Below are 573,078 nucleotides of genomic sequence, written 5' to 3' on the forward strand. Positions count from 1 at the left end.
ACCCAATCAAAAAATGGGCCAAAGAACTAAACAGACATTTCTCCAAAGAAGACATACAGATGGCTAACAAACACATGAAAAGATGCTCAACATCACTCATTATCAGAGAAATGCAAATCAAAACCACAATGAGGTACCACTTCACACCAGTCAGAATGGCTGCGATCCAAAAATCTGCAAGCAATAAATGCTGGAGAGGGTGTGGAGAAAAGGGAACCCTCTTACACTGTTGGTGGGAATGCAAACTAGTACAGCCACTATGGAGAACAGTGTGGAGATTCCTTTAAAAACTGGAAATAGAACTGCCATACGACCCAGCAATCCCACTGCTGGGCATATGCACCAAGGAAACCAGAATTGAAAAAGACATGTGTACCCCAGTGTTCATCGCAGCACTGTTTATAATAGCCAGGACATGGAAGCAACCTAGATGTCCATCAGCAGACGAATGGATACGAAAGCTGTGGTACATGTACACAATGGAGTATTACTCAGCCATTAAAAAGAATACGTTTGAATCAGTTCTAATGAGGTGGATGAAACTGGAACCTATCATACAGAGTGAAGTAAGCCAGAAAGAAAAACACCAATACAGTATACTAACACATATATATGGAATTTAGAAAGATGGTAACAATAACCCTGTATGCGAGACAGTAAAAGAGACACAGATGTATAGAATAGTCTTTTGGACTCTGTGGGAGAGGGTGAGCGTGGGATGATTTGGGAGATGCCATTGAAACATGTATAATATCAAATGTGAAACGAATCACCAGTCCAGGTTTGATGTATGATACAGGATGTGTGGGGCTGGTGCACTGGGATGACTCAGAGGGATGGCATGGGAAGGGAGGTGGGAGAAGGGTTCAGGATGGGAAACACGTGTACACCGTGACGGATTCATGTTGATGTATGGCAAAACCAATACAATATTGTAAAATAATTAGCCTCTAATTAAAATAAATAAATTTGTATTAAAATAAAGTAAACAAAACATAGAAGTCATAAAAGATAAGATTGAGATACTATGTTAGAAAATCTGTATGTTTTAAAAACATCAGCATTAACCAAATCAAAAAGCTCTTATTTTGTAATAAGTAAACAAATCTCACAAATCAGTAAGAAAAACCCAACACATGCAATAGAAACATAGACAAATATATAGATGGATGGTTTATAAAAACAGATGAAAAAGAGGCATAAACTCACTTATATTAAAGAAAATGCAAATGCAAACACCGCTGAGATACCTTTCCACAAGTCAGAGTGTCAAAGATCCCAAATAATAATATTTGATAATGCACTGTGTTGAGTGTGAGAGAATTACGTATAATCTGAGCATAACATAGTACATCCTCCTCATGGAGAGCAATTTGTAGATGGGCAATATCTATAACAATTTAGATTCACACATGGAGGATTTCAGCCATTTACCTGTCATCAGGTGTAAGTGATGGAACCTAGACTAGGCTTCAAACCCCACACTATTGCACAGCCTCAGAACTGGAGGACCATGAGGCCAGAGTAGCCCTTACCTACATATTAAACAGACATTCAATATGTACCCATTAGTGCAAGTTAACACCTTTAATTTTCAGGGTAAACTGGATAATTATTATGCATGTTTTACGTGTGAGGATACTGGCTCAGAGAGGTTAAGTTTCTTACCCAAGGACAAAAGTTGCTAAATGACAAAGCCAGACTCAAACCCAGGACCAGCCTCTTTCCTTATGGCCTCTGGCCAGTTTATGCTGACAGCTGGAACCTCAAAGGCTTCCCTGTTGGCTCGGACAATAAAAAGTCTACCTGCGGTGTGGGAGACCTGGTTTCGATCCCTGGGTCGGGAAGAAAAGTTCTCTAAGAGGAGGAACCTGTGTTATACCATGCTGATCTTCAATTTCTGTTTGTCAAATAAATGAATGGTGTAACCCTACATTGTCCTTTGTAAATAAAGAAGATGCTATTCTTTTTCTGCACAAAGAGAAAGAAATTACAAAGCAGAAAATGAAGGAGTGAATTTCAGGGAGACAAACACTGAGCCCACAACAATGGGTAAAAAAATGAAAGCAAAACCGTAAACCACTGTTTGCATGTTATATGCATACATTGTTACATAAATATTTGTTCTCTACTTAGGACTTTGGTTCACAACACTGGCTACACAATAGAACTACCTGAGCTTCTAAAATATCAAGAACCAGACTCCACCTCAGTTCAGTTCAGTTCAGTCGCTCAGTCATGTCTGACTCTTTGCAACCGCATGGACTGCAGCACGCCAGGCCTCCCTGTCCATCAGCAACTCCCGGAGTTTACTCAAACTCATGTCTGTTGAGTTGGTGATACCATCCAACCATCTCATCCTCTGTCGTCCCCTTCTCCTCCTGCCTTCAATCTTTCCCAGCATCAGGGTCTTTTCCAATGAGTCAGTTCTTCACATTAGGTGGCCAAAGTATTGGAGTTTCATCTTCAACGTCAGTCCTTCCAATGAACATTCAGGACTGAATTCCTTTAAGATGGACTGGTAGGATCTCCTTGCAGTCCAAGGAACTCTCAAGAGTCTTCTCCAACACCACAGTACAAAAGCATCAATTCTTTGGCTCTCAGCTTTCTTTATAGTCCAACTCTCACATTCATACATGACCACTGGACAAACCATAGCCTTGATTAGATGGACCTTTGTTGGCCAAGTAATGTCTCTGCTTTTTAATATGTTGTCTAGGTTGGTCATAACTTTTCTCCCAAGGAGTAAGAGTCTTTTAATTTCATGGCTGCAGTCACCATCTGCAGTGATTTTGGAGCCCAAAAAACAAAGTCTGACACTGTTTCCAGTGTTTCCCTGTCTATTTGCCATGAAGTGATGGAACCGGATGGCATGATCTTAGTTTTCTGAATGTTGAGCTTTAAGCCAACTTTTTCACTCTCCTCTTTCACTTTCATCAAGAGGCTCTTTAGTTCTTTGCTTTCTTCCATAAGGGTGGTGTCATCTGCATATCTGAGGTTATTGATATTTCTCCTGGAAACCTTGATTCCAGCTTGTGCCTCTTCCAGCCCAGCGTTTCTCATGATGTACTCTGCATATAAGTTAAATAAGCAGGGTGACAATATACAGCCTTGACATACTCCTTTTCCTATTTGGAACCAGTCTGTTGTTCCATGTCTGGGTCTAACTATTGCTTCCTGACCTGCATACAGATTTCTCAAGAGGCAGGTCAGGTGGTCTGGTATTCCCATCTCTTTCAGAATTTTCCAGTTTGTGGTGATCCACACAGTCAAACCTCAGACCAATGGAATCCGAATCTCAGAAGGTAAGGGTGAGGCTGGGCATCTGTGTGCTTTTTCACAAGCTCCACAGTTACCTTCCTGGGCTTCCGAGATTGAGAATCTGCTAAAAGAATATTTTTAAAACTTGAAATTAAAGTAATTTATTGACAATTGAATGCTCCAGACTTTCTCCAACAGGAACTTTGCTTTGCAACCTAGAGACATTTTAAGAGAGAAAATAGTGACACCAAATGGTGACAACAAGAACTTCTGTGAGTGGGGCAGCAGCATCCCTGGGAATGAAGCCACCCTGTATCTGGCCTGCTCACTGAACGATGGGAGCAGTTCCCTGGCAGACTGGACTGTCAATGGCACCACTGATGAGTTTCATTTTGCAGCCACTTCCCGTAAGCATATGTCAAGATTTGCCTCCAAGAGGCTGATATTTCTTCTCTGCAGCCAGAATCCTGCACCCTGCCAGGTGCTGCCTACTGCTGGCCTGAATGTCTCGGTTCTCTGTCTACAGAGACAGATACGTACGTATACATAGATATAGACATGGGCATATGCACATGGGTTTATAAGCTCATGTGTCAGGGGATAAGATCACTTACATTACACGAGCAGAGCAAATGTGAGTGTTGTTACTTTGTCTGCAGAAGAGCTGACTTTCTTTCTTCTTGTTGGAATATGGGGAAAGAACTAAAGTTTAGTCCCCTCTGGTCATTTTGATCCAATCCAAGAATTTAAACTGTCCCATGAAACTCCAGGAAACGTGACACCCCCAAAATAGCATCTGGGTACATGGGAGGAGCATGTGACCATGTGTCCTTATGACATCTTCTCATGAAGTGGTGATGAAGGGAGCTGGTACTCAGAGTGGGCAATGCCTTTTCCGGTGCTCTGCTTGATGCCATCTGACAGGTGCTGGCTGGTGCAGGTTTGAGTTGTCCAGAATACTGAGGAAAATGTTCCACCTATGAAAAGGAGTGATTTGATTTAGCATATCCAAATATCAAAAGGCATTAGGGAAGGCGTCTATGTCTCTGTCTATATTTTTAGCTATATATAAAGGAGAATAAAATAGAGTTAGCAATGGCAGCCATACACATGAAATTCTAAGCTGTTTCTCAAACTTTGCAGCACAGGAAGATAATTATGGAGCCTGTAAAACACAAATGACCAAAGTCCCACCCCCATCTTCTGAGATTCAGATTCCATTAGTCTGGGATCTGAGAGCCTGAAGCTCAGGTAGTGGAGCCAACTCATTGGAAAAGACCCTGATGCTGGGAAAGATTGAGAACAGGAGGAGAAGGGGGAAGCAGAGGATGAGATGGTTGGATGGCATCACTGACTCAATGAACATGAGTTTGAGTAAACTCCAGGAGATAATAAAGGATAGGGAAGCCTGGTATGCTGCAGTGGATGGGGTCACAAGGAATATGACAAGACTAACGGATTGAACAGCAACAACATAAACCAGGGTCAGAACCAAAATTCTAAGCAGGGAAAAAAAAATACGTGTGTAATAAAGTGTGCATGTAACAGGCAAACGGCGTTTTATGCTTTTGCTTTTGCTTTTCACCCATTCTGATCCACTGAATGTTTGTATCTCCCCAAAATTCATGGATTAAAGCCCTAATTCTCAGTGTGATGGTATTTGGAGGCAAGGCCTTTGGGAGCCTATTAGGTCATGAAGGTGTAGCCCTCATAAATGGAACTAATTCCCTTATAAGAAGAGATACAGGCAGTTCCCTGGTTGCCTCGTGGTTGGGATACAGGGCTTTCACTGCAGGGGTCCAGGTTCAGTCTCAGGTGCGGAAACTGAAATCCTACAAGCTGTACAGTATAGCCATAACACAAAAAATTTAAAAAAAGAAGAGACACAAAAGACATGATCACTTTCTGCCATGTGAGGATACACCAAGGAGGTGGCGGTCTGCAAACCAGCAAGAAAGCTTTCATCAGGAACCACATCGGTCAGCACCTTGATCTTGGACTTCTCAGCCTCCAGAATTGTGAGAAATATATTTCTGTTGTTTAAGCCTCTCCATCTATTATTTTTTTTACAGCAGCCTGAGCTGACTAAAACACCCACAAGCCCCAGGAGATGCTAACATCTAGAATTTACTGAGTTTTCGTCTCTGAGCTGCCAGCCTCAGCTTTGATTTTCCTGGGACTTCCCCGTCTTCTCTCCCCCGTCCTCCCCTAAAGCTCTCTGAAGCAAATCTCTTCCTTCCACCGAAGCTCTTTCTTCTGTGCTCTCTCCTGCCTTTTCTAATAAAACTCACACTTACTAGTAGAACATGGGTTTATTTTCTCTGAGACTAAGTAACCTGCTGCCTCAGAAAACTTCTGAAAGGAGTTAGCCTCTTTGCACCAAAATAGCATATAGTTTCTAGAAGTTAAAACACTTTGATTAAATTTAATTGCACAATTTAGCACAGAACTACAAGCTATTGTATCCACCATTTTAAAACATTGCATATGAATTTGGGGAGATTATGTTTAGAAAGTAAGGGCTTCCCAGGTGGCGCTAATGGTAAAGAATCTTCCTGACAATCCAGGAGATGCAAGAGATATGGGTCTGATCTCTGGGTCAGGAAGATTCCCTGGATTAGGAAATGGCAACCCGCTCCAGCATGCGTGTGCTGCGTGCTGAGTTGCTTCAGTTGCGTCCGACTCTGTGACCCCATGGACTGTAGCCTGCCAGGTTCCTAGGCCCATGAGGATTCTCCAGGCAAGAATACTGGAGTGGGTTGCCATGCCCTCCTCTAGGGGATCTTCCCGACCCAGGGATCAAACCCACATCTCTTATTGTAACCCACATCTCTTATGTTTCCTGCATTGAGGGAACAGAGTGTATTCTTTATCACTGAGCCAGTGAGGAAGCCACCACTCCAGTGTACTTGCCAGGAAAATTCCCTGGACAGAAGGAGCCTGGATGGCTACAGTCGAGGGAGTTGCAAAGAGTCAGACATAACTGAGTGCCTGAGCAGAAAGTAAACAATTGCTCACAAACCTTTATGAAAAAAAGGTTATATGTTTTAAGTGAGACCCTGCTTCTCACCCTCTCAGTGATTCTCTTTGAGAAGCATGCATTCCAAAGAAACTTCTCAAAGTTGTATCAAGAGCTGAGTTTCAGGCCATATTCACCAATGAGATATTTTTTTTTTCTACTGGGCCTGAGCGGTTGAACCCCTTTTTCCTCCCAGGTGGTGATAAAAGACTTTCACTTCCTGGCAGGGAATGAGAGAGGGTTTGGCTGCATCCCCAGCAAAACCAGCTTTAGAGAAATGGTTTGGCAAAAACATCTGTGGGCCTGACCTCTCTGCCGCTATGCACCAGGGGTGTGTCATGCACACGGTTCTCATTGGTCTCCTGGACGAAAGCAGAAATGGGTTCTTGAGCCTGTAATTAGGGACCATCATGTATGTACAAGGACTCTGGAGGGTACGCAAACAGATCAGAGACAGTCTCCTTGCCTTCAAGGAGGTTATGACCTGGGTAGGAAGACAGGCTGAGCTTCTTTGCTTAAAGAAAGGTAGTTAGGATCAGAAGCCAATCAAAATAGGCTAAGTAACAAAGCGGTGTTCTTTGGGCAAATTCTCAGGAAGCTGGCTCTGAAGTGGGATTTGTGTGCAGGCAGTCTATTAAGGATGGTCTTGGGATCAACACCTTGAGGGGAATGAAGGGAGTGGCAGAGGCAGAGGGAGCAGCTGAGCCACAACACAGTTACAACACAGGCCTCAGCCAACCCTACAGGATGCTCTGGAGTTGGGGGGCCCTTCAGAGTTGTCACCCCTTGAAACAAGATGGCCTCGCCTTCATAACCCTCCCCCACCAGGAATTGGAGGCAGCTGTCCCCAGAGAGGGTCCTGACCTCAAGCCAGGTGGCTCCCTTTGGCAGTAAGCCATGAGCTGGCAGCACTCCTAGCAGCAGAGGAAACGGGTGCATGGGTCCTGAAGTGGAGGCTGTAGGCGGTTCACCACAGCACCCACTGCAGGGGTGGGGTCATGACCTTCATGATAAATGTCTGTAGCAGGAGCAGGGAAAGGCCCATTCCGAAGGGACTAGGAGCAACCAGGAATTCAAAGCATATTATCATCAGCCTTGGTTTGCTGTTCATTTCACTCTGATCTAAGTCCATCTCAGATCCTTAGATTTACAAATATTAATATTCTTGCAATGTAACATTTGCCCCATACAATCTGCTGCTGCTGCTGCTAAGTCACTTCAGTCGTGTCCGACTCTGTGTGACCCCATAGACGGCAGCCCACCAGGCTCCCCTGTCCTTGGGAGTCTCCAGGAAAGAACACTGGAGTGGGTTGCCATTTCCTTCTCCAATGCATGAGAGTGAAAAGTGAAAGTGAAGTCGCTCAGTCGTGTCAGACCCTCAGCGACCCCATGGACTGTAGCCCACCAGGCTCCTCCATCCATGGGATTTTCCAGGCAAGAGTAGTGACAGATAACTGAAAATTCAACCAACTCTTTTCAAACCATAAAGGTCAAACACATTCCAAATTTGGTTGAATTCTATATTTTGCAATTTTGGTTATGATCCTAATGTTTTCCAAACCATTGTCTAAATGATTGTGAGGTTGTCTTTTTAAAGTTGTTTCTTTCAAATTTGCCCCCGTGGTCTGTTACATTCATCCCCTGTCTTCATTCCTACTGCTTCTTTCAAGTCTTTGCTCAAATGTCACCTCCTCAGTGAGGCCTTCTGATCATCTTAGTTAAAATGCCATCCCCACCCCACCCTAACTTCTTTATTCTTTCCCTAGTACTTACCACCAGAGAAGGCGATGGCACCCCACTCCAGTACTCTTGCCTGGAGAATCCTATGGACAGAGGAGCCTTGTAGGCTGCAGTCCATGGGGTGGCGAAGAGTCGGACACGACTGAGCGACTTCCCTTTCACTTTTCACTTTCATGCATTGGAGAAGGCAATGGCAACCTACTCCAGTGTTCTTTCCTGGAGACTCCCAGGGACAGGGGAGCCTGGTGGGCAGCCGTCTATGGGGTCACACAGAGTCGGACACGACTGAAGCGACTTAGCAGTACTTACCACCATCTGGCCTACTCTAGTTCTTTTATTGGGGGCTTCCCTGCTGGCTCAGAGGTTAAAGCGTATTAACTGTATTTATTGATTTTTTTCTCCATGAGGGCAAGGATATTCTGTTTTATTCACTCTGTATTCTTTTTTTTTTTTCTCTTCTAGCATGTGTAACATCTTTATTTATTTTTTACTGGAGTATAATTGCTTTACAATGTTGTGTTAGTTTCTTACTGTTCATTCTGTATTCTTATTGTATAAGATAGTGCCTATAACATAGCAACCACACAACAAATGCTTGTGAATGAATGAATGAACAAATGAATGACTAACTCCAGGTAAGGCTCCCACCAATTCTCTCTTCTCTGGCTCCACATCTCTGAGGTGCCCCCTTTCTAGACTATAACACACATCACTATCAGGCTGATTTGCTCCTGAAACTTCTCTGCTCAGAAGGTCTCCATGGCTTCCCAATGCCCGCTCAGGCTTTCAGCGCTCCCTGAGACCTCGAGCATGTCTCCCGGCCCTGGACAGGCTGCCTTCTCTGTGAGAATCATCCTTGCCTCTCCCCACCCCTCTCTGCTCTGAATTCCTCCAGTGGGAGGCTATAAGAGAAGCAAGTTAAAACATCCTCCTGGGTGCTCTGAAGAGTGATCATGAGGCTAAATGATAACGTACTTCCTAGAGCTTAACATCTTCACAGATGACCGCAACTGCTATGCCATCATCGCCATATGATTCTATCATCAACCTCTCAATTAAATTATACATGTCCTGAAGCTGAAAGTCAAGTCAGCTTCTCCAGTTTACTAGAAACAAAGCTGATCTAGTGATTTCAGGTCACAGTGGTGTATTAGAGCCGGCTAGTGCCAGTTAACAAGATCGAAATGTAAACGTTCTGGAACTTTGGGAGCTGATTGTTAAACATTTGCATGTTCCCGGGCACCTATCTGACTCCTGTGCTTATTTCTGGTTTGCAATCCAGGGGGAACAGAGGTGTTACTGGTTACCTCAGAAACACCAACAAGTGAGAAGGAGTCGAAAGGATCTGGGGAGAGAGGTGAAGGAGACGTTTGGGAAGTAAGGAGAGTAGCTCTGTTTTAGGCATTTTGAGTAAGACCTATAAGAGGAGCCTAAATGGGCTGGACATTCAAGGGAGAGGAATGAGCGGGAGGAAATGCCCCCCATTCTGGCAGCACTGGAGGACTTGCCTCAGGCATCCAGCAGCCCTTGCTGACCCAGTTCTGCCCAACCCACAGCCGGCAGCACAGTCCCCAGGACCTGCCTCTGTTACCTCAAACTGTTCAAATCTCTCCAGCTGTCCCAGGTCAACCTTTGAGTACGTCACGCCCAGACTATTCCAACTGTCTCCTAACGTCTTCCCTTCTCTCTCTCTCCAGTTCTTCCCATTCATGCCTGACTGGTTGATTTTCCTGAGGCTCCCTTTCATCACCTTCTGCCTTTGCTCAAACACCTTTGAGCAATTCTTTGCAAATAAAATCCCAACTCTCCTCTTCAAACTCTTCTTTAAGGCAAATACCTGTACTTTCTTACCTCCAGGCTTGACACCCATGCTTTCTTCCACTATTTTGTGGTCAGCTGCAGTTTAATAAATATATAGATTTTTTAAAATTGAAATATGGTTGACTTAAAATATTGTGTTAATTTCTGCTGTACAGCAAGGTGATTCAGAAATACATAGATTTATAGATTCTTTTTAAATATTCTTTCCCATTATGGTTTATCACCGGATATTGAATATGGTTCCCTGTGCTTTACAAAAGGATCTTGTTGTTTATCTGTTCTATATATAAAAGATTACATCTGCTAATCCCAACTGCCTACTCCACCCCTCCCCTGTCCCCTTGGCAACCATCAGGCTGTTCTCTGTGTCTGTGAATCTGTTTTTGTTTCGTAGATAGTTTCATTTGTATCATAGAGTTTAGTAAGTATTTTTGAATGAAGACCAGAAGTCACAAATAAGCTGCTGTTTCCATTGATTTCCTTATTCTCGCCATCATTTCTCACCCTGTGGACAAAGGGGAAGTCTCAAGTTCTAACTAAAATACAGAATTTTCTTGTGTTTATTGGCATGAAGGATACATCGCTACAGATTGCTTCTCAGCAGCAAGAAGCAAATTTTCCAAGATTTTTACCATTCAAGAAACTCTACGAGTTTTCCCAAGGAGGCAGTTCAAAGCTCCAGAAAACACTCACTGCCAAGAACCAAACACAGCTGTTCAGGCAGCAGAGGAAACTGGTGCTTGGTAAGAAACCAAACCAAAACAAAACCCTGCCCACACATTTGGGGATGGCAGAGTTCCCAGATCAACAGCTTGAAGTGAGTAGATGATACCAGATTTTTTATATAAAAGAATAAAACTGCCGGAAGCAGAAGTTTTCTCTCTCAAACTGACTTCTTCTAATGCACAGAAACGTTAGAACAACACGACTTTTCAGGATAAAAATAATGTTTTTTTGTTTGTTGCTAGAAGAAGCCCACTTTCTCCAGCCAACCAGGGAGAAACTGCAACCCTCTCCCTTCTTTTCTGTGCCAGAAACTCACGCTCAATAAAGGTGTCTAAGATCAATCATGCAGATACCGAGGACTACCCTAGTTGGAAAAACAAATCAAGGTTAAATGAAGAAAAGCAACAACTGCATAGGGGCCGAAGAGTGGTAGCCAATGGCTAGGAATACTCTCTGCTTCCTCGCAGCTGCCATCGTCCCCCCAAACCAGGGCCACAGGTTGTGTCCCCGGCACATAAGACTGGCAGGACGAAGGTTAAGGTAGAATAGGGACCAAGCACCCACAGGAAGCCAGCGGCTATGTTCGCGTTATCTTCTTCATCACTTTCAATGCCATGAAGTCAGCACCATAATCGCCATTTTACAGATTGGAAGCTGAGGCACCCATAGGTTAAGTGACTTGCCCAAGACCACATGCCTGGTGAGTGTGGTGAGTGGCAGGTGGTTACCAGACCTAACTCCAAGCCCTGAGACAGTGTGCATGTAGCCGTCAGCACCTGTGGTGTTCAACAAGGTGTTCTAGAAAACAAACAAACCAAAAACACACACACACACACAACAAACCAAACAAGCAAGTCAGGAATACACTGGACGAACCAAAATTAAACAGGTTTCTTAACTGCAAGGCTTCTCAAAGTCTTTAGTGAGCTAACACATGTAAAGTTTGTCTGGTTTCCCTTAATACATCACAGAACTTTTTGTTTTGCATGGAACACTTCATGAAACTAGTGTAACCCAGCACCCATGCTGGGAATCATGGCAGGACACACTTCCAGTGTCGTTGAGATCCTGGTTCTTTAGTGGGCCTCACACCACTTTTGTAGAATCTAGGGAAATCAAAAGTCCAGTGAGAAGTTCTCTGGCAGAAATACTTCTCAGTTACGTGGGAATACCACAAGGGGACAGAGGAGGATGGGGGGCAAGAAAGCTGAGCTATTACAGTGAACAACAAACACTTTTTATCACTTGCTGCCTACCAGGACTCTTCCTTATAACCACCTATAAGATAGAAATCATTATAACCGCCATTGTACAAATGAAGGAGTCGCACAGAGAGGTGTTACAACCTACCCAAGGCCACACAGCTCATAAATGTCTGAGTGTTGAATTCAGGCAGTCTGGCCCCTTTACAATTGTGTTGTACTTGCTCACATTTAGGCGGGAATTTGTAGCATGAGAAGGGCAGCGATGGCAGAAGATTGTTGCTGTTTTTCAGTCACTAAGTTGTGTCTGACTCTTTGCCACCCCATGGACTGCAGCACGCCAGGCTTCCCTGTCCTTCACTATCTCCCAGAGCTTGCTCAAACTCATGTCCATTGAGTCAGTGATGCCATCCAACTATCTCAACCTTTGTAACCCTCTTCTCCTGCCTTCAATCTCTATATGTATATATATGTAAGATTATATCATAGTTATCCAAACAGCATAAAAAGTTAAAAACACCAATTTAGATTTGATTTATAGTTTATTCTACATTTACTGGTGCCTACTGTACAAGGAGCTGTGTTAGATGCTTGGGGATTCAGATGTTGTTAACAATGCAACTTACATGATTCCTGTCCCAGCAGGACTTATAGTCCAGTGGAAGGAACACAGAAGGTGTTAGTGTATTTTAGCATAGAATAACGTGCTCTTCTGGGCAAGGAGGCACAGAAGACTGTGACAGCAGGGAGACACCTGACCTAAACTTAGGATGGCCCTTGGCCATTTCACTTCTATGTGATGCTTGAAAGAAGGAGCAATTGGTATGAAGTTATTTCAGAGGGATCACATATTCTTGTGTCTTATTCCAAGCCAAACCCATGGTTTGAAAGTCTAGCCAGGTTGGGAACGGCCTGACCACTACACAGTGTGGCCCCTCTCTTGAAGCTTCTCCTCCAGGAATTATGGGCTCCCGTCTTCCCTAGTCTCGGCCCCAGGCTTGGTGCAGATGCAGTCATATCTCCTTGACTGACAGTCTCCACACTCAGCAGCCAGCACTTAGCTTGATCCTGGGCATGGCACGAACAGGAACACTCCCCATAAATCCCGTGTACTTCCCTGCATTTCCAAGCCCTGCTGCAGTTAGTGGAACAATGTGACTGATTCTAGCCAAGGGGTTGTAACCAGCAGTAATATGTGTGTCATTTATGAGACAAATTTACCCTTAGAGAAATGCGTATGCCTCCATCAGTGTAGGTCAGTCCCCACTTCCTACACCCTCGCTTTCATTGGACAATGTATTTATCAGTCAGGGTTCAGTTAGGAAAAAGGAAAGCATGCTAGGTATTTCGACAGAGATAATTTAATACAGGGGATTGGTTTAACAGGCATCAGAGGGCTCCAAAGTAAAATGAGAACACTGAGATAACCCAGAGAGAGTAACAATAGGAAGTGTGTCCCACCCCTAGGGCTGTAAGAACACCCGGACAGAGTGGATATTGTTAAGTCTGCAAGTTTGGAGCAGGAGATTCCCATGGTGCTGGAACATGGCTCTATGAGAAGAGGGAGCTGCTTGTTGCTGGTGATGCTGTGGGAATTCATCGGAAAATCCTTGCAGAGCTGGAACTCAGACCTCTGAGAGAAGTGGATGTTCCTGGCTAGTGTTGGTGCCCCTGAAGGGTATGTTGATGCTTTGTCTGGTTATGCAAACAAAAAGAAAAGAGAGAGGTTAAAAAAAAAAAATGCTGGAGATGCCAGAACGAAGACCCGTCACTGAGAAGACTCTGAAAGTATCAACAAGCAAATCCAAAGGGTCCAGTGCTTCTCACTCCAGCCTTGCAGTCTTTCTCTCTCTAGTGCCCTCTACTGGCAGGTTCCAACATGAGCCAACTGATAAGAGATTAAGAGTTTGTACAGTCCCATCCCCAACCTCATAGAGCAGATCATAGAAAGATAAGATTTCTTGGCTGAGAGACTAACTAGATAAGCATCATCATATTTTTAATTTTTGATGCGTGCTAAGTTACAGAGATCAGCCCTGGGATTTCTTTGGAAGGAATGATGGTAAAGCTGAAACTCCAGTACTTTGGCCACCTCATGTGAAGAGTTGACTCATTGGAAAAGACTCTGATGCTGGGAGGGATTGGGGGCTGGAGGAGAAGGGGACGACCGAGGATGAGATGGCTGGATGGCATCACGGACTCGATGGACATGAGTCTGAGTGAACTCCGGGAGTTGGTGATGGACAGGGAGGCCTGGCGTGCTGTGATTCGTGGGGTTGCAAAGAGTCGGACACGACTGAGCGACTGAACTGAACTGTACTGAAGTCACTTCAGTAGTGTCTGACTCTTTGCGATCCTATAGACCATAGGCCACCTGGCTCCTCTGTCCATGGGATTCTCCAGGCAAGAATACTGGAGTGGATTGCCATGACCTCCTCTAGGGGATCTTCCCAACCCAGGGATCGAATCTGCGTGTCTTATGTCTTCAGCATACTAGTGATTCAAAGCAAATTAAATAAGACACTGGTTAAAATAATATTTTGATGATTTAATAGCTTTATAAAACATATAGTTCTGATTTCAGATCAAACTGGCACTTCCCTAAAAACAAAACATCACATCACTATCAACTGACCTTTATTTAAAGTGCTTCCTCTGTGCCAAGCATTTCACTCAGATGTTCTGTGGTTATCTCAGTTACTCTTTATTTTATAGATGGGAAAATCTGAGGCTTAGAGAAGTGAAACACCATCCTCAAAGTGACAGCTTCAAAGCAGTGGAGATGATGAGATTTGTATTGGCAGCCATGTCTCTATACTTCTCCATCCCCTTTACCACTTAGATGACATCCTGGTTCCTCCTTTCGCCATCTCCTGGGAGTGAACATATCAGTCCCAGACTCTTGCCAGAATCTTTTGCTTATGCCAAGCCTTGGGGCAAGTTGGCATTCTCACGTGAAGCATTCAGCACTTCAGTAACCAAACACCCACCAGCGAAGACCACAGTGGACTCTCATCCTCAAGTGAGCAGTCACAGCACACAGCAGGAACAGCAGAACTGCAGTGAAGGTCTTACCAGATGTACGATCCCTTCTGTAACATTTCAACAAGCAGTTGTCTAGACTCTACCGAAACAAATTTCATGACTAGTAATATTTCACTGTGCAATGTGGCCTCTCTATTTTTACCAGCCCTAGTAAATAAAAAGTTCTTACTTTCAGAGAGTTAAAAGCTATTACTCCGCAAATTCAACCTGAAGACTTTTGATCTTTCTCTCTTAAGCAACACAGACGGTTTTGCAAATGTTTGAAGGAAGCTGTCACATCCCTTTTCCCTGGTATTATGGTGAGGAGCTCATGTACTTGAAGGTAGCAACAGTCTCAAATATGGCAGAGTGAATCTTGTTCAGTCGCTCAGTCATGTACGACTCTTTGGGACCTCATGGACTGCAGCACGCCAGGCTTCTCTGTCCTTTACCATTTCCCGGAGCTTGCTCAGACTCATGTTCATTGAGTCAGTGATATCATCCAACCATCTGGTCCTCTGTCATCCCCTTCTCCTGCAGTCAATCTTTCCCAGCATCAGGGTCTTTTCCAGTGAGTCTGCTCTTTGCATCTCTGGCCAAAGTATTGGAGCTTCAGCTTCAGCATCAGTCCTTCAATGAATATTTAGGATTGGTTTCCTTTAAGATAGACTGGTATGATCTCTTTGCTGTCCAAGGGACTCTTTTCCAACACCACAATTTGAAAACATCAATTGTTCAGCACTCAGCCTTCTTTATGGTCCAGCTCTCACATCCATACATGACTACCGGAAAAACCATAGCTTTGACTATACGGACCTTTTTCGGCAAAGTAATGTCTCTGTTTTTTAATACACCATCTAGGTTTGTCATAGCTTTTCTTCCAAGGAGCAAGTGTGAGCAGAGTTTAGATTTGCCAGTGGGGGAGACATGTGTAGAGGATGGCTTCTCGGTAATTAAAGCACAGGTTTTATAATGAGATTAAATTCAATAATTTCCTGTTGGCTAGTTCTGTGACCCTTAGCAAGTTGTTAAACCCAGTGGGGATGCTAGACAGTGTTGTTGTGGGATTCAGTCAGCTAAGCTTGTAGGTGCTTGCTATGGCGACAGAGTAGATGCTCGGGAAATGAGATCCATGAAGTGTATTGATGAAAGACACTAATTTTATTTTGCACATAAAGTTTTGAAAATGTCTATTTATGGCAGCAATTCTCACCTAAAGATCATCCCATTTCATCCCATTGATTTTAGGCTTATATAACAGATTACTCAATCTCCTAAAGAGACAACCTCAGTCTACTGAAAAAGCTGAGATATATATCATTTGGAACCTGAAGACTTAAGTCAAGATCTGGTTCTGCTTCTTGTTCTATGATATTTAGTACACTGAGCCTTTGTTTTATCACATATAAATGCACCAGCATAGCTAAAATGCCCACCATGAAATACAATGGAACAATCAGAGGCAACAGATTAGAACACAGAGCAGAGTGAATGGATCTGAAAGCAGAGTTCCGAGTAAAAAAAAAAAAAGTAATCAGCAGGATGGGAAATATAACACTGCCATTTATGTAAAATCAAAACAACCACACACAACGAATAACACCCATACAAGCTATAGAAACCCAGTTAGCAGAGAATGCTAACTATTCAGGAGATTTAAAAAAGCATCAAAAATAAAGACAAGAGGGGTCTAAAGAAATTTGTAACCAGTAAATTGATTAATTAATTAATAACATGGGAGGAATGATGCTTCCCTACCTTCCTCACAAAGTTATTCTGAGGATCTGATGAGATTATGTATAGGAAAGGCAAAGTTAATTTACTATTCCCATTATGATGCCCAGACTGGACAGATGAACAGAGATAGCAGTTCCCCCTGGATCTTGGGCAGGAAGCTATGAGCAGGGCAGGGCTGGGTGGGATGGTAAGATGACATCAGGGCTCCTCGTGAAGGAGGGGCAGGCTCTCCCTCTCTTCTGGAGATACCACTTGATGGCTCAGCCAGAGGCAGCATCAGCTTCTCCCATGGATCCACTGTGCACAGCCTCCTCAGGCCCTCGGAAGAAGAGACCCAGGCAGGTGGGTGCCTCGATGGCCTCCCCTCCTCATGACATCAAGTTTCAAAATTTGGTCCTCTTCATTTTGGAGAAGAAAATGGGAACCACCCGCAGAAACTTCCTCATGGAGCTGGCTCGAAGGAAAGGATTCAGGGTTGAAAATGAGCTCAGGTAAGACATCACGAATTTCAGCTTGTGAATAAGCAGGGTTTTTGTGAATGTCTTTGGAACCCAAGGAATCTGTGTTTTCCTCTGCAAACAGAAGAGGTGATGTTCCCACTGGGAGAACAGGTATGAGATCAAAGAACAAATCTGAAGCAATTACTTAAGGGAAATAAGATCAGTGGGGATTTGATACAATTATATTGAAACCAGTTGGCACCAAAAGATAAAGTAATTTTTTTTGCCTTTCATTATTATGAGATGAAGTATCAAGGAATGATAAACAGACACCTAGTTGGAAAGTTGAATGCTGAAACCACCGAGGTTTACTCTTGACTGAGCTGAACAAAAGCATCACTGAGTCCAAACAAAAACTGTCAGCTGCTTGGAGGCAGAAAGAATAGTTTGGTTGGTTGGCCAGTAAGCTGCACATCTGGCTGGGCTGAGGTGGGAAGTGTCTGTGATGGGCTAGGACTGTAGTTGGCTCACCACAGGCACCCAAGTATGGCTTTGATCATGCTTTTCTGAACTGCAGTCTGAGTGGGATTCATAGAGAGAGGGATGCTGGTTAAAGATTCAGGGGTGGCTCTGTCCAAGGGTAAAAGATACCTTGCTGAGAGTGATGAGCTCAGAGCCCAAATAAGAAGGCAACTGAAGCAACCAGGCAGGGTGCCTCGAATGTTCACCCAGTCACATCCCAGGCTGGCCTTGCTCTTTTTCTAACAGTTATGTAAGCTCTTCATGGGTCTCAAATAGATGGAAGAGAAAACCAAACAAAATCCAGACACAAATGGTATTAGAACCTTGGCATAAATAATTCCAAACAGAATTCCCAGAGGGCTTGTAGTGAATAAACAATGATAATTGATGCAATTGGCTGGCCTTGATTGTCCAAGGAATAGGTTGATCATTTTCTTTTCAGGAAAATGTATAAGAATTCCATGTGAAAATAAATTTCTGTCTTGAAAAAAATAAGTAAAACTGACAAGCATATCCTGATGAAGTATCAGTTACACATTGCTAGAGAAATTTGTAAATATGTCAAAAGTTTGACAAAAATTTGAAATATGTCAAAAGTCAATCATCAAATATGAGTCAAATCTCATAGAAACATTTAATTTTTTTACTAAAATGCCCCATTCAGAAATTCCTGGGTCTCCAATGGACTTCCTCACCCAGTTTCTCTACACTTCCAGCAAGAGCTGACTGGTTTAGTTACAGGCACAGCTGCGAGTAATGCACACAGTGGCTGAGCAGGTAGCTGGAGAGACGACTGGAGGCAAGTTTCTTCTTTTGACAAGAAAACCCAAGAGGCAGCTCTGGCTGCCAGGGACTGAACCCAGCTGCTCGGGCGACAGAGGAAACTGGTGCACAGCGAGCCAACTGCTGCTGTGATGTGACTGTGGCAAAGTTCCCAGGCTGGCTGCTCAGAAGACACATTAAATACAAATGTGTTTTATGACACAAATGTAAACCACAGGAAGCAGAAGTTCTAGCTCTCAAACGGAATTTCCATAGTTAGCTGTATAGACTTTAATTGGAAAGGACAATGAAGATTATTACAGGGGAAAATCTCTAGATTGGGAAAATCTCTAGATTAAAAAAATCTCTAGACCTCGGAGTCGGACTCTGACCCTTCCCAGCCCTGTGATGTGGGGAAGACGCCCCTCTCTCCTCTCTGACCTCAGATTCTCGATCAATGGTCTGGTCTGCCTGATGTGACACCAGATGCCATGACGGATACCAGTGTACTTGGGTAAATTACAGCAGCTATGTAACTGTAGGGGGGCTGTTTTCTCGATACCTAGCTGAATCCATTGACCTTTCTAGTAACATCCTAAGGAGAGGGCTTTCTCTCCACTTTCTCTCCACAATATGAACTAGGTCAAGTGACATAAACCAATAGAACAAAGACAGGAAGGAAACCCATCAAATTGGTTTTTTGTGGGCATGAGGGTCGTAGTGAGAGATTATGGCTGCTTTTATGCTCCGTGTTTTCCAAATTTTTTTACAATGAACATATTTTTTAAATGAAAATAAAGGAAATCGTTATTTTAAAAGAAAGGATACTTCTTAAGAGGAACAGCTAGACCTCACCTTTTGATATAAAAGATTCAGAGAAAGAGGAGCTAAAGAAAGTTCTGAAAGTAGACAGTAATCTCCATAATTTCTAGCACATTCTTTGGCTGCCAGGAGGGTTAAATCTGAGGGAAAATCTGATCCCCACTTTACCTGAACCTGAATACACAGCGTAGAATTGGTGTGCCTGAATGTATTGAGCTATCTGGAACTATTTAATTTTCCAGCATATGTATACTGTATCTTTATAGTTGGATTGGACTTCATTAGTATTTATGTTATATTGCAAAAGATGCTATTCCAAGTACCATAGGAAGCTGGTTCTTTTAAAGGGAGGTGTCAAGTTCTTTGAGGCATTTTTGCACATTCATTAAAAAGGTTACTGAACTTTATTCCATGGCCAACACCCTAAATTTTAGAGCAACTTCATAATCTTCCAGTTCTCTGGGACAAGCTAGAGAAGGGTCGGAATCTAGTGTCTGTCACGTTCTTCTTTTATCCTTGATTCCAGTACTTTGAGCTGTTTTAAAACTTTATCAGCATCAACTCTCCTCTTTTTACATACTCGCTAAGCTTACCATCTCTGTCTTGACCTAAATCTTTGACGCTGAAAAAGAAAGAGCCAGATAGGAAGGCTGGCTTTCCATGGTTACATCACCCAGCAGATGATCACTTTTCCTGAGTTCCACTGTTCAAGCAGTAGAAACCCACCAGAGGATACATTTCCCCTGCTTGCACCTCCATAGTTTGTCTACAAGGCTATCTTTGAAAGGCATTGTTTGAATGAAAGCAAAATATACCACCATGCTATCACAAGTTAAGGGTTCTGTTAGTACCCAAGTAGAAGGCTTGAGCCTTGTGAGCAAAGAGTTTAAAATCAGACAAGAGAGCCAGGAACTGTACCTTTGTACAGTTTTTTTTTTTGTCACTTAGCATGAAAAGATAGCATAATGTATTTTCCTGGCATGTACTCATTTTCATCTTTTTTAAAAAATTAGAATTTTCCTACCCAATGCTTTACTTCGAGCCTCCTTGTGTCTTTCATGCTGAACCCGCTTCCCTTTTGCAATAGTCATTACTGAATAAACTATTCTCACTGCTTTAATGAGTGTCCAGCTTTTTTTTTTATCTCTGACAATGCCCTATCACTTCAGATCTTTGGTGTTTGAAATAAAAATATTAAAAGTCATTGTTTTGGAAAATAAACTGAACACCAGATGAAAGAGCTATTATCTGCTCCAGAAAACATGATATTGAACTAGTCCTTCTCTAGGCTTCTTCTAAGTTCAGTGTCCAAACACATCTTCACTGGTTTCTCGTTATGTTTTTTTTCCTCACTTTTTCTCCTCCAACTTTGAATGTCTTCTCCCCACACTTCTCTGCATGTAAGATCTAAGTCCCCTGGAAGCCTTTCTAGGGGAGGGAACTTCCTTCCTGGACACAGGGTGAGCCATGGCTTAGGCTTGGCCCCTGACTCTTCCTTCCACTTGGCTTTTCTCCTTATTCCTCCCCAACTCCACAAGGGAAAGGGTGTCATTTCGGCCATTGTGTATACCTCATCTTCATACTTTTGACAGTTTTCTTACACAGAGTAGGTTTCAGGAAATATTAGCTCAAAGAATACTTTATCTGGAGACTATAAAACCAACCAACGGAACTTATGACTACCAAGAGTGATTTTTGTCACTGAATTGTTTTTTACAAGGTTTGGTTACCTTTTGGTTACAGTATTACCTTTGTAATCAATGAAATAATGAAGATTTTATTTTTATAGGTTCAAGAGCATGCAGTGTAGACTCTAGTCCTGTTGGTCTTCCATCGCTAAGTTGTGTCTGACTCTGTGGCCCCATGAACTGCAGCATGCCAGGCTCCCCTGTCTTTCACTGTCTCCCGGAGTTTGTCCTGCTTTGGTTCAAATCACTTATTTCAAAGTGTGTGAACTTTAAATTAATGTAAATGTTCACGGTCTCATTTAATGTGGGCCAAAAAATCAAGGCAAGACCCTCTGTCTTCGGTATATCAAGGACTGGAAATAAAAGCGTGTCTTTACTGGTGCTAGTTGGTGGTCACTCAGTCATGTGCAATTCTTTGCAACTCCATGGACTGTAGCCTGCCAGACTCCTCTGTCCATGGGATTCTCCAGGCACGATACTGGGATACTGGAGTGGGTTGCCATTCTCTTCTCCAGGAATCTTCCTGACCCAGGTATAGAATCCAGGTCTCCTGTGTTGCAGGCAGATTTTTTTTTTTTTTTTTAACCATCTGAGCCACCAGGGAAGCCCCATAAGAGTGTGGGATAAAACCAAATAAAACTGCCTCGATTTTTCAGTGTCAGGGATTCTGAAACAGATCAGTTGCTAGGGAAATTGGCAAGAGGATTTTTTTTTTTTAAAAACTGTCAACATCCCAGTTCAGTTGTAAATAACTATTTTTAAAGTTATTGTTGACAAAATAAGTGCTGTGCCAGATGGAAAAACTTAAGAATGACTTCTCCAGGGGAAGAAAACAGTTTTAAAGACAAAAAATCAGGTTACCATCCATGAGAACTGGGGGGAATCAGATAGAGATATTCAGTCTGGCTTCTCACCAAAAAAAAAAAAAGATGGCTACCTATTTCTTCATGAAGATATTTTCTAATTGTGTCCAGAGGCAAGAGAAACTAGGGGAAGAAAAAAGAAAAATCAAGGATACTGGTATCTCAGAAAAAAAATCAGAACTGAGATTTGTGAGTTAATCTCTCAAACTTAGAGCTTTCTGAACATCTGAGGGTCATACTCATGACTCTTATAATATCTTTTATCATGTGTATTATTATATAACTACTATGTTTCTCTTAACTGCCCCTAGTCTGAGTCTGCAAGGAGATCCAACCAGTCCATTCTAAAGGAGATCAGCTCTGGGTGTTCTTCAGAAGGAATGATGCCAAAGCTGAAACTTCAGTACTTTGGCCACCTCATGCGAAGAGTTGACTCATTGGAAAAGACTCTGATGCTGAGAGGAATTGGGGGCAGGAGGAAGAGGGGACAACAGAGGATGAGATGGCTGGATGGCATCACCGACTCGATGGACGTGAGTTTGAGTGAACTCCGGGAGACGGTGATGGACAGGGAGGCCTGGTGTGCTGCGATTCATGGGGTCGCAGAGTTGGACATGACTGAGCGACTGAAATGAACTGAACTGAACTGATTCTGAGTCATTATAATTTATCTCTAGCTTAAGGAATAATAGCCATAAAAATCATGGGTCTGATATACATAAATTAAAAATATAGATTCAATTAACACATAAACTTCTAAGATGTTCTGTTGTGTACTCCCTAAAATTGTCTCATGTACCTGTAGAGAAATGAGTACTGGGTGGGGAAACATTGCTATAACTGAGCCCAGAGTCCAGCATGGGGATCCCTTCTGAGCTGGTGCAGGTAAAGAGTGATCTTCCTCTCCAGCACTATTTCACAAGGTGGAGTTATTGGGCTGTGAGATGGTTTTGAAATATGGCAGACCCCATGGAGCAATAAGAACTTTCCCTTCCCTTGCCTTGGGAGGGCTGGTGGACCCAGCAGAAATGGCACCATGTGGCTTTTAGGGGCTGGGTCATAAAAGGCCTCAAGACTTCTGCTATTCCTTGGACCCAGAGCCTCAGGTAAGAAGTCTGAGTTGCCCCTGAAAGAGGCCACTTAAATGTGCTCAGGTGGCAGATGCTGCTGAGCCCAGGCTCCCAGCCACCCTCACCAAGGTGCCAGACTCGGGCTGCATGGAACATCAGTGCCTCCAAGAGCTGCGTATAGAACAGAAGGATGGCCCAGCTGAGCTGCCTGAATTCCTGACCCACAAATTGTGAGACATAACAAAATTGTTGCCTTTTAAAAGCTACTACATTTTGGGATAGTTGGTGTTGCACCAGTAGATAACTAGAAGTGACTGACTACCATATGTCAGAATCACCAAGGGAACTTGTCAGAATGCGTATTTCTGGGCCCTAGGTGAGATTTACTGAATCTGAATCTCTGGTAATAGGACCCAGGCATCTGAATTTTGGGCCAGCATCCTTGGTGCCTCTAGGAGACACTACAATTTTAGAAACATTCCTTCAGAGCTATTCAGTTCAGTTCAGTTCAGTCACTCAGCTGTGTCCAACTCTTTGCAACCCCATGGACTGTAGCACACCAGGCTTCCCTGTCCATCACCAACTCCCAGAGCTTGCTCAAACTCATGTCCATGGAGTTGGTGATGGCATCCAACCATCTTATCCTCTGATTTCCCCTTCTCCTCCTGCTTTCAATCTTTCCCAGCATCAGGGTCTTTTCCAATGAGTCAATTCTTCACATCAGGTGGCCAAAGTATTGGAGCTTCAGCTTCAGCATCAGTCCTTCCAAAGAATATTCAGGACTGATTTCCTTTAGGATTGACTGGTTGGATCTCCTTGCATTCCAGGGGACTCTCAAGAGTCTTCTCCAGCATCACAGTTCAAAAGCATCAATTCTTCGGCACTCAGCTTTCTTTCTAGTCCAACTCTCACAACCATGCATGATCAATTCATTGTACCAGTGGTCTCTCTGTTGACCATTACTATGAATATTGCCATGAGCTGGGCACCAGACATGATTATCACCAGGCAGGTTATAACACTGTCCCTGCCTTCAGGGATGCCAAGGACCAAGCCAAGTACATTTCAATTTAGCACTACTTAAAGAAGAGGGCTCTGCATGGTTTTCCCTGGGGGAATCTGAAGGCCAAAGCCTAGTTCAGAATTTTTGTAATTGGTTCACAACTTCCCAAACCTAGTCCAAGGCACTGTTAATTGGTCATGGCTAAGAAACTAGGTAACTTAGAGAAGGGAATCCATTGATATTTCAGAACGGCCATCTCAGCAGGACCTTGGGATCTTTAGAAGACGTTGAGGATAGCTGCCTGAAGCTTGCTGCCACCTTTTATCTTAAGAACAAAGCCCAGGCCTTCGGGGGCAAGGCAGAGACTATCTCTGCCCCAATCCCAGGTTTATTTGTCTTTGAAAATGACATTCATGCATATTTGTTCCCTTACACAGAAAACTAACAATAAACAATTCATGACAGAAAGTGAAAAAATATAGCAAAATACTTAACAGCAAACAAAACCTCACACAAGGGTCTAACCACAGTCTAGCAGAACGTTAAGAGATTGCTCAAGTCATGCACACCTGGGTTTGAATCTTGCCTTCATGTGACCTCTGCAGGCCTTGGTTTTCTCATCTTCCTTGTGATGATGATGGTGATGTTGATGATGATATTCATTCTGATGTTATTCCTTTTGAGAAAAGGAAATATTCTCATTGGAAAATGCACAGAGTCACAGAGGGGTAGCTAAGTGTGGCCCAGCACACAGGTTTTATTTTATTTTTTGGCCATGCCACACGGGATATGGGATCTTCGTTCCTGACCAGGGACTGAACCCATGCCCCTTACTAGTCATAACCACTGGACCATGAGGGAAGCCCCCAGAACACAGGTTCTAGATTACAATGGACCTCAGATTAAATCCTTGCTCCACCAGTTATTAGCTGGATGAATTTTTAATGTCTCCCAAGCTCTCTTTTCTTATTATTGGAGATAATCATACCTACCTATCTCATAGAATTATTTACAATTAAATGAAGTAGTGTATGAAATTAATCTACAATGATTCTGGCACATGGTGATGTTCTATTAGTATCTTCAGTACCAGAGTGCTCAGGGCAGAGAGAAAACCATTATACCAGCAAACAGCTGTCACAACACAGCAGTAAGACATTGAGTGCAGAACACACCAGAGCAGGTGACCCTCCTTGGTAATCCTGTCTGCTAATGGCTCAGCACAGACAGTGAACAAATGCTTTATTGAGGTGGTCTGCAACGGAACCCACAATATCTCTGAGATGCGCCTGTACTATGATGTCAAACTTTCTAAGACTGACTGTCAATCTCTCACTTTGTGGGAACCAGTGACAAACAGTAATGAACTCTGAATAGCACAATGTGAATGTTTGATATTTTTTTTGTTTTTGTATGTACTTGATAATTGTTGTTGTTGTTGTTGTTTGCTAGTTGCTTAATGAGCAGGGGTTGGAAATCCAAATCAGGATCTTCTTTCATACGCTACATAGCTTATATTCCCAAATAAGCTTATATGAATTCAGTAGGAGATGCACATGGTCCTCATCCAATAAGGTGAGCTCAGACATCCCCACACTGTCCTGGGGAATCCCAGGTGAAGAGGTACTGACGGTGGTGGTACATGACTGGATGATGAGGGGCCTAAATTTAGAAGTTAAGCCCCAGAGCTCTTCCTCAGCACACCCATCTCCCTCTGAAGTTTAGACAAAACCCTATTTAGAAGAATAATGGTACTAATAAGCATAATAAATAATATAATAATAATGTTTCTCTTCAAAGGGCAGAAACATAGAAAGAATAATACTGTCTAACCCTATTGATTCTTCTGTGGTTTTCTTCAAGTCTTGAGATAGACAATCTTCCAAGGAGTTTACCATAAGTAGTCTTTGGAATCATATGCACCTGGAATAGGGAAGCAGCTAGCCGTCTTCCCTTGGCCCTTTTAACAGGCGATTTTATCTCGACTATTTTCTGCCAGGGCCCGTTGCACACCCTGCCATCTAGATGGTCTCAGCTCTGGTCTCCAGCCCCACTGCCCTCCCAGCACCAGCCCCAGAACCCAACTGTCAGCCAAATATACTTTTTATTATTATTTTTGATTAGTTCAAGTTTTTTTTTTTTTAACTTTACAATATTGTATTGGTTTTGCCATACAAGAGGGTGTGGAGAAAAGGGAACCCTCTTACACTCTTGGTGGGAATGCAAACAGTACAGCCACTATGGAGAATAGTGTGGAGATTCCTTAAAAAACTAGAAATAGAACTGCCTTATGACCCAGCCAAATATTTTTATTTGGATCTCCAGCCATCCTTTCAAGGAAGCCTGCCTGAAATAAACTTCAATTTTGTTCCCCCACCCCTTCCTCCAAAGAGATGGAACTTCCTAAATCCCTATTTCTACCAAAAGTCATAACACTTGAGTGTGATAGATAAGCTGGAGTAATAGTTGAGTGTATTCCCCACTTCACTTTTATAGGTGATGCCAGCTGTCCATCATATGTCTCCTTTGCCTTCCTTTCAAGCACTGTAGCAACCAGACTGAGGTTTAAATTATCTTATATCTGGTCCAGGGATTAATCTTTTTAAGTAGCTCCCCAAAGCTCCCCAACCCATGACTCCCCCCTCCAAATCATTGTGTATACCAGATTAGTCTTTTAAAATAACACTGCAATGCTATCCATGTCCTGCTCACAAAAAACTTCAGTGGCTCCATAATCCCAGAACATAAGATCCAGCTTTCTCAATCAGGCTTCTAAGACCCTCTGTAATGTGGTTACCCCACTCAGCCACATCTACAACTACTTCCCAACAGAAATTCTTCATTCCAATCCAGGCCACTCGCCTTCCTTTCCCCTGACCTTTGAACCTTTTCTTCCAGGAAGATCTAAAGTGCTACACTCTTGGTACCTTATCCTTCCCATGCACCCAAACTAGGCACAAACAAATCCTGCTTTTCTACAAAGCCATCCACCTCTCCAAGTTCAGTTCAGTTCAGTTCAGTCGCTCAGTCGTGTCCAACTCTTCGCAACCCCATGAACGTAGCACACCAGGCCTCCCTGTCCATCACCATCTCCCGGAGTTCACTCAGACTCACGTCCATCGAGTCAGTGATGCCATCCAGCCATCTCATCCTCTCTCGTCACCTTCTCCTCCTGCCCCCAATCCCTCCCAGCATCAGAGTCTTTTCCAATGAGTCAACTCTTCTCATGAGGTGGCCAAAGTACTGAAGTTTCAGCTTTAGCATCATTCCTTCCAAAGAAATCCCAGGGTTGATCTCCTTCAGAATGGACTGGTTGGATCTCCTTGAGAAGGACTCTCAAGAGTCTTCTCCAACACCACAGTTCAAAAGCATCAATTCTTCGGCACTCAGCCTTCTGCACAGTCCAACTCTCACATCCATACATGACCACAGGAAAAACCATCCCAGCCCACACTAAATTATTTTCCCTCTTTGTATACCACTTGCAGGTCCTGCCTATGTCATAACGTATTAACCAGCTGCTTCACAGAAGATGCTGATGCCCAGAAACTTTCCTTTTCTTGTTTGGTACCCAACCCCTTCCCATCACCACCACAGGGAACCTAGGGCTGTGAGTAGAACAGTGAACCAAGAAATACTTAGTGAATCTAAGAGTCAATCAAGAAAAGGAGAAAGAGGAAGAAGAAGTCAAGCAAGAAAAATGGGAAAAAGAAGAAAAAACAATTCTTTTTTTTTTCTCTTCAATGCTTATATATGCTATTTGTTTTTGCTATTTCCCAGATTTGTAGACAATTTGAACTGAAGGAGCCCTAAAAACTATTAGTTCCAGTGATATAATGCTGATTTCAAAGATTTGTTTAAAAATAGAAATAACATATTGACCAGAAAAGGCCATCAAAAAAGATAAATATCATTTACCAGCTGTGTGACCTTCAGGATGTCCTTAACCTCTCTGTTCTTCAGTTTCCTCGTTTTTGAAGTCTGACTCGTATAATATTTACTTAAGAAGCTATGTGCGTATTAAAAGAGATGATGATGTATGTGAAGTACTTGGACAGTGCTGAAGCATGCTAAGTGCTCAGTACTTTTTTAGGGAAAAGATACAGGGTCTTACGACACAGAGTTGTGCTTTGAAAAACATGCAAAGCACTATTTCCCAAAGGCTGGTCACCACCTATCAATGGCTTGTGAAATCAATTTAGTGGGATGTTATATCCATATCAACATCTACATCTATGTCTATTTTGGGTCATGATATAAAATGTATTTCTAACTGTGGATCACATACAAGTTTGAAAGGCACCAGGTTAAAACCCTCTGCAAAATAAAAATGAAATGGCACACCAAAGCCACAGGCAGAGTGCAAGGTGCTAATTTAAGAACGATTTCATCCTCTATCCACTCTGGACCTTTGTTTTCCACTAACATCACAATCTTACTAATGTTTTCTGAAGTTTTCTTGCATCTGATATGTAACATAGACCACGCTGCTATGCTAACTGAAGTTGAATTCCCTGGCACGGACGCCTAGGTTCTCCGTGCCTGTGGTCAGGTCTACTGCTCATCTTTCTCCATCAGATGGAATGCTCTGAGCACCTCAGGGCAAAGGGAGAGGTTCTCATTCTGAACGTCTCTGTCTTATTCTGCAGTGATTCTGTCACCCACATTGTAGCAGAAAACAACTCTGGTTCAGAGGTTCTCGAGTGGCTTCAGGTACAGAACAGAAGAGCCAGCTCACAGCTAGAACTCCTTGATGTCTCCTGGCTGATCGAAAGTATGGGAGCAGGAAAACCAGTGGAGATTACAGGAAAACACCAGCTTGTTGTAAGTGTCCTGAAAGTGGTTGCATGTGGGCGATAGACTCAACAGACTTGAGTTAAACCCTAGGTTCTCTGCTTGCTCTCTGTGTGAACTGTGGCAAATCACTTAGCTTTTTTGAGCTTTGGTTTCTTCCTTTACATTATGAGAACAGTAGTGTCTGCCTATCTTGTAAGATGGCTTATGAGGATTAGAATAACACACATGGAAAGTGCTTAAGACTGAGCCTGATCTATATATGTGTGTAATAAATGGTAGCTATTTTTACAAACAAGTCTATACACAAATATCTCAAAATATTGAAGTCTTGATGTTCTAGCAGCCAGAAAAGTAGAAGGTTCTTATTTTTTTCTTACCTTGATCATTTATAAAGAAAAAAAATTAAACTCTTAGTTCCAAACTCTTCACCAATGGACCCTAACTATGTAAGTTCACAGAAAAGGAAAATGATGTTTAATCGGTAGTTCTTTTTCATGTTACTTTTTCAGATCACAAAAATAATACATGTAAATTATAGCAATTTCAAATATTAGAAATGCATATAACATAAAACTTGAGCCTCCTATAGTATTATTCTCTTTCCAGAGACAATTACCATTGAACTGCCTCTTATTTTTCTTCATACACATCTATTACTATTTTTTTTAAATAGATGCTTATACATTTGTTTAGGTGAGAACAGACTATTCAGCTACCCCAAACCCAGGCTTCCAGAAGATCTCCCAGTACGCGTGTCAGAGAAAAACCACTTTAAACAACCATAACCACATATTCACGGTAATGGAGCTTTACAACAACAACTATAGCAAATGTAAGGCTTGCTGCTTCTTTCTGCGGCTCTCCAATTAAATTATGAATTTTCTTGAAAATCTAGGAAGGTTTTCCCCATTCTTACCCACTCCCCTAACATGAGCTCTGGTTCCTCTTTCTGTCAAGAATGGGTCTCCTTCTATTACAGAAATAGACAATATATTTAGAGCATATTCTTTAGAGAAAGTAACTTATGATTTATCGGGAGTTGTTACTAATGGATGCAACACTTATCAAAGGCAAATATTCTGAATAACTAAATACATATTCTGAATAACTAAATACAGACTGTAATTAGTCCACTACACAGTAAGAGCAAATTGCATAGAAATAGCAATTGTGCATAAACAGCTTTGTTGGGAAGACACAAGATTGAGAGTCAGCAGACCTGGGTTCAGCCTGATATTAACTATCTTGGGCAAGACAGTTTCTCTCTCCGAGCCTGTTTCCTCATCTGCTTAATAAGGTAGATCATCTCTAAAGCCCCATTCAGCCCTGAAGTTTCATAATTATGCTTCAAAATGACCTGAACAAAACCATAACTGCTTATCCTCCAGCTTACAATCAGTAGTCAAATGGATAAAACATGCATTAGTAGATTGAATATAGAACTTCTCCTTTCTAAAATTCTAGCCCCAGGTGTGCAAGGAAGCCCAGGAAATTGCAGCTACTGAGCACCCTGAGGATCATGCCACACAGCTGTAGCTACTTCCTCCTCGGCCAGAAATACAAACATGCCGTATCTTAAATAACCCCCTACCTTAAATAACCCTGCCTGTGGGTCTGTGCCACTTCTGATCATACCCATTCATTCAACATATCTATACTAAGTGCTGACTCTGTTTCATCAACAAGCTAAGAGATAGGATTTTCCAGTGATCAAGGCAGAATCCTGGCCACAGGGTGGTGGGAAAGTCAGCAAACAGGGAAGGATCTTGCCAAGTAATGACTAGGAAGATGCAGTGAGCAAGAAGTCATTTTTTAGTTAAATCATTCCTGAATATCTAATGGCAGAGAATTCCAAGTTTCCTTACAAAGCATGCTGTGGCCTGTCTTTTCAACTCAACTCCGCTCATCCAACCAGGGAGAAGTGCAAAAGTATAGGACATCCAATCCTGACCTTTGAGGGAACAGGCATTCTAATATTTAACAGAGAACAAGAGGCATTTGCAAGGGACTGCTGGCTTGGGGGCTAGTGGCTAGGAAACAGACTGTATTTTGCTCATCTAGTTTTATTCTTTAGGATGCCTTTGAGATACTGGCTGAAAATTCTGAGTTTAAAGAAAATGAAGTCTCTTATGTGACATTTATGAGAGCAGCTTCTGTGCTTAAATCTCTGCCATTCACAATCATCAGTATGAGGGACACAGAAGGAATTCCCTGCCTGGGGGACAAGGTGAAGTGCATCATAGAGGTAAGGGTGAAAGGTGATTCATTCCAGCTCCTAATAGGTAGCTACTGAGGGAGGGAGAGAGATGCAGTTAATAAATTTTCCTGTTAACTATAGATGTGGTATTCATTACTTATTTTCATTTCTCTCTGATTTATATTATATGGATATATAGTATATCACATATATATATTACATAGATAGCTATACATGTATATTGTGTCATTCATACCCCAACATTATCTCACTTGGAGCTGTGTGGGGCCAGCTAGTGAGAAAATAACTCTCCTGCATTATTAATCTAACTCTATTTAGAGGAGGTTGGATGGTTCTGGGGCTTCCCAGGTGGCACAGTAGTGAAGAACCCACCTGCCAAGGTAGAAGACGCAGGAAATGCAGATTTGATCCCTGGGTTGGGAAGATCCCTTGGCGAAGGAAATGGCAAGAATATTGGAGCAGGTTGCCATCTTCATATCTGGGGATTTGAAAATCTCAGATTGTGTTTAACATCACTAGGGTAAAATGCTTTTCAAATGTCCATGCAGGAGATTATTGAAGATGGAGAAAGTTCTGAAGTTAAAGCTGTGTTAAATGATGAACGATATCAGTCCTTCAAAGTAAGTGATTTGTACATGTATTTATCAAAACTAGGTTTTCAGTTGATCCTGTTATTCTAAGCAGTTGTACTGATCAGCTTGGGGTGCCATAACACAAAGCCACAGTCTGAGTGACTTAACACATGATTATTTTTTCCCAGTTTTAAAGGCTAGAATTCTGAGATCAAGGTGCTGGCATGACTGGGCTCTGGTTAGGGCTCTCTTCTTGGTTTGCAGGCAGCCTCCTTCTCAACATCCCCTCATATGACACACACGAGGAGACAGCAAATTCTCTGGTCTCTTCTTATAAAGGCACTAATCCCACCACGAGGACCCCATCCCCATGACCTCATTTAACCTAATTACCTTCCCCAAACTCCATCTCCAGATAGCATCATATTGGAGGTTAGGGTTTCAACATATGAATTTGGGAGGAAGGGTCACAACTGAGTCTATAGCAGTGATCTAGGAAGCAAATACCTGAATAAATACGGGTGCTTGAGCTTATTGCCATGATACGGTGAGATATAAATGACCTTATCTCCCAAAGGTTGTCACTCCTGGGTACACTAGGACTATGAGACAAAACAAACCTGCTCTCAGAGAACCAACCTGTGCTGGAAAGCTCCTCACTGCATCTTGTCTACTCTGAAGCAGGATTTATTACCTCCCAGTGTTCCCTATCTCTGAGTTGCAATAGGCAGAGATTTCTACCAATCCCTTTGGTTCAGAAGTGATGCTCAGGCCTCAAAGGTAGTTGAGGGCAGAAGCCCAGGCTCAGAGTACAGACAGACTGAGTTGAGTCTGGGCTCTGCCTACATGTGCATCCCTCGTTAAATCGTGAGGGTGAATATGCATGAGTGTGTGTAACAGACCTTTGGCAGAGGAGGGGTGTGGGTATGGATACCTGTTGTCATGCACTGACAGTGCAGGCAATCCTTATTGGTTATACAGAATCCCTGGGCAGTTCCAGAAGCTGCCTCCTGACTTCTGCTTCATTTAATTATACTATATGTCCTGAAACAGAAACACCTCTGAAAAATTACCATTGCCCCCTGCTTGTCATATTCAGGAGACACTAGGTCAGAGATTTGCTTATGCTTTTTCTTAATTGCTTGACCTTGAAAAGTATCACTTTTTGTCATATTGGCTGTTTTAGAAAATAAAGACATGTCTTTCCCTTTGTTTCAGCTCTTTACTTCTGTTTTTGGAGTGGGACTGAAGACATCTGAGAAATGGTTCAGGATGGGGTTCAGATCTTTGAATAAAATAATGTCGGACAAAACCCTGAAATTCACAAAAATGCAGAAAGCAGGTGAATTGTCTCTCCTAAAGATCTCCCATAATTGCCATGGGCTGGTCAGGTTTGGGTCAGGATCTGTCAGCTATACTTCATATGTCACTTCCAGTCTTGGTGATCTGGTCACTTGCTTGGCCTCTCTTCATGCTATGGCTAAAAGCCCAAGCTTTTGGAATCAGATAGACCTGGATCCAAATCCTGGCTCTCACACTCTCCAGCTGTGTGATCTTGAGACAGTTACTTAAAATCTTTGAGCCTTCTTTACCTCATCTATACATCAGTACATAAGTAGGGAATAGATCAGATCTCAGAGGCAAAACAATTAACTTGGCACAGAGCAAATAGGCCCTGCCTGATGGCTGTTGTCATTCCTTTATCCAGATGTCAAAATTGACTGCACCGTTGATCTGTTCTTCCTGGACTGACCCTTCCAGATATTTGGGTCCCAGCTGGGTAAAAGGCATGGGTAAGGAATCCAGGTCAGAAAGTTGACATAGAGAACTTTGGAGTAAATAATATTTGAACAAACTGGAGTTGTTGCTTGGCACAAATAGGGATCAGCTTTAGAAACTGTAAAATATCAAGACATAAAGGGGAAAATGTGGAAACCTAGACATGGGGTTTGTCTACCCAGTCAGGACTTGTTCACCTAGAAGAGAGTAGAGACAGACTTCTGAAAGACTGACAAGGCTTCCAGGAGGTTGAAGATGGCTTGCTTACTTCCATTTATACAGGGTACTTGTCATTTTTTTTAATGACAAAATTTCTGGAACCAAGGTCAAAAAATGTACATCTTTTAAACACTTATTTTTAATATGCAGTAGAACATAATATTATTGGGATTTGAAAGGAAGTCATGGCCACAGTTCTGAGCACTGTGGCTTCTGAGTTATAAAGAATGAGGAAGTCACCAACATTTTTAATAATATGAAAAAAAGGGGATCTTCTACAAGAGAAGGCCAGAAAACAACAACAATGAAAAGAAAACCTGCTATCTTCTGTTTAAGTGATAGAAAGAAACAGCAGGAGGAGACAAAGAAAGCATTTCTTGGTGGTTCACATCAATGCTTATGAAGCATGAACCTTTAGGAGTCCAGAATAAGAATATGGGTCTTTTTTCCTTTAGATTCTTCTAGTTCTTATGTGGCATCTTATAAAACTTATTAGCAATCTTTCAGAGGTTAGCAACTTTATGAAAAATGACTAGGGAACTCTATGACTGTGTTGATGTATACCGTACAGTGTTATTAACTGTAGTGACTATGCTGTACGTTAGATTTGCAGGACTTATTCATCCTGTGCCCTTTGACACACATCTATCCATTTTCTCCACCTTCCAGCCCCTAGTAGTCGCAATTCTACTCTCTGCTTCTAAGAGACATTGTGTGTGTGTGTGTGTGTGCATGCGTGCGCACTAAGTCGCTCCAGTCATGTCTGACTGTTTGTGACCCTATGGACTATAGCCTGCTTGTCTTTCAGTCTGGTTTATTTCACTTAGCAAATAACTGGGGTTCATCCTGTTGTTGCAAATGACAAGATTGTCTTCTTTTTTTAAGGTTGAAAAACATTCCATCGTAGGCTAATAGTCGACAGTTAACCATTTCACATATATCAAAACTTCAGGTTGTATACCTTAAATTCATACAATTTTTGTCAACTATACCTCAATAAAGCTGGAAAAAAGATAAAGAACTGCCCCCCAGAGACCTTACAATTAGGAAATGGGCAGCCTCTGTAGGTATTCAAAGCCTCTCATTATTAGATTCCGGCAGAGTTGGAACACTCCCTCTGGGGATCCTAGAGAAGAGGTCAGAGCCTTGTATGGAAGGACCATTAGCTGGCCCTCAGGCTCTATGGATTTCCCCTGCGACCTGCTCCCCACCCATCCTATGCTTCATCCCAATTCTTGGAGATACAGCTTTCATCTCCATTACTCTTCCACTCGATGCCTTCCTCTGTGGATCTGTGGGAATAAACAAGTCATTAAAACAACTCTTCATCATAACCACTCTGTTGGGGATCTCATTAATCTGTGATGGTCAGGCAAAGAAGCAATAAACCAGACCACTGGTGTCATTTCCTAACTCTCCTCAGATGCAAATCTACTCTCTTCCTATTCTTGACTTCAGTTCTTAATTCACCTATCACCTTCCAACCCCAAAACTTCCTATCCCAAATCTTTGCAGCTTATTGATCAAGAGGGCTGGTTCTTCAGTAGGAAGCCAGATTGGAACAGCATGGTTCTATAATATAATATTGCCTCTTTTGCAGTCAGGAATTTGTAGGAAAATAAGAGCCATTGTTAACATGAAAAATTCACAGCCAAGAGAACACAGATCACCCAGTCTCTGTGGAACAGTTTGGGGTTGATGTCTGTGGCCCTGTTAGCTATGTGTGAGGGCCAAATCCCCTCCCTGAGGGCTGGTCATTTCACATGGGACAAGTTCTTTCCCCACTCACCTGTCTGTGGCCTCTCAGGATTTCTCTATTATGAAGACCTTGTCAGCTGCGTGACCAGGGCTGAAGCAGAGGCGGTTGGCGTGCTGGTTAAAGAGGCTGTGTGGGCATTTCTGCCAGATGCCTTCGTCACCATGACGGGAGGATTCCGCAGGTAAATGATGATAAAAGCTGCTTTTACCTCCCCTTCAGGGCCTTCCCATGCTCAGGAGTTGTGGCACAAAAGGCCTTCGGAGGTCTCTCTCTGCAGCCTCATCTCCTGCAGCTCATGTTTCACTCCAGCCACCCCAAGTGGCTTGTCATTCTCTGCACACACAGAGCTTTCTTTCCTCTGTGACTTTGCTCAGTCCTACCTTTCTGCTTGGACTGTTTTCCTCAGTTTGTCACCTGGCTCATTTCTCCTCATCCTTTAAGCTTCAATTCAGATGCCACCTCCTCCAGAAAGCCTTCCTTGACTTCCTTCTCCCCATGCTGGGTGAGATACCCCTCCTTAGCACTCCTTGGACAGCTGTCAAGTAATTTGTATTGCTTCCACGCATGTTTTTCCCACTAAGTTTTCAGAACTTAGTGCTTGATGAGAGCCAGTGCGTGGTGCCTGGCACAAAATAGGCATGTGAGAAATGGTGAAGTCAGTGAATAAATGAACGAACTCTTCACAGAGATGTATGCAATTGTTGGATACTGAAGCCTCCATTTCAGAGCCTCTTTCCCTCCCACACCCTCTTCCATCTCTCCTTGTGGTCCTCTTACATGGGGGCTGTTGGCTGTGGGAGGTGACAGAGAAAGTGAGAAGAGAACACAGAATCCAAGAATGCCTTTAGTTTAGGCCATAATTTCAAGAGTCCCATCTTGTATTATGCGAGTACAGTTCTTGGTTTGCTTGTTGTCACACTTGTCTCTGTGTGAGTGTGTGTGCACATGTGGGCATGGAGAAGAAATAATCTTTGTCAGTTTTTACCCACTCATATATAATCATATAATCATATGGGTTCCCCTGGTGGCTCAGTGGTAAAGAATGCACCTGCCAATGAGGAGACGCAAGAGATGTGGGTTCAATCCCTGGGTCGGAAAGAGCTCCTAGAGGAGGAAATGGCAACCCACTCCAGTATTCTTACCTGGGAAATCCCACTGGCAGGCTATAGTCCTTAGGGTCTCAAAGAGACAGACAGGACTCAGCACTAAACAACAGTATAATCACATACATACCATGTATGATTTTAAATGTTCCTGTGTCATAAATTTATTTTGCAAGGAGTAGACTTGTGTAAACAAGGATCTTTTGTTTCAAAAGCATGTCATGAGCATTTTGTGTCACAAACCTTAAGTATGGGGCATAAAAACACAGGTGAGTTTTAAAAATTGAGAGCTAAAAATCTAATTTATTTCCATCTTATGCTATTTTTTAAAATCAGGGGTAAGAAGATTGGGCACGATGTAGATTTCTTAATTACCAGCCCAGGATCAGCAGAGGATGAAGAGCAACTTTTGCCTAAAGTGATAAACTTATGGGAAAAAAAGGTAAGAAGAAAGATGTTTGGACACTCAGGCATTATAGGAGTAATGCTGAATTTGACACACTTATCGACCTTGTAATTGTGTCATGAGTATCTAACCCAGTCTCAATGGTTTACAATAGCTGGCACAGTGCCAGTGACATGCAGGGAGCCTTACCTGCTTTGGGTCCTAGAATCCAGGTTATGAACTTGTGTGTACGCACGTGTCCTGTTACCAAAAGGGCCGGGGGAAATTCTCTGTGCAGGCCATGCAGACGGCTCAGAGCCCTAAACAATGTGAAGAGCATGTGCTGCGAAGACCTGGGAGGGATGAGCCGGGGCAGAGCAAGCTAAGGGGTGGGGATCAGACTCGCATAAAGCCAGTCTAAGAGGGGCCCCTGCTGCCTTGAACAATATGTTGGTTGATAACCACCTTGACTCTGTGCTGAGATGGGAAGAAGGAAGCTAATGAGGGCAGGCTGGGTCCAGCAGAGGCCATGGCTCAGGCTCCCCCACCCACTGAGATCAGACTTGCCACGGGCCACCTATTGCCCAGTGGAGGAAGCTCAGGATGACCCTGCGGCCACGGCCGCCTGCAGGGCCCTGACTCCTGCCCCACTCCAGTGAGAGCTCTGCTTCCCAAGGAGATCAGATGGCCCTTATCCAAGAACTTACAGGCCTAGGTGGGTTGAGGAGGCTGAGGCTGGTGTTTTTCTGGCATAGCTTTATTTTTCCTGAGTGATCTAGCATCTTCTGGGTGTGGACAAAGCTCCCTGATATACCAGAGAGAGAAGACCTCAGATACAGTGAGAATAAGAAACACACAACCCTGGTGCCAGGAACACTAGAATTACTAATAAAGACCCAGCTTTGGAACCAGATCCAACTTCAGCCATCCCCCATCTGTCGGGAGAGTGGATCCAGGTGGCCAGCAGCCCTGAAAATGAACATCATAGGCTGAGCCAGGGAAAGCCTGAATGGGGAAGCGTCAGCTCCACCGAGGCTGGCCCCACTGCTCTGCTGAGGCAGGAAAGCTGAGAAACTCTCGTGGACAGACATCACTCTGATGCGCCCTGTCAGCCATGGCCTGGGCGGAGAGGGGGCTGCCTGGCTTCTCAGCCAGCAAGGATGGACCGATTTGACCTAGGTATAGAGGCCCCACCATCCCCACGCTCTGAGACTGTCCCAACCCAAGATGGGGTGGGGTTGGGAGAGGGGGACAAGGAGCTACCTTTTCATTGGTCTTTCTTTAGTCACCAGACAGCCATCCTGCTGGTCACCAAGCAAAGAGATGAGCAGGTGAGGGTGGAGATGGGCATTAAGCATGAGGGGGTTGTAGATTTGGCATTGTCCCAGCACAGCCCTGCCACTGACTGGCTATATGACCTGGGACTATGCTTTTAGTCTTGCCTAGTTTCTCTTTGCTTATCTGTGAAACCAAGAAAGCAAGCTTCTGTCATTAGAGGATTAACTGAGAGCATTAGATAAGGCCCTTCGCACAGCGCCTGATAAATGCCTATTAAACAGTGGCTTGAACAGTGGGCGGGGTTTGAGCAAGCTCCAGGAGATGGTGAAGGACAGGGAACCTGTCGTGCTGCAGTCCATGGGGTCGCAAAGAGGCAGACATGACTGAACAGCAAATCAGTGATCTCTCCTGCATAGTTGTGTACTGAATTCTGCAGAGGGCCAGGCCTGTGCCGGGTGAGGGGGCCCAGGCGAGAGCACAGGCAGCTGCTCCCCTTCGCTCTCTGACAAACAGGATCTCAGGGAGGAAACGGGCAGGGGCAGTGTGTGTCTCAGCACTACCTGCCTGCCCCCCTGTGGCCCCACAGCTGCCCCCAGCGCCTCAGCCGGGAATCATGGTGGTTAATTTCCACCTCTGCCTCACTCCCTGTTCCCAGCACCTCCCACCCCTGCCTTTCTTACAAAAATCTGTACTTTCCAGATTAAAATGATTCTATCTCATGCAGGTGTTATCGGCCTTCCCCAGCACATAGAAATTGTTCCTGGCCTTCCCCAAAACATAGAAATTGATTAAGGCCAAACAAGAAATCTAGGCCAGGCTTTACTGGGGGCCCTGCAGCAGCACAGGGGATCAGGAACAAACAATAAATTCCCTTACTTGCTCACTCCCTGAGGTGGGGCGTGAGCTTGTTCCTTCTGTGGTGTGAGGGTAGGGGTGTGTCCAGGTCGAGCTAAAGGGGTGGTTTAGGTGGCTTGCTCACCTCTTAGGTGGTGGTGTGTGCAGGGGGCTTGAGCAGTATCCTACTTTTGCTCTTTAGCCCCAGGCTCCTCAAAAGTGGCAGTTGGGTTTTTGGTCTCTTTGTATCTTTTGGATCCAGAATTTGCCCAACTGTGCTTGCACGCAGTTATTTTTAGTGCGATATAGTTTCTCTGTATTTTGTTGCTCAAGAGAGGTATGTCCAGGTATGTCTCAGGTCTGAGCCTATCTCACAGGCACACTCGAGCACATACTCACACAACACACATATACACAACCAGTGTTTTAAAACACTTGAAGAACTATTGAACAGCCAAGGATGGGTATGGGTTTGAGTCTTCCACCAGTTGAAAGACCTCTTATGGGAGGAAAAGAGCTTGGAGATACTGATCCTGGGGGGAGGCCACCATCTGGAAAGCTCCACTGGCTGCCAGCCATTCAACCCAAAGAGGGGAGGGTTGACTGAGTACGGTCCAGGTTCATGCCTGGTGGGTGGCCCTTCCGTCTATGACCAGCCAAAGTGTGACTACTGTGTGGCCACTGTGCACACACAGTTTACCACTTTTAGGAAGGCAGCTTTGTGAATTTTTGTAATGGGGAAGTGTTGTTTTATAAATATGGCTTCAAGGTGAGACTGGCTGATATTTTAATAGCTTCCTTTTCAAATTTGCATAATTTAAATAGCCATGAAAGGCTGCTATACTGACTAATCTTAGTAAGTTTCATTAGAAAGCAGAATTGTGTCTTCCCCCAGCTGGTTATCAGATCTGTTTAGGGCTACCTTCTTCCCTGTTTACAGTTACCTTCTGCACCAGAGGCTCTTCCTGACATTAGTGTTCCGCCCTGCAGATGGGGTCCATTCTTCCTCTCACCTTTTCTGGGATAGGCCCTGAGGGCAGAGTGCTCCCTCTTCTGAGATCCACAAGAGGAAAAGTACCCCCTTCTCCAAGTGTTGAGTCCAGCTGAAACAAAGTCTCTTGGGGGTAGGGGTGGGGTTGGATGCAGAAGAAATGCGGATGTGTCTAATAATAACAGTAAAGGGAACCAGGCCTGCTCCAAGTGTGGTCCCTGGATCAGAAGCATCAGCAACACCTGGGAACTTACTAGAAATGCACCACCCCGACCCCACCCCACCCCACCCCCGTGTGTGCTAAGTCGCTTTAGTCTCTCTGACTCTTTGTGACCCCGTGGACTGTAACCCACCAGGCTTCTTGGTCCATGGGGATTCTCCAGGCAAGAATACTGGAGTGGGTTGCCATGCCCTTTTCCAGGGGATCTTCCCGTCCGAGGGATCAAACTCAACCGAGGGATCAAACTTGTTTTCTTTATGTGTCCTGCACTGGTGGGTGGGTTCTTTACCAAGCACCACCTGGGAAGTTCCCCCACCCTCACCACCCATGAATCACTCTGGGGACAGGGCCTCCAAAACTGCGTTGAAACAAACCTTTCAAATGTTCCTGATGATGATATTTGAGAACATCAGACCTAAAGAACCCAAGAACAAATCCTACATCCTAATAGCTGTGATTAGATTGTTTTAAGGCTATTTGTTCTTTTCGTTGCAACTCAGATTTAGCAGTTAATTGCATATTTCTGCTTCTCCCTACCCCATATCTGCCGTGTGGTAAGGAATTCCCACGGAGCAGATAAACTGGAGGATGGCAGATTGCTGGGTGTGACCTTCTGACTAGGCAACGTCTGGTGATGTACCACTAATTTTGTCCCTGTCTCCAAGGGAGGCAGAGTAGCAATCCCAAAGTGCTTGCTAGAAAGAGTGAGTCAGCAGGCCCCAAAGCAGGCTGAGCCTCCAGCCACAATCCTTTGGGCCTGAGTCGACCTACTATGGTTGACTAGGATAATATGGAGGGACACTAAGTCAAAACAACTTCATATAAGGGCTCGGCTTTTTGTTCAATGTTGGTTTGTACTTAAGGGAGGGAGGCAAGTTTCTGAGCGCTGTCTGCAATAGGATGTTCAGGGAGTGGATCCTCTGGCAGCTTTGCCATGAAGTGGCCTTAGCGTGGCCCCTCTAATCATTAAATTCCTCTGCTGCAGAAGGAGGGTAATGCACCCACTCCTTGCCTTTCTCTGCTAGAGTCACAGGTGGGCTCACAATGCAAGGACAGACGTACCCATATTCTCAAATGTGCAAAGCTTTCTTTAGAAGCATTTGTTAAGAGCCCAATATAAAGTCTCTGGCCCTCTGCATCAGGGACTCTTCATCAGGGACTCTTCCTGATGTCTTTTTGTTTATTTTCAGGGATTACTTTTATATTATGATCTTGTGGAGTCGACATTTGAAAAGTTCAAGTTGCCAAGCAGGCAGGTGGATACTTTAGATCATTTTCAAAAATGCTTTCTGATTTTAAAATTGCACCATCAGAGAGTAGACAGTGGTAAGTCCAACCAGCAGGAAGGAAAGACCTGGAAGGCCATCCGTGTGGACCTGGTTATGTGCCCCTACGAAAACCATGCCTTTGCCCTGCTAGGCTGGACTGGCTCCCGGGTAAGTGCTGCCTTCATCCCTGGGATGGCCTTAGCTTTCCATAAGAGGTAGACGAGGTCTACCTGGGCCCAGGGGAGAGACAATGGCGGGGGTGGTGGTGGCAGGAGGATGGACAGGGAAGGAGGAGATGGTGGACAGGAGAGAAGAAAGTGCCCAGAAATCTCTGAATCAGGGCATTCCATTTGCACACGGTCAACTGAGACAGATGCCTTTAGAACAGGTATTTTCAAAGTGTGATATACCCTGACCAGCAGCATCAGCCTTACCTGCTTACCAGGTTAGACCTGTGAACACCACCCTACCCCAGACCTACTGAATCAGGAACTCTGGGGTTGGAGCCCAACAGTTTGTGTTTGAAAGAACCCTGCAGGTATGAGAACCACTGAAGCAGAGAAAGCAGCCTGGTGGCTAAGGGCACAGGTTTGGCTCACCCCAGACCTGGTCACAAGCCCTTGCTCTGCCTCTGACCAGCTAGGTGATCTTCGTCAAGTTCCCCATGGCCTTTAAGACTCAGTTTTCCATCAAGAAAGTTAGGGCAAAGACAGCGCTAACCCCCTGGATTGCAGGGATCCAGTGAGATGAAGCTGGCAAAGCCCCTAGCACCATGCCGAGCACGGGACCAGTGCTGGGCACCAGCAGTCCCCAGGTCCCACAAGTGATATCAGATATGGTGCCTGTGGTCTGTGCCATCAGCTTGTGCTCCACCCTCCTACCAACACCCCGCTCTATTTTCCCATGTAGCTAGCTGTTGCTTTGAGTGGCACACATCATTAGAGGATTTTGTATAATAAATGACATAGAAATTAATTGTCCTTAACCTTGAATTAAATGTCAAGTGTGTTTGCCTTGGGCTGGAATTATTTCAGCACACAATCTCAGCACTAGAACTTCTTACCCTAATCAAAAATGTTGGCTGGCATCTTTCATTCATAAAAAGTAGGAAAGCTGATGAAACAATACATCATATATGCAGCTTGGGAAATTTAATTTCACCTGTTTACCCAAAGATTTCAGAGCCTGGAAAATGTCCTCAAACCAATTAATCTATTAATCTCACCCCCAGTCTCATCTACTAAGCTGACAAAGCTTCCTTCACACCTTTGTGCGCTAAAGATTTCCAGAGCAGAATATATCCGCAGGGATACATTAAGCAGAGATTTTTCTAGAGCCATCCAAGTATGGTACAATTTCTAGACTGGGTCCAGAGGTTATTAGTTTGTTGTTTGTTTTTTTAAAAGAAGCTTCTGTTTTCCTCTGAATCTTATTTCTTCAAACTCGAACTGTTTGTCAGCATGGCTTTAATTGGCTGAGGTTCCTTCAAGAGTCTTGTCCATGTTTGTGTCAGATGCTGAGAGGAGGCATACTCTGCTTTGGAAACACACGAACGATGGTGCCCAGGTGTCCAGGCTAACCCAGCCTCTTTACTAGCCCAGATGGCTCCCTTCCACCAACTTTAAAAAGCATCTCCTCCTTAAAACAGCTTATTGCCATTTCCCAGGAAACTGTCAGAAGCAGCATGCATATTTATGAAGGCTACACATGTGACCGGCGCCCTCTAGAGTTTTGCGGTGCACAGCTTGCACAGCTGCGTGCAGCAGCAGTAGGCGAATCTCTGAAGTCTGTTGTGACCAGCGAATGATACCGCCAGACTTAGTGCCACTGCCCTTCTTTATCTGAAACAAAAGACAACTTCCTTACCCTGCCTATTTCACAGGTTGTTGAGAGAAACCAAAGAGCTTGTAAAGCAGAAGGCAGAAACAACCAGGGTAAAGAGTCTGGGATTCGGGAGTCTGAACCGTAGCTCTATCATTGGCTGTGTGGCCTTGGGTAAATTGCTGAGGCTCTCTGGGCTTCCTTTCTTCATTTGAAAAATGGGGCTAATAACAGTACCAACCTCGTGGGATTTTCATGAGAACTGAATGAGACAGTGCCTTCATCTTAATACAGTTCTGAGGGTAATTGTATATGTAGTACTGTTCTTTTAGAGATAATGTTAGATTCTTTTAAAAGTTGTTAAGTACTAGTGATAATAGAGCAAATCAGAAATTAATATAAAGCAAGAAGTCAGCCCAGCACCCAGCACAGGGTAAGCACTCTGTAAACATTAACTAGGATATCATTGCCTGGATTATAGCTATGGCCATTTTAACTGGTCGCTTGCCCTGTGACTGATCCTGTCATCATAAGTCAGATCATCACTCCCCTGCTCAAAACCTGGCAGGGGTTCCCCATTCAACTCACAGTAAAAGCCTTCCGGTGGTCACAAGGCCCTGCGTGGTCTTCTCACTCCCTCATCTCTCTGGACTCCTCCCACTGCTCTCTCCCTACCTGGGCCAGGCTCACCCCTCCCTAAGGCCTCTGTTCGGCCTATGTTCTAGCTGATCCCTCTGCATGGAGTGCTTCTTCCTGAGTCCACCTGGCTAACTCCTTCCCTTGGGCAAGTCCCTCCTCGTATCCTGTCTCCTTCATGAGGCCTGCCCTGTACCCAGCATCACCTGTTAACACATCATGTACTTTTGGTCAGTTCAGTCACTTAGTCATGCCCGACTCTTTGTGACTCCATGAACTGCAGCATACCAGGCTTCCCTTTCCATCACCAGCTCCCAGAGCTTGCTCAAGCTCATGTCCATCATGTACTTCACTTATGCTGTTACCATGTCTTACCTGTGTCCCCTGCTTAAATCCAAGCCCCACCAGGGCAGACATCATTGTTTTCTTCACTGTTATATTCCAAGCACCCAGAACACACCTGGCATATGGTAGGTGCTCAATAAATGTTGATTTAATCAATATTATTACTCTCCAAATGGAAGACATCAGGATAATTCCTAATAATCCATGCAAAAATGCTTCAGGGTGTTTGGCAGAGGAGTCCAGGAACAGATCTCTCAGCACACACAACTGAGGAGCCAGGGTCAGCCTTTCACTGCTCCAGTTACCCAATCCTCTCCAGCCTTCCCATGCCCAGTGTGAGCAGCCATTGCTCTAAGTGCTGGGGGGACTTGAAGCCCTGGGCTTGGAGGCCATGTGCTAAGCAACACCCCCATACTTTCATAGACCAGTAGCTACTACACCCAGAATCTGCTTCACCCTGACTCTTCCACAGCCCCAGCTCCCTCTCCACTGCCTTATAAAGGACTTCGGGTTGGAAAGTCTGTCTTCACACATCCAAGTCAGGAAGGGCAGATCCCAGTCTTCGCCAGCTTTCCCATACTCACCACTTTAGTTCAGTTCAGTCGCCCAGTCTGTCTGACTCTTTGAGACCCCAAGGACTGCGGCACGCCAGGCCTCCCTGTCCATCACCAACTCCTGGAATTAACTCAAACCCATGTCCATCAAGTCGATGTTGCCATCCAACCATCTCATCCTCTGTGGTCCCCTTCTCCTCCTGCCCTCAGTCTTTCCCAGCATCAGGGTCTTTTCCAATGAGTCAGTTCTTCGCATCAGGTAAACAAATTATTGGAGCTTCAGCTTTAGCATCAGTCCTTCCAATGAACATTCAGGACTGATTTCCTTTAGGATGGACTGGTTGGATCTCCTTGCTGTCTAAACGACTCTCAAGAGTCTTCTCCAACACCACAGTCCAAAAGCATCAATTCTTCGGCGCTCAGCTCTCTTTATAGTCCAACTCTCACATCCATACGTGACCACTGGACAAACCATAGCCTTGACTAGATGGACCTTTGTTGGCAAAGTAATGTCTCTGCTTTTTAATATGCTGTCTAGGTTGATCATAACTTCGCTTCCAAAGAGTAAGCGTCTTTTAATTTCATGGCTACAGTCACCATCTGCAGTGATTTTGGAGCCCCAAAAAATAAAGTCTGTTACTGTTTCCACTGTTTCCCCATCTATTTGCCATGCAGTGAAAGGGACCAGATGCCACGATCTTAGTTTTCTGCATGTTGAGTTTTAAGCCAAATTTTTCACTCTCCTCTTTTCACTTTAGTGCAGTTATTCCATGTTGTTGTTGTTCAGTTGCCCAGTCATGTCTGATTCTTTGCGACCCAATGGATTGTAGCACGCCAGTCCTCCATGTCCCTCACCATCTCCCAAAGTTTGCCCAAGTTCATGTTCAATGATTCCAAGCTTCCTCCCTAATCCTACATGGGAAGGACATTTCTAGATCTGTGCTTCTCTCAGGAAAATTAATCTCAACAACTTCATTCATTGTCATTCTTTTCCCAAGGTTTCCCTGTCATCCATCTAAGGCTTCAAGTTTTTCTCCCTGGAGCCTCAGAGCCCATGCTGGTCATAGGAGATGCTACTCTGAAGCAGCTGGCCCAGACCATCAGTTTTATAGAAGTTCACAGGAGAGGATGTTACAGCCAGAGGACCTTGCTGTAGGACCTTACTCACACACTTCCTCCACCCTCCTATTTGACCAACCAAGATTCAGAGAGGTTGGGTGACTTGCCGAGCGATACAGAGCCAGATAGAGGCAAAATCCAGGCTGGAACCTGGTCTCCTGACTCCTCATCCTCTTTTACAGTAGTTGCATTCCAAATAGAAAACAACACCAAACTATTATTTATCTAGTGTTTACTCTGGACCAGGAATTATTCTGGACACAATCCTCACAATACCCGTTTATTCACTGAGCAAACATTTACTGTACATCATCTGTGTGCCAGGCATCATTAGGAGGGAACATGGTTACGAACAGAACAGACCAGGCTCCTGTTTTCATGGAGCTTACAATCCAATGCTTACATGTGAGCATGGAGCTTTGTCATGGCGGACTGTTGCCCTGGGGGAGAAAATTCACTTGGAGAATGTTTAGTGGAGATAGATATTTCATTGTTGTTGTTTAGTTGTTAAGTTGTGTCTGACTCTTTTATGACCCCATGGACTGTCTGCCAGGCTCCTGTCTCCATGGGGTTTCCCAGGCAAGAATACTGGAGTGGGTTGCCATTTCCTTCTCCAGGGGATCTTCCCAACCCAGGGATCAAACCCACGTTTCCTGCACTGGCAGGTAGATTGTTTACCACTGAGCCAGCAGGGAAGCTAGAAGTTTCATTATAGTGATTTAAATATCTTTAGACAAATAATACTGAAGACATTCTAGACTTGATAGTGATTTATTTTAATGATCTCTTTCTTATCCAGCAGTTTGAGAGAGACATCCGGCGCTATGCCACACACGAGCGGAAGATGATGCTGGATAACCACGCTTTATATGACAAGACCAAGGTAGGGAGCGCTGTCTCCCTGAGATGGGCCACTTTAATCCTCATCCCCAAGTCTGGCTCCCTGAACACTTCTCCTGAACTCATTCTAGTGTCCAGGTTCAGCTCCCTTTGCCCCAGGTGCCCTGTTCCCACAGATCACAACTGAGGGCAGCTGGAAAGAGCCTGACAGGAGCACAACTCCCACAGGGCCCAGAATGTACCTCGGAGGCTTTGAGCTCAACGATGCTGAGCTAGCTGGGTCTCCAGAACCAGGCCAGCAATGAATTTGAATTGAGCTTGGTATATCCTTGGTGTTTGCATTGTGTAACTCCAAAGAAAACCAAAGATCTCCCCAAATCACAAATGTCACTCAAGTATCCCTCAAATGCAGTGGGAAGTAGAATTCCGAGTGGACACATGGGTCATTAATGAGAGTCAACTGCAAGAAGGAGAGCAACAGAGCTGTCCTGAGAGGTAGATGAGCGGTCGGCTAGACTCACACCATAGCGACTCGCTTGGCGTGCTATTCCTTCAGTGGTGGTGATCCAAACGCTGCTGCGGCGGAATGACTGCTGCACGAATTAGGAGGAGTTATTATAAATATTCAACTGTCCTTGCAGTGATCAAGGACACTATAGGAAGCTCCGAGTAGGAAGAAGATACACAATAAGTAGAAGTAATGGTTTTTATCTTCTACAAGTTTAGTCTAAACGAAGTGTATTTCATTAGAGCCTGTCTCACAAAAAATCAGAAACCCAATACAAAATGGCAGTGGCAAAAAAAGAAAAAATTTGGCTGATGCACTGTGGCATCTGGGGTAACACGGACTTCAGGTGTGGCTGGATCCAGGTGCTCATGCAATTTGCCCTCAGTGTTGGTGTCACTCTCAGGCAGGGTTTTCCCATGAATCCTATCCTTCTAGCTTAGCTATGCCAACAGAAAAGAACTTTCTTAATAGTTCCAGCAAGCCCTAGCTAATGCTCACAGGCCAGACCTGGGCCATGTAGCCATCCTTGAACCCCTTTCCATGGCTCTGATTGATCAGGCTTGTGTCCTGTGCCCCTCCTTGGAGGTGACCTTCAGAGACTGAGAATAGGGAGGTGTGGTTTTCCAAAGAGTAATCAGGGTGCTGCTGTCATAAGGGAGGGCTGTGGATGCTGGCAAGAAAGCCTCAGTTATGTAGCATGTGAGTGGAGGCAGCTTCACCTAACATGATCTAGGAAACTTACAAACTGACACAAAACAAATAGTTCAAAGTAAGTGAGTGCCTCCTATGTGCCCAGCGTTGTGCTATAGACAAGAAGGACTGGAGGGGAAGTGCTTCTTGAAGTAGCAGACCATGGGGCTGGGAGCCTGGTGGGAGTGGGGCAGGGTGGAAGGCCAGGAGGAGAATCCGGCATGTACAAGCATCCCATAATCACCACTCCTCCTTACCAATGGCAGCAGTATGTAATTCTGGCTGCGTGTGAGAATTTCCCAGACCTCTTAAATAGATGAATGACAAGAACTCTCTGGATCTTCTGATTTCATTGGGCTGGGTTACAGCTCCATTTTCAACATTCTTTTAAAAGGCTCCTTCAGGTAGTTCTAATGAACACTACAGACCAATAGGAAAGTATCAAATGCCTCTAGTTGAATATATAAGGCTGTCATAATTTTACCTTAATTTATCAAGTTTTTTGGGGGTGAAAATATAAAAATTACAGAAGTCAGGTAAAATGAATTTTTATCCTCAGAAGCACGGAATTGTGTTTTGGCAGTGATTCATTCTGACAAGACAATTTTACAAGTAACATTTTTACTATGTCAGCTCGGAGATACTTAACAAAAATATCATAGTGCACATATGTCTTCCTATGCTTTCAGAGGATGTTTCTCAAAGCGGAAAGCGAAGAAGAAATCTTTGCACATCTGGGATTGGACTACATGGAACCATGGGAAAGAAACGCTTAGGAGAAAGTTGTCAACTTTTTTTTTTCTGTTCTTTTTTTCAGGTTAGACAAATTATGCTTCATATCATAATGAAAGATGCCTTAGTCAAGTTTGGGATTCTTTACATTTTACCAAAATGTAGATTGCTTCTAGAAATAAGTAGTTTTGGAAACGTGATCAGGCACCACCATTTGTAGGACTGTTGTGTAGAACTCGCAAGCCATTTGTAGAACTGTCGTGTAGAATTCACAATGCATTTTCCATAGAAACGGTGTTGTAATTGGTGGCTCATTTCCAGGGAAGTTCATCAAAGCCCACTTTGCCCACAGTGTAGCTGAAATACTGTATATTTCCAATAAAAATAGGAAAAAACAAGATGGTTGAGTCTTTTTCATTCTCTCACATATTTGAAAATATTCTTAAGCAAAAATGTAACAAAATGAAAGAATAACGATTGTAAGGTTTACCTTGAAAGGAGGAACAGGTTTAATTAGAAGGTCAGAGATTCTGAGCGGGGTTTTTGGAGGAGAGGAACTGACTCTCAGCTCAGGTCAAAGCCTGCTTCTCCTCTGTCACCTGCAGCTGTGCCCCTAGGTGTCCCGGCAGGAGGCCACGTATGGAATGTATTCTCACTGCTTTCACACGGAAGGAAGCACAATCTCCCAAATGGCCATCTCTGAGTCTCTCCAAGGAGCTCATCTCTCTTGCCCTCTGTATCTTATGGTACCCATGGAAAGGGAGGCAGCCTTTGGAACTGCAAGATTGCAGACCCATTTGGAATGCCAGCCTCCTGTAGGAGGGCGTCGACTCTGTGACTGGAAAGGACCCCAAAGGCCATCTGTTCCAGCTGCTTCTGTGTCCCCAGCCTGCTGGAGGACTGGGAGGCCTCCCTGTGGTCCCAGCCCTTTTCATTCTAGCTCCCTCAGAAGAGAGGATGGCGAGATCCGGGACCCCCTAGAGAAGCAGGATCCCCTGCCCTGGGCACAGGTGAAGAGCCTCCTTCCCTTCCTGGTGCTGCAGCCTGGGGGTGGGGTGTGTATCAGCTAGTATTGCCCCCAAAGCAAACTATCCCCAAACTCAGTTGCTTAACACAGCACAGCTCTGCACACGAGCTGGGTGTTGGGCTGTGCTAGGCGGGCTTCTGCCCCTCTGATTCATCCTCCTCCTGCCCCTGGGGCCCTTGGGGTAACCCAGCCCTCTCCTCACCATGCCAGCCGAGACACGGGAGCAAGCAAACCCCGGTGGGCAAGTGCTTTTCAAGCTGTGCAACTGTTGTCACTATTCATTTCCAGAAACGCCTCACCACCCGAAACAGAAGCGCTGTGTTCATTAAACAGTAACTGCCCAATTCCTCTTCCCCTGGGCCCCCGGTAACCTCAGTTCCACTTTCTTTCTGTATGAATTTGCCTCTTCTGGGTACCTCATGTAAGTGGAATCCTACAGTGCTTATTTTGCTTAGCATCATGTTCTCAAGGTTCATCTAGGTGTAGCCATCATCCCTTTGGTGCTGGTTTAGTCACGAAGTCGTGTCCTACTCTATGTGACCCCATTGACTGTACCCCCCCTCCCAGGCTCCTCTCTCCATAGGATTTTTCCAGGCAAGAATACTGGAGTGGGCTGCCATTTCCTTCTCCAGGGGATCTTCCTGGCCCAGGGATGGAACCTGCGTCTCCTGGACAGAAGGCAGATTCTTTACTGAGTGAGCTACCATGGAAGCCCGTCATCCCTTTAGAAGGCCGAGTATTAGTCCATTGTACATCTAACATGCCACATTTTATTTATTCACTCATCAGTTGATGGGCATTTGGGTTCTTTCCAACTTTTGGCTATTGTGAATAGTGCTCTGTGAATACTGCTGTAAGTATCTCTTTAAGACCCTGCTTGCTTTTAAATGTAAACCTAGAAAGGGAGTTGCTGGATCACAGGGTAATTCTATGCTTTATGGAGGAACCACTTAATCTTTTCTGTAGTGGCTGCACCATTTTACCTTTCTACCAGCGGTATACAAGGTTTCTAGTTTCTCCACATCCTTGCCAAGATTTTTTTTCTCTTTTGGTTTTCTGTTGTTTTTTGATTTGTTTGTTTTTAATGAGAGTGATTCTAGAGGATGTGAAGTGGCAGATGAGACTTTGTGCCTCTCCTGATGGTTCAGGTTGAACACAGTTGTACACTGGACCAGGCTTCAGGTATATGCACCTGGGGTTTCTGGCAAATGTGAGCTGGGGAAATGGGGGTGGGGTGGGGAGTGGACACAGCCACTCCCACTGAGAAAAGCCTCGTGGTCTGATCACATGGCAGGTCATATTCACCAGCCTCAACTCCCCAAATCTACCAGGTTTTCTTGCAGTCTCTTCCACTGCCCCAGTATTGCCCACATATGATATTTGAGATCATTTAGGTAGCATGTAGATGAATATGACCTATATAATATATATGACCTATATAATATATATTCATCGAGTGCCCACTAGGTAACTCATTTTTCTAGACATAGGACATGGGATAGAACTTAAAAACCTCTCTGATTATAAGTATGGGACTTATATTCCAGAAAGCTGTTTATTTTCATATGTGTTACAAAAGTAATGCTTTTCCATTTATGGTAGTGGCAGAAAGCTTCCCTTTTGAGTACACCTAAGTAAGAAAAGAAAATCAATGTAAGGGAAAACAAGTAATAAATATTACCAGTGGGATGGGGACATGGCAAGAACTGGGAGAGAGGCTAGAGGAACACAGGGAAGAGGAGCTGATGCCTGGGAAACGTGCAGGTGCTTAACACACCAACTGCCCAGTGCTGAGGCTCTCAAGGTCCTCATCATACAAAAGCCCCAGGAGGTCCATGATGGAGGAGTTACCCCGTGAGAACACCAAAAATTCTAAGGGGTTTCGTGAGCTAATTTTCTTATTTGGAAAGGCTTTTTAAGAATTCTACAAATTCTTAAAGCTGCACAGGAATTTTTTGTTTTTGATCAGAATTTTATCAATCAGGGTGTCAACTATTAATTGGAACTCAGCCTTCGCCAGTGCCTCCTGCTTTGGGAGAAGAGCACCCTCTGGTGGCAGAAAAAAGAACCTTCAACAGCAAGTATTACTACAATAAAAACACATTAAGTCAGAAGCCCGAGAATATTGAGCAGGAACTCGAAAACATCCTAGTCTACCCTTCTTGCAGTGCAGGTGAGGAACAAAGGTCTGGTCAGAAGACTTGGCCTGCCCAACGTCACACAGTTAATGCCAGAGTTTCTGTTGATTCAGCAGAAAATATGCACATAGGCCAGGCTTCCTAATGACTAGCTGTGTGACCTTGAACAAGTTACCTAACCTCTCTGATCCTCGATTTCCGCTTTTGTGAAATCAAGATGGTAATGGCTCCTCCCTTTGCCTCTGCTGGAGGATAGATGAGCCAACACTGTAAAGTGCTTCATCTGTGATCCCTTGGACTAGGAAGGACACCTAGTGGCTCAGCGGGGAGATGCAGGTTCAATCCCTGGAGAAGGAAATGGCAACCCACTCCAGTATTCTTGCCTGGGAAATTCCATGGACAGAGGAGGCTGGCAGGCTACAGTCCACGGGATTGCAAACGAGACAGAGTTGGACACGACCAAGCTGCTAGATGACAACAGCAACAACAAAGGGCAAGTTACTTCCCTTAGGAAAGGGACCCATCTGTCCACTGCCAGTATTCACATGCAGTGCTTTGTACCAGTAAGTACCAATTCCCCGAAGCCAGAATGGGAGGTAGGAAAGATGAGGACCGGTGTGCTGGTTCTTGGACTCCCAGACCTGAGACTGTCTGGATCTGGCCGGGACCAGCTACACCAGCTGAAACTCTCTACACACGAGCCTGACGGTGATAGGGGCAAAGGCCCTGTCCCATGACTTCGGTAGTTTCTTGGAAGTCAAAGGTTACTTTACAGGGACTTTCGGGTACTCCCTGACCTTCATCTCTTAGGGACAGATGGGAGGCTATCAGTTCAGTTCAGTCGCTCAGTCGTGTCCGACTCTTTGCGACCCCATGAATCACAGCACGCCAGGCCTCCCTGTCCATCACCAACTCCCGGAGTTCACTCAGACTCATGTCCATCAAGTCAGTGATGCCATCCAGCCATCTCATCCTCGGTCGTCCCCTTCTCCTCCTGCCCCCAATCCCTCCCAGCATCACAATCTTTTCCAATGAGTCAACTCTTCTCATGAGGTGGCCAAAGTACTGGAGCTTCAGCTTTAACATCAGTCCTTCCAAAGAAATCCCAGGGCTGATCTCCTTCAGAATGGACTGGTTGGATCTCCTTGCAGTCCAAGGGACTCTCAAGAGTCTTCTCCAACACCACAGTTCAAAAGCATCAATTCTTCAGCGCTCAGCCTTCTTCGCAGTCCAACTCTCACATCCATACATGACCACAGGAAAAACCATAGCCTTGACTAGACAGACCTTAGTTGGCAAAGTAATGTCTCTGCTTTTGAATATGCTGTCTAGGTTGGTCATAACTTTTATTCCAAGGAGTAAGTGTCTTTTAATTTCATGGCTGCAGTCACAATCTGCAATGATTTTGGAGCCCAAATAAATAAACTCTGCCACTGTTTCCACCGTTTCCCCATATGGGAAACCACATGGGAGCCATAGCGGGAGTCAGTTTTGTCTGTTCTGAATATACTTTTTATCAATGAATTCACACTATCATGTTTTAAACCCTTCCCTGCAATGTGTATATCAAAGGACCCAGAACAGTACAGAAACCTGCCTCTATTATCAATTAAATTCATTATTCTCAACTCTTTTTGCAAAGTTAAATCATCTCTGAAGGCAACTTGCTTTACAATCTCGAGGACCAATAAAATTATCTTTGTAGAGTTTCAGTTTTCTCATCTGCAAAACAGGCATGAGTAACACCCACACTACATTACCTCCTGGATTTGGCATAAAAAATCAAACGAAGTAATGAATGAAAAGTGCTTTGAAAACTAAGAAGTGCTATAAATGTAATAGGGATTAGTCTTTTTCATATAATCTGGGCATAGTTCAGGAACCTGAGGACTACTTCCCAGAAAAGCAGGCATGTGATTTAAGAACCCAAATCAGTCTCTCATGGACTGGTGTTGTAAATCCAAGGACAGGAATATTCTATTCTTTAGAGAAATCCAGCTCCTTTAGTGCAGCTGGAAGCAAAGAAGACTCTTCATGGCCCTCACTGTGATGCACTTAGATTTGATCAGAACGGCAATGCATTTTGCATCCTACATGTCGCTGGTATATAGGGTATAACATTCTCACAAGAAACAAGTCCAAAAATGTGTTTAGCCTTCCCTAACCCAGAAGCAGGAAGCAGAATGAGGTGAGGTTACTTTTACCATCTCTACCTTCTTGGTGCAAAATTAATGGTGAAGATGGTAGTGATAATGGACAGGATCCCCTTTGGAGGCTGACTGAGTTTCCAACATGACGCTTCTAGTGTGAAGTACACTGAAACTACACTCAGCCTTCTTGTCTATAATTCTTATGAGGTATTTAACAAATAATCTCCATGACTTTCATGTAAACAGGCATCTATATAGGAAAGTTTAATTTTTTTCACTCCATTTTCCTTTTTCTATGAAACTAAAAAGGCACAACCATTACTAATTTCAAGTCAGTTTGTATTAAAAGTGTGGCAACAAGTCACTTAAGAAAGGTTGAATTTGATATCTTTGTCACTACCCTTCAGCTGTAATTATCACTGTTTATATTTAACTGTTGGTAGAGGTATTGCAGATTACTTTGAGAATTGGAAGAGATTACTGGAATCTCATCCCATGAGTAATGATTATTCATATAAAATTTGCATACAACTTCAAGGAATTCATATCTTCTTAAACCTAGGTTTAAAGGAATTCTAATTTTGCTTCCAGTTTGGATCATTCACCAATCATTCCTTCAGGTAAAATGCTTCTACACTGTATGTGGTTTGGGGAGGTTTTTGGGTCCTCAGTTCAGGATGATACTGACAGCTCTTGAGAGTGGATTTCATTCTACCTTTTAGGCACCAAGTATGTGAATCTATTTTTGTCTAATTCCAACTTCTCCAGAGAAGGACTGTTTGTTCTAGAAAGGACACCAACCACATTCCCATATCCTCTTGTTGTCCTGGCAAAATGCAGACTAAAGAAAGAGAGGTTGGGATTTCCTTGGTGGTCTAGAGGTTAAGACTCTGAGCTCCCAACCCAAGAGGTTTGGGTTCGATCCCTGATCAGGGAACTTAGATCCCGCATGCCACAACTAAGAGCTTGCCCCAAGCAATGAAGATCCTGACCCCATCTGCTGCTAAGTCACTTCAGTCGTGTCTGACTCTGCGACCCTATAGACGGCAGCCCACCAGGCTCTGCAGGCCCTGGGATTCTTCAGGCAAGAACACTGGAGTGGGTTTGTCAGGGAATGTTAAACAGTAGGATTCCTGTGTGCTGTTTCCTATCTCTCTTGAGCCCTCTGTTCCTTATCAGCTCCTGTCAGGAGCGAGAGGAGTGGCAAGCCAGTCCCAGGACTGAGATCACAGAGATGGGGTGCTTGCATAGGATTTCCTTCATTAGCCTTTCCATATGGTGAAAGGGATGATCTATGACCCTCTTTTGATATGGATTGCCTTTCGGCCGTATGTCCTCTATTGCTCCTTGTTTCCATGGTAACTTGTAAAGTCTGGTCTTTTGATCTTTATCTGAAGAAGCTACCTTGTAAAACGGTATATATACTCACACAGAATTCAATAAAGCACGCTTGTTCCTTCAGAGACTTGGGTTCCCGTATCCTTCCTTCTCTCTCTCTATCTCTCTATTGGCTGATTCCCTGGAGTGCAAAGGCTGGCTGCGTAACCCAGGGAATATCAGCCTCTTTCCTTCTTTCACTTTCTTATCGTTGACTCCGGACCGCCAGGTTCCAGTCCATTAAAGGACCCCAACGTGGGTTGCCATTTCCTTCTCCGATGCATGAAAGTGAAAAGTGAAAGTGAAGTCGCTCAGTCGTGTCCAATTCTTCATGACCCCGTGGACTGCAGCCCACTAGGCTCCTCCGTCCATGAGATTTTCCAGGCAAGAGTACTGGAGTGGGTTGCCATTGCCTTCTCCGTGACCCCATCTGGTCAAATAAAAAAAAAAAAACCAAAGCAAAACCCAGTGGGCAGAGATTATTGTTCTGTGGCTTTGGATGCTATTTTTTTTTTAACAGCTTAATTGAGGTAAAAATGAGATACAATAATTGTTATGTTTAAAGTATACCATTAAAAAGTGTTGACATGTGACACACCCATGAAGTTATCTCCACAATCAAGATGGAGAAGACATCCATTACCCCCTAGAGTTTCTCTGTGGGCCTTTGGAATCTCTCCATCCACCCTTCCTCACCCCACCATCCCCAGGCAATGGTTGATATGCTTTCTGTCACTATTAATTTGTTTGCATTTTCTAGAATGTGACTGGCCAAGGCCATCCCAACGCTAGCACAGGCCCTAGGTTGGGGATCCAGAGCTTCTGACTTCCAGTCTCAGCTGGAAGTCAGGTTGTTTTGCTCACAACCTGGGAACAACTTGAACATCTCCATCATCAGCCCAGCCAACAAAGTGCTAGCACCAGCTATATCCTGGAGATGACCTTGATTCCAATTCTAGGGCCAATGTCATATGCTTTAATATAGGCAAAAGAAAAACCACATATATATTGGAGGGCCACAAGAATGCTCATTTTTGCTTTTCACTTTATTCCAAAATAAGCTCTTGTGCATCAGAGCAGAAAAAAGGTGACAGAAACATTGAACCTTGATAGTTTAGTAGAAACCATTTAAAATAAGGTAATAAGCAATGGATTGTAAGCAGAGTTACATAAAATAAGTGGTGCAAAATATAAGTCACACCTTACTTTATAGACTGTAAGTCATGTTTCCGTTCACCCTTGCAACACTCCTAAGGGTAGAAAGAAGAAAATGACAGTCTCCATTTTGTACCTACAGAGCTAAGGTCCATGATCTGCCCCAGATAAAACACCTATGCGTGTCAAGGCCAAGGCCACAATCATGTTCTCAGCAAATTCAAGGTCCTTCTCAACAGGTAAGAGAAGTAGGAGCACCTGGATCACTGGGCATGTCTGCTTAAACACGGCCAGATCTGCTTGTTAACAGGTCTAGACTCAAGGGACTTAGCACAAAATGAATTTCACAAGGAACTTTGAAGAGCACGTGTCGGCATGGCAGTGATGGGGTGTGTGGAACCTGTCCTGGGTTGTTTGAATCAGAGGAGCCGTGTTTGAGCACTTAGGGGCCCCGTGTGAGAAAGGAATATCTCCACAGCTCTTTAAGGGGGCCCGTGTAGCTGGTGACCAGGAGACCCGGGATCTCCTGGACCCAGGTTCTCCCATCAGGGGAACAATGGACCTGTGCTAGGGAACCAGGGTTCCCAGAAGCCTCCTCCCAGGAGCAATGGTGAACACCTCACCTGATCCAGCTGCCGCTGTTCATGAGCTCCCCTCAGATGACAGTCACACTGGTACCTGGATCATCCCTTTGGTCCCCACGAAGAGTACTCTTGACCTCTCTTCCTGCTCATGAGTTTTTCCCCATTGATGGTCCAAGGACTTGGACCTTTCTCTCTATTCCCACAAAATAGGTACAGCCCCTATTTCTAATAATCTTTTGAAATAATCTCTGCCTTCCTTCCGCCGTCTTTACCCTCAGCACACACATGTGCTCACTGCCCCCCACCCCCCCCCCACACACACACACTTTGAATACCCTCTGATCACAAGAGAGAGTGATGAATGACCCAGCCACGGGCTGCCCCTGTGGTCAGGGAACAAGTGGCTCCCCCTGATTTCTACCCTGAGGTGTTCAGGGATAAAGAACTGCCCCTCCTCATACGTTAGCCTTGGCCAACTTGTTCATGGAAGCCAGGTCTAATGGCTTTTTTGAGAAAATGGATGTGAAAAAAGATGAAAAGGTGAGCCACTGAGAAATCAAATTCTCTTCCCCAAATCATAAAGAAAAGCAAATCCCCACTGGGGGTCAGGAGCAGGGTTCAAGGCTCCTTTTGAATGCACAGCGACTTCACTGATTGTTAAACCACAAGTTCTGAGAGTCAGAATGCACTTTAACAGATCAGTCCCTTAAAGAGTAAAATCAACCCCGAAGCTTTCCAGATCTGCAAATGGAGTTGGGAGTGGTTAAGAAGCAGCTTGGCTTCTCTCCTCGCTCCAGGCACGATCGGTCCCTGTATGTTCAGCTCGCTTCCAGCTCCAGCCCTGCTCCTTGGCTCGCGGCATCACTCCAGGCTCAGTCTGGGAATAAGCCACCACAGGCCCCGCCTTCTCTCCACTTCGACAGCAGGGCGGTAAGTGTCACGCGCGGACTCCTCGCCTCCCGATACCGTCTTCACATATATGTGGGCTGCTTCTCCTCCCATCATATTCTTCTCCTGGGTAGGTAACCTCATAGGATTCTTGAGAAAACAAACAGGTTTAAAAAAAAAAAACATCAAAGACTTTTGCTTCTGGCCAAGTTGGAGTAACAGCCACCAGATTTACCCTCCCACCTGAAACAACCAACCATCAGACAAAACACTTGAAACATAGTTTTCAAGACATTGAACGTCATCCATGTGATCACTGGATGGGTTTTAATCTATCATCTTCCTATTTGTTTGCTATTTGTTTATCTGTTCTTGTTGGTACTTAAATTTTTTCCTGTCTTTTTTTCTATATGTATTTTAGAAGCACCCTATTGAGTTCTGTGAAAAATACCTGTTGAAATTTATATTGTAATTACATTTATTATACAGATCAATTTGAAGTTGTTTGATATCTATATACTATTGAGTTCTTCAATCCAGGAGCATTGTATATAAACTCCCATTATTTAGGTCTTATTTTAATATCTTTTACTGAAATTTTATTATTCTCCATGAAAGGATTATATGTTTTTGTTAGATTGATTCCTCATCATTTTATATATTTTTATTACCCCTATAAAATTGTATTTTTAAAAAATTACTTTTTAAAATTAATTGTTACTGGTTTTTAGAAATAAAAATTACTCTTTAATATTGACTTTTACCTCCAATAAACTTGTTAAAATATCTCGCTAATTCTAGCGATACATCTGTAGATTATTTGGCTTTTTATGTAAATAATCATATTATCTGCAAATAATGACACTTTTCTTTCTTCTTTTACAGTTTTATGCTTTCTGCTTCTTTTTTCTTTTCCTCTTTGTTGAGGTATAATTGAAAAATAAAGGATATTTAAAGAGTACAGTGTGATTATTTGATATATGTATACATTATGAAAGAATTCCCCTACACTGAGTTAATTTCTACTTATTTTTCTCAACATGCTGCACTGGCTAGGACCTAAGTATAATATCTCAGTAGAAATGGTAACAATGAGCACCCTTGTTTCGTTTCTGATCTGAAAGAGAATCATTAACATTTCACCTTTAGGTATGATATTTGCTGTGATTTTTTTTTTAAAAAGATGTCTTGTTTCAAGTGAAAAAAACTCCTTTAAAGTTTTTAGTTTGCTCAGAATTCATATCACAAATGGCTGTTTAATGTTTTTGAACTCCTGTCTCCTTTGGAAATGATCACATGGTTTTCTCTTTTGTCAGTGGAACAAATAATAGTAAATTAATTTTCTAATATGAATTCAACCTTAAATTCCTGCCTAGCCAATAAAAGTATAATGAGAAGCTCCTTTGTGCTCACACTGTGCTCCTGTACACAACAGGCTTGAAGACTTTTAGCTTGTTGGTTGTGTGAATGATGTATAGTGACTATAATCAAGAGTTCCTACCTCAGCTATCCTGGGACTGTCATAGATTTCTGTAATTTCACAAGGCCTCTCACTTCCCTAAGTTGGTTAAGAACAAAATAAAAAAGAAGAAATGAAAGGTTACAACATTTGCCCATGACCATGATTAAAATCAGTGGTTCTTAAACCTAGCCACACATTAGGATCAGCAGAGTGCTTTAAAAACAAAAAAAAATAAACAAAAGGATAATAACTGGCCCCCTAAAAAACCACAAACAAGAGATACCACTGTGAGTTACTTAAGAAATAGTATAGATTGACACTGTGGAGAAGTGGGTGGGAGTAGAAATGAAACAAGATTGGCTGCTGTGGATACCTAGATTCTTTATACTATCCCCTCTACTTTAGTATCTATTTAAAATGATCCACGATAAAATGTTGAAGGTTTTTTTGGTACCAATGCCACAGCTCTATCATCCAGAGATTCTGATTTAACTGGAGTTGTTTTGGAGTTGAACTAACCAAGCAATGAAAATGTTCTATCACTTGCCCAGGTTCATATATAAATTGTAAAGTGGCAGACCCAGGGATAGGACTTAGATTTTTCACTCCCTGTTAACACTTACCAGTGTGAGAACAATCAGAAATGCTCATGAATGAGGATGGAATTAGAACACAGAGACCACACAATACGGCCGCATCACACCTATGGCCTCTGGTTGGATATGGGTCAGGGTGGCCCATGAATTCTGAGTCTGGTCTCCAGAGAACTCTGGTATTTGTGACGGGTGGGGTAAGAAGATCCCCTTGTGACCGATGTGTGTTAGGATGTAGGAAAAGTACAAAGATAAATAGAGTCACATGCTCCTGGACATATCCTTGTGATGGACATCTCCGCAACTGTCTCCCATCTTTCGTAAGTTCACCTCCGTCTTCTTTGAGAAGCTTGTGTCCTTGTTTCTCAAGGTAAGAAAACACACCCACTGCACAGATGTGTTTGCTATGGCAACAGACATCCCTCTCTGCTCCTACTTGGGCCACCCCCAATACTGTCCTCAAGTGACCCGAGGATCGGATGATATATCAGCTCTGCCTGGAGGGCAGGGTTATGAGTCCGAGACAGAAAACGAGGCACAGAAACACCCACCCTTTTGTCCTCAGAAAACAGACACCAGTCCTGACACCCCCAGCCCAAAGCCAGTTCATTGAATACTGATTCCCGCCACCATGTCGCGACCCAAAGAAACTGCCAGTCACCTCAGTGAACTCACTGCTGCTTCTTCTTCGGTGAATCAGAGTAAACAGTAAGGCTACCAGCAGGGCCGTGGCCACCAGGGACGGGATGCCTGCTGCTAACCCAAGAGAAGGCCCACAGTCCTGCACAGAGAAAACAGTCAGGTTCTCCCGGAAAAAAAAGGGAAGAGTTCAAAAGATTAAAATGAAAACAAAACTCTGCATGGATCCTCAGTGTCCTAAACAAAATCAAAGGGGTAATGAAATACAGTGAAAAATTCTTTCCAATGTACGTGACAAATGGCTCATTTTCATCATACTTAATGCACGTTGCTTAAATTGACTGGAAAAGGACAATAATTCAGTAGAAAACTGGACAAACATATGAACAGGCCATGCCTAGAAACAGAAGTTTGTGTCATATTAATATAGGAAAAGCTGAAAAACAGTTCAAAGCAACAATTAGCATTCTTATCTGTTAGTTCAGCAAAAAGTAAAATATATACCCAAAAGTTTTACTGTATACCACACCATTTTGATATGAATTTTTAAAATGTATGTACAATAAATGCATGAACCGATTAATTTCCAAATTCACATTTGCTTTAATCTGAGTGGAAGTAGCCATGCTCGTAGCCCCGTAAGTTTTCATATTTGTAATTACTTGCAGAGAGTATTGAGAAGCCCTGTAACTGTGCAACTATCATATAACACTGGAGTCTTCGTCACTTTTGAGGGGGTGATTTTGTTAAAGAATGACAAAACACATAAAAATATATAAATTACAAATATGTGGCCTGACGACTTCATGTGATGAACCCATCCAGGTAACCTGCCCCTGGATGAGGAACAGGACCTTGCCAACCCCTGAAAAGCCCCCTTGGGCTCCTATCCGGCCACCGCATGTGTATCCTGGAATCTATCACTGTAGTTCAGCTTTGTCTATTTTTCAGTGTTATCTTGATGAAAGTACAAAGTATGTACTCTCTCACATCTAGCTTCTTTTGTTCCAGACTTTGTAGAATCACCTGTGATTGTTCATGTTCTCCTTCCCTTTTGAACTGAGGTGGTTGTAAGAAAAACAGTTGAGCAGATTATGTGCTTGGTGACAGGTCACATAGCAAACATCCATCTAATCTTCAAAATGAATGCACAAGATGGGTACAGCATTATCCCGTTTCTAAGTGGCTGAACCAAGGCTCCGTAATTTAAGTGGTATACTTACGGTTCCTTTTCCATCAGTCACAACTGGAGAGGAAGTCTGCATAGAAAAAGAACACACATCTTAAGATAACAAAATCTATAGAATGCACATTATATAAGATGGCCTGCCCAGGGTTAAGCTGTAAATGCCTAAAGTATATCCCTTTGCTAAACTTTCTATTAAAAACAACAGATGACAACAACTGTGGAATAGAACCTTCCTCAATCCTTCCCAGGTAAGAAGGAATAAGATTGGTTACAAGGCACAAGAAATCAAAAATTCAGGTGAGAGCTTCGTTATTCACCCTGCGGATTTGCCATAATACATTTTACAACTCAAAAAGGCTTTATCCTGTCCCAAGTTCCCACACCCTTCCCAGCACACTTTGGGCCTACTTGTCCCCATTGCTAGAAAGGAAAAATAAATACCAGTGGAGCCAGGCTCTTTAAGAAGGCCTTGGAGGAAGGAAGTGTGAGTCGCTCCGTCGTGTCCAACTCTTTGTGATCCCATGGACTATAGCTCACTAGGCTCCTCTGTCCAGGCAAGAATAGTGGAGTGGGTTGCCACTTCCTCCTCCAGAGTATCTTCCCAACCCAGGAACTAAACCCAGGTCTCCTGCATTGCAGGCAGATTCTTTACCAACTGAGCCACAAGGGAAGACTACTTGTTTCTAAGAAGGCCTTACTTGTTCCCTTACCGCAGTGAAGCAGATGGCTTGGGCAGGTCTCTGAAGCTGTGAATTATCCATATTCCCGGCACAATTCCATGTTGAATGAATACATGCTTCTAGTTCACAGCTCCACTCAAAGAGGGGCACTGAATTTCACCCATTTATGAGATATTTCAGATGAGAGTCTTACCTGGATGCATAAATCTCAGGGCACAAAGTTCCACGTGAGCAACTCATGCAAGCTATGCTAGGTGGTGTAGTGTGGGGTTAAGAGCATGGGTCCTAGTCTCCTTCTGGAATGGGGTGTTGATTTCTCCACTCACAAGCTCATGGGCCTCATTTCTTCATTCATAAAATAGGGCTGTGAGCACCTACCTCTAGGGTTGTTTGGAGGATCAAATGTGGACCAGGAGTAGAAGCTTTGATCATTCCTTTAAACTTGGCAAAGCTCTGGCCAGACCTGTTATTTATTGAATATTCTCATCAACCATGGGCTTCCCTGGTGGCTCAGACAGTGAAAAGTCTGCCTGCTCTGCAGCAACCCAAGTTCGACCCCTGGGTTGGGAAGATCTCCTGGAGAAAGAAATGGCAAACTAGTCTAGTACTCTTGCCTGGAAAATCCCATAGACAGAGGAGCCTGGCGGGCTACAGTCCATGGGGTCACAAAGAGTAGGACACGACAGACGGACTTCACTTTCACTTTCACTCGTCAACCTCAGTGAGTACGTTAGAATTCCAGTGGCTTTGTCTTTTTGATAGTTTTCTCTATTTTACAAAAAAAGAAAAAAAAATGATCCAGATCTCAAGAGAAGTTATGGGTCTTCTCCCAGATTTCACAGATAAATTTAACCTGAACTTGGATGTTTGCATTCCAAGCCTAGACCTCTTTCCCAGAGAGCTCCGATCTAAGAAATATTTGCTTAACTTGGTATTTACACTTGGTACTTAAATGGTTTTAGTTTTACTGAAACACAATCTCACCACCACCCCACAATATGACTTTAATGCTGTTTGCCTAAAGTGTTCTGTTTCTCAGGGTGATGGGGAGAGTTAGATATTGTTTCAGGTAAGATGTTCTGCCTTCAGGTTACAGATATTCATTTGAGCTGGCTTTGGCCCCCCACCCCCAGAAGGAGTTAACTCTAAAGATTCAGGGGTTCCTCGTGGATCCCACAGGTGGGGGGAGTCTGGCTTCTCCAGGCACTGGAGCTGGGGCCTGAGACTCTGTCATGACCAAAGATCCCTTCCTCCTGGGATCGCTCCATCACTCCTGGACAGCATGGCCTTTCACTTGTGCTCTTCTCCGCCTGTTTGCCTCCTTCTTTCTCTCTCTGGATGGGTTTTTCTGCCCCCATGAACACCTGCTAACTGTACCAGCTAATGTGTATGAAACACTGATTACGTGCCAGGCTGTTCAAATACTTTCCCTCTATCAGCTCATTGATTCTCCACAGCAGCCAGTGAAGCAGGACTAAAATGATCCCCATTTTACAGTAGAGAAGAGTGAGGCACGAAGAAGTGAAGCAACTTGTGTGAGGTCACGCAGCCCTCAGTGGTAGATGCCAAGCGGTCTGACTTCAGGGTCCAGGCTCTTAGCCGTGGTGCTGCTCTGCCTTCCATGACAAATGCAGCACCCCATCCCTAATTTTCATACTTGACAGTTCAGTGTGCCCAGCATGGGGCTGACTTGCATATGTGGTCCTATTCCCCACTCCCTGCAGAAAGGCTCTGATGCACCTGGCATCCACCTCCCCCCCCCTTTCCAGGGCATCCAGCTACACCAAAAGGGAAGGATTATGTGGCAGAAATATAATCACAGATAGGGTGGCCAGATGTCCTGGTTATTCCAAAAAGTTGCCTAGGTTGCAACACATTCAGTGCTAAAACCAGACAGCCCCAGGCAGACTGGGGTGGCTGTTGTCCTATATAGATTCAAAGGGAAGAGGGACAGTTCTCAGAGAAATAGGCTGTTAACCAAGAAGACGCTCCAAAAGGTGATGACTGGCAGCATTAGTGCCTCCCTCCAACCCCCTCACCCTCACGGCCTTAAGTAACGGCTCCTTGCTTCTCGGAGTTACCTTCCTAGGCTGAGCCAAGCCAGGATAAGACAGAACCTGGGATCTCTACAGACCAGCTGGCTTCGAGTAGCCAGGTAGGAAGTGCCGCCAGTCGCATATTGAAAGATTTGGACAGGGAAGGAGAAGGATAGGGGAATAGGCTATTGACACTATTGACAATAGGCTATTGTCAGCCTCTGCAGGCAATAGGCAGAGGCTGAAGCAGGGAGCTGAGTGAGTCAGGGAGGTTCAGAAGACAGGGCCCTCACCAGGAGGGTGGAGCAGGTGCCGGGAAGTCAGGGACTGGGTCAGGGTCAACAGTGTGTCCTGGGTCCCTAGGCCCCACAGGTGGGTCACTAGCTGGGCCACAAAGGTGGCAGTGGGTCACTAGGGTCTGCATTTCCACTGCTCTCCAGGACGCTGCCCTCATGTTACAGTAAACGTGAGCACCAGCTTAGGCGTCTTCTACCCTGGCAGTCTCAGTCTATTTTCTTTGAATAACCATATGACTTATTAGAAAAACTTGGCATAGCCCAAACCACTAAAAACCTGGGCCAGGAAAATGCCTAGCTCCATCAGAGCAGCAATCCTGGTCAGAAAACAATCCTGGTGTGTTATCTTCTAGACAACAGGAGAACAAAAGACGGCAGGTCAATTCTGGATTGAAACTGTCTGCCATCATCAATTGAAAATCTCCATGAGGACTTGCAATTGTCATAATCCAGAGCCATAAGATGTTCATTCATCTTGACCCAGTGATTTCCCTTCTAGACTTCATTCTAAGGAAATCAGGTTAAGCGCCAACAAGGATTTATTTATACCTATGCTTATCACAAAAGAATTCTTAATTGTGATTGGTCATTTAGCTAAATAATTCACTTGAAGAAATGTCATGAGACCACCCTCAGTTACTTTTATAAAGGCTGATGGAAAACATTTGTTATATAAAATTACAGGTGAGAAGACCATGGTATAAAGACAACAGAAGTCAAAATTCATGTAGGGTCAAACAGGACTGGGAGGAGTGACCCCAGGGTTTTCTGCTGATGGCAATTTAAGTGTTTTTTGGTTTCTTGCTATTTTCCTTTTCAAAATGTGTATTTATAATTCTTATCATTGAGAACATGTCTCTCAGCACCCCCAGCTCTTCGTAGTGCTTTGAAACCTGTGTAACATTACAGCTTTACACGAGATTTGTGTGATGGTGTCCTGGAGGCCCAATGTCAACTCTGCATTGATCTCTGCTCACCTACCTGGTAAGCGGGGGCCGCTGTACTCACCGTGTTGGCCGGCAGTGTGAAGTTCAGTGAAAAACTCTGCAAGAGAGAAGGAAACCTTAAAGGTTCCAGTAATGGTCAGCCAGGCCATTGTCTGACCCCTCCATCAAATGTCATAGACCCTGGCGGACTCCAGGAGAATTTGCTGGCCCCACAAGCTCAGTCAGCTCCAGCCTCCCCTCCCAATCTTGGCCGCTGAAGAGGCAGGGGAGCAGGTGAGTCAGGGGTCATGAGATCCCCCCTCAGCAGCAACGCAGTCCTCCCCTTCCTCCCCTCGCAGGCCCTCACCAGGGCCAGTTTAAGGGACCAGCTAGTCAAGCTACTTGCTGAGAGGTCCTGACTCAAAAGGGCAGCAAAAACATTAATAGAAACATTCAGCAGAGTGCTGAAAGTTGTTTTGTTTTTTTCTTTCCCTCCCTGGAACTCCTCTCAGGAAGCAAACTGTGTAGACTGATGGTACCCCAGGGCTCCCACTTCAACTCCCTCACAGGAGGAGAATCTGAGAAAGATAAGTTTCCCTTTTTACTGAGTCCAAGGCAGGGGTTTCAGGCTGGAGCTGAGCTGGTTGGGATGACAGAGGAAAGAGGCTAACGCTCTGTGACCTCCCCTCACATAGAGCCCAGCCTCACATCTCCCTCAAATATGGGATCAATATTTAAAGATTGTGGGCTTTATACACACTACCAAGTATAAAATGACCTTTGCAGGTGGTGCTAGTGGTAAAGAATCCACCTGCCAATGCAGGAGACGCAAGAGACATGGGTTCGATCCCTGGATTGGGAAGATCCCCAGAAGTAGGAAATGGCAACCCACTGCAGTATTTCTGCCTGAAAAATTCCATGGACCGAGGAGCCTGGCAGGCTACAGTCCATGGGCTTGCAAAGAGCTGGACATGACTCAGTGACTGAGTGCATGTATAAAATGGGTAATTAATAAGAACCTGCTATATGGCACAGAGAACTCTACTCAATGCTCTGTGGTGACATAAACGGGAAGGAAATACAAAAAGAGGGGATATATATATACAATTGATTCACTTTTCAGAAACTAACCAACATTGTAAAGCAACTATACTCCAATAAAAATTTAAAAAAAAATCATGGACTCAGTGGGGCACCAACTTGTTAGCCTACCCAGGTGTCCACTCTCCAGGATCAGGTCCTGCCCAGGGCCTCAGGTGGCTCTTTCCTCCTCCCTGTTCCCATCTTCCATCCTTCCAGTTTGGGCTCCTTCATGTCAGTTTCTTCCAGCTGCTCTTTACCCAGTGCCTTTCCTGCCTGGATGTGAAAAACGGGTGGGCTCTGCTCCAACTCAGATGGTGACAGTTTCTGCTCCTGGCTCAAGGGGCTGGAGCGGTCCTCTTTCTACCTGATTGGCCCCCCGCTGTGTCCAGTCACCCTTGAATCATGCCCCCCTGGCTGGGCTCTCTCTCATTCAGCCCCAGCCTCCCCAGTCCCTGACAACTTGGCTTAAACTCCAGCTCCTGATCTTCCTGAAGCCTCTGAAACCTGGTTTTGTCATTCTAGAAGCAATGTGCATACTAAGATTTAAAATGAAATGTTAGCCAATAATGAGGAGACTGGGATGGATTAGAGAATCCTAAGATTTCAGAGCTGAAGTGCCTCCAAGATTGTCTACCTCAGACCCTCATTTTATAGAAGAGGCAGCTGAGGCCCAGGGACTTCTCAGAAATTCCCTCATGGATAAATGAGAACAGTTAGGGCTTATCTCTTAAAACAGACAAATGAGATTGGTCCATGTGACTCAAATCCAACCTGGAAGATGGGTCTAGAGGCGATAGTACCAATATATGCAAAACTGATGAAACACTTATTCTAGCTAGCTTTCAGGTAGGTTGGAATTCAGAGAGGTCAATGAATGAGAATATCTTTTGTGAACTAAAAATGTTTCAAGCACCTACAAGGTATAGTTCCCACTGCTGCCTGCCCCAGAGATTGTCTTTCAATTAGGATGGCCCCAGCAGGCCAGCACCCTTCAGTGGCAACTGTTCTCTTAGCAAGAGGAAACCCTTACTTTATAGAAAAGAAAACTGAGGCGAGAATTTGAATGGATTGCCCAAGTTCACATGATTAGTTGGCTGTCACTGGGACTTGGGTCTTTTGATGACAGCCTATTTCTTTCTTTTTTTAGAAAAAAAATTATTTATTTGCTTATTTGGCTGTGCTGGGTCTTAGTCATAGCATTTGGATCTTCAGTTGGGGCATTCAAACTCTTGGTTGTGGTATGTGGGATCTAGTTTCCTGACCAGGGATGGAACCCAGGACCCCTGATTTGGCAGTGCAGAGTTTTAGCCAATGGACCACCAGGGAAGTCTCAGCAGCCTCTTTCTCCCATGTCACAGGTTTCCTCAGGACTCCTGGAGTTTCTTCAGAATAATTGGAGCCCCCAGGCTCGCAGCACTTTGCACCTCCTCTTCCAAGACAGTATTAGAAAGACATCTGAGCTACTTAGGTCTTTTTGCTCAAGGGACCTACCTTCATGCTAACATCAACCAAGCCCACAGAGGATGCTGGCTGATCACAGCATCAAATGCAGCTGCCCAGAGCCTTATCTCATCAGCAAACACTAGCTACTGATGTCAGCAGGCCCAGGACAAAGCTTTCTTTGGGGGACAACAGAAGGGAGGAGCAGCAACAAGTGGGCCACTGCACGTGCTGTTTATCAACATTTGGATGACGAAGATTTTGGCCAACTTCAGAAAGACATTTATATTTTGTAGAAACACACTACAGTACTCTCATGGAGAAAACAACATCACGTAAATGTGGGTGGAGAAGAATCTGACTCAGTGTCCTTTAGAGAGAAAGCTGAGTGGGGCGAGGCAACTCTGGCCTTGGAGTCCCCTGATCTGGATTCAAGTCCACTTAGCCACTTAGTAGCTGTGTGGCCTGGGGAAAGTAACTCAGGCTCTCTGGTCTCCATTTCTTCATAACAAATCTATTCTCCCAGGCACAGTTATTCCATCCTCAAAACTGGGATACTATTGTCTTGCCCTGCCTGTCTCACAGGATAAACTCAAAGGAACTAATGTCTATGGCAGCTCCTTCAAAACTATAAATTACTGCAGGTGGGGGATCCCATGGTGTCATATTCTTCATAGCCTGACCAGCATGGAGCAAGGTACAGGGAAGCCACTAGAAGAATCTTGTTGGATGGAATTGTCTGCATGAATTTACAATATTCAAAGTACAGGAATTTGGTACAAGACACTCATTGCCAGTCTAAGCACTGTGTTGATATCTACATAGTGGTTCCAAAGGGACACCAGGATCTCAGTAGTTAAGTGTCGTTATGAGTCTGCTGTGTGTGATGGGAATGAGGGGAGATGGGCTAACTACTCACGGTGACTGAGGATACCCCATGTGTCACACACTGTACTCGTCCCCACAAGGGGCACACTCTCACCCCTACATCATGGGTGAGGGAACTAAGAGACCAAGGCAGGCTTCTCAAGGTCCCCAGCTGGTCAGTGGGAGAGGCTGGATAAGAAGAGGCTGGATCATTTACATAAAAAATCTTATTTCACAGATCTTCCTAACTCCAAACCTGAACAGCCCCTTTTACTAATCTCTTTAATAAAGGAATCACAGAAGCCCCTTCTAACTCAGCAAACTTCATTTGATTGAGTCACAACCAAACATGTACCACAAGTCAGTAAGAAAGGTGGACAGTTTCAGATGCAACTTATGAGTCTCTCTGTTGTGGATCACACAGCAAAAGGCAGACTAAACAAATAAGGATAAAGGACTCATGGCTCCAACTGGGAAATGAGTTTAGCTGAAACATTTATTTTGCACCCTTGTAGGTGGGGTTTTAAAAACAAAACCTTAATCTTAAAATATAAGAGGCATCAGCAAATATCAGATGAGAATTTTTAATGATTAGTATTTTGTACTAGTAGGAAAATAATTTCATATTTTAATGATTAGTATTTCATACTAACAGGAAAATAATTTCATACTAATAGGAAAATAATTAAAAGCCAAGCTCCTTAACTTCCTTTCACTGAAGGTAGTTATATTTGAATTAGATGTGAGCTTTAAAAGCCTGGGTATTGTTGTTTAGAGAAAGAAATGAAGGCTAGGCAGAGGAAGGATGCTCAGTCTCACTCACCATTTCCAACAGCTTCCCAAGAGCCTTCTCCAAACGCTGCCCTCGGCAATCTCAACTTTTTGCTGGTGTTATTGGCTTGTGTCTTGCATTTGTAGGAACATCCAACTGGGAGAGCTAGGGTGCCAAGAGAAGAGGTGGCTCCACCAGAGCTCTGGCCAAGCCATTTATGGTCAGGGGAGTAGCCGAGTCGCTGGCCCATCCCTCAGGGGAGATGCTCTCCCGCTCCGTGGCCACCGTGTATGGCCCGGGTGACCTATGCTCTCTCTGCTTTCATTTTCTGTCCTTTTTACTTTCAAGCTCCTTCCTTGGTTACATCTTCATCTCAGCCAAGAACTCAGAGCTGGCCCGAGACCTCGGTGGCTCCTGCAGCCAGCAGCTCTTTAGAAACAATGGGTTACACACAGGCTGAGTGAGGCTGGCCACTCCACCCCCAGGGGCCAGGCAGTGGCACTGACCACCGTGCCAGCAATGAGGCAGTCAACCCATCACCAGCATCGATGGAGGGGGTGCCTGGGCACTGGGGGCTGGCGCCTGCTGTGCTGGGGGCAGGGCTGTACCTGCTTTAGGTGGTGAGCATGAGTTGAGCCTCACCCTCATTCTCTTCTCACATTTTGATGCAGAGCCTCGCAGAGCTGGAGTCCAAGCCATTGACATGGACTGCCTTATATTTCTTGTGAGTTCTCTGTTAGAAGTTTACTTCTTTAAAACAATGAAGGGGTTGGAATCTCATGTCAACAAAACAGCAAAATTAAAACCAATAATTTGCTCATTGCAATGGGTGCATTCATTCATTCACTCAACAAATCTTTAACTTCTCTGTGTCAAGCATTTTTCTGGGCTCTGTTCTGGGCTTGGTGATAAAGACAAATGAGACTCCAACTCTAAGGGAATGTATGTTCCAGTGAGGCAGATGGACACCAGTCAGAACAGGACAGGGAAAATCATTATGGAGGAGCAAGTGGGGTGTATAAGAGAAGAGGGCTTGGAGTGATGGGGAGGCAGCTGTCTCTGAGACATGACATTTAAGATGCACATGAAAAATAAGAAGAGGGTTCCAGGCAGAGGAAACAGGAAATTCAAAGGCCCGGTTCTAAAGCAGGCTTGGTGTGCTGGGATAGGAGGGAGGCCAGTGAACCTGGTGGGAGGGACCTGGAAAACCTGGAGGTTAAAAGCAGAGTGAGTCTGGGGCCTGTGATCTGAGCAGCAGGGCATGGTGAGATTTCCACAGCGCAGCAAAGAGAAGACTTTCGGGGCTTTGAGGAGAGGATGATCTAAGTGGGGCTGACAATGCCTACCTGCACTGCCTGGATTCCAAGGGACACAAGGGTTAACCCAGACTCTGGTTAGCAGAGTCCACGTGAGCAGTGACACTGGTGCCCTGGGATGAGAGCAGTGGCAATGGAGAGCAGTGAAGGGGGTTGTGGCTTACTGAGGAAGCAGAGGCAGAAACATGAGGTGGGGAGCGAAGAGAGGGAGGGGGAGATGGGAAAAAAGCCAATGCCTGGGCTTGGGATATAACTAACAGGGGTGGAGACACCATCTGTTCGGGCAGATGATCCTGGAAAATGGGGTGTGAGGATCCAGGCACTGGATGCCTTGCTTAACAAGACCAGCGTGGCCTTTGCCTCATGGGGCTTCAGGTCCCCAAGACTCAGTGAGGCTTAAGCTGAATCCACTGGTGCCCAGAAGTCAGGGAGACAACACAGCTCAGAGACGCCTATTTGGAATGCCTTGACCACACTCTGGACCCTGTGTGGTCTTAGGCAAGTGAAGTAACTTCTTCCAACCTCCGTCTCAATCTATAAAGTAGAGACAACATGTTTACAATACAGGTTACTAGACTATTTAAATCAGCACAGCTGCTACAAACTGTGCTTCTGTCTTTGCTTGGTAGGCATGAAATCATACCTGGACCAGAGATCTGGACCAAGGAACTGGCGTTGACGGCCCTGCCCCCTCTGGCTAAGCTGTCTGCAGATGGACAAAGCCAGCGAGGGCCTTTTTAACTCTGTCTTTGCTTTGCATCCACTGATCACCAACTCGTCCTCCAATGGACATGTTACTCCTTTCGAAGAATTGCTAAGAAAGTCAGTAAATGGGTGCTCTGGCCTAAGAGTCTGGGTCAGTCATGGTTTTCCAGTCATAGCATCAAAAGAGAAGTCTAATTTTTCAGATACCTAATCTTTAAGAAGAAATGAAATTGGTTGGGTGGCTGCAGGGATGCCAACAGAATGAAGAGCGGTCGGGGACCCCGGCTCTGGGTCGCTCCTGAGGCTTCAGCAGCAAGAACCCCTAGATGGTGCTCTCAGGACATCCTCCCAGGGAAAACCAGCCCTGAAGCAGCTCAGCCCTCTCACCCCTTGAGCAAGACTCTAGTTTCAGGAGGAGAATCTGATGTGTCTTGAGACAGGCTGGGGTCTGGGACCTGGGACCTCTTGTTCCAGTGCTTGCTTGCACCTGGACAAATGTCTCCTTGAGCAACCAAACACAAAGAAACTATAAGGAACTAAAAATAACTGTGTGCACGGGCAGCTGGGGCAAATCATGAGCAACAAGATCCCAAAGGACCAGAAACTCAATTGCCACTTGTAAGAGAGCCCCCTCATAAGAACTGTGACCTTCAGTTTTAGAGGCCACATGCAGTCCTCAGGCTCAAAACCAGATGGAGAGGATTGCTGGGGGACAAAGGGAAGATGGCTACCAGGCCTAAGCTGTTATAGTAGCAACCATCTCCTCAATGTTCATGTTGTTAGATTTCCAGCCTGTCTGTGTCCAAGAAGGGGGGCAACTTTGAAGCTCTCTTCAGCTTTGCTCGTGACTTTCTGGGTCCAATAGGAGCCCTGTTCTGGAGCCAGGTTCTGGGTATTCACCAGATCATAGAAGGCCAAAGAGAAGGCCCCCCTTTTGTACATGCTTCCCAAGTTCCTGTGATATTGGAGAAAAAGATCACCAAGAGGACTGACCTTGTCATACAAACCCAGGACATGTCGATAAATCCACATTCTTTAATGAAACAATTCTTTCTAGACATGTGTTAGCTCCTTTCCACTTTTTGAAACTGACATTTCATGAAACGTACAATTACACACGATAAAAAATACAGTATATTTATAGATAATGCTCTAAACGGTTTTTCTTTTTTTTTTTAAAGAAATCTTCTAGGCATTTGAGATTATTTTTCAGAAGTTCAGTCTACAAAGGAAACTTGAAAACCATCTGCCAAAGCACACGTTGAACAATGACAACACCACGAATTATCTGAGATTTGTCAAATGGACCAGATTGACGGCAAACCCCAGGGTGACTTGCTAGTTAACAAGATTTTACAAACGATGTAACCAGGTTGAGCATTTCATGAATAACATAAAACTTAACTTTAGAGGAAAGCCGTCTTATGGTGAATCAATGCACAGCCTCCTTCTCTGGTTGGAGAAGTTCCACAGGCTGAAGTTAATTCCAGATCCTCACCCTGCCCTGGGATCCAGGTTCTAGCATTTGCTAGATCAGATGACACTAGAATTGGACCAGGCTGAAGACCTGGACCCCAAATGTTTCACCAGGTCATCAAGAGAATTCTCTGAGCTGAAGTCAGCCTGCTTGGAGCTTTGCAACAGCCCCAAGGACAAAGCAGGCAGGGGTAACGTCCCGTGGGATGTGTACAGAAAGGTCACTGAGCATTTGGAAGAGCCAAGGCAGGGGCCTGGGTCTTTCTGCTGAGTGGACTTTCTCTCGTGAAGCCATCTGTTCAGTTCTTTGCAGAACCTGCGCTGTGTATATGTCCCGTGAGTCTGAGCTTCCAGGGGAGCTGTCTGGCCAGCCCCAGCTGAATCAGAGCTTGTCTTTTCTGAGAATACGTCACTCACAGAATGCCTAAAGAAAGGTTTTCATAAGCGTCTCATTGTTTCCAGTTGGCCACAGGTTGATAATGGTTGAAGCTGTGTGTTTTTGAAAATCATACTAGAGAGAGAAAAACAAGTACCACTGTTTCACGAGAGCAGGGCTGACTCTGTTTCTGACTCCCTCTCAATTTTTCAGGGAATTCATCAACCGTATTCAGACTTCTAAAGGCTGAAACTACAGAATTTTCAAGTCCTCAGCAAGAGGCCCTTCACAGCCACCTTCTTAATCCTGATTTCAGTGTCAGCTTTGAAGATCAGGTGGGACAAAATAAAAGCCCCCAAACAAAACATCAGAGAAATGGAATCCACCCTATGAGGCGGGTAAGACCTGAACCACACAACAAGCTGTTCCATGTGCTGAATCAAAGAAATTCCAGGACAGGGGCTGTGAAAGATCACAATATAAGAATGTAGGTTGAACCTCCCTCCAGGGCCAAGAAAGGCCAAGAGAGGCTTGGTAAAGGTAAACCCATAGAACACAAGGCTGGTCCAGGAGGGCCTATTAGTCAAGCCTGTGTGGGTCAGCATTTATCACATGGCACTGATTAAAGCTCTGACAGTTAATCCTTTACATACATACATATATACAGACATATATTATTATTAATAATAATACTTTGATTTTTTTCTGTTTTAAGGAAAAAATATTCCCATGCATTTTTTTCTACCTTTCTTTGTATTCTTATTTTTTAATGTCTTTTTATTTTAACTCCCAGCAATCTTTTTAACTAGACATAATCCTCTGGGGCCATATTCTGATTTTCAAAAATATCACCTTTAAATGTTTTGCAAATATTTTGTTTCAAATGATGTTGATTCATCCCCAAGGAATTCTGGTGCTTGGGAGCAAATTCAACTCTCACCAAAAACCTTCTTGTGTGCGATCCTGTGTTCAATACCAACCACACAGGACTTACGGCTATGTAAACATTATTTTAAAATTATTCCAACATAAATACTCTTTTTTAAAGCTAACATACTTTAGCTCATAATGCCCATAGATGCCTTAATGAAATGCCATTCAAAACTACCTCACTGTTTAAAGTACACCTGGAGGTTCTAAAATTATGTAAACAACATCCTCTCCACTTCTCCAAAGCGAATGCCAAATGTGATGAATTCTAATTGAAAGTTGGTGACTGAAAGCTAGTTAGTCTGAGTAAGTCACCAATGGCACTCTTTAACCCAACCAGTTTCAGGAAGTTAGTCACAGGTAGACTTGTTCCACAAAGCATTGATTCTTACATAACTTATAATTAACCAGTTTTCAGTGATGTTCATGAGGGACCTGAATGGTCCCCTATAAGATGTCTTTGCACGTTTTGCAAATACAGTTTGAATTGGTTGTCAAGAGTGAAAGTCAACCACAGCAAGGGCCTCCAAAGCTGGAGAAAGAGATTATTGGCCCATGAAATCCCAAGGCCACGTGGAGTCTTCTCCAAGTCAGCGAGGGCAGGAAGACAAGTCAGGATGTCTTCTTTTCGGAAGACTAGGGACTCTCACCAGCAACTGTTCTGCTGAAGTCACAGCGGATGCCTTGGACCCTTAATGCAATTAGGGATGGGGAAAACCCAGCACGGGCAAGGAGAGCTGAAGACACAGAGGACAAGTTGGGGGTCTCCTTGCTATGTGACAGTGATCCTCAGACACCAGCTTCCTCTGTATGATGTTTACTGCGATGCCTGTTTTAGTCCCAACGCCCATATTCTTGGGCTTCTTGGGTGACGTGTCCCTGGCAGAGAGTTAATGTCTCCAGCCAAAGCTGTGAGGAACACGTGAGCTATGGCCAGTCTTTTATCCTCATTGCCTAGAGCTGATAGAAGATGCCCTGAGTCTCCAAGACACGGTCAGCCTGCCTTACACCTATGGAAGCATATCCAAAAACAGAGCCACCTAAGGGTAGGCTTCTGCCTCATAGGAGCAAAGGGCAAGGAGACAAACAGGCAAGGCTTAAATAGCCAGTGACATCAAATCTTAATCTTTAAAACTGCATGATTGGTAACACCAAGGCCGGAATCAAAGAAATACCTTCTCCCCTCCTTGTTCTGGGCAAATTCATCAGATACACACACTTCCAAGGCTAGATTTTGAGTTTTTGTTTGAGAATAATACTGTACACTGCTTTAGGGCAGATTCACAAGGTGCTATTGTTATAAAAACATTCTCAGTTCCTGTTTTTCAAGAACAACATTATTTCTTCATGTGTAGGGCATCCTGGAACTTGGTACTGGTATACCGGGCATGAAAGCCTTTCTTGTTAATGGTGTCATCAGTGTGGAATCGAATCATCAGAGAATCCCCTGCAGAGTAGATTTCTTCCAATGGCTGAGGTGGGGAGAAAGGAAAACCAGGGGGACTTTAAGCCAGTTGGCTGTGGTTGGAGTATTAAAATAAGGAGGATGAGACAAAGACACAGGAGAGACGCTGAAGGGCATCAAAACAAGCTGTGTTTTCAAAGAAAAGCTTTTCAAATTCTGCTCCCAAGAGCACCCCCACCCCCTGCCCCAGCTCTCCTTTTCCAAAGACAATTCTAAGCGCACAGCTCTTATAGAATCTATTAATATCAAGTGCATCAGTTGATTAGGTGCACCTAAGCACTTAATTCCAGGGCTTCCGTGGTGGCTCAGATGGTAAGGAATCTCCTGCAATGCAGGAGACCTGGGTTTGATCCCTCCAAGATCCCCTGGAGAAGGGAATGGCAACCCACTACTGTATTCTTGCCTGGAGAATCCCATCGACAGAGGAGCCTGGTGGGCTACAGTCCATGGGTAGCAAAGAGTTGGACATGACTGAGTGACTAACACACACACAGACTGAAGCATTTTCAGATTTCATCTCATGTAAAGTTACAGCTGCTTTATAAGGCAGGCACTATCTCCATTCTATGCTTGAAAATCTAGTTGAAAATCTAGTTCACAGCTCAATAGTCCCCAACCTCAGGTCTTCTGACTATAAAGTGTATATCATGGATCACCCAGCACTAGGGCTACCGCTGTGATGTTCTCCCAGGAGATCTAAGACAAAGACCATCGTTGAGGCCTCTGCCTTGTCCAAGGACAAAACGTGGGATGGAGTTGCTACGTTTGACAGAAAGGTTTCACCAGGTGGTAGGTGAAAGGGAGCCAGGATCCCAGGCTGCCATCTGCCAGATTCTAATGGAACCAAACTGGACTTCCTGTATATTTCACTGCTCAGGACCCTTCAAAGTTCTCCTCTGCGTGTGGACCCCACAGTTTGAAAGCCTTTACCTCTCAAAGGCACTGCATCAGCTAAGCCACACTGTGTCATCCTTTCTTTTTTGGAGGGTGAGAGAAGATGCAGGGAAATTATTCAAAGATCCATACAAAGACCAGTTTGAGGTTCTGTTCACCACATGCACTAATGACTCCAAAATGATTTACTGTAAGTTCGGCCAGTTGCAAAGAGGCTTGCGTTATCAGCTCTGCAGGTGAAGGAGAAGACAGAGCTGGGAGCCCCATGTGGGCAGCGTGACGCAGATGGAGGAGGACCAGGACCCTGAACTGGTCTACGCCCTCACTGAGAGCGAGCTCAGTGCCAGCCCTATGGCAGGTGCTGGGGAAACAGTGATGAAAACAGGCCTGCCCTGTCCTGAGGAGGTGGCCCAGGAAGAAGATGATAATGAAAACAATCATAATGACCTTGAACATAACTAATGTTTATAGTTAAAAGTGATTTGTAATTTGTATAAGCATTTGGTTTCTACTGGGAGAGAGAACTGGGAATATATGGAATACACGAGAGGATAATTAAAATATATATTTTTTAAAAAGAGGCCTGAAGGCTAAATAAAAATGGGGGTGTGGGGGGACAAACCCTCTGCAAAAGTGAAAGTTGTGTCGGACTCTTTGTGACCCCATGGACTATACAATCCATGAAATTCTCCAGGCCAGAATACTGGAGTGGGTAGCTGAGCCACCAGAATACTGGAATGGGTAACCTATCTCTTCTCCAGGGGATCCTTCCCACCCAGGAATCAAACCGAGGTCTCCTGCATGACACGCAGATTCTTTACCAGCTGAGCTACCAGGGAAGCCCAGTCTGCAAAAAGGCAGCCCTAAAAGGAAGACTCTCTTCCCCAGCTGGCCTCTGCATCAGGCTTTCCTGACCTGGTCCCCGTTACCTCCCAACCTCCTCTCCAGCTACCCTCCGGGTTTCCCTCTTTGCTCCAGCAGGACGGGCCTCCTGGCTGGTGCCCTAAGCAGCCGGCTGCCAGGGCTGTGACCCGCGTGTGTCTGACCGCTCAGTTCATGCTCTGGGTGCTCGCAGTGACCGCCCACCACCATCCCAGCATCCCCAGGACTCACCCCGGAGCCGCAGAAGCGGCCGAGCCTGGGCGCCGTGCTGTCGTAGCCGTCGAACGCCTCCATGTAGTCGTAGCCGCAGTCAGCTTCCTCCTCGACCTCAAACGTGCGGAAGATCAGCTCCACGCCGTAGCCGTCCTCCGCCACGATCACCCAGTCGCAGCGGGCCTGGCTCGGGTAGTTGTTGTCCCCAAACTGGGCATGGGAATAGAGCTCTTTGCTCTGCACTTCGGCCTTCAGCCTGCCCCCACACTCTGGAGCAGAGAGAGAAGCGCGATGCCCCCTCGGCAGAGAGAACACGCTCCGCGCCGCGCACCGCTCCCCCAGCAACCCCGTCTCTCTTCACACCCTCTGTACAGGCCCGTTTTCTCTACAAAGCCTAGTGTTTGCTCTGTGCGAAAGGCCAGGCAAGTTTCATCGCCCCATTTTGTTAGTCAGTCCGACTCTGCAACCCATGGATTGTAGCCTGTCAGGTTCCTCTGTCCATGGAATTTTCCAGGCAAGAATACTGGAGTGGGTTGCCATTTCCTCCTCCAAAAAACCCCATTTTACAGAGAACTAAAAGAGATCCAGGAGTTTCCAGGGTTCGCTGGGGAATCCAAATTAGCCCTTACATACACACCCAGGACCGATGTTCCCAGATTGGGCTACAGGGAGCCTCGGGGAACACCAGAGATGCCGTGATAAAAGCCTTTCCTTCTCTCCAGTTATGGATATATGGGGCCAAGGGATGGTTTGCCCTACTGGTCGCCAGGATGTGGTTGGATCTTTACCACTTTGTTGTCTGGAAGCATCTGAAAAGGGCTCACTCCTGCCGACAGACTCACCGTAATCTGTTATTTTTGCCAGCAGAGGGCGCCAAAAGCGCATCAAAAGTGCTGCTGCTGCTGCTAAATCACTTCAGTCGTGTCCGACTCTGTGCGATCCCATAGACGGCAGCCCACCAGGCTCCGCTGTCCCTGGGATTCTCCAGGCAAGAACACTGGAGTGGGTTCAAAACTGCTGGTGAGGGCTCAAACCTGAAACCTCAGAATAGATCTGGATTGCACCTGGATCTGGGCTTCCCTGATAGTTTCGCTGGTGAAGTACCTGACCCCAAAGCAGGAGACCCGGTTCAATTCCTGGGTCAATTCCTGGAAGATCCCCATCCCCTGGAGAAGGGGTAGTCTACCCACTCCAGTACCGCTGGGCTTCCCTGATGGTCCAGACGGTGGAGGAGGGCAACCTTCTCCAGTGTTCCTGCCTGGAGGATCACCATGGACAGAGGAACCTGGCGCACTACAGCCCATAGGGTCCCGAAGAGTTGGCTGCGGCTAAGCAGCAGCAGCAGCACCTGCATGTGAGAGCCTGACCACAGGCTAGCTTTCAAAAACCCTCTGTGGGTGTTACAGGTGAGCTATGCCTCAAACTTTGGACTTGTATTCTGTAGCTTTAGCTGTTTTTTTACTAGGATGGTAACTCTGGTTGGCCTGAGCCCATCCTACATAACCCATGATAAAAATATGTACCTGAGAGTGATGGGCCATTAGAGAGCAACGGAATTTTGCAGGTAAATTCCCCCACTGCAGCTCTCAGTGTGCTCCATGCCTCCTCCCCATGGCGTGGCTTCCACACTGTGCGGTAACGTTCACCTTGCCCCGAGGTCCCCTGCTCCCCTTCCCCGCCCCCCTGCTGTCCCTCACCCAGCTGGAGCTCCACATCCAGCCTGGCCCCAGTCCTGTCCGACTGCCAACCCTCAGCCCCGAGTGTGCTCTGGCTTAGATTTTCTTCCAGGTCTGAGCTGTCTTTGGAAAATTTCAAATTCTTGAGATGTGGCTGGCAATGAAATGAGGGCTACGCCAGGTAGGATGCCTCCCACCCATCCTGCCAGATCTCCTCTCCTCTTCCCACCTGCCCTGGCCCCTGGAGGCAGACCTCTGGGTCTACATGGACGAGCCCCTTGGTTCCCTGATCCGGCCACAGCCAGCACTAGCAGATCAGGGAAGAAGAGGTCAGGGCACTAGTCCCAGGCCCCTCCTTGCCTGGTCACCACCGGCTGTGTCCTTTGACTGCAAGTCACAGCTCCTGTTTGGGGGCCCTCTGCTTGCCTGCTTTTGTCTCTAGGCTTCAGGAACGGATCCCCTGCCTCTGTCATTGAGACCGATGGGAGTGACAGCCTTGCATCTTAGCCATGGTTGCTGCACAGCCCCTGTGGAGTCCCCACATCCTGTCCACCCCTCTGTAAACAGTCCCTCAGTAGCTTCTCAAATAATGACTCCACCTGAGTGTGCCCCTGTTTCCTGCAGGACCCTGACCCACCCTGAGCACCCACACTCAGTCTGCAGGGACAAGAGGGTGAAGTCACTAGTCAGTGGCTTTTAAACGTCACCAGGGAAGTGGTGATGCAGCCGTGAACAGTGGGGAGTTCGCGGCCAGGGTCAGCCAGGCTTCGAAGATGCTGGCTGTCACTTTGTCTCATCTGATTCATATTTTCTGGCTCGAGGAGAAAACTGGGAGGAGGGGCTGTTAAAGGGATCAGAAAACCTCACAGAGATCATGATCATGATCGCAGGCTCTGAGTGAGCCTCACTGACGCTGCTTTGTCAGAGGGCGAGGATCAGAAAGTCAAGGTTGCTTCATGGATTCTAGTCCCAGGTGGTATGAGGGCAGGAGAAGGGGGTGGCAGAGGATGAGATGGTTGGATGGCGTCACCAACTCCATGGACGTGAGTCTGAGCAAGCTCCCAGAGATGGTGAAGGACAGGGAAGCCTGTTGTGCTGCAAAGAGGAGTCGCCAAGAGCCGGACACAACTTAGCGACTGAACAAAAACAAGTCCCAGGCTGTATCCTTTAAGTGGCTAAAGAGCAGAGCCAATGTTCTTACTGACTTTCTTCTGTTTAGCACGGTAAATAATGTAAGTTATAAGCATAAACATTTTCCTCCAAAGGGCTGATTAAGGCTGTTTATTTCAAGTGAGAAAAATAACGGGAAACAGAAACACTTCTCGTTTTTTTGGAACTGCTTCTTGGAGGGGTACAGAGGACTTCTTTCCGCCATTTAGCACCCAGACCCAGGGCTTCACAAAACAGCAAAATTACAAATAAAAGTTTAAAAGGAGGGCAGGAGGAAGAAAGGAAGAGATGTAAGAAGTTTGGCACCAAAAAAGGGTTGCTCACTTAATAGGTTGTCAAAACAGTAAAACAACCCTCCCCCATGGCTGTTCATGTTTCATTTTAAAAGGGACACATCATTGCAAAACTCCTGTCCCCACAATAATCAGAATTAAAGGTGGTCCTTTCCCTGCCTTCATCACTCATCTATCTCGGGTCCACTTGGGGATTAGCTGAAGGCCAGGGCCCCAGCCCACGCACCTGTGCTGTGCACAGCCTGGAATCCTCTCCTCTGCACCGAGGCGTCTGAATAAAACCGGAGAAACAGGCTGCTGCCCGAGGCCACCACGGGGTCCGGCTTCTTGCTGCCGCAGAAACGGCCGAGGACGGGGGCCTGGCTGTCAGGCCCGTCGTACAGTTCCAGGTGGTCGTAGGCACATTCCTGGTGCTGCTCAATCTCGAATTCATTAAACGTCTGGGGGTGAAAGAGCAGCGAGTGAGGCCAGGTCCTTTCAGCTGGGGTGGGTGCAGGCCCCCTCTCTGGGGACACAAGGACATGCGTCTGCCCAGCCAGCTGTGCGGGGGGCGTGGCGCCCATCGCGATGATGGCCACGCTTGTGGTAAGGGCCACCACCTGGCCTCTTTTGGTCTCCAGAGCAACCCTGTGAGCTGCTGCCACCATGACCCCTGGGCGGATAAGACAGCCGGGGTCAGAGACTGTCGGCGCGTGTTGGTGTCTGTGCTTCTGTCGGGTCTCACGGCATCTCCCTCGCTTAACATGAGACCAAGGTGCTTCCTCTGAGCCAGGCACTGTTCTCAGTGTTTTGTGAGCAGTAGTCCTCACGCCCTTGTGAGGTGTCTGCCGTGATAACCACCACTTTACAGATGAGGAAACTGAGGCACAGAGCTGTCGCATAACTTGCCCAGGGGTCACCCACTGGCAGAGTTGGGCCAGGACCAGGAGGTCAGGAGCCCCTGCCCTCAATTTCTGCACTGCACCGTGCAGCCCCCTGAGCGCAGATGACGTGAACGGTGCTTTATGAAGTGCACGCTGCTCCACGTGCTCATGACTAGAGAGGCTGGCCTGAGTTGAGTGTTTTCTTTCCATGCAGACCCCTGCATTTTGTTACTTAATTCTGATGATGCTGTCAGGGAAGGGCTATGATTATCCCCAGTGTGCAGAGGGGAAAATGAGGCTTAGGGAAGTTAAGGGATCTGTCCACGCTCACACAGCTAGAGGATGGGGCTGAACTTGATTCCCAGGCAGCCTGACTCCAGACCACACTCGAACCATCACTAGCCTGTACTGCCTCTCTTCTTCTTGTCCCCCCCAGTCTGTCCCCCAAAGCAGGCCAGGGCAACCTTATAACTTCAGGCTGTACGCCGGGCTCTGCAGTTCCACACGTAGGACTTCTCAGGCTCTGGGCAGAGGATTGGCTGATGGCCTGCCCATGGCTATCAGGGGCATGGGACAAGGTGAGAGGGGACACTTTAAATGAAGACCTGGACCAAATGACAGAGAGGGAGAGAGAACCTTACCAGGAGGGGTTGGGAAGGGGTCTCAGTTCACATGAAGGGAGCTGGGGCAACAGGTCAGGGACGAAGGTAGAGAGGGAGAAATAGAGGGCCACTGGCTTTTGTAAGGATGTTAAACACACTTGAAATGGGAAAGATTCTTCACACTTACAGACAGGGAGGTGGGGCCAGAGAGTGGGCATAGGGATGTGGGCAGGAGAAGGAAAGGGAGGCCGGTGGTAACAGGGCAGGCAGGGCAATGGGACGTGGATGGCGGGCCACTGAGCTCCCCAAAGTTCATGGGATGCCCTGTGGCTGTCCCCATGCAGTCAGACACTAGCTTCCTGGTAAGCATTCAGCTCACACTCTGTGGCAGCAAAACGTGATAGAGCGTGATTAATACCCACGATCCACTTCCCAAGGAAATATTTAAGAACTAGCACGTATGTATGAGCCTCAGATAAACTGGAGGTCTGGGCTCACTCTGGCCACTGTGGTCGGTTGTTTTAGTTCTTCAGCACTGCAGAGAACAGGAAAAGACTTTGCGGGCAATTACTGAAATCTTGTGACCCTTCCACCGAAGCACCAAGAGGGCATATTGCGCGTTCCCAACCCCAGGGGCCGCCATTCCCCCGCCGCTTCAGAGATTCCTGTTGCCATGACGAACATCCTCCAGCAGATGGCAGCCTTTCTCCAATGCCCTCGCTTTAATTCGCCCTCGCCCAGATTCAAGGCTTCTGACTGACCCAGGAGAGCAAATGAAAGTGCTTGCTACAGAGACAGCCACGCATAGGAGGTGCCCACATGAGCACCCTTGGTCAGGGAGCCTGCCTTTACCCCCGGTGCCCCAGGCCTGGCACAGGGAGACACCAGGACCTGCCGCCCAACTTGGGAGCACATTCACCCACCTGTCCTCCTCACTGCTCTTGCCAATAAACACCCACGTAAGTAACCACGTGATTGTCTATCATCACCTTCTCCTATGTTATCTCTCCTTCTCCCTGGAGATATGGTCCATAATTCAAGGGGACACTCATATATATTAATCCAAGCGGTCCATAATTCAAGGGGACATCCACATATGTTTCAAGGGGACATCCATATATATTAGAAGAGTTTAGCATAATTCAAGGGGACATCCATGTATATTCTGAAGAGTTTAGCAATCTCCAGAGTTAGAATGACCCGTTTAAAAACTGTTTGTCTGCCGGAATACAGTTTCTCCAGAAAGCAAGAAGGTTTGTCTTACACTCCAGGATCTGGGAGTCCCTGGTGGCTGAGAAGCAAGACTTGTAGGAAAAACTCATTTCTCTTTTGCAATAACCGAGCATAGTATACAGACTACCACAATCATATGCACGGATAGGACTAGCGTATTAGTCGCTCAGCTGTGTCTGATGCTTGCCAACCCCATGGACTGTAGCCTACCAGGCTGCTCTATTCATGGAATTCTCGAGGCGAGAATACTGGAGTGGGTTGCCATTCTCTTCTCCAAGGGATCTTCCCAACCCAAGGATCAAACCCGGTCTCCTGCATTGCAGGCAGACTCTTTACCATCTGAGCCACCAGGGAAGCTCAAAGAAAGGCTTGGAAGATATATATGTTTAATGCAAGAGAGAATTAGCATACATAACTTAATCTCCTATTGTTAATTAGCTAACAACAGTGAGGTGCTAAGTGCTTAGTTGCTCAGCCATGTCCAACTCTTAGTTAATGGGAAAAATATAAGTTGTAGAGGAATATGAATAATAGACTACTTTTGAGAAATGTGAGCAAGAAAAGGATATATTTTTTTTTTCCTGTGCATACAAACACAGAAATTTCTGGAAGAATTCACCAAAAAATGTTCAGAAAAGTAATTTCTAGAGTGAGCATGGGGGTCTGGGAATTTGGTTTTCACTTTCCAACCCTCTGACTGACTATATTTTTTTTATATCTTGAGAATGTATCATTTGGTAAAATGTTATAACTGCAAACAATGGAATCACAAGCAACACTTCAAGTCTGTGTAAAGGGTGCCAGTTCAGAGTGACACCACCATGAACAGGTGCTGTTTACACAGTGTTGCTCACCCACCACCCTGTGCTGATGGCTTCAGGTACATCCTCTTTTTGAATCTGCACAAAGGCTACTTGAGGTAGGTTTTACTAGCAGCCCCATTTTCCGGAACACAAGACTGAGTCCTGGAAATGTTGATTAACGTCACCAGGTTTCGGAGCTGGGAAGAGGCAGAGCAGAGACCCAGACCCATGTCAGTCTGATACTGAAATCTGTGTTGTTCATAGACTTTGAAAATAACTCACGAGTTTCACCCTGTGACCCGCGGTTGAAGAGATGTTCCAGGTGCACTCCCTCCGGCTCGGGTATTTGTCAGGCCAGTTGGGGCTCACCAGGGACCCCTCTGCGCTGCTGATCTTGTGTACACAGCCGGCTGGGGACAGGCAGAGAGAGACAGAGTGAGAGAGAGGGGTAGCTCACTGGTGGGCAGCAGAAGAGGTGTTCTGGAAGAGTCCCCTCCCTGAGCTCTTGTCACATGGTCATTGAACGTGGGGGCAGAGGCTGGCCTGAATCAAGGGTTCCCCGGCTCAGAAATCTGCTGATGGGTTTTTCTTTGCTGCCTTCCTGGAGTCAGGTCATCTTTCCAACTATTGCTATTTGCTTTGCAGTTGTCCTTGGAAATATGGTACAGTTGGTTAAGACCACAGGCCCTGGGGTCAGATGGGCCTCATCTCAAGTCCTGGTTCCACTGCATACACGCTGGGGGACTTTGGGAGCTTCTGTAAGCCTTGGTGTCCTTGTTTGTAAAAGGAGTGCCAATCTTTGGAGAGGGGTGAGTGCATGGATTAAATGAGATAATGCATGTGAAAGGCGCAGCGAGTGCTAACAAAGGTCTCCATCACCATGCCTTCTTTTAGTTTCCAAAGTAGTTTCAATTGGAGGCTACAGATGTTGCCCTGGTTACCGTGCTATTTGCAAAGAGTGGTGCCACGACTTGCTCAGTAAGTGGCGTTTTGGCCAATAGCTAGAGTGTGTCTCCCTCTGAGTTGAGCGCTGCGGTAAGCACTTCGATTGCATCCTCTCATTTAATCCTGTCCACCTTCTAATTGAAAGGATAAGCTGAGAGAAGGCAAGCAACCTGTTGGTCAGGGGTGGAGCCAGGACTGCCTTTGCTATTGCTGATTAGGAAGGAGAGGACCCCGAGGAGGTACCGCTGCTGCTCCTAGGCTGCAGGTTGTGGGGAGGTGTGTTTCTGGGGGTGGTGCTTCAGGCTGAGGCGGCTGGAGGGGGGGCAGTTGAGGGCAGGTCAGAGTTGGGGGCAGCTGTGTGGAGCTTCCACCTCCTCGCTGCCTCTGCTCTGGCATGAAGAGAACAGGTGCCAAGAGGGCAACAGTTCAGACATGGGGTGTCTGCTCCTGGACACCCACCCCCCAATGGGGACCCATCCCGTTCACCAGATGGAACCTTAGCTGACTTTATAATCTTCCTGGCCTCCCCTGCACCACAGGAGCTAGACGAAGGTTGTTGTTGTTGTTGTTTAGTTTTTTTAAGTTTCAGAATGACAGTTCCTTCCAAGTTCTTCCAGCCCACCTTTCAACCCAACCTGTGACTGGCTGTGTCCAGGTCAGAACGCTGGCCTTGAGGGTGGGCTTCGGAAGATGTCTGAGCTCATTCTTTAATTCTTTATTTAGCTCATTTTCCACGGAGGCCCTGGCCAGCCCGAATCCCCTAAGTCTGAAGGGCTTGTCCCAGATGGGGCGTGAAGTCTTCACCTCTTCCCTTCCCTTCTGTGTGTGCAGGGCTTTGTGGTGGGGCCAAGGCCAGCAGGCTTGTGTGTTTATCTAGATGCTCAAACACCCTTTGCAGGGTGGAGTAGGAACACAGGGAAGGCCTTTCACAGAGCGGCTGGACATCGAAAGTCATCTGGCTCTGAAGGACTCTCAGGAGCAAATGGAGTAGGGAACAAAGTCTTCCCCATTCTATTTTACTAGACTCATACATGGTAGATAAGATTACAACAGAGATAGCTGATATCTATTGACATTTCAAGTGCTTGCTATGTGTCAGCCTATATGAAATACTTGCTAAGCATTCTCTCATTTAACCCTCACAAAAACTTTAAGAAGGAGGTATGTTTAGTCTTTTTTAAACAGAAGAGGAAACTGAGGCTCAGAGAGGTTAAGTCATTCGCCCAAGGTCATATAGCTAGTAAGTGGCGGAGCCAAGATTTAAACTTTGGGGGTCTGATTCTGGAACCTGGGGTTTAACTTCTTTGCAATAATAAGTGTAGAAGAGCACTTGAGGGCCCCTACAAGCCCCCTGAAGGAGTGACTACCCTGGGGAAAATCACTCATGAGCAGGAGGCTGGGAGAAGGGAAGGCAGGCAGAAGCTGAGCCTCATTTCCGGGCTTGGCCAACCGGGGAAGAAGCGCCCCTGGCTTTTGAGCATGGGTATACTCGGGCAGCCAAGGTGACCCCCTACCCTTGACCCTGGCCACGGTCCAGCCTCACCCTCTTTGCAGTCCTGCCCGTTCTCATGGAGCCGGTAGCCGTTCCTGCATCTGCACAGGTAGCTCCCAAAGGTGTTGACACACTCGTGCTGGCAGCCGCCGTTGTCCTTGGCACACTCGTCCTTGTCTGTGGAGATCAACGGACTATCCTAAGGGGAACCACCAACATGGGAGGGCTCCTCACAGCCCAGGACCCCACTCAAAAGGAGCCTCTGCCAGGGAGCCTCGCTGATCATCGCCAATGCTGATTCTTCCTCTCTGAGGTGGGGTGGGGGGGGGGCAGCATTCCTTGGGCATGACCTGGCCTGTGTGTTCTGAATTCCCCATGCTCCTAAAGCGCTTTATGTACACATGCGTCTCCACCCCTGCTCCCCACCAAACCAAGGAGCTCCCTATAGGAGAGGCTAATATTAGTAATAATATCAACAATAAAAAAGCAGCTACCATGAATTGTTTACTAGGTGGTGGACACTAATCACTCTATACTGTACTCTCTGGGCTTCTGAGGTGGTGCTAGTGGTAAAGAATCTGCATCCAGTGCAGGAGACATGAGATGTGGGTTCGATCCCTGGGTAGGAAAGATCCCCGGAGAAGGGCATGGCAACCCACTCCAGTATTCTTGCCTGGAGAACCCCTTGGACAGAGGAGCCTGGTGGACTACAGTCCATAGGATTGCAAACAGCTGGACACAACTAAAGCAACTTAGCACATACTCTCTATATTACCTAACTTAATTATCAGACAACCTTAGGAGGGAGGTGCCTGTGTCCCCATTTTACAGGTAGGGAAACTGAGGTTGAGACCGCTAACATGCCCACGGTTACTCAGTGAGCAAGCAGCCGGTATGATCTGGAGGCCTGGGCTCTTACTCCACGACTCCATGCCTCCTCTTGCCTGCAGCGCAGATAAGCATGTGAGCCGTGAACCAGACAGCCCAGTGCCAGCCCTGCTCCTCTGCTTCCAGCTATTGTGACCTTGGGGAGTCCTTGACCTCTGTGCCTCAGTTACCTCACCTGTAAAATGGAGTCAGTCATGATGTCCTTACGTCATAGGGTTGTTGAGAGGAGAAAATGAATTAGTATAAGAAACAAACACTTGGAACAGTGTCCAGCCCCCATGTCACTGTTAGTTTCTATTTGTTATCATGGATGGACTCAAGCGTTAGCCACTGTCGTCACTGCGTTTCCTGTGCCTCAAGCCAGCAGTGTGCAGCCCTTGCCTAAGTCAGCTTCCTCCCCTACTAACCGAGGGTCAGCCTCCACTCCCAGCACCCCCCACCCCGACACGGATAACCTCGGGGCTCAGGTGTCTCCCTTCACCCTGTACCCTCTGCCTATTGCCCGTAATGGGTCACCAAACACTCAGTTTTAAACTCTGATTCCATGAGGACAGCTAAGAATCCTTCAAGGATCCTTAACAAATAAAGAACTGAAGATCACCCAGCACTTCACTACTGGAACCAGGGGCCACAAAGAGACAAGCCAGGCTCTTCTTCAAGTCCTTTGGGGGAGTCCAGCCTTTCCCACACCTCAATTTCAGACCGCTGGTCCCCAGAGCTGTGAGACAACATTTCTGTTGTTTTAAGCCACCCAGTGTGTGGTCATTTGTTTCGGCAGTCCTATAATAACATAGCTACCACTATATAAAACCCAGACCGAGGCAGAGACACTGTGAGGGCCGGGCCGCGGACAGAGACGGGTAGGTGGCTGCCCTGAGGCTGGGAGCCTGCAAAACCCTGTCTCCCTCAGTCTGTGGTCTTGTCCCCAAACCCGCACACCTGAGAAGAAATGCGCCCTGAAGCCGCGTTTGGAGACCGTGTTGTCGGACTTGAACTCCACGCGCATGTTGTTGCTCTGCGAGGTAATGACCTCGGGCGTCTCAGAGCCGCAGAACTTGCCGTGCAGTCTGGCATCAGGGGACAGGCCGCTGCGCACCTCCACGAAGTCATACTTACACACCTGCAAGGGAGCACCGTGGGGAGCCGTCAGGCACTCCCACTTCCCTCCCCCAGATCCCGGCACCCTGCAGGACCCCCTTCCTAAGAGCTGCACCCTCCAGGTGAGCAGATGGGTTTGACTGGGTCTGGCAGGAGGGTCCTCTCGACTCTCACTGGGATCCCTCCAGCCCAAGGTGCAGACAGGGGGCACGTTGGACCTGCTGTCCAGCAGTGGGCTCTGCCTGGGCCTTGGCTGGCTGATACAGTCATCCCATGACCACTGCCCATGGGAGGGAATGGGCTGTTTATGCCACCCTGGTCCCCAGATTTATCTCACCCCCTCCATTCTTTCCATCTGGACACTAAGCCCCAGATTCTAACCCCAGGGGACGTACCTGTCCTGACCACCTCCCACTCCCAAGACCCGCCTCCTCCTCTCTTGTCCTGCTTCTCCTTGGATCCGCCAAGGGTGTGCAGTTGAAATCACCTTGACAAACACCCCAGATTCCACCCAGCTACAACCCCGTGACCATTGGAGGCCACCTCCATGCCTACTGATCCCCTCCCCAGTTCCCAGCCCTGGGTCACATCCCAATAGCATCCCAGTCAATCAGAGCCTGGACACATACATCATTGCCTTCCAGTTCAAACACTTCAAACTGAAGGGAGATCCGGTACTGAGCGGGGGCCACCACTTGCCAGACACAGTTTTTGTTCGTAGGGTACTCCTTCGGCCACCCGGGACTGGTGATGGTTCCATTCAGCTTGGTAATGAAACCGCCACAGGCCACTGCACGGGAGGAAAAGAAGCAAGATTCATTTGGTTTTAGTTCCAAGTGACTGCGATTTCCCCCAAGCAGCAATAAGCCCTGCTGTTCTTTAATAACATCAACAACAACAAAAAATAGACAATCTGAACTGATTAATTCACGTCCTTTCTTCTGGTCTGTTTCAACTGAGGCTTTGGAGGGATGGAGTTGAGGACAAGTCTTCACTGCTTTTTTAAAAAGAAGACGAGGTGTTTGTGCTTACCTCTCACTCATGGGCATAGCTGGGGACTTCATGTGACTTAGGCCAAGAAATGTTTGCACCAAGCTATGTGATGTCCCTGGCTTCCATGAACAGGCAGAGTCACGCAGGTGGGCAGGGAAACACCGCCAGCCAGGTTGGCATGAAATGAATGAAATGCCCTACTTATTGTGTCACACCGAAGTGCTCACATTGATTCTTTGTTTCCATTTTCCATCTTTATAATCATGTGAATTTCACATGGTCACAGAAGAAAATGAAATTCCATGATTCCATTTGCTCAGTTGCTGGGGTGGAGCCCGGTAAAGTCATCTCATGTTTGTGGCCTTATTGAGTTGTTTTTCCCTCTAGGAAGGAGGTGAATCATCCCCCACAAGTGTTTCTTCACAGCCGACCAGCTGCCCCATCTCCATCTGTTCCCCTTCTCCTAAGACTTGTCCCCCATCCCCTCTGACTCCAGCTCAGTAGGCCCAATACTAACCTTCACAGGCCTTCTTGTCAGCAGCCAGCTCATAGCCAGGCTCACACATGCACTTGTAGCTGCCCAGAGTGTTCAGGCAGCGCTGCTCACACCCGCCGTGATCTGGCCAGGAACACTCATCCACCTCTGTTGGGGAGGAAGGTGACCCTGGTTAAGTCATCAAACAGCTGTCGGGGCTGTTCCCCATTGTGGTCCACATCCCAGGATTCCCTCTAAGAACAAGAACAACTCCTGGTGCCCGCCTTCCAAGGAGCCCCCTTCCACAGAAACTGGCAGCAGCCAGAGCAGCGAGTCTTGAGAGCACACGCGAGTACCCTGCTGGCAGGAAACAGGACTCCTCTGAGAGATGATCGGGCCTGGATAACTTGGGTAACTGTGCTCTTGGAAGAGTTTAATCAGCAGCGTTCGTTTGTGACCTTAAAAAATCTCAAAGCTTCCATACCAAAGATGATCGACTTCAATGCCATAAAACTGGGGCTCCCTCCATAAACGTGAAACGTCTCAGGACATTAAGCAAAGGGTAAGGACCAAGAGCAAGGCAGGGCAGTGGTAAAGAATCCACCTGCCAATGCAAGAGACACGAGTTCAAACCTTGGGTTGGGAAGATCCCCTGGAGAAGGAAATGGCAAACCACTCCGGTATTCTTGCCTGGAGAATTCCATGGACAGAGGACTACAGTTCATGGGGTCACAAATAGTTAGACACAACTGACCATACACGAATGTGGGCGTGAGCATGCACACATACACACATACATACACACACACACGCAAAGAGACACACTCCTAGATTAAGATATAATTATTCTCTAGGGAGAGAGCTGGAAGCTATGAGTTAAATTTTTATTACTAATTTGAAGATGTGTCCTGGGTGATCGTTAAGTTTACAGAAAACACTGGCTCTTAGGTGAGCCGATGCTCCCAGGAGAAACTGCAGGAAGAGGCCGCAGTGAGACTGAGTTAGCAGGGGAGTTAGATGGGGTTCAGCACTGTCAAGGGTCCATCGATGTGTCTGGGGCGATTAAAGAGCAGCAAACAGGATGCTGTGCAGAGAGAGAACACAACTCATTGGAGAATCACCCCACACTGTCAGCCCTGCACCTCTGAGGAAAGAAAAAACTCAGGCACTGGATGTCTCCAAAAAGAGTGTCAGACATAAAAGGAAAAAGCCATTATTTTCTGTAATCAATGTGTGGTACATTTATCCCTAAAGAGCATGCAGATTAAAAAAAAAAAAAAAAAGGCATGCAGATTGCGGCCTAACAGAGCTGCAGTCTAGTGAAAGGATGATGAGACACGGAGAGATCTTCAAACAACAAGAGCTCATTCTAGGAGAGAAAGGGTTGGGGGTGGGTAGAAGTGTTGGTTTCCTAATACCAGGGAAGGTAAGAACAGAGCAAGGACGGAGTTCACAAAATCTCACAAGACCTCACATCTTACATAAAATAAAAGGAATGAGGACATTTTCAAGTTGATAAAAACTTGAAAAGATTCCGAGTCCTGCCACCTCAGCACGGATCCACTTCATAAGATTACTGGTCAAGAGCTTTTCAGACCCTGCTGGAAAACACCCAGAGATAGAACTCTCACTGTTTTTAAAAGTATTTCTTGTTCTTTGAAATTTGAATTGTTAGAAACTCTGACTCCTGGCAACTTCTAACACGGTGGTCCTGCAGAAAATGCAAAACTTTCCACCGTCAATTCTCCTTTTTTCCATTCAAAACTTCCAGCTCAAATAAACTCACTTCCATCCAATCTCCCTGATCCACGATGCACAAAACACTCATCAACCTGGTGGCTCATCACTGGGTAAAGGACAGTTTGTAAACCCGCTATCATTGCCTATAGTGGGAGGCAGATTTAGGTGGTGGCTCTAAGAGTGATGGGTTCAACAAAAGCTCAGATAAGTTAGTAGGGAGGACTGGGTTTAGGGAACACCCTGTAGGCAAGGGGTTGAAGTTGTCCTTGTGAAGTGAGAGTGGCTCAGTTGTGTTTGACTCTTTGCAACCCCACGGACTATACAGTCCACAGAATTCTCCAGGAGAGAACACTGGAGTGGGTAGCCTTTCCCTTCTCCAGGGGATCTTCCCAACCCAGGGATCAAACCCAGGTCTCCCGCATTGCAGGCGGATTCTTTACCAGCTGAGCCACGAGGGAAACCCAAGAATACTGGAGCGGGCAGCCTACCCCTCCTCCAGGATGGGCTGGAGGATCCTACCCCTCCTCTCGTGGATCCTCCCGACCCAGGAATCCAACGAGGGTCTCCTGCATGGCAGGCAGATTGTTTACTAACTGAGCTATCAGGGAAGCCCCATAGCCACAAACAAATATAAGTACTAAGTATGCTAAAGTAGTAACAATCCTACAATTATTTACTACTTTATAATAGGCAAAGCACTTTCCTAGACATTTGCTAAAAAGTATAAAATGAGGAGAAGCATTGATAATGAGAAATAGAAAAAGTCCAGTCTTTAGTATGAGCCAAACAGACCCGGGTTGGATTCACCAGGTGAATCATCCTTCAATAAACTGGGTGATTTGACCTCTCTGAGCCTTCCTCCAGCTTTAACATGAGGATAATATCTGCTTTCAGGGTTGCGGTAATTGAAAATGAGGCCTGTAAATCACCCAGCATATAGACTCCAGGTACACAGTAGTTATTGCTCTAGACAAGAGCAGGATTGCTTTCGCAATCTCAGTGGGTGGAGACACAATGATGGGAGTAGTGAAAAGGATAAGGTCACCAGACATCCCTGAGTCAGGGCCGAGTGGAGCAGTGTGGGCCTGGGGAAGGGAGGGAGATAGGAACAGAAAGAAGAAAAAGGCAGCAAGGATGGGCCAGTGAAGGAAGACTAGATGGGCAAGAAGGCAGCAGAGCAGAGTCAAGAAACTGGCTGGAGGGCATAGGAGGAGGGAAAAAAGGAACTCTGGAAAGAGCCCATCAACCTAGAACAAGTTGAAGGGCCCAGATGGGTGGCCAGGGTTGGGGGAGACCTATGCCAGAATATGCTGTGGCCATGGACACAAATGTCACAGGCAAGAAAGGAGGACCACTGATAAGTCCCCTGGCATCCTTAGCCATGCGGAGGGCAAGAGGCTGGTGGGCTGGGTTTGTCCTTAAGCGGAGGGAGTATAGTTCCCCTGAAGACTAGAAGGGTGACGGGACGTTTGGCCATTTCTGCCCCTCCTCCAACTCGGGTGGGTGGCATGGAGGTGTACGAGGGCCCTGCCCTTGAAGGGGTGGGCCTGGGTGTACTCGGCATCACCTCCCACTGTACTGAAGTAGCACCTACTTGAAGTCAACAGGCTCGTGCTTGCTCTAGGCTATGGTGGTCAAGACTAGGTACCCCAGGAAAATTTGGGGGATTAGGGAAGGGTGGTGGGAGAAGAGGCTGAAATAGGGACCAGCTTCGCAGAGTGGGATTCTGACTCTTTTTTGCCTTCTCCAAGTGGTACCAGTAGACAGAAGGTTAGATAATGAGATGACTCAGGCAGGATCCCAAAGCTATTTCAGAGTTAAGGAAAGGGAAGGCAGGGCACATCCCTAAGCTTCTAAGGCACCTTGAAGAAAGCCAGTCACCCCCCACCACATCAAACACTCTGTGGTGGGCCCACAACACTGGGCCTGGGGATGTGGGGATCAAGGTGGGAGATCCTCCTACCTTTGATGTGGGGAACGTATCCCCAAACTGACCCTGCCAACCTACAAATGCACTCACTATCTCCCCAAGTAAGCAGGGACGTGAGGTGCTCTGCCTGCTGCCCAGCCAGCAGGCTTGAGCGGGAAAGCCATTTGGCACCAGAGGAGGGATGCAGAGGCCAACTGGCACTCTGGACAGAGCCATGTGCCAGCTGGGCCCTGGGCAGAGATTCCTGCCAACTGGCACCAAGGCCAGAGCTTCAGTGGCTGGTCCAACTCCTCCGCATGGCCTTTGTAGTTGCTCTTCTAATTTCTTTTACTGGAGAATTCCTGACACACACACTGGCCCCTGTGTGCTCACAGGACATCGTACTGATGGCCTTGTAGGAAGAAGGCTGGCAAAGGAGCTGGCTGTGTCCAGACCTCTACTAACCTGTGCTAGACCCCACATACCTGCAGAGCCCTTGAAACACAGCTAGTCTGAGTTCAGACCTGCTGTAAGGGTAAGACACACTGGATGTCCACTTAGTGTGGGGAATAAAGCCATAAAATCTCTCCCAATATTTGTATATTGGATCCTACCCGGTGGTCCAGTCCAGTGGTTAGGAATTGGCTGCCAATGCAGTGGACAAGGGTTTGATCCCTGGTCTGGGATGACTCTACATGCCACGGGGCAACTAAGCCTGTGTAACCACCACTGCTGAGCCCGTGCACCCAGAGCCTGTGCTCCGAAACCGGAGGAGCCACTGCAACGAGGAGCTTGTCCAGCGCAACTAGAGAGCAGCTCTCACTCATCAGAGCCTGTGCTCAGCAACAAAGACCCAGTGCAGCCAGAAACAAATGAGTAAAACCATTAAACAAATTTAAACAATACTGTGTGTATTGATCACATATTAACACGACAGTAGTTTTGACACGTTGGGTTAAATAAAACACGGTATTAAAACTAATTTTGCCTCTTTCCTTCCTCTTCTTCTATCTGTTTTGTACGGTAGCTGCCAGAAAGTTTAAAGTTACGCGCACGGCTTGCGTTTGTGACTCGCCTCCTATTTCTGTTGGACAGCACTGTGTTCTCTGGCTTCATTCATCCTCGTGGGAACCCTGCAAGGTAGGCAGAGCAGGGAGCAAGGAGCCCAATCCACAGATGAGAATCTGAGCCTTATTCATTCATCCTTTGCCCCATAAGTGTTTACTGAACTCACTGTCTGGCACTGGGAATACGGTGGAGGACAAAGCAGGCAGGATTGAGTCTCAGAAAGGAAAACTGACCTGCCTGAGAGCAGGGAGCTGGTAAAGGGGTGTGGGCAGGGCTAGACTCCACACTGCAGAGGCCGAAGCCAGGGCCCTCTTCCCTATACTCTCATGTGTAGAGAAGGCAGAAAGGTGATGAACGTCAGAATCAAATGAAAAATTCAAATCCCTTCACTGTACTTTCCCGTGGCTTTCAGGTCTCTGTAGAGGAAAGACAGTGAGCTGGGAAATCCTACATGTCTGGGGTCTAGTTCTAGCTCAGCCTCCTGAGAGCTTCCGTTCCTTCTGTTTTAAAATGGGGGTAATAACACCAAGCAAGGATTTTTCCTGAAGACAAAGGGAGGTAACTAATGCAGTTTCTGGCACTCAATAAATGTCTTTTCTTCCTCCTTTAATAGATAGGTCCCAAAGAGGCTTCCACCAGACCTGGCTCCTCTTTAAAGACTCAGGGTCAAGGTCAATGCTATATAGTTCTCCTTTTCTAAACGTGGTTCTGTGCAGCCCTTCTTGACATAAAGACGAGCTCAAAAAAGATGTCTTAACTGTGCACTAAGTTAGTATACATGGGCCTCAACACCTTAACGGGCATCTAAAGGGTGTCTGCCAACTGAAGTGTCTTTGAAGTACCTCGTCTGGGTACTCACTCACCCCACCCCGACACTGAGTGAGACCCTCCTCCGATGTCCACACTTCACACAACATCACTGCCCATTGGCTTACAGGTCCCCTTGGTCAGCTTGAGCTCTTGAAAACAATGACCATGTTCTCCTCTGTCCCACAGCCCCTGACACACAGTTTGATGACTGCTGAATAAACGTTAAGTGTGGAGTGGGGAGAAGATGGCATTTTCTAACAAGCAAAACAGAGTCAGTTATCACGGCTGGTCAGAGCAGGTCAAGGCTCTCGACTCAGTCCTTTATAAACCAGTTTAGCATCACAGAGAGAAACTCCCCCCACCCCACTGCAACGCCTGTTATCTCCACTAGGGCTGCCACAAAAAAAGCAGAAGGTTCAGTTGAAGTTGAATTTCAGATAACACTCATTTCTTAGTACAGTATGCAATATTTGGGACACATACTAAAAAGTTCATTCTTATCGGAAGTTTGAACTTAACTGGGCAAACTATTTATGTTCAATTTGGAAACCCTTCAATTTTAGCTGGTCCTCTCAAAAATTATAATGCTGATCATGAGTAGAACCAGGAATGAGATGTGGGTGGGTTACCAGTTATCTTACTGCAAAGAAGTCCACAACACCTAAGACCTGGGGGTGGAAATCCGGGAAGAAGAAGGACAGGAGAATTAGGACAGAGAGAATTAGAATAAAACCTCATGATTATGAGTGACAGGTTAACTAAAATGAGGTTTCCCAAAGTCATTTATATCACAGTCCTGGAACCTAGAATCTGTCACCTTATCCTTACATGGCAAAAAGGACTTTGCAGATGTGATTCGATTCAGGTTCTTGAAATGGGAGATTACGCTGGATCAGCCTGGTGGGCCCACAGTACTACAAGGGTCCTTCCAACTGAGAGCAGCAGGAGGAGAATCAGGGTCAGAAAAGGAAGCATAATGATGGAGACCGAGGTCTGTGATGCAGCCTGAGAAGGTCTCCGCCACCCTTGCTGGCTTGAAGACCAAAAACACCACCCGTCAAGCAGTGCAGGCGCCTCCTCCCAAAAGCTGGAAAAGGCAAGGAAGTATGACCTGGAGAGCTGGAAGGCGATCACATTTGTGGTGATTTGTTACAGCATCGATAAAAAGCTGATACATGGTGACAGCAAGCAGAAACTGTCACAGCATTTTTTCCAGAGAAGAAAACAACTACTTCAGAGATCCCTTCCTTAGCCAAGAAATTAACAGGACTAGACAGGATACCATGTCTACTCACGTAATGCCATCTCATTTCTTCCTGACAACAACTCGGAGATAAACTAGCAGTGTCATTTCTACAGGTGGAGAGACTGGGACTCACAGAAGATTTGTAACTTGCTGAAGACCACCCAGCCACTGTGGCTGCTAAGTCAGATGGGTGTGTCCCCAGGCTGGGACACAGGCACGTGCAGTCTGGGCTCGGGTGGGGCGGGGGCTGTGACTTTCCTGGGATCTCTACTAAGACCCCCACATTCTTCTTTCCACTATGATCACTAACCTAACTGCATTTGCGATACACGTGCTGTGGCTTGTTTTCCTGTGTTTTTTGCTTTGTTTTTGCTTGGCAAAGTATTAGACTTTGTCTTCAGTTACTCAGAATGCTATGCTTTTGCTCTGTTTCGGTTTGCTGTCGTCAGACGCCTCAAAGCAGGAAAAAATAACATTCCCACACACTCGTGTGGCACTTCTCAGCTTAAGTGTCTCCACAGCCAGTTCACTGGGGCTTCACAGCTGGTCGGGGAAAATGGGCAGACTTCCTTCTCCTTGCTTTATGGAGAGGAACACTGGGGCTTCAGCAAGGACAAAGGGATGCTGGCTCAGGTCACACAGCTGGAAATGGGCTCTTCTGACACCATCTGCTCACCTAAAACCTGAGAGAATGGGATATAAAGGGGGCAGATGGGGAGATGGAGTAAGGAAGGGGCCAGGATTTCTGGGTCAGCATAGCCAGGAGCCCGAGAAAGGAGGGAAGAGGGAAGGAGTTACTGATCAGTCACTCCAGTTACAGACTGGATATATCTGTTCAGTGGCTGCTGTTGTGCTGGTGGGCGCCCAACCCAAATGCATTGCAGAATAGCCTATATTCCTTCTTAGCAAGTGGTCTGAGGAATTCCAGGGTGCTGAGAGTGGAGAAGGCAGACCTGTCCATTCAAAAGAGTCTTTGGAAGCTGTTCTACTGGGACCAGGAATGATGGTCTTCCCATACCACTCTGGGTCTGATTTTATCAAGAGCTTGCAGAGCAGTCAGTCCCTAATGCAGCCCAGATATATTCATTTCCTGAGCACCAAACCTTCTCAGTCTCCCCCACAAGCCCTGCCCACTTGAGCATAGACTTGCAGGCTGGGAGCTGATGCTTCAGGAGCTAAAGACCTGGGCTGCCTCTCTACCCCAAATCAGGGAATGCAAGGCAGTGTTCTGGAGAGAGTTGGTTTAGGAGTCAGACTGTGACTGGATTCTTGGTCTGCCGCTTAACTATCTGAGCAACCCTGAGCCTGCCTTTTTTAACCTTGATCGAGGGCATTAAATGACATAGTGTAAATCAAGTACCTTGCACAGTTCCTGACACAATAGGTGCTCAATCAACGATAGTGACTACACAAGCAAAAATTGTTATCAATGCTCAGTTTCACTAAGGTTCCTGAAGCTAACCTTGTAAACTAATAAACCTAATTTCCAAGCACAGCAGCAAAACTTTCTGCCACAAAGACAGAAGCCAAGGCTAAGCCTGTTCCTGAGTCACTGGAGAACTCTCTCTATTGGGGAATCTCTGCGCAGCTCTTTGAATAAACGGCTCGCTGCCTCCCCACTGCAGGGAGCCTTGTTTGGTGCTAAGGTTTGTGGGTTTAGTGATTCTTAGGCCGGGGGGCAATACCTCTTCCTGTGTCTAAAATGGAAACAACTGCTAATTCATACCCTTGAAAAAATTGGCTGCAAAGCCAGCTTTATTGATAGAGCCGTCGGACACGAACTTCATCCACATTCTGTTGGAGCTGGACTTCACATCGTCTGGCTTCTCGTAGCCACAGAAGTGGCCGATCAGGGCGCTGTCTTCCGTGAAGCCATCACGGATTTCCAGGTAGTCGTATGCACAGCTGTCATGCCTTTCGATCTAAATGGAGAAACAGAGGCAACGTGGAAGATAGCAGCTCGGCCTCAAGGTTTTCAATCTAAGAAAAGAAACTAAATATCACTCTCAAAAACCTAACCAGGAGGCCAAAGGGCCCAAGTGTGTCCTGGAACTTTTCCAAGCTGTCTCCTACTTGCGTAAGGCAAGGATGAATCAAGCTGCAAAAACATTAAGTCGTGATAAACTGGGAAGAAAGAGTCAGTAAAATGCCCTGGGACCCCATTCTAGACTTTTGCTTCAGTGATTCCCCCACCCTCCCCAGCAGCCTTCAGAAAGGAGGCAGATGCAGGTTCAAAACCTGCAGAGGATTTGATACCAGATGTCCTGGCAAAATGCGCCTTGGCCTTGAAATGGCCTCTTGGGCTCCTGTTTTCAACCCCAAACTGGCAACTCGTCTTTATAGAGCAGTGGCTAAGACCAGCAGTACTCACCTCAAAAGCTTGGAAGGTAAGCCCCACGTGATACCCCTCCGAAACGGTAATCCTCCAAACACATTCCTTGGACGGTCTGTAGTCATCCGGGTAGTTAGGAGACTGAATCTGACCGGCGTCTTTGTTAATGTCTCCCCCACAGGTTGCTTTAGAAAAAAGAGCCAGGAGGAAGGGGGACCCCGTCAGAGCTTACTAAGCAAGTACACCGCTAGGTGGCTCCACGTGCCAACGTTTTCATTTCCAGTGGCCTGAAGCCTCTGGAAAGCCAGAGTTCCCTGCGTTTGCAACTCTGAATTTTTCTCCTATAAAGAAAATAACCATGGAGAGCAGTGGCTCTCTGCCTTTGCTGGGCATCACAATCACCTGGGAGATTTTTTCAAGCTCTGGGAACAGGAGTCACACCTCCAGAAGTTCCGAAGGAGGGCCACCGGTAGAGACTGATGTGTACATACGCACACCCATACTATTTCCTTTATAAAAACAAAACTTGGGACTTCCTTGGTGGTCCAGTGGCTAAGACTCTGAGCTCCTAATGCAAGGGGCTCAGGTTTGATACCCTAGTCGGAGAAGTAGATCCCACACGCCACAACTAAAAATGTCCCACATGCTGTAACTAAGACCCGGTGCATCCAAATAAGTAAATATCAAAAAACAAAAACTCGGGCCTCTCCAAAATTACAATCTAAGTCCCCAAGGGACTTTTCCTCTCGGGGAGGGAGGGCACAGGGTTATGTAGCCAGAGAGACCCAATACGTAGAATAGACAGAAGCAGAATTGCCCTGGTGGCAGCTGCCTAGAGCCCAGACCTCTTGGTTTCCTCAGTCACCATGGTGGCCTCACAGGCCCTTCCAAGAAATTAGTTGGAAATTCCTGGACGTTGTCCAAAGTCCTTGTTTCACAAATGAAACTCAGAGAGGCTGGATTCCTTGCCCAGGCTCACACAGCTACTCAGAGGTGGCTTGCATTTCCACAGGGTTCTCTAAGCCCCCAACACCGTCCCCGCTGGACTCTAATGGGGGTTGAGCAGGGTAGTGACAGGTAGACTGCCTGTGCTGAAGGGAGCCCAGCTGGCCTCTCTGCTTCCAGACATGGGGGAAGGGGACGGCGGCTACCCCACCCTCATGGCGCTGGCAGCTGCTGCCCGGGCCAGGGTGGGAAGGGGCACATGCTGAATGGGAAGAACAGAGGTACGTCAGGAGCCATACCGGCGGCCTCTCCCCTCCTGAACAAACCTTCATATACTGCGAAGAAGCCCTTGCCCAGGATGTTGCTGCTGCTTCGGAATTCCACCCAGAGCCGGCTGTCCGTGGAGACGAGGGCCTCTGGGACTTTGTCACCACAAAACCTCCCTGGGAAAGGGAAAAGAACTATCAGGCTGCTGGCAGACGGCAAGGAGGGGCTCAGCACAAGCAGAGAGAGAGAGGGCGGTGCTGCTTCAGATGAGGTTCAAGGCGAGCCGTCCTCACCGGGGACTCATCCCGTAGCACTGAAGGATGAAAAGCTGGAATGGAAACAGTGACCGCTGGTGTGCCTCTTTCTGGAGAGTCTCAGACGCCAATCAACCGAATACCCAGAATGTGGTCCCTCCCCGGCCAGGGGGTCATGATGAGTGCTGAGGGGTAGGAGAACATCTTAACAAGGCCAGGGGTGGGGTGGTGGTCTGAGCGAGTGATGAGGGTCCCCCATGGTATTTCTACTACATACATAGCCTTCTGTTTGAGGGACATGCCTTATACCTTCCTTGCCCCAGGAAGGGTTGCCAGAGGACACAAGATGACGTGATCAGATCTTGGCTTTTGAATTCCACAAGTCTGGTCACAACACCAAAAATTTAGGAATGTACACCGTGAATAAGAGCACATTCCCTTCCCCTTGTTGTCTTAGAAAGATTCCTGGGATGGAGAAGCAAGGGGCTAGGGGGCAGAGAATTGGAGAGGGCACCATGGGACCTCTGAAAGGACTTGGTGCCCCAGGTGGACGAGGATGATAGATGTCCCAGGGAGGCTTAAGGAGTTGGGAGAAGCAGAGAGCTGTGCCCCCAGGAGCAGTTCCTGGCAGAGGCTTGAGGGGCAGCAAGACCCTGGATCCCCCATGTCCCCACCTGGGCTCAGAACAGGAGTGTCTATATGGTTTCTTAAGACATTAGGGCAGGAGACAGGCGGGCAGAGTTCTTCAGGAAAAGCAGGACAGGATGGCAGCAACAGGACTCCTGGGAAGGGGATAGAAGGAACTTTCCCATGGCCCAGAGGGCCTGGACAGTCACTGAACGTCTCCCATAGAATGTCTTCTAGGGAGATTTGGACTCGGCACTGATCTACATGGGACTGGGGAAGTTGAGACAGGATAAGGCACAATAGCCACTTAGATGCCAGAGGACTGGAGACCAGAGGGGGAGGAGGCCGAACCAGGAATGCCAGTTGGGATGGCAATGCAGATGCCCCTGGGACACCAAGCTCTGGCACAATGTGTGCCCCCTACTGGCTCTCTGGGGGGGGGCACACAAATTGACCTCAATTAAGTTCCCACTATCTGATGCAAAGGGGCTCATAATTGCTATTGAACTTGCATTATTGAAAATACAAATAAATGTGTATTTCTTAAGCTTATGAATGCAGTCTATGAAATCTGGACCTTTTACAGAGGAAAAGGGGGAAGGTCAGGCCTTCCCAGAGCACGGTCATCCCGTCACTTCCAACGCCACATAAGGGTAGCAGCACAGCAAGAACAGAGTTGGGGCTGGGGTGGGAGGTGGGCTGAGCCACACTGATCAGCTCACAGCACAGACTAGCCAAGGTCTATTTGGATGGAAAGTCCATGGTTCTGCCAAGTGCTAACAGTCTGAGTCACTCAAAAATCCACTGAACATTGTGGGGGAGTGGGGAATGACTGAATGGGTATGGGTCTTCTTTGAGGGCTGATGAAGATGTTCTAAATCTGTGGTGATGGCTATACAAATCTGTGAGCATGCTAACACTGCTGACATGGATACTTTAAATGCAGAGTTGTATGCTGCGTGAATTTCATATCCAAAATCCATTTTAAGGTTCATTTGACAGGTATTTAATGGGTATCCTTTTATTGCCCTTCTGAGAAATGCAGGAGTGAGATGGGGAGGAATAACAGCCACTATATAATAAAAGACACTTGCTATTGGCCAACGGGGGTCAACATTCTTTAAGGGTAACACAGAGGGTAAAGGCTCCTAGTTCAGTTCAGTTCAGTCACTCAGTCATGTCCGACTCTTTGTGAACCCATGGACTGCAGCACGCCAGGCTTCCCTGTCCATCACCAACTCCTGGAGCTTGCTCAAACTCATGTCCGTCAAGTCAGTGATGCCATCCAACCATCTCATCCTCTGTCGTCACCTTCTCCTCCTGCCTTCAGTCTTTCCCAGCATCGGGGTCTTTTCCAATGAGTCAGTTCTTCACAACGGGTGGCCAAAGTATTGGAGTTTCAGCATCAGTCCTTCCAATGAATATTCAGGATTGATTTCCTTTAGGATGGACTGGTTGGATCTCCTTGCAGTCTAAGGGACTTTTAAGAGTCTTCTCCAACACCACAGTTCAAAAGCATCAATTCTTCAGTGCTCAGCTTTCTTTATAGTCCAACTCTCACATCCATACATGACTACTGGGAAAATCATAGCTTTGACTAGACGGACCTTTGTTGGCAAAGTAATGTCTCTGCTTTTTAATATGCTGTCTAGGTTGGTCATAGCTTTTCTTCCAAGGAGCAAGTGTCTTGGAAGGCTCCTAACCTTCCACTTCTGGCCGTCTGTAGCCTTTTGGATCTGGGGAGCTTAATAAGATGAGCTGAAACTGTTACTGAGAATTGAGCAGGGAAAAATCCATCAGACGCTGCTACGCTTCCAGTAACGGCTCCTTCAGCATCACCGATTAGTATTAGTTAGTTTTTGGAAAACAATACGTAAACCTGGGGAGGTATTTCTCACCAGTGAGGAGACAGAGCTGCTGAATGCTGGTTCACAAAAGGAACGGTTTCTCAGCCAAACCCAGTTTCAAGTCCAAATTCCTCCTTTTAAAATCCCAGCTGTCACAGCTGCTGGGGATGTTTCCAAAAGAGAGAGGGACTTCCACCGCCTTGTGCCTAAGAACCCAACCAGATGAGAGTGAACCACCCACCCTGGGGCCAGGACAACCTGCCTCTGCTCCACTATCCAGGAGGAGGTAGAAATTACAGGCTCAGCTGGATTTTACCGCCCTGTGCTTGTGTGCTTAGTCGCTCAGTCATGTCCGGCTCTTTGCAACTCCATGGACGATAGCCCACCAGGCTCCTCTGTCCATGGGGATTCTCCAGGCAAGAATACTGGAGTGGGTTGCCATGCCCTCCTCCAAAGGATCTTCCCAAACCAGAGACTGAACCCAAGTCTCCTGCATTGCAGATTCTTTGCTCTCTGAGCCACCAGGGAAGCCCCTTTACTGCCTTGGCAGAGCTAGACTTGGTAGAATAAATCACAAATTATTTCTAAGCAAAATCTCCCCAGATCACCTTGAACCTCCTGCACTGTCCCTAGACTGATGTCACCAGACTCTTACCTTCACAGTAATGGTTCTAATAAAAGCCCCCTTTTAAACTGAGCCAGTCTATACCAGACACTGTCCTATGCACTTTATATAGATTATCTATTTGTCTCCTTACTACCTTTTGAAGTAGGTGCTATTATTAATCTCGTTTCTGAAAAAACTGAGCCTTGGAGAGAATTTGAAATGCTAAAGCTGAAACTCCAGTACTTTGGCCATCTCATGTGAAGAGTTGACTCATTGGAAAAGACTCTGAGGCTGGGAGGGATTGGGGGCAGGAGGAGAAGGGGACGACAGAGGATGAGATGGCTGGATGGCATCACTGACTCGATAGATGTGAGTCTGAGTGAACTCCGGGAGTTGGTGATGGACAGGGAGGCCTGGCATGCTGCGATTCATGGGGTCGCAAAGAGTTGGACACGACTGAGCAACTGAACTGAACTGATATTCAATTTATAGAGGAGGAAATGGCAACCCACTCCAGTATTCTTGCCTGGAGAATCCCATGGACAGAGGAGCCTGGAAGGCTACAGTCCATGGGGTCACAAGAGTCAGACATGACTTAGCGACTAAACCACTACCATCATTCTCAACTTAAGTTATGCTCAAGACTGTAACCCTGGAGTAGGAAGTGGCAACCCACTCCAGTACTCTTGCCTGGAAAATTACATGGACAGAGGACCTTGCAGGCTGCAGTCCATGGGGTCACAAAGAGTCAGGCACGAGTGAGCAACTGAGCACACTGGCACACATTCAAGATTGTAAGTGCAGCAGGATTTGAACCTAAGCAGCCTGAGATCTTGACCTTCATCCCCAGTCTAACCTTCTTCATCATGCTCACCATTACTGCCACCCACCCACCCACCATCCAAAGGAACGTCTCTGTTTAGGACTCGGTTCTAAATACTGTACATTTTTGGATCAATAGACATCAAATCTGTTCTCTGGAAATGTAATCAGTATTCTCATTTCCCAATTTGGAAACAGACACATTGGAGTGATGATCAAAGACTCAAACCATAGAGCAAGGCTGTGGCAATGCCAGGCATGCCAATTTGCCTCATGCCATGGGTTCTGCTCATTTGGGAGGCTGCCCCGGCCCAGGGAGCCCCCAGTAGTGGGGCCACGCGACACTGATTGGCCGGCCTGGCCTTTCTGAACTTCCCTCCCCACTTCAGGGAAAGGGGGGAGAAAGGCTTTTGTGCACATTGTGGTGGTACAGAATGCCCAAGGATGGTTCTGCATACAAAAGTGCATTGTTAGAGTAATTCCTCTAGCAGAAAGAAGGGAGGAGAATCCAATTAATAGGCCAGCATTTCAGGTTAGTGGATGAGTTCTGTGCAGCCACCTTTCTCCCCTCTCTAGGTGCAAACTCATCAGTGACCCTTGAAACTGAAAAAATGAATCTGCTACCTTTAAGCAGGCGTGAAATGTTCTCAATCTACTTACATTTCCCTTTAATCAGGATGTGAAAAGCTGAGTCCCAAACAGCCTCCTCCCAGGGAGACTAACAGGCTGGAGAGAAACTGGACGAGAGAAAAGGTGTCAAATTCCTAAACTGAACTCTGGTTCCCGCCTTTGGAGGAGGAGTTTAATAAGGATATCAAGAAGAGGAAATGCAGATGAGGATACTACAAGAGGACTCCATGGGGAGCCATAAAGGGTTCATTCATAAAAAGTTATGCGTCCATTATGCCTGGAGTTTCACACACTGCCCTGGGAAAATATGCAATGCACAGTTTTTCAGAGCAAGATGCATACTTTCACAATCCGCTCTAATCCGCTCTCCCTCCTGCCAAAGGGGCATTGACCTGCCTCCTCCCGGCAGATTTCATGGCACTGACCCCTCCCAGGGACCAGCTCGGCCTACACAATGCACTTGTTCCAAACACAAAAGTTCACTAACAACTGCATTTGGAAACATCAGAGCAGGCCAAATAGTTGGCAAAGGAGAACTGCAAATGAAGAATGACGGTTACAGGCGCTGGGCATTGGCTGCAACACACTCGGCACACACACACACAAATACCTACACACACTCACAGCAAAAGTGTAAAACCTGAGCAAAACAAAAAACCCACACACAAAAACCCTCACTGACAATGATGAACAGCAAAAGCCCCATCGAATCAATGAACGTGTGGTCAGAGTTCCCAGGATCTGTAGTGAGAAAATTCTTGTTTCAAGTTCAAGGGGTGGCTGGAAATTCCTCTGTCGGTGCCCATTTTCAGGAGCGTGCCTTGGCCCTCTCCAGGGAACTTTAGGAACAGAGAGTGTCCCCCCTCCGGAGCTTTTCAAGTCTATCACGTTCCCTAGGGGGTATGGGGTGCCAGATTTAGCAAACAAAAATACAGGAAGCCCAGTTCAATTTGAATTTCAGATAAACAACGAATCATGCATTTTTATCTGGCAGTCCTATGGGGAGTCCCTTCTAGATTCACAGTCCCCTTCACCCCATCAGCAGGACTTCTAAGTTCTGAACTGATCTCAAGCCCCTAGCAGGCTGTGTGGCCCTGGTGAGTCGGCCTGCTCTGGGGAGTGTGGGTTTCTCATGAAGGTGTGTGATGAAGTGACTCAAAGGTCCACACGATTCCGTGTTCTCAAGAAACTCCTCCCACACAGCGTTTCTTAAAATTCAATTATGAAATATTTGGATGCATTCTTATAAAAAAGCCAAATAATCCAGAAGTACACAAACCAAACCATGAGGTTGCCCCCTCCCCACGCTTTCCTTCTCCAAGGCAACCACCTTCTTTAGTTTGCTGAGAGCGCTTGCAGCCCTGTTTCCATGTATTTGGTACTAGACAGGTACACACGCACAAATATTTATCGGTAAGTGGGATTGTTCCCTGATCCACCACATGGAGATCCTGATTCAACAGTTTCCCAGGAATCTCATAGAAATCTTCCCCACTGATGCTGGGGTGCAGCCAGGTTTTGGAACCTCTGCGACCAGGAAGGCAGCCCTCTGTTTTTATTTTGTTGCACCCAGTCGGTGCTACCTACAAAGCCACGCCTCCCCATACACACTGTGTCTGCTCACGTTGGACAGGAAGCAGAAACCCAGGGCAGACAGCCTCCACCCTGCCATCGGGTGGCATAACCCATCTGTCCCGAACCGCACACACTCCTGTCTGTCTGTGCCTGGCCTGGGAGTCAGTTTCTTGCCCTGCTTTCCTGGACTGCCAGCTACCTGACTGAACGCCCTACCAGTGATAACCTGGCATCCTCCACTCGAAGCCAGCTCTGGCTATGTTCCCACCCCAGAGGACACAAATACCTACCTATTGATACCTCTAGGAAGTTAAGCTCATGGCCCTCTGGACTGAGAGGACTTGTGTGCCCTTCCCAGGAGTAGCTGACCTGGCTGAGACCCTTTGGCCATATGGAAGCTTAGTACCTGCCAGGGCCCCTGGGGCCAGCCAGACCTTCCATCCCTGTCTCTCCTGAGCTATTCTGGAATCTGACAGGCAGCTGGGCTTGGTCTGGCAGGGAAACTGCCCACCTTAGCGCTGTCCACTCTTTCCTGCTTCCATCTTTAGTCAGCTGTCATACTCGGCCCAGTCACTGGAAGCGTCACAAGTATGGCTTCTTGCCCACGTGAAGATCTGCCAGGGACAAAGTTTGCACAGAGAACTTAGAGTGGTCCACCTCAGAAGCCCAGCCTGAACAGCCGTCTATAAACAACCCACTCTCAGCGGAGACCCTCCCAACTGACTCCTTATGCTCGGCTCCTCTTTCTGGCTCCACCATGGTGACATTCCTGGGCCAAACGAGTCCCCGTGTCCGTTGTCCTGACACCGATGCCACCAAGCCTCTATGTGACCTTAACTTTCCCTGGTCACCCTTGGTGATCCCTCTTCTGGTGATCAATCCTGAGTGAACTGACCTTTCTCTTTATGCCACCTGCCCACTGCCTCTCACTCAAAGGCCCACCTGCCTTTTCATCGATGAGTTCATGTACTGTTCATCTTCCCAAAAGAATACAGGTTTATCAGAGAAGAATTAGAAAATACAGCTAAACCAGGAACAACAAGAGAATAAATGTTTATATCCATCATCCTGAAATAACCACTGTTATTTATTTACATTTCTAAGTTTACTTAATATTTATATTGTAGGTCATAAAATGGTTCCTTCCAGTTGAATCCAGCCTGCATGATTGTTTTAAGTAATTTTGCTTTGGGTAATTTGAGTCAGGATATTTACTGTTGAGCTTGCCACACTCCCCACCACTCTTTACTTTATTATACCAACGCCATCTCTCTCATTTATACCTTATTCCTGCTGCTGCTGCTAAGTCACTTCAGTCGTGTCCAACTGTGCAACCCTGTAGACAGCAGCCCACCAAGCTCCTCTGTCCCTGGGATTCTCCAGGAAAGAATACTGGAGTGGGTTGCCATTTCCTTCTCCAACGCATGCATGCATGCTAAGTCACTTCAGTCGTGTCCAACTCTGTGCGACCCTATGGAAAGCAGCCCTGAGGGTGTCTGATTTTGCGATGCTTCATAATACATATGCTTTTGTTAAAATAGAATCTTACTGCATATCCATTTTGTAACACCTTTTGCATAGCAATGTACAACAAACATCTTTCTGTATCAATAAATAGTCCAACTTTGTTTTTAATGGCTGGATAGTTTTCCATGGAAAAGATGTATTATAATTTATTCATCTAACCCCTACTGTTGAATATTTAAATTGTTTTCAATGTTTCCTGCTTCAGTGAATGTCCCTGTAGCGAGAGCTTTGCACAGTTCCTTAATTAGTTCCCTAGGATAAATTCCAAGAAGTGGAACGGCTGGGTCAAAGAGTATTCGCAGTTTTAAAAGCTTTTAACATGTGCGGCCAAATGGAGTGTTCAGAGTTTTACAACGACACCAACCCGTGAGAGCTTCCTGTGACTGGTGGATGGCCCCTTCCAAACATTTAAGAGCATCACAGAGAGCATCTGAGCACGTCTCTTTTAAGGCTCTCTGAAGTCAACTCACCCAACAGGGGGGCTTTCCTCCAGTAACCATCCCGGACCTCCACGTAGTCGTACCAGCACAGGCGGCTTTTAAACAAATCCATGGATGTGAAGTTTAAGACGATCTGTAAAGAGTTACCGTAAAGTGAGTTTTGGCAGCCCAGTCTGAGGAGTTTTGAAGATACATCTTGCATAGCGGTGTTCTCACGTTACCCTTTAGCATACAGAGCTCTCAGACCACAGTAGGAGTGTCCTCTCAAAAACGCATTCACAGGAAACCTCATGACATTAAATAATAAACCTTAAACAGGATGAGGAGTAAACAGAGGAGATGGGTTCTATGGTTCTGTCTGGGGAATAACTTGAGCTTTTGAAGTCGCTTAGTGGTTTACAGAAAGCAAGACGCATTAAAAACACAGGCCAGGATGCGTTGAGACTGGGGATTTGGGAGGAGGTAAGGGGTCAGTGAAGTTTAGAGATACGAAAAGATCTTAAAACATCATCAATCATTCTAAAGGGCCCGGGGTGAGCCTGAGTGCATCCGAGCTTCTCTGTGATCAATGTTTCCCTGGTCCGTGACCTCACTCTTCTGAGGTGTGGTGTGTTAATAACCTTCCTGCAATTTTGTTCATTCATTCATTCATTCCACCATTGTTAGTTGACCACCTACTGTGTGCCAGTCTGTGTCGGCCAATCAAGATAGAAAGGTCAGTAAGAAAGAGTTCTTGCCTGTAAGTTCTCTGCCAAAACTCAGAGAAGGAGAGGAGGACAGATGTGCTAAATCAATTAGAACACTATGGAAGAAATGCTGAAAAGATAGGGATGGACAGAAAGGCATTCTGGAGCCTTGAGGAAGGAGAACCAGATTCTGCCCTGGGGACAAGAAGAAGGTTTCTTGGAGGAGGTGGCATTTAACCTAAGGGGAACGCGATGCATGGGTAGAGGAGGGCCAGACAGAACTGTGGTGTGAGGGCTGGACACGAGCAGACCAAGGAGACACTTAGGGAACTGTGCTGAGCCTTCAGTAGAGGTCATTGTGTGCATATCTGGAGCGAGCGGGCAGGAGAGGTGAGGAGGGAGGTGGGTTTCGAGGGACTGGGAAGGACGCTACAGTTCCTTTGGACAATCTTGAGACCCCCCCGAGGGCCATTCAGTCGGTGCCTTAGTCCACAAGTGATGGAAGGGGCTGGGTGGCCCTGCAGGCTCAGCACATGGGCCCTGCGCCCCTTCCAGCCCAGCCAGCCCAGACGGAGGTCAAGTTTGCCCTCTCCCCTCACCCCTGCTTGGAGCTCACCACGCATGGTGCCCAGGACTGTCTGGCTGCGGCTGTCCGGTGGGCTCCTCGTCTGTGCTTGGCATGTCCTCACCTGTCACCTCTCAGCTCTTCTTCTCTCCAGAGTCCTGCATAAGGGCAATGCCCCAGCCCCTGCACCCCTGACGTTTTCCCACCCGGTGGGGGGTTTGCTCACAGTCAGTTCACCTTTTTTTAGCATCTTCACTCTCCTGCTTCCAAAGACCGCTTCCTTTTCTGTTCTTATAGCCCCGGGTCTTACATCTCTACTAAACCTTTGGGCTGGAGGCTCTGCGGCGCTCCTGGCCACATGGAAAGGACTTGGGTCTTGTCCTCATCCCCTGGCCTCTCTGCTTGGAGTCTCTGTCTCTGGTTTTTGCCGTGGCAGCCTGTGCCCTGGCCGCTGTTCTCTCTCTTCTGCTGGCCCATCAACTGTGTTGTTCAGTCACCGAGTCGTGTCTGACTCTTCGCGACCCCATGGGCTGCAGCACGCAGGCTTCCCTGTCCCCCACCATCTCCCACAGTTTGCTCAGACTCATATCCATTGAATCGGTGATGCCATTAACTGGAGGGGACCTCAAAAGAAAAACACCGTCCTCCCAGCTTCCCTGTCTGTAGGGGACACCTTCACCCCAGTCACTGAGGTGCTCTACCTCGGGGTTAGTTCTCCCTGGCCTCCATTGTTTATGCCACCGCTGATGGACTTTCTTCCTTTGAGATGTCGGAGTCCCTGCTATGAGCCAGTCTTGCTCCACTTCACCAGCCCTGCTGCGCCCCCAACCATTCTGCACACCAGGTCTTCTGGATCAATCCTGCACTTACAGCTCATGTTTACCAGATCCCTCCTGTGCTCAGAAAACCTCAGTGGCTACCTATATACTTGTCTCATAAACTAAATTTGGCTTACTTTTCAGCGCCTCCAGCACCCAGCCTACCTGACCTTGTTTTCCAGGTACACCCTGATGTATCTGTGCAAATGGGTCCTTCCCAGACCCAGATCGGGGGCCCCTCCCTCCTCCCTGAGGCCTTCCCTGATTGCCCAGATAAACTTGACTTTCCCTTTTTGGAACTTTCCCCCTCTCTTAGAGTGATTCTAGAGTAGGTGAACTCTTCCCTCTCTCTTAGAGTGATTCTAGAGCAGGTGAACTCTCCCCTCTCTCTTAGAGTGATTCTAGAGCAGGTGTTTTTAGAAGCAGGAAGATCTGGATTTCTTTCCAGCTCTGAAATCTTGGGAAAATACTTCCCCTTGGACCTTTAGCTTTCTCACCTGTAAAACAACATGTCCACCACTGGGTTTTTGACAGGACTGCATGAGAAACTGTATATGGCATGTATAGTGCCATGCCTGGACATAACAGACACTCGATAAAGGGTGATTTAAAAAAATCAAGCCACACTGCGTGGACATGGAACACTAAGGGCTCTTTGCATAGCCTATCTTGAGAGTGCCCACAGCTCCACAGTTCAGGTCTCAGGACAGGCAGCACCATCTTCGACAGAGCCCAGTAATCTCCTAGGAAGTGAAGTCAGTACCGGAAAATAACCGGCCAGCTCACCTCCTGTGCTGTAGTGTGTGAGTGTGTGTGTGTGTGCGTGTGTGTGAGATGTTACTCTTCTTTCAACCTGCCTGTGGATTGAACTCACTTCAGAAGTTAAAAACAGTACTGGTGCTGAGCAAATGCCCCTCCTTCAATTAAATCAGACTCCCTAGGGGTGAAGAAAGGACTCTCAACTCCAAGTCTCTTGAAGACAGAGGTTATACCTTAGATTTCTTTCATCTCTCTCACAATGCTGGAATTCAGGAAGGAAGGGCTCGGTAATCCTTCCTAACTGGTTGCAATATAATTCTTTAGCCTTTGCTTTGAAAATTTTCAGAACGGAAATGTTATTACAACTTCCTCAGTAACATGTTCACAATGTAAATGAATGGATAATTATTCAGGCTAATTATTTAGGTATATTAGTGAGCCATGAAGACCACAGGGGAAGAGGTTGATGCACAGGAGGCGAAACTCAAATCAATCAAGTCTGCTGATTACTAACACCTCTGGAGAAGGCTGGATGAAGCCAAAGTTGAAATAACTGGGGCTGGAATTTCAATGATATATTCTCCCTGCCCCAGTCAGCATTTATAATTAGGGCTTGGTGAATCTTCTGCTGTTCACACATATCACATAGCCTCTGCTATTCAGGGCAATTCAACAATTTAGGGATTACCACATCCCTTCCTCTTCCTCCTCCTCCTCCTTCCTGTCCCCCTCCACTGGAGCCTCCTGCAGGCACAAGGACAGCAAACCTGCTCAAGGCAGACTGCTCTGAAGTCTCTTAGGTTCAAGATGACAACCACACTGTTATAAATGCCTAGAGCCAAAGGAAGGATGTGAGCATGTGGCTGTTGTGTGTGTGTGCATGTGAGTCTGTGTGTATGAATGCATGTTTAAATGTCTAGCCTGTCTGCTTTGTGGAATAATTTAGGATGATTAACTATCCAGGCTCTCCAAATCAAATTGCCTGGGGTCAAATTCCAGCTCTACAATAAACAAGTGGCCTTAGGCAAGTTCATTTCCTTACCTGCAAAATGAGTGTGGTAATAGTCACAGGAAGTGAGGACTACGTGAGAGGCTCCACATGCTATGCGGAGAACAATGCCTAGCCCGTAGAAAGTGCTCACAGTGGTTCCTAGCCATCATTCAGTCTTTCCTGGAGACACCGTGTGTCTGTCCACTTCCCAGAATCCCTCTCGCGAGCATCCATCTTGGCTGAGCGATGCGTGCGCCACCAGGAAAAACTCTGAATTAGAGTGATTGGCCAAAGTCCACCCGGAAATTAATCCCATAACCATAAAACCTGAGACTGCAAGGCACGCGGCAGACCAGTTCTCCTGGGTTCCCTTACCGTACTGCTCTCCATCTGGGTGCCCTTTCCCAATAAAATCTCTTGCTTTGTCAGCACATGTGTCTCCTCGGACAATTCATTTCCGAGTGTTAGACAAGAGCCCAGTTTCGGGCCCTGGAAGGGGTCCTCCTTCCTGCAACAAGAGAACCTGAAGGACCTTTGGTTTTGTAGAGAGGTGTAGGGGAAAAAAACAAACTTGGAGGTGCAGAAGCCCCAGTTCCCAGTTCTATATCCTGTAGTGGACGGGGGCAATTTTTTAAATGTCTGAGACTCAGATTCTTTGTTCATATAATGGAGACAAGAAGATGAACCCTGCAGAAAGGTTAAGAATATACCACCCCTGCACCAGGGCAAAAGAGACCCCTGCCCTGGGCTCAACTTTAGAGGGCTGTGGAATCTTCAGAACCAAAGGAATGTGCCTACCAGGATTTTCCCAGATCCTACACCTTAAACTGCACCCAGGACAGGAATCCAGGGTGTGCAAAGATCTCTGCCTTGGATCCATCCTCCCAAAGGTGGACAACACAGATGACCCGTCCACTTCCACAAGAAGGGAAGCCCAGCAACAGCTGTTTACAAGGTAGGTGTGGAGAATGCTTGGGACTGTGGGCTGGGGTGTGCCCTGGTTGCTCCTAGATGGAACTGGGGCTGGGAAGAGGAGGAGGGACAGCCATGGTTGGGGGCTAACTCTCCTTATAGTACCACTTTGATACACAGAATCTGAGGTGTCAAGAAATTCTAAGTTGGTCCCTTGCCTTCCAGAGCATCCTGCTGGTGTCTTCATCAAGGTAGGAGGATAGCGCCTACTTTGTTTGACCAGACGTGAGCTTGATTTAGAACTCCAGTGGACATGTAGTACACAGGCCTCCATTTGTATGGGGAAGGCGGGTGGGAAAGTCCAGAAATCATGAATGTTCAGCAAGCTTGCCCAGTAACTGGCACATAGTAGGTGCTCATAACATAACATAACAGATACCATTACTACTATGAATAATAACACTAATTCCTCATGCCTCACCCAATTCAAAGAATACAATGTCATTTCCCGAGGTGGTTTCATACCTACCTTTTCTCCTGGAGTGACTGATATCCTCCAGACACAGTGGGAGTAAGAAGGGTAGCCGTTCGGGAAACCAGGTGCAGAAAAGTTCCCCATCGTGTCCTGCAGGGTCTCCCCACATGCTGCACAAGCAAAACAAGACGTGATTCAGGCATCTGCACACGCTTCCCGCCCATGGACAGGGCTGCTAAGCAAATTCAGTTAACCAGCCAAAGCCGCAGGAACACCTTGCTGAAAAGCATGGCAGGCAGACTGACATTTCTCTGACCGATAAAAGCAAACACTAGGCCTGGGGGCAAAAAAGTAACACCCTAAGGGTTTCCTCTGAGGCTTTCAGGATTGAGCACAGCCTAGAGCTGGCTTTGAATTCAGCTCTCCAGCTGGCTGTTGGGTGGTGGGCACATGTCCCAGCTTTGCTGGGCCTCAGTTTTCTTTATCTGTGAAATGGGTGGGACCTGCTTAGAGGGTTAATGAAACCATCTGCTTTACATGAAACAGCCCAGCACAGTGCTTAACACACCATGAGTACCCCCTACATAGCAGCCATTATAATTACTGCTAATAACATCTGTGGCAGGGAGAATATGAAAGGGCAAGCATGTGGAGCAAAAAGAAAGAGAAAACAAAATACTTTGAAATGTACATCAGCTGCTAAGTGAGATCTTGTCTCTTCTTTTTCTGCTACCCACCTGTGAAAGAGCATGGAATAGTCAAGAAAAAGAAGGAAAATGACCAGCAGCACAGGAAGCTGGCACATTCTACAGTGGGATATTCTTCCCTTGAATGTTTGAGGGTTGCCTGGAGTCTGGAACCTAGTCCTATGTATGTGAGCAGTATTTCCCCTAATCTGTTCTCAAAAGAAACAATGTCTGCAGGCATAAGCTTGGAAGCTGTGGGTTTCCTATTCCCTCACCTCTAGGGATTCAGAACTCAAAGACAAGAGCATTGATTTGCTGAGTGCCCCTCAATTCGTGGGGCCACCTCCGAGGTGTGGGACACACACTTCCTTCTTTTCCTCCATTCAATGTGGCCTCCACGTGGCAACCACCTTTGCTCTCAGTGACTGCTTGAAACTGCTTGAAGATGCAGTTTGGGGAGCTGTAGGAAGGGGTGGCTGGAGAACGGCCCATCCTTGACCTCAGGAAATCCTGTACATCGGGGCTTCGATATCATGTTACTGAACAACTGCCAGGCATCGTGAGGATTACGCCCAGCAGTCAACACCCCCGAGGGTTCTGTGGAAATCATTTTAGAATAATCATCAACATTCTGCAGGGACAGACACATTACTGTATGGCTCCATGGTATTTACCAGCTGCTTCCAATCCTTCGGGGGGAAGCAAGAGGCATACATATATACATTATAACTAAATAAATACTATGGCATTTCCCAGGGAATGCTATAAGATTTCTCTTTCAATGCAGCAGGGTTATATGATACATGTGTCCTGTATTTCAGCCCTAACATATCCCCAGACGACTAATAGCTGGATGGACACATTTCCTAGAGTTTCATGATGGAGCAGTCCCACCCGGTCCTCTGCACACAAGCTGGGGCAGCCAGAGGGCTTTCCTGGGCAGGTCCAGAACACAGATGGTCGGGAAGTGGGTTGTAGGAGGAAGTGAGTCTCCCAGAACGGTGGCCTGGGAGGGGAGCAGCGCCAGCACTGCCATCCTACGGGGACCGAATATGGTTGTGGCTTTATGAGTAAGTGCATCCTGCCGGCAGTGTGGTTAAAAAAAAAAAGTGATAGGCCAATTTTCTAAGATTACCCCTATTTCAAATATTCTGTCCTATGATCATATGCAGGTCTGGTCTAAGAGTTTGGAAAAGATAACCAGACCTTTTGGTAGTAGAATTTCCTTTTTCCTCTCCAAGCCACCAAATTGCCTTTTCTCCTATCACTGGTAAAAACGTGCCTGCTGTAAAGTAGTGCTTTCCACTGAAGCTCAGCAACTTAAAGGGGCTGACGTGAGTTTCTCCTCGGGTGGCAAGCAGGTGGGGGGGAGGGGGAAGTGATGATGCTGAAGCCGATGAGATGGAAGCAAAGAGGGCAAACTCAAGGGCCGGGGCTTCTGAACTGGGAGAGAAACAGACATCTGCTGGGATCCAGTGTCCTGTCCAGCCTCCAAGGGCAGAATATCGGCCACTGTCCAGCACCTTGGATGGTTAGGAGAGCCCGAGATCACAGAAGTGACTTCATTTACAGCACTGAGATACCCTCTGCCTTCCAGTGTTTGGAAAGCCGGCTTCCACCCTTCCAAAAGCATGCTCCCCCACTCTGCCTTTCTGTAAAACCCTGGGTCATTGTTTTACCAAACCCACCTCCCCTACTCCCTTAGCAAGGAGAGCACTTTCACCCCTGTGGCACGCACACCGCGTTGGACCCCCGTTCACTGTCGCTCCACTACGACTTCTTCCTCTTCTGACCATCGGGGCTTTGCCAGAGAGTTCCAAAGCTTCCCACAAGTTAAGCTGTGGCCTCTAAGAGTCCTCACTGGCTTCATTGCCTGCAACCACTCCACTGGTTGGACTTTCCACACTGTCTACCACCTCCTAACAGCGGCACACTCCCCGAGGTATCTTCCCAGCCCCAGGGATGCTTGCAAACAGTGGTTGAGAGGTCTCTGTGGTGCTCTGGAGGCCCTGGAACCCCGTGATTTACAGTTACCTGGGCATTTGTACAGCTTCCTGGCTTGAGCTATGTCTCCCTGACTGAGCCGCACGCGCTGGCCGATGGTTGGCCTGACACCGTTGTCATCTCGTCGGGGGAGGATGGTGTCCAAGAAAACTCCTCTACAGGAAGAAAGGAGAGAGGGAGAAAGGAGAATGAAAAGTCAAGGCTGTCAGGCCATCCATGTAGGGGTTTAGAGTCTTCCTGTCCTTGTCCACACCCCATCCACATTCCTACCCCCTGGCCTGCCCACCCCTGGTGGTGTGACTCACGGGGCTGCCTGGCCTGGCACTGGCATGTTAGCATTCCATTTCCTCAGCTGCCAGCTCCCTTTCCAATGGGAAAATGACTTTGCCAAGTTTAAAAATATGCCCTAGCCCAGTGGCCCTGAGGGCTTCCTTACTGAAGTGTCCCAAGCATCTCCACAAATTCCCTGACAGGTCCGGGCCTCAGGGTCCCCCCCACCACCGCCCCTACTGCACAGTTGCAGGGAGCACCATTCAGAGATGACCGTGTGAGTGGTGCCCTCTGGAGTTGTGCAATGGGCAGCTCCCAACGTGGATAGGTCTTGGAGAGGCTCCAGAGAGAGCTTGGGAACCAGTACAGTGAGAGGTTCTCAGGGAGGGGCTGGTCAGCAAGAGCTGGTTGACAGGTTGGTGAAAGAAGGCGTTCAGGGTTTGGGGTCTTTGCTGGCAGGGGGGATAATCAGATGGAAAATGGGCTGAATACAGAGGACAGGAGGTAACAGGAGAGTTCTGGCCTAGAGATCTCTGTCTAAGGCCTGACTGCCACCTGGTGAGCTCAGACAAGTCCCTTCCCTCTCTGAGCCTCAGTTCGCCCCTTTGGACAGTGAGAGCTTGGTTTAGATGGTCATGGCAGCCTCTTTGAACTTAACCATCTCGCTCTGCTCCAGTGGGAATGAAATCTAAGAGGAGCAAAGCAGACAAAAGCCCACTAGGCTGCCTGGCTGACACTGGCCCTCTTCACATCTCCCTGTCATGTGCCTGGTTAACCCCTTGCCTGACCCTCCCACTCTGCTTCCAGACCCCATCAGGGACCTCTCCTGGAGGGCAGGGCCTTCTCCAGTTACCACCCTGTTCCTTTCCATCCGTTCTTAACCAAGAATCTGGAAAGAATCGTCTGGCTGCCTACTGACCCTTTACTCCTCAATCCAGCTGCAGTCTGACTACACAAGCAATGGTCACCAGTCACGAGCCAGTGACCAAGAAGTTGGGTGAACACTTGTCAGCACTCAGTGGCTCTCCCTGCAGCATGGTCCCCTCTGCCGGGCCCTCCCCTCTCAGACTCTCCTCTCCCTGGTTCCCCAGACACCGCTCTCTCAAGTTAGGATCTTCTCCTGCCTCCTGCAAATGCTGTTTCCAGAATCCTGCACTCTCCCTCTTCTCTCCTCTCTCCTGCTCCACCTGCTATCTGGGTTTTAACCAATACCTATAGTGTCGCTCAGTTGTGTCTGACTTTTTGCAACTCCGTGGATTGTAGCCCACCAGTCTCCTCTGTCCATGGAATTTTCCAGGCAAGAATACCGGAGTGGGTTGCCATTTCCTTTTCCAGGGGATCTTCCCGACCCAGGGATCGAACCCAGGTCTCTCACAACGCAGGCAGATTCTTTACTGTCTAAGCCACCAGGGAACACCTACAGGATGACAGCTAATTCTCTGATTCCAGTTCTAGAACCATCTGCTAAGAGACATGTCTAGTGACCCCTCCACTGCACTGTCCTATGGAGTTCTTAAATCCAATTCATTCAAAACCTAATGCACTCCATTTTTCTGCTCTTTCCATGAACCTGAGACTGAATTTGAAGGTGCCCTTGGCTTTGTCTTCTCCCTCTCACTCCCTTGTTGAAACCAGGAACCAGGGCCCGTCTGTAGCACCCTTTATCCATTTCTTGAATCTATGCCCTTCTCCTCATTCCAGACCACTGCCTTAGCTATCAGCATTCCGTTCCTGAACTCTTTTTAGTAGTCACCCCACTGTAGGCTCAGCCACTCTTCTCTCCCCACCCAATGTAGCAATGTGATCATCCTGAATATAAGGGCATGCATGTGCCCACTCCGCTTGGAGGCCTTCACCCACTTGCAACCATCACCTGAAGCTCCAGGCCTGGGCTCGCTGGCTTCAGCCTTCCTCTTCTGACTCTTCCACCTTTACCATAAACAACTTCATCCTCCTTCTTGCCCTAAACATGCCCTTAAGCAAGCTGTCCTCTGCCAAGGCTGCCCACCACCCATCTTCTTGACCACTACCAAACTCTTGTTCATATCTTCAAAACTCCATCAGATGGCTATCCCTTTTAGAAGTTCTATCCCTCCCATCCTGAGTGAGTCGTTCCCTCCTCTGGGCCTTTCTTGTCTAATTCGATATGATTCTTCTTATCAAACTGTATTATCTTTTGGGATTGATGATAATTATCTTCGGTGCTAAACAGTAAGTTCCTCCAGCAGAGAGACCAGGTCCTTCATCTCTGCCCTCAGGGGAACTATAGCAGAGCAGACCTCAACAAAGGCTTCTTGAATTAAATCCCACAGCCAAGACAGGACACTGGCATCAAAAGGTTTTGCAAAATAGCTATTTAGACTCAAAAGGGAACGCAAAAAATGCTTGTTACCTAGTTATTAGCTGTTCTCTCCTTTCTCTTCTCTCTCACTTTCAAACGTTTCCCTAAGGTCAGCATTACCTTCGAAAATATATATTAGTCCCTGTTTCTTCCTTTTTGTTTTTGTATATACTTCTTTTTTTTTTTTCTAAATCAGATTTCAAGCTCACTTTCTTTTCATTGTTAACCAGACTGTCTGCCGATGTCTGTTTCAGGACCGCTTGCCCCAACATTTCACCACCTGGCCTGTCTCTCACTATTGCCTCGTCTCTGGGTCCTTTAGAGACACTTTTGTGGAATCCCTGGTCTCCCTCACTGACCTCACCGGTTTCACCAAGAGTGAAACCACAGAGGATGACTACATAAAAGTCTAAATCCTATGAATCTAAACATGGGTGCTTCTGCTCCAATACAAAACGTTTTTACTTGTAATTGTTGTCTTGATTCCCCTGGAGAAAGACATTTTGCTGCACAAAATGCAGGGCCCTGTATAATCTCTTGGCAACTCAGACTAACTGACGCTGTGGAAACTCACAAGGTGCAGATGACTCAGCCAGCAGCCTGCTGTGAGGGCAGTGTGTGCTCACACACGCTGTCCATTCATGGGAACTGCCTACGAGCCAGGACCTGGCTGAACCCTTTAAATGCACCATCTCATTTAATCCTCATAACACCTGAAGAAGCAGGTGCTGTTGTTATGCGGGGTCCTCTCTAAGGTGAGAATACCAACCTGCAGAGCCTCAGAGACTCACTTGAGTACAAAGCTAGTGATGGGGAGCCAACCCTGGACCCGAACGCAGGCAGGCCTGGACACCCCCTCCTGACATCGTCCTCTCTCCAGCCAGTGTTTCCCACCACCCAAGAAAGAGATCTTAAGGTGCGTTAGATCCCCAATAGAGTTAGGAAGTGTGGAGACTTCAAAAACCAAAGCAGCAGGAGCAACCACGGCTCACAGTCAGACGGCTCTGCAGGCTGGGGGCCCCTTCCCACCTCCCCCCAAGCACATCCTGGGGTGGGCAGCGCTGTGGTGGGCTCCGGAAGATGTTTACCACAAGAGACGTCCCTGTGTAAACTGCTGCAGTCACATCCCCCCTTTTATATGGGACAACCCTTAGCATTGACACTCTGCTAAACTAAGAACAGCTTTGGCAGATGCCCTTAGGGAATAAAACTGTCAGCTCAGAGTTCTCCAAACAAAGACGCTCCTGTACCAGAGAACTGTCTCCTCATCTCCTGGACTCTTGCCCACGAAACCTCCAAAGATATCACTCACCACAGCCTGGGTCCAACCAAGGGGAGGAGGCAAGAACTGCAATAAACTAGAGGGAATGAAGTTGGAAGCAGACAGCTCAGTTGTAAAGACACACACAGACTGAGTTTCCCAACAGCAAGAATAGCATTTGCCCCAGAGATGACTGAATGCTCTGTAGGCATTTTCTGCTCTTTGGCAGAATCAAAGATGATGGGCAGGCTAGATCCAGGGGACACCTGACCAAGAATAATGACAGAGGGTTAAGAAGGGGGGGAAATTTAACAAAAAGTAGACCAGGAAAGACCCCTAGTTAAAGACTCCATTGATAAATATCCCCATTGAACAAAGTAGTTTTCTGAAAATCCATAAAGAAAATTAGCAGAGAGAACACGGAGACAAAATAGATTTGCTGGGACCATTCTCAGTTCTGAGTCAGGGTGTGAAGGTAACTACGGTGGATTGTTAAAATAACAAATTGTGCCTCCTAACAGCCATATCTCTCGGCAGTGTGAAGTTGCAAGTACTCCCATTAAGAGGTAGGATGTCTTTCATCATCACTTGAATCTGGGCTAGACTTGTGCCTTGCCCTGGTCAATAAAATGTGACAGAGATAATGGCATGCACATTTTAAAGCCTGGGTCTTGGGAGGTTTAATGGTTATTGCTGTGGCAGCAATCCCAGGCAAGACCAGCAAGGAATGAATCAGGATGATTCACACAGTGTCATAAAAAAAAAATAAGCTATTATAAACTGCCAAGTTTTGGGGTAGATGGTGCTGTGACAGGGTTTCCCAGGTGGCACTAGGGGTAAAGAACCTATCTGCCAATGCAGAAGAAGGAAAGAGACTTGGGTTCAGTCCCTGGGTTGGGAAGAGTCCCTGGAGGAGGGCATGGCAACTCACTCCAATATTCTTGCCTGAAGAATCCCATGGACAGAGGAGCCTGGCAGGCTATGGTCCATAGGTTCGCAGAAAGTTGGACACAACTGAAGGGACTTAGCATACACGCCAGGTATGGTGACAATAGGGAGCATCGTGGTAGCAGGAGGGGGTGGGCTTCCCTGGTGGGTTAGAAATAAGAAAAAAAAGAATTATTTTTTCTGAAAAGACAAGAAAAGAAATGTTGGTGTCAGAAGAGAAGATTTGTCTGCATTCTTGCCATGGGCTCTAGTTACAGAACTTTGCATAGTAACTGGTACATTGCAGGCATGGAGAAGGCAATTAAGCTTCTACAACCCATTAGTAGTAATCTATCTGAAATTTCCTACATAATAGAAACGTGTAGATTCTGCTTAATGAAGTGACCGCGGTATCTGCATATGGGAAGAATTGTAGTGAGATGATGGACTTTATTCCCTCACCTAGTCCCCAGCACTACAGATTTCCTGTCTCCTTGGACTCATTCATTAATTTGTTCATTTGACAAATATTTACTGAACTCTGTGCCAGGCACTGTCTTGAGTGCTGGGGAGTAGAAGAGAACGAGGTGGTCTCTACCCATAAAGACCTCAGTTCAGTGAGGGAGAGAGGAATACAACAGATAAATTTTTTTTTGATGTGGATTATTTTGAAAGTCTTTATTGAATTTGTTTTGATGCTGTTTCTGTTTTATGCTTTGGTTTTCTAGCCATGAGGCATGTGGGATCCTAGTTTCCCAACCGAGGATCAAATCTGCACCCTCTGAACCAGTGGACCACCAGGGAAGTCCCAACAGATAAATAATAATAAACAAATTTATATGAATAATTAATAGATGTTATAAAGCAATATGAAGAGTTTTGGCATCTATAAAAACAAGACCCAAGGTCCAAGGACATGGAACAATGGATTGGTTCCAAATTGGGAAAGGAGAAAATCAAGGCTGTATATTGTCACCCTGCTTGTTTAACTTATATGAAGAGTACATCATGTGAAATGCTGGGCTGGATGAAGCACAAGCTGGAATCAAGATTGCCAGGAGGAATATCAATAACCTCAGACATGCAGATGACACCACCTTTATGGCAGAAAGTGAAGAGAAACTAAAGAACCTCTTGGTGAAGGAGAAAGAGGAGAGTGAAAAAGCTGGCTTAAAACTCAACATTCAAAAACTGAAGATCATGGCATCCAGTCCCATCATTTCATGGCAAATAGATGGGGAAACAATGGAAACAGTGAGATACTTTATTTGGGGGGGGGGGGGGCTCCAAAATCACTGCAGATGGTGACTGTAGCCATGAAATTAAAAGACAGCTTGCTCCTTGGAAGAAAAGCTATGCCCAACCTAGACAGTGTATTAAAAGGTAGAGACATTACTTTGCCACAAAGGTCCATGTAGTCAAAGCAATCATTTTTCCAGTAGTCATGTATGGATGTGAGAGTTGAACCATAAAGAAAGCTGAATGTCGAAGAACTGATGCTTTTGAACTGTGGTGTTGGAGAAGACTCTTGTGAGTCCCTTGGACTGCAAGAAGAACAAATCAGTCAATCTTAAAGGAAATCAACCCTGAATATTCATTGGAAGGACTGATGCTGAAGCTTCAATACTTTGGCCACCTGATGCCAAGAGCTGACTCATTGGGAAAGACCCTGATGCTGGGGAAGATTGAAGGCAGGAGGAGAAAGGCATGACAGAGGACAAGATGGTTGGATGGCATCACCGACTCAATGGACATGAGTTTGAGCAAGCTCCAGGAGATGGTGAAGGACAGGGAAGCCTAGCGTGCTTCAGTCCATGGGGCTGCAAAGAGTAGGACACGACTGAGCAACTCAACAAGGTACAAGCTTCTCACTTGGACCAACTTGACCTTGATTCCCGGAAAAAATCAATACTCTGGCTCCACTTAGCCACCCCCAGAGCTAATGCGGTGCAAGTTGGCTATTCCCTGCACCACTTCCCAACCCTATGAGTCAGTCCCACACCCACATCCAAGCATCCCACCTCCAACATCTGCAGAGGGGGCACTCATCCTGCCTCTCAGACCCCCGGGTTAGGTCTTTCAAAGTCTCCATTTCCCAGTGTGGAAGAGGAAGCCTCAGATTCCCATATGGCAATGTGTGAGATCATATCTGTCAATCCTTCACAGTCTGGTTAATAAATTATAACATGGAATGTCGGAGCTGGAAGGGATCCGAAAACATCTGTTCCAGCTCTCTCATGAGGGAACTGAGGCCCAGGAAGGTGGAGATCTGATCCCACACAAAGCTGCCCCTGATTACTATCTATACCTCCTTCATCAGCATGGGTGAACGAGGGCTAGAATTCAGCCTTCGACTCTCAGGTCAGTGGTCTCTTCATTACATCATATTCCCTTTTGTATCTTCTTATAAAGAGCCAGAAGAAGAGTAAAGAGAACTGGGTAGTTCACTCCCATCCCAGGTGTTCCAAGATGCTGACTTTGGGCCAAACTCCACCCATTAAAGCACTGGAGAGCTCCTGCCTGGGTGCAGGATGGAGATCATAACTAACTCAGTTGTGTGGCCAGAGGACCAGTGCCCCCTTGGAACTTGGGATGCTGAGGTGTAGAGGATGTCGCCCATGGTAGTATGACCTTATCGACAGGATGCTTTCAGAAGCTGTACCCAAGAGCCAAGCAGCCTGGGTAAACAGTGTCCTTTCCACTCCCAAGAGCTGTGTGTCTCTTGAACTAATGGTTTCCTTTGATCTTGATGGACATAGAGACTCATGAAACGGACTGTTTCCCTCTTTGCTATGACCTGCTAGGAGGCATGCTAAACTAAGAACCCTAACAAAGGGTACATGACTTTGTGGCATATATTCTGAATGCCAAATAGATTCCAAGCTTCAACTTAGCTATCTACCCTTATTTTTTCCCTCTTCACATCTCCAAGTCTCCTCACCTAATTTTTTTTTTCTTGTATATATTGGGAATCACCTTAAATCTTATTTAATGATTAAATAAATAAAAAGCTGATTTTAGGCTGAAACTAGGTGGGGGGGAAATGCCAAGAGAGAAAAATAACTCGAGTGGAAAGATCTACAAAACTGGGACAAGCAGTGAAACACTTCTCTATACAAAATACTTACATGATAAGGGTAGGGTAATACAGTAATACAGAAGCAAGGGCAATATGCAAAATACCTAACACTGGGTCCAGCACAGCATGAGCTCATCAAAACCGATCCTGCTGAGGCCAGCCACAAATAACTGGCCTGCCCAGGCTTGAGGATACCAGCTACCATCACGTGTGGCCAGCAGGCAGGAGACCCGGATTTTTGTTCTCATTCCAACCTCTGCTACCTGTGAGCCCTCCAACTGGCTGGAGCCCCACTTTCTTCTAAAATGAGCCCCTGATTTACCACCCTCCCAACTCTGACACGGTCTAGCTTCCAATAAACCACACCTCTTCTAGGAGACCTGGTTGGATGTACTTTAGAAGAGGGCCCCCCCCCCGCTGGAAATTTTACGCAGAGCCTCTAAGCTATGATTCCAGCCAACCCCTCAATAATTTCCCTTTTCCAGTTTGCTGCTTGTGACATGAGGGCATGATGAAACACCAGCTTCACAATGGGATTCAATCTTATTAGCAGGAACCTGATTAGATTATATTTCACTGCAGCCCAGAGGCCACCGTATTTCAAGGACAGACATGCCAACTGTGCCAGGAACATGCGGAGACCTGCTCTCCGCAGACCTCCTGGAATCCGACCCCCGCCTGCGGCAGGCACAGTACAACACGGATGAGGCGTAACCATAGATTCCGACCTTGAGAAGGTGTTCCGGGCGTAGTGCATGATGCTGTCAAAGTCGTACATTTCTCCCAGAGAGCTCACTTCCCCAGCTTCCATTTTTAAGAAATTATACTCCTGACCTGTGACACAACACTCTGTTAACGTCTTTGAAAACCAAGGTAGGCACCTGAAAGGAGGCAGAGGAGGGGAGAAGGAGGGCCCATAGCAACTTCCGGGAGCTCTGTTAGTCAGTCAAATGACAGGCTTGGTGGTGGTTCTTCTTGTTGTTTTTGACAGATTAGAAATTTGAAACTTAGAACAGCTCTATGTGGTCCCAACCCCACCACCCAACACCCCTCCCAAAATGCCTCTCAAAACACTTAAAGTAAGTTAATAGATTAGTTATGAAAAAAAAATTGCCTTTAAATCTCTAGTCTTGTTATTGAAGGAACAAAGAAAATAAATCCAATATTTAAGTTCAATCTCAAATTCACTATTCAAACTCTTGAAAGCATTTTTAAGGCAAATATATTATTCAGTCAGTGACTTTCATGTTCAATATGAATTTCTGTATAAAACTGTTTAACACGGGGAGGTATTTTTAAGAAATCTAGACACTTTATCTGCCTTGGGATAGGCAGAAATACTGCTTTTCATGTACTTGTGTCCTAATTAGATTTCAGTTTCAAAAATATGTGTTGCCTACATCAGCAAAAATGAGTCTTCGAAAAGCAACTGGGAGAACTTTTTTTGGATGCGTAGCTTTGATGCTGCAACAGTGTTCTGGTCGATTCTGTTCCTGTTAAATGGAGTTAGATTTCACTGTCCTTTACAACATGGAATCATTTTGCTTCTGCTCTAACCTGAAAGCTCTAGCAGATGACCTCCCCAGAAAGACAAAACAAGGAAGGATAAAGTGCTGGTGACAACGGCCTCCATACTTACCAATGAGTGTCGGTCTGCCCCCAGCAACCCCTCTCTCTCCTCCCTCCTGACCCCATGGTGCTACCTGCCTGACCGCTCGCTTCTAGGCTCCATACAGACTCCTTACCTGGCTGGATGTTTTCTCTGATGATGGTTACATGCTGGTCTCTGTCTGGGCGGGTGTGTTCATGCCAGAACCCAACCACATGGCCCAGCTCGTGGGCCACAATGCCAAACTTGTCACAGTTTTTTCCAATGGATATGGCCTGTGGGCCTCCACCTCGGCGCCCAACATAGGAACAACAACTGGACAATTGCAGAAATACCCAGGTCAGCAGATCAGGGAATGAAGCTTGAAAACAATCTCATTGTCCAACTTCCCTCCCAAGGCAGGAATTCCCTCCAAAAATGGCTCTTGACCTTTTCGGTGGCCTGGAGAATCCTTAGAAAGATACAGCCTCTCCTCCAGGAAAAAAGTAAATACCTTCCCCCACCCTTCTACCCCTGAGTCTCTGATGACAAGGAAGAGACAAAGGAAGGAGCCCCTGACTTTCTGTAAAGCATGAGTCTTTTTGCTATTATCAGAGGAGCCTTAGAGATGACTTCCCTTCTGGGCACAATTATTTTTTAAAATATATATTCATTGTTCCTAATATAGAAAGCTGTAAAAAGTAAATTAAAATGGCCCATAATCCCACCACACAGATAACTTCTATAAAATGTTTTAAAAATACATGCCCATGTCACAAAAGATTTAAGTACAGTATTAAGGTTCCAAAGATAACTATTGCTGACAGCTTCTTGAATTCCAGTCCAAAAAATGTAATACATCTGTATATACACATATAATATTTTTAATTACAAAATACATCATGTACATTGTCCTTCATTTTGCCTTTTTCCCTCCTTAATTCATAGATATTTTCATAACAGTAAATGTTAACCTAATTTTTTTCAAAGCAACATAGTATTAAAATTTATTTAATCAGTCTCTTATTAACACACATTTAGACTGACTTCAGTTTTTTCTATTTAACCGAAGCCTCAGGGAAGAGAGAGGAAAAACAAACAACAAAATACAAAACAAAGAAACCATTGAGGTCTTACTTGCTTTTGGTAGGGTAAATTCCAAGCAATGGAATCAATGGATAAAAGGGTATGGGCATTTGATATTTTGATACATACTATCACATTGCAATCCCAAAATGTTGGGTCTTTTTATATGTCCATTAATAATATGTTAAATAGCCCTATTTCCCCACAAATGGGCCAGCCCTGGTTTTGCCAAACTACTTTTGCCAATTTGATAGATGAAAAGTGGTATTTCACCAAAGTTGGATAGTTTTCCATGTTTTATGTGATATTTATATTTTTTCTTGTGAACTGTGAGATCACATCTTTCCCCAGTTGGGGAGGGGGGAGGGTTGTCCATCTTTTTATTACTGATTTGTAAGAACCTTTTGAAAATTAGGGGATTAAATCTTTGACTATTAAATGCATTGCAAATGTTTCTCTCCCTTTGTTATTTCTTTTTGTTTTAGCTGTATAAAGGTTTAAAATTTTCATGCAATATCTTTCTTTTCTTATGTGCTATTTAGAAAGGCCATCTACACTGCAAGATTATAATTAATATGCCATTTTGCTTCCTTCTAGTACGTTTCACATTTCTTTTTCTTTTTTTTTCTTTTAAAAATCCTTACATCTTTGGACTTCCCTGGTGGCTCAGTAGTAAAGAATCAGGAGACATGGATTCAATCCCTGGTCTGGGAAGATCCCACATGCCGTGGAGCAACTAAGCCCGTGCACCACAACTATTGAGCTTGTGCTTTAGGGACTGCGAGCTGTAACTACCGAGCCTACATGCGCTAGAGCCGGTGCAGTGAGAAGCCGGTGCACCGCAACTATAGAGTGGCCCCTGCTTGCTGCAACTCAAGAAAAGGCCGCACAGCAATGAAGACCCAGCACAGCCAAGAATAAATACGTAAATAAAAATTTTTAAATGCCTACATCTTTGATCTGGCCAAAATCATCTTTGGTATATGAAGTGTGGTAGTATCCCAGCTTTATTTTCTTAAAAATGAGCTACTGAATTATTTCAATATTCACATATCCCTGACTAATCCATCTATCTTTCATTTAAAATGCTACCTAAATTAGTATATAAACATATTCATTTTAAGCTCTTTCATTCCATATATCTATTTTTTTCTTGAGTTCCAAATGGTTTTAATTATTATCTTCATTTGCATTTTAAAAATAATCTTATTTATTTTTGGCTCTGCTGGGTCTATGTTGCTGCGCAGGCTTCTTTCTAGCTGTGGTATGTGGGCTTCTCACTGTGGTTGCTTCTCTTGTTGTGGTTCCCAGGCTCTAGGGCACAGGCTCAATAGTTGTACACTGGCTTAGTCGCTCTGTGGCATGTGGGATCTTGTCAGGGATCGAACCCATGTCTCCTGCATTGGCAGACAGATTCTTTACCACTGAGCCAGCAGGGAAGCCCTTCATTTGCATTTTGATATCACGTATGTTGGGATAGAACATCAGACCTCTCCTCCCCTACCTCTGTCCCTATCACTGCTGTTTGTTCTCTCTGTTATTTCTACATGAAAAACTCTAATATCGTTTGTTCACGCTCTTAAAATATATGTACATACACACCCACAAATACATATATGAAGATGCTGTTTAAATCAGAATGGCATGAATTTATAGGTTATTTTAGGAAGTCCTGACATCTTTACTATGTAGGGCATTTCCATATGAGGAAACAGTATGTATTTCCATTTTTACTTCTTTTTTAAAAGTTTCCTTAGAATTTTGTTGTTTTCTTCCTATATGGCTGGCATATTTTTGCATTTTTGTTATGATTTATTTTTAGGTATATTATCTACTCTGTTTCTACTAAAGCTGTGATTTCCCCCATTATGAAAGTATTACTTTATCAAATTATTTCATTAAGGCAAAAGTTATTTACTGTTGATTAATTTTGTAGTCAGTTACCTTAATAGAGTCTCCTTTTGTTTCTGATAGTTTTCCAATTGATTTTCTGGGTTTTTTCACCACATGTCACATTAACTTCAAACAATATTTGTTCTTGCCAATATTCACTGTGTTTATCTTGGGTAGCTAAATATTAGCTAGTATTTCCAGAAAAAAAAAAAAAGAAATAACTATGGTGATCATAAACATCTTTTGTTCCTGATTCTAATAGAAATGCTTCTAGAATTATTATTGATTAACATGATGTGGGCTTTTGGGACATAGATATATATTTGATTTGTGTGTGTTATGTTAATGTGTATATGTGTGTGTGTTAAGTCAAGGATCTATCATGAAGGTATGTTGAAATGTGCAGATGCCTTTTTAGCATCTACTGAGACATGAATATGGCTTCTCTCCTTTGAGCTATCAATATGTTGAATGATGCAAATAGATTTCTTAATGTTGAACTAGTCCTGTATTTCTTAGATAAACCTTTTTGGCAGGCTACTCTTCTATTCTTTTACTGCTGTGTTCTATGTGCCAACATTTTACTTAGGATTTTGCATGGCTATTCATAAGTTAGATGAGTTTATAATTTTCTCTTTTTTAGTGCCATCTTTTTCATTTTGAGGTAGCAACACCATGACAGTTTATTAAAAGTAAATTGGAAGAACGTGTTCTTCTATGCTCTAAAAAACTTAAATAGTACCAGGATAATCTGTTTCTTGAAGTTTTGAAAGAATTCATCTGTGCAACTCTAGGTTGGTGGTATGGGGGAGAAAGTTTTTCCGACACTTTTCCAATTTCTTTCAAAGTTACTGGTCTGTGCCAGTCAGTCCTTTATATCTACCGTGAAGTCAATCACATCATCCAGGTTTCAACATTTCTTTCCCTAGAGTTTATAAAGTTCTTTTTTATGATTCTGCTGAATCTGTGGTTATTTCTCACTTTTGTATGTCTGATTTTGTATGTTTCTGCACTGTCACTTTTTTGTCTTAGACTAACAATATGTGAACTGTGAACTTCCAGAGGTTCGAACTGGTTTTAGAAAAGGCAGAGGAACCAGAGATCAAACTGCCAACATCTGCTGGATCATCGAAAAAGCAAGAGAGTTCCAGAAAAACATCTATTTCTGCTTCATTGACTATGCCAAAGCCTTTGACTGTGTGGATCACAATAAACTGTGGAAAATCCTGAAAGAGATGGGAATACCAGACCACCTGACCTGCCTCTTGAGAAATCTGTATGCAGGTCAGGAAGCAACAGTTAGAACTGGACATGGAACAACAGACTGGTTCCAAATAGGAAAAGGAGTATGTCAAGGCTGTATATTGTCACCCTGCTTATTTAACTTCTATGCAGAGTACATCATGAGAAACGCTGGGCTGGAAGAAGCACAAGATGGAATCAAGATTGCTGGGAGAAACATCAATCACCTCAGATATGCAGATGACACCACCCTTATGGCAGAAAGTGAAGAGGAACTAAAGAGCCTCTTGATGAAAGTGAAAGAGGAGAGTGAAAAAGTTGGCTTAAAGCTCAGCATTCAGAAAATGAAGATCATGGCATCTGGTCCCATCACTTCATGGAAAATAGATGGGGAAACACTGGAAACAGTGTCAGACTTTATTTTGGGGGGCTCCAAAACTACTGCAGATGGTGACTGTAGCCATGAAATTAAAAGACGCTTATTCCTTGGAAGAAAAGTTATGACCAACCTAGATAGCATATTCAAAAGCAGAGACGTTACTTTGCCGACTAAGGTCCATCTAGTCAAGGCTATGGTTTTTCCTGTGGTCATGTATGGATGTGAGAGTTGGACTGTGAAGAAAGCTGAGCACTGAAGAATTGATGCTTTTGAGCTGTGGTGTTGGAGAGGACTCTTGAGAGTCCCTTGGACTGCAAGGAGATCCAACCAGTCCATTCTAAAGGAGCTCAGCCCTGGGATTTCTTTGGAAGGACTGATGCTAAAGCTGAAACTCCAGTACTTTGGTCGCCTCATGCAAAGAGTTGACTCATTGGAAAAGACTCTGATGCTAGGAGGGATTGGGGGCAGGAGGAGAAGGGGACGACAGAGGATGAGATGGTGATGGACAGGGAGGCCTGGCGTGCTGCGATTCATGGGGTTGCAAAGAGTCAGACACGACTGAGTGACTGAACTGGACTGAACTGAACAAGTAATTAGTTTATCTACAGTTTTTTGTTTGTTTATTCAAAGTCACTCTCCAATTTATCATTTCTATAATGTGTTACCTTGTCCATTTTCTTGCTCTCATGAGGTTTATTTTGTTGCGGTGGAGGGTTTTTATGTATTCATTTGTTTTGCTAACTTCTTCAAATTGAGTATTTCACTGTCATTCTTAATTCTCAGATTTGTGGATATCTGAGGGTATAGCTTTACCCAGATCTCTTCAGTTTTGAACTGTGAGGCTTTTGCTATCTAGATGTCTTGTGATTTTAATCTTGATTTCTTTAAAATCTAAGAGTTGTAAAAAAAAGCGGGGGGGAGGGGACGTCTTAACTTAACAGGTAATGCAGGAGTATTTATTCTATTTTTGTTGTTATTATGTCTGGTTTCATTGCTTTACAATCAGAGAAATTTTAATTTTATTTTGAACTTTTAGAATACATTGAGGTGTTTTTAATAGTTAATAGATGAACCATGTTTATAAATGTTTAAGAGGCATTTTAAACATGTGTTACAGGTTATGGAATCTGGTAGACCCGCAGGCTCAACTCTATTAATTACATTTTTCCAGTCCACTACAAATCTCTACTTATTTTTTGGTTAACTTGACATTGATCTACTTGGGTTGACAGCAATGAAATAAAGTCTTCTGCCGTTGGTGTTTCTGTTGATTTCCCCTTGAAACCCTCGGGGCTTGTTTTATGACTCTTAATGCTATGCTATTTTGTGCATAAAGATTTATGACTGTTATATTCTCACTGTAGCTTGTACTCTTTTTCATTATGAAGTGTCTCACTTTTTTTTTTAGCACTTTCTGACTTTGAAAATGAATTGAAGAAACAACGAAAAAGTGTTGTCTACAACTAGAATTGTGATCTCAGCTTTCTTTTTGTTAGTATTTGCCTGTGTGCCTTCTTACCTTTTACTTTTAAACATTTCTGGATCATTTTCTTAAGTAGTCCTCTCACATATATAGCATGTAGTTGGATTTAAGATTTTGAACTAATATGAGAACGTTTTCCTTTCAGGAAAATACACCACACTTATATTTATTGGCATAACAGATAAGTTTAGTTATAATCCAATCATCTTATTATTTATCATGTTTTCTGGAGGAAGTCTGTAAGCCCATGGAGCTCACAAAATTACATGCAGAATTTTGCATAAATGTACATCCATCCAGAGGGAGCCCATAGCTCCATCAGATTCTCAGTGGAATCACCGGCCTCAAGTCGGTTCAGAATCACTTCTCCATATGAAACATTCCCAATTCCTTCAGCTTGCTCTCATGACAGGAAACACAGACCGCTTGTCATTCTGGAGTCTTCCTCTTGACCTACGTACTTTGTCCCTGGACTGTGAGTTTGTTGAGGGCAAGAAGAGTTTCTGACAAATTCTGGACTCCTATAATTACAGCATATTAGAACACATATTGTTTTAGAGAAAAAATTCAAGGCTCCTGGGCCATCTGACTTGTCTGCCTCAATCTCCACTGAGGTGAACTCACTTGCACTTACCCACACGTTCTGTAACTGAACACGATGAAGCTTTCTTCATCTGTCCTCTCTATGAAGGTCACACAGGTGTGCTTCTCCCAGTGTCTCATGGCCTGCTTAAAAATTGCCCTCTGGCTTCCTGAAACGACAGGACAGGTGCTCATCAATTCACTCGTGGGTCCGTAGCTTCCTTAGATGTTCTAGAGCATGCTGGTTCATTAACAAAGTTTGTTCCAATGATCAAAAAAAAGCTTGTTTCAGTGGCCCAGAATTAAAATGAACTAGGACTAAGGATTTCCCTGGCTAAGAATACAATATAACTTTCCCAAATAACCAAAAACTTAGAGAGTAGGAGTTTGTGAATTGGAAGAGAGGGTAAAAATAGATTTTCAAATGTCCCCAGCCTCCCAACTTTTCCTTTGCATTGAAAGTACTTTCCTAAACTTTAAAAAAATGTTACTTAGGTCATTCAGTTTGAAAAGTTTTGGCCTTTCAAGTAAATAACCAGCACTGCATTTCACCCTTTCATTTTACTTTCTACCTATAGGAGAGTATATTCCCATATGCTCTAAAAATTCTATTTGTAGGTACACTCATGATGTTTTTGCATCAGGGTTCAGTGTTTGCTGGGGGATCCTTGAGTCTAATGTTCTACAAGGCCTTTGAGAACAGATGAATTTCATACTTCCTCTGAACTTTTCTTCATATTTCCTTGATTAGACATTGAAAATAAAGCAACAAGTAAATTGGGAGCAAGAATAAAGTAATTGCAAACTCTAGGCTGATAGTTTCATCCAGTCAATAAGTATTCTTTTCAAAATCTATCAGTCTGCAATAAATAAGACAACTGTATTTTGATTTTGGTAGAAGGAATGAGAAGGATCTAGAAAAAAAGAGTTGTTTGGGAAGTACACAGGAAGGTTGCGGATGGGATCTGAATTCTGGAATGACTTTGTTGCAGAAAACCAACAAACCACTAGAAGGTTCCCATGATGATCTAGAAGATGTGGGTGTAGTGTCATTTCATTGGCCCCCAAAACATATATACAGAATAAAGAGTAACTTAGCTGTCCATTTTGGGGGAGCCATCTGGACACTTTAAGTTAAAATTGTTTATAGAACAATGATTCACCAAAACAGCAATCCTACTAATTATAGAATAAAAAATCTCTTTGTAAAGAAAGTTTTCTCTATAAAATTAGTTAATTTCTGATGAAAGTTATATAAAGCTTTGGCAAGATAAGCACACTGGATCTGAAAGAACATGGTTAAGATGCCAAGAAACAGGGCCTTCCCTGGCAGTCCAATGGTTAAGACTCTGGGCGGTCACGGCACTGGATATGTGTTTGATCCCTGGTCAGGGAACTAAGACCCCATGAGCCGCGTGGCAAGGCCAAAAAAGAAAAAAAAGAAAACAAAAACAAAAAAGATACCAAGGAACCAAAGTTAGTAGCTGATTACAACTCCTACATTTTAGTTCTTTAAGAAAACACATCTCTTTCTCTCTCTTATTAGAACTGGGGACTCCTTGAGGGGCAGAGTGGCATCTTACTGGAGGCTCTGGGATAATGCCTCAGGGACCAGGTGACCACCTCTGAGGACATAGCCCCAAATGAGACTGCAGTTTCCCCAGGCTGACTGCATGAGACCCAGTGGTCATGAGGAAGCTTGAAGCACGGCGACTGCTATGACCCCAGCATCTGTTCCATCCCACCTGAGTCCTTGCAGGGAGGACTTTGCCCACCAGGGAAGACAAAGCCCCCAGCCCCAAGCAAGCCTCATCTGGAGCTACTGACCAGTGAAGTTCCCGCCAATGACGTACGGGATGACCCCTCCCGGCCATATCCTCTCTGTCCTTGAGGTTGTGGCTCTTCGGACCCGGGGAGAGAAGGTCTCAGCTCCAGCATGCAAGGTCCCGGGGCTCTGTGGAAGCAGGGCGTTCTCCTTTCCATCTGCAAGAGAGTTGGGCTGCCATTTACTTTGCTTTTAATTCCTCCTGGGCATATAGTGAAGATTATATCACCCATGAATCCACAAAAGGAGAAATTCAGAACATGTATTCTCAAGGGGATATTGGATCTGTTCAGGGTTTTAAACCTGAGTGGAGCAAGAGAAAGCTCAGGGCTTCCCTGGGGCTCAGTGGTAAAGAATTCACCTGCCGGTGCCGGAGACACTGACTGGTTCGATCCCTGATCCAGGAAGATGCCACATGCCTTGGAGCAAGGAAACCCATGGCCTGTTGAACCTGTGCTCTAGAGCCAGGGAGCTGCAAACTCCTGAAGCCCATGTGCCCAAGAGCGCATGCTCCACGAGAGCGAAGCCACTGCAATGAGAAGCCCGCGCACTAGAGTGCAGAGTAGACCCCACTTGCCGCAACTAGAGACAAGCCCGAGGAAAGCCCGCACAGCAGTGAAGACCTAGCACAGCAGAAATGAAGGAGAAAATTATCATTTGTTTAAGAGTAAGTGTAGTGAGTGTCCCAGGCCTAGGATGGAAGTGGGTCTGGCTTGTAGGAGGTCTTGAAAGAAGCCCCATGGGACTCAAGGGCAGCCTGTGAGCCACAGAATTAAGCGACTAGGACAACTCATAGCCCTTTAAAGTGGAGCCAAGTACTCTCTTCTCAGAGCCACAGACATTGGGGAGAACAAGCTGCATCGGTCCCCTGTCTTGACCAAATATTGTCAATGCTGCAAATACTGGAAATAATTTGGCCAGCGTGACAAATAAAGTGAACCAGTCTGTGATGCTGGGAAAATAAATTATTTGCAAGATAAACCACTGTAAAATGCAGCGCCCCACAGAATCCTCCAGCTCTTCTGGATCTGTCTGTACATCTGGACCTTTGAGGGAAGATGATGGGAAAGAAACAGGGACTCTATTTAAGGCTCTGAGTTCAAGTTATGATCCCTAGGAACAGTAGAGACAGATGGGTGGGTAGAATCGCTTAACCTTGAGGCAACTGAATAATTGAATCCACATTTGTTTCATTCATCATTCAGACAGTTTAAGGTTTTGTTTTCAATCTACTTGCTTATACTCACTAAGCTCACTTTGGGGCATTTTCTCTTTCGTTTTTATATTTTTTCCCCTAAAAATTAGATTTGGTTTTGTTTATTCTTTTCATTTCATTGTTTCATTAATTTTATTTATTTACATACATCTATTTTCACTTATTTTATTCTGATGTTTCCTTTCTAGCTTCTTTTCTCTTTTTTTAAAAAAATTGAGATACAGTTCATACATCATAATAACCACCACTTTAAAGTGTACAATTTACTGGTTTTGTATATTCACAAACTTGTGCAACCATCACCTCTATCAGCTCAGCTCAGTTCAGTCGCTCAGTCATGTCTGACTCTTTGCGACCCCATGAATCGCAGCACGCCAGGCCTCCCTATCCACCACCAACTCCCGGAATTCACTCAGACTCACGTCCATTGAGTCAGTGATGCCATCCAGCCATCTCATCCTCTGTCGTCCCCTTCTCCTCCTGCCCCCAATCCCTCCCAGCATCAGAGTATTTTCCAATGAGTCAACTGTTCGCATGAGGTGGCCAAAGTACTGGAGTTTCAGCTTTAGCATCATTCCTTCCCAAGAAATACCAGGGTTGATCTCCTTCCGAATGGACTGGTTGGATCTCCCTGCAGTCCAAGGGACTCTCAAGAGTCTTCTCCAACACCACAGCTCAAAAGCATCAATTCTTCAGTGCTCAGCTTTCTTCACAGTCCAACTCTCACATCCATACATGACCACAGGAAAAACCATAGCCTTGACTAGACGGACCTTAGTCGGCAAGTAATGTCTCTGCTTTTGAATATGCTATCTAGGTTGGTCATAACTTTTCTTCCAAGGAGTAAGCATCTTTTAATTTCATGGCTGCAGTCACCATCTGCAGTGACTCTGGAGCCCCCAAAAAATAAAGTCTGACACTGTTTCCACTGTTTCCCCATCTATTTCCCATGAAGTGATGGGACCAGATGCCATGATCTTCATTTTCTGAATGCTGAGCTTTAAGCCAACTTTTTCACTCTCCTCTTTCACTTTCATCAAGAGGCTTTTTAGTTCCTCTTCACTTTCTGCCATAAGGGTGGTGTCATCTGCATATCTGAGGTTACTGATATTTCTCCCGGCAATCTTGATTCCATCTTGTGCTTCTTCCAGCCTAGCATTTCTCATGATGTACTCTGCATAGAAGTTAAATAAGCAGGGTGACAATATACAGCCTTGACGTACTCCTTTTCCTATTTGGAACCAGTCTGTTGTTCCATGTCCAGTTCTAACTGTTGCTTCCTGACCTGCATACAGATTTCTCAAGAGGCAGGTCAGGAGATCTGGTATTCCCATCTCTTTCAGGATTTTCCACAGTTTATTGTGATCCACACAGTCAAAGGCTTTGGCATAGTCAATGAAGCAGAAATAGATGCTTTTCTGGAACTCTCTTGCTTTTTCGATGATCCAGCGGATGTTGGCAGTTTGATCTCTGGTTCCTCTGCCTTTTCTAAAACCAGCTTGAACATCTGGAAGTTCACGGTTCACGTATTGCTGAAGCCTGGCTTGGAGAATTTTGAGCATTACTTTACTAGCGTGTGAGATGAGTGCAATTGTGCAGTAGTTTGAGCATTCTTTGGCATTGCCTTTCTTTAGGATTGGAATGAAAACTGACCTTTTCCAGTCCTGTGGCCACTGCTGAGTTTTCCAAATGTGCTGGCATATTGAGTGCAACACTCACAGCATCATCTTTCAGGATTTGAAAGAGCTCAACTGGAATTCCATCACCTCCACTAGCTTTTCCACATTTTGATCACCACCAAAAGAAACCCTGTATCCATTATGAGTCAATCCCTCCAGCCCTTGGCAACCAGTAATCTACTTTCTGTTTCTATGGATTTGCCTGTTCTAGACATTTCATATAAATGGAATCATGCAATATGTGGCCTTTTGTGTCTAGCCTTTTTCACTTAGCATGTTTTCAAGGTTCATTCGTGTTGTAGCATGTGTTAGTACTTCACTACATTTTATGGCTAAATAATAATCCGCTGTGTAGGTACACCACATTTTATTTACCTGTCCTTTAGTTGGTGGATATTTGAGTTGTTTCCACCTTTTTGGCTATTATGAATAATGCTGGTGTGAACATTAATGTACACATTTTTGTGTGGACATATATTTTTCAGTTCTTTTTGATATATGCCAAAGAGTGGAAGCATCCCAATGCACATAATAACTCTATGTTTAACCTTTTAGAGAACTACCAGACTGTTTTCCAAAGGAGCTGCACTATTTATGTTTCCACCAGCAAAGTATCAGGGTTCCAGTATCTCCATATCCTTGTCAACACCAATCTTTTTTATTACAGCTATGCTAAGGCTGTGCAGTGGCATCTCAGTGTGGTTCTGATTTACATTTCCCTGGGATTTCTTTGGAAGGAATGATGCTGAAGCTGAAACTCCAGTACTTTGGCCACCTCATGCGAAGAGTTGACTCATTGGAAAAGACTCTGATGCTGGGAGGGATTGGGGGCAGGAGGAGAAGGGGACAACCGAGGTTGAGATGGCTGGATGGCATCACGGACTCGATGGACGTGAGTCTGAGTGAACTCCGGGAGTTCGTGATGGACAGGGAGGCCTGGCATGCTGTGATTCATGGGGTCGCAAAGAGTCAGACACGACTGAACAACTGAACTGAACTGAATGACTAATGATGTTGAATATATTTTTGTGTGCTTATTAGTTATTTGTATATCCTCTCTGGGGTCTTCCCTGGTGGCTCAGTGGTAAAGAATCCACTTTCTAATGCAGGAGACTCGTGTTCAATCCCTAGGTTGGGAAGATCCCCTGGAAAAGGAAACGGTCACCCACTTTAGTATTCTTGCCTGGGAAATCCCATGGACTGAGGAGCCTGGCAGGCTACAGTCCATGGGGTCAAAAAAGTCAGACATGACTTACCAACTAAACAACAACATATCTTCTTTGGAGAAATGTCTATTCAAATCTTTTGTCCATTTCTCAACTGGGTTGTCTTTTGTCATTGTTGGCATTAGTTACTCTTTGTATATTCTGGAGACCATATCCTTATCAGATAAATTCGAATATTTTTTCCTATTTTGTAGATTGTCTTCTCATTTTTATGATAGTATCCTTTGAAGCACATCAGTTTTTAACTTTGATGCAATCCAATTTATTCATTTTTTTTCTTTTGTTGCTTTTTATGTCATACATAATCAATTACAAACATACCTTGTTTAATTGTGCTTCACTTTATTGAGTGTGTTTTACAAATGGAAGGTTTGTAGTAGCCCTGAGTTGTCAGATGATGGTTAGCATTTTTTAGCAGTATTTTAAAATTATGTAAAATTATTTTCAGAGGTAATGCTTCTGCAAACTTAATAGACTATAGTATAGACATAACTTTTATATGCAGCAGGAAACCAAAAAATGTGCGCAACTCACTTTATTGCAGTAGTCTGGAGCCATGAGACATTGAGGCCATGATATTCCAAGGTGCAGCATAATCCAGCCTCATAACAATTCACATCCATATTTTCGTTTAGAGTTCTATAGTTTTATCCCTTGTATTTAGATCTTCAAACATTTTTAATTGATTTTTGTGTATAGTGTGAGGTAGGGGTCTAATTTCATTCTTCTGTATGCAATATCTGGTTGTACTAGCACCATTTGATGAAAAGACTCGTTTTCCCTCCACGGGATTGTCTTGACAACCTGTAAAAAATCAACTGGCCATGCTTTTCCAGCTTCTTGAGTTAAATGTTTGGCACATTAATTTTCAATTGTTCTTCTATTCTAATATTACCATTTTAACACTGAAATTTCACTGAGTTCCTTTTTATCTACATGCCGTCTTTTGACATGTACAATTCTTTAAAAAATCTTTTTCACTGAATTTGTTACAATATTGCTTCTGTTTTATGTTTTGGTTTTTTTGGCCTAGAGGTATGTGGTATCTTAACCCCCTGACCAGGGATCAAACCTGCACTCCCTGCATTGGAGGGTGAAGTCTCAACCAGTGGACTACCAGGGAAGTCTGACACGTACCTTTCAATGTTAGACCTTGATACATTTTGTAAGTTCCATTTGGACTTTCTTCTTTGATTCTTGAATTATTTAGAGGTGTGATTGTTAATATCTAAAATATTTGTCTCTGTGTGTGTGAGTGTGTTATTGATATCCAACATTGCTTTGTGTTCCAAGGACTTATTCTTCAAGGCAGGGGTCAGTAAACTTTTTCTGTAAAAAGCCATATAATAAATATTTTTACATTTTGAGGTTAATATATTCTCTGTTGCAACTACCTAACTCTGCTACTGTAGTGTGAAATCAGCCATAGACGTAAATGAGTGGGTATGGCTGTGTTCCAATAACGCTGAATTTCCAAAAACAGATGGCAGGCTAGATTTGGCCTTCTGGCCATGGATGCTGGCCTGTGCTTCAACATATCAATTCTTTGGTGTCTTGAGCCTTGCTTTATGGAAACAGTGACAGACTTTATTTTCTTGGGCTCCAAAATCACTGCAGATGGTGACTGCAGCCATGAAATTAAAATATGCTTGCTTCTTGGAAGAAAAGCTATGATAAACCTAGACAGCATATTAAAAAGCAGAGACATTACTTCACCAACAAAGGTCCACAGAGTCAAAGCTATGGTTTTTCCAGTAGTCATGTATGAATGTGAGAGTTGAACCATAAAGAAGGCTGAATACCAAATGCTTTTGAACTGTGGTGCTGGAGAAAACTCTTGAGGGTCCCTTGAACTGCAAGGAGATCAAACCAGTCAATCCTAAAGGAAATCAATCCTAAATATCCATTTGAAGGACTGATGCTAAAGTTGAAGATCCAATACTCTGGCCACCTGATGCAAAGAACTGACTCATTGGAAAAGACGGATGCTGGGAAAGATTGAGGGCAGAAGGAGAAGGGGAAGGGATGACAGAGGATGAGATAGTTGGATGGCATCACTGACTCAATGGACAAGAGTTTGAGCAAGCTCCGAGAGTTGGTAATGGACAGGGAAGCCTGGCGTGCTGCAGTCCATGGGGTTGCAAAGAGTCGGACATGACAGAATGACTGAACAACAACGTGATCGCTTTTTATAAATGTTTCATATATCCTTGAAATAAAGTGCGTCAGTTCCCAAAACTGATGGTTGAAGAGTGCTACATATGTTGTTCAAATATTCTCCTTACAAATATTTTTGACCTCTTGGTATATCTGCTATCAAGAAAAGTGCTTTAAACAACCTTGAGAACTAAGATTGTGAATGTCATCTTTATTTTTAATTTTTCCTTTATATTTTTCAAGGCTATGTTGGTTAAGTAATACAAAGTAAGGATTGTTAAATGTTCCAGCTAAACTGTGTCTTTTATCAATAAATATCCTCTTTATCTGTAATAATGTTCATCCATAATAAAGATTATTTTGACTGATATTAATATTGCTATGTTAGTTTTATTTTGATTAGTGTTTGCCTCATATAGTTTTCCTTCATCACTTACTTTCAATCTTTTTGTGTAATTATGTTTTTTGCTTTAAATGAGTCATTCAACAGGTGTTTTCTGTGAGCAATACATTTTCCACCACAAACAATGAGACAAGCTTTGCAATGGTCATACTATTGAGGTTCAATATTCTTTTTGTTGCATATGAAATGTGTGCTAAGCCCCTCCAGTCATGTCCGATTCTTTGTTACCCTATGGACTGTAGCCCACCAGGCTCCTCTGTCCATGGGATTCTCCAGGCAAGAAGGGAATCTTCCTGACCTAGGGATCAAACCCACATCTCTTACATCTCCTGCATTGCCAGAAGTTTCTTTACCGTGAAGTATATGAAATAGTTCTTGTAAATTGAAAATTTTTTGGAAATAATTGTAGATCCATATGCAGTTGCAAGAAATAATACAGACAGATTTTGTGTACCTTTGACGGTTTCCCTCGGACTGCAAGGAGATCCAACCAGTCCATTCTGAAGGAGATCAGCCCTGGGATTTCTTTGGAAAATGATGCTAAAGCTGAAACTCCAGTACTGTGGCCACCTCATGCGAAGAATTGACTTATTGGAAAAGACTTTGATGCTGGGAGGGATTGGGGGCAGGAGGAGAAGGGGACAGCAGAGGATGAGATGGCTGGATGGCATCACTGACTCGATGGACGTGAATCTGAGTGAACTCCGGGAGTTGGTGATGGACAGGGAGGCCTGCTGTGCTGCGATTCATGGGGTCGCAAAGAGTCGGACACGACTGAGTGACTGAACTGAACTGAACTGACGGTTTCCCCCAACATTTTATAAAACTATAGTACAATATCACAACTGGGATATGGACATCTACTCAGGGGATCTCATTCAGATTTCCCCAGCGTTATACATACTCATGTGTGTGTGTGTACAGTTCTACACAATTTATTACGTGTACAGGTTTGTGTATCCACCATCACATTCATGATACTAAATAGTACTATCACCATAAGGATCTCTCATGCTGCCATTTTACAGTCACATCCAACTTCCTTCCCCCTCCCTCCCAACCCATGCCTAAACTCTCAAGCACTAATCTGTTCTCCATTTCAAAAATGTTTTCATTGGAAGAGCATTATTTAAATGGAATCTTACAGCGTATAACCTTTGCGAATTGGCTTTTCTCACTCAGCGCCATTCCCTGGAGATTCATTCAAGTTGTTGCCTGTATCAACAGTTCCTTTTTATTGCTGAGTAGCAGTACTTCATGGTATGTATGCACCACGGTTTGTTTAATCATTCACTTACCGAAGGACGCATGAGTTGTTTCCAGCTCCTACAAAGAAAGCTGTTATGAACATTAATGTACAGGTATTTGCACGAAGATTTTTACTTCTCTGTAATAAATACTGAAGAGCGGAACTTCTGGGTCATACAGCAGTTGGGTTTATTGCTGCATTCTCTATTCTGGTCCATTGCTTATCCCTCTGCTGATATAACACTGTCTTAGTACTGTAATTATATACCATCAGCCCTCTGTATCTAAGTGTAGTTAGCCTTAGGTATCCATCATTAAAAGCAAATAGCTATTCCTTCCTGATCATGACAATTTCCCTTTCTTTTCTTTGAGTGTAACTCTGTATTTTTAATTTGGGGTAAGAGGAAGATTTTATTTTTTTTCGTAGTAGTTCTCTGTTTGTAAAAGAGGCCCATGCCAATTCAGTCACTAGAATCAGAAAGTTGGCGTGTAACACATTTTTCAGCCTGAACATAATTGTTTTACTGCTAGAATTTCTAGATCGGGAGTCACACACTTGCAGCTCTTGGTATAAACCCAACCCACAGATGTGTTTTGTTTGGCCTGGATGCTTTTGGGCCACACTTTGTTTTGTTTTTTCTTAAATCTCACTTGAGAAGCCAACTTTTAAAAATCAAGGACTTTCACATAAAAATCCCAATTTTCTAGTTTTTCTTCAAAAATGAAAAGATGTGGCAACAGTGGCTCATCTTCTGTCATCTGCAGCCACAGCAGTTAAGTAGCATCTGCTCCTCACAGTCAAGGCACATGTTTTCCTGGTTGCTAGAATCTATCTCCCACTTCACACGGTTCCATCCAGCCACTTCACCCACTGACATTACCTGCTAGGCCTCTACAGACCTTTTAACTTGCTATCCCAGCCCAGGACTACAGATTGCATCCAGATTCCAAATGTTTGTGTGCTCCGCTGTGTCTGACTCTTTGCAACCCTGTGGACTACAGCCCACCAGGCTCCTCTGTCAATGGGATTTTCCCAGCAAGAATACTGGAGTGATGGCCCTTTCCTCCTTAGGAGATCTTCCAGACCCAGGGATCAGACCCACGTCTCCTGCATTTCAGGCTGATTCTTTCCCACTAAGCCATTGGGAAAGCTTCAAATGTGAGTTGCCCCCGTAGACTAGAAGCTCTGTGGGGGCAGGGACTGTGGCTGGCTCATTTACCACTCTATTCACACCCAGCACAGTGTCTGGCTGGTGGTAAGCATGGGGTGCTTTTAGGTTTTCAATTAATTAATTAAAGAATGGATGAGTTATTCTAAAAATAAACAACCAACAGTCCAAACAATTCTGCGGCGGAAACCTCTCCAAAATGTTGGCAGCCCTGAAGTCCTTAATGTTTAAATCCTGAGAATCATCCTGTCTTAAGTAATCACAGGCAGTGATGTAGCAAGTGGAAGTTTGTTATTCATTTCCCATATGGTTTTCAACAAGTCTCTTAAATTTTCCTCTGCCGCCAACTCCCCCTTGGAGAATGGGCAAAAATACTTCTCTGTTTGAGGGACTAACACTAAGGAATCCAATGTTTCTCAGAGAAGCTGCGCTTATCCATACTTGTGACCTGGTGTTATAAGGGCCTGTGTGCAGCCGAGTCAGCATGGGAAAATCTTAAGTGCACCTGGAAAGAGGCTGGAGTGTAATTTCCAGAGATGGGTTATTGAATGACAGCTTCCCCCTCGGTCCAGTGAGAAATTTAATTTGCTGAGGACTCAACACAGGAAGCATTTGCCGATTAAAAATATGTCTAAACAGATGTTCTGCTTAGCCTGGAAGAAGGATCTTAATGCAACTGTCATTATTGGATTTTCTTGGATTACTACTATCTGGAATTGGAGTCCAAATAGAAGAATGTAATTATTTATTATGGTCCAAGAATCCTGCATTTGAAGAGGAGCACAGGGGTGTCTGAAAGGATTTAACACGCTGAGGGCGGGGTGGGCTGGGGGATAAAGTCCATTTAAATTCCCTGGCTCTGGGAGTGTACCCTCTCCTCTCTGAAAAAGCAGAGCGGCTCTAGCTATTCAATGCTCCATTTCCAGCTGAAGGCACAGTCATGTCACAAACAGAACCAGGCCTGACCCAGACTTCTCAACTGAGGAACTGTGGATTTTCGATTAGTCAACCGGTCCCTCCCACACTGGAAGTAAACACCCTGATGGTCCAGCCATCTGCATAACCCTCACCTCGCGGGTGATGGGCAAACTCATAACTTGCCTGCGGTGATTCTGAAAGCCTGGGTGAAAGCGGAGACCGTGGCTTATTCTGCACAATGGTTTGATCAAGGAGCTTTTTTAAAATTCTGGTGTCTGCACCCCTGCCTTGAGATTGGGAAACTGGGACTCAATTAACCTAGAGGACTGTCAAGATGTCTGTGCTTTTTCAAGCTCCCCAGGTGATTCTGACACAAAAAGAAGCTTGAGAATCAATGAGGTAGCCCAGAGATTAAGAGCAAGAGGCCTGGGGTCCAATAGGCTGAAGATAAATCCTGCCATTCACTACCTGTGTTGCTTTAGAAGAGCCACACCGTCCCCTGAGCCCTCCTGCCTGCTGTGTGCTGGTGTCATGGGCGTGGAGCCAGGCGGTGAACAAAAAACGCCTGCTACAGTAAGAGCTCAACATGAGCTGCAGTCATCACCATCATGTTTGCACCTGGGGATAGGCTAGAAAGAATGTCCAAAGTCAGGTTCAGTTTACACCCAGATATGCTGACCCGAGTGATGTTCAGGGGTCTGGATGCTCTGGGCCCAAGTTTGAGGGATCCTTATTCTCTGGGACAACCGAATCAGGTTGCTACAGTCCCTTAAGGGACTGCTACAGAAAGGGAAAAGTCCCTTCTCTTTTATGAACATGGTTCTGGAAATCAGCCTCTATCAAAATAGTCACAGCTTCATTTGAGGAACAGTTACACACTTCATTTCATTAATCCCATTATCAGCCCCCAAATGCATGCTGAGCTCTCATCTCCAGAGAAGGAAGGCTCTCAGACCAAAGGGTCTGCCAGGGGGGTGCCGAGTGAGTAGTTCCCCAAGACCCCCAGCACTCCCCAAGGCTGGAAGCACAAATCCCCGCCGTCAAGGCTGAGGGGAGCCACATAATGCCAGGAAATAAACCTGCTGCTGTAGCCAGCCAGCCAGAGGCTCCCTTCAGATCCTTTATCCTGCTTGGGCGGTCTCTTTTTCTGGGGGTGGCAGAAGAGGGGGCCGGTTGTGATTAAAGGGGAATCTGAGATTGACACAACTTATCTTTAATTCAAACAAAACAAGAGGTACGTCGTCCACCCAGTTTGGCGCCTGACAGTGTCCTGGAGGGACAGATGGGAGGGCTAGAGGAACAAGCTAGAAGGGACCATCCTCACCTCACCCTGGGGGTCTCCTTCCTCCTCCGGCTCGCCCTGGATGCTCAAAGACTTACTCGTCTGCTGTGGTAATACTGGAGGGATTCAGACTGGAAGGATTGGCCTAACCTTGACATTGTCCTCTCCAAACACACCAGGGTCATCTGAGGGGCTGCAGACTGTGGATGTAGCCAGCTGCAGGGGCGTGGGGCATGGGTGGGGCAGTGCTGTCATCCTCCTTAAAGCACCCAAGAAGATCTCTCATCACAATGTGAATACCGCGTACAACCCAACCAGAGGCAGAATTTTAATGGGTTGCGGCAGCTTTATTCCTTCCTGTCCTCTTTAATTGTGTTTCTGTGCAGCTGCTGAAGAGCTGTGAAATCCCAGTCCAGAGGTGGACGGCGCACTTCCAGTGTTGAATCATATAATTCTTGGAAGTGAAGGTGGAGAGAAAGAAGTGGAAGGGCTACGCTCATTGAGTCCCTCTTATGTTCCAGACACATGGCTATGTGCTTTGCATAAATATTGTTTCTAATCCTTGCCAAACCTTAGATGAGGTTAACTGGATAACTTAGCCAAGGTCATAGTTACAAAGCGGCTGAGCTGGGATGCAAACCCAAGTGTGCCTGACTGTTCAAGTTTATTTGGTTGGGTCATTTTATACCTAACAAACTAGCAAATACTAAAAATCCTGACAATAACTATTGCTGGTGAGCAGACAAGATACAGTGAGGGAAGACAGTAGACGGTCTCTAAATATGGCCATAGCTCTCATTTCTGTAAGCTCACACCATTTCTCACACTAAGGACTGGAACCTATTTTCTTCTTCTTGAGGCTGAGATGGCCCTTCGGCTTTTTTTGACCAATACAATGTGGCAGAAGTAGCTTTCTGAGAGTTCTGAGTCCCAGGCTTAAGTGGACTGGTGGCTTCCGCTTCCTTTCTCTGGGAAGCCAGCTGCCATCTGTAAAAACTCTTAGTTAGACAACTAAGTTAACAACTTAGTTAGACCACCTAAGTCAGGGCTTCCCTAGTAGCTCAGCTGGTAAAGAATCTGCCTACAATGCGGAAGATCCCAGTTCAATCCCTGGGTTGGGAAGTTCCCCTGGAGAAGGGATAGGCTACCCACTCCAGTATTCTTGGGCTTCCCTGGTGGCTCAGATGGTAAAGAAGCTGCCTGCAATGCGGCGGGCCTGGGTTCAATCCCAGGGTGAGAAGATCCTCTGGAGGAGGCCATGGCAACCATTCCAGTATTCTTGCCTGGAGAAGCCCACGGACAGAGGAGCCTGACGGGCTACAGTCCATGGGGTCCCAAAGAGTGGGACATGACTTAGAGGCTAAGCACAGCACATACAACTCCGTGCCAAAGGTCCACTCAGAGACAGGAGCCATGTGGAGGCACGCTGGGGTGCTAAATAGGTGACTAAAGCTTTTTCTAGACCTCTCAACCCAACTCAGCTACTAGGTGAACGACTTTGGCTGAATGATGTCAGCCGAAGACCCACCCCACAAAGCCTAGTCAGCACACAGAATCATGCAAGATAATGAATCACAGTTTAAAGAAGGTAGTTTTTAATGCGAAAATAAATCACTTAAATTAGGTATGGTGTCTACATCACTGAAAGTGAAAAGTGAAAGTGTCAGTTGCTCAGTTATGTCCAACTTTTTGTGACCCCAGGACTATAGCCTGACAGGCTCCTCGGTCCACAGAATTCTCCAGGTAAGAATACTAGAGTGGGTAAGCCATTCCCTTCTCCAGGGGATTTTCCCAAACTAGGTCTCCTACATTACAGGCAGATTCTTAACCATCTGCGCTATCAGCAAAGAGTAATGGCAAGTCCCTCTGGTTTCAGCCTCATACCCTGTGCATCATTTTCACCATTAAGGGCTGGCCATCTGTGGCCAAAATGAAGTGATATTGAGTTTATCAGGTGTCTAGGAGCCTGAAAATCCCTAAGTCAAAATACCTTCAAGCAAGCAAAGCAGAAAAATACAGATTTTCCATGTGACTAAGAATAAGATGCACATTTGTTAGATGGTGGTGGTGGAGAGTGGGAGAAGAATCTGCCTCTCTCTAACTGAGGTCAGACAGATAAGAGGGAGTCAGCAAGCCAAGAGAGAAATGACCCAAGGACAGCAAGAGGTGATTCACAGAAGTGCACGTCCCAGTCACTGGTGAAGATAAAAGACACTGAAAGTCACCAGGAATAAGAGAAAAACAAATTAAGTAATAATAACTACTATGCTTTTGAACTGTGGTGTTGGAGAAGACTCTTGAGAGTCCCTTGGACTGCAAGGAGATCCAACCAGTCCATCCTAAAGGAAATCAGTCCTGGGTGTTCATTGGAAGGACTGATGTTGAAGCTGAAACTCCAATAGTTTGGCCACCTGAGGCAAAGAGCTGACTCATTTGCAAAGACCCTGATGTTGGAAAAGATTGAAGGCGGGAGGAGAAGGGGACGACAGAGGATGAGATGGTTGGATGGCATCACCGACTCAATGGACATGAGTTTGGGTAAACTCCGGGAGTTGGTGATGGACAGGGAGGCCTGGCATGCTGTGGTTCATGGGTTGCAAAGAGCTGGACACAACTGAGCGACTGAACTGAACTGAATACTAACTACTGTTTGTATTATTGAAAACACTGATAATACCTAGTGCCAGGGAGGATATGATGAAAGGAACACACTTATGAACTGCTATGGAAATGTGATTACACCTTTTGAAACACATTCTAGCAATGTCTGTTAAAGACGTACTCTGTAAGGATCTGTATTCAGGAACTGTACTGCAGCACTGTATATGATGGCAAAAACTTGAAGTGAATATTAACTGATACAGGAAAGATTGAACAAATCATGGTCCATACATGCCAGGAATATTTTGCAACTATTTAAAGAATAAAGAGTCCCTTGGACTGCAAGGAATCAAACCAGTCAACCCTAAAGGAAATCAATCCTGAATATTCATTAGAAGGAATGATGTTGAAGCTGAAGCTTTAATACTTTGGCCACCTGATGCAAAGGGCCAGCTCATTAGAAAAGACACTGATGCTGGGGAAAGATTTGAAGATGGGAGGAGAAGGGGATGACAGAGAATGAGATGGTTGGATGGCATCACCGACTCAATGGACATGAGCTTGAGCAAGCTCCAGAGATGGTGAAGGACAGGGAAGCCTGGCCTGCTGCACACCATGAGGTCGTAAAGAGTCAGACACAACTGAGTGACTGAACAATAACAACAACAAAAATAAGTTGAGGACTTCCTTGGTGGTCCAGGAGTTGGGAATCCACCTGTTGGTGCAAGGGGCGTGGGTTTGCGCCCTGCTCCCAGAAAATTTCACTTGTGGCAGGGCCACTAAGCCCCTGGGCCACAGCAGTTGATGCCCACTTGCTCTAGAGCCCATGCTCTGCAACAAGAAAAGCCATCACAATGAGAAGCCCGCGCAGCACAACCGGAGAGTAGCCCCCGCTTGATGCAACTCGAGAAGACCTGAGAGCAGCAATGAAGATCCAGCGGTGGCAAAAATAAATAAGTGAATAAATAACATTTAAAAAACGAATAAACTGAAATCGTAATAAGGGTCTTAGACAGCTTTGCCATGAAGTATTGATGAGTGAGAAAAACATAATGCATAAAAAAAGTATCAAATATGATCCCATTTTTTCAAAGTGATAAAATATATCTGTGTATATGTTTATGGGTTTATATGTATATTTATATGTGTGTGTATCTCTATCAATGTATATGTGAATATATGTGCATGGAGAAACACATGGAAGGGTGCATGCAAAGTTATTAGCATGTATTACCTGGGGAAGAGAGAGTGGTAATATGTGGGAAAAAAAGAAGTGAAGAAGGTAGTCAAATGGAAGGTAAAAGAAAAAATCCACAATATACATTAGTGTGAAATTATACACATATATGTGTATGTGTAAACTAAAATGACATTAAAGAAAAAACATAAAATAAAGCAAACAGTGATTTGTATTTCATCTCTGCAGAGGCGTCCCTAAAACACAGGATTCTAGCATTTTAAACGATTCCCTTTGCTCTGTGTTGATTTTATATAGAAGACATGCTACTCTCAACAACAGCCCTGATTCCTGCAGGATGCAGGCCAGACACAAACCCAGTAGCCTTTCTCCTCCAGCACACTTTCTGAACAGGAAAACCTTCATCCAAAGTGAGATGCTTGCAGTGAGGCGCCTCCTGTAATCTCCAGGCTAGAATCTCCGAGAGCGCACACACATCTGGGCGCTGCTGTGCAGACAGGCGGAGGTGGTGCCTCCAGGAAGACCCCTGCTGATGGTGGCCCTGACCACAGCCAGCCACTCCCACAGCACTCCCGCCCCCAGAGAAGCCCACGGGGGTCTCTGCGCTACACCTGCCTCCCCAGCCCCCACTCCAGCTTTATTTCCCTTCCTTGCCTCTCCAGCCCACTCATTCTGTAAGACCCCCAGTGCCCATAGCCTCATCATGCCACCTCTTGATTCTTCGGGCCCTCAGCCCACCAGCCAAGCACCAGAGAGAAAAATCAAGTCCAGACTGTAGGGTTTAACTGGAGGTCATCCAGTCCCCGAGCAACCAAACCCCATGGTTGTACCTTTCTCTGGCAACTGGCCCACCTCACTCAACCAGAGGACTCACTCTCTCACCCACAGTCTTTGCTGCTTCTAGTCCACTAAGGTTGAAAGTAAAAGGTACAAGACGAGGTTCCCAAAGGGCTTCCCTGGTGGCTCAGATGGTAAAGAATCCACTTGCAATGCAGGAGACCCGGGTTCGATCCCTGGGTTAGGAAGATGCCCTGGAGAAGGGAATGGCTACCCACTCCAGTATTCTGGCCTGGAGAATTCCATGGACAGAGGAGGCTGGCAGGCTACAGTCCATGGGGTCACAAAGGGTCAGACATGGCAGAGCTACCAACACACATGAGGCTCCCAAAGCTGGCACCAGGGAGGCAGGAGAGATACAGGGAGCGACAGGAGCTCGAGAGTGGTGACGGTGGCACAACACTGCATAGGTAACTAACGCCACGAAATGGGACACACTCAAATGCTTAAAAATCTTACATGAAATTTACAACAACTGAAAGAAAAAAGTACCCCCAGGCCTGGTGGGGTCTCACATTACCCTCTCTGGCTTCCTCGCTGCTGGCATTCGTGGCTGTAGCATTTGGCCAGCTCCCAGATGGCTGCTCTCCAAGCCCACCTAAAGGAACAAAGAAGAGACACGTGAGGACATGCTAGCCTTCTTCGCATCAGCACCATGAAATGAGGGGACAAACCTGGTCACCTGGGTAATGAGCAGAATCACCAGTGGATCAGTAAAGGTTTGTGGGGTTTTTTTTTTTTTTTTTGGTTTGTTTATCTTTTAAATATTTATTCATTCAGATGCTTCTGGTCTTCTTCGAGTCGTGTGGGATCTTTCATTGTGGAGCATGGACTCTCTAGGGGTGGTGCAAGGGCTCCGGAGTGCTTAGGCTTAGTTGCCGTGTGGCATGTGGGGATCTTAGTTCCCTGACTCATGCATTACAAGGCGAATTCTTAACCACAAGACCACCAGGGACGTCCCCAAAGATTTGTTTAACAAAGGATATCCAGGCTCCTACCACGTGCGGGGGGCTGTTCTCAATGCTGAAGCTAAAAAGAACTTGCTTTCTTATAACCATGCACTTAGTTCACAAATTATTAATAAAGTAGCCTTTCCTCAATCAGTTCAGGGTACTTGGAGTGAAATATACAAAGTGAACAGAGGAATACTATCGTCAGCTTCTTCACCCTCGCCTCCCTGAGAAAGCCCAGTACACAAAGGATGCTCTCTGGTTCTAAAGCGCCTGGTGTGGGATGCAGGGAAACGTCACTAGTGCTGCTCCTGACTGTGTGATATGACAGTGGCTGCTGCCTCGGCTTAAACTTAGGTAACCTGGCTTCCTCTTTGGGATGAGTCTCCTTTTAGAGACTTCCCTGTTTACTTTATAAATCAGACTCCGCAGACACAGCCTCAATCAAGAGCAGTGATCCACAATCTCATTTGCTAGTATCATCTAGAAACCAGGTTCCCACCTGACCCACCAGGAAGATAGTTTATCACTGTCCACTATTAGACCTACTGTGAACCAGGTACAGCCACAGGGAGCAGGGATCCACCAGTGAACAAGACAGATGGTGCATCAGTTCCAAATGGGCGGCTGGACGATACATGGTAGGTAAGAAAATAAAGGAATGATATGATTGCAGGTTCAGAAAATGCTCTGAAGACCAAATGCAGCATGCAATAAAGTGGACTGGAGCAGCCTCTTAGAAAGTTGTCAGAGAAGGCCCTGCAGGGAGATGACATTTGGGTTGAGACTTGGAAGATAAGGAGCCGGCCACATGGAGATCCAGGCCAGTGCATCCCAGCAGGAGGATTTGGAAAAGAAACTAGTTCGGGAATGGGCGTGTGTTGTCGAGGTGTTGACCGCGGTAGGCAGGCAGGGAGGCTGGATCTGCAGGGATATCAGGAATACATTAACAGTTGGAGGCAGAGCAACAGGAGAGGCTGATGGCTTAGACATGAGGGACTGAGAAGGGGACCCAGTGTCTCCTGCATTCAGTGGTTAAGCAGTTGGGTGGGTCAGGATACCCCAAAGCAGATTTAAGGATAAATCCTGTATCCAGGAGACTATGAAACCACATCAAAACATCTACAGAACAAGCTACTGGTGCAAAATTATTTCTTCTTGAGTTTGTTTAGAAAAGTGCAGCTTACAAAGCAGTTTCCCCATCTCCCCTTTGACTTGGCTTAAAAAACTCTATGGCAGAAGTGTAACCCAATTTTACAGAGAGAAAATAGACACAAAATGATCAGCCCAGGGTTGCCAGTCCATATGGGAAGCTGAGGGCTCAAGACAGTTTCCTGGTCAGAAGCTCAATGATGTTTCCTGTGTCCCAGAGGTCACAGGCTTCCAGTGCTGCCCAAAGAAGGGTCCTAAACATGGAACCTAATGCCCTGGCCCTGGACAACCCCGATAGACTGCTCTGCTGTTCCAGAATCCCAACTCTTGACTCACAGACCACCTCTTTCCCTCTGGTGACTGATGCAGGCGGTGGCCCAGGCGTGCGAGGATATTTTTGCATGCCTTCATCTTGCTGTCCACTGCTTTTCTGGCCAACTCCAAATCCACTCACACGCTCCCTGCAGCTGCTGGGGACTTTGCTGCCAGCTCCCAGCCCTCTGGGTATTCTTTCAGTTGCAATATCATTTCCTCTTGGGCTAAAGGTCAGGGGAAATCCTGATGGTATGAAAATCTCTGGCCTGCAGAGGAATATGCCGGTGAGCAGACTGAAGGAGAGCCTGAGGCCAAGGCTAGCTTCATCTTTACTCCCTATGTGAGCATGGATGGGACCTTGGGTGTTAGGACTTTTCATCTGTCAAATGGGTCATTGCAAGTTTTGAATGAGGTAATGGTTTGTTTAGGCATTCGCTCATTCAACAAATATTTGTCTGACACCTGCCACATGCCAGATGCTGTTTCTGCTGCTCAGGATATGACTGAACAATCTCTACTCTGACCTCACGGAAATTATATTCTGGTGGATAGTAGAGGAGATAACAAATAGAAGACTCAATATATGTCGGTTGTTGATGAGCTCTATGAAGAAAAGAGTGGAGGGGAACAGGGAATGCTAGGGGTGAGGGGTTGCCATTTCACACAGGCAGAAAAGCAGAACCCTGAAGAAAGTGAAGGAAAGGGTCTGCAGATATTTGGGGAAAAGCATTCCAACTGAAGGAACAGCAGGTGCAAAGGCCCTGGGGTGAGAGTGTGCTTGGCAGTAGGCAGGTGGGTGTGACTGGAATGGAATGAGCTAGGCAAAGAATAGTAGGTGCTGAGGTCAGTGAGCAGTGGGGGGTCTGGAGCTGTGGGGGACCTTGCAGGCCATTTTCAAAATGAGGGCTTTTATTCCAAGAGATCTAAATGGGAGCCAGAGGACATGAAAGGATTCTGTAACTGCACTGGGTCTGAATATAATCAGGGGTATTAGTAGTGGGCAGTAGGGGGCACAGAAGCTGGGATTTGAAAGATTTCCATGTAGTTCCAGTCTAGCATGGAGAGTTGGAATAATTAGACCTGCTTGGCTCCTACAAACAAATATATATATATATATATACACACTGTATATATATATATATATATATATATATATAGCATACTATATATGTGTATACAGTATATATATAGTCCTTTAAGGATAGCTGGGCACAGCCTGGTTCAAGGTTAGCTGGAGGCTGTGGCTGAGGAAGCGATGGCTGGGAGAGACTGCTATTCCGTTTTGCAGGAGGCCACGGAGGTGGAGGTTGAGGACTTCTGATGCCTTTGGCCCCTCGGTCCTTGGTGTCCCAATAGAAGCAAAGCCCTGGAGTTGAGGAGGAGGTGACCAGGTGCCCCTAGCAGATGGCGGTGGGGGAGCATCACCATTTGCACGTGTGTGTGCTGAGTTGCTTCAGTCCTGTCCGACTCTTTGCGACCCCACCAGGCTCCTCTGTGCGTGAGATTCTCCAGGCAAGAATACTGGAGTGAGCTCTCATGCCCTCCGCCAGGTGCTCTTCCAGACCTAGGCATCAAAACTGTGTCTCTTACATCTCTTGCATTGGCAGGCGGGTTCTTTACCACGAGCGCCACCTGGGAAGTCCAGCCTCACAAAGACTCAGTGGCAAAAAAGCCACGAACATCCCCATCTCACAGATGAGGAAACAAGGTTCCAAACGGTGAAGTGACTTGTCTGCCCTGATGGTACGGAGATGGTTAGTAATGGAGAAGCTGAAGGTGGGTCCTGACGGAGCCCCCAGATTTGAGCTCCTTCCCCTCTGCCTCAGACCCAGAAAGAACAAGGAGCACAAGTCGGGTTCTCTAGCGGGGGTGGCTGCCTGCTCCCACGGGACCTAGGGCATTTTCCAGGAGGTCTTGAGGGTACATCCAAGGTCACCACTGAGACGGGGGTCACAGCAGTTAAGAACACACATCCTTTCTCTGTCACCCTTACCAGCAAGAGGTTGGCGGGTCTAGTCTTTTCTCAGAAGGGCAGCCAAACTCCTGCTTCCACTACAGCTAAGCCTGGCGGTCAATTTGGAGTGAATATGGTTTGACTACTCCCCTGAGGAAAACTCTTCCAAGGTTTCCCACTGCCCCTGGGATAAGTTCCAGACCCCGACAGGACCCCTGAGGCCCCTGTGATGTGGCCCTGCTGGCCTCTTCCACCTGGTACCTCAGGGCTTCCTGCTCTGTGCTGTCACCTCAGCTACTCACGGTAGCTCGGATTTCCATTCTCTTCTTGCTGATGCTTCTTCCTCTGTCACACCCACCTCTTCGCCTGGCCAAATCCTTCTGGATCTTCAAGGCTCAGCTTGAACACCACTTCCTCTGGGAAGCCCTGTTGCTCCTCTTGAGATAGAAGCCCCCTCTTCTCTGTCTCCAGCGCCCTGGGCTTAGTTACATCCCTTACCACAAGTCCTGTCTATCTGGCTGATCCCCTTGTCTAGATTTTAGCATCCTGAAGAGAGGGACCTTGTCTTGCCCAATAATAAACACCCAGTACTGCACTTGGCACATCATAGCAGACACCCAATAAAATATATGACTGATGGATGGATTGATGGATGGATGCATAGGTAGATGGATGAATTGGGAAGACAGTGCTTAAAAAGAAAACCCCAATCATTTCTAACTCAGCATCACCAATGGAAAAATATTGTCTTTTTCAGCTTACAGAGAGAGGAGAATAGATATTCTTGGAACAATGGCTTTCAACCTTAGCTGCACTTTGGGATCATCTTGGGAAGCCTTTTAGAAAAATACCAATGTATGCATCCCTCTCCAGAGATTCTTATTTGATTGGTTTGAGGCATGGCCTAGGCCTTGGGAGTTTAAAAAGCTCCCCAGGTGATTCTAAGGTGCTGCCCAAATTGAGATTCTCTACTGAGAGAACCCTGTAAAAGGTAGCCTCATCTCACGATGCGTTCTTATAGCCAATCTCTTTCCCTCCCAAGCTCACCAGGAATGGAAAATGTGGAGCTGGAGACAGACATTGAGTACTTAGAAAGTCATTTCTCACATCTATTTCAGTAAAACCAATCAAATGAGTGAGACAGGTGTGGTTGTGGCTATAACTGTAGCCACAAGCACACAGAACAAGGCAGAGAGAAATACAGCCTGATGCAGACAAAGATTGGGGGCGATGGGGACAGGGAGTATTCAGAGACTGCGGATATATTTTCCTTACGTGTGACTGCAAGACAAAAAAAACTTGAAAAAATACATATATATGCCCATATTTAATCTTTGGTTAATTACCTCTTCAGTAAGAGGCTATGCAAAGACCTTGTAGATTTCATTAGTCACAGTGGTTTATTCAAACGTCTCCTTTGCATAAGAAACCCAGGCTTACAGCTGGTCTCTGGGAAAGAATGCCCTCCAGGCCTTGAAAAGAGAGCTCCAGGCCTGTTCACTGCTCTCACTGAAACACAGCAGAGGTCAGCGGCCCGTGATGCATGGGGCCAGGCTGAAATGTTTCCATCCAGCATTTGCAATTCAATCCCACAGTTGCCTTTATGGAACAATTCACTAAATTCAGAGTTGTTCTTTTTTCTAATTCACCATATAATTCACCTCCCAAATTCAATTAAGAAGCAATCTGTTAGCAACTTCGGGAGCAAGCTGCTTTTCTTTGGGAAAGCCCAATTTTCTTCTGCTCCCAACAAAAAGTGGCTTAATTATATGCATCATATGAGACATTGATGTACACACAACGCCCCTCCACCATAATTAATGAAATATTAACCATATACATCCAAAGACATCTAGGTAGAAAGGGATGGGCTTTTCGAAAGCCCAAGAGGACGGAGTCATAGATCAGTATTGTTTATTCGAATATATGATCACTCATTGGGACTGTGAATTAGTATTCATGAATATGGTAATTAATAAACAGAACCTCATAGTAATTATTCCTTCTGTATCATTCTCAGAGCCCAACGTTACTTGGTTCTTGCTTTTCTTAAACACAAAAATAACTACCATTTTTTAAATGTTGACTAGGACTTTGCTGGACCCACTCCAGTGTTCTTGCCTGGAGAATCCCAGGGACAGGGGAGCCTAGTGGGCTGCCGTCTATGGGGTCACACAGAGTCAGACACGACTGAAGTGACTTAGCAGCAGCAGGACTTTGCTGGAGGTCCAGTGATTAAGACTGCCATCCAGTGCAGGGGGGCGTGAGTTCAATCCCTGGTTGGGGAACTAAGCTGCCACACGCCAATGAGGCAAAAAAAAAAAAAGTCCTTGATTATTTTCAAGTACTCACATGTTACCTGTATTTAATCCTCAAGTTAACCCTCTGAGGTGGGTGTTATTCTCATTTTACATGCAGGGTAACTGAGGTTTAGGGCAGTTAAGACATCACTGTGGACACAGCCACTGGATGAAGAGGCTGAGAGTCTCCCAGATCAGTCTAAAGTCAAAACTTTTAAGATATAACACAAGTAACCCTGCCAGGACAACCTTAGCTCTCACATTTTTACTGACTTTTTAATACCTGTATTTCCAGCTCTGACCCATTAGAGTAAATCTAGCAGAAAACTACTTTGCTTACTCTAAGGAAAAAACATAAAATCTCTAGCACAAGATCTTAAAAATCACTTTATTGCCAGTCCACTCCATAAGTACTGACTGAGTGCCGCCTTTGGGCAGCACCGTGCTGGGTTCCTAAGGCAGAGACAGGCAGTGTCTCTCTTCATGGTGCCTTCCTGGTGCCAGTGGAGGGAAGAAAATCCACAGTAAACAATGAGATCATGGGACTCCCCCGGCGGTCCAGTGGTTAGGACTGACATTTTCAGTGCCATGGGTTTGATCCCTGGTCAGGGAAATAAGATCCTGCAAGCTGAATGGCATGGCCAAAAAACAAATAACAAAACAAAGCAAAAAAGACCATTCTGTGGAAGGATTAAGCACTTTCAAGAAATTAAAAGTTTTTCAAAGAACAATGGGGGATGGGATCCCAGGGAAGATCTGAGTTGGTGACATCTGAGCTGACACCTAAATGATGAGGTAGACATCTATCTGGGGAGAGTATTCTAGAAGGAAAAAAAAATACCAGCAAGTTAAAAAAGTCCAGAGGGAGGAAAATAAGTGTCTGATGGAGCTGGAACTGAGGCTAACACCTGAGAGATGCAAGGCTAGTTCATGCAGGGCATTAGACTCTTACCCTTACAGTCAATCTGCCATGCCCTCTGGTCATATGTAATGCACATGGCAATGCCATGAATAAGTAACATCATTCCTCTTCTACAGAAGAGACAACTGAGGTTCGTGAATAAGTTGTCCAAGGTCACCCAGCTGGCAAGTGACGGAATTTGCCTTGCAAAGCAGGCCCTTCTGATTCCAGAATCCATGCTCCTAACCCTGCTCTACACCTGTACAGGTAGGGTCTGAGCAAGCATCCCAGGCAAGGCCAATGGATGAAGCATCTACATACCTCTGTCAGAAAAGCAAGACACACCTACTCACCAGAGCTTTTATTTATTTATTAGGGAAAAAAAAAAAGCAAGGCAAAGTCCCTTTAACAGGTTGATTTAGGAATGCACTAGGCAACCACTACAGCAATCAATGTGTAATCCCAAGTAATTCGGTGCCAAGTAATTTTATATCTATGCCAAATTTCAAATGCTACAGAAGGGGAAGGGAGAATAAGTTAAAAGATCACTGCCAGTTTTTGTTAATGAAATGATTTATTATTGGCCAGTGTATAATAAAATAGGAATTCTTAGATACTGCTGTTGGAATAGAAATATAAATTAGTAACATGTTTTGAGGTAATTTAGCAAGATGTATCAACATCTTTTAAAACAAGCAATAATAATGACTTTGACCCAATAATATAACTTCTAGATATCAGTACAAAGGAAATAACAATGAAAAACAACAGATGTTCATCCCCAACATTTTAAAGACAGACTGTGTCAATCACACCCCCCACAGGGGGCAGTAAAGGAATTATGATATAAAGGAAATACAAAACAATGTGGAAAAAATACTGGAAGGAAATAACCACAGTGTCCATTGTGATGATCTCTGATGGGTGATTTTTGGACAAATATTAATTTTTTTATGTACTTTCTGTAATTTCTAAATCTTCTTCAACATATTACTTTTATAATCAGGAAATAAAAAGATTTTCAAATGAAGAACTAGATTACATCACATATTTTGCCTAAGAACATGTGTTCTGCACTTCGTGGTGTATGTCTGCACACACATACACACACATACAAACACACAGTTGCTGGGAAACCTTTTCTGATGAGAAAGAAACATATTTGTGTTTATGCAGATGGAAAAGTTGTGGTCCAGCCTTTTTTTTTTTTCTGATTTTCTGCTCCGATCATGGAAAGAGAAAATAATGAGCCCACACCTTGGCAAGATGGAAGAGAGGAAAGCTCATTGGTGAGAATGAGAGAAGGCTTGTTGAAACCTTCTTTCAGACAGTGTTGGCTGGCTCCTGGGAGACCCAGTCTGCCCTTCCCCACTCTGTTAACTGACTCCCACCTGTGTCCTTGCATTGGCTGAAGAGGCCTTGGAATTTGCTCTGACCACAGGCAGAAGCTCAAGAGAGCCTTCTTATCATGCAAATTTGAGCTACTCTAGCCCGGAGCCTCCAGCCAGATGTCCATCTTGCCTGGTATTGGGCCCTTCGCCCATTGTGAGTGCCTGTGACTGCATTTTTCCTAGTCCCTGACTGTGGGTTGAGCTACATCAGGCCTTCTGCTTAAAGATGCTCTTGGAGTACTTATTGCTCACCTGGATTCAAACCTCCATTGCTCTCCTGAGCCCTGGACTCTAGGTATTCTTGTACACTTGGCCCACATCTTTCACACAAGCCTGGCCTTGGATTCTTGGCCATTTCCGTCATTTATTACTGCGCAACAAACTATTCCTCTAAACAGAGTGGGTTAAAACAACCACCATTCTATCCTTGCTTCTGAGGGCCAAGAGTTGGGGTAAGGAATAAATGGGGCTGACTGGTCTCTGCTCTGTGACCTGAGCTGGGATGAAAAGGTTGAGGGATGATGGAGATGGCTCATGTGGAGGCAGCATTCCAAAAGGATGAGCCCCACTGTGCAGTTGTTTTTTCAGCTTCTGCTTAAAAATCTTCCTAATGTCCTGCTGGCCAAAGCCAGTCAAAACCAAGCCCAGAGTCACGAAGAATGACTATGCCAGATGAGGTTTGTCAGGGACCACAAATGGAACAGCTTACCCCTAGACTGATCTCTAGATGCTTAAAGCTCTAGCAAGTCAGGTGGTTTGCAAGACGGACCTAGAGGACTAGCTCTGGAGTCAGACTGTCCAGGGATAAACCTTTACTCTGTCACTTACTAGCCATGTGATCTTAACTCATTTAATGTCTCTATGTTTCAGTCCCCTCATCCATAAAATAAGGATGAGAGTATTCACCTCATAGGGGCATCATCCAGATTAAAAGAGATGATGCGTGTAAGCCATAGAGCAATGCCTGGTTCAGAGTCAGCACTCACTAAGAACAACAGACTGCTTTCAAATAGGAAAAGGAATACATCAAGGCTGTATATCGTCACCCTGCTTATTTAACTTCTATGCAGAGTACATCATGAGAAACGCTGGGCTGGAAGAAGCACAAGCTGGAATCAAGATGGCCGGGAGAAATATCAATCACCTCAGATATGCACATGACACCACCCTTATGGCAGAAAGTGAAGAGGAGCTAAAAAGCCTCTTGATGAAAGTGAAAGAGGAGAGCGAAAAAGTTGGCTTAAAGCTCAACATTCAGAAAATGAAGATCGTGGCATCTGGTCCCATCACTTCATGGGAAATAGATGGGGAAACACTGGAAACAGTGTCAGACTTTATTTTTGGGGGCTCCAAAATCACTGCAGATGGTGATTGCAGCCATGAAATTAAAAGACGCTTATTCCTTGGAAGGAAAGTTATGACCAACCTAGAGAGCATATTCAAAAGCAGAGACATTACTTTGCCAACAAAGGTCCATCTAGTCAAGGCTATGGTTTTTCCAGTAGTCATGTATGGATGTGAGAGTTGGACTGTGAAGAAAGCTGAGCACCGAAGAATTGATGCTTTTGAACTGTGGTGTTGGAGAAGACTCTTGAGAGTCCCTTGGACTGCAAGGAGATCCAACCAGTCCATTCTAAAGGAGATCAGTCCTGGGTGTTCTTTGGAAGGACTGATGCTGAAGCTGAAACTCCAGTGCTTTGGCCACCTCATGTGAAGAGTTGACTCATTGGAAAATACTCTGATACTGGGAGGGATTGGGGGCAGGAGGAGAAGGGGACGACAGAGGGATGAGATGGCTGGATGGCATCACCGACTCGATGGACACGAGTTTGGGTGAACTCCAAGAGTTGGTGATGGACAGGGAGGTCTGGCGTGCTGTGATTCATGGGGTTGCAAAGAGTCGGACACGACTGAGCGACTGAACTGAACTGAACTGAAAGTTAGCTATTATTACTATTGGTTCTAAAACTATTCTGAAGTCTGAAATGGGGTGAAACAATAAGCCATGGAGACAAGACATTTTTTACCAGAAGTACCACAAATGAAGTAAAAAGTTCAAGTTCTCCTTAAAACGCACTTAAGAGAACCAAGTTTAGGCTGAGGATCCATTGATAGTCAATGGGAGTCAGTGAAAACCAGACCTTCTCCACACCCAAGCATGGTATTTCTTTAGACATTGCTCCATAACAACTTGAGACATCAAATAACTAAAACATTAAGTAAAGAAATACATTAAGAAGATACACATCCTGTTACCCCATGGACTATAGTCCACTCGGCCACTCTGCCCATGGGAATACTGGAGTGGGCTTCCCAGGTAGCGCTGGTGGTAAAGAACCTGCCTGACAATGTGGGAGACGGAAGAGACTTGAGTTTGACCCCTGGCATGGCAACCCACTCCAGTATTCTTGCGTGGAGAATCCCGTGGACAGAGGAGCCTGGCAGGCTGCAGTCCATTGGGTTGCAGAGTAGGATACGACTCAGGCAACTTCGGATGCACACATATGTTAAGAAAACACTCAGGTGACTAGCTTGGGTGTTGTCATCCTGTTATTCCTGGGAGAGTAGAATGGATTGGCCAAGATAAGTAAGTGTCATTCACTGAGTTGTTGTTGTTGTGCAGTTGCTAAGTTGTGTTCGACTCTTTGCAACCCCATAGACTGCAGCATGTCAGACTTCCCTGGAGTTTGCTCAAACTCATATCCATTTAGTCAGTGATGCCATCCAACCATCTCATCTTCTGTTGTCCCCTTCTCCTCCTGCCCTCAATCTTTCCCAGCACTAGAGTCTTTTCCAATGAGTTGGCTCTTGACAGCAGGTGGCCAAAATACTGGAACTTCAGCTTAAGCATCAGTCCTTCTAATGAATATTCATGGTTGATTCTCTTTAGGATTGACTGCTTTGATCTCTTTACTCTCTAAGGGACTCTCAAGAGTCTTCTCCAGCACCACAGTTTGAAAGCATCAATTCTTCAGCACTCAGCCTTCTTTATGGTCCAGCACTCACATTTGTACATGACTAATGGAAAAACCATAGCTTTGACGACACAGACTTTTGTGGGCAAAATGATGTCTCTGCTTTTTAATATGCTGTCTAGGTTGGTCATAGCTTTTTTTCCCAAGGAGCAAGCGTCTTCTAATTTCATGGCTGCAGTCACCATCTGCAGTGATTATGGAGCCCAAGAAAATAAAATCTGCCACTGTTTCTATTTTTTCCCCATCTGTCCTTTTTTCCCCCATCTACTCATTCACTGAATAGTGGGTCCCAAATTACAAGTTAGAGCTTTGCTGAGAGAGATTATTTATTGGGGACCTTGTTTTCCAAGGACTATGCTTGCTGCCTTACGTGTATTTTCTCATTTAATTCTCAGCATAGTCCAGGTGAGGTAAGGACTATTACTGACTTTACTTACAAATGAAGGAACTGAGGCATAGAAAACTTTAAATAATTCACCCACAGTCACACAGCTTTCTGGGCACTGAGGCAGAAAAGGGAGGGGAGTTTAAGTCCTCAGCCCAAGTCCCACCGAAGTCTGGTCCCAACAAGCCTTTCCAGCTTCCCTTCTCCCCCGAGTCCTACCTCCTCCCCCACCCACCAACCATCCTGAGCCGCTCAGTTCTCACCCCAAGCTCCCCACTCCATGACTGTGTTCAGGCTCTGCCTTCCACCTGCAATGCCCTCCCCACCTCAACGCTAATCAAAATCTCCACAGCTCAGCTCAGCCTGCTCTGTGAAGCCATCTCTTATCTCTGTGTTTCACCTACAAACCCCTAGTGGCCCTTTACTCACTCACCCGTTCATTCATTCTTTCAGCAAGCTTCTAAGGGGCACCTCTCAGTGCCAGGCACTGTACCAGGTGTCAGACACAGTCCCTCCTCTCAAGGAGCTCCCAGCCCTGATCATACCATCTCTGGAGTATAACAGTTTGCAGACCAAGTCTGTTGTTCAATATGAGACACTTAACTTCTGAGGACCGAGACAATATCTTGTCTATTTCCATTATGTGGTTTCATAGCGGAGGCTTATAAGTATGTACATTTGAACTGGACTGAAGAGGACTGACTGATACTTGCATGTATTATCTCAATTGTGTGTATTCTCGCTGCATCTGAGTGGGGTAAATTATTATGGCTACCCCCATTTTACAGATAAGGAAACTGAGGCTTGAGGAGGTTAAAGTCCTCTATCTGTGGTCACCACCTGGTACGTAGCAGAGCTGGGAGGGTCCAACTCTGCACCCTTACTCTTTGCCTCACTGCTCTGTCCCTTGGTGTCTGATGGGAACAGAGAAGGAAGGAAAAACCCCTGACAATAAAGAAAAGGTAATTGACACCCAAGGGTTAAGTCTTTCTCACTACCTAGAATAACGTTCCTTGGAAGAGACATACATTTGTCCTCATTGAACATCTTAGAAGAATTTTAGCACGTGACCTTTGCACAGGTGACCAAATGACTGATAAAGATTTACAATCTATAGATGTCTCAAAGGACAAACCCCATGAAGTGGGTCACAGGAAGAGTAGCAAGGAACTCAGGAATCATGGAAAAGAAGACCAGCCCAAGCCCTCTTCAGGAAACTGGAGGAGAGAAGCAGAAAGAGGACCATGGAGCTCCACAGCCTGTCTTTGACCTTTTGGGACAGAAGTCAATTTAGTTCAAGAAGAAGCACAGAGCAATGACTTCATCTTTAAGAGATAACCTAGGGGAATAGAGATTAGGGTGACTAGCCTTCTTCCGGGTGATGGTGTATGTCAGTGATGTGGAACGAGCCCTTTGTTTCAGAAAGATTAATACCTAATGGTCCCATTCCTCTGATTTCCTGGGCCAGAAAGAATGTGTTCTGATGCCAAGCAGCACATGCTGGGCCATAAACCACCTGCTGTGGGACACTGTCCTGTTGGCACCCTAATGCCAACCAGAGCCTGGGATACGGCATGCTGTGCTGTGGGGGTAAAGAGGGGATGGGATGAGGACTAGGATGAGGACTTTGATCAAAAGTTCCAAAAAAGGAAGAAAAGAGACTCCAGGAGAAGGTTGGTCTTCCAGACTACCAGGCAATAGTTAATGCTTGGGACCTCCTCCCTTGATGGAGCAGAGAGATGCAGCCCTGGCTGTTGTCATGGGACCTGAATTAGGATGTTGACCCTCACCCACTGGCCCGAAGTGCCAACTCCAATGCCCAGAGTTAGGGGCCAAGGCAAGTAAAACACCAGGGTGTGAAAGATGCTTGGGGAGCAGTGAGGTCTGCGGCAAACCGCAGAGCACCTGCTCCTCCACAGTCTGGTCCATCATTACGCAACCCCGTTGCTTGTCGCTATGTGGGACTGCTGGACCAGTGGGGCCAGAACTTCCAACTTTTCATGAGAAGCCAGAGTTCTGGGTTTTTAATGAGAAATTTGATTTTTAAATTTTGGCAGTACATTTTAAAAAAATGTAAGCGCTACAAAACAAACAAAGCACATCTGCAGACCAGATTTGGCTGGTGGGCTGACCGCTTAGGACCTCTGGGCTGTGGAGCAAATGGGAACGCCTCTAGGGGGTGCCCGTGTCAGGCAAGACGGGAATTCCTCAGGCCACGGCAGCAGGGTCCAGGGATGCAGGTGAGTCATGGAGAATCTCTGAAGTAGAGGCAAGGAGCAGGATGGGGACTAACAGAGTTCAGAGGCTCAGTGTCCGGGTCAGGAGGTGCTTTTCTCTCACTGTGGGCAAACAGGGTCAGTAAAGGATACCAAACAGAAATATGTCGACCTGAATGCAGGATGAGATTCCAGGGAGCCCACTGGAGGGTCTCTAGAAGGTCTCATGTTAGATGCAATTTAGCAGACTGTTCTAAAGTCCCACAAGGCATCCCACGATGGAGGAGCTGAAGACATACAGATACTGATCAGCCATGAATGCTGCTGACACCATCACTGAGTCCACATACATTCATGGATTATTTTGTCAAAAGAACTGAGAGAATTGGCCCTCAGGAAGCTTAAAGTCCAACCCTCCATTCTACAGACAAGAAGGTCCCATGAGGCGAATTGACATGTCAAGGTCTGCCATGCAATGCATAACTGAAGGGGTGTGGCACTGGTTTTGTTGGAAAACAATTTAGGTCATTATCATGCCAAACAAGAAAATATTTGAGTAGTAAATGCATCTGAAACAAAGGTCAGTTTCAGCTGTAACAAAATGTACACATCCAAAAGAGGTCAAGAAAAACAAAAGCAAGAGTGCAAGAAAACTGAAAATGCTACGCTAAAAGATTTTAAGGGTGGTTAATTATTGGATAAACGCATCCTTTATTTTGTCAAAAAGGATTCACTACAGTGTGCTCTTAGGTCAGGGCGGGGAGTATTGTTTATACTGAGGCCACTGATGCTAGAACAACCAATGGGAGAGCTGCGTAAATAAAAGCGTTAGAGTACATTTGTTTCATTTCATGTTGCTTTAGGGATCACCTACTGTTTAAATTAACAGAAAACAGATTTCTATTCAATAAATTAAAAAAAAAATACACAGTTACCAGAGCATGAAAATAGAATCAGATTAAGAAGAAGCAAAGAGTGATGCTTGGACAGGTGAGGCACAATCTTTCTGCTGGCCAAAACTGAGTGGCAAAGACTAGAGCCTTACCCAAGACTAGCCATCCCCAGCTCTCATGAGGCCGTGTTCCCGAATTCCAGGTATTAAGATGACTGATGGGAACTCGTATTTTCCCATGAACATAATATAAATGGCAAAGAGGGTGTGAGGTTAATAGGCTTGACCCCAAGACCAAGTTAACTGCAAAGGGAGCTCCTTCCTCATCCCCACACACCGGGGGTCAGCTCGCTCATCCGTCCCCTCCACTGCCCAGAGGCGGCTCCAGCCTTCGCTCCTCTCTGAAGCCACAGAGACACACCCACCATCTGCTTCTTTCATCACGTTGTTTCTTCCCCCTGCCTCCCCGGGGCACTGATCAGTTCACTTCTCACTCCTTCCCCTGGTGATTTCTTCCTCTCTGAGGGCTTTCCCAGTACCCCTACATAGATGGGTACCGCAGGCACTCAGCGGGGAACGCTCAAGCAGAGGCAGCACGGTGCAGGCGCGGGCAAGGCGGCCGTGATGGCCAGGCGCAGGAGAGGAGAAAAAGCAGGAAGGAGATTCTCTGGGGCCCCGAGAGAAGCCAGCCTTCTTTTCTCTCTAGTCTCTAGTCGAGTCCCCGGGGGCCGGCTGTTCTGCTTCTGTCCTTAGATGGCCAAGAAAATATATTCCTAAATAAACTCTTCTCAAGCTGTATCGAGTAGGATTCTGTATCTCTAAACTGAAAGGACCTTGCCTAGAAGGTCAGGCAGTAAACTCTTCTTCGTCCTGGTTTCTCAAGCTATATCTCTCAGTTTTGACTCGGGCTCCCAGATTCAAGGTCCTTTGCTGGCGGGGGCGGGGCGGGGAGGTGGGGTGGCGGGGCTGGGAAAGCGGCTCCCCGCATGGATGCCCAAGGGTGGTCCCTGCCCCTTCCCCACCTGGTTCTGCACCCTGTTGTGACTCCAAGTAGCCTTCCAGCCCAGTTTCTCCAAATTCTGACAAACACAAGTCATAATAAAAATCAATCCAAAGGTGAATTAACTTTTCCCAACATTTCAAATTCACAGAGAACTCTGGCTTCAGTCCAAGGTATAAGTCAGCCTCTGAACAAGGCCTCAGGGAGAAAGATGATAGAATCCTTATGTTACATTCTTTTTTCCTTCCCAAAGAGCAGATGTGCACTTTATCAGATGCCTCTTTTTTATCTCAAATCATCTCACTAAATTGAAAACTTTATGGGCGGAATAACTGCCAGGCCTCGCCCGGTTGCTCACCCCAGTCCTCCTCTCCAGTTGCTGACTGCACGCGGAGCCAGCCCTGTCCTCAGGCGGGGGGATTTAGGGAGTTTGCGCTCCACACTTGAGGGTCACAGCGGCACATCACCTTTGGCTCTGATTTTGATCTAAGGAATTCTGCTTAACCTCTGACCGTCGTCCCCACCTTATTCTCTCAGGCCAAGGCTCTGACTTCTTGTCCTCCTTAGTACCCACTTCGCAGAAGAACCAGGGTCCTTGCCTTTCCTTCCCAGCTCCCAGCATGGCACTGGAACCCTCTGTGAGTTCTATTACAGGCCTCTCTGATGCTGTCTGCCTGGCTCTCTGGCCTCACACGAACATTCCTGCCTTCCATCAGGTCTTGGGTCCCAGGCTGGATGCCCAATACCGACTTCTGCCTGATGACAGCTGTCACCCTGGGCCTTCTCTCCAGGTGTGAGTTCTGCCCACTGGAACTTACCTCCTCTGGGAAGTCAGTAGGGCCCCCAAACCCATGGAGTCTTTTGGTTCTAGGTCCTCCCCCACCTCAGCCTGCCCCATTCCTGCAGTACTGCCAAAGCAGGTCCATAATCACGCCCATCATTAAAATTCCATCTCCTTAATGGCAGAATAAAAAGTGGATACAGCTGTACCCTTGGTGCTGCGCACAGAAGAGGTTCCCAATTAGCATCTGGTCCTTAAAGGAAGAAGAGAGGGAGTGGAGGGAGAGAGAGGGAAAGGGACTCTTACCAAGAAGACAGCGTTCAGCAGAGCTGTGGGCAGACACAAGGGGAGTGTAAGACATGCCTAAGTCACAGTGCAGCTATAAAGATCAAGTTCTAGACTGTGGGAGCCAAGGCAAATTCTCTCTGGAAGGGGAGGGGTGAAATAGAGCCATCAGCGAGGGGTGGGCTCAGATCCGCCAAGAAAAGAGCTGAGAGGAGCTCTGGAGGAGTGCGAAGAAAGGCTGGCACTTTGTCTCCGGCTTGGAAAAGACCCAAGGACCACACCTAGGGCTTTGTACAAAGGTATCAGTAAAGATTAGCTATTGACCATGTGGCCAAAGGATACCCTCTTCAGCTACTCTTGCAAGGTGATCTGGGCTTGCCCAGCCCGAGAGCACCACCCCTGAGCATGCGCCTTTCTTCATTGCTGGATCCCATGCCAGGCACCCACATTCAAACCAACAGTCCTAACCCCAAGTGGCCTGGGGGAGCAGGGGAGCAAGGGGGCCACCATGCAATCCTGAGGCTCCATCTTCAACTCACAAGGGTTTGTCTGCTGCAGTCCCTGTGTCCAGGCTGATGCTGGAACTAAAGAGAGAGTGCCAAAACCAAAGAGAAGTCACAGCTGTTGACAGTTTGGTGGGCAAAGCAAGGCACACACTGAACATGAACACAGCAACCTGAGATGGCGGGGGCAGGATGGAAAGCACCTCCATAAGTGCCTAGAACTCGCCCTTGTCTTCTATCTTCACCTCTCAAAGGTAGTGGTGGGGAAACCAAGCCTTGACAGCTCACGGCAACAGCGTTAGTGGTGAAGCCAGCAGCGATTTCTAGAAGCAATGCAGCGTAGAGGCTAAAAGCCACCTTTGACATTAGACAAAGTTAAGTCCTAATCTTGGCTCTACCAATAGTTAGTTGTGTGATCAAAGGAAGGTTACACACTTCTCTGAACATTAGCTTACATATCTGTAGGTATCAACAGTACCTGCCACATAGAGCTGTTGTATGAAGATGAAATGAGATCATTTAAGACACTATTTGGAGAAGGAAATAGCAGCCCACTCCAGTATTCTTGCCTGGAAAATCCTGTGGACAGAGGAGCCTGGCAGGTTACAGTCCATGGGGTCACAAAGAGTCGGACATGACTAAGCGAGTAAACAGCAAGACACAATTAGCACACCACAAACAGTAGTTATTCTTTTGGCTGTCGCCATCAAAGAAGAACCAACATCTAATCCATTCTCAGATCTTTGTTTGCCCAACTTCATGACCTAGAGTTTGACTCAGGTGGACTAGGGAAGGTTTATGTTGGGGATTGATAGAGATTCCCCATGACTGGTGGGATCTAAATCTAAGGATCTGATCAGATGACACTGGTGCAGGCCCAGCTCCAGAAACCCCAGCTGCATGCAGGCAGGGTACTGCAAAGGAAGCGACTTCCAGGCATGTAGGGAGTGTGGAGTCTGGGACACAGAGGCGGGCTGGGAGATGAGAAGGCAGGAGCCAGCATACAGTCATATGGGTATTATTCCTTGGGCACCCACCATTCCTCAGACTCCAGGCTGAGTGCTTTACCTCCCACACTTTCCCATTCCCCCCACATTTCCACTTTCCAAATAAGGAAGGAATCCCCTAACTCCCCCAGTTAATCAGTACAGAGCCAGGGAGGCCCACCTGACACCAGCATCCATGCCTTTCTATCCTGCAGCTCTAGGATCCAGTATGTCCACGTGAGAACAGCTCTGATAGTGTGGAAACAGACAGGGAAGGGGGATCGTGGACCTGAGTTTTCTAACTTGGAATTCACAGAGTAAACTTCTTAAAACTGCAAGCAAAACTGTGTATGTAAGAAGTGCTGAAAATACTCATCAGACTCTCAGAGGGATTTGTGAAGCACAAAATATCAAGTCCAGTGTAAGGAGAGAAAAAGAAGTCCCCAAGACCTTATTCCCAAGCTCTGGAGGAGACAGTGGAAAGGATGAGCAAGACCGCTCCCGACAGCTTCTTGTTCCTCTAAGCCAGTGGCCCCGGCAAGAGCGATCACCAGATCTCACCCAGATGATGTTTTCTGATGTGAAAGAAGACAGTTTTGAACCCAGCTGTCTCCATCTCAGCAAGCCTAACCTGCCATTCATCCATAAGCTCAGGACACTCCCTTCTACAGGATGTCACAGGGAGCCACCACTGCCCCTATTTCTTTCCTGGACGCTGGTTAGTTAGTAGCATGCCCACCACCAATAAAGATTAATGAAAAGCTGAAGCCATGTCTATCCAGCATGGGAAATGTCTCCATGGGAGGACAGTCAGAAAAACCACAGCCTGTTGATGGGACTGCTCAAAGCAACCCCCACTCACAAGTTCTCTCAAGGGCCTCATGGCTAAAAAACGTGTCCAGGAACAGAGACATGTTGGGTCCCTTGGAAGGCAGGGCCCAGGAACCCGTGTGGTATGTGTGGGTCTCTCATGGGTACACTTTAGCCTTTTGTGCCTGAATTTAGCCCCTCAATGCTCAATGGCCTCTGCTTCCTCTCTTTTCTCCAGCTTGAAGCACCAGAGCTCAAATACAGAGTTCAAACTGGCTCGAAAGAAGTCAGGATGTGGTTTCATGAGACCCTCTATTCAGAGGAGACTGAGACCAGGTGATAGTAGCACATACCCCTGTGAATCACAGGCAAAGTAGGAGAAGGAACTCAAGGAGTCGAAGGCTCTGCGGGGTCCGTCTGTGAGTGATAAGGCCTAAGGAGAGGAGGCAAGTTACCCCAACTTACGTCTTCGACTCTCTCCAGCTGATTTATTATTTTGAACTCAAATGCCCAAACTGTTGGGCTTATGTGGACATCCTACACAGATGGCAGGAGTTAAGAGTAAGGTTGGTTCCTTCAAAAGAGATGGACATGGCCCAGGGGCTCAAAAATAGACAAGGCGGGAAACGTCAGCTTCCATCAGAGCCAGTAAGTAATTAAAGCCATTTCCCCTTCCAGAGTCTTCATTACAAAGAGCAAGAAATCAGATCCATTACCCGGATGGAGAGAACTGCAAGATGAGATTTCCTCTCCGAGTTTCTAAACATTTGCAAAGATGAGAATGTTCAACTTCACTTCCTGGATGCTTTAGGACAGAAACAAACAACCAAAGTCCCAAAAAGTCAAGAGCACAGGCCTTCTCTCCACATCTTGTGTGGTTAGGGGGAGAGGTATCCCAGAATTCAGAAATGGGGTGTCAGGCTCTGCACCCCCACATCAGAGAGGATGCAAAAGGATGGGAGAATGTGTGTGTGCCTGCGTGTGTGACTGTGTGTGTGTCCCGCTAAGTACTTCCTTCACTACACAGCTAATCCGATTAGCAGCTTTAGGAAACTCTGCAATGTTAATTCAAGGGCCCCATTCATAGAACAGCTTGGCCCATGCCTGCCCAGAACTCCCATTCTTCTCACTGCACATAAAATGCTCACAGAAGGACGTTCTCTCCCTGAAGAATGCACTCTCGCCTCCTTACCCCCATACACATCCGAGAGGCTGCTGCCACTTCTCATGGCGGGGGGAATGGGACTGTCTGAAAATGGGCAGAACAGTACTCTCTCCATCTCAGGCACAAAATCAGGCTGATATTAACAGCACTGTCAACCCAGGTGGCCTCTGAAGCCAGCATCTGTGCTGAGTAAAGGGTGTCATGAATCTCCCCAGTCGTAGGGCCCTGGGTAAGCCGTTGGTTGTCTGTGGACCTTCACTTCTTTGTCTGTAGCGTGGGGACCTGGAGCAGAGGGCGTAGCTGGGACAGGAGACCGGAAGGAAGGACAGTGGGGGTCTGTACAGACACGATGCCGTAGTGTTTTGCTGGAGGATGAAGAGAGGGAAGGGAATGAGTGTGTGGGCTGTGGATAAAGCATCGAGGACCTGTGGCACCAGATAAGGAATGTTTCTGATAAGGGATGGGGAGCCATGGAAAGATTTTAAAAAGCAGTGCATCAGTTTTCTCGGGCTGCCATGATAAGTTACCACAGAGTCGGCGGCTTACGAACAGGTATCTATTCTTTCCCAGTTCCAAAGGACAGCAGTCTGAAATCACGGGGTTGGCAGGGCTATGCTCCCTCTGCTCTAGGCTCTAGGGGAGAATCCCTCCTCGCCTCATCCTAGCTTGTGGTTAAGTGATTAAGTGAAAGTTGCTCAGTCGTGTCCGACTCTTTGCGACCCCATGGACTACACAGTCCATGGAATTCTCCAGGCCAGAATACTGGAGTGGGCAGCCTTTCCCTTCTCCAGGGGATCTTCCCAATCCAGGGATCAAACCCAGGTCTCCCACATTGCAGGTGGATTCTTTACCAGCTGAGCCACCAAGGAAGCCCAAGAATTCTGAAGTGGGTAGCCTATCCCTTCTCCAGCGGATTTTCCCAACCCAGGAATCGAACCGGGGTCTCCTGCCTTGCAGGCGGATTCTTTACCAGTTGAGCTACCGCTCCGCAGTCCTTGGTGTCCACTGGCTTGTAGCCACATCGCTCTTCATGTGTTCTTCCTCCCTGTGTCCTTCTGTGTCCTCTCCTCTTCTTATAAAGATTCTAGTCACTGCACTCAGGGCCCCCCACATCAAGGATGATCTCAAGATGCTTAACTAATTAGATCTGCAGAGACTCTTTTCAAATAAGGTTGTATTCTGGGGTTTGGATAGACACAAATCTAGGGGAACACTATTCAATCTAGCACATTGGTTGCAAGGTCAGGTCCAGGAAGATCTCTTGGAAGCAGGATGGGGAAGCAGAAACTGGAGGCAGGGAGACGGATCTGATCAGAAATAATTACCAGTAGCCTAGGATCCTAAGTGACCTGCAAGGGGGCTCCCTTCTCGGGACCCAGAGCCCTCAGCGGCTATTTTTGTGGCCAGCCCAGCACACTGAGTGGGCTCTCAAACCCACCTAGGTACAAGGTCTTGGCTCACTTCCTGGTCCAGAAAGACTCCAGCTCCTTTCCCAGGGCTAGCAAAGGCATGGCTGCATGTGCCCCTGTTGGTTTCCATTCCTTCCTTCTGGCAACACGGCAGACAGGTTGGTACCACGGAGGACACAGCCTGGGAGAGTGGAAGCCTTGGGTTCTAGTTCTGACACTGCAACTGGTTGAATCTGGGACACAGGGCACATCTAGAAAATGAGGCAGACCAGATAATTTCTAGAACAAGGACACTGTTTCATTCAGCAACCAGGAAAGCAGCTCCAAGTTCAAAGGAGAGAGCAGGGAAAGGAGGTATCTGGGGCCACAATGCATCCCATCCCCCTCCAGGGATTTAGCCCTGTTTCCACCACACCCTCCCAAAAACTCAGGGGTAATTACCCCAACTTGGAAATGAGATAACCGATATCTAAGAATACATCCTTTCACACATTTGGAAGTACAAAGAGCGGATAAAGGTATGGTTCCTTTAAAATTTTTTTTTTTACCAAAGCAAACGTTTAAAGATCTATGCACAGTGTTGTTCACAGTAGCAATGTCTCTAATAGAAAACAACAACAACAAAATATTACAGAAAAGAAGAAAAACAACCATCATGTCCTTCTGTATAGATTAATTCGATAAATGGTGGCAGAGTTGTACATGGAATGTGATCAACCTCAAAATACCACATTAAAAGATGTCCACGGTATGGTGTTAAAGATGCAGGTTATACAAGAGGGTGTTCAGAGAAATTCCTTTTATGTTTAAAAAATATCCGCACATGACCTGAGTGCAGTAAGGCTGGAAGGGATCCAGCAAACAGATCATGATGGGGACCCCTGGGGCTGGGATAAAAGGGGATTTTCACTTTATACTTTTTACAGTTTTGAGCTATTGGACTTTTTTTTTTTTTTAACAACCAGTGGTATTAGTTTAATCAGCAAAAACAATTTAAAATATTCCCATTATGAAAATAAAATAACTGTTTTAGATAGATGCAAAGTCCTATAGGCCCTCAGAGAAAAGTAATCAAGATAAAAATAACCTTGCACAAAAACACACCAGAAAAAACTATATATCTCTAGCTTGGGAAGGAGGAAATATCAGGAAGGTTTATGTTTCAAAGGCCTCATGCCCAAGCCCCCAAAGTTCCCTCCTGCACATAACAAATGTCCATCGTCCTCTACTTTGACCTTGAACCCACCTAGATCAGTGTTCTTTCTACAAACACTACTACCAACAATGAGGAAGAACAGGAAGGGTTGATATTTATTGAGCATTTCTTATGTGCCAGGCCCTGTGCTCAGCACTTGTATTCTTTCCTTTGGTCCTCACAACATCACTCCAAGGTAAGGATTATTACTCTACCCATTTAACAGATGAAGATACTGAGGCCCAGCTCATGGATTCAACCCCAGACAGTCTGAGGTCAAAGCTGGTGATGGTGACCAGTGCTTTGACTACACTCCTGAGAGCAATGTCTTGTGGGAGCTTTTCACCCCTAAGGCCCCTGGGAGATCATTCAGGGCCTGCCAGGCTCCATCCACCTCTTCCTTCTCCTCTCTCCAACCTTCTAGATACAAAAGTGCTGGGCCACCTCTGGGGGATCCAAAGACGAATCTGTGTGGACTCTGTTCCCTCTCAGCTCACAGGGCAGAAGGAACGAGAAGACAGATACTCAGGGTTTTAGAGCATGAGGCTCACCACGGTAGCCTTAGGAGAACACCATGAAGGAGTCAGCGGCAGGGCTGCTAGGCTGCCCTTCCCTACACATCCTTGAGGCAACCTCCCAGACAGGCAGCTCTTGGCAGCTGCTCATTCAGCTGGCATGGTGGCTGGCCACGGCCCAGCCTCTCTTTGAGGTCTTTTACTTACATTTGCAAGCCTGGGTCCCATGCTGTGCCATGGCAGGTGCCCCAAGGACAGCAGGAGGACTGCCGATAGGAGCCACCCTGAGCATTCGTGACACTGCTGCTGGGCAGGTCTGGAGGGATGAGTGGGGTCCCCAAGCTGGAAAGACCAAGACCCAGAGGTCTCCCTGGGTCCTGCTTGATTACCTCCACCTGCTTTCCAAACCAACATGTACCCACACAGCTGTAAATTGGTGCAACCACTTGGGAAACCTGACTGCATCCACTAATAACTTACAAATACCCTGCGACCCAGCAATTCCACTCCTGGGTACATAAACAGAAATGAGTGCTTATGTCCACCGAAAGGTAGATACAAGACTGTGAGTAGTAGTTTCAGTTATCATATCCCTAAACTGTCAAATGTCCAAATGGCTCTCAATGGAATAATGAATAAACTAGAGTATTTTCATGCAGGAGAATACAACACAAGAACCAAAGAGGACAAACCAGAGTTTCACACACAACATGGGGGAAATTCCACAGTCACAAAACTGAGGAGGAGGAGACATAAGCAACACACACTGCATGGGTCCATTCATGTCGGTAAAATGCATCCGTGTGGAGAGAGGTCAGACGAACGGCTGCTGTGGGGCGGGTGCTGGCTGGGAGGGGGCGTGAGAGAGAGTCTCAGGGTTCTGGAAATATTCCATCCCTTGGTCTGGGTGGTGGCCACATGGACTGGACACAGAAAAGTACATCATACTGCATGTCTGAGCTATGTGAAGTTCACTAATTTTTTTTGTGTGTTGCATGGCTCCCTGACCAGGGACTGAACCCAGGCCATAGCAAGGTTCACTAGTTTTAAGTACTAAAATAATATAACGAAAGTGAAGTGAGTGTAAGTCGCTCAGTTGTGTCCAAGTCTTTGCAACCCCATGGACTATACAGTCCGTGGAATTCTCCAGACCAGAATACTGGAGTAGGTAGCCGTTCCCTACTCCAGGGGATCTTCCCAACCCAGGGATCAAACCCAGGTCTCCCATATTGCAGACGGATTCTTTACCAGCTGAGCCACAAGGGAACCCAAAGAATACTGGACTGGGTAACCTATCCCTTCTCCAGCAGATCTTCCCGACCCAGGAATTGAACCAGGGTCTCCTGCATTGCAGGTGGATTCTTTACAAGCTGAGCTACCAGGGAAGCCCAATATAGCAAAAAAGAAAATTTTAAAAATTAATCACACAAAACTTACAACCTGATCAACTTCTCTAGGACACCAGAGAGAATCTGGTGGGGGTGGGGGGCGGGGATGGGGGCATATATGATGAGCTGGAATGATAGAATTATGAAGAGATTCTTCCTTTGGTTGGAGCTCAATTATGATGCAATTTACATACCATGTAAATAATGGTGTGAGAAATAATCTGGATTCCGAAATCCCATTTAAAATTCAAATGGACTTTTCAAACTATACAGGAGAGGTCCTTCAGATCCAAAGAAGTGATAATCATAAAGCCGGACACCAAAAGAAGCTCATTCCTCCCTTCTCCTGGCCACTGGCAATGAGGACCTCTGACCTCCTGACAACCTTTGCCCTCTTGCCTTCCTCTCAGCCCTACGTCCTGTGTGGAGCTTAGCCTAGTTCTTGCAGCTGCTCATGTTCCCCATGAGCCATGGCAGTTGCCCCCCACTCTGCTGAGCACAGTCCTACCACCCCCCCCCCCAGCCCCCACATAAAGAAGGAGCAGACCGTGGACAAGAAGGGAGCTTACCACCAGTTCAGCGGAGGCTGCCATCCCGTTTCCCACCCCAAGAACCACCCCTCCCTCAGTGTGGAATGTCCTTCTCTACGCTTCGACTCCTTCTCCAGTCTGGGAATCCCGTCCACCTCCCCAGGACCCCCTCCTCTGGGAAGCCTTTCTGACTCCCCCACGCTAGCAATGGTACCAGCCCTTCTCCGTGCCCCTACTCCCGCTGTGCTTGCTGGGACCTCTCCCTCTAACTCTTCATTCGTTTTGCATCTATTTCCTCGAGCTGGTGAACCCTTAAGAGACACCCCAGTCTATACCTTCTCAGGATTTGGCACTAGACCTGGCACAAAATGAACACTCAGTTAATAACTGAGTAAGTGAGCGAATGAGTGAATTGGGACCACACCCAGCAATATGAATACAGTGTATTCGCCTTCCCTCCCAAATGAATACAGATCCCAGGGCCTTTTGTGCCAGGAGATGCTGAAATGGAGAATTGGTAAATTAGTTCTAGTGGAATCTTTGAGCTGTGCAAGGCATTCCGGGGTGGGGGTTTTGGGGGTGTTCTTGAATGCCACCAAGTTCATCAGCAGAGGGGAAGGGGTGGCCCTGACAACCCCTCTTCCACCGTCACCACCAGAGAGCAGCACGGTAAGGCTGCCCAAGCATCCAGTCAGGAACCCAGCAACCTCAGGGCTGCAGATGGGATGCTGAGAGCAGTGGGAGAGGGGACTCTATCAAGCTCCCTGAGCCACAGATGAGCAAGTTACATTTCCATTCAGAAACATTGGGCAGGACCCCTGCAGCCCACAGAGGAAAGCCCCAGCTCTCTGGGGTCATAGACACTGGGCACCAAGGGAGTTGCCTCCACTCTGGGCACATTGCCACCCACCCCGTCAACAGGCACCTTGATCATCTACCCCAAATTCTCCCGGTGCATCTACCTTCAATAGCTCCCCAAAGAGCCACCCTCTAGTGACCCACAGCTCCCTCTGTTCTTTAAGTCAGCCCCTGTCTCTGCACACAGTCTCTCCTCTGGCTGAAATGTCTCTTCTTGATTCTTCACCTAAGGAACTCCTATTCATCCTTCAAGACACAAGACCATTCCCATGGTGACTTTCTTGGCCCCACTGCTCTTGATTCGTTGTAACCCTTGCCCTGAGGAACGACAGTTTATCTATCTACACTTCAGTTTCATTCTGTTGGACTGGGTGTCTTAGTGATTACATCTATCATTACCTAAGAACATGCCACATTCCAGGCACCAGGTTAGCCCATTCCTTTCAGAGTGCTACTGCTGCTGCTGCTAAGGCACTTCAGTCGTGTCCGACTCTGTGTGACCCACTAGACGGCAGCCCCACTAGGCTCCCCCGTCCCTGGGATTCTCCAGGCCAGTCCCTGGAGTGGGGTGCCATTTCCTTCTCCAATGCATGAAAGTGAAAGTGAAGTCGCTCAGTTGTGTCTGACCCTCAGCGACTCCATGGACTGCAGCCTACCAGGCTCCTCTGTCCATGGTATTTTCCAGGCAAGAGTACTGGAGTGGGGTGCCATTGCCTTCTCCGTCCTTTCAGAGTAAATCCTCCCAGCCCCTACTGACGGGTATGCTGGTTTCATCCTCATTTTAGAGACAGGAAGACTGAACTTTGAGATGTTAGTGGGCTCAGCCAGGTCTAAACTCTGTCTGCCTGGCATGAAAGCTCTCCTTGAAGGCGGAGGCCACATGCTCTTCCTCTTTCTCTTACCAGCACTGCATTAGACCCATGAGAGGTGCTAAAAAGGCAAGCATCCAGTATTATAATGCAGTAGAGTTTCATCGGTTATGCAAGCGGAACGCTCTGGAGATCTGCTGTATCACATCGTGCTTGTAGTTTCCAGTATTGTGTTGTACATTTAACATTTCGTTAAGACCATAGATCTCAAGTTAAGTGTTCTTACCACAATTTTTTAAAGCCTCAAAAGAAAGGAAGGGAGGGTGGGTAGAGGGGTCACAGGTGGGAGAGAAAGTATAGCATCTGGCACACAGGAGCCTTGCTCACTGTCAGCCACACAGGCTATCATCTTCCACAACACAGCCCCCTGGGCTCCTTTCTGGGACTGGAGATTCCACAGAGGGGAGGCGTCTGAGTACAGTGGGCAGGGAGGTGAGGAGAACTCAGAAACCAGTCTCATTACTGCTTACCCCAAGGTGAAGGCATGGAAGGAGGGTGGGAGAGGTGTTGTCGAAGCGTTACTCGCCTCATCAGTGTTTCCTGGCCCGGGGGGGATTTCCACCTGGTTTGTAGGCCAAGCAAGTACACAAGACCCCTGCTCCCTCGCCATCTCCCCCCACAAGCATCTTCCCACTACTAATCAGCATCAGCAGCACCACCACATGCCTTCAGTGGAACCTCTCCAGGAATTCTCTCCATTTGTGAAGCGCTAGACCCTGAGGCCAGAGTCCTGAGAACCTATGTTGAGTTCAGGTCTCTGAGCTTAGGGTTGAACCTTTGGATAAAGAGGCAAATGGAGGTTTTCTTAGAGGGACAGGAAAACTTTAGCTTCCCAGCCTGCAATGGAGAAGGTGTGGTCCCTCTGGTTTTCCATTGACAGGTGGGCCCTGGACCAACAGGCCAAATACCAATGATTTGTGGTCCATGCCTACCCGTGTCCGAACCCCCAGCCTTTCTCTCTGGGGCAGGGGTGGAGGGGACACCTACCCATGTCCAGGTCCCCGGCCCTTCCCTCTGGGGCAGGGGTGGAGGGGACACCTACCCGTGTCCGACCCCTGGCCCTTCCCTCTGGGGCAGGGGTGGAGGGGACACCTACCTGTGTCCGAGGCAGAAGGGACACCTACCTGTGTCTGAGCCCCCGGCCCTTCCCTCCAGGGCAGGGGCGGAGGGGACACCATACTTACCTGTGCTGTGCCCCATGTCCCCCGCTGACTGCTTGACCCAGTCATGGGCTTTGTCAATGTGAAATAACTTCAGGTCCTCTTCATCTAAGGCAATGTCTCCCCAAAAGACAGCTGGGAAGGAAAAACAGAAGTGTATCAATTTAAGCTGGAGATCAAAGAATGAATTTACTAGTGGCCCAGAGGGTATTGGAAGCTAAGTAGCAAACTCTAGAAAAGATAGTCCATCCAATCAAATTTCTCCCTGAGCCTAAGAGATAGGACTGGTAGAGAGAAAACAACAGATCTGTGCACGAAAGCCACAGGGCTGGGGCCAACTGCACTGAAGATTAAAGGCCTAGGTCAGGAAAACGCAAAACCAGAGTGAAATATTGTCTCACATCTGTTAGAATGGCTGTTGTCAAAAACACTAGAAAAGGAAGTGTTGGAAAAGATGTGAAGAAAAAGAAACCTTTGTGGGGACTTCCCTGGTGGTCCAGTGGCTAAGACTCTGAGCTCCCAGTGCAGGGGTCCTGGGTTTGATCCCTGGTCAGGGAACTAGATCCCACATGCTACCAGTAAGACCCAGCACAGCCAAATAAATAAATATTTTTTAAAAAAAGAAACATTTGTGCACTGTTGGTGGGAATGTAAATTGGTATAGCTCCTATGGAAAACAAGCTTTCCTGGTGGCTCAGTGGTAAAGAACCCACCTTCCAATGCTGAGGACACAGGTTCAATCCCTGGGTCAGGAAGATTCTCTGGAGAAAGAAATGCCAACCCACTCCAGGATGCTTGCCTGGGAAATCCCACTGAAAAAGGAGCCTGGCAGGCTACAGTCTATGGGGTTGCAAAAGAATCAGACATGACTTAGTGACTAAACCACAAAAACTATGGAAAACAATCTGGCGGTTTCCCCCAAAAATGAAAAATAGAACTACTATGTGACCTAGCGGTTCCACTTCTGAGTGGAAGTGGAACGGTTCCACTTATCTAAAGAAAATGAAAACACTGATTTGAAACAATATCTGTATCTCCATGTTCACTGCAGCACCATTTACAATTGCCAAGATAGGAAACAACGTAAGTGTCAGCCATGAAAAAAGAACAAAATCTTGCCAGCTGCAACAACATGGATGGACGTGGAGGGCATTAGGCTAAGTGAAATGAGTCAGAGAAAGACAAACATCACATGAGATCACATGATCTCATTTACATGCAGAATATATATATTCCACATGAAAGCTTATATGTATATATACACAAACATGGTTGCCAGAGGCAGGGAGTGGGGTAGGTGTGGGAGAAATAGGTAAATTATTTTTATTGTTTTTATTTTGTTATTGTTTAAATCAGTTGAATTAAAAAAAGAATCTAGCAGTCTGTAGTGGGAATGAAAAGGAACAGAGAGAATCTGGAAAATCAGGAACTTGGGGAGTTGGAAGAGCCAACCTGTTCTTATCACTGAACAGTAAAAGAAAATCTGAGAAGGCCTTTGAGTAACAAAGACTGATTAAAACTCAGGCTCATGGTGTAGAGAATTGGGCACCCTCATTCAACGCCAGCAGGGATATAAAGTGGTATACTCCCTAAGGAAGGTTTTTGGCATTTTCCTACAAAGTTAAATTTATCACAAGACCTAGCAATTTCACTCCTAGAGATGTCCACAAAGGAAATGAAAATATAGGTCCACATAAAGAAATGTGCTCAAATGCTAACAGCAGCTTATTAATGTGCTGTGCTGTGCTTAGTTGCTCAGCTGCGCCCAACTCTTTGCAACCTCACGGACTGCAGCCTGCCAGGCTCTAGGAGCCTTATTAATAATTGCCCCAAACTTGAACACAACCTAAATGTCTATCAACTGTTGAATGGATAAACAAAATGTGCTCTATCTATATGATGGAAAAATATCTAGCAATTAAAAAGAACAAACTTCAAAAAAAAAGAAGTCTTGACACACGCTACAATACGTGATTCTAAAAAAATCATGCTAAGTGAAAGAAACCAGATGCAGAAGACTACATCTTATACGATTCCATTTATATGAAGCATCTAGAAAGGCAAGTTTATACAGCTAGAAAGAACAGTGATTGCTTACGGCTGGGGGTGTGGATGAGATCAGACTATAAGCTGTCATGAAGGAATTTTTCCAGGTAGTAGAAATGTTCTAAAATTGGACTGTGGTGATGGTTTGCACAACTACCAATTTGCTTAACTCTTTGAAATTTACACTTCTTTTCATCTTGTTGAAAGGTGTAACAAAGTCGGCTCAGCCAAAGATGGCTTGCAGCTGAGGGTCCTGAGCCCCTCCCACCTTTCTGAAGATTTAGCCCAAGTCCACAATACAGGGCCATCTTTTCCTCAAAGGAAAAACATCCTTGTCAATGATGCATTCACTGTGTAGTCAGGAGCACTCGTCACATTCTGAGAGCAGACAGAGAAGCAAGAGGGCAGAAGGCAAAGGGAGGATATTACAGGACCTGGGAAGACTTCAACAACCCAAGGAAGCAGCTCAGTGATGTTCAAGCTTTTGTGCCCACATATCCCCCAAATAATTTTTCAAATATTTTATTTATTTATTATTTTTTGACTGTGCTAGGTCTTGGTTGGGGCATGTGGGATCTAATTCCCTGACCAGGTATCAAATCCAGGCCCCTTGCCTTGGGAGCATGTAGTCTTAGCCACTGGACCAGAGGGAAGTCCCCAAAATAATTTTTAAAAGCCACATATCCTTATGTATATTGTGAACCTAACATTTAAGATTTTCCCCCATGAGTTTAAATACATTTTTAATTTTGTTCACAAGAAGTAAAAAAAAATAGTGAACATTTTATACGATGAAGATTGACTATAATTATAATAAATGTTTCAGAATGTGCCATCTTATTGAATAGCACAAGCTACATCAGAAAGGAAACAAGGAAATATTCATCTTGGGTTTTATCCACATATCTTGAAATAATGAAAGTCCAGAAACCATTTCAGTTATACTTAAAAGAATCACTGTAGTTAACTTCACTCTATTTCAGTTGTTTTGAATTCAAAACATTCCACTAAGCACCATGCATCCCCCTAAACAGAAATTCATACAGATAGGAAAAGACAGGAGAATGCCAGGTCGAAAGTGCCTGTTGTTTTTAGTTGTGTTCACCTCTTTGCGACCCCTGGATGGTAGCCTGTCGGGCTCCTCTGTCCATGGGACTCTCCAGGCAAGAATACTGGAGTGGGCTGCCATTTCCTTTTCCAAGATAGCTTGACTCATCATCAGAGAAGGCTGCTCTGTGACCAGTCATTTCTCATTTTCCCTTTAGTGCTCAGAGGCTTTTGTACTCCAGGATGAGTGACAAGTGACGCTTTCTTCGGTAAAGCTGGGGAGGGACCACCATGACCAGGGCATCCTCCAGCAGTTTTAATACAGAATCTTGTGTGGAAGCTTTAGAATCTGGATATTCATTCCCTTAAATTCTCTGCATAGTGCACCCCTTGCTAAGTCTCTGGTACCCCTGCACACACCAGTTTGCAAACCAGAGAGTAACAGAGGTCAGGGCAAGGGAGCTTGCTAAGTCAGAGGGCTGCCGAGAAACGCCTCCTGGGCTTCCTCAGCCCGCCTTGGTCTCCATCTGGTTTCCAGCCCTTCAATGTCCAGCACTCAGGAGTCCTCCTGCTTCAAAGGGAAGGAGTCCCAGGCTGCTTCCCACATAAGGAATTCTTCCTGAAAGCACTTTCAGCCTGCATGTGTTATATTGTTCACCTGGGGAGGCAGGTTGATTAAAAACATGTAATTTTAAGCCAGAGGAATCCTGGGTATGGCCATTTGATAGCTGTGTGACCTTCAACAAATCATTTGACCTCGCTGAGCCTCGGTTTCCTGATCTTGAAACAGAATTACCTACCTTGCAGAGTTGGCAAGAACTAAATGAAGTAAGTGTGTTAATTTAAACACTCAGTACGACAGGTCCTGGCCCTGAGGAAGCATTCAGTGAAGAGCCATGTCACTGTAATTTTCACTGGGTTCTCTGTCTTTCTCCTACTCTGCTCTGTCTTCATCCAGAAGCCCCTGCCCTGTGAAGCTCACTTAGCTCCCAACAGCCATATTTCTGCATGAAAGTATTCCTCCCAGTCCTGAAACATGCCAGCCTCTCTCTGTGTTCCTTTAGGAAAAACAGTCCCAACCAGACTACATCAACCAGACCACAGGAGCTAAATTTTGTCTGGGCATCTACCTAACAAATATTTACTGAGCCCACAAATGCAAGGGTCGGGGCAGACGAAGTGAAGCTGGGGGTGTGGGGAAGAATAGTATGTTCTATAATGCTTTACAATTAATATTGGATTGTCCATACGCAGTAATTCTTGACCTTGCTCCTTCCCATTTTATAGATGAAGAAACTGAAATTCCCAGAAGAGAATGACTTGTTTGGGGTCACACGGCCAGCGAGTGGCAGAGCCAGAACACCCAAACCCGGGCTTTTTTCAGTTCCCACGTTTCCTTCCTCAGCTTCCTGTTCTACCAGATTCCAAGTGCCTTGAGGACAGACTCCAGTTGTACACATATTTCATATAGCAAATCTCATTTTATATACACTGAGAGAAGTCATCATACAGATGCTCTGGCTAAGAGTGAAAGTACTGAATGAGACAAACTGTCCAAGCTGTGCCTGTGTAACCATGAACAAATAACCTCTCTTGAATCTCAGTTTCCTCATCTGTCACATGAGAATAAATAATTATAATAGCTTCCCCACAAGGTTGTTGTGAGCATCAAGTGAGATACTGTGAGTAAAGTTGGCACCAGGCACCACTGGGTAAATATCAGATGCTCAGCTGAGCTGCACCTCCCAGACATGGAGATCCTCAGCAATGGTTCCCATTAATGGTGATGGACAGTGAGATCAAGAGAGGCTGTAACAGGTATGACCTCTCCCATGCCCGCAAGGGGGTCATTGACTTACCGCTAGCATCCAGCCCAGGGCAGCCCTTACCCACAGCCCCGCAGAAGGGGCTGGCCCAGCCTGCCCCTGGGAGCACACACTGGGAAGGCCACAGGGTCTGGCACTGGACTGTCCATCTCAGGACCCAGAGAGCCCCCTCTCACACCAGCCTAGCCTCCTCTCCTGTGGTCCTGGAGGGTTCCAGACACCACGTCTGATCTCACACACTGCCCTTCTGTCTAACGGATGCTGTCTTGGAATCTTAAAGGCAGCTCCTTTGTCCCTCAAGGAGATCAAACCAGTCCATCCTAAAGGAAATCAGTCATGAATATTCACTGGAAGGACTGATGCTGAAGCTGAAACTCCAATACTTTGGCCACCTGATGTGAAGAACTGACTCCTTCTCCTTAGAAAAGACCTGATGCTGGGAAGGATTGAGGGCAGGAGGAGAAGGGGACAACAGAGGATGAAATGGTTGGATGGCATCACCAATTCGACGGTCTTGAATTTGAGCAAGCTCCAGGAGTTGATGATGGACAGGGAAGCCTGGCATGCTGCAGCCCACGGGGTCTCAAAGAGTCGGACATGACTGAGCGACTGAAACTTGTCCCTCAAAGACACAGTTCGAGAAGGCTGCTGCCTGTCACCTAGATGCCTTTCCTAGAATGATTCACCAGCACTGCACTGGGCTCTGGAAGCTCCCCAACATCAGGCTTCAGACCAGAGTAACTGGTACCCCAGAACAGAGGTCCAGAATCAGGTTGTCATCTCCCCTACCCTGATCCCGTTCCATAGACACGAGCATGCTGTGGAGAGAGGCTGAGTGATTTGTTCAAGGTCCCTGAGCAAGGCTTTTCGCAGAGCCAAGGCTCCAGTCCAGGACGCTTCTCATCATGCTATCATCTGAACCAGTTCAGTAGAATCTGTCCACATGCATCTGGGAGCCAAGAGTGAAAATCCCAGTGCCAAAGGGGGAAGGCATGGGCTCTGGATATTCAAAATAAGCCTGAGGCAACAGTGGGGAGCCATCACCCCAGACTCCAACAGCAACGTGCATGCTCTTCTGCACCTACTTCCTTCAACGATCTCAACCAGTGCCCCATAGGAGAACATAAGAATGCTCAGGAGTCAGCTTGGAGGCAGGAGTTGGCACTCTGGGATTCCCCAGAGGTCACACCTTCATGTCAACACAGTATCTACTGTGGCTTTATGGCTCCTCCTCCAGCAGAAAGGCATGATAAAAGAGCAGACTGGGGAAAGCAGGATGGAAACATTTACTGAGCCAAGCACACAGGACGGGCTCTGCTGCAAGAGAAGGATGCCACCGGAGCCTCCTGCCAGGCTCCCATCCTCAGAGGCGGGCTCCATCTGACTGCAGGGACTCTGAGGGCTGCATCCATGGAGTTTCAGAGGGAGTCCATTGCTGAAATAGCCTCTCCTCTCAACTAGACAGAGCCTTTGTCTCCTGCTTTTTTCCAAGACAACTTGCAGGTCTCTCTTGAATGGACTGGAGAGTCCTCTTGTTCCAGAAGAGTCGCAGGACGTTCTACCACACCTGAGCTGCTCTGAGTCCTAAGGCCAGGCCATTCTACTAGAACTTCTCCTTTACAGTCTCATCACGTTCAGTCGCTCAGTCATGCCCAACTCTTTGTGACCCCATGGAGTAGCTCTCCAGGCTCCTCTGTCCATGGGATTTCCCAGGCAAGAATACTGGAGTGGGTTGCCATTTCCTTCTCCATGGGATCTTCCTGACCCAGGGATTGAACCCTCATTTTCTACATTGGCAGGCAGATTCTTTACCATCTGAGCCACCAGGGGTCTCATCACAACAGAATTTAATTAACTTCTATCTTCGAAGTTTCATGAAGGCGAGGACTGTCTGCCTGTCCTGTAGGTCCATCCTCAGCACAGAGAGCAGGAAACATCTGTTGAATGAAAGCCTTGAGGAACTTCAGAAGACTGTCTTCTGGCCTGAGTCTCTATACCCAAAGATGAAATCTAAGACCCAGAAAGAGCTTCTTGACCCTCCTTTAAGGGATTTTTTAATGTGTGAAATAGAAAGAGGTGCACATTCTCCTATAGGGAAGGTCACTGTGTCTCTATCCAACAGACTAAGGCTTGTCAGAAAATGAGGACAGGCCATTAGCTCTTAACCCCATAGGAGATAGTCACCAAGCCACTCTCAAGATGAGCAACAGGTATTATGCATAAAACTCAGGTCGAATAACTACCCACCATAAAACCAGGACCCAAGGTACCACAAGAAGGTCTGTTAATGAGGGCAAAGATTTTTGTCTACTTTTTTTGCTACAAATATCCCTAGTGCCCAGAACAATGTCTGATATCGAAAATATGCTCACAAAATATTTATTGATAAATTAATGAAAGGAAAGTGTGCTCCAAATTCTATTTATGTAAGCTCAATGCCCAAAGCCAGGCTAAATTATTCCTCAGCCACCTGCCTAGGAAGTAACCAGGTTTCCTTCCTTTTGAAATGACAGGCATATCTGAAAACATTAAATTTTCAATAGGTAGTGAGTCTTGTTTCCTGCATCTATTCTGCCGTTGTGGCCCCTGGGAGGGACGAAGATGAAGGCTACTTCAGGGAAGGAGTTGGATATGACCTGGGGAGGCCCCATCAGCTGAAGGGTGAGTAGGAAGAAGCCTTCCACGTCAGAGGATATGAATGGGCCGTGTGGTGTGAGGGAGCCTGTGCACACAAGGCTCTTAGGAAGTTCCCCAAGGTATAGCTGAGTGCGGCTGCAAGTCTAGAAGAAGCCGCCCACCCACCACACACAGGGGCAATGGGACAGTGGGAGTGGAGGGCAGTGTCCAGAGACGTGGGCAAAGGGTGCTTCCAATCTGGTCCCAGAAACTGGTGTCTGGGACTCTGAGTGCTCCCATACGCCTAGGGAGGAAGCAGGGGTGTCAAGAGGGCCAGTGGCACAGCAGAGGCCTGAGGCCAACATGACAGGCCATAGAGGATGATTGACAGCCAAAGCCAAAGGATCAAGAGTAGAGCCTTCACCAGTGAGATCAGCAGGTCAGGCTGGCATGCTAGAGCTAAGCAGATACCCCTCGGTATTTTATATTATTTTAATTAATTTAAATTGCCACATGTGGCCAATTGCTATAAGTATACAATATGCGCATGCCTACATGCATGTTCAGTTGCCCCAGTTGTGCCTGACTCTTTGCGACCCTGTGGACTGTAGCCCGCCAGGCTCCTCTGTCCATGGGGTTCTCTAGGCAAGAACACTGGAGTGGGTTGCCATGCCCTCCTCCAGGGGATCTGCCCGACCCAGAGACTGACCCCACGTCTCCTGTGTCTCTTGCATTGCAGGAAGCGCTTTCACCACTGAGCCATAGAGGAAGACCAAGCATACAATGTAAATAATATAAAATAAAATATTGTATAACATACAATATAGTAATATAAAATAATAAATTCTGTTTAAAACAGCAGCAAAAAAGGATCATATATCTAGGAAAAACCTTGACCCCATAGTAGTCTTGTGCTGGGATTTCCATGGTTCAGAGGTTAGGACTCCAAACTTCCAGTGCAGGGGTCACAGGTTCAATCCTTGGTCAGGGAACTAAGACCCTACAGGCTGAAGGGTGAAGCCAAAAAAAACCAAAAGTACCATGCTGACATTTAGTAAAATTCCACTAAAACCTATAAAAAGTGACATGAAAGGAAAGACATACTCTGTTTCTGAAATATTCTTTCTGAACTAATGTGTAGGTTTAACATATTTGAATCAAAAGTCCAATAAATTTTTTCCTATTTACAAAAGAATATTAAAGTTCATCTGCATAATTAGGTAATAAAAGTCAAGGAGAAAAGTATCAGAGGATGACTGGCCTAATCAAACATGAAAATATGTTATAAATCTTAGACAAACCTGCAACATAGAATAGTCTGGAAGCAAATCCTAGTCTATATAAGAAAATGTCTATATGACAAAAGAGGTCTCACAAATTTGTGGAAAGAGGGGGATTAATCAACAGTGAATTACATGGAGACGATGGGTTAGCTCTTTGAGGAAAAGTCAAGTTGGTTTTGAACCTCTCATCAAAATAAGTCACAAATAAATAATTGAAATCAACATATCAGCTGAACAGTTCAGTTCAGTTCAGTTTAGTCACTCAGTCGTGTCCGACTCTTTGCGACCCCATGAATCGCTGCACGCCAGGCCTCCCTGTCCATCACCATCTCCCAGAGTTCACTCAGACTCACGTCCATCGAGTCAGTGATGCCATCCAGCCATCTCATCCTCGGTCATCCCCTTCTCCTCCTGCCCCTAATCCCTCCCAGCATCAAAGTCTTTTCCAATGAGTCAACTCTTCGCATGAGGTGGCCAAAGTACTGGAGCTTCAGCTTTAGCATCATTCCTTCCAAAGAAATCCCGGGGTTGATCTCCTTCAGAATGGACTGGTTGGATCTCCTTGCAGTCCAAGGGACTCTCAAGAGACTTCTCCAACACCATAGTTCAAAAGCATCAATTCTTCAGCACTGAGCCTTCTTCACAGTCCAACTCTCATATCCATACATGACCACAGGAAAAACCATAGCCTTGACTAGACGGACCTTAGTCGGCAAAGTAATGTCTCTGCTTTTGAATATACTGTCTAGGTTGGTCATAATTTTTCTTCCAAGCAGTAAGCGTCTTTTAATTTCACGGCTGCAGTCACCATCTGCAGTGATTTTGGAGCCCCCAAAATATAAAGTCTGACACTGTTTCTGCTGTTTCCCCATCTATTTCCCATGAAGTGATGGGACCAGATGCCATGATCTTCGTTTTCTGAATGTTGAGCTTTAAGCCAACTTTTTCGCTCTCCTCTTTCACTTTCATCAAGAGGCTTTTTAGCTCCTCTTCACTTTCTGCCATAAGGGTGGTGTCATCTGCATCTCTGAGATTATTGATATTTCTCCTGGCAATCTTGATTCCAGCTTGTGCTTCTTCCAGCCCAGCGTTTCTCATGATGTACTCTGCATAGAAGTTAAATAAGCAGGGTGACAATATACAGCCTTGACATACTCCTTTTCCTATTTGGAACCAGTCTGTTGTTCCATGTCCAGTTCTAACTGTTGCTTCCTGGCCTGCATACAGATTTCTCAAGAGGCATGTTAGGTGGTCTGGTATTCCCATCTCTTTCAGAATTTTCCACACTTTATTGTGATCCACACAGTCAAAGGCTTTGGCATAGTCAATAAAGCAGAAATAGATGTTTTTCTGGAACTCTCTTGCTTTTTCCATGATCCAGCAGATGTTGGCAATTTGATCTCCGGTTCCTCTGCCTTTTCTAAAACCAGCTTGAACATCTGGGAGTTCACGGTTCACGTATTGCTGAAGCCTGGCTTGGAGAATTTTAAGCATGACTTTACTAGCATGTGAGATGAGTGCAATTGTGCGGTAGTCTGAGCATTCTTTGGCATTGCCTTTCTTTGGAATTGGAATGAAAACTGACCTTTTCCAGTCCTGTGGCCACTGCTGAGTTTTCCAAACTTGCTGGCATATTGAGTGCAGCACTTTCACAGCATCATCTTCCAGGATTTGAAAGAGCTCAACTGGAATTCCATCACCTCCACTAGCTTTGTTTGTAGTGATGCTTTCTAAGGCCCACTTGACTTCACATTCCAAGATATCTGGCTCTAGATTAGTGATCACATCATCATGATTATCTGGTCGTGAAGATCTTTTTTGTACAGTTCTTCCATGTATTATTGCCACCTCTTCTTAATATCTTCTGCTTCTGTTAGGTCCATACCATTTCTGTCCTTTATCGAGCCCATCTTTGCATGAAATGTTCCCTTGGTAGCTCTAATTTTCTTGAAGAGATCTCTAGTCTTTCCCATTCTTTTCTTTTCCTTTATTTCTTTGCATTGATCACTGAAGAAGGCTTTCTTATCTCTTCTTGCTATTCTTTGGAACTCTGCATTCAGATGCATATATCTTTCCTTTTCTCATTTGCTTTTTGCCTCTCTTCTTTTCTCAGCTATTTGTAAGCCCTGCTCAGACAGCCATTTTGCTTTTTTGCATTTCTTTTCCATGGGGATGGTCTTGATCCCTGTCTCCTGTACAATGTCACGAACCTCATTCCATACTTCATCAGGCACTCTATCTATCAGATCTAGGCCCTTAAATCTATTTCTCACTTCCACTGTATAATCATAAGGGATTTGATTTAGGTCATACCTGAATGGTCTAGCGGTTTTCCCTACTTTCTTCAATTTGAGTCTGAATTTGGCAATAAGGAGTTCATGATGTGAGCCACAGTCAGCTCCTGGTCTTGTTTTTGTTGACTGTATAGAGCTTCTCCATCTTTGGCTACAAAGAATATAATGAATCTGATTTTGATGTTGACCATCTGGTGATGTCTATGTGTAGAGTCTTCTCTTGTGTTGTTGGAAGAGGGTGTTTCCTATGACCAGTGCATTTTCTTGGCAAAACTCAGTATTTAGAGTCTAATGAGCTAAGTCTACACATTCAAAACACACAGCTATTGAATGGTTATCAAAAGGCAAGACCCGTCAGCCTCCTAAGAGAAGACTCTTTGAAGGAAGGATTCCTACCACTTGGGTAACTTTCTTCCTCCACCACCGACCCCTGGCTACTGGCAACCCACTCCAGTATTCTTGCCTGGAGATCCCCACAGTCAGAGGATCCTGGCAGGCTACAGTCCAAGGAGTCACAAAGAGCTGGACATGACTGAGCAGCTGAGCCCACACATGCTAGGTGGGTAGCACTGACCTCATCTTGAAACGTGATAGAAACACCCACTCCCAGGGCCTGTCCCAAAGCTGCCGAATCAGAAGTTGCGTGTTAACAGGATCCCCAGGTGGAATGTGTACACAGTGAAGTCTGAGAAGCACTGACTCAAGGCACCAGAGGCTTTGCCTCCAGCAACCATGCCCCTGGGGCCACGGGCTCTCCTCTACCCCTCTGTGCCTGTCATGGCTCTAAGGAAAAGGTCAAGCAGGGTAATTCTTCACAGAAATGTAGAACATGGGTGTATAGGCCATAGGAAAGATCTAAAATGTACACCAACAAAAATGCTATCTTTTTGGCTAACAAACACATGAAAAGATGCTCAACATCACTCATTATCAGAGAAATGCAAATCAAAACCACAATGAGGTACCATCTCATGCTGGTCAGAATGGCTGCTATCAAAAAGTCTACAAGCAATAAATGCTGGAGAGGGTGTGGAGAAAATGGAACCCTCTTAACACTGTTGGTGGGAATGCAAACTAGTACAGCCACTATGGAGAACAGTGTGGAGATTCCTTAAGAAACTGGAAATTGAACTGCCATATGACCCAACAATCCCACTGCTGGGCATACACACTGAGGAAACCAGAACTGAAAGAGACACGTGTACCCCAGTGTTCATTGCAGCACCGTTTACAATAACTAGGACTTGGAAGCAACCTAGATGTCCATCGGCAGATGAATGGCTAAGAAAGCTGTGGTACATATACACAATAGAATATTACTCAGATATTAAAAAGAATGCATTTGAATCACTTCTAATGAGGTTGATGAAACTGGAGCCTATTACACAGAGTGAAGTAAGTCAGAAAGGAAAACTAAGATCGTGGCATCTGGTCCCATCACTTCATGGCAAATAGATAGGGAAACAGTGGAAACAGTGTCAGACTTTATTTTTCTGGGTTCAAAAATCACTGCAGATGGTGACTGCAGCCATGAAATTAAAAGACACTTACTCCTTGGAAGGAAAGTTATGACCAACCTAGATAGCATATTCAAAAGCAGAGACATTACTTTGCCAACAAAGGTCCGTCTAGTCAAGGCTATGGTTTTTCCAGAGTTGGACTATAAAGAAAGCTGAGCACCGAAGAACTGATGCTTTTGAACTGTGGTGTTGGAGAAGACTCTTGAGAGTCCCTTGGACTGCAAGGAGATCCAACCAGTCCATTCTAAAGGAGAGCAGTCCTGGGTGTTCTTTGGAAGGACTGATGCTGAAGCTGAAACTCCAATACTTTGGCCACCTCATGTGAAGAGTTGACTCATTGGAAAAGACTCTGATGCTGGGAGGGATTAGGGGCAGGAGGAGAAGGGGACGACCGAGGATGAAATGGCTGGATGGCATCACTGACTCGATGGACGTGAGTCTGAGTGAACTCCGAGAGTTGGTGATGGACAGGGAGGCTTGGCGTGCTGCGATTCATGGGGTCGCAAAGAGTAGGACACGACTGAGTGACTGAACTGGAACTGGAACACATATATATGGAATTTAGAAAGATGGTAATGATGACCTTATATGTGAGACAGCAAAAGAGACACAGAGATAAAGAACAGATTTTGGACTTTGTGGGAGAAGGCGAGTGTGGGATGATTTGACAGAATAACATTGAAAGATGTATATTACCATATGTGAAATAGATTGCCAGTCCAGGTTCTACGCATGAGACAGGGCACTGAGGACTGGTGCACTGGGACAACCCTGAAGGATGGGATGGGGAAGGATGTGGGAAGGGGGTTCAGGATGGGGGACACATGTACACCCATGGCTGATTCATGTCAATGTAAGGCAGAAACCACTACAATATTGTTAAGTAATTAGCCTCCAATTAAAATAAATTAATTAATTTTTTAAAAAAGAAAATGCCATCTTTTCCAGTCCTGGCCGACCCCAGTGGATCTCCAACCTGCAATTCAGGGAGTTGTCACCTGGTGGTGGAATTTGGTTATGAAGCTCTGGACACTGACTATCAGGAAAAGATTATGAAATTCAACTGGAAAACTGCTTTTCAGAAATCAAAAATAGAAACCTTGAAAGTAGTCAAATAAAAATATAAAGCTATTATATAATAAGTTTGAAAATAAAAAAGGAGACATTTTAAGGAAATACTTTCTAATGATATATAATCAAGGATGTGCTGATGTTTAACAACTGGCTGGGGGAGAACAGTCTTATTTCTCTGGTATAAATACACCCACCGAGGCTGACTTCAAGGTCACAAAACATGGAGACGGAGGACATACGTACATTCAGCCAGCTTCAGCACACTTCTGCAGTAACAATAAATAACTGTAAAGTCCCTCACTTCTACAGTTGTCATGTTCCCCATCTGATTCCACGAGCCTGAACTCAAGGCTGCATAAGATGATCATGACCTAATCCTTGCAGGGAAAGGCCCATCCCAGAAGGTCCCATCTCAGGGTCCCCATAGCACAGCATCTTGACTGAAGCACACAGCACTCTGTCCCAGGGATCAAGATAAATGCCCCTTATACATTACCTTCAAAGGAAGGCCCAGAGAGGAGGTAGGAATTGGCCAAGGTCATGTAGGCAGGATGAGGCTTCATGGGTGTTTTAAGTAAAAAATGCCTCCCTGATCCCCAAATCACAGCCCCTTCCACCAAGTCAAGTTCTCCCAAAGTTTCACATTCTAAGACGTTAATAAGAAACACTATTGTAAACAAGCAGAGCCTACGAGGCTTTCTCAGAATAGACCCCTACCCATGTCCTCCACCTGTTTTTGTCTGTAGAAAAACTTTAGTCAACGTATAAATTTCATCAGAGACGTGAGAAAAGGCAGAAAGAAAGGAAAACAGTCAAGCAAGACAAAATAATAATACTTTAGCCATTAAACAAAGTCAAGGACCTTCAGTTCTTCCTCAAGGACTATAGATAATATTCTGAGCCATGTCCTTTGAGCTGTTTTGCAGATACTGAAACCCCCACTAGGAGGAAGACGTTCACTGTATGCTGCCCACAAGCACGTAGATCCCAGACCAGTTAGAACCAGAAGGTTGATGATGCTGACTCCCAATTACATCACCACCAACCAATCAGAAGAATGTCCACGAGCTGATCACGCCCCGCTCCTTGAACACTGTGAGACCCCTCCAGGGTGAGACACACAGTCTTGAAGGTATTAGCCAGGTATGGCCGTCTTTGCCTGGCAGAACAATAAAACTTTTTAAAATTTATTTTTATTGAAGTATCGTTAAGTTGCAATTTTGTATTAATCACTGCTTTTCCATTATGGTTTATCACAGGAAATTGAATATAGTTCCCTGCACTATACAGTAGGACCTTACTGTTTATCCATTCTATATACACCAGTTTGCATCCAACCCTCTCCCACTGGCTTCCTCCTTGACAACCACCAGCCTATTCTCTACGTCCCTGATTCTGGTTCTGTTTCATCGATAGGTTCTTTTACGGTTTTTGGCCACACTGCGTGGCTAGCAGCATCTTAGTTCTCTGATCAGGAATCACACCCAGATCCCTGGCAGTGAAAGCACTAAGTCCTCACCACTGAAATTTCAAACTATTTCTTTCGACTTCACCCAAAATTCATCCCTGAGATTAAAGCCAGCACCAGTCAAATTTCAGCAACACTATTTAAACTGCTTTCTTAATATGTAGATATCACAAAACAGATAGACAGAGAGAACAGACTGGTGGTTACCAGCGGAGAGAGAGAATAGGGGAAGGCAAGATAGGAGTAGGGAATTAACAGGCACAAACTACAGTGTATAAAATCAAGAAGCTGCAAGGACATATTGTGCAGCACAGGGAATACAGTCCAATTTTATAATAAATATAAATGGAGTATGAGCTTCAAAAATTGTCAATCACTATGTTGTGCACCTGAAACATAATATTGTAAATCAACTATACCTCAATAAAGAAAAAAGTAAAACAGAATAAGATGAATAGCTTTCTTTACTGCAGTACTTCTCAGAGCCGTTTGTCATTGTTGTTCAGCCTCTCAGTCATGTCTGACTCTGCTACCCCGTGGACTGCAGCACACCAGGCTTCTCTGTCCTTCACATCTCCTGGAGCTTGCTCAAACTCATGTCCATTGAGTTGGTGATGTCATCCAACCATCTCGTCCTCTGTTGTCCCCTTCTCCCCTTGCCTTCAGTCTTTCCCAGCATCGGGGTCTTTTCCAATGAGTCAGTTCTTCGCATCAGGTGGCCAAAGTATTGGAGCTTCAGCTTCAGCATCAGTTCTTCCAATGAATATTCAAGGTTGATTTCCTTTAGGATTAACTGGTTAGATCTCCTTGCTGTTCAAGGGACTCTCAAGAGTCTTCTCCAACACCACAGTCCGAAAGCATCAGTTCTTCAGTGCTCAGCCTTCTTTATGGTCCAGCTCTCACATCCATATATGACCACTGGGAAAACCATAGCCTTGACTACACCTTTGTTTGACTATACTGGCTGCAGCACTATACTAGACCTTTGTTCTCTGCTTTTTAGTGCACGGTCTAGGTTTGTCATAGCTTTTCTTCCAAGGACCAAGCTCCCCAAAATTATCACCACCCTCCAAGAGAAAGAGAATGCAACATTTGCCAATGCGGTTGCCCTGGCATTCCTTCCCACCAAATCTTCCATCCTAAGGAACACCTGTGGAGACTGCTGCTGCTGCTGCTGCTAAGTCGCTTCAGTCGTGTCCGACTCTGTGCAACCCCATAGACGGCAGCCCACAAGGCTCCCCCCGTCCCTGGGATTCTCCAGGCAAGAACACTGGAGTGGGTTGCCATTTCCTTCTCCAATGCATACAAGTGAAAGTGAAGTCGCTCAGTCGTGTCCGACTCTTAGCGACCCCATGGACTGCGGCCCACCAGGCTCCTCCATCCATGGGATTTTCCAGGCAAGAGTACTCGAGCGGGGTGCCATTGCCTTCTCCAGGAGACTGCTGCACTGCTCAGCAATCATCCTAGGACCAGAAGGGGCTACTGGGTCCAACCCACCATGTGATGCCTGAGTGGCCTCTCCTCACACCTCTCCTCCTGTGACAGGGAGCTCAGGGTCTGTTTCTTCCAAATCTAGTGTTCTAATTGTTCTCTCTGGACCAAGAGAAAAGACAGGGGCTGACAACTTTTTTTTTTTTTTTGGTCTTGCTATGTGGCATGTAGGATCTTAATTCCCTGACCAGGGATTGAGCCTGCACTCCCGGCAGTGAAAGCATGGAGTCTGAGCCATCGACTGCCAAGAGAGTCCCAGGACTGACACTCCCTGAGCCCCGGCCACACACCAAGCTCTGCACACTCCTCCAACCCTCACAACTGCAACTCCGTGCCATCAGCATCCCCGTGCTCTTTTTCCAGATGAGGAAAGTTGGCTGAGAGAGATTAGGCAACATGTTCCAGGCCTCATCTCAGTTCCAACTCCCATCTCTGCCTTGAAGTGACCCCTGCTGCCCAGGCAGGGATGGAAGTGTGGACAGGAACAGGGACTAATTCAGCCTCGGGGGTGGGCTGAGTCTGTGACAGGCCTCACAGACACTTGAATAGGAGGTTGACATGTAGGCAGAAGTCTGGCAAGTGGATAACAAGGGGAAAAGAGCATGCTGGTCAAAGAGTCAGCGTGTGCAAAGATCCCGAGGGGAGAAACGGCGAGGCGCTGTCAGGGCAGGAGCAGAAGGATCCCGGTAAGAGGGCCTGGCTGAAGTGAGGACCAGGCATGTGGACCATCAACGACAGTGAGGCAGGAGATAAGGCCGCAGGAGCTGCGGCCGGGGCGGGGGGAAGGAAGGCTCAGCACAGGCAGTGGCGCTCCAGCGCTATCAGAACCCCCACGGTGGAGCTGGGCCCAGGAGCCCCTCACTGGTCCTCCCAGCACCTCACAGTCTGCATCCCCTCCACCCGCACATTCTTCCCCACCCCAGCACCCCGCTGAGGGCAAGGACCTTCAGTTCTAGGACCTTCCGTGGTCGTAAATATGGAACCAGTGAGTGAATGAATGCTCCTCGCCCAAGTCCTAGGAGAAGGCAGGGCACAGACCATCAGCTCCATTTCACAGGGAAAGCCAGGCTCAGGGGAGTTCACGACCAGCCTGTTAGCTTACAACGGTGAGAAAGGGGGAACGCAGACCTCTCAGCTCTGAACTTGGAGCCCGGTTCACTGCCTCATACGGGACCTGTTTCTAGAACTGAGATGCAAGGTGGGAGCTGATCTCATGGTCAGCAGTAAGAGCTCTGTTCCCAGAGGAGCTGCTGGCCAGCCTGGACTGGACAGTCTAGTGGGGGTGAGTGGAGGGGACAGAGAGCAGAAGAGGCTAGCCAGAGGGTCCTTCACAACCCTCTCCCCAGTGGCCCCCCTGAAATCCAGAGAATCTCGAGGGAGGATTCTGGGGATGTTAAGTGGCCCTTGGCTTGGAGCCTACAGAGCTGGGGAGTCTGTGAGCCAGGCAGAAGCCCAGCCAGTCAGAGGGAGACCCCTTCAACTCTGCTGTTGCCTTCTGTCCCCAACACACCCTCCCCAGGACTGCTTCCCACCACCCAGAGAGCAGGAGGCCCGGGGAGGGCTGCCACAGCTGGGCAATACCCCCTCCCTGCCCGGCTCCCCACAACCTTCCTGCCCATCCTGACCACAGACATGCCCCCTCCCAGGGTTCACTCCAAAATCAACAGAGTCCTGGATTTATCCCATAGGAGTGACCTCCAGCAAGTACTCACCTGACCTCATCTCACTTCACCTCCATCAACCAGGCCAGTCCTTGATTTTCATTTCTACACCTATGGCCTGGCCTTGCAGGAAGTTTATTTTTCAATTATCCACTCAGGGTCCTAATAACAAGTGATTCCCAGGCCCTGCCCACATTTACGGATTCAGAATCTCTAGGGACAGGGTCCAGGGATATGCGTGTTAAGTTCATATCCTGCCCAGCCCCACAGGTGACTCACTCACTGAAGTTTGGAGAGCAGTGGAGGTGATGTCTCCAGGTCCCTCGGGCTCTCATGTTGATTTCAGTCCAATTTCTTTTAGAGAAGCATAGGGCATCTACCCAGGCCCTACCGTTTGTAGATAGGTCCATCCCAATAACCAGCCACTCAGGAAGGACCTCTCTAATGCTCCACAAGATGGTCACCTAGAGGGGAGCAGAGACTCCTGGAAGAGTCTTCAGACCATTGGAAAAGCCTTCAGACCATTGGAATTCCTCTCAGGGAACAGGCTGAGGTGGGCTGGAGGGGCCAGAGGCAGGGAGGGTAACAGGGAAATCCTACCCAGAGACACATTTAGTTCACGTCAAGTTTCCAGCGGAGGGATTTACCAGGTTTAAAGCAGTTTTCTGTGAATCTTTGTCAAGGGAGTGTATGTACAAACAAACAGGGAGGGTTTTTTTTTTTTCAGTGAAAAGTTAATCGGCTTAAAGTGTGCAACTAAATAAGCAAAGCTTACATGAAAGTGACCCACAGAGAAAGGACCTGATGGAAAGAAAGTTCTAGGAAATACAATATGGCCTCTATGTTCTTTTGTAGTTCCACACCATAAATATTCATGGGGTGGTGTTAATGGGGTCTGCAGCTCTATGCAACTACAATAGTTTTTTTGTTTATTCTCAGGACCATGAACTTTGAAACCATGAACCTAAATTTCAGGACTCTGCATTCAGGCATGTTTGCAGAGCGGGAGGGGAGAGGTTCAGGCTGGCAGAGGACAGAGAGGAAACGGGAGGACCTGTGAATCATGCCTCCTGAATCTTCTGGTTGAGATTAAAGAGGAGAATCTGTTTAGTATGGGAGGTCTCTGGTCTCCAGGGTCTCCAGCTGCTCCAGCCTGGGGAAATGGCCTTCACAGGCATGGAGGACTTAGTTACTCAAGCATATGGCAGAGATGGGTGGGGAAAAGGAAATAGTTCAATTGGATCAAACAGAGTTGCTGCAGGTTCTACATGAACACACACACACACAAACAAGTTTGAATCATGGCATTTCTAAGATGGAGAGAGTTTAAAAGTCACTCAAGCAATGCCCTTGTTTTCCATATGAGAAAACTAAGATCCAGGAAGGTTAATTGACTTGCTTAAAATATCACATCTAGAAGCCACATCTGCTGACTATCAACCAGTGATGGCAAATATGAGACAAACATGCATCCCTCTTAGCCCCTCTATCCCAGGGCAATTATCCTTAGCTAATCACAGCCCTACTGCCCTGGACAGGAGGCCACAGCCTTCATATCTATCTCAACACAGTCTACAGAGAGCTAGCACAAAAGGATGGAGATGCCAGGTGATTTGGGACCTATTTGCCATCTAGGCCCTAAATCATGCTGGCAACGTCCGTAACCCATTGGCCATTTGTTCCAGCTAAGAGTTTTCTATTCGAAGCCACTTACAGTCTGAACTCAGGGGTCTGAGCGTGCACACCAGAAAAGCAGCAGGACCTGAGAATCCATAGGACTTCCTGTGTTAAAGGTCAATCATGAAAAAATGCTTAGCATCACTAATTATCAGAGAAACGCACATCAAAAATCACAATATGGCATCCCTTCACACTTGTCAGAATGGCTATCATCAAAAAATCTACAAATCAGAAATGTTCGAGAAAGGGGAACCCTTGACCATTGCTGGGAACGTTAATTGGTGCAGCCTCTATGGAAAATAGTATGCAGGTTCCTTAGAAAAACAAAAATAGAACTGTCATGGATCCATGCATGCTAAGTTGCTTAGTGTGTCCGACTCTGTGTGACCCTATGGCTCACAGCCTGCCAAGCTCCTTTGTCCGTGGGATTCTCTAGGCAAGAACACTGGAGTGGGTTGTCATGCCCTCCTCCAGAGGGTCTTCCTGACCCAGGGATCAAACCTACGTCTCTTAGGTCTCCTGCATTGGCAGGGGGGTTCTTTACCACTAGCACAACCTGGGAAGCTCAGAACTACCATATGATCCAACAATTCCGCTTCTGGGTGGAAGTGAAAACCCTGATTCACAAAGGTGGATGCAGAACAACATCTGTAGCAGCGCTGATTTACAATAGCCAAGCTATGGGAGCAACCCAAGTGCCTATCAACAGATGAGTGGGTTAAGAAGATACTTCATTTTATACAAATACAATGGAATATTACTCAGCCATAAAAAGAATAAAATACTGCCATTTGCAGCCATGTAGGTAGCCCTAGAGGATATTATGCTTAGTGAAATAAGTCAAAGACAGATACTACATGGTATCACTTATATTTGGAATTTAAAAAATAGTAGAAATGAATGTACGTACAAAACAGAAACAGACTCACAGACAGAGAAAACAAACTTGTGGTTACAAACAAGATTGTTACAAAACAAACAGGGGAGAGGGAAAGACAAATTAGAGGTCTAGGAATAACAGATGCTGCTGCTGCTGCTAAGTCGCTTCAGTTGTGTCTGACTCTGTGTGACGCCATAGACGGCAGCCCACCAGGCTCCCCCGTCCCTGGGATTCTCCAGGCAAGAACACTGGAGTGGGTTGCCATTTCCTTCTCCAATGCATGAAAGTGAAAAGTGAAAATGAAGTCACTCAGTTGTGTCTGACTCTTAGCGACCCCATGGACTGCAGCCCACCAGTCTCCTCCATCCATGGGATTTTCCAGGCAAGAGTACTGGAGTGGGGTGCCATTGCCTTCTCTGAGGAATAACAGATACAAACTACTATATATAAAATAGGCAACAAGGATATACTGTATAGGATATGGAAATTTACCTATTATCTTGTAATAACCTATAATTAATATAATATGCAAAAAAAACTGAATCATTGTGCTCTAAACCTGAAACCAACACAATACTATAAATCAACTATACTTAACAAAAATCTTTTTAACGTCAGTCAGGACCTAGGAGAGCACCACAAACAGCCGGGTACCACAGAGCAACTCAGCTCTGAAAGCTGATCCCATCTCAAGAGAACACCCAGTTTTGCTTTCTGCCTTGGTTGGCATCATCCTACTTTCCAGAGGAGCCAAGAGGCTACCTTGCTCAAGGTAGACATTACCTTCTGTCTTGCCTCTTCATCTATATTACAGTAAGTTTGCACCAATGCACTTTAGATCCATGTTCCAAGCAGGACTCACTTGGCTTAAGAAATACCTGCTCAGCTAATTCTCCAGAAAAAAAAAGATTCTCTACCAGTCTGGCATGAGCTGATAGGCCATATCTGCAAGGCTAGTCAAGTTTTACAGCTCCAAATCTATTTCATCCCACATGTCTGTGCACGTGTGTGTGCGTGCATGCTGTCTGGTTCAGCTGTGTCTGGCTCTTTGTGACCGTATAGACTACAGCGTACCAGGCTCCTCTGTCCATGGGATTCTCCAGGCAAGAACACTGGAGTGGGTTGCCACTTCCTCCTCCAGAGGCTCTTCCCGACCCAGGGATCAAACCCCAGTCTCTTAGGTCTGCACTGGCAGCTGGGCTCTTTACCACTAGCACCACCTGGGAAGCCCCTCACACGCCCACAGGGAACTTCTTGGACCCACAGGAAAAGGAGCCGTGATCAGTTAGTCATGTCTGCCACTGGCCTAGAAGAAGGAGTGGCATTGGAGGTGCCACATCTGGCCATTTACAAATGTATATTGTAAAGATACTGAAAACAATTCCATCCACAGAACAGAACACTTGCAGGAAGGCCTGAGCTCTGACTCAAGCTCTCCTTTTCATACTTACTTTCCACCCTCTCTGCCCTGCTCTGTGCCCAGGAAGGCAGAGCCTGTGGACTGCTTCCTCCCCATCTCCCTGCTGTCTGGCTTCTGGTTGTCTTCAATCAGGAGGACACCCTGGTTGATCAGAGTGAAGAGGGGAGAGAGCTGTAGGCATTTCTTCCCTGCTTTCTCCCTACTTTGGTGCCAGATTCAAACTACCATATATAAAATAGACAGGCAAGGAGGATACACTTATAGCAGAAGGAATTATACCCATTGTCTGATCGCTACCTATAGTGGAATATAACCTGCAAAAAAAAAAAAAAAGCCAACCCTGAATCATTATGCTGTATACATGAAACTAACACAATAAATGAAATCAACTATACTTCAAGTGACTCAGCCACCTACCCTCCTGCACAGGAGCTGGAGCTCCTGTAACACAGCTCACCTCCCGTTTCTTCAGCCCCCGGGGAGACTTGGTAGTCTCTGGGTGCCTTGTGCTCTTCTCTGTTCCCTAACCCTGCCTCTGACAGTAGCCCCTTCCCGAAAATCTCTTCGTTTGAGACATCTGGGGTAAAGTCTGTCTCCTGCTGCCATCTTATATCCTGTCCTAAGAAAGTCCTCCCATTATCTCCATAGCTAAACAGGAAGACGGCATTCTGACTGGTAAGGTGCATGGCTACTTTGGCCTAAGGTAACACTTCTCACTGCTTAATTCCAGCAGCAAAGGACTTTGCTGTCTCACACCTGCTGTGTTCCCATAGCCTGAGCTCACATGGCCTCCAGTAAGTCATGGAGAAAAGGGTGCAGTTTAAGTTCTAAAAGCCAGAGGGTTCCTGGACTCCAGTTTTGCATCTTATGTGCCTGATTCCAGGACCAGGCATCTCTCATAAGCCCTGATCTCTCCACTGTGGAATGATCTCTTGCCGAGCTCTAAGTTACCAGTGCAATTAAGCAGGACTCATTCTGAAGACAAAGGCCCACTGGAGAGCCAAGCAGTGCAGAGAGTGGACTGATACACTAGGCGGAAAGTAAAGGAGACCTGGGGTCCACCTCCAGGCATGCCAGGAGCTATCCATGTGACCGTGGACACATTACTGCCCTTCTAGGCCCTAAGGGTTCTCATAAGACAGAATAAATAATTTCAATGGTAACTTCCAACTCAAACATTCTAAAAGATTTTACCCTAAGATCTCACGTTGTATGTCTAGTTAATGTTCACTAATGGTCATAAGCATATCATGATTTTGCCTAAATTTCTTCATAAAGGTTCAGCAAGTGTGGGCTCTTGTGGCAGAGGCTGTTTATTATCCACCAATTTTCTCCCTTCTCCCCTAAATAACACAACCTCTGATGTTCAGTCCCAGGCCTTCCAGAAGAAATATTTCCCAGAATCCCATATAGCTATCTGCGGTCATGTGACTAACTTTCAACCAACGAGATGAAAACAGATGGTATCTCCTGGGAACCTTATCTCTCATTCTTTGCCCTTTTTCTTTTCCATGCCTTCCCATCTCCAGACTATGTTTGTGATGGTTTGAGCTTGGGCTACTGTTGTGGACCATGAAGACAAGGGCGTCAGCCTAGGGAGAGTGGAGGAGCAGGCTGGAAGCAGATTGGACCCTGGGGGGCTTCCTGGAGGAGAACCACCATCCTGGTCATAGATAGCAGAACTCCCGACTTTGAAGTGAGAAAGCAGCTCTGGCTCGTTTAGGGCAGTGGTCCGGCTATCACTATATTGCTTATCAGCTCTAGATCCACCCTTGTTTGTCATGTTTTGCGCTTTGTTTTGTGCTAGATCCGAACCCTGAAAACGTTTTTTGTCAGTAGAGGGCACTAGAGGGACATGGCAAGAGGAAGGGACTTCCTCGTTCGGGGGGGGGGCGGGGGGGTCTCATCTTTCTTGCTCCTGTAGAGTGGTCACCAGCAATGCTCAGGAGACCTACTGGCACCCAACCTTCAGAGTTCTGACCAAACTCCAAAGGGCAATTCCCCACTTCTCAGCCTGTTCCTGCAGCATCTCAACAAACTTCTCCAGCTGTCAGGGGGCCACAGCCACATCCTTTCCTATTAAGTCACAGCCTGGGAGGGTTGTGGGGGCGGAGGGACCTCTTTCAAATATATTCCTTCCCGAATAATTGCTCCCTATATCTACCATCCCTGTTTTCTTTAAAGTTCTCTCTGCCTCTTTTAGTAGTCATCCCTTTTTGCTAGTTAATAATCCTTATATTAAATTTTTGAATTACTTCTGAAATTACTGATGTGGTTTCAGTCTCCCATCTGGATCCTGAAGGCCACAGCCAATTAACGTGGGTTCATTACTAGCAGTTCAGCCTAATCTTAACTGAGCCATGCAGTCATCGCCACGGAGCAAGTGAGTGATAAAGACGGGAGAAGCTTTCTGCTTTTCGAAAATCTTCTCTCCAAAACTTATTTGTGACAAACATGATAGATAAAAGGTTGAAGTCTTCGTCTTTCATGGTTCCTGAAAAATGTTTAAAAAATGACCGTCTACTTAGAAAAATGAGCATAAACAGAAAGAAAAAAGAAAGTCCATAAATAAGGAGGGGAAAAGCCCATAAATAGGAAATGCACACAGCAAAATAAATACAAATGACCAAAATATATTTTCAAAATCTTAAAATTATTTGAAAAAGAAGTACAATTATAATATAAATGCAAATTGAAACAAATGTAAATGATTTTTCTCTTATCAAACCTACAAAGACATTAAAAACTAGAATATAAAAATGTTAATGTTAATCTTAATGAGAGTACGAAGAGTAAAAAATATATATTTATAATTTGAAGGGCAGTTTGAAAATAACAATCAGAAGTCCTAAAAGATCTGTACTTTTGACCCAGCAATTCAATGGGTAGAATATTTTTCTGAGAAAATAATTTAAAACATACACATAAATCAGGCAATAAGGATAACTCCAGCATGATTATTTACAAAAGCAAAAGAAAAGACTGGGAAAAAAAATCTGTATGTCCAACAATAGGGGATTGATTAAATTAAATATGGTGGTGCTGCTGCTGCTAAGTGCATCTATACCAAACAACTTAAAATAGATGCTATACAAGTACATTTATTACCTAAGCATCTTTATTGTCATGGAAAAAGGTTCATGGTACTAAGTGAAGTGAAATACAAGCAGTTCAAAACAATATATGTAGCATGCATGGAAAAACTCTGGGAGACTACACAACAAATATTAACAACAGTGAGTCCTAGGCAATGGAATTGCCTGAAGTTTTTACTCTTGCTGGCTCTCTCTGTATTTTCTAAATGTTCTCCAGTGGATGTGTATTTGCTGTATAATTAAGAAAACTGTTTTATGTTAAAAAATGTATAATTTCCCTTTCCTGCCCATCTCAAGGGCACCCCAAAGCTTGCTGAGCATCTCTGGATGAACTCATTTATGTTTCTCTAGTCTTTGAGGCAGAACTCAGTTTGGGACCTGTCCTACACACAGAGCCATGATCTCTCCCCCATCTTCCCTTCCTTTCCATTCCTGAGGCCCAAGTCTGGACTCCATGCTCCCAAGCCTAGAACTCCTGGTGGTCCTCCTATTTCCTGCTTCTACAGATTCTAAACATCACTTGTCTTACAATGGCTGTCTGCTCAAAACACATCAATAGCTCCCTCTTGCTTAAGGAGTATGTTTTAAATGTCTCAGCTTGACATTCACTGTTTCAAACCTCTTTCAATCTTGTCACTAGTATTCAGCAGAGTAAGCCAGGTAATGCCACAGCTCCAGAAAACTGCAAAGCATTCCTGCTACCCTGTCTTGACTCATAATGTTTATTTTACCTGAAATGCTTTCCCCTGAATCCCTTTTTTTAAAAAAAATCTCATCCATCCTTCCAGGCCAAACTCAGGGCTCATCACCTCCCTTACCAGAAAGCCTTCCTTGATTGCCGTGCACTGACTGCTACCTTTTCCAAATCTCTGTGGAATCTCATTTGCTCAGTTTTTCATTTGGCAATTATTGGTTGAGCACTCATCATGTGCCAAGCACTGCACTGGTGAGTGGGAAACCAAACGAGTCTAATTTTCTGCCCCTTGAAGTTCATTGTCTGATATGGAGACAGACACCGAGCAGATAAAGTCACTCCAATGACCATACCTAGTTACTGGTTGTAAAACCTGTGGTACAAGGAAAAAAAGGCGGTGAGAGATTTAAGAGAAGGGACATGATTGAGATCAGGCCTGGGAAGGCCTTAGGGGGAAAGGACACCTAAACTCAGGGTCCTAAAAAGATTGGGAGACCAGGGGGCAGCAGGGAGATGGGTGCAGATACCATCACAGTAGCCCACGTGGGAGTCAGTGGGGTTCAGATCAAACGGGGGCAGTAAAGAGGGAGAGAAGTGGATGGGCTGAAACTTGGAAACAGAATTGGCAGGACTTGGTTTGGACCGCCTAAGAGAAGGAGGGAGAGACCTGTATCCAGCATAGTGCCCCGTTCCTAGTTGAAGCACCTGGCATCCCCACCAAGTGCCACTTGGCATCTGCCACCATGGGGCCCAGACCCCAGCAAGCCATGGTTGAGCCCAGGGGGAGAGGATGGTGAACCAGTGCCAGCTCAGCGGGAAGGAGAATTGACCCAGGCATGGGATAATAAAGAGTCAGGGAGGAAGGTAGCCTGCTCCTGTGGGAAACTGGCTCAGGCAGGACTCATATCAACTCAAGGCCAGTAACCCAGGTGGAAGGAAGGAAAGGAGGCTCGGTGCAAATTGCAGGATGAGCCACGAGATAAGTGGCCCAGCTGGCGGAGCGGGCAAAGACTCGGGGCTGAACATCAACACTCAAGTGCCCGCGCAGGCGAGCTTGAGAATATTTATTGGTAATTGACAGAAGTGGTTAGAGGGTGGCGTGATCACAGATAGGTCTGTAACCAATCAGCAGGAAAGCTCAGTTCCTGTTGCTATGTTTGCATCCAGGCAGAACTGTATTATGAGCGGGCTAAGAGGATACCATGAGAAACCTGCTTCTATGCATTTGGTTTATCTGTTATCCGCTCCCTGCTTCATGGATGAGAGCAAGCGAGCTGTGGAGCAATAAATTACCACTTGCCGCACACTCTGGATCCCAAGAGAACTCTCTGCAGAGGGAGAGATAAGCCTGCACAGGCCACAGAGAGATTATCGCTTATAGGGAAATTCTTAAACTGGGAACAATAACAGGTGTAATCATAATAGCAAGGGGAAGAGCTAACAATTAATGACCACTTGCTAAACACTTTTTGTTCACTACCTCATTCAATCTGCAAACAAATCCAGTTGATGGGTTTTCATATCATTTTCCCAATAAGGAAACCGAAGCTCAGAGAGGTTAAGAAACTTAATCAAAGCCACACAAGCAACGAGGACATAGGTGGGCTTTAGGCCACGGGCTGCCTGATGCCAAAAGTAGTCTCTTATACGGGATATTTCATTGCTTTGCTCTGCCACCCAGGCTGCCACTCAACCAGAGCCTCTTTGGAAATCATGGGCCATCGAAGTCCTCTCCTTCTGGGGAGGGGAGAGTGGCTGGACCCATTGTCCTCAACTGACCTGACCCCCAGGCACTTATCTGGGCCTGGTAGGAAAGGGATGGGGCAACAGAGAGGATGAAAGATGCATTTCAACACCCTGTATTATTCATTTATTCTTCCCTCTGCTTTGGGACTAAGAATACTTTGAAGGCCAGAACTGTCTCATCCTTGTTGGGTTGTTAGCCAAGGACAGAGAAGAGGGTAGGGAGAAGGTGGAGGGTTATGGTGCTCTGGGGAACAAGTGGAAAATATGACCATCAGAATGAGCAGTGAGAGATGCTTGTTGATTTGGGGTGGGGGAGCCAGGAGAAGGGAAGCTGTTCCAGGGTTGGAGAGACCATGGTTTCAAGGGGAGAACAGGTGTTTGAGGTGTTTGTCTCACAGATTACAAGTTCAGTGTCCTGTGTGGGTCCTAGCCCAGCACTCCCTGGGCAGACACCTATCCTGCAATACCCACAAGATCATAAGATCTCAGAACACCTCTCATGAGTGCCCAGATCATGTCCTGGCTCTTTGAAAGACCAGTGGAGAGAATGGAAGGAAAAGAGCTTTATAAACAATGCTAAGGCAATGCTGTAACCACTGTGGGGTTTAATGCCATTATTCTTCCTCTTGAAAAACATAGTGAGGGGTGAGAAGGCAAAGGTTTGGAGACCAATGGAGTTACAGCCTCTATTTAGATTGCTTGACCATGTGTGCCAGAAGGATGTGCACTGCCATCGAATGCAATGTGAGCCCAAATCCTGCTTGCATCTTGGCTGTTTGGACCCTGGAGGAATGCTTTTGGAAAGACGTGTGTCTGGGAGAACCACAGATTAACACCAATCACATATCTAAAGTCAAGGCCTGGCTTCTAGAGTGAGACCTGGACATCTGTTTGGCTTGCAGCACAGGGAACTACCCCCCAACCCAGCCAAACATCAAGGAAGCCAATGAGAGCCATCGAAGGTTTGTTGATAGGGCAAGGTCTGGATATAGCAGAACCACTGCCATCAGCATCACTAGGAAACATAAAACTCTGAAATCATCATCTGCTCCAGTTGTTTCTTGCTCTTTGAAACCTTGCTGGATTTCTACGGAATGATAATAATAAAAACAATAATATTTATTGAATATTAAATAGTCAGTTTACCATGTTCCAAGTACTATTCTAAGTGCTTTACCTATCCCAACTCATCTAACCCTTATAATCACCCTCTGTGGTAGATATTAGTAACCACATTTTATGGGTGAAGAAATGGAGATCCAGAAAGCTTAAGTGGCTCGCTTAGGGTCCCAAAGTCATTTAGTCCAAGAGCTGGGATCTGAATCTGGGCAATTTGTCTCCAGAGTCGGCTCACTCCTCAGAGCTCTCAGAGGAATAGAAAGTGATGCCGTTCATGTAATTCAATTTAATGCGCATGACAAGTGTTTCGGAGGCCACAAAATGATAGCAATAGTTCACAAATATTGAGTGCTTCTATTTGCTAAGCACAGTATCAACTGCCTTTCATTCAACAACTGCTGTGAAATAGGAGTTTCTATTAACTGCATGATGTAGAAGAGGAAACTGAGGCTTTACAGCTGCAGGACTCGCTCAAGCTCTCACGGCTAGTAAGTGACAGAGCTGAAAAGGGAAATACAAGTCAGCCTGACTCCAAAGCTTCGGTTCCAAAGCAACAGGCTAGGTGGTCAAACATCAGGCGAGGAGCCAGGTGCTCAAACAACCACAACCGGGCCAGGGAGAACCCCGAGAGTGGCCGGAGAAGCAGTGGTAAGGGAGGTCCAGGTCTGACGGGAGGCGCTGCCGGGTGGGAGGGCTGCTGCACTCGGCTTCCATCAGGAGCATCTTCCCGCTGAGGAGGCCATGCCCAGGAGCTCCCGGGACAGGGCTGAGGTCTGATTGGCACTTAGCTCCTTAGCACCCAGGACCTGGCCCTGCAGTTGCCCGGCACCCTGTAGACGGAAGGCTGTTGTGATGCCTCCTCCTCTCCTCTCTCTGTGCTGGACAGAGGAATGAAGGACACTCCTCCACACACATGCCACCCCCAGCAGAGGCTGCAAGATGCTGACTGCAGCATCGCTGGGCAGGAGAAAGACGGAAACACGGGTCCCACCGACGTCAGAGTTGGGGACCCTCTTGCTGTTTTCTGCCTCCACTGTTGAGCTCCGCCTACAGAGCCAGCATCATAAGTCAAAGGAGCACCAATGTTGGGCAGAAGGTCTGGGCCTGAGGGTGTGTCTCCAGATGCAAAATGGAAACTATTCCAGCTGTTTGTCTGCTCTGGGGCCTGGACTGCAGGCCAATGGGGTGGTGTCCTTGCTATCTTTCAGCTCTCGGAACATCCTCACCCAAAAGGGGGCTTATGCCTTCCCCTTCTGACCTCCCCTCCTGCAGATGCTGGGCCCTAGCCTGGCTGGGACCTCTTGGCTCTGTTGGGCACCTGAAGGCCACCTGTTCTCTACCGGCTCGGTTAGCTGAATCCTCAGCCTGGGCAGCCGTGTCTCTCTGCAGAAGCCAAGACAATGTGTTTCCTCCCCTAGCTCTGCCTTGGCCCATCCTCAACTTTTTCCTAAAGTTCACCCTTCACTTACTTTTGAGACGCTGTCTGCCAGTAATTATCAGATCTGAACTTAAGAATCTCTAACTAACTCTACTACATGAAATCACTTGTTCATGTATCACAAAAATTCAAATTCCTCTGGAGTGTTTCACCACAAGTTCTGGGAGTACTTGGGAGCACCTGCTCTGTGCTCTAGGGACGTACATACCCATCACTGAACTCTCGCCTTGTCCGGAAACAGTGCTGAGCACGTGACAAATATTGTATCACTCAATCTTGGCAACCCTGAGAAGTGAATATCTGGAGTCTGCTCAAGGGAGGAAATTGAGGCTCAGAGAGGTTAAGTAACTTTCTAAAGGTCACAAAGCCTTGCACCAGCAGCAGATTTTGGACCCCAGTCTGTCAACTGTCAAAGCCCAGGCTCTTAACCACCTCATGCCCTGCCCTGGGGCACTTCAGGGGTGAAAAATTGGAAACCAAGGTGGACTAGATGCAGCTCCTGTCTGGAGAAGAGGGAAAGATCAACATTTCATTTCCATGCAGCTCTGGAATATTTTGACTCCATCAGATCAGCACCTGCCTGAATTGGCAAGGACACGAAGACAAGCAGGGATAAAAACAAAGTTGTGAAACTGCTAGCCGCCCTCACCTGGGTGTGGCCACCTGGGGAAAGACAAGGTGCCAGGTAGATGGTGGCTCCCACGCTAGGGACAGGCTATGCCAGGGAGACAGGCTTCTAGGAGGCACCACGGGAGCCTCACATTTGTGCTTAAGAATCTGTGCCACGAAGGAAGGAAATCCTGGGAGTGCAGCCCAGGACTCCACATCCCCACTCTCCACCTGGAGCTCTCTCAGGAGGGGCTGCTGCCCATCCAGCTGGCTCTACTTCCCTTTCCAGGCTGACAGCAAGCTTGGAGGGTCCTTCAGCCACGGACCCAGGCCACACAGGGCCAGGCAGAATCATCCTTCCTTCATTCAGCGAACATTGACACGTCCTGCGATGTGCTGTGGGGCACCGGGCTTACAGCAGTGACCGAGGTGGACAACCATCACTGGCCTCACACAGTCTGACATTCTAGCCTCACATTAGCAACATGAGGGCTTGCAGGTAGGAGCTGCCCTAGAGAGGGCCATCGTAAAGAGGGCTCTGGTGACCCCCAAATGAGGAACTGATTGTAAGGTCACTGTCTCTGGGAGAGAATGACAAGATGGAGTGGGGCCCCAAATTCCAGGCAGAAGTCAAGTCTCAAAGTGTGAGGAAGGCCTGCAAACTTGCTCCCGGGAAACAGACTAGTTCCCAGGCCAGCTTCCTTACCCCAGCTCTGCTGCCATTAGCCGTCAGGGACTGCTGACTGTATTTATTCATGGACGAATATATATGCTTACCAATGTGAAGGCCTGGCATTTATTGACCCACCAACTGAAAAGTAAAGCTGGCTGTCAACTTTACTTTTATGAACCCGAAAGGCTATGTAGCACGTTACAGTTTACAAGGTATTTGCATATTGTTTCAGCCTTAGGTAGACACTGCTGGTGACCTGAGTCCCAGATCCTCAGTTCCATGCGTCCACTGCATGGCTTCCCACTTTTCTACTTGAGAACCTTTTCTGAATCTAGAGCCCATGGCAACCACACAGAGAGGGGCAGGGAAGTTCACGCCTCAAGGAGCGTCACATTCTTCCAAACTGGCGGCACCAACATCCCCCATTCCACATGCTCTTTTTTTTTTAAGGTGTTTTATATATTTATCTCTGTAGGCTGTGTGGGGTTCTTCTCTGCAGTGCACCAGCTTCTCTAGTTGCTACATGCAGGTTCTAGAGCACACCTGGGCTCAGTATTTGCGGAGTATGTGCTTAATTGCAGTATGTGGGATCCTAGTTCACCAATCAGGGATTGAACTCAGGCCCCCTGCTTTGGGAGCATGGAGTCTTAGCCACTGGACCACCAGGGAAGTCACTCCACATGCTCTTTTAACAATGTGACTTTAACACTCCTCCCTTGGATGGGTGGGCTGTGTTCATGTCCCTTGAATCTGTCCCTTGTAACCATGGCAGAAGAGATGTTATGTAGGTCCCGAGGCAAGATCATGAGAAACTACAGCGGCCATCTGGTTCCCTTGGGATGCGTGCACCTAGAATCCAGTTGCCATGCTGTGAGGAAGCCTAACCAGTCCACGTGGAGAGACCACACAGAGAGGCCACCTGTAGGTTCTGGTCAACAGTTCAACTGAGGCCCTGGGCAATAGCCAGCCTCAGCTGCCAGATGTGAGAGAACCAGTGAGCCTCCAATGATGCCAGCTCCCAGCTGTCAGTCACCCTCAGCCTGCATGCCTACCCAGCAGAGGCTCAGACACTGCGGAGCAGAGGCAGGTCATTTCCGCTGTGCCCTGTCCAAGTTCTGTATCTACAGACTCACCTACAGAGTCAAATGGCGCTTGTTCAATACCACAGAATTCGGGTGGTTTTTACACAGGGATAGAAGCTGGAAAAGGGAGCAAACAACGAAGAACAGTAGCTTTTGTATAAATGTTCCAGCCTCCTGTTTCCTGGGCAGATAATTCTGGGAGGACTTATGGAAGGGCTAGGTGGGAACACGGTCCTATTAACTTAAGGCAGTTACCTGGATTCCTCTCCCTTCATTGGATTTCCTCTTTCCAGGTCATACTTGCCCTGCTCCCTCACCCTGCTGCCTGGGATCACCTTCTAAACAATCTACACAGAAGTCCTGTCTAAGACCCTGCCCTCTCAGAAATACAGCTACAACTAGCCTTATGTCTGCCCTAGAAGCAGTTTTGTCCCCATCCCCATTTTGCAGATGACAAAACCGAGGCACAGAGAGGTGAAGGACTTGCTCCAGGCCATACGAAGAGGAAGAAGCAGGATCAGGATAAGGATCCAAGCCTCTGGCTCTGGGTGCAGCTAAGGAATTACGAGTGAGCGCAAGCAGGCTGGAGAAGCTCTCAGAAGCTTTGCAAAAGTTGTTCTCAGGGACATGGTGGTTGAAAGGATGTCTTGCAATTTACTCAGTCAAACGCTTGACCTCATTTGCAGTGTCAGATGAAAAGCAAACAGCAGATCCATGGGCCACCAGACAGAGACCACACCCAGGAAGCCCCACGCATCTTACCAGCCCCAGGTCAGGAGCACTTTTCAGGTCCACTCCCATTTCAAGATCATATGATTCGAAAGCATTCCTTTTTACAGCATTAAATAGATTGGTTTTTAAAATATATATTTATTTATTTGTTCGACTGAATCAGGTCTTAGTTGCAGCAGCTGGAATCTTTGTTGCAGCACGTGGGCTTAGGTGTCCCAAGGTATATGGGATTTTAGTTCCCTGACCAGGGATCGAACCTGAGTTTCCTATATTGGAAGATGGATTCTTAACCACTGGACCACCAGTGAAGTTCCTCAATTAGACTGTCTATTAGTAAATTTAAATTTTACAAGTCAAAACTTCCTCCAAAGATCAGCAAGAAGATGTTCTTTCAACAAGTTTCTAGGAAATCTGTTTATTAACAGTTTATTAATCTGTTTATTACAGTACCTAACTGTAAGTCAGGTACTATCCTAAGCACACTAACCTATTAGGAATCATCCTTATTTACAAATGAGGAAACTAAGGCCCCGAGAAGTCAAGTGACTTGTCCAGGGTCACACAGCTTGTAAATGACAGAGTAAATAGAAAAATGAGTGTAAATGACAGGACACTGATCAGTTTGGTCAGCCTCTGAGAGCCTGAGCTGGAAGCAAAGGTCATAGAGCCACACAGAAGGAAGGAGCCAGGGGCACAAACTCCGGGGCTCGCAAGGTGTGAAGGGGGCTGATGTGGACTAAGGGAGCCAGCTCCCTGGACCTGGTGGTCTGCCCCCCTAACTAGTCCAACAGTTTCACTCTAGGGATGAGGAACTAAGACTCAGAGAGGAACATGCCAAGGAACACAGCTCCTGAGAGGCTAGGAACAGACCCCAGACTCTCTGTCTGCACTCTGCATTCTCCACAGAATGGAGACCCCTGGCTCAAGAAGGGCAAGTGGGAGGTGTTTTAGATTTGAAGACCCAAGGCAGGTCCTAGACAAGGGGCTCTAGCCAAGAGGAGTCAGGGATTAGCATGTGACTGGGATAGGAGGACAGGCTACCCTTTAAGGTTTGGTTTGAATATAGAACCAGCAAAGGCAGTGCTCTTCGCAAGCCGAGAGGCACATCCTTTCACTGAGATGCCAGTCCTTGGTGAACTGCTTATTGTCCTTAGAAGGCTGTTCCCTTGCTCAGGGAATTTCCAGAAGCCTGAGCCTATTGATGTCTCTCTTGCCATCGCCCTCTTCTGGACACTCTAAGCATTGGCATGGATGAGGGAGAGGTCAGGGGGTTGGGAGGATGGAGGATGACTGTGGAGGATGCTCAGAGCTGGCTGAAAGCCTACACCTACTTTCCCAGCCCTGCCCGCCCATCCCATCCCATCCCGTCCCATCCCGTCCCGTCCCGTCCCGTCCCGTCCCGTCCCGTCCCGTCCCGTCCCATCCCATCTCATCTGGGAAGAGTCGCAGAACATGCAAGCCCTGGTTATCTAGCAATTTCTCTAAAATTACTGGAGAAAAACGAGGCCCCAAGCTGCCTTAGTGTTATTGCACAAAGCTGAGACCAGCAGCTGGAGAGCTCCCAGACAAGACCTATATCTCTTTCACCCAGATTCACAGGGCCCAGATGAGCACTCAGCGTCCTAGAGGTGCCAAATACACTGACTGCTACCCCCGTCCAGGCCCACTCTGCCTCCCACAGGCCCCTGGTTCACATCCAGTAAAATCCAGGCTCTGACAGGTGCAGGTGATGGCCGATGGCAGATCTACTCCATGTAGCCCCCATCCCAGTTTGGTATCCTCAGTGTCCTTTTTCTCAGGCAAGGCCACCATTCATTGCTCCAGAGGCTCTTCAGGCCTGGTTGGGACCTAGGTCCAGTGAGGAACTGAGACACCTCAGTCAGGACATGCTACCTGTGGATATTCTCTCAAATTACCCAGGGATCAACTCTTTGTCCTCCTTCCTAACTCAGAAACCCCACAAGGTACAGCAGTGGACTGTTATTCTGGAGAAATCTTCCTTCAGGGTAAGACCAGGCCCTCAAGCCTGGTTTGATCCGCACCCTCCGCAAGATTCTCAAGTCTTAGACGCTCTCCTAGGTTCTCTGGCCTCGGAGTAACCTGGTCTGCCCTAGATTTCAAGACTTCTGACCTGCCAACCAGAGCCTAGACTACACTGGCTGCAGCAGCAACACAAGCCGTGTCTTCATGACTGTTCCATGTGCACAGAATTTCCCCATAAATTATCTGAGACCTCCGACAATTACTTCCCCAGTGCAGAAGAGAAAACTGAGCCTACTAGAGGGGAGACGGAGCCTCTCCAGGGAGTGAGGAACGGGGCCCACACTGGCCCACGGCACGCCCTCATTCAACAGAAGTAAAACACCTTGCCCTTCTGCGCATGGAGGATGCGAGCTTCCTTCTGTCCGCTCGTCTCAGAGGGCCGCCCACAGAACCAGCCGGACCCTGCCCAGACATAAACACCTCTACCCGCGGCCCCGGGCCAGGAGCTGCTCGGCGGGCTTCAGACCAATGCTCTCGGGAGTGTTAGCACCCCTTGAGGAGTGTGAGCAAGGTTCCAGCTGGGAACTGCCCCAGACCCACGGCTTTCTTTGGAACATGCGCTCGGGTTTTGCAGCGGCTGAAGCTGCTACCCTTGGGACACACGAGCCCCTAGTGGGAACTGGAGCTGCAGCGCCCGGGCCGCGATTAGCGCCAGAAACACCCGCGCGTCCCGGGGCGCGGCTTCCTGTCCGGATTAGAGCACCTGACGGCTTCCATCTCTGCCCACCCAGCACGACCCCCAGCCGCGACCACAGAGCAGGCTACGCGGAAGTCTGCAGCAACTCGAGTCATGTTCATTCTCCGTCGGCTACCGCTTTCCTTTTGCCAGCAGTGAAGCTTTCCCTTTTTAAACTCTCTTCCCAAGAGTAACCACAAGATCTTGGGAAACTTTGCGTGAAACTTACAAACGCCATGAAATCGAAACCAGAGACTCGGTCTAAACCTGGGAACGCTGCGCCCAGCCCGGTTCCCGCCCCTCTGCTCCAGCTCAGCGCGTCCGGCGGTGGCCCGTGCTGACCACCTAGCTGTCAGGCGACCCGGGGGCCCGCCCCAGCCCCTGAGCGCCCTCTCAGCCTCGGACACTTTGGGAACATTCCCGCGGCCGCCACTCGGTGCGCGCCACACACCAGGGGCCAGGACGTCCCAGCCGGAGACGTATTTAAGCAGTCCCTCTGGGGCATTGTTTTCCCGGGGAGTCCGGGGGATCTCAGCGGAGGGGAAGGGTGACCCGCCCCCACAGACTGCCGCGCCGGCTTGCCCACTACCTCGTTTGCATTTCAAAGGCAAACTTCTGCCGGACTTCCCCGGCGGCGGCACCTACCGGCTTTGCACGGGTCATGGTAATGCTCCAGCTGCTGCTCCGCGCTCTCCTCGCCTTCCAGCGCCGACGAGTCCCAGGTGGCGTCCGAGCGCTCCCCGAGCCCCCCGGCGTCGCGGGGCAGCGGCAGCAGCAGTACCAGGAGAGGCAGCAGCAATGGCACAAGGGCCCCGAGCGCAGTCACACGGGGCATGGTTGCGAGCGGCCGGCAAGACCGAGGGAGTTGAGTGCACCGAAAGCTGGACTGTTGGGCGAGCGACCGCGTAGAGTCGGGTCGGCGGCAACCCGGCACGGCAATTACGCGCGCCTGCCGGGCATGGCTCGGGCGCGGAACCCCCAGAGCGCGGCGTCCCGGTCCGCGTCCGCGCGCCTGGGAAGCCGCTGCTCGGAGCTACTTGCTCGTCGGCCGAGGCTGCGGCGGCTGCGACTGTGGCAGTGGTTGGAACAGTGGCCGCTCCGCCCCTCTCCACCCGGGCTGGACCGCACAGCCTTCGCCAGGGGCCCCGGGCAGCCAATCACTCGGGCGCCCGAAGCGAGGCCCCTCCTCTTCCCGGCACCTCGGCAACTTCGGAGGAAGGGGAGCGAGGTGCAGAAGCTGAAGGCAAGGACCCGGGGCCTGCCGAGCTCTCACCGAGCAAAGGGCGCCCTTTTCTGGGTGTTACAGCGCCTCTGGCCCACCCTCCCTTCAACGCTGCTCCTGAAGACCAAGGCTGGACTTCCCGCCTTGCTTTATTCTCAAAATTCACTTCACAACTCCCCGGTGCACACGTGGGAGAAGACTGGAGGCAGTGGCTAGAGCTGTGAGCGCCGGTCCGCAAACCTAATGCGAGCGATCCCCATTACCACCAGCTCGCTATGTGCTTTTCGGAGAATCATTTCCTTGTAGGGATGAAGCGAATCTTCTCTTTGGGTCGCTTTTGGCGCATGAAAAAACCGACGATTACGATCCTCTCAGCTTTCTCCACATTCCCTCGTCCAGCCGTGACCGGCGCTTGCTGCAGTAACCACCTAACCTAACGTATGGCTGGTGATATTAAGTGGCTTAGAAAATAATGATTTAAAATGACGGATTTCCCCTCTACGTGACCCTGTCCTTTAGGAAAACAGTGCAAGACGCTTCATACAGGCAAGACTGACAAACGAACAGCTATACCTACTATTTGTGTTAAATTATAGGCATGTTTTATTAAATAAGCCATTCACCATTAACTTGATGAAATAAAAACAACCATTTCTGAAGTCTGGTTAATTTTTTGCTAATTAACAACATATGCCCAAATAGTGTAAGAGAATAATCAAGAGATATTTGAAACCCCCTCCTATGCTGTACCTTAAATGTAAAAATTGTTAGAATTGAGCCAATTTGATTTATAGACATAAAAATGCTATTACCAAGAGGCTTTTCAAAGACCTTTCCACAAAAGCAAAATTGCCCCATTAAGAAGTAAAATACATCAATGTGTAGTCAGCATCACACCCAGTAGAATCTTTTTTCCATTTAAACTGCGAGCAGGAAAAAGGAACAAGATTTCCTTTGGGATTTCCACATGGTTTCATAGTCACCAACGATAAAGCAGCAAGACAGGGGGCCCAGAGCTGGGCTTTGCACAGGACTCTGAATTTCTTGCATTATGATCATCTAATAAGCAGGCTGACAAGCCCTACAACCCAGTAAAGGTTCAACTACTGGATGTTTCGTCTTGGCCCTTAGAAATGTAAGTTGACCCTGCTTCATGCTGAGCCTTCATCAAATGGGCATATATATATAGGATGGAGCCAGACTGGGCAAGAACTGACAGAGGGGAGGGAGTAATCTGGGGCAGGCTGGCAGCAGGAGGGGAATGGATGCCACCAAATGGCAGGGAGGACCAAGTGGCCATTAAATAAGTATGGGAAGGAGTTGAACGTCATTTCTGCCTGAACGCTGGAAGGAGTCAAACCCAACGCCATAGGTCTCTGCATTTAACCCAGTGAAGGTCACCACCTGTCAGTAGACAAGTCTACGACGTCAACATCTCAAAGGCCTAACAAACTTCTGTGACACTTCCAGGTCTCCAGATGGCACTAGGCAAACAGCCAACTGGCCTCATTAGCAGGGAATTCCTCCGGAAAATAAGACATTACAGGCGACCTCTTGTGCAAGCACTGAGGTTGTGAGCTTTTATTGCCTCTAATCCCCACCTCGTGAGTAGCTGCCAGGCTTCTCACCAACATTCTTTGCCCAAATATTTTGATGACAGTCGTGCTCTAGGATGAGCAGACTGCATCTTTATGTCAGATGCCATGTCTGGACACTATCTTAAAGGCTATCAAACAAGTATGAATGAACTACTTGAGTCATAGTACAGAGAAGTTAGAAACAATCGAAAGCAATGGTTAATATTTTTTCTCAGCTTCATGTTTTCTGATTTCACTTACCACTTTTATATTTTAAACTCTAATTGGTGCTCAAATAATTTTATAAATGTATTTTTAATTTCCATTAAAAAAATGAGATAGATTTGGAATAAAAGGCTCTGGGATCTAAAGCCACTCAACCCAGTTTCATTAGTTATTTGTGGGTTTCCTCCTCCACAGCTCATGATCGCAAGTCCATACAACTGTCCCTTTTCAGTCAGATGTCTGTCATCCACCCAACTCTTTGCTGCTACGCCCTATGCCAAGTTCCACAGCTCTCTTGCAGCAGCTCTCAAAACGCCTCCACCCCTACCAAGTTTTCCATAACTACTCGGCAGAGGTCCCTTTTTCCTCTAGATGCCTTTCCAGGTTACCACACACAACCTTCTCCAAGGTGGGGAGCAGACCTTTCAGGGTAAAGAGGGCACTCTCTTTTGCTGGTTTATTTCTTGGTTTCCATGAACTGACCACTGAGACAGTACTAAGTTTTTAAACTATTTCATACTGTTAGGATTTTCAGCAGCTGTTTAAAACCTTCTGTGGCTGAGATCCCTACCTAAGCCCGTTTAAGGGGGGAACATCAGGCCCTCCATCCACCATCAGGCTGTCCTTACATGTGTATTCCAGCCTTGACCTCTTGCCATCTCCATTATGTCTACTCACACTGCATTAAACATCTTGCATTCATCCTAATAGGGCCTTGCTGCTCCATGTCTTTGCCGTAACCACACAGGCTGCATCGTCATGCCATCACAGCAGCGACCACACCTATACATTTAACCTATTTGTCTGTCCTACCCTTCTGGGTCTCTAACCTGTATCAGACCTGTCTTACTCTCTGGACCCCCTTTGGACCCTCTCTTCCCTTCAGTGACCTCCAAGGTTAGCTCCCATAATCTCAGTGGCTTACACAGAGCCATAAGAACTGTGACATGGGCCAGTTTAAATGACTTATGTCAAAATTCCCCCTACAACTATGTCCTTCATTTAAAAAACTTGAAACTCCTGCCACCTTAAGTATGCAAAACCTTGAAGATAACTTTAAAAACATTTCTAGACTGCATTACCATTGACTCCATGTGTCCCAACACAAATTTATTCCCTCCCCTTCTAATGTTAAACTATTGATTAGCTATTTAATAGAAGCTCTCACTGTGAAATTCAGAAGTTGGTTGTATAACAGTTTCCTCTATTCAACTCCTAGTTTTCCAACCAGACAGAAGTGCCCACTAAAGAGATCTAAAGTACTCAAATTTGCACCAATTTAAACTATTCAGCTAACAGGACAAGTAAGGTGTCAACTGGGGCTAGTAATAAAATCAGGGGGTGAAAAGAATCAAGGAGGCTGACAAGAATTTAAATAACCAGTTACAACTGAAGACGAAAAAAAGTACAAATAGACATGGAGAAGTTTGCCACTACTTTTGATGTATTAGTAGTACAATAAAAATAATCCCATCCATTGCTATAGAACACTCATTTCCAACGTGACCTCTATGACTATCACTTCCATAAGCCGGAGAAGTGACATCCCCATTTTACAGTTACAGCCGTCAAAACATTAGGACCTAATTTTGATTACTTCTGGGCTAAAAACAAGGAACTCTTTAGCTGCTCTGGTTTCTTAAAATGTAGCTGCCTCTTCTATCAGCTTCACAGGATAGTTGTGAGAGGACACAAGTGAAACTGTTGTGCAACAGCAGTACTAGACAAATACAAAGGCTCTGCAATCAGGAGGATGACAGGGACAGGGGAGTCTGAATGCTGGAGTCAGAGTTTGTATACAAACAAAGTCAAAAGAATGGTAATGAAAGAAAAAAAATCATTTCTTAAAAAGACAAATCTTAGTCATTATACCATTCTTCCCATTTTCTGTGTATTTTTTCCCTCAAAGTATGAAGTTGGGGAAAATACCCAAATCTAAAATTTTAAATCCGTTGTTTCAGGGGTCAGCACACTATGACCTGCTGGCTGTTTCTGCTGTTTTACTGGAACACAGCCATGCTCATTAGCTGATGTACTGTCTCCCAGGGCTGTTGTGCTACAATGGTAGAGCGGTTGTGACACAGACTGTATGGCTCTCAAAGCCTCAAATATTTCCTATTGGGCTTTTTACAGAAAGCTTGCTGACCCCTGCTTTATTTAATTGTGGAAAGCTATTAGTAATCTCTTCATATGCGTGCCAATAATAATGGGTTATTCTTTATGCCTGGATCATCTGTTTCAAAAAGGAAAGAAAGAAAGCATCCGAGGGAAGAACATTTGACTTTTTATTACTTTTAAAAATTCAACTTCAGTTAGATTAACAGACTAGATTAGAACTTCAAACGTGACACATTATATACTGCACTGGATTTCTATTACTAAAAAGCCAGTTGGAACATGGCCAACACAAATCACGGGCGAGTACAAAAATGGAAGTCATCACTGAGTAGGAACTGTTTCCTTCCAACTGTCACCAATTGTCCGTACTCCAGGGACTTATAGGTTCAAGTCTGACACAGCTGAAAAGCCCGCGTGGGACTGCTTTTCCAAAGATACTCTGTTGTCCTTCAAACACAACGACATGTTATTTCCTCCTTTCCTTTAAGCTCTTACTTATAATGTTTATAACCGTCAAATGACCTAAACTGATCAACTGGGGCAAGCACACAAAATGCTGCTTTATCAATTATTAGCCCCGTTCACAAATACGTCAAGATGAACACTTTTCACAACAGTTTATTTCCATATCCTAATAACAGTGAAACAAGAACGTAATTTTTCCTTTGTCTGCACAAGTCTGCCTACAGCTCTAAAGAGGTCAAATCAGATGGCTTTTAGCAAACGCTCACAGAACAAAAGTTATTCCTCAAACTGAATTTAAATCTTATACACTTTCTGCAGTGATATGTCAACTTTCTGATCTACCTTACCTCTAAATCTAGTCTATTTCTATACATGCTTCCAGTCTTGATAAATTTTTACTTCTCTGATCTCCTTAACATACTGTTAAAATATAGCTTCATAACTATGCAATTTTTATGAAGATATAAAACACTAATGAATATTTGTATTTTCATGTCACTACTCCTATTAATTATGTGTGCCAATAAATCAACAGAATGAAGCACTAAGACACACTGAAACCTAAGCTTAAAACCCAGATGAAACTTCAGTGTATAGATTACAAATAGGCTTTTCTCTCTCAAAATTCCTGTACAGAAGCCCTTCGATATATAGCTTTTCCTGAACAAATGACACTAATACATTATTTCTTTTTTTACATCTGTTAAAAAAAAAAATCAGGAAATCTTAAACTAATATTTATTTGCAAAACATTTGGCATATGGTGATCAGTAAACATTTAGGAAACAAAAGCTTTATCAAAATGAATACAATTTGTGGATAAACCCTGAATAAAGTGGCTTTGGAAGAACTGGAGTTTGCAGCAACCACCTTTATAAAGGGATCCATCCACTCTCAATGGAAAACACTCAAGCATACCATTCACTAGGTTCAGAAATCACCACAATGTAATTAATTCCAAGGGCATGGGGCTTAATTTATGGGCAAACTCCATACAATCCGGAAGCCCAACATGATATACTAAAGAATGTTTTCCCAACTTTCCAGTCACTACATTTCCACCTTATCCTACTCTTGCACTGCCAGGCTCCTCTGTCCATGGGATTCTCCAGGCAAGAATACTGGAGTGGGCTGTCATGCCCTCCTCCAGGGTATCTTCCCGACCCAGGGATCAAACCCAGGTCTCCTGCATGGCAGGCAGATTCTTTATCGTCGGAGCCACCAGGGAAGCCCACTCTTGTACTCGGGTATACCTATTAACAATGTCACTAACGTAGTTAAATTTCAGGTGAAGCGTGCTTACAGATACAAATTCCCAGTTTTTGAGAGTATTCAAAACTTCAGTTGCTAAGTTAAGCATATGTTAATAAATGAAAGACAAATAGCATTTACGAAGTGGAAAAATCCTACCCTTTGATTAACTTAAATTATATATTTTGCTATTCTACAACTGAAAGCTATGGAACTAAACTATTTGTGGATTACATCTTCAAGACACACACATACACACACACACACACACACACACACACACACACACACACACCCAGCCCCTCTAAAAAGCCATAAACCAATACCTATTTTCTAAAGGACTTTTCAAGGTGACTTATACTCATTTTAATAAAGTTCTTAATGTATTTGGATATCACAAAATTATTTTTCAGTGAAGATTCCAAAGGATTTCAAATACAGATTAGTTTAGTAAGAGAACTGGTGTACCTGAATGCAGCTAAACCACTCATTCTTTAAAAACCCTGTATCGTACCTGAAAGACTCATGAAAAACAAATTCCATTTTATGAAGATAGAAGCTTGCCACCCAATTTACAATCTATCAAAGAGACTCTATGTTCTTATAAGAATTTTACATGTAGTTTAAAAGTTATATAATATGAGCCATTAAGTACTAACTTTTAGTTCTTTTTCTTATTAGATCTTAAAGGCAGGTGTGAGAAAAAACAGAAAATGAAGGAACTAGCAGGTTACACTTCATATAATATTTTGGCTTGAAGAAGAGGATTTACCGACAGCTTTTGATCAAATTTGTTTGTTCATGTCAGTCACACTTAAGTGGTAAGAAATCAAACTTGCCACCCTTTATAGTCTTTAATGCTACATTATAGGATGCAGTCTATTAATTTACAGAAACATATTTTGTAATGAAAACACCTTATGTAACTCTGAATGGCATGAACTTCATGTTAAGGTTTAAATACATTAAGGTTAAAATGTTTTGAGTCTTTCTAAAAATACCAATATACAGTATAGTTTTTAGGTGGTCATTTGCATAGCAAACTATTAAACTAGAAACTCAATAGTTCTAGGAAAACTTCACATTATGGACCGTTCCAGAAAGATGTATTCAAAATTAAAATTACTTCTCTTAGAAAACTGTAAGCTTTATTTGCTCATCCTCTAGTACACTAACCACTTTTACCCACCCCCACTTTACACAGTACACTGACCTGAACAGATTTTGTGCCATAATTTCATTCAAAGGGCTTCTCATTCATTTTGTGACTGCACTGGATAATCTAGACGAAAGCAATATTGGGGATTTTAAAGTATGGGTCCCTTGTATCAGAAAAGAATGATAAAAAAAAAAAAAAACAACCCTGCATTCAGTAATACTGTCTTTTGAAAAGATACCTTCAAATTGCAAACACATGTATTTTCACAAAACAATTTGGTCAGGAAATTTTATTTTAACATTCTAAAGCAGTAATGCTTTAGATGTTACTTAAGTGCCCCAGACAGGATTAACAAAATTAAATGTTTCTAAATTACAAATTTGGCTCCTTTTGGGAGTCTCAGAAGAAAAACAAAAGAAAATAATCCCCCCTCCCAAAAGAAGTATGACACACACATTTTGAAGAAACCCCAATGTTTCATGCAGTGGTAGGCAAGATGTAAAAAGCCACCCAAATTCACACATTTCTACACCAATCATCATCAGAAAAAAGTACTCCGTGGTCAATCTGTACATCCAAATGCATTTGGGAATCTACACCTACATTACATTATTTAATGTTATATACATTTAATACCCACCCCCCTTGTTTTTAATAATTTCTTATGTAAAACCTTCATTCAAACCCAAAAAAGATGTAAGACTAACCTGGGGGGAGGGGGCAGATAATCACTTTAGACATTCAATTAAAATGTAGTTTATCTAAATCTCAAAATGTTTAATAAAAACAAATATCTTCTCCATTTAACAATTTGCTTTCTAACTGTACAGTAAATTGCATTGTAGAAAGTACACCTCTATCTCCAAACTGTATCTTCTTTGGATGGAATTAAGATGTAACTGGATAGTTTTAAGATAAATAAATGGGAAGTTGGTCCAACTAAGATGACAGCAGATATATTACATGCAGGATTTAATATTTTTAAATTTTCTCTTAAAAAAAAAAAGGATGCAGTTGAATTGGGGGCGGGGGGGCGGTGTGGAAAGCAGGTCAAAAAAGAACCCAGGTTCAATATATAAAAATGTCCCACAATAGGTTGATGATGGCAGTAAAAATAAGAGAAAAAAGTGATCTTTCTGGAACATCATTTTTCAGTATTGTAGAAACACTAGTGCCAGGAAGATTTCTATTCATGTAATTTTAGCATCCAAGTTTCCCTCTATTTATTTTATTGGAACAAATGCTTTAAATAAACTATTTGTCCTCTTCACTGAAGAGAGCTGGTCTATTTCATCTTTAATGAGCTAGTTTTTGGGAAGTTTAGCCATGTACTGTAGTAATGCCTACTGCATAAAATCCAAGCATTTGCTGTGAACAGTTGGAGAAAGCAGTCAGTAAGAACCTAGGATCAATGGAAATAGATGTTACTTTAAGCCATCCACGAAAGAGACCCATAAAGTACCCAGTGTTAAAGCCCAAATCTTCTTGCGCTTTTTTTTTTTTTTGCTGTCCAAGTTCCACCCCTGTGAAAGAGAAATTGATCCGAAGTTCCAGGCTTTCTTGGATCTTTAGTCAATTTTCACATTAGTATAGATTTTTCGGACAAAGGCACTTGTTCCCATGTAACCAATTGCTCCTGTAAAGATAAAATAAGATGTTTGGAAACAAATACATACAGAGCAGTACCCATCATTTACAAACACTAAATGCTCTCTGCTCTGGAAAGTTATTCTTTTTTCAAGATAACATCTAATGTTAGCATTCTCCCTAAACTTACTAAAATAGTGTCACTTGTTTTGCAAATCACCTGTTGCTGTCATATACCAGTGTGGCCTGATGTAACATTTTTATAGTTAAATATCAATTATTACATGAATTATTAACTATATGAATTAAAATCATCTCTTAAAAAGACAGAATAATTACAGAATGACAAAAATTCATTAAATGAAAAAAATTAGTCTTTTAAAAATTTAAGCATAGATTATTCTAGGTTATTAAAACAATACTAACATGTTCTCCAAACAATATGATACGCTTATGGATAATTTAGTAAGAAGTGACTAGGGGTTCTCTCAGGGAAGGACTGAGACCCATGGACCAACAGCATCTGAAGCTCTAGAGAGGATACATTTCTGATGGCTTCTTTTTTACGTTTAAATTGTAGAAGCTGTGATTGGTAGCAAGGTAGGCATCTGAGGGCATGGATGAGAGAGACATAAGTAGATCAGGAATTTTGAAATGCTGTTTTTGAATAATTAGCCTCAAACAGGGCCCAAAATACCAGAAAGAAGGGGTGTTAAATTAATCTGTTTTGTTAAATTAAGTTTCCGCCTCTTGGCCCTTAAAAACTGCTCAGCACATGATAAGATACTCAATAAATATTTGTTGAATGAATAAATTAACTGTATAGTTCTTTACTGTAAATACTAAGAGATCTTTAGGACAAGACAGGTGGTCATTCGTATGATAGAGAAGATTCTCCACTAGATTCAGGAATTTACCATCAAGTCTAAAAGTCAGTCTTCCATGAGTTAATGATACACACACATATACCTAACTTTGAACTAACCTTTGAACTAACTTTTATTCACCCAACTGGTGTATGGAAGGAAAAAGTAAGTCTTTCTGCCTTTCCTATACATATGAAAACTGTACCTCAAGGGAACCAAATGGCTGATGAAAGGAAGTTTCTCCTTAGAGAAGTGTCCCAGCTAATAAATATAAAAGGAACAATGGAATGAGAATATTGTAACCACTGATGACTTAGTGGAAGAACCAGGCAATAATTATCAACGGCTGCTAACCTCACAGAGACAAGCAGACATTTAAGTGCCTCCTTATCAAAGTTTACAAAACACCTGTTAAGTGTTCTTGTACAAGTATTCTTGAGTATGGTCAGGTCTATAGATGTAACTACCACTTTACAGGAAATACGAGGGGAAGCACACAGAGAAACATTAAATAACACCTTGGGGATACAATCAGCCTAACCCAGAGTGTGAAAAACTCAACAGGATTTCAAACAAACAAGCCAACCAAAACCTAAGTTTCTTAAGTAACTGCAAGGGAAAAGAGAGTAAACATCGATAGATTTAAAGCTGCTTAAAAGACAGTTTTACCAAGCAATGCATGGACTTTAACTGGATCTTGATGCAAACTGTATTAAAAAAGAAATGAGGATGTGTGGGATAAAAGTGAATACTAAGTGAATATTTGAGCACATTAGGAAATTTTATATATATATTAAAATATTATATAACTGCATTCTTATATATTATACCTATATAATATTTTATATAAACACTACACATTTGATGTATTTATATACCCACATGCATATACACACACACACAAATATTTACAGCTAAAATGACATGAAGTTCGAGATTCACATCAGGAAAAAAGGAGTTAAAGATGGAATAAAAATAAGACAAGACTGGCTACAAGTTGACAATTACTGATGTTAGGTGTGTTAGGTACGTGGGGACTCACTACATATATACTACTGTTTCTCTTTTCGTATACATTTGAAAATTCCCCATAATTAAATATTGAAAATATTTTAAAAACCCACCCAGACAATAAAGGAAACCTATTTTTGTAATAAATACTTATTTTTTAATATGAAAATTGTGATAATTCATTTTAAAATAGCTATATACAAGTCCTTACAAGATAAGTGGAAATAACCATTCAATTTTAAAAACCTGAATTCTTTTTAATTTAAAGTATCTGTAAAATTTTAGGTAGAATCAAAAATTTAACTGGTACAAATACAGTACTAGTCCAATAAGAAAATTCAATTTTTGAGACTTTTAAAATATTGTTCCCTTTTGACCAGAGATATGCTTAAAAGCAAAATAGTGTCAATCTAGAGAATCATTTTTCTTAATCTTATGAGTATCAAGAATAATCTTATAAAATATTACTTTATAAAAGGAAGAGACCGAATATGCCCTCTAGAAAAATAAATGTCTTGGGAATAATCCCAAACTTAATCTTTTTTAAAACTAAAATGCTATGCTCAAAACATAAAATCTGCAGCAATCTAATTATTTCCCCCTTCACATAATTATTTTTTTCCTACATTAAAATATTTTTTCTTTCAATTACTGACTGAAAAAGCATATTAGCAACATAACCCAATGAGTATGTATAATTTTTGTATTATGATGACATTTTAATCATTTCCAGTGTGAACTCATTCCCCCCCATAACAAAAACAGATTAGCACTAAAGGCATATAAACCCATTAAAGAATAAATGTTGGGACACTGCCAGAACGGCAGGGAACTGGAAATGTGCCAGGACTGTCAGGCAGCAGGATGAAATTTCAACAGGAAAAGCATTCAAAATATTTAGCTATTAAGTAGGGGCACTAGGATTCACGATCAAGACTGGCCCCCCAAAGTCTTGCTCCTCCCCAAAACTCCCCACCACGTCTCATTATGTCTCACCACCTAATAACAGACCTGCATTATACCTGTTGCTTTATACACATGACACTATTACAGATAATTACTCTGAAAGATATGCCCATTTCACAGATTAGAAAATGAGACTTAGGTTAATATGCCCTCCCATGGCCACAAAGAAGGTTAAGTGGCAGCACGGAGACTTAATCCAGATCTCTTAGGCTCTCTAGTCCATGTCTTTTCCACTTTTCATGGTCCTTCTAAAAAGTTTTCATTTTCTAGCTATTTCACACATACTATACATGCTATTTATGGTGATAACTATTACCTCTTCCATTTAATGGAAGACTGTGATAGATCCATGAAATAGTGATATTATCCTCTTTTTATAGACGCTTGGAGACCTTGGGGAATCGGATCAAGGTACAGAACCACAGACTGCACAGCCAGAACGTAAGCTCAGTCTGCAAGCACCCAAGTGTGTACCCACAACCAGTCAATTGTGCTGCCTCCTGGGGACTTTTACCTCAGTGAACAGGGGAACAGAAACTTCCAAACAAAAATCATTTGGCCAAAACCTTAACTTGTTTACACCATAATCTTTTCCAAAAAAATCTCAGCTTATTAAAAAAAAAAAGGCAATTCTCAACATGAATGACAAACTAATTGTGGTATGGAAAATAGTGCTATACATAATTATTAGAAACAGGAAATTAAAGAAATCAGAGAGGTAATAAATTAGATTTTGAGGAATAGTTAAAAGGACTGAAATCAGATGTTTGAGTTTCTTTTGGTGTTCCTGATCAAACAATAGAAGGTTATTTCTCAGTTTCCAATTACTGTATTTTTCTGACTCAGAAACACTCAGATTTACTCATGATATTCTAAGAATTTCAGAACTTACCACACATTATCCCCAAGGCTGTGCTAAATACCGCCATATATCCAAAGTAAAATGATGTTTGAAATAAGCCATACATCCTGAAATAAAACCAAAAACTTATATATAGTATATCCATTTTTACTTTCAACATAAGGCCTAAATCCTAGCATTTAAAATGATAAACTTAGTTACTAAAATACAAAATGAGAAAATGTCTCCACTTACTTTGTTTTGAAAAAATAGTAGTAAAAGGAATACATGTAAACATAAATTGCAGTGGACGCAGCAGAGAGAAAACTTGTCCATTGCCTGAAGAAAAAGAGTAACTCTTTTGAATGGATGGCACTGGAAGATTTTAAAGCAAAGCACTTAATAAAAACATCCTTTACGATTCTATATATTTAAAAACAAATGCATGTATAATGGCATTTAAATATATCAACAAGGAGAAAGCCTAAGAACTAGAAGGAGAGATCCTAAATTTTGCCAGATTTCCAATTACAAATGACCCTAAATAAACCATTTCCTTTTTCAAATGTCTCATGTTTAAAATAGTGACCCTCATTAATACTCCCAATGTTTTTGACTGATACTATTTTTTCTCTAAAATCATCAGTTTCTATAATTCAAAACTCCTACACTATCTTAAGAAAATTTGTATATAGATTTTTACTCCACTTGATACATTTCAAATGTAATCTTATTTTAAATTACATGGTCCCCAGAAGTTCCTCCCAGAAGCCAGTACTCACCACCTGTAATCCTCTGCATTTAGTAGAAAGTACGTGCACACGATGGTCACACAGACAGTCACAATGCACAGGATGACCAGCACCAGCATCATGAAGCCATAGACATAATAGATCTTATACGCCCAGAAGGAGGTGAAGATGAAATACCTAAACACACCCAACAAAGACACAGTTTTCCAGTCTTTATTCATAAAACTCACCCTGTTCTTGCTAAATCTCATTTGCACCTTAGTTATCACTTGAATCTCAGTATTTTTCTTTCAAGCAACTTCCAACAGTTTCCCTTCCTCCTCTTTCATTAAATCATTTACAGTTCTCTCAAAAATATTTTCTTAGATAATCTTTCAAGAACAGATTCACTAGTAGGGTAGGGTATTCATCTCTAAGTAAACTGAATAAATTAGAAGCTTTAGGAGTGTATTGTGGAAAAGAAAAATGAAAATAGCTAAAAATTCATATTTTCAAAATAAATTCATTTATTTTTTTCTGCATACAATACTATACAAGCAATGCAGTTTATAAAACACCCAATTAAATTTTTAAAAAAGGTTTGATATGGTAATAATGTATAAAATTAGGAAAATAAAAATAATTAGGAAAACAAAGCCTAAGAAGGCTCTATGCCATTTTCACAGGACTGCAGGAGAAAGGGCACTATGATTTTATACCAAAAGAGATCCTTTCCTCTAATTCCATTACACAGTTCAGTTCAGTCGTTCAGTCCTGTCCGACTCTGCAACCCCATGAATTGCAGCATGGCCAGGCCTCCCTGTCCATCACCAACTCCCGGAGTTCACCCAAACTCATGTCCATCGAGTCAGTGATGCCATCCAGCCATCTCATCCCTCTGTCGTCCCCTTCTCCTCCTGCCCCCAATCCCTCCCAGCATCACAGTCTTTTCCAATGAGTCAACTCTTCGCATGAGGTGGTCCAAGTATTGGAGTTTCAGCTTTAGCATCAGTCCTTCCAAAGAACACCCAGGAGTGATCTCCTTTAGAATGGACTGGTTGGATCTCCTTGCAGTTCAAGGGACTCTCAAGAGTCTTCTCCAACACCACAGTTCAAAAGCATCAATTCTTCGGTGCTCAGCTTTCTTCACAATCCAACTCTCACATCCATACATGACCACTGGAAAAACCATAGCCTTGACTAGACGGACCTTAGTCGGCAAAGTAATGTCTCTGCTTTTCAATATGCTATCTAGGTTGGTCATAAATTTCCTTCCAAGGAGTTAAGCGTCTTTTAATTTCATGGCTGCAATCACCATCTGCAGTGATTTTGGAGCCCAAAAAAATACAGTCTGACACATTCCCCATCTATTTCCCATGAAGTGATGGGACCAGATGCCATGATCTTCGTTTCCTGAATGTTGAGCTTTAAGCCAACTTTTTCACTCTCCTCTTTCACTTTCAGCAAAAGGCTCTTTAGTTCTTCACTTTCTGCCATAAGGGTGGTGTTATCTGCATATCTGAGGTTACTGATATTTCTCCCCGCAATCTTGATTCCAGCTTGCGCTTCTTCCAGCCCAGCGTTTCTCATGATGTACTCTGCATAGAAGTTAAATAAGCCAGGTGACAACATACAGCCTTGACATACTCCTTTTCCTACTTGGAACTAGTCTGTTGTTCCATGTCCAGTTCTAACTGTTGCTTCCTGACCTGCATACAGGTTTCTCAAGAGGCAGGTTAGGTGGTCTGGTATTCCCATCTCTTTCAGAATTTTCCACACTTTATTGTGATCCACACAGTCAAAGGCTTTGGCATAGTCAATAAAGAAGAAATAGATGTTTTTCTGGAACTCTCTTGCTTTTTCGATGATCCAGCAGATGTTGGCAATTTGATTTCTGGTTCCTCTGCCTTTTCTAAAACCAGCTTGAACATCTGGAAGTTCATGGTTCACGTATTGCTGAAGCCTGGCTTGGAGAATTTTAAGCATGACTTTACTAGCGTGTGAGATGAGTGCAATTGTGTGGTAGTTTGAGCATTCTTTGGCATTGCTTTTATTTGGGATTGGAATGAAAACTGACCTTTTCCAGGTCTGTGGCCACTGCTGAGTTTTCCAAATGTGCCGGCATATTGAGTGCAGCACTTTCACAGCATCATCTTTCAGGATTTGAAACAGCTCAACTGGAATTCCATCACCTCCACTAGCTTTGTTCATAGTGATGCTTTCTAAGGCCCACTTGACTTCACATTCCAGGATGTCTGGCTCTAGGTGAGTGATCAGACCATCATGGTTATCTGGGTCATGAAGATCTTTTTGTACAGTTCTTCTGTGTATTCTTGCCACTTCTTAATACCTTCTGCATCTGTTAGGTCCATACCATTTCTGTCCTTTATAGAGCCCATCTTTGCATGAAATGTTCCCCTGGTATCTCTAATTTTCTTGAAGAGATTGCTAGTCTTTCCCATTCTGTTCTTTTCCTCTATTTCTTTGCATTGATCTCTGAGGAAGGCTTTCTTATCTCTCCTTGCTATCCATGGAAGTCTGCATTCAGATGCTTATATCTTTCCTTTTCTCCTTTGCTTTTCGCTTCTCTTCTTTTCACAGCTATTTGTAAGGCTTCCCCAGACAGCCATTTTGCTTTTTTGCATTTCTTTTCCATGGGGATGGTCTTGATCTCTGTCTCCTGCACAATGTCACGAAGCCATCATTAAAACAAAAAGTGTTTTTTTAACCTCTTTTCTTTTTCTTGTTCCCTCTGCTTGTTAGTTACCTTATCTATTACTCATTCTTGCAACAGATATTTACAGAAGCCCTACACATACAGAAGCAGCGAGAACAGAATTAGACAGTCTCTACCCTCAAGGAGATGAGTTCAGTGAGAAACATCAGTAGAGGGACAATCATGACACACCATGACAGGTGCTTCACCAATGCCCCTAAGAGGAGCATCTAAGCAGGGCTCTGGGCGAGGGAAGGGGGAGCCACCCTAACTCCTATCTCTCCTTATCTCCTTACGATGAAATCTCTCGAAACATAAATACATTGTCAAAACTTACATTTCAATAAAGATTGAGCCAAAAGGTAAAATTCCTCCTAGGCAAACAATAACTGCAGGCTCCATGAACCTGGAAAATATTAAAATTAACAGTAAACTTCTAGTATGATTTCCAGATTATACTAACTCTGATAAGAGGAATCAGAATACTTGGTACTTAAAAATAATTTAAAGGACAGAAATAAGCCAGTAAAGAGAAAAACAAAAATCCAAAGAGGCACGATATTGAACTGGGATTTCAAATTAGCCATAGTTAAAATTTTATAGTTAAAATTCTTTTGGGCATTAAAGCCCAAGATAGGAATTTCAGGAACACAAATTCTTGCTACTGGCAGAACTCAAGAAAAACTCTGTCTCCTCCTGATCTATACTTTCCAGTAACTTCTAAAAATTTTAGTCCTTTACTTACAGAAGGCCATAGGAAAAGAAAATATAAGTTTTGAAACCGCCTCCCCCATCTGAAATAATGTTTCCCAAATTGTGGCCTTGCCAGTCTCTTTGCTCATGCTTTCCTTGGTTCAGTATTTCCTTTTCCTTTGAATTACACAATTCAAGTATTATGAGTTCTGAGTTATAAAAGGAGTCAAAGAATGACTCAAAAATAAAATTCAAACCTCATTCATTCACTCAACAAATGTTTACTGATTGCAGTCAGTAATTCTGCAACCCTGAATGCCTTCCCTTGTCTCATATTTCTTTTCCTGCAAGTAGTGGCTCAAGTGTTCTCCTTATAAAGCCCTTCCCAAGTCTCCCAGGCAGAGGTGGGTTCTTCCACTGCCTCCTGAACGTAACTCCAAGGCTGCACTTACCACCCTATACTATACTAATTACTTATATAATTACTCACTAGATTGTAAACCCTGGCAGGCAGAAGCTATTCATCTAGGTATTCCCAGTGCCTGGCATAGCAGACTGCACATAAAAGACAGCAAACCGCCATTTCTGACATGAACAAACTACAAAATTAAGAAGAAAACGAGTTTGAGAGCTGAAAAAAAATTTAAAGATCATTTAATCTTGTCTCCTTTCCTCCTTTTGTAAAAAGTCAAGATCCACAGAGGTTAAAAACGACTTGCCTGCCAGATCTAGGATATGGATTTTGGTTCCCATATAATGACATACAGAAGATGAAGAGACACACAAGCTTTTCCTACACCTAAATGTGACCTATGGCTAGCATGGGTACAGGTTACTCCCTCCTCTCTTTCACCAGCCTAGTGACCCAGAGGAACTTCCGTGATTTCTGACTAGGCTTTTCCTTTAATCTTATTCTCCTCAGTATCAGGATATCAATGGGCCTTAACAGGCTAATCTTGAATTTGAAGAAGATAAAACTGACTTTAAAACACAGACTACAGACGTTCTCATAAGCAATAATCTAAAAAAAAGGAAGAAAAAAAAGAACACGTATAATTCCTAAGACTAGAAAAGATCACTCTCCTTTAAACTATGGGGCTATTTTATCCAGCTTTCACTTCTACAAATGTCTACATAAAAAGACTGTATAAGTACTTGAAAATAAGTAATATTTATAATATAGCAAAATACCTATGAACAGAAGCATTTCAATATATATCCCCTATTATGATTATGTAGAGTCTACCATACAGCTGTTTTAATGAGATGGGGAATAAAAATATATGCAGTAAGACTATTCTATTTATGTCCATAAGAATTAGTAAAATAAAGAATACAGAATAGCATAAATCAGCACTAAAACATTCAATATACTAATTTTAAAGGGCAAAACATATACACAGTGAGTTCAGATTTTATTCAAATTTGAATTACAAAAATTAGAAATATAAACATATTAGTGATATCTCATTTTATGTCCAAGGTTGAAAAAATATAAACCATCTAAAGTTAAAAATCTATCAAGAATCACTATTTCAAAGCCGACTAAATGAACTATAAACTATATTTAAACTACTGCAGTAGAAGAATAGCTTTAGCTGTTAAACAGAAATACCTGTCATCTTTTGTCAGGATTAAATCTTGAATTATGGGAGATCCTCAAAAATACATTTTGTGCATAAAATGACAAAACGTATCTAAGAGATTTCTATACTCTCCCAGAAGTGAAGATAAAGAATGTAGGTCAGTAAATTATGTGCTCAGTCACATTCAACTCTGTGTGGCCCTGTGGATTGGAGGCTGCCAGGCTCCTCTGCCCATGGAATTCTCCAGGTAAGAATACTGAAGTGGGGTGCCATTTCCTACTCCAGGGGATCTTTCTGACCCAGGGACTGAACTGGCCTCTCTTGCATCTCTGGCGTTGGCAGGCAAGTTCTTTATCACTAGTGCCACCTGGGAAGCCCGGGTTCATCTCTCAACTGATTCAAAATATATACGGCTAAATGTGGGTCAATTCTGAATAAAAAATGTGGCGAGGACACTGAGATTGTAAGCTAGGAGTTGGCAAACGTTTCTGTAAAGGCTCAGATAGTATTTCATGTTCTGCAGGTGAGATGGTCAGTGTCTGTCCTAACTTTAACTCTGATGCTATAGTGGAAAAGCAGTCATAGACAATATGGGAACAAACAGGCGTGGCTATATGCCAACAAAACTTTATTTATAAAAACAGATTTGGTTTATAGGCTGCAGTAATACAACAGCTGCTGCATTAGGTCCTATCCGCCTCTATGAACTGGTGTATGACCAAAGCATTTGATTTCTCTGTGAATGGCACTAATATTCAAAAAGTAAAATAAAGTTATCATTTATTACTACTCTTAACAATATAAGTTGAAGGAGAAAGAAAAAGACAAATATTAAGTTTAAACTTATAAATACATGCCAATTCTAAAAGTTATGTATACGCAATAGCTTTAGGAATTTATATATTGTGAGAAGCAATCAAAACAATTTAGCATTCTCTTTACCATTTTTTCTCCGGTATGGGACGAGGCACAGCATTGACACGACAAGGAAAGTTGGGTTGACCTGATAGATTTCGGCCAAGTATTGTACCAACAAGATTTAGAGGAAGGATAACAAAAAAACAGATGCAACAAACAGCCACCTGTAAATTAAATTAAAATGTGTGTAATTACTCAGAGAACAATAATATTAACAAAAACAAAAAGGATACAAAAATTTTAATGCAATTTGATTATAAAAGAAAATGTTTAAATTCAAAATGGGTTAAAACTGTGCAGAATACATACTAATAGCAATAGGAAAATAATGTGCTTTAAAATATTAGAATTAAACTGAATACAAGCCATATTTCCTATCAACTGCCATTCCTGATATTTCCTATTCTTTCACACTGCCCCTGCCACAGTCCTTTTTTCTCAGTTTCAGCTGTCATGATTTTAACATATCCTTTCTCTTTTATCATTATAACCAACTTATTTACTTGCCTGCACTTCACTGAGCTCCTAATAAGCTCAAGAACCTTTACAAGTGTTATTTTCCCACTTCCCAGGTGAAGAAAACGAGACAGAGAGGCTACATGACTTCCCTTGATCACACGGTTTAGTAGGTAGCCAAACCAAGATTTCAGTTCAGATCTGCCTGTCCCATTCTGTCTGCTCGTTTCTATTCTACAGTGCCCTAGGATCTTACAAATAGGAGAACATCACTATTTATGCATATATATATATATATATATATATATATATAACTAAGATAATATGAGTATTTCTCTGCCTATTAGTAATCCAAAACCTAACATTACAGGGGAGACCATACAGAGATTCTAGAACCAAAGTTAAGGAAGCATTTATTTTTGTGATTTTTTTTCTTTTTTATATAAACTTGTATTCTTACGAAGACACACTCAAGCTCCTTCCAGCCAGCATGTAAATTAAGATTAGTTCACTCAACTTCTAAAACTGAAACAAAAGTGAATCACCTCTAGTATCTCTCCAATATATACTTTGGGGTTCTAATAAATAAAAAGTAAAAGTGAGAGAAAAGCTGAATGAAAATTGCGAAGAAATTAACTGAGAGAACTGAAGAGGCGTGGGGTAGAAAATCCGCAGTGATGACATGAGGAGGAAAGAATCTGTCTTGAAGCAACATTACTGAAAACTCTACATCTTCATGACACCCTGATGTGTGCTTGCACGCATTTAAACAAACCAAAGAGTATCATCATCTTCCTTTCAGACAGTGCGTAGTCGCTCAGCCGTGTCCGATTCTTTGCGACCCCAGGGACTGCAGCCCACCAAACCCCTCTGTCCATGGGGATTCTCCAGGCAAGAATACTGGAGCGGGTTGCCATGTCCTCCTTCAGAGAATCTTCACAACCCAGGGATCAACCCCAGGTCTCCTGCATGGCAGGCAGACTCTGCCATCTGAGCCACCAGGGAAGCCCAGTAAAGCTTGTATAGAAGTAGGAGAGTTAAGAGTTCTGACATTCCATTTTAAAGCTCAGACTTAGAAACTTAAATCAGGGGTATCTCAGTTTAGACGTGTTAATAATATGAATTTTTGCTTACATGAATAATAAAAGGTGAAACAAAAAAAGGCAGATGTTTTAAAGATATTTTAAATACTAGGATATATTGTGAATTATACATATCCCATATTGGGGGGTTGAATTCTGTCTCAATTTTTGTTGTTTTTTAAATTACTATTTTGCTACCATTAAGTATATAAAATTCATAAATATTAAAACACTGTAATAGAGACCTACATATTTTCGCTTAATTTACCAGAACTCTAATTTCAAACAAGGACTGAAGGGAAGTTGTTGAGGAAACATTCATATGCGGAATGACATGGTCTAGCAAAGTAGTTCTCATCTGTTCCATCGAACCCTCAAGTCCTGCTGAAAAAAGTTTTAGTTAGGAATTCCACAAGCACTTGATTTGAATATCCTTTTGAAAATAGCTTTTTTAAAAAAAATTATTTTTAACTGTAAAAAAAAAAAAGGGCGGGAGGAGGGTCAATAGGGAGGGGACATATGTATACCTGTGGCTGAGTAATAGTTGATGTATGGCAGAAATCAATACAGTATTGTAAAGCAATTATCCATCAATTAAAAACACATTTTAAAAATAAAGAACAACAACAACAAAATAAACAGACTCAAATTAGTTTTATACCAAATATTAATATCTGGATACCACAATCAGGTTAACTCATTTCACACAAACTTCAGAATAAAGTTTCTTTTGCTATCGTTGTATGTATATATATTTGGAGTCCTAGTAAATGTATCACTGATTAGGAAGGCCTACACTGGTCTTTTGTTCTTCCTTCCCATACCCCACTCCCACCCAATTCTGGCCTGCACATATTTGCTCATTAAAAGCTTTATAAGCAAACGCACTATAGGACATGCATGTCATAAGCAATTAAGTGGCAGGTGGACTGAAGGTATACCTTGCCTGTGTGCTCAGTCAAAGCATTAACAACAGTCAATAAAGAAACCTATGAACAGTCTCATCAAGACATTATCAACTGTTTATATTTGTTTAATTCCCCCGCCCCCTTTTCCTGACTTTAATACATGGTAAAAATGCGAGCAGTATGCTGGAAACTATTAGTGACTAAACTGTAAAACCAATTTCCTGCTCCTTTATGTCCAAGTTCTGGATGAGTTTACTTGAAGAAATACTCTGAGACTGCAAGGCGAGCTGTTTAAGAAAAAACAGTCACAGGAAACTAAATCATCTGTGAAGTGAGAATTTTTCTCTGTACTGATACTCAACCAAATAAACCGGTTACTAAAGAAGAATGTTATCTTACCGCTTGATATTAGGTCTGTATTCATCACAACTTTCTTCATTAAACTTAAAATGTTAAAGTACTGAATTAGCAAAATTTATTTATACTAATAGAATCATGCTTATTATCTGCTTTCTTTCTTGGGCTTCTGCATTAAGCTTTCATTTAACTTGAAATTTAGCAACTAAGAGTTAAAAAAATTATTAGCCTAATATACTGGTGAAAACCCTGGAACTCAAACTAATAATATAGGGCCTTCCCTTAGAGCTTCTAGCCCTTGTTCACAGATCAATGTAAAGTGAAAACAGGGAGGAGGGAAGGAAGGACTCACTCCAGGTTGAGGGCGTCCCCTAGCGACAAGAAGAACAAGTTAGAAACAAAAACTGCGTATCACTCCTAAATGTCCCAAAGATGTACCAACTGGTCAAGTATTCTCAACCTCAGTCACAAGACAAGATTGTGAATATTATTTTATCTTTGTCTCCAAACTGGCCTTTTAAGGAAATCTGTGGTGTGAGTGAAATGGAAAGGGAAAAGGCAGCCTAAAAATGTGCTATTTTGGAATGCTAAAGGATATAAATTTCACTGTCTGTCTGAGGATGACAGACAGTAATTGCTTACAGGTGGGGTGATTCTCAGGCTTCCCAGGTTGAGCCAGTGATTAAAAAACCCTCCTGCCAATGCAAGAGACATGAGAGACTCAGGTTCAATCCCCGGGTTGGGAAGATCCCTTGGAGGAGGGCCCAGCAACCCACTCCAGTATTGCCTGGAAAATCCCATGGACAGAGGAGCCTAGTGGGCTACAGTTCATGGGGTTGCAGAGAGTTGGACACAACTGAATCAACTTAGCACAAGGTGATTCTCAGAAAATATATCATCTTCTCAGTCATTATGTTTAGGTATTTCCTTGACATGTGCTCAGAGCAGACAATGTTTATCACTCCTTTTCTACTTACACATTTTATACCTTTATACCTATATAAAAATAAGCTTCAATTTAAGCATGCTGACAATAATCAACCTAGTAAACAGGACACTGCCAACTCAAACACAAATACTTATAAGAAGCCCATCTTATAGATATTTTCAACACTTCTCATTCTGATTCTTGGCAACTTCAATACTATAAGAGAAGAAAACACTGGATTTGAAGTTAAGAACTTATTCTACGGGGCTGGCCAAAAAGTTTGAGCTTTTCTGTAAGCTGGTATGGAAAAAGCTGAATGAATTTTTTGGCCAATCCAATATAAAGCTAGTATTATCCTGATACCAAACCATTAAAAAAAGACATTATAAGAAAACTGCAGATCAATATTTCTCATAAACATTGATGCAAAACAACAAAAAGAACAAATTTCAGCAAATTAAATCAAGCTATATATAAAATGGATAACACATCATAACAAATTGAGGTTTATCAACAGAATTCCAGATTGGTTTAAGATTCAAAAATCAATCAATGCAATCTACCATATTATCAGACTAAAAAAAGAAAAATCATAGATCATCTCAAAAGGTGCAGAAAAAAATTGTTGCAAGAAACAACCTCCCTTCACAATAAAACAAACTCAGCAAATTAGGAATAGAGGGAAACTTCATCAACCTGATGAAGGACATGTATGAAAAAACTACAGGTAACATTTCTTGATGGCCTAAGGCTGAATACCTTGCCCCTAAGACTGGGAATAAGATAGACTCTGCTCTCACCTCTTCTGTTCAACACTGTACTGGAGGTTCTAGCCAGTGCAATAAGTCAAGAAAAAGAAAAAAACTAGAGGTTCTAACCAGTGCAGTGAGGCAATAAAAGGTGTACAGATTAGAAAGGCAGAAGTAAAACTGTTTATTCTTAGACAACACAACAATATATGCAAAAAACCTCTGGGAATCTAACAAAAAAGAAATGAGAACTAATAAGGGACTTTAACCAAGTTGCAGGATGCAAAGCCAATATGCATAAATCAACTGTTTTTCTATACACTAGCAACAAGCAACCAAAATTTTTAATTTAAGAAATATCATTTACTAATAAAAAATATGAAATACTTAGGAGTAATTTCAATAAAAGCTGTACAAAACCAGAGCATTAAAATCTACAAAACATTACAAAGAAAAAGTAAAGATGTCTAAATAAGTCAAGAGATATACCATATTCATTAGTCAAGACTCAATATTGTTAAGATGTGAATTCTTCCCAAGTTTATCCACAGATTTAATGGAATTCTAATCAGGTTTTTCTGTAGAATTTGACAAACCAATTCTAAACTTCACACGGAAATGCAAAGAACCTAAAAACTCCAAAACAACTGTGAAAAAGAATTGATTTCAAGACTTATTGTAAAGCTACAATAATCAACACAGTGTGATACTGGAAAAACAAACAAACAAACCCAAATCAATCAATGCAACAGCAAAGTAGAAAAGAAAGTCCAGAAATAGATTCACACAGATACATGCTCAATTGATTGCACTCTTCTCATAACCTTTGAGAGATCACAAAATAGCACTCATCCACTAATCTTTGTCGCCATTCTTTCCTCACTGTGTTTATTTCTGATTATGCCTCATGGATTTCATTTCTGAGACCCTTGAACTCTCATAACATTTTCCCAGTTATGGTAAAATATTTGGATCATGAGAGAGCATTTCCCTGAATATTTGTGAAATCTTTTTTCCTAAAACCTAGGGCACGTTTCTGGTATTTCCCCTCCCAAAGTAAAACAAACCTTAAAATGACAAGCATGGCTGATGATCTGTTACTTCTCCAGCGACTATTCTACCCACTGAGAGACAAAATCAAGTATGATAAGTCATGGATCTGTCAGTGCACTCTGAGGCGAATGATACTTAGATTGAAAGGTTATCAGTTTCTGTGCTACTCTGTCTCCATGAATTTAAAACTGCAATATGGTCCTTTGAAAACCTCCAATATCATTAAGAATCTAAGATTTACAACCCAGAAAAGACTTGATGCCTAAAACATTTTTTCAGAATACCCTGGCAAACCTTTCCTCATTCCCAAGAAACCCTCACAGGACCAAAAACTCTGGGTATGACACTTAAATCATTTGTGAACAAATTCCAAAGAAGAAAGGTTTTACTTTACCAGATTCAATTTAATTTGAAGTACACTCTCTCCAACTCTGTAGTATCTCGGCCAGAATAAGCCAACTTTAGGAACAGGTATGGTCATCTCTGAACCATCTTTGGCCCCAAATTTCATTCAAATGCTCTCTTATAGAGTTTTGTAATATTCTCTAGGAATCATGCCTTAAGACGAGATGCTAGACATTAGCTTAGATTACCGCTACCACCCTCTCTCTATTTATGTTTCTTTTACCTTTAATAAGCTGCTAAGATTGACAAGTACTCAACAAGTTTAATCTGGCATGGATTTAATGGCTTTTATGTACAGGTACATATGGCCAGAGAATCTGGGGTCCAGAGACAAACTTTTCCCACTTTCAAAGTTATCTTGGGCTAGTCCTGGGGACAACAGAAATATTCTGACAAAACTCCAGACTCCAAGTGGACAAAATCCCTATTGTTCTGGTGCCTCTACAGGGCAAAACAGAAGCTGAAGTCACTCTTACTAAGAATGAATTAGGCCGTCAATTGTGGACTTTCTGAGGAAACAGAACTAGAGTGAAGGTTACCCAGAGAAAGGGCTCAGCCACGAGATCAAAGGAACAGGGACAGAATGAGCCTGGGGAAGAGTATACAGGAGTATTTGAAGACTCTGATTTTAAACGAGGGTATTAAAGTAGGGGATCCAGTTTATCAGACATTTGGGACTTGGGAACTTTACAGCTAACAGATCCACCCTCAGATGCTGAGAACTAGAATCAGGTAAACACTAGAGATTGGGTTTAACGTAGGACAGATAAACTGGCAAAGGATGAAGCCCTGGGCACCGAAATTTTTTAAACTTCCAAGTGATTCTATGGGTACCGAAGGTTGGGGACCATGGAGTTTATGAGAATAATGTAACCATTTCCTCCATATTATCAACAAGTCAGATACCTTAAAATACAAATTTAAGTAGTTAAAACACTTAAACACTAGGTCAAATATCTCAACTCTTACATTTCATGTTCTAAACAAATTCTGATACTCTTGTAAGGAAGAAAAAATTTTAGACCGAACATCTGATTACAACCTGAAAGCAGTATTCCCTCATTACAAAGACCAGGACAGTAAGACCTGGGCATTGCAGGAGGATGCTAAGCACCAACAGTCAGTCTTTTATACAGTAAATATCAAATTTATAGACCATCTCTTGCTCAGCACAGAGTCTGATACTATATTTGCATAATCAGTAATTATTAAAGTATCTAAAGGTAAATTACATTGAACTTAATATTTAAAACCCCATTTACAGAGGGGCAAAATTTATAATGTTTGTGAAACAAAGCAACTTTGAAATAACATTTTTACCATAACAAATTAAAAGCTTTATGATAAAAATTATAATGGAATCTGAATTTCAATTTTTAAAGCACTATGATAGTAATTCATTTGGCAGATCACCTCCATGCTGGGAGCCAGCACGGGCCATCCCACTCATGACAAGGTCATGTGGAACAGAGCTGTTAAGCAAGGCTGCAGGACTCGAGGGGCTCCCTAGACCGGCTCGAGCATCTATCCCCAAAACAGAATCTGTCTGTCCTACTATTTTGTGCCTTTCACCAACTCTTCTGACATTAACAGGGGCTATCCTTGACCACCTTTCTCTGGAGAAAATCAACTTAGGGCTCCAGCTAATAAGTCTCCTAGACATGAGAGGAATATTTCAAATCAAACCCCCTCTGTTAGCATTCTAGCTTGCTTGGCAGGTCTATCCAGACTCTTGCAGCTACACATATGATTGTTCACAGCCTCCCAACGGGAAGCCTAACACATAGAGCCTTTCAAACAGTTGAAAGTTATTAGAGTAGTGCTGGTGTAGGATTTCACTATAGGGCCAAAGCTTGCTGCTAAGTTCCCATATCTCTTATCCACTGTGCAACTGGGAGTGCATTAGTTAACATAGTTGGAATGTAAGAAAAACAAGTGTAGCCTTGAATTTACCCACATCAGATCTTTGAGCTAATTGGTTCTTTCTTGTAACTCACTGCACCTTCACTCTGTGAGAAATGTAATTCTGTTTGGCATTTTCTGAGGCTGACATAGATTAGAAATATACAGAAAAAACACTTCAAGGGAAAATAAGTTTTCTGGTTGAGCAGCCTTTATCAAAAGAGGGTCATAAAATGTCCACAGGCCTCCAAGGCCAGAAGATAATGTACACAACATTGTCTATGGGAAAGGTTTGCAGAAAAAATCCTGGTTTCGATAAAGACAAAACAGATGTAATGTTTGGCGTGACTCTGTATGACTTTGCATCTTTCATTTCCCTCTGTGTACAAGTAAAGGTATAAAAGACCCTTTTGAAAATTAAAAAAAGGGGCCTCGCTCGAAGAAGCTTGGTCACCCTGTGTTTTCCTTTTTTTCTCTCTTACTTTCTTTCTCAGGCTGATCCCTTGGAGCAAGGAGGCTCCCTGAGTTCACTTATCTGCCTGGGTTTCTAAGACCTGAACAGGAAGACGTTCTGCATCTACATTCCCTCAGGAGACCAGGAGGGCACCTGTGGCCTCCGTGAACAGGGCAAACTCCTTGTCTCAGAGTTTTATTGGCTTTCTATGTAAAACAAGGAATATCAGCCTCTTTCTCTCCTCTATTTTCTTATCTACAACATTCTTTCCTTATCATTCTCTTCGCCGATGCCGTCACACTTCGGATACCCTGGATCCAAGCCGGGGCAGGACCCCAGCACCTCTAAGTAACTTGACTCTCTCTATAATTTCTGATGGCCTAGAACTACTATAAAGCAAATTATTTTCCAGTTCTCAATGTTACTAATTTTTTTACCCTTTCGTAACCATTATCAGCATCTGTGGCTTGCAAAATCAAAATACAAACCAAAAAAAGCTTCCAATTTTGAAGCAATCTGCAAAATATTCCTAAATAAAAATTATTAAAGATTTAATAAAAACATATATGCAAGGTATCTCTGAAAAACTTGGACTGTAACACAACCAATCATCTGGACTTTTCTGAGACCATTCAATAATTCCCACATGATAGAAAGAAACCCAAAACAAGGTTAAAATTCAGACAAGAGATACGGGTTCCAGCTGCAGTTCTGCCACTGAATCTATATGACATTAAACGTTATCTTACCTCTCTGAAAAACAGTAACCACCTTGCAACTTGTGTGTGTGTGTGCATGTCTGCACAAGTGTACACTGAGACTGAAGTCTACTCTAGGCCTAAAATTCTGTTTCTAATAAAATGATAACAACTGGAAGAATCGAGAGACTGTGAGTTACCTCTATAAAGCACCAGTATTCCTGTGCTTTCGTTTTAATATATTTTAAAAATTTACAACATTTCAAACTCTGTGATAACATGTAAGATATAAAATAGGATTTTAATATTTATAGCATGTAAGTTATCAATATTAATATAAATGCTTTCATGAGGTTCTAAAATTAGTAGTTACCAAAAAAAAAAACGTTACAGACAGTCTTCACTTCACCACTGCTCTCAACGATCACCTTAAAACACCCATGTTTCTTCTGTGTCATCATCCTTCCTCTGCAATACACTCACCAGTTTCCCTCATTTCTAATAAACAGTGTTCTCTTTTGTCTTACTTTAAAGTTGACCTTTCACTTCATTGGTTGACAAAATCAAGAAAAATTTTCTTTACCTACCTTTCCAGTACTGAGTAGGGACTGGCTGCAAATAGTAAAAGGCAGCTGTTATACTTAAGGTACCTCCTAGTTTAGAGGTACCCTGGAGAGACAGTAGACCTCATATTACAATGCTTATCAGTCAGTCAGTCAGTTCAGTCGTGTCCGACTCTTTGCGACCCCATGGACTGCAGCACGCCAGGCCTCCCTGTCCATCACCAATATACTCTCAGTTTAAAAGTAAGATTCGAGCAACTCACCATTGTTCCAAAAGGAATGGCTCTTGAAGCATGGTAATAAATGGCTATGAAATTGATGAAGAAGGCAGTGCCACACACCATAGCGGGGATAAGGAATGCACCAATGAACATCTGCTTTATCCATCTCCTTCCTGAAAGAAAAGGGAAACTGTAACAATTGGAGAAGCTAGGCAGACAGACATGCATCATTGTTTGAAAGGTGGCTATTTCTCTTATGAAGTTCCAGCTTTTTTCTAGCATTCTCTTTTCCTACACTTTCAATGTAGGAAATGGACATAATCAGATCTCCTCAGGACACTGTCAATCAGAAAAGAACCGTTAGGTTACTCTCGGTAAGATCTGATACTCCTAGGCTGAAGTCTGAACTCTGCCAACTTTCAAGAACAAGTGTAGTAAAGTTAAGTTTGGTTAGGTGTTCTTCACTTGCGATCAGACTAAAAGCGAATTTATGTTCAATTTCCTGTTTTGAGTAACCTGTTCCTGCTGTGGAGACTTTTCTAGAGACCATAAACTGTACAGCTCTTAGCCCAACTAGTTTTCAGATCAAATTCAAAGCAGGCATTACCTCAGGCATCCTTACTTCCTCAGGATAGTAGACCTGCGTGCTAAGACTCATTTCCCATATCCAGAGGGAGAACAGAGAAACTGAACAGCTAAAAAAAATAGTCAGGAATCTGCAATGATACTCCAGGCAATCCAAAGAATTATCTCTGTTTACAGTTAGACCACATTAAGTCTGACAGGACCAATTTTTTTTAAAAGTCATAGTAAATCAGGATATCCTGGGGGAATTTTAAATAATCCTGTGCTCTGAGCTCCTCTAGCCTACTAAAAGAAGGGCAGGATCCTCTAATGCTGACACTGCTTAGGAAGGGCTGGGAAAATCACAGTAGGAAGTCTCCATCCTGAGGAATATAATTCTAACATCTTTCAACAACCTTTCCTTCACAAACTGAAACATGCAAGTCTGCTACTTCTATCACTTTTCTGACCCCAGCCAATTACAGGGAAAACCAAGGACCTTGAAGACCTTAAATGCCATCACAGAAAGAAACACCTCAAGGCAGAAACCTCACATCATACATGAACACCCATCCTTTTCAGGTCACAACAGTAAAGAAGCAAGCGGGTATTTCAGATGAAGCTCCTTTAGCAAAAGATTGTGACAGAAAATCTCTCCACAGGATCCTTTGATAAGTATTTAAGGGTTAACAGAAATAAACAGCTTTCCTTCCTATTATCTTCCCACTGCCCAGACATATATCCATAAACCATGACACATGCCTTTATGCTCAGCTGTAAAGCTGCAGAGTCTATGAGGAAGCCTCCTGTGGAGCACTGCTAGGGAACCAGACACCTCAAAGCGAAATAATCACTTAAGTACACTCTCTCCCACAGCTTCCTTAGGCCTAACTTCACAGTGGACAATGGAGATAACCTACTAATTATTCATAATTTTAGGAAATAAAATGTAAGGATTCCATAAAAAGCAGATGAGAACATGTAACAGGTTTAGTGGAGATTATGTGAAGCTGGATAACAAACGACTTTGTAACGGCTATACTGTGCATTTTAAACTCCATATACCTCACAGTGAAATATTAGCATCTGTAATTAAAAACACAAACAGTAACTCAGAAATTACCTCCTTGTCTAGCATAGAGACTTCCTCCAAAATAACCATTCACTGGAGATGTAGCAGCGTAGACAAATATGGCTGTACTGAGCATCGACCCCCTCCTAAAAAGGCAAAACAGCATATACGATAAACTAAGACCAATGATTTAAAGACACTATCATACAGTCTATCACATTAACATCAGTTTAATATCAAAGACTAATATCACTGATATTACGCTAATATCAAATTTAGCAGTAACAGAAAAAATGTATTCCTGGACTGCAGCGGACCTCAAAAGGTTGCCCAGTGAATGAATTTCTAGTTAAAATTGCATATAAACGGTAACAGACTGATCCTACTTTTTTAAAATTTGAAGTTAAATTTCATAATATTCCTAACAAACATTTCACATTTCTTTGGCAAACATACTAGAAGCTGGCACTAAAACTGTTTCACAACCTTGTGAACCAATCACATCACATGGCAAAGAATATTCATCTGTCAAGAAAATTAATTAGAATATTTCTCTTTATAGATTAACTGCTTAAGAGTCTTGCCTGCTGACAGAAATAAAATGGAAGTACTGTAACCTATATTACTACTATTACTTTAAATGGTATAGTACTGAGACTTCTATTTAGTTTCCCTTATACTGTTAAAATTGTTTTTAAAAATCCATAGGTCTACAAATCAACATTAACTCAGATCAATAATTTCTAACCTCTTCTTCCAGTAATGCTATCTAGGCAATTCAGATCAACTCTCCTACTGAACAAAACTGGACAAAAATATGTTAAATGCCTAACTGCAAAGAGAAATATTAAAATGATAAAAAGACAGCATCATCTGCCATAATATAGAAATGTACTTAACTAAATATAAAGACCATTTCTGAAACTCACCACAACTAGGAAGGTAAAAATCTGTAGACAGAACATATAGCCTTGTTAATTTGAGTTAAAGAATACTCTTTTAAACACAGCTTACAAGAATATCACACTAATGTGTGCTCTGGAAGGATATACAACTTTCAAAAATTAACCATCTTCTGGATAATAATTATTACATTCCATTGTCTGTCTACGTAGACTTACAAAGGCATCATACAGTCTTGAAACATGTACCACTTTTTTGCTCAAACAGGTAAGCTCAATTTCTTAAAGTAATGTGTATGTTAGAACACTTATAACACTCAATGACATAAATATATAGCTAAAAAGTAAACGTGGCAGCAATATGTTTGTTTCTCATGTTTAAAAGATTGTGGGTCTCTCAGAGTTAATCAGTTTGAAAAGCCAAATTTGTTTTTTCAAGAATACAATTAAACACTGCAAGTACTAACTTTTTTTTCCAGACTATCATTAAAAAACTGATCATTTTGCTTATTCCCAGGTGTGTGGATTCTGACACAGACACTGACAGAGCTCAGGCTGCTGTCATGTGACTAAGAGTCCAAAATGACTAGAGAGTTAAATTTGAAATCCCCAGAGAGATTTCCACTAAGCGGAAGTGTGAGAATAAGCTACAGTTTTAAAAATCAGATATACCCTTGCACCATTTGTTCGTAAATATCTTATGGGCATTTTTCACCCAAAATAGACCACTTTCATCTACAATGAAGAAATCTGCTGAAGTAGAGAACCATCCTTGCTCATCTCTCTAAAACTGGGGGTGGGGGGAGAGAGGGTGATATCTAAGTAGCTGCTTTACCTAACCTGCCATCCCACCACTGCAGAGCATTTTACCAGACTTACTCATACCTTCTCAAACACCATGCTTTCTCCAGGGTCAATATCACACTAATTGGCACATCCACCTTGATGCTGATCTTCTATCTATCTAAGTATTGTCTTCTTCCCTGATTGCCACAATCATCACTGAACAAAGTAATTTTCACAGGTTATACATTTATCTGCTTTTTATCCTCTAGAATCCTTGAGATATCTACTCCTGGAGTGAGTCTTACAAATTTTACATGCAAGTTTTTTTCATTTTCTCGTCACTATGCATTTTAATTACCTCTATCTTCATATCTAGGGCACCGAAAGTTAAGAGACAAGTTCTGGAGTCAGAGTGAAAGCGGTGAGTGTCAGTTGCTCAGTCGTGTCTGACTGTTAGCAACCTCATGGACTGTAGTCCGCCAGGCTCCTCTGTCCATAGGATTTTCCAGACAGTAATACTGGAGTGGGTTGCCATTTCCTTCTTCAGGGGATCTTCCTGACCAAGGATTGAACCTGGGTCTCCCACATTGCAGGCAGACTTTTTACCATCTAAGCTATCAGGGAAGAGTGTCGAGGTTCAAATCTCATCTTACCAACACATCTTACTAATAGTTGTGTTATCTTACTCAAATTACTCAACCTCCCTGAGCTTCACCTTTCTCATCTGCGGGCTGAAGGTAATACTAGTCCCTTCACAGGGCTGATGTGAGGATTAAATGAGCTAATGAGCATAAAGCTACTAACATGGAACCTCAGTAAGGTTAGTCACTTTGATCTCATAATAATATTCATAGGTATAGTACTTATCATGTAAGTGATTAAGTATGTTCACTTCAAATGGTAGAAAAACCACTGATAACAATGACAGGCTTAAAGAACAATGCATGTTGCTGCCGCTAAGTCACTTCAGTCGTGTCTGACTCTGTGCAACCCCACAGACAGCAGCCCATCAGGCTCCCCCATCCCTGGGATTCTCCAGGCAAGAACACTGGAGTGGGTTGCCATTTCTTTCTCCAATGCATGAAAGTGAAAAGTGAAAATGAAGTTGCTCAGTCGTGTCCGATTCTTAGTAACCTCATGGACTGCAGCCTACTTGCCTGCTAATAAGCATCTATTAGGTGTGGTTTCTTATTCCTATAAGCTGAAGGTCCATAAGCAGAACAGCTTCAGCATTAAAAAATGAACTGCCAACATTGAAATATTAACATTTGAGAAAGAACAAAGCAAAAATTTTGATTCTAGAACAGGTTGCATGTGTGTGTGCTAAGTCGCTTCAGTCATGTCTGACTCTGCGCGACCCTATGGACTGCAGCCTGCAGGCTCCTCTGTCCACGGAATTCTCTAGGCAAGGGTACTGGAGTGGGTTGTCACTTCCTCCTCCAGGAGATCTTCCCAACCCAGGGATCAAACCTGTGTCTCTACGTCTACCTACACTGGCAGGCAGGTTCTTTACCACTAGCACCATCTGGGAAACCCCTAGCAGAGGTTACCCGCTACTAAATTCTAACACTGTGACTATATAGTCAGCGTCAATTCCATAGTGATGAATTTAATCCAGTATTTAATGTGAAGGATGATATAGTCTCATGTAGGAAGGGGCTTCACAGATGGCACTGGTGATAAAGAATCTGCCTACCAGTGCAGCTTTTCTTGAATTTGAGATTTAGTTTACTTGAAATATATTATATCTTAAAATTAGAACTACCTACAAAACACTGAAGTTTAGGTTTTGGCCAGTTATTTTAAGGTTTATGTGGTAACTAAAGTACAAAGGTTACATTAAAGAAATATAACAAACTACAGAGAAATACCTTTGTCAATTAATACATCATTCATTTCAGTTCAATAAGCACTGACTGAGAAACTTGAATACACAAAGTTCTTTAGGTACTCAAAGAATGCAAAGATAAGACCCAGTCTCTACTCTCAAAGAACTTACTGACCAGTGCAAGGAACAATAATTTATAGTTAAACATTTAATATGTAACTAACGAGCCATGCTTTCAGCAACAATTTGTCACTTGTCCACCAAATGCCAGGCATATATAAGCAAGCACCATCAGGAACTGAAATAGAGGTATGAAATGTAACAGGAGACAAGTGTCATTCTGACTGAGGACTTCATAGGGCGGCATCTACACCCCAGGCTCAGAGTGTTTTTGCTTTGTTGAGGTCATGGCTCTCTGAGCACAAGGTTATAGGACTACTCAATAAAGACTTAAGATCTCCATGAATGTACAACTTTTTCTTAGGATCCAAAGGCCTCACATTAAAAATATCTTCCAACTGGTTTTGTCTTCAAAGCAACAGTGTACCAGAAACCATGTAAAGACAGAATAAAGGAAAAACCATGCAATTATTTTTCTAACCTCATGTGCCTTTCCACCACTCTTTTTAGTGTTAGTGTTACTTATAATGCTTTCTTCTATTCTGTAGAGCTCCAAGTTTCGGAGGCAAATATGAAGTACTAACTCAGTAAATGGGTAATCCTTGTGTGCTTCTTAGGAAGACCTAACTGGACCTTCAGCTTTCACAGAACTCTTGATTTGTAATTCTGCTCATACCTCTAATGAAAAATAATCTTTATAACCAAACAAAGTGTTCAGTAAGGTTAGTAATTTTAGAAGATAACAGGAAAGTATACTTATTATAGCTGCAGAATACTGTTCATTATTTGTTTGTAATAATGGCACTTATGCTTTTAAAATTCTAAGATAATTAGAATCAGCAGATATTTAATATGATTGACTTAAAGGTTCAATTATTAAAACTATTCAAGAACAATGAAAAAGTAATAAAGTTATAAACATATGAACTTACTCTGTATACAAATCTTCTATCATTGCAACAATAATAACAATGAGGGATACAGCAAATATCTGACATCCAGAGCCAATGAGAGAGGAAAATATCAGTGGGTGACTTGATGGTCTAAACACATCTCCGTGCACCTGCTTCCATCCATATTCATCTCCAAGGTCTCTATCCTATATACATATATAAGTGTTGAGAGAAACGAAAATAATCCAGAATGAAACTAAAATACATAGAATAGCTTAGAAAACTACAACTACAGTTGTAAGTTCCCTCCCTACAAATTTAGAGCTATTAAAAATTTCAAAATATCAAAAAAGACATTTCAAATTTAAAATAATTTCTGCCTTAATAACTTATTATGTTATAAAGTGTGATATTACTGAAACTCAGAAAGGTGGCTCCTGGCTGTACTCAGAAAATCTCAAAGAATGGGAAAAGAAAAGGTCTAGGAACAAAAAGAAATGGTAACACAGGGAGAAAAGCCCAGCGGCTCTCTGAACATTACCTTCAGATGCTATTCTTGACATTACATCATGACTATGGCTCATGTATGACCAGGGCCCAGGTGGAGCGCAAAAGAGAAGATTAAAACCAGTACTAGATGCCCTAGCAATGCAGAAATGCCCCTTATAGCCTGGAGCCTAAGAAAATACACGGGGAATATATCGAATAGTTAAATAACTATCAGTCAGTTCAGTCGCTCAGTCATGTCCTACTCCTTGCGACCCCATGGATGGCAGCATGCCAGGCTTCCCTGTCCATCACCAACTCCCAGAGTTTGCTCAAACTCATCTCCATTGAGTCAGTGATGCCATTCAACCATCTCATCCTGTCGTCCCCTTCTCCTTCTGCCTTCAATCTTTCCCAGCATCAGGGTCTTTTCCAATGAGTCAGTTTTTCACATCAGGTGGCCAAATTACTGAAGTTTCAGCTTCAGCATCAGTCCTTCCAGTGAATATTCAGGACTGATTTCCTCTAGGATGGACTGGTTGGATTTCCTTGCAGTCCAAGGGACTCTCAAGAGTCTTCTCCAATACCACAGTTAAAAGCATCAATTCTTTGGCATTCAGCTCTCTTTATGGGCCAACTCTCACATCCATACATGACTACTGGAAAAACCAGGGCTTTGACTAGACGGACTTTTGTTGGCAGAGTAATGTCTCTGCTTTTCAATATGCTGTCTATAGTGCTTTTTTAAACAAAACATTCAATTATGCCTTTTCAACCTGAGTAAGCAAATATCTAAAACAGAGTTTCTTAAGAAATATCAATCAGACCCTCAAGATAATCTCTGGGTTTCTTTCGGTGGCAGCAGGGGAGGGGGAGTGGTCTGGGTCAGCTATATTTGAGAGGCAGCAAATATTTCACGTTTTCATACTGTTCATGGGGTTCTCAGGCAAGAATACTGCAGTGGTTTGCCATTCCCTTCTTCAGTGGACCGTGTTTTGTCAACAACTGAACTGAACTGAAATAGTTCATCTATTCTCTGATATTTCACAAGACACATATGCATATTAAAGTTTTTATTTAACTGTTTTCCAAGCTTATTTAATGATGGAGCATATCTACACAGAATATTCATTAACAACTGAATCACTCTGCTGTACTTTTGAAACTAACACAACACTGTAAATTAACTATACTTCAGTTTTAAAAAAAGGGGAAAAAAAAAAAAGATTAGCCATTAATATTCCCTGATGATCAGGACTCTGTGCTTTCACTGTCAAGGGCATGGGTTCAACCCCTTGTCGAGGAACTAAGATCCCACAAGTTGTGCAGTGTGGTCAAAAGAATTAACAAACAAACCAAAAAAACCATACTTTTGCTCATTTACAACACTGTTCTATAATTTAGTAAAAATAATTTCAAAAGCAAACCTCTGAACCATCTGAACTAAATGTAAATCAATCTTTCCACTCACTCTTAATTTTATGCAACATTTAGCAGCATTAGAATGATACCAATACAAGTCGACAACCTCCTAGCTGCAATTCTGAAATCAAAAGCTCTGAAAAGTGAGTCTGTTTCACAAGCTTGACATATCCTTCTCTGCTGGCAAATCTCAAGACTGATCTAACAAGAGATTACTTACACTGTTTATTTTATTCATCCCACTTAGGGTGAACATTCATATGTTTTACTGAAAACACATTAATGTATTTGATTATAGGACATTTAATCAGGGCACTTAAAAACATTAAAACATCTGATTGGAGTTTATATCTTTCTAAAGCCTGAAAATTCTGAATTCTAAAGATCAGCTGATCTCAGGATTATAAACCCAGTTCCAACATTCAGAAACACTTGAGTTAAATTGTTTTGTAAATACAATGTATTAATAAAATGTTTGCTTACCATGTCATCCATTTCTTCTTCTTTACTATACCGGGCATAATCTTTTCTTAAAGTTCTCATTAAAATCATTGAAACTAAGCCCACCAAGAAGATAACCATCATGAAGGAGTTGAAAATTGAAAACCAGTGAATCTAGAATAACAGAAAATAAAGTATTACTTACATGAAATACCAGTTACAAAATTCATAGGTTTCATGATGACAATAGAATGCTTATGCAAAAGAAAAAAAAAAAAACAGAAAAATCTTCTAAAACTTTTACATGAAAATCCAAAATTAAAATACACTAGAGAAGAGTAATCAAAGAGATTGGCTTTCTTTCCAGTAAGCTTCAGATGCATTAAAAGTATGATACTGTATATATAGATTATCACAATCAAAGTGTACAAATGAAGTACAATTTGGCCACACTGAGTATGCTATTCAGTATTACAGAGAAAGAACATGGGTTTTGGAATCAAAACACAGTTCAAACACAGGCCCTGACCCCAGTTTTCCTTCATCAAAAATGAAGGAAATGATACTATATCATAAGTGATTTGTACATTTTAATATATATGTAAGCCACATGTCACCATTGTCTGGCACAGGTCAGTGAATACTCAATAAATATTAGTTCCCTTCCCTCTAACTGAGCAACAACCTGAAAACCTTATCAAAATGATAAGACTAAACCATCATAGTTGGGTGCCGTGGACTTAAGCCACCATCCTATCCACAGAACAGAGAACTCTTAGGTATTCCATAGTTTCTCAACGTCCCCAAGGCTCTTGACTTTGATTCCACCCATACATTTGTAAAAAAATTATGTTCAGATGCAGCACATATGACTTCAACTATGTCTGTGGCACTGTCCAAGAATTTCTCTACATTTTAATTCCCAAAAATTCTTCCTTATGGATAGTTTCAAAACTTCTCTTCTCTCTCATTTCATTTTCCCCCCCTTCCTCTCCATTCCCAAGCCACCACCTCTCACCTGACAGCTCTAGTGGCCTCCTAGGTGATGACCTTTATGTTTGGCCTTTCCCCTTCCTCTCAGTCTATCCTGTAACAGCTAATCCAGTATATCTTTCTGAAACATCATGTTCATATATCACTTCTCTAAAACTTACAGTGACATTCCCTATTTTTTCACATATCAAAGACAAAGTGTTAGTTGCTCAGTTGTGTCCAACTCTGCAACTCCATGGATGGCAGCCTACTAGGCTCCTCCATCCATGGGATTTTCCATCCAAGAATACTGGAGTGGGTTACCATTTCCTTCTCCAGGGTATCTTCCTGACTTCAGGGATCGAACCCAAGTCTCCTGCATTGCAGGCAGACTCTTTACCTTCTGAGCCACCAAGGTAGCTTGCATATCAAACCTAACCTATTCACATATAAAGTTTCTCACAAAAGTATCTCTTAAGATTTATAAATGCACTGTATAATAATAGGTTTTTACAAAGATTTGTTTCTGCTACTCTGGAAATTAATGACCCAGGAAAGGACAAGAGAGAAAAAAATTATGCATACATATATATGTGTGTATACACACACACACACACACACACACACACACACCCACACACACACCCCTCATAGCTTTTTTCAATTTATCAAATTTTTGAAAAGAAGTTTTATATAGTTACTATTTGGTAGTAAGAAAGATATGCCCCCAAATGTTAAAATTTCTAGCAAAGCTCTCTATTTTCTAATCAAAGATGCAAACTTTAATACCTATTATAATGTACTACTAATAACCTAACATTTTATAATATTCCTTTATCCCCCAAATTATAAAATGTATGATTCTGAAGTTATTAACCAAGGGAAATAATTCTTTAAAACAATAAAGAAACGAGATGTCACACAGCAGTGACTGACCCTCTGAACTGCTGTCTCCAGCACCCTCTAGTGTTGCCAGCCCTAAAAGTAGCACTCCAGGTTTACCACCAACATTAGAACAGTGGAGATTAATATAACCACCAGTGCCGCTTCCTCTTGAGCACCTGCTATCGAAGGTTTTATACCAGAGGTTTTATAAACACAGTCAAATGGAGTTTCACAACAACTCTGCAGGGTAGTATAACCCTCGCTTCACTGTTGAAACAAAGCTAAAGAACTGAGTCCTCTCACCAAGGTTACAGTAAATGACAGAGACTGGGTTTACACGCAGTTGGAGCTCCTAAGTCTGTGCTTGTAAGGCACTGTATAACAAACAATCCCAATGCTTCCCAGTAGATCCCATCCACTCCTACCTACTCAAGGAAAAAGGTTCATTAATTCTCCCCCATCTTCTGCACCGTCAGTTTTGTATTCTTTATGGAACCCCATCAACATACAAACATGTTTTCCTTACATTTCAAAAAACAAAACAAAAAACACCCCAACTCCCTCCTGGTCCCATCTTTCCTGCTGACTACTGCACCATTTCTTCACTCCCATTAATAGCCAGACTTGTTGCCTCCAATTACTCTCCCCTCATTCTCTCTTACACCAGCTCTGTTGAGACTGTGCCCCACTACTATACCAAACTTGTTCTTTGTCAAGTTTACTGATGACTCCAGATGAATCCACAGTTACTGTCAGTACTCATCTTACTGGCCCACCAGCAACAATCCAGAACTAACCTTTCTATCAGAAAATGACAGACTTCCTTCTCCTGGCTTTCAGGATGCCACACAATTCTTTTTCACACCATATAAGAATCTCTTCAGAGCGCTGAGCTGGTTTTCCACTTTTCTCTCTAAATCTACACTACTGCCCCCAGGGCTCAGTCCTTAGTGCTCTTCTATTCCTGTACACTCTTTCTTGGCAACTGCATTCGGTCTCACAGCTTTAAATACTACTTATATGCCAACAACCACAAGACTTCTATCTCTAGCCCCGGCCTCTCTTCTGAACTCCATTTGACAGATCCAACTAGCTGCTCATTATCTCCATCTGGGTGTCCTGAAGACACTTCAAAACCACCATGTCCCAAACTGTACTCTGATCTTCCGCTGCAACTCTCCAAACACAGTTTCTTTGCCCCATAGACAGCAGCTCCACTTTAACAGGTGCTCAGGCCCCTCTGAGCTCACATCTGAACTCAGCACTATAGTTAAACCTTTGAGACTCACACCCCTCACACTGTGCCCTATAGATGGCAATTGCTTACTGTGTGACTGACTGAAGCACATACTGAATGTCCTCAAGTACACAATTTACCCACCCTGTGTTGAAAAAAGGATGGATCAAGATATTTGTCAAATCGATCTTCAAATTTTACATCTGATTTTTTCCATTTTACCTGAAAAAAAAAAATTTGAATATCAAGGACAGTAAACAATACTCTGAGCAAAATTTGAAGATTTACACTCTAAGAATAAGAAATTTAAGAAATGGTAGAAAGTTACTACCAATCTGAGAAGTTGAAATATATGATTTAAAAAACTACCTAACTCCCCTTTCTGTGTATTAACAAAACTTATGACTTTACTTAGAGTGATCATTTCAGTTTTCAAGGATTATTAACTGTTAAATTCTCTGACCTCATAACTGTGATAACTAAATAGACAAAATAAATTAAGAATCTGAACATCTTTGTCTTTAGATTGCATTAGTTTTATTACAAAGATTCTGTTTCTTCATAAATACAGCTATGTAAACATTATTTGTACTAGGTACATATGCACAAAGGTTGAAAAACTTTCAAAACTATCTAATAGCAATGGACTCATTCTAGTTACCAGGAAAAGAAACTCACAAAGAGAGAGGCTACCTACATCAGATTTCTCTTCTTTCCATTACTTTTAATCCTAATAGAACAGAATTAACTTGACAGCTACAAAGGGCTATTACTCTGCAAGAGCATCTTATTCCATCTGATAAAGCAAAATATGGTAAACTACTCATCCAGAAATTTTCAACATAGCATCATCTCTTAATCTGCAACAGTAAAAAGGAAAGATAAAGAGTACTGCTAAAAAGTAACCTTGAGAATACATGGCTGGGTTAGCTAACTGCTCAGTTATAATGGTAAACTTTGCTGAAGCAACTGGTAGGTCCTGCCATTGGATAACAGGTATCTATTACTACAGACTTAAAGTAAATCTCCTTGTTTCCAGGCTTACTTACAGACACTGGGGAAATACAGTCTAATAAGATTTTTACTATATAAATTAAATACTGAGCAGTATTTCTGTTGCATCCCATTTCAAGCTACATGAAGTTGTAAAACTTAATTTTTGATGTTAAGTCACGAACACTTCTTCCTGTATACAATTATTTTCATACTTACTGAATATGACATCTGGATTTTAGTATTGGGAACCAGTTTCACCTTTCCTTCACTAGTAAGATTAACATCAACAATTCGATTTCCATTAAAACCTATTTCAAGTTTCTTATAGGTCCAAAGATAATAATCTTCTCCATTTTCATCTGCTTCACCAACTATACCTACAAAAGAAATAACACTTCATACAAGGTATGTAACATCACTTATAATATTTAAAACACATTAGAAACTAAAGCTCAGTAAAAGGCATTTTTATAAAAAACAACAACATTACCATTATTCCTTACGGTTAGAACAAGGAAGAGCTGCAGGCTGGACTTCTCTTTGTTAACTACTTGGCAAACCCAAACCATTTTCACTTCATGGTAAAAAAGTGATGAACAGCTCAGCATAGTCTATCATTAATTTGATCTTCAAAGTTCATACTTTGATCCTCAAAGTACACCTTCACTGTAATAATTATGACCATATACTTTATATTCCCTGATACCTCAAAATTTCAAGGAAGCACTATATTACCACTTGGCAAGGTTCTCAGTTTAGTGGCCAAACTAAAATTAAAACCAAGGTTTCCAGAGTTCCAGTCTCGTATTTTCTCTAATAACCTATGATCAATCCATTCCTGATAGTTGTACATCCGTATATAAGTATTAGTTGCTCAGTCATGTCCAGCTCTTTGTGACTCCATGGGCTAGAGCCCATGAGGCTCCTCTGTGCATGGAATTCTCCACGCAAGAACACTGCAGTAGGCTGTCATTTTCTTTCCAGGGGATCTTCCCAATCCAAAGATCAAACCCAGGTCTCCTGCACTGCAGGCTGATTCTTTACCATCTGAACCACCAGTGAAGTCTAACTTAAAATGCCTCCTCTTTACACCTCAAGTCTTAGAATTATCCTTAGGATTTTGTCAACAAAATGACAGAAGTGTTGAAGATAAATGATAATGAGGCAATAGTTAAAATGACCATTTTGATCACAATTTGGGATACTGAAGGAGAAGACCCAAACAAGGAAGCAGGTAGTAGCTGAGGACCATCTCCTGCACCCTCATACTGTCAGTTAGTTATCCAATGTTCCCTACACCCAAGCCTATAAATTCATTAGAGAATCTTAGGTCCTAGAAGTTACTCCTTGGGTCTTCCCTCTATGGTCAATGCAACTCATGAAAGCTTTGCGGGGGGGGGATCATTTTTTTATTAAGAATCATTTGCTTCTTAACCAAAGCTGTTCTAATTGGTACAAGTTCCAGGAATACAGATGCATTTTGTTTCAGGTTGTAGAGGGATAATAAAATCCTCCTAATAATTAATTTCATGGAAGTTTATTTACCCATCTACTCTGAAAACTCTGAGGGTGGAGACATAATTACACTAAATAGGAAAGCATTCTCTGAGGGACTTTTAAAAGATCTAAAACCTTTATCCCAAGAAAAGTCAGGTAAAGATTTGTTTCTGACAAGGTTTTCCACGGTTCAGACATTCTAGGACATTCAAAAGTATCTGCCCTAAAAATGGCAGAAACCCAGAGCTAAAAAAGATTTATGTTAAGACAGGAAAACAGAGCTGCCATGTTGCTATGGAGGCCCAAGAAGTGACTGGAAAAGCTTAAGGTTCCAGGCAGGAAACCCATAAGCAATGAAAGAGCAGAAGAGGGACTTGCTCTCTCACCAAAAAGAGGAAACCCAGATTAAAGGATTCTCCTAAACTACAGGCTCAGAAATCTTCAGCAAGTATTCAGCAGATCTTCCTGCTACCCTCAGAGCTGATCAGAGAAATGTCTGTTATACTAATTATAGACATTTACATGGAATGCTTCCTATTTATACCTAATTAACATGCAACACAGCAATGATGCTGCATGCAATTATATCTTGACAGTAACTTTCTTATAAATTCCATCTTAGTCATAGTGTTAGTCACTCAGTCATGTCCAACTCTTTGCGACCCCATGGACTGTGGCCCGCCAGGCTCCTCTCTCCATGGGATTCTCCAGGCAAGAATACTGGAGTGGATTGCCATTCCCTTCTCTAGAGAATCTTCCCAACCCAAGGACAGGACCCGGGTCTCCTGCATTGCAGGCAGATTCTTTACCATCTGAGCTACAAGGAAGATCCTTAATTCCATCTTAGTACCACATTAAACTCTGAGTTGATAGTTCAGTCTTGCAATCTGCTTCTCATGAATACAGCAGGCTGCTAATAATTTTAAGAATTAGAATATTAACTATATGTACTAATTATATATAAGAACAAATGTCCAAAGATCAAAAAACAAACAACAACAAACGCCACTAAGAGAAAAATGTGATCAAACATGCTGGCTATGATAGATGGCTGTACTTTTGCATATTAAGTAATTTACTCAAGTCCAGCACAAACAATGTTCGGATTATGCACAAACTGGTATTACTATTCCATTGCTCCTCTCTATCAACAGAGATGAACCAGGACATACAATATAAAAAAATAAAACATAAAAAAGTTTTAAAATTTTTTAAACATAATAGACTTCTGGAAAATAACATAAAACTAGCAAAACAAGTCATTCAGGAGACTCTCGTATCTAAAAATCAGACTACCACAGTTCTGCATAAGATAAAACCAGAATATAATTTTAAAATCCTATTCAGTCCCCTTGATTGTATTTGATAAATCAAAGTAAGATATGAGAAAAATGGGGGCAAGAGGAATATTTCAGACTGTTCAAAGCACCTTTTAATTTCTTGAATCTGAAAAATTATACTGTATAAAAGTTATATTTTCAGGAATTTTCATGTAAAGTTTGACACAATGTCAAAAATCTTTCAAGTAACAGGAGACCATATAAAATTTGTATTAAAATAATTCTGTGGAAAAGAGTGAAAACACATTTATTGATTCAGTGTACAATCGCCTGAATTACAGAAATCTTGCTTATTACACAAGTATCCCCCAAACTTTGAATGTGACACACAGTACTTACCCCATATTGGTAAGTCGTCTATGTACATCTGGTACCAGTAGTGGTTTTTGATAGCATACACAAATGCATCTCTCTTTTCTTTATCTAAGTCAATTTCACAGTAAGTGCCTGGCATCACATCATCTACATAAAATAAAAACTGCAAATCAGCACTCTCGCTTGCAGAAGAGTTACAGGAAAATTAGCACACGCAAAAACAACATGTATAGAAGTTGAAATTTCTACTCGTAACAGTTGAACCTGGGTGATATATATATAGGAATTCAATATACAATTCTTTCCTCTTCTGTGTAAGATTTTCACAAAAGAATTTTAATCACCTTTATTTTCAAAGATATCTTATTAGTGAAGAATGCGTCTCTTATGGAAAGAAAATTATATAGAACATCTACAGAAAAACTTTCAAATGAATAAACTGATTTAAAACAGAAATGAAAAGCTTAAAACACATAGGAAAGCTTCATTTTATTAAAAAAAAACTCAAGAATATAATCCTAAGTAAAGCCAACAATTTCTCCCTACACAATCTCTGAGATTAGTATTCATCTGAACATTCTTGGAAGTGCAAGTCACTGGAGGCCACAGATTCTATGAGAAATGCCAGTGACTTTTCATAATTCGGAAGATTAAAAGGCAAACCTCTATCCAGCAGGTGTCACTGTATATAAATTACTGGAAAGTTCCCTCGAGATGAGTCATCTCCATTCTTGACTGCTTTTAAAAATACTCCTATCTGAAAATACTGTTCAGATGCTCTCTAACTTATAAACCTTTCAAAAATGTGCTTAGGATCATTAGTTTCTACACAAAGCAAAACAAAATCTGAAAAACACTCTATATGACCAACCAAAGGACTGAACTGTTTTTTTTATGTTACTTAAACAATGAGGGGGAAAAAAAGAGAAATCAACCTTAACAACAACAAAAAAGAAAGCACAGATGTTTGCTTTTAAGTTCTCCTGTACTATAATACTGGTTATTTAGAACATGAAAAACAACTTCCTCCAAGAAACAATGTTAAATTTCTCAAAATTTTCAATGCTGATTAAAACAACTTAAACATAAAATGCAGCCAAACCATAATTAACAGCCATCCATAATGTTATTTAGACCAGAAGTAACAATCTGAGGTGTAACTCCAGATATCACCACTGTGTCTCCCCAGTCCTCAACAGAGAGAACAGCTTCCCCTCATTACTGCTCAGCCCAGAGTGGATCCCCCAAAACTATAAAACCAAGGAGAGCAAGAAACACTGAAGTCCCATGAAACAAGGACAGGGTAATACTCTCACTCTCAAAGTGGGAGAAGAAAACTGCTTTGTATCCAAAAACAGGCAAGTTTGGCTTGGAGAACAAAATCAAGCAGTGCAAAGGCTAACTCAATTCTGCTAAGAGAATGCACTGGTCATAGCAAATACCCTTTTTCAACAACACAAGAGACAACTTTACATATGGACATCAACACATGTTAATGCCAAAATCAAACTGATTACATTCTTTGTAGCCAAAGATAAAGAAGCTGTATACAGACAGCAAAAACAAGACCTGGAGCTGACTGTGGCTCAGATCATCAGCTTCTCATAGCAAAATTCAAGCTTAAACTAAAGAAAGCAGGGAAAATCACCAGGCCAGCCAGGTACGACTTTAATTAAATGTTTAAAGGTAACAAATAAAGGTAACAAATAGATTTAAGGGATTAGAACTTGTAAATAGTGTGCCTGAAGAACTATGGAAGAAGGTCCATAATATTGTACAGGAAGCAATGAACAAAACCATCCCAAAGATAAAGAAAGCAAGAAGGCAAAGTGGTTATCTGAGGAGGCCTTACAAACAGCTAAAAAACAGAAGAGAAATGAAAAGCAAGAAGAAAGAGCAAAGTATAAAGAACTAAACGCAGATTTCCAAAGAACTGCACGGAGCACAAAAAGGCCTTCTTCAATGAACAGTGTATCAAACTAGAAGAAAACAACAGAAGGGGAAAGACTAGAGATCTCTTCAGAAAACTGGAGCGATCAAGGAAACATTTTGTCCGAAGAAGGGCACAATAAACGGCAGGAACGGTAGAGACCTAGTAGACGCTGAAGAGAATAAGAAAGATGGAAATAACGCACAGAACTGTGCAAGAAGGATCCAAATGAACTGGATTACTACAGTTGTGTGGTCAGCCATCCAGAGCCAGAAATCCTGGAGAGCAAAGTCAAGTGGGCCTTAGGAATAAACCTTGGGTAAGAATAATAAATATTAATAATAATTAGGTAATAAAGCTAGTGGACGTGACAAATTTCAGTAGAACTATTCAAAACCCTAAAGGATGATGCCATCAAGGTGTTGCATTCAATATGTCAGCAAATCTGGAAGACCCAGCAGTGGCCATGGGACTGGAAAGGGTCATTCCTCATCCCAATTCCCAAGAAGAGTAGTACTAAAGAATGTGCTAACCATCAGACAGTTGCACTTATCTCCCACGCCAGGAAAGGGAGTTGCTCAGTCGTGTCCAAGTCTTTGGGACCCCATGGACTCTGGCCCACCAGGCTCCTCTGTCAATGGAATTCTCCAGGTAAGAACACCGGAGTGGGTTGCCATTCCCTTCTCCAGGGGATCTTCCCAACCCAGAGACTGAACCTGGGTCTTCCACATCAGAGGCAGATTCTTTACTGTCTGAGCCACCAGGGAAGCCCCTCATGCTAGTAAGGTCATGCTTAAAATCTTGCATGCTACGCTAAAGCATTATGCAAACCAAGAACTTCCAGATGTCCAAGCTGGGTTTAGAAAAGGAAGAAGAACCAGAGATCAAACTGCCAACATTTGCTGGATTATAGAGAAAGCTGGGTAATTCCAGAAAAGCATCTACCTCTGTTTTATTGACTATGCCAAAGCCTTTGACTGTGTGGATCACAATAAACTGTGGAAAGCTCTTAAAGAGATGGGAAAACTAGATCTTCTTACCTGTTTCCTGAGAAACCTGTATGTGGGTCAAGAAGCAACAGTTAGACCCCAGTATGGAACAACTGACTGGTTCAGGATTGAGAAAGGAGTAGACAGGGCTGTCTGCTATCTCCCTGTTTGTTTAATCTATATGCGGAGCACATCATGAGAAATGCCAGGCTGGATGAGTTACAGGCTGGAATCAAGAGAGGTGGGAGAACAACCCTCAATAGCTTCAGATATGCGGATGATCCCACTCTAATGGCAGACAGCGAAGAGGAACTAAAGAGCCTCTTGATGAGGGTGAAGGAGGAGAGTGTAAGAACTGGCTTAAGACTGAATACTGAAAAAACTAAGATCATGGCATCCAGCCCCATTACTTCATGGCAAATAGAAGGGGAAAAGGTGGAAGCAGTGAGATTTCCTCTTCTTAGGCTCTAAAGTCACTGCGGATGGTGACAGCAGCCATGAAATCAGAGGATACTTGCTTCTTGGCAGGAAAGCTATGATAAACCTAGACAGTGTGTTAAAAAGCTAAGACATTACTCTGCCAGCAAAGGTCTGTATAGTCAAGGCTTTGGTCTTCCCAGTGGTCATGTAGGGTTGTGAGAGCTGGACCATAAAGAAGGTGGAGCACCGAAGAATTGATGCTTCTGAACTGTGGTGGTGCTGAAGAAGACTCCTGAGAGTCCCTTGGACACCAAGGAGATCCAACCAGTCAATCTTAAGGGAAATCAACCCTGAATACTCATTGGAAGGACTGATGCTGAAACTGAAGCTCCAGTATTCTGGTTATCTGACATGGTGCTGAAGAAGACTCCTGAGAGTCCCTTGGACAGCAAGGAGATCCAACCAGTCAATCTTAAGGGAAATCAACCCTGAATACTCATTGGAAGGACTGATGCTGAAACTGAAGCTCCAGTATTCTGGTTATCTGACATGAACAGCTGACTCACTGGAAAAGGCCCTGATGCTGGGAAAGATTGAGGGCAAAAGGAGAAGAGGCCGTCAGAAGATGAGATGACTGGACGGCATCACTGAAGCAACAGACATGACCTTGGGCAAACTTTGGGGGATGGTGGGGGACAGGGAGGCCTGGCGTGCTCCAGTTCATGGGATCGTAAAGAGTCAGACATGCCTGGGCGACTGAACAAGAACAACAATCCAACAACTATGGCCCCTATACATGTTTTCTTTCCACCCAGGCCCTTTCAAGGCAGCAAAAAGTTTAGAGTTTTCATAATGGCAGAAACTGAGACTGAACAGAGGAGAAGGAAGGGAGAATTAAGAGAGAGATTACTACAAAAGGAGCTAAGAGAACTACCAGCAAGAGGGCTCCAAATGGGATTTCCACAGATTGTGTTGATGCACCGAGGGCAGCAGGCAACTGGAGCTACAGAGGGGAGAGCAAGAACCACAGGAAGGTCCAGGTTGAGCAGCAACAGGTGGCCCCAGTGGCCATGGGGGAACTCACAGCTACCTCTGCAAGGCCATCAAATTCCGTGTGTTAAATCAGACATTCACTGATAACTGTCATTAACAATGCAGTAGTTTCTCCAATGAAGTTATGAGGTATACAATATGACATTTACCCATACAAAGCTTTGAAAAGATTCCTCACAGTCTGAACTTTAGCTTAACCCACTCTTTCCCAACCATCTACCCTCCTCTCTCCCTATACTCTAGCCAAAGTCAACCACCTGCAGTTCCCACACACCTTGTGCTCCCGGGGTCTCTGGACTTTGGTTTGTACAGTAAACCCCACCTCACGTGTCTATCCTAAAATCTTTCCCATTCCTTAACCCTGTCCCCCGCAGAATAATCTCTGATTCCCCAACCCTTTCACTGCTCAAACCACATAGCCTGCCCCTTCGCTGAAGCCCCATGGCTTTCTTTCCATACCTCCTACAGCACCTAGGCCTGCACCACCTAGAATCTCATACCAGTACCTCAGCTCCTCAAAAAGACCATCAGGTTTTGAGAGCAATGTCTATAACTGATCATAACCTTTTTCAGCTCCAGCTCTGCCTGTTTCAGTATCCTGCACAGAGCAAGCACTGAGCAAATAAAACATTTTAACAAATTTTAAGAGCATGCTTTTCCATTTATTTGACAAAGGAAATTACTAAGTATGCACACATACCTGCATCTGCCTGTGAATGGGGGAGGGGGAGGGAGTGTGGATGTGTGTGGGTGTAAGGAAAGAATACCAATATAAACAAACGAAATTTTTCAGCTGAGTATCTCAGAAGGATTGATAAAGAAGTCTTGAAGAGTATCTTTCAGTGATGTAAAGTCTAGAAAAGAAATACTGAGAAAAGAGACAACATCATTATGGCAGGCTATAATAAGGACCTAGGTTCGTCATATTCAAATGTAATTCCTCTTGCAGGCATGTAAGCAAATACAAACATCACCAATAACTGAAGAGCTTGGTCGCTCAATGGAAACAAGCACTTCCCTCTGGAGGAAGCCACTTTGAAGACAAGGAATGTAACGTCTCTGAATACACCAGATCACCACTCAGCACTCTACATGACTAAACACAATCTGAGAAATCCATCACCACAAATCACAACTTTAAAATTACAATAGGATATACCTTTCTCACCTGCTCCAGTATGCTTGCCTGAGAAATTCCATGGACAGAGAGCCTGGTGGCCTACAGTCCATGGGGTCGCAGAAGAGTTGCACACAACTTAGCAACTAAACAACAACAGCAACATACTCTTTTCACATGAGATACACACCTATGAATCCTGAAGAGGATTCAGGATCTTACCAATGCAAATTTTTTTTTATGGGGGAAAAAGAAGAAAACCAAAGTTATAAAGTAGCAAATGCCAGGAAATCTGTCGTTCTCAATCACTTCTCAGCAAATCAATTCTCAACAACACTCCAGACTAATAACCGAATAGACAGTGGAAGCACTGGGAAAAGAGTGTGATAATCATTCATGAGCTCTGTAAGAACACACCATGCCTTCCTTTGTTTACTTTTCCTTTTGACAGCATTACTGAATTGGAAAATCAAAAATATTCTATCTCAAATTCAGTAGCGCTCAGCAAAATTTCTCATGAAGTCACTCTAGACAAACGATAGAGAAATGGGCAGAAACTTGGATTTTAGTCTGGGTATCATTACTTACTACCTTTGTGAATAAAAGCAATTCACTTAACCTCTGTGACCCTCAGGTCTCTCAACTGTAACAGAGATAACATCTATGCTCTCTCTGTCCCAGAGCTGTTTTAAGGACAAGTGCCCATACAGTCACAGATAGTGACTATAAGTACCTCTCTGAAAATCCAATGAAAGTGATACCTACCTTATCCCCGGAAAATGCATATTCACTCAAAATTAAGAGTACAATTCCAGAGGGTCTACGGACCCCTGAAGCCAGAGCTTGTTACTCAACTTTGTATACCCAGAGCCTACCATAGGGCTCTGGAATACAGTAAGCACTCCAAAACTGATGAATGAACCTTTTAAAAAAGGACTGAAAAACTGGCATTTTCACTGTTAATTAATAACCATATACATAAACAATATTAACTGACCCAACTGACTGGCAGGATAAACTGTATAATTTTTTTCTAGGTGGCTACCTGGCAACATGTAAAAACAACTGCCATGTATACCTTTGGATTCAGTAATTCTACTTCTAAGAATTTAACCTAATGAAAGAGACAGAGATGAAATAAAGTACCTATGTGCTAGTACAGACAAATGTATCATTATTTCTAACAGAAAAAAAAAGTGGGGGGAAGGAAGGAAAGAAAATAATGAGTAAACTGCCACTGGGAAATGGGGGGAAATTATAATATCCACTTACAGAAAACTAAATAAACACATTTTAAACAGTAATTAACAATCTGAGGACAAGCTCAGAAGATGTTAAGAAAAGAAGATTAAAAACGAATTAACACATAACATTAAATGACCACGTGCTCAGAACAGTGTCTGGCACATAATAAACATTATATAAGTGCTCATTAAATACATTTTTAAAATCATACTATAACATGAACCCAATATTCAAAATCTTAAATAATGCAAATGATTGTAAAGATGCTGAGAAAAAAGGAAACTATTACTAGTATTCATATCCAGGTGATTTTTATACTCTTGACTTCTCTGTAGTTGCTAAATTTTGTACATTGATCCTATATCACTGTTAAAATTAAAATATATATATATATATACACACAGACATTGTTTTGAAAACAAAAAAGACAGATTTCAATCTGAAGAAAACAATGTTAGTAATGGTTTGAATAAGAACTCATAGAAAGACCATGCTTATCAAATTTTCAGTTAGTATAAAGTTTAAAAAATTGCTAATACCATGAATTCAAAATATCTAGTCAAGATTCAATATAAGATTCGAATTGCCTGGTTGAGCTAAAACACTTCAGTTGAAACCAATAGGACAAAATATTGCATCGAGTTCCCAGACTTCCAATTAAACAAGGCAGATTAACCACAAGTGTCTTTTACCTTCCGAAACTCCATTAAAATGTCAATAAAGGAATAAAAAGAATGTAGGTGCACAAGGACAGAAAGGAAGACAGTGGGAAAAGACTTCAATAAATGTTGAGGAAATGGAAAACAAATGGAAGATGGCAATGACTAATAAGGCCGAGGAAACTGTAACAGAAGGGACGATAGGACTGCTGCCATAGGACACAGGAGGCACTCTCAGGACTTGGAGGCACCACAGACGTGGAAAGGCACAGGACAGACAGACAGGGCTGAACAGAGCTCAGACTCTAACGCTGGGCTGCTTAGTTCTCATTCTCACTTTCCCACTCTTCACCTGTGAATCCTTAAACAAGTTTACTTCATCTCTGGGACCCAACTTCCTCGTCTGAAAAATAGGTATAATACACCTCTATAAGCTTATTTCAAGGATGAAAACAGACAAGATTGAGAATCACTGAATTAGAAATACACAAGAGTCTTAAAGAGTCCCTGGTATATCTCCATATCTGCAGTACTCACCATTTCACTCTAGAGAAGTGGAAGAAATACCAGTAAGATAAGTTAACCCCTCTGTTAACTTGGAATATTAAAGAAGAGAAAATTCAAGGGAAGATCAATAAAATAAACAGGAGGAAGGAACCATCAACTTTTCAACAATTAGATTTATATTAATTGTTCATTATACCACAAGAATTCTTGTAAGAGAGGGAATGGAGTGGTTGGTTACCTCCCCTGCTTAAGAATTATTATTCTAGTTCAGCACTGCTAGTTATTAGAGAAATGCAAATCAAAACTACAATGAGATATCAGCTCACACCACTCAGAATGGCTATCACCAAACAACCCACAAACAACAAATCCTGGAGAGGATGTGGAGAGAAGGGAATTCTCCTGCACTGTTGGTGGGGATGTAAGTTAGTAGAGCTACGATGGAGAGTAGTATGAAGGGTCCTTAAAAATCTAAAAATAGAGCTACCACATGGCCCTGCAATCCCACTCCTGGGCATATAACCATAGAAAAATATGGTCCAAAAGGATACATGCACCCCAGTGTTCATCAGAGCACTGCTTACAACAGCCAAGCCACGGAAGCGACCTGAATGTCCACTGACCGGGGAATGGACCAGGAAGACGTGGGACACATCTACAATGGGATATCACTCAGCCTTTAAGAAGAATGGAATAATGCCATTTGCAGCAACGTGGATGGACCCAGAGAGTCCATCTTGTATCTTACTGAGTGAAGTAAGCCAGACAGACAAAGAAATATCAAATGACATCCCTTGTATGTGGAATCTAAACAGAAACGCCACAAATGAACTTACCTACTAAACAGACAGAGACTCACAGGCTCAAAAAACAAACTTATAGTTGCCAGCGGGGAGAGACAGTTAAGGACTTTGGGAAGGTCATGTACACACGGCTATATTTAAAATGGATGACTAATAAAGACCCATTATATAGCACATGGAACTCTTGCTCAATGTTACGTGCCAGCCTCGATGGGAGGGGTGTTTGGGAGAGAAGAGATACATGTATATGTATGGCTGAGTCCCTTTGCTGTTCACCTGAAACTACCACAACATTGTTAATTGGTTATACCCCAATAGAAAATAAAAACTTTAAAGTTAAACCAACAAACAAAAATAACTATTCCATATCTAACGATCATCATGAACCAGTTATCATAAAGAACAAGTAGGCACAAACCAGGTGCCAGACAATTTATTAGAGCTCACTCGCTCCGTCGTGTCTGACTCTGCGAACCCATGGACAGTAGCCGGCACCAGGCTCCTCCGTCCATAGCATTTTCCAGGCAAGAGTCCTGGAGTGGGTTGCCATTTCCTTCTCCAATAACTTAACAGCTAAGGATGCAACAGTGAACAAGAATTCAATTGTCCTTGCCCCTGGGGAGGTAACTAAACCACCCTGCAGCTTGAGGATAAGTCAAATCCTATGCTATAGTCAATAAATTCAATTATTGTTTTATAATTGAATTTTATAATTTAGTCAATTAACATTTTGTAATCGCTAATACAAAATCAAGTTTGAAGTACAGACACACACTATGTGCTATTAGTATTCAAAACAATGACCTTTTCCTGAATGTAAACTTTCAGGAACTTTGATAAATGATGTATATGCATTATCTCATTTAAATCTGTTGATTCTATCAAGTGAATATTTCCCTCATTTCAAAGATGAGGAAAGTAAGATTAAAGAGGCTGAATAATTTGTCCAGAACCATACAGATAGGCAGAGGCAGAGCTGAGATGCATCAAGTCTCTCTGACTCTAAAAAACATGTTCTTTCCACTCCATAAAAGCAAGACTCTAAGAGAGAGGTACCCTTGAAAATTATAGGGTGATGATTTGAAGTCTCACTCAAAGATACCCAATTTGAGTATGCCCTTTTCTTTCTAACTTTCTCTAAATGTTCTCAATGCAGCATTTTGTTAAGTGGTAGCATAAAAACTATTAAGGAAAGAAAAAACTAAGTTTTACATAAAATCTTGAAAGAGGGGTATCCTACATTAGACTCAAAACTACCATCTTCTCCTCTAAGAATGCTTAGTCATGTCTGACTCTTGGCAACCCCATGGACTCCAGGCTCCTCCAACCCTTCCAGGCTCCTTCGTCCAGGCAAGAAGACGGGAGAGAGTTGCCATTTCCTACTCCAGGGCATCTTCCGACCCAGGGATCAAACCCGAGTCTCTTCTGTCTCCCTACACTAGCAGGCGGGTTCTTTACCACTGCACCACCATCAGTTTCCTAAAATCATCTATTTAGTGACCTTCATTTTACGAAACACCACCAATCCATTTAGCCTGACAGAATCTACTAGTTTAAAAAAAAAAACAACTTACATTTGTGTGAATGCACACCTAAGTGTGTATCTGTATCTGTGTCTAGATAGTTTTTCCTAGTGTCACAGTATTTCCAAAATTGTGTTGTCTTACTTGACTATGCCTTCAGCAGAACCTTTAAAAATCAAATACTTAAGGGATGAAAGATTAACAATATAAATACTTCTACAGTTCACACAGGGACAGAGGGCTCAAGTTTCAACAAGCATTAGCATGCTGCCGTATGCCTTAGGTAAATCGTTTCATCTCTGGGCCTCCCTAAGAGGAAATCAGATGTCACAATCTGTAAGGTCCATTCCACCTTTAAAATTCTACGATACAAGAACAACCAAGAAACCCCACAAAACACTTTTCAAAGCATGATCAACTTTACCTCTGAACAGGCAGAACAAGGATCTACAACTGAAAGAGAAGTCTAATTAGCATTTTCTATTGCGTCTGGACCATGTAACGTGGCAGCTCCTTTAGTGGCATATCCATGCTGCAGTGCAGGGTTGACAGAACTCCAAGGAACTGCCGACTCTTAAGGAGTAACATCAGCCAGTTCTGATTCTTTTCATCGAAAAGTGTTTCGTCTGAAAGGAAAATAAATTCCGCTTCTACAGCCCATGAAAACCGTCCCCTTCTATCTAAGTAATCTTTCCATCTCAACCTCAAGAAACTAGTAAAATAAGATTAAGACAGCTGGAAGAGTAACTCTTCTTTAGTAAGTAAAAGTGAAGATTTCAAAAAGAGATGAAATCTGTTCATAGTAGCAACAAAGGACTCAGGGTTTTTGCCTATTCTTTCTCTGGTTCCTTCTTAATAAATTAGACATGAGTATCAAATATGGGAGAGGAGAGAGTATGTGAATAAATGCAGTATTGAGGCTCTCAAAGACCACATATTCTAAGTTTCCTCCTTATTTCTGATTAAATAAATTACCTCATTAAATTAAAACAAGCCTCAGGGCATATTTATAATAATTCATAAAGTTAGAGGCCATACCATTGTGGTTTAAATTTATAACTTAATTTTATAATTAAACCCCAAGGAATACTATAGGAAAAAAACGTAAATGTGTATACCTATTTTCAACAATAAGGAAAAACATCCTAAAAACAACAGAATTTAACAAATCAAAATTAAACATTACATTCAAAATATTATCTTTAAAATATCTCACTTCACACTCTCTTCCCAAAAGGCTAAAAATATCAGAGGGCCGTTACTATTCATTTCATACATGTAGACAATAAAGTTAAAACTGGAGTAAACAACTTTACTAAAATCAATACAGTAAAAGAAACAGGATTAAAATTCAAGGCTTCTGATTACAAGATCCATGCTCTATTCAGACATCAAGACACCTAATCAAAGATAAAAATGTCCCAGGTAAAAATGTCCACCAGGTAAAAATGTCCATGCAGGAAAGACCTGTTGGGACAAACTTCACAGAGAAAAATAAGAAGTATAAACACACTCTTGGGCACTGATCAAACAAATAATAGCTACAGGGGATTTTTTCCCCCTAATTTTAACAAGTCCTTGACTTAAAATTTTAAACCACACTAAACAGGTATTGAGAGGATAAAGCAATACAACACTGATAAATACATTGAGCCAATAGTACAAATTTGAATTTGAGACTTTACACATAATTTTTAAGTATCCATACAGCCCATTACATCTCTGTACCTCTGGAAACGACTCCATTAGGAATCTATGAAGGCTTTCTCCAAACACATTATGTCCAATCACTAAAGAATTTACTAGAAAACACCTTTCAGAAATAAATATGCCAAGGAAATGTAATTTTATTAACAAGATCCATGAATATTTTATAAATATTCAAAACAAATCTTTGTTAGTTACTAGTATACTTTTCTAAATATAATACACATAACTTAAAGATAAAAACATCTTTTAGAGTCTGGAGCAGTGGATCTCAAACAAGGGTGATTACCGAAGTTTAAAAATGTTTTTGATTGTCACAACTGGGAAGTGCTACTGGCATCTAGTGGGAAGTGCTACTGGCATCTAGTGGGTAGAGGCCAGGAACTCTGCTCAGCGTCCCACCATGTACAAGACAACCCACCCCCACACCCCCACAACGAATCATCTGGACCCAATGCCAATAGTGCCAAAGCTGAGAAACCCTCGTCTACAATCTAACTTTTATCACGAGGACTATTAAAGTTTACGTACCTTTGAATTTTATATCCAGACCACTAAATTCCAATTCAACTCCTTGAAGTGCTTCTCCCAGAGTTTCATGGTAATGACTAATACTCTTTTTTGACCCCACACAGAATGGAAGTGAAAAGTACTTATATGTCTCTTGGCGATTATGGTAGGGCCCAACAGTATTCATCCATAAGACAACTTCCTCTTTATCCTGATACTGAAACAAACAAACCAAAAAAGCAAGTTAAGAATATGTTTTAAAAAAAAATCGAATTCAAATTAAGGGAATATTTTGCTATTTATTCTAAACAAAAATGTACTATCTCAGTTTTGGAAGCTTTAAAATAAAATGCTGGAAGCTTGTTTCAAAATGATGATCAGTTTCTACACATTAAAAATGAAATTTGGTGAATTTTAAAATGATATATTCTGATTACGGTCTCAGGCAGATTCATGTTTTCCAGACTTTGTTTTATAGAAGATACTGTTTAAATAAATGCCAATAACCTATAAGAATATGTTTATACTTAATATTTACACTATCAAATAATGATAAACCTAGAACCGACATGATTCACCATGCTAATGTGGACAAAGGAGGAGGAAACAAAATCAGTAGTTTATCCAGGACCTATGTTAATCACTGGAAACTCCAAAAATCTAATGTTGTCAGCAAGCACAAATAAAATTTCACCTTTTTCCCCCCCCACAATCACTGGTCAAAGGGAGGAATGACCAAAAAGGAAGAGAAAGCCATACTATGAAACCTCCACAACTCACCCAAGTCATCATTCTATCCTTCCCTTTATCAGCCTGAAACACAGCTACTGTGTGCAAATGTTTCTGAATAAACAATTATGGCTTTACCCATCAGTGAATACTTTATGTAGCTAAACGTGGGCTGTGGTCCAGTGACTTTGGGTAAGTGACTTCACCTTTCCAGGGTCTGACTGGGGAAACTGCTAAAGATTTCCAAGATCTTCTCAAGTTTAAAATTCCAATGATTCTATGAAGAGTAGTTACCTGAGTGATTTTAAAACTAATAATCCTAATTAGCAATATAAATGAAAGACAATATAAGATGCAGCTTGTTAACAGTGCAGAACTTATATCACCAAACAATTATTTACTGAGTACCTACTATGTGCCAATAATTGTGTTCATAACTGAGACAGCTTTGAACAAGACACATTTCCTGCCCTACTAGAGCTTAGAGCCTAAACAAAAAGATCGACACTGAATGAGCAATTATAATCAGGCAGGGTGCTATGGAGCATATAAAAGAGAAACCTGTCCAACCAGGCCAAATACCAAACATTACTCCCAGTCCTCCATCTGATGGCTTCCCTCATAGCTCAGCTGGTAAAGAATCCGCCTGCAATGCAGGAGACCCCGGTTTGATTCCTGGGTCGGGAAGATCCCCTGGAGAAGGGATAGGCTACCTGCTCCAATATTCTTGGGCTTCCCTTGTGGCTCAGCTAATAAAGAATCTGCCCGCAATGCAGAAGACCTGGGTTCGATCCCAGGGAAGATTCCCTGGAGAAGGGAAAGGCTACCCACTCCAGTATTCTGGCCTGGAGAATTCCATGGACCTTACAGTCCATGGGGTCACAGAGTTGGACACAACTGAACAACTTTCACTTCACTTTTCCTCCATCAAAAATGAATAAACATTTCCCACCAAAATCCAACATCTCCCAAACAAACTCATCCCACCCAAACGCAACCCCTCAAAACTTTTTCTAATGGTACGATCCTCTCAGACATGGAGACTCAATCCCCAAGTCCCTCTGCATTACAAAAACCATTGACTTGTCTATTCTTATACGAAGCATCTGCCTCTTTTGATTCATACCACCATCAAAGTAGGACTTAGATCTAATCACCTTCAAACATGTCTCATTGTCCTAAGACATCATTGGGGCACCTCATCGAGGAAATAAAAACCTGCCTGACTTTCTGAATGCATGATACATGCACCAAGCATAGTACTAGGTGTTAAGGCTATAAAGGTAAATCTTGTCCTATGATTGGTTCACAGTCCAAAGTGGAGCCAGAAAAGTAAATGATTTAACAGTGAAGAAAGAAGTGCTACAATTAAAGTAAAAAGAGTTATTGTAACAACAGTAAAAGAATGATTATTTTTGCTCTGGCACAGAAGGATTGGGATGAATAACAATATGGAAAATCACAAGCTGTTTCAAGTAAATCCAGAAAAACTGTACATAATCTTTATGTATGAAGAAACCAATCAAAGGTCTTAATGTACCCATAGATCCCCATTCATAACTACTCTTGTTACTTTAGGGGCTTGAAAAATATCCATATGATATCACCCTTCTGTCCAATATTCAACGTCTCACTGCACTAGTTAATCAAGGTATTCCTTTCTGCACAGATATAGATACAGCATAACAAGTCTCAGAACAGTTCTCTAAACCAATCACTATCCACTGAACAGAGCTGGTATTATAATAGAATTGAAACCTGTTCACAGAGTAGAAACCTTTTGGCACAGTATCAAGTACACAAAAAATATTTAATAAATATGAAAAAACACCGAAGAAAGGCTGAAATGAAAGGTCATTAGCAACTTAGAAGCTTCAAGTATGTGCACTGAATGCAACAGTATCCTTTGAAAGAAGTAAGGAGAGGTAATCACATGTGTCCATTCAGGATTACAACCCTGAAAGAGAGGCACTATTCTTGTCATTAATCCTGCTGAGAGTCTGCAGAAATTTTATAAACCTTAACAACTTGTAAAAATAAACAGAACACCTTCTCCATAAATCCTAATACTCATATTCCTCTAAAAATAGACAAAAACTTGAACACTAACACTTGTTAAAATAGAGCATTCATTTATTTCATACACATTGAAATATAAGACTAAAATAATTTAAAGGTCATAGTGTCATAGTGTGTGTTAACTACACATTCTGAAGTCACTCATTTTAAATATTCATGAAACCTTAATGAGGTAGTAGAGTTCTGATGACACGATGCAAATTGTACTATAACAAAACGTGTACAATTCTGTAGCCTAGCATTCCTTCTGGGAAGAGGACTGAAGCAGTGATTAGAGGGAAAAATACATATATATATATGATATATAGACATGGACACACATACACACATACACAGATTAGGATGCATATTAAGGTTAAAAATCTTTTACATTGCTCCTTATAGAGACCACAGATTTCAAGAACTTAAAATGTTTACTTTTCATTATAGTTTTTGATTATCACTGAGAATAACTATTTCCAAGACAAGGTCAAGGGGAGAGTTCTTTTTCAAGAGAGAAAAATGTGTCTTAAAAGGTCTTGAATGAAATAAGAAAATACCAAAAGGAAAAACCTTTCCTTCTGCTAAGCTGCTGGAAAAGTCCCTGGGCTCCCCAACTCGGTGGGTAGACAGGACTGGTAAGGCTCTCCCCCCCACCTGTGGAGGTCAGAAGTGTGAGTCGCTCCGTCATGTCCAACTCTTTGCAACCCCATGGACGGTAGCCCGCCAGGCTCCTCTGTCCATTTAATTCTCCAGGCCAAGAATACTGGAGTGAGTTGCCATTCCCTCCTGCAGGGGATATTCCCGACCCACGGATCAAAGCTGGGTCTCCAGCATCGCAGGCAGATTCTTTACCGTCTGAGATACCAGTGGTGCGGCCAAAAGGCTAGTCTAATTAGCTTTCAAAACATCCCATGCCTTAGCAAGCTCTTTATAAATACTTTCCTCGGAAAAACTGAGTTGCCAAAGAGCAAGATGGAATTTAATAACTTACCTGCAGGGTGTAATCAGAAGGGGAGAGAAAAAGTAAAGCATAGCAGTGGATCAGAGGATCCCTGGACATGGGGGTGGTTCCTTCCATGAGGCTTCTTATTAAGGACATACCATGAGCTGGGCACAGTTCTAAGGTCTTTATATATATAAACATTTAATCTCTCAAAGCTTTATAAGACAGCTCCTATGATTTTCCCCATTTTACAGATTCGAAAAAACTAAAAAGAGATGTTACATAATTTGTCCAAGATCATTCTAATTTGCATCACATTTATAAATTTAGGACTACACTTTTGCTAATCCCTAATCAGCTTCATTAACTGAAGAGCAAAAACTAAATAAAGGAATTTGGGAAAAGTACAGTTGTACAAAGCACCTAAGGAAGTGCTAAACATTGAACAACTTTTCCATCTGAGCCTTTATTTTGCCCAACAGGAAAAAAAAAACCTTCCTAAGAAGTTCCTTGTGCTCTAATCTCAAAAGTAATGACCTTTGTTCTCAAGAAGTCACCAATGTTGGGTCTCTCATTTAAATATGGTTTATGTGCTGGGAAAGTGCAGGTACAGAAGTTTCCCTCCTTGACAGACATGGTGAATTACCTTTTCTCAGAGGAACACTTCAAGATATAATGTTACTGACGATCTCATGTAAAATCCGAATAAATCAGAATTTATGTAGACAGGCGAAGAACTGAAGACTCAGACTAAGTTCCCAAATGCCATTACTTTTATGAGATGAGGGAAAAGATACATGCTTACTTTAAAACACATATCTGAGAAAGCAAAACCCAGCTCTGAAATGTTTCAAAAATCAGTTTCAATGCCTTTTAGTTATTTAAAACACATACATCAGAATGCGAATACAAACAAATTATCAGTGTATTTTTGGATAACCTCTTGAGATAACTGCTCTCTCTCAAAATAACTCTATTCCTAAATAAACTTTTAGTCTACCATAGAGTACAGCTGAAAATAGGACAATGAATTCTGGCACTTCCTAAAACTAGATCTATATTAAAACACTCACAAATTCACTTGTAGTAAACAGTTTATCCTCTTTATAAATCTTCACATATGTTTTAAGAGTTCCATACTCCCAACAGAGATAAAGACTAAAGGCTTCCATTTGTCTAAGCAAACAAAACATCTTTTTTTTAACCTAGTGGTGTAATAGTGCTTATGGCAGATGTTGAGAATAGGCTATCCTAAGCACAGAGTGGGTCCTTCCAACATTACCAATGGAATTGTAACCTAGTAGGGCCCCTAAAACACAACAGGCATCCCCAAGACCACGCATCTTAAATGAACAATGGTCTGCGTTAAGCAACAGGGTTATCAAACTGCAACCTTGCATATTCTTACCCTTGGCGGCTCCCCAATTACTCAAGTCACTCAACAAGCACTGATTAAATACCACTTGTTGTGCCAAGCACAGAGCCTGGTATATAACAGACCCAGAAAAAAATTTTTTTCATTTTGTGACCTTGAGGAAACAGAGCTCAAAATAAGTCAAGGCTTCAGTGTAAATGATAAAATACTTTTAAGATTCCTGTGCCATCGATTGTTGATTTTTTGATGCTGATATTTTTACACAGTATTACTATGGAAATGGCTGGATGGCATCACTGACTCGATGGACATGAGTCTGAGTGAACTCCGGGAGTTGGTCATGGACAGGGAGGCCTGGTGTGCTGCGATTCATGGGGTCGCAAAGAGTCGGACACAACTGAGCGACTGAACTGACTATGGAAATTATGTGTACAAGACAGGTGGAAAAATACAAGGACTAGAAATCATGTAGCTCAGACTCTTCCTGTGGCCCTGGGCCAGCCACTGGGCCTCTTCAGGTCATTAGGAAAATGAGTCTTGAACTCAACGGTCCTAACTCTTTCCAGTTCTAAAATTCTATTCTCTATTTGCAATCTTTCTAACGAGTCCCCTAGAATCTTAGGAGACATGATAATCTAACTCTAGTTGTTTCCAAGTGCTCCAACTTTCAGAAATCCAAATAAGCATGAGCCATACCCTATACAGCTTTCACTCTTAAGTGTTCTTTTTATGACTCTTCAATCATGTATCAAGAACCTGCCTTTCATGAAAGTGTTCTTTAATTTTTACTTAAGAGTATGTTCTGTAATTTAAAAACTGAAAGGAACTCATTTTATATATTCTGCATGTGTATATGTTCTAGAAGCCAGCAGTATGTTTCCTTTCCATTATTCTTCTGAGAATATTAAGAGCATTGGGCAAATAAGCACATAAAAAAATACCGCACGACTCAAATGGTCAGCTGAATCCTAATCCAGTAGGTAAAGTAAGAGAAATCAAGGGCTTTGAGGAACTGCATTAAGTAGTTAGTTGCTCCTTCTTAGCATCAGTTACATAATTTGTGGCGCCAAGCACAAAATAAACATGCAAGGCTCCTCTCTAAACAAGCATTAAGAATTTAGAATGGTGACAGCACAGCATTCAGCTAAGCAGTCTTTATGTCTTGCACACACCAAGTGGCTGCATGGGTCACATGCTCATCTCTGTCCCTCTTTAACACTAAACCAACCTCACTAAAACAACCTCAGTAACAATTCCCTATGAAACCAGGCTTAGCCAAACATTTCTTTTAAGCACTTAAAAGTATTATCAATACAGAAAATTACTCAATTTGATATCAAGTATTTTACTGTCCTATTTTTTAAGGATAAAAGGCTGTAGAGCATATCCTATGAGCGTGTAGCAGACTATTAATTCAGTTTGCCTAAGTTCAAATCCTACCTCAACCCGTACTAGCTGTGCAGCCTCAAGCAAGTAACTACTTTGCCATCCCATTTTCTCATCTATGCAGAGGACATAATCCCACTTATTTCACAAGATTATCAATCCATGTTTAAAATACAAGTTAATACATATTAAGTACTTAGGACAGTACCTACCACATATTACTACAAAAGCTTAGCTATTATTTCTATCTGGAAACTGTCTTCACAGAAAGTTAATCTAAAGGGCAAACTTTAACTTTTAGTTGCTTTTTTGGTTAACAATCCAATTTCACAAGTATTTATTAAACACTTACTCAGTAACCTTCCCTTGACAATTTTTCTCTCCCTTCAGTATCATTCTGTCTTCATTAGCTACTTCTGCCTTCTTGGTAGGAAAAAAAATCACTTGACCATAGCCTTTTCAGTATTATTATTGGTTTGAGGTGAATGCCTAGTTTTCAAAAATATTTTCAAGAAACTTTTAAGAAGTAAAATATCTTGGCTAATAGCCAAAATATATATAATGACACTTAAATTTTTTTACATATATCTTCATGCCATTTTTCCTATAATTTTTAAATACCTAAATTTTTAAAATAGGTATTAACAAGTGAGAGCAGTTCAAAGTAAACATGACTGAAATAAAAGTCAAAATTTTTTTGTCCGATAATTTTCTCAAACATGACATATTCTTAAACCTTTTATCAAGTATTTTATATTCAATTTCTGGCTTTAAAATATTAAACGTTCCTGCCATAAAATTTCAGTTAAATTGGCATTTACATTTTAAATCTGTAAATTAATCTAATATTTTTATTCACATCCAACTTGTAACATTTTAATTAATATGTTCTTTTCCCGATTACAGCAGTTTATATAAAACACAATATAAAAAGGAGTTTCCTTGATGGCTCAGTTGGTAAAGAATCTGCCTGCAATGCAGGAGACCCCAGCTCCATTTCTGGGTTGGGAAGATCCCCTGGAGAAGGGATAGGCTACCCACTCCAGTATTGTTGGGCTTCCTTTATGGCTCAGCTGGTAAAGAATCCACCTGCAATGCGGGAGACCTGGGTTCGATCCCTAGGTTGGGAAGATCCCCTGAAGAAGGGAAAGGCTACGCACTCCAGTATTCTGTCCTGGAGAATTCCATGGACCGTATAATTTCCACAGGGTCGCAGAGTCGGACAAGATTGAGCGACTTTCACTTTCACTATAAAAAAGTAAAATACTACTCTTAACCTTATATGCCTGTACGGTGGAACTAAAGAGACAATTCCGAGTTTTACATGGTTAACTTTTCCAAAGTGCTCAAAAAAAACTGGAAAAATATTAGTACTTATTGGCCAAAAGAATGCCCATTGGAAATGAACACTTCTTACTCTTTGAGACAAGTTTTTAAACTATTTAACCTGCGAATAAAACTATCTTAAGGCGAAAAGTCACAAATACAGTACAAAAACGTCACCGGCTCAGGACTTAAAAAATACACAGATAAGAAGTTGCTGTGACTGAAGTTGCTGCACCTCAAAGTTTAGAACTTGTGTTAACTAAACGAAGAGCACAGATAACCTACAGACTTCTCTGGCCGCTTCATTTCCTCACTTGTCAGAAATGACAGAAGACTTTCAGATTTAGTACTACACAACCTCTCATGCAAAGTCGTATCATTAATGGGTTAAGGTCTAAAAACACAGACTACTCACACTCACCCTCTAATTTACATGACTTTACTGCTCTGCTCACACCTACCATTCAGAAAGTCACTGAATTACATTCCTAAGTGAAAGTCACAAGAGGAGTCGTTAACATCCAAGCTTTGATGTGGAAAATGCCCATTAAACAAACAGTCGATCAATTTTAGGCTAAATGCAAAACGGACTGTTCCCAGCAAGACAAGAGGCCGGGCAACTTAAGACCCCGCACAATCAGAAGCTGCCCTAGAGACCACTGGGACGCGAGCCTCATCTCGGGGCCAGAAGAGGTGAAGAGAAAGTTACAAGGCCTCTAAGGCGGATGCGGGTGGCTGAGGGCCTGTACACGTGTAAAGTGCTCTTCACCTCAAGTTTACCAAGGTTGTCCCCACGCCAGGGTTAGATTCCGGTTTGGGCAGGAGGGGGAAATAAAGGCCGGTGAGCACCATGAAGTGGTGGATATTTCCTGGTTAGTGCATGACGAGTAATAGGTGGTGCATCCATCTTCCGCCGTGTCGTAGCCCCCCAGCAGCACGGCCGCAGCTCCCTTCCCTGGGGGACACCAGCCCTGAGACTGGCTGCCTGCGGCCCCCAGTGCCGCGGGCAAGTGAGCCCCGACCCTCAGACTCCGCTTCTTTCTCGGCTCCCGGGGCCCCTGGACCCAGAGGTTCAGCGCCATTTAGGTCCGGGGTGGGAAAGGAGGCCCAGGCACGCGAGAGTGGAGTCCTGTCCCGGGAACACACGGAAATGCCTCCTCCCCGCTCCCGGGGTTCCTGCTCCGCCAGGCCCAACCGGAAGGCGGCCGCGGGGCTCGGCCCGGCAGCCGGGCCGTCCAGGCCGCGCCGGGCCTGCCGAGGCGGCGGGCCGCGGGGAACGGGCGGAGGCGGCCGCGCCGGCAGGGAGCGCTTCTTCTCACCGTGTGCTCGTGCTCGTCCGCCCGGGCCCGGGGCAGCAGCAGCAGCAACAGCGCGGCGGCCGCCGCCACGCCGGGAGCGCCCGGCAGCGGCCTCATCCTCCGCGCTCCCACCGGACCGGCGCCGGCCCACCGACTCCTCCTCCGCCGCCGCCTCCGCCGCGGCCGATTCGCATCCACGGGGCGCGGACAGACGCACGGGGCCCGGGCCCAGCCGCTGGCTCCTCCGCGCCGCCGCCGTCACCGCCCGCTCCGGAGCCTCCCCCGCCCCCCGCGCCTCCCTGCCTCTTCCTCTGACTCAGCCACGTCATCCGGCCACCCCGGCACACGCCGGAAGTGCCTCGCGACGCGGGGCCGCAACGGCCGCCGGCCGCCCCGCCCGGGAGGCGCGAGGCCGTGGCCGCTGAGGGCCGCCCGAGGGTCCGGCCGGTCCGCCCGCCGGCTCCCAAGGTCGGCGGCACGCGTACTGGCCCCGGCCTCGCGCCCCTCGCGGCTGCCTGGCCCTCAGCGCAGGGCCGAAGCCGCCTCCGTTCGAGCTGTGCGACCTGGGTCAAAACGCTTAACTGTACCTGGCCTCATTTTCCTCGGCGGTGAAGGGGGTAATAGTATGAGCTGCCCCATCTAGATTGCGAGGATCAGATCAAATAACCCTCACCGGAGTTCGGCTCCCGCCGAGAATGAATCACCAGCTCCATAATCGTCATTAAGGGAGGTTGCTAAACTGGTGCCGGGTTGGATGAGTGTCATAAAATCCCTGAATATTTATTGAACCTCTACTATTAAATCTTTTAAAAATTCTTTTTGGTTTATTTGTTGAATCTCCTGTCCACAGATAGAAACACCTCTTAGAATCTAAGCTTCTTTCCTAAGCAGAGATCCTGTTCACTGACATGTACTAGAACAGTGTCAAGGCCCATTGTGGAAACTCAAAAGTTATTTGTCAAATATAGAAACATCTGGACCCTGGAGTCGAGTTGTCTCAGCCATCAGCAGTCAACAAGTACTAGCATTTGTTAGCTTAGAAGTATCTAAAGAATTTATTTTTCTCTCCCCTCCTGGTAACAGCCAGTCGTCTACACCTCACTCACCATGTATTGCAACAACCTCCTAACAGAATTCTTATTAGCGGTTTCCTTACCTATTTATCTTCCCCAACAGGTACCAGAGTGATTCCTCTATGAAGAAAGCTGACTATATCACTGCCTTGCTTAAAATACTCCTGGTATATTGTCTACATAAATCAAGAAATCACAGCTAATGTTTTCATCTGCCAGGCACTATTCAGAGCATTTCACATGTATTGACTCAATCCTTAGGCAACAGGCACTGTATGTTCATTCTACAGAAATGGTAACAGAAGCACAGAAATATTAAGTGGTTACTGAAGGACTTGATCCAAGCATCTGGCTTCAGAATCAGTCTATTGTTTTTAATATTTATCTTTATTTATTTATTATTTGGCTGTATTCGGTCTTCATTGCGGCACTTGGGTTTTTTATTTGCAGCATATGAACACTTAGTTGTGGCACGTGGGATTTAGTTCCCCCACCAGGGATCGAACCTGGGCCCCCTGCATTGGGAGTGTGGAGTCTTAGCCACTGAACCACCAAGAAAGGCCCAGAATCAGTATTTCTTACTACTAATGGACCGCCATCCATACAATCATTTTAAGAAATGAAGTAGACTTGTATATGCTGGCATGGAATGATAGCCAAGAGACAATTTTAAGTGAAAAAATTTACAAGTATAGACTATAATTCCATTTTGAATGATATTAGTCTAACCACAGAAAATAGTCTGAAAGATTATGACTCACACCATTAACAGTGTACATGACTGCCAATATTTGAGTGTTTTATACGATGGGTATGTGCTATATGTGTAATTAGAAAAAAATTCCTTCCTAAAGGATAATCGTATTAGCATGCAACTGCAGAATCATTTCCCAATTTATCTCCTCAACTTTACCTCCCACTGATCTCTGCTCAGGCTACATCCCTATATTTCCCAAATGCACCAGATTCTTTTATACCTCTATACCTTTGCTCTTGTTTTTTTAATTTTTATTGGAGTATAATTGATTTACATGTTATATTAGTTTTTGCTGCACAGCAAAGTGAATCGGTTGTATATACACATTCATCCACTCTTTTTTAGATTCTTCAATGTTCCCTTTGCCTAGAATGGAAATGAATGGACAACCTTTGTTTACTCATTTTCCTGGCCTAAATGAATGACCTCTTCAGTGAAACCTTGCATGATGCCCTCAGGAAGGGCATTCTGACCCTTTTTGATGGCAGCCACTACCTTTTTGACCCTTTTTGATGGCAGCTGTTGGGACAGTGCTTGTCACATCATAGACATTCAATAACTATTTACTGAAGACATTCATAAGTGAAAAGTCAAATAGCATAGAAGGATTTAAAGAACACTTTCCAAATAGTCTAAGAGGCATCACAAAGGCAGTACGTGATTAATTGCTGAATGAATCATACACCAGTAATTGCAATAGAAGTCAGAGGAGGTGTCTTATCCATCTTTGCATATCCTTCAGAGCACCTAGCACTGCGGCTCGCTCATAGTGTAAGCTCAGTGAATGCTCCGTGAATGAATAATCACAGCTCTTGAATCAAGCGATGATGGGCAATTGAAGAATAAGCAGTGTAAGTGCTGAATTAAGATGAATGAGTAGTTTCTTGCTTAACATCCATCACCAGCCTCCACAGATTTGAGGCATTAAGCATTTGCTCCGTATTGTCAGAAGCGCTAGGTTGGCAATTGCTTGCGGGTGGGGAGAACACAGGGCTTCCCTGGTTGCTCAGACTGTAAAAAATCTGCCCAATAATGCGGGAGACTCAGGTTCAATCTCTGGGTCAGGAAGATCCCCTGGAGAAGAAAATGGCAGCCCACTCCAATATTCTTGCCTGGAGAATTCCATGGACAGAGGACCCTGGCGGGCTACAGTCCATGGGGGTCACAAAGAGTCGGACACAACTGAGTAAGGGAGGACACAAGAAAAAGTATTCATTTGGGGAGTGTAGACTTAGAACTAGGAAACTTCACTCACAGAACAGACAACAGGCATAGCAGTGTACAAAAAAGGAATCGCACAAAATGTGACCAACAGTGCAAATGTGCAAAAGGCAATATGAACAATGAGCAAGAAGAGAAAAGCAGACCCTGTTTTGGTGACATATTTGGGAAAGTTTAATGAGGGAAAGAGCATGTAGGGCCATTAATGCAAGGAATATTTATTGAACAACTGTTATGTGCCAGGAACTCTGGTACGTACAAGGAAATGACGATAAATAGCTTTAGGTGATAAAAGTCTGATAACGAGTCCGCTTGGGAAGAAAGAATAGGAGATAAAGTAACTACAGGAAAAGGAATATAGCTTCAAAGATTCTTGGAGCCTGATGACCTCAAGGCTCAAAAATCATTAGTACTGGGCTTCCCTGGTGGTCCAATGGTTAAGAGTGCAATGCAGTGGACACCAGTTCGATCCCTGGTCTGGGAAGATCCCACACGCCACGGGGCAACTAAGCCCACGCACCCCGTAATTATCAAGCCTGCGCTCTGGAGCCTGCAGCTACTGAAGCCATGTGCCTGGAGCCTGTGCTCTCCAACAAGAGAAGCCGCCGCAATGAGTGAGTCCACACACAATAACTAGAGAGTATCCCCCACTCTCCACAGCTAGAAGAGGCCCATGCAGAGCAACAGAGACCCAAACAAAGCACAGCAAAAAATATATAAGTAAATATATTTTTTAAAAAATCATTAGTACTCAAGGGCACCATCAAAATCAGGGTTGTTCTGCCAAACTGGGAAGTGAAAAACATTGATGTCTTATTTCATCAATTTCTTCATCTAGATTAATGACCTCCTTCCCTGACACCAAAAAGATTGAGGGGGAAAATGCCAGTGAAAGGCAACTGCTCCAAAATGGTTGTAAAACCTCTGTTTTTGTGGTAGTTCTAATAAGACTCAATCAGTTAAGGAGTTTATGACTACCGAATGATCCAGAAAACCACAGTCTCAATCTTTTATTTTTGGTAAACACAACCATCAAAAGTTTGGTCTATAGATGACAAAATATCTTCTGATTTCCATCCTCAGCTACCTTTCCTTTGAAATTCTATTTCTTCTTTCTACTTTGTTATGTTTGCCTTGCTAGTAACCTACTTTTCTGTTGCTATTTATCACCTTCTGCCTCTACCTTTTCTGTTCTAGCTGAAATGTTCTAGATACTGAGGAACTTTAAAATTGTTTTGAATTCTTTCTTTAGGAAGCAATCGCTTAAAACATTTGGTTCTTAGACCAAAGAACAACTAAGGCTATTATAAGTTATATTATAAGTTGTATTATGATACAACGAAGCTCCCATTTTACTGTTTCTCACACATTTCTTTTACCTGATCTGTCATACCCAATGATAGAGGGCATGGAACAGGAGCTGCCGCATAATAAGACCCCTTGCTAACTAGGTGGTCACTCCAGTATGGTTGTCTCCTTCCTTCTTCAGAATGAGTGATTCCTCACCCCTAGCCTTAGTCCTAAACTTACAGAGTTGAAGGGACTTAGGTTATTACTAAACACAAAACATTTTATTTTACAGATGATGGGTAGTCAAGGTAGGTGAATTCATCAAGTCAGCAGCAGTCCAAAATAAAATCATTTTCCTGACTTCCAAGTCAATGTTCTTTCCCTGCATCATGCTAACTCTTACTGCATGGCTAGCTAAGACACTTCAAATGGGCTTTGGCAGGCTAGCCAGGGAACCCACAATTTATTACAGTTTCTATGAGAAAACTAATTCTGAGTTGTGCTCAGAATTCAGAATACATCTTTCAACCTCCTACTCATCCTCTCACCACTCTGGTGAACATAGTATCTGGCCACGGGAATGAATGGAGAACACCGTTTTTTATTCTTAATAACTTATTATACTTGGAAATTAATAGAACACAATTTGTTTATCAAACCAAAGCAAATATTTATACAGTCAGAGTCCTCAAAATTGAGGATCGATTTTTAGGATGAATCTTCTAGAGATATCCAAATTAGCTACTTGTCTTTCTTAGAAATAAATCCGTTACTAATGCTTCCTCAGCCAACCAGTTGCAAATCCACACAGTATTCTTTGAAAGACAAGCATAGAAAACCAACTTACTTCCTAGAGCAAATGGGAGAGGGATCTAGAAATTCCACTAGAGTAGACTACGATCCCTGTTTTTTAATAACAAAGAAAGACAAAAGGAGGGGGAAAGAGCAGGTAACGTAGCTTGATGTGAAAAATATTCATTTAAGTCATTTACATACTGTTACTTTACCTAATTATGGCAAAGCCTTAGGGATTATTCACATTATTAAATATGTCAAGTTAAATTATTTGACTGTAATACAAACCTCCTGTTTAGAGTCTCTCAGTAATCATACTTTGTTGCTCATATAGTTGGGTTATCTGCTCACAGGTTTTAACATAAGATGAAGGAACAGTGCTGGACTGGGAACTGGAGGACAGTGTACCCTGCACAGTTAGAGGCAAAGGCAATGGCAGTGAATATGACTAACAGCTTCACTGTCTATTGAGCCAGTTTGTAAAATCTTGGGGAAGGAGAGGCATCAGGTAGGGAACTTTTTAATCGTCTCTTTGGATACCTAGTTACAATTTAGTTTCTGATTCTCATTGTACTTAAATTCATGGTTTTGCTACATACTGTATTCCTAAAAATGTATACTAAGGTTGAGTGTGTGGAAATTGAGTAAATTTAATTTGAGTAAATTTAAATCAAGTAAATTTAAATTGAGTAAATTTAAATGAATGATTCTGTTTCTGGAGAATTAAAGATTTCACCCCATCATTTAGAAATATTCTTTGATAACATGGTCCCCATGCTTCATACAAATTTTTCATTTTCTTCTTTTACACACAATCATTTTGGATGTTCAATGAGCATTCAATGAGGATTTAAGACTTGCCATTTTTGACTTGGCACTCCTGATCATTTCAGCCCACATCTCAAGTGTACCATATTTATGAAACCCAGATTTCTCATAAGTACTTTCAATTTTATGTTTTCCACTTATTTTCCTGAATAAAATGCCATAAAATATTCCAATATTACACAATGATGTGCATACAAAGATGGTAACACCATTGGCTAGCAGTAGGTTTTGCCATGTTACTGATCTAAATATTTATCAAAGAATCTAAAAAAAAAAAAAAATTTGGCATCCAAAAGGAGGCTTAGAGGCATTAAATATTTTTAAAAGTATAGCTTTATCAAGATCAAGCATGCTTAAAATAGAGACTGTCTATAAATAAGAGGAATACCAGTCTTATGCTTCTTGTTCTCCTTTTATCTCATATTTCCTTATTTCTCCCAGATAAGTGACAAGGAGAGTAAAGGGACCATTCCAAAACAGCTACTGTGTGCCAGGAATTGTGGTAGGTAATTTGCACAAATGCTCTCTTCAAGGCCAGTGCCAATAGTGTATTTTATGTCAGAAAAAAAAAAAAGCAGAAAAACAAAAACCCAAGATCCCAGAAGCTATTAACTTCACTCAATCATTGTTTGCTGAACTGAGGAATTCGACTGAAAAAGAACCATTCATCATTAGAAAAGGACTCAATAAAACTGTACTTAAATGGATCTTTAATAGTATAGTTTTTATATCTTTGTGTGGGATGGAGAATAATTTCATGGAGAACCATCAGATTTCTGATAATTTTTAAAGAAATGGGTCTGATACCAATTTTACTGTATATTTAAGCATCAAATTAAAGACCTGTGTTTTCAAGGTAGATTTATGTGCTAGGAGCTCAAAATTAATGATATACCTAAGGCTCTACATTCTCTGCACAGATTTCCCAAACCTGATGTTAATAACAAGTGTATAGTAAAACAGAAGACTATTTCTATTTTAAGGTCTTCCTTCTTCTTCTGACCCCTCAGCAGAGTGAAATTCAAGGACCCCCCCTATCTCCGATGGTCAGAACTAAGGTCTGTAAAGGATGCAGAGCAATGAGTGGGGCCCCTGGCATGCCAAGCTTCCAGTCCCCAACCATTTTCAGATGTTCCTTGGCAAGCATACTGAATTATAAATGCCCCAAATGCTTGATAGTTCCATACCTGGGAGATATGGAAAAAGGAAACTTCTAGAAGGTCAATAGTCACTGAACACATTTCTGCATCTGGGCATCTTTTGAGGGAGAGAGCTTGGCCATTTGGATATGGGAAGTATGATGACCTGGAATCAGCAGGCCCAGATTCTAGACCCACCTCTTCCTCTAACCAACTGAGTACTCTTGGCTCCAGGCTTCAGTGAAATTAGATTTTCCTTCTATCTAAAAGGAGTTAGGACTAATCCTTCTCTAAAGTCCTTTTGAGTTTGCTGTATGTGACCAGCCCTGGCATTTAAACACACTCCTGAAGCTATAGAAAAGCTGAAGGAAGAATCATTTAAAGATTAGGATATACCTTCTTGCTTGAATACTGTAAGTTTTAAATCATAACCACAGAAGTTAGATTGGACTAGCAAATAAGTAAGACCTAATGTAAGTGCATTTCTGTAAAATCACTTGTACATTTCTGATCAATCTTTCAGGCTCCTGACATGCCAGATTAGTCCAGTTCCAATTAAGTCATCATCATTTTGGCAAATGAGGATATGGATCAATAGATGATGGTGAATGAAGTTCTTAGTTTTTCGATTCTTTGTGCCTTAATAATATCTTCTTCAGGGTAAGCCCAAACCAGCAGGGCTGCAGCAATATCAGTGATGAGAGTGGGTCTTAAGGTCAGTGGTCAGGCCATAAAACTCAACATGAAGACATCATTAACAGGCTGAAAACTGCAAGTCTCAAAGTCCAGAAGGAGGTAGCCTTAAGGAGGTGGAATCAGCGACCTCTGGGTGGAACAGGTGGAGGAGGATGGAAGGTCTCCCTGGTCGGAGGCCTGAAATGAAAGACAAAGCAATTATGATCAAACAGATTTGATGAACTACTTCTTAGGAATCCATGATTTGTTGCAAACTTGGTATACTATGGTATACTATGCAAAGGACACATCCTTCAATTAATAAAACTGGAGACACATAAGGACCTTTCAGTGGCATAAATGCTGATCTGTGGATTGCAATCCTAGCCAACATTAGAATCACTCGGGGTGGGGGGCTTTGAAAAATACCAGTTCCCAGGCTCAATCCCAGACCTATTCCATCATAATCTCTGGAGGATAAGGCTCAGGCATGACGACATGCAAATCGTGTTCCTCCTTCAGCCAGTTGCATTAGCCATGTGGTTTGGAAATGGCACCCCATTCCAGGATTCTTGCCTGGAGAATCCCAGGGACGGAGGAGCTTGGTGGGCTACAGTCCACGGGGTTGCAAAGAGTCGGACACGACTGAGCGACTTCACTTTCACTTTCACTTATTTTGTGAAGCTTTGACATCCGAGTCCTGGCTGATCCTGGAAGGCCTGCCCCTCTGAGGGTAAGCTAATTCCTCTAAACAGCCTGCAGTTAGTACACATTTCACATGCAGACTAACCAATCTAGAGTCCATATCCCAATCCCCTCCAGTACTGGGACTCTCAAAGTCCAGGCCTCTATCCAACTGCCCTAATCACCCCAGGGCCAGGTGTCGGACAACTGGAGACAGCCCCTGAGCCCCAAAGCCTGCAGAAATTTCTCAGACTAGCCAATCCTAAATCTGCCTAGCCTGCCTCATTGGTTCCTTCCTGCAGCACCCACAAGAAAAGTTCCTGCCCTTCTTTCTCCCCTACCTGCCCTCTCTCCTGCCTAAACCTGGGGCTTTCCTGTGTGTCCTGCCCCAGCATAATATGCCTGCCTCCTCTTGAGATCTAGAAGTATAACAGACCACCTATTCAATGGCAGTTGTCTCCTGATATGCTCACCTTGCCACACCTAAATAAAATAAAATCTATATTTTAAAACTCCAATGATTCAAATATGCAGCCAGGCAGCAGACACACTACAGTAGGGAGATCCCTTGAGAGAGGACTTAAGAATTTCTGAAGTCAGCTTCTCACAACTACTTCTACTTGGGATCACTCAGTGTTGTCTCAACTCCACATCCGCTTACCTAGAAGCCTCCCTCCACATTAGCCTAGTTGGTTTTTGAACAGTGCTAAACGACACTCCAGATAGACCTGGGGGAATGTATTTACAAGAGGTTCAACAATCGAGACAGTATTTCCATATGTGTGCTGTAAAACCAATATTTAATTCTCTTGGAAGCAAGTCAATAAGTCAAGAAAGAGCACTTTGTCAAGTGCTGTAATTGAACTGTGCTACCCTGGAACTGCATACTTGATTGAATGAATCGATGAGTAAATATTTATTAAATGTCTTTTGAATGCAAGTTTTGCGTAGGTCAAGGAAACGATAAAGGAGCTGGGAAAAGACCGGCCATCTCAGAAGGCAGAGAGGGAGGCAGAAATAGAAAAGAATAACAACAGATATCCTCAAGAGGTCCTACAGTGGCACCTGGAAGTAGAAGGTTTTGTGTGGTTGTTTCTTTATCCAGAGAAAACAGTCTCCTTCTATTGCCCCAACTTGCCCTATGAACCATGAGCTTAGAGGAGAAAGCTGAAGAACCCTCGGTGTTAGCAGTCATCACCTAAATGAGCTGAGGCTGGCTTGATGGTTTCCTTCCTTCCTCTCAACAAACATATATCTACTATGCATTAACCTCTGGTGTGGGATATAACAGTAAGTAAAGTGGGCATTGATCCCACCCTCAAAGTGCTGAGACTATAATGGATGAGGCAGACATTAGGGAAAGTCAGTGCACTGTACCGAATGTTTTGTTAGGGGACGTTCGTAACCTGTGAATGCATGGCAGAGGCATTCATGCACACATCTGAAGGACAAGTTCAACAAGTTCAAACCTCTCTGTTTCTCATCTGCCAGACAGAGGTAAAGATGCCCACACTGGAGTAATGTGTGCCACCTGGAGATGACAGGTGGAAGATGGAGAGCACTTTCTGGCTTAGAGTAGGCACTCAAGAGGTAAAGCTAATAATTTTATTATTTGTGGTGAAAGACCTGTTCTTAGACCTTCTCCCCAAGTATGCCCCACGAGCCTTACATTTCACCTTCCATCACAAAGACAGGCACGATTCCCTCCTGGTCACTCTTCCTCTGTTGACCCACTCTGCAACTGAGCAGGTCTGCAAGCAAACCTGGAGAAGGAAATGGCACCCCGCTCCAGCACTCTTGCCTGGAGAGTTCTGTGGACAGAGGAGCCTGGTGAGCTGCTGTCCATGGGGTCGCACAGAGTCAGACACGACTGAAGCGACTTAGCATGCTTGCATACATTGGACAAGGAAATGGCAACCCACTCCAGTATTCTTGCCTGGAGAATCCCTGGGACAGAGGAGCCTGGTGGGCTGCCATCTATGGGATCTCACAGTCAGACACGACTGAAGCGACTTAGCAGGAGCAGCAGCAAACAAACCATCTCCATATTTCTTTCTGGTGAACAGCCCAGCTAAAGGTTGGAAGCCCTGTCTTTGGGAATGGATTTGTGATTATAGACATATCAGAACCACAGAAGTAAAATGTATCAAATCAGAATTGAGGGGTGGTCCGTGGGGAAACGGCCTCCAAGGACACTGGGAAGCTGGAGCTGGACACAGGATTGTCCAGTCCAGAGACCTGGGCACTGGCTGCTTTCTCCTCCGTGTTGAGGAGATAACTTTGGTTCAAGAACCCAGCAGTTCTAATGTTGGTTAACATTCTTTTAAAGCAGGTCTGTTATTTAGATAGTATCCTTTTGTATGATCACAACATTGTTAAAAAATATATTTAAGCTTCCCTATTAGTAAATAGCCTCAGGTCCAAGTCCCCTTACTTTCTGACCACTCCCCCTGCTCCTGCCTAGGGATTCCACAGATATCTTTACAAGTGAAAGTCACTCAGTCGTGCTTGACTCTTTGCGACCCCATGGACTATACAGTCCATGGAATTCTCCAGGCCAGAATACTGGAGTGGGTAGCCTTTCCCTTCTCCAGGGGATCTTCCCAACCCGGGGATCAAACCCAGGTCTGCCACATTGCAGGCTGATTCTTTACCAGCTGAGCCACCAGGGAAGTCCATGCAGCTAAAAGGTTAACTCTTGGTACTCCAGGAGGCCTTCAGAAATATGCTCTGATTTGTCAGTACCTAGGCTGTGCCTTAAAGGGGAGTGCACAGATTGTTGTGCTGAGCTCACTGTGCTCAGTCATGTCTGACTCTTTGCAACTCCATGGACTATAGCCTACCAGGCTCCTCTGTCCATGGAATTTTCTAGGCAAGAATACTGGAGTGGGTTGCCATTTCCTTCTCCAGGGGATCTTCCTCACCCAGGGATCGAACCTGCATCTCTTGCTTCTCCTGCATTGGCAGGAGGATTTTTTTTACCACTGCACCACCTGGGAAGCCCATCGTGATTGGCAAAATCACTAGTAAACAGCAAAACATATTCAAAAACAAAGGGGCAATGTCTCAGCAAGACATTGGCTTTTTTTCTCTACTGGCAGGACTTTATACCTATGAAGAATGTGACAGTGTCAGCTGCCCACTCTGTGGGAACTGCAAGGGAAACACCACACAAGGATATAATGCATCTGCTCCTGTTCATGTCACCATCTGCCTTCCCTAACTTTGAAGTCTTTGGGAACTTATAGCCTGTGGGAATGTGAAACTTCTTTCTTCTAATGTGTAACCCACCTGCACTGCGGTACAAGACTTGATGGCTAGCTGTCAACCCAATCAGTACCAATCTATCATCTTCCCATTCACTTACTTGCATGATAAATATTTGCTAAGTTCCTAGCATGTGCCAACTACTGAGTTAACTCCATATTGCACTGGGGAGAGTAGAAAAAACTTTTAAAATCAAAACAGTCTTTATCATTTTGAGGTTTACCATCTACTTGGGGAGATAGATATGCAAACAAGGGCCACCATGTGGAGTGAGTTCAGTTCAGTTCAGTCGCGCAGTCGTGTCCGACTCTTTGCGACCCCATGAATCGCAGCACGCCAGGCCTCCCTGTGGTATTTGGGGAACACAGAAGGTTCACGCTGCAGAGGAACATCAGGGGAGGCTTCAAAGAAGAGGTGAAGTTTCGACAGAGTCCTAAAGGATGTGTAGGAATCTTCTAAGCAGAGATTGGAAAGGAGTAGGAAGACAGCATTCTAGGCAAAAGGAACAGATTGGGCAAAGACCATACAAAATGGCACAGCTCACTAGCAATGCTTAAGGAGTGAAACATCAGTGAATACAGGAGAGAGATGGGACTTAGGGCTACAGTATGCTAAAAAAATACAGAAGTAAATGCAAAGTTTTTATGCCAGGAAGTGACATCATCAGCTATTTCTGTTCTAGAATGTGCACTCTTGTGCAATGTGGAGGAGGGACTGACTGGAGGCAGGGAAGTAAATGCAGGGATGAACTTCGGCATGGGCAGATGGAGAGGAGGGGGTGGATCTGAGAGTTGCAAGGGCAGCAGAGTGAACAGAGCCTGGGGAGCTGCAAAGGAGCAAGAATGGAGGCTGTCTTCGGGGTTAGGGACTTGGGGAAGAAAGAAAATAGTGTCATGTCCCTGGCTGGGAAGTCATGAGAAGAAGGCAGTTCGGGGCAGAGGAAGGCAGGTGGGATGATGAGTTTCGTTTTTGCACTCACGAGATATCAGAACATGAGTGCAAAACCTGAACTCATCATCCCACCTGCCTTCCTCTGCCCCGAACTGCCTTCTTCTCATGACTTCCCAGCCAGAAAAGCTCAACATTCAGAAAACTAAGATATGGCATCCGGTCCCATCACTTCATGGCAAATAGATGGGGAAACAGTGGAAACAGTGTCAGACTTTATTTTTCTGGGCTCCAAAATCACTGTGGATGGTGACTGCAGCCATGAAATTAAAAGACGCTTGCTCCTTGGAAGGAAAGTTATGACCAACCTAGACAGCATATTATAAAGCAGAGACATTACTTTGCCAACAAAGGTCCGTCTAGTCGAGGCTATGGTTTTTCCAGTGGTCATGTATGGATGTGAGACTTGGACTTTGAAGAAAGCTGAGCACCAAAGAATTGATGCTTTTGAACTGTGGTGTTGGAGAAGACTCTTGAGAGTCCCTTGGACTGCAAGGAGATCCAACCAGTCCATCCTAAAGAAGATCAGTCCTGGGTGTTCATTGGAGGGACTGATGTTGAAGCTGAAACTCCAATACTTTGGCCACCTGATGCCGAGAGCTGACTCATTTGAAAAGACCCTGATGCTGGGAAACATTTAGGGCAGAAGGAGAAGGGGACAACAGAGGATGAGATCATTGGATGGCATCACCAACACAATGGACATGGGTTTGGGTGGACTCCAGGAGTTGGTGATGGACAGGGAGGCCTGGTGTGCTGCAGTTCATGGGATCGCAAAGAGTCAGACATGACTGAGTGACTGAACTGAACTGAACTTGAGATCTCTGGGACCCCTAGTGAGGTCCCCAGTGAAGAGCAGGAAATAGAAAGCCAAGGTAGAGATGGATTTGGACTTGGAGCTGACAGTTCAAGCTCTGGGGACAGCATGCAGAGTGAGGAGAGGAAGGGACCAGGACTGGAGAGAGGGATGAGCGGGATGTGCTGTTTGGGGAGGGAAGTTCAGGAGAACAAAAAAGGGGAAGAGTTGCCAGTTCCCAGATCTGGAAGTGAAGTGGAGAATATCCAGTCCGCCTCCCCTCTTATCCATCAGTGGGTCAAGCATTCAGGACAAAGGCCCGTGTTATTCGTCGCTCAAACATCTCCTCATTTCATTATGAACATTATGTACAGTTTCAGAACAACTGCATCTTTTCCAATCTTCACACCAAAAATGCGCCCAAACCCTTTTTCTATCAATTACAGATTTCTTTGTAAACACCATTTCTTTAATCAAATGTGTTTTCCTCTTTTTTCTCTCCCCATCTTTATCACAACATGCTTCCAGAATCTCCCAAACAATTCAACTGCCATCTCTCTTTACACATTAAATGCATCCCCGTTTCCAGTCTTTAATTTCTGGAATCCACTTCCCTAATTGTTCTCTCTCCTGCAGACAAGGTTCCACAGAGTCTTTGAAGCTCTACATTCAAGACTGACATTCTTTTTAATCTTGGAACAATTAGATAACTCCCTCCTTTACCTTGAAGAATAAAAATTCTTCTCCCATGACACCTGGACCTCCTTGGATAGGTATAACATAATGACTAAACGACTGGACCCTGGAGTCAGGCACACCTAGGTTTATCACACAGATAAAGTCTCCATCCAGTCTCAATCCCAGTTTCTATCTCTGCAAAATGGGGTAACCCTAAACATCTACCACCTGAAGTTGTGGAGAGAATTAAATGAGTTAATGCATTTAGCAAGTTTACCAGAATACCCAGCACATAGTAAGTGCCAATAAATGCAAGCATTTATTACCATAACTGCTCTCCATAAACATCCCTCCCCAATCACCAACTATATATAATTTTCAAGTTACAGAACATAGTGCAAATTCAGCAGACAGGACTAGATTATCACTGAAGTTCCTTCTAGGGCTAATGCTCTAGTACGTGACCTCTAGTCTACAACAGGGAAACATGTTTGGTGAGTGTGAAGCATTTTGGGACTGTGGGAGGTTTTGGTAGCAAGTGTCAGTACGTGAATGTTGCCAGGAACACACAGAAAAGTGGTAACAGCAAAGACAGAAGTGGAGAGATCCTCAGTGCAGAGTCAGCTGCTCTTTCCAGAGAAACAGAAGAAAAACCTCCCTGTGGCACTTTCTCAACAAATTTCACGATGAGGTTCATTTGAGTTAAAAGATTCAAAATGTAAAAAAAAAAAACCCCCAAAACAAAAAAAACCTAGTTAATCACCCCTTACCCACACACTATATTTTAGACATCAAAGAATTAAACTCCTAAGACAAGCCTGGGCTTTTATTCCCAAAGGTTCCTTTCTGCCTTAGCAGATAGTTACACAAGCTAGCTTTGACCACCTTTTCAGTGGGTCCATAAGACCTCAAAAAGGTTCCTGCCAGAAGCCAGAACACAAACATACATCAGAGCCCCGTAAGCCAGTGACACTCTTTTGTCTAATGCCCAGCCTCCAATCTCCACAGGTTCATCCTTCTGTATAAAGAACCACACAGACAGTTGTGCTCTTATTTGGGGCCAGAAACTCAATCCTTATAACTCTGTGAGGAAGTCCATTTATTATCTCCATTTATTGGACACCAAAATAAAGTCTCATGAAAGTAAAACAATTCATCCATGTACACAAGAGGCTGCCAGGGTCTTCCCAGGAGGTGTTTTCCCACTACCACACCATACTGCCTCTCACCTGCATTTTCATCCCCAATTCCTTCTTATCTCCTGGTCTTCCAGAAGCACTGTCCCCACAATACAACCAAGGGGATTAATTATTCAGGAGTTGAATTCTAGCCAAACAGATTTTAAAAATATGCAAAATGTTGACCTTTCCCAGTGTATTTCACTGACAAAATATTGAATTTGTTACTTAGAGTCTGCAACTGAATAAAGCATCACTTAAGTGAATGAAGAGTCCACGTTGAAATGTGTCCAAAGTACGCATTCAGTGAGTTTAGCTCTGTACTCACTCCTAGGTCACCTTAGGTGTCCCCAGACCCTACTCTGCCCTGAGACTCAACGAGCAAGGGAAAAAACGTTCTGTCAGCTTCCTTGTTACCTCTGTGAGGCAGCTCGGGGTGGCACCCTGGGGGGCCTCTCAAGGGGAACGGTGGGCATGCTGTCCACTTGTGGAGGGCCCGGACTACGACTCCTGGTAGCCTCGGGAGCTTCATTATCCTACAGCAAAGAAAAAAAAAACAAAAAACAAAAAAAGATGAGAGAGAAGGCTGAAAATGACATTAAGCAGCAACACAGCGGGACAGTGCCATCCCACAAGCTCCTCAGCTCTCCCCAGGCTTTGGTGGAAGGTTACTCACTGACTGAGAATCAACAACCCAGCAACCCCAGGGGCAGTTTCCCACTGACTCTGACAACCGGAGTCACTGAAGAGATGCTGGGACCTGAGTTATTGATATTATTAGTGACCTGAGCTCTCATTCCTTGCTGCTCAGCGTGATTTGTGGGCCACCAGCAGCAAGCATCACCTGGCAGCTTATGAGAACCACAGAGTTTCAGGCTCCACCTCATACCTGCATCTTTACAAGATCCTAAGTAATCCTTATGCATAGTAAAGTTTGAGGAGCATTGCTCTAGGGTAACCAGGTAGGGCTGGAGAAATTTTCTTTTTAAGCAGAAGTTCCTTTCAGGGACTGTGATTGGTCCTCCGTCGCAGGATAATATAAGCTGTGCGCTGGTGGGTGGCCCACCCTAGCACCCTACTTCAGGGAGTCTCCCGAGTTGGCAGTGACTCATGTGACCCCCACCCGTGGAGAAGCAGAAAAGCACGGTAAGAGAAAAAGCAGACACCCACAGGAAAAAGGAGACCAAAGAGTGTGTGGCCTGGGGGTGGTGGTGCGGGGGACACAAACTGCCAGCCCCGGCTCTGCATGCCTGCCGCTCCTGAGCCAGGCCCAGGAAGGTGACCGCCACCCCTGGATTCCCGGACACTCACCCAGTTCCCTCTCAGACACCCCTTTTGGTTTAACCCTCTCCCTCCTTCCTTTCCTCCCTTTCTTCTCCTCTTTTTATCAATGGGAAATCAATATAACATAAAGCTATCATTTTAAAGTGAACAATCAATGCCATTCAGCACGTTCACAATATCGTGCAACCACCATTTCTGTCTAGTCCCCGGACATTTTCCTGACACCCCCTGAAGGAAACACTGCATCCCTCAGGCAGTTTCTCCCCGTTTCCCCTATCCCCAGCCCTGGTAACAACCAACCTTCTATCTCAATGGATCGACCTATTCTGGACGTCTCATGTAAATGGAGTCCCACAGTGGATGACCTTTTGTGTCTGGCTTCTTTCTCTTGGATTTCTCTTTCCTGCAGTGAAATGACCCCTGAGACAAAGACCTATGAGGGTGGGGGTGCCCCAGTTCTCACCTCGTTGTCCCCCTCCATCCCGCTGCTCACACTGAGGAGGCTCCGGGTGCTGGACCGGTTACTTGCACTGCCTAAAGGGTGCAAACAGAGTCAGCTGGACTGTGCAGGCTCTCGAAATGAAGTAAAAGGCAAAAATCTAGCACTTACTGATAGAAACAGTACATAAGCTGCGACTACGGGATTCTTCAAAATGCTGCTGTCTAATAACATACCATGTTATTAGAGTTCAGTTTTTCTTTCAGCATAAAAACGGGTCATCTTTTTATGACCACTTATTGCTTTATAGCTACCATTTATTTACCGAGAGCTCACCCCACGTTCTATGCTTTAAAAGCATGACCGCATTTAATCTCTAGGAAAACCTTATCTGATACTAGTGCTTCAATTTGACAGACTAGGAAGCAGAGATGCTCTATTTCTCACCTGTTCAGTGGTGTTTCTTAAATCGGCAAACAAACTTTGTTACTAATGTTTTTTACCTATTTAGGAATTACAGCAAGCATGTGCAAGTATCACACATGTATACATACCTTCTAAAAGGGGGCCAGTGTGACACAAAACACAGAGCACAAATTCAAAAGTATAATTTACACTCCAGATAGGAACTATGACTGTGTGAGGTCAGCTGCTTAGAGATGTAAGTAGAGGATTTATCACCTAAATCACTGAAACAGCATTATCTAATTGAGTTTTCTGGAAATGTTCTGTTGTGTGCTGTTCAGTTTGGTAGCTAATGTGACACAGTGCAACTGAGGAACTGAATTAATTTTATTTAGTTTTAATGAACAGATTTACATAATCACATGCAGTTATGGGCTACTGTACTGGACAAGACAGCATTAGAACAAGCTCAAGGACGTGCTGGTTTGGCAGTGAAGAAGGAAGATTAACAGTTAATCAACTAAAACTTGACTTTAATTTTTCCAATATATGCTGTTAACAGTATTGTCAGCACTTAGGTTTAGCTGAATTTTCACTCAAAGTAGCTACTTATATTAGTTTATAGGTAAATCGTCTTAGTTTTGACTTCATTATGTCATCAACTTTGACCTAATTAATTTAGATACCAGCTGGACAAAAGCAGGTTGAGATTATAATTTTGGATTATTTCTTGGAGGCAGATTTTTAAATTTAAGATAGTGTGTCAAAATATTTCTAGAAGCCAGGGGATTCAGAGTTTGTTTCAGAGTTAAGGACCACACGACCCTGTCTTTTTATCCAGTTGCCCACATATAACACTGTTCACTCAGCTAGAACGTCCTTTCCTTCCCACTCCCCCAGCCCATTCCATCCACAAATTTGAAACCTCCTCAGGCTCTAATGCTCAGGACAAATGCTATCAAAACCCTTCCTGATTCCCCCAAATGGAAGTAACCCCTCCTGTGCACGGGCTTCCATCCCTGTGGGGCCAAGCCGCCCATGTCATTCATCATTGTTTATCTTATTCCTTTACAACGAACCAGACTCCTTCCAGAGATTATCTGCTGGGAGGGAACAAAAAGGTGTCCAGGAGCTGATTCTAGGATCCTGGAAATTCATACCCACCAGCTCTCACTATTCTTTCCCTTGGTGTTGTTGAATTTTTAACCCCCAGTGCTTGACTTTGAACCCTTACTCCTGGTTTATCTGCCCTGGCCCTCTCCCTTCTCCAAAGCTGATGACTTGGTTGGTCCCCACCCACCTGGATGGCACCGTTGGTAGGAGGTTCTGGCCCCGGCCCCCCATCACATTCACTCTTGTTGGGGGAAAGGGGCACCACCCACGCCTTGCCAGGCTTCTGTCACCAGGGAAGAAGGATCAAACAAGCCTATAACTTACACTCTTTTTACACCTTTTCTCCTCCTTTATAAGCTCCCAGGGGACAGACCCTGTTTCTTTTTCAGCTTTATGTCTCCAGTGTACAGTCTAGGTCCACATGCACCGAGCAGTCCTCAATATCGATAGAGAATGAATGAGAGAAAAAAATGATCATGTATATGACTGTTAAGGAACTTGAATCAGGCAAACTAGAAGCAGCTCGATGGTCTTTCTTTAATGAAACTTTTGTTCTCTTAAACATAACACTAATATCTGGTGCTTAAAATTTTAGATATAATTAGATTTAACCTGAAACTGTTTTCCTACAGTTTCCAAGAGATGACAGCTGCAGCACAATAAAATGGTGCTGTTTTTAGGGCATGATTTTTAGGGCATGATGCTGGGGGTTGAAGGGCTGTTGGTGGCTCAGAGCTGGACTATCCTCATTCTCTCTCCTTGCCCTGTGAACTCTCTCTCTTTGGAAGGAAATATGTCCCCAGGGTTGAGTACACAGAAAGATCTGTATGTGAGTCCCAGATCCTCTGCTTAATTGTCAAGTGACCCAAGATTAGATGCTTAGCGTATGTCTCTGTTTCCTGATCTCAGAGCACTACTGTATAGAATGAGATCATACGGTAACATGCTTGGCACAGAGCCTGTAAGAGCAAGCATTTAATTAATTACAGCAGCTATCATCATCATCATCAATTTCAAGATGGCAGATTACCCATTAGTGACTCAAGGACGCCACCTCCAATATCCACACCTGTGTATGGCCTCCTCCTCACACCCCTCTTGGCTTAGCCACGGGACTCACTTTGGCCAATATGACGTTATCAAGTGTGATGTAAGGCAAAGCTTGATAAGCACTTGCACACCGGGGCTTGTTTTTCTGGAATGCTCCCTTTATGGATCTTGTTATCACACAAGAAGTTCAGGCTATTGAATTAGAGGCCATGTACGAGAGGCCCTGAAGAATGAGAGGCCATCATGGATGCTCCAGTCCATGCCAAGCTTACAGCTGAGTACAGTTGCACAAGTGACCCCAGCTGACTGCACGGGCAGAGGTGGACCATCCGCACTGACTCCTGGCCAAGTTTAGAATCAGGCATAAATAAATGATTATGTTTAAAGCCTTTGCATTTTTGGATAGTTTGCTACACAGCAATAGATAACTGAGTAACAGGGACCGGATGCAATCTACAGCCACAGAGTAAAATAAAACCCTCTGGTCTGTCATTTAATAACATTTTCTTACCCAATAAGCTAGCGATCCCTGGACAGTAAACCACCACACAAGGTAAAAAGCAGAGTTTATGCTTTCCATTCTAGTCTCACTCCAAGGTAACTCAAAGTAAAACATACAGATAAAATAATTTAAATGAATCCAAACCTGAAATGAGTATTCTACGTTTATCTTGTTAAATTTCCCCTGCCCCTACCCCAGAAAGCCCTGCCTTCACCCCTAGAGTATACCACTTCCCTCCTGCACAATACATCTGAGATGGGTTGCCTGCCTTGATCCTTCTGCCATCTGTGATCACTGGGAAAATCTCTCCCATTTCTGAACTTGTCAGAATTCTCTAATTTGCCTCAAGGGGGTAGTATATATTATTACCCTCATTATGTAAGGGGAGATTTTCATCTCTATCAAGTCTAGACTTAATATGGCTGTGTGATACGCTTTGGGTATGTTTCAACAGGTAACAGTGGCAGAGGGAAGGGCTGGGTTCTACCCCTATTGCCATTGACTGGTTGTCGGACCTTGGGCAAAATTCCTTCCCTTTCTGGGTTACAGATACTCTGCTAATAAAGTAAGGAGGAGGAAAGTTCAGAGGCTCTTGACCTCAGTCCATGGATGGGCATAATTGTGTGTGTGTTAAAGCACTTGCAAGTGTATTTTTATAAGAAGGACATTCAGAGCATATGTCAGATTCTCAAAGGGGTTTGTGATTGAGAAAAGATAAAGAAGCCCTGGGTTAGATGAGCTTCCAGTTCCTACCTCCACATGGCAGTCTTCCACCCGACATTTAAGGAGACTTTGAGTCCTGAAATTCAGCTTGACTCTTGCTCTTTTATTTTTTCCCCTAGCCACTTTTGTTAACACTGAAATGTATGAAAGCAGGGAAACTCAATCTATTTGGCTTGTGAAGCTGGTGTGTCTGAAGTCAGTTAACATTGCCCTGGATCCGGAAACAAAGCCCCAGCTCCTGCCTGCACATCAGCGGGTATTGTCTATTGCAATCAGACTCCTATTCAAGCTTTCAAGCCAAAAGGAAGACATTTCCAAATCAGATCCTCAATTGCCTATACAGTTGGAATTCTCAAATCTGAATCCACTGTTACCTAATGTTTTTGACTTTGTGCCTTTTCCTTTCCCTGACCACGGTGGAAGCAAAAAGAATAGTAAGCAAGAGTCTTGACCCTGATCTAGTCTGCCTGAGCTCAAATCCAAGCGCTACCCCTTGTTGGCTATTTAACCTAGAGGAAGGCCCTAGGCTGCCTGTTTCCTTCTCAGTAAATAGAGGTGATAGAGCCTATCCTGCAGAGTGATTACGGGAATTAAATCAGAGAATCTGTGGGAGAGGCTTAGCAGATAGTAAGTGTTCCATAAATATTAACCAGTACTATTACTAGCATTTTTCATTTATAAAAGTGATAGAGTAATAATTATCACACAATCTGCCTTCCGGGAATATTTGTGTAAAGAGTCTCCTGTGCCCTGAAAAAAAGGCAAACCTCACAGGCTAAATGTCCCTCATTTCTTACACCTCCTAGGCCCAAACCAGGCTCCAGTTAAGATCTTCTGGGCTCATCATAGAGCGTGTTTCGCCTGCTGGAGTCCAGCTGTGAAGGCACCTGGGGCCACCTGCTTACTTGCTGTGCTGGAGGTACTGTCTGTTTTCCAGTCTCCTCGTCTTAGCTCTGTCCTTGGGGGGAAGACGCTTCTCCTGGGGCCACTCTCATAGACTCCATACTCCACTTTCCCAGGCAGGTGCTGTGAGTGCCGAATTGGGACCGTGATCTCCAAGTCTGGAATTAGAGAGAAAGGGATCAGCTTTAAGGAACCAGGATGCCAGTTACCAAACTGCAAAGCTGCTTCCTCTCTACCCGCCTCCTTCCCCTGAACCTGGAGGGGAGGGGAAGGAGCGCAGGGGAGGAGGGGAGGGGAGGGGCGGGGGAAGGAGAAGGGGAGGAGTAGAGGGGAAGGAAGGGGAGGAGGGTGGGGACCCTGCCCAATCAGCACTGAAGCTCCACAGAACCATGCATGGCAATCAGTGACAGAAGGTTGGGTGGAGGGATGTTGGGAAGGGCAGAGAAGTGCTTTTGCATGAGGTGGCAGAAAGAATGCTCAATCAGGGAAAGGCTGCTGGCTCAGACTGTAAAGAATTCACCTGCAATGCACCAGACGGGTTCATCCCTGGGTCAGGAAGGTGCCCTGGAGAAGGGAATGGCTGCCCACTCCAGTATTCTTGCCTGGAGAATGTAATGGACAGAGGAGCCTGGCGGGCTATAGTCCATGGGGTTGCAAGGAGTTGGACACGACTGAGCGACTAACATGTTCATGGGTGCCCCAGCTCTGCCACTCACCAACTGTGGAACTTGAGTTAGTCAGCCAACCCCTCTGATTTCTTCCTTTTCTAAGGAGGGGTTACGAACGCCATTGATTGTAACACTAGGTTACCCTGTACGTCATGAATAGTTCCAAAAGCCTCCATATTCTTAGCTTCTTCAATCCTCCAACACCCATGAAATAAACACTATTGTCAGCATGCTCCATAGAAACTAACGTATAGAGACGTGAAGTAGCGTGCCCCAAGTCCCTGTTAAGCAGCCGGTAAGTGGGATAGCTGGGATGTGAACCCAGGCTCCAAAGTCCAGGCCCTTAAGGACTCACTTGCCTCCTATAGGGAGGGTGGGTGGTCCAAAATGACAGTAATGATCCAGAGAATTCATGGAAAGAGGTTCATAAGGTCCATGAAAGATTTTGTGACTTGCAAGGCTGATCAGTGATTTGAGACCCCACAGATTCAGCAAGATAATTCCTTTGTCCTGCAAAGCATTAACCTGGCCTCTTCACTGGCTTAGCCGGATCAGTGACTGCTCTTTCCTCCCTGTGCCCCGGGGATTTCCACCCCTGGTTGCTATGACCAGAAAACAGCTCCAGCTGGCAAGTGGAAGAGAGTATCTGCGGGAGCCCAGCCCAGCTTCCTCCCCAGGGAAGTGTGAAAGCCAGGTGAGCTCCTGTCACAGGGCTCCCCTTGAGGCCCCAGACCTTCCCAAGTCTCGGGACAGAGACTCTAGGAAGAGGTGTAAGCGTGGGTGGGCTTTCGGGGATGTGTGCCCATAATCTCAAGAAACCACTTCCTCCTCTGCCTCCCCTCTGCTAGGGAGCAGGTGTGGCAGGAAGTCTAGGGAGTGTGGCACCTGCCAAAGCCAGAGGTCTGCCAAGAAGGGTGAATGTGTAAACTAGCACAGCAGGGAAGAGCAGGGGTGAGGATGGGGTGGATGGAGCGTGTGCTCAACGTTCTGCGTGGAGAATATTAAAACAGCGGATTGCTGGCTCGAGCTTGCCTCATTCCAGAGACCCTGATCCCAAGAGCAGTGTGTGGTCCTAGCTTTCCAGACCTCTGTGTAACACAGATCTTTTTCACATCCTTAGCCTCTTTTGGCTATAACTGAGCAGTGGAAGCACCCACCCACTTGGGTGCCCAAGCTTGGAAGTGCGTGGGCAGAGACTAGTCAGTGAACAGATAATACATTTCTCCCCCTCAGCTTTGACTGAGGTTTTTAATGACAATCTTTTCAAGGTAAATTCATGACTGCTTAATTCACTTCAATGAAGCAGTTTTCAGCTCACAAACAGTTCAAGGAAAGGTAAGTAAAATACACAGGAAAAAAAATTGGGAGTCAAAGTTCAAAAAAATCAAGTAGAACTAGGCTAAATGTCCACAAAAGCCTGATATTCTTTGAACAGAGGAACAGTGCCAGGAAAAATAATTATCATCACTATACTGGGAAGCACTTTTCCCAAAGTGCATTCACATTTGCTAATATTCCTCCTCTGAACTTTGCTACTCTGGTAAGTGGGCTTTTCTGGTGGTTCAGTGGTAAAGAACTCTCCTGCCAATGCAGGAGATGCGGGTTTGACCCCTGGGTCAGGAAGATCCCTTGGAGAAGGAAACGGCAAACCCACCCCAATATTCTTGCCTGGGAAATCCCATGGACAGAGGAGCCTGGCAAGCTATAGTCCATGGGGTCACAAAAAGTTGGACACAATTTAGTGACTAAACAACAACTCTATTAAGCAGATAAACCGGGTGTGACCACAGATGGGGAAACTGAGGCATGAAGTGGTTAATGGAAAAGTCTTGGATCAAGAAATGATTTGGAGACAAAGCTGGGATCAGAATCCAGGCTTCCTGGGACCCCAGCTTGCTCCTCCCGCCCTGCACTGACCACAGACACACCCAGAACACAAATATTGGTATTCTTCTCTGTGGGGCCAGGGCATCCAGTAAGTCCTGAGCCAGCCAGCCCTCTTCTGACTTCCTACACTATCAGTGCTCTGCACTGTCTCAGTGAGAGTAAGCCAGCTCCCAGGGCTGAGAACAGACTGGCAAGTTATTATGAACAGACTGTTACTTCTTAATCGTCCTTGGTCTTTCAACCCAAATTAAAGAAAAATCATCGTTGTTTTTCTTTTCTAAGGCAAATGAGGCTTCTAAATGAATAGAGATAATCCTTGAGTGGGATGGCCTCCATTCCTGGAAAAGATTGTTCAAGCAGAAATGTCATTCATCAGCCCTACTTCTCCTGTAGGAGAAGTTATCCTGTGTGGACGATTTTCAAATTTTTGTTTGTTTGTTTTTTGTAAAGCAGAAGTCTTTCCTCTGAAGAAAACAGAAGCTCGAAATAGAAACAGATTTTTGTGTAAAGGAGTTGCAATGGTTGAAGCAGAGTAAGGGGCCCCAAGTCCTGTCGCACTCTTAGTCTACCCCCTACCCCATCCCTAACTGCCACCCTGCTCCTACCTGCTATCCCTACAAGCATGGATGCGCCAGTGCTGGGGCACCTGAATGTGAAAACCCTGGCAATTTTAAGTTAGTATGTCACTAAGTATACAATTGAGCTTTATGCAATTAACTAATACATCACCTTCACTCAGCCACAAATGACGCCTTTGCTTTGGCAGATGCTCTGATGCCCGGGGGCCTGGACAGGTAGCGCAGGGTCCAGCTTCCACCTGCATGAGCTTTCTCTGGGAGCCAGATTCCAAGCGCCCATCTCCCAGCAGGCCTCACCCAAAGACACAGGAGCTGGTGTCTAAATGCCCCATGGGAGGGATAACCATTCCAGAGTGTTCTCCATTGACTCCTAGCGTCTTTGTGGAGAGGAAGCTGCAGTCATGGTGCTAACTGCAGGCTGCTGGCCACCTTTTTTTCCTCTCTCACTGCCCCACCCTCTACCGTGCTCCCCAGGATCACCTCCCAAATCAGCTGTGGGTGTGTGTACTTAGTCACTCAGTTGTGTCCCACTCTTTGCAACCCCATGGACTGTGGCCCACCAGGCTCCTCTGTCCCTGGGGATTCTCCAGGCAAGAATACTGGAGTGGGTTGCCATGCCCTCCTCCAGGGGATCTTCCCAGTGGAGGGACAGAATCCAGGTCTCCCACATTGCAGGTGGTCTCTTTACTCACTGAGCCACCAAGGACGCCCCCCATGTCCCGCCAAATCACAGCTTTCTTCACGCTACGCATATTTAAAAGCTTGAAATGTTTCATTCAATCAAGTCTTCTTCTTCTTCTTCTTTTTCAGCCATGTTGTGCAGATTGTGGGATCTTAGTCCCCCAACCAGGGCTCAAACCCATGACCCTCAGTGGAAGCATGGAGTCCTAACCCCTGGACCACCAGGGATGTCCCGTGGGTCACATGCTGTAGTTTTAAAAAGCAGCGCCGCCCTCTATCACCGGGTGCCCTGCTGTCTGACCCCAGGATGAGCACAGCTCTTGAGCTAGATTTTCTTCCTCCTCTCCTTTGTCCTCTTCCCAACCAGAAGGCGGACAAGTGTGCGTGTGGCTAGAGGCAGCACACATTTAAAACCTCGTCACCCAAGCAGCAGTCTGAGGATGACCGCTCTGACCTTCCGCCCACTCCTTGCCCAGGGATGGTGGTGCCACATGGGTAGCACCTGGAGGAGGGAGGGTCAAGGGAAGCAGAGGGTTCTCAGTGTGCACAACTGGAATCCGTGGCCCTGCTATTGGACCTCCGCTACACACGGCGGGAGCTCTGCTGCAGATGAGATCCGGGCTTCCAAAGCAGTTTGTGGTGTGGACACCGATGACACAGTAGGCCTGCTGGGACCAGACACTGACGCTACACAATGGGACTTTCTCCTTTCTCTGCTCAGAGAGACTTGTCTTCCTAAATGCCAAGGGCAGAGTCAGGTGCCTAGGAGAAGGCATTATCGTCCTCTCTCATGGGAGGAGAGAGGGGTACAGAGTTCAAGCCTTCCTCTCTTTCATTTGCTGACATGCCTCATGTGCCAGCCAGGTACTAGATTTACAGAATTAACAAGACAAAGTCGTTGTTCCAAAGGACCTTCCAGCCTACTGGGGGACCCAGATCTGTAAAGAGGGTGACAGGTGCTGGGCAAGTGGTCTGCCCATTCAGGCCCCAGCAGAAAAGAGAGTCAAGGAAAACAGACCAGAGCAAAGTCCCCCAGTGTGCAGGAGCCCCGGGAAGCCACATACCTGTCTGCTTTCCTGATTTTTGCTTCTCTCTCTGTCTTCGGGTGATGCTGTCTCTTAGTCGTTTAAGGTTTTCCTGGAAAATTTTAGTTTGTTTTTTAAAATATACACCAGAATTATACCCTCAAGGCATTAGAGGTTTTTTTTCTGATTTTATGACATTTGCAAGATATATCACATTGCTATAACATTCCCAACATGCAAATGAGGCTGAATGCATTTGCAATCAGCTCCCAGAGAAATTCAAGTCCTCTTAAAAGCTATGCCTGAAGAGAAGACGTCTTGTCCGCAACAAAGGGTCTCCCCTCCTCTCTGGTTCCCAGTTCCTTCCCAGCCTTATAACCCACCCCCACCTTGCACGCCCCTTAGACAAGCCAGTCTCCTACCTGCTTACAAGCTCTCCACCCTCATTCCCACCTCTGAGTGTTCTCGCACATTCCCCTGACCTCGAGGGACACTGATTCCATGACTCTGTTCCAAGGCGGGGTCAAGGCCCACCTTCTAAACCACCTCCCCCCACACCAGACTGTCCAGTCTTTAGTGATTCCCATGCCATGTGGCACTGGGTTACGCTGCCTTGTGTGCATGCCATGTGCATGTGCGCGCGCGCGCGTGTGTGTGTGTGTGTGTGTAGGCTCTTCAGAGGCACTGTGAGCTCTTAAAGGGCAAGAGACTAGGTCTTGCACCTTCCTGGAATCCTGTTGTTTGGGCTATCACAGTCATTCAATAAATGTTAAACAGACACGTGAGGAGCAATATTTGTTGCTATTTTAGTTCATAAACAACAATCACCTTGAAGTGAAGTGTCTGAGCATTCTAGGGAAATGTCCCAGGGACTAACACTCAGACCTTCTGGCTGGAGCATAACGTTCCTGTGAGGGAGCCACAGAGGCAGGACAGAAGGACTGGTTGGGTTGTGACTGCAGCTGAGAGACTGAGCTTGGGCCAGGAAGCAGCGGGGAGACACTGGAAGCTGGGGGCTGGCCATAGCTGTAAGGTCGGGCAGAGAGGAGGGGGAAGGAGTTGGAGGCAAGCAGACCCCCCTGAAGATGATGTGATGGGGCAGATGCAGGTGATACGGGTCAGCATGAGGATGTGGTAGAGGGAGCGCAAAGACAGGAGCAGAGGCAAGAGGAAGAACGCACGGAGCAAGACCAACCAGACACACAGCTGGCTGGACGTGGGCGAGTGTGGAAAAGAGCCCAAGAGAGTCTGAAGTCTGGACATCAGCCTCTGGAAGATAACAGGGAGTGAAGAGACACAGGGAGTCAGGACAGGGAAGAGGCCTCACGGGCCTGTGTGTTGTTGGATGTGCTGCAGGTCTAGGATACCTCGGGGGACATGCCCAGCTGGTGGCTGAAAAGATGTTACCAGAGACCCAGATGCAAGAGTCACCTGAAGAGAGAAGGAGCTGAAGGGAAGGCGCCTGCTCACGAGAGGGGAAGTAGGGCAAGAGACAGAGGAAAATGGGGCACCATGGGGCAGCCCCTGGTATGGTCTTCACACTGTCCGGTCCTTGGACTCCTTGGCTCTGCAAGAGCCAGGAGGCAGTCAGAGCATGGAGTACTCTCAGCATTTACTATGTGCCAGGCACGCCAAGGGCTTCACAAGGTTGACATCGTCTAGCTCTCTCCCTTCACACTTCAGCGATGGAAAAGCAGAGGTACAGAGAGGCTGTGGTCGTCCAGTCCAAAGAGGCAGAGTAAGGCTGGACTCAGGCTGCCTGGCACTGGAGCCCTGGCTACTCCTGACGACCATGCTGCGTGGCACCAACTTGGCAAGGACTCAGAAGATCAGTGTTTGGCCAAGACCAGCCTGTTCCCAGCAGTGCTGCAGCCTCCCTGGGTCTCCTGGATGAGGAGGGCCCTGGGTTCCTACATCCAGACCCCTAGGGTGAGGGAGACAGGCTGGGAGAGAGGGTGACCCTGTTTTAGGAGCACTCAGAGGGCAGACACAGCATTGTGAAGGGAGCGCAGGCTCTGAAATGAGAAAGGTTTCCTTTGAATCCCGACTCTGCCTCCCTACCTCTCTGAGCCTCAGTTTTCTGTAAAGTGAAGTGAAAGTGTTAGTCGCTCAGCTGTGTCTGACTCTTTGCAGCCTTACAGACAGTAGCCAACCAGGCTCCTCAGTCCATGGAATTCTCCAGGCAAGAATGGGCAGCCATTCTCTTCTCCAGAGGATCTGCCATAGCCAGGAACTGAACCCAGGTCTCCTCCATTGCAGGCAGATTATTGTCTGAGCCACCAGGGAAGCCCAATGACACTTATGTCCATGCCTGCTGTGAGGGGTGGAAGAGATTGGGTCCACTTAGCACTTAGCACAGTGCCACAGACTGTTGTCAGAGCTGGACAAATGCAGCTTTAGGACTCACATCCCCATGCGTCACTGTGTGGAGTTACATGTCCTCACGTAGCAGCAGGAGTCTCCTGGAAGCCCAGCCCTCTGATCCCAGTTTCCTCTTGAGTGGTAACCATTGGGGTGGTGTGGGGTCGTCCTTTCCAGATCTTTGCATTTGCAAACATGCCTACAGTTTGTGTGTGTGTGCATCTGTGTGTGTGTCTGGGGGGTGGGGGTGGGAGGTGGGTGTGTATATACGAGAGTGTGTTTTAACTTGAGTGGTTTTATGTCAGTGACTTGCTTTGTTCACTTAAGCATAATTCTTGGGAGCCATCCAAGTTCTCTTTGAGTTCTAAGGCGATAGTTCTGTGGGAGTGTCGGCATTAGGAGTAGAGCGAAGGCCTCTGAAAAGCGGAAAGCTAGAAAGTAAAAGTATAGGGCCACGTGCAGAGGGAAGTGGCAGGTGCAGAACTGGGGGTTATAACTGAGTCTTGGTTCCTGATCTGGAGCCTCATGACAACAAGAAAGGCCAACCAGCTCTCGGCCAGGGAGCCACATGGTTCCAGACAACAGGTGACGAATGAAAGCATGCAGTGACTCACCACGGCACTCAAACAAGCGTTCTCAGGCCCAGCCCCCAGCATGCAGCTACAGCAGTGCACAGCACAGCCGTGGACTCGGCCCCTCTCTACCGCCTAGGGGAGAGACCGACACGGAGCAAAGTCCACGCAGAGCCAGTTACCTGCTGGAAGCGGAAGGACTCTGACCGCCTCTTCTGGTTGAGCTGCCACTCTTTGAAGTGCAGCACGGCCTCATCCACATTGACGATGCCCAGCTTCACCTGCTCCTGGAGGGTAATGAGTTGGCGCTGGCCTGGTGTTTTCATCCCAGCAAAGGGATCATATATGCTCGACTGAGGCCTGTCCCTCCACGGTCTGACAGGTGGCTCTGGAAAGGAAAGAGAAACTCAGTTTCCAGGCTCCTCTACTGGAGAGAGCTGACCGGGTGAGTGGGGTTCATGATGCTGGCCGTGGGCTCAAGAGGACATGCCTCAGAAGAACAATCACATGTGGAATCAAGACAAAGGAGATGCTAGGTGAAATCAGAGAGAGGGAAGCAGCTAATAATTTCAAAGCCTATGACACTGAAGTAGAAAAGGTCACAACATTTTAGAAAGGTATAGCAACCAGGGGGTGCTTCCCAGCTGGCGCTGGTGGCGAAGAACCCGCCTGCCAATCCAGAGGCATAAGAGATGCAGGTCCAATGCCCGGGTGGGGAAGATTCTCTGGAGGAGGGCATGGAGATCCACTCCAGTATTCTTGCCTGGAGAATCCCGTGGACAGAGGAGCCTGGTGGGCTACCGTCCCTGGGGTCGTAAAAAGTTGGACACAATGAATGACTTAGCACACATGCATCCACACAGCACCCAGTAGCTAAGTCAACATGAGTTACTAAGAAGCCTTTAGACCAGCGTTTCTCAGCCTTGGCACTATTGACATTTTGGACGAGGTAATTCTTGGTTGGGGTTGGCTAGCTGTCTTGTACACTGTAGGATGTTTAACCTTATCCCTGGCCTCTACCCACTTGATGATAATAGCATCTCCTTCCTCAGCTGCCACAACAAAAAAATGTCCCAGGGCTTAACCACTGGTGATCCAGTGGTTAAGAATCTGCCTGCCAATGCAGGGGACACAGGTTCTATCCCTGCTCTGGGAAGATTCCACATGCCATGGGACAATTAAGTCTATGCATCATGACTACTGAGCCTGCGCTCTAGAACCCAAGATATGCAGCTACTGAGCCGACATGCCTGAGAGCCCATGATTTGCAACAAGAGGAACCACCACCAATGAGAAACCCACACACAAGTAGAGAGTAGCCCCTGCTCACCACAAGTGGAGAAAGCCTGGGCACAGCAAGAAGACCCAGTGCAGCCAAAATAAATAATATATTTTTTAAATGTCCCAGATGTTGCCAAATGGCAGGGTGGGGCAGTGCTGGCGAGTGGAGGAGAAATCACCCCCAGTTGAGAACCACTGATTCAGACTAAAATCCACTCCCAGAAGAGAATATACAGGAAAGGCTAACCAGGATGCTTCTTCCAGCACTTCCAGCCCTCCCCATCCTGCCTGCCTCCAAGCAGCATAGGGCACAGTGATTGTGAACCTACAGGCGTGAAATGCTTGAGGAGACTGGAAGGCTAATGGAATCATGACCCAGGTACAAAGTCACCAGGTAAAAATTAGGTGCTGGGTCCCAAGTGACTCTCCTTGGGTTGTTCATGCTTTAAATGTTCTACAGAAGGAAGTATTATGCCAACTCCTCTCTCTCCAGGCTGTGTGGCTCCTCTAAGTTCTGTGGGGAGCAAGCTAGACTTGCAGAAGTGATGGAGCCACTGAGCACATGGAAACAGCATAACGTTTCACTGCTCATTTCCCGTAGGGCTATCTTTGATTCTAAATTTCTCCAGGAGGGCCTCATTTGGACATTGTGATTCAAGGAGGTGGCATAAAGAAAAAAGAGAGATGACTTTACCCAGTGGGTACTGAAAAAGCTTCAGAGAAACTTATCCATCATTCTTACCACCGTTCTCTCTGTCCACACACACTCACATGCCTTTCTCCCAGGTTTGCCCTATAATCTTTAATTATATTGGGAGATGGAGTGTGGGGACAAAATAAAGATGCACAAGTCAGTCAGTTCCAGTCTCCTACTACCAAAGTCTTTAGGGATGCTTTCCAGTGTTTAGATGGTGTCATGGCTCCTTTTCAAAAGAATCATCTTTGGGATACTACTGAAGGCCTCTGTTTAGCACAAGGAAAGGTATCGAGAACAAAAGAGCACTTATCTCTTCAAACTTCCTCTAAAAAGCTTTCCAAAAAAATGTCACCCAGTGACAAACAAAATGTCTCAAGTAAAAGTTGAATTAAACTATACTTTAGCTAATACAGATAGCCTAGGTAAATAGCACGGTAGGGCTGGATCACTAGGTAAAGACTGGGTGCTGGGCTGCCCACTTGCATCCTGTTGGTATCATTTCAATGTCTAAATAGTATTTTAGTGTGCTGTTACAGACACTTTCTCAGGTATTAAAGTCAGTGGCATGATCGATTGGTACAATGTTCTAAGGCACCCCAATCTCTTCTCCTCTCCTTTCACCTTTGGTACAGTTCCACTTCAGGTATTTCTTGAACCTCTGTTTTTCAAGGCTAAGGAGGGATTACACCTGGAAATCTCCGAAACATGATCACTGCCACCACCAAGAAGTCCAGGTCCTGCAAAAGAAAGCTGAGGACATCTGCTTACCTTTCCTCATGCTCTCTGAGGTAACATAGAAATTCCCAGGCTTCTCTTGACTTTTTTCTGCAAAAACTGTGAGATAAAGAGCACTCTAAGTGAAGCCAAATAGTACCTCTTTCTAAGAAGCTTTATAATATTTTATACATTTAGCAGAAAAATGACCAAAATCTTGTCCAAAATAAGTAATAATGGATCACAACTTGGACCACTGTATGTAGTTCTATAAATCAAGATTCTAGAAAGTGAAGTGTTAGTTGCTCAGTTGGGTCTGACTCTTTGCAACCCCATGGACTGTAGCCCACCAGGCTCCTCAAATACTGGAATGAGTTGCTATTCCCTTCTGCAGGAGATCTTCCCAACCCAGGGATTGAACCTGGGTCTCCTGCACTGCAGGCAGATTTTTTACCGCTGAGCCACCAGACAAGCCCCTTTAAAGGAGGCAACCAATGAATGGAAGCTCTAGGGATTACAACATGGAGATAGATCAAACAGACAAGATCTCAAACCAGAAAGACAAAGCCGGGCAGAGGACATAATCGGCATTTATGAGATCATTAAGGAAAAGCGTAATGTGAACAAGGACGTGTGCTGGATCCTTGAATATTTGAAGCAAGCCATGGAACACGCCAAAGTTTGAGAATAAAAGGAAGTGCCACTTAACATGTCAACAAGTGCCATAAGACAGAACTCAGAGCAGCGGGACATGTGAAATGTGTGCAAGGCTCCAAAGTGACTTCGATGATGTCACTCATGCACAAGGAATCCGTAAAGGCTCATAGGGAACCCTGAGAAGTGACAGACATTCACTCAGTGGTAGGACTAACAAGTGGTTAAGGCTCCTTGGGCCCTGCACATGACTTCCTGCATTTAAACCCTGTCGCTACCATTTATGAGCCACGTGATCTAAGACAAGAGGCTTGAACTCTTCTTGCCTCAGTTTTCTGATCTGTAGAATGAGGATGATATTGTACCCTTGGCTATGGGTTGTTGCGAGGATTATATGAGTTAATATATGGAAAGTGCTCAGAACAGTGCCTGGCATGTGCAAGCACTTCATGTTAGCCTTTATTATCATTGCATGAGTGCTCAGTCACATCAGTTGTGTCTGACTTTTTACAGCCCCATGGACTGTAGCCCGCCGGGCTCCTCTGTCCATGGAATTCTCTAGGCAAGAATACTGGAGTGGGCTGGCATTTCCTTCTCTAGGAAATCTTTCCAACCCAGGGATCAAGACTGCATCTCCTGTGTCTCCTGCACTGCAGGCAGAATCTTTACCCTCTGAGCTACCTGGGAAGCCCTTTATTATCATTATTCATTTCTAAACCTTGAGATTGATGCCAATAGGACAGAAATCCCAATAGAAAGGATGTCTATATAGTGCTTTATTTGAAAAGACCCTGATGCTGGGAAAGATTGAGGGCAGGAGGAGAAGGGGACGACAGAGGATGAGATGGTTGGATGGCATCACCGACTCAATGGACATGGGTTTGGGTGAACTCCGGCAGTTGGTGATGGATAGGGAGGCCTGGCATGCTGTGGTTCATGGAGTCACAAAGAGTCGGACACGACTGAGCAACTGACCTAAATTCCCATGTATTATCTCATCTGACCTTCATAATAAGGTTCTGACAGAGTATTACTAGGCATCAATTTATACATATATTATTATGATACATATTTCATAGGTGAGGAAACGAAAACTAAAGAGGGTGAAATGACTTACCCAATGTCTCATTTTGTAGAGTTGAAAATGCAAGAGCTGAGACTTGAACCCAGATGTTCTGGCCTCCTAACTATTGCCCTTTTGTCATCTCCTGCCTCTCTCCTTTCCTTTGCTCTCCACAATTTCATAGCAAGTCCTTCAGGGCTCTTTAGGAATTGCCTGTGCCCCTTCTAACTGAACTTCCCACAATGAGCCAGAAGATCATGGCAAACCATGAGGACTGAGGGCACTAGACAATATGTAAATATCCTTCCACTGCATTTCTACCCAATTAGGATTGCTAGATTTAACAAACCAAAATATAAACTGAAAAAAAGAGTGCCATATTTGGAATACACTTACACTAAGGAATTATTTGTTGTTTTTCTGGAATTCATACTTAATGAGATACAGTTGTATTTTTATTTGTCAACCGCAGCCCGGTTACCTGGGGCTCTGGTTGAGGGCTATCTTCCTAGTTTATAATCTTTTGCCATACCTTCCACAACCTGTTATACTATTAAACATGAAATGGAGGTCAAGTGCACAGATCTAGCAATTCTTACACTCATACAGTACTTGTAATCATATTAATAAAATCAAGTCCTGAAAGATAGTGAAACTTACAATGCTATGAGCATCTAATGTCCCAGGGGTCATTGTGAAGAACTCAAAACTCAATTATCATCAACTTTTATCAATGTAGGTAGGTAGGTAGATGGAGAAGGCAATGGCACCCCACTCCAGCACTCTTGCCTGGAAAATCCCATGGATGGAGGAGCCTGGTGGGCCACAGTCCATGAGGTCGCTAAGAGTCTGACACGACTCAGCGACTTCACTTTCACTTTTCACTTTTCACTTTCATGCATTGGAGAAGGAAATGGCAACCCACTCCAGTGTTCTTGCCTGGAGAATCCCAGGGACGGGGGAGCCTGGTGGGCTGCCATCTATGGGGTCGCACAGAGTTGGACAAGACTAAAGCGACTTAGCAGCAGCAGCAGCAGCAGGTAGGTAGATAGCCTAGCATTGTGGTTGCAAACCAAGGTTGTATAAAGAGAGACTCCCTGAATTCAAATCCTAGCTCTGCTACATGGTTATCAAGCAACCTCTGTAAGCCTCCATTTTTCTCATCTGTAAAATGGAAATGATAACGGCCCATACCTAATAGATTATTATGACATATTTCAAATAAAACACTCAGTAGGTTTCAATAAATGTTAAATATTTAAAATTAATAATAATAGTAATAGTTTCAGGAGATAACAATTACCAGGGATCTTGCTATTTGGAGTAGAGAGACATCTTATTTATCTCTATCTTCCCATTATGCACCAATTCCTGCAGGAAGGCCAGAACTGAATCTGACCACTGCCCCTAGTCTAGTTTCAAAATCTGCCCCAAACACTGACCCTGTCTCCAGGGACTGGTTGGAGACCATTCAGGAGGGAATACTCGCTAAGCAATAATTCAGGAGGTAGAGGATCCAGGGAATTTTCTGCTGAGAGGCCCTGAAGACCCCACTGGGCATCATTCCCTGCCACACTTGCCTTTAGAAATGTATGATTCATTGTCAGATGGCTGGTGAGTGGCAGATGCGCTGGCCTCTGGTCTGGGCACTGGGACAGGGGGCCTGTTGGTCAAGTCCACTGACAAGGCCTCATCATCATCCACTGTGTGATATACATCTTCTTCCTGACCAAGATGGTCTCTCTCCAAACTGGACATTCCCGTGCTGTTGCCTAGAAGCAGAGAGAAAGGTGACTAAACAGTTGTTAAACCCTGGGATGCCCAACTCCTGCAACTAGCTGCCCTGGATCCCTGCCCTGCCCATCAGTAAACTGATAGCCTCCGCATTAGGTAGGGCCTGGCAGCCAACCAGGCCAGGGACCAGCCTCACCTACCAGCACCTCCACAGCAGTTGGCCCTGCCACAACAGAAAGGCCCATATAGCCCAAGTAGAAGGCACAACTAGAATATATAGCTCTGGTGACCAGAAGGGTGTATGCTACTGGGCCCCATAAATATCTGCTATATAAGGCCACTTCTCTAAGATTGGGAAACATTTCCAAGCTGCCAAATGCACAAAAATTAAAAGAGAGAATTATTCAAAATGAATGGCAGAGAAATACATGCCAAACAAAGGAACAAGAAAACCCTCAGAAAAAGATTAGACAAAGTAGATTTTAAAACAAAGACTGTAACAATAGACAAATACAGACAGTACCTAATGATAAAGAGAACAATCCAATAAGAAGATATAACAATTAAAAGTATATATGCATCTAACATAGGAGCACTAAATACATACAGAAAATATTACCAGCATAAATGTAAAGATTGACAGTAATATAATAATATAATACAATAATAGGAGGCTTTAACATATCACTTACATTAACAGATACATCATCTAGTCAAAACTTCAGTAAGGAAACACTGGCCATAAATGACATATTAGACCAGATAGACTTAATAGATATATATATATAAAGGTCCATATAGTTAAACCTATGGTTTTTCCAGTAGTCACGTAGTGACGTGAGAGTTGGACTATAAAGAAAGCTGAGCGCCAAAAACAGAAATATAGATCAATGGAACAAAATAGAAAGCCCTGAGATAAATCCATGCACCTATGGACACCTTATCTTTGACAAAGGAGGCAAGAATATACAACGGAGAAAAGACGATCTCTTTAATAAGTGGTGCTGGGAAAACTGGTCAGTCACCTGTAAAAGAATGAAACTAGAGCACTTTCTAACACCATGCACAAAAATAAACTCAAAATGGATTAAAGTAAGACCAGAAACTATAAAACTCCTAGTGGAAAACATAGGCAAAATACTCTCTGACATAAATCAAAGCAGGATCCTCTATGAGCCACCTTCTAGTGTACTGGAAATAAAAGCAAACATAAACAAATGAGACCTAATTAAACTTAAAAGCTTCTGTACAACAAAGGAAACTATAAGCAAGGTGAAAAGACAGCCTTCAGAATGGGAGAAAATAATAGCAAATGAAACAGCTGACAAAGAATTAATCTCAAAAATATACAAGCAATTCCTGAAGCTCAATTCCAGAAAAACAAATGACACAATCAAAAAATGGGCCAAAGAACTAAACAGACATTTCTCCAAAGAAGACATACAGATAGCTAACAAACACATGAAAAGATGTTCAACATCACTCATTATCAGAGAAATGCAAATCAAAACCACAGTGAGGTACCATTTCACGCCAGTCAGAATGGCTGCTATCCAAAAGTCTACAAGCAATAAATGCTGGAGAGGGTGTGGAGAAAAGGGAACCCTCTTACACTGTTGGTGGGAATGCAAACTAGTACAGCCACTATGGAGAACAGTGTGGAGATTCCTTAAAAAACTGGAAATAGAACTGCCATATAACCCAGCAATCCCACTGCTGGGCATACACACCGAGGAAACCAGAACTGAAAGAGACATGTGTACCCCAAAGTTCATCACAGCACTGTTTATAATAGCCAGGACATGGAAGCAACCTAGATGTCCATCAGCAGATGAATGGATAAGAAAGCCGTGGTACATATACACAATGGAGTATTACTCAGCCATTAAAAAGAATACATTTTAATCAATTCTGATGAGGTAGATGAAACTGGAGCCTATTATACAAAGTGAAGTAAGTCAGGAAGAAAAACACCAATACAATATAGTAACACATATATATGAAATTTAGAAAGATGGTAACGATAACCCTATATGCGAGACAGCAAAAGAGACACAGATATATAGAACAGTCTTTTGGACTCTGTGGGAGAAGGCGAGGGTGGGAAGATCTGAGAGAATAGCATTGAAACATGTATATTATATCATGTATATCTGTTTATCATGTATATCTGTATATATGTATATTATATCATGTATATTATACATGTAAACATGTATATTTGTTTCATATATGAAACAGATCGCCAGTTCAGGTACAATGCATGAGACAGAGTGCTCAGGGCTGGTGCACTGGGATGATCCAGAGGGATGGGGTGGGGAGGGAGGTGGGAGGGGGGTTCAGGATGGGGAACACATGTAAACCCATGGCTGATTCATATCAATGTATGGCAAAACCCACTACAATATTGTAAAGTAATTAGCCTCCAACTAAAATAAATAAATTAAAACAAGAAAAGAAAGCTGAGTGCTGAAGAAATGATGCTTTTGAACTGTGGTGTTGGAGAAGACTCTTGAGAGTCCCTTGGACTACAGGGAGATCCAACCAGTCCATCCTAAAGGAGATCAGTCCTGAATATTCATTGGAAGGACTGATGCTAAAGCTGAAGCTCCAATACTTGGGCCACCTGATGCAAAGAACTGACTTATTAGAAAAGAACTTGATGCTAGAAAAGATCGAAAAGCAGGAGAAAGGGACGGCAGAGAATGAGATGGTTAGATAGCAGCACTGACTCAATGGACATGAGTTTGAGCAAGTTCCGGAAGTTGGTGATGGACAGAGAAGCCTAGCGTGCGGCAGTCCATGGGGTCACAAAGAGTTGGATGTGACTGAGCAACTGAACTGACTGACTGACTGACTGACTGATAGAACATTGAATCCAAAAGGAGCAGAAGATACACTTTGAAGTACACACAGACTATTCCCCAGGGTAGATCACATGATAGGCTACAAAACTCGCCTCAGTAAATTTATAAAGATTTAAATTGTATCAAGTATCTTCCGAAGTACAACAGGATGAAACCAGAAATCAACTACAAGAAACACTGCAAGAAAAAAAAAACAAAAACATGGAAGCTAAACAATTCTACTAAACAACCAATGGATCACCGAAGAAATCAAAGAGGAAATAAAAAATACCTAGAGACAAATGAAAATGGAAACATAATAATCCAAAATCTAGGCAACATATCAAAAGCAGTTCTAAGAGGGAGCTTCAGGCCTACCTCAGGAAGCAAGAAAAGTCTCAAATAAACAACTTAACCTTATACCTAAAGGAATTAGAAAAAGAGCGACAAAACCTAAAGTTAGTAGAGGGAGAGAAACAATAAAGATAAGAGCAAAAATAAATAAAATAGAGACTGATAAGTATTTAGCCAGACTCATCAAGAAACAAAGAAAGAAATCCCAAATAAATAAAATCAGAAATGAAACCAGAGAAGTTATAACTGATATCACAGAAATACAAAGGATCACAAGAGATTACTACAAACAATTATACATCAATAAAATGGACAATCTAGAAGAAATTGATAAATTCCTAGAAACATACAATCCTCCCAGACTTAATCAGGAAGAAATTGAAAATATGAACAGACCAATTATCAAGAATGAAACTGACTATAATATCATATATGAAATGAATCGCCAGTCCAGGTTTGATGCATGATACTGGATGCTTGGGGCGGGTGCACTGAGATGACCCAGAGGGATGGTATGGGGAGGGAGGAGGGTGGGTGTTTCAGGATGGGGAACACGTGTATACCTGTGGCAGATTCATGTTGATGTATGGCAAAACCAATACAATATTGTAAAGTAATTAATCTCCAATTAAAATAAATAATTTTTTTTTTAAAAAGAATGAAACTGAAGCAGTAACTTTACAAATTTGTAACAAACAAAAGTCCAGGACCAGACAGATTATAAGTAAATTCTAGAAAACATTTAAAGAAGAGTTCACATCAAAAATTTGCAGAGGAAGGAATGCTTCTGAATTCATCTATGAGGCCAGCATCACACTGACACCTAAAGCAGACAAAGACACCACGAAAAAGAAAATTATGGTCAATGTCCTTGATGAACATAGATGCAAAATTGTCCTCAGTAAAATATTAGCAAATGGAATTCAACAATGCACTAAAAGGATCATGCATCATGATGAAGTGGGGTTTAATCCAAGGGAGGCAAAAAGATTCAGTATCTGCAAATCAATGAATGTGATATGTCATATTAACAAATTAAAGAATAAAACTGTAATCATTTCAATGGATGTATAGAAAGCTTTTGACAGAATCTGACATCCATTTATAATTTTTAAAAACTCTTAACAGAATGGGTATGGAAGAAACATAATTCAGCATAATAAAGGCCATATCATATGGCTAACATCATACAAATGGTGAAAAGCTGAAATCATTTCTACTAAGATCAGGAACAAGACAATTTCATACAACATAGTACTGGAAGTCCCAGTCGTAGTAATCACATAAGAAAAAGAAATAAAAGGAATCCAAATCAGAAAAGAAAAAGAAAAACTGTCACTGATTGCAGATAACATGAGACTGTATATAGGAAATCCTAAAGATGCCATAAAAAAGCTATTAGAACTAGTAAATGAATTCAGTAAGGTTACAAAATTCAAAATTAATATACAGAAATCTGTTGCATTCACTAATAATGAACTGTGAGAAAGGGAAATTAATCCCATTAAAAGCTGCATCAAAAAGAATAAAATACCTAGGAATAAATCTAACCAAGGAGGTAAAAGATCTGTACTCTGAACATTATGATGTTTATGAAACTAATTGAAGACAACACAAACAAATGGAAACATATACCACATTCATGGATTAGAAGAATCAGTATAGCTAACATGACCATATTCCCCAAGGCAATCTATAGACTCAATGCAACCTCTATCAAAATACCAATGGCATTTTTCACAGAATTTGGACAAATAATTCTAAAATGTGTACAGAAACATAAAAGACCCCAAATAACCAAAGTAATCTCGAAAAAGAAGAAGAAAGCTGAAAGTAGCATACTCCCTGATTTCAAACTATACTACAAAGCTACAGTAATTAAAACAGTATGAAGTGAAGTGAAGTCGCTCAGTTGTGTCTGACTCTTAGCAACCCCATGGACTGTAGCCTACCAGGCTCCTCAGTCCATGGGATTTTCCAGACAAGAGTCCTGGAGTGGGTTGCCATTTCCTTCTCCAGGGGATCTTCCCGATTCTAGGCAGATGCTTAACAGACCACTATAGACCAATGGAAAAGAATCAAAAGTAAAAAATAAGCTCATGCTTATATGATCAATTATTTATGACAAAGGAGCCAAGAATACAAAGGGAGGCAAAGACAATTTCTTCATAAATAGTGGGAAAACTGGCATATATATATATATATATATATATATATATGTATATATACATATATATCTAATCACTATACCATACAGCCTTGATTTAATGCAGCCTTTAACCTATGTATGTCCCTCATGCTCTCCTCCTTCACCAGAAAGCAAAGTCTCTTGAGGGTATTGATCATATCCTATTTTCCTTTGTGACCCTAGCCCAGTATCTAAAATAGTTCTTTGCTTATAGTAGGTACTCATGAAATTTTGGTCAAATAAAAATGAACCTGTGTATTTCAAAAGAGGTCTTGCTAAAGGCAACTTGTTTACCCAAAGCAGTGGTTCCACTGGTGGGAACTTCTGGCTTACTTGTAACAGGCTGATGGGGGAGCCCATGGGTCTCCTATCACACCACGTGCCATGTACATTTGCTGAGTGGAGCAACCCTCATACGTAGCCAGGCAATGTCTACATTTGTTTCTTCTTCCTTCTTTTTGCTTTCCTGTTCACTGATGCAACTTACCTTCTAAAAACTTGCGAATCATAGAGTCTTTAGTAGTCCGAGAGAAACCATCCCTGGGGATTGGATTAGATGTACTGGCCTGAAGCATCTCAACATCTAGAAGGAAAAGGAGACTAAGAATTTATATGTTGTTCTTCCACACATGCAAAGACATTTTATAAATGGATACATTGTTTGGCCAAAAAAGTTTGTTCCAGTTTTTTGTGTAACATCTTATGGAAAACTTGAACAAACTTCTTGGCCAACCCAATACAAGTTTTGACAAATTAAGAGATTCAAGAATTGATTAAACCATCCATCTATCCTTCCATCCATCTAATCATCCATGCATCCATGGATCCATGCAATCATGCATGCATTTAATTTACCTACTCTGTAAGGCTACCTAGTAAGTACTGGGTATAAACGAAAACAATATTTACAATCTTCAGGCCCTTTCCTGTACTACAGGACTCAAAAGGCATAGATATGCTCATTTGCATTGGAAAGAATAGGCTTAGTTTTTAAATATATAATTGTAGTCTTTTGCATGACAGAAAAAAAAGTTAGAAGCAAAAACAACAAAGAATAGATAAATTGTAATTTATTTAAACTACGAACCATTTTGTTACAGTTAAAAGCATGTATTGGAGCTACTCTAGTACCATCTCATAAACAAACTCTTTTTAGGTCATCCATGTAATTGGTCATTTATAAGGAGGAAGTTCACAGACCTTTGATTTTTCACTATTAAGCATAAACCCATGGAGACCAAAACTATGTGAAAACTATTCAATTACTGTAGCAGATTCTACTTAAACCTGAGTAACCAGCTGTAGCTGTTACTTTATGACTCTGAAGTATGCATTTTGGGAGCAAAATTACAGCCTTGCGTTTGAAAGTAGAGCTTTGATATTATCAAGAGTTTGCATTCAGTAAGTCATATCATACAATTACTGGGGATTTGTTTCCTTAGGCAAAATATGTAATTTGAATACTATGCTTCGAGAAAAAACATCATTTGAATTTAATCACTATACATAGATATACTGTTTCCTACTACTTTAATCTTTGGGGATCCATTAAATACAATCTGGTGAATCTGTACGAAAAATTTATATTTATATCACATTTCCCAAGAATGTTCACTGAAAAGAGCCTCATGTTCATAAAATCATGTTAAGGATAATGAACTTCACATGACATAATTCTAGTTTTGAAACAAAATATTTGTACATACACAGAAGAAAGCCTGGAAAAAAAATACATCAAAATGCGTATAGTGACTATTTCTGAATTAGTATATGGAGATCATGGGCAATTCAGACTGTGAACATTTGATTTTCTATCTTACACTTTTCTTTGTCTTCCAGATTATCCAGTGGCTTGTGTTGCATTCATATTTGAGAAAAACCCTATCAACACTTTAAGGTCTAGGCAATTATGATCAAGCCTGTACAATTAGATTACCAAAGCAAAAATAATTTTAGGTTTTTAAAAAATAAATTATGGCTCACCTGTCAATTACCAGGTTATTGATATAATTATAAAAATACTGATTTTTAAACTTTCCAGTGAGCAGATATGGCATTATTACATAGCATAGCTTTTTACTCGACCTTATTTCAAACTTTGACGATCTTTTGATAATCAAAATATAAACTTTGTGACCATAAAACAAGACACAATATCGAGTGAAAAAGTTGCAAACTGGTGTTCGTAGTATATAAATGCATTTTATATAAAGTATTTTATGTAAGGCACTTTGCAGTATATATAGTAGTTTATATAAATTTTAAGACCTGTAAAATGATACTACATGTGGTTTATGAATTCACAAATATCTCAAAAACATATGAAAACTTGCTGACATGCTGGAAAGGATAAATGCTAAATTCATGGTAGTGGTTACCTCTGGGAGGGAGGACAATTAGGTTCCAGAAGAGGCTCGTAGGGGGATATAATATGTAGTTTAAAAAAAAAAAGATCTGAGACAAAAAAAAAAAAGAAATATATACTCTTGATGAATCTTTTTTCCAATTCCTTTCCTTTTTTTTACTTTTTCAGTTTAATATTTCTTGAAATAAATGTAGTAAAGACATTACATTGAATATAATCTACCTTGATACCCTTTAGTCCAAAGCCCTGTGATTCCAAATGTGAAAACTATTAACTCAGTGAACATCTCTGGTCAACACTGCATTCTATAAAATAAACTGTAGAGATTGAGATAACTGTACTGATCCTGAAACATACCTAAAAGTATTTTAAAAATAAATTTCAGATAAGAACTCACAATCCATTTCTCAAAAACTGAAGACAAAGAGAAATTCCGCTTATTTGAGATTTCTATTTAAATTGCTTAACTGTGGTTTTATGGAACACTTTCCCCATGAAGCGGAGAAGGCAATGGCACCCCACTCCAGTACTCTTGCCTGGAGAATCCCACGGATGGAGGAGCCTGTGGCTGCAGTCAATGGGGTCACGAAGAGTCGGACACGACTGAGCGACTTCACTTTCACTTTTCACTTTCATGCATTGGAGAAGGAAATGGCAACCCACTCCAGTGTTCTTGCCTGGAGAATCCCAGGGACGGGGGAGCCTGGTGGGCTGCCATCTATGCGGTCGCACAGAGTCGGACACGACTGAAGTGACTTAGCAGCAGTAGTTCCCCATGAAGTTAGAAAGACATACCATACAGATGTGCCCTGCTGGTCACAGGGCCCTCCTCTACCCTCCCCACTCCTATCCCTACACCCCTTCACCCCTCAGCTGCCTGACCCTGACCCAGCCAACTTTTGAAACTCCTAATTCACAAAGCAATAAAATATAGAGGAAAAGACCCTGTAGGAAAGACTTGCTTGCATCAGACACTCCTAGAGATGAGGATGGGCTTATCACTGGGCTCTGTTACACCCAGTGCTGCATCCTCCAGGAACCACAGCCCCCTCAGGCTCCAGCATCTCTAAGAATCTGGTGAGGGTAGAGCAGCATCAGGACAGTTTCGATCACCAATAATCAAACCTCCCAGGCTGGCAACACCAGAGTGCAAACCTCACACGTATACTCGGTCGCCCCCACTGACAGTAGTAAAAGAGTCACGCATGGCCTGGCTATTTCACTAACAAAGTTCAGTTTGACAGAACTGATTTCCATATTCAAGACACAGCTGAAAAACTGAAGGAGCTACAAAGAGTTAGAAAAACAAAATGTAGAAGAAAAATGAAGGCAGCCAGAGCATCCCTGGCTGGATCTCTCACACTTCTAGAATAACGATGAGGGCTTCTGTCCTGGCACTATGACCCCATCTTAATGTGCTGAGTTTTTTGTGAGTTAAAGAAAGAAGTTAAGAAAGGAAAGAGAGAAGAAAAGAATGAGCCCAGTAATAAGACATATCAACATCATGATCCCTTAATACAATGCATGGAGGAGGACGCTATGGTATTCGTGCTCAAAACTTATAACCTCATCCAGTCCACTCATAGAAAGCATCTGACAAACCCAACTAAAGGGCATTCTACAAAATAACTGATTGGTGTTCTTCCAAAGTATCCAAGAGGAGGAATGACTGAAGAACTGTCAGAACAACAGCAGACACTGTGGCTTCCTTTCTAGGATCAGCATCTAGTCCCACCTACGAACAGAAAAAGAGCCTTGGGGAAAAACTGGTGAAATTTGAACAAGGTCTAGAGTTTAGTTGGCAGTATTGCACCAATGTTCATTGCACAGCTTTAGTAACTGTGGTTATGTAAGATGTTACTATCTGAGAAATCTGGATGAAAGGCATACAGGAAGGGTAACATTTTTGTAACTTTTCTCAAAATCTAAAAGTAGTTCAAAAGTTCGTTTTGTTTTGTTTTTTAAAAGGAGAAGAACAGAGAGGAGGGAAATAGATGAGAAAAGGAGAGGAAGAAATGCAAGCTCACGCTCTGGGAATGACCTACACTGACCCCTTCTTGTCCGCCTACACTATCAAGTCACCTTCCGGGAAGTCTCGTGAGCCATGCCTCCATGGGTTCAATGAATGAGGCAGGGTTACCTGTGACAAACACATCTTTTTATTCTATAATCACGCCTTCATTGGTGGTTAAGGGCATAGTTTTGCAAGTAGACAAACTAGGATCAGATAAACATCAGTCTTGAGACATTTGTAGAATTATTTCTCCTCCTTGAGGCACCCTAGATGGATGGTGACAGATATGGGCATTTGGGTCAGAATGCATAGGTTCCAATTTTGATTGTTCCTCTTCTGACTGCAGGACTGCAACACCCTGGGCCAATTCACTTCTAGATCCAACTTTGAGATCCAGCTGATCACTGGGACTTAGAAATGACCATGAGCTATGCTGGCGCCAACCTACTCAGAAGGTTGGAGGATACAGACCAGCAGGACAGTACCAAGTAGCCTTCCTCATTTAGGGAGTTTCTGGCCAGTCTCGCAACTCTCATGCAAGGAAACCAGAGCCATATCAGGCAGGTGGAGGAGATGTCCTGGTGTCTCAGAGGAGCAGCATCTCGCAACTCCTGAGTTACATCAGCACCTCCTGAGGCACAGCTTCCAAGGTCCCCTTAAGAGGCATCCAGAGACACTGCCTTCAGGGAAGCCCACAGTATGGTGCCCTTTTCAAGTATTTATAGTTTACATACAACTCCTCCTAGTTCCAGAGGCAATTTGCCAACCAATTACGGTCATTTTTATCATAGGCAATGTTGCCTAGAGACATAATTGACATATGGCTCTTATCAGGTTACCAGGGTAACAGAGCGGAAGTCAATGAAGGTCAAATTCTCCTGGAGAAGGGAAATGAAAGCTGTTACATTAACTCTTTGCCCAGATTATCTTGGGCCAAGTTGTTTACTTCCTCTCAGGTTCGTTTTCCTGTCTCTAAAATGGTGATAATAATGATACCTTGCAGGGCCCTGTGGGGCTCCTGGCACAGAGCCTTTCTGTGCCCCAGTTTCATTGATTATAGGAAACAGCCTTCATTCAGCCTCCATGACCTTCCTGGAGTTCCAAACGGCAGATTCAAGCAGTTGTTAATCAGGGAAGGGCGGAGATGTGAGACCAGGGAGAAACAGTCAAGGGAGCCTTGGGACAAGGTCCTGTTTCCCCATCAATGGATACACACAACATTATCTTTGAGCTCTTCTGCAGATACTGAAACTCCTTCCAGGTGGGAGAAGTGCTGCCCATAAGCATGTAGACCCCAGGCCAGTTGACTCTGAAGGTTGACAATGCTGACTTCTACTTAGCTCATCACCAACCTATCAGAAGAATGTTCACAAGCTGATCACTCCCACTTTTACTATAAAACTTCTATCTTCCCCAAGTTGGGAAACTTGGTTTTGAGGACATCAACCCAATATGTCCTCTTTTGCCTGGCAAAGCAATAAAGCTATCCTTTTCTACTTCACCCAAAACTCTGTCTCTGAGATCTGATTTAGTACTGGTGTAGAGAGAAACTAAGCTTTCTGCATCAATAATAGTACATATCACATAGGTTTGTCATGAGTACTTTTTTTTTTTTGCCACACGGTGGGGCACACAGGATCTCATTTCCCTGACCTGGGATCATATCCACGCCACTTGCAGTGAAAACATGAAGTGTTAACTGCTGGACTGCATCAGTATCTTTGAATTGGCTATTCTGGTGGCTCAACGGTAAAGAATCTGCCTGCCAATTCAAGATATGCGGGTTTGATCCCTGGGTCGGAAAGATCCCCTGGAGAAGGAAATGGCAACCCACTCCAGTATTCTTGCTTGGAAAATTCCATGGACAGAACAGCCTGGTGGGCTATAGTCCACGGGGTCACAAAAGAGTCAGACATGATTTAGTGAATAAACAACAAAACAAAACAATCTTTAAATCAGACAAGGAACAGCAGATACACACTGGCCTCCACACCACTACTCTGTATTCAAGGTAAATATCTTTATTCAATCACTACCTTCTTTGTGGCCTCAGGATCCTTCTCAACACAGCTTCCCAGGACCTCAACACCAGCTACCTGATGTGGAAATTATTTTTAAAACACTATTTGCCATAGCTGTATTAGGCAGTAAGTCCAAGTAGTAGCAGATACTACCTTCGTAAGAACAAAGAAAAGAAAAAGCTCCTGGTTGTTTCAAGTTAATGACAGTTCAAACCCTCAGACTCTAAATTTGACAACCCATGTGTGCACACAACCCAAGCATACGGTAACACATGAGTAACTGAAATACATAGGAAATTCTAGAGGTGAATGGAGTCAGTTTCCAGACAAAGGACAGTTTGAAAAGGACAGCGACAGCAACAGATCCTGCATCCCTGGATGCTCAGGGCTTGTACTTCAGATTCTAAGCATTTAACCTTCACCACTGGTCAGTTAAAAATAAACTGAAATGTGCTGAAACCTGCTGATGTAAGGAAAAAATGCAGAGTTCTTTCATTTCATTGGGGAAAAAAAAACCCAACCCAAAACAATAACAAGGAGATTCTGGGGCCACAGTCTCCTTCTGGGAAAGCCAGCTGCAGAGTTACACTATAGTTTTTTACAGGAGTCGATCCCAGAGAAACCATTCCTGGGAAGAAAGAAGCTGAACAGATGAGTGAAGGCAGGCAGGCACTTAATTAAGGAACGAGTCAAGAGCAATAATGAATTTTCAAAGACGCTCATGTGATACTCTTCCTGGGACATAAATCTAGATTGTTTAGCCGCAGTGGAAACGCCATCCAGATTATGTGTTACTAATTTAATAGAAAACCTAATCTGAGTATATAATCCAGTAAAATATCAGATACTGAGTGACTGTTCTTCTGGAAAGGCTCTCAAACCCTGAAAGCTGGCCAAAGGCTTTCCCCCCCCCCCCCCCCCAGTGCTATTGTGAATAGAAAAGAGGCTTAGAGCAAGGAGCTGCATGGTGAAACAGTTGAAAACAAACAAACAAATTTGAAACCTGATTGGTTCTATTTGCACACAGGTAGAAGGATGGCTATGATTGACCACGTCAACAGGAAAGTCCAACCTTCCTATACCCTCACGGAGAAGTGAGGGGAAGGTGAGAGAGAGACAGTGACAGAGAGGCGGAAATAGGGACAGAGAGAAAGAGACAGTCACACACATGCAGACGTGGGAGTCAGAGGAGGGGAGAAGGAGAAGGAGAGAGACAACGAGAAAGGAAGAGGGAGTTGTGGAGGGGAGACACAGAGATGGAGACACACGGACAGAGAGAGGCGAACTGTAGTCTGAAATTAGAGAGACTGAGAGGTGATTTGCAATGACAAAGAAGAGGCTAACATGAAAGGGTTAGGAGAAGCAGTGTGTCAAGTTCTGTGAATTTCTTAGCAGACAAGCAGGGCCTCAATGCAGTGCTCCTGGTGAGCACACATACCCTCTGCCTTGCAGGAAGGAGTTCACAGGTCAGTTTGCTGGTGGGGTGCAGTGGGTACTATGACTTGCTAAGATCCATTCTCTACTAGCTACCCTCTAGAGAGCATCATGTCGTTATCCTCTGCGGCACTGTCACAGTTTGTAGTTATATGTTCAGTTAGGCAGTGTTCTTGCCTGGAGAATCCCAGGGACGGGGGAGCCTGGTAGGCTGCCGTCTATGGGGTCACACAGAGTCAGACATGACTGAAGCGACTTAGCAGCAGCAGCAGCAGCAGCAGCAGCAGCAGCAGCAGCAGGCAGTCTCTTTGTTTAATAACCAGCTCTCCCACAAGAAGGGAAGTGTTAGAAGGCAGGGACCATACCGGCTTATTTGCTGACTCCTTGTCACCTGGTGCGGTGACTTAAACACTTGAGTGGATTGATAAATGTTGTTGAATGAATGTGAAAGTGAACAGACTAACGAGGAAGAAGCAAATGAATACATGGCTGTGGAGGGATCCGGGCATTTTCCAAGTTGAGACAAGAGAAGGGCAATGCAGGCAGCCGGACCAGCACGGGCGGATGGATGGAGACAAAGCAAAAAAAAAAAATGGGCAGCCAGGAGCGGCCACAGATGTCCCACCTTTGGGGGCATCTCACAGATATCTCACTACCACCTGTTGGAGAAGTGAAGTCCTTGTGTTGTATGTTGACAAATAATTTCACACCACAATATCTACGATGACTTCTTATTTTCTGGCAACACTCAAAGTCAAGAAATAATCAAATGTCTGTGGTGTAGGGCCTGCGGATGATACTTGCTAATGTTAGTAGGAGCAGGTAGCCAGAGAAGCAAGTACATGTCCAGTTGCAAACTGACTTGTGGGCAGTGCCCTGAGGAAGGCCTGCCCACAGCTGTGCAGCTGCAGAGGCGGGCAAGGTCGCTGCTGGTGGTGAGGAGTTTAACTTAATTAACCTGAAATCATTCAATCCAGTGCTCTTTCACTAAGTGCCTATATTTGCAACAGTTCTTGTACATCTAAAGGAGGGGAAAGCTACAAAGGTCAGAAGTGTCTTGAGGCTCCCTTGGCTTCACTAGGTCAGTTTCAGCCCCAGACAAGACAAGAAGGGCCAGCCCTGCCTCAGAGTGAGTTCCCTGCGGGTAAGAACTCATGCCGCTGCAGGAAGGAAGATCCTGAGAGAAAAGTGTGTAGGTGGGCAAGGCAGCATGTTTCAGTAACTTAATGATCTGCTTACAAATGGTCCTTCAGGGGGGCTCAGATCTTACATGGCAGGGCTGTGAGGACCTTCACTGGGCCCAGCTATGCCCCACCTCAGAGGGGACCCAGCTGGCAGAGAGAGACTGTAACCAGAGAGCTCAGGTAGAGAAAACACTACTGGAGATGATGTGTTACAAAGACGCCAGTTACCAAGGAGGCTGCTACGAGAAGTCAGCGCGTTAGTTAGCTTGGGCCGTTAGCTTGGGCTGAGTTGGCTCTCCTAACTGAAGGCAAACTTGATCCACAGAACCAGGTGGAGCGAGCAGGGGCGCAAGAGGAAGGTTCAAAGCAGGAGTCCCAGAAGCGGAGCAGCCTTCTAGGATGGATTAGAGTGACACGTGTGAGTTTAGTTTCCAGTAGCAAGATACCGCATCTTTCTCCTTTCTTTCCTTTCTCCTGATGGAGGAGGACAATCCTCTGAGATACTCAAGCAGCGCTAACTCCGCAAGTGGATTACCTGGGAAACAGCTGGACCCAGAAGAGGCTCCTGAGGCCTTAGCACCCAGAGCCTCAACAAAGTGACCTAAATCTATTACCTAAGTCAAAGGACCGACAGGACCACTGTACCATTCTCTGAAGGCAAAAGACAGAAGCGAAAGAAGTAAATGAGAAAAAGATCAACAGATAGTGAAGTCACCCAGAGAGAGCTGTGCCATAATTTTCGTTTAGTGTTTCCATAAGCTTACCCTAAAAACACTTATTTATTATATAGTATGGTGTGGAACATGATGGTGTAAATCTGTGGGGCTCTTGAACACAAACTTTTCAGAGAATTGGGAGCAAAGCTGAAAAGTCTGATAACAAACACATGTAGCTACCACTTGGTGGCAGCATATCTAAACTAAAGACAGCGATGGTGAGAAGTGTGTGTGTGTGTGTGTGTGTGTGTGTGTGTGTGTGTGTGTACATGCACGCACATGCACAAGTCCAGGGGAAGGGCCCCCAAATCTCAGGATCAGAACTCAACACCCCAGCTCCTTTCATTCAACACTGGGAGCCTCTCTGACAACCTTCCTACTTAGTGGTTATTTGGCTTCCCTTTGGGGACCTTATTACTATCCCCTTTCCAAAACTTAAGTCAGAAAGGGGAAGATTTAAAATAGATAACCAACAAAAACCTATTGTATAGCACATGGAACTCTGCTCAACGTTATGTGCCAGCCTGGATGGGAGAAGGGGTTGGGGGAGAATAGACATATGTATGGCTGAGTCCCTTCACTGTTCACTTGAAATTATCACAGCATTGTTAACTGGCTATACCCCAATACAAAATGTTTTTGCTGTTAAAAAATAAAAATAAAAAAAGAGAAAGGGGCTGATTTGTCCCAACACAGTTAGATGAACTCTGGAGCAATGGTATGAGCTGGCCTAGCTGCACCCATCATGTTGTCCTGTGAGTGGATGAGTGAATGAGCCAGTGAGTCAGCTAGTGAATAAACACAGCCTAGTTTCCTTAATATATTTATTTTCAGTTTCTAGGGTTGAATTGTAACAAGGCAAGACGCTGATAACCTCCGCTATTCCATTTAGAAATAACTCCTGTAAGAATCTGTCCCAGGGCGGGCAAGTGTAGATGTGAGAGGAAGGGCAGGCCAGGAGGGTCCTCCAACCCAGTGGGCAGCTGAGAGCCTGGATCCCTGGGAGTCTGCAGACCCAGCTTCCTGACCCAGTTCTCTCTCGATGGGACTTAAAGTTACTTAGTTTTGGCACCTTAGCACCCATTTCTCTTTAAAATGAAGATGATTATCCGCCAAGCCCCAGGATGATCACAGATTTTATCGCAGAGATAAAAGCAGTGCACTGACACGAAAGGCAGATGTTCCCAGTGATAACTGTGCTGGTTGCTGTTATAAACATACGTCTTAGATTGATCGGCTTGCCTTGCTTGTTTATAACCTAACCTGCCTTCTCTCCTAGAGTTGCTGGCCACCGGTAGTAAAATGAGTGGTTCCTGCCCAGGTACCAGTGACTGCTGCTTCTGGGCCAGTAGTCATTCTCAAGGTTAAACCACAGACAGAAACACAAATCATATCTAGATTCAGAAAATTCAGAGTTTATATGATCTGGAAAGTGAAAAATGCACTGGCTTTCCTTTGCCCATTCCCCAAACAGCCAAATTTTATAGCCTGCCCGTCTATGGCCTCCTGCTAGCTCCAAGGCAATCAGAATCTCCCCTCACCCTATCCTGCCCCCATGTAACTTCACAAGTTGCCAACTGGCCGCAGACCAGACAAGCTCCCTAGCACTCTGCTGCCTTGGAAAGTGCTGCAGAGGCTCAGGGCTCCCGCTGTGAGAGGCCTGGTAGACCAGGAGGAGTGGGATGGCTGCCCTTAGTGTCCCCACCAGCTCTGCACCGATGTGGTAGGAGATTAGTGTGCTGGAGCCTCTAGAGGCATAACGGGGGTTAAGGCTCTCTGTCAACACTAAATCAACTGCCAGTCAAGCGGGGGCTTCTCTCATTGTCCAACTGCTCCACCACAGGGACCCAGGGCAGAAATGTTGATGCGTGGTCTCTGGCTTCCCACAGGGGTACTTCTTGTTCTCCAAATGTTCTTTCGTGAATGGGCCTGTGTTCCAGATTGCAAAGGACTGTGTCTCCCCTGCACCCCGTTTTCTCACAAACAATGGGGAGTGGTAAGTGGCTGAAACACCAACGCTCCAGAATTGCTTGCTGGGTCCATGGAGAGAGGGATGCGTGTGCAAGGGCCAGAGGGCACCAGAGGCTGTTTCATGAGCCAACATCTGGGCCACAGAAACAGGAAGCCTGGCTGGAGTTGCTGGATGGTTTTTCTGAAAAGAAACCAGGACTACAAATTTGTGATTTTAGATGAAAATTTCTGGCACGGAGTAAGGAATGTAGTCCTAGAGACAGAGAGACCTGGGTTCAAACCTGAGCTGTATCACTTATTAGCTGTGAGACCTTGGGAGAGCTGCTTAACTTCTCTGTGCCTCAGCTTCCCCATTTGTAAAGTGCAGGTAATTAAGAGTACCCCTGCCTGGCTGCTTAGAGGTTTCAGGGAGGGAGAGGATGCGGGTGGTGGGGATGATGCCTTCTCTCCTCACCTCTCTGCTGGGTCACAGCTCATTGGGGAAGCGCTTCCATCAGCACCTCAGTCCTTCCAGTCAGGTGCTGGGAGAGAGTTTCTACCACTCTTTCCCTCTTTCTTCCCCTCCCCCAGAGGAGCAGCCAGTCTGATGGGCAGGCACTTAACAACCACAGTACCACACCTTCCAGGTGTTGGGTTTGTAGCGTCAAAGGCCCTGCAGTATCGGGTTCACTTCTGGCCACCCAACCTGCCCACATTTGCGGCTCCAAAACACCCTCTCTATGTCTGCTTCTCTGCCCATAGGTGGGAAAATCAGGCTCCACTCCCTATGGGCCAGATCCCTTCTCAGGCTGAAAGCTGGCAATACTCAATCCAGCTCATTCTAGAAAGTCCTCCATCAAAAGAGCTGATAGATGTGTTGATGAGTATTTATCTTGTCTTTCTTGAATCCACTAATTAGACCAGAGGGAAGGACAGCAAAGATGTAGGCAGTGTTTCAGAGTTCTTAGCATCTCATAGCAAATAATGGTAACATGAAAAGAAGGCTCTTAGAGGGCCGGGTGTGTCATCCTGCTGCTTCAACGCTGATATGTGCTTTGAAATCCAATGTTATTTAGACCCGTGGTTCTCCAGGGGAGTGGCACTGCCCTCTACAGGGTATTTGGAAAACCTGTGAGGGTATTTTGGGTTGTGACTATGATACAGGGACATGACTGGCATTGAGCAGAAGGCAGAAAGAGGCGACAACACCTTCAGTGCAGGGGGACAGCGCTATTTTGGGTCCCTCATGACTTTAAAATATTTCGCTAGACCCACACATGAGTTTAAAAAATAACTGCTTATGATATGTATTTATACACATGTGTACAGATCTGTTTATATGTATACACATGTGTATATATATTTTAAATTAATGTCAGCAGGTATAAGGAAAAATATGGGCAAAAAATTCTACCAAACTAAAGTGCTATAGTGGTTGGTGGAGTGGAGTCATAGACTTTTAATAACTTGGTTCTACATTTCTGTTTCCAATTTTTGGAAGAATGTGCTATTTTTGCTATTGAATAAAACAAGATAAACAAAAAAGGGCAAAATTTGCTAAGCAATTTACAAAAAAAAATCATGTCCTGGAGATATGATATTTTGGAAATAAGCTTATTATACATTAATCCAGTAAAATTAGGTTAATGGGAAAAAAAAAGGTTTTCATAATTTTCTGAGCCTAGAAGCTAAACTACTTCATTTATAAAATACAACTTGTATTGTTGCATGGTTTTCATATATATTAAACTTTCCAGGAATTCCGTTACTATAAAAATAGGGAGGAGAATGCGAGAAATCACTCACCATTTAGGAAAATCCAGGCATTGATGCCAGGACTGCTGGCAGGAGCCAAGTCACCAAAACAATGAACATACCAGCCAGCATTTGAGACTGTGACAGTGCCAGTGATTCAGAGAGTAGGTACCTTCATCTGCCTAATCCACCATGCCCTCAGGGGCAGGTACCCTGAGCATTCCTCTCCTAGTTCTCTTCTATATTTCAATCAGGGCAATATTTGATTTCTAAAAATTTCATGTGTGTTAATAGATAGGTCATATTATACCAATCTCACGTCAGCGTAGTGGATGGGGAGCATTACAGAATGTGTGCTATAAAAAAGGGGCTGGTGGGACTGATAAGAGTCAAAAGCCACTGATTTCACTTCTGGGATCTGAACGCAACACTTTTCATCAAGTCTGCCTTCCAGGCCCCTGCTTAAACTTTCCCGTAACAAAGCAGGAAGTCTGAAGAACAATTCTGCTTGTCATAGTACATGATGACCTGTCTAACTTTGTGTAAAATGGGATCTTCATCTCTCCAGAGTTGGGGTAAGGGTAAGCAAGGGACTTCCCCCACACATAGCAGAAGGAAGAAATGCTTTTGTCAGCAGAAAGACAGAAGCAGAACTGAGCCAGGCGACTTACAGAGGTCCTCGGTGGCAGCTGGGACGAAGGCCGCCATGGACTCGTACAGGTCCTCGTCACAGCCGGGGTTGAGGGAGCATTTCATGAGCAGGTCTGTGGACAGGTGGGCCATGGACTCATACACAGCGTCAGCCTCCTCCCCTTGCATCAGCTCCTCTTTAATGTGAGTCTTCAGCATGTCCACAGTTTCCTGAAAGAGAGGGGGGCCCCACAGGCACACTGACACAGCTGGGCTCTCTGGGCAGTGTCAGGTGCGCGAGTGGCCTTGTGGCAGTCGGGTAAAGGCTCACAAGAATCAGGCTTGCAACTGGGTGTGCAGGGCTGTATTTCCCACCAGACTGAACGCTTCTTGAGGAGCCAGGCTCAAGTCTTTGTTCTATGTCCTTTGTTTTCACCTTTGTATCTTCCTCCAACACCAAGGAACAGTTAGGCATTCAGAGGGGACATCTGTTAAATGTCCAATGCCTGAAGGATACAAATCTACCACCTTCTCATGAGTGCCTTTGATGTATCAGGGAAGGGCTAGGGATGTGCTTATGCAGTGTATCCTGACATCCTTTCCACTGCTGCTTCTGGTTCACAGATGAGAAAACCAAAGCTCAGAAAAATCTGATGCCTTACTCAAGGATCCACAGTCCTGGCTTCTGACTTTTCTACCATACCTTAGTGGTTCCTCAAATGGGAACAAACGGCACACAAAGGGGGAACCTTTGCTGATTAGCCAGATGGAAATTCAAATGGGCTAAACAGGGCGGCAGCTAAGCTGCATAGTCAGAAGTCCCTTGGGAACTTGGTTCACCTGTCCTTGTTCCTTATATTAGGCTGCTCCGAAGTGCTTGACAGCACACTTCTCCAAAGTGCCCACCTCAGTTTTAAATCCTGTGTCCAGAAAGAGAGGTGGTCTTGGGTGAAATGCACTGAAGTCAGAGAGACCCACCCCCTTTTGTCATTTTGCCTCCAGGTGGTGGTGAAGCCAGAGAGGTGACTTCTCTGAAACCCCTGCACAACTTTTCCTGGTAAGAAACTCTGGTGTTTCACAATCCTTATTTCAGCATCGACCCACAAAAATCCTCACTTTCATCATCACTACCCCAAAGGCACTAATCTGCTCTTAACACCCTGCATTGGTTCCCTGATGAACCCCAAGGAACAGACCAGGTGACAGCTGTGAAGTGTTGGAGACTCAGAGTCCGACTTTTGGTTTTGGTATGGTGGAAAGAGGAAATGGGACGGTTCTTTGGAATCGTGAACAACATGCAGGGGCGACCTTTGCGGGGCAAAGCTGGAGATGCATTGGTTGCAGGGATTATAGTCTGAGAACAAAGATGATACTACAAATGTGAGCCAGATTAACTTCAGTGCAAACTGGACAAGCATCTTTCCACGACCCTATGACACAAAGTAGGATAACAGGCCCCAGCTTTAGCATCAACGAGGTTCACGTCCTATCTCCACCCGGACAAGTGTGGGGCCCTTGGCACAACTACTCTGCCTTTTGAGGTCCTTTTCCTCCTTTGTTGAAGAAAGATAACAATACTGTCAACTTCAAAGAATAGTGGGGAGGACTCAAGGAGACAACACATTTGCCAATCAAATAAATGCAATAAATAGTTGTCACTAATATGAACACAGTATGCTGTTAACAAAAACTATTGGCAGGGAAGCCTAACACTGCCTGTTATACATTTTTGACTCCAAAGTGAAGCCAAGTAAATGCTTCTAGACTGTAAGTACCTTTTAGCTTCATTTGTGCCAATGATACACCAAATAAGCACGCATGCTATTCTACTCATTCAATATATTTAATCACTCCCCAAATTTTGGAGGCCTCTCTATATATCTCAGTGAGTCATTGCCTTGTAGATTGTCAAGTCCAGAGCAGAGAGGTAAGTTTCTGGGGAGGTGTCAGGCTCACTCCTTTCTGGAGGTAGAAAACAAGACTAAATTGTGTTCATTGTTCCTTTTGAGGTCATAGCCTCATATGAGAGTCTGAGCTATTTCCGCATTGCTGCTGTGAATCGTGAAAATGGAAGAAAACCAGAAAAGGGTGGAGTCACAAAGGGCATCTGCCTCCAAAACAATGGAAGGAATTTGGGGGCATGTATCAAGGCCAAGATACAGGATGAGATTACACTCAAAGAAGGACCCCCAAGTCAATGATCGAGGAGGATCTGTGGATCCTAAACCAGAGAAGCAGTTAAACCTGAAGACAGGCAGAGGCTCAGAAAGTGAGAGAGGTTGTCAGGAGATGGGGCCTCACGCCTGGCCGCCCTGTAGCCTCAGATGCAGAGTTTTACTGTGGTCAGTGCTAAGCAAGGAACCAAGGGCTTGACGGTGGGCAAAGCAGCTGGGAACATCCTGCCAAGTGCCTCGAAGGTGGGTGGGGAGGCAGCTGGAAAGAGGAGTTGGCATCTGCCCTCAGCAGATTCACTCGGCAGATGTCTCTGTAAAATTCTTCGAGGGTGGATCTTAGTGCTTTACCTACATTATCTCTTCTTATCCTGGAAACAATCCTGAGAGTAGAACTATTATCATCTTTCTCCTGAATGTTAAGAAACTGAGAGAGAAAGAGTATAGATACATGATTTGCCCAAAGTCATGTGGCTAACAAGCATTGATAAGCAAACTGGACCCGGGTCCATGTGACTCCAGGCTTCCCAGGTGACACTGATGGTAAAGAACCTGCCTGCCGATGCAGGAGACGTGAAGAGATGCGGGTTTGATCCCACGTTCAGTCCTGCATGAGGAAGATCCCCCGGAGGAGGGCATGGCAACCCACTCCAGTGTTTCCTGGAGAATCCCATGGACAGAGGAACCTGGTGGGCTACGGTCCATGGGTCGCAAAAAGTTGGACATGACTGAAGTGACTTAGAACGCACGCATGCACGACATATGACTCCAGGGCTCATCTCTTCAGCCCGCGTATACTGGCCCTGCCAGCAGAGGCACATGAGGACATGCTAGAGATGAAGTCCACCCAGATGTTTGGTGCAAAGGCAGCCCTGGGGACCACATGGTGCATTTCCAATTCCCGGGGCCCCTCCCGCCTTGACCTTACCACATACTCGTCGATGAACTGCCGCAGGTCCCGGAAGCCGTGCTTCTCGGCGATGGTGTTAGGATAGTGGCCGTGCTTGTTGGCAACACTGTAGGCCTGTAGGGCTCCCGGGCAGGTGAGCAACAAGGCAGTGAGGTTCTTTAGTCCGTACTTGGCAGCAAAGTGCAACAAAGTGGGCAGCTCTTCATCCCTTTGATCTGAAACATTGTCAAGCAAAATGAAATGATCAGAGAAAGCCCAGGGCACCATGCTCATGGAGATGACACTGGAGACCCACACCCAGCAGATGCTCCTTGGCTGACTGACCTAACACCTACTGGCTTCCTCTGGGGCACCGCTGAAGACGACAGAAGAAATGGTATGTCAGTTAATTAGCAAATCTATCATTAATATCCTGCCTCCTTTCTCTAAAAGGATTGGAGGATCCTGAGAAATAACACCAGTTCAAAATATGTGGATATTCTAAGTGTTTTTTTTAAAAAGCAGCCATGAAGAGCAACAGGGATCGTGTTTTGAACATCTCTTCAAATTTCAGAACACTTTAAAATAACTGCTTTATGTATGCTGATTAAACGAAAGAAATCCTGGGACTTCCCTGGTGGTCCAGGGGTTAGGACTCGGTGCTTTCACTCCTGTGGGCACATGTTCAATTTCTAGTCAGGGAACTAAGATCCTGCAAACTTTGTGGCGTGGGGGGGCGGGGGGAGCAAGGGGTGGGAAATCCATCTTCTTAGCTCTTATGCCCAGTTTCATAACATGCACCAAGTAATCCTGAGGCTGTTACTTAGACATTCCATGACCTTTAGTTTTGAACTAGAAACTATTTCCATACTATCGCAAAGGGACCTGGGAGGATTAACAAGGTGGTTTTCAGTGAGCTCTTTGTTGAGGACAGGCTTTGAGTGATGTTATTAACATACACGAACCCCAGGATGTCCATTAACCTTCTGATTTTTGAGAAACAAAGTGCTCCGGAGAGTCACTGGTCCCCATAAGCCCCTCCACCTACTAATACGTGATACAGCAAGTCAAACTCAACCAAGGAAACAGACATGTTTGTGTTGGGAAGTTGGGGACAAATCTCTTTTTTTAATTTTTATAAAAGTTGATTTCTAAGCCCAAAGTGAAAGTGAAAATGAGGGGCACTCAGTCATATCCAACTCTTTGTGACCCCATGGATTATACAGTCCATGGAATTCTCCAGGCCAGAATACTAGAGTGGGTAGCCATTCCCTTCTCCAGGGGATCTTCCCGACCCAGGAATCGAATCGGGGTCTCCTGCATTGCAGGCAGATTCTTTACCAACGGAGCTATGAGGGAAGCCCCAAAGTGGTAGATAAATAAACAGATAAATATATGTATATATACATGTCTTATATATATATGTGTGTGTGTATACATAAATATGTATATGTATCTTTTTAATAAGACAAACCCAGGGACATCCTTGTGGTCCAGGGGTTAAGACTTTGCCTTACAATGCCGGGGGTTTGGGCTCCATCTCTGGTCAGGGAGCTAACATCCCACATGCCTTGCAATCAAAAAAACAGAACATAAACAACAAAAACAATACTGCAATAAATTCAATAAAAACTTTAAAAATGGTCCATGTTGAAAAAAAAATCTAAAAAAAAAAAGAAAAAGAAAAGACAAGCCCAGCATCCTATTCACCAGGATATAATCTTCGGAATGAAGGTCTGAAAACGTCCCCAGGATTGCCCATGATTGTCAGGCTATGAAATATTCTCTCCTGAGCCTGAATAGGGAATATTAACACCTGCTCAAAGTGATGCAAGAACATTCCACAGTAGGAAAATGGGGAGAGGCAACAAGAAAATGCCCCCAGGAGATGGACTTGAAGGTAATATAACCTCATCCTTATGGCTCTCAGAGGCTGTGGAAGGATTAAATGCAGGCAGTGAGTAACCAGAGGCTTGGGTTCCTCCTGGGCAGTGCAGCTGTGGCGTGAAGGAAAAACAGCATCCACAAAAGTGCCATAACAAGCATCCAGTCCACCGTGCAGGGCACCACGCCCATGCAAGTGGTTCTCCCAGCTCCCAGCAAGGCACACATGCCCACAAGACTGCTCTTCCCTCGTCAAACAAATGATTGTTTTGTGCCTACTGTGAGCCACCAGGCACAGTCCCTGTGTTCATCCAACTGACAGACCAGCAAAAAAGACAAAGCTGAAGAGTACAAGAACCCCACATGCTAGGGGAGCCTACCGCATGTCGGTGGGACCTACCTGAGGAAGTGCTTCCTAAGCTGCTGCAGGAGGAGGAGAAGAAGAAGCTGTACTCTCATAGGTTGAGGTAGCAAGAGGCAGGGTGGAACTTTCATTGGGTAAAAGAAGTTTATACCTTCTGTAGAGCAGAGCGTAGAAGCCAAGGGAGAGAACAGAGAGGGGTGAGAGCAGAAAGACTGCAGGAGCCCCTGGGGAAGGGCTTGTGAAAGGTTAAGCAGTTTGGACCTTAGAAGACAAGTGGGAGCCACAGAGGGTATTTAGCAAGGGAGTGAGATATCTGGGCTTATAATTTAGAATCCCAGGCTGACCAGAGAAGCATGACTGTTTCTCAGAAGATGAGACAAGTGGGAGCCACAGAGGGTATTTAGTAAGGGAGTGAGATATCTGGGCTTATAATTTAGAATCCCAGGCTGCAGAGAAGCATGACTGTTTCTCAGAGGATGAACGGAGGAGCAGGACCCAGTAGAAAGCATGAGCACGGGCTGACTGCATGCTGAAACCGACCAACTGAAATTGACCTGTGGCCTTTTCCTTGAGTTTTGACTGTCAACTTACTCGTCATCATGTCTTCTTCCTCCAGCTGGTTGATTCCAAAGAGGTGCAGCCCACTTGCAGGAATGTTGTTCTTCAGGGACTCCGTTAGCAGTTTATCAAGGGTCTCCGTGTTGTAGGGCACAATTTTAAAGGCCTAAATACAAAAGTGAAGACGGTCAGATTTTAAATCCAGCTATCTCCCACCCTTTTCATACTGTTACATCTTTTTGCCTTAATTGATGCTTTCGAACTGTGGTGTTGGAGAAGACTCTTGAGGGTCCCTTGGACAACAAGGAGATCAAATCAGTGCAATCCTAAAGGGAATCAACCCTGAATATTCATTGAAAGGACTGATGCTGAAGCTGGAACTCCAACACTTTGGGCACCTGATGCAAAGAGCCAACTCATTGGAAAAGACCCTGATGCTGGGAAAGATTGAGGTCAGGAGGAGAAGGGGATGACAGAGGATGAGATGGTTGGATGGCATCACCGACTCAATGGACATGAGTTTGAGCAACTTCTGGGAGATGGTGAAGGACAGGGAAGTCTGGCGTGCCACAGTCCAACTGAGCACCTGAACAACAACAACGATCTCCCACCCAACAGATTTCAGATTGTGAACCATGAGCAGAAACCACAGGTACAGAAAACTCTGGGGTCCTTTCATCGTCCTTACCTGACACATGAACTCCACAGGATTTGCAGCATTGGACAATAAATTCCCAATCTCCTCCATGTCAGTATAATAGCTGATAAAGGTGTCACACACCACTAAGTCCCCGGAATATATCTTCAGAGAAACATTCCCAGATGAAAGGTCTGGATGGAAGAAAAGATACTATAAAACTGTGTTGGTTTTTTTTTTTTCTGAAGAGTACAGGGGAAAGTGTTCCTGGATTACTTGAACAGTGAAGAAATGAATTGGGGATTGGAAGAAAGGGTTTGGAGGTAAACTGCAGGGTTGGGAAGTGAGGGACAGAGCAGAAGAAGCAGTGAGCAGACTGACACACAGGAGAGCTCCGTGTCAGAGGGATTATCCGCACCGGGTCTGCAATTTAACTTTTGGAAGATTTTCATCTGCTTTACTCACTACTGCAGGCCCCGAGTCACAACAGACAGGAAGAAGAGCTGAATTGAAAGCACTTTATATAAAGGCCAGTGGTCACCAGAGGCGGGGGAGATGCTGGCCAGTGGTCACCAGAGGCAAGGGCGATGCTGGCGGTGGGACCCCGCGCTTCCGCCCATCGCACCAGCAGAACTGATTCCCCTGCTGTGCTGCAGTCATTACTGTGTGCGCTCCCTGAGTGTTCTCTCTTCTATACCACAGGAAGGGGTTTTGAGGGGGAAAGAAAAAATTAAAAATACACCAACCACAAAGATTCGATTCACAAAAGAGGAAATGTGACAAGTAGAGAACATGGAAAAATATTTAACCTCACTAGTAATCAAAAAAAGGCAAATTAAAATAATGGACTACTTTTTAGAAAGATATTAAATTAGCAAAAATATTCAAAGTGACAAGGCCTAGTGTTGGTGATGAGATAGCAGATAAACTTGACTGTAGTAATATTCTGTAAGGCTACTAAGCATCATCTTTCAGGACCCTTAAAAACGCCCAGTGTTTGAGGAATTCCATCCCTAGGACACTATGCTAAACACAATAGAAACAAAACCTGCATAAAGATGCTCAATACGTCATCATTTAAAATAATATGAAGATAGTAAGAAATCAAAAATGACATAAATAGGCAATAATGAGGAAATGAAAAATTAAAAGATATTTCTATTCAGCTGAGTATTATATAGCTTTAAAAATTATGGTTTTAAGATATAGGTCCAATTCAAGGAACTAGTTTTATAAATTATGGTACATCTACACATTGGATTACCTTGCAACCATTAAGCATCATTTTGTCAAAATAATATTTATTAACATGGGAAAATATTCACAGTGTATTTCCAGGTAACGAAAGTTGGTTGCAAGACAAAGTTTTGTACACAGATGTGGGAAAATACAGAAACCAGTGATTTCCTTTGGGGGCATATGGGTAATTTTCCACCTACTTCCTTTTATGGTTACTGTATTCTCCAGGTTTTCTATATTGAGCACACATTACTTTTGTAATAGAAAAATATATATATAAAATTGAGAGTTTCAAAGTCCATGTAATAGTATAGTGGTAAAAGGATGGAGACAGGATAAATTAAGGTTACATAAAGAAAACAAGAATATAAGATAATAGATTCTATTGGAACAACTATGTTTTTAAAAATTAGGAACAAAGGCAAAGAAGACTTAGTGCTAGGGTGTCAGATGACTTTATCCCTACTTTTCCTATTTTTCTCTAATTAAAAAAAATTTTAATACATTAACTTTGTAAACATTGTACTATATCCATTTCCTCCCCATCACACATGTATGCTTTTACAACTTCTTTTTCCTTTCAAGAGAATATGACAACAAATCCAAATCTTGCTTGTCACTTTTCTCAATGACTGATAAAGACAGCTGTCAATAAGGTAAAGGAAAAAGGGGCCTCTTCACATGAGGCCTACTTTCTGGAGGTCAATGGGGCTACTTACTGGGAGCTTTCACAGAAACAGTGTACTCATTCTCCAGCTTGGCTTCCACCCTTATCGAGGGAGAATCCTCACGAGAAAATTCGGCTTCTGTTGTCACCTTCTCATCCAACTTACATCTCACGATGACGTAGACAGTGGTTTCTGCCTGGAATGGGAGACCAGTCATTGTTCCTTCTCCCTGGTTTTTGGAGCCCCAGCTCTCCCAAGTGAAATTGCTCCAGGCAGGGTGGGGGTCTGCAGTCCAGTGCCAGGCAGTGACTGCTTGCCACAGGTCCCAAAAGACCAGTTACAAAGCCCAAGATTGAACATTTATAACCCTTAGTAGCAATTTGATCATCTTATGTCTGTCAAACCTGATAATAATTTTAAAACCTGGGGCTGGTATTTTATATGTCTGTTTATTTACTTTTTCGTAGCATTTCTTTTTTGTTGTACATTATGAAAGTATTGGTCCATGGCAGAATTGGAAACTTGAAAGGACATTTTTAAAAAGTTCTTCACCACAGATAGTTTGAGAAGCAGTATTCTAGATCAGGGCCTTTTCCATGAGTTGGTTCTTCGCATCAGGTGGCCAAAGTGTTGGAGTTTCAGCTTCAGCATCAGTCCTTCCAAAGAATATTCAGGACTGATTTCCTTTAGGATGGACTGGTTGGATCTCCCTGCAGTCCAAGGGACTCTCAAGAGTCTTCTCCAACACCACAGCTCAAAAGCGTCAATTTTTGGCACTCAGCTTTCTTTATAGTCCAACTCTCACATCCATACACAACTACCGGAAAAGACCCTGATGCTGGGAAAGACTGAAGGTGGGAGGAGAAGGGGACGACAAAGGATGAGATGGTTTGATGGCATCCCCGACGTGATAGACATGCATTTGAACAAGCTCTGGGAATTGGTGATGTACAGGGAAGCCTGGCGTGCTCCAGTCCATGGGATGGCAAAGACTCAGACACGACTGAGCAACTGAACTGAACTGATTCTAGATCAACCTCAGTATCCAAAGTGAGGCCAAGGGATCAGCAGCATTGGTATCTATGGAAGCTTGTTAGATACGCAGAATCTCAAGCCCTGCCTGGACCCACCAGACACCACACGAGAGTATGCATTTTACCAAGACCCTTGGGTGACTCAGCCTTACAGAGCAAGAGGCACTGATTCACAGAAGACTTCTTGAATTTTGGAATTTATGCTCTTCTCAGATGGACAAAGATGGGGAAGCTCTATACAGTCACCAAAAACAAGACCGGGAGCTGACTGTGGCTCAGATCATGAACTCCTTATTGCCATATTCAGACTTAAATTGAAGAAAGTAGGGAAAACCACTAGACCATTCAGGTATGACCTAAATCAAATCCCTTATGATTATACAATGGAAGTGAGAAATAGATTTAAGGGACTAGATTTGATAGACAAAGTGCCTGATGAACTATGGATGGAGGTTCATGACATTGTACAGGAGATAGGGATCAAGACCATCCCCATGGAAAAGAAATGCAAAAAAGCAAAATGGCTGTCTGAGGAGGCCTTACAAATAGCTGTGAAAGAAGAGAAGCAAAAAGCAAAGGAGAAAAGGAAAGATATAAGCATCTGAATGCGGAGTTCCAAAGAATAACAAGGAGAGATAAAAAGCCTTCCTTAGCGATCAATGCAAAGAAATAGAGGAAAACAACAGAATGGGAAAGACTAGAGATCTCTTCGAGAAAATTAGAGATATCAAGGGAACATTTCATGCAAAGATGGGCTCGATAAAGGACAGAAATGGTATGGACCTAACAGAAGCAGAAGATACTAAGAGGAGGTGGCAAGAATACACAGAAGAACTGTACAAAAAAGATCTTCATGACCAAGATAATCACGATGGTGTGATCACTCACCTAGAGCCAGACATCCTGGAATGTGAAGTCAAGTGGGCCTTAGAAAGCATCACTACAAACAAAGCTAGTGGAGGTGATAGAATCCCAGTTGAGCTATTTCAAATCCTGAAAGATGATGCTGTGGAAGTGCTGCACTCAATATGCCAGCACATTTGGAAAACTCAGCAGTGGCCACAGGATTAGAAAAGGTCAGTTTTCATTCCAATCCCAAAGAAAGGTAATGCCAAAGAATGCCTAAACTACCACACAATTGCACTTATCTCACACACTAGTAAAGTGATGCTCAAAATTCTCCAAGCCAGGCTTCAGCAATACGTGAACCATGAACTTCCAGATGTTCAAGCTGGTTTTAGAAAAGGCAGAGGAACCAGAGATCAAATTGCCAACATCGGCTGGATCGTAGAAAGAGCAAGAGAGTTCCAGAAAAACATCTATTTCTGCTTTATTGACTATGCCAAAGCCTTTGATTGTGTGGATCACAATAAACTATGGAAAATTCTTCAAGAGATGGGAATACCAGACCACCTGACCTGCCTCTTGAGAAACCTGTATGCGGGTCAGGAAGCAACAGTTAGAACTGGACATGGAACAACAGACTGGTTCCAAACAGGAAAAGGAGTACGTCAAGGCTGTATATTGGGACCCTGTTTATTTAACTTATATGCAGAGTACATCATGAGAAATGCTGAGCTCAAAGAAGCACAAGCTAGAATCAAGATTGCTGGGAAAGTGAAAGAGGAGAGTGAAAAAGTTGGCTTAAAGCTCAACATTCAGAAAACGAAGATCATGGCATCTGGTCCCATCACTTCATGGGAAATAGATGGGGAAACAGTGTCAGACTTTTTTTTTTTTTGGCTCCAAAATCACTGCAGATGGTGATTGCAGCCATGAAATTAAAAGACACTTACTCCTTGGAAGGAAAGTTATGACCAACCTAGATCCATACTGAAAAGCAGAGACATTACTTTGCCAACAAAGGTCCATCTGTTCAAGGCTATGGTTTTTCCTGTGGTCATGTATGGATGTGAGAGTTGGACTGTGAAGAAAGCTGAGCACCAAAGAATTGGTGCTTTTGAACTGTGGTGTTGGGAAGACTCTTGAGAGTCCCTTGGACTGCAAGGAGGTCCAACCAGTCCATACTAAAGGATATCAGTCCTGGGTGTTCACTGGAGGGACTGATGCTAAAGCTGAAACTCCAGTACTGTGGCCATCTCATGTGAAGAGTTGACTCATTGAAAAAGACTCTGATGCTGGGAGAGATTGGGGGCAGGAGAAGGGGACGACAGAGGATGAGATGGCTGGATGGCATCACCGACTCAATAGACATGAGGTTGGGTAAACTCTGGGAGTTGGTGATCGTCAGGGAGGCCTGGCGTGCTGTGATTCATGGTGTTGCAAAGAGTTGGACATGACTGAGCGACTGAAATGAACAGATGAACAAAAATAACTGATTGGAGGATTAATTTTCCCAAGGCATTGAGCACCCTGAGTGCAGTTTTATACTGTTTTGAGATCTCTTGTCAAACCTGCCAAATGGAATTATCTATTTTACTGTGATGGTTATGCTGGTTAAGTTCTTAAGATATTGAACTAGAAAGGACAGGCTGTTCAAAAAACAAGCGAAAAGGAGAAACTTCTGGCCATAGCTATTCCCCAGATGTTCATTGTAAAATTCTGCTCTCAAGCCTTTAGCGGAGGCCTTTGTGACGAGGGCCACTCTTGATTCCAGAGCAGGTTAGGGGTTGAGGCGGAGGGTGGGGGGGGGGGGGGGTGTGCAGGCCTGTGGCCCTGGCTCACAGAGGCTGCTGAGGGTGAATGTGAGTGTGTTTGTGGTGGACCTGTCTCCCACTGTGGGTCCAGCCCTGTCCAACCTGCTCCTTCTCCCAAGGAGTGGGGGGGAGCCACTGAAAATGAATGTGTCTCCCCCTTGACAGTCATGACCCAACCAACGCCAGCACAGCTGCCCCAGGATCCAGAGACCTGGAGCAGGCAGCAGAGAGAATCCTGGGTCAGTGGGAGCCAGCACAAGAGACGGAGCCAAAGCCCGGAAAATCAGGGAGGTGTGGGTGGGGCATTATCCTTCAGTTCCAAACCCTCCTCACAGTCTCCCGTCTGATGTCAGGATGAGAGGGGCGTGGGGAAGGCAGGAAAGAGTATAGGAAGACTAGAAACTGCATGCCCACCACAAAGCCTGGCTGGTCAGGAAAAGGAGTGAAGTGGGTACAAAGAAAAGGGACTGATGAGAACCAGGGATGCATCTAATGGCCCAGCTGTTCATCTCAGACCTGGTTATTACCAGATTCTGGTCCAAAGGAAGCTGGAAACTGATTTTCATGCCTAATTTTTAAAACACTGAGCAGCTCAAACCAAACACATCTGTGAGTTCAATCCAGTCCGAAGAAGCAGCTTGCAACCCCCATGGAGGGCGTCCTTGCCCAACGCCTTGTGGTCTCAGACTGCACAGAAAGCCACTCACAAGTGTAGAGAAGGTAAGACTTCCCATTTCCATGGCCCTTCCGCCCTCTCGCCTCCAGGAGCCCACAGTGGCAAACCTAGCACAGGCTCCTACCCACAAGAAAGCGTTTCACTGCTCTGAAGCAATATTACACATATTTTTTTTTATCAGAAAAGGAAAGATAATGAAAAACTATCAATACTGTGGTAGTATTCAAATAACAGTGGCTCATCAGTTGGTTATCACATTCAAATCATCTCTTAACGTGGGTCCTACCCCTGAAAATGTTAGTCATGTTATGCTCAGGCATTACAGAGAAGGCAATGGCACCCCACTCCAGTACTCTTGCCTGGAAAATCCCATGGGCGGAGGAGCCTGGTAGGCTGCAGTCCATGGGGTCGCAAAGAGTCCGACACGACTGAGCGACTTCACTTTCACTTTTCACTTTCATGCATTGGAGAAGGAAATGGCAACCCACTCCAGTGTTCTTGCCTGGAGAATCCCAGGGACGGGGGAGCCTGGGGAGCTGCTGTCTATGGGGTCGCACAGAGTCAGACACGACTGAAGTGACTTAGCAGCAGCAGCAGCTCAGGCATTAAGCTGAGCTTATCACTTATCATTTCCTTTTCAAGTGATACTGCCCAGCAAGTTTCAGCCATCAAGCTTTGAGGCACTTTTGGGCCATACAAGGAGCCAGGTGACAGAGAAGCAAGCTGTCAAAATGCCCAGCACTGGGCTGGAAGGACCAGACCCAGGCCTCTAACTCCAAGGTTGGCATACAGTGTATTGTAATGTTCATATCTGCTGGTCTTCAACACATTCTAAGTTTTTGTCTCATGAACTTAATGTCTTGGGTTGATGATACATACATTCCTATGCTCTTCTCCCTTAACTTAAAGGAGTGAGGAATGTCCAGGGCCCAGGCACTGGGGGCCCCAGGGGGGCTAATGTATATGGAAGCCCTACAAGAAAGCTGGGATTACACAAAGGTGTGACAGGGGAACGCCGCCCCCTTTACTACATCCACTAAGAAGCCCTGAAGCCCGTGCTCCGCCATCCATCCACCAGCCCCAGAGGCCATCCATCCACCAGCCCCAGAGGTGCTTACCCCACAGCGGATGCGCCCCGGCTGCACCACCATCAGGGTCCCAGGCGGAGTCTCCAGTGGCGGCAGGCTCTGCTGCTTTGAGTAGGGAAGGACCTTCTCGTCCTCAGTCTCGGGGTCAGTGACGGAGTCGCAGCCAGAATCTACGGCACAGAGAACACAGCTGAATGGAAAGGAAAGGAAGCAGAGCCGGGCATGTCCCAGCCTCATTAAAACCCCAAACGTTACCAAATAGGAAATGGCTCCGAATGTCAAACAAATACAAGCTGAAGGGAGTGACTCAGGAAATCACGAAAGAGGACCTCCTGGGGAAAATTCAACCCCCATGGAGGCCACGAGGATCGGGTGACAGCAGGAAGATGATGGTGGAGAGAAAGGCCAAGACGTCTGGGGCGGGCTGCTGTCTGAGGCTAGCAGGTCTGGTCGCAAACAACAGACCTCTGCAGGCTTTACCTCTGGACTTCTTGCAGGGCCGGCTCTGGTGACTGTGAGGAAAGAGGCCCCTTCTCCTCAAGGGGAGGGGTGTCAAGAATAGGCTGTCCACTTAAAGGCCATCTTTTGAACATCAGGTAAAACCTGTGCTTTCCAGGAAGTCATTGTTCCTCAAGGTCATGGCCACCCAGCCTACTCCCTCCAGGGCAGTGGTAAAAGGCAATCACTTTCAACAAACCTTAGAGTGTCACTGGGTCCCAAATCAGTATCTCAGCCAACACCTCTGCCATGGGAAGACTGGAGCGTGCTCGGGTTTGGAGCAGGTGAGCAGGGGTATGCAGATGGAGCGTGGCATGGAATGAGGTGATGCTGAGATGGGGGTAGATGCAACCTACCAGAGCTCTAAAGCAGGGACTCTTAACCAGGGCTCAACAACTGATAGGGTGCCTGTGTGGAAGATTCTGTGTGTCTGTGTGTGTGCATGTGTGTGTGTATTTGCCTAAACTTCCCTGGAGATAGTCCAGGGCTTCATCAGATCCTCAAAGAGGAACAAAATGGTTAAGAAAGGCTGCGAGGAACCGGAAGGTCCATCTAGTCCCTTCCTCAGGCTTGTTCTTCTCCATTTCTAAACCACCGACAGAGCCAGACAACTGTGCTAGGAGCTGTGAGAACACAAGTGTGAACCAAACACCCATCCTGCCTTCAGAGAGCCCATCTTCCAGAAGGGCTGGAGAGGGGTTAATTTGGCTGATTCCGGCAAGCTGGCCTCCCATGGAAGGAGTGACATCCATCCTGGGAGAAAGCTGGGATGGCACATCAGGCCACTGATATATCCCCAAAAAAATCTGTAACACAGGCTTGCTCTCTAGATCCCAGGTCATGCCAGGGGAGGGCTGTGCCCCCACCACCATGAAGGCTGAGGTGCCAGAGCAGGTGTGGGGAACCCATCACCACCTTGTCCTAGGGCTATAACTGTGAGGCAAGGGTCTCCGGAACCCGCCCAGGCCAGAGGAGGGCCCAAGACCTCCCAGATATGCAACTTAAAAGCTCCATAGCCTTGGGCAGGGGTCTGGTCCTGGAGCCTGACATGGGTTCTGACAGATGTCTACATACAGGTCCAGAGTGTGACGGACAGTGAGGCAGGTCCTCCCGCTGCTTGGTCCCTCTCTGTGATTTCACCCAAGACGCACTAGTCCAGAAGGCGGGGCTGAGTGCAGCCTGGTCTCTGACCTTGTTAGCACAATGGGAATCCAGGCAGAAGTTAGTGCTGAGTCCTAAGGAGACAGGTACTGTTTCTCACCCTGTGCCAGAGCCATAATCTCCTCTCTCTCTCCTTTCCTTTCAGGCCTGCTGACTCCCCTCTCACTCAGTGCTAATGACCAATGCCCCTCGACCCCTTCACAAAGGCTAAGTGCAGTAGTCTTTCCACCTCCGTGCCATCCGAGCCAAATTAATGGAAGGCTGACATTTTCTCTGCCGGATCTGCCCTTCTCCACAACATTTCCTCCTTGAAAGTGAAAAGTGAAAGTCGCTCAGTTGTATCTGACTCTTTGCAACCCCATGAACTATATGATCCATGGAATTCTCGAGGCCAGAGTACTGGAGTGGGTAGCCTTTCCCTTCTCCATGAGATCTTCCCAACCCAGGGATCGAACCCAGGTCTCCTGCATTGCAGGCAGATTCTTTACCAGCTGAGCCACAAGGGAAGCGCAAGAATCCTGGCGTGGGTGGCCTATCCCGGCTCCAGTGGATCTTCCTGACCCAGAAATTGAACTGGGGTCTCCTGCATTGCAGGCAGATTCTTTACCAACTGAACTCTGAGGGAAGCCCTTCTTGACTGGTCACTATTAAAATGGCCAGGGCCCATCCCCATGAACAGAGAGCTACACATGCTACTCAGACACACTCCCACCCACCACGGAACTTATGAAAGAAAGAGCCAAAAAGTCAGGGACAATTAATATTCTTCCTGCTAAGAACTATATAACACCACACCAAGCTGTAGTTTTGTATCATTTGATGACTAAACGTCAGGTTTTCATTTCTATGGTTCTTCCTGGATGAGAAAATAACCTCATTGACTTACAACATTCATTAGTCACTTAAAACTGCAAGAAACTCCCTGGATCTACTTATGGATCTAGAATTGTTTAGATACTACCCTGAGTGTGTACCAACTTTTGCCAACCACCTATTCTAATTTATTGTACAGTATAATTGCCTTAGGGTAGACTCACAGTACGGTCTAATGCTTCAAAAAAGAAAATCTCTTCATTTCTCCCAAATTACTGACCCAGTTAGTTGGCTAGCCAAAGAATTAAGGCTCTAATAAATACAATCAAGAAAGGAATAGAGAAATAGAAATAAGCCAAACAAGAAAGAGATGATAACAAATATGGAGAAAATTTTAGAAACATACTGATGTGAAAACTTGTTGCTAATAGTTTTTTTTAATTTTAATACAATTTTTACAGAAAATATATAAACTATCAAAAATGTTTCAAAATAAGTAGAAAATTTGACTAAAACAATAATCACAAATTTTTCTGACTTTCAAATAAAATGTAAAGTACAGGCCACAAGCCCTCCCTGCACTGAATTTTAAATTGTAGTTGCCACAGTATTTCCTATCTAGAAAAATTCCATTTATATAAGTTTTCTGTCTCCTACTACAGTTTACAAAAACAATAAAGGATAGTCTTATTTTATATTAAATGTCTAAAAAAATTTAACAGAGCAATTAAATACAATAGACAACACCCAAACCAAGTTTCATTCTCACAAAAACTTAATAAGTGACAATCCCTTGCACTTTCTTTCCAACCCCATCCCTGCAGGGTGGCTCCCACAAAGAAGGGCGGCGAGAAGAAAAAGGGCCAACCTGCCATCAACGGAGTGACAAAAGAATACACTATCAACATTCACAAGCCCATCCTTGGAGTGGGTTTCAAGAAGTGTGCCCCTCGGGCACTCAAAGAAATCTAGAAATTTGCCACGAAGGAGATGGGAACCCTAGGTGTGCACATTGACACAAGGTTCAACAACCCTGTTTGGGCCAATGGAATAAGGAATGCCCCATACCCTATTTGTGAGCACTTGTCAGAAAACATTCACCAGACAAACCATACTTTGGTTACCTATGTGCCTGTCACAGCTTTCAAAAATCTACAGTTAATGTGGATGAAAATTAACTGCTAATTGTCCAAAAGTTATTGAACCACCAAAAATAAAAATAAAAAACAAAACCACCTAAATATGTCATAAAGAAAGCACTAAAAATCAGTACAGAATAAAGAAAATGGTTGGTGAAAAGGATGACTCAGCAGGTGGTACTGAAAAAGTTTAGCTATATGGGATGGACATAGAGGGACAGAGAGACTGTTTCGAATCTTAATTCTTATATACTCCTTTATAGATGGAAATGAACAGTAAAACAAATTTTAAAGAGATAAAAGTATATCAAAACATGGGCAAAAATTTTATCGTTGTTTTGAGAAAAGATTTGTCTATCTTAAAAACAACTGTAAAATACAATGGAAACAAGGAATAGCATTGATGACAATTAATTTAAAACTTAGGTAAAAAAATTTAATAAAAAATAAAATTGTAATGCTTTAGCAGCATTAGTCATAATAGTCAAAGGTGGAAACAACCCAAATTACCCATTCTTTGATGAATGGGTGGACAAATTATTCACCACAAGAAGGAATAATAAAATACTAATACATGTTACAACATAGATGAATGTTGAAAACATTATTCTGAGTGAAAGAAGCCAGCCACAAAAGACCACATATTACATGATTTCAAACATACGATATGTCCAGAATCATCACATCCATAAAAACAGAAAATAGACTAGTAATTGCCTAGGGCTAGGGATTCTTGGGAAGGGGTGGGGAGGTTGGGAGATAACAGCTAAAGGGTGTGAAGTTTCTTTTTGATGTGATGAAAATATTTTAGAATTGATCATAGTGACAGCTGAACTGGTCTGTGAAGATACAAAGAAGATCACAGAATTGTATACTATAAATGGGTAAATTGTTTGCTATGTGAATTATATATCAATAAAGCTGTTACCAAAAATTCAATGGCAAACCACAAGCTGGTTGAAAATTTGAAATAAATAGGCCAAGGGGACAATCTCCTTAATATATGAAGAGATCATAGAAATCTCTTTAAAAATACCCAAAGCCAAATAAGTAGATAATTCACAAAGGAAGAAACAAAACTTACCTCCCCATTCAGAAAAATTAAATCATTCATTATCACTAATCATCACGGAAATGCAAATAAAAATAATATACTGTTATTTCACCTTTTTCCAATTAGGAAATATTCAAAGGACAGGTAGGACAGGTACTCTTACTGGTTGCTGAAGAAATATAAACTGGCACACTTTCTGAAAAGCCATGTGACCATACACAGAGAGAGAGCAAGTCTTCACAATGTTCATGTCTTTGGCCACACAATTCTACTTCTAGAAATCTCTCCTAAGGTAGGAAAATAAATGTTCAAAATGTAGACAAAGATAATGAACCAAGATGTCTGCTAAATCATTCTTTGCATCTCTAAGAAACAAAGAACAACCTGTCTGATAAAAGAATATTAAAAGTATATTTCACTTTAAATATTAAGTAAAAGTTTATGACATGTTAAGCAAAAAAAGCAGAATGTAAAATCATACATCTCAGAGTATAAGATACTAGTTGTATAAAGGAAAATGCAATTTAAAAGGTCAGAAGAGGACTTTCGCCGTGGTACAGTGAGTGGGAATCTGCCTGCCATTGCAGGGGACGTAGATTCAGTCCCTGGTCCAGGAAGATTGATCCTCTGTGCATGGGATTTTCCAGGCAAGAGTTCTGGTGGAGGTTGCCATTTCCTTCCCCAGGGGATCTTCCCGACCCAGGGAAGGAACCCGGGTTTCCTGCATTGTAGGCAGAAGTTTTTTACCGTCTGAGATACCAGGGAAGCCCTCCAACTGGGACGGTGTGCCCCAGCCGCTGAGTCTGGCTGCAACGACTGGAGCCTGCATGCTGCAGAGCCCATGCGCGGCAGCAGGAGAAGCCACCACAAGGATAAGCCCGCACACTGCGACCAGAGAGTAGCCTCTGCTCTCCGCGACTAGAGAAAGCTCTCGCACAGCAGCAAAGACCCGGCGCAACCAAAAATTGAAAAAGAAAAAAAAAGGTGTGGATACCGTGGCTGATTCGTGCCAATGTATGGCAAAAACCACCACAATATTGTAATCAGCCTCCACTTAAAATAAATTAATTTTTTTAAAAAAGAAAATGTGTGGGTAAACTGTGCATGACCCTTCCCTCCGTCTTTTCTACCTTCCAGCCCTTCATACATTTTCATATTCTCCACAGTGAGAAAGCACTTTGATAATGGGGAGAGGTGAAGATGGGCAAAGAGAAAAACAGCAGCTAAGTCTTTTGACTAATCACTTCATCAGCTTGGCGTCATTTATGATGAGATTGGTCCTAATAGTACAGCACATGGCAGACATTCTCCAGTGTTCAGGTCGGCCCTAGAAACAACTCCTTCTAGTAGGTCTATTCATTTAGTCACCTGAAATGAACAAACTACTGGAGGCTAATTCATTTCAAGAAGTCAGGCAGGATGCCATTCACTCTGCAGGGCAGTTCTGGTGGCGCCAACTTTCATTTCTTCAGCCACATTGGCCTCTTCCCAGCCCACTGTGGACTGGGTCAGGGTCCAACCACTTCAGCAGATTCAGTTTCCTTTGAAGGAAATACCAACCCAGACAAAAGCACCATCGAAACCCACCTGAAAGAGTGAGATGGCACCAAAGTTTCCCACTTACACATGTAAATTCCTCTTACTCCCTCCCTACATTGACGATAACACTATCCTTACTGTCCTGAGACTCAAATAAATGTTTGAGTGAAAACAAAACACTGAAAACCCCAGGGATCCTCCCCAGTTAAAATATTATGAAGACACCAGTAATATCCTTGTTCAATCGCTAAGTCATATCTGACTCTTTGCGACCGCATGGACTGCGGCCTGCCAGGCTTCCCTGTCCTTCACTGTCTCCTGGAGTTTATGAACATCAACATTTTGGGAATCAGTGAAGTAAAGTGGGTGAGACTAGGCGAATTTAATTCAGATGACCTTTGTATCTACTACTGTGGGCAAGAATCCCTTAGAAGAAAATGGACTACCCTTTATAGTCAACAAAAGAGTCTGAAATGCAGTTCTTTGATGCAGTCTCAAAAATGACAGAATTGATCTTGGTTCATTTCCAAGGCAAATCATTCAACACACAGTAATCCAAGTCTATGCCCCAACCATTAATGCCAAAGAAGCTGAAGTTGAACAGTTCTATGAAGACCACAAGACCTTCCAGAACTAACACCAACAATAGTGTCCTTATTGCTTTAAAATTTAACAATATTCCTCTCAGCTTTTATGAGGCCTGGAGAAAGCATGGAAAAAGTATAGAAAAAGACTTTGTGTATCTAGCTCATCCATAAAGGACCCATGTGGCAAAACACTACTCGAATTCAGTGGCAGAAAGTCTGTCTCTCCAAAGAACTTGCCTGCTTTCTCTCATCAGCACAAGCTAACATGGTGTGTTTCATTTTCCGCCCTTGCTGCCAGGTAGCTCAGTTTCCATTCTGGTTCTTAACCACTGTTAACACTTTCATCCAGGTCTTGCTCTTGCCATTTTTCTTTTTTATATTGTGTTTAATTTTGGAGGTTGCTTCAAACATTTTGGAGATCTAGGTAGGGTGTGAATCAATGCTTCTCAAAACTGGTACCTGCCAAAAGTCCTCAGATACAGTCCTCACGAGAATTAGCACTTGGACTTTTCATTTAGATGACAGTGCCTTTAAACTGTGATGCAGACATTCCAGATTATCCAGGTGACCATATTATAAATGGTTCCCTGGTGGTCCAGTGGCTAAGATTCTGCATGCCTAATGCAGGGGGCTCCCTCGTCAGGGAACTAGGTACCTCAAGCCACAGCTAAAGATCCTGCATGCCACAATGAAGGTCAAAGATCCCACATGCTGTAACTAGGATCTGGTACAAGCAATAAACAAACATTAAAATAATAATAATAATTGGGCCCAGCCACAGGACTGTGGTGCCCATGTGTGCATGCGCGCGTGTGTGTGTAATCATTTTGCAGCTAGGTCATGCTAAGGTGACTGTCAGGGGCTAATGAGGAAAGAAGACAGGGGGCAGGATGACATGTACACGAGGCATTTGTGCCAAGTGAACACAAGAAGGTTTCCCCACACACCACTTCACATGGAGTAATGCGGTGGGAGATAAGTCCCCCAATAACACAGGGGAGCTGTACAAGGCCCTTTGACAGAATCAGCAAGCACCAGAGCCCCGTGTCACGTTCATGATGCTGTTTCAGAAAATGATCATGATCTATGACAAAACAAATGTAATCAGTTTGCCCTGTATTTATTTCACACGTATACTGTGTAAAGCTGGTTCATTTGTTTTGCTTTTGGAGTTGGGAAAGAATAATAAGCATTAGGAGTTGAGTATGTTTATACATATTTGAACAACATCAAAATAACTTATCACACTAAAGGTTCATAATTGTTTTTGTCCTTTATAAGGGAGTCTAAATAGTTATTTAACATTATTTGAGTCTAAAAAAACTATTAATTTGAAATGAATTGAGTATGTGTATGTATTTGGATCTGGGGCTTTCCTGGTGTCTCAGATGGTAAAGAATCTGCCTGCAATGCAGGAGACTGGGTTTCAAACCCTGGGTCGGGAAGATCCTCTAGAGAAGGGAATAGCTCCCCACTCCAGTATTCTTGCCTGGAGAATTCCATAGACAGAGGAGCCTGGCAGGCTGCAGTTCAAAGGATCGCGAAGAGTTGGACATGACTGAGCGACTAACACTTTCATTTTCACTTTATGTACTTGGAGTCACACCAAGCCACCTGGACAAGCTCATACTAGGTAAGAAGGCTGGTGACTATTACTAATATTGATAACAATAAAAGTTACCATTTATTCAATATTTTAACAAGAGGGCTGGGTGACAGACTCAATATTACTAACAATGATAACAATGAAAGTTATCATTCATTGAATATTGTGGTGACTGCCTTACTACACAATCTCATTTAATTCTTACATCCACCCTGTGAGATAGAAATCAACAACCTATTCCTATTTTATAGGTGGAAACACTGTGCCTGAAGGACTGAAGTAACCCAGCGCAGGCTGTGCCACAGGCAAGCAAGGGGCAGCGTGGGAATTTGCCCCGAGGTGACTGCGCCCTGCCTTCTCTGTGGATGTGGACGAGGCAGGAAGCAGCATTACTCGTTATTCCCGGTCTGAGGTTCTGACTGTAGCTCAAGAGACATGACATGGGCTTTTGTCCACCAACAGCTGGTGGTCCTGCCTTGTTCTGAATGATGCTGCCTTGGTTAGGTGTGTCATGACCCACCCCTAGGGCCAACAGGCACATCCCAAGGATAGAGTGTAAGTCAAAAGACACTGAATTCCAGCTGGACCAGTCAGAGTTCCGTGTGCTCCAGGGGCCTCTGCCCGAAGCTGCACGGTCTCAGTTTCCAAACAAGTTTTCAGACCACAGGGCTGAATGCCTCTTTCTTGTACATTGTCTAGCACCCCATAGGGACAATTTTTTAATAGTCTGAGGGACAGGAAGGACAAGGATGGCCAGAGAATGATGTTTGCTGATCTTGAAACATTTTCTCCCTACCCCCCTCCCAGAATACACAAGCTCACTTCTCTTGTACGGTAAAGCTAGGCTTTGGGGAAAGTACCATAGACAGGTGGTTGTTGTTTGGTCAATAAGTGTGTCTGACTCTTTGCGACCCCATGGCCTGTTGCTGCCAGACTCCTCTGTCCATGGGATTGCCGAGGCAAGAATATTGGAGTAGGTTGCCATTTCCTTCTCCAGGGGGTCTTCCCGACCCAGGGATCAAACCTATGTCTCCTGCATTGGCAGGCAGGTTCATTTACCACTGAGCCACCAGAGAAACCCCACCATAAACAAGTATCATTCTTCAAAACGACCACAAATGCCATTGTTGGGCATTTGCTATAGGCCAGGAACCAGGCAAAACCCTTGACATAGATGATTCTATTTGATCACAACTAATAGATTAGAATAATTCTGCCCATTTCACAGATGAAAAAACTAGGGCACCAAAATTGAAATAAACTGTCCGAGTCACACAGTGCATGCTGTATGGAAAGTTAACCCCCAGATCCATGCTCTCATACACTCTGATCGTGTTTACCACACTGGGGACCATGTCACCAGTACACAGGAGATGATTTCAAAGTGTACAGCAAACATGCGCTGACAGTGAGCCACGTGTAAGAAAGCAGTCCCCTTTCAACCCTTTCAGTCTCACTTATATCAGGAAGAAAGGCTCAGTTTGGTAAGAGGGTGCCTTTAACTTCTCCTTAACATGCTTACCTCCCTCTGAACCACAGAGAGAACAAGGCACTAAGCCCTCAGGCTTCTGCAGACATTAGTATCTAGTAGAATTTAATATCACTGTTCTGTTTTTATTGCCTTTATTTTTATAGTTACCTTGTTTCTATCCAGAGATACTGGTTTTTAATTTACAGCAGCAAACTTTCCTTTTAAAATAAATCTATTCACATGAAAAAACAGGAATTGACTTAGAGTATTGTTGAAAGTACCATGGAAAAATCTGGAAATGGATACTAGTAATGGTTGCACATTGAGAATGTAGTTAATGCTGCCAAATTGCAATTTAAAATTGGTTAAAATGGCAAATATTATGTTACATATATTGTCACAATTAAAAAAAATTGATAATGCAATATACCCCCAAATCACTGAATTGCATACTCTATATGGATAAATTCGGAGAAGACAATGGCACCCCACTCCAGTACTCTTGCCTGGAAAATCCCATGGATGGGGGAGCCTGGTGGGCTGCAGTCGATGGGGTTGAGAAGAATCGGACACAACTGAGCAACTTCACTTTCACTTTTCACTTTTATGCATTAGAGAAGGAAATGGCAACCCACTCCAGGGTTCTTGCCTGGAGAATCCCAGGGATGGTGGAGCCTGGTGGGCTGCCGTCTATGGGGTCGCACAGAGTTGGACACAACTAAAGCAACTTAGCAGCAGCAGCAGCATATGGATAAATTATATGGCATATAAATTATATCTCAAAAAAGTGTTAAAAAAAAAACCCAAAACCAAGCTGAGGATTCTCAAATGACCAAAGCTTGGGAAAAGTTGAATTATGCTATACTGCTTTCATTTTGTCAAATTAAATTTATTAGTGATTTTTTTAGAACAAGGTAAAGCAACGCTGGGAAAGCAGGAAAAAGGCCTGTAGTATTAACATGCCAAATTATTATCTCCAAGTTTTAGATGACAAGGAAAAAGAAAGTGAACAAAGAAGGAAACTAAGGAGATAAATTTCAACTGAGAATTAAGAGCTTTCTACCAATCAAGCTGAAAATGGGATGAAATAGAAGTAGTCATCGGGGCCAATCAGAGGGTCATGGGTGTCTCTAGGCTGATTTGAAGTAGGACACCATCACTTTGCGCTCAGGATTCCACTGTGTCTGATGAAAGAAAGAGTGAAGAAGATTCAAAGTTTCTTCAGTTCAGTTCAGTTCAGTCGCTCAGTCGTGTCCGATTCTTTGCGACCCCATGAACTGCAGCACGCCAGGCCGCCCTGTCCATCACCAACTCCCGGAGTCCACCGAAACCCATGTCCACTGAGTCAGTGATGCCATCCAACCATCTTATCCTCTGTCGTCCCCTTCTCCTGCCCTCAATCTTTCCCAGCATCAGGGTCTTTTCAAATGAGTCAGTTCTTTGCATCAGGTGGCCAAAGTATTGGAGTTTCCGCTTCAAAATCAGTCCTACCAATGAACACCCAGGACTGACCTCCTTTAGGATGGACTGGTTGGATCTCCTTGCAGTCCAAGGGACTCTTAAGAGTCTTCTCCAACACCACAGTTCAAAAGCATCACATCTTCGGCGCTCAGCTTTCCTTATAGCCAACTCTCACATCCGTACATGACCACTGGAAAAACCATAGCCTTGACTAGACAAGACAAAGGTTCTTGGAAGAAAGCAAAAATGAATAGTCAAACAACCTAGGCAGCGTGGCCCACGAAGGAAAAGGAGCCATGTTCCCTTTGCATTTGAATCCCGGGTCAGGGCCCAAATTTAACCACCACACAGATGGAGCAGAGGTCTAGAGAGTTATCTGAGGTCTGGACAAACTTCCAGAGACTTCTCCACTCAGGATGAAATTTCTCAGCTGTTCTGACATGCATCCATCCTATCTAAACCACCATGATGAAATCACAAAACAACTATTTCTCAAAGTCCAATATACAATGTTCTGAAGCCTGAACTTCCTAATCACCAAGCAAGTATCCACTGAATATGCATGACAAGGATGCCACAGGGGTTCCCAAGAGTACACCTGGAGAGCCTCAGCCTTGAGGAGACGGCAGCTGAACTGGGAAGATAAGGCTCCACACGAAAGAAGTGAGATGACTATGGGACACCAGGAAGCATTACGTATTATTACTATAAATACAACTAAATAAAGTGAGCTGTGTTTCCAGCTGTTTATAAAAGTGCTGGCACATGAAAAAACATAACAGAAAGTTTAGAGAAGTTGCGAAAAACCTCCTGAAGAATGAAGAAGTTAATTTACTTTAACCAAAGCAAATAGCATTTGGGTGTGGGTGCTGGGATTACCCTTTTGATGAAAAAAGCATATTTTCCATTTAAATTAATAAAATAACTAGTAATTCATTCCTTTATTCCTTCAACAAACATCCAGTGCCTTTCAATGAATAACAAATATGCAAACCCTAGCCTAGGCCTCCCAGGAAATGTCACAGTGAGAACATTTCAGCTTCACTGAAAGTGGAGAGACCACAGAGGAGAGAAACAGGTTCTCTCCACCTTCCAGAGAAAGAAGAGAACAGGAACCACTTCAAATGGACAAGCAGGTATTCATGAAACACAGTTTATGGCCACTAGAGGATCAAAGAAGGGTCTCCCCAAATTTGTGACAAGTAGGGCCTTGAAAGGCACAGGGAATGCGAACATGGGGCTGGAAAGACTATCCTGGCAGAGGCAAAGGCAAGCGTAAGGACACAAAGGCATGAGAGCAAATGATGTGTGTGGACCACAGGAAGCAAGGGGGAGAGGCACCTTCTGCATGACATGGGGAGGGAGGGTGATGGGAGAGAGGAGGACAGGAAAGGAATCCCAAATGCCGTGCTAGCAGTTTGGCCTGCACAGTGAAGACCTGTCAGCACACAGTATTCATGAGAGAAGGAAATTCTGTAAAATATAGATTAACACCATAGGTTTTTTTGTGTTTTTTGTTTGTTTGTTTTAGGATTTTAGTTCCCCAACCAGGAATGAACCCAGGCCCACTGCAGCGGAAGTGCAGAGCTCTAACCATTGCACTGTTAGGGAATTCCCAAACCCAAAGTTTTAAGAATTTTCTTTGCTTGTTTTTGAAAAAATTCCAGACACACAAGAAGAGTATGTCAGCTCTTTTCTAAATCTTATTCAGAATGGAGAAGTCGAGCAGCTGACCACCCATCACACCTTGAGCAAGCAGTGCCTTTAAATCTGTGAACTAACATGAGCCAGTGGCTAACAAAGTGTTACCAAGCCAACATCCTGCTCTGCCTGCTTTCATGAGCAAAGAAGATGCTATAATTAACCCAGTGTCTGAAAGCATACCACAAGCACAGTTCACAAAATGCTTAGAAAAATGGTTCTTAAGTAGAGAAAACACATCTCCTACTGTTTATCTTGTTTACACTAGCTATAAGCTTAAAAAACCAGTGTCCTTGCTAGTGCTATGTCCTTAGTACAAAGGGGGACCTCAATCCTGGCCTTGTTCCCAGATTCCAAATGTGTGAATCCCAATGAAGGAGCTTCTGTTCCACTGCAGAAGCATGTGGGTTCTCGGGGGGAGGTGAGAGGGACTCAGATCTTGAGTTTCAACAACCCCACCTCTTCGCAGCTTCCTGACAAACATCAAGACCGCTTTTTCATTTTAGTCATCACCCATGGGTCTTTCTTCCCCACTTTTCACCCACCTCGGTTAATAGGTATCGAATTTCCCATCCAACTAACCGTTTTCACTTAAAAAGCCCCAAACATATTAAGTATACCCAGCCAGCAAGTCACCAGCTACCCCCTTAAGTCATATACAGTTCATGAATCAGAACGATGTTAAGAGGACTTAGTGGAATGCCAGGCTCCCACCCACCACAGGTCTTACTGGCTCTGGTCGGGGTGTGGGGAGGAGGTGATGATTATTTAGTGGTGCTAGTGTGAATTCATCACAGTGACATCCGTCGTTGTCCTCGTCACCTTCATCATCATCATCCTCATGATGCCAAAAAGGTAAGGCAGAGAGAGCCCTACGGACAGAGCCCTGACCCAGACTTTAAACGAACTCATGGCGGCCTCTCTACCTCCCTGGAGATAAGGAGAAAGAAGTAGAAAGGAGAAGGAAGGATGGATCTGCTCCTCCTGTAAGTCCACGCTGACTTCCGGAGGCTGTCGATGCTGCTGATCTTCCCCGCACAGGCTGGCTCACCTGTCACATCCGACCTGCTCCGCCATCCAGTGGTTCGTGCTAGCTGCAGAGTCCCTAGGCTGCCGGGTTTCACCACACATCGACGGCTTCCCAGCACTTGGCAGAGGGTTCTGGATCAGCAATCTACTACACATCAACCCCAGTCTTTTCCAGCTCACACAGACAAGCAACCGTTTTTCTTTCATTCACCAGGCAATTCCCCGGGCCCTCCTCAAGGTCCTCGAAGTTCAGGATGAGAGGACAGGGCTAAGACCTTTATGCAGCCCCACCTAGCTGCTCTAAATGAGCTATTCAAAGTGTCAGTTTAGTTGAGCTTTAAAGCAAAGGATGATGGTTCTTCCCGTCCCCTCCCCAACTCACCCCACTTGCTCTTCAGCTTGAACAAAAATAGCCCCACAGCTGAGGCTGCCATGACAACCGATGAAAGTGTGGGCTCACCCTTGTCCACTGATGATAAAAACCTGCCTGCAGCCTTCCCACCCACCCAGCTGGGGTTGGGGCCCTCCAGCCCTCTCCCGAGTTCAACCTTCAGGAAAAACTTCTGTGAGTACCAGAGCCAAGTCGCTCCATGCTCAACTGAGAAGCCGAGGGATATTTGGAGCTCTTGCACCACCCAGTGCCTCAGAACTTTTTAATGTGTTTTCATTTGTTTCTTTCAGTATCCCCAGGCACATATGACAGATATGACCACCTCCCTTTTGCAGATGGATAACTGGGGGCACAAGGACATGAACTGGTCAATGCCCTCGGTCATTAGCTTCTGGATTAATGGCAGAACCCCATTAAGAACTCAAGGCTCCCATCTCCTCTCCAGTTCCGAGATCAAAGAACAGCTGCTCTTGGGAAACACAGTGCCAGTGGGGAAATCATTTCCTTGTATGAGCTGCTTCTTGGCCACAGGTTGAAGTGCCCTCAACCAGTCTCTGGGATAAATCTGGAAAGGGTTGGGGGAAAAAAATCTGCTGCCCCATTGTCGGAACCAGGTTCCATAGAAACCCATTCTATCCTGAACCCATGATCTTTGGGGCTGCTTCAGTGAGTGGGGCTGCTCACTGGCCAAGTTTATCAAGAGCCTTAAGATGCACTGTCCGTAACTACATTTCAAAGGCCACCACTGGGGAGAAAGTTCTCCACCAGGGCTCTCAGGGCTGGAGGCCAGCAGGCCCCTGTTTCATTGTTCAGGAGACCCCAGTGTTGCTAACAAAGCAGGGGCTACCACAGCCCCCCACTAAAGCTTCCTCTTTCTTCATCTCTTTTCAACACTTATAAATGTGCTTCCTTTCTCTATGTAAATTTCGTTCAAATGGCATGACACAGGTTTGTAATGAGGCCATTAATAACCAGCTTTTAAACAGCTTCTTCTTGGTTTCCTGGTTCAGGAATCAGTTCTAATCTAAGCAGACACTGATATCTGGATTTGCTGGTATGAGGACAGACAAATGGGCTTTGTTTGGGGCAGACTATGACAATGCAATTCATTTTCCCCCAGCCAAGAACTGAGGCTGAAGGCAGCTCTTGATAGCAGAACCAAGCTTAAGAAATTGTAAAGAAAATTCCTCTTTCATCTATCTGCCACTCAGTCATCACACTTCCAGGAAAGGCCAAGTGGGCATTTACCTTCCCCCACTCTTGCAGATCTTTAGCATTCTGACCAGCTGAAACTATGAAACTGGACTGGTCAGTTTCACTTTCCATTTCTGGAATGGGTAACTTTCTGTCACTCTTCACCCTGAGACGTTGTATCTGGGTTTCAAGTATGGTCAAGCTGGGATGGGAGCATTCTCTCTTTGGTGATTGGCTTAAAAAATACAGAACAAGATGGTATCCAAATCAGCTTAAATAACTGTGGGCCAAAATAAAAATTTCTTTAATACAGGAGCTGCTGACTGCTCCCAATAATTAAAATCTGGGCTATGAGGGGCAAAGTTCTAAAGATATGGTGTAATATCTTCTAGCAACATAAATGCAATTACTAAGGAGCTCTGGAAGAGATAAGAGTCAAAGAGGGAGGCCCAGATTCAAGTCCCCTCTCCCAAGTCACAGGGTACCATAACTTTTCAAAGCTTAAATATCATTTCCTTTAAATTGGGAATATTCACACCTGCCTGGTCTGCTGTACAGGCTTACTGGGATGAAGTGATAAATGAAGCCCTTTGAAAACTGAAAAGTACTAGACAAAGTTAAGTATTTGTTATTTTTGTTATTAGTCATTTAACAAGTGGCGGTTCCTATGAAATGATTCTCTGTGTGGAAGTGAGCATCCAGTAGTGCAGGGCTAGCCAGTCATATGTGACCCAGGAAGTGACTGTCAGGCAACCCAGGGATGCTCTGGGTAACCATGGAGACAGACACCGGCAGAGATCCTCCTACCTCCAGGCAGGCAGGAACAGCAAGGCTTGATTATCCACCATGAGCAGGCATGTGCCCCCACCAGACTGCTCAACAGATCACTGTGGCAGCTGACATGGATTTTTAAAGGGGAAACTGAGCTGCCATGGGCTTAGGGTTCTGTCACAATAGAAGCCTGCCTTCCCCGGGCACAGTCACACTCTCTAAGAGGTGGCATGGCGAGGGGTAGCGTGGCACAGCAGTGAGTGAGAGGACTCTATGCATTCAAACTCTAACTCTGTCACTTAATTCCCTGTGCCTCAGGTTCCCCCATGTGCAAATGGCACCGATAATATCACCAGCCTCACTCAATAGTGTGCAGCGAGCTGATTCATATGCAACACTTAAAGGAGTACCTGAGGAAGGTAAGTACTGAAGAGTGATCAGCAATCAGAGCCGTTTGTTTGTCAACCAAATTGTTCTTCCACTAGACTGTGATTTCTTTGAGGGCAAATTCCTTGACATTTATCTCTGGATGCCCAGGGTCTAGAAATCACAGTGAGAGATCAATAAATGCTTCTTGTGTGAATGGATGAATTCATGAAAGACATGAGACCAACCACCTTAGTCGCCAGAGCGGGGAAAATACAAACAGGGAGGACCACTGCAAGGCCTCAAGCCTTTTAGTGTGGAATTTAAAGACAAACAGGAAACTGTCTAATCCCCAGTTTACGTTGGCAGGCTGAACCAAGCTGTCCTCAGCGTTTGGTGTGGTACACTGTCTCAGTACCGGTCTTCTGAGAAACAAACACTTAAATGGGATTAAATATGCAAGGATTTTACTAGAGAAAGTGCCTGCAGCAGAAAATGAGGAGGGAGGCTGGGAGAAACACCAGATGGCCTGAGCCTGATTGAAGAACAGTAGGAAGGAAGGATGGGTGAAAGCATTCTAGAACGTTCCACAAGCTGAGGCTGGCTATTGGAGGAATCCTGTGCTGTCTGGGAGCCAGTCTGCTGCGGCATCCCCATCATGTGGTCATTGGCTGGGAACAGCCAGTGGGAAGCAGGGCCTTGCTCAAACGCCATGATGGATTCAGAGCACAGGCCTGAGGCCCCTGGTCAGCCGCACTCCTAGAGCTGGAGGTCTGCCAGGTGGATTCTCATGGCCATGACGTGGTAGTCCTTAACAGCACGGGGATTTGGTGATCTTACCAATCTAAGGTGAATCCTTGCTCTCACTGGCCCGCTACCTTAAACGAGTAACTCAACCCCTCCATGCCTCATTTTCCTTATTTGTAAAATGAAAATTACAATTTCAACCTCTTAGGATTGTTATTATTGAGCACTGTGCCTACACATATTAAGTGCTCAATAAAAAGGCAGCTGTCCTATCCTTGACCATTATTGTTACTAATCATGAAGTACTTCTATTAGCAATTAGAATATGAGAACAGCATGCTTGAATTTGAGTTTCATGAGTCTACGTAAGCCTCAAAACTATGGTTTGGCGTGATCACAATTCAAACAAGCAAACCAGTTTGTCTACAAATGAAAGGTCATAGGGACTTTTCTAGTCTGGCTATTTTCTGAAAGGGAAGGGTAGGTCTTGTGCCGGAATCCACCTATAGCCACAAATCCCTCCGCTTTCTTCCACTGGCTGCACTTCGCCTGCAGCGTCCTTGGCCCATCCCCTGCCAGCTGTCCACCTTTGAAGGAAACCATCATTCACACACCTTCCCCCCAAGACCAGGCTCTGAGAGGCATGGTCCTGCTATGCTGTATGTTCTGAGCACCTGTGTGGGACTCCTTGCTTGCCTTTGTGACCTTAATTCTTTCTTTAAAACCTTGGCTGACTCTCTGGCAGTGGTCACTGCTGGCCGCTGCTGGCTTTTGGCCACTCCATCTGACTGGAGTCCACAGTGTCCCCTTGCTGCACTGGCTCTGACCCGAAGCAGTCACAGTGTTCATGGCCTCAGTTCAGCGGGCTTGGGCCTCTCCCCGGCCTGGCAGACTCTGTGACATGTGGCAGTAACAAATAAGAACCCACAAAAAGGAGCCCCCAAACTGGAAACCACACTCTGATCCCTTCCACTGCCACCTCACAGGCTTTTTCTCTAACCTCCACTTCCCAGAGGGTCACCAAAAACATGCTGGGCTTTCTGGGTTTCGCTTGTTTTTCTTTTTTTAATCTTTGAAGGAATGACCTTCAGTTGTTTTTTCAAACTGAAAAGAGTCAAAATCAAACTAAAGATTATTGATTTTGTTTAATAATTAACCTCTTAACAGAGCTGATCAAACTGTTTCTTCCAGAATGATATTCTCCATTTTACAGGGACTTTTTCAGGGAATTTTAAGCTTCCGTGTTGGAGCTGGAATCCAATGCTTGAGCTGCTATGTGTCAGCCTGAGGTCAGAGTTGAGGGCAGGAAGTTAAGAAATTGGTCGAGTGCCCCCAACCAGGCTGAGCAGGCTTTCCCATCTGAGAAAATATGAGGTTTCTCAGAAGTGGAGGTAAAGCCTCAGAGCAGTAACCATGCTGGCCACTTGTACATACAACCAACAAAAGCACCAACCCCATCCCTGAACTTGGCTTCTTTTTCTCCTCTGGTTATTCAATCAGAGCTAGGAAAGCACTGGCCACCTGACACCAGACATGCCCAGTGCCCAAGACAGAGAACTGCCACCACCAGGGAGGCAACACTGGTTGGACAGTCTTCTGGCCCCACTACACATGCAAATATCCACAAGCTTAGTAATTAGCCTCTTCATACCACCTTGGCCTCTTGTTTGCATTGATCCCTCTCACTAACTGGAAAATCAATCAGATTTGGTTTCCCTGCAAATCCAAATTCTTATAAATGATCCCCTGAAGTAAAACCTGGACATTCTCACACTCCCACCTTCAGATTAGCGATTCATTAACCACCGGGCCCCCAGGGAGGCACATCCCTGCTCACAGAGTGCCTGCTCTGTGCTAAGGTAGAGTGGACAACACAGTGGTATTTCAGGTTCTCTGTCGAGCCCTGACCTCTGTGAGTGACACTGCACCAGCCTCACCAACTACATTCTCTCTTCTGTAAAACTTCTCCCCAACAAGCCCAGTCTGGTTATGTGTCATACAAGATACACAGCGTGCGATCACACTTTCTGTCAGAGTCATGAGCGTGAGGGCAAATATAGTTTTCACTACTATTTTATGTTTAATTACAGAAACCACTAGAAACCTAATCAACATTGGGACCAGTATTAAGAAAAATCTATTTCAGTGATTCACATCTTCTCAGAGGGGAGAGAGGAGTGTTTGCAAATGTGATGGATTAGGGTGGAGAAGCTGTGTAGCTTGTAAAGCACAGTCAATATTCTATCATGTTCAAAATTTTTAAACTATAATTTTATAGTATGAACTATGGAAGGGGGATGTTTATCGAAACAGACCATGAGTTACTATAAAATGGGAGGAAAACTGCATCCCTGTAAACCTGGCAATGTTTTGTCTACTTCTTCCCCTCCCCCAGCCTCTGGGCCCCTCCCACTAAGAGCCCACAGTTCACAGAACCTTGTCTTGCTCACTTTTCCTCTCCATATTGCAGCCCTTTGCATGCTGTGTTTTGCAAACCCAGCAGTCACAATATGGTTTATTTCCCTTTTGGTTAGGGTTCAGCAACCTTCCAAAAGTGGAGAGCCCAGACACAGACTCCTATAGGCAAAAAGGACCGTGACTCACTCACATGACGCAGCCAAGGAGCACCTGGAAGGCTCTCATGCACAAAACCTCCCCCACCTCCACATTCGACTAATAAAAGTTTCACCTGAGCTACCCTGGAGATAATGCAAATGCCCTGGGGAAAAGTTCAGCTTCGTGGCCACTCACACCTTAGTAAGAATTATTTTTGAATCTTAGATCATCAGAGTTTGAACGACACTTGAGAATCATTTAGAGCAAAATTCCACTCAATAAAGGCTTTTTTAAGAAAATCATAGTCAATCTCTATTTGAATAGTTAACAGTAACAAAAGTTCCCTTCTTGAAAGGGTATTGGAATTTTGTGTGAAAACTCATCCTTATCTTCAGCCCAACTCTGTAGAATCTATTAAGATGGTTCTGCTGCAAGTAAAGGGAGTTCCAACTCAAGATGCCTTAAACAATAAGGACATTTATCTCTCAGAATAGCAAGTCCAACAGTTGGGGAGTTTGGGGGTGACAGACATAGGGATTCAGTAACATCCTCAAAATTTCAAAAGATGGGCACAATAAAGGAGAGAAACAGTATGGACCTAATAGAAGCTAAAGATTTTAAGAAGAGGTGTAGTCATGTACGGGTGTGAAAGTTGGACCATAAAGAAGGCTGAGCGCTGAAGAAGTGATGCTTTTGAACTGTGGTATTAGAGAAGACTCTTGAGAGTCCCTTGGACTGCAAGGAGATCAACCCAGTCAATCCTAAAGGAAATTAGTCCTGAATAATCATTGGAAGGATGGATGCTAAAGCTGAAGCTCTAATATTTTGGCCACCTGATGCAAAGAACGGACTCATTGGAAAAGACCCTGATGCTGGGAAAGATTGAAGGCAGGAGGAGAAGGGGACGACAAAGAATGAGATGGTTGGATGGCATCACCGACTCAATGGACATGAGTCTGAGCAAGCTCCAGGAGATGGTGATGGACAGGGAAGCCTGGCGAGCTGCAGTCCAAGGGTTGTAAAGAGTCAGACACGACTGAGCAACTCAACAACAGCAACATCCTCAAGGCCCCAGCTCCTTCCCTTTCTCTAGTCTATCATCTTCGGCTTGAGCTTCATTCTCAGGTTGGTAGCAAGAGGGCTGTGGCAGCTGCAGATTCACTTGCACCAGAAGAAAAAGAGAAAAGTATTCCCCCAAGCATGGAATATGGAGATGGCGCCCCACTCCAGTCCTCTTGCCTGGAAAACCCCATGAGTGGAGGAGCCTGGGAGGCTGCAGTCCATGGGGTCGCAAAAAGTTGGACACGACTGAGCGCCTTCACTTTCATGTATTGGAGGAGGAAATGGCAACCCACTCCAGTGTTCTTGCCTGGAGAATCCCAGGGACCGGGGAGCCTGGTGGGCTGCCGTCTATGGGGTCGCACAGAGTTGGACATGAGTGAAGTGACTTAGCAGCAGTAGCAGCAGCAAGCATGGAATATAAACTCTTCTTGTCACTCTGTTTTAGCTTCTATTATATGCACAATAACTGTCACCAAAGGGATGCCATGTACTCACTGGCTCCACTCACCATCCAGCAGGGAAAGAATGTTAGAACTTCCACTGTAACTCCACCATCCCTACCTCTTAGGAACCTCCACCTCAAATAGAGTTTTCCTTTCCCCTACAATTCAGAACACAGCCTCAGCCCTTTCCACAAAACCGTGGTTCATACATATTTCTAAACTCCCTGGTTGTCCTTCTCTGGACATAATCTAGTTGGTCAGTTTCCTCCTAAACAGGTGTCATCCAGAATGAAACACCATTCTAGGTAGAATAGAGTGAAATTACAATATTTCACAACTGGGAGCTATCTTTTTATTAATGTAGCTTAGTTTCCTTATCAATCAAGTAGTCAACCTTAACCTACACTTCATCTTTACAAGTTGAATGCCACACTGGATTTCTAATTTGTTGCACAAACTGAGTTGCTTTTACGACATCAGAATAGAACATAGGATCATCCCCACTGAACTAGATCAAGATAATTTTGAATGATGCTTCTGCCACTCAAGTGGTGCCAGTGGTAAAGAACCCACCTGCCAGTGTAGACATAGATATGTGGGTTTGATCCCTGGGTCAGGAAGACTCCCTGGAGGAGGACATGGCAACCCACTCCAGTATTGTTGCCTAGAAAATCTCATGGACAGGGGAGCCTGGAGGGCTACAGTCCCTAGGGTTGCAAAGAGTTGGACACGACTGAAGTAACTTAGCATGTATGCACTCAGTGTAATAACTATCCAGCCACCTATAAATGTTATCCATCTATTAACAGAAATCCGTATTAGTTTGCTAGCATTGCCATAACAAAATAATACAGACTAGGTGGCTTAAACAAGAGAAATCTATTTCCTCACAGTTCTGGAGGCTAAGTCCAAAATCAATATATCAGCAGGTCTGCTTTCTGGAAAAGAAATCTAAGACCAGAGTCTGGTTCTCCACTAGATAATCCTTTAAAGAGGGCCATTAATGGACAGCCTAATCTAATTACCTTCTCTGGTTCAGCTGACATCAGTCACTTTGGAGAGGACATCTGGACCATATCGAGGAGAGTTTAGAGAGAAAGATTGTTCTGGAACCTTGGGCATTTCTACTAGAGTGTTTCCATAGTCGGAGTGCATGACTTTGGACATGAAGGTGCTGAATCAAGGGCCTGCTGAGCAGTGAGTTGTATGGAGATTGGAGGGAAAAAGCTACAAGGTTATCAAAAGGCAAGTTCAGTTACTTCCCAGTTTTACTTAGGACATGAGTGGCGGCAAATGAAATTGAGACACTGACAATTACCCTGAGTGTGCATAGCATGGGCTTCCCTGGCGGCTCAGTGGTAAAGAATCTGCCTGGGCAGGAGGTGAGGATTCAGTAACTGGTCCAGGAAGTTCCCCTGGAGAAGGAAATGACAACCCACTCCAGTATTCTTGCTGGGACAATCCCGTGGACAGAGGAGCCTGCCGGGCTATAGTCCATGGGGTCACAAAGAGTTGGACACGACTTAGCAACTGAGTTTGAGCTTTTTTTTGAGCTTTTTGTCCATAGCATAGATTGGCCATGCCTGTCTTCACTACTCTGGTCTGTAATTAGTCAGGTGGGGGTATTCTGCCCAGGGACTTGAAGACCCCTGTCTCTATAGACATGATGAATAGAAAGCAATTGCTAGGCTTTCTCACTGTAACCTTCTTTAAAAAAACATACACACACAAATAGGAATAATAAATAAGTATATTTATTATACTTAATAAGTATACTTATTATTGTGTGTACTATTAGAGCAAGTACACATAAATACAAAAGAATTAAGTAGGTAGCAATAAAGAGTAAGAGTAAACAATTACCTGTTTGTATAATAATTAGCTCCGTTACTTGCTCATCCTTAACTATTCCTTCTTAGATTACATCCATTAATTTAAGAGGCAAAAGCCTACTCTCCAGGTAGATTTACAGCTCTAGTGCCTGAAGCTGTAGGGTAACATAATGTTATTAACCCCTCTGGCCAGGTGTTGGCTTGTTCTTCCTTCCTGTTGATTTGAGCAAGCACTCAAAAGATGGGGAGTAGAGACTAGAGGGTCTGCAGAGGACATTCAGCCCAGCTCCTACATCCAGTGCTTGAACTGCTTTCCTACAACCAAACGCCTATTTCAAACTAATGAACCTGGCACGTGGGAGCTCATCTCTGCAAGAGCTGCCTCTTCTCTGAGGAAGCACTCTTGTCTTCAGCCTCCTCAAGGAAGAAATTGTCAAGGTAGAAAAGCACCGTTTTTCATTCCCTGCTCTAACTTGTACTGCCTTAGTCACCATACATGGTTAGTATGTGCTGACATGATACCTGGGTGGGGAGAGAGCTGTGTGACCCCATTTTTCTTTTTTCCCTTTTGCCTCATTAATAAATGCTTTTTAGCCACTTCACCAACTGACACCAAGTCTTGCCTCTGGTCTCTAATCAAAACCTTAGCAGGGTTTTATATAAACTGAAATTTACATTCAACCATCACCATAGCAACCACCACAGAGAATTAAATACAACTTTTCCCACTCTGATATCATCTACTTTTTTTAAGAGCTGTTTTTCTTTTCAGTTGCAAATCCAAGCTATTCAGAAGATAACCATTAAAAATCTATTTTGAAAACTGCATTTAAAAAGATTGTAACAAGGTTCTAAAAACAGGCATTTGAAGTGGATTTTAAACACTTAGCACCATACACTTTCTCCCTCAACTGGTGGCTGTACATTGCTGAAGTCTCAAGGGTTTGCCTCTGCACTGAGAACTGCTAAAATCAAAACAAGGCTTCATTTATAATTGTGACAACCATCCCATAAAAAGTGCCCAAAGATGATGACCCTGAGCTAAGGCAGAAGATTCTGCTAATTTCAAAATGGATTTGCATCATGTTAAAAAAAATTTTTTTTTAATAAAACAAGGTTTTGGCTTGAATATTCAATGTGCAGTCAGCAAATCTGAAATTTTCAGGATTCACCTGTTGACTGAAGAGGAGATATTTAATTATGGGTGTGGCTCACGGCCATGTGGAAATATGCAAAGGTAATGGAGAGTAAACTAGAAATAAAAAAAGGATAAAATATCCCCACCCAAGAGATCTACTTTTTTATTAGTTTAGAGTACAATGCCGCAAGAGCCCTGAGTATTTGCAGCTGTTGGAAATATATTTCAGATTTAGACAAAGGTAAGAAAAGATATCTTTCTAAATTTTACTGAGACAAAAAAAATCTACTTATGACACTAACCTCAATAACAAATTAATACACACCCATCTCATCACTTCCTCTCATTCCCTTGCTACTTAAAGTCCCAGAAATTGGCAATTCAGATGTACTGAAAATTTAGACAACAAAATTGTCATTTTTCATAAGCCAAATAATTCGGTCTTGCTTATTTCCTGAAAACCAAACTATAATGCGGTCCTCCAATTGTTCATTTATTCATTCATCAAATATTTATCAAGCACTAGATGCTACCATATGCTGAGAACTGCATCTCACAAAGATGAGTGAGACTTCATCCAAGACCTTGAGAGCTTTACTTTTATAATTCTATCAGATGGCAGATGTTTTACACCAAAATGTCAGTGAACTCTTAACACCTTTTCTCTCAATGAATTCTCTCAAGGTTCTATCTGTACACCGGAGGTGATGCCCATCGCTTGGCTGTACACATGACCTCAGTATGGACACCAGAGACTAGGCCAGTGGCTCAGTTTTACTACTAAGACCTAGTCGAGCTCACCAGAGGACTTTGATTTTGAAGTTTCTGAAAATGTCCTGACTTGTTCCCAGCGTAACTCTGCTACTCAGGAAATAGGGATGAATTCTACCCTAAATGATAAATGATAAAGAAGCCTCCCCAAACACTTCTAACAGTCAGGTGCTGTGGGAATCAAGGCAGCTCTTGAAGGAATTCAGTCATCCTTTTCCACTTAAGTGTTGACATAGCTAGATAGGCAACGTAAGCAAACGGTAGGGGTATTTACAGATAATGGCCAAAATATCTTAGATGCCCAAAAGTGAGAAATCTTACATATTAAGAGAGTGTTATCTCACTTAATAAATGTGGAGAGTGCAAGACCAGGAATGGGATGCTGGTTTCACATCAAGTGCCAACTCCAGTGGATGGGGTTGGATGTCCAGACCCCTGAGTGAGACCAATGCTGAAGCCCATCCCAGGTCACTGAGAAAAGATGGCTTGATGTATGGTCTGAGAGCAGGCAGGCAGTACTGTACAATGTACGCTGCTCTACAAGACCATGGTGGGGGAGCCTGAGCAGTGCTGGAGGAGGAGTGAGGAGATACATGCCTCTGAGTTACCTAGGGCAGTGTAGAGGAATACTCAAAAAGAAGACCCCGCAATGCACTCAAAGACCAATGAACTGGTGTCAACGATCTTAAGAAAAAAGGCTGAGGCAGAATCAGCAGAATTTAAGACAGAACGGGTACCTTCCAACTGACCAGAAAAGATGGACCAACTGAACACATTCCATATTAGGAAAAAAATGGACCAAGAAGGGTATGAAATGTAAAACATAAATATGATCACAGAATTCAGAGGTCAGAACATTTGAGATGACACCCTTTGATGGGTATGCCGGTTGCCAATTAATAAGATAGGGTGAGGATAAAGTTCAATCCTTTTCTAACAGTTGAAGAGCCCATCCAATACATGCATTGCAACCAACAGAGGGGTTCTTGGCTTTTCATTTATTTTTGCTTTTTTAAAGATAAGTATGAAGATTTCAATCTCCCCCAACATAGCCTCCTAGTAATAAAACAGACGTGTGGCTTTTGAGGTCAAAAGAAGCAAAGAATGTCATTTTGAGTATCTTAAGGCTGTAGGTTTACTGCTTTTGAAAAATATAAATAAATAGATTCACAAAAGCCACAAAATTCAGCTTGAGTTATTTATGTCTTGATTTTTTTTTCAGACTTTCTTATGACTGGTGTTGAATCTAAAATAATCCCAGCATGGTTTTTGGGTGGTCATTCAGTGGTCATCAAACTCAAGGTGCACAAGCCAGCCTATCACTGGTGTGAATTAAGCAAAGAGAGAGCACCTCAAGTTTCTCCTTTCTGTTACGGTCCATGCAGCTGGGAGATGCAGAGGAAGCCTGGCTGTGGTTTGGCAAGAAGAGATGCTGACCAGCCTCACCTGCTACAGTCCTGGGGGCCATTTCCAAAGCTATATCAACAGCAAACTATGGGCCTCACACACCTGGCGATAGGAACGACTGTATCTCTTCCTCCGTGTTGCCAAGGGAACTGTCATACCCAACGTGCTTTCTGGGGTTGAAAAGATTATTGAACATTTATTATGTGCCAGGCACTGAGTCAGATACTGGGACTACTCAGCTGGATTCATTTTGTTTTGCAGCTCTCTTTCTTAGTTCATGGACAGCTGTTCTCTAATAGATCTTCTTGTTTCAATCCTAAAGGATCTCACAGTCTTTGGATCATAAAGATAGAAACATAATAAAATAGCTACTCCAGAACAAAGAGAAAGGTCAATAATAGGAGAATGCCTAATGCGACAAGAATGAGTCCCCAAAAATGGCTTTCTAAATCTCCATGTCTAAGTTTGGACATCTTAGAATCTTCAAGGAATCATTCAGGACATGTCACAAAAAGTTAACACATATGCAATTCATTTTTTCCCAGTAACAAGGTTAACAAAAAGCTCCTAAATTTATTGCGGGTTTTTTGGCCATGAACTGCGTGACTTGCCGAATCTTAGTTCCCTGACCAGGGATTGAACCCAGGGCCATAGCAGTGAAAGCAATGAATCCTAACCTCCAAACCACCAGGGAACTCCCCTAAATTTTCTTCTTTATTGAGCTGCAGTCCTGTAATGAATAAAGAGAAATTGGGAAAGTTTGTATACATCTCTGATCTTTTTAGGCTGATTTCAGAAGGACCAACAAGCTGTAAGAGAATATAAAGCAAGATAGAGAATTGTGCTTACGGTACAGGGAAGGGTCCCTGAGCAGCTGGGGTCTGTAGGCCCCACCAATGGACACATTAACCCCAAGAGCTCTGTGTTTACCTGTTTTAAGCACTGTGGGTATACACAGGTTTTGTTCAGAGAACTAAAAGTTTCTGCTGCTAACAACAACAAATCTAATACTGCAATAAAATTAAAGAAGTCAGCAGGGGGACAGATGGTACGGAGCTTTGAACTCTTCGTATTAAGACGTCTAGACTTTATCCTGTAGTCAGTGGTTCCCCATCTGGATTTAGCAAAGTCTTCTGGCAGCTTAGTGGAGGATGGGCTGGAGAGGTATGAAATGGAAACACGAAGACCAATTAAAAGACAGTTGTCCATGCTGCTGCTGCCAAGTCACTTCAGTCGTGTCCAACTCTGTGTGACCCCAAAGACGGCAGCCCACCAGGCTCCCCCGTCCCTGGGATTCTCCAGGCAAGAACACTGGAGTGGGGTGCCATTTCCTTCTCCAGTGCATGAAAGTGAAAAGTGAAAGTGAAGTCGTTCAGTCGTGTCCGACTCTCAGCGACCCCATGGATTGCAGCCTACCAGGTTCCTCTGCCCATGGGATTTTCCAGGCAAGAGTACTGGAGTGGGGTGCCATTGCCTTCTCCATGAGGTCAGATAAAAAGCAAACTGCAAAACAATGTATATAATAATCTACTTTGTTAAAAAAAAGTTTATGTGTATATATGTTATAAATTCACAAGAAAAGATCAATTAATTGAAAGAAAATCAAGAATAATATGTATACAATGATTCTATTTATAGAGAAAAAAGTCTGTGTGGATTTTATAAATTTATAAGGATGATCTGGAAAGGCACACCAAACTGTTTATGGTTGTTACCTCTGAGAGAATGAGGATTTGGGGACACAGACAAATATTTTCACTTTTTCCTCTACAGATTTCTAATGGTTAAATATTTTTTTATGACAAGCATGTATTACCTTTATAATTTTTGAGATTTCTAAAACTTTAAAAAAAAATTTTAAATTACCATAAAATAAAAGAAACAGTTTCTGTGACAAGAAATGATCAGGGCTTAAAACCAAACCAGTCGTCATGAAGACAGAAAGAGGGGAACAAACTCATCAGACAAATGCTGATCAAAGAGCAGATATGAACCTGGGGGAAGGAGGAGGCTGTGGGGGAGTGGGGGCCGTGTGTTTCCATCATCTGCTCTTGTGAGGTGGGCATTTTCACCGCATTTTACAGATAATGAAATGGAGTCTCGGAGAATCTTGCCCCCAACCCCAGAACTGGATACCAAAGCCAGGACTAGAACCCTGGCCCTCCTGCCTCCAGGTCTTAGACTTAACCTTGGCCAACTGATTTCTTCCTCCCCAGGGTCCTCTTCTGTGCTCAAGCTCTGAGCTAGTTCTGACAACACAGGTGGGACAAGCGGAGAACTGCAAGGCCGAAACCTGTTCCCATCCCCCACGTTGGAGAGCGAGTCGTAGGCACTGAAACTGTTCTTTGACAGAGAAATGCCCACAGACCAGCTTCGTTCATGAGGATTCTTGGGAGCACAGCCTGTGTTTCCTACAGAATCTGTAATGCCTCCGGAGCATCTAATAGAGCACCAAGTCCTCACTGCATTCGCTGAGTGGGTGTTTAATAAATACACATTAATGGAAGGGCAGCAAGATCGCCTGAAGCAAATATGAAACTGCATTTGATTCCTTATTTAGATCATGAGTGTTCTGAAAGCATTTTTTTTCCTGAACAATTCAGATGTAGGCAGTCAACGCACATTTGTGGTGGATAATGACTGTGCCCCTCCTGAGAGAGTGACTTAATCGCTCTGTCCAAGCGGCTTCAGCTGCAAAGTAACTAGAATATCTGTCCTCCAAGACTTCAACCAAGCAGCCAACCAACTCAGTAGCATTTACTAAGATCTCCGTGTTCCCACACTGTGCTAGGCACAGTGGAGAATCCCATGGAATAATACACAGGCCCCACTCCTACAGAATTTAAACTCTTACCTGGAGAACCCATTCGAAATTTGGGAAACGACTAGATAAATGAGTATTACCTGTGGATGTCCTGCAAATGAGTCCTAAAGTCCAGAGAGAGGAGAAACCATGGATATCAGAGCCTAAAGAAGATGGACAGCGGTGCTCAGTTGCTCAGTTGTGTCCGCCTCTACGATCCCATGGACTGTAGCCCACCAGGCTCCTCTGTCCATGAGACTTTCCAGGCAAGAATACTGGAGTGGGTTGCCATGTTCTCCTCCAGGGGATCTACCCGACTCAGGGATAGAACCCGGTCTCCTGCCTTGCAGGTGGATTCTTTACTGTCTGAGCCACCAGGGAAGCCAGTGAAGTACAGGATAGAGAGAAAAACCAGGGCTTTCCTTAGCCTCTTAGAAGCATAATGGCATTTCACAGTATCCATTAAAACACCCACAGCTCTCAGGTAATTCACTCTCTGTATGGTATGGCTGCTTGGTCACAACTATTTAATGCTCTCACCACCCTTGGTTTCCCTGATAGCTCAGATGGTAAAGAATCTGCCTGCCATGTGGGAGCCCTGGGTTGAACCCCTGGGTCAGGAAGATCCCTGGGGAAGAGAATGGCAACCCAATCCAGTATTCTTGCCTGGAGAATTCCATGGACAGAGGAGTCTGGCGGGGTGCTGTCTATGGGGTTGCAAAGAGTCAGACACGATTGAGTGACTAACGCTACTAACCCTTGGTTATGTACAGATTTAGGGACAAACAACCCTACCCCACCCCAACACACCATGGTGTTTCCCTTGTTTATTCAATAGGCTATACTAGTTCTCTGCTCCTTCGAGCCAACCATCACTCCCCACCCACCGGAGATGAGGCCTTGCACAAACACACCGCCTGCGCTCTCGAGGGTATTACCACTGATAGTAAAGGGGTCTGGTGATAAGAATCAAAGGGCAAGAATATGACCTCAGAGGAACTTAGCATTTGATGCTATCTCAAGAAAATACTCACACGAGCCTTTGGAAATTGACTGTAATATTTCATCGGAAAATCTGCCTATAACCTGGGTTCCATTTCTCATTTCAGCAGGATCTGTTTACAATTAGCTCTACACCCAACCTCTCCCGTGAAGGATACAAGAGCCTTCTGAAGTCTCTGGCCTCCAGCCGTGCCCACACAGCCACCAGACTGAACTTACTGAAAATCAATCTAGAGCATGTCAGATTCGACTTTTAGCTCTTCAAGGTCTCCCCATGGCCTTCAGAAGATAATCTAAGCTGTTTAGAGAATTATGGGGCTTTTCAGGATCTGGTCTACCCTCCAGCTTTCCCTAGAAAGATCTAGACCAGTGGTTCTCAAATTTTACTGTCCATCGGAATCATACTGAGTACTTGGATGTACTGGAAATACATATGTATTTCCAAATTGAAATACATATTTCCAATCCATTCCACACAAATATTCTGGTTCCTTGGGTAACAGGTAGGGCTCAGGAACATAAACATTTACCAAAAATGTAGGGTTCAAATACATGGGGAATGTGAATATTTACAAAAATATGAGTTTCAAAAATATTTGGTTCTCCAACAGACCCCAAAATATACGGTTCTCAGGTGGGTGTTTTCAGGATCACACTTTGAGGACACCTGATAGAGACACTGTAAAAATGGAACTGGAAGCAAGTAGTTTTGAGATGTCATTGAATGCAGTGGTTAAGTCTAGGGGCACTGGAGCAAGAACAAAGTTTTCACGTGCCATTGGGAAAGCGACTTTATGTTTCTGTGCCTCAGATGTGAAATGGAGATGATAAGGTGAAGATTCAGTGAGATAATCATTATAAAATGGTCAGCTCAGCATCTCACACTGTAAACACGATGCAACTGGAGGAAGCTGTAGGAAAAAAGTAAAAAGTAACACCACCCAGGTTTGTAATTGACAGTGTCTCTGGGTTGGAAGGGGTTTGAGGGACTCCTTCTTTAGCACCGCTGGCAGACGTTTGGATAAACATCTTTGTCTGGGGGCTTCAGGTGACCATGTGCTCACTATGGCTCAGCAAGGTAGCATGACTGCTCTAAGATATAGTCTTCAGCCTGAAGGCTTCTGACAACAGGACTTCTGGCCACCACCTTCTGAGGAAGCGGGCTCCATTGCTTAGCCACTTCAGGTGTTGACATTCTTCCTTAAATCTAGCAGAATTCTGCTTTTCGGTTACCACTGCCCATGAATTCTCACCTGACCTTTGAAGCATCATCAGACAACACCATTCTTATTTCCACACATCAGTCCTTCAAATGTTTGAAGGTAATTATCTTGTCTTCCCTTGATTTCTTCTTAGGAAGATGATCAAGTATACTGGATGAAACTCCAAGTTCAGAGTTAGAGGCCTGGGCTTTTGTCTCCACCCAGCTAAGCATCCTTGGGCAAGTCCTTTGACAAAAGTGAGCCTCCCTTTTACTCTAGCCCCAAATTCTATAATTCTATAACACCCTCCGTTAGTTCCTCTGTTTCCTTAGGCACAGGCAAGTTTCCAGATCCCTCATTGAGACAACTGTCTTTAAAGAAAAAACAAAAAACAAACTTTTCATTTTGTATTGGAGTATAGCCAATTAGTGGCTTCCCTGGTAGCTCAGTGGTAAAGAATCTGCCTGTCAGTTCGGAAGATGCAGGTTCGATCCCTGGGTCGGGAAGAACCCCTGGAGGAGGGCATGGCAACCCACTCCAGTATTTTGCCTGGGAAATCCCATAGACAGAGAAGCCTGGAGGGTTACAGTCCATGGGGTCACAAAGAGTCAGACACAACTTAGCAACTAAACAACAATAGCCAATTAACAATGTTGTGATAGTCAGGCAGACAGCAAAAAGACTCAGCCATACATATACATGTATCCATTCTCCCCCAAACTCCACTTCCATCCAGGCTATGTGGCAATTGTCTTTTGCATCGATTGATAAGGACAGAATATCAGATCCTTTCTGGGAAAATTCCCTATCCCTCCACTCTCACCAAGTGGTTTGAGTGGAAGCTGCCAAGTTTTTTAGAAATCCCACTCCCTGGGCTATCAAATGGGCCATTCATAGTCCTCCAATCTCCCTGGCCTAGAGTTAGGCACCTGACCCAAGTTCAACTAGCTTGATCCTACCCTGGAATTTTTAAATTGTGGACCTGAGAGAATAAGTGTCAATCCCTCTCTGGAGCTGGAATTGGGAGGACTGAGGAGTGGCAGTTCCTGGGAGCTTTAATTCTCCTTCTTGGAGATGCCTCATCAGAGAATGATTCTAGTTTGCAGAGAGACACAGGAAGAGAGGTGGAGAGGTAACTCTGGAGTTCAAGTCTTTAGTTCCGCATTATCTCTGAAGACTAACACTCCTACCCTTCCCACAGCTTAACTAATTCCTCTTGGGCCCAGGTCAGGGCTCTCTCTTTACAAGCAAAAAAGTCCAGAGTAATACACTCAGCTTTCTAAGTAGGCCCCCCAAAGAGACAGCTTTGGCTTATAGGTCTCTTCATCCCCCTAACCTAACTTTCCACTCCCTCACCTTCTGCCAACAGCTACTGCAGATGGGTAGCTACAGTCTGGGTGTAATACAAGAAGGGCCATCATTTCTTCCAGTCTGGCTGTTGTTCAGAAGGGAAGCTCAAGACTGCATCTTAGAGCAGGTGTGCCACCTTGCTGATTCATAATGAGCATGTGGTTACCTCAAATCCCCACCTCTCCTTCATGTAAACCATGGAAGCCAGGATTTTTCCTCCACCATGCTTTAATTCTATAGTTTAGTTTTGTTTGGGGGTGGGGGACGAGGTTTGAGATCTAATTGTAAATAAACACCTAGCCTTGTAAAATGTTGTATTTTGGATTGGAGCCAGGTTCAGCCTGTCAAGATTGTTTTGACTCAAGGTTCCATCATCAGTGGCAAAGCTTCCCAACTGGTCACTCCCAGTTGGAGGCAACAGTGCTCTGTTGAACATGCTTAGCTTGCCTTCAACTAAAACCACCAGACTTACATGCACAACTCTTACATATATATTCCTTCATCCTGCTCTTGTACAACTGTTTAATTATTTTCTTGAAGGCTGAATAGGATTTTATCTTGATTCTTATTCATTTTCAACTTATCTTTAGCCTGTCCTTCCAGCCAACTCACATTTAGGTAAATAAGAATGTAAAATTTCCAAACTGTGGGAATATAGTAATAAATACCTCTCAACGTTGCTGCTGTCTATAAACTTAAAGAAATGATCAAAATGCTCATTTTAAAATTAAGTAAAACTATGTAAAATTTTAGACAGTCCTAATCCAACCAGTCCATTCTAAAGGAGATCAGCCCTGGGATTTCTTTGGAAGGAATGATGCTAAAGCTGAAACTCCAGTACTTTGGCCACCTCATGTGAAGAGTTGACTCATTGGAAAAGACTCTGATGCTGGGAGGGATTGGGGGCAGGAGGAGAAGGGGACGACCGAGGATGAGATGGCTGGATGGCATCACTGACTTGATGGACGTGAGTCTGAGTGAACTCCGGGAGTTGGTGATGGACAGGGAGGCCTGGCGTGCTGCGATTCATGGGGTCGCAAAGAGTCGGACACGACTGAGCGACTGAACTAACTCACTTATCACTACTTGCAGAACATGAAAGCCCTGCCTGAAAGCCATGGTTAATTTGGGCAATTCATTACCATTAGATAAGCAGGTGTATAATATTTGCCATATCTACAGCCATGCCTTTTCTTCTTCTTTCCAAGATGGATGCTCAGGAAACTCATTCTTTCCTTAATGGATGAGAGTAAGGAACTATCAACAGGGCTCTTAGAAAACCACAGATCCCCTTTATTATTCATAGGGAGCTCCCTGACTTCTGCTTCATAATGCTGTACCCTCTTGGCATTAAGTAATTAAAAGAACGACTGGCTGTTTAGTCACCCTCTACCTCCAGGACACATAATCTCTTGAAGAGCAGGACTTGAGTATGACTTTTCCATCAGGTCTTCCCAGTACCTTGCAGAGTGCCACCGCTATGGCAGGCACTCCATTAGCTCAATAAATGTTTGTTGACTAGAAACATAAATTAACATGCTCATCTCTGCCATTAAGTGTGTAACACTGGGCAATTCTCCTACCCCTCAGAGTCCTACTTTGTTCCTTTCAAACTAGAGAGACTGAGCCAGATGATCCCAAAGTTGCCTTTTCTCATGTTAATATTCTATTTTTCCATCTTGTTGACTGCATGGCTCCCTGTCTCTCTTTTGCCAGTAGAGACTCTAAAGCTAGACTGTTTCCAGAGCATGGGCAAGTTTTAATCAAATGAACACCCTGAACCATGGAAGAGATTGGAGTGAAACAATATCAAAGGATTTCTATAGTCTATAGGGCTTTGAATTCAAAATGAAAATAAACATTTAGGCTGCCCAACTACTGTACGATTATTTCAACATTACATTTTGCCCGAAAACTTCTCCTATAAAAATGCTTTATAATCAGAGCTGGAGACCTTCTCTAGCAACAAGACCTTCTAAAGCAACCAAGGCTTTAAGAGATGATATTCAGACAGTTTTAGAAAATGAAAAGGGGAGCTCTGTTTTAGAAAAAGTAACAGGCTGACTCTGTAAGCAAATGGGTCAGAGGGTTCCTGGAAAGAAAACCAGGAATGACTTTCTTGACTTTAGAGAAGCCCTTTCGGCTGAAGTCATTTTGCGATCTCAGCCTGGCCGCAATGCTTGCCCTTGAACAGTAATCTATGATCTTTTTGTTTCCCTTTTTCTTTTTTGGCTGTGCCATGTGGCGTATGGGATCTTCGTTTCCCAACCAGAGACTGAACTCCAGGCCCCAGCAATGAAAGCAGGACCACTGGAACGGCAGGTAATTTCCAGTAATCTATGATCTTAGAGAAACAAAGAGAAGGCAGTCAAACAATAGTGCGTGATAAAGCAGAGTCCTAGTCCCTCCTCAAGGGCTAAACATGATAATATATCTCCGAGTTCTACAGGAACTAAGGCCCCAATCCAGGTGGAGGATGGAATGATGAAGCTGACCCTCCTGAATTCAATCAACTAAAGCCTGGACTCCACCTTTGCCCCAATTCTATGCTGAATTCTCCTCTGCTCCAGCCCTTTCATGAATATGCATGTATTCTAAGCTTCCCCAGTTTTGCTGTTCAGGGAGACACCGCTTCCGGAAAGTTTTCCCCAGAGTTCTCCTTACTTGCTACAAGTAATAATAAATCGTTCTCTTGCTCTTTGGCTACTGCTGCTGCTAAATCGCTTCAGTCGTGTCCAACTCTGTGTGACTCCATAGACGGCAGCCCACCAGGCTTCCCCCTCCCTGGGATTCTCCAGGCAAGAACCCTGGAGTGGGTTGCCATTTCCTTCTCCAATGCATGAAAGTGAAAGTGAAGTCGCTGAGTCATGTCCGACTCGTAGCGACCCCATGAACTGTATCCTGCCAGGCTCCTCCATCCATGGGATTTTCCAGGCAAGAGTACTGGAGTGGGTTGCCATTGCCTAGGTTGTGTCTTTTGGCTCAGCACCAACAAAAGAATCCAGTTTTCTTTTCCGGTTACAACTCCACTTGTGATGCTGAATGCCATATACTGCAGCAAAAAATGTTTCCCCACATTTTACACACTCAGAAAAAAACACTGATATTCTATCTGCTAGTTTTGATGAATGTCAATTACACTGCAAGCTTTAACTTTAGCTACAGCCTCAAACATTAGCCGATATATATAAAAGGAAACTTGTTTTAGTCCAGTTTAAAAGTAGAGCATTTTCATTTCATCATCAGCTTCCCCTCTATTTCCTGTGTTATCAGATGTTAGAGAGCAAGCCAGCAATCTGTTTATGATACTGGCAACATGGCAGACAAAATATGCACGTTCAACCAGCATTCTTTTAAATGAAAGGCTAGTATGGGTCTAATCTTGAAAGAGTGATATGGAAGATACACAAATGTAGAAGGTACAAACCCAGGGGAAAAAAGAAATCAAGGAATTCCCAAAACCACTAAGCCAGTTCTAGAGGTTTCTGCTCAACACTTCAGATTTCTTCACTTCAATGCTCTCCTTCAAACGGACGCACTCAATTTAATTTCTGCTACTAATGACCCATGCACACCCCCATGGAGTTAACAATTCAACTTACTAGCTGGCCTCGATAATAGCATACCTGGTTCTTTCCTGGGATAGGCTGTCATATCTGATATATGTTTAAGTATGGACACAGCAAAAAAAAGATGCACTCAGTAGATGCTGTCTTGCTCTGAATCAGTTTGACGAGTTTCTGTTCAGACACACCCTGACTATGTGACCACAAGACAAATCTGCTCCATGGAAACAGCTGATGATCCACACGGCACCAGCAGCACAGGCTCCTTAAGAAGGAAGCTCACAGGAAGGATATCTTTTTCTCCAACTAGGACCTTCAATATGGGCTCAAGAATAACGAAAATAGCAACAATCCGTGGATGCACCCACCGGGCCACTCATCCATCCACTACCATTTACTGAGCACACAACATCTGTCAGTGGAGACAAGTATTTTCTTTAAAAACATAAATACAGTGAAAGTAAAACAGTCTCCAAATGGTTTTTTCCCCTACAGAAAAGGCAACTTTATTGATTATTAATTTTGTTCATTTTTCTGTGTCTTAGAGATCAACTGATCACTGTTCACATCTAAATTTTACCAAACTGGCTAAATTAGCAAGTTTTCTGCCCAGAAGTCTATATGACAAGGCTGCCATGGTTTCAATAATTTCTCCAATGGGCAGATAAAGAGTCATTTACAGCATGAATCATCCTATTTCCTCAGCCATCTCAGACACACTCTCAGTCATGTGAATGGCAATGGAAATTAAATTGAAAAACTGAGAAAACATCCTGCAAAAATAGGGAAGTTAACAGAGCCATTCTGTCATGCACATCTGCCCCCATTTCCCTTGCCCCCATTATCTTCCTGTGAGCCACAGCCATGTAGCTACACATCCACAATAAACAATATATACAAAGTGTGAAATACATGCATTCTTTCGTTCCCACACAGATAATGGCATACTGCTCTGTTCTTCTAAGGCTGAATTTAGGCTAATGTCCATAAACAGGAAGCTATTTTCATGTCATTTGAAGTTCTATTTAAATTCTGTTGGGAAGGATAACTTGTTAGCTGAAATAATGTATAATACCTTGATGGGATTTTGAAAAATATTAGGTTGAGAACGATGAAATATAAGATATTTAAAATTACATGTGGTTGGAACCATGGGATTTCATGACTTTAAAGGTCTGAGATGTCAATCTGTGCACCTCCTGGCATTTTAACGAGGACAAAAACAGGTCCAGGGTGGCCAGGTGATTTGCCCAAGGTGGCACAGCCAGTTGGTGTCAAAGTCTGTGAAATATACACCCACATTCTTTTACTTCTTGTTACAAAGACTGAAGTAATCTAAGGAGACATCAATCTGAATTCCACAAGAGTCAAATTCCATTTGAGAAGAGTAAAACTATGACTCAGTGGTAAGTGGCTGTTCCCTCTTTTCAAGCAGAGCCCACATGGAGTGACTGATGGGACAGTCATCACAGCAATAAGCAAGCCAGTGTCACTTCCCCTTACCCAGAAGATCAACCTAAGAAGCTAAGAAACAGGCCCAGGAGTCTGCACAAAGGAATTCAACCTGCTTGGAGTAGTTGGGTATTAGTTCAACTCATTCCTCTAGGTTCATAAAATCCCCATGACCCCATCAGTTTTCTCTTTTAAAATCTCAAAGGATAAAAATTAGCATCATAGAAAAATTAAAACACTGGAGAAATGTCTAGAATAAAAAGTTCAAAATGTCCTCCATCCACCAAAAGGCAACCACTATCAACAATTCCTTGTGTATCCTTGCAACGAAAAAGTTAAGAAACCAGTATAAAATACATAGATACATATACACTGGCATAAATATATATAAATGCTGCTCTATACATACTTGCAAAATTTAGATAGATGAGTAGGTAGATAGGTAGGTAAACAGATAGAAGCACCCTGTTTAGTTTCTGCCTTCACATAGGTTGCCAGAAGTCCAGTCTCACTAGCATATGTGATAAACTGGTCATTCCAAGGACAGAAACGCTGTTGTTAATCAAAGTTAATTTTGTCTTACCCATTGTATACTTGCAGAGCCTGGGAACATAGCCAAATAGCTGACAAAATATAGAAAGAGACAAAGAAAGGGGAGGAATGAGGAAGAAAAGCCAGAAAGAGGAGATGAGAAAGGAAAGAAAGGAATGAATAGATGTTCCTTACAGACTAGCACATGACAGATACTCATTCAATACTTGCTGAATGACTGATTTAATAAATTAATAAAAAAACCAGGACAAACATTTCTAAAAACATATATGACATTTCATGTATTAAAATATTAGCAGATATGGCCCCCAGTTCTCTAAGAAGCATCATTTTTGATCTACACTGTCCAATATGATGGCTACTGGCCACATGTGGCTATTGAACAGTTAAAATGTGTGCTCCATGTGTAAAACACACACCAGATTTCAAAGATTTAGTATGAGGAAAAGAATAGATAGAAAACATTTCCTTAATAATTTTACATTGGTTATAGGTTGAAATTTTAGATATATTGGGCTAAGTAAACCACATTATTGAAATTTACTCACTTGTTTCTTTTTATTCTAGTATTTACTTTTTTTTAACTATGACAACTAGAAAACTTGAAATTTCACATGTAGCTTGTGTTATACATTTTTTGAATAATGCTGGTCTAGAACACAGAGACTATTAAAGCAATGACTATATCTGGATTCCCTGCTCTATTTCAGCACCTAGCACAGGGCCTTGAGAATGGAAGGCTCCCTGTAATGTCTGGATAAGAAAATACTTAGGCCTGGGACTACAAGGCAGGAGGGCTTAACCTGATCCTGTTCTAATGGAACAATAGCTGTGTGAACCTGCCAGGCCTTGTTTTCCTCATCTTTAAAATGGAGATGATAATAATGTGTGCCTTATAAAAAAATGCAATGCAGGAGACCCAGGTTCAATCCCTGGGTTGGAAATGGAGAAGGAAATAACAACCCCTTCCAGTATTCTTGTCTGGAGAATCCCATGGACAGAGGAGCCTGGCAGGCTACAGTCCATGTGGTCGAAATGAGTTGGACACGACTGAGCTACTAACACTACAAGAAAACAGCATGGACCAAATGAGATAATGTTAACAAAAGGGCTTTGAAGGGGTAAAACAGATGTCAGATCGCTCCTCCATTCTAGTATTCTCCTTTAGCAATAATCGCAGGAGAAGTGAGTTGCAAAAACTACAGAAAGAACAGGGTAAGAAACCAACCGAAAAAATTCCTACATCTGATATTTCCATTCTGGCCTGCATTAGACAATTTACGCAAAAACAGGTGCAAGCTTGAGATTCTCACACTAGTGGAAACTTCAGCATTCATCACTCCCTTTCCACTGCACCTCACCAACCACAGTTGACAAAGTGACTTGCAGATATTTTCCTTGAGGGACCACAGAAAGTCTAACTGGGAGCAGAAGGCTGTCTCTGGGTGGCTTTCGAAGCAACAGGGTGGCCAATCCCACAACGCCACCTGGGCCCACAGCTCTGTGGGAAATTCGTACAGATCCATGGGTACAAAAATCTGTCTTGGGCATTAGTCCTCATTGATTGTTTTTAGGTGTAGCTAGGAGGAAGCATCTCATTCTATGGGGTGGTCAGGGCACCTGGCAAGGGAAATCCAAAGGACCTTTGGACATGTTGCAGCTTTTTCGTGACACTGGGACAGATTTTACCATCCCAGCTGGGCATCTTCTCTCCAAATCAAAGATTATTTCAAAAGGGAAGACTGTGTGAAGGAAACATATTTCTGCAAGGGTCATTTAAGGGGGAACCTTAAGTGTGGACTAAACCACAGCAGAGAGAGAGCAGACCCAACAACCCAAGGCCACAAGGCGGGAGGACAGCAGAGCAAAAATTGACTATTTCAAGAGGCCCCAAATCAGATTCTCCCTCAGTCTCTGCAAGGCAGCACAGGAGCCCCATAAGCCAGCATGGACTTACCATCAGCGAGGCTGCCACACCAAGGAGAGCAAGGAGGGTACAGTCACTTCCCCTTTGCTGGGAGGGTCTGTCTCTCTTCCTCTGTCTAAAAGCTGCCGCCTGTGACGTGGAAGTGAGCTGTGACCTGGCCAGGCTCTAAGCCCCTGGGAACACTGCCCCGTGACCTGCCCTGTGACAGCCCACAAGGCCTCAGTTGCTGCCAGCTCCTCCAACCAGAAAACCAATGGACAGGGCTGCAGGCATGGAGCAGAGTCTCCAGAGCATGGCTGCAGAGCATAACCCACTGCAGAGTCTTTTTGAAATTCATTTTGTCTGAACCAACCTCTGAGATTCTTGTTCAGTCGGTCTAGGGTAAGGCGGGGACACCAGCATGTTAAACAAAGTGGGGGGCAATGCCAATATCAAGTCTGACTTGGGATCCTGTGGTCTAGAGAACTCAGGGAAGCCTCACTGTCCTTAATCCTTTCTCTTTCCCAGGCTTTCTTCCTGCTTCTTGTCTCCATGAGGAAGAGGAGGGTCGGGGGGAGAGGCTTAGACGTAAGCAAGACAAAGCAGAGCGTGAGTCTGAAGGCCCTGTGTTTCCATGTGAGCTGCTCCCAGTCCTCATGCAAGTTGTTGAACCTTGCTGAACCTCAGTTTTCTCATCTGTGAACTGGTGGTAAAACCATCTACCCACTCAGGGTTGTGGGGGGCGGGAAATAAACACCCATGAAGTGACCAGCGTATTACACACAGCAAGTGTCACAGCATCACCTTAGTGTTAGCTCTTTCCATGAGGAGGAGGGGTGGTTCAGGGCAGTTCTCCATATGAGTATCTTTGCAAGAGAAACTGCAAACATAAATCACTGATTTAGGCATAAAGGGAAAGAAAAATAAGTAGATAAATTGCAACAACAAAAAACCACAGTAAGGGGCCATGAATTCAGGTCACATGGGAGAGTGGGGAGATGCGCAGAGCAGGTGAGCACCATCTCTAGGAGCTCTATGGAGACTGGCTAGGAGGAAATCCACAGAGACTGACAAAGATTTAGGCATAAAGCTGTGTGGAGATTTATTGCAACATTATTACTTTTTTAACTGGAAATAGCCTACAGATGTATTTTTCATTTTCTTTTTTTCAATATTACGATAAACATACATTACAGTTGACCTCTGAACAACATGGGTTTAACTGCACTCACAAGTTATGCGCAGATTTCATTTTCAATAAAAATGATCAACTACTTGATTCCCTGTTGGTTCAATCCATAAATGCAGAACCACGGATACCAAGGGCCTGTGTGGGACTTGAGCATCCGTGGATTTTGGCGTCCTACATGGGTCCTCGCAACAAACCCCCACCAATACCAAAGGATGACTCAAAGATTTTTGCCTACATGGGTGGGGACAGGGGAGTCAGTGCCCCTAACCCACATGTTGTTCCAGGGTCAATTGTATCTTATTTCAGAAAAGAAAATGTTCCTTTTTAAATCTGGGAGAAGACTTTGGAATCCATCTGATTAGCTAAAAGTATTTGTATCTCAATTGTTTTCCTTTTAAACTCCAGTTTAACAATCAGATTAGAATACTAATATCAACAAAGGAAGGCCAGATGTGGACATATCCCTCTAAATTTTCCCTATGTGAAAAAGGCAAAATTCATTATGATTCTGGGCATGAGAAGCACAAAGGGCATGAGAAAAGATAGGGGAGGTAAAGAGAAAATACATATCAGAAAGCAGACAAGATCTCCAATGTAATACTGAATAATACTGGAAGAATTGGTTCAGCGCTTCCCTTCCCCCTCAACACACACACACACACAAATATGGACACACTAAATTATGAGAACTTTTGAAATAAAACTCAGTGTTACCCATCAAGACCTCTCCCACACAGACTAACAGAATCTATTTTTACATTCCAATGAGATTTGCAGTAAAGAATAGAGCACCTGAAAAAAAAAAAAAAAAAAAGAGCGCCTATAAAAAGAGGAAACAATTTCTGCACTGTACCTGGGTTTTTCTCACTTCCTTATTTTAAAATAATCACCTAACAAATCCAAACAATTCAGAACAATAGTACAGTCTTTTATGCCCTGGGTATATAACCCTGCAAACATTTTGGAACTGGACTGGACTGGTTAAAAGGTTCTGGGTAATTTGCCATCTGTTTAGAAAACTCACGATATCTTACAGTGCTGGGGTACTGGAAGAAACCTTCCAAATCACCTGGTCCAACCGCATCATTTTACAGATGAAGGCCTTGGGAAATGAACTGGCTGTTACAACACACTGAAGACTCTATAATTTAAACATCTGCTCAGTTTCAAGGTGACTGACAAATCTGGAGAGAGGGGGTAGGAAATAAAACCTCCCAAACATTTTTAGTGGCATAGTAATTATGATCAACACGCCTGTTAAATGAAGAAGCAGTAAGGACTGTGATGGAAGTATACCCCCACTCCAATGTCAGGACCATTTACATCTGGAAAACTGAGAGGTTGAAAGCTGTCAGAGCTAACATATTGAATCTGTGAGACAAGGACCAGGAAGAGAACTCAAGAGCTCTATCTGAAGTCTACGGGCCTAAGCACCAAACACTGGGCTTATTTTATACGTAAACACTGCTCCAGGAGTCAACCTTATGAGACGGTGCCTTCATTTCCAGAAAAGTAGAGAGCTGAGAAAATGATCCAGGCATAACAGAAGTACACGACAACTGACTTGACAGAGGAAGGGTGACTTAGACCTTAACTCAGTTTTCAGCAGACCCCTAACCAGCAGCATCAGCATCACCTGGTTGCTTGTTAGAAATGCAGAATCTTGGGTCCCATCCAGACTCAAGAATCTGTATATTGACAAGAATCCCAGGTCCTCCCACCCTCATTAAAGTTTGAGAAGTACTTATTTAGATAACACAGCAGCAAGAGAAAGTATAATTAACTACTTGTAACCTCACTCAGGGCTTCCCTGGCGGCTCAGTGGTAAAGAACCTGCCTGCTAATGCAGAAGATGCGGGTTCATTCCCTGGGCTGGGAAGATCCCCTGGAGGAGGGCATGGAAACCCATTCCGGTGTTCTTGCCTGGGAAATCCCGTGGACAGAATCTAGTGGGTTACAGTAAATGGGGTGGCAAAAGAATTAGACACGGACTACAACCACCACAATCGATCCAAGTTTCTGGAATTATTACCTCTATTACCAGCTCTATTCTCTAAAGCTTTTGATCTTTAAGCCTTATTTTAAATTTTAAGTGGTCTAAAATTTAGCCTAAATTTTAAATGGTCTCAATGAATATCTTACTAAATAGTAATATTTGTTGACAAAAATTCAACTAATTATCAAGTTAAGAAGACAAAAAGAATTTTATTTGAGCCATACTGAGGATTATAACCTAGCAAGTAGATTCTCAGAAAGCTCTAAGAACTCTCCTACCTGCTAGAAGTCAAAGGCACAGTCACAAACATTTTTGAGACAAAGGACTGTACATCAAAATGACATACTGATGTTTTACATAAAGTTCATCAAGGATACATGGTCCAGGCAGGCACAGACAAAGCGAGCAACTAGTCATCATGACCCTGTACAAAGCTGGGAAACAACACTATTATTTTAAGTTACATTGTTAGTGTCAGCAGAGAGAAAAAAATTGATCTTTACGGTCGAGCAGGCACTCCCATTCCTGAGAAGCTCAGGCTAACGTGGGTCAATATGCAATGTGGATGCATACTGTGCGTGGGGGAGGGGAGGAGAGGTCCAAACACCCAGAGAGATTTTGATGGTTAATTTTTTCTTGCCCCGCCTTAAAATAAAAATTTTATTTCATCACCTTTTCTCACAAAAGACCTTAAAATTCTTTTTTAAAAATGTATATAAATATTCTTGGAGTTTTACTGTTTCCCGAGGTTACATAGATTATGAATGGAAATCTTTTTCCCTGCTATTTTCTGTTACGGTTACAGTAGGAATATGACCAATATTTCTTCAGTTGGGAATTAGAAACCCCAGGGAGATCTGGTGAAGGAGGAAGACTGGATTCAGTATAGACATGTTTCCCTAGCAAAAAAAAAAAAACAACAACCCGGAAACTTGAGGTAAGAGAATTTTATGATCAAAACATTGTGAAGGTCACATGGTCTAACCATGGTTCCAAAGATGAATTCCTTTTACACCATACATGCAGTCTCTGCTTGGACACTCCTGGTGATGTGGAACTCACCACCTCCAAAAGCCACCCATCCCATCTTTGCACACTTCAGTTGTTAGAAAGATGCCTGAAATGTGTTTCCCTGTAGCTTTCAATAGCTCTACAATCAGGAACCCGACAATTATTGTCTCTACCATTAGTGCATCCCCATTATCAGTTTTCCATTATGTTTCTCACTGGAATTGTTTTAACAGAGAAAGTCAGAGAAACAGGTTTCATGTATTTGTTTCTCATAGGACTGGGGCAGCTTGTACTAGTGGGATGTATGAAATTTTTATTTTTGACTTTTATTTTGAAGTACCTTAGGAAAAGCTCATGTGTACAAGAGGGATATTAAAATAAATTATCACAAGTTATAGAGATTATAACTAAGGACATACTCATACCGGAAACATAGTATAGGGATAATATGATCCTTAAACACTGTTTTAGCTCTAAGCTTCTGGGGAATCAAAGCAGGTATGAAATAGGACAAGACGGTGTTGCTTCAGAAATATTTGAGACTCTCTGGCCTAAGGAACTCATAGGTTTCAGCCCTGGAAAGTGTCTTAGATCAAGTGTAAGCCTGCCTCTTAAAGAGAAGGAAGTGTTAGTGCTAGACGCTCGGTCGTGTCCGACTCTTTGTGACCCCATGGACTGTAGCTTGCCAGGCTCCTCTGTCCATGAAATTCTCCAGGCAAGAACACTGCAGTGGATAGCCAATTCCCTTCTCCAGGGGATCTTCCTAACCCAGGGATCAAACTCAGGTCTCCCGCATTGCAGAGATTCTTTCCTGTCTCAGCCACCAGGGAAATCCCACAAAAAAGGAAACTGAAACCCAAAGAGGCTACATAAATTGCCCAGTATTGGGCATCCAGTTAGCATCAGAGCCAGGCAATAGTGTCGTCACTCATTTTTGCTACAACGTTAGACTTTAAGTCTTCCATTTGTTAAGGAAGCTTATTCAGCACAAAAATCAGAGATATAGCCCCCCCCCACCCATTACTGGGCCAATTCCCAAAGCAAACCTAAGCCATTCTAGCCTCCCCACACAGAGACCTCAAATCCCCACATTCACAAATCTAATATCAGATAAGAAAGTGACACTGGAGGCACAAGTCATCCTCCTTCATACCGTTTTCTATGAGTCCATTTGTCCTTACATTTCCATTGATTCTGAACCACCCAGATTTTCCACTAAGCAGCTGGTTTTAATCTCACATTTAAAATATCTCTTTCTGATGAGAGGTTATTTGCTTTCAGAACAGAAGCACCACTGTGAAACATGTCATTCCTCCTGAAACACTTGAAGCTAAGGGCTGATAGCACACTGAGCGAGAGTCATTAGTGAAAAGTAAAATATTATAAGCGATCAATTTATCTAGGCATCTGAACATCAGACACAGAAAAGCAATAGTCAGAGAATCCCTTTTACCATCTATTTTTAAAAACAATAGTATTTGAAAGAAGAGTCTGTTAGTGCACACACCATGAGGCCAGTACAGTGACATCACAGCCATGGTGTGCAGAATGACGGACAGGTGGGTCACAGAAGCCTGCCCCCCAGATCATAAGCTCACGCTAAGCAGTGACAGAAGCTCATCCTCTGCAACAACCAGTTGCATCTCACTTCTCTGTAAGTTTCAGCAGACCCCTCAAACCAATGAAGTACACTCGTGCAAGTATGAATTATGCATTTTTTCCTATCCTTGTGTCCTTCTGAAGTAAAGATAAGCAAACTCTGAAAAAATCCTGGTCCCAGGAGTTTCAAGTGAGACATCTTCTACACTCACATTTGTCATTTATATTACAGAATGGCCTGGGATCCTACTGTTAGGTCACCTGGTCATATTTATTGGTTTGGAGCAGGACATTCCTGGGATAAAAGCATCTAGGAACTCTACTAGCTTTTTAAGGTCACTAAGAATTTGTGAATTCTTGATTCACAAATCAAACGACATGGGGTGGATGAGTAAAATTTTAATGCCCAAGGCACACCAGGGATAATTGAGCATAGTTACATCGCTCCATTATTTTCCAGGTTTCTCTGCTGGCATCAGGTGTATAAGAGAGCAAATGGCAAGAGAATAGAAGATAAACACATAGCTTGCTCATAGCCCACGGTGAAGCAAAAATAGAAATCAAAAAGAGGAAGAAAAGCTGTGACATGCATCCATCCCAGAGCACATCTTCCGGTACTGCTAATCGGAGCATTTGTCACACTTCCTGGGGCCACTGAAGTCATTAGTCCCGGCAGAGAGGCTCGGAATTCTCCCATTTTAAAAGGAGAAACAGGCAAAGGACAGAAACTAGACTGGTGGAAAACAGAGAAGGGAGGTGTTTCTCTATAATCACGTTACCCAAAAGTGTCACCTTTTCAACCAAAATCTTAAGGTCACCTGATGATAAAAAATGGAAGTGGCTTGCAACAGGAAGGTTGGAAGTCATAGTCCTCATTTCCCCACCAAACTAAGTCTCAAACTCCCACCCCCATTGCCCTCTAAGCTGGAGTCTCTGTCCAAAGTCTTCTTAGGTGTAGACAATTCTAAAAAGAGGGCTTATCATAGCACAGAACCCAAGGAAAAGTGCCATCTTTCTTTCCTGTGGTCCAAGAGACCTACCCTATCCTACCCTATCCAGGAGACCTAACCTACCCTATTCTGGGATGGGACAATCCCATCCCAGATATAGGCTGCTCTAAACCAGTAAATACGACTGGGGCTCTTTGCATAGTGAGGTCTGGATTCAGTCTGTAATAGGAATGATGACCATTAACACCACAATGTCTCGCCTGAAATGCCTGGGGCCTGGATGGGTCGTTTTATCCAGGGTGTGCATATCTGTACTCCAGAAGAGACCCTTACCTTCAGAAATGGCCTTCTTCACAGCTGCTACGTAAGTCTCAGGCTCATCGTCACAGGTGAGCTCCTGCCAGTGGGCCCAGTCTGGAAAGAAGTCCAGGAACTCCTCGCTGTCCTGTACCCCGCAGAGCAGCCGCACTACGCGGTGTGGAGGATGAAAGGCTCTCTGCAGCAGGGGCAGCAAGCTCGGCTGGCAGAAGCACTGCACCAGCTCGGCAGAGAGCAGCACCACAATGCAGCGCACGCGGAGAAAGAAGCTCAGGTCCTCGGCGGAGAAGGACGTCTTGGGGCTCAGCCTGTAAGTCAGTGTCTTCTGGCTGCGGACCTGCCGACTGGAAAGGAAAAGGTCCTGAAGGTACTGGCACCACTCCTCAGCATCTCGGCTGTAAACGATGAGGATGTCGCATCCTCCCAGCATCCCTGAGCAAGAAGGAGACACGGAAGCACGTTAACATGCCTGCTCCCACTAGGGCTTCCCATGACCTGCGAGAGTCACCATCCAGACGAGGGGCCTGGCACCCATAATCTCTCACGCTCCACCCCTAGCATACCTGCCCAACTTCTTTCCCACTCACAGCCTGTGTTCCTACCATTCCAGACTCCCTGCCATTGTCCAAACACCCCACGCTGTTTCAGATCTTGCTATTGCTTCTGCTGGTATCCTCTCCTGCCAATGGCTGATGTAGTATAGGATGACAATGATGAAAGAAACTGCAAGCACTTACTTAGAGCTTACTACATTCCAGCTTGTCCAAGCTTGTTGCCTAGAAAATTCATTAGATCATCACAGCAACCTTCCAAGGTACCACTACTAGCCAGGTTCTAAAGATGAGAAAATTGAGGTATGGCAGAATGAGTAATTTACCCAAGAGCCCCAGTGGCAGAGTTAGAATTTGAACCGAGGCAGTTTGATCCCTGGTGGCTCAGATGGTAAAGGTTTGATTCCTGGGTTGGGAAGATCCCCTGGAGAAAGAAATGGCTATCCATTCCAGTATTCTTGCCTGGAGAATTCCATAGACAGAGGAGCCTGGTGGGCTACAGTCCATGGGGTCACAAAAAGTCAGATATGACTGAGCGCCTAACACTTTCACTTTCAGTTTGACCCCAGAACACAGTGGTTACAAGCACAGATCAGGACTCAGGCAGCCAGACTTAGCATCTTGGCTCTCTGAAGTAGCAGCCGCGAAACCCTGGGCAAGTTGCTTACATTTTCTAAACCTCATTTGCTTATCTGTAAATGGAAATATAAAGGCAATATTTATCAGTGTTTTGTGAGAATTAAATTAAATATGTTATATAAATTGCTGAGCATAGCGGTTGGCCTGTAGTAAACCCTCAGTGATTGGTAGCCAGTGTCATTATCCTCACAGTAATGTAAACAATGCATTCATTTCAAAGGTAACTATGGTTGAACTAACACATTGACCTATACAGTGCCTTTTATAAGGTGCCCCTCACCATACATGGTCGGTCACACAGGCTTTCTTCTTCTTGTAATAAAGCGCAAATGCCAGAAACAGAGTCCAAAGCCTCAGAGAAGTGTTGAATCTTTGGGGGATCACAAAGTGATCCCAAACTCCTCATTTACAGATAAAAGATATACTTCATCTGAGAAGATAAAGGAATTTATTTAAATTTACATTCAGCAAATTCATTCAGAGTCTGGACTGAAACTCGGGTTGCCCCCTGGTTTCCTATCCCGTCCTCTTGCCAACTTCACCTGCCACCTCCCATCAGGAATTCTGTCAAGAATCTGATGAGCAATAACTCTTGTTTTCCATTATGGAAGTTCAAAGAAGCTTGGCTCTTAACATAACACTTGTGAGTCCTCATCTCCCATTAATTTGATGAACTATTCTAAGGGATTTGGAAGGGGTGAGCCAAGAAGTATCTATGAATCTACAAGGCAATAGGGAGCCTTCCTTCCACTCAGAGATGGAAGCTGGGAATTTTGTAAAACAGGATTCATCTAAGTTGTGGATTAGCACAATTAAATGCCATCCTTGGGCCACATTTATCTGAATGTCAGAGGCAGGACTGGGGCAAGACCTAAGCTCCTCAGTTCTGAAAACATCATGGAAGGAAGTCCCGTTCCTGGTCCCATCCATACCTATATTCAAAATAAAAATAATGACATATAAAATGTAAACCCAACACAGTTCTGATATCCCCCCAGGATGATAGTACCAAATCTCTTAAAACAGTAAATAAAACAAAAATGTGATGTTTCTTTTTGGAGCCCCTCATTCAGTACTAATATAAAACCCAATAGGCTTCCAGTAGGAACAAATGCATCAGCCTGTGAGTCCTTTTGAAGGGAAGGTGCGCAAATTTTAAAAGAAGGCAATTTGAGACTGGAATAAAAGTCAGCAATTCTGAAGACACCATGAACATCTGTAGCTCTGTAGCAAACTCAATTCTGAACATGGTCTGTTTCCTCAGTTTTGAATAAAACAGTCCCTTTTAGGAATGCTTACTCTGGTCCCAGAGTTAAGCAGATCAAGGACAAAATTTAAATGTATCAATGGTGCAGCCTTCCATAAAATGAAATCTTTGCCAATTGAATCTTTTTTCTTCTGTGTAGAATATTTCTTTGGAACCTCGATGGAAAAATAATTTCTGCACTACAAAAGGAGTAAAATTGGCAAAGCTACATAACTATGGAGCTCATACTGAGAAAAAGCAGAGTTAACACCCAAATATATCTGTCTTCTTTATGCTCCTCCTCCCTACGTGGCTGTTTTATACTAAGAAGCAAATGTTCTTCTAAATGTAAAGGATAATTGCATATGAATGGGCATGAATATGGCCCATCCAGTAGGCAGCATGCAAGACTACATTTCATTACAATATTAAGGATGCAAAGTTAGTGATGCTGGGCTCAAGATTTATTTAAAAGTATAAAAGTAAGAAGCTGTAGTCACATACCCTGCCTCCACATACACACAGAGACAAATATACTAGCAAATATCATGTCAATAGTTTATACAAAAGAACTGAAAGGAGAGTAAGGTCTCAGAAGAGGCTGGCTATGGTCCCATACATTAGTGATGGAGAAACCATGGGTAATGTTTTCAACAGGGTTGACAAGTGATGGCTAAAGAGTGAGGAAGAAGGAAGAAAGTGATTTCTGAGAGCACCTTTAAAGGGTACGAAGGAAATACCCTTAAGAAGGAAACTTGGGTCTCAGATCATTGACTGTCTTAGCAGGAAAGCAGCAATGGTACATTGCCTGACTATGTAGATATGAGTGATTTATACCACTTTTCTAAGGAGTCTGCTCAGTTGCTAAGTCATGTCTGACTCTTTGTGACCATGTGGATTACAGCATGCCAGGCTTCCCTGCCTTCACTATCTCCTGGAGCTTGCTCCAAACTCATGTCCATTGAGTCGGTGATGACATCCAACCATCTCATCCTCTGTTGTCCCCGTCTCTTCCTGGCCTCAATCTTTCCCAGCATCTGGGTCTTTTCCAATGAGTTGGCTCTTTGCATCAGGTGGCCAAAGCATTGGAGCTTCAGCTTCAGCATCCGTCCTTCCAAAGAATATTCAGGGTTGATTTCCTTTAGGATTGACTGGTTTGATTTCCTTGCTGTCCAAGGGACTCTCAAGAATCTTTTCCAGCACCACAGTTCAGAAGCATCAATTCAGTGACTCAAAAGCAAAACAACATTTTTAAGACAAGTTCTGGGGCCATGGAGGAGGGAGTACTCGGTTCACCCTGGATCCTGCCTCACCACTTCCTGCTCCTCTGTTAACAGCACATCACAATACCTCCTACTTATTAAAGACTTCTAGCCATCAAGAAAACTTTAAATGTTAATAATAGGGGAAACCAGGTGTGCAACATATGAGAATTCTCTGTACTATCATCCCAATTTTTCTTTAAATCTAAAACTTCAAAAATAAAAGTTTAAAAATAGAATTTAAACAAAAAGCACTTAAGGAGTTCAGTTCAGTCACTCAGTCATGTCTGACTCTTGGCAACACCATGAATCGCAGCATGGCCAGGCCTCCCTGTCCATCACCAACTCTCAGAGTTCACCCAAACTCATGTCCATCAAGTTGGTGATGCCATCCAGCCATCTCATCCTCTGTCATCCCCTTCTCCTGCCCCTAATCCCTCTCAGTATCAGTCTTTCCAATGAGTCAACCCTTCACATGATGTGGCCAAAGTATTGGAGTTTCAGCTTTAGCATCAGTCCTTCCAAAGAACACCCAGGACTGATCTCCTTTAGAATGGACTGGTTGGATCTCCTTGCAGTCCAAGGGACTCTCAGGAGTCTTCTCCAACACCACAGTTCAAAAGCATCAATTCTTCGGCACTCAGCCTTCTTCACAGTCCAACTCTCACATCCATACATGACCACTGGAAAAACCATAGCCTTGACTAGATGGACCTTAGTTGGCAAAGTAATGTCTCTGCTTTTCAATGTGCTATCTAGGTTGGTCATAACTTTCCTTCCAAGGAGTAAGTGTCTTTTAATTTCATGGCTGCAATCACCATCTGCAGTGATTTTGGAGCCCCAAAAAATAAAGTCTGACACTGTTTTCACTGTTTCCCCATCTATTTGCCATGAAGTGATGGGACCAGATGCCATGATCTTCATTTTCTGAATGCTGAGCTCTAAGCCAACTTTTTCACCCTCCTCTTTCACTTTCATCAAGAGGCTCTTTAGTTCCTCTTCACTTTCTGCCATAAGGGTGGTGTCATCTGCATATCTGAGGTTATTGATATCTCTTCTGGCAATCTTGATTCCAGCTTGTGCTTCTTCCAGCCCAGCGTTTCTCATGATGTACTCTGCATAGAAGTTAAATAAGCAGGGTCACAAAATACAGCCTTGATGTACTCCTTTGCCTATTTGGAACCAGTCTGTTGTTCCATGTCCAGCTCTAACTGTTGCTTCCTGACCTGCATATAGGTTTCTTAAGAGGCAGGTCAGGTGGTCTGGTATTCCCATCTCTTGAAGAATTTTCCACGGTTTCTTGTGATCCACACAGTCAAAGGCTTTGGCATAGTCAATAAAGCAGAAATAGATGTTTTTCTGGAACTCTCTTCCTTTTTTCATGATCCAGCAGATGTTAGCAATTTGATCTCTGGCTTCTCTGCCTTTTCTAAAACCAGCTTGAACATCTGGAAGCTCATGGTTCACGTATTGCTGAAGCCTGGCTTGGAGAATTTTGAGCATCACTTTACTAGCGTGTGAGATGGGTGCAATTGTGTGGTAGTCTGAGCACTCTTTGGCATTGCCTTTCTTTGGGATTGGAATGAAAACTGACCTTTTCCAGTCCTGTGGCCACTGCTGAGTTTTCCAAATGTGCTGGCATATTGAGTGCAGCACTTTCACAGCATCATCTTTCAGGATTTGAAATAGCTCCACTGGAATTCCATCACCTCCACTAGCTTTGCTTGTAGTGATGCTTTCTAAGGCCCACTTGACTTCACATTCCAGGATGTCTGGCTCTATGTGAGTGATCACACCATCGTGATTATCTGGGTCGTGAAGATCTTTTTTGTACAGTTCTTCTGTGTATTCTTGCCACCTCTTCTTAATATCTTCTGCTTCTGTTAGGTCCATACCATTTCTGTCCTTTATCGAGCCCATCTTTGCATGCAATGTTCCCTTGGTATCTCTAATTTTCTTGAAGAAAATTAGTCTTGCCCAGAGTTAGACTCTTCTAAATGGAAATCTACTTAAAATGTCTCATTCCTGAAGTTTGGTGCTAAATTTCACTCACCCCCTTTGAGTGAAAGTATAGGCATCCTTCAGAGTTATGGCAGGTTTGGTTCTTTGGCTGCTGCTCCTAACTCACCTCAGTCATGTCTGACTCTGTGCGACCCCATAGACGGCAGCCCACCAGGCTCCTCCATCCCTGGGATTCTCCAGGCAAGAACACTGGAATGGGTTGCCATTTCCTTCTCCAGTGCATGAAAGTGAAAAGTGAAAGTGAAGTCACTCAGTCGTGTCCGACTCTTCGCGACCCCATGGAAGGTTTGGTTCTAGACCACCATAATAAGGTGAATACTGCAAAATCAAGTCTCCCAAATTTGAGGGTTTCCCAGTGCATATAAAACTTGTAGTATAATGTGTATTCTGTTAACTGTGTGAAAGCATCAAGTCTAAAAAAAAAAATGTACATACCTTAATTAAAAATGCTTTATTGCTAAAAAATGCTACCATCTGAGCCTTAACCATGTTTTGCAATAGTAAAATCAAAGGTCACTGATCACAAATCATCATAACAAATATATGAATAATGGAAAAGCTTGAAATATTGTAAGAATTGCCAAAATGTGACAGAAAGACAGGAAGTGAGCAAATGCTGTTGGAAAAAAAATAACGCCAATACTATTGATTGATACAGGGTTGCCACAAACCTTCAATTTGTAAAAAATAAAACTCAGTATCTGCAAAGCGCAATAAAGCCACGTGCAATAAAATGAGGTATGCCAGTACTTGAGAAGGAAGTGGTTAGTACCTCAGGCTAGTTAATATCACAATCTACTTGGTCACCAACTCCTGGTGTGACTTCAGACCAATATACTCTGTCTAAGCAATTTTGCCTCAATGTCAATGAAGACAACGAGATCTATCACCTTCCTGAACTTTACTCTGCTGCTGAAACTGAAACTTGAGGATATTCTAGAAAAGTCCAAAGTGGAAGTCAAAGTCCTTCCACAACCTGCTGGGACTAAACATTTTGTCGGGGACTCTCTCTCATACGTAGGGACACCCTTTTCTTCAATGAGTCCCTTCCTTTAATCATAAGTCACTTCTTCACACGTGCCAAATCCTTCCTCCATTTTTGTTTGTTTGTTTATTTAGAAAAATGAAATACATGAGCCAATAAGGAGTCCATGAATTTCAGACAGAAATAAGGAAAGGTCTTTATCCTTGAGGAGCTTAGAGACCAGGACTGGCTATCAAAGGAGAAAGGAGTGGATAACAGCAGAGGCAGGGCTGGCCGGCGGCGACAGGGAGTGACAGTTTGAAAGACCCAGAATCCACCCGAGAAAAGACCCGAGAAGAGCTTGGCAGCTTCGCAAACTACCCAGCCCAGACCACTCCATTCATCCAACCTGGAGTCCAAGTCTGACTCTGGGCACCATATTGAAGTGGGGTGTGACACAGGAAGGTGACTGGAATAGGGAGAGATCTGGAAACAACACGAGGAGCTTCCAGACTCTGAAAGTGTCAAGTTTAGAGACTTCGCAGGAGTACTGAGGGACTTCAAGGATCAGACAGAAGGAAATGTGACAAAAAAAGTTTAGGTCCCTTCAAGCTCGTTTGTCCTATAAGTCCAGGAATGGAAGAAGGGTCTAGAGGTAAAAGAAGCCTACTGGGGGTAGAAAAAGGTATGAGAGCTTTCTTCAAATACCTGGAGGCTGATACACAGAGGAACGGATTCTAGTTTTCACTTAACCAGGCTTGGCCACTTGGGAAAATCACTTATGGCTTCTGTCTCCTCTCTCTCAAGAGTAAATACAACAGACATCATGAGGAGCCTACAGAATATTCCAGGGTAGGCTGACTCCATTTCGTTTCACCTCATTTTCCAAGTTTTTTTCAGATAGAGAGTCAAGATTCTCCTCAATTTCAATAAGCAAATATGCATTTTCAAAAAAAAAAAAAAAGAAACTAATGCTCACCCTTCAGTGGAAGGGAATTGAAGACCGCATGATTGGATCATAAGAAGAAACAAAGTACTGATGCATGCTACAACTTGGATGAACCTTGAAAATGTTATACAACGTGAAAGAAGTTAGTCACAAAAGGCCACATAATATATGATCCCATTTATATGAAAGTCCAGAGTAGGGAAATCTAATCTACACAGACAGATAGTAGAACTTAGGGCTAGAGAGGAAGAGGGAACGATGGAGTGATGGCCGAAGCGTATGGAATTTCTTTTTGAGGTGATGAAAATGTTCTAAAATTGACTGTGATGACGTTTGTACAATTGTGTCTGATTCCTTGCAGTCCCATGGAGTGTAGCCCACCAGGCTCCTCTGTCCATGGATTTTTTTCAGGCAAGAATCCTGGAGTGGGTTGCCATTTCCTACTGCAGAGTATCCTCCCAACCCAGGGATCAAACCCACGATTCTTTAACCCTGCGAAGAGGCAAAGGAAGAGGAGAAAAAGAGGAAGACACATAAAAGAGTGGCCTGGATGGCTCCAGAGACTACAGCATTCAGGCAAAGAGACAGTCTCACCACTCTCACCAGTGTGCCATCCACATGGGACCTGGTACTTCCAGACCTCAGAAAGTCTTCCACTTGCAGAAACTGGAGTGGTGACTCACCGCAGAGGATGCTTATGGCAAGAAGATTTGACAGCTTTAACCATTACAGACATACAGAGATTACAGACACTACAGAGCCCATAAATGGGCCCAGGTTTGGCCACTGGGTTTGAGTCCGCATATGAATAGAAGCACACAATTCTAGCCCCTTTGGCCACGCCTACTGGACACTGGTGGGGGGTGGTTTTCTCCACCCAAAGTATGCTTTTTCCTGGACTAAGCAGCCCAGGACCTGTTTCTAGCAATAGACGGAGGTGGGGGCATCACTGATCTTATCTCCTACTTCTCCCCAACCACCCACCTACTGTGGCCACTCTGGCCTGCTCCCTGTTCCAGAAATATATCATATCCACCCATTTATTGTTCCCCTGCCTAAAGCCCTCTTCCCCCACATGCCTCCTCTCCTGCACTCCTTCAGGTCTTTGCTCAGATGCCCCTTTCTCCATGAGACCTAACCTGGCAGCCTCCTTTAAAAATGTATCTCCACCCGCCTTTACCCCTCTACTGTTTTGCCGCCACACTTATCACATAATGTACTTTCCTTGCGCTTCCCAGGGGGTTCAGTGGTAAAGAAGCTGCCTGCCAGTGCAGGAGACACCGGAAGTACAGGTGGGATCCCTGGGTTGGGAGGATCCCCTGGAGGAGGAAACGGCACCCCACTCCAGTATTCTTGCCTGGAAAATCCCATGGACAGAGGAGCCTGGAGGGCTATGGTCCATGGGGTCACAAAGAGTCGGACACGACTAACCACGCAGGCACATCGCACTTTCCTTACTCAGTGTTTTGCCTGCCTTCCCTCGCTGTTCCATAAGCTTCAAGGAGTCATGGCTTATGTCTGTTTTATTAAATATACACCTGACACCTAGAACTGTGCCTGCAATAAATATACGTTGAATAAATTGATTCCCTCTAGTTAACTCTGCATGGGCTTTCAAATGGAATGTATGGACTATGAACCTACTATTACCTTATTCATAGTACAAGTTCTTCTAACCTCTATCTAGTGCCCAGCTGGAGAGCCAGGAGGCTAAGGTTAGCTACCTTCCCAATTCCCTTAAATACGAAGTCTGCATTACCAAATCTAAGAGAACTGTCACCGTTGATTGGCCTTTTCTTTCAAGTCACAATTAGAAGACTGTATCTCAGGGGACATGGGGAGAGCTGGTTCTTCATTCTAGCATCTGCCCACAATTTCTCCAAAAACAGCACGTCCTCCCAGCCAACTAGATATTATTTTTCAAGAAGATTTTACATTCTGTTTCACATGTTATCTCTACTAAAACATCATAAGATGGGATGGAAAAATACTAGTAAACGCACTTGCAAACATGGTAACTCTAATCTTCTCATTTAATAATTCCCTGTTTTACTTAAGGCTTGCCTTCAGACTATAAACTCCTTGAGAGCAGAGATTAGGGTGTCCTGGTCACCAGTGAGGACATATTTAGGCCACAATATCCACTACATTGCATAGTTAGTGCTCATTGGTTGTCTCTGTTCTCATCATTACTGCGCTTGTTCTGGATCTCAGTGAGTGAGAGGCTTGCCAAGTGTACATGCCACGGACCAGAAGGGAGCCCAGGGCTAATTAGAAGAGACTCCTGGCACCTTTTGATGGGTAGATTACCCAGTTACCCTCACCTCTCCCCAGTCCCCAAAAGTTCTGACAAGGACATAAGAAAAGTAAAGCTAAAGGCGTGGTGTTCCTAGAGTCCTACTGAAATTCTAGACAAAAAAAAAAAAAAAAAAAGCCCAGGGGGGAAGAGGAAGCGGGTTAAGCAAGGCGGCCCAAAGCCCATCTCCAAACTCGGACTGTCTGAGCGCCCCCTATTGGCCCGATGGGATCCGAAGAGAAGCATTTCGCCGGCGGAGAGACCAGTGGGCTCTCTACATTCTTTAAACTTGACTCTCGGCGCACAGAGTTAGTTCCACAGAGAGATCGACCCTCAGAAGCTCAAGGGCCAGTGCTCGGGGGAGAAAAGGAGACTCAGAAGATGAGGGACAGGGGAAGGCCGGGAATCGCGCAACAGCCGGGGAAGGGGAACGTGAGAAAGCTGGGGAGGGCAGTCTGCGACAAGAAGAGAGGAAAGAAGAGAAAGAACACAGATCCCGCGCCGAGCCGAGGGAGCAGCCGGGGACAGAGAGAGGGGACAGCGGGCGGCGGGCGGCGGCGGCGAGAGGGTGCGCGGAAGGGAGGCGGCGGGGAGGGACCGGCGTCCGGCCTACGCACCTGAGGCTGCCATGCCGCCGGCCGCGGTCCTCCGTGCCCGGCTCGCTGCGCGCGGGGACCGGGGCCGGAGCGGGCTCGGCGGCGGCCCTGGCGCAGGACGGGAGCGGCGCCCGGCTCCGCGCAGCACCAGCCGCGGCTCTGGCGCTTCCTCCTCGCGGGCAGCGAGGACTCGCCGCGAGGGCGTGTCCACAAGGCCCGCCTCGCCGGCGGGGCTCGGCCCCCGGCACCTGCTCCCCAGGCGGTTGGGGAGGGGAAGTGAGAACTGCCCCCCAGCGGCCCGCAGCCGGCCAGCTCCCCTCGTTCCCCTCATCGCTCACTCAGCGTAGGGGGGAGGCAGAGGGGCTTCGTGCGCCCCGCTCCCCGTGAAATCAGTCAAGTCGGCCACCAAAAGGGCAGCCCGAGTTGGGGGAGCGTTGAGAGAGGAGGGAGGCAGACGTGTTAGCTTCACGGCCTCTGGCCATCTGGGGCGGGGGCTGTCAATGTGCACAGGTGGCCCAGCCATCTCCCCATTCCCTGGGGCTTTCTCCCTGAGCGCTGCCCGGGCAGGAAGGGGAGGGGGCAAGAAGGGGAAGAGGCATCTTCTCTGGCACCTGGCCCTGGTGCTTGGTGTTGCCCTTGATTACCCTCCAGTGACCTTCCTGTAATTCCTGATCTCCAGACGGCACAAGAGCGTTAATGATAACCTCATACGTCAGATGCACGGTATCGTCGTCATTGCCTTTTGTGCCTTTGAGGTAGCACCTACCGTGGCCTTCAGGTTAGCGCTGAAGAAAGCCAAATCTCTTGCTCAGACTCCCACAGAGAGCAGATGCTCCCCGAGGGTCTATACCACGCCTGTTTGAGACCAGAGCTAGAGCTCTGCCTTAACCCTCGCACTCGCCTGCCATGTCTTATCCTCCCCTTTGCCGCTCCTGTAGTGGATTTGAACGGAGCTGTGCCCTTGCAGTCCTCAGCGATGTCCAGAGAGCAGAGATGACAGAGAGATAGGTTTTCTGTGCAAGTGGAAAGATATGAAAGACATTTTAAAATGGAAATATCAGGGTTCAGTCCAAGAACTAGTTTCCTGCTGTTGCCATAACAGATTACTACAAATTCAATGGCCTAAAATAAAATTTATTATCTCACACGAATAAGATATGAAATTAAAAGATGCAGTCGTGAAATCAGAAGATGCTTGCTCCTTGGAAGAAAAGCTATGACAAACCTAGACAGTGTATTAAAAAGCAGAGACATTACTTTGCCAACAAATGTCGGTCTAGTCAAAGCTATGGTTTTTCCAGTAGCCATGTACAGATGTGAGAGTTGGGCTATAAGGAAAGCTGAGCGCCGAAGAATTGATGCTTTTGAACTGTGGTGTTGGAGAAGACTCTTGAGAGTCGCTTGGATTGCTAGGAGATCAACTAAAGGAAATCAATCCTGAATATTCATTGGAAGGACTGATGCTGAAGCTGAAGCTCCAATACTTTGGCCACCTGATTTGAAGAACTGAATCATTGGAGAAGACCCTGATGCTGGGAAAGATTGAAGGCAGGAGAAAGGAACAACAGAGGATGAGATGGTTGGATGGCACATGCCATCCAACTCATGGACATGAGTTTGAGCAAGCTTCAGGAGTTGGTGATGGACAGAGAAGCCTGACATCCTGCCGTCCATGGGATCACAGAGTTAGACATGACTGAGTGACTGAGCTGACTGATTATCTTGCTCTTCTATATTTCAGAAGTCCAACATGAGCCACACCAGGCTAAAATCAAGGTGTTGACAGGTTTTGGTTCCTTTCTGGAGTCTCTAGAAGAGAATGCATTTCTTTGTCTTTTTCAGCTTCTAGAGGAAATTACACACATTTCTTGATTCATGCCCCCCTCAATCTTCAAATCCAGTAACATAACACCTTTCTGACCCTGCTTCCCTCATCACATATTTCTGTGTTTCCTCTGCCCTTCACTTTTAAGGGCCTAGCAGTTACATTGGTCCCACACAGATAATCCAGGAAAATCTCCCTCTTTTAAGGTCAGCAGACTAGCAACCTCATTATCATCTACATCTATCATCTACCTTAATTCTTCTTTGCCATGTAACAGTATATTCACAGGTTCTAGGAGTTAGGATGTGGACATCTTTGGGGAACGGGGGCATTATTCTGCCTACCACAGACCTGGAATTCTGAAAGAGGAGATAAGCTTACTACCTACTGTACGTGATAGCTATTCCTCATGTTCAGGATTTTTCTGGCCTCCACAGCCTGTCAGCCTCCTACCCACCCCCAGCCCCTATCAATGCACTGTCACAACTCTGTACAGTTCATTCGGAGAACTTACATAGATCGTTTTCTGCAATTACAAGCAGCTTTTCAGACAAAGCCTAAGAACCTAGCCCTCTTTTGAGCTTCCTCCCTTACCTACCAAAATGGCCACTCCCCATGTAGTTTCTGCCACTTGTCTCCTTGGAGCATTTTGAGCAATGGCAGAGGCCATTTCCAGGTTGGACCTCCAGTTCAGAGAAACAAATTGTTGGGCATCTGCTATGTGGCCAGCTCTGCTCAGAGTGCTATCACTTATTCAGCTTGTATCAATCTTTACCTGAAACCTGTGAGGTAGGCATGTTATTATAATCCTATTTCACAGGGGAAGAAACTAAGGCTCCAAAAAGGAAATCTGCCCGATCCATGGTCATGTATTTAGAAGGATCAAAACTAGATTTTGATTCAAATCCATGTGCTATGCAAGAGCTGACTCTCTTGTCATGAATTGTGACTCAGAAGCCACACCAGCTATTCCATGCCAGTTCCACGATCTCCAAACCCAAAGTGACTGTAGTAACAGAAAAAAGGAGTGCTGTGGAGATCGCTGACTGCATACCCAATATCTATTGTCCTTAGTAACACAATCACCCCTTTATTTGGAGACAGTAATGTGCCCCACTAAAAGACTTCATTCCCCAACTTGGAGGAGGCTAAGAAGTGAGTGGAAATCATTAGCTGGGGGGATCCAAAAAGTTCTCTATTGTGTGCTTAACCCTGCTGCCAGATACTCCTTTTGCCTTTTTCTCTCTTTTAGTGCCTACTTGGAATGTGAATGGATGGCTGGAGAGCTGACAGCCCTGTTAGATTTCAAGGTGACCATGTGAATGGAAGTCACACACTAAGGAGAGCAGAGAACAAAGGTGGACAGAATCTGGTTCCTTAATGATCATGAAGCTCTCATACAAACTCCAGCCTTCCCACCTTCGAATTCTTTTACATGAAAGAGAAATAAACACATCTCTGTCTTGCTAGAGCCATGATTATTTTGTATTCTGCTATACGTAACCAAACTTAATTCCTTATTGAAATGGGAATGGAAGCTAACATTTATTGAGCATCAACTATAATTCATGAATTTTCTTATACTATCTTATAATTATCCCTCAAAATAATTCTGAATCACAAGTATTATCTCCACTTCAGAGATAAAGAAACTAAGATTCAGAGATGCTGGTTTTTCCAGGGTCACTCAGTAGTTAGCATAACTGTGATTCAAATCCAACTGATTCTAAACCCAAAGTCCATGGTCTTTTCCATGGCATAAAGACATACTGGATGACTTTAGAGAGTAAATTAAAACTACTTCCTGAGGACACACGGGTGCTCTCAAGTGAGGGGTCCCCCTTGAGTCCTCGGCACTTCAAATCTCACACAGATGGCGTCTTCATTTGTGCATGAAAGCAAGTCTTGCACGTTTTCTACTTCTTCCTTCTGAGGTGCTGAAGCAGGAAGTTTAAGCAGCTGTGAGAAAAAGTTTAGGACTTGGCCTCATATGCTCTTAGAATATTAAAGTGGGACAGGCCCTAAGAGGTCATTATTGGACACGTGTGGAAACTAAGACCAAGAGAGGCAAAGTGACCTTTCTAACATACTCTGAGTTGGAAGCACAACCAGGATTAAAATCCTAGTCTTGATTCTTAGTCTGGTGTTTTTAGCTATATCTGACCACTTTCCCCCCCATTAGTAAAAGAGAGCAATTATAGAAAAATGTTTTCCTTAATCTGATGTTTCATCTTTGTCTGCCACAAGTTCCTAGAGGGTTAAACTAAACTTGAATGTTTGGAATAAACCCCACTTGGTCATGATATATCATCCTTTTTACATGTTGTCAACTTACTAATATTTTGTTAAGGGTTTTTCTATCTGTGTTCATAGGGGATGTTGGTCTATAATTTTCTTTTTGGTAACACCTTTTGTTAGTTTTTGTATCCAGGTTAATCTGGCCTCATAAAATTTTTTTGAAGTATTGTTTTCTCCTCTATTTTCTAACAGAGAACACTTGACATTATAAATGTTTAATAGACTTAACCGCTAAAACTAGCCATGTCTAAAATTTCTCTTGTGAGGTTTCGCTAGCCAGTTCTACAGCCCCCTCAAAAGACAGGGTTCTTGGGGTGTGCCAATATTGATAAGTTGTATTCTTCAAGGAATTTGTCTATTTAATCAGTTTCAAAAATTTGTTGCTATGAAATCAATCTTAATATTTCATTATTCTTTTAATGTCTGCATGATTCATAATGATAGCCCCTGTATTTTTTCTGTTATTGGTCATTAGTGCCTTCTGTCTTTCTCTCTCAATCTTACTCTCTCAATCTCTATCATTCTAAATAGCTGTTTATCAATTTTATTAATCTTTCCAAAGAATCAACTTTTGGTTTTGCTAATTTTTCTATTTTTGTTTCCTACTTCTTTGATTTGGGCTCTTTATTATTTCCTTCTGCCTATTTACTTTGAGTTCACTTTCCACTTATCTAGCTTCCTAAGGTTGAATATGTTGCTACTGTTTTTATTCCATTAGTTTTTTATAATATAAACATTTAAAGCTATAAGTCATACCTGAATGGTCTAGTGGTTTTCCCTACTTTCTTCAATTTCAGTCTGAATTTGGCAATAAGGAGTTCATGATCTGAGCCACAGTCAGCTTCTCGTCTTGTTTTTGTTGACTGTAGAGAGCTTCTCCATCTTTGGCTGCAAAGAATGTAATCAATCTGATTTTGGTTTTGACCATCTGGTGATGTCCATGTGTAGAGTCTTCTCTTGTGTTGCTGGAAGAGGGTGTTTGATATGACCAGTGCATTTTCTTGGCAAAACTCTATTAGTCTTTGCCCTGCTTCATTCCATATTCCAAGGCCAAATTTGCCTGTTACTCCAGGTGTTTCTTGACTTCCTATTTTTGCATTCCAGTTCTCTATAATGAAAAGGACATCTTTTTTGGGTGTTAGTTTAAAAGGTCTTGTAGGTCTTCATAGAATCGTTCAGCTTCAGTTTCTTCAGCCAGGCTTCAGCAGTGCATGAACTGTGAAATTCCAGATGTTCAAGCTGGTTTTAGAAAAGGCAGAGGAACCAGAGATCAAATTGCCAACATCCGCTGGATCATCGAAAAACCAAGAGAGTTCCAGAAAAACATCTATTTCTGCTTTATTGACTATGCCAAAGCCTTTGACTGTGTGGATCACAAGAAACTGTGGAAAACTCTTCAAGAGATGGGAATACCAGACCACCATACCTGCCTCTTGAGAAACCTTTATGCAGGTCAGGAAGCAACAGTTAGAACTGGACATGGAACAACAGACTGGCTCCAAATAGGAAAAGGAGTACGTCAAGGCTGTATATTGTCACCCTGCTTATTTAACTTATATGCACAGTACATCATGAGAAACGCTGGGCTGGAAGAAGCACAAGCTGGAATCAAGATTGCCGGGAGAAATATCAATCACCTCAGATATGCAGATGATGGCACCCTTATGGCAAAAGTGAAGAGGAGCTAAAAAGCCTCTTGATGAAAGTGAAAGAGGAGAGTGAAAAAGTTGGCTTAAAGCTCAACATTCAGAAAACAAAGATCATGGCATCTGGTCCCATCACTTCATGGGAAATAGATGTGAAACAGTGGAAACAGTGTCAGACTTTATTTTTTTGGGCTCCAAAATCACTGCAGATGGTGATTGCAGCCATGAAATTAAAAGATGCTTACTGCTTGGAAGGAAAGTTATGACCAACCTAGACAGCACATTGAAAAGCAGAGACATTACTTTGCCAACAAAGGTCCGTCTAGTTGAGGCTATGGTTTTTCCAGTGGTTATGTATGGATGTGAGAGTTGGACTGTGAAGAAAGCTGAGCACTGAAGAATTGATGCTTTTGAACTGTGGTGTTGGAGAAGACTCTTGAGAGTCCCTTGGACTGCAAGGAGATCCAACCAGTCTATTCTGAAGGAGATCAGCCCTGGGATTTCTTTGGAGGGAATGATGCTGAAGCTGAAACTCCAATACTTTGGCCACCTCATGTGAAGAGTTGACTCATTGGAAAAGATTCTGATGCTGGGAGGGATTGGGGGCGGGAGGAAGAGGGGACGACGGAGGATGAGATGGCTGGATGGCATCACTGACTTGATGGATGTGAGTCTGTGTGAACTCCGGGAGTTGGTGATGGACAGGGAGGCCTGGCATGCTGCGGTTCATGGGGTTGCAAAGAGTCGGACACGACTGAGCGACAGAACTGAACTGAACTGAAAGCTATACGTCTACCCCCATTCAATGCTTTGGCTGCATCCCCCGGATTTTATATGTTCTATTTTTATTATGATTTAGTAAAAAAAATTTTCTAACGTCCCCTGTAATTTCTTTGAGTGATGAGTAATCTAAAAGTGAGATCTCCAAATACTTTTTTTTTTTAAGATAGCTTAATGTTGATTTCTTGTTTAGATTCATTATGGTCTGAATGCAGATTCTGCTTGCAGATATGCATATTATGAACATGGAGATGTTATCTATATGACAACTGTAGCATAAAGTAGGGCTTCCCTTGTGGCTCCGTGGTAAAGAATCTACCTGCCAATGCAGGAGACATGGGTTCAATCCCTGGGTCTGAGAGACTCCCCTGGAGAAGGAAATGGGAACCCACTCCAGTACTCTTGCCTGGAAAATCCCATGGACAGAGGAGCCTGGCAGGCTACAGTCCATGGGGTTGCAGAAGAGTCGGACATGACTTAGTGACTGAGCAACACCAGCATAAAGTAAGGGGCTGAGGAGAGACTAAACTGTTTTCAGTTCAGTTCAGTTGCTCAGTCGTGTCCAACTCTTTGCGACCCCATGAACCGCAGCACACCAGGCCTCCCGGTCCATCACCAACTCCTGAAGTTCACACAAACCCATGTCCATTGAGTCGGTGATGCCATCCAACCATCTCATCCTCTGTCATCCCCTTCTCCTCCTGCCCTCAATCTTTCCCAGCATCAGGGTCTTTTCAAATGAGTCAGCTCTTTGCATCCGGTGGCCAAAGTATTGGAGTTTCCGCTTCAACATCAGTCCTACCAATGACCACCCAGGACTGATCTCCTTTAGGATGGACTGGTTGGATCTCCTTGCAGTCCAAGGGACTCTCAAGAGTCTTCTCCAATGTCACAGTTCAAAAGCATCAATTCTTCGGTGCTCAGCTTTCTTTATAGTCCAACTCTCACATCCATACATGACCACTGGAAATACCATAGCCTTGACTAGAGTGTCTAATTTCTTAAATTTTATGAGAAGCATTAAAATATTAATTCTAAGTGGACTGTAAAAAATTAAGAATGCGCAGTATATTTTCATCCCTAGGACAGCCACTGAAAGTTAATTTTAAAATGTATGGCTAAATAGTCAATAAATAAATTAAAATGGAATTCTTACATATAGCCAATAAATGTAAGTAGTCAGGAAAAGAGGATCAGAAGAGCAAAATTCAGAAGGGACCAATAGTAAATAAATAGTAAAATGGTAGAATGACATATTAATCACTATGTTAATATTAATTATTTTAAATGTATATTAATATTATGTATAATAATTACATTAAATTACATATTGGGTTGGCCAAAAAGTTTGTTCAAGTTCTTCCATAAGATGGTATGGAAAAATATAGAATGAACTTTTTGGCCAGTCTGATTTTTTTTTGTCTTTGATTTTCAGCAGTTTGAGTATAATAAGCTCAGATGTGATTTTTCTCTGTATTATTCTGTATGAGGTCAACTAAGTTTCCTGAGTCTGTAATTGTATGTCTCTTACCATATATGGGGAAGCTTCAGACATTTTTTCTTTAAATATTTTTTCTGCATAATTCTTTTTATTCATCTCTTCTCAGATTTCATTAACACATGTGTTAGACCGGTTATATTATGTTTCTGTTCATTTTTTTTCAGTCTTTTTTTTCTTCTCTGTTCTTCAGATTGAACAATTCCTATACATCTGTAGTCAGTTCACTGATTCTTTCTGCTGTTGTCTCTAAAAGGCTTTTAAGCCCGACCAATGGATTTTTCAGTTCTACAATTTCTATTTGGTTCTTTATTAAAATTTCTATTTCTCTGCTGATAGTTTCTCTTTGTTCAATCACTCTGAATACATCTTTCTTTACATCCTTGAATATAGTTATAATAGTTCTTTGAAAACTCTTATCTGCTCATTGCAACATGTAGTACATCTTAGGGTCAGTCTTCACTGATTGCCTTTTCCCTTGAGGTGAATCCCATTTTCTTATTTCTTCATGTACCTAGTAATACTGGATGGTGGCCTGGATATTGTAAGTGATATTTGGTGAGACTGATTATTACTTTGCCTTTGAAAAGTGTTCTTCTAGAGGAGGTAGTGATTCTGGCTGCACTCAAACTTCCAACTCTGTCTTCTCCACTGTGTGAGCAACAGCAGATCTGTTCAGTTCTTTCACCCTTAACTGGGGTGCACAGAGTCTGCCATATATAGCATAGTATAGTTCAAGGGTTAGCAGACCATACCATCCTTCCTGAAATACTCAAGGCTGCTAGGTGACTGAGAAGACTCATACCATGAATAGAAAGTGACTGAGCAATGCATCCAAATTTTGTGTTTTCTGGATAAGTACAATTTCTTAATTTCTAACTTTTTAATTTTGCTAAGCAAAGACATTAAAAAACAAAATCTATCCATATTATCACTATCATTTCACAAGAAAGGAAAGGGATTTTAACACCAAAAAAAGTAGAAACAGTATGATTTCAGAAAAAAGGAAATATTTTAAACTGAATGTATTCTGTGTTAGTAAAAATTCACCACATTGCATTGCTTTTCTCCCTTGATGACTTGATGAAAATTCTATCCCAGCTGGGTTCCCAACCTAGGAAGGGAAGCTGAGAATTTTTGTGATGAAAGTACTAAAGATCTCAATGTTTGCCAAAACCATTGCTTTAAAGGAAGTTTTAAAACAGAAAAATCAGGACAGTGTTTCCCAAACTTCAATCATGTGAAAATACCATCATAAATATTGTCACGGCTGCATTTCACCTGCTTTATTTACTTTCAATGTTTTATTTCAGTCATTTGTTTACTTAAGTTTATTTTATTTTATTTTATTTTATTTTTACATACTTAAGTTTATTTTAAAATGAAAGTCTTACATGAATACCATAAATGGAAAGCCATATCCCTTGCCATAAAATCAAGAAAACACACAATGCTGGAAGGCCCTCAGCCTGCAGCCACCTCTGTTGAAAAGGGAGATTAGCAGAGATTAGGGGTTCAAGTCATACCTGCACCAGAATGAAACTTTCTGTTTGATTTAAATATAAGGACAAAAGAATTGAAAAGAACAATTTTCTCATTGTGTAATTAAATGTCATTCAATGCCATGTTCATGTACCATCTAAAATCACCTCCTAGTGAACTTATGGATAGGGGAAGAGATAGTTAGGGAGTTTGGGATCAGCATGTACACACTGCTATATTTAAAATGGATAACCAATCAATATAGTGAAAATGAGTATACTACCGAAAGCAATCTACAGATTCAATGCAATCCCTATCAAGCTACCAGCGGTATTTTTCACAGAACTAGAACAAATAACTTCAAGATTTGTATGGAAATACAAAAAACCTCGAATAGCCAAAGCAATCTTGAGAAAGAAGAATGGAACTGGAGGAATCAACTTGCCTGACTTCAGGCTCTATTACAAAGCGACAGTCATCAAGACAGTGTGGTACTGGCACAAAGACAGAAATATAGATCAATGGAACAAAATAGAAAGCCCAGAGATAAATCCACACACATATGGACACCTTATCTTCGACAAAGGAGGCAAGAATATACAATGGAGTAAAGACAATCTCTTTAACAAGTGGTGCTGGGAAAACTGGTCAATGACTTGTAAAAGAATGAAACTAGATCACTTTCTAACACCACACACAAAAATAAACTCAAAATGGATTAAAGATCTAAACATAAGACCAGAAACTATAAAACTCCTAGAAGAGAACATAGGCAAAACACTCTCCGACATAAATCACAGCAGGATCCTCTATGATCCACCTCCCAGAATACTGGAAATAAAAGCAAAAATAAACAAATGGGATCTAATTAAAATTAAAAGCTTCTGCACAACAAAGGAAACTATAAGCAAGGTGAAAAGACAGCCTTCTGAATGGGAGAAAATAATAGCAAATGAAGCAACTGACAAAATACTAATCTCAAAAGTATACAAGCAACTTATGCAGCTCAATTCCAGAAAAATAAACGACCAAATCAAAAAATGGGCCAAAGAACTAAACAGACAGTTCTCCAAAGAAGACATACAGATGGCTAACAAACACATGAAAAGATGCTCAATATCACTCATTATCAGAGAAATGCAAATCAAAACCACAATGAGGTACCATTTCACACCAGTCAGAATGGCCATGATCGAAAAGTCTGCAAGCAATAAATGCTGGAGATGGTGTGGAGAAAAGGGAACCCTCTTACACTGCTGGTGGGAATGCAAACTAGTACAGCCACTATGGAGAACAGTGTGGAGATTCCTTAAAAAATTGCAAATAGAACTGCGTTATGACCCAGCAATCCCACTGCTGGGCATACGCACCAAGGAAACCAGAATAGAAAGAGACACATGTACCCCAATGTGCATCGCAGCACTGTTTATAATAGCCAGGACATGGAAACAACCTAGATGTCCATCAGCAGATGAATGGATAAGAAAGCTGTGGTACATATACCCAATGGAGTATTACTCAGCCATTAAAAAGAATACATTTGAATCAATACTAATGAGATGGATGAAACTGGAGCCGATTATACAGAGTGAAGTAAGCCAAAAAGAAACACATCAATACAGTATCAGTTCAGTTCAGTTCAGTCGCTCAGTCGTGTCTAACTCTTTGCGACCCCATGAATCGCAGCACACCAGGCCTCCCTGTCCATCACCATCTCCCAGAGTTCACTCAGACTCATGTCCATCGAGTCAGTGATGCCATCCAGCCATCTCATCCTCGGTCGTCCCCTTCTCCTCCTGCCCCCAATCCCTCCCAGCATCAGAATCTTTTCCAATGAGTCAACTCTTCACATGAGGTGGCCAAAGTACTGGAGTTTCAGCTTCAGCATCATTCCTTCCAAAGAAATCCCAGGGTTGATCTCCTTCAGAATGGACTGGTTGAATTTCCTTGCAGTCCAAGGGACTCTCAAGAGTCTTCTCCAACACCACAGTTCAAAAGCATCAATTCTTCGGTGCTCAGGCTTCTTCACAGTCCAACTCTCACATCCATACATGACCACAGAAAAGACCATAGCCTTGACTAGATGGACCTTAGTCGGCAAAGTAATGTCTCTGCTTTTGAATATGCTATCTAGGTTGGTCATAACTTTTCTTCCAAGGAGTAAGCGTCTTTTAATTTCATGGCTGCAATCACCATCTGCAGTGATTTTGGAGCCCCAAAAAATAAAGTCTGACACTGTTTTCACTGTTTCCCCATCTATTTGCCATGAAGTGACGGGACCAGATGCCATGATCTTCGTTTTCTGAATGTTGAGCTTTAAGCCAACTTTTTCGCAGCCTCTTTCACTTTCATCAACTTTTTCGCTCTCATCTTTCACTTTCATCAAGAGGTTTTTTAGCTCCTCTTCACTTTCTGCCATAAGGGTGGTGTCATCTGCATATCTGAGGTTGTTGATATTTCTCCTGGCAATCTTGATTCCAGCTTGTGTTTCTTCCAGTCCAGCATTTCTCATGATGTACTCTGCATAGAAGTTAAATAAGCAGGGTGAGAATCTACAGCCTTGACGTACTCCTTTTCCTGTTTGGAACCAGTGTGTTGTTCCATGTCCAGTTCTAACTGTTGCTTCCTGACCTGCATACAGATTTCTCAAGAGACAGGTTAGGTGGTCTGGTATTCCCATCTCTTTCAGTATACTAACACATATATATGAAATTTAGAAAGATGATAATGATAACCCTGTATGTGAGACAGGAAAAGAGACACAGATGTATAGAACTGACTTTTTGACTCTGAGGGAGAGGGAGAGGGTGGGATGATTTGGGAGAATGGCATTGAAACATGTATACTATCATGTAAGAAATGAATCACCAGTCTATGTTTGATGCAGGATACAGGATGCTTGGGGCTGGTGCACGGGGATGATCCAGAGAGATGATATGGGGTGGGAGGTGGGAGGGGGGTTCAGGATTGGGAACTCATGTACACCCGTGGCGGATTCATGTCAATGTATGGCAAAACCAATACAGTATTGTAAAGTAAAATAAAGTAAAAATAAAAATTTAAAAAAATAATAAAATAATAAAATGGATAACCAACAAGATTCTTCTATATAGCACAGGAAACCCTGTTCAATGTTATATGGCAGCCTGGATGGGAGAGGGGTTTGCCAAAGAATGGATACATGTATATGTATGGCTAAGTCCCTTTGCTGTCCACCTGAAACTATCACAACATTGTTAATTGGCTATATTCCAATATAAAATAAAAAGTTAAAAAAGAAGGAAGTATATAAAGGGGAATGGAACTTCAATTATTTATTATATTAAATATTATAATTGTATTACATATATTGGGCTTCCCTCATAGCTCAATTGGTAAAGAATCTGCCTGCAATGCCAGGAGACCCTGGTTCGATTCCTGGGTCAAGAATCTGCTGGAGAAGGGATAGGCCATCCACTCCAGTATTCTTGCCTTTCCCTTGTGGCTCAGCTGGTAAAGAATCTGCCTGCAATGCTGGAGTCCTGGGTTCAATCTCTGGGTTGGGGAGATCCCCTGGAGAAGGGAAAGGCTACCCATTCCAGTATTCTGGCCTGGAGAATTCCATGGACTACAGTCCATAGGGTCACAAAGAATTGGACATGACTGAGTGACTTTCACTTTTCACTTTCACATTATATATATTATAATTATATATTATATATAAAAATATATTAAAAATTATATATCATATCAAAGCCTTCTTTGAAAGAGATATTATAATGAGATGAGAGTTATTTCATAAAAAATTTAAAATACATATAGAAAGTTGCAATAGTACAAGAAACTCCTTCCCCCAGTATTGAAAAATAAAATAAAAGAATCTCTTATGACAAATAATAGTATCTTGGTAGATAATCTATTGAATCAGAGGCACTATCACACTGTAATTAAAAGCATTGGCTAAATTAAAAAAAAAAATTCATCAGAGGTTTGGGCAGTTTGGAGCTCCCTTCTCCTGCTCTCTCCTTTTGAGATAACCCCTCTTCTTGGCTTTCCTGGTGGCTCAGAGGATAAAGCATCTGCCTGCAATGCAGGAGACCCGGGTTCAACCCCTGGGTCAGGAAGATCCCCTGGAGAAGGAAGTGGCAACCCACTCCAGTATTCTTGCCTGGAGAATCCCACGGATGGAAGAGCCTTATAGGCTACAGTCCACGGGGTCGCAAAGAATCGGACACGAATGAGCAACTTCCCTTTCGCTTTGTTTTCTCTCCCTTACAGCTGCTGTATCCTCTGAGTCTTCAAAACAGTTCGATTGTACTTCTACTACCAAATATCAATGAGCCCTACTACATGGATGTTGTTTATTAATAAGCAATTGAAATTGTTGGTATATATTGTAGTTACTTATAGAAAAATTTGGGCTTTTATTTAACAGCAACCTGCCTGCAGTTTAATCCATTTCACATACATGCATAATTTGTGACTCTATCCTTAAATATGAAAGCTCTATTTTAATACACTTTTCTAAATATTTAATATTCTATATAAAATTATATCATGACATTTCTGTTTCCTGATATTTTTTATTCTTGATCAGTGGCAGATAGCAAAATATTTGCTATCTCTTTGATTCTTCTAATAACAAAGTCCAGAACTATTCATGACTCCTTTATAAACAGTTGCTTCTCATAAACAAACAACTGCTGCATAACAGGTAAATCAATGTATGCTTGCATCCACCAGAAAGAAGCTGATAGATGAAATAAAACTGTGGGTACAGAGCAAGAGTGAAAAGCTGCAAATTTAGTAGCTGAGCTTGTTGATTTGGGAGAAAATTAAAGTCATTTATGCCTATTAAATTAAGCTTCCTTGTAATCCTATTTATTATAGTTTTTCCAACTTTATTTCACTTCTTAAGAAAACCAGCTTGACGGTGTATAGAAAGAAAAAAGACGTGAAAGTCGCTCAGTTGTGTCCAACTCTTTGTGACCTGGAGTGGGTAACTTTTCCCTCTCCAGGGGATCTTCCCAACCCAGGGATCAAACCCAGGTCTCCCACATTACAGGTGGATTCTTTACCAGCTGAGCCACAAGGGAAGCCCAAGAATACTGGAGTGGATAGCCTCTCCCTTCTCCAGGGGATCTTCCTGACCCAGGAATCGAACCGGGGTCTCCTGCATTGGAGGCGGATCCTGCATTGCAGACGGATTCTTTACCAACTGAGCTATCAGGGAAGCACTTCAGGGAAACTTCCCAGTCAGGGAAGCACCTGTTATGCAGCAGCTGTTTATTTATGATTGTGTATGATCCACCTGAAGTTAACTTCCTCACAGGATGCGGATTGAAGCCAGACCTGTGGCAAAAAGCCATCACACTGCGAAACCCCGTGCTATTCCCTTCTAAATATTGACTCGACTCAGTGTCTGCCTGCTTCTTATTACTCTCTATTGCACTTAGGTACTGGTTGTTTCTGGTTTTTTGTCCAGTTTATCATGGGATAATTGGTCTAATCGAGTTATCCCCCTATTGTCAGATCTAAAATCACTAGCATTTGGGGCCCCATAAAGAGACAGATCAGCTGGACAGTCTCCTGAGGTGCTGCTCTCTAAGGAATGCTGAAGCATCACAGGAATAAATCAGAAATACGGTTGAAGAATGAAATAACGCCATATGCAGCAATATGAATGGGCCTGGAGATTATCATATTAAGTGAAGTAAGCCAGGCAGAGAAAGACCAATATCACATATCACTTATGTGTGGAATCTTAAAAAATGATACAGATGAACTTATTCACAAAACAGAAATAGGCTCACAGACATAGAAAACCAACTATGGTTACCAAAGAGAACAGTGGGGGTCGGAGGGGGAGAGATAAATTAGGAGTTTGGGATTAACATACGTATACAACTATATATAAAATAGGGCTTCCCAGGTGGTTCAGCGGTAAAGAATCTGCCTGCCAATACAGAAAACGTGATTTGATCCCTGGGTCAGGAAGATCCCGTAGAGAAAGTACTGGCAACCCACTCCAGTATTCTAGCCTAGGAAATCCCACAGACAGAGGAGCCTAGTGGGCTGTAGACCATGGGGTCATGAAAGAGTTGGATAGACTTAGCAACTAAACAACAATATGTAAAATAGGTAAACATGGACCTACTGTATAGCACAGGGAGCTATACTTAATATTTTGTAATAACCAATAATGGAAAAGAATCTAAAATATATATATATGTATAACTAAATCATATTTCTGTACACTTGAAATTAGCACAATGTTATAAATTAACTATACTTCAATTTGGACGTGGGTATCTCTTCACCGAAATCAGATTGATTGTATTCTTGGCAGCCAAAGATGGAGAAGCTCTATACTGTCAACAAAAACAAGACAAGAAGCTGACTGTGGCTCAGATCATGATCTCCTTATTGCCAAATTCAGACTGAAATTGAAGAAAGTAGGGAAAACCACTAGACCATTCAGGTATGACCTAAATCAAATCCCTTATGATTATACAGTGGAAGTGAGAAATAGATTTAAGGGCCTAGATCTGATAGATAGAGTGCCTGATGAACTATGGAATGAGGTTCGTGACATTGTACAGGAGACAGGGATCAAGACCATCCCCATGGAAAAGAAATGCGAAAAAGCACAACGGCTGTCTGGGGAGGCCTTACAAATAGCTGTGAAAAGAAGAGAGGCGAAAGCAAAGAAGAAAAGGAAAGATAAAAGCGTCTGAATGCAGAGTTCCAGAGAATAGCAAGAAGAGATAATAAAGCCTTCCTCAGTGATCAATGCAAAGAAATAGAGGAAAACAACAGAATGGGAAAGACTAGAGATCTCTTCGAGAAAATTAGAGATACCAAGGGAACATGTCATGCAAAGATGGGCTCGATAAAGGACAGACATGGTATGGACCTAACAGAAGCAGAAGATATTAAGAAGAGGTGGCAAGAATACACAGAAGAACTGTACAAAAGAGATCTTCACGACCCAGATAATCACAATGGTGTGATCACTCACCTAGAGCCAGACATTCTGGAATGTGAAGTCAAGTGGGCCTTAGGAAGCATCACTATAAACAAAGCTAGTGGAGGTGATGGAATTCCAGTTGAGCTATTTCAAATCCTGAAAGATGATGCTGTGAAAGTGCTGCACTCAATATGCCAGCACATTTGGAAAACTCAGCAGTGGCCACAGGACTGGAAAAGGTCAGTTTTCATTCCAATTTCAAAGAAAGGCAATGCCAAAGAATGCTCAAACTACCGCACAATTGTACTCATCTCACATGCCAGTAAAGTAATGCTCAAAATTCTCCAAGCCAGGCTTCAGCAGTACGTGAACCATGAACTTCCTGATGTTTAAGCGGGTTTTAGAAAAGGCAGAGGAACAAGAGATCAAATTGCCAACATTCACTGGATCATTGAAAAACCAAGAGAGTTCCAGAAAAACATCTGTTTTATTGACTATGCCAAAGCCTTTGACTGTGTGGATCACAAGAAATTGTGGAAAATTCTGAAAGAGATGGGAATACCAGACCACCTGACCTGCCTCTTGAGAAATCTGTATGCAGGTCAGGAAGCAACAGTTAGAACCTGACATGGAACAACACACTGGTTCCAAATAGGAAAAGGAGTACGTCAGGGCTGTAGATTCTCACCCTGCTTATTTAACTTCTATGCAGAGTACATCATGAGAAACGCCGGACTGGAAGAAGCACAAGCTGGAATCAAGATCTCCAGGAGAAATATCAATAACCTCAGATATGCAGATGACACCACCCTTATGGCAGAAAGTGAAGAGGAACTAAAAAGCCTCTTGATGAAAGTGAAAGTGGAGAGTGAAAAAGTTGGCTTAAAGCTCAACATTCAGAAAACAAAGATCATGGCATCTGGTCCCATCACTTCATGGGAAATAGATGGGGAAACAGTGGAAACAGTGTCAGACTTTATTTTTGGGGGCTCCAAAATCACTGCAGATGGTGATTGCAGCCATGAAATTAAAAGACGCTTACTCCTTGGAAGAAAGTTATGACCAACCTAGATAGCATATTCAAAAGCAGAGACATTACTTTGCCGACTAAGGTCCATCTAGTCAAGGCTATGGTTTTTCCAGTGGTCATGTATGGATGTGAGAATTGGACCGTGAAGAAAGCTGAGCACTGAAGAATTGATGCTTTTGAACTGTGGTGTTAGTGAAGATCTTGAGAGTCCTTTGGACCTCAAGGAGATCAACCAGTCCATTCTGAAGGAGATCAACCCTGGGTGTTCTTTGGAAGGAATGATGCTAAAGCTGAAACTCCAGTACTTTGGCCACCTCATGCGAAGAGTTGACTCATTGGAAAAGACCCTGATGCTAGGAGGGATTGAGGGCAGGAGGAGAAGGGGATGACCGAGGATGAGATGGCTGGATGGCATCACTGACTCAATGGATGTGAGTCTGAGTGAACTCCGGGAGTTGGTGATGGACAGGGAGGCCTGGCGTGCTGCAGTTCATGGGGTCACAAAGAGTCAGTTTAATGTAAAAAAAAACTGAAAAAAAAGAAATATGGTGACATTTTGCTCAATTTTCTTCAGGTTACTCTTTCCATAATAGATGAAATACAAATTGTTTCTTCTGTGCTTAAGTAAACACAGTTCTCAGATAGACATTGGAGAACTTTAAAAGTTCATTGATTCAGACATGACTGTAGGTCAATACATATCTAAGTCATTCTTTTAAAAGTTGTATAATACTCCATGGTCACCATAATATATCAGTTCTTTTCTACTGATGAAATTCAAAATAAGTTATTTTTCTTCAACTTTTATCTTTTGATTTTGTTTATAGTTTCTTTTGTTATGTAAAAATGCATTTACTTTTAAGAGATAATGTGTGACTATTATTTTCAGGTACTCAATCACTCAGTCATGTCTGACTCTTTGTGACCACATGGGCTGAAGTCCTCCAGGCTCCTTCGTCCACGGGATTTCCCAGGCAAGAATACTGGAGTGAGTTGCCATTTCCTCCTCCAGGGATCTTTTGGACCCAGAGATTGAACCCACATCCCCTGCACTGGCAAGCAGATTCTTTACCACCGAGCCACCTGGGAAGCCCATTATTTTCAGGTGGCAACTCTTAGTTTCCGCATTTTATCTTTTCCTTCAGAAGCTCTTCTTTACTTTACGATCTTATAAATAATTCCTCACATTTGTATCTAATATTTTTATATTTCACATTTAGGTTTTTAATCCATCTGGAGTTTATTTTTGCATGTGATGTGGGGTAGAAGTGTAACCACATTTTCTTCCAGATGGATCGTCAGTTCTGCCAGCACCATATATTAAGTAAACCATCTTTCCCCTCTAAACAAAACGTCATCTTTATTTATATTAAGTCCCCACTTGAATTTGTTTCTGGACTCTTTATTATGTTCCACTTGTCTTATTTATTCTTATGCTATGCATGGTTTTATTATAATAGTATTACAATAAATTTTATTATCTTGGATGTAACGTAGGAATTGTGTTTAGCTAGTAGCATAGATACAAATAACAGAAGCTTAACCAAGAAATAAGTTTATTTCTTTCATGTAAAAGAAGTCTGGTACAGTAGGCTAGAGTTGGCATGGTAGCACCCTGTTCATTAAGAATCCAATCTCCTTCTATTGCTCTGCTCAGCCATCCTTTAGCAGTGGCTTTCACTCTCAGGATTGCCTCATGCTCCAAGATGGCTATTGAAACTCCCACCATGTATCCCTTATCCCAGTTATGAAGCAAGCAGAGCAGGGAAGGGCAAAAAAAAGTACACGCGGCTGTCCGACATCCCTTTTAGGAAGTTTTTGGAAGTCCCATCTAACAAGTTTATTTATATCCCTATCTGAAAGTGAAGCATTTTAGTCTTTTAGTAGCTGGATATTGACTGTGAACCTAGCTAGTCTCAGCCTTCTCCCCTCCCATATCCTTTTTAATTTTTAAAAAATTGTTCTCAGACATTTATGTCTCTTAGTTAATACTTTATTTTTTAGAACAGTTTTAGATTTACAGAAAAATTAGGGATATGGTGCAGAGACTTTGCATCTACCCTTTTCCCACATACTCTCCCACCCTCCCACCACACACACTCACGCACACACACAGAATTTCTGTTATTAACATCTTGCATTAAAATGGTACATTTGTTAACAGTTGGTGAACCATTATTGATAGTGTTACTATTAACTGAAGTACATAGCTTGCATTAAGGTTCTCTGTGTTGTACATCTGTGCATTTTGGTAAATGCATAGTGCCCTGTGTCCACCATTACAATATCACATAGAATCGTTTTACCATACTGAAAATTTACCGTGCTCCATTTATTCATCCCACTCCCAACGCCTCTGAACTCATGCTAATCACTTGCCTTTTTACAGTCTCTATAGTTGCCTTTTTCTAAATGTCATGCAGTATATAGCCCTTTCAGCTTCTTTAACAGAAATATACATTTAACTTTTCATCACGTCTTTTTGTGGTTGAGAACGCATTTCTTTCTATCACTAAGTAATATTATATTGTATTATATGGATATATCACAGTTTATCCATTCACATATTAAAGGATGTCTTGGTTGCTTCCAGTCTTTAGCAATTATGATTTAAACTACTATAAATGTTTGTGTGTAGGTTTTTATCTGGACATAAGCTCAATTCATTTGGGGCAATATTAATTCCTAGGAGCACAACTGTATGGCAAGATTATGTTCAGCTTTGTGAGAAACTGCCCAACTGTCTCCTAAAGGGCTGTACCAGTTTGCATTCCTATCAGCAGCGAATGAGATTTCCTGTTGCCCAGCATCCTCTCCGACATTTAGTGTTGTCAGTGTTTTGAATTCTAGCTATTCTCACAGTTTTGTAATGTATTTCATTGTTGTTTTAATTTACAGTTCCCTAATGATATAGGTATGATGTTCAGTATCACTTCATATGTTTGTCATCTGTGTGAAGTGTCTGTTCAGATCTTTTGCCCATTTTTTCACTCAGGTTGTTTTCTTATTGTTGAGTTTTAAGAGTTGTTTTTGTATTTTATATTTTGTATACAAGTCTTATCAGATACGTGTTTTAAAGCATTTCCTCTCAAACTGTGCCTTGTCTTTCTATTCTCTGAAATGTCTTTTGTAAATTTTTTTTATTTTAATAAAGACTGTTTAATCAATTTTTTCTTTTATGTATTATGCTTTTAGTGTTGTATCGAAAAAGTAATAGCTAATCCTGTGGGGACCTAGATTCTCCCCTATATTAATGTCTAGAAATTTTTGTTTTTTTGATTTACAGTTATATCTGTGATTCATTTTGAGTTAATTTCTGTGAAATGTGTAAGATCTGTGTCTAAATTCATTTTCTTGCATATGAATGTCCGATTTTCCATTACAATTTGTTGAAAAGACTGTCCTTTCTCTGTTGAATTGCCTGTTCCCCTTTGTCAAAGATCAATTGACTGTATTTGTACTAGTCTATGTTTGGACTATCTATTCTGTTCTATTGATCTATTTGTCTATTCTTTTGTCAATACCACCTCATCTTGATTCTTGTAACATTAAAGTAAGTCTTGTCAGTTCTCCAACTTTGGTCTTTTTTCAGCACTGAACTGCCTATTCTCAGGCTTTTACCTTTCTATATAAACTTTAAAATAAATCTGTTGATACACACACACACACAAAACTTGCTGGGATTTTTACTGGGATTAAATTGAATCAGTTTAGGAAGAATTGATATCTAAACAGTATTGAGTCTTCCTATTAATGAACATGAAATATTTCTCCATTTTTTAAGCTCTTCTTTGATTTCTTTCCTGGTAGCTCAACTGGTAGAGAATCTGCCTGCAATGTAGGATACCCCAGTTCTATCCCTGGGTCAGGAAGATCCCCTGGAGAAGGGATAGGCTACCCACTCCAGTATTCTTGGGCTTCCCAGGTGGCTCAGACAGTAAAGAATCCACCTGCAATATGGGAGACCAGGGTTCAGTCTCTGGGTTGGGAAGATCTCCTGGAGGAGGGCATGGCAACCCACTCCCGTATTCTTGCCTGAAGAATTCTATGGACAGAGGCATCTGGTGGGCTACAGTCCATGGAGTCACAAAGAGTCGGACACGACTGAGAGACACGTTCACTTGATTTCTTTCATCGAGTTTTGTAGTTTTCCTCATATAGATTATGTATATTTTTGATAGGTTTACATCTAAGAATTTCTCTTTCTTTCAGTGCTAAGGTAAATGATACTGTGTTTTTAATTTCAAATTCCAATTGTTCATTGCTGATATATAGTAAAGCAATGGACCTTTTATCTTGGAATTTTGCTATTATTATAGTTATTAGTTCTAGGGGTTTTTGTGTCAGTTCTTTGGGACTTTCTACATAGTCAAGCATGTCATCTGTGAGCCAAATCAGTTTTATTTCTTCCTTACCAATCTGTATACCTTTTACTTCCTTTTGTTTTCTTTTTGTATTATCTAGGAGTTTCAGTAAAATATTTAATAAGAGTGGTAAGAGGGAACATCTTTGCTTTGTTCCTAGTCATAGGGGGAAAACATCTATTTTCTCATCATTAGAGTGAGGCTAGTTTGAGAATTCCCTGGCAATTCAGTGGTTAGAACTCTGCACTCTAACTGCTGTGGTCCCAGGTTCAATCCCTGGTCTGGGTACTAAGATCCTGCAAGCCACATAGCAGGGCCAAAAAAAAAAAAGAAAAGAAAATGCTGTAAATTTTTGTAGATGTTCTTTATTAACTTGAGAAAGTTCTCTTCTGGTCTTAGTCTTCTGAGGATTTTTACAATGAATGAGAATTAGATTTTGTCAAATGCTGTTCCTTCACCGACTGACATACTCATACATTTTTTTCTTTTTAGCCTGTTGATGTGATGTGTTACATTAATTGATTTGTTTAATGTTGAGCCAACCTGGTACACTTGGAATAAATCCCACTGTGTTGTGATGTATACTTTTATCTACATTGTTGAGTTTGATTTGCTAATATCTTGTTGAGGACTTTTACATCTACATTCATAAGAGATACTGGTTCATAGTTTTCCTTTCTTATATTTATCTGGCTTTGGCATTAGGGTTATGCTGGAGTCTTACAATGAGTTAAGATGTGTCCCCTCTACTTCTATTTTCTGGAGGAGATTATATAGAATGGGTATCATTTATTTATTAAATGTTTGGTAGAGTTCGCCAGTGAACCCACATGGGTCTGGAGCTTTCTGTTTTGGAAGGTTACTAGTTATCAATCCAATTTCTTTAATAGCTATAGGTCTATTTATATTATCTATTTCTCCTTGTATGAGTTTTAGTAGTTTCTATCTTTCAGTGAATTTGTCTGTTTCATCTAAGGTAGCAAATTTGTGCGTGCCGAATTTGTTCTTTTTTAATAATATCCTTTTATTCTTTCAATGTCTAGTAGAGATGACTCCTTTTCCATTTCTGATATTCATTTTTTGTGTCCTCTCTAGATTTTTTTTTTAAACTTGACCTGGCAAGCGGTTTATCATTTTTATTGATTTTTTTCAAAAGACAGGGGTTTTTTTTCATTAATTTTTCACTATTGCTTTTCTGTCTTCAAGAGCATTAATGTTTGCTTTTACATGTTTTCTTTTTTTCTGGTTGCTTTAGGCTAATATTTCTTTACTTCCTCTAATTTTATAAGGTGGAATATCTTGCTTCTTTTCTAATATATACACATAATGCTATAATTTGTCTTTAAGTCCTCTTTTTGCTACAACTCACAAATTTTGGTAAGACATATTTTTGTTTTCATTTAGTTCAGCATGTTTTTTAAATTTCTCTTGACATTTCTTTTTTAACCCAGGCATCATTTAGAAGTACATTATTTAATCTCCAAATATATTGGAATTATCCAACTATCTTTCTGTATTGATTTCTAGCTTAAATCCACTGTGGTCTGAGGGCATACTTCTATATGATTTCTATTTTTTTAAATTTGTTAAAATGTATTTTATGGCCCAAAAATATATTTTTGTATAAACTTTCCAATCCTTTGGCCCTGTTTATTTATTTATTACAGGAAACAAGATTGGCAAAATGTTAACATTTGTTAGGCCTGTGATTGTGAAAATCTCCATCATGGAAAGATTTCTAAAATTACTTTAAAAACATAACAAATTTTCTGACACATAGTCAGGGATAGAACATTGGGATAAGCCATCATCATCATCATCATCATCAAACAAGATGGTTGTGGGTCTTTGTGTCTCCTCCATCTTCAAATTCTTCCTCTCAGACACACTGTCCTTCTTTTTCTTTGACCATGCTGCGTGACTTTCAGGATCTTAGTGTTCTGACCAGGGATTGAACCCTAATCCTTGGTAGTGAAAGTGTACTGAATTGCCAGGGAATTTCAGCTCTTTCCCATTATTATTTAAACATGTTTGTCTCCCTCCCTCTCTCTGCCACTTCACAGTTTAGTCATATTTGACTTTCTTGATTGATAACGTTCAATGGCTTTGAAGTTTGTGCCGCAACTTGCCTAATCAAAAGCTCCATTTCTATTTAGACTTTCTGCAGGTGTTTTGCATCCCTCTTCTGTGATTTCCATTGGCATAGGGTCACTTCCTTTTTCAAGGCTGCCCATCCTTCTGGCAAAAGTCCCTCTACAATCAGCAATCCAATCTTATCATATACATTATATAGAAACACAACATATTATTTAAAATCTTATACATATATTTTTCACATTCCTAGTTTTTCACTCTAAGAAATTCTCAGCCACTAGAAAATTCTACATACGCTCATTGAAATTTCCTCTTGATTTTGTAATTTCCGTCCTCAAATTGTTCAAGCGCCCAAGTAGCTGGGCAGGAAAGGGCCCCAGTTCCACGGCCTGTAGGACCCAGCAGGGCCTCCGCAGACCTTCTAACATGAACACTTCCCCTTGGGGCCCTGCCGTCTCCTCAGCTGCAAAGTCAGCCTCCAGCAGCAACCTCACCCCGCTTCGCTGGACCACAGCTTTGCTCAACTACCTACACCTCCTTCCTGGCTCTTGACACAGTTCACTCTCCTCTGCTTCTCACTCACTGTCCCTCTACCTGCTTCCTTGCTCCACTGAAACCCCTCCTATCCCTTCCTCAGGAGGCAGGGAAGAGAACTCTGCCTCACCTGCTCCTTTCCCTTATTCCTTTGGCACTGTCCACACAGACTTCCCTCTTCCCTCCCACATTCTCACGATTCTCTTCCAGTCTGTTGTTGCTTTTACCTTTTAATATAAAACAAGTACATACTTAACAGCAGACATTTGGTAAGCCCTGGTTAAATTAAGATTCCTGGGGGCTTGATCTTCCAGGATATTGACTGTTGGCTGGGATTGGCTTAAAGGCCCAAGAAAAGGATTTGAAAACTCCATTCCATCTACTTAAGTGTTCCACTTTCACCAGAAAAATATTTTCTTAAGGGCAAAAATGAGAATAGTGAGCCTGGTATTGACTAAGATCCTTTTGAGGTCCATGCATGATTCCTCCTGTGTTATGTTTATCAAAATAGATTAAAAATCAGGGAACTATAGCAGTGTAATAATAATAAATTCTAATTGCAGAAAAATTTAAAACATGACTAAGTGAAAAGTGAAAATAAAAACAGTCTGTAATTCCATCAACCAGCAACAGCATTTGGTTTCTTGATGCCCATGTGGAACACAGGCTTACAACCCCTCAGCTATGATTCAGAAAGTAAAACATTTTTGCTTTTGTTTTTTAAGTTTGCAGCAAATCTGTTTGGCTGTGCAGCCTAATCCAAACTGAAGTAGTGCTGTTTACAGTCTTTAGTTATCCCAATTAGTATGAATAGTCATGCTTCACTGCAGAAAGATTAATGGGTTTGGTTGCTGCCTCAAACAGACTGAATGTGTTCCATAATTGGGCACCTTTGTAAAATCTGAAAAACTCTAAATTCCAAAACACCCCCAGAGGTCAGAATTATGGACGTGAATACTAGAAAGAAGTGATGTAGTAATAATAATTGTCATGATGTATGACATCTACAAGTTCCAGGTACTACTCAGCCCATTACATATAGTATTAAATTCTTATAGCACCCCCACAAGGCAGGTACTGTTATCTTCACATGAGAAGAGGATATATTGTACCTATTGTTTTATCGCTTGCTTTCTGCACTTAATATGTCTTGAACATCTTTCATTTGAATGACTATTAGTCAGAAGCCTTATCTTTCGGTGACTGCATTGTGTCCCATTGTGTGGCCATGCTGTCACTTAGCTAGCCCTCTGGCGTTGGACATTTAGATTGTTTTCACACCCTTTCTCTCTGATGCATTTCTCCACAAGATCTTTCTCTAGAGAAAGATCCTCTCACACCTTTGACTCTGAGGAAAGCACATGACACTACTCATTGGCTCCTTGAAAGGAAACCCTTCCTGCTTCTTGAACATCTCCTATTATACATATATATTGTTTATCCTAACAGGAACATGGTCACATCTCTATATGCCCTTATCGGATTTCCCAGTGTTTGGAGAATCCATTCTGCTGTTATTGGGTCAGGATCTGAAATGATGTGACTCTCACTTCATGAAACACGGCCTCTTCTGTTTCCTGCCCTTAACTCCTGGCGGTTCCGCCAGTCTACTTCCTTCTTCATCTGACTTAGCTTCAGAGGGTCAACATGTCATCTAGATAATATCTGATTCTTACTCCTTAACCCTAAATATTTAGTCAAATAGGTCCTTTGGGGGATGTCTTTTAACCTTGATTCTTTTCCCAGATTTGGCACTAAAAGCTTCTTTTGCATTTGGATTTGTTTCCTGTGGCTGCTGTGATAAATAACCCCAATCTGAGCAGCTTAAAACAACAGAAATTCATCCTTACAGTTCTGGAGTCCAAAAGTCCAAAATCAAGATTTGAGCAGGGTCTGGAGTCTAGGTGTTCTCAGAGTCAAGACCCCTTGAAGGGCTGGGGGGCAATCCTGCCTCTTCCATCTCCTGATGGTTCAAGGAGTTGCATGTAGGCTGCATAACCCAAATCTCATCTCCATTTTCACATGGACTTTTTGTCCCTTTGTCTCCCTTCCACGTCTCTCATGAGGACAGTTGAGATTGGATTTAGGGTCCACTGGGTAATTCAGGATGATCTCACCTTGACATCACATCTGCATACACCTTTTTGCCAAAGTAGGTCACATTCACAGGCTTCAGGGGTCATGACATGGGCATACCTTTCAGGGGCACCATTGAATCCATGACAGCACCACTCTCCCCAAATCTAGGGATAGATTTTCCTCCCTTCACACTTTCCAAGTGGAATCTCTTGCCCTCCTGGTTCCCATCCAAGGTAGCCCATCCCCCTCAGAGATGTTTCACTCCTGTGGAGCTTATGAGGTTAAACAACGGTCATGAGAAAAATGATTCCTTTGTTCGGTTAATCTACAAAAGAATCCCAAACCAGTTCTCTCACATACATTAAATACATTTTCTTTACCAAACCAAGTGTTGGTACTTATGCTAAATCTACGGGCAATTTTTTTTTCTTTTCTGTAAGGACTAAAGGTTACATGCCAAGGAGGAGGAAATTCTTTCTTGAGTGTCTGCAATGTATTAAGTGCTGTTACATTATCTTGTTTAACTCTCATAACAACCCTGAGACTTACAGACCATCTTCTCTGCTTTAGAGAATCAAAAACTGAGGCTCAGAAAGGTTAAATAACTTGTTAAAAATCACACAGTAACTAGCAGGACTCAGCTCTGTCAAACCCCATGGCCCTTAGATTTCTTCTCTACACCAAACTGCCTTTCGAGTTTTTATAAATAAGTGCAGCATGGAGACAGTAAATGACTCAGAGGTCACTAATGATAGTGACAGGACCGAAGCTTGACTCAACTGCCAGTTCGTTGTTCCTTCCATCACACCACACTGTCCACATAGAAGAGAGGTTATCATTTGAACTGCCAGAAGGACACGCACCCTGACTGAGCTCAGAAAGTACCTGAAATTTGATAGGTGAGCCTGAGTCTATTCTGTCTCCACTGCTGGGTGACAGATGCTCATGGACCACTCATTTGGCACCTTTGAAGTTCAGCTTCCTCCTCTATAAAATGGCATGACAATGAAACTCACCTCCTCACATCACTGAGAGGATTAAAGAATGCATGCTAATGTATAGGGAGTGAAGGTGTTCCCCAAATGGTAGCTGTGACAACTCTGTATATTGCAATCCAATGTCTCCTTAAAATTAAAGATTTTTTAAATTATATAAGAAAAAGAAATTCATGCTTATAGTAAAGAGTAAAAGTAAAACCTCTCCACTCCCCAAAGATCTTAGCCCTTGTCCGTGGAGGTAGGTATTGTTAACAGTATTTTCAATATGATTCCACAAATTTTTTGCGCATTTGTAAGTATGTATTCACTGACTCAATGGGCATGGGTTTGGGTAGACTCTGGCAGTTGGTGATGGACAGGGAGGCCTGGCATGCTGCAGTTCATGGGGTAGCAAAGAGTCGGACATGACTGAGCGATTGAACTGAAATGAACTGAACTGAAGTATATATTCATTCATTGGACACATAGGTTCATACAAATTCACAGCTTACTTTTTACTAAATCATTGCTCCAGGTGTGTTCTCAGGAAGCAGACTCTGAGACAGACTTTAGGGTGCCAAATGCTTACTAGGAAGTGCTCTTGGAAGTAACATCTGTGGAAAGGAAGGAAGGCAGGAGCAAGAGTGGACAGAAGAAGTCAAGATCTTGGACAGCCTTGGACTTCCCTCATGGTCCAGTGGTTAAGAATCCACCTCCCAGTGCAGGGGACAGAGACTTGATCCCTTCTCTGAGAAGATTCCACCTGCCGCAGGGTAACTAAGCCAATGTCCCACAGCTACTGAGCCCAAGATCTGCAGCTACTGAGCCCACGTGCTGCAACTACTGAAGCCCAAGCACCTTGAAGCCCCTGCTCTGCAACAAGAGAAGCCATCACAATAAGAAGCCCATGCACCACAACTAGAGAAAGCCCACATGTAGCAACGAAGACCCAGGCCAGTCAATGAATAAATAAAGTATTAAAGAAAAGAAAAAGATTTTGGATAGCCTCAGCCAACCCCACTGGAGATCCAGAGTTAACCAGACCATCAGAATTGCCCCATGCTTTGTTGGTCCCAAAGACCTGGGCTTCAGCAACCTCCGCATCCCCACTATCAGTGGGCCAGCCTGGGAAGGCATGCCCTGGGACAAGGCAACTCTCTGCAGGTGAGGCCATCTGTGCCAGAGTGACAGCTAAGCTGCCTCTGCAGTTGGACAAGTCCTTCTGATTGGGTATCCATCAGTGCATTCTGTGCCCACTTAACATCTCAATAACATTGGGATGACTTAGCCAGATACAGCCTGCAGCTGCCCACAATGCCACCAGAAAACTCGGATGAAATAATGGTACACAACCATCATGGCCTATTTGTCTAATGACTGGAAGACCTATGTCCTGCAGACCTAGCGACTGAAGCTGCTTGGGGCTGTGTAAACTTAAAATTAGTTTTATGTGAGTTTTTACTGTCTGGGGACAGTCACTTTATCTTGTCTTCCCCTTTTGACAGCAGAACTTTTGGTTCCTCTTTGGCTGGGAATATGGTGAAGGGCTGGGGGAGGGGATGCAATTAAGCAAGCACATTTCTCTGAAGGCAAAAAAGAAAAAGGCTGAGAATTCCCATTCTATAAAAAAACAAGCACAAAGGGTCATTCACGTACATGACAGTGGGCCCTTTCTATCGACTTCCTCTTCCCTTGCAGTATTTATCTTTGTCCAGCACTTGATGAATCAAGTCCCAAGGTGAGAATCTGGAGTCATTGCCACATTGTCTGAGAAGATAGATGCCCAGGCAATGCCCACCAAGGGGGCTACTGTGCAACTCAGCATACCCACACTGTGACCCCACACCTTCCCCACCCTTCCTTCTTCTTTCCTCCCTCAAATTTAGTCATTCACTTATCCACAGAATGACAAAGATTGGGAGAGGGTAGACCTGCTTGAAAGTAAGAATTAGGCTCTAATCAATACTGTGCGTGCGTGTGCTGTGTGCTTAGTAGCGGCCAACTCTTTGCTACTCCATGAACTATAACCCACCAGGCTCCTCTGTCCATGAAAATTTTCAGGCAAGAATACTGGAGTGGATTTCCATTTCCTTCTCCATTAATCAATATTACTGATGCAAATATAGCATTTCAAACCATTTTGAAAAGCAGTTTGGCAGTTTCTTATAGAGTTAAACACCATAGGAGCCAGTCATTCCAGCCATAGATAAAGGAAAACCCACATTCACATGGTGATTTGTACACGAATGTTTGTGTGTGTACTCAGTTGTGTCTGCCTCTTTGTGACCTCATGGACTGTAGCCCTCCAGGCTCCTCTGTCCATGGGATTTCCCAGACAAGAATATTAGAGTGGATTGCCATTTCCTAGTCCAGGGGATCTTCCTGACCCAGGGATCAAACCTAAGTCTCCTGCATTGCAGGCAGATTTTTTTACTGGGGAGCCACTGGGGAAACCTTCACATGAATGTTTATAGCAGCTTTATTTATAATAGTTCAAGCTGGAGACAATCCAAATGTTAATCAGATAAAATGATAGAATATTAATCAGTAAAAAGGAATAAACTATTCCTGTTTAAAAGGAGATACACAAAACTATAAAAGGATATACACAAAGCATGAATGAACCTCAGAAACCTGCTGAATGAAAGAAGTCAGACATAGGGGTACATGCTGTATGATTCCATTTATGTGAAACTCTAAGAAATCAATTTAATCTATATTGACAGAAAGCAATCCGTAGATGCCTGGGGTTAAAGGTAGAAGGGAACTGACTATAGAAGGACATAAGAAAAATGATGGAAATATTTTATATCTAAACTATGGTGGTGATTTCATAGGTATATAAATTTGTCAAAATCCATTAAACTGTGTACTTTAAATAAATGGATTTCATTGTATGCAAATTATTTCTCCAAAAGTTGATTGAAAAACAAAGTGTGTAGGCAAGTATTTTAAAGAACAATATAAAAGCAAATGAAACCCAGGAGTTTTAACTTTCCAGCTATTTTAACATATTATAATTTATATTAAAACTATGAGACAGATAATAGAAAAGCTGTTAATATAAATCATTCTATTCATAAGGGAGTATGACCCCAAGACCACCTCTGCTGCTGCTGCTGCTAAGTCGCTTCAGTCGTGTCTGACTCTGTGCAACCCTATAGATGCTAGCCCACCAGGCTCCCCCGTCCCTGGGATTCTCCAGGCAAGAACACTGGAGTGGGGTGCCATTGCCTACGCCAATGCATGAAAGTGAAAAGTGAAAGTGAAGTCGCTCAGTCGTGTACGACTCCTAGTGACCCCATGGACTGCAGCCTACCAGGCTCCTCCGTCCATGGGATTTTCCAGGCAAGAGTACTGGAGTGGGGTGCCATTGCCTTCTCCACAAGACCACCTCGATAAGCACTAAATAAGTATTTAATACAAGTTAAAACTCACATTCCAGAAACAAAAAGCAAGTAGAAACTAGTAATAGAAAACTTCCTTGACGGGATAAAGATTATTCATCTGACGAAGAAAGTACTTCAATTACAAGTGCCATTGCATTGGAGGATCTTTCTAAAGTCATCACTGGGACTCGTCCTAGGAGAGCCATATACATCCTAGGAAATGTGAGGGAAGAATGAGGAAGCATATTTGGTTAACATAATGATGGGGGTGGAGGGGGGTTATGATAACGGTAAACATTGGGTAGGAACCCAAGATACTAGATATTTGCAATACAAGAACAGTTCTACAGATCAAAAAACTGCCCCACATCCAGACAACTTTCTCATGTCCTACTACTTTGTTTCATACATATGTGTATATAAACACAAGGCATTTTTTTTTCAAGGACTTAACATATAATGAGGAGCTTCTCTGGTGGCTCATTGGGAAAGAATCCGCCTGCCAATGCAGGAGATGCAGGTTCTATCCTTGAGTTGGGAAGATCCCTTGGAGAAGGAAATGGCAACCTACTGCAGTATTCTTGCCTGGGAAATCCCACAGAGGAGCCTGGTAGGCTACAGTCCACGGCGTTGCAAAGAGTAGGACATGACTTAGTGACTAAACAACAACAACATGTAATGAAAATTTCCCAGGAATAAAGCTATAACATGATTCGATGGAGTATTATACTTTGTGTTTTTTCAAGTTTTTCTGAGTTGTTGACTCTTTAGAAAAACCTTGTCACCACTATAGGCATCTGAATATGCCATGTCTGTGCTTCTATAAATGTGTGGTTGTCACATTCCCAGTAACAATGGTCATAGAGGCATCTGCAACTTTGTTAGGACTGTTGGTGTATTTGTGTGCCAAACTTTTACATATTGAAATACTACTATCTTATTATAAACTAATTATGCTTTCTTTCTCCTTTACATTATGACATATATTAATGTTTAGAAATCATGAGATTAAGTAGTTTATAACCCATGAATTCAGATGTTTACTAATTTCAGATTTGTAAAGATGTTGGTGTATAATTTTTGTTACAAGTATGATGGAATAGAGAACCATCGTTCTGGTGTAACAGCAAAGTGAGGGAAAACGTAGGAAAAGAAAAATAGAAGCTGTTTGTCAGAGATATAATTGTATTCTTAGAAAATCCAAGAGTCAACTAAAATCTATTAGGATTGGTGAGAGAGATTACAGATAACTGTAAAGGGTCTTATTACTGCAATATAATAAATATGCAATGGTTTTGTTTTTCTTGATAAATATCAACTGTGCTTTGCAAGCCTCACTCCCCACCTTAACCTGACACTAGCAGGGACAGGGCGGATGGTGATGAAGATTAAGAACTGCCCATGAGTACGTCTTCTGCTATATGCAATGATTTCACTCTGAGCAATTGTTATTTCCTATGGAGGTACAGAGAGGGACTGTTGAGTAGGGGGAGAGTGAGGCTCACGTTCTCAATAATGGACAGCCTGCATGGAGGGCTTTGCACTGGTTATTCCTCTATTAAGTCCTTTCTCAATTCTTGTTAAAGAGAGGGAGCGGGGAGGAAGAGGAAAGGAGAAAGAAAATTTTAAAAAAGAAAAGAAAGTAAATGAAGTATATTAAAACAAGGAAGAAAAGGGGGTACATACACTTAGAAAAAGATATATGATACCAAATGTTAAAGCACTTGGTTCATTTGGAGGGTGGAGGAGGTTGGGAGGATATCAGATGACTTTCACTTCATACAATTTTCCATTATAAAAACTACAATATGAACCAGCAGCTCTACTCTTAGGTATCTTCTCAAGACAAATGAAGGCAAATGTCCACACACAAAAAATCCACACATGTTCAGGCAGCATTTTTTATAATACCCAGAAACACAAATACCATGTGATACTGTTAATATGTGGAAACTAAAAAAAAAAAAAGGTGCAAATGGACCTATTTACAAAACAGATTGCAATTAACCTATTTACAAAACAATGAACCTTATTTCATTTCAATGACAATGAAAACAATTGTCACGGATATAGGAAACAAGTTTATAGTTACCAATGAGGGAAGTAGGAAAGGGATAAATTGGGAGATTGGGACTGACATACACACACTCCTAATATAAAATAAATAACTAATAAGAACCTACTGTATAGGACAGGGAACTGTGCTACTCAATACTCCCTGGTGACCTACATGGGAATAGAATCTAACAAAGAGTGGATATATACAGGGCTTCCCAGACGGCATAGTGGTGAAAACCCACCTGTCAATGCGCGGGATGTAAGGATGTAAGAGGTTCAACTTCGATTCCTGGGTGGGGAAGATACCCTGGAGAAGCGCATGGCACACCGCTCCAGTATTCTTGCCTGGAGAATCCCATGGATTGAGTAGCGTGGTAGGCTATAGTCCATAGTGTCACACAGAGTCAGACACGACTGAAGCAACTTAACACAGCACACACATACGTATATATGCAACCGATTCACTTTGCTGCACAGCAGAATTTAGCACAAGTTTATAAATCAGCAGGACTTCAATAATAATTAATTTTAAAAATATAATAGCCAAAAAGTAGAAATAAACCAAATGTTCACCAACTGATGAGTAAATAAATAAAATGTATTATACCCCATATAGTAGATTACTATTAGTCAATAAAAATAAATGAAATATTGACATGTGTTTCAATACAAATGATCTCTGAAAGCCAGCCACATATTATATGATTCCATTTATATGGAAAGTTCAGATGACAGAAAATAGATTGGTAATGCCCAGGTTGGGGGAAATGGAGGGCAGGATGGGAAGCAACAGCTAACGGATATGAGGTTTCTTTGGGGGATAATAAAAATGTTCTAGAACTGATTGCGGAGGTGGATGCACATATCTGTGAATATACTAGAAGTCATTAAACAGGTCGACTGTATGACATCCGAATTATATCTCAATAAAATTTTAGTAAAAACTTTACAAAGGATATGTACTATTTTATACTAATAAAAACCAGTGATTTTATCTGCTTAATGTACATATTATTAATATTATATAGATATGTTATATATTAAATATTCACCCCCCAAATATCCAAACTTTTATAATAGGATTCAGTCTTGAGTCCCCTGGATAATTACTTTTATAAGTAGGTAGGTTATCTAACAAAAGCAAGAAGGAATATAATACATTACTGGCAAAAAGAAAAGAAAAAGAAAATCAACATACAGCAGTGAACAACAATGAGAGTCTGGAAATCGACTCAGCTAAACATAAAGACATTATATGATACTGTAAGCTTTTTAAAACTCCAGGGTGAGGACTCTTCTTTAATGAATCAGTTCAGTTCAGTACAGTCGCTCAGTCATGTTCGACTCTTTACGACCCAATGGACTGCAGCACACCAGGCCTCTCTGTCCATCACCAGCTCTCAGAGTTTACTCAAACTAAATGTCCACTGAGTCAGTGATGCCATCCAACCACCTCATCTTCTGTCGTCCCCTTCTCCTCCCACCTTCAATCTTTCCCAGCATCAGGGTTTTTCCAAATGAGTCAGCTCTTCATATCAGGTGGCCAAAGTATTGGAGGTTCAGCTTCAACATCAGTTCTTCCAGTGAATATTCAGAACTGATTTCCTTTAGGACTGCCTGGTTGGATCTCCTTGCAGTCCAAGGGACTCTCAAGAGTCTTTTCCAACCCCATAGTTCAAAAGAATCAATTCTTTGGTGCTCAGCTTTCTTTATAGTCCAACTCTCACATCCATACATGACTAGTGGAAAAACCATAGCCTTGACTAAAAAGACCTTTTCTGGCAAAGTAACGTCTCTGCTTTTTAATATGCTGTCTAGGTTGGTCATAACTTTTCTCCCAAGGAGTAAGCGTCTTTTAATTTCATGGCTGCAATCACCATCTTCAGTGATTTTGGAGCCCCCAAAATATAAAGTCTGCCACTGTTTCCACTGTTTCCCCATCTATCTCCCATGAAGTGATGGGACCAGATGCCATGATCTTCGTTTTCTGAATGTTGAGCTGTAAGCCAACTTTTTCACTCTCCTCTTTCACTTTCATCAAGAGGCTTTTTAGTTCCTCTTCACTTTCTGCCATAAGAGCGGTGTCATCTGCATATCTGAAGTTATTGATATTTCTCCCGGCAATCTTGATTCCAGCTTGTGCTTCTTCCAGTCCAGCGTTTCTCATGATGTACTCTGCATAGAAGTTAAATGAGCAGGGTAACAATATACAGCCTTGACGTACTCCTTTTCCTATTTGGAACCAGTCTGTTGTTCCATGTCCAGTTCTAACTGTTGCTTCCTGACCTGCATACAGATTTCTCAAGAGGCAGGTCAGGTGGTCTGGTATTCCCATCTCTTGAAGAATTTTCCACAATTTCTTGTGATCCACACAGTCAAAGGCTTTGGCATAGTCAATAAAGCAGAAGTAGATGTTTTTCTGGAACTCTCTTGCTTTTTGTATGATCCAGCAGATGTTGGCAATTTGATCTCTGGTTACTCTGCCTTTTCTAAAACCCACTTAAACATCTGGAAGTTCATGGTTCACGTATGGCTGAAGCCTGGCTTGGAGAATTTTGAGCATTACTTTACTAGCGTGTGAGATCAGTGCAATTGTGCAGTAGTTTGAGCATTCTTTGGTGTTGCCTTTCTTTGGGATAGGAATGAAAACTGACCTTTTCCAGTTCTGTGGCCACTGCTGAGTTTTCCAAATGTGCTGGCATATTGAGTGCAGCACTTTCACAGCATCATCTTCCAGGATTTGAAATAGCTCCACTGGAATTTCATCACCTCCACTAGCTCTGCTTGTAGTGATGCTTTCTAAGGCCCACTTGACTTCACATTCCAGGATGTCTGGCTCTAGGTGAGTGATCACACCATCGTGATTATCTGGGTCGTGAAGATCTCTTTTGTATAGTTCTTCTGTGTATTCTTGCCACCTCTTCTTAATATCTTCTGCTTCTGTTAGGTCCATACCATGTCTGTCCTTTATCGAGCCCATCTTTGTATGAAATGTTCCCTTGGTATCTCTAATTTTCTTGAAGAGATCTCTAGTCTTTCTCATTCTGTTCTTTTCCTCTATTTCTTTGCATTGATCACTGAGGAAGCCTTTATTATCTCTTCTTGCTATTCTCTGGAACTCTGCATTCAGATGCTTTTATCTTTCCTTTTCTCCTTTGCTTTCGCCTCTCTTCTTTTCACATCTATTCGTAAGACCTCCTCAGACAGCCATTGTGCTTTTTCGCATTTCTTTTCCATGGGGATGGTCTTGATCCCTGTCTCCTGTACAATGTCACGAACCTCATTCCATAGTTCATCAGGCACTCTATCTATCAGATCTAGTCCCTTAAATCTATTTCTCACTTCCACTGTATAATCATAAGGGATTTGATTTAGGTCATACCTGAATGGTCTAGTGGTTTTCCCTACTTTCTTCAATTTCAGTCTGAATTTGGTAATAAGGAGTTCATGATCTGAGCCACAGTCAGCTCCTCGTCTTGTTTTTGTTGACAGTATAGAGCTTCTCCATCTTTGGCTGCAAAGAATATAATCAATCTGATTTCAGTGTCAACCATCTGGTGATGTCCATGTGTAGAATCTTCTCTTGTGTTGTTGGAAGAGGGTGTTTGCTATGACCAGTGCATTTTCTTGGCAAAACTCTGTTAGCCTTTGCCCTGCTTCATTCTGTATTCCAAGGCCAAATTTGCCTGTTATTCCAGGTGTTTCTTGACTTCCTACTTTTGCATTCCAGTCCCTTATAATAAAAAGGATATCTTTTTTGGGTGTTAGTTCTAAAAGGTCTTGTAGGTCTTCATAGAACTGTTCAACTTCAGCTTCTTCAGCATTACTGGTTGGGGCATAGGCTTGGATTACTGTGATATTGAATGGTTTGCCTTGGAAACGAACAGAGATCATTATGTCATTTTTGAGATTGCATCCAAGTACTGCATTTCAGACTCTTTTGTTGACCGTGATGGCTACTCCATTTCTTCTGAGGGATTCCTGCCCGCAGTAGTAGATATAATGGTCATCTGAGTTAAATTCACCCATTCCAGTCCATTTTAGTTTGCTGATTCCTAGAATGTCAATGTTCACTCTTGCCATCTGTTTGACCACTTCCAATTTGCCTTGATTCATGGACCTGACATTCCAGGTTCCTATGAAATATAGCTATTTACAGCATCAGACCTTGCTTCTATCACCAGTCCCATCCACAACTGGGTATTGTTTTGCTTTGGTTCCATCCCTTCATTCCTTCTGGGGTTATTTCTCCATGGATCTCCAGTAGCATATTGGGCACCTACTGACCTGGGGAGTTCCTCTTTCAGTATCCTATCATTTTACCTTTTCATACTGTTCATGGGGTTCTCAAGGCAAGAATACTGAAGTGGTTTGCCATTCCCTTCTCCAGTGGACCACATTCTGTCAGACCTCTCCAGCATGACCCACCCATCTTGGGTGGCCCCATGGGCATGGCTTAGTTTCATTGAGTTAGACAAGACTGTGGTCCTAGTGTGATTAGATTGACTAGTTTTCTGTGATTATGGTTTCAAAATCACTGCTGATGGTGACTGCAGCCATGAAATTAAAAGACGCTTACTCCTTGGAAGAAAAGTTATGACCAACCTAGACAGCATATTCAAAAGCAGAGACATTACTTTGCCAACAAAGGTCCATCTAGTCAAGGCTATGGTTTTTCCAGTGGTCATGTATGGATGTGAGAGTTGGACTGTGAAGAAAGCTGAGTGCTGAAGAATTGATGCTTCTGAACTGTGGTATTGGAGAAGACTCTTGAGAGTCCCTTGGACTGCAAGGAGATCCAACCAGTCCATTCTAAAGGAGATCAGCCCTGGGATTTCTTTGGAAGGAATGATGCTAAAGCTGAAACTCCAGTACTTTGGCCACCTCATGCGAAGAGTTGACTCATTGGAAAAGACTCGACTCATTGGAAAAGACTCTGATGCTGGGAGGGGTTGGGGGCAGGAGGAGAAGGGGACGACAGAGGATGAGATGGCTGGATGGCATCACTGACTCGATGGATGTGAGTCTGAGTGAACTTCGGGAGTTGGTGATGGACAGGGAGGCCTGGCATGCTGCGATTCATGGGGTTGCAAAGAGTCAGACACAACTGAGTGACAGAACTGAACTGAAAGCCAGATATTCAAATACATAATGTTTTTCATTTTAAAATCTTGACAATAAACAAAATTAAGATTTAAAAGCCATTAGATTTATTTATATGCTTTTTTGTTGTTCAGTTGCTCAGTTGTGTCGGACTGTTTGTGACCCCATGTACTGTAGCACACCAGGCTTCCCTGTCCTTCACCATCTTCCAGAGATTGCTCAAACTTATGTCCATTGAGACAGTAATGCCATCCACCCATCTTATCTCCTGTCTTGCATTCTTTCCAAGACCCCTGCTCAACATCACTCCATGAACCCTTTCTCCTTCTTTCAACTATGTGCTTTTCACAAGTTTGCTTCTCACAACACAGGCAGTGCCTCTCTGAAATGAACTTCTCATCTGACTCACTGTGAATCCTGCCCCCCCCCTTTTATTAATAAAACAACATATTCTTGTTTCATTTTTTAAATGACACAGTTAACTAAGAAGCAAAAATAATTTAATTATAATATTTGATGCTAGCTCTCTGGTATAATGTCATGTTTCTAATGGGAGTAGAAAATGATACACAGCCATAAAATTATGCATTATTTTTTGTCCTTTGAACCTGCCTGTCTGTGTGAAGATACACATGTGTGTATGTCTGAAGATATTCTTTATTAGTAACATCTATAATGGCAAAAAAAATTGTACTTTTCAAATGTACAGTAACAGAGTAAGCATTACATTGTAAGCCTGACCCCTCTCAAAGGTTGATTGCAGTAAGGACAAATGCCTGACACAATCCATCAACCAGCCAGTGACCTATCATTTGTGTGACATGGTTTAAAAAAAAAAAGAAAGATAAACTGAGCCTATTAAGAGTCTCTCTTTTTTACATTAAGCAACATTTATTGCCCATTGAGTTTAGGGCTTAGAGGTGAAACATCACCTAGACCAGTGGTTCTCTAATTTTAATGTGCCTGACAATCACCCAAAGGGCTTGTTAAAATACCGACTGCAGAGCTTGCCATTGGCTAGGTCTGGATTGGGGCACAAGAATTGGTATTTCTAACAAGCTTCAAGAAATTCTGATGCTGGTGGACCAAGGACCACACTTTTGAGGACCACTGATGAAGACATTGCCAAAGTGCAACTATTCGTGGACAATGGACAAGCATGTGTGCGAAGGGAGGAGGATGGAGAAGACCACAGAGAGAAGCAGAGACCAGACGTGGTTCCTGACTACTTTCCAATTCCCATGAGCCCGGCTGCACTTGAGTTCCTGATTTTAGATTCTATTGGACCTTTCTGTAATCCTTATATTGAAGTTCCTTTCATTTCACTGGCGTCTCCTTGCAACCTGAAACCTTCTCTAGAACACAGTAGAAAGAATTTTGTGTCCTCCCATAGAGACGAAGTACATTATCCCCAACTCTATTCCAAACCATTTTCTCTGTTAACAAGGTAAAAGGTTGCTATGCATCTTTTCATATCTTTCTCTAAGCTCCACATTTACATATATGCAAGTGTTTTACTATTTTTTTTTACAGAAGTTAAATTATTTTGGGCTAGGATTCCAATTCTGCTCTTATAATATAGATCAACTTATCTGCAGCTTAAACAAGATGGGAATTTGCTTCTCTTTTGAGTATCAGGCCCAAGGTGGGTGGTCCAAAACTGGTGAGGCGGTTCTGTTCTGTGAAGTCATCTTGGAATCCAAGCTTCTTCCATCTTGCAGCTCCACCATCCTTGGGGGTTGTTTCAACCACATTTTCCAGGGTGGTTCACACCATGTCTGTATTCCAGGCGACAGGAAGGGGAAAGGGTGGTGGCAGGGAGGGTCTTCCTTTCCTTTTAAGAGCAGGTTCTCAAAGAAGGAAAGATCACTTCTAATCATTCTCCCTTGGCCATAATTTAAAATCAACTAACTGCAAAGGAGGCTTAGAAAGACAGTATTTAGCTGATTAAGCATGCCTGGTTAATATTTAGAGATTCTGTTACCAAAGGAAAAGAATGGGGAAGAACAGATCTTGGGCGTTGGTGGGGAGGAGACATTTAATAATCTCTACCACACAGACTGGTGGCTCAGATGGTAAAGAATCCACCTGCAACACAGGAGACCCAAGTTCTATCCCTGGGTCGGGAAGATTCCCCTGGAGAAGGGAATGGCTATCTACTCAATATTCTTTCCTAGAGAAATCTGTGGACAGAAGAGCCTGGCGGGCTATAGTCCATGGGGTCACAAAGAGTCAGATATCACTGACAGAATAACACTTTCACTTCCCCACACAGACTGTAGACAGTGTTTGACTGAAGCAACTTAGCATGCAGGCACTGCAACTTGTTTATTTCATGATGTCCTTTCAAGTCAATAAATTTATATCCAGTTTGCTTTAATAGCAGCCAATTTAATATCTGATTGTACAGTTATAATGTATGTTCAATACTCCTATATTGGTGAGTCAAGTCCACCTTTTTATACTCAGAAAGTTTCTTCAGTGAACATGCTTGTTGATAGATTCCTGGCTTCCTACAGCTTTTGTTTCTGAGGATGAATTGCCTGAAATGAGTCAAAGGATATGTGAGATTTTATGGGTAGCCATTCCCTTCTCCAGGGATTTTCCTGACCCAGGGATCAAACCCAGGTCTCTTGCATTGCAGGCGGATTCTTTACTGTCTTGAGCCACTAGGAAAGCCCTTTAATCTTAATGTATATTGCCAAATTACTCCCCCCCAAATAACGTAATGCTAAGTTGTACATTCATCAGCAATAAATGAGAGTCCTCATTCCATCATGTTATCATTAATGATCTTATTTTTTGCCCATGTCACTTAAATTTGAATTTCTCTGAGTATAAGTGAGGTTGAGGCTATTGTCATATCTTTATTGATGATTTTAATTTCCTATTCTGTGTATTCCTGATATACCTATGTATCTGTCAGGATCCCAGCAGAAAATCGAATTCATCCAGGATGGTTCAAATACAGGAATTGTAATGAAGGCCCTACTAACAGAGCTGAGGGCAGAACTAAGAAGGTAAATGAAAGATGAAGAGCTGGTGAGACACCCAGAAATGAAACAGAGGGAATCTGTTGCTTCCTCCCAAAGCTGTAAGGACAAGACAAGGAACTAGTGTTACCCACTAAGCCTGGTGAGTAGTTACCACGAAGGAAAAGATGTCCTGTAGGAGCTCCTGGGGTGGAAGCATTTCACTCGTGCCAGAAACATATCACCAGAAAGGAGAAACATCCTGACTTTTTCCTCTTTCAGCCCTTAAATCTCTTACTGGTTTTGCCCATTGGTCAAACCTAATGAACAAGACAGCCAGCAAGGACCCCCAGTGAGGCAGATCCACAGAGCATCCTCTCAGGGTGGAGAACAGATCTGAGGACCAGACCGAAAGGCCAGCATAGCATCCTGTAACCCTTCTACCGGGTGTGTATTCACTCTCTATCAATTGATGTTGCTTAGTTGCTAAGGTGTGTTTGACTCTTTGCGACCCCAGGGACTATAGCTTGCCAGGCTCCTCTGTCCATGGGATTTCCCAGGCAAGAATACTGGAGGGGGTTGCCATTTCCTTTTTCAGGGGATCTTCCCAACCCAGGGATCGAACTCACATCTCAGTTCTTTACCAAGAATGGTAAAGTGGCAGGCAGATTCTTTACCACTGAGCCACCCAGGAACTTGTCAAACACTAGGGATATTAATCCTTTGTCTATAATACGTGTACAAATGATTTCCCCATCCATCACCATCTAATGACTCTTGTCTATAGTTTATTTTTTCATAGAAACCATTTTTATAGGGTTGGATTCAATTTTGCTTAATACAGTCTCTACCATCATCCACAAGGCTTGATAAATTGTCTTCTAGGCTATTTTCAAAAGTTTTCATTTTTTTGACTTTTGCATCTTTACTTGCTTTGAATTTACTTTAGTATAGAGCATGATGTAGAAAGTCTCTTTGTTTTCTCCAGATGAAGGATCAATTATTTTAGCCATAATTATACTTTCTCCACTGATATAAAATAACAACTTTGCTACATTAGCTTGGAATATATACTTTAAATTCATTTCTGAGCTTCCTGTACCATTCCATTACTGGTTTGAGTCAGTGGTGTGCCGGGGTAGTAAGGAATAAAAGCAAATAAGAACATGTAAGAAAGAATCAAGGTCTGCAAAGTGGAGAATGGCTAAGAGATTCATGAAAAAAATATTTTTAGTAGACTTGACATATTGAAAGTTAAAATTTTCTGTAATGCTGTTCTTTTCATCAGAGTATGTTATATTCCCAAAAGAGTGCATAAAAACAGTTGAAAATGTAGTTATATTCTAGTACTTTATCTTATCTTCCCCATTTCATCAGTGTAACCCAAAGGTCAACCTCTTGATGAACTCAAATTTATCTGCTTTCTGCAGGCACTTTTCTTGTTCTGTTTGTTCGCCTCTCCCTAGCTGCCTCTTGCACTCCTGTGTCATGATTGTTCCTAGAACAGTTTCATGGGCCATTTTTTCTCCTGAAGTCTCCACGCTCCCATCCTTTTGTCTGTTTTCTTTCTCTGATCTTAGTCTTCATCTCTACCAGCTTCTACCCACTCCTCCCGTTCCCCCTTCACTCGTCCCAGAAAATTAAAAATTCATATTTATTTATTGTTAAACACAACACTGTATTACTTATCTCACTCTAATCCAGGCCACCTTGAGGTTCTAGATGACTACAACCATGAGGGCCTACTAAAGTATTTGGCAAAGCAAGGTATCTCACATTCTGAAGATTTCTTAAAAAGATTTTTTTATTCTGATTTATTTTGCTTAATTGTTGGCTGTGCTGGGTCTTCATCGTAGCAAGCAGGTTCTTCATTTCAGTGCTTCGGCTTTCTCTAGTTGTGGCACTCTGTCTTACTTGCCCTTCATCACCTGGGATCCTAGTTCCCTGACTAGGATGGAACCCATGTCCCCTAGATTCTTAACCACTGGACCATCAAGGAAGCCCCAGTCTCCAGCTCTTTAGACGGACAACTTTTCTTCCTGCTCCATATGAATGGTTCTCACAGAGCTGTAATCACAATTCTTGTGCATAAGAGTTTGTGTTCTACTTTCATTTGATGAAATAACATCATTTGTATATGCATACAAATTGGTGTTTATTTTTTCATCTGATTTTTCAAAAGTAGTCTTCTCATCATGAGTCTTATCTTTAAAATCTGTATAATTCCATCATGTAGAAATGACATAATCGACACCCATTTCTCAGTGTTGACATCGAAGACATTTCCTCTCTTTTGCTTGGTAAAATTTGTCATAAAACATTTTTAAACAATTGAACTCCTCTTCCTATCAAATTATTTTCTCAAAGCAAACCCCTGGGAATATGCGAAATGTGGAATGGGAAGTTGACACGTTTATTACCCTCAGTGTATACTGTTAAATTTTACACCATACACGCCTACCAATTTACAATGCCATGAGTTATGAAAATTCTTCCATAGCTTCATTTATGTCAGATTTTGTTTTTTAAAAAAGTCAAGTTTACTGGTGCAAATTACACTTAGTGATCATTTCTACTTTCATGTTCATGATTACCAGCACTGTTGAAAAGTGTACCACTTATTTAAAACTTTTGCTTTCCCTTCTGTATATTGTCTATGTCCTTGTCCAGTTGTAACTGACTTCCTGATACTCCCATTCACACACAGTTGTTAATACTTCATATCTGCTGGAACTGTTTCCCCCAATTTTTTCTATTTTGTGCGTAGATATTCTTCACTTTTACTATGTCCTAATAGTTCGACTTTTTCCTTATTATTTGTTCATTTATCTATGTTAGAAGGTAGAAAAGGATAGTTAAAAGTGTATGAATTCAAATTCCACCATTCCTGTTCTTGCTCTGCCAACGCTGAGTGACTGGACAGATTACTTAGTCTCTCAAATACCTCTTCCCGTCTGCAAGGACCAGATACCACTGGCAATGGCACTGAGCTCACAGAGTCTTATGAGCATTAGAGAAGATAATGCAAAATTTTAAAAAAGTTTACTGCATAGCAATTAATTAAAGTAGTTCATCACTGTTACTATCATAATCCTTTTATTCCTTCAATAGTTCAAAACCTGGTTGTTTTCCCCTAGTTGTGATAAAAGACCAACTCTTTTTTATTGGTTTTCTTGTTAATCTCAACAGTTTATATATAGCCTATGTTGATGTGTATATGATGGGTGAATAAGAAGCAGGAGAAGGAAGTATTATCCAAGCACTTGGCCACATCCATCAGGGATTCTAACGGGGCAGTCACGAGGGTAATGGGGGCATTCCCGTGGGAAAGGGGGGCCACGCATAAAGTCAAAGAGGTTAGTTAGTAAATAGGTTGTCCAGAGTGACACCTGCCAGTGAACAGGAGCCAGAATGGCAGGCAAGGAGCCACAGACGGTAATGTACTTATAAACCCAAATGGATAACAGCTCAGCATCTGACAAAATGAAGAAGTGTAGCACCAACACAGAGCGAGCTGACACCCACAGGCACAGTGAAATAGGCCAATATTTAGCCAGTATGCATCACAGTGGTGTACGGTGACACGCTGATATACGTTCGTTCCGCTAGAATGCATACTTCTGGAAGGGCACCAGCTCACTAACAGAGGAAAATTACAACCATCATCAGGCAAGCAGGAAGCCCCTGGCTCAATCGCTACAATGAACTCCATGAGCCTCTCAGCTGTACTTTAGGAAAATTAAAACTGAGCCCCTTTCCCCAGCTCTGGGCCAGGTTGTGCTGCCTCCTGGATCCAGGTGAACAGCACTCAGAGCCCACTGCCATCTGCACTGTTTCAGCAGCTGCTGGGCCAGCTCTAAGTACAGTATTGCCAGCATTTTTCCACTCGAGCATATTGTGCGTTAGAAATTATCCGTTGTGACAGCCTCCAGCCACACCAAGGTGCATGTCTGGGTATCCAGGTTATCTCCTTATATGCAAACTAGTATTTTTATTAGCATTCCATTTAAACATTTGAAGTAATCTGCTTCTAACCTCATTTTGCCCATAAGCCCTATTATTTGTACAGTTCAGTTTTGCAGAAAACAAGATTTTTCAGAGGAATGAATAAGCGTTGGGCCCCTGTGTACATGAGTGTCCTCATATCCTCTTGGTCTTGCCTTCAACCCCAGCTATTGTTCACGGACACGATTCCACATTGGCTTCAGCCTGCCTCCTTGGCCGTGCCTCGGCCCAAGTATGCACTGCCCATCTCCCCTGACTCCTGAAGTGCTTCTCCAAGGTGGTGGTATGGGATGCCTACATGAGCATACTTGATACTTGCTGTGTACAACCCAGAGGTACAAAGGGCATTATGACCCTTTGGGGCAACCAACCCTCTGCCAATGCTGAATGAGAGTCAATGGATGAAGACTTAAAAACACTTCTCCATTGGCTGGTCAGTTGCAGGCACATTCAGCAGTTCCTGCTGAAATCAGGACACAGTTGCCCACAGCAGTGACCAATGCAACTGGCTTGGCTTTCCCTCCTCGCCCAGCCAGTCTCCCTGGTCCCTCACTCCTGCTCTCTGGAATCACCTTCCACAGTAACCACCTGCACACATGTCCTTAGTCTCAGAATTTTCTTTCTAGGGGAACTAAGGCAGTACATGGAAGTGAAAACATCTTTACTTAACAGTTCATCAATAATCACCACCCAGTCCTTCCAAGGGCCTTTGCCATCCCTTTCTCAGGAACCCCTGGACCTTTCTGTGATGTTCCACCTACAGGACTGATGTCTGGCGGGGCCAGGGGCTGCCAGCATCCCACTCCAACACTGAAACAGCATCTATTCTGATGGTTGTACTGATCTATCAAATCAGTGTTAAATATTTTAGAATCACCCTGCCAGTGAGATATCGGTATAGATGAATGGCAATCAAGTCCCTATGTTCAGCGAAGTGGGGACTGTTCATAAAAGCTAGGTTAGAATACTAGGTAATTTGGACTACATGTCCACTAAGGATGAACAGAAAAACCTGGGTACAATGTTAAAAGTAACAAGAAGCTTAGTAAGAAAGTAAAAAATTATGAAGCCACTTAATTGGCCCACAAAAAAAGATCTTCACAAACCAGATAATCACAAGGATGTGATCACTCACACTCACCAAGAGCCAGACATCTTGGAAAGTGAAATCAAGTGGGCCTTAGGAAGCATCACTACGAACAAAGCTGGTGGAGGTGATGGAATTCCAGTTGAGCTATTTCAAATCCTGAAAGATGATGCTGTGGAAGTGCTGCACTCAATATGCCAGCACATTTGGAAAGCTCAGCAGTGGCCACAGGACTGGAAAAGGTCAGTTTTCATTCCAATCCCAAAGAAAGGTAATGCCAAAGAATGCTTTAAGTACCACATAATTGCACTCGTCTCACAAGCTAGAAAAGTGATGCTCAAAATTCTGCAAGCCAGGCTTCAGCAATATGTGAACTGTGAACTTCCAGATGTTCAAGCTGGTTTTAGAAAAGGCAGAGGAACCAGAGGTCAAATTGCCAACATCCGCTGGATCATGGAAAAAGCAAGAGAGTTCCAGAAATACATCTACTTCTACTTTATTGACTATGCCAAAGCCTTTGACTGTGTGGATCACAATAAACTGTGGAAAATTCTGAAAGAGATGGGAATATCAGACCACCTGACCTGCCTCTTGAGAAACCTGTATGCAGGTCAGGAAGCAACAGTTAGAACTGGACATGGAACAACACACTGGTTCCCAATAGGAAAAGGAGTACGTCAAGGCTGTATATTGTTACCCTGCTCGTTTAACTTCTATGCAGAGTACATCATGAGAAACACTGGGCTGGAAGAAGCACAAGTTGGAATCAAGATTGCCGGGAGAAATATCAATAACCTCAGATATGCAGGTGACACCACCCTTTTGGCAGAAAGTGAAGAGGAACTAAAAAGCCTCTTGATGAAAGTGAAAGAGGAGAGCGAAAAAGTTGGCTTAAAGCTCAACATTCAGAAAATGAAGATCATGGCATTTGGTCCCATCACTTCATGGCAAATAGACGGGGAAACAGTGGAAACAGTGTCAGACTTTATTTTTGGGGGCTCCAAAATCACTGCAGATGGTGACTGCAGCCACAAAATTAAAAGACGCTTACTCCTTGGAAGGAAAGTTATGACCAACCTAGACAGCATATTCAAAAGCGGAGACATTACTTTGTCAACAAAGATCCGTCTAGTCAAGGCTATGGTTTCTCCAGTAGTCAGGTATGGATGTGAGAGTTGGACTGTGAAGAAAGCTGAGCACCGAAGAATTGATGCTTTTGAACTATGGTGTTGGAAAAGACTCTTGAGAGTCCCTTGGACTGCAAGGAGATCCAAGCAGTCCATCCTAAAGGAGATCAGTCCTGGGTGTTCATTGGAAGGACTGATGTTGAAGCTGAAACTCCAATACTTTGGCCACCTGATGCAGAGAGCTGACTCATTGGAAAAGACCCTGATGCTGGGAAAGATTGAGGGCAGGAGAAGGGGACGTCAGAAGATGAGATGGTTGGATGGCATCACGGACTCAATGGACATGGGTTTGGGTAGACTCCGGGAGCTGATGATGGACAGGGAGGCCTGGTGTGCTGTGGTTCATGGGGTCGCAAAGAGTCGGACAAGACTGAGCGACTGAACTGGAACTGGAACTAGGTCACTCTCCAGGCCTCTGTGTTAGGAGTTCAGAAGCACAACGAATAGGAGCAGAGAAAGGAAAACAACACAATTCCCTCCAATGCCTCTTCTTCTTCCCTGACTTGTTTTGTTGTTAACAAGTTTAAAATTCAATATAATTTAAAAATCAGTAACCTCATTGGATGTAAAATAAATAAATAAACACCCTTTTATTTATCAAAGAAAGCGATGAAGAAACTGTGACATTTCTGCCACGAAAGTGAAGACTGAATAGGCTTCTTTGCCTTGTGAGTTAGTGCTACTTAAAATTGTACTCTATACCAAGTTTTGAAGCAAAAAGAAGAAATTAAAGAGACTGTCTAATATAACAAATATTGCATATTTAAACAGGTTTATGTAATCCTGTTTGCATTTTCTCTGTAACACTTGGGTGCAAGAAATATCACATTTCTTTATTTTTTACAATCATATTAAAACTAACTTAATCCCTCAAACCCTCTCATGATTGGTCAAAACTCACCCTTCCCAAGTTGGAAGACCTCTCCCAATGGGCTTATCAGTACCACCAAAGACGTTTCCCTGTCTGTATCACAGATCACAGCCCAGACAACTGTGGTCTAATCAAGAATGATCCACTTCCACAGGTAATATCCATTATCTGCCAAATAAACTTAACTGTAGTCCCGAAAGTTGCCCAAGCAGCTCCATTTATCTGTTTAACTGTGTCATTTATCTATTGCTGTACCTATCACAGAACACCCCCAAAAGTAATGGCTTAGAACAACCATTGTACTGTTCACATTTCCTATCCTTTCATGGCTGAGTATGATGTTAGCTGTGAATTTTCCATATTTTGACTTTATTATGTTGAAGTACTTTCCTTCCATTCCCACACTCCTAGTTTGTTGAAATGTTTTTTTTAACTATGAAATGGTATTGAATTTTATCAAATGCCTTTTCTGTATCTATTGTGATGACCATGTGATTTTTATCCTTTATTATATTTAACGTGGTGTATCATATATTAATTTATTTTCATATGTTGAACCATTCTTGCATCTTATCCTTGCTTCCCACTTGGTCATGGTGTATGAGCTGTTAGATTCAGTGTGCTAATATTTTGTTTAGGACTTCTACATCTATATTTATCAGAGCTATTGGCCTATAGTTTTCTAGTGGTATCTTTGTGTGGCTTTGGTATCAAAGTAAAACTGACTTCATAAAATGAGTTTTAGAAGTGTTCCGTCCTCTTCTAGTCTGTGGAAGGGATTGAGAACAACTGGTGTTAATTCTTCTTTAAGCACTTGGTAGGATTCATCAGTGAAATCATCTGATATTGGACTTTTCTCTGTTGGGAGGGTTTTAGCTACTAATGCAATCTCTATGCTTATTACAGACCTACTCAGATTTCCTGTTTCTTCATGATTCAGTTTTGTATGTTTCTAGGAGTGTATCCGTTGCTTCTAGGTTATCCACTTCGTTGTAATTGGTCGTAGTCGTCTCTTATGATCTTTTCATTTCTATGGCATCATTTGTAACTTCTCCCCTTTTATTTCTTATTTTATTCATTTGAATCTTCCACCTCTCCTAGTTAGCCTAGCTAAGGGTTTGACAATTTTGACTTCCTTTTTTAAAAAACCAACTCTTAGTTTCACTGATTTTTTTTTTCTAAAGTGGTATGTTTATTTTAAACTTAAGTAGTTTTGGTGAGCTTGTTTTCCAAGAGGATTGGGGCAATTTGTACTCTGTCTGGAAAAGGTGGGGGGTGATATGGTTCTCTATCTGGAAGAAATTTAAGTTAGAAACTTGCTTTGCACTATAACAATAAATTCCATAGAAATTAAAGATGCAAATTAAAAAAGAACAATTAAAATAGGAGAAAATAAAAGATAACATTCGTTTAACCTTAGAATGGAGTTGGTCCTTTTAAGAAAGACTGAAAACTTACACACCATGAAAAGAAAATTTATGGATTCAACCACATGAACATTTAAAACACCATAAACAAAGCTAAATGAAGAGACTGGGAAAGAAATTGGTAACATACAAAAAAGTGTAAACATTACTATGAATAATTCTTTCCAATTAATAAGAACCAAATATGTAAATAAGCTAATTGAAAAATGGACCAAAATAGGAACAAAAATTTTTAAAAAGAGAACTATAAATAGTCAATTTATGAAATGTTCGTCCTCAGAGATAGTACAAGGAAAGACACACTCAGCCACCACACTTGCCCTCTGAGATGGAGCACACTGTCTGTGGAGTGTGCTTCTCTCTGAATAAATGCACTTCTTAACTAAAAAAAAAAAGAAGAAAGACACACTGATATACCTAGTCATCACTATAGCCTGTAAGATGGGCCAAATGGAAAATATTGCTAATGTCTAATGCTGTTGAGTAATGGACTCTCTTGGTCACTCTGACAAAGAAATCATTTTAAGTAATCAATTAGGCAATTGTACTTTCACACCTTACTTTTTTTTTGTTCATTGACTGTATTTCCAAGCAAATGGTATTAATCATATCACCAGCTGCTGAATGAAGGTGTGAAACAACATGAATCAGATGCCGAGCACTGAAGCTTGCTCATAGTACTAAGTGACAGAAGTGAAGCTCCTTCTTCCACTTTGCAAAATTTTAATGTGGTTTTCACAATTCAAGGAAAAAAAAGTAGCAAGAAAAAAATTAATGTTCTCATATTCTTTGCTGATTCTGCTGCTTGTTTTGGAACCTAATTATGCAATCTGTATTGCAGTTCACTCCTGCCAAATGAATCTTATAACTAAGCACTCCACAATAGCATGAACTCTAGTTTCAAAATAAAGCCTTTCATTTTATTTCCTTCTTTATTTGCAAGTAAGAGAAGAGGAAGTCTCACAGGAAATTTAGGAGGAGATTTTGATCCACATAAAGAAAGAAGGCAACACAGTCCAGGAAGGGATACAGATCCACCGGGTTGTCCTATGGTGCAGACCAGTACAGTGTCAGCTAAGGGAGGCAAGACCTCAAAAACCAGAAAGGATGTACATGTGTGTCAGTTGCCGCTGGACTTTGTTACAGATCATTGCTAAGAGGTTTTGTCCTTTTGTCCAGCCCCTTTTCCGAGGTCACAGATCTCGCAGAAGAAAGATCGGTCTTGTGGAGGCTGACCACTAGGTGGCACTGTGCACTGGTGGGTGAACCATCCCCTTCCCAGCTGAGACAGGGCTCCCATTTCTACAGATAAGATCTTCTCAGGCCTACCAAATCACAACTCTCCTTCAAAACCCACAAACTCAGTTAACTTTAAGAACCATATCATTTTTATCAAACAAGAAAGAATTTTGGTTTGTGGCATGGAAGGGACTTCCACTCTAAATACTTTTTGGAGTAAGTTCTTCCCTATTTAGTTAATGTAACTAATGAGCCCGCACTCTGGATGCCAAGAGCCTCATCTACTGAGCCCACGTGCCATGACTACTGAGGCCTGTGCACCCTAGAGCCTGTACTCTGCAGCAAGAGAGGCCACTGCAGCGGAAAAGCCCACACACTGCAGAGAGAGGAGCCCCCATCTTTGCAACTAGAGAAAGTCCATGCACAGTAGTGAAGACCCAGCACAGCCAAAAATAAATAAACATTTAAAAAAATCTGAAAAAGAAATACAATGGGGACCTAAACCTACCAGACCTTAAAGCATGCAATAAAGCCACTATAATTAAAGCAATTGGTACAAATAGATTGACAGCAGAATTGAACAGAAATTCCAGAAAGAAATTCTAGTAGATATGAAAACTTTTTTGTATACAACAAAAGTGGTATCTGAAATCACTGGGATAAATAAATGATATGAGGAAATCCAGGAACCTTTTGGAAAAATAAAATTCCATACCTCACTGATGGATAAGAAAAAACTTCAACCCGATCAAATATCTAAATGAGAAAAAGAAACACTTTACCTACTAGAAAAAAATATGGTTAAATTTCTTTTTAACCTGAGTATGGAAGAAAGCTATCAAACTGATTCACGATCCAAGAACAATAAAAGAAAAGATTAATAAATTCAACTACATAAACTTTTGAATGGAAAAAATTAAAGAATACCATAAACAAAATAAAAAGATAATTGATTAACTGGGAGAAAATATTAGCAACATGCGTTACAGATAAAGGACTAAACTCTTAAATTGAGGAATAAAGGACCAAAAACTCAATTTAAAAAAAAGAGGGAAAATGATATGAACTGATAGTTCACAAAAAGATCTACAAATGGTCTTTAAAGTATGCAAAGTTGTTCAAACTCACTTATAATTAGGGAAGTGCAAATTGAAGCTACAATGATATATCATTTGTCACCTATTAGATTGGGAAAATTTGGGGGGAAAATGGAAAATGACACCACATTCTGTTGATAAGGCTGTGGGGAAACTGGTACTGTCATACATCACTGATAGAAATCAAAATTGGTACAGTCCTTTTATAGGGGAATTTGCCAATATCTGACAAAATACATATGTACTTACCTTTTGTCCTAGCAATGCCACTCGAGGAATCTACCCTGAATTTATGCCTCCGTCAATATGAAAAGGTTGTTCACTGCAGTATTGTTTGCAATTGCAAGAGATTGGAAACAACCTAAATTCCCCTACATAAGCGAGTGTTTGAATAAATTATGGCATATTCACACAGTGAAGTACTTTGCTACTGTAAAAAGAATGAGGAAGAACTGATATAAAATGATTTCCAGGATATTTCACTAAATGAAATAAGCAAAATGCAAAGGAACATTTCCTGAGAAACACTTTTATCATGGTGACATGAAGACCTCTGAGGAACTTCCTATAAAACAATCATAACTCGTAAAAATTATCAAAAACACACCAACACATTTAAACTCTGAAAATCACCCTAAGGTCACCCTTATATATCCTACCTTCCTTGGGATGGATTTGCCAAGCAAAAGAGCAATGGAAAGTCTCACCACTGAAGCAGTGAATAGATCTGATTACATAAAAAAATTTAAATCATATATGTTAAAAGGATCTTGAAACCATAACATTATTTTAAAAATAAAGATAACCAAATGTGAAAAGCATTTGCTATGTAGAAATAAATGCAATGTGGGAATAAAAACCTATTCAGATGAGGACTCAGAGCTTTACTGAGCAAAGAAGTCATCACCACCACATGCTTTTGGCACAGATTCTGTCTCGGGAGTGGGGAAAGCCTTATGGTGAAAAAATGAAAAGCTTAAGGTGGGCTTTGATGAGCCTTTCGGACAGAGAAGCTGGAGGCGGACTACCTAGAAGCAGGGTGTCTTACGAGATTAGTGTGGGGAGTATATTTGGCTTTCTCTGGTTGGTCCTGAGTTGGAACTTGGGGAGAAGAAACAAAAAGGAAAACTAATAGTCCTTGATCAACTCTTGATGGTCCTGGGTCAATTTCTACAGAGGTTCTGGTTTGGCGGCCTGGGCTGGCCACCACAGAGGATGTGACACAGGATTCTGCTGTCATCCCTGGTCTGGCTGTTGTCTGGTTTCGCTTGTTTGTTTGTTTTATAGCCTGTAAACTCAGTCTCTCAGGAGTTATGGTGTGTAATAGGAGAAGCTTATAGAATAGGAGCAAGACAAATTTAGAAGTTCTCAAAGATTAAATGGTCAAAATACATAAAAACACAGTTTAATCTAAATTTGGAATTAGAATTAACAAATTCCGTAGGTTCAAATCATGGTTAAGTTTGAAATCTGATTGATTGTCAATGCTCAAGAAAAAGGAGGAAGATGATTCAATTCTATTATTCCCTGTTATGAGTGTATGTCATAGGGAATGCAGACCTTTATTCAGATGGTCTTATAAAGTGGGTTAGGATGACTTTGTCTTCGAGAAACAAAGAGCAGAATAAATTATGACCCACAGAGAAACACTGATAAAGAGTTAGAGAAACTGATAGTATCAGCTACAGAAGATACTATTAATAGTTTATGGATGAGTTAAGATGGTGTTTTCAAACTATGGGTTATGATCCATTAGTAGGCTGTAAGATCAATTTACAGGGTAATCAGCATTTTTTTTTTTAATTAATGGCAGAGAAAGAAATACTGTTTTTTTTTTGCATTAGCAGTTAACTTTAGAACCCAAATTTTGGGTAAAATGTGACTTCAGTGTAAGCATTAAAATAATTCAACCTCACAGTAGAAGTAAATAGAGATAATTCAAGATACTGTTTGTCTAAATGCTACTACATCAAATTGAAAACTTCTGTGCATCAAAGTGCTAGGTAGGTAGAACAGGGAAAAGGAGTCAAAAATGGCGGTGGCTAAAAGACAAGGAAGGGAAAAGCCCGCGAAAATAGAACAAAAGAAGGTCCGAGGACCAGAGTGAAGACTTCAGGTAAAACAAAGAGCGCTCCTGGCTAAGCCCACTTTGCACAGGGCAGCCCCAGGTGGAGGAAAACATATGAAAGGAGGAGCCGAAGCGCGCTCTCTCTTCTCCCCCTCTCCCTCCCCCGTGCACTTCTCCACTCTCTTCTCTTCAAGTCTTTGGGTTGGCATGCCCTCACCCTTCAAGGATGGATTCTCCTGCTATCTTCTAAATAAAATAGAGCTGTAACACTGATTTACCTGAGAGCTATAACACGGTTTGTCCAAGACCCGAGAGCTGTGATGCACCGAGGGCTTTAATGTCCGTCACTCCAAATCCTTGTTGTGACGAGACAAAGAACCGAGGAACACACACTTGCGTGACATCTATGGTGCTGTGACTCGGATATCACCTGGCTGAAACAACCTCCACGCGGGAGAGGCCAGGCACAGCAGGAGCCCAACTCAGCGAAGCTCCCCAGGTAGAGGCGGAACGTGAAGAAAATCCAGCGCAGGGGAAGGCCCATCGTGCTGGAAACCAGGACAGCGGAAAACAAACTCAGCAGAAAGCTCACGTGGCCCAGTCTCAGATCCCAGAAGACCTCTGGTTAAGGTAAGAGGTCCTCGCTGGAGGGACATGCCTAACGAAATCTTAATTCCTTTACAGTCTCTCGTTTCTTGTTCCCTCAAACCTCCTGCCAACAGGCGGGCAGCAGGGGACACAACTGAGGGACTCTGGAGAGGCTACTCCTCAGCATGTCTCAAAGGCACTATCTGCTGAGCCCCAGTAGCTGTTACACAAGCCAGTGGGGGTTCTTCTGTCCTTTCTCTCCTCTGTGCCAAGGATCAGACCAACGAAATTGTGAGCACCAGTCAGATATTTAGCAAATTTTCCGGCGGGCTATGAAGGGGATTCCTTGGCACGATTTTCCCACTGCTTTTTCCTCCTGTCCTTCAGCTCTCTCCCGGGACTCAAGCTCAGCCCAAACTAATGAAACTCAGGCCCTGATGTCTCATTGCAAAAATTCATTGAGAGACAAAGAGATAAGAGGTGGATTAGTTAGGATCCAGAAAGAAGCCACTCTTCAGGGTGTGAACCATTGCCAAGGGCAAGGGCTGGGGCCATGGAATTAGGCCTGGCTAGGTTTTGTGAAGGGGTGGAATTCATATGCTAATGAGTGGGAGGATCATCCCTACCATTGGGGAACCACCCACTCCTCCCTCTTTTGCCTTGGAGCTGTCCTGCCACCTCTGGGTGTGTCTGTTGGCTTAATTTTACTTTTCATCTTGGACCCAGTTGGTTTTAATTGGTTTACATTATCCCCTTGTGCTATGTCATTCTTTCAAAGGTTGTGCTCTGCCCCCTTCCCCCCTGTTTCATGCTCTTTGCCTGAGCCCCATCCAGACCCACAAGGTTGCCTCTACAATCTTCTGGAGAGACAACCAGAAAATAGCTGGCCTTGGGAGCAAAATACTGTATAATATCCAACCCCCTAATCCTACCCAGTACTGGTCACACTGGAGATCTTGGGGACGCCGAACTCCAGTCCGGGGGTCCCAGGAGGTCATCACGCCTTGACCTGCCTAGGATCTGGTCCTCGAAATGTTGTCACGCCTCAACCTGCTCGGGGATCCGCTAGTCCCAGGGGTCCCAGGAGGTCGTCACGCCTCGACCTCCCCAGGGACCCAATTCTCGGGAGGCTGTCATGCCTCGACCTGCCCGGGGATTTGATCTCTAGGAGGCTGTCATGCCTCAGCCTGCCTGGGGATCTGCACTCTGACCCGGGGACACCTGGCTCTCAGGTTACAACAGTACTAGGTAGGATGAGCTTACATCATATCTATTCCCGTCCATGGTGGGCAAACTAGCAATGAGTTACAAACCCCTTAATTCTATCCAGCACTGGTCACGCTGGAGACCTTGGGGACGCCCAACTCCAGTCTGAGGGTCCCAAGAGATCATCACGCCTTGACCTGCCTAGGATCTGGTCCTTGAAACGTTGTCACACCTCAACCTGCTCGGGGATCCGCCAGTCCCAGGGGTCCCAGGAGGTCGTCACACCTCAACCTGCCCAGGGACCCAATTCTCAGAAGGCCATCACGCCTTGACCTGCCCGGGGATTCGATCTCTAGGAGGCTGTCACGCCTCAGCCTGCCTGGGGATCTGCACCCCTGACCCGGGGACGCCTGGCTCTCAGGTTGCAACAGTTCTGGGTAGGATAAGCTTCAGAAAAACTCACCCCTAAGGAAGTCCACCCATGGAAACAGAAGGAAGCCTATTACTTGTGGGACTGTGCCCAGTCTCAGCAATAACTCAGGAGCCCAATGAGAACCCCATTGCTTTTCTGGAAAGACTAAAAGAGGCTCCAAAAGTTTACCAATCTGGACTTAGACTCTTACGAGGGACAGGTGATTTTAAAGGACAAATTCCCGTCCCAATGTGCATCAGATATCAGAATTAAGTTACAACAGCTACAACAGCAGGACCCTGCTGCCTCTTTAGATGAGATGGTCCAGACAGCCACCAATACCTTTTATAACAGAGAACAGGAGAAGGAGGCCAAGGCCCAGGAGAAGGAGGGAAAAAAAGAGACAAGGCATGCCCAGATGCTGGCTGCCCTCCAGAAAAGCCCTATGGCAAACCCCGAGTCCTTGAAGGACAAGGCATGAGACAAATGCCTGATCTGTAGACAGGCGGGGCATTGGGCCAGAGTGTCCAAACCATGACAAGTCTCCTAGAACGGCTTGCCACAAATGGCATCAACTGGGACATTGGGCGGCACTCCGCCCTCGGGACCCAAGAGCCTCAAGGTCAAGTGCCAAAGCCTACCCTCATGATGGTTCAACAGGACTGAAGCGGCCTGCTCCAGCCAGCCCACCTGTCACAGATAACCATCACGGGGCTGGAGCAAAGGGTGCAACTGGATGTGGCAGGTAGGTCCAAGAATTTCTTGGTTGACACAGGGGCTACCTACTCTGTCTTGATCTCCTACTCCAGACCCTTCTCCTCCCAAACCTGTACCATTTGGGGTGCTACAGGAAAAGCAACTACTAAAAGATTCACCTGAGCACTTCTTTGTTGCTGGGATGGACAAATATTTTCCCACCAGTTTCTGGTGGTCCCTGAGTATCCTACTCCCTTATTGGGAAGATATATACTCACTAAACTGGGGACCACCCTTGTGATGGGAAGTTTTTCAGCCCCTAGGCCTCTACAGCTCCTGGTTACTACTGAGGAACCCATTACACTTTCAATAGAGAGGGACCAAAAACCATGGGAAGACAAAATTAACCCCCAGGTGTGGGACCAGGGGATTCCCGGACGACCTTACCAAGCCGAACCGGTCATCATTGTCCTCCGAGATCCCACTTGGTTTCCTAACCGGAAACAATACCCTCTCAAAAGAGAGGCTCGGAAGGGACAACAGCCTTTAATAAATAAATTCCTTGCTTGTGGGCTATTGGTCCCCACCAGCTCGCCATGTAACACTCCAATCCTCTCAGTAAAGAAAAAAGACGGAACCTGGCGAATGGTTCAAGATCTCTGGATCATAAATGAAGCTGTAGTCCCCCTCCATCCCACAGCACCCCATCCCTATGTAATCTTGGGAGAAATCCAACCCAGTGCCAAGTGGTTTACAGTCTTGGATCTCAAAGATGCATGTTTTTGCATACCACTGGCTAAAGAATCCCAATATCTTTTTGCCTTTGAGTGGGAGGCCCCAGGAGAAAAACGCCAACAGATGACTTGGGCAGCATTACCTCAGGGGATCAGAGGTAGCGCCCACCTGTTTGGACAGGCCCTTAGCCGGGATCTCCTAGATCTGGACCTGGGACCTAATGGAAAAATATTACAATATGTAGATGACCTACTAATCTGCTCTCCAGATGAGAAAAGTGCCCAACAACATGCAATTCAGGTTCTAAACTTCTTGGCAGAAAGGGGATATAAAGTCTCCCGTGCTAAGGCACAGATGGTGGTGACAAAGGTCACTTACCTGGGAGTTCAGATTACACACGGGTCCAGGAGGCTGTCCTCTGATCGGATACAAGGAATCCTCCAGTTGCTCTCCCCCACGACTCGAAAACAATTGCGAGCTTTCCTGGAACTAACTGGATATTATAGAATCTGGATACCCAACTATGGTCTAATTGCCCAGCCCTTATATGAAAGCTTAAAGGGGTGAGATGATTCAATCCCACTGATGTGGGGAACTCCTCAAAAGAAGGCAGAGGCTACACTAAAACAGGCCTTAACTTGAGCACCTGCCTTGAGGTTGCCAGACCCAGAAAAAGCATTCCAACCTTATGTCCATGAAAGAGAGGGAATAGCTTTGGGAGTGTTAACTCAAAGGTTGGGATCTGAGCCCCAGCCTATAGCTTACTTATCCAAAAAGCTTGATCCAACTACCCGAGGCTGGCCCCCCTGCCTTTGAAATCTTGCAGCTATTGCAATCATGATAGAAGATGCTTTAAAACTCTCCTTTGGGGGCAAACTAACTATTTTTACCAGCCACCAAGTAAAACAACTCCTAAATGGGAGAGGCCATTTATGGATGTCTGGGTCGCTAAGAGTTGGGCATGACTGAGCGACTTTACTTTCACTTTTCACTTTCATGCATTGGAGAAGGAAATGGCAACCCACTCCAGTATTCTTGCCTGGAGAATCCCAGGGACAGAGGAGCCTAGTGGGCTGCCGTCTATGGGGTCGCACAGAGTCGGACACGACTGAAGCGACTTAGCAGCAGCAGCAGCAGATCAAAGAATCCTCAGATATCAAGTAATGCTGATGGAAAATCCAGGCCTCACTATATCCCCTTGTGAGGTTCTTAACCCAGCCACCCTCCTGCCTACCCCCGAGGGCTCTCTCCCCTTTCACTCTTGTCTAGAAACCTTGGACCACTGGACAAAACCCCGAGAGGGATTGTCAGAAGATCCTCTGACCAATCTTGAGGAAATCTGGTACATTGATGGAAGCAGCTTTGTCTTGGATGGAAAAAGAAGAGCTGGGTATGCAGTAGTCTCCAATTTTGAGACCATAGAGGCTAAGCCTCTGCCACCAGGTACTTCAGCCCAATTAGCTGAGCTCATAGCCCCGACTCGAGCTTTAGAGCTGGGAAAAGGAAAAAGAATAGCCATTTACACTGATTCCAAATATGCCTTCCTGGTGCTACACGCACAATATGCTATTTGGAAAGAAAGGGGCCACTTGACCACCCGAGGGTCCCCAATCAAATACGGTGATCAGATTCTTCAACTCTTGGAGGCAGTCCATCTGCCCACCGAGGTTTCAGTCTCCCACTGTAAAGGACACCAAAAAGGGAGCACAGAAGTGGCACGAGGGAACCAAGCAGCTGATCAGGCAGCTGGGAGAGCAGCATTGCAGAACCATGACCTAACAGGGGTTGCCACCTTAGTTCCACAGACTAATTTGCCAGAAACTCCTTCCTATACTGAAGGTGAGACTCTTAAAGCTAAGAGCGAGGGCTTTCAAGAAGATCATATGAGGTGGCTCCAAAAGGAGGGACTCCTTTTTCTGCCTGGGAACCTCCAATGGAAGTTGGTTAACTCCTTACATGCCACTACTCATTTAGGAGAAAAGGCCCTCCAAAGATTACTAGAAAGGTCCTTCAGAGGAACAGGCTTCCAAACAACTATAAGACAGGTGGTCTGTTGTCCCACTTGCCAATTAAACAACCCCCAAGGAGCTCGAAGACCCCAGCTGGCCCAGCCCATCCAACGACATGGGGCCTACCCAGGAGAGGATTGGCAGATGGACTTCACCCAGATGCCAGTTTCTCAAGGGTATAAATGCCTATTAGTCATGATAGATACATTCACAGGATGGATTGAAGCTTTCCCACCCAGACTGAGAAGGCTGAGGAGGTGATATAAAAACTGCTCCATGAAATCATTCCAAGATTTGGTCTGCCCAGGTCATTACAAAGTGACAATGGAACCTCATTTACTTCCAAGGTCACCCAAGGGGTCTCAAAAGCATTGGGCATTACTTATTATCTCCATTGTGCCTGGAGGCCTCAATCTTCGGGAAAAGTAGAAACAGACAATCAAGTCTTAAAATCAGCTATAAAAAAGATAACCCAGGAGACATCCCTGGGGTGGAAGGAGGCTTTACCGATAGCTCTTCTCTGCACCCGCATTGCCCCTAAGGAACAGCTTGGTCTTGGTCCTTATGAGATGCTATATGGGAGACCTTTCGTTTATGTCAATGACCTCTTCCTAGATCCAGAGGTTCAGACCCTCCAGTCTTATACCATGGCCATTGGGCAAGTCCAACAGGATATACACTTGTGGGGTATAAACCAGCACCCAAAAGATTCTAAGAAGTCACCACTATATGCTCCAGGGACTCAAGTCCTAATTAAAGTCTGGAAAGATGGGTCCCCAAAAGCTCAACTCCAGCCCACATGGAAGGGCCCCTATCCTGTAATACTTTCTACCCCCACAGCAGTCAAGGTACCAGGACATGACTCCTGGATTCACTACTCACGAGTCAAGCCATGGAAGAAGACAGAAGAGGACAGTCAATACACCTGTGAGCCCCTGGGAGATCTCAGATACCTATTCAGGACTACCAATGAGTGCCATTCTAATGAACACCCCCAAAATCTGGTTTCTGGGGATAAGATTTCTCAGGATAGCTCTAAAGAGCCAACACAGCTTGACAGAGATTGTACTCCAAAACAGACAAGAGATAGATCTTCTGATCCCTGAACAAGGAGGGACTTGAGCCATCCTGGCGATGTGAATTTAAAATAGACTAATACCCCTATTAGTCCTTGTTATGCTACATTGATGATGCTTATGATTATTCCATGTACCGTCAATTGTCTAACCTGTTTTGTCTCTGCCCAGGTCAACAAGCTACAACATGCAGTGCCAGTTCAACAAAGATGTAAAACTACAGCCGACCATGAAAAATATCACACACCCTTAGATGGACACCGCTAGAAGGACTCTGAGGCTTGAGACTAACAAGAGGGGGAGGCCCAAAAATACCCCTCGCCACCCCAGTTCAGCAGGAAGTAGCCAGAAAGACCTCAATGCCCCTATTCCCAAAGAATTGGGCCTCCCATCTCTTGAGGGGGGAATGTTAGGTAGGTAGAATAGGGAAAAGGAGTCCAAAATGGTGGTGGCTAAAAGACAAGGAAGGGAAAAGCCCGCAAAAATAGAACAAAAGAAGGTCCAAGGACCAGAGTGAAGACTTCAGGTAGAACAAACAGCACTCCTGGCTAAGCCCAATTTGCACAGGGCAGGCCCAGGTGGAGGAAAAAACATATAAAAGGAGGAGCCAAAGCGCTTTCTCTCTCTTTCTCTCTCCCTCCCCCATGCACTTCTCCACTCTCTTCTCTTCAAGTCTTTGGGTTGGCATGCCCTCACCCTTCGAGGATGGATTCTCCTGCTATCTTCTAAATAAAATAGAGCTGTAACACTGATTTACCCAAGAGCTATAACATGGTTTGTCTAAGACCCGAGAGCTGTGATGCACCGAGGGCTTTAATGTCCGTCGCTCCAAATCTTTGTTGTGACGAGACGAAGAACCGAGGAACATACACTCGGGTGACAAAAGGATACATTCAGCAGAGTTACCTACAGATGGGGAGAAAATATTTGTAAATCATACTTCTGATAAGCTCTTACTATCCAGAATATAAACAGAACTCCTATAACTCGACCTCAGCAGCACCAAAAACTAAAAACTCAATATTAAAAATGGGAAAAGGACTTGAATAGACATTTCTCCAAAGATGATATACAAATTGTCAACAAGCATATAAAAAACACTCAACATCACTAATCATTAGAGAAATGCAACTCAAAATCACTCCCCCAACCAAAAAAAACAACAACAAAAACAAATTAACAAGCATTGGCAGGGATATGAAGAAACTGTTGTACTTTGTGTAACTTGTGTTATTAACTTCTCAGAACTTTTAAATGATAATGAAACAAGAGGAAAGTGGGCAAGGCACAACCTTTAAAAGAATGACATAGCCCAAGACATGATATAAACTGATTAGAACAGAGTAGGTCCAAGATGGCAGACAAATCAACTTCCACTAGACCCTGAGCCTTAGTAAACTGCTCATTGTAACACGTCAGCAAGCTAAATGACATACCCACAGGCACCATGGCAGTTTCAAGGCTGACCATAAATTCAAAAAGTGGGCAGTACCACAATTCCTAGAAATCCCCACCCTTTCCCTGAAATAGTGGGAAACTCTTCCCACTCATTCAGTTCAGTTCAGTCACTCAGTTGTGTCCGACTCTTTGCGACTCCATGAATCGCAGCATGCCGGGCCTCCCTGTCTATCACCAACTCCCGGAGTTCACTCAGACTTAAGTCCATCGAGTCCATGACTCCATCCAGCCATCTCATCCTCTGTCATCCCCTTCTCCTCCTGCCCCCAATCCCTCCCATCATCAGAGTCTTTTCCAATGAGTCAACTCTTTGCATGAGGTGGCCAAAGTACTTCAGCTTTAACATCATTCCTTCCAAAGAAATCCCAGGGCTAATTTCCTTCAGAATGGACTGGTTGGATCTCCTTGCAGTCCAAGGGACTTTCAAGAGACTTCTTCAACAACACAGTTGAAAAGCATCAATTTGGCGCTTAGCTTTCTTCACAGTCCAACTCTCACATCCATACATGACTACTGGAAAAACCATAGCCTTGACTAGACGGACCTTTGTTGGCAAAGTAATGTCTCTGCTTTTCCATATGCTATCTAGGTTGGTCATAACTTTTCTTCCAAGGAGTAAGCGTCTTTTAATTTCATGCCTGCAATTACCATCTGCAGTGATTTTGGAGCCCCCCAAAAAATAAAGTCGGACACTGTTTCCACTGTTTCCCCATCTATTTCCCATGAAGTGATGGGACCAGATGCCATGATCTTCATTTTCTGAATGTTGAGCTTTAAGCCAACTTTTTCACTCTCCTCTTTTACTTTCATCAAGAGGCTTTTTAGTTCCTCTTCACTTTCTGCCATAAGGGTGGTGTCATGTGCATATCTGAGGTGATTGATATTTCTCCCGGCAATCTTGATTCCAGCTTGTGCTTCTTCCAGCCCAGGGTTTGTCATGATGTACTCTGCATATGAGTTAAATAAGCAGGGTCACAATATACAGCCTTGACCTATTTGGAACCAGTCTGTTGCTCCATGTCCAGTTCTAACTGTTGCTTCCTAGCCTGCATACAGATTTCTCAAGAGGCAGGTCAGGTGGTCCGGTATTCCCATCTCTTTCAGAATTTTCCACAGTTTATTATGATCCACACAGTCAAAGGCTTTGGCATAGTCAATAAAGTAGAAACAGATGTTTTTCTTGAACTCTCTTGCTTTTTCCACGATCCAGCGGATGTTGGCAATTTGATCTCTGGTTCCTCTGCCTTTTCTAAAATCAGCTTGAACATCTGATTCAAGCCCACTCATTAGCCTATGAGATTTTTTGTTGTTGTTCAGTCACTGTCAAGTCCAACACTTTGTGACCCCAAGGCATGCAGAAGGCCAGGCCTCCCTGGTCTTCACTATCTCTCAGGGCCTTTTCCAGTGAATAGGCTCTTCACATCAGGTGGCCAAAATATTGGAGTTTCAGCTTCAGCATCAATCCTTCCAATGAATAGTCAGGGTTGATTTCCTTTAAAATTGACTGATTTGATCCCTTTGCTCTCCAGGGAACTCTCAAGAGTCTTCTCCCACACCCCCAAAACTCACAACCCCTGTCCTGGGGCCACTCTCACTTTTTGAGATGGCCCACATCAAGGCTGTATATTGTCACCCTGCTTATTTAACTCATATGCAGAGTACATCATGACAAACCCTGGGCTGGAAGAAGCACAAGCTGGAATCAAGATTGCCGGGAGAAATATCAATCACCTCAGATATGCAGATGACACCACCCTTATGGCAGAAAGTGAAGAGGAACTAAAAAGCCTCTTGATGAAAGTGAAAGTGGAGAGTGAAAAAGCTGGCTTAAAGCTCAACATTCAGAAAACGAAAATCATGGCATCTGGTTCCATCACTTCATGGGAAATAGACAGGGAAACAGTGGAAACAGTGTCAGACTTTACATTTTAGGGGCTCCAAAATCACTGCAGATGGTAATTGCAGGCATGAAATTAAAAGACGCTTACTCCTTGGAAGAAAAGTTATGACCAACCTAGATAGCATATTGAAAAGCAGAGACATTACTTTGCCAACAAAGGTCCGTCTAGTCAAGGCTATGGTTTTTCCAGTAGTCATGTATGGATGTGAGAGTTGGACTGTGAAGAAGGCTGAGCACCGAAGAATTGATGCTTTTCAACTGTGGTGTTGGAGATGACTCTTGAGAGTCCCTTGAACTTCGAGGAGATCCAACCAGTCCATTCTGAAGATCAACCCTGGGATTTCTTTGGAAGGAATGATGCTAAAGCTGAAGTACTTTGGCCACCTCATGCAAAGAGTTGACTCATTGGAAAAGACTCTGATGATGGGAAGGATTAGGGGCAGGAGGAGGAGGGGACAATAGAGGATGAGATGGCTGGATGGCATCACGGACTTGATGGACGTGAGTCTGAGTGAACTCCGGGAGTTGGTGATGGACAGGGAGGCCTGGCATGCTGCGATTCACAGGGTTGCAAAGAGTCGGACATGACTGAGCGACTGAACTGAACTGAACTGAACAGTCCTTGTCTGTGGAGTGTGTTTCTATCTAAATAAATCCACTCCTTACCTATCTCTTTGTCTCTCAGTGAATTTTTTCTGTGATGAGATATTAAGAACCTGAGCTTCATTAAGTCCTAAAGCCAAGTGTGTCCTTCTCAGTTAAAAGACCAAGTATTCAAGTCTCAGTCTTGGTTTTGGCTGGGTTCGAGTCATGGCACATGAGTTGAAATCCCAATCTGAATTATATAGTTTCACTAATGTTAAATGTTGGTGAGAGTTTAATGAAGAGTAATGTCACCACCATTGCTGATAGAAGCATCTCTCACCAGAAAGCAGTTTGGCAGCATCTTTCAAGAGACTTTAACACCCATCAAGAGTTTAACTCAACTTATTAATTAATGAGAAAACAGTAAGTTATAATCAGTTCCAAAGAGAATTCAAAGAATCCCACAGGAATAGGTCAATCAGGAATACTGTAAAGAATTTACAAATAGATAACAAAGCTGACTGTATCTACTTGGGAATTTTGGAGTCCTTTGTCCCTCCACCCAACAGAAATCATTTGCATATCTATGGACCAGAGTCCTTTGTCTTGTTACTGGTTAGCAGAGACTTGGGACAAACAGGACATTAAGTCATCATTTTTTTCTTTTCTCTTTCTCCCCCCATTTCAAAGTCTTACGACTTTTCCTGACAGTTGAACCAATCAGAATATAAAATTAAATATTTAGCATTGTCTCAAGGAGAAAAATAAAAGAGAAAATATACCCCCAAATATATATTAAATGTTCCTTTGTTCTTAATGGTAGATTTAGTGGTTTACTTGGCTCCCCTGGTGGCTCAGCTGGTAAAGAATCCACCTGTAATGCAGGAGCTGCTGCTACTGCTGCTAAGTCAAGCTCGCTTCAGTTGTGTCCGACTCTTTGCGACCCCATAGACCGCAGCCCACCAGGCTCCCCCGTCCCTGGGATTCTCCAGGCAAGAACACTGGAGTAGGTTGCCATTTCCTCCTCCAATGCATGAAAGTGAAAAGTGAAAGTGAAGTCGCTCAGTCGTGCCTGACTCTTAGCGACCCCATGGACTGCAGCCTTACCGTCCATGGAGGTTTTCCTCCATGCAGGCTCCATGCATGCTCTACTGCAGGCTCCTCCGTCCATGGGATTTTCCAGGCAAGAGTACTGGAGTGGGGTGCCATTGCCTTCTCCATAATGCAGGAGACCTGGATTTAATCCCTGGGTTGGGAAGGAAGATCCCCTGGAGAAGGGAACAGATACCCACTCCAGTATTCTGGCCTGGAGAATTCCATGGACTGTATAGTCCATTGGGTCTCAGAAAGTCGGACAAGACTGAGCAACTTTCACTTTTTTTCACTTTTCTTTCTTCAACTTTTCTATCTTTTTCTAAACTGTCTACACTCAGAACATAGTCCTTTTAGAATAAAAACTAATTTTTTAAAAAACAATATTTTAATTAATAATTAGCATTTAATTATTTTATTATAATTAATTTAATGATTTCAATATAATTAAAAATTAATAATATTTTAAAACTGTAATTTTAGGTAAAGACAGTTTACAGGAGGCAAAAAAACACAAATAAGTGTACCCCTAAAATTCAATTATAAGCAGGAAAATTTATACCTAGAAATCTAAAGTTAAGAGAGCCAATATAAAACGTCTGGGATTAGCTATCTATGGAAATAGTCCCAAAAGCGATCCTCCTCTTGTGAATCTTTTTGAGGAATCAAAATGTTTTCAAATTCCCTAGGGAAATCACAGTCTAGATCTAAAATTAAAATAATCAAGGTGAGTATTTTTTGTTAATTGTAACATGAATTAATACTAAGGATAAGATTTAGTAAAGTTAGATTTTGGTCTGCACAAATAATGAAGAAAAGATCTAGACATAAATGATTTGCCATTGTTTCCTCAGTAGTCCTCAGAGGAAAGAATATACTGACTTGAAATGGCTAGTCCTAAATATTTCAATTAAAAATCTTTTTTTAGTCAAGAAGGACAATTTATTGTTAAGTTTAAGAGAAATACTTCTAAAAGAACATACTAGAAATACTTCTAAATACTAGAAATACTTACAAAAGAACATTCCTTTTCTTCTGTTAAAGTACAATACAACATGGAAGCCAAACTTGAAAATTTCCTGAGCCATGTAAGAAAAACTAAATCATGAACATAAGTGAAATGTAGGTTATTTCTTGTAAATGTCTTAGATAATCATAATAGAAACTTAAGTCATCTTCCTCAAAGTGGTATAAAATAATTACTTTTAACCAATCCCCTACCATCTGGAAACTCCCTGATTGCAGTAACCAATCAGGGCAAAGCTTAAGGTACTTCCTCATTTTCACTTTATAAAGCATCCTGTAAGGTCATGCTTCTGAGCTTCTTTCTTTTTTGTATCAGCTTTCATTTATTTTATTATTTTATTTTAATTCATTTATTTTAATTGGAGGCTAATTATTTTACAGCTTCTGAGCTTCATATCAGTTTTGTATTTGAAAGCTCCTGGTTTGCAAACTGTTGTTATATGCACAATAAGTTTATCAAATACTATCTTACTGATCTGGTGGTTTTAATTTTACTATTTCTGGGTTTTTGACAGTTCTTAATCTATCTTTACCTCTATGATTTGATCTCATGTAATCATATCCACTAGACTGATAAGACTTATACACATGTAATCTCCTATTATAAATAGCAATGATGGACCCCAGGTATGTTGGTTGGTAGAGTCCACCTTAGAAATTCATCCTGAACTTGCAGTGTCTTTACAAAGAAGTACAATATCCTTGGCAGCACCTACAACAGTGAGATTCTGAAAAGTCAGTGCTCAATTGTGCTAATTTCACATGATAGCAAGGTAATACTCAAAATCCTTCAGGCTAGGCTTCAACAGTACGTGAACTGAGAACTTCTAAATGTACAAGCTGGATTTAGAAAAGGCAGAGGAATCAGAAATCAAATTGCCAACATCCGTTCGATCATAGAAAAAGCAAGAGAGTTCCAGAAAAACATCTACTTCTGTTTCATTGACTACACTAAAGCCTTTGACTGTGTGGATCACAACAAACTGTGGAAAATTCTTAAAGAGGTTGGAATACCAGACCACCTTACCTGCCTCCTGAGAAACCTGTATGTAAGTCAAGAAACAATAGTAGAACTGGACACAGAACAATGGACTGGTTCAAAATTGGGAAAGGAGTATGTCAAGGCTGTAGATTGTCACCCTGCTTATTTAACTTATATGCAGAATACCTCATGTGAAATGTCAGGCTGAAGGAATCAAAAGCTGGAATCAAGATTGCCAGGAGAAATATCAACAACCTCAGATATGCAGATGATACTACCTTGATGGCAGAAAAGGAAAAAGAACTAAAGAGCCTCTTGATGAAAGTGCAAGAGGAGAATGAAAAGCTGGCTTCAAACTCAACATTCAAAAAACTAAGATCATGGCATCTGGTCCCATGACTTAATAGTAAATAGATGAGGGAAAATGAAAACAGTGGAAGATTTCATTATCTTGGCTCCAAAATCCGTGCAGATGGTGACTGCAGCCATGAAATTAAAAGATGCTTGCTCTTTGGAAGAAAAGATATGACCAACCTAGACAGTGTGTTAAAAAACAGACATCACTTTGCTCACAAAGGTCTGAATAGTCAAAGCTGTGGTTTTTTCCAGCAGTCATGTGTGGATGTGAGAGTTGGACTATAAAGAAGGCTGAGCACTGAAGAACTGATATTTTTGAACTGTGGTGCTGGAAAAGACTCTTGGGAGTCCCTTGGACAGCAAGGAGATCAAACTAATAAATCCTGGAGGAAATCAACCCTCAATATTCACTGGAAGGATTGATGCTGAAGCAGAAGCTCCAATACTTTGGCCACCTGATGCAAAGAGTGGACTCACTGGAAAAGACCCTGATGCTGGGAAAGGTTGAGGGCAGGAGGAGAAGTGGGGCAACAGAGGATAAGATGGTTGGATGGAATCATCGACTCAATGAACATGAGTTTAAGAAAGCTCTGGGAGTCGGTGATGGACAGGGAAGCCTGGCGTGCTGCAGTCCATGGACGTTGCAAAGAGTTGGACACAACTTAGCAACTGAACAAAAACAGTGTTCAGAAAACACCTGGAGATATAGGTGGTCCCGTCTGAGAGAATCGCTTTCTCATTTATTGGCCTCAGGGTTCCTATCAGGTAGCCAAGACTTCAAGAGACAGCAATTCCTATCAGAACGCAAAGGTATGTCTTGGGCAAATTAACCAGGAAAGAAAAACAAAGTAGCGATAAAAGATGAGAATCAGAGAATCATAGGCAGACATAAAGTTCTTTAATCTTGGTTGGTGATCATTTTCATCTATGACTAGGAAAATCCCGTGGATGGAGGAGCCTGGTAGGCTGCAGTCCATGCTAAGAGTCGGACACGACTGAGCGACTTCCCTTTCACTTTTCACTTTCATGCACTGGAGAAGGAAATGGCAACCCACTCCAGGGTTCTTGCCTGGAGAATCCCAGGGACAGGGGAGGCTGGTGGGCTGCCGTCTATGGGGTCGCACAGAGTCGGACACGACTGAAGCGACTTAGCAGCAGCAGCAGCAGACTTCAATTGATCTACCATCAGACAACAGCACTGTAAAATAGTTCCTTTTCTTGGATTTGTGAGATTATGCTGTTGTTTGCATTATTTACATAGTGAAGATTCTTCTTCAAAACACTATCACTTTGTCTCAGGGACAATCAAAGGAAACAGGTTTCTCTGACTGGCCCACCCTTCAACATTTTTGAATGAAAAGAAGGACAATGTGTTCCTCTGGCACAATATGGTTCTCAACGTCTATGACTTTCAGGATCTACTGTATTTATAAACCTTGTCCCCCCAAATATATATATGCTCAGAATAATTACATATACTCTTGGCAAGCATACCCCTAAAGTCCATTCATGAATCTCCTAGGGGTTCATAGACCCCAGGGCTAAGAACTCCTGATCTAATGACAGCTTTGGAAGTTGATCCAAGGGGATTTCCCGGTGAGAAGCAGTAGTGACCCAGCTTCTGGATTATCCCCTTCCTTCCCATTACCCAGTCCCACTACGTACCCTCTCCTCACCCTTGGTCCATTGTTTCCCGGTCTAGAGAGCACCGGGCCTCATTTACCTTTCTATTCCCCTCCCCTAAAACCTCTGAAGCTTTCTGTCTTTCTCCTTCGGACTTCCATTCTAGTCTGCACTTATGGCCAAGATTGGGAGGTATGGAATAAAAAGAGTTTATTTATTTAAAAAATATACAACATGGATGAACCTTGAAGACATCAAGTGAAATAAGCCAGAAGCAAAAGGACAAATGTTGTATGGTTTCACTTGTATGGGGTACCTAGAATAGTCAAATTCATAGCGGCAGAAAATAGAATGGTAGTTATTCGGGACTGGGGAAGGGAAGAATAGGAAGTTATATTATAATGTGTTTAGAGTTTCATCTTGGGATGATGCGAAATTTGTGGAGATGAATAGAGGTGATGATGTTCAAGCTGGTTTTAGAAAAGACAGAGGAACCAGAGATCAAATTGCCAACATCGGCTGGATCATGGAAAAAGCAAGAGAGTTCCAGAAAAACATCTACTTCTACTTTATTAACTATGCCAAAGCCTTTGACTGTGTGGATCACAAGAAACTGTGGAAAACTCTTCAAGAGATGGGAATATCAGACCACCTGACCTGCCTCTTGAGAAACCTGTATGCAGGTCAGGAAGCCACAGTTAGAACTGGACATGGAACAACAGACTGGTTCCAAATAGGAAAAGGAGTACATCAAGGGTGTATATTGTCACCCTGCTTATTTAACTTATATGCAGAGTACATCATGAGAAATGCTGGACTGGAAGAAACACAAGCTGGAATCAAGATTGCCGGGAGAAATATCAATAACCTCAGATATGCACATGACACCACCCTTAGGGCAGAAAGTGAAGAGGAACTAAAAAGCCTCTTGATGAAAGTGGAAGAGGAGAGTGAAAAAGTTGGCTTAAAGTCCAACATTCAGAAAACAAAGATCATGGCATCCGGTCCCATCACTTCATGGGAAATAGATGGGGAAACAGTGGAAATAGTGTCAGACTTTATTTCGGGGGGCTCCAAAATCACTGCAGATGGTGATTGCAGCCATGAAGAAAAGTTATGAGCAACCTAGATAGCATATTGAAAAGCAGAGACATTACTTTGCCGACTAAGGTCCATCTACTCAAGGCTATGGTTTTTCCTGTGGTCATGTATGGATGTGAGAGTTGGACTGTGAAGAAGGCTGAGTGCCAAAGAATTGATGCTTTTGAACTGTGGTGTTGGAGAAGACTCTTGAGAGTCCCTTGGACTGCAAGGAGATCCAACCAGTCCATTCTGAAGGAGATCAACCCTGGGATTTCTTTGGAAGGAATGACGTTAAAGCTGAAACTCCAGTACTTTGGCCACCTCATGTGAAGAGTTGACTCATTGGAAAAGACTTTGATGCTGGGAGGGATTAGGGGCAGGAGGAGAAGGGGACAACAGAAGATGAGATGGCTGGATGGCATCACTGACTCAATGGATGTGAGTCTGAGTGAACTCTGGGAGTTGGTGATGGACAGGGAGGCCTGGTGTGCTGCAATTCATGGGGTCGCAAAGAGTCGGACACGACTGAGCAACTGAACTGAACTGAACCGATGAATACTCAATAATGTGAATGTACTTAATGCCATTGAACAGTGTACTTAAAAGTGGTTCAAATGGTAAATTTTATGTTATGTATATTTTACCATAATAAATAAAAATGGTGCACATTTACTAAAACAGTCTTCTGTTAGTGTGATAGGTGTTTGATTAAAGAGGTAAATAGGGGAACAAGATAAGACATGCAAGCTCAAAGAGCTCATAGTCTAACTGGAAGATAATCCATATATCAGAAGATTGAAATAATGCTTTGCTGCTCACTACAGATTGGAAGAACTGTCCCTGACACTTTCTTATTTCTGGTCTCTGAGATTGGCAAGGGCAGGACTATCACCAGCCCTCCCTCACCACATCTTTACCCTTCTTCTAGTCCAAGATCAATAACTGATAGGATAGCCAACTAAGTTCAACTTTATAAACGACTGGTGAAAATTTTTTTTCAGATATTTACATTTCTGAGCAGAAGTGAATGGATGAGCAGCAATAACCTGAGATTTCCTACTGCTACCCCAAATTTCCTTCTGGTACAGCCAAATAAGTAAGTTAAAATAAATATATATTAGAAAAGAATGTAGTTTTTTTTAAAAATCATTATTTGTAAATGATGAAGTTTCAGTGCTAGAAAACTAAAAAGAATTGATCAAGAGTTTTGAAATCAATAAATGTATTAGCTAAAATAACTAGAAAGAAATTAACATGTAAAGAAGCAATAGGGAATCCCCTGGCAGTGCAGTCCACTCTGCACTTTCACTTCCAAGGGTGCCGGTAGGGCAAGTTTCAGTGCCTAATTCAGGAACTAAGATCCTGTATCCTGTAGCAAAAAAAAAAAAAGGTAGTAGCATTTCTCTAACCAGCAGGAAAAGATTAGTGAAATTATTTTCCAAGCCAGGTCTTTTCATTGTCCTGTCCTTTCTTCCCACCCCATTGCCACTATCCTGAGGACAATCTCATGCATTACATATATTCACGTTAATTAGGATCAATGAAATTAAAAATTTATCCCGAAGATTCTGTGTTAACGATGTGGGTGGATCAGGATTCTCTAATAAGACAAGTGTTTAAGTGAGGCCCTTCATGTAATGCTTTTGTTGTTTTTATTAAGGTTTATCTCCCTTTCAGTTTCTCTTAGGTCTTGCTTTCCTTTCGTCCCTCCAATAACTGTTTGCTGTGAAATATAATAACTTGTAGACTTTTGTGATAAGCTGGCAATAAATGCCAGTGTCTGTCTGAACATGGAAGAGAGTGGTTATTCCTCTCTTGTCTCCACCCATTTATCATCTAGACAAAGGCTGTGGGGAGGGTTAGCAGAGTTATATACTCACAGCTTCCCTCAGCCAGAACATTCCTCTCCCAAACTATCTGCCTTGTCCACCAACACCTGCTGAGGATTTTATGGCCACAATCTGACTGCCTGCAGCACTCTGCAGTTAGATGGGTGAGCACGCTCAAGTACTTGGTCTGAAGAAATTTACCCTCTCCGGCCCCAAAGGGACTTTGGCCCTGATTTTAGTTCAAAGTTGAAGAATGTTGAAGGGGCTAGGCTGTGACTGGGAGGGCTGAGTAGCTAGAACAGAATGTAGAAGAGGGTGAAAAATGCCCATTTCTTCACTGCTACCTGGGTCTTCTTCCTGGGCTGAGTTTGGTACCAGGAAAGGTACATGGATCTCATTGAGGGTTTAGTGAGGAACATGAGTCCTCTTTTTTAGCTTAGCCTTTGTACTCTGATGCTGAGCACTGTGAGACCAGGCAACGGAGTGGGTAAAGAATGTTACCAGACTTGCTGGTAAAACTATGTCACTAGTATTAACTAAAATCCCAATTAGACTTTACTAGTCTTTTCCAACTAATGCCCTTTTTATGTTCAGCATCCAATCCAGGATAGCACATTGCATTTAGGGCTAACGTACTTTTGACTACTGTATAAACGTTCTTAAATGACCATTTCTAGCTCCATTCCTGTACTTTCTCCTAAGACTTTCTATCTAACATAGAGGACCCAAAATTCTAAAATGGTCAAGTTTAATAAAACTGTCTCAGAATTTCTCATAAACATTTCTTGAAGTGAAATTTCCAGAACATAAGTGTAACAAGAGGTTATTTTAAAGAAAAGAAGGTTTCTATAGTCAAATGAGTTGAAGAAATGCTAAATGCCAATTCCCTTCTTGAAGAGGCAAAATTTCTATCAACATGCTAAGATCTCTGCAAAGTCCTGCAACAAGTAAACCAATTTTATCTGATTTGACAGAACTTTTCTCAAATGTCAGTCATTTGTGTACCACCTTCACTGTCTTTGCCATACTACAATTTATACTGTTATTAATTTAATCTTTTTCTTTAAATCCACTCACATTTTAAAAGGAACATTCTAAAGCACTTCTATATCATTATTACAAGTGGAAAATTAGGATCATTTGCCAAAATTAATTAGAAAAAAGAATGTTAATTTCAACCAAGTTAAAATGAAAGTAGCTCCGTTGTGTCCAACTCTTTGTGACCTCATGGAGTTCCAGAGGAGCCCTTCTGTCCTTGGAGTGCTCCAGGCAAGAATACTGGAGTAGGTTGCCATTCCCTTCTCCAGGGAATCTTTCTGACCCAGGGATGGAACCAAGGTCTATTGCACTGCAGGCAGGTTCTTTACCATCTGAGCCACCAGGGAAGCCTCCTGAAGTCAACTCATCTAACTCCAGTGGTTCACAGGACAGTTTGGAAAATACTGGTTAACAGAACTGCTTTTTCCCTATCCCCTGTTAACATCCTAGGGAGATACTTTGGGAGATAATTATGATCTAGTTGTTCTATCTCCAAGACCCAGAAGATCAGAAAACACGCACAGGAAGCTAGTGGTAAAGCCCAAATTAAAAGTGAAGGCCCCTACGTCCCTCGAGTGGTCCCCTCACAACCCTACTCAACCTCTGAGTTTCAGGTATTTCCTGGGCATGGCCAAAAGAGGTTCCTTGGGGGTCAATGTAACGCAAGAAATTCTGATTCTCCGTGATCAGGTTGTGATCACACATTTGGGGTTTTAAACAGATTCCCAAACCCAGGTCTAAAGGCTTCCTGTTTTCCTCCAAATTTCCTACAGGGAGAGAACTTGGATCTGGCTCTTTGTCAAAGTAAGCAGGTACAAAGTGTTTTCTGATTCCCGACTACACCCAACCAACTCTCATTCATAGACCAGGTACCTGCACTTTGAACAGTTCTTCCTAAAGTCATGTTATTTTAAAATTTAATTGTGTTTGAGCAAAAGGGTGTGGCAAGAGGGGAAGCTACTGTTAATCAGTAACAGAGAGTGGCAGATAAACAAGGTGCTTTCGGCTGGGCCAGGCACTGTTTGGTCCTTAGTTCTTCCTAAAGTGGCCCCTGAAATGTGAATTAAAGTCCGTGTTCTTGGCTGTCTTCTCATCCCAAGGGGCTAGACCACAGGTGCTCCTCTCTCCTTTTCCACTTGGCCAGTTGCTCAATGCTATGAGTGGATCTGACAATTAATGCTCACTAATCCTACCCCAGCTGGTTTCCAACATTCAGACCAGACATGAGTGCCATTGGACTTGATAGCCTTTTGTCATTCATAATATTAGACACCTAAACTAATCCAGTCTGTGCTGCATAATGATTAATAATAGGTAAGTGTTGCTCTTAGCCCTTACCCTTACAGAGTTCCTGTTTCTGTGTTAGCTACTCCTGGTACATTATCCCACTTTCCCAGCTGGTGCTAGTGGTGAAGAACCCTTGCCAATGTAGGAAACATAAGTGATGTGGGTTTAATCCCTGGGTTGGGAAGATCCCCTGGAAAAGGATATGGCAACCCATTCCAGTATTCTGGACTGGAGAATCCCATGGTCAGAGGAGCCTGGTGGGCTACAGTCCAAAGGATTGCAAAGAGTGAGACATGACTGAAGCAACTTAGCATGCAAGTACGTTATTCCACTTAATCCTAGGATAATTCTGTAAGGAAGATATTCTTTTTCCCATTTTAAGATTAAATAAACTAGGGCTTAGACAACTTAAATACCTTTCCAAATTTTCTGTAGTTAACACATGTCAGATATGAGATTTGAGCCCAAGCATATACTTAACAGCAGAGCATATACTCTTAGCCCTTACCCTCTCATGCCTTGGGAGAAGGGATGGTTTTTACCCTCAAGGAGTTCACATATTTAGGATAGCTATTTTGAAGTCTTTTAAAAATCTCTGCCATCTCTGGAAATGTTTCTATTTTTTGTCTATCTCTCTTAAATGTTTATCATATTTTCCTCTTTCTCATAACATGCAGAGTTTATTGAATGTTGTACATTAGGGATGTTACATTGTAGAGCAGCTGAATATTGTTGTCTCCCTTTAAAAAAATGTACACTATTTTTTTTTTCCTGAAAGTAAGTTAATTTACTTGGGATTAGCTTGATTTGATCACAACTTTGTTTTTTACCCTTTTAGAGACAGTCTAGAATTCCTTTATCCTACAGGTGAAAAAGCCCTGTGCATAAGGCATGTGTTTAGAAATCCAATCTTAAGGCCAGAGTTTACATTAAAGTCTCTCTACTTTCTCTGATCAGAACTCTAATTACTCTCCCAGCATGCTGCGACTCCAGGAATCTTTGTTCTTACCACCCACTGGTAGCTGTTTTCTTGCAGGCCTTGTGGATGCTTTCCTGTGTACATGCAGTTTAGCATTCAAACGAAGACTCGATTTCCAATAAGGGAATCCTTTTGCATATTTTTGAACTACCTTTTAAATGCAGATCTCTCCTGCCTTCCACTTGCCTCACAAATTATAGCCGCTACAATGGTCTGGAATTCTGATCCCTGCCTTCTCAGCTCTGCAAAATCTCTGTGCTCTGCTTTGGCTCTGCTTCCCTGCACCACAGTTTGGAAAGTGTGCCCAGACTGAAAGTTGGGTTGAATATGGCTCTCACCTCATGTATTTCTATTTTCTTGAAAGTCACACATAAGCACTGCTTGTTGTTCAGTACCTAAAAACAGTTGTTTCAGGTATTTTGCCAATTTTATAGTTGTATATGGTGGGAGAGTAAGTCTGATATCTGTTGCTCCATTATAATCCGACCTGGAAAACTTGAACATTACTTTTTTTTTTTTCAATCTGACTATCTCTGAATTTTAACTGGAATTTTAGTCTGATTACATTTATTTCACTTATTGATAGATCTATTTTTTTTTCTATTGTCTACCTTTTGGTTGAATATGTTTTATTTTTTCAATTATTTTCTTTCCTCAGTTTTTTCCTTTAAAAATCATGAAAGTAGTTTTGTTTGTATTTTTAAATTTTCAAGATTTTAAGGTCCACATTTTATTTCCATTCTTTTACTAGTTATTCTCGAAAAGTCTAACATTTCTACCTTCTTACATAATAATTCTATAGTTCATATCTGCTCCTCTGCTGAACAGTACAAAGTCTTTAGAAGACCTCTAAATGCTCCATTCTTATTTCATAATTGTTTTCCACTATTTTCACCGAGTCCTTTAAAAAACACATAAATTGTGTAACAGCTTAACTTCATATAAATAATGTTTATTTAGGTTTCCCTGGTGGCTCAGACGGTAAGGAATCTGCCTGCAATGCCGGAGACCTGGGTTTGATCCTTGAGTCGGGAAGATCCCCTGGAAAAGGGAATGGCAGCCCACTCAGGTATTCTTGCCCGGAAATCCCACAGCCTGGTGGGCTACAGTCCATGGGGTCGCAAGGAGTCAGACACGGCTGAGCAACTAACACTTTCACTTTTCACTTGCGCACTGTTACCCTTTCGATCTCAGGTCTTTGTACTGAGACAATCTTTCTTCTTCCTGAAGTCATTTTTTAGAAGTTCTTTTGGTGAAGGTCCACTGGGGCAGATTCCCTCAGATAACAATCTCAAGATAGTGTACTCTGCCCTCATACTGTTAAAGAAATTTGACTGAGTCAGTTTGAAGGCATAATCGGTTTCATTAGATGATTCATGAATTAAGCAGCATCCCATTCAGCATGTAGAAAAGCATTGTTAGGAGATATACAAAATGGAAGGTTTTCAGAGACAGAAAGAGGTGGGACAAGGATTTAAAAGAGTGGATTATTTCAGACAAGGTTATGGGGAGGCAGGAGGTCTTAGGCAGATTACCTCCTTAGTGCTGACCAGGAAATTCCATACTGCTTGGTTTAAAAGGCTGCTCTGGGAGAGGGTGAAACTACAATTAGAATAGGTCATAAGTCTTAATCTATACACTGAGCACATCACGAGAAATTCGAGGCTGAATTGAGTTACAAGCTGGAATCAAGATAGGCAGGAGAAACATCAACAACCTTAGATATTCTAATGATACCACCCTCATGGCAGAAAGCAAAGAGGAACTAAAGAGCCTCTTGATGAGGGTGAAGGAGAGTGAAAAGAGCCAGCTTAAAACTAAATATTAAAAAAAAAACCCAAAAACTAAGATCATGGCATCCAGCCCCATTACTTCATGGCAAATAGAGGGGAAAAGGTAGAAGTAGTGATAGGTTTCCTCTTCTTGGGCTCTAAAATCACTGCAGATGGTGACTGCAGCCATGAAATCAGAAGACGTTGGCTTCTTGGCAGGAAAGCTATGATAAACCTAGACAGTGTTTTTAAAAGCAGAGACATTACTCTGCCAACAAAGGTCCGTAAGTCAAGGCAATGGTCTTCCTAGTGGTCACATAGAGTTGTGACAGCTGGACTGTAAAGAAGGCGGAGTGCAGAAGAATTGATGCCTTTGAACTGTGGTGCTGGACACGACTCCTGAGGCCCTTGGACAGCAAGGAGATCAAACCAGTCAATCTTAAGGGAAATCAATCCTGAACACTCATTGGAAGGACTGATGCTGAAGCTGAAACTCCAGTATTTTGATTATCTGATGTGAACAGCTGACTTATTGGAAAAGCGCCTGATGCTGGGAAGGATTGAGGGCAGAAGGAGAAGAGGGTGTCAGAGGATGAGATGGCTGGATGGCATCATTGAGGCAATGGACATGACGCTGGGCAAACTTCAAGAGATGGTGAGAGACAGAGAGGCCTGGCATGCTGCAGTTCACAGGGTCACAAAGAGTCAGATATGACTGGGAAACTGAACAACATTAAGTCTTGAGGTTTAGCACAGGTGACTATTTTGGGCTTGTAGTTTCTTTTGTTGAGCATAATTTTGAATGGACAGTTAATTCTAGGTTGACAATTATGTTCTTTCAGCACACTGAAGATATTATCAAAAAATGTTTTCTAACTGGAGTTGTGAAATCTGCAGTCAGTCAAATTATCATTTATAGATAATTTTTTTCTCTTAAGCTATTTTTTAAATATTTTAACCTTTGTGTTCCAGAGTTTTACATAAAGTGTCTAGGTCCAGATTTCTTTATATCAAGCCTGCTATAAATCATGTTTTGGATATTTATGGATTTACAGCCTTCATCAGAATTGAAAAATTATCCATTAACCATCAAATATTTATTTCTATTCTCATTAATTTATCTCTTAAAAATCCATAAATTATTATTTTATTTTCTTTGTCTCCCAATCACACTTTAATAATTTCCATCTCCTTGTTTTCCTGTATTACCTTCTGGGTAATTTATTTAGATCCAACTTTCACTATGTTTTTTTCATCCATGTCTAAGCTGCTATTTAATCCATGGCTTTCTGAAGTTTTAAAATGTCAACAATTATATTTTTTATTTTCAAATATATTAGTTATTTTTATTTCATAAATTCCCAGTCTCTTGTTTCTTGATCAGTTTTGTGATTTCATTTTAAACTTTCTTTCAAAATACAAAGTTATTTTCTACTTTGCTTTTATAATTCCAATATTTGAAGACCATGGAGGTCCAAATCTTTTGTGTGTTTTTTTTTTTTCTGGGTCATGATCATAGTAGCTTTTTTTCTCTTATGTTTATTAATATCTGATTGTCTGATCATATGTATTTATCTTTGGGGATCCTACAGGCCTAAACTGGGAATTTTTTGATGCTTCTACTACAAGCAAACAGGACCTACTGAAACAATTTACCTCAGATTGAGACTTGAACCCATACACTGAATTGAACCCAGCCAAAACCTTTGCTACCTGGTTTCAGGACCTAATGAAATTTGGGTTCTTAATGTCTCATTGTATAAATAATTCAATGAGAGACAAAGTGATAGGTAAGAAATGGGTTTATTCAAATTCAGAGTGTGGGCCATTGCAGAGGGTGAATCTGGTGACCCTGAAATGTGGCATGGTTATAAACTAATGAGCGAGAGGATTATTTCAACTCTTTTGAGAAAGGGATGGAGATTTCCAGGAATTGGGCCACCACCCACCCCTTGGTCTTTTGACAGTGCCTTGGAATTGTCATGGTGCCTCTGGTGTGTCATTCAGCTTGCTGATTGAGGATCAAGGTCTAGTTGAAGCTGACTTGTCTGCCACCTTGGACCCAGTTGATTCTAACTGGCTTATGTTGTGTCCTTGGGCTATGTCATTCTTTCAAAAGCTGTGCCCTTCCCCTTTCCCTCCTGTTACACTACCATCCTAGGATAGTACTTAAGCTTTTTTTTCTTATTTAAGAATCTCAGTTTCAAGAAACATATTTGGAACTAGTCCAGGTTTGGTCTCTGGTCAGTTGACATAGTGATACATCACATATATGTGTGTGTGTGAAAGCATTGTTCGCTCAGTCGTGTTTGACTCCTTGCAACCACATAGAGTATAGCCTGCTGCTGCTGCTAAGTCACTTCAGTCGTGTCCAACTCTGCCAGGCTCCTATGTCCATGGCATTCTCCAGGCAAGAATACTGCACTGGGTTGCCATTCCCTTCTCCAGGGAATCTTCCAGACTCAGGGATCAAACCCGGGTCTCCTGCATTACAGGCAGATTCTTTATCATCTGAGGCTCCAGGGAAGTCATATATGTGTGTATGGCAACCCACTCCAGTATTCTTGCTTGGGGAATCCCATGAGCAGAGGAGCCTGGCAGGCTACAGTCCATACAGTTGCAAAAAGTTGGACATGACTGAAGCAACTTAGCACAGAACAGAACACACACACACACATATATATATACACTTTACCAAGGATAAATGTACATATATATCAACACCAATCTCCTGGCAATTTGATACTCACATTCCCGCTCTGGTTTTGAAACCCTATAACAGATTGGGACTTGAACCCATGGTCTTTTAACTGAGATCACACACCTGGTCTCAGGACTGAATGAAGTTCAGGTTCTTGATGTCTCATTGCAAAAGAATTTAGTGAGAGACAAAGTGATAATCACCTTTATTGTCAGCCTTGAAACTGTCATGGTGCAGTGGGTGTGCCATTTAGCTTGCTGATGTATTACCATGAGCATATACTGAGACTCAAGGTCTAGAGGAAGTCCATGAAAAGCTTAATTTTTAGAAGCACATTATTAAAAAAAAGTTTTATTCTAATGTTTATATCCACTAGAACTTTGTTATAGAAAATTTGAAGTTAGTGTTTATAGCCATGTTGACAATTGCTTGATTTATTTTCCAGATAAAGTTATGAGGTTGGGAAAGACTTTTGATTAAAAAAAAAATCAAGTGATTAAAAAAAAATTAAGAAGTCTACTGGAAGTCAACTAGTCTGCCATTTTAGACCTGTTTGGTTCTAATCAATTTATGTCATGTCCTCGGGGTTTATCATTCTTTTGAAGGTTGTGCTCTGCCCCCTTCCCTCCTGTTACTGTTTCAGGTTACATTTTACTAGGGGTTGCTTGAAGACTTTCTTTATTTATTGAAAGTCCTGTAATACTTTAAAAAAAATTAACCTCTTCCAGAACCTCCTTGCTTTGGAGTAACAGGTTTTTTATAGTATCTACCTCCCATATTCACAGGGCTTCCCTGGTGGCTTGGTGAATAACAAATCCGCCTGCAATGCAGGAGACCTGGGTTTGATCCCTGGATTGGGAAGATCCCCTGGAGATGGAATTGGCAGTCCACTCCAGTATTCTTGCCTGGAAAACTCTATGGACAGAGGAACCCGGTGGGCTACAATTCATGAGGTTGCAGAGAGTCAGATACAATTGAGTGACAAACACTTTTCCATAATGACAGAAGTCAAAGTCCTGAAAACTGCTTCATTTTTTTTGGAAAAATTATGTGCCTTTGGGGATAGTAACAGTAAATAATGTAAAATATGCATCTGAACATTGATGGTATATAATCAACAGTAAAATCACAATAAACAAGGTAAAGTATGCGTCTGAGTAATTTTTTTTTATATATAAATTTGAAAAGAAAGCACAACACAGTATCCACCAGTAACAGGGGAGTGAAACTACAATGGGTAGGAGTTGAGGGCCTTGGAGGGAGTGCTGAATGACCCTGAGGATCTATAGATATTTTAACCCTGGAGATATTTACTGATTATAGCTGTAGGCTAAGCATCCAGGAATTGATGCTTTTGAACTGTGGTGTTGGAGAAGACTCTTGAGAGTCCCTTGGACTGCAAGGAGATCAAACCAGTCAATCCTAAAGAAAATCAGTCCTGAATATTTATTGGAAGGACTGATGCTGTAGCTGAAGCTCCAATACTTTGGCCACCTGATGCGAAGACCTGACTCATTGGAAAAGACCCTGATTCTGGGAAAGACTGAAGGCAGGAGGAGAAGGGGATGACAGACAATGAGATAATTGGATGGCATCACCGATTCAATGGACATGAGTTTGAGCAAGCTCTGAGAGTTGGTGATGGACAGGGAAATCTGAGGTGCTACAGTCCACGGGGTTGTAAAGAGCTGGACAGGACTGAACGACTGAACTGAACAAGAAGCATCTAGGGTTGGCCCTGGGGCAGAAGATCCTAGGGCAGGGAACAAGTAAACCAGCAGAGATGTAGGTATATATGTGGGGCCTAAGGAGACAACCCTTCACAGATCACTGCCTTCTCATGGCAAAGGGCCTGCATAAGTCAATGAAGCTATGAGCAATGCTGTGCAGGGCCACTCAAGACAGATGGGTCATAGCAGAGAGTTCTGACAAAACATGATCCACTGGAAGAAGGAATGGCAAACCACCCCGGTACACTTGCTGTGAGAACCTCATGAACTGTATGAAAGGCCAAACAGATATGACACCAAAAGATGAGGCTTCCAGGTCTGAAGGTCTTCCCAGTGGCCACAGATGGTTGTGAGAGTTGGACCATAAAGAAGGCAGAACACCAAAGAATTGATGCCCTCAACTGTGGTGCTGGAGAAGACTCCTGAAAGTCCCTTGGACAGCAAGGAGATCAATCAAACCAGTCAATCTTAAGGGATATCTACCCTGAATATTTGAGGGAAGGACTAATGCTAAAGCTGAAACTCCACTATTTTGGTCATTTGATGCCAACAGACAACTGATTGGAGAAGTCCCTGATGTTGAGAAGGATTGACGGCAGAAGGAGAAGAGGGCATCAGAGGATGAGATGGCTGGATGGCATTACTGATGCAACGAACATGAACTTGGGCAAACTCCAGGAGATGGTGAGGGACAGGGAGGACTGGTGTGCTGCAGTTCATAGGATCATAAAGAGTCGGACATGACCGGGCGAGTGAACAAGAACAAAGGAGACAAACTGGATATTTCAGGAGTCAAATGGAGATATCTAGTCTCCACATCCCCTTAAGATATGTGCCAAAATTTAAAGTTGCTTGGTGTAGGACACTGAATACCAGAAGCTGAAAATCTTCTAGTGCTTAGTAGCTCAATCATATCTGACCCTTTGCAACCCCATGGACTGTAGTCTGCCAGGCTCCTCTGTCCATGGGGATTTTCCAGGCAAGAGTACTGGAGTGGGCTGCCAAGCTTTCCTCAAAACCTTTTAGGTCAGAACTTAATCTGTAGAAAACCTCAGAGAAAACAAACTCTTGTTTCTCATTAAAGCTCTGGAAGGTCTTCCCTAGGAAAGAATAAATCAGAGATAGGCTGAGTCTAAGTAAAACTGTAATCTATTTTCACTGTACCCTCCCTACTTTCAACACTCAGTCCCAGACTGAAATGAGATGATCAGCCACCTCGTCTATGAGACCAACAAATGAAAGGATGAATTCTCTATAATGCAAGATAACGTCATTAGAGCACAATAGGGTCATGGTCGTTTGTAAACAATATCTAGCAACGATTTCTGGTCATGTGCAAACCAAAACCATAAGACACATGGATAAATCATAATTATAACTAAAGACTTCAATACTCTTTCTAGGTATCTCCTTCTTAATTCAATAACTGCTGCTGTTCAGTGGCTAAGTCTTGTTCAACTCTTTGAGACCCCATGGTGTCACTTTGCTACTATATGAAAGGAAAGTGAAAGTCACTCAGTCATGTCTGACTCTTTGTGACCCCATGGACTGTAGCCCGCCAGGCTCCTTTGTCCATAGACTTTTCCTGGCAAGACTACTGAAGTGGCTTGCCATTCCCCTCTTGGGATCTTTCCAGCCCAGGGATCAAACCCAGGTCTCTTGCATTGCAGGCAGATTCTTTACTGTCTTAGCCACCAGGGAAGCTTGCTACTATCTAATTTCAATAAGTAGATTCAATAATTAAGTAAACAGAAAATAAGCAAAAATAGAGCAGACTTCAGCAACACTATGAAACTATTTGACTGCATCCATCCCAGCTTCAGAGTATACCTTCTTCTCAGGAGCACACTGAACATTTACTGAGACTAAACATATTCTGGGCCATAAAACAAGTCTCAATAAATTTAAAGGGATGAAATCACACAACATGTTCTCAGGCTACTATAGAATTAAGTTGGAAATCAACAACAGAAAGGTCTACAGACAAACTAATTTTTGGAAACCAAATAACATGTTTGTAAATAACCCATTGGAGAAGGCAATGGCAACCCACTCCAGTACTCTTGCCTGGAAAATCCCATGGACGGAGGAGCCTGGTAGGCTGCAGTCCATGGGGTCACGAAGAGTCGGACACGACTGAGCAACTTCCCTTTGACTTTTCACTTTCATGCATTGGAGAAGGAAATGGCAACCCACTCCAGTGTTCTTGCCTGGAGAATCCCAGGGACAGGGGAGCCTGGTGGGCTGCCATCTATGGGGTCACACAGAATTGGACACGACTGAATCGACTTAGCAGCAGCTTAGCAGCATGACCCCATGGACTGTAGCCTGCCAAGCTCCTCTGTCCACAGAATTTTCCAGGCAAGAATACTGGAGTGGGTTGCCAATTCCTGCTCCAGGGGATCTTCCTGACCCAGGGATCAAACCCATATGTCTTGCATCTTCTGCCTTGGCAAGGCAGATTCTTTACCACTGCACCACTTGGGAAGCCCCAACCTGAAGGTTCATCAACAGATAAATGACTAAACAAATTTGGCAAATTTCGTCTCAATAAAGTGATTAGGGTTAGCATCACCCCATGATAAATCATGTCAGTCTCATGTGTGCCTGACATGATGCCTTGAAAAGAACACTCCATCTCGTTGGATGTCCTCTCTAAGTCCCATAGTCCCCAGTCCCATAGTCCCTCATGAGAACACATCAGGTGAACCCAAACCAAGGGGTGTTCTACAAAATACCTGACCAGAGCTCTTCAATTTCAAGGTCACGAAGAGCAAGTAAAGACTCAGTAACTGTCACAAACTAGAGACATAATGATTAATTGCACTGTGACATCTTTGATTGGGCCCTAAACAGAAAAAGGACATTAGTGGAAATACTGCTGAAATCTAACTAAAGTCTGTAGTTTAGTTAATACTATTACTTTAATGTTCATTTCTTAGCTTTGACAAATGTACCATGGTCATGCTAATATTAAACTTTATAAACTGGGTGAAGGGTATTTGCAACTTTTATGTAAATCTAAAATTATTTTATTTTTTTTTAATTTTTATTTTTACTTTATTTTACTTTACAATACTGTATTGGTTTTGCCATACATTGACATGAATCCACCACGGGTGTACATGAGTTCCCAAACATGAACCCCCCTCCCACTACCCTCCCCATAACATCTCTCTGGATCATCCCAGTGCACCAGCCCCAAGCATCCTGTATCCTGCATCAAACATAGACTGGCAATTCGTTTCTTACATGATAGTATACATGTTTCAATGCCATTCTCCCAAATCATCCCACCCTCGCCCTCTCCCTCAGAGTCCAAATTCTGCTCTACACATCTGTGTCTCTTTTGCTGTCTCACATACAGGGTCATCATTACCATCTTTCTAAATTCCATATATATGTGTTAGTGTACTGTATTGGTGTTTTTCTTTCTGGCTTACTTCACTCTGTATAATCGGCTCCAGTTTCATCCACCGCATTAGAACTGATTCAAATGTATTCTTTTTGATGGCTGAGTAATACTCCATTGTGTATATGTACCACAGCTTTCTTATCCATTCATCTGCTGATGGACATCTAGGTTGCTTCCATGTCCTGGCTATTATAAACAGTGCTGCAATGCACATTGGGGTACATGTGTCTCTTTCAATTCTGGTTTCCTCGGTGTGTATGCCCAGCAGTGGGATTGCTGGGTCATAAGGCAGTTCTATTTGCAATTTTTTAAGGAATCTCCACACTGTTCTCCATAGTGGCTGTACTAGTTTGCATTCCCACCAACAGTGTAAGATGGCTCCCTTTTCTCCACACCCTCTCCAGCATTTATTGCTTGCAGACTTTTGGATCGCAGCCATTCTGATTGGTGTGAAGTGGTACCTCATTGTGGTCTTGATTTGCATTTCTCTGATAATGACTGATGTTGAGCATCTTTTCATGTGTTTGTTAGTCATCCGTATATCTTCTTTGGAGAACTGTCTGTTTAGTTCTTTGGCCCATTTTTTGATTGGGTCGTTTATTTTTCTGGAATTGAGCTGCATAAGTTGCTTGTATATTTTTGAGATTAGTTGTTTGTCAGTTGCCTCATTTGCTATTATTTTCTCCCATTCAGAAGGCTGTCTTTTCACCTTGCTTATATTTTCCTTTGTTGTGCAGAAGCTTTTAATTTTAATTAGATCCCATTTGTTTATTTTTGCTTCTATTTCCAGAATTCTGGAAGGTGGATCATAGAGGATCCTGCTGTGATTTATGTCGGAGAGTGTTTTGCCTATGTTCTCCTCTAGGAGTTTTATAGTTTCTGGTCTTAGGTTTAGATCTTTAATCCATTTTGAGTTTAACCTCTACAAAGCGCCTGAACACCATGTTGGCGGTGTTCGGCAAGAAGCTAAAATTATTTTAAAACAAAAAGTTTAGATGTATGTAACTACATTTAACAGATAAGATTTCATTGTTATTACTGAAAATCAAATACTTCGGAATAAATCTAATGGAAGATATGTGAAACTTTCACTGAAAACTACACAATATTATAGATAGCAATTTTTAAAGACTCAGACAAATAGGATATATCATGTTCATGGATTTTAAGATTCAATATTGTTAAAATATTAATATCCTGAAATTAATCTGCTGATTCAATGCAACCTAATCAGAATCCCAGCAGAGCTTGTGTGTGTGTGTGTGTGTGTGTGTGTGTGTGTAAATCAGCAACAGATTCTAAAATTCAGATAGACCACAAAAGGGCCAAGAATACCCAAGGTGAAAAAAAAAAAAAAAAGAATACCCAAGGTGATCCTGAAGAACAAAAAATGGTACCAGGCAACTTATACTATCTGACACCAAGACTATTACAAAGGTACAGCAATTAACACATTGTACAAAGAAAGACAAATTGATCAGTGGAATGTAACTGAAAGACCAGAAACCAATCCATACGTGTATGGTCACCTGATTTACGACAAAGATAACACTGCTGCTGCTGCTAAATCGCTTCAGTTGTGTCCGACTCTGTGCAACCCCATAGATGACAGCCCACCAGGCTCCGCCATCCCTGGGATTCTCCAGGCAAGAACACTGGAGTGGGTTGCCATTTTCTTCTCCAATGCATGAAAGTGAAAAGTGAAAGTGAGGTTGCTCAGTCGTGTCCGACTCTTAGTAACCCCATGGACTGCAGCCTACCAGGCTCCTCCGTCCATGGGATTTTCCAGGCAAGAGTACTGGAGTGGGATGCCATTGCCTTCTCTGAAAGATAACACTACCATGGGGAAAAGATAATATTTCAGTAAATAGTGTTTAGGCAATTGGGTAACAACACGGAAAAAAAAGCATATCTTGATCACTACTTCATTCTACACACAAAAATCAATTCCAAGCAGATTTCGGATCTGCGTGTGAAAGATGAAACAATAAAATTCTTAGAAGAGGACATCTTCTTCACCTTGAAGTAGGCAAAACTTTTAAAAACACTACATGAAAGCACTAACCAAAAATTTAAAAATTGATATATTGGACTATATTATAATTAAGAGCTCAAAATAAAATACCATTATGAGAATGAAATGGAGAAGGCAATGGCACCCCACTCCAGTACTCTTGCCTGGAAAATCCCATGGACGGAGGAGCCTGGTAGGCTGCAGTCCATGGGGTCGCGAAGAGTCGGGCATGACTGAGCGACTTCACTTGCACTTTTCACTTTCATGCATTGGAGAAGGAAATGGCAACCCACTCCAGTGTTCTTGCCTGGAGAATCCCAGGGACGGGGGAGCCTGATGGGCTGCCGTCTATGGGGTTGCACAGAGTCGGACACGACTGAAGCGACTTAGCAGCAGCAGCAGCAGCATGAGAATGAAAAAACAATGCACAGAATGGGGTAAAATATTCAAAATACATATATTTTACAAAAGACTCATAGTCAGAATATATAAAGAACTATATGTAAAAAACAACTTTATAAGTAAAAGATATATAAAGAAATACAGACAACCTAACAGAAAAATAGCAAAAGATGAATAGGTATATTACCCCAAAGGGGGCAGAAATGGCCACTAAATACTATGTGAAAAACTGCTCAATGTTGTTAGTTATCTCCAGAATGGTTACAGTGAAAAAGGGAAAAATGCCAGATGTTGGAGCATCCAAAACACTTCTATACTAATGGTGAGAATGTGAATTAATGCAATTATCTTGGGGACACTAGTTGGCAATACCTACTAAAACTAAACATACTCTATAAACCAGCAATTCCATTCATATAGGTATATACCCAATAGAATTGCAGACAGATGTACACCAAAAGATATGTACCAGAATATTAACTGGAATGTGATTTGTAATAGTAAAATACTGGAAACTATCCAAATGCCCCAAACAGTAAACAGATAAAATTTAATACATTCACACAATGAACAGTACTTACCAATGAGAATGAAAATCAACACGCTATGCACTTCTACTGATGGAAGAAACAATCCCAGAATTTCAGTATTTTGAGAACAACATTTGTTCACAGTATGTATTCATTGAAAGTTAGGAGAGTGATTCAGCTCATTAGAATTACTCAGGGACCCAAGCTGACAAAGAGCTACTACCTAGAATGTTTCCGGTTGTCATCCCACAGAGAAGAAAAGTGCCGGGAGAGTGTTGCATCAACACTCAAATGACCCAGCCTACAATCATATGTAACACTTCTGCTCACAATTAGTTCATTGACTAGAAGGAGTCACACGGTCCCACTCAACCACAAGGGGACAAGACATGCAGTGCTACCATGTCCAGAAGAGAGGAGAACCTGAAAAGTGTGGTACACATACTGTGCCATGTTGTCAGCCAATATTCTTCTGGAACATAACTTCTAGTAGCTATATGGTACTAGCTACAGGCAGTCTCATTACATACACGACCAGTTCCTTTTGTTGAATATTAACTTGGTTTTATTTTTTTCTGCTAATATTGAATATATCAATTTTGCTCTTTTTGTCCACTGTCTTGCTTACGAGTCTTCAGATGGGCTCAGATTTCTGCGCTTCTGAGCACCTTGTGAGGATACGGTGTTTTGGTGATACAGTTCAGTTCAGTCGCTCAGTTGTGTCTGACTCTTTGCGACCCCATGGATTTGGTGGTACAACACCTGCTAACTGGATATAGAAGATTTATTTCACAATTCCTTTGTTTTGAAATTTATTTTGTTAAGTTTTGTTGCTGTTAGTTATTTGGGGTTTCCCTATTGGTATTACTGATTTAGATGGTTTTTAGCCAAGAGGTAGTCATACATTTCTTATATATATACCTAGAAAACTTCTAGTGCCTTAAACTTTGAATATGTTATACTGTCAAATGAAAACCAAATATTAATTACTATAATATTACATCAAATTGAAATGAATAGGTTCAAACAAAGCTGAGTTTATTTTACTTAATATATCATAGTACATATTACTGCAATTTTGCAATTCTGTTTTATATGCCTTGGTATTTTGTTAAAATCAACAAATACAAAATTATTTGTTTGAAATTTTCAGGTATTTGACAGTGATGAATCCTAATAAGTTAGACAATTTAAGCTCTAAAAAAACTTTAGAATACCTAATCCAACTTTCTTTTATAAATGCAGAAAACGAGGGCCAGAGAATTCAGTGACTGTTGAAGGTCATAAAGCAAATCAGTTGCCAAAAAAGATATTCAACAAATTTTAAAGATATAATCATGTCTTTGATCCTCAAATTTCTGAAAGGATTATAGATCAAAGAACTGACCAGCGGAGTTTCCCAGAATTAATAGTGTCAGACAATGTGAAAGAGCATTTGTGCAGCAACATCTTTTTCTGTTTGGAACACCTAGAGTGTATTGGCATCATTAATGCTGCTTCCAGGAGAATATCTGTCAAGAAGAATCTGACTGAGAGAATTAAATCTTCAGAGAGATGTACAGAGTAATTTCTGAGAAGAGTTGTAAGGGAGAAATTTTTTGTGCTAAGGTGACATCAACTGCAAGCAACTTGTGGAAATTTTTTTCTTTTTTAAAAAATAAATGTGAGGAAAGGTTGAGATGTCATTCATCAATTTAGTGTACTTATTCTCTTTCTTCTGAATATGAAATATCATCCATCCCAAGAATAGATGAACTGTTCTTTGTTTTATGTTTCACTGTGCCTACACCACTTCAAGTCTTCCATAGTGTGTGCCTTGGAATTTGTTACTTCTTTCAGTTGATCTGAGGGAGAACTCTTATTGGATCAATAAGACAATGCTTGAGAAGAAATTATAGATCTGTGTTTCAGGCAAAATAATAAGAGTCATAGCATATGCAACCATAGAAGTCATTCAGCATAACGCAGGCTTTAGTGATAATAAATGTAAGTGCTCAAACTTTTGAAAAGGCATTTCATGGAGGAATCCTAAATAAAAGCATAGTGACCGAAATTTATTTTTGAAAAAGGGTGAAAAGATGCTCAACATCACTCATTATCAAAGAAATGCAAATCAAAACCACAGTGAGGTACCATTTCATGCCAGTCAGAATGGCTGTGATCCAAAAGTCTACAAGCAATAAATGCTGGAGAGGGTGTGGAGAAAAGGGAACCCTCTTACACTGTTGGTGGGAATGCAAACTAGTACAGCCACTATGGAGAACAGTGTGGAGATTCCTTAAAAAATTGCAAATAGAACTGCCTTATGACCCAGTAATCCCACTGCTGGGCATACACACTGAGGAAACCAGAAGTGAAAGAGACACATGCACCCCAATGTTCATCGCAGCACTGTTTATAATAGCCAGGACATGAAAGCAACCTAGATGTCCATCAGCAGATGAATGGATAAGAAGAAAGCTGTGGTACATATACACAATGGAGTATTACTCAGCCATTAAAAAGAATACATTTGAATCAGTTCTAATGCGGTGGATGAAACTGGAGCCTATTATACACAGTGAAGTAAGCCAGAAAGAAAAACACCAATACAGTATACTATCACATATATATGGAATTTAGAAAGATGGTAATGATGACCCTGTATGTGAGACAGCACAAGAGACACAGATGTATAGAACAGACTTTTGGACTCAGAGGGAGAGGGCGAGGGTGGGATGATTTGGGAGAATGGCACTGAAACATGTATACTATCATATAAGAAATGAATCGCCAGTTTAGGTTCATTGCAGGATACAGGATGCTTGGGGCTGGTGCACTGGGATGACCCAGAGAGATGGTACTGGGAGGGAGGTGGGAGGGGGGTTCAGGATTGGGAACACGTGTACACCCATGGTGGATGCATGTTGATGTATGGCAAAACCAGTACAGTATTGTGAAGTAAAATAAAGTAAAATAAAAATAAATAAAATAAAATAAAATGTCATTAAAATTAAAAAAAGAAAAAGTGGAAATTGGTTAGCAGAATTATTAGATATATTCTAATGCTTTTGTCATTTTTAAAAAATAACTGCTATTAGTCAGCCCAAGAACTTTAACATTCTGATGACACAGAAATTCCATAAAATGATGTAAAAACTTCAGAGTTAGTGGATAAGTATTTGTTAAATGTCAATAGCACAATGTTTAATTTATAGCAACTAGGTAAAAGGGAAGTTTGACAATTCTCTTTTAATACATAAAAAAGCCAGGCTAGCATTTCCCTTGATCTGTGATGTGCCACAGTGGAAAAAATAACAATGAAATTATTGAATCTCAAGTTTACATTGCTTCATCTACCTGTTTTGTGTGAATTTTGAGTAAGGTTGTTGTTGTTAAGTCACTAACTCTTGTCCAACTCTTTGTGACCCATGAATGCCAGGCTTCCCTGTCCTTCACTATCTCCCTGAGTTTGCTCAAACTCATGTCCGTTGAGTTTGTGATGCCATCCAACTATCTCATCCTGTCACCCCCTTCTCCTCTTGCCCTTAATCTTTCCCAGCATCAGAATCTTTTCCAATGAGTCGGCTCTTCATATCAGTGGCCAAAGTATTGGAGTTTCAGCTTAGCATCAGTCCTTCCAATAAATATTCAGGGCTGATTTCCTTTAGGATTGAGTGGTTTGATCTTGCTGTCCAAGGACTCTCCAGAGTCTTCTCCAGCACCATATTTTGAAAGCATCAATTCTTCGGTGTTTAGCTTTCTTTATGGTTCAGCTCTCTCATAAGTGTTTTGTTTCCCATTTCTAAATAAGATAAAAAAAAATACAGGGAACTATAGTCAATATCTTGTAAAAACCTACAATGGAAAATAATTTTAAAAATAATACAAGTGTATATGTATAACTGAATCACCTTGCTGTACACCTGAATCATTGCAAGTCAACTATACTTCAGTAAAGTGTATATATTTTAAAAATACTTAACTTGTAGAATTATTTTAAGTATTAAATGAAATAAGGCAGGTTAAGTGCTTAGCTCAGGACTTAGCTTAGAGTCCTCACTCAATAAATATTGAGGACTATTAGTCTTCTATCATTATTATAATAATGTAGCTCCTTTCATTATTCCACAAATTCATGTAAGTTACTCTGACTTTTTTCTCTTAAGTTGATAGGTACTTAAGATCTCTGTATTGTCTTTTTGCAGTAATAATTACTGTATTCCTACAAGGAACATAAGTAAGAGTCATTCACAATGAAAGTATTCTTTTTTTGGCCCCACCATGCAGCATTTGGGATCTTAGTTTCCCGACCAGAGATAGAACCCATGTTCCCTGCAGTGGAGGCAAAGAGTCTTAACCATTGGACTGCCAGGGAAGTCCCCTGCAGTGGAAGCACAAAGTCTTAACCGTGAGACTGCCAGGGAACTCTTGAAACTACTCTTTTTGATAATCTAGTTTCAATCACATTATGGGGCTTCCCTGGTGGCTTAGTGGTAAAGAATCCACCTGCAATGGAGGAGACACAGGAGGTGTGGGTTTGGTCCGTGGGTTGGGAAGATCCCTGGAGAAGGAAACATCAACCCACTCCAGTATTCTTGCCTGGAAAAACCCATGGATAGAGGAGCCTGGTGGATTACAGTCCGTGGGGTTGCAAAGAGTGGGACATGACTGACGTGTGTACATGCATCAATCATAACATATTATATCATATATCATATCATATCACACTCCTACAGGCCAGCATTGAAAGACCATTGTTTAAGGAGTGAGCAGATATAAATTCTACGCCCAGCTCTATCTATCTGTTCTGCTTCCATCCTTGAGGTTGATTTAAATAAACTTCTAAAGACTCTGGCATCTGCATCTTCAGTTCAGTCGCTCAGTCGTGTCCGACTCTTTGCGACCTCATGAATTGCAGCATGCCAGGCCTCCCTGTCCATCACCAACTCCCGGAGTTCACTAAGACTCATGTCCATCGAGTCAGTGATGCCATCCAGCCATCTCATCCTCTGTCGTCCCCTTCTCCTCCTGCCCCCAGTCCCTCCCAGCATTAGAGTCTTTTCCAATGAGTCAACTCTTTGCATGAGGTGGCCAAAGTACTGGAGTTTCAGCTTCAGCATCATTCCTTCCAAAGAAATCCCATGGCTAATCTCCTTCAGAATGGACTGGTTGGATCTCCTTGCAGTCCAAGGGACTCTCAAGAGTCTTCTCCAACAATACAGTTCAAAAGCATCAATTCTTCAGCACTCAGCTTTCTTCACAGTCCAACTCTCACATCCATACATGACCACCGGAAAAACCACAGCCTTGACTAAATGGACCTTTGTTGGCAAAGTAATGTCTCTGCTTTTCAATATGATATCTAGGTTGGTCATAACTTTTCTTCCAATGAGTAGGCGTCTTTTAATTTCATGGCTGCAGTCACCATCTGTGGTGATTTTGGAGCCCCCCAAAATAAAGTCTGACACTGTTTCCACTGTTTCCCCATCTATTTCCCATGAAGTGATGGAACCAGATGCCATGATCTTGATCTGAATGTTGAGCTTTAAGCCAACTTTTTCACTCTCCTCTTTCACTTTCATCAAGAGGATTTTTAGTTCCTCTTCATTTTCTGCCGTAAGGGTGCTGTCATCTGCATATCTGAGGGTATTGAAATTTCTCCCAGCAATCTTGATTCCAGCTTGTGTTTCTTCCAGTCCAGTGTTTCTCATGATGTACTCTGCATAGAAGTTAAATAAGCAGGGTGACAATCTACAGCCTTGATGCGCTCCTTTTCCTATTTGGAACCAGTGTGTTGTTGCATGTCCAGTTCTAACTGTTGCTTCCTGACCTGCATATAGGTTTCTCAAGAGACAGGTCAGGTGGTCTGGTATTCCCATTTCTTGAAGAGTTTTCCACAGTTTATTGTGATCCACACAGTCAAAGGCTTTGGCATAGTCAATAAAGCAGAAATAGATATTTTTTCTGGAACTCTCTTTCTTTTTCCATGATCCAGCGGATATTGGCAATTTGATCTCTGGTTCCTATCCTTTTCTAAAACCAGCTTGAACATCTGGAAGTTCATGGTTCACATATTCCTGAAGCCTGGCTTGGAGAATTTTGAGTATCACTTTTCTAGCGTGTGAGATGAGTACAATTGTGCAGTAGTTTGAGCATTCTTTGGCATTGCCTTTCTTTGGGATTGGAATGAAAAGTGACCTTTTCCAGTCCTGTGGCCACTGCTGAGTTTTCCAAATTTGTTGGCATCTTGAGTGCAGCACTTTCACAGCATCATCTTTCAGGATTTGAAGTAGCTCAACTGGAATTCCATCACCTCCACTAGCTTTGTTTATAGTGACGTTTTCTAAGGCCCACTTGACTTCACATTCCAGGATGTCTGGCTCTAGGTGAGTGATCACACCATCGTGATTATCTTGGTTGTGAAGATCTTTTTTGTACAGTTCTTCTGTGTATTCTTGCCACCCCTTCTTAATATCTTCTGCTTCTGTTAGGTCCATACCATTTCTGTCCTTTATTGAGCCCATCTTTGCGTGAAATGCATCTTCAGACCCATGAAAATGACCTGGTCTGGGAGTTATTTTCATCACCTCTAATCACAGTTCATTGACCAAAACAAGTCACCCAATTGCTTGGGTAGCTGATATATAGCCTGCCCTGAATAACCAATCTTTCAAAAAATTAAATAAAATTAAATGAAAACAAACTAGAATGGTTAAATGAAAACAAGTTAGAGTGGTTACTCAGAAATGAGCTGTTTTTGTTAGATGGGAAAGTTATCACATGTAAACTTTGAAATGTATATTTTGCTAAAGTTCAGGAAGGATATTTAAGTAGTTTTTTCTAATTTTACCAAGCTTTATATTTATTTAAACTTTTCTCTGAGAATTTCCTTTGGTTTCATTTAGCCTAATTCGGTTGTATTTTATACCTTTCTAGGCTTTAAAAATTGTAACAAATTTTCCATGGAAACAACCTTCTTGTGCTACTTAGTTACAAATAACTTCTTTCTGGTGATTCTTTTTTCTTACAATTACCTAACAAAGACAATAGTGAACTGTTTCTTTTTTTTTTTTTCCTGAAGAGCAGATGAACATAATACTATGTATTTAGGTAACTAAAGGGGGAAGGCAATGGCACCAGACTCCAGTACTCTTGCCTGGAAAATCCCACGGACGGAGGAGCCTGGTAAGCTGCAGTCCATGGGGTGGCGAAGAGTCGGACACGACTGAGTGACTTCACTTTCACTTTCATGCACTGGAGAAGGAAATGGCAACCCACTCCAATGTTTTTGCCTGGAGAATCCCAGGGATGGGGGAGTCTGGTGGGCTGCCATCTATGGGGTCACAGGGAGTGACTGAAGTGACTTAGCAGCAGCAGTAGCAGCAGGTAACTATAGTTCAGCATAGGATGTGATCCCAAGGGCTTAAGGGGGAAAAAAAAGGCTCATTCACTTCTTAAAAGAAGTAAAAAACAACGCTAAAGATATTTAAGGTTTATCCCTACATCCTCTTGAAACTGCTTCTATTTAGTCAATTCTATTGTCATTTGGGAAAACACTTCAGAAACTTAAATTTCCACTTAACATCAGTGGCTTCATCACTCATGCCCACATTCTGAGAGCCAGAATGGAGCAGCATTACCCGGGGTAGCAGGTGGTGTTTAATGCCCTACTCATATGCCCTTGAACCTTTTCATTCTGGTACACAGCTGCCCAAGGCTTCCACTTACCAGCACCTGCACTTCTGTATCTGAGGGTGTTCTCCGGCTCCTGGAGCCTGCTCTGCCTATGGACAGTGCAAGCGGAAGTCTGGGAAATTAATCCTTCCCCTGAGCTCTGAACAGCTCTCAACCAATGACTGAAGGCTTATGTATAAATAGTCCAGCTCCCGCATCTCATCTTTCAGGTGGTTCATCTGAGGCACTGTCTTAGACTTCCCCAGAGAGATTTATTTCAGTTACCCACAGTAGGAATTTAAGAATGCATCCTTAACTGGTTCCTTCTTCTTGTTTCACTTCCCCACTCCATATTGATGTTTCTTGGAATCTTCTCTGAAACAGACTGTGTGTGTGATTAGTTGCTTCAGTCACGTCTCTTTGCGACCCAATGGACTGTAGCCCACCAGACTCCTCTGTCCATGGGATTCTTCAGGCAAGAACACTGGAGTGGGTTGCCATGTCCTCCTCCAGGGGATCTTCCCTGACCCAGAGATCGAATCTGCATCTCTCGTCTTTTGTGTTGGCAGCCAGGTTCCTTACCACTACCACCATCTGGGAAGCCCCCTGAAATAGACTACTTGAATTTAAATTCTTGTCCCAGGCTTTAAGACCCTGGCTCATGGGATCTACACAGATCTATCTGTATGGCCAGGTTACTCAGGGTAGCTGCACCCATTCACACTCTCACCTAAGGGCTCCTATTTCTCAACAACACTGACAACTTCTAGATTCATCCCATAGTTTCATAGTTTTATTTTGTGTTTCTGTGATTACTAGGGAAACCTGGTATTTCTTCACACACCTGTGGGCCATATGGTGTTCATACCTTTGGATTTCCCATTTAAGCTCTTTTCCATTTTCCATTGGGTTACCTATATTTTTCTTGATTTGAAATATTTCCCTGTATATTTTAGACATCAATTCCTTGTTGGTTTTAGATGTTGCAAACATCTTCTCCCAGTCTGTCAAGTACCTGTTAAATTCTTGGAATAAGTCTATAATATATATGATGTCCTTTATAGACTGTTAATTCTGATGTATTATATATATAATGTTTTTGGCAGGTCTGATTTACAAAGTTATCCCCACACCAAAGCCACACAGACGTTATCCTCCAAGATATCCCTCTTGCTATGCTAATACCACAGTAATGCCTGCACCACCCTAGCAGAGTGAATCTCTCCTTGTCACACCTCAGATAGTCTGGAAGCAGAAGGTAAGGTGGACTTTGGGATTCAAAAGTTTTATTAAAGATTAGCATCTGTGAAAGGAAAGGAAACAGAATTGGCCAGAGAAAGTAATTGCAGGTTGATAAAGCAAGTTGATAATCACAGGTTGATGCAGCTTTATAAAGCCACAGGCAATCCAGTGAAGCCCTTTGGAACAAACACTATGAATCAACAGAGCGTCCTGCATCAGGCTGAAATGGCCAGTCTTTTATAGTCCAACTGCCCAGTTACCATATCCTGGCAACCCTGGAAGGATGTGACCTTGGGCAAGACAGTTCCCGGCAGGTGAGGCTGACCCTGAAGCAGCTGAGAGCTAGAGGCTGTATAGTAGCTGCCCTGCCAGCAGCTGGGCAGTGAGTTCTTCTTCAAAGGAGGATCTATGCCCCACATCTCCACCTCTAACAGACTTTTTAAAAAATCGACATCATATTATACATAGATCCTCTTTATTCTTCTTTATAAATGTGGGAAGATTTCTTTGTGCTCCTTCTGGAATTTTGGTTGGAATGGTAAAGAATGTATGCCATTCAATGTGGGGAGAGTAGTGTACCAGGGAGATGACGTTTGGTTGGCAGCCCAATAGATGAAGCTCTGGATAAGGAGTGGCAGAGGCAGGAGGCCAGAGAGGCAGCCAGTTTGGTCAGGGGATTGTTAAATACAGAGGGGATCAAGCAAATAATTATATATGTATGTTGAAGTCGATATATATATTAAAAAAAATGGGAGCCTAGTTTCACTGTCAAAGGGGGGATTTACAGATCTAGAGCAGGAAAACGCTTACAAGTACTCAGAGATGCTGGATTGGAATCTACTGCATCAGTAGAAACTCAGTTTAAAAATATATTTAGTGATAGATGTAGGAACAGATATTTCTTAGCTCTTACAGCTTGAAAGAACCTAGGGGCCGGCATACCCCCATAGCAGGAAACACACTGAGAACCCAGATCTTGATTTCTGATTCCAGAGTGGAGGCAGGTAAAATACAAAATGAACCTACAACAGCTGAGTTGAATCAGAAAGTAAGGAAGTTTTAATAGAATAATGGGGATATGCCATCAGGACAAAATGTCAGCCTGAGGGAACTCCCATTGGCCAAATATGGGGCCTTTGAGCATGAAAACAAATAACTAGAGCAAAACATTACAACCCACTGAATGAGATAGGAATCTATGAATCCATTTTGAAATAAATAAGTAAATGCATGAATGACTGAATGAATGAATAAATAGAAAGGAAAACTCTCCTTTACATTAGAATGTTAACTAGCAAAACAGAGAGAATGATGGAGGAAGAAAATCACCATTTGATCATCAATGTGATAAGTGATTCAGGCAGGTTAATGGATGTTAAGACTGGTAGGTGAAGTGAGGAACAGAATATTAGCATAATCTCAAAACATCTCTTTGCAAAATATTTACCATGTATAGAGGAAATAATGTGATTTTTATGGTAGAGAAGACCACTTGACCAGATGAGTAAAGTTCTTGTCACATTTGATATCATGACATCATGAGTCCCCAGAAAGGTGCAAAGAAAAGCGCAGCCTCATTTCTGTGGCTCTCTTGTCAAATGTATGGCCTGAGGCTAGTCATGAGAAACCACAAGGGATCTAGTTGAGGGTCAGCCTATGGAACGAAAAGCCTGTTCTTTTTAAAACTGTTAAGGTCATGAAAAATAAGGCAAGACTGAGAAATTGTTCCTGATTCAAGGAGACTAAAATACATGACAATTAAATTCAACATAATTTCCTACATGGGATTTTGGATCAGAAGAGGAAAAAAGGTATTGTTGGGACAGAGAGTGACATTTTAATGGAGTTTGTGTTATATCAGTGTTGCTTTCCTGACTTGGAAGGTTATGCAATGGTTATGAAGGACAGCACCTTTGCTTTGTGGATATACACATTGGAATGTTAGGGCTGATAGGGTATAAAGCCTATAGATTTCTGTTAGATTGTTCCTAAAGACTCAACCAAAACAAGAAGACCATATATAAAGATACAGAGAGAAAGAGAGAAAGCAGATATGGCAAGATATCAACAATTAAGGAATCTAAGTAAAAAGGATATGGGAGTTCTTACAACTTCTATTTAACTAGAGATTATTTCCAAATCAGCTCAGTTCAGTCGCTCAGTCATGTCCGACTCTTTGCGACCCCATGGACTGCAGCACACCAGGCCTCCCTGTCTGTCACCAACTCCCAGAGTTTACTCAAACTCATGTTATTGAGTTGGTGATGCCATCTAACCATCTCATCCTCTGTTGTCCCCTTCTCCTCCTGCCTTCAGTCTTTCCCAGCATCAGGGTCTTTTCCACTGAGTCAGGTCTTTGCATCAGGTGGCCAAAGTATTGGAATTTCAACATCAGTCCTTCCAATGAACATTCAGGACTAATTTCCTTTAGGATGGACTTGTTGAATCTCCTTGCAGTCCAAGGGATTCTCAAGAGTCTTCTCCAACACCACAGTTCAAAAGCATTAATTCTTCAGCGCTCAGCTCTCTTTATAGTCCAACTCTCACATCCATACATGACCACTGGAAAAACCACAGCCTTGACTAGATGGACTTTTGTTGGCAAAGTACTGTCTCTGCTTTTTAATATGCTGTCTAGGTTGGTCATAGTCAATAAAGCAGGAATAGATGTTTTTCTGGAACTCTCTTGCTTTTTTGATGATCCAGCAGATGGTGGTAATTTGATCTCTGGTTCCTCTGCCTTTTCTAAAACCAGCTTGAACATCTTGAAGTCCATGGTTCACGTATTGCTGAAGCCTGGCTTGGAGAATTTTGAGCATCACTTTACTAGAGTGTGAGATGAGTGCAACTGTGCGGTAGTTTGAGCATTCTTTGGCATTGCCTTTCTTTGGGATTGGAATGAAAAGTGACCTTTTCCAGTCCTGTGGCCACTGCTGAGTTTTTCAAATTTGTTGGCATATTGAGTGCAGCACTTTCACAGCATCATCTTTCAGGATTTGAAATAGCTCAACTAGAATTCCATCACCTCCACTACTTTTGTTCGTAGTGATGCTTTCTAAGGCCACTTGACTTCACATTCCAGGATGTCTGGTCCTGAGTGATCACACCATCATGATTATCTGGGTCATGAAGATCTTTTTTGTACAGTTCTTCTGTGTATTCTTGCCACTTCTTAATATCTTCTGCTTCTGTTAGGTCCATACCATTTCTGTCCTTTGTCAAGCCCATCTTTGCATGACATGTTCCCGTGGTATCTCTAATTTTCTTGAAGAGATCTCTAGTCTTTCCCATTCTGTTGTTTTCCTCTATTTCTTTGCACTGATCGCTATGTGGATCACAAATAAACTGTGGAAAATTCTTCAAGAGATGGGAATACCAGACCACCTGACCTGCCTCTTGAGAAACCTGTGTGCAGGTCAGGAAGCAACAGTTAGAACTGGACATGGAACAACAGACTGGTTCCAAATTGGAAAAGGAGTACGTCAAGGCTGTATATTGTCACCCTACTTATTTAACTTCTATGCAGAGTACATCATGAGAAATGCTGGGCTAGAAGAAACACAAGCTGGAATCAAGATTGCCAGGAGAAATATCAATAACCTCAGATATGCAGATGACACCACCCTTATGGCAGAAAGTGAAGAGGAACTAAAAAGCCCCTTGATGAAAGTGAAAGAGGAGAGTGAAAAAGTTGGCTTAAAGCTCAACATTCAGAAAACCAAGATCATGGCATCTGGTCCCATCACTTCATGGCAAATAGATGGGGAAACAGTGGAAACAGTGTCAGACTTTATTTTTGGGGGCTCCAGAATCACCACAGATGGTGACTGCAGCCATGAAATTAAAAGACGCCTACTCATTGGAAGGAAAGTTATGACCAACCTAGATAGCATATTGAAAAGCAGAGACAGTACTTTGCCAACAAAGGCCCGTCTAGTCAAGGCTATGGTTTTTCCAGTGGTCATGTATGGATGTGAGAGTTGGACTGTGAAGAAAGCTGAGTGCTGAAGAATTGATGCTTTTGAACTGTGGTGTTGGAGAAGACTCTTGTGAGTCCCTTGGACTGCAAGGAGATCCAATAAGTCCATCCTAAAGGAGATCAGTCCAGGGTATTCTCTGGAAGGACTGATGCTCAAGCTGAAACTCCAATACTTTGGCCAACTCATGTGAAGAGTTGACTCATTGGAAAAGACTCTGATGCTGGGAGGGATTGGGAGCAGGAGGAGAAGGGGACGACAGAGGATGAGATGGCTGGATGGCATCACCGACTCAATGGACATGGGTTTGGGTGGACTCCAGGAGTTGGTGATGGACAGGGAGGCCTGGTGTGCTGCGATTTATGGGGTCGCAAAGAGTCGGACACAACTGGGTGACTGAACTGAACTGAAGGTTGGTCATAACTTTTCTTCCAAGGAGTAAGCATCTGTTTATTTCATGGCTGCAGTCACCATCTGCAGTGATTTTGGAGTCCAAGAAAATAAAGTCTGACACTGTTTCCACTGTTTCTCCATCTATTTGCCCTGATATGATGGGACCGGATGCCATGATCTTCGTTTTCTGAATGCTGAGCTTTAAGCCAACTTTTTCACTCTCCTCTTTCACTTTCATCAAGAGGCTCTTTAGTTCTTCACCTTCTGCCATAACAGTGGTGTCATCTGCATATCTGAGGTTATTGATATTTCTCTGAGCAAAATACATATTCTCATTTATTTATGGTCATGCTGTACAATTTGTGGGATCCTAGTTCCCTGACCAGGGATTGAACCCAGATTCAAGCAGTAAAAGCAGCAAGCTCTAACTACTGGACCACCAGGGAATTCCCATACATATTCATATATAAAAGAAACATAAAAACATAAGTCTGTACAAAAGTTTGTGCACAAATGTTCATAGCAGCATTATCTATAATACCTCCAAAGTGAAAACAATCAAAATATCCATCAACTGGAATGGATAGAAAAAACTAGTATAGCCATAGGATGAAATACTATTTGGCAATAAAAAGGAAATAGATATTGATAACTGTTACATCATGAATGAACCTTGAAAATACTGTGTTCAGTGAAAGCAACCAGTCACAGAATACCACAATTTGTATGAGTGCATTTATGTGAAATATCTACAGTAAGAAAATTCATAGAGACAGAAAGTAAATTAGTTGTTGCCAAGGGTTGGGGGGGATTGAGGAGTAACTGTTACTCATTTGTGCTTCCAACTTCATACCTCAAAGTACAGAATCTGTATCTCATATTAGAGTTGATCTCTGAAGTCTCTAGGATCCTCTTAAATTTGTATGTCAGGCTCTTAAAGAGATTGTGTTGCGAAAGTAATACCCTTGACTTGATGATTTTTAAACAACTTATATGGGGTAATTGGAAAATATGTTAATTATTAACTCATTTTAGAGTTGCATGTTGTTCATTTATTTGAAACTTTGAAACATACTTCCAGAAACCATAGAAACTTGGTTAAAAGCTACAGAAGACAAATCCACCACCTAGCGGTGAAGACAGGAAGTTTCAGGTGGGCAATACAAGGTGTCATGTTCAAGACGGCTGTCCACAGCTCTTTTATCTTGCATTTGTCTTGTCCCCTCATCACTCAGAATAGTTTCATGTACGCAGAATACGTCCTGAGGTAATAGTTTGTTCATGTTCTGTTGATGTACTTTTAAGTCAATGAAGTATTCTGGACTTTCGAGAATTGTGGGAAAATCAATGGTTTTAAACTTGGGGGTGCTGAAGGTACCTTTCTATTCATACATTTCAAACCCCTCCTCCTCAAGAGGCCCGCCCAGTCCAGCTCTTTGGACACACCACGCCACAAGTGCCTGGTTCAGGGAATCAGGACCATAGCCTTTGAAAAGGTAAAAATCAATACACCAATGGGATCTTTGATGTCAAGTATTTAACGACTTTGTGTTACCTTCTACAGTAATTAAAATCAAGTCTTCAAACTTAAATTTAAATATCTAAAAGTAGGAATGCAACATCCTTAATCTTAAATTCCAAAGGTAGGGAAGAGGTCCGAATCCTAGGGTACTGAGCCTATTGGTAAAGGGGGATCTTTACTGTTTTTCCTTTTGGTTTTGCATTCTGCTCCCCCTCCTCCTGCTCCTGCACTTTTCTTTCCCTTTTCATCTTTTTTCTCTTTCTCTCCTAAGTAACAGTCCAGCAATTAAGATCAGCACCGTGTTTAAGTGGAATAGGTTGTGCGCTGAACAGGGTGCTTTAATTATTCCAGGTTTTCACCTGAAAATCCCCTTTGCCATCGAAAATATTTCTCTTCGAGTCCTTTCCTTAAATATTAAGCCATTTCCCAACACTCTGCTTTAATGATCGTTAAGTCTTCTTTCGAAAGTCTCACTTTAGCACAATTTTTAAAAATCCTTTCCATACAACACAGGAGACGTTCTGAATACACCAACTTTAGAATTTTGCCCGTGGCAGCCTTGCTGATAGTTTTCAAAATTTAGGACGTTTGATTTCAATGTTTTACTGGATTTACAAATGCCGGCTGCTTTTCAATAACCTAATAAAATGCATGCTTCTCACCTTTGGAAACTTTAGAGCTCAGTGCCTCCACGGGCATCCGGGCATTTATTCTTAATTCAGCTTCTTAAACAGGCTCCTCGGAGGAGCGGTTTCGACCTAGAAGTTCAGAGAAGCAGTCACGCAGAACTTGCAACAGTTGGTGTCGGGCCACAGGCAGGTTGAAAATGATACACAGGGTTGATTTAAGAAACAAAAAGCACCGGGAAGGGAAAAGCAAGGATAGCCGTGGCCTTGGGGGACAGCGCGGCGGCGGCGCGAGGCCCGTGGGGCCGAGCTCCGGACGTGGGAAGCTGGAGACGGCCGAGAAGCAAGCACCGCAGACACGGCCGCGCGGCGCTGTGTGCGGGAAGGGCGCGCGCCCAAGCCGCCCCCGGGTCCAAGTCGGGGCCACCGCGAGGTGAGGCCGGCCCTGCCCCCGCGCCGCCCCCGGCGGGAGGCGCGACGCCCGGGCCGCGGGTGCGTGCGCGGCCCCGGGCGACGCGGCTGGGCGTGCGCGGGGCCGCGGCGGAGGCAGGGCCGGGCGGGCGGCAGAAGATGGCGAGGGTGTGTAGGCGGCAGCAATGCTCCGTTGAGAGACGCGGCTTTCGGCAAGAACTGGACTCGTGGCGCCACAAGCTCATTCACTGTGTAGGTGAGACCCTCTCCCGGCAGCCTTCGGCCCTTGGGCCGCCCCACTGCCGGCCGTCCCGGAGGAGGAAGGGAGGGAGCCGGGACAGAGCAATTGCTGCTCCGGCCCGCCCGCCCTCTTTGGCTTGGCGTCCCCCTCCCCCACCCCCCGGAGTGCGGGCGCGCGCGACCTCCGGGCGGGCTCTCCCGGCTCGGGCCCGAGCGCGCGCTCCGGCCCCTCCCCTTCGCGCGCCCTTCCCGGGGCGGGCTCTCGGGCGGGAGCGCGTGCCCCTCCTATCCTCTCTCTCCCTCCCTCCCTCCCTCCCTCCCTGCCTGGCGGCCCGGCGCCGCCGCCGGCTTATTGTGGAGACTCGCCCCGCGCCGCTGCCACCGGAGCAGGAGCGGCGCAGCCGCTGGTCCCGCAAAGCCGACCGCGGGAGCCAGGGCCGTGCTGGGCCGCGGCTCGGCCTCCTGCTCCGCTCTGGCCGGCGCCTTCCGCGTCCCACGCAGCCCCTCCCCCACGCGCGGCCGCGGCGCGCGCCCCTGTCCCCGCGTGCACGGGCGGCGGGCGGGCGGGCGCCCGGCGCTCGGGCGTGTGCGAAGCGTGAGGTGGAGATGGGGGCGGAGGGAACCGGAGCTGTCACAGGCCCCGGGTCCGCCTGACCGAGCCAAGTGGGGTGTCATGGCCGCGGGGGGCAGCGGCTGCACTTCCTCTGCGGGCGGCGGCGGCGGCAGCGGCCGGGGAGTTAATCCTCGACGCTCGGGTCGGTGTGTGTGTATTTCTGTTTGGTGTGTGCGCGGCGGGTGGAAGGGGGATGGAACCGGGTGCGACCGGGAAGCCCGAGCAGTGGTCTTGTCCGCTCCTGGGAGATTTTCCGCAGCCGCCGCTTGGCCGAGCGCCTTGTCCGCCGCCCGCCTCCCGGACCTCGGGCCGCCTCGGGTGGCCTTTTCCCCGCGGGCAGAGGGAGCGTGGACGGGGTCGCCCCGGGAGGGGCCGGGCGGCGGAGCAGCGCCTCTCACACTGTGTGTTTTGTCTGTTTTTCTCTCCCAAGGTCCCGTTTCCCTCTGTGCGGCGGCCGGCGGGACCATAAGGGCTTAACTCATATATTTAACCCCCCTCCAAAAAGTAAGTGGCCCGTGTGGTGTCTCCGCTCCGCCCGCCGCCCCCTAGCCCCAGTGCGTCCAGTGTCTGACTCTCCTGTCCCCCAGCATTGTTATTTCCCCATCTTTGCTTCGGTGCTGCTGATGTGTGGGGAAATGCTGTCTCGTCGTTCTCCGTCCCCCACGCCCAGTCCTCGGGGAGACCCAGAATTCGAACCCCCCACCCCTCCCCACCCCACCGTGGGGAATAATCTTGGTCTTCCCAACAGAATCTAGGAGATTGTATCCGTTCGCTTGGGCCCCTTATCCCCTCCTTCCCGACAGGGTTTCGTTGGAAGGAATTATGCAAATCCTGCTTTCTGGTGTCCATTCAGCGGCAATTTAATGCGGTGAGAAGTTCTCTTTGTTGTGCGAGGGGGAGAACAGACACTGATTTAATAGACATATCTGTTGGGGGGAAGGGTAGAGGGGGGTGTGGAGAAGCTCAGTTTGGAAGAATTACAGCACTTGGTTAGCTCAGTGTCTTTGTGTTTGAGCTTTCTGGCTTGACAGGAGGGTATGCCCTTTACAACGTCCCGCAAGGGATATTTTCTGTAATAGATTGAAAAACAAAACTGAAACTTTAAACAAGTGAAAAATAAGGTAACTTTTAGTTAGAGAATATAAACCTTTCCATTTTTACGGCGTTTCATTATGAAAATGTATGTGAATTTTGTTTAGGATTTAGACTGTAATCAAAATTAATATAGGCAACAATGCTCTAAGGTATCTGGTATCACTTTGGTTGTCCACAGGTTAAAAGTGACATTTTAAAACATATACTTGTGTGGGTAGTAAAGGTATAAATCCATTTTTTGGCGTAATTTGTGTTGTGGCTATATTTTAAAATTTCCCTACTACTAATCCAAGCTCTGTCCTTCAGGAATCAGCCTTTTGGTTGTCAGTTATCATTTACTCTGCTCTGTCTCTGCTGGTTTTATTCTTTGAAGTCTGTCTTACATTTCCTAAAATGTAACATCAGCTTTAGCACTTTGAAAATTATGTATCATTTGTAACTGTCATATGAGAGACCTTATAAGGCATGTAGAGGTTTAGAGAAACATGAAATTAATGAGTTTTCAGAATTGTGAGTTAATACAGAATCCTGACATTATTTTGAAGAATTTTTAGTTCTTTTATGTCTTTCACTTTTTTAATGATTTTTTTGAGGGACTTTTTAGTTTTTAAAAGATTATGAAATTGATAATTATAACCCTATAGATTTCTTAAATTACTGTTGCTTTGGTTTAGATGGTTGTTTATCTTATTGTTTGCTTAGAGTTCTTCCCTCTTGCTTCAGCTCCCCCCTTTTTTAAATCAGTCATTGCTTAGTCTTAGTGGTGAGTTACTGCTGCTTGACAGAGTGTTTTTATTTTTCTCTCTAATAAAATCCTTCTGTAAATACCTGAGTTGAATATCAAATTTTAGATTCATTTTTTGAGGGAGGATTTTAATCTGGTTATCAGTTTTCCTTAAAAGCTTTTTTTTAACTCTAAATCTCCACTTTCAAGGTAGTAAAGTTCAGGAGATTATAGAGTCCAGAGTGCAGATCAGTATTTTAATCTGAGGAGTAATACATAGTTGATAGTATCCCAATTAAAATCAGTTGGGTCTCATATTTTCTCTTTTATTGTATGTAATTTTGTTCTCTAAGAAGACAGTTCTATGTAAATTGTAGTGTTAACTTTCTACATGCAAGAGAGGTGGCAATGATCCTTATTTATATACAATCCCAAAGGCAACTCTGTCACTAGCAAATGTAATAGTTCCTCTTTTATTTTAATGGGATTGGTTCTGAACAGTTAATCCTCTATTTGATTCTCTTGACTGGTTATCTTAATACTTTAGGGTCATTGCTTTCTAAATGATATTTAATTTATAGCAGTCTTTGGATTACAAGTGAATTCTCACTCATTTCCAAAATTTAATCCCCCCCCCCCCGCCTTTTGTTTTTTGGAAAGAGGTGAGGGTCATGACTGTGGAGGTGGAAGTGGAGGTGTTGGTGTTCCCATTATTAAGTTTTAGTTGAATTGGAGTTAGCAGGTTCAGACAGTGATGATGATCAAGATGGATATTTGGTAGCCAGTTGATTATTGAGTCCTCAGGGACTAGAATGAGCTTCCATTCTGGGAAGATCAAGGTTCTCTCTGCTGCGTGATATGATGTAACTTATTGCTTGGCTGTTCCTCATCCTTGCTATATTCTCAAAAAACTCTTCCCAATCTAGGGGAAGTTGTGATGATTTCAGCTTAGCTCTAGCTTGCTGGAAAAAGGATAGCTGGATGAGTCTCTGACTAACAGAGAGTTGCTCCGATTGCCTCAAATGTGCTTATAGCTGGAGCAGTTCTAAGAAGCATCTGAATAATGCCATTTCTTTAGCCTTATGGAATCTCTTCTAGCGTGAAAATTAGGTATTTAATGTCTGTGGGGACTTGCCACTTCTGAGTATTTGCCTAATTGCTTAGCTACTTGTACTAGTGCTGTTTTTAGGAGCAGAAGGCAGTTAGTTGAGTACAAACTTTATTTAAATATTTATTAAGCATATGTCTTATATATCAGGCACTGTGAGGAAACAAAGATATTGGGGAAGTTGCCTTAACCTTGAAGAACTATTTAAAATATAGTGTATTCAGTGCAAGGCAAAATGTGCCATAGGATAGATGCACGCAAGTTCTGGGAGCATTTAGAAGTGAAAAAAATTGCCTGAGATGATGAAGGAAGGCTTCATGAAGAAGGTGGTGGATTTTTGCTTCATTTTGATGAAAGTGGAAAAAGGCGTTCCTGTCATGTGAAACAAGCAGAAATATAAAAGGACTAGAATGAGTTATCTGTTTAAACTTCAGTCCGTGTTTCGTGTAGGGGGTATATAGGTTACAGGTTTGCAGATATAAATTGTTGGATTTTCTAGTACAGGTTGAAAAGTGGTCTCTTTGTTAGGCTAGTTGGAGTGTGCAACACACCTCTCTCCTTAGCTCAGGGGAGGATTGTTTGCTTTATTTAAGGATTCCATTGTAAAACTACAATAATATTAGTTGTTTTTTAACTCAGCTTGGCAGAGACAGTATTGTCATTCACAGCAGTGTCCCTTCTAAGTAAACTCACTCATTTGGAAGCTGTACTTTGCACAAAACTCAATTTTGGCTTTCCCTAAAATCAGTGGTGCATTCATTCTTAAAGTACACTTAGTATTGGCAAATTTTCATCCTTTAGAAGTTGTATTTGGTATTTGGAAACAGTAAAAGAATATTTTCTGTAGCAAATAAAGGTATATATAAAAAATGAGATTTTTTTTTCCTCTGCTTTGCAGACTGGCTCAGAAAGCTCAGCAGAGAGGCTTTGGTGTGCTTCTGAACTTCTGTTTTGATTCTTATTTCCTTTGTGTCCACCCTTCTGCTGAATGGAATCTGGGTATTGGGTAGATGTGAATAAACATAGCTGTTACTTTTTGTAGTTTCAAGTTAAAGACTTGTTAGTCACTACCCTCCAAATGATCTTTACTTCATTTGCAAATACTTTAAAAAATCGTTTTCATGTTTCTTACACTTGCACATTGTTTTTGGTATAATCCCAGTGTGAACCGTTCGTTAACTTTATTGACTCTTGTTTGCAGGAAGTATCCCAAGTCCAGTGGTCCATACCCTGAATTTAATTTTCTTGTTTTAAAAATTGAGATATAACTTATGTACTGTAAAAATTCACTCTTAATGTATACAGGTCAGTGGTTTTTAGTTTTTGAGAAGGTTGTGCACATATCACTATCTAATTGTCTTAATACTTTCATATCCAAAAAAAGAAACTGAAACTCTATACTGGTTAGAAGTCATTTCACATTTCTACTATGATACAGTCCTTGGCAATCTATTTGCCTATTCTAGACAGTTCATATAAATGTAGTATTATAACGTGACCTTTTTGTGTCTGGCTTCTTGTTTTCAGAATGCATCCATGTAGTAGCATACGTCAGCACTTCATTGCTTTTTACAGTTAAATATTATTGCATTGTATGAACATACTATATTTTGTATATCCATCAGTTGTGAGACAGTTGTTTCTACTTTTTGCCTCTTATGAATAAGCTGCTGTGAACGTTAGCAGCATTATTTGTGTGGACATTTGTTTTCACTTCTTTTCCGTATGTACTTCAGAGTGAACTTGCTGGGTCATATACATAACTGTTGTAACTTTGAGGAAGTGCCAAACTGTTTTCTTAAGCAACTGAAGTATTTTACATTCCCGTCAGGAATGTAGGATGATTTCAGTTTCTCCATAATCTTGCCAACATTTGTTAGTCTTTTTGGTTATAGTCATCCTAGTGGGTAGGTATGCGGTGGTACCTATTTGTGGTTTTGATTTGCGTTTCCCTAATGACAGTTGATGTTGAATGTCTTTTCATGTGCTTGTTAGCCATTTGTATGTTTTCTTTGGAGAAGTGTCTGTTCAGATCCTTGTTTAGTGGCTCAGTTGTGTCTGGCTCTTTGCTATCACATGGACTGTAGCCCTCCAGGCTCCCCTGTCTGTGGAGTTTTCCAGGCAAGAATACTGAAGTGGCTTGCCATTCCCCTCTCTTTGGGATCTTCCCAGCTCAGGGATCAAACCCAGGTCTCTTGCATTGCAGGCAGATTCTTTACCATCTTAGCCACCAGGGAAGCTTGCTACTATCTAATTTCATAAAATTAAGTAAACAGAAAATAAGCAAAAATTTAGCAGACTTCAGCAACACTATGAAACTGACTCCATCCATCCCAACTTCAGAATATACCTTCTTCTCAGGAGCACACATTTACTGAGACTAATCATATTCTGGGCGATAAAACAAGTCTCAATAAATTTAAAGGGCTGAAATCATACAACACGTTCTCTGACTACTATAGAATTAAGTTGGAAATCAACAACAGAAAGGTCTATGCTGCTGCTGCTGAGTCGCTTCAGTCGGGTCTATAGAAAAGCTAATTTTTGAAAACCAAATAACATGCTTCTAAATAACCCATGGTCAAAGAAATTGAAAGAGAATTTAGAAAACACTTTGAACTTAATCAAAATGCAACATGATAATCTTTGTGGGCAAACCTCCGCAACTATAAGATAATAAGTTTCTGTTGTTTAAGCCACCTAGTCTTGTGGTATTTTGTTATGGCAAACCTAGCAAACTAATAACAAGTCCCAAATTGGAAATAGCCTGAATGTCCATGCCAGGCCATGCTGCTCTCCAGGCAGGAATACTGGAGTGGGTTGCCAGTTTCTGCTGCAGGGGATCTTCCCGGCCCAGGAATCAAACATGAGTCTCCTGCATTGGCAGGCAGATTCTTTTTACCACTGAGCCACCAAGTTGAGTTATTTGTCTTTATATTGTTGGGTTGTAAGTGTGTATTCTGGATACGAGACCCATATCAGTATATGATTTACAAGCTTTTTTTTCTCATTGTACCCTCAATTTGATAATTAGAAGATAATCTGCAGCATCCCTTGTGAAGCAAATGATGGATACAGTAGCAATGATCAGAACGAACCAGAGTTTCTCAGGAAAGGCTTCCTTAAACATCCTCTTCTAGGAACTATTAAAATTGTTCTTTGATGTTTTGTATAATGCAGATATACTTTGCTATCCAGATCATCTATGCTTTTGCCTTTTTTAGTGAGGGTTCATATTTCAAGTTCAGATAATGTGGTAAACCATGTTATTTGAATCTGTTGTGTGCCTGAGTTTTGGATAGTACATAACCAAGCTTTGGGTGGAGAAGGATATCTTTTCTTTATATACACGTTTTGTCTGACTCTGTTCTATGTCTAGTGTTCATAGTGTGGCTGTCTTATATCTGCCTCGCACATTTTATATATATATTTTTAGAAAACTTCTACTTTAATATTGTCTTAATTTAGAAACTTAAAGTGCTAAAGATGGGCATTAAAAAACTTGGTCAGTTGGGAAACACTGAGTAATAACTTTCAAGTAATAAGGGGGATTTCCCTTAGCGTAAATGCTTCCCTCTTATCCACATAAATCACTTTATGATATTTTAATTTTTGAAATAGTTACCTAACTTCCCAGGTAAAAGTAAAACACAGAACTGAACTTTTTCACAGGCAAATTTTTTAACTTAATTTGCTGCAATTACTGTATGAAATTATATAGTAGTTTTCTACCTCTGTTAATGGTGATACACATCATGACGACTGACTTTTTGGGTTAGAAGATGTGAACACCAATATTATTTCCCATGAGAATTATTATTGGAAAGACTGCTGTGATGAGCATTTTCAGTCTCAATTTTAAGATAATCTGTTGACTGTTGTTTGGTTTTATGATTAGTTTATTTTATCATTATTAATAAATGATTGTTATATACTTTTATTAGTTGACTTTTTAGAGATTTCCAGAGGGTACTGTCATGTTTTCCCTCTCCTAAACTCCCCATATAAAGGGTAAGAACAACTGATTTTAAAAGGGTCCACAGGTTGTGTCTTGCTTGATAAAAGAAAACCCCACATCTGAAAATGTGAATTTACTGTAAAAAATGTTATTTCATGTTACAGCATAGTTCATGTAGGCTTGGAAGAGGAAAGACAACAGAGGATATCCAGGTGACCCCCAGTCTTAAGCTCGGTGAGCCTTTCATATGGACCAGCTTAGTTCACAGGGCAATTTGAAGTTTGTAACAAAAACCTTATATGAACAGGGTGTGCATGTTAACAGGGTGTTGGTACCTGGCCTTTTCTTCTGTTCATATCCTTCCCACAGACCTCAGATGGGGACAGAGTGGTGAACAGGGTAAAGATGATTGAGGTCAAGATTCAGGATTCTTAGATTTTAGTCAGATGCTCTTCAGTTCTAACTTTTTGACTGTGGCTTAGACTTGGTACTTGGCAGTAAGTGTTTCAGAATGTGTGATGGAAGGGGAAGTTCCTGAGTAGTAGATAATTGCTGAGATGGGGAAGGAGCAATTTGACAGGTTTTTAAATGTACACTATTTTGGTAATTCGAGCATCACCTTAGACTGTATGACAAAGGTAAATGAGAGAAATTCCCATCAAAATAAAATGGAAAGCTCCTTGCCTTCACTAAGAATAAAAGCAGGAAGAACTTAAATGTTTGTGAATATGTGCCCATGCTGAAATGCAGCTTTTTAATTGCATGATTAATGATATAAATATTTACTAATCTCATCATATGTGTTAAGTGAATTTTCATTCAGCTAGTAAGGAAGCTGACAAAGTTTATCTTGTATAAATGGGCATTGATTTAACTTATTTGATCACAGTAAAATGATAACTTTGATTAGGGTGGGCTAAGTCCATAAATCTTTGGGAGTAGTTATTGAAAAAACCTTTAAGCTGGTGATTTTTCCATGAGTGTTTAATGTAATTAATATATCTTTAAAAATGGTTTAGTTAATACATGCCCTGTGTTCAGTGATCAGTGTGTTAAAATTTTCCTTATCGTTTACCTATTGGAAAACTTACGTTTATCTTTAGCGATATTTTTATAATACCAATATGTTGGATACCCTATCTAGATTGTGTTTTTATTCTGGAAAGAGAATACATCAGGGTAAAAACAATGAGATAATATGGATTAGTTTTCTAACAATTTTTTTAGAGGTACTGAAATTTTGCTGTGTATCTTTTTCAAAAGAAAAGCAGGTATGATTAAAGTGGTGGGGCTGTGTTCCATGTCAGACTTGTACAATCAATATTTATGTGTACATACATATATTTTTTATGGATAGCTTTTTACTGTGCAGTATTTACTGAAATAGATTTTGGCATGTTAAAATAGATGTATATATAGAGTCAGATCCATATAGCCTCTTGATAGCCATTTTAAGACCCATGGCTTATGGCTACCAGTGTGCATACATTCTTATCTAAAAGATAACAGTTCCCTTTGACCCCTTTCTCCTTAGACAAAGAACTTCCGTTTAATTTTTATATAACATATACAAATCAAAGATTGTTATATTTTATTGGTGATAGACAAGGGTGAATTCATAAATAAAGATAAGAGCAACTAGAATTTTCCACATTAAGTGAGAATAAGTAGGAATTATCAGTAGCTGTAAATCTGTGTGGGATTTAATTTTTCTAAAAATACTTAGCCCACATAAAAGACAGTCCAACTTGAACAAGATTGTTAAACTATTAAGAAGATTGAATTATCCATAGATTTTGATTTTTTTTTTTAAAAGCAAGAGAATGTAAATTAATGGAGAATTCTGATATACTAACACTGATAAAAAGTAAGCTGATATTGTGGCAAAGACAAGAAACCAGAGATGTTCATGACCCAGACAGTTTTTGCTATTTTTTTTTCCTTTTCCTGAGGACTTCATTTAGGAAAAAGTGAGAGGTTCGTTTTTGTTAATTGATTAATAAATATTTATATATTTATGAAACTACTCGATAGGACTTATTTCTTAAAACTATATGGAAATGTCTGGGGCTTCCCAGATGACTCAGTGAATAAAGAATCTGCCTGCAATGTAGAAGAGGCAGGAGATGTGGGTTCGATCCCTGGATCAGGAAGATACCCTCGAGGAGGGCATGGCAACCTACTCCAGTATTCTTGCCTGGAGAATCACATGGACAGAGGGTCCTGGTGGGCTACAGTTCATAGCATTGCAAAGAGTTGAACATGACTGTAGTGACCGAGCATGCATGCATGCAAGTAATGCCTAACATTTTGTGAGATATTCTTTAGATATGAGAAATCTGTATGCAGGTCAGGAAGCAGCAGTTAGAACTGGACGTGGAACAGCAGACTGGTTCCAAATCGGGAAAGGAGTACGTCAAGGCTGTATATTGTCACCCTGCTTATTTAACCTGTATGCAGAGTACATCATGCAAAATGCCAGGCTGGATGAAGCATAAGCTGGAATCAAGATTGCCAGGAGAAATATCAGTAACCTCAGATATGCAGATGACACCACCCTTATGGCAGAAAGTGAAGAAGAACTAAAGAGCCTCTTGATGAAAGTGAAAGAGGAGAGTGAAAAAGGTGGCTTAAAACTCAACATTCATAAAACTAGGATCATGGCATCTGGTCCCATCACTTCATGGCAAATAGATGGGGAAACAGTGGAAACAGTGAGAGACTATTTTTGGGGGTTCCAAAAATCGCTGCAGATGGTGACTGCAGCCATGAAATTAAAAGGCTCTTGCTTCTTGGAAGAAAAGCTATGACCAATCTATACAGCATATTAAAAAGCAGAGACATTGCCAACAAAGGTCCAACTAGTGAAAGCTGTGATTTTTCCAGTAGTCATGTATGGATGTGAGAGTTGGACTCTAAAGAAAGCTGAAAAAAAAAAGAAAGCTGAGCACCAAAAAATTGATGCTTTTGAACTGTGGTGTTGGAGAAGACTCTTGAGAGTCCCTTGGACTGCATGGAGTTCCAACCAGTCCATCCTAAAGGAAATCAGTCCTGAATATTCGTTGGAAGGACTGATGCTGAGGCTGAAATTCCAATACTTTGGCCACCTGATGCAAAGAACTGACTCTTCCAATATTGATTGGAAAAGACCCTGATGCTGGGAAAGATTGAAGGCAGGAGGAGAAGGGGACAACAGATTAGATGGTTGGATGGCGTCACCGACTCGATGGACATGAGTTTGAGTAGGCTTTGGGAGTTGGTGATGGACAGGAAAGCCTGGCGTGATGGACAGGAAAGCCTGGCGTGCTGCATTCCATGGGGTGACAAAGAATCGGACACGACTGAGGGACTGAAACGAACTGAGATATTTTTTATGCAGAGAAAATCAGCTGATTTGAAGAATATGAGTATATATCCAGTTAGAAGCAGAAAAGGTAAAAAGTAAAGGCTATATGAAGAAACAGAAGGATCTGTTAAATCATGCTGCCACTAATGTCTAGTTTCTGTGACTTGAGAAGTATAAGCAGTGATAGTAATGATATTGTTGCTGTTATATGTAATTGGATTATGATATAAGCTGTACACTATAAAACTTAATGTTAAAAGGATACTTGCTCTCAGATAACAGAATACTCAGGAATTTCAAGTGTTTGGTACAATAATATAGCCTAGGATTCTGCCGAGAATGTTCTTTTAGGAGTGAGTAACTTGCTTTTGCATGATGTAGCTTTTCACTCATTTTTCTTCCCTACTGTATATATCTTCATTTTCTTATACACGTTTTTTTCTTTTTGTGCACATAACATAAATCGATTTATGTTTGGAATACATCAAATGAGAAGTAAACTGAACTAATTTAAAAAATAAATGTGTGTGTATTTTAGTCTCAGGAAACAGACATCTTCAGAAGCCCATGGAGATTAAAGATGACTTTAGAAGTAGAAAAATGTTGGTCATAGTTAAGGGAATGAAATTAACTAGACAGAGATTAGTGATAAAATATATTCATTAAGCTTTTTTTTTTCAGTAAATATTTTTGGTTCTGTTTGCATCATTGTTAATTAAGTTCATAAAACAATTTTATTTAGAGGTACTGCAGGGAAATAGTTTTGTGTCTTCTCTGGGTTTTATCTATTTATGAATTTTTAAAAAAGAGGTGCAGCCTTTCTTGAAGTTAAGCAATCAATTCTTCCCTGTTTTTGAAGGTAATTTTTTAGTTTGTTTTAAGTTGAATGATTCTTTAAATTCTTTAGTGCTTTACAATTTTCGAAAGTTTCATGTACATAATTTCATATAATCCCATAGTAGCTTTTTTAAATTCCCCTAGTCCTGTATTATCTCTTTGCTCTCCACTGCTAACTGCTGGTTTGTCCTCTTTATCTGTGAATCTGCTTCTTCCTGTTTTATTTACTAGTTTGCTGTATTTTTAGATTCCACATATAAGTTGTATCATGATATTTGTATTTCTCTGTCTGACTTATTTCACTTGCACTCCAAGTCCATCCATGTTACTGCAAGTGACAACATTTCATTCTTTTTTATGGCTGAGTAATATTCTTTTGTAGATGTATACTACTACTTCTTTATCCATTTATCTGTTGATGGACTATTTTTTTTACACCAGGTCATAGAAGACTATTTGAACTTTTTAATAGATAAGACACATGATGTTAAAAAATAATTTTTGGCATGAATTTAAATGCATTTCAAATATTACCCATATCTAGCTAACCCCTTAAAGATTGTATCTTGATAAATGGAAGAGATAATTAAATGTGCTCTGCATTCAGAAGTTTAATTCCTCTCAGTTCTCCAACTGTTAACCACATTCACAGGCCCGTTTTGAAAATCCTTGGATATAATAAGAATAACAGGCCCATTTTGGAAGCATATATTAAAGCAATACTGAAACATGGCTTTGAGTCAGAGTCAGGCAGACTTGGGTATGAATTTATCTTCACACTTTACCAGCTAAGAGATGAGAGAAATTTCAGTTTATTCCTGTAGTAAATACTGTGTAGGAAGGTTGTGACGATTGAGAAGGAGGCAAAGAGCTTTGTCTTTGCTTAATAAATAATAGATGGCCTTAAAATAAACTTTCTGATCCATAAAATTTGCTCTTTGGATATATTCTGAAAATAATACAGTTTAATTTCTTTTAAATATTTTTTGTAATAGAGAGCAGTGATCTCTCTGGATTTTAAGTTGCACTCTGGTCTCTCCAAGACGTTTGCATATTTACAGTTTCTTTGTAATGGTAGTAACGTGTGTCATTAACATTATTACATCTGTTGGTATATCCTACAGGATAAAATAGCAAAAACATTCTGAATTTTGGGTTTTTGCCAACTAAGAGAGCTTCTACATGTTTTTTCCCTAAGTTAAAAAAACGTAAAATATTGTATTAGGTTAAACAGTAGTTGCATCTTGGACAGTGGAATGGACTGGGTAAAACCTCAAGGCAGGAGCACTGGGTTCTGGCATAAGTATGACTACGACTGTATGATTTTTAAGCAAATACATCGCTTAATCTCTCTGTATCTTGGTTTCCTTATTTGTAAAATGAGAAGGTCTTCGAGAGCCTAATTATAGTATTTTAAGAAAAATTACTGTGTTGATTTTTACTGTTGAATAGTTTGGAGACAGTTGACATGAAATCCATTAGGAAATAGAATATTCATATTGTGTATAGCAGGGTAAGAGAGCTAAGCTAAATTATGTACTCAAAGCTGTTTGTCTTATAAAATGGTAAATAATGTACTCAAAGATGTTTGTCTTTGTACTGTTTATCTTTAAGGACAAAGCAAGATGTGTAAGGAATGGGCAATAGCTCCTAAAACTCATGCAAAATAATATTGCTAACTTTTCTCACTAAGAATATTAGCTAAACACAAGGTGAGAGAAACTTGGCTTCATTTAACTAATAATAGCTATAATCTGCATTTCATATAAAATAATGTAAATGAATTTTCTTTTGTTCTGTTAATTTTTTAAGACTTTGTCCGTTTCTCCCACCCACCACCCTACCCTCTACTCCATCCCCACTCTTCACAATCACCAATCTTTTCTCTCTGTGAGCTTCGTTAGTTGTCTGTTTGCTTGTTTGTTTAATTATTTCAAATCTAACAGAGCTTATAGGGTATTTTTCTTTTCTCTGACTTATTTCATGTAGCATGATGCCATGAGTCCATCCATGTTTTCACAAATGGCAAGATTTCATTCTTTTTTTTTTATTGTAATTGATTTTTGGTTGCACCGAGTCTTCGTTGCACGTGGGCTTTCTCTAGCTGTGGAGAGCAGGGTCTACTCTGTAGCTGAGGGACATGGGCTTCTCATTGCAGTGGCTTCCCTTACTGTGGAGCACAGGCTCTAGAGCATGCAGGCTTTAGTAGTTGTGCCTCGAGGGTTCAATAGTTGCAGCTCATGGGCATAATTTTTTTTCCTTTTTGTGTGACTGTAGGATCTTAGTTTCCTGACCAGGGATCGAACCTGGGTCCTCAGCAGTGAAAGCACAGAGTCCTACTCATTGGACTGCCAGGGAATTTCTGACATACATCTTTTTGAATTAGCATTTTTATTTTCTTTGGAAAATACCAGAAGTGGAATTGCTGGATCATATGGTAATTCTCTTTTTAAATTTTTTGAGGAAGCTTCATACTATTTTCCACAGTGGCTGTACCAGTTTACTTTCTTACCAGTGGTACAGAAAGGCTCCTTTTTTTTTTTTTTAACATCCTTACTGACGTCTGTTACTTCTTGTCATTTTGCTAATAGCCCTTCTAACAGATGTGGGGTGCTATCTTATTGTGATTTTGATTTGCGTTTCCCTGATGCTTAATGGTATAGAACATCTTTTGATGTCCAGCTGGCCATCTGTAATGTCTCGTTTGAAAAGATGTCTAATCATATCTTCTGCCCATTCTTTAATCAAATTGTGGGGATTTTGTTGTTGGGTATTTTTGCTTTTGAGTTGTATGAGTTCCTTATAAATTTTGCATATTAGCTCTTATCAGATATATCATTTGCAAATATTTTCTCCTGTCTGTTGATACATGTTTCTACTTTTATGCCAATACCGTACTGTTTTAATTGCTCTAGCTTTGTACTATAACTAGAAATCAGGAAATGTGATGCCTCTAGCTTTGTTCTTCCTCAAGATTGCTTTGGCTCGTCAGGGTCTTTTGTGATTCAAATTTAGGATTGTTTGTTTTATGCCTATGAAAAATACTATTGAAACTTTTAAAAGGGATTGCATTGGATCTGTATATTGGTAATTTCTCTTCCATAGAGTTTATCATTAATGTATAGAAACAGCAGATTTTTGTGTATTGATTTTGTATCCTGCAACTTTACTGAATTTGTTTATTCTAACAGTCTTTTGATAGGAGTCTTTAGGGTTTTCGGTATCATGTTATCTGCAAATGGTGACAGTTTTACTTCCTCCTTTGCCATTTGGATGCCTTTTATTGCTTTTTCTTGCCTAATTTCTCTAACTAGGACATCCTGTGTTGAATAAAAGTGATGAGAGTGGGCATCTTTGTCTTGTTTCTGATCGTAGAAGCTTTCACCTTTCCCTTGTTGAGTATGATGTTACCTTTGGGCTTGTCGTATATGGTCTCTTATGTTGAAGTACATTTCAGCTATACTTGGTTTTTTGTTTTTGTTTTTGTTTTGCTTTTTATCATAAATGGATGTTAGATTTTTGTCAGATGATTTTTTCTGCATTTGTTGAGATGATCAATTCAGTCAGTTCAGTTGCTCAGTCGTGTCCGACTCTGCGACCTCATGGACTGCAGCACGCTGGGCTTCCCTGTCCAACACAGACAGTTGAGATGATCATATGATTTTTATCCTTCATTTTGTTGATACTGGTGTATCGCATTAACCAATTGGTAGATGATGAACCATTATCCCTGGAATAAACCCTACTTGATCATGGTGTGTATTTTTCTATATTGTTGTATTTTAATGTATTGTTGAATTCATGCTGACATTTCGTTTAGGATTTTTGCATCTTTGTTCATCAGAAATATTGGCCTATAATTTCTTTCCTTGTGGAGTTCTTGTTTGCTTTTGGTATCGGAGTACTAATTTTACAAGATGAGTTCAGCAGAGTTCCCTCCTCTTCTCTTTTTGACATTTCAGAAGGATTGTTACTTATTCTTTGAATGTTTGGTAGAATTCACTTGTGAAGGTGTCTGGTCCTAAACTTCTGTTTGTTGAAAGGTTGTTTTTTTTTTTTAATTACTGATTCAGTTACCTTGTAGTATTCAGTCTGTGCAGATTTTATTTTTCATCACGGTTTCAGTGTTGGTAGGTTACACTTTTCTTGGGATTTATCTGTCTTTTATAGGTTGTCCAATTTGTTGGTATATATTTGTTCATAGTAGTCTCTTAGAATCCTTTGTATTTCTGTAGTATTGGTTGTAATATCTCCTCTTTGATTTCTGATTTTATTTATTTGAGTCCTCTCATCTTTGGTGTGTCTAGTTAGAGGTTTGTCAATTTTGAAAGATTACCTTTTGATCCACCTGTTGGTTTTGTTGATCTTTTTTGTTGTCTTTTTAAAAGTCTGATGTATTTAACTTACTTCTCCTGTAATCTTTCTTATTTCCTTTCTTCTGCTTGTTTTGAGCTTTGTTTGTTCTTTTTCTAGTTCCTTGCGTGTCAAGTTGGATGTTGTGAGAGTTTTGTTTTTTGACGTTGGCATTTATTGCTCTGAACCTCCCTCTTGAAACTGCTTTTATAGCCAATTATTGTAATCTTAATGTTTATTTTTTTTTGTTTTTCAGCCTTCTTGATAGCTTTGTAAGTAATTAATCCACTACTATTTCTAATGTATATTTACCTTTTCAGTGAGGTTTATTCTTTCATGTGTGTTCTTATTACTAATTAGCAGCCTTTCTTTTCAGCATAAAGAAGTCCCTTTAACGTTTCTTGTAGGGCCAGTTTAGTGGTGATGACGAATTTAACTTTTGCTTGTCTGGAAAATTCTTTCTCTCTCCTTCACTCTGAATAATAACTTTTCGTTATGGGGAGGGAGGTGGGAGGGGGGGTTCATGTTTGGGAACGCATGTACACCCGTGGTGGATTCATGTCAATGTATGGCAAAACCAATACAGTATTGTAAAGTAAAATAAAGTAAAAATAAAAATAAAAAAATAAAATTAATTAATTAATTAATAATAACTTTTATGGGTAGAGTTTATTATTAATTGGAAGTTTTTTTCGTTTAGCACTTCGAATATATTGTTCCACTCCCTTCTGGCCTGCAGAGTTTTTGCTGAAACATCTGCTGATAGGCTTATCAAGGTTTCCTTATTTGTAACAAGTTGTTTTTGTCTTGTTGCTTTTAATAGTCTCTTGGCGTTTTAGTTATAATGTGTCTAGGTGTGGGTCTTTTTGGACCCCTTGCCTGGAAGTCGCTGGCCTTTCTAGATCTGGATGTTTGTTTCCTTCCCTGTTAAGGATGTTTTCAGCCTTTATTTTTTCAAATAAGGCGTTTACCCATCTCTATTCTTTTTCTGGGGTCTGTATGATGTGAATATTAGTCCATTTAATGCTATCCCATAAATTCTTTAAGCTATTTTCACTTTTTTTCATTCGTTTCCCTTTTTGTTGCTCTGATTGGGTGAATTCCACTATCTTGTCTTTGAGTTAACTGATCTTTTATTCTGCTTCATTTAGTGTGCTTTTGAACTCTTCTAGTATATTTTTCACTTCTGTTATTATGTTTTTCAGCTCCATGGCTTCTCTTTGCTATGCTTATATTTTTCTTCTCTTTGTTGAAGTTCTCCCTGTGTTCATATCTTATTCTTCCCAGTTCAGTGAACATCTTTATGGCCATTACTTTTAACTTTTCACCAGGTAAATTACTTATCTCTGATTCATTAAAGTTTTTTTTTTAATACATATTTTAGCTGCTTTTTTCATATAATCAACTCTGGATTGTCTCTGTAGCTTGAGTGAATTTGCTTCATGTCTGGGGATGAGCTGACTGATGTAGGCTGACGTAAGTTAGGATGACAACAGTAACTAGACTGTTCACCTTTCTTATTAGTCTTGAGCAGGCCACTTTGGATCTGCTGTGGCATGGCAGAAGTACACAAAGCAGGCAGAGATAATGAAGCAATTTTAAAAGCCCCTGGTTGTGTACTTTCTGCTAGTATGTTCATGGACTAAAACAGATCACATGATTGAGCCTAGGGAGATGGGAGGGGAGAATCATAAACTTACATAGCATAGGGCCTAGGTATATGAAGGGATGAATAATTGGGTCCATTGGCAATCTACCTTAGGAAACGTCAGTTTGACTTCTTCATGTAAGTGTTCATGACAGTAGATATTCATCAAGCACACAGTATATACTTAACATGTTTCATTTAATCTGTACAGTCAACCTGCAAATAGTCAAATAGTGTGATAGCTTTTTTTTTTTTAACCATGAAGAACAGAGAATTAGAATGATTAAAAAATAAATGTGATAGAACTGGTAATTTGAATCTGGGAGTATCTGATGTCAGAGCCTATAGGCTTTTAGATAATTGTAGTCATGTAAATTAGATTTTTAGTTTTTCCCCTAAGTTTTTTCTCTCTTATTTTGGTGAATAAGGATGTATTTGTTTTATCAAGTATTCTGTACTGCATATCTTGTTTTTGTCCTTTCAGAATCTTTTCCTTTCTTTTTTGGCAGCAGTACCTTGGCTTACCTTTAGGGAGCCACTTCTAACAAATATTTTTGAGTTCAGTGAGGGTGAATCTGATTCACTCACTTCTGTGACTTATGCCTGGCTGTTGGTCACAGTGAGTGGGGATCAGGCTTGAGACTGGCTGGTGGCATTCTTGGGAAAGATCTTTTTTCTGGGGTAGCTAAGCTACTAGCCTTTGAGCAGGAAGGAGCTACCATGAGGGGATATCCTGCCTGCAAGTGAAGTGGTGTGCTTCTGTGCAAGATAGACACAGCGATGGATGGGGAGAGAAATATATCTTTGCATTTGGATCCAATTGTTCATGAAGGGAGTTCTAAAAACCCTACTTGAGAGTCAGTAACTATCCCTTTTAGCTCAGACCTATTTAGTTCGGCGGAGAAGGCAATGGCAACCCACTCCAGTACTCTTGCCTGGGAAATCCCATGGACGGAGGAGCCTGGTAGGCTGCAGTCCATGGGGTCGCGAAGAGTTGGACAGGACTGAGCAACTTCACTTTCACTTTCATGCGTGAAAGAAGGAAATGGCAACCCACTTCAGTGTTCTTGCCTGGAGAATCCCAGGGACAGGAGCCTGGTGGGCTGCCGTCTATGGGGTCACACAGAGTTGGACACGACTGACGTGACTTAGCAGCATTTAGTTTGGGTTTTTATCACTTACAGCCAGAAATCCTTACTAAAGTAACACTTTTTTTTTAAGTTCTAGAAACACTATATTTTTCTAAGGGGCACAGAATATTAGTAGCTTGCTGTGGGTAAGCAAATTAAAAGCTAGATTCTCTAGCCCTATGGAAATGGGGAGGGATGATTTGACCGGGAAGATACTGTACAGAAAGAAACATAAGATCTAGCATGGATAGGATTTAGTAAGTTGAGAAAATAGACTCACTACTATAAGGCATTCACTCCTTTCATTCTTTCTTAGTCAGTGAATGGCAATCAGCCTTGAGACTGGCCTGTGGCATTCTTGGGAAAGATTACTGAATTCTTCAGTAACCTTCTTGAGTACCAAGTACAGTATTAATATAGAGTGCCCATCTGGGTGTTAAAGAGTTCATTTTATTTTGCATTTTTGGCTCTTTCTGTTTGACATTTTTCACCAAGAAACAGCATTATAATTATTGGTTCATGATACCAGGTCAGCCCACAAACATGATTGAAGTAGACTAAAGGACTTAATATATTCTTGAAATAAAAAGAACAGACATTTGTTTCCAATACCGTCTCCTATACCTTATTATCTGAAAATTTTGAGATCTTGAATCCCAATATACCATAATCCCTGCATGTTTTTACATCTGCTATCATGTAATTTAATCTTCATAATAACTTCAATAGGTGGGTATTGTTTTAATTTTACAAGTGGAAAAACAACTGTGCAGATTGATGCTACTACAGATTTCTGCTGCCCAGCCTTAGCTGGACTCAGCACTGGGAATTCTTCTGTGTGTTCTTGGTCAGTTTCTGTAGTTTAATCACCATGGTTCCCTCTTAGCCCCTGTGCACTCTGGTTTCTCACTCAGCTAATGATAGTGTCATCTATAGAGCAATGAAGTTTGAAGCTACGAATGTGAATGTTTCCCCAACATTCTCCCCACTCCTAGGACTACTTGGGAAACTTGAGACAAATACCTATCTAAAGCTTTGTTTCAAAATATTGACTTTGAATGAGATATCTGTAAAATTTGAAAATGTGGAATCCTGCCTCAGATTTGCTGAATCATAGTCTTTTTAGATGGGGCATAGGAATCTATTTTTAACAAGCATCTCAAGTGAGTCTTCTTGTACTCACTGGAGTTGAAAAACCACAGGCATTTAGAATAAAGTTACTATAAGGAGCATGTAAGACCCTTATTAATTATCCTAGTCTGCTTAACGTTTCTCTGTATGTGCTGCCCCGTCCCTGCTGTCTGATTTCTCAAGTCCTCTGACCACAAAATACAGGTCACTCTGTCTAGCGTGCAAACATTGTACTGCTTTATTTACCTTATCTTTCTTTCTCTAATTCTGCTGCTTCTGGCAAAACTCTTGAAGTCAACAACCATGTCACATTTTTCTTTGTATTTTAAGTACTTGGCAAGTGACTGGCACATAGTGGATGCCCAGTAAATATTTGTGGAAAGGTAGAAAACTGTACTTTGAATTAATACAATGAAATTGAGGAGGAGATAGTGTTCTATTTGAGTGACTCGAATTATTTAAGGAAAAACAAAATTAGTATGAGAAGGAAGGAGTGCAGACATTTTGAACACAATTTATGGTACCTTCAATAGCTTTAACACAGTGATTTTTAAGGGTAGTTGGGTGGGTCAAGAACCACTTTATTACTAGCTACTAGAGACTGATTATCTGTGCATGTGAATTTTGTGGCAACACAAGTACGACCCAACAGGTGAAACATTATTTCTGTATTTTGTCTTTTTTCACTTCAAAATGTAATCTTCTCCTTTGTATTCAGAATGTATGTATGTATTTGAGTTTTCTGAAGTATCAGCAAAAGGAATAGGAAAGGGCTGGGCATTTTCCAGAGACAAATGGGTAAAAGTTGGAGGTGTGCAACAGGTAGAATAAGAAGAGTATTTAGAGTAAAAAACACTTGTTTTTTCAAAAAGTCCAGAAACATTTTTTTTTTAATAATGTGTGTGTGTGACACAGTTTGCTTGAGATAGAAACAAATGAATCATGAACAATGATAGCCATATTAAAAGGCAGGACTATTATGAATGTTCTCGAAGTGGTGATATGGCAAGAAAGAGATATTTCAGTATGACTTTGTTCCACTCTGGCCAGCATATAGTGATGGTGGACATGTGGAGTGTCTTTGGATAGGAAGAGATTTTGTGAATGCTTTATTTTTAAATATTGATACTTAGGTTTTTATAACTCTGAGAGTTCCTTAATATTGTTTATATTTTGCTGTGAGGAGCTCACAGAGTCATACTTTAACAAGCATGAATGAATTTATTTATAACATTTAGATTTTAAAACCCTCATGGCATATGGTGTGATGGACAGAGAATGGACATGAATATAAACTATTCTTTGTCTACTGACTCTTCCAGTCTGTTTGACAAGTTTGAGAAAATGACTGAAAAAAGTGAGGCCTTGTTTTCAGTTGTATGGCAGTATTTTGCCAGTAACTATCAGAGCTCATTTCTGTTGCAAGTTCAGAAACCCAGTTCAAATTAATTAAAGTCAAAAATGTCATTTAAAAAGAAAAAGTCATTTTGTAGGTTTATAAACAGGACGTTAACAGAGTAAAGCCAAAGCTAGGTTCTGATATGACTGGATCCAGAAGTCTTACTTATGTCATCAGAAATATCTCCTTATCTTCATCTCTAAGCATTCCTTTCTTCTCTGGCTTCCTTTTTGGGCAGGTATGATGGTAAAGATAATCAGTGGCAAGTTTAGAGTTAAATAATTTTAAAAATCCACATTGCCTCTTTCTGTATAGCACTAGCCAAATTGGGAGGATGGAAGGATTCATGGCCAGGCTTGGGTTATGTGGCCTATCCCTGAACCAGTCACTGAGGCCTGTGCCATGGAGTGTGATTCTCTGACCCAACCAGTGACAGATTCCTGACTTTGGAAAGAGGCTTTAATTGAGCCCTATGTTACGGCTTGAAGGAGAAGGCAGTGGCAGCCTACTCCAGTACTCTTGTCTGGAAAGTCCCATGGACTTAGGAGCCTGGTAGGCTGTAGTCCATGGGGTCACAAAGAGTCGGACGTGACCGAGAGACTTCACTTTCACATTTGACTTTCATGCATTGGAGAAGGAAATGGCAACCTACTCCAGTGTTCTTTGCTGGAGAATCCCAGGGATGGCGGAGCCTGGTGGGCTGCCGTCTATGGGGTCGCACAGAGTTGGACATGACTGAGTGACTTAGCAGCAGCAGCAGCAGCATGGCTTGAAGGAGGAGCAGATTGACTCTTCAAAAGAAACTTGGGTGCTATTACCTAAGAAAGGGAAATGGATACTGGTTAAGCAAAATCTGTAAATATTCCACACATAATTCTAGGTGGTCTACTTTTGAAGAAATTGACTAATTTGGACCTTGTTATAAGTTGAATTGTGTCTCCCAGAAAGATATAAGTCCTAACTCCTAGTATCTGTTGATGTGCCTTTATTTGGAAATGCAGTGTTTGCAGTTGTAATCAAGTTAAGATGAGATCATTCTAGATTAGGGTGAGCCCTAATCCAGTAACTGGTATTCTTGTAGGAAGAGGGAAAGTTGGATACAGACAGCGAAGTTGGCCATGTGAGGACAGAGGCACAGGTTGGAATTATACTTTGACAAGCCAAGGAACACCATGGGATTGCTGGCAACCACTGGACTCTGAAGAGGCAAGGAAGGATTCGCCCTTAGAGCTTTTGGAGGGAACTTATGGCAACCCACTCCAGTATTCTTGCCTGGAGAATCCCATGGACGGAGGAGCTTGGTGGGCTACAGTCCACAGGTCACAAAGAGTTGGACACGACTTCACTTTTCCTTTCACTTTCACTTTAGACCTGCTAGCACCTTCTAGTCTCCAGAACTATGAGGGAGCCCATTTCAGCTATTTTAAGCCACCTAGTGTGTGGTAATGTTACAGCAACTCTAGGAAACTAATGCAGGCTGTATTTGCTACATACACAATTTTTTATTTAGCTCATCCTCTTACAAGCTGATCATAGTTTTCCCAGTAAATGTCTTTTACATTAAAATGGACTTTATGGGGATTTGGGATATCGCTGAAATTTATGGGCTTGGCATTTTAAAGTATATATTAATAATATTATTGTGACATGATAGTTTGTGATTGATTGTATTTATTGAACTCTGCATTTTTCAGAGTCTAGTATGGTTGAAGCCATGATCCTTGTTGATGAACAACGAAACGGTTATTTTGGTGTGCTTGACTCCCAAATAGCCCAATGGCATGTGACAACCAGTAGCAGAAATAATTACAGTGAAAAACCATGTTCCTGTGTGCATATGTTGCAGTAGCCTAAATAAGAAAGAATATGTCTAGGGCAACTGGCTATTGAAGTGGTAACCTTAAGCAAACTTTAAGAGTATCTCTTGCAGTATTTCTGGGCTCTTGCTCATTTTTTGCAGAGACAGTACCTTCAGGGTTTGGTTTAACTTTGAAAAAAATATGGCCTTATGAATATCCTTCTATGTTCTAATATAAGGAAGTTGAATATTCTCTTTGGGTACTGTAGTTCTTACTCAAAACCTTTGTGGTATGAAAATTCATTTTTAAGGAACATAAAATAATTGATTGGAAAAATAGTTGGAGGAATCTGTGTAAGCACTTCTAAATATATATTCCTCCCTATATTCACTAAAATAAAATAGAAGTAATAAATAAATTGTAATATTTTACATTATATATGATAAGCACAGTACAGGTTTCATTATGAATACTTTTGAAGTGTTATGTACATTTTTAAGTTTAATAATTTCTCAATTTAAAGCTCAAAAATTTATTTTTAGAGTGTAACAACGAGAAGTCTTCCCTCCACTCATTTCCCATGTATTCTAGTTCTACTTTTTTCCTGTAAGCATTTTTATTGTGTATTCTTTTAGTGTTTTTGTATAAAAATGAAAACAGATGTTAGTATTTTTCTTTTTTCCCCCGTCTTAGCTGTAATGATACATACAGAATACCTTCTTTTGTACCTTGCTTTTTTCACTTAATGTGTCCTAGCTATCTTTCCGTATCAGTATTTAAAGAGCATCTTCATTCTTTTTCACAGCTTCACTGTATTCCATTGTGTGGATGTGACTATAATATATTAAACTAGGTGGTGGTTAAACAGGTGAATTTTCACTTTTCACTTATCACTAACTGTGCTGCAGTGAAGAATGTTGAATGTGTACTGTCAGCGCGGAACTGTTCACAATGCCCGAGACACGGCTGGGTGATGGATAAAGAATATGTGGCACATACATCCAATGGAGTGTTACTCAGCCATTTAAAAAACTGGCCTGTACCTAGCAGAAGCAGAAGACACTAAGAAGAGATGGCAAGAATACACAGAAGAGCTGTGTAGGACACACTCCCAGAAATGGTATTACTGGGTTAAAGGTAAAATGTATCTGTAAATTTGCTAGATATTGCCAACTTGCCCTCTGCACAGGTGATATAATTTTGTATCTGTCCATCATTGTAGGAGAGTGCTGTTAGGAGAAGGTCCGTATCCCCACAACTGTACCAATATGCTATTGTATTTGACTTGTGGATTTTTGCAAATCTGATAGATAAGAAGCATTCTCAGTGTAGTTTTCATTAGCCTTCTCTTTGTCAGTGAAGTTGATCCTCTTTTTAAGGGCATTTGCACTCACATTTGATCCTGAATCACCTCTTGCAGAGATGGTTGTGATGCATTGCCTTGGTGAAAGTAGTAGTGATATTTTAATAGGCGAGGAAAAGGAGGTGAAGATTGCTATTGGAAAAAAGACTTCTGGGTCCTCTCCCTTCAACTCCTGAGTTTTTATATAATTCAAGATTGGTTCTGGAAGCTCAGATGCTTTGCCACTCCCGCTTCAGGAGGCCCACAGTGTGTGATTGGCACAGCAGAGCCATTCAGGTTTTCCTGAGCGTTCCTTCTGTATGCTTTCAAGAAAACATAGATTGTTGTCGTGCAGTCTCTCTAACCTGCCTCACAGGATTGGAGAAAATTGTTCAAATCTTGCTGGAGGTCTGCTCTTGTGTTCAGTCTAGGTGTTTGCAAAGCAGACTCTTACCTAGTTGGAGTAAATTGCTCTCTCTAAATGTTTTTGCTTTTATTTGGTGAGTTCTACAAAATGCTAGATGCCTTCTTTTATGGTGTTGTTTGTCTCTAGCTTGCCTATTTTATCTGTTGTTTTTGGCACTTTAATTCTTTCAGAGTCAGTTAGCATTCTGTTTACTGAATGTTGGGAGAACAGTTTTGAGCTTTTTGGTGATCATGTCACTGCTGCACTCTGAACTGAAACCCTTTTCCCTAAGCAGTTATGTTTCTGTAGCTATTAATGCCATTAAATACTGTCTTGGCATTAGTTTATGAATATTATTATTTAATTTCTTAAAATCTGATATCTTACAAATTACAGGAGAAGTATATAATAGAGCATACAACAGATTAAGGGTAATATGAATAAATGTGCCCAGTTATGAAGGGAGCAACAGGCCGAATAAGGGTAGAAACTGGTGACTCACACAGAACAATCCTGTACTCTTTAAGAAGCAAGTTGATAAGAAAGTAGATATTCAGTGACTCAGATACTGATTCAAAATGTCGCCTGTCAAATAAAGGTATATTGACTTAGAATGGACTTCTCAAGTAAGGACAACCTCTTTGCTTTGGGAGCAGTCTTCGTTTAGATGGTTGAATTGCATTTTTAATTTATTCACTGAGCTAAATGTTCTGTGAACATTTATGCTAACGCCTAAGCACAATGCTAGATGGAGGAACACAGTGGTGTACATAGGAGACTGTTCTTGTTCACATGTAACTTAGAGTCTGTTGGGAGAAATCGGGCTGTTGTTAATCAATAAGAAACCTGTAACTAACTGCCCAGTGAGAGAAGAACTCTGCAGGAGACATTGTTCTCATTGTATGTGTAATTGTGTTCGTGGAGGGGGACAAATGGAAGAAATAGAAATTCAGAAGAATTTCCAAGAAACTTTTATTTAAGAAGTGAAAAATGAGTTAACGAGTGAATTAAGTAATCGGGGGAAGGAAGAGGAGAAGAGTAGTAGGTTGAGAGAATTCTTTCAGACAGGGTATCAGAGGGTGTTTTCAGAAGACAAAAAGAAGATAGACCATGGTTTCCATGTTAGGATTCTGATTTTATATAAACACATTTCCTTTTCCCCACTTGGTGACACTTAAACGTGCTTTGTGTGTATGTGTGCTTAATCGCTCAGTCATGTCCAACTCTTTGCAACCCCATGGACTGTAGTCCACCAGACTCCTTTGTTCATGGGATTCTCTAGGCAAGAATACTGGAGTTGGGTAGCCATTCCCTTCTCCAGGAGATCTTCCTGACTCAAGAATTGAACCCAAACCCCATGCATTAACTAGGCTCAGTTTTGGTTGTGGAGTGTTCTTTGACTGTTTTTTTTTTAATTAGAGAAACTGGGGCCTGCCTTGGTGGTGCAGTGGTTAGGGATCCACTTGCAGTGCAGGGACACAGGCTCCGTGCCTTTTGGGGAATTAAGATTCCACATGCTGAGGGGTAACTAAGCCTGCGTGCCGCTACTACTGAGTCCGTGCACCACCGCTCGAGAGCCTGTGTGCTACAATGATAAGATCCCACAGGGTGCAGTGAAGATCCTGTGTGCTGCAACTGAGACCCACCCCCACCAAATAAATAATGAATAAATATAATCAGGGAAACTGGAAATGGGGGGAGCACTGGATGTGAAGAAGAAAATATGTTGTGTACTCAGGCACTGAATATTTCTGTAAATGGACAGTTGTACACTCACTTCCCTTAGAGAAGCTTGAAGGCATTACTTATTTGGCAAGTATTCTTGTCTTACCATTTTCTCTTTCCAAGTTCAAATAGGAGTGATTTTTTTTTTAAACCCGCCATTTTAAATTGAGATATAATTAAAATGCACAGTTCTTAAGTTTTGACAGTTGTGTATACCCCCTGTGACCTCCATTCAAAACAAGATAAAGAACTTCCTGAAAAGTTTACTCCTGTCCTTTTCTGGCCAGTTGTTCACCACCATAATAACTGATTTCTGTCGCATTAATTAGTTTTGCCTACACCCTAGATTTCATATAAAAGAATCATATAGTATGTATTCTTTTGTGTCTGGCTTCTTTTGCTTAAGCAGATATTTGTGTGTGTTGTTATATTCATTTCTTTTTAAAGTGAATTTATTGAGATATAATTCATGTAGCAAATAATTCACCTGTTTACTGTGTACAAGTCAATGATTTTTAGTATATTCATAGAGTTGTGTAACGGTTATCACATTCAGATTTTAGAACATTTTTGTTGCAGTAAGGGGTATCACTGTATTCCGTTTACAGAATAGAACCCGTACCCAGTTAGCAGTCACTCCTTGTCTTTTTAATCCTCCAGCCATAGACAGTTACTTATTTACTGTGTCTCTGTAGATTTGCATATTCCGGACATTATTAGTTCATTTTTTATTGGTAAGTGGTATTCCATTGTATAGACTTACCAAATTTATCTTGCTGGTGGACATTTGGGTTTTGTTTCCAGTTTGGGGTTACTATAAATAAAGCTACTCCATAAGCACTTTTGTATAAGTGTTTTGTTTCTGTTGAGTGAATCTCTACAGGGATCGCCATGATAGTTGGTTCATTGTTGGATTATGAAATGACTCCCTGAAGGCATAGGCAGGGAAGAATAACTGCTTTTAAGGAGACATAACTTTAAAAAACAACAGTAGCAGCAACCAAATTTACTAACTTTCAAAAGTCACAATACCTGCCATTTCATAGAGTTCAGGATAGAATCGTGGTTCTCTCAAGTCTCTTCCTCCCCCAAGAAGTTTTGTCGCTTTTGATAGTCTTTAATGGACCCAAGAAAGCTGAGCACCGAAAAACTGATGCTTTTGAACTGTGGTGCTGGAGAAGACTCTTGAGAGTCCCTTAGACTGCGAGGAGATCCAACCAGTCCATTCTAAAGGAGATCAGCCCTGGGTGTTCATCGGAAGGACTGATGCTAAGGCTGAAACTCCAATACTTTGGCCACCTCATGTGAAGAGTTGACTCATTGGAAAAGACCCGGATGCTGGGAGGGATTGGGGACAAGAGGAGAAGAGGACGACCGAGGATGAGATCACTGGATGGCATCACCAACTTGATGGACATGAGTTTGAGTGAACTCCGAGAGTCGGTGATGGACAGGGAGGCCTGGCATGCTGCAATTCATGGGGTTGCAAAGAGTCTGACACGACTGAGCAACTGAACTGAACTGATTGGACTCAAGTAGTCTATGCCACACAGAATCCGACCTTCTCACCAGTACAGTCCAACTCTCACATCCATACATGACCACTGGAAAAACCATATCCTTGACTAGATGGACCTTTGCTGGCAAAGTAACGTCTCTGCTTTTTAGTATGCTATCTAGGTTGGTCATAACTTTCCTTCCATGGAGTAACTGTCTTTTAATTTCATGGCTGTAATCACCATCTGCAGTGACCTTGAAGCCCCCCAAAATAAAGTCTGACACTGTTTCCACTGTTTCCCCATCTATTTCCCATGAAGTGATGGGACCGGATGCCATGATCTTCATTTTCTGAATGTTGAGCTTTAAGCCAACTTTTTCACTCTCCTCTTTCACTTTCATCAAGAGGATTTTTAGTTCCTCTTCACTTTTGCCATAAGGGTGGTGTCATCTGCATATCTGAGGTGATTGATATTTCTCCTGGCCATCTTGATTCCAGCTTGTGCTTCTTCCAGCCCAGCGTTTCTCATGATGTACTCTGCATAAAAGTTAAATAAGCAGGGTGACAATCTACAGCCTTGACGCACTCCTTTTCCTATTTGGAACCAGTCTGTTGTTCCATGTCCAGTTCTAACTGTTGCTTCTTGACCTGCATATAGGTTTCTCAAGAAGTAGGTCAGGTGGTCTGGTATTCCCATCTTTTGAAGAATTTTCCACGGTTTATTGTGATCCACACAGTCAAAGGCTTAGGCATAGTCAGTAAAGCAGAAATAGATGTTTTTTCTGGAACTCTCTTGCTTTTACGATGATCCAGCAGATGTTGGCACATGTGAAATAAGAACTGCTCCTAAACTTGCCCTGTCATTTGCCCTCCAAAAGTGGTCTCACAGTCTGTAGCTAACTCACATTCTGCATCTGATAGTCCAGATAGCTGGAATTAGTGTGAACTCTGTTGTTCAGACACATGTGGCTTATATCATAACTTCAGTGGCAGTACACTGAACTTCTCTGAACAAGTTTTGCCCAACCTGCAGAAATTTCAGAGAGAGTGGGACAGTGTACCATCAGCATCAGCAGCCATGATTTAGGTTTTGTTACATCATGGAGTCTTTAGAAAACCAGCCTTTCAATTGACTGGGAGACGTTCATGAGCTTTCATGAACCTCTCTTGCCTGTGGAAAAGACAGCATGGGGCATTTCATGACCCTGAAGGAGTTTTGTTTGAAATTTACTGAGTGTGAGTCTTTACTAAAACGGAAAACTTTCCAGATAGTCTAGGAATATTTGTTGCTAAGCATATTTGTATTTCCCATGTGATGAAACTGTTAGGCAGTTGATCCCTTTTAATGGCGATTAGTATGCTGACATCTCAAATCTTGCAAGAGGCTTGCAAATTTTCCTCACTTTATAAAAGTTTTTATCACTTCTATATACTCCATCATTGAAGATTCTTTATGATTCTTGCCTATCTGTATTGCATCCAATCTTTGACTCACACTGCCAATGTAATTTTTCTGAAACATGCCATTATCCTGTCAGAAATCCTTCAGTGGGTCCCCATCTTCTTCAGGATAAAGTCCAGACTTTTATAACATGGCTTTCCAGAAGCATTTTAACCTACTGCTTACAATTTTACCTGATCTATCTCCATATCCCAGTGATCAACATGGTAATAGCTAACGTTTATATAGTACTTACTTTATATGCCAAGCACTGGCCTAGGCCATCGTAATAAACTGTCTGTAATTCTACAGCTAGATCATGTACTCCGATGTCATACCTTTTGCTCACTCTGTACCCTGGATTACTATTTTCCAGTCTCTTCATCTGTATAATAAATAATGCCTACTTGTTCTTTCAGATTCCATTCAGACATCACTTCTTAGAAGCTCAACTCCAAAATTCATTTTCTTCATCCCACCTCCACTCCTCACCTCTTAAAATTGTTCTGAGATGTCTGGGCAGTGCATGTATAGTATCTAGAATTGAGCAGAACATAGTTTTTCCTCCCTGTGCTACACCCTTTTAGTGAGTATGGTTCGGTAGGAGTGACTTGCCCTAGTTTAAGGGCAGAGAGAACAAGATTTATGACTATTCATAATCAACATCACCTTCTCAAACTCTGTGTTTGAAAACACTTGGGTCCAGAGGCAAAATTCTTAGTCTGATAATATAGTAAGATAGTCCTTGCCTTTGAAGATCCCAGATTCTAGTGGGAATAGATGGACTTACAAACGGCTAATTATATGTAGCTGGATCAGAGATTTAAACATTAAAAGAAAAGCCATAAAAGAATGAGAAGAAGCCTAGGCAACTTTTTTCTGTCATTGGATTTGGAAAGGCTGAAGGATCTAAGCTGTGAACTTTAAAGGAAATGATTGCTTTATTTAAAAATGAAGTATTTTACATGATAAAAAAATCCCATAAAATAAAGCAAATAGAAGAATAGGATTGTAGCTTTTATTAATACATAACCTCTAACCTCTGCCATATATTGAAATGAACTTGTAACATTCAGAAAGCAAAAAGGATTAACAACCCACTAGAAAAATGGATGAGAAAATGAAAATGATTTCACAGAGAAGTCAGAGACATCAGTAAACCTGAAAATTGTTCAAGATAAATTATAATCGAGGAATTGCGAATTATTTCTAAAATAATTCTATTTATTTATTATTTTTGGCTGTGCTGGGTCTCTTGCTGCGCAGGCTCTTCTCCAGTGTGGCGAGCAGGCGCTATGCTCTGGCTGGGGCTTCTCGTTGCTGGGGCTTCTCTCGTGGAACGCGGGCTCTAGGGTGCCTGGGCTTCAGTAGCTGTGGCTCTGGGGCTCTTGAGCACAAGCTGTATAGTTTGTGGCGCATAAACTTTTAATTCCTCTGTGACATAGAATCTTTCTGGAACAGGGTTTGAACCATGTCTCCTGCATTGGCAGGCGGAGCCTTTACAACTGAGCCACCAGGGAAGCCCATGAATTGCAAATTAAAATCTTTTGACTATCATGTTGAGGTGAGTTGTGTCCAAAGTTCACAAAGCCATCTTAAAGGTGCTCATACTGGCCTAACATGAAAAATGTGAATATAAGGAAAAAGTAAGGACTGCAATAGATTGAACTGTATTAAATAAGTAAAATTCCAGGAGTTCATAATGATATTTTTAAGATAAAAAAGGACAAATAACTATTGATCATGTTTGGATATTTCAAAGGTATCAACTCATTATTATAAAAATTTATACATGGAAAGAAGCATGTATTTTGTTACAAAGTGTATTTCAGAGTAACCAAAGAGTCAATAGTGAAAAGCTCTTTATCAAAGAGTTTCAGTTAATAAATGAGGAAGGTATGAAAGTATTAGAAAAGTCACCATTTTGTGCCCATAATACAATAATAGGTCTAGACAGATTATTGGTGTATGCTAAAAGTATTAGGTAAAGGTGTTAGGTAACTAATGGTGGGTTCAAGTTAATATTCTAAATTCACTGATCAATCTTAGCATGACTAAATGTAGAAAAGACAGACGTTATATGTCTCTTGATTGGATAATATTGGGAAGACACAGGACTTCTTGTGACGTATTCTACCCTAAAAAAACTAACCTGAATCTAATCATATAATGTAACAGAGGACAGATCATCTAAGGTTTATTAGGTTGTTGTGAGGACTTTGGCTTTCTGGTGTGGGGTGAGATAGTTGCTAATAGCCGGTTTCCCCCATAGCTCCCTTAGTCCTTCGAGTAAAGTTCGGCTACATTTTATACAGTCAAACCTGATTTTATTTTATTTTATTTTTTACAGCAGTTTAAGGTTCACAGCAAAATAGAAGGGAAGATAGAACTTTGGCTTTTATTATTAATAGTAAAGTCAGGTGCATTCCAGGCTTTTGAGCAGAATGATCTGGTTTAGTTTTAACAAACTACCTGACTGCTATGTCCAAAGTAGGCCGGGAGAAAAGGGAGCAGGAGTATTATCACAGATGCCAAGTTGGGAGACTTTGTGTTAGTCCAGGTGAGATGTGAAGGTTGCTTGTACTGCATACTATCAGAGGAAGGGAGAAGCGCTTAGAACTGTAAACATATTAAGTTGGCAGAAGATTGGTTAGGATTAGTAGAGACAACATGATTTCTGATTTAAGGAGGGACATGAGAGAAAGGAGATAAGGAGGACCGTAAAGGTTTTGGTTCAAGCGATTCAAAGTGCATTATTACCTTGAGAAGGGGATGACAGAGGATGAGATGGTTGGATGGCATCACTGACTCAATGGACATGAGTTTGAGCAAGCTGTGGGAGTTCGTGATAGACAGGGAGCCCTGGTGTGCTGCAGGCCATGGGGTCGCAAAGAGTCAGACATGAACTGAACTGGACATTTAACCAGGGTGGGAAAGACTGTGAGTGGGCAGATTTGGAAGAGAAGATAAAGAATTCAGTTTTGAGTATCTTCCACTTAATAACTATCCGTTGTGAATATAGTACTGCCGAATATTAAGAACCAAGGATATGAGACAGTTGCCATGAGAAGGCCTTTCACTGTCAGGCTCACATTACACCTAACTATGAGTTCTCACTCATGAGCTTGATATTGTTTCTGTATTTTTTGGTTTGTTTTATTTTTCCATTTAAGATTTATGCATATAATACCTACTTTGTGCCAGGTACTATTCTCTCAAGTTCAAGGACTAATTTTTTTTTTAATTCTCATATAAACCTTGTGAGGTAACTGTATAGCCTATTTTACAGATGAGGCACTGAGAAATTAAGGAACTTGCCAGAGGCCACACAGCTAGAAAAGGTAGAGTTACAATCTCATTTAAGTCCTAGGTTTGGTTCCAGAGTAAATGTGAGTCAAATAAAGTGAGCCTGTGAGGCTGCGAAACGAGCAGGTATGCTCCGTTGTGTCTGACTCTTCATGACCCCATGGACGTAGCCTGCCAGGGTCCTCCTTCCGGGGAGTTTTTCCAGGCAAGAATACTGCAGCGTGTTGCCATTGCCTTCTCCAGGGATCATCCAGACCCCGGGATCAAACCTGCATTTCCGGCATTGGCAGGCAGACTCTTTACCACAGTGCCACCAGGGAAGCCACTTGAGGCTACACATGCTCATACAAAAAGCCCTAGAAATTACGTCTCAAGGTGCTTTTAACCGAGGCAGGTTTTCACGTGAATCCTTTTAAATCAGAAAAGGATTTATTTATTTGGCTGCATCAGGCCTGAGTTGTGGCACTCAGGGTTTTGTTGTATATGCAGGGTCTTTCATTGTGGCACGTGGACTCTAGTTGCGGCGTGCACGCTCAGCAGTTGCAGCACGAGGGCTTAGTTGCTCCCTGACATGTGGGATCTTCATTCCTCAACCAGGCATCAAACCTGGGTCACCTGCAACGCAAGGTGGATCGTTTCCCGCTGGACCACCAGGGAAATTCCTATGTGAGACCTTCTTGAATGTAATGGTTATCTAAGTAGGAAAATATCAATACTGCGTTCTTATCCATTCCTTAACATAATAAAGGCCATATATGACAGTCTCACAGCTAACATCATACTCACGAAGGAAAAGCTGGAAGCATTTCTTTTAAGATCAGAAACAAGACAGGGATGCTTATTCTCACCACTTTTATTCCATACGTATTGGAAGTCCTTGCCACAGCAATTAGACGAGAAAAGGAAAAGAATTTCAAATTGGAAAGAAGTTAAACTGTCACTGTTTGCAGATGGTATGATACTATACATAGAAAATCCTAAAGATGCCACCAGAAAGGCACTAGAGCTCATCTATGAATTTGGTAAAGTTGCAAGATACAAAATTAACATACCGAAATCTGTTGCATTCCTATACAATAACAATTAAATATCAGAAAGAGAAATTAATGAAACAATCCTATTAACCAATCACATCAAAAAGAATAAAATAAACCTCTACCTAAAGAGGTTAGGAATAAACCTCTACCTAAAGAGGTTAAAGACATGTGCTTGAAAAACAGTGACACTGCTGAAAGAAATTAAAGATGAGAAACAGATGGAAGGATACACCATATTAATGGATTGGAAGAATTAGAATTGTTAAAATGGCCATACTACCCAAGGCAATCTACAGTTTCAGTACAATCTCCATCAAAATACCAAGGATATTTTTAATTTAAAATTTTGTATGGAAACAGAAAAGATTGCAAATATAACAGTCTTGAGAAAGAAGAGCAGCACTGAAGGAATCATGCTCCCTGACTTCAGACTGCATTACAAAGCTGCAGTAATCAGGCAGTATGATACTGACCAAAACAGACACATAGACCTGTGGAACAAAATAGAGAGCCCGGAAATAAATCCACGTACCTTTAGTCAGTTAACCTATTGGCACTGGAAGCAAGAATATGCAATGTGAAAAGTCTCTTCAGTACGTGATGCTCGGAAAAGTGGACAGCTCCATGTAAAAAGAATGAAATTAGAATATTCTCTAAACCATACGTAGACCCCATGGATTAAAGACCTAAATGAAGTCTGGAAACCATAGAATTCCTAGAAGAAAACATAGGCAGAACATTCTTTGACATAACTCATAGCAGTGTGTGTGTGTGTGTGTGTGTAATTATGATCTGTCTCCTAAGTCAAGGAAACAAAAGCAAAAATAAAAAATTTCCCTGGTGGCTCAGATGGTAAAGGATCTGCCTGCACTCTTAGAGACCCAGTTTTGATTCCTGTGTTGAGAAGATCCCACGTAGAAGGGTTTGGTTACCCATACCAGTATTCTTGCCTGAAGAACTCCATGAGCAGAGAAGCCTGGTGGGCTATACAGCCTGTGGGGTCACAGAGTTGGATGCAACTGACACTTTCAGATGAGACTTAATTAAACTTAGAAGCTCTGTTGCGCAGCAAAGAAGACTATTAACAAAGCAAAAAGACAGCCTATTGAACAGGAGAAAATACTTGCAGATGATGAAACAATAAGGTTTATATCCAAAATATATAAACAGCTCATACAACTCAACATCAAAAAAATTTTGATTTAAAAATGGGCAGAAGACCAGAATAGACATTTTTCCAAAGAAGACATACCGTTATCCAAAAGACAGTGAAAAGATGTTCAACATTGTTAAGCATTCAGTTCAGTTGAGTTGCTCAGTCGTGTCCAACTCTTTGTGACCCTGTGAATCGCAGCACACCAGGCCTCCCTGTCCATCACCAACTCCCGGAGTTCACTCAAACACACGTCCATCGAGTCAGTGATGCCATCCAGCCATCTCATCCTCTGTCATCCCCTTCTCCTCCTGCCCCCAATCCCTCCCAGCATCAGAGTCTTTTCCAATGAGTCAACTCTTCTCATGAGGTGGCCAAAGTACTGGCGTTTCAGCTTTAGCATCATTCCTTCCAAAGAAATCCCAGGGCTGATCTCCTTTAGAATGGACTGGTTGGATCTCCTTGCAGTCCAAGGGACTCTCAAGAGTTTTCTCCAGCACCACAGCTCAAAAGCGTCAATTCTTCTGCACTCAGCTTTCTTCACAGTCCAACTCTCACATCCATACATGACCACTGGAAAAACCGTAGAGAAATGTAAATCAAAGCCGTAGTGAAATATTACCTCACAACTGTCAGAATGGCTGTCATCAAAAAGACCACACACAAAAAAAATGTTGCTAAAGATTTGAAAAAAAGGGAACCCTTGTACACTATTGGTGGGAAGATAAATTGGTGTAGCCACTATGGAAAACAATATGGAGGTTTCTCAAAAAAGTAAGACTAGAATAACTATGTGACCAAGCAGTTCCACTCCTGGGTGTATAAATTGGAAAAAAAGAAAATGCTAATTCAGAAAGACACATTCACTCTGATGTTCATAGTAGCATTATTTACAGTTGCCAAGATATGGAAGCAACCTAAGTTGTGTTCATCAACAAATAAATGAATAGAAAATGTGTGTGTGTGTGTGTACACAGTGGAATATTAACCAGCCATTAAAAAACTGAAGTTCTGCCATTTGCAGCAATATGGATGGACTCAGAAGGTATGCTAAGTGAAATGAGAGAAATACAAATACCATATGATGTCACTTACATGTGGAAGCTAATGTATTTAACAGAAAAGAAACACTCAAAGATAAAAAGAACTAATTAGTAGTTACAAGTGGGAAGAGAGAAGGGGTCAGGAGCAAGACAGAGGTAGGGAATTAAGAAGAACAAACTGCTATGTATGAAAATAAAGCTACAAGGAGGTATAGTATGACACGAGGAATATAGCCAGAATTTTATAATAAATACAGATAGAATGTAACCTTTAAAAATTATGAATCACTATTTTATACACCTGAAACATACAGTATTATACATCAACTATGCCTCAGTTTTTAAACCAGAGAAATTTACTGCATCTTTGTCATTCGTTTATATGACATGTGTTTCTGGCATGTTGCAAGTATTGTTTTGGAATTTGTGGACTGATGTTATTCTGTGTGCTTCATATATTCTCCTATTTAATATTGCGTCAGTTGCTTGACTGATTAATGGTGAAAATCCTTAAAGAGTTGGCTGGCCTATTTGCATTTAGTTATTGATTTTACCCCTTTTTTCTTTTTTGGCTGCAACATGAGGCTTGCAGGATCTATGTTCCCTGACCAGGGATTGAGCCTGGGCTGGGCCCCTGAAGTGAAAGCTCCAAGTCCTAACCACTGGACCACCAGGGAATTCCTTTGTTTACTCCTTTTGGCTCAAACCTCCATTGCCCCAAAAGGCAGTGTAGCTTTTTAGTTCAGATTTCTTTTTAATAGTCACAGTGACCTTTACAGCTGTCAGTTTGAAATGGTATAATTTTGCAAAGTGGTTCATATTACTTGTTTTTCCTTGAAGGTTAATCAGTTTTTACAAGGTGATGATGATGGTTACTGGCCTTTTTAGGTTAATGTTCCTGTAAGGACCACATAATAAGTATAAAATAGTAATAATAGCTGTTTCAGAATTGTTGGGAAGATTACATAAAATAATGAATGTCAAGTTTTGGAATACAGCTTTAATGTTAGCTGGCATTATAATTTTGTAATATGTGATATAAAATGATAAGGATGTTTATATATTGCATTTATGAACATGGTGTATAGCAAATATCAAGCCTGTTCCTTTTTTGGGATGTGAAGCAATAGTAATTTAAGAATATCAGCCAGTATTTTTGTTATTGTGATACTTTACAGATTTTTGTAGTGGGACTATCCTCTTAAAAACGATTGTCTGTTGCCTGCTAAACTTAACCATATGTTGGTGTTTGTAATTCAGTATTTTTCAAGATATTTCTCTCTTTGGAGAGCACTAATTTAGTTATTTTTTATTTGATAATAGCTTCCTTTTAAGGGCATTTTGATACCCTAGAAACTGTTCTCAAACCTTTTTTGGTCTTGAGACCCCTTAAAAATTATTGAGCTATTTGAAGAGCTATTGTGTTAATAATTTATTTGAAAATAACAATCATCAACCTATTATATGTTAACACTTTAGTGAAAATTGTAGTTTTCCAAAACAAAATAGTTAAGTGGGAAGAGGGGCGTTGTTTTTACATATTGCAAAATCTTTGAAGTCTGTGTTAATAGAAGATAACTGGATCCTTATCTACCTTTTCACTCAGTTACTATGTTTATTATTTTGGTTGAAGTATTTGAAGAAAGTCTAGCCTCACACGGGAATAATATCAGAAAAGGGAGAAATATTTTAATAGTCTTTCAGATAACTGGATATTTTTCTTGGATACAGCACCGAAACTTCATGAGTAATGTTTCTTTTATTTTCCTTTTAATTAATAAACTATTTTTAGAGCAGTTTTAGGTTCACAGCAAACTGTAAAAAGTATTGTGTTCTCATATATGCATAAACCCCCCACTGTCAGCATTTATCAGACTTGATGAGCCTGCCTTGACCTATCACTATCACCCAAAGTCCATAGTTTATATTAGTGTTCACTCTTGGTGTTGTACGTTCTGTTTTGACACAGTTATCCACCACTGCAGTATCATGCAGAATAGTTTCACTGCCCTAAAAATCTCTTGTGTTCTGCATATTGATTCCCCTCTGCCCCCACTTCATCCCAGTCTCTGCAACCACTGAGTACTCTTTTCCTGGCTTGTAGTGGCCTGGCTTCTCACTGTGGTCTTACATGGCCCTTTCTCTGTATTCAAGTGAAAGTGGGGAGCGCTCTCTGGTATCTGTTCTTTTTTTATTTTTATTTTCTTTTGATTGAAGTATAGTTGACTTACAGTGTTTCAGGTATACAGCAAAGTGATTCATTATGTGTGTATGTATATGTATTTTTTTTCAGATCCTTTTCCATTTGGGTTATTACAAGATATGTAATTCCCTGTGTTATATAATAGATCCTGGTTTGTTTATTTCTTTGGTTTAGTTTTTAGTTGTCAAAGATTATAATTGTATAATATTGAGAAGTATAGAACAAAATACAGTTATTGGAAGATAATTACTCTACAATATTGTATTGGCCTCTGCCACACATCCGCACAAATCAGCCACAGATATACATAGGTCCCCTCCCTCCTGAACCCCCCTCCCATCTCCCACCCCATCCCACCCCTCTAGGTTGTCACAGAACACGGGATTGAGCTCCCTGTATAGTAGTGTGTATCTGTTTTATTTGATTCGTAGAAAACTTTTTAACTTTAATAAAGTTTAGTATTTGAAAATTTTGTTGCTTGTGCTGTTGGTGTGTATGAATCCGTTGCTACATCTAAAGTCACAACATTTTACCCCTGTTTTTTTTTAAGAGTTTGATTTTCTTCCTTATGTTTAGATCTTTGATACATTTTGGGTTAATTTTTTTATATGGTGTGAGGTCAGAAATCCAACTTAACCTTTTGCGTGTGGCTATTCAGTTGTCCCAACATCATTTTTTATTTATTTATTTTTTAATTGAAGGATAATTGCTTGGCAGAATTTTGTTGCTTTCTGTCAAACAGCATCATTTGTTGAAAAGGCAGTTCTTTCCCCACTGAGTAGTGTTGACAGTCTTGATAAAAATCAGTTGACCATTGATGTATGGGTTTACTTCTGGATTCTCAGTTCTGTTGGTCTGTATGCCTATCCTTGTGTCAGTGCCACACTCTTTTTTAAAGTTTGTTTATATATTCATTTATTTTTACCTGAGCTGGGTCTGCGTTGCTTTGCGCAGGCAAAGTGAAGGCTACTCCTTGTTGTGTGGTACATGGGCTTCTCATTGTGGCGGCTTCTCCTGTTGTGGAGCACAGCCTTCTAGGGTGTGCAGGCCCCAGTAGTCGCAGCTCACCAGCTTCGTAATCGTTCTGACCGTATGAAATTTTCCCAGACAGGGACTGCACCCGTGTCCTCTGCATGAGCAGGCAGAGTCTTACCCACTGCATCAGCAGGGAAGTCTAGTACTACCCTCTGATTATCGTGGCTTGTAATAATTTCTGAAATCAGGATATGGAACTCCTTCAGCTTTGTTCAGCTGTCTTTAAAACATGATTGTTCTGGCTGTTTGGGCTCCCTTGCAGTTCCATATGAATTTTAGGGTTAGTCTTTCCCTTTCTGCCAAAAAGAAATTTTGGTGGGGATTGCATTGAATATGTACATCAGTTTGGGGAATATTGACATCTTAACAATATTAAGTATTCTGATCTAGGAACATAAGATGTTTTTCCATTTATTTAGGTCTTTAATTTCTTTCAGCATTGTTTTGTACTTTTTACTATGCAGTCTGCCACCTCCTTAGTTAAATTTATTCCTAAGTATTTTACTCACTTTGTTACTATTGTAAATGGAATTGTTTCCTTCACTAAAGATTACCCATTGCTAGTGTATAGATGTGCACTGCTAATGTATAGAAACAGAAACAAATTTTGCATGGTTCTTGTATCTGGCAACCTTGATGAATTTGTTTATTAGGTCTACTAGTTTTTCTTCAGGATTTCCTATGTATAAGATCATGATATCTCTGAGGAGAGGTAGTTACTCTTCTTCCTTTTCAATCTGGATGCCTTTTATTTCTTTTTCTCTTACCAGTTGCCCTGGCTAGAACTTCCAGACAGTGTCCAACAGAGTGAATATCCTTGTCTTGTTCCTGTTCTTAGTGAGAAGCTTTAAATCTTTCACCACTGAGTATGTTAGTCCTGAATTTTTCATAGATGCTCACAGTCAGGTTGTAGAGGCTTCTTTCTGTTCCTAGATTCTTGAGTGTTTTCATCATGAAAGGGTGTTGGAAGAGGTCAAATGTCGTTTTTGTGTCAGTTGAGATGATTGTGTTATTTTTTCCCGTTTCACTCTATTAATATGTGTTTGATTTCTTTCAATTGATTTTTATATGTTGAACCACCCTCGCATTTCTGGGGTAAATCCATGGTGCACAGTCCTCTTAGTACACTGCTGAATTTGGTTTGCTAATATTTTTTTTGAGGATTCTTACATCTGTATTCATAAGGAGATTGATCTGCAGTTCTCTTCATGTTTTTGTCTTTGGCAGGGTAAAACCAGCCTCATGTAATGAGTCAGGGAAGTATTCATTCCTTTATTTTTAGAAGAGTTCGAGAAGAACTGATGGTATTTTTCTTTTTTCTTTAAATGTCTGGCAGGATTCATCAGTGGAACCATGTGACCCTTGACTTTTCTTTGTCAGAAGTTTTAAAAATTACTGTTTTTATATCTTTATTTTTATTAAGTCTATCTTTTTTTTTTTTGAGTACATTTTAGTAGTTTATTTCTAAGAATTTGTCCATTTCATCTGTGTTATCTACTTACTGGCATACTCTTGTTCATTTTATTTTTTTGTAACACTTTCTATTTCTGTCAAGTCAGTAGTGATGCTTTCATTTCTGATTTTGGTAAATTGAGTCTTCTTTCTGTGACTTCTTGGTCAGTCTGTCTAAAGGTTTTTCATTATCGTTAATCTTTTCAAAGAGGTTTTAGTTTCTCTGATTTTTCTCTATTTTTCTATTCTCTTGCTTCAAAAACTCCTTACCTACATCTTTATTTATTTCCTTTCTTCTGCTTCATTATCATTTTGGTTCTTCTTTTTCTAGTTCCTTAAGGGTGGTAGGTTAGGTTATTGATTAGTGATAATTCTTTTTTTTAGTCTAAGTGTTTACAGCTATGAAATTTCCTCTGAACACTGCTTTTGCTGCATCTTATATATTTTGGTGTGTTGGGTTTATTTTCTTATTGTTATTCTCAAAATATTTTATAATTTTCTTTCTTTATTTTTATTTTGGCCATACTGTGTGCCTTGCAGGATCTTAGTACCTTGACTAGGGATCAGACCTATGCCCCCTGCAATGAAAGTGTGGAGTCCTAACTGCTGGACCACCAGGGAATTCCTTATGGTTGTCTAACTTATATCTCTTAGTTGTTTCATCTATTATTGAAAGTAGAGTGTTGAAGTCTACAACTATTACTTTTCCTCCCTTCCACTCTGTCAGTTTTGCTTCATATTTTGGGGGGCTCTGTTGTTAGGTGCTTGTAAGTTTTTAATTGTTAAGTCTTTTTTTTTTTTAATAGTGGTATAGTTGATGTAGGGACTTCGTAGGTGATGCCATGGTAAAGAACCACCCTCCCAATGTAGGAGACCATCCCTGAGTGGGAAATGCAGGTTCGATCCCTGAGTCAGGAAGATCCCTGGCAGGAGGAAACGGTAGCCCACTCAGTATTCTTGTTGTGGAGTGGCTAAGATGTGTCTGACTCTTTGCAACCCCATGAACTGCAGCATGCCAGGCTTGCCTGTCCTTCACTATATCCTGGAGTTTGCTCGGACTCACGTCCATTGTGTTGATGATGCCATCCAACCATATCATTATCACCCCCTTCTCTTCCTGTCCTCAGTCTTTCCCAGCATCAGGGTCTTTTCCAGTGAGTCAGCTCTTTGTACCTGGTGGCCAGAGTATTGGAATTTTGAACAGTATTCTTACCTGGAAAATTGCACAGACAGAGGCGCCTGGTGCGCTGGAGTCCATAGCATCACAAAAGAGTTGGACAGCTGACTGACCAAGCACCCACATAGTTGATATACTTTGTTATATAATAGAGGTTAAGGTGTACAACATAGTAATTCATAATTTTTAAAAGTTACATTTCACTTACAGTTACTGTTAAATCTTCTTGGTAGATTGACTTACAGTGTCCTTTGTCTACTATAACAAGCTTTATCTTAACATCTATTTTGTCTCATGTTAGTACATTCACCCCATTTTTCTTTCATTTGCTCTTTTCATGGGCTTTTTCTTTCATTTTTAACTTCTTCATGTCTTTGAATTTAATGTTGAGTTTCTTATACATAGCATATAGTTGGATCATGGTGGTTTTTTTTTATCCATTCTGGCTCTTATTGGAGAGTATAATCCATTTACGTATAATGTAATTACTGATACGGAAGGATCTTTGCCATTTTGCTATTTGTTTTCTAACATATCCCATCTTACTGAACTGTTAAGTCTTCCTTACTGCCTTTTATATCATATAAGTATTTCCTAGTGTACTATTTTGATTCCTTTTCCATTTTTACTATGCAATTTTTAGTTATTTTCTTAGTGTCTGTCTTGGGGATATATAGTTAACTTCTTAATTAATAATGACTTAGTTTCAATAGTATTACAAAATACTTGGCTCATATGTAGCTGTGTCCCTCAACTTTAGATTGTTATTGTACTGTCACAGATTTCATCTTTATACATTGTATGCTCATCAACACAAACTTACGATTATTTTTGTATTAGCTATCTTTTAATCACATAAGGGAAAAAAGAAATTACAAACCAAAATGCAACCCTTCTCCCTTCCTTCCTTTATCAAACATTTTATATGTGCTAAGTTGCTTCCATCCTGTCCGACTCTGCGACCCTGTGGACTATAGCCCACCAGGCTCCTCTGTCCATGGGATTCTCCAGCCCACTGGAGTGGGTTGCTGTGTCCTTCTCCAGGGGATCATCCCAACCCAGGGATCGAACACACATCTCTTAATATCTGCTGCATTGGCAGGCGGGTTCTTTACCACTGGTGCCACCTGGGAAGTTCATTTTATGATAAAGTGGTTCGGTTATGCTTTCAGATACTATTCTAAATAGTTTGCAGATATTATCTTAGTTTTTTGAGGTAAAAACAATTTTATAGCCCAGGAAGATGAGGCATAAAGAAGACAACTTACCCAAGGCCATAGAAGCATTATAACACATAGTCAGAAATCTAAACCCAGGTAATCTGACTCCAGAATCCATGTTCTTAACTACCCGTCTCTCACTTCCTGGAGTACTAGTATTCCTTCTATTACATTACAACATGGAGTGTAAAATTCAATTGGATACATAAAACGGATGCATTCATGTTGAAAATTCAGTATAGATAAAGCAAAGGGTACTGGGAGTCAGCTGGGAGGAAGACCTATGTCGTTGAAGACCAAGCAGGATCACGACTTGAAATTTGAGAGAAGGACACTTTAAACAAAGGAACAGGATGAGGCAAGGGATCAGACAAACAAAAGCAAGGTGAATTTGAGAAACAATACTTTTGGGTTGAGTGTGCTTGAAGAACATTGGGAGAGTATATTGAAAAGGTCCACTTTAGGAAGAATGTAAAAGCTAGACTTCAGAGTTTGAAATTTACTCTTCATGCATTAGATAATCACTGAACACTTTTGATCAGAGAGAAACTTATAAGAATTTACTTTACATGTACGTATATACATGAATCTGAAGGCTAGCTCAAAATTTAGTGTCATTTTAAAATTTCTAAAATATGGTGAAGCTTATTTCAGTGGGGTCCAGATTAAAGTTTGATCTTTTGTACTGCTGTGTATTAAAATGTTTTGGAGATGTGTTATAAAGTGATGATTTTGTAAATTTGCAAATTAGATACGTTTAAGTAAATGGGTTTGATTATATCAAAAGGGAGATGCTTCCTTTCAAAATCTTCTCTTGTGTGAGAGGTGGGGTGGTGTAATGTGCATTTAATTACATGCCATATACAGTAGTTCAGATCAGCAGTGTTTTTTGAGTCCTTCTGAAACCAGTGTGTTTGCCAAATACTGAAAGTATAACCATAAATAAGACTTAATCATATTTTCTCAGTCTCTTTTGCTTCCTAACTGGTAAACATTGGAATGCTCTAGTATTCATTCTTCTTCCTTCCTTTCCTCTTTCTTTTGTTTATATTCTTTACCATTATAGTTTATCACAAGATATTGAATATAGTTCCCTGTGCTGTACAGTAAGACCTTGTTTATTTTATAGATATTAGTTTGTATCTGCTAATCCCAAACTCCTAAGTTATGTCTCCCTCACTCCCTTTCCCCTTTGGTAATCATGAGTTTGTTTTCAATGTCTGTGAGCCTATTTCTGTCCTGTAAATAAGTTCATTTGTTTTTCTTCTTTTAGATTTCACATACAAGCAATGTCATATGGTACTTGTCTTTGTCTTACTTAATATGATAATCTCCAGGTCCAACCATGTTGCTGCAAGTTTCATTGTTGTTTTTTTAAAAAAAAGCAAATAGAACTCAGTATTATTTATTGTTTGCAGCGTATGGGATTTTAGTTCCCTAACCAGGGATTGAACCTTTGCCCTCTGAAGTGGAAGTGCGAAGTCCTAACCACTGGACCACAAGGGAATTCCCCAAATTTCATTCTTTTTTATGGCTGAGTAGATGCCTCTAGTCAAAGCTATCGTTTCTCCAGTAGTCATGTACGGATGGGAGAGTTGGACTTTAAAGAAAGCTAACCAACGAAGAGTTGATGCTTTTGAACTGTGGTGTTGGAGAAGACTCTTGAAAGTCCCTTGGAGATCCAACCAGTCCATCCTAAGGGAAATCAGTCCTGAATATTCATTGGAAGGACTGATGCTGCAGCTGAAACTCCAATACTTCGGCCACCTGATGCAAAGAGCTGACTCATTTGAAAAGACCCTGATGCTGGGAAAGATTGAAGGCAGGAGGAGAAAAGGACGACAGAGGATGAGATGGTTGGATGGCATCACCGATTCAGTGGATATGAGTTTGAGCAAACGCCGGGAGTTGATGATGGACAGGGAGGCCTGGCGTGCTGCAGTCCATGGGGTCGCAAAGAGTCAGACACGACTGAGCAACTGAGCTGAACTGATACATATATCTGATATGCATATCTTCTTTGTTCATTCATCTTTTAACATTTAGGTTGCTCCCGTGTCTTGGCTGTTGTAAATAGTGCTGCTGTGAACATTGGGGAGTGCATGTATCATCTTGAAGTAGCATTTTATCCAGATGGATGTTTAGGAGTCGGATTGCTTGATCATATGGCAACTCTCATTTTTTAGAGTTTTTACAGGAGTCTCCATACTGTTTTCCTATCATAGTGGCTGCATCAGTTTACACTCAAACTAATGTAGGAGGATACTCTTTTCTCCACACTCTCATCAGCATTTATTACTTCTGAACTTTCTGATGATGGCCATGCTGATCAGGGTGAGGTGATGCTTCGTTGTAGGTTTTATTTACATTTCTCTAATAAATAGTAATGGTAAGCATCATTTTATGTGCTTATTAGCCATCTGTATGTCTTTTCTGGAGAAATGTCTGTTTATGTCTTCTGCCCATTTTTTGATTTGGTTTCTTTTCCTTTTTAAATACCCTTATTGAGTGGATAAGATCTTGTTCGTGCGTGCCAAGTCACTTCGCTCATGTCTGACTCTTCAACCCTATGGACTGTAGCCCACCAGGCTCTGTCCATGGGATTCTCTAGGCAAGAATACTGGAGTGGGTTGCCATGCCCTCCTCCAGATCACTCCAACCCAGGAATCAAACCCATATCTCTTATGTCTCCTTAATTGGCAGGTGGGTTCTTTACCACTTGTACCACCTGGGAAGCCCAGATAAGATTTCATGTATTTCTAAAGCTTTAAGTTCTCTCTGTACTTAGATGATTTCCAGTTTTATTTCCCTGGTCCCATTGTCTCCTATTTCAAAATCACCCGTCCAGTTGTTTCCTGCACACACTCACTTTGATTTCCAAGAGACAAGTCAGATTTAACGTGTCCAAAACTGAACTAAATTTCTCTGTTCCACTTGTTTCTCCTCCAGTCTTCTTTTAGAAAGTTACATTACCATTTACCCAGTTCTCAGAGGGGTCGCGAAGAGTCGGGCACGACTGAGCGACCTCACTTTCCCTTTTCACTTTCACGCATTGGGGAAGGAAATGGCAACGCACTCCAGTGTTCTTGCCTGGAGAATCCCAGGGACGGGGGAGCCTGGTGGGCTGCCGTCTCTGGGGTCGCACAGAGTCGGACACGACTGGAGCGACTTAGCAGCAGCAGCAGCAGCAGCGGCCCTCTCCCTCATTCTGCTAGTGCCTCATCAAAGCAAGTTGGTTCAACCCTCAGGTTATACTCTGCATCCTTTCACTGATTTCTGCCTCCACCACTGCCACTCTGGTTTGCCACCATTATTTCTTGCGAAGGCTGTTGTAATAGTCTCATTACAATACTTTACTCATTATCAGTTATCTGTGCAGCCACCTGGTAAACTTTAACAATATAAATCTGATCATATTACTTCTGCCACTACCCAGATATAAAATTAGTGGACTTCTGTTAAATTCAGATCCCAATCATCTCACATAGCCTCTGTGATCTTGCCTCTAGATGTCTGTCTCATCTCATACTTTCTTACTTTGCCCAGACCACACCAGTTTTCTTGCTGTTGCTCAGATATACCATACTTCATACCCTTCACTGCTTCAGTACTGTTCCCTCTGTCTAGAACGTTCCTTTGTCTTGAATATCTAGATGACTTGCTCACTCAGTTCATTCAGTACTCAAAAATTCGGCCTCTTAAGAGTCTTTTCCGGACCTAAGAATTCTCCACCCTACTCAGTTTTTCCTCAGCATTTCTCAGTGTTACCAGTAATAGTTTTTCAGGGTTTAGTTATTGCCCACCCCCCACCCCTGCCACCAGTCTGCTATATTCTTCGACCAGTTCTCTTGCTTATCTTTACCACGTGTTCTTCATTGTCATTGTCATCATTATTTATATATTTTTATCTCCTCTGCCAGAATTAGAGTTCCGGATATGAACTTTTGTCTGTGGTGTTCACAGCTGCATTGGTAGTGACTGACTCATAGTAGGTGCTCAATAAATATAAGTAAGTAAATATCTGTAGTCCACCAAAGACAAGAGCCTCAGAAACAACAGAACTTAGAAAAAAGAAATGACTGAACTCTCAAACAATAATTTTAGTATCTTTGAGAAAATATGTAATACCAGGGCTATTAGGAATTCAGTAGTGCTTTTTAAAGAAATAATGCATTTTGTTCACAGCAAAAAATGCATTTAGAAAAGTAGTGGCTGTATGTGCAAGCACATTTTTATTTAATTTGCAAACAGTGCTCATGTGGATGTACTGACCTTCTAATGACTGAGTTTCTCTAAGGAATTGTGGCCCACAGATTGTGAACTCCTGATATAATTGACTCATTCCTAATCAACTTCAGATTTGCATTTAAATGGCTTCTTTTTAGCATAATTACTGTACCCAAGACAGTTTGATAGAAAAAATTAACCAAAACTGCCCTTGAATTTTCAAAGAACTGAATCCAACTGACCTAGTTACTTTCTACCTTTGCAATTTTGGCTACTTAACATCACAAAATCTCATTTATGGCATAATGTATGTAAATATAATTATATGAAATTATTTTGGTAATGTTCCAGCTACTCAAGATGTATTTTCCCTCCTTAATGTATTAATACCACTGTTTTTCAGGACTTCATCTCTCTCGATTGATTTCTGTCTTTGCTGTGATTACAGCTTTGCACACCAAAGTGTGTCCTGTCATCTCTGTTCACGGGCCGGCAAAGCAAGCCATTAATTATGTTCTGGTTTTAGTTCATAGATACAGAAACCTTTTTACATTAGATATCGGTTGCTCTTCTGTTTCATTTATTTCTGTTTCTTTGGGTCTTCAACGTGCTAGACTCACAAAATGAATCATTTAAAAATCTTAAACCCGTGAGGTAAATAGAAGGGTATATTTGTATTTATCCAGCTAACACTTACTGACTGCAGTTTGGGAACAGGCAGGCTGATGTTAAGAAAAAGAAGAATAGGTTCCTGTTTATTGCTCAAAAATCTAGTAGGTAAAATCCCCCCCACCCCAATTTTTTTTTTTTTTAAATGAAAGGATAGTTTTCTAGCAGTGCAGCTTCAGCACTGATGGGGATGTTCCTAACTTTGCCTGAGATTTTGGACTGAGATAAAGGATGCCTTAAAATTAACTAGATTACGGGTTGCAGGGGAACATTCTGGGCAGAAGGCTTGCTGTGCTTAAAAGGCATGGAAGCATTGACATGTGTGCAATGACTGATAAATCAGTCTGGCCAGAGCATAGAATATGTAGAAAGAAAATGGCAGGGCAGACAGAAAAGTAGTTTGGAACTAGACAGACCCTCAGTGATCTTGCATACCAGCCAGGAATTTGAAGTCTTCAGTATTGTCAGTAGAAAGCTATCAGAGATTTTTAAAACTGAGAAAAGATGGAAGAGGTTTGATGGCAGTGTGAAGGATGGTTTTTGGTAGATTTGGTGATGTAGGGAATATTATTAAGTAGTCAGATGAACTAAAAATCAAGAGATGTTATTAGTAGGTTGTGTGAAAAAGTGAAAAGCCTGGGCTTGATAGAGTCACTGGCTTGGTTTTAAACCAAGGGTCTGTGTCTTTATAGTTATATGAAAAAAAATGGCTGCTTTGATTTTCTATTTTCTTACATATATTAGGTAATAGCAATAATATCTGTTTTACAGTGTTCCCCTGGCGATATTATCATAATGGGTATGAAGTACCTGATACAGTACTTAGCTTGTTTGATACCAGCTAAGGGCTCAATTATTATCTATTATTATCAACATGAGTGACATGTACGGTAATTACTAAGGTACAAAATGGTGAAGGCCTGAATTTAGGAGTGGAAAAGAGAACAGATATGAGTGGACCTTTTCTGATTCATGTGAATAGGATCGACTGATCTAGGGAGAGAATGGAATCATGAACCAACTGAGATTTGTAACCGGAATGACTTGGGAAGGGATTAGTGGTGCCGTTTTCTTGGTAAGGAGTACAAGAGTCATCGTTGGTTGAGGTGAGGGGAGAGGTAGGATGATTTTGATTTTGGGAGGTATTTGGGATATCTTGGTGATGATATGAAGCAGGCAATTAGAAATAAGGTCTGGAGCAAGAGATAAGAGATTGGAGTTGTCGGTATATGCATGGTACCAGAAATGTGTGTAAATCTTAATGGCAGGGCATGTATTTTGAACATTTGCTCTGTATCCCCACACTGCTGAGTTCTGTATTACACACTTGATTGGTTCTTATTATTAAGTGTGAGATATAGGGTGACTTTGTATGTAGAAAAGATAATAACATAGTTACTTTGATTTCTAATTTAAATGTTTATTTAAATTTATAAATTTAATCTTATTCTCTTAAAATACAGATCTTACTCCAAATATTTTAGTTAACTTTAAACATTTTTATCTATAAACTTAAAATTTTATATTTTCCCTTTAAATACTGATTTAACAAACCCTTCTTAGATACTTTTAAGTGTTGTTATTCTTAAATTGCATACATATTGTAACAAAGTGTGTAAACTTAGTAAGGTTTCAGCCTGCAGTCAGACCTAAATCACCTATTCAATTCTGCATTTCAAATTAAAGTTCTCAACACAGGCTAACAGGCCAAATTTTCTTAAAACATTGTAAATATTTACTAAATATGCATACTTACTTTAAAAGCTTCATTGACATATAATTTATGCACCTTACAAGTCACTGATTTTTATTATATTTAGAGTTATGTAGCCATCACCAAAATCTAACATATTAGAATAAGTCTATCATCTCGGAAAAAAAAACATGTCTTTCGCAGTTATTCCCATTTTCACTCCCAGCCCTAGGAAAATCACTACTTTTAATCTCTACGAATTAGTTTTTTTTGGACATTTCATGTAAATAGAACCATATAGTGTGTGATATGTTATTTTTGGCCTTTTTCACTTAGCATAATGTTTTGAAGTTCGTTCATCCTTATTGTAAAGTATTCCATGATACTGATGTTTTGGCTTCCCAGGTGGCTCAGTGGTAAAGACTCCACCTGCCAGTGCAGGAGATGCGGGCTTGATCCCTGGGTTGGGAAGATCCCCTGGGGGAGGACATGACAACCCTCCATGTTCTTGCCTGGAGGGTCCCGTGGACAGCGGAGCCTGGTGGACGGGCTACAGCCTGTGGGCTTGCAAGAGTCTGATGTGACTTAGCGACTGAACAACAACAAAACGGACATGCTGCATTTTATTTATCCTGGGCTACTTCTTAATGTAAAATAGTTACGGTTTAATTCTCTTAAATCACTCCTATGCTTTTTTTTTAAGGGAAAAACTTGAAAATAAGTGAACTAAGCTACTGCCCTAAGTTAGAAACTTAATAATAAGCAGAATAAACCCACAGAAAATAGAAAGATAATGAAACTTAGAGTAAAAATTGATGAACCAGAGAACAAAGAGAAGATCAAGAGAAGTCAAAAGGGAGTTGGGAGGGGGGACTAAGAAAACAGACCTGTTAAGATTAATCAAGGAAAGAAAGAAAGAATATTGTGAAAATGAAGATTACTGATAAAGAAGAGATAAGGGATTTACAGCAACATTATTTTACAATAGCCAAAAGGTAGAAGTAACTACGGTGTTCGTTGATGTATGAATGGAGAAATATGATCTGTGTATTAACGGAATATTATTCAGCCTTAAAAGGGACAAAAATCCTGTCACATGCTGCAGGACGGATGAAGCATGAGGATGTTATGCCAGTAACTAAATGAAGTAAGCTAGTAACTAAACGACAAGTACGTACTCTATTATTCCACTTAAGAAGCGCTTGCAGTAGTTGCAGTTGTACAAAGTAGAATGGTAGCTGGCAAGACTGGGAGCAGACGCAAATAGACGATTACCCTTCCTCTGTATAGTATATAGTTCCAGTTTTCTTCTTCAGCAAAATGAAAGAATCACTGGAGATGGATGATGGTGCCAACAATCTAAAATTTTATGCAGCAGTAAATGTAAAAGTAATTAAAATTATAAATTTTATATTATGTATATTTTGCCACTGCTTTCAAAAAGATAAGGGAAAATACTATATACCAGTAATTTTTAAATTAAAGAAAAATATAACTTCCCAAAAACTGACTCAAGAAATAAAAAGCTTAAATAGTTCTATAACTATTAAATAAACTTAATAGTTAAAACAAAGAGAATAACCCCAGAATGCTTTACATGTGAGTTCCTCCCTACTTTTTTTAAGGAAGAAAGCTTCCCACTTTTCTGTCACCTCCTCCAGAAAGTAGGAAAAAAGGAAATATATCTCAGTTCTTTCTAGAAGGATATTTGTCAAACCAGACATGTAAGAAAGAAAATCATAGGTCAGGTTTACTCATGAAATAGATTAGCCCTTTAGTAATAGAAAAATTCTTCACTTTTTGGTTATATGCTTTTTTTTCTTTTTTAAATTCTTATTGAACTGTTATGTTGTGTTAGTTTCACGTGTACAGCAAAGTGAATCAGTTATACATATCCATATATTCACTCTTTAAAAATTATTTTCCCATGTAGGCCATTACCGAGTATTGAGTAGAGTTCCCTGTTGTTTCAGTTCAGTTCAGTTCAGTTGCTCAGTCGTGTCCGACTCTTTGCGACCCCATGAATCGCAGCAAGCCAGGCCTCCCTGTCCATCACCAACTGTAGGAGTTCACTCAGATTCATGTCCATCGAGTCAGTGATGCCATCCAGCCATCTCATCCTCTGTCGTCCCCTTCTTCTCCTGTCCCCAATCCCTCCCAGCATCAAAGTCTTTTCCAATGAGTCAACTCTTCGCATGTATAGTAGGTTCTTATTAGTTATCTATGTTTTATACTTTATCCTTGAGTAGTTCTTTTTCTGATTGTTATTGCCATCTCTATTGCTTTTTTTCTTCGTACCTTTTTACATTTGTCTCACAGCTGTGCCTCCCTCTTTAGTTCAACATGCCTGTGTCACTTTGCGTCTGTTAGGAACGCGTGTTACTGTGCCCTGTTATTTAGGCACTCAGTCATGTCCCACTCATTAGCAGCCCCATGGTTCACCAGGCTCCTCTGTCTATGGGATTTCCCAGGCAAGAATAGTGGAGTGGCTTGCCATTCCGTTCTCCAGATCTTCCCAACCCAGGGATCGAACTTGTGTCTGCTGCATTGGAAGGCAGATTCTTTACCAGAGACAGGGAAGCTCATGCTATGCCCTGTCACTTTTTTCTCTTTTGCTTAGTTAGTTTAATTGATTAATATTTATTGTAACATGTACATGTTTGATATTTTTCCTGAAATTGTTTTTTTGTTTCTTGTTTAGCATGCTTACTTTTTGTTTAGTTTTAAATTTTACTTCCTTTTATAGTTGTTGCTTGTTGTTCTTTATTTCCTCCGGTGATTGGAAATTCTTCAGCCTTATCCAATAAGTTAAACAAATTTATTTTAAACCTACATTTTCTTATTAACATCAAAGAGTAATGACTGTTACAAAGTGTTCCCTCATCCTGCATGCACACTTGATCTAAGCACACTTTATTTATTCTTCTTCACCTAAGATTTTTTGTAACAGTTTGGGATGTTATTCCTACATCATTAATTTAAAAAATTATACTGTGTTTATTTAAAGAATTCTTTATCTCTTGTATTAAACTGAATCTCCTCATATTAGTAACAGGTGTTTATACTTAACTGTTAGTTTTGCTGGTACATTGCTTGCCATTATTTGTTTTTAACTTTTTATTTTGTATTGGGATATAGCCGATTAACAAACAATGTTGTGAGTTTCAGGTGAACAGCAAAGGAACTCAGCCATACACTGTTATTCTTCATATAAAGTGTCATTTTTAGGAGGTTTTTGTTCTGAACTTTTTATTTTAGCTCAACTACTTTATCTGTTACTAGTACCCAGAGTAAATGGATGTCTTACTTTTTAAATCAGAGCATATCTAGTATTTTTATTTTATCCATATCTGTGAATAATAGATTGGCTTTAAACATTTGTTTTTTATTTTTAACCTTCAGAATTTTGTAAACATAGCTCTATTGGCTTTTAGCATTTACTTTTACTGATGAAATGACTGTCATTCTGAATCTCTTTCCTCTTATTTTGTGTAAATTAAGTAAAATTTTCCCCTTATTTTGGAGTTTTTAAACTTTTATTTTTGAAATTCAAGTATTTTGCCAGGAGAGTTACAGGTATCAATACGCTTTTTTCCCCGGAGTATTCTGCCCAGTACTTCTCTAAACACATTAACTGTGAAGATGCATAACAGTATTCAACATCAGGAAGTTTTCTTTTTGTTCTCATCTTCCCCCTTGATCCCACCCCCGTTTCTTAAATTTAATTTTTGAAAATTTTTATTATTTGCTCTCTCTTGTTCTGCAAATCCTCTTTCACAGATAGTGAATGCCTGCCCTCCTCCTCATCTCTAATCTTTCTCACATGATTTCTTTGACTTCAGATTTACAATGCATTATGAGGACATTTCTTGAATTTTTAAAATCACTAACTGGTTGTATATTTTTCTATTTAATACTTTTATTTGGTTATTTTGGCAGTTTGGGTTTTCTTTTTTTTTCCTCCCCAAACACATATTCTGCACTCCTGGCAGCTTGCTTTTTGCTTTAAATGCTGTTCTTCCCTGGCTTCAATAGAAACACTAATTTTTTTCAACCTCTAGTGTTTTTCTTCATTAATTCTGTTTCAGTTTGGGCTGTTAGTTTTGACTGGGTTATTGTTTGTCCTCAGTGTGTCTTATCAGGTTCTTTCATCAGTGTTTGTGCTGGGTGATTCTCAGGATGGTAAGTGAGCCCGCAGATGTGCTCCTCACAGAGTGTGGGCTGGGAGCAGATGCTCAGGGAGAGAGGAGGAAGTCTTAATGAGTGTAATTGTCCAGCAGGGGCGTATTGCCTAGAGTAATGAGAAGACAAGCCTGGGTTTTGCTCTTTACGTGTACTTCATCCAGACTGCTTTGGTTGTGTGATAGATACCTTAAAGTAGATGAAACATCGATTAAAAAGGGTTTAATTACCTCTCTTCCTTTGGATTGAGTATAAAAAATTGTGTAATCTGGTGCTTTTTAATTATTCATTTTGGTGCTTACTTTTAATGAAGTTAAGTGTGGTATTCCCAAGTTAAAACCCTGAGTTTTAAGCAAAAAACTCCAGATACTATCAGTCTCTTTTTTTGTGTATTAAGATACTAGTTGATGATTGTTACCAGCAAGCACCTTTGAACTGATATTTTATGAAATAATGATACTGTATTGAAGATTGAGCTCTTTTTTTTTTTTATACCAGGCATATCCAAGGGACCTTGATGTGAAAATTGTCTCTCAGACTGATAATCACTGTACTGTTCTCTCAGGAAGGGTTCCCAAGACGCGTGAACCATTTTTTCATTCCATCTATGATATTTTTCTTATTTCAGAAGTACAGGCTGTTGCTTACTTCAGTTGTCTGTGTATTTGATATATTCCTCTCATTACTTTTCATAATCTGCTTTCCCATTTTGGTTAGAAATAGAGTAGAGATTATGATTTAGATTGAAGAGGGTAATATGTGAGAAATTTTAATCTTCTATCTTTTGTTTTTGAGAGGTAGGTTATTAAAATCAAACTAAAAACCAGAGAGCCCTAGTGTAAGAGGAACACTGCGGGAAACAGGAAGGCCTTCCTTCCTAGCCTTCATGGCGTATTAAATCTCCTAGAGGACCTAAACATATGGAAAGAAAGACAGAAGCCGGGTTTTGATAGCCTATGACAATCTTATATTACAGAATACTTACATAGAAAGTGCTTTGCATGTGATATTAATAGAAAAGAGAAAACATAGGGCAGTTAACATTTGTTTAAAAGAGAGGGAGTCATAGTGTGAATTCTGAGGATGAGAAAACTGGAAACCCAGGCTCCTTGAGGGCGGGTACCATGTCTGATCATCATTGCCTACCTGTTCAGTGCTTGTCACTGTCCCTGATAGCTGGTAGGCTTTTGGTTAATGTATGTTAGATAAGCAAATATCTATTTGTTGAATAAGCTGAAGAATGCCTTGATGGAGATAATATATTTGGGCAGAAGTGAAATGAAAAAGGCTTCAGAAAATATGAGGACATAGATAGATGATTGAACACATTAGGATACCACCCTGGTTGGAGCTGTGATAATGAGCAGGAAAGTTTTGAGAAATAAGGCTGTCAGTGGTAGGTTAGGGTCAAATTATTAACTATAAATAGTTTTGATTGCTAGACTTAGGAATTTGGGATTTGTTTTTAAAAACAAAGTGTGGTTTTGGTGAACAGTTGGTCACACTGTTAAAGTAGTGTTTTAGGAAGACAGTCTGAAGACACAGTGATTGTCTTCAGGTTGCAGTAAGAAGAGATTGGAGACCAGCTTTCATTCCAGTTGCAATGTTGGATAGGGATTCTTTGGCCAGTAGTCATGCTTAATAAAATTATTAATATTTCTTTACATGTAATATGTTACATACAGGTGAGTTTTAAGCCCTGGTGATTGAACAGAATGACATAGCTGTCTTTTTCATTATGTATTTAATTTTCCTTGGCATTTTGTTGTTGATCTTCATGGCTTTTCTATGAGATCATGGTATAAATTTTGAATACATTTATTCTTTTCTTATTTGCCTTTTGTTAATGTCAAGCATAGCACATGAGACATTCCTTGTTGCTATGCAACTGCTAAATTCAATATTTAGTATTAATAAAACTGAGTGGCATTAAATTCAGTTAAGCAGAGTCGGCAAAACATGACTTAACGGTGTCTCATCAGTATTTGTATGGTTTAATGTATTGTTGCAGACATGCACAAAAGAGTAGTGACTTGTTTACAGTTGCTGTTTTGATCAAAATTAATTGTGGTTAAATCTTTGCTTTTATGGCCCGATTTTTTTTTTCTTGTTTGATTATTTTTGGTCTTTCCCTTTTCATGGTCTTTGATAATGTGATTCAATTTTTGTTAGTGTTTTTATGTTATTGATGTTCTTACTATTCTTTGTAATTCTGTTATCTTTTGTAATTTTTAAAATTTTACCCACCAAGGCTTTTATTTGATTTTTTTCTTTCTTAGTATTATTTTTTGCTATATTTACATTTTCCCTTTCAAGAATTTATGCTAAGCATACACATTTAAAATTTGTTATTATTTCATATAAATCCAGGTGAAAGGATATTAGATTTGCTCTTCAGAATAAGAGCCACCCATAATCCCCTTTAGTTATTTGCAGTGTGTACTTGGTACTTGCCAGATATTCAAACACTTTCATTAATATTTGTGAAGTTAGAAATCCATTTTGGGAGTAAAAGGGCTCTAGAGGCAGGCTACAGGATTTTTTTTTTTTTTTCTTTGTAAGCTAGTGTTGGAAATATCTAGTTTGCAGACCCAGGATAGGCAGTACCTAGCATTTCCTTCTCATTCCCTCACCACCACCTCCCCACCCTCAAAAACTTTAGCCCAACACTTAACCTCCCTAGTGTAGAGAAAGAGGACATAGTGATTTAGTGAACAGTGTTTTAATTATAGTAGGCAAATAATAAACAGGGTAGATATTTCCCATTTGTTTGAATGGGTAGTTTGGTTTTGCTAATGTCCTTGGAATAATTTTGATGGGAAGAACAAAAGAGAGTTGAAAAACAATTGATTGTTAATAATAAATGAAAAACTTAGAATCTAGAAATTATGAAAATAGTACAACAAAGTCAAGTAACTACAGTGTAGATGGTACAAACTCTAGGGTTTACCCTATTGAATATGATGACTTAATATTAAGGACAAAGGAATCCTTTACAGTACAGTGTTACTCTTATAAGGAGATAAGATACTGTTTCTTGGGACCATCTTTCTTACACCCTTATTTTCCAAAGTCTTTCTGGTGATTGTGGTTAGGAAATGTCCCTGTTCGTGGGCTCATGTGCCCACCAGGCTATAGGATTTTAAATTAGTGGTTCCCTCACTTTTGAACATGGGGGAACTTTTTAACAATTGAAAAAAATTGTAAACCCTTAGGTGATAATCAGATTATGTGACAAAATGCATAGTGACCCAAACTACTAGGAATTCAGTAACACTTACATATTTTCTTAATTGCAATAATATTTCTGTACATTTGAGAAGTTGTGTGTACATGGAATGCACAAGACCATTTATTTCTTAAGGTCATGCTTAAAGGACGTGGATTTATAGACCTCTTGTTTTACTTACTTGAGCTCCAAATGAGGTCATGATACATAGGGTTTGGGAACTGCTGTACTAACCCATTATTTGTTGTGTTGTATGAAGGTACAGTTGTCTTCTCTTTTGCATTTTCCTCCTTACTCTTAATACCCATAGATGACAGCAAAGATATTTTTTAACTTGTTTTTCATTGAGTTAATCAGTGGTATTTGAGGTAATATATTAGAAAAGTTCATTTTTTGTTTTCATTTTCTAAACATCTGTGTATAGGTATCTTTGAATTCTCTTTCTCTCTCTTTTTGTGTGTATAATCAGTGGTTCATAAAGGAACCCAGTAGTTACTGTGGCAGTGTGAACTAATGACAAAGGTCTTTTTCTTTTTGTGATACAAATGTTGTTTTCAGTGAGGCTTTTCCTTCTTAAAAAACTGTTAGATTGAAGAATCTATTAACTCAGTTCATATTCAGAAATACACTGTTTAGATTAACCCAGAAGACTGAAAATTTTGAAGCAGTTTGACTCTTCATTGGGAAAGGTGCCTCTTAAAATGAAGTTTGAAAGTTTATGTAAAGAGGTATTTGGAATTTTGTAAGATGGTAAGAGACCTCATGAATTTACATTCCTTCATTGGTTATTTCTCCTGTTGTTTTGTATTGTCCTTGAATGGGTTGTGAATTTGTATTGAGTGTTAATCACTGACAGAAATGCAAATACTCCTTTTAGATTCGTCATTGACACTCTCCTCAGCATCCTTTGAATAATAATCTGGAGGTCCTGAGAATGGAAAGAAAGCACCATCATTTTTTCATGCAACTAGGTTAAAATTACTGTAGGGAATGTTATTGTAATAATGAATTTTTTTCATCCTTTCAGGGTTTGAAAGTATTCTTGAAGGGCTGTTTGGACCTGCATTAT

At 42.9% G+C, this 573,078-nt stretch overlaps 5 protein-coding genes across 5 annotated transcripts; 1 reads left to right on the forward strand and 4 right to left on the reverse strand.

Annotated features, from left to right (window-relative positions):
• The first annotated feature begins 16,818 nt into the window (after window positions 1-16,818).
• On the forward strand, window positions 16,819-48,412 carry DNTT (DNA nucleotidylexotransferase). Its single transcript, XM_052661165.1, has 11 exons — window positions 16,819-17,021; window positions 28,350-28,524; window positions 29,191-29,295; window positions 30,572-30,742; window positions 31,264-31,335; window positions 32,506-32,629; window positions 35,093-35,225; window positions 36,484-36,589; window positions 41,046-41,291; window positions 46,398-46,481; window positions 48,326-48,412. Exons 1-11 carry the CDS (start codon window positions 16,819-16,821, stop codon window positions 48,410-48,412), a joined length of 1,506 nt encoding a protein of 501 aa, XP_052517125.1.
• A 9,248-nt stretch (window positions 48,413-57,660) lies between these two features.
• Window positions 57,661-68,088, reverse strand: OPALIN (oligodendrocytic myelin paranodal and inner loop protein). Its single transcript, XM_052661222.1, has 6 exons — window positions 68,083-68,088; window positions 65,564-65,626; window positions 61,605-61,640; window positions 60,404-60,523; window positions 59,189-59,245; window positions 57,661-57,837 (listed from the first exon to the last, which is right to left on the reverse strand). Exons 1-6 carry the CDS (start codon window positions 68,086-68,088, stop codon window positions 57,661-57,663), a joined length of 459 nt encoding a protein of 152 aa, XP_052517182.1.
• A 7,722-nt stretch (window positions 68,089-75,810) lies between these two features.
• On the reverse strand, window positions 75,811-216,823 carry TLL2 (tolloid like 2). The gene is made up of 21 exons (XM_052660936.1): window positions 216,634-216,823; window positions 179,800-179,910; window positions 151,411-151,488; window positions 134,959-135,114; window positions 133,184-133,301; window positions 126,624-126,802; window positions 125,607-125,712; window positions 117,031-117,155; window positions 114,365-114,480; window positions 109,135-109,237; window positions 100,835-100,951; window positions 99,603-99,748; window positions 98,958-99,153; window positions 90,501-90,626; window positions 89,620-89,780; window positions 88,832-89,012; window positions 87,056-87,181; window positions 84,850-84,977; window positions 81,293-81,506; window positions 77,946-78,196; window positions 75,811-75,945 (listed from the first exon to the last, which is right to left on the reverse strand). Exons 1-21 carry the CDS (start codon window positions 216,821-216,823, stop codon window positions 75,811-75,813), a joined length of 3,063 nt encoding a protein of 1,020 aa, XP_052516896.1.
• A 7,220-nt stretch (window positions 216,824-224,043) lies between these two features.
• Window positions 224,044-283,150, reverse strand: TM9SF3 (transmembrane 9 superfamily member 3). The gene is made up of 15 exons (XM_052660859.1): window positions 283,055-283,150; window positions 273,937-274,132; window positions 261,477-261,599; window positions 258,517-258,677; window positions 257,449-257,526; window positions 254,253-254,384; window positions 251,901-252,067; window positions 247,384-247,478; window positions 245,739-245,869; window positions 235,945-236,084; window positions 233,061-233,129; window positions 230,059-230,205; window positions 229,532-229,615; window positions 229,328-229,404; window positions 224,044-225,641 (listed from the first exon to the last, which is right to left on the reverse strand). Exons 1-15 carry the CDS (start codon window positions 283,148-283,150, stop codon window positions 225,574-225,576), a joined length of 1,764 nt encoding a protein of 587 aa, XP_052516819.1. The 3' UTR covers window positions 224,044-225,573.
• Window positions 283,151-290,944: 7,794 nt separating this feature from the next.
• PIK3AP1 (phosphoinositide-3-kinase adaptor protein 1) lies at window positions 290,945-401,131 on the reverse strand. The gene is made up of 17 exons (XM_052661224.1): window positions 401,125-401,131; window positions 399,670-400,086; window positions 352,049-352,188; window positions 346,615-346,759; window positions 344,708-344,850; window positions 344,053-344,185; window positions 341,253-341,449; window positions 338,195-338,384; window positions 324,572-324,667; window positions 318,543-318,734; window positions 315,300-315,365; window positions 312,736-312,941; window positions 309,660-309,732; window positions 304,784-304,939; window positions 300,110-300,180; window positions 298,780-298,898; window positions 290,945-291,009 (listed from the first exon to the last, which is right to left on the reverse strand). The coding sequence occupies exons 1-17, from the start codon at window positions 401,129-401,131 to the stop codon at window positions 290,952-290,954; spliced, it is 2,409 nt and encodes an 802-aa protein (XP_052517184.1). The 3' UTR covers window positions 290,945-290,951.
• Between the last annotated feature and the right edge of the window lie 171,947 nt (window positions 401,132-573,078).

Source organism: Budorcas taxicolor, chromosome 23, assembly GCF_023091745.1.
Source record: "Budorcas taxicolor isolate Tak-1 chromosome 23, Takin1.1, whole genome shotgun sequence".
Taxonomy (NCBI): Eukaryota; Metazoa; Chordata; class Mammalia; order Artiodactyla; family Bovidae; genus Budorcas; species Budorcas taxicolor.

Excerpts from the sequence above, each read along its gene's own strand:
- DNTT (XM_052661165.1), top strand. The coding sequence starts at position 16,819 with ATGGATCCACTGTGCACAGCCTCCTCAGGCCCTCGGAAGAAGAGACCC. Across the intron at positions 28,525-29,190 it reads CAGGAAAACACCAGCTTGTT|GTGAGAACAGACTATTCAGC; the intron begins GTAAGTGTCCTG and ends ACATTTGTTTAG. Across the intron at positions 35,226-36,483 it reads ATGACGGGAGGATTCCGCAG|GGGTAAGAAGATTGGGCACG; the intron begins GTAAATGATGAT and ends TTTTAAAATCAG.
- TM9SF3 (XM_052660859.1), bottom strand. The coding sequence starts at position 283,150 with ATGAGGCCGCTGCCGGGCGCTCCCGGCGTGGCGGCGGCCGCCGCGCTG. Across the intron at positions 252,068-254,252 it reads AAGAAGAAATGGATGACATG|GATAGAGACCTTGGAGATGA; the intron begins GTAAGCAAACAT and ends ATATGTATATAG. Across the intron at positions 230,206-233,060 it reads GGCTCAATCTTTATTGAAAT|GTATTTCATCTTCACCTCCT; the intron begins GTAAGTTTTGAC and ends GGGTGTGTTTAG.
- PIK3AP1 (XM_052661224.1), bottom strand. Across the intron at positions 318,735-324,571 it reads GATTCGCAAGTTTTTAGAAG|GCAACAGCACGGGAATGTCC; the intron begins GTAAGTTGCATC and ends CTCTGCTTCTAG. Across the intron at positions 298,899-300,109 it reads GGATGGAGGGGGACAACGAG|GATAATGAAGCTCCCGAGGC; the intron begins GTGAGAACTGGG and ends TCTTTGCTGTAG.
- OPALIN (XM_052661222.1), bottom strand. Across the intron at positions 60,524-61,604 it reads TGACTGATGGAAAAGGAACC|GACTGTGGGCCTTCTCTTGG; the intron begins GTAAGTATACCA and ends TTCTCTGTGCAG. Across the intron at positions 57,838-59,188 it reads ACAGTCCCAGGATAGCTGAG|AATCCTATGAGGTTACCTAC; the intron begins GTAGGAACTCTT and ends TGTTTTCTCAAG.
- TLL2 (XM_052660936.1), bottom strand. The coding sequence starts at position 216,823 with ATGCCCCGTGTGACTGCGCTCGGGGCCCTTGTGCCATTGCTGCTGCCT. Across the intron at positions 179,911-216,633 it reads CCATGACCCGTGCAAAGCCG|CTGTCTTTTGGGGAGACATT; the intron begins GTAGGTGCCGCC and ends TTTCCTTCCCAG. Across the intron at positions 84,978-87,055 it reads CGGGCAGGACTGCAAAGAGG|CCGGCTGTGTACACAAGATC; the intron begins GTGAGGCTGGAC and ends GCCTGTCCCCAG.